This window comes from Phacochoerus africanus, chromosome 2 (assembly GCF_016906955.1).
Source record: "Phacochoerus africanus isolate WHEZ1 chromosome 2, ROS_Pafr_v1, whole genome shotgun sequence".
NCBI lineage: Eukaryota > Metazoa > Chordata > Mammalia > Artiodactyla > Suidae > Phacochoerus > Phacochoerus africanus.
In genome coordinates, this window is record NC_062545.1 from 133,012,345 (window position 1) to 133,589,060 (window position 576,716).

At 41.0% G+C, this 576,716-nt stretch overlaps 6 protein-coding genes and 1 pseudogene across 20 annotated transcripts; 4 read left to right on the plus strand and 3 right to left on the minus strand.

Moving 5' to 3' along the window:
- Positions 1–2,039: 2,039 nt before the first annotated feature.
- On the minus strand, positions 2,040–51,430 carry BUB1B (BUB1 mitotic checkpoint serine/threonine kinase B). The gene is made up of 23 exons (XM_047766729.1): positions 51,167–51,430; positions 48,032–48,178; positions 43,428–43,487; positions 42,865–43,009; positions 38,436–38,632; positions 32,293–32,459; positions 30,410–30,624; positions 30,146–30,237; positions 28,475–28,704; positions 23,300–23,412; positions 22,529–22,698; positions 21,913–21,962; positions 20,180–20,240; positions 19,955–20,060; positions 14,690–14,964; positions 13,727–13,860; positions 12,772–12,912; positions 12,359–12,459; positions 9,581–9,730; positions 7,955–8,097; positions 5,084–5,255; positions 4,201–4,307; positions 2,040–2,565 (listed from the first exon to the last, which is right to left on the minus strand). The coding sequence occupies exons 1-23, from the start codon at positions 51,199–51,201 to the stop codon at positions 2,334–2,336; spliced, it is 3,243 nt and encodes a 1,080-aa protein (XP_047622685.1). The 5' UTR covers positions 51,202–51,430; the 3' UTR covers positions 2,040–2,333.
- Positions 51,431–86,673: 35,243 nt separating this feature from the next.
- On the plus strand, positions 86,674–105,473 carry BMF (Bcl2 modifying factor). 9 transcript variants are annotated; one of them, XR_007133120.1, is made up of 5 exons: positions 86,674–86,816; positions 87,200–87,326; positions 91,251–91,411; positions 97,605–97,774; positions 104,057–104,172. XR_007133120.1 is itself a non-coding variant. In XM_047766731.1 (5 exons), exons 3-5 carry the CDS (start codon positions 89,430–89,432, stop codon positions 104,156–104,158), a joined length of 552 nt encoding a protein of 183 aa, XP_047622687.1. In that variant the 5' UTR covers positions 86,723–86,816; positions 87,228–87,326; positions 88,758–89,429; the 3' UTR covers positions 104,159–105,473. The 9 variants fall into 9 exon arrangements, 7 of the variants coding, with proteins under 7 accessions (XP_047622686.1, XP_047622692.1, XP_047622687.1 ...); XM_047766731.1 differs by lacking the exon at positions 97,605–97,774 and adding an exon at positions 88,758–89,718 and having other exon boundaries at positions 86,723–86,816; positions 87,228–87,326; positions 104,057–105,473; XM_047766735.1 differs by lacking the exon at positions 97,605–97,774 and adding an exon at positions 89,425–89,718 and having other exon boundaries at positions 86,723–86,816; positions 87,228–87,326; positions 104,057–105,473.
- A 44,096-nt stretch (positions 105,474–149,569) lies between these two features.
- Positions 149,570–153,030, plus strand: SRP14 (signal recognition particle 14). The gene is made up of 5 exons (XM_047766742.1): positions 149,570–149,687; positions 149,839–149,911; positions 150,414–150,526; positions 152,120–152,152; positions 152,635–153,030. Exons 1-5 carry the CDS (start codon positions 149,664–149,666, stop codon positions 152,722–152,724), a joined length of 333 nt encoding a protein of 110 aa, XP_047622698.1. The 5' UTR covers positions 149,570–149,663; the 3' UTR covers positions 152,725–153,030.
- A 435-nt stretch (positions 153,031–153,465) lies between these two features.
- Positions 153,466–256,303, minus strand: EIF2AK4 (eukaryotic translation initiation factor 2 alpha kinase 4). Of its 4 annotated transcripts, XM_047766738.1 has the most exons (39): positions 256,086–256,303; positions 245,095–245,207; positions 241,450–241,552; positions 235,713–235,865; positions 233,726–233,806; positions 231,799–231,947; positions 222,414–222,529; positions 218,770–218,927; positions 216,429–216,964; positions 211,467–211,573; positions 210,467–210,624; positions 205,976–206,412; positions 205,346–205,415; positions 203,094–203,177; positions 200,804–200,926; positions 196,244–196,348; positions 195,319–195,373; positions 194,226–194,305; positions 190,775–190,876; positions 187,904–187,957; positions 184,865–185,101; positions 182,672–182,747; positions 182,145–182,266; positions 180,990–181,039; positions 179,680–179,848; positions 178,195–178,311; positions 176,346–176,411; positions 172,671–172,841; positions 172,129–172,263; positions 169,789–169,896; positions 168,838–168,966; positions 167,248–167,334; positions 161,582–161,694; positions 159,141–159,199; positions 157,938–158,035; positions 156,363–156,431; positions 155,892–155,936; positions 154,281–154,399; positions 153,466–153,701 (listed from the first exon to the last, which is right to left on the minus strand). In XM_047766738.1, the coding sequence occupies exons 1-39, from the start codon at positions 256,227–256,229 to the stop codon at positions 153,644–153,646; spliced, it is 4,956 nt and encodes a 1,651-aa protein (XP_047622694.1). In that variant the 5' UTR covers positions 256,230–256,303; the 3' UTR covers positions 153,466–153,643. The 4 variants fall into 4 exon arrangements, with proteins under 4 accessions (XP_047622694.1, XP_047622696.1, XP_047622697.1 ...); XM_047766740.1 differs by lacking the exon at positions 172,671–172,841; XM_047766739.1 differs by lacking the exons at positions 153,466–153,701; positions 154,281–154,399 and adding an exon at positions 154,934–155,554.
- Positions 256,304–256,489: 186 nt separating this feature from the next.
- Positions 256,490–401,379, plus strand: GPR176 (G protein-coupled receptor 176). 4 transcript variants are annotated; one of them, XM_047766744.1, is made up of 5 exons: positions 256,490–256,788; positions 261,108–261,266; positions 266,934–268,328; positions 392,537–392,789; positions 398,629–401,379. In XM_047766744.1, the coding sequence occupies exons 3-5, from the start codon at positions 268,157–268,159 to the stop codon at positions 399,749–399,751; spliced, it is 1,548 nt and encodes a 515-aa protein (XP_047622700.1). In that variant the 5' UTR covers positions 256,490–256,788; positions 261,108–261,266; positions 266,934–268,156; the 3' UTR covers positions 399,752–401,379. The 4 variants fall into 4 exon arrangements, with proteins under 4 accessions (XP_047622700.1, XP_047622702.1, XP_047622701.1 ...); XM_047766746.1 differs by lacking the exon at positions 261,108–261,266 and having other exon boundaries at positions 398,629–399,682; positions 400,219–401,379; XM_047766745.1 differs by lacking the exon at positions 261,108–261,266 and having other exon boundaries at positions 266,934–267,070; positions 267,839–268,328.
- On the minus strand, positions 322,660–323,421 carry LOC125119577 (cleavage and polyadenylation specificity factor subunit 5-like; annotated as a pseudogene).
- Positions 401,380–417,527: 16,148 nt separating the features above from the next.
- On the plus strand, positions 417,528–494,747 carry LOC125119578 (fibrous sheath-interacting protein 1-like). The gene is made up of 10 exons (XM_047766748.1): positions 417,528–417,680; positions 430,518–430,650; positions 439,453–439,636; positions 443,319–443,473; positions 446,194–446,287; positions 471,717–471,818; positions 473,859–473,983; positions 475,311–475,421; positions 478,618–478,776; positions 494,546–494,747. Exons 2-10 carry the CDS (start codon positions 430,525–430,527, stop codon positions 494,708–494,710), a joined length of 1,221 nt encoding a protein of 406 aa, XP_047622704.1. The 5' UTR covers positions 417,528–417,680; positions 430,518–430,524; the 3' UTR covers positions 494,711–494,747.
- Positions 494,748–576,716: the final 81,969 nt, after the last annotated feature.

The window sequence follows — 576,716 nt, forward strand, 5'->3', positions numbered from 1 at the left end:
TTCTTTTTCTCAGGTCCATCATTACTCTATTTCTGCCCAAGTGAGACAAGAAATAAGAACCATCTGAAGCTTCTGCCAACAAATAGAGGCTTCCTTTTCTCAAGACAAACAACATAAAATATAAGGGAAATGGAAATGCGCCCGCTTTGTGGTTTTAAGCTCAGGCAAAGAGAAAACGAAGACATCAGAGGCACTAATTGGTCAGGTACTATCTTCTCCCCTCTACAAAAAAGGGTCAGGATTGGAGGGGGAAGAGGAATGGAGGAAGAGGTAGCAAGAGTTGCAAGTTCTCTAATAAATTAGCTTCCGCAAGTCTTCCTCTTTCCTTGAGTGGACTTTCAGAAACAAAGCTTTATCCATAGACCAGTGGTTTGTCAGCCTTGCTATTAAGGTTGCTGTAACATTCACTGGATGGTAGTTAAGCCTATGTTAAGAAAGAATCTAAATATACCACCCAGCTTCAGAGTAATGACCTTGTGTCAAGTGGTGGACTGAGAAATGAGAAGAGGAGAACAGAGGGGTGAGAGGGGTGGATGGGTTCAATTACATAAAAGAAGCAGGCATATAATTGTATATTCTTAGTTGTATGAGAAGCAAACATGAAATGGTTTAAAAAGTCATATTTTGGTTAAGAGCAAAATTTCTACGTTGATCATCTTCCAGATCCAAGTCATATTCCAGTGCTTTAACTATATATGCTTAAATATTTTTAGTTGAGATATACTTAGAATCTTCTGCTTTCCAGCAATCTTAGAGCAGTAACAGTGACAACTAGAGTAGGAAAAAAATAATCAAGCACCAGCACAGAAGCTCATTTGATAATTTTGATATTTAGATGTGAAACAGGTAATTTTCATCATCATTTTCTACCAATTTTCTTCCCTACCCCCAAGACCTGGTGTAATTCATGTTTCTGTTTAGTGGTCAGATACTTCATCTAGACCTGTTCTCTCCCAAATGATTCCGTGCTTAAAAGTCATCTTTTTACTCTAACCTTTTGCCACTTCATATCTTCCAAACAACAAAACCCACTTCTATTCCTTCATTAACTCTTCCCCCACCAAGTGCCGGGGCCAGCTCAGCAGGATGGGGCTGAAGAACGGGTGCTGTGGAACTTAAGGAAAAATAGTTAACATAAAACAGGACACAGAGACATTTATCTTAAGTAAAGGTGGGAACCGGGGGACTCAAGGTCTCAGGGACCAAGAGCGCCCTGCCTCAAGAAACCACACTGCTTTTATTGTGAGATCAAGTGAGGAGTGGCTATGGGTGGATGATACAGGGTTTGTTTACTATTATATAAGTTCTTTTACTATTTAAAAAGCCACCTAGGTGGTAAAGGGTTAAGCTCTTACTCTGACCTCTAGGCACATAACAGTTCTTAAGCTTAAGTCACTTATGCCTTTAGGTCTTTGCTCTTAAGCTTAAGTCATTTACCAGCACTGTGACTGTTTTTCCAAGAAGGAAGATGGGATAAAGTAAGACAAGAAGATGGGATAAAGAAAAGAAGGACAAGATGGAGTTTTCAAGGAAACATGTCTTGCAACACCAAGTAATTGTGCATATAACAGAATGGTGATTATTCCATTTCTTAAAGGTTGTGAAAGCCCATTCAAAACCTCTTCTAACTCATAGTCCTAACCAAGAGACCCAGTAGCAGTTGCAGCACTAGATTATATAAGTAGACCAAGGGGCTTGGTGGATAAAAAATGAAAACATTAAAATATGATAAAAATATAAACACAAAAAATTTCAATTTTGCCAATTGAAATTTAAGAAAATTTGGGCTTGTGTAAATCACTTAATCTATTTTTCAATCTAGATTATTTAGTTGAAGGTCAGTGACACCTAAAGGAATGGTTGGCTATTCTGTCTTGTTATGATCCTATCAAAATAGATTCAAGTCTAGAACATATAAATTCCATAGTAAAGTAGCTCCAGTCTGCAAAATTGGGTCATTTATTATCTTCATTTATTATCTCACTTGGCAAAAAGTAGATGAGATGTTAGAAGCAGCAATTTAACAAATACTATTTTATTATTTACAAAATACAGTGATCATAAGAGTACATGTCACAAATTACAAACGGGAAAAGTACAGGGAAAAATAGAGACAAATATGTTAAATGGCAACAAGGTACCCATTAATACGGAGTCCATTTAGTATAAAACAGTTCTTTGTTAAACAAAGCCAAGAGTAGGTACAGTGTTAAGTAGAAAATGCCAGTAACCTAGAAATATACTTCTGCCAAAAAGTAAAAAAGTGTTAGTAGTGTACCTAAATTAAATCATAGCATGTACAGGTCCAGTGTTCCACAGTACAACCATTGGTTTTAGGCAGGAATCTGTGAGAGACTTGACTGCCTATCTTGCTGGAAAAGCAAAGCCCCAGGACTGATTAACGTCCCTACCTTCCATAAAGCTTTGTTCAGGTGACTTTGGAATGTGGTGTCAAACACCCCATTCATTTCTGCTGCAAGTTCCCTCAGAACAGACACTGTGGACTCATCACTGGCATTCAGAATCCGCACAAAGAATTTATTCCACAATTCACCATCTTTTAGCCTAAAAATATATAAAACCATATCCATCAAGATTAGGCATATGAGTTAGAATTAATTCTCTCTGTGTTTAACTCAGTGGTACACTTATGCACCAACATGATTTAAGGTAATATCTAGATATCTAGGGTTAGAGATCATTAGTCTTTTGAAAGCCCAAAATGTAACTATAAAAGAAAAGCAGGAGTTCCCGTCGTGGCGCAGTGGTTAATGAATCCGACTAGGAACCTGAGGTTGCGGGTTCGGTCCCTGCCCTTGCTCAGTGGGTTAACGATCCGGCGTTGCCGTGAGCTGTGGCGTAGGTTGCAGACGCGGCTCGGATCCCGCGTTGCTGTGGCTCTGGCGTAGGCCGGTGGCTACAGCTCCGATTCAACCCCTAGCCTGGGAACCTCCATATGCTGCGGGAGAGGCCCAAGAAATAGCAACAACAACAACAACAACAAAAGAAAAGCAAAAAATCCATACAAACAAAAAAACTATCCTGGTGGAAAAAGCCATAATGCAATGCACATAAAGAGAAAGAAACCCTTTCATCTGAATCTATAAATTTCCTCCATGTACGAAGATGCAGCACTTTTCTACCAAGAGAAGAAAAATGAATTTTGTCTCCTCTAACTTTTCCTAAAGTCTGTCATTAGACAGACTGGAACTTCCTCTCTCCCTCTACCCAGTGTTTATTATCTTTACAACCTTCTCAGAACCCTAAGCTTGAAGTAACTATTGCTTAAATCTATGTTTGTACTTTTTTTTTTTTTTTTTTTTAAACCAGAGAAGCTTCTATTATTGTATAAGGCAAGGCTGTTAGGAAACCCCACTAGATGCCCCTGCTTCTGTCTGTATAAGATCCATCTAGAACCATAACCAAATGAGATACCTGAATCTATCCTATATGTCTTAAATTATATTTCAAACCTATTTTGAAAGTACATGTTAGAGACAAATAAGACTGGCCAAATTCTGAATTAAAGAGAAAAATGCAATTCAGTTGTTGGGAGGGGAAAATGGAGGTGAAGGGGTATTAAATTTTCAACATTGAAAGCTTGTTCTGGGAAGTTATTAGCTATGATAAGCTAAAGTGGAACATGGGATATTTAGTAAGTTTCATGAGCAGGCTTGAGGGAGTACTGAGGTTCTAAGACCAAGAAGCTGTTATTAAGAGCGTATTTACTTCTCCACCAAGGAGATTCAGCTCTCTGCTTTGGTTTCACCCATTCATTAAATAAAAGTAGCCTAAAATCAGTATGTAGTTTAGAAATTTAACTCTCTTCAAGAGATGCTTATTAATGTTTGATAATAGCTACTAAAAAGGGATACAGGACTAACACCAATTGGTTAGAAAATTATTCTCACAAAACATTTCTATTAAGACTTCTAAATTGAGAGGCTTCCATAACACAGTTGCAATCTGTATGTCTATGATATGTGTAGGTCCAGAATGATGTCTGAATAGTTTGAGTCCTACTTTTAATTAGCAATTCCCTTGTCCTGCACTAGGTGCTCCACTGATACTCTTAATGAAAAATGGTTAAAATTAATGAAATCGTGGGGTATTTGGACTAACACTATCAAAGCAGAGATCACACAAGATAAAGAGAAAATTATTTGGACAGGCAAAGACCCTGATATCACAAATACTTACTCAGAAATATTTTGGCTAAGTTTCCAGAGGGACCCATCCCAGAAGACCTGTAGGTGTTCCTTGAACAATAGTAAATGTGCTAAATCTGCTATACCAAACAGATCTACCTGAAATCACAAAAAGCACCATCAGCTAAAGTAATTCTCTGCTAATATCATGCCAATTTATATATGTAGGAAGTTAATAGGTATTGTAGTGCTTAACTAAGTTTATTTTGTGACATACATTTTTAGTAAACTGTTCCTTACCCTTATAGTAAAGGGAGAAACTGCCCAAAGAAATGATCAGTAGAGTCAACTCTAAGAAGTACCCTTAAGAACAAAAGATGACAAAAATATCCAGACTGTCAAATTTATACACCTACTGAATTTGCATGGACTCCAGCTGTGATCTAAATGTGGTCCACATGACTAGTTCAGGTTTATCCTACGTATTCAATCAGCAAATGCCATATATCCACTACCGAAGCAGAAGGGATTTTTGCACATACTGCCACCACATAAAACATTTTACATTTGTCCTACTATTCTTTTTATATATATTATTTCATTTAATCCTCACAAGAATTCTGATGTACACAGCAGATTATTTATCTTTATTTTACACAGAAGATTACAGAAAATGATTTATGAAAGACCACACAGGTTAAGTGGTAGAAATGGCCCTGACACTTCGGTTACTGAGTTAGGCATGTGTCTGCACGTGTTTGTGTATATTCTTCAGTGTTGTGACAGAAAAATGGCATATTTTGCTTGACTTGGTGATATCTAAAAACTAGGTCATCTGTTCCAGGAGAGAAAGTATCAGTAAATACAAGCTTTCAAGATAAGAAAGAGATTAAGAAACCCTCTCCATATTTGCTCAGGCTTGTTTTTACACTTACCTGGTAGGGAGAAGAACAGTTAGCCAGGATCTTTTGTCCTTCCAGCATCTGTACAGTCCGAAAGCCACTGAGGTTAAAAACGTCTAGCTGTGCCCTAAGGTCGACGCTGTAAGAGAAGTCCACTATCTTCAAAGCTTGATTGTTCTTATCGCAATCATAGGGATCATGGATTCTAAGCCCAGATTTAAGAGAAAGAGATAATAAAATAGAGGCCATGAGAGGAGCTGCAGAGCTGGTCTTTAAAAAAAAAAAAGAAAAAAAAAAAGAAAAGAAAAAAGGAGGTACTGCAGGTGTGTCTTAGCTATGCAAACAACTCCCTCCAGTGGTTAGTTATGAAAATGCACCTGTAAGAGCAGTGTAAGTGTCCTCCCAACTAGAAAATGTTAAGATTAGTGACATAAACTATATCTAAATCATAGTACATAACCACCACAGAACATTTATCAAGTTTCCATATTATATAAAGTACTAAAAGTAGAGTGCAGGTCTCTGCTTTGCACTGTACATATTAAAACTACAACAGGAATGACATACACTGACAAGAATTATGATGGAGGAAATTAAGCTCTTATAGGTGTTATAGCCTTTCTTGTTTATGATACATTATCATATATTAGGTTTTCTGAGTGTCATTCAGATCCCTCCTTCCCAGAGTTTAATCGAAAACAGCATAAGGCTGTTTTTTTCCTGTAAATTGACACGTTCACAAAATATTGTTAACTAACACCATATTCTATTTTATCTGTAATTCCAATGTTTACTTCTGAAAAAACCCAAAAAACTTTATAGCACTAACTTGCTATTATATTTTTCTTGGGCTTATCTATTTCATGCAATAAAGATACTCTTCAAAAAGACAGGTACTATTTATGTGAGAGAAGAATGGATTTTTATGTGTTCCTTTTGTTTCTCTGCTTTTCTCAGTTCTTTCAAATCCTTGATTGATATCACTGGCAGGTCTTATATTCCTAAATACAGGATTAATCCCATCACATACACCTCAACAGCACAGAATAATCTATTTTACTTTAAAAATTTCAAGTGCTCCCATTTTTCCTTACTACAAGATGCAACTCTTTTTTTGGCCATCATAAAACTATAATACCAAAATATTTTCAAAACTTGGAAGAGGTAGGAAAAAATGTTTCTTAGATTAATAAAAAGAAGAAGGAAGATCTCCTAGCTCTCTAATCAGCCATTCACTGTTACCATGGGCAAGACATTTCACTTTTTTGGATTTCATTTTACACACACACACACACACACACACACACACACACACACACACACACAGAGGGAGGGAGGGAGAGAGGGATAGAGAGAGATAGAGAGAGAGAGAGAGAGAGAGAGACATTGCATTAAGTGATTTCAAAAGGCTCTTTCAATTCCTTGTGAATCCATATGAAATTCCCTATCAAATTTCAAAAGTTGTGATGAAGTAATAGGCAATGTCGCTTTAACACTATGTGCTTTCTTGGAGTACTCCAGTGACTGAGAGAAGGCTATGTGAATACACAGCACTCAAACGCCCAATCCTAAAAGGGCTCAGAAAATCCCTTTGCCTACAATTTCCATGAGAAATCCTAAGAACTCTGGGAATACCCTCAAAAATTTCAGTGTTGTGAAACACAATGAAAATAAAAACGTATTATACAAGGATTTTTCATATTTAGAAACATACAGGCAGATTTTTGGTGATCATAATGGCTGGGAGACAAGTAATGAAATAACTTGTATTTAATAGAGTTGGGGGGTAGCTATGGGGGTAGTAGATACAAAACATCTAGAAGTGCTTGGAACTGGCCTTCACAAAGACTTACCTCACTCAAAGTACCCATGGTGCCCTGGATGAGAAATGCTGCTGTCTTATGCCTGGGGAAACCTCCGCCATCTCAGGAAAGAAGGTATGCTCTAGTTCTTTTGGTTATAATTGCAGAAATACATTGAGGGCTCTTTTAACTTCCATGCCAACTATGATTTAGTCTAATTCAATTTCCTCTTACAGAATAAATAGTCAAGAGAAATGTAAACAATGATTCCAGCTTGTAGCGTACACCAATGACCTCAGAGAGAAAGTTTAACTGCTTACCTAAGATACAAGGTTGGGGCAGACAAAGTATCTTTAAACCAGACTGCTATACTTAAATACCATAAGACCAATGACTGCTAGAAGTGTGCGCTGATCCTCTAATCCTTTCCATAGAACAAAAATTGTCTGCCTTCTTTGCCTTGTTTATACCTCAATGTTTTCTGTATTTTTTCAGTTCTTACTATTTGGGCTTCATTTCTTATTTCCGGTTCTGTGCTCATCCTTTGAACCTGATGGCTAAACTGGATTTAATTTTCTTGGCATGGTTTGCATTTGCACTCTGGCTTTACCTACTTCTCTTGGCAATTATCTCAATTTGCTGTGACTTAAGCTTTGGTCTTTGAAACTGAGCAGTGCCTTAGCATCCTCACTAGTTCTGTACTGGCTCCCCACAAAGACTAAACAATCATCTTTACATTTCCCCAAATATTCATAGTTTATATCTCTTCTTGACAGGAATCATCACAATGGAGTGGTTAATTCTTTTTTTTTTTCTGAATTATTTCCTCAATGTGTTTTTTCTTTGGCTATACCCATGGCATGAAGAAGTTCCTGGGCCAGGGATCAAACTAGTGCCAGATCCTTAACCCGCTGAGCCACCAGGAACTCCTTTTTGAGTTTTAAAAAACTATTTCTGGTGGCTACTGACTTTTAGACAGCAAATATTATCTTAACATACTATGTTCATTAATATGGCATTTATCAAAAGGCAAAAGAAAATGGCAACTAACCATGTTTTAAGACAAAGCTGACAAAATTATAAGAGAATGAAAAGCACCAACCTGTTTCTAAGAATCAGACTCCTTGGACTCAAGTCACCATGGACTATTTCTGCTTTGTGTAGTTTCTCCACTATTGTCAAAAGGTTATAAATAATCAACACTGTCATTTCATGAGTAATAAATTCACTGTGTTGAAGAAGATCCTGGAAACAGAAGGATAGAAAATTAGTTCTTAAGTTGGGGTTACTACTTACACTCAATACCTTGCTTACTGCTGCTCTAAGCCCATGTAATTAAAACATGGACTCCTTTGCAGGTGGGGTTTTTGTCCCATTTTTAACAATGCTGCTTTCTGATAAAATTGTTTATAAAGATTTAATGAAATAATGAATGAAGAGCATCAGGGTGAACCTAACGCATAATAGGTGCTCTATAAATGGTAGTTTTAAAATATCCTCATTCCAACCATTTTGGAGAATATTACCATCAAAATACGCAGCAAAACCATCACTATGTTGTACCCTGAATCTAATATAACACTATACTAACTGTAATTCAATTAAAAATAAGGGATGAGAAATAAAAACCTTGGAAACACTAAACAAAAAAGGGGGGGGGGCAGCAGAACCTTAAGAAAATTCCAAAGAATAAAATGATATATTGTGTTTGGGTTCCAAAAATAATCACGGCGAGGGAAGTATAGATAAAACAAGAGTGGCAAAACTAGACCTCTGGTTTCTATTTCACATGTAAGGAGCTTGGAAGTTGCCACTCTGTCCTAACAAGTAAAAAGCTAAACAAATTGAAAAATTACTAACTCTTCTAGGATCTTTAAGCATGGGGGCCCCCCCCACATTTTTGTGAATTTTATCTCTAGAAGCCAGACCAGGTTCTCATAGTGAATACTGTAGAAAAAGTCCCCTTGTGGTCTGGCATGGAAGGGGAAGAGAAATCATTTGGAATAGGCCAGAGCACTCTGTTCTTCTTAACAAGACCTGCCTTCAGGGGAAACTAGTTAACCAGAACCTCATCAGCTGGAGTATTATCAGAGACTACATGACCAGGGGATGGGAAATACCCAGTTCTAGCCGACTTTAGCCAGGGTAGGTGCAGGGGGTGGGGTTGGGGGGGTAAGAATGAGAAACTTGTAAAGTTCACAGTCCAAAGGCACAGGCTCATTATAGAAGATGATAAATCATAGCACTGCACAACCCTTTCCCTCTGCCCACACCTCATTACCACATTACTTGAGGCCTATTCACAGCCATTTCTTTTACCCAGTACATCATGTATGGCTATCAAGAAAAAAATTACAAAAAGAAAGGAAGGAAGGAAGGCATAATAAATGACAAAAAATACAATTTGAAGAGACAAAACAAGAATCAAAACCAGAAATGGCAGGGATATTGGAATTATCAGACCTGGAACTGAAAACAAGTGCAGTCATGAGCTAGTAATGATCATAGTTATTTGTATACGCTTGAAACTTGACCTAATGAAGTTAAAAGAGGTTTTTGGTCAAAATAACCTAGGAAAAGAAAATAGTCAATGCTTTAAACTCATAATTTATTTTCTCTATTTCTACAAGATTAAAAGGAATTCCGTACTACTTTTTTTTTTTTTTTTGCTAAATGGAGCACAAATCTCTCTACTTGAACACTTTAAATATTTCATATTATTGCAAACCTGAATGGTGAAGCAGTTTATATATTGGTGCCAAATGATACAGCCATCTTGGTATTGGTAACAGCTGCACAAATTATCACACTCCTCATTTAAACGCTCCTTTAACTTGAGGTTGATATAAAAGTCCCATAGGACAGGTTGAGACGATACCTGTAGGAAAACATATTTTAAAAATAAGAGCCATTAGAATCTATAGGTTTGGTTGGCAGATTGAAAACATTTCCTCCAGCCCTTCTGATTTCCTCCAGCCCTTCTGATATCCCAAAAGAACTACTAATAAAGGGATATTTTTAAAGGCATAAACTTTAGTAAAGGATAGAGCTCCCCTCTACTCTTTAGACTAATTTCTCTACTCAGCTTTCAGGAGGCTAAGCAGCCAGGATTATATGCTCCAGGTGGGAGACCAGAAATTTTCTCTGAGGAATCTGATAAGCTCATGAGAAAAGACCTAAAGATTGGGGATTTTCCAACTAAAGGGCCAAGTGAGATCACTGTACAGTGAGGTCTACAGCTGTCAAAGTCCCTCCATATACACAGAACTTTCAACTGTCTTCTTAGAGTCCCACACTTAAAGCGAGGGCCAAAGATTTGAAGAAAGCGTCTAACATGAAAGAGAAAGAAAAACATACAAAAGGAAACAGATGATGCAGGGCAAAAAAAAAGCATCATTAATATACTCAGAGATAAGGAATATTTCACCTAAGAAACAAACAGAATGCTACAAAGAAAATTCAAAGAATTAAAAAAAGAGCTCTCACAAATAAAATACAGTATAAAAGAAATGAAAAAGAAATGAAAAAACCCAGTAAAAAGTCTGAAAATAAAGTTGACAAAGCATTCCAGAAAATAAAGCAAAAAGACAAAGAGAAAAAAGGAGAAAAAAAAGATAAGATTTAATGAGTTTTGACACATATATACTTCAGGGCAATTACTACCACACTCAAAACATAGAAACCTAGAACACAGACCATTATTACACCTCCCCAAATCTCATATTCTCTTTCCAAGATATCCTTATTTCTTAACTCTGACCCCAAGAAAATGCTGACCACCTATATAAGTGAGATTTGTTCTAGCACATCTTTAACAAGGTTAGCCTAATACAGTATATATCCTTTTGAGTCTTTTTCAATCAGAATATTTTGAGAAACATCCATTCTGTTACACAAAGCATTTGTTTGTTCTTTTAATTACTGAATAACTTTGCATTGTATGGATAAAACAGGTTGTTTATCCATTCACTTGTTAAAGGACATTTGTTTGCAATATTCAGCTATTATGAATAAAAAAAGCTGCAATAAATACTGGATTAAAATATTTCTATGGACATAACTATTCGGCTTTCCTGGATAAATACCCAAGGATGGAGAAAGATAAGATTTTTAAAGAATCTGTTCAGGAGATCCCAAATCCTAATAAAAAGAATTCTCAATGAGAGAACAGAGAAGACTTACCAAAGTGTGTAACTGAAATTTCAGAATACTGGGGATAAACATAAGATTCTATGAGGGGAGTTTCTGTTGTGGCACAGCACAGATGAATCTGACTAGGAACCATGAGGTTGCGGGTTTGGTCCCTGGCCTCACTCAGTGGGTTAAGCATCTGGCGTTGCCGTGAGCTGTGGTGTAGTTTGCAGACGTGACTTGGATCTGGCATTGCTGTGGCTTAAACCCTAGCCTGGGAACTTCCATATGCTGTGGGTGTGGCCCTAAAAAAAAAAAAAAAAAAAAAGATCCTACAAGGATCCGGGGGTGGGAATCACACAGACTGGCAAAAGATTTTAAAAGCAAGGTTAGAAGCCTAAAGCTAATGGAGTTCATTTTCAAAACTAGGGAAAAAAGTTTTTAGGAGTTTCCGTCATGGCTCAGTGGTAACGAACCTGACTAGTATTCATGTGGATGTGGGTTCTATCCCTGGCCTCACTCAGTGGGTTAAGGATCTTGCGTTGCTGTGCCTGTGGCGTAGGCCAGCAACTGTAGCTCTGATACGACCCCTAGCCTGGGAATTTCCATATGCCGTGGGTGCAGCCATAAAAAGCAACAAGTTTTGAACCTAGAATTCTAATATCCAGCCAAACTACCAATCAAATAAAGATGTGGAGTAAGAAATTTTCTGACATTCAAGGTTTCAAAAAATTACGTCCTATGCATCCTTTCTCAGGAAGCTAAAATATGAGGACTTAAACCAAGAAGGAGAAAAAATAGGATCCAGTGTAACTGGACATTCAATATAAAAAAAGAGACAATGTGAATCCCTGGGACAATGGTGAATGAAAATTTCAAGGTAACATACTGTGTGTAGCTTAGAATGAATGTAATTTCCCCAGATTGGAGCAGGCCTAAAAATTTCAGGAGAGATATTCTCAAAAAGATAAAATTGATAGAATACCTAACATGTTTGGAAAAATTTAGAAATTTACACAATGCCCTCTCATTTTTCTCTTTTTTTTTGGGATGCGGGAATGTTTAATTTTTGTTGTTGTTGTTGTTTTTGCTATGCCCCCAACATGCAGAAGTTCAGGCCAGGGATCAAACCTGTGCCACAGCAGTGACCCAAGCCACAGCAGTGACCTGCTGAGCCACTAGGGAACTCCAATACCCTCTCATCTTTGGTATCTGATCTTGGCAATACAACAGAGAGTGATTTCTTGATGCATCACTGACTTTCCTATAAGGAAGCTTAGACTAGTAGAAAGATTTGATAGTACCAGGGGGCCACAGTTACTGCTTCAACCCACATTATTTACAAAGTAATTGAGATGAAAAAAATCAGTCCCACCTTTATTATGGTTAACTCTGCAGAGTTTCTTGGCGTCACCCAGAATAATTTGTAATCTTCACATGTCAGGTATTCTTGTATAATGCAGTAATCCTCATTATCTGTTGAGAAGGTTTGATTCCATTTAAAAATCACTGTGAATATGCACAGCCCCCTAACTTTTACTTCCTGGTTTAAGGGCTAAAGGCAGTTGGTAGCATGTAGAATAATTTGAAAAATCACTTGTTAAATATTGAAAGAGAAGACAGAATTCCTTGTTAATGGGACATGAACTTATCAAAGTGTCAACTTCTACAATGCTGTTTCTTACAATCTAGAAATACTGATTGTGCTTAAGTAGCAATTTCAAGTACAAATAATCACTTATTTGTATACTGTCACACACAAAAGGACATGCATTCAATGATACTTACCCAATTCAATTTCCTTCTCTATTTCCAAATTAGGCATTGGTCGATCTTCTATAAAAAATTCTGCAGAGGCAGTCAGCTCTGGCAGGGATTTTAGCAGTTGTCTGCGATACTGTGAACACCAGGGTGACTGAGGAGGGCCATCTGGGGGGAAAGAAGTTGAAAAAAAAAAAAAAATGGAGTTTCTCTTGTGGCTCAGCCAGTTAAGAACCCAACTAGTATCCATGAGGACGCAGGTTCAATCTCTGGCCTTGCTCAGTGGGTTAAAGGATCTGGTGTTTCTGTGAGCTGCAGTGTAGGTTGCAGACTCAGCTCGGATCTGGCACTGCTGTGGCTGTGGCATAGGCTGGTAGCTGCAGCTCCAATTCTACCCCTAGCCTGAAAACTTCCATATACCTTCCAGGTGTGGCCCTAAGGAAAAAAAAAATTACCCTCTAGGAGTTCCCATTGTGGCTCAGTGGTTAATAACCCCGACTAGCATCCATGAGGATGTGGTTTGATCCCTGGCCTCACTCACTCAATGGGTTAAGAATCCAGAGTTCCTGTGAGCTGTGGTGTAGGTTGCAGCTTGGATCCCGAGTTGCTGTGGCTGTTGTGTAGGCTGATGGCTACAACTCCGACTGGACACCTAGCCTGGGAAATCTCCATATGCCACAGGTACAGCCCTAAAAACAAAAAATTAAAAATTAAAAAAAAAATTACTCGCTGAACTTAAAGTGGATATTATAGCAGAGAAAGGGGGAAGAAACCAAGATTGCATGATCAACACTACTAACATAACAATAATCATGTATCTCATTCCTTTATGATACTGAGTTCAGTTAGTACTCATTTATTCTAAGGAGTTAACGATTTATGGCAACTTTTGTATAGAAGAAATACACATAGCTTAGTTTGCTATGATAAATAAGTGTAGACATGTAGAAATTTGCTTACAAGTGTTATACTTAAAATCTACCTGCAGTCTCATTAGTGAGCTCCAGTTTCTCAGGAATTTGAAGACATTTGATGGAGGAGGTGCTTGTAACTGAGGCAGAAGACCCAGAGAACCCAGAGGAGTGTGTTGCTTCACGGCTGTCTTCAATAATTGGGCTGAAAGAACCACAAATGAGTCAATCTTCATAGGAATAATATATAGACTTATATTTATTATAATTTTATTTGATATTCAATAGCCTCACTAAAAAAATTTTTTTATAGGCATTCCCGTCGTGGCTCAGTGGTTAATGAATCCGACTAGGAACAATGAGGTTTCGGGTTCGATCCCTGGCCTTGCTCAGTGGGTTAAGGATCTGGCATTGCTGTGAGCTGTGGTGTAGGTCGAAGATAACGCTCAGATCCCCTGTGGCTGTGGCTCTGGTGTACACCAGCAACTACAGCTCTGACTGGACCCCTAGCTTGGGAACCTCCATATGCCTCGGTGTGACCCTAGAAAAGACAAAAAAAAAATTTTTTTTTTTAATAAATGCAATTTAACTATTTATTTAGTCTTTCTAGGGCCATACCTGTGGCATATGGAGGTTCCCAGGCTGAGGTTAAATTGGAGCTGCTGCTGCCAGTCTATACCATGGTCACATCAACACAGGATCCGGCCATATTTGTGACCTTTACTGCCTCACAGCAATGCCAAATCCTCAACCCAATGAACAAGGCCAGGGATCGAGCCTGTATCCTCAAGGACTAGTCAGGTTTGTTACCGCTGAGCCACAACGGGAAAATTTACTTCTAACCCTCAATTCATCAATTACTAAATCCTACTGACACTTTATCCAGCGGAGCCCTACTGTCATATAAAGCACTTAATTAGCACAGTACCTGGCAGATAGTAAGAGCTTGATAATTGAATGCTATAGCTGACAAGCACACACAGAATAAGAGAGCCCTCAAACAATCTGGTTTGTACAACATAAAATCATCTCACCTCAGCTTTTTGATGCTGAGAGTTGGATTGTAGATAGTGCCACAAGCAGTTTGTTGGTCCTCAGAGGTCTTTACATCTAGATCTTCTTCCTGCAACTGTCTCTTAGAATCAGAAGGGAGATCCTTCAAGCATATCATCTCATGAAAAGGAGTGGATGCAAAATGAGCTGCTCTAGCGAAGTCACAAGTGTCTTCTGGGTTAGGACAAATAGTTACATTCCTGAAACCTGTGATAATAGCATCCTCACTCAAGGGCTCAATTCCTGTAAATTCATCCTGAAATAAAAACCATATAAAATGTAGCTGAAACACTTCAATGAGCATATGAATGGCCTATCTTTTTTACTGAAAGAGACATATTAACTAAGTGATTTTTAACACAGGGTGCAAAGGTATCATATCAGAATCTCTAGGGAAAGATAATTTTTAAAAGCACATAATGTGTGAGGGAAAAGGCTTTTTATCACAAAAACAACAAACTATATTTCATAAAAAAATACACTGTGAGTATTCTCTACACAAAGGAAAAATACTCGACAAATTTTTTTACCCAACCAATTTCACCTGGGAACTAGAGGATTAAAACATTTTTTTTTCTGGCTTTGGCCTAGAAAATGTTCCAATAATCTGCTATCTTCCCAGTTTTCAAGTCTTCTTCTATGACAAATATTTAATTATTACTTTATTTCTTAAAGGTAATTCATGGTCATGGTAGAAAGTATGGAAACAAAGTACAAAATAATGGAAAACACTTAAAACATGTCTTTGCTTTAAAATACAGATAGTTTTAAAGTGTACTGGTTAAAAAGGATATACAGTGAAAGTCTCTCTCCTGCACTTGATCCCCCTACATCTCCACTCCAACTACTACTCCCCAGAAGCAACTGCTATAACTGGTAAAATACGCGCACAAGCAATTCCTGTGCATGCAAGAGGTTTTTGTGTGTGTGTGTCTTTTCAGGGCCACACCCGTGGCATATGGAGGTTCCCAGGCTAGGGGTCCAATCGGAGCTGCAGCTGCTGGACTATGCCAGGGCCACAGCAACACCAGATCCGAGCCATGTCTGTGATCTACATCATAGCTCACAGCAATGCTGGATCCTAAACCCACAGTGAGGCCAAGGATCGAACCCACGTCCTCATGGATACTAATCAGGTTCGTTAACCACTGAGCCACGATGGGAACTCCAAGAGGTTTTAAAACAAGTGAAATTATAGCATATATGCTAGCCTATATTATTCCTTCCCATTTTTAGCATATTTTCGGTGCTATTTAAAACTCTTTAGAAACACGATGCTAAGACTGTAGGTCTATCATTAGTTGACCCACTGTTTTAGGTTATTCTCTGTTTTTCTTTTTTTTTTTTTTGTCTTTTTGCTGTTTCTTTGGGGCTGCTCCCGCAGCATATGGAGGTTCCCAGGCTAGGGGTTGAATTGGAGCTGTAGCCGCAGGCCTACGCCAGAGCCACAGCAACGCGGGATCCAAGCTGCGTCTGCAACCTACACCACAGCTCACGGCAATGTCGGATCGTTAACCCACTGAGCAAGGGCAGGGACCGAACCCACAACCTCATGGTTCCTAGTCAGATTCGTTAACCACCGCGCCACGACGGGAACTCCTATTCTCTGTTTTTCACTATCACAAAACTATTTTAAATATCCTTGTAGATTTAAATCTTTAGGAATATGCTAATTTTCTTAGGAATAATTCATAAAAAGTAGAACTATCAGGTCAAAAAAGTCATGAACACTAAGGTTCTTTTTTTTTTTGTCTTTTTGCCTTTTTCTAGGGCCGCTCCCACGGCATATGGAGGTTCCTAGGCTAGGGGTCTAATCAGAGCTGTAGCCACCAGCCTACGCCAGAGCCACAACATCAGATCCGAACTGCATCTGCAACCTACACCACAGCTCACAGCAATACCAGATCCTTAACCCACTGAGCAAGGCCAGGACCAAACCCACAGCCTTATGGTTCCTAGTTGTATTCAGAAACCACTGCGCCACGACGGGAACTCCATGAACACTAAGATTCTTTATATATACACTGCCTACTGCCCTCAGAGATTGTACCACTTTAATACATTTACCTGAAGTACACAAAAGTGCCTATTTCATTTAATCCTTATAGATACTAGATACTAATAATCTAGATTATTACCGATATGACATACACTCTGAATTTTTTTTTCTGTCTTTTTGCCATTTCTTGGGCTGCTCCCAGGGCATATGGAGGTTCCCAGGCTAAGGGTCGAATTGGAGCTGTAGCCTACACTGGAGTCATAGCAATGCGGGATCTGAGTTGCATCTGCAACCTACACCCACAGCTATGGCAATGCCGGATCCTTAACCCACTGAGCAAGACCATGGATAGAAGCCGCAACCTCGTGGTTCCTAGTCGGATTCGCTAACCACTGAGCCACGATGGGTACTCCATGAACACTAAGGTTCTTTATATACACTGCCTACTGCCCTCAGAGAGATTGTACCACTTTAATACATTTACCTGAAGTACACAAAAGTGCCTATTTCATTTAATCCTTATAGATACTAGATACTAATAATCTAGATTATTACCAATATGATATACACTCTGAATTTCTGATTCAACATTATTAAGGAGGCGAGAGAGACATCGAGAAGAAACAATAAATGAAACAAAAAATAAGATTAGAGTAAAATATATGACTATGGTCTAAGAATACATTTATGCAGATAGTACTTATGGTCCTTTTAGACACTTTAAATATGATTTTTTTAAGGGGAAAAATTTTTTCAAGAGGTACTTGATAAAATTCAAATATAAGTTTTAAGACAAAAAAACTAGATTAAAATTTATTCCTTTATATATTTAGTCCATCCTTGAACAGCTGAACCTAGAACTACTTCCTCTAAATCCAGCTTATCTATTTATCATATTCTCTGGTGATATTTTCTGGAACACAGTATAGAATTAATTATTCTTCTACATCATTTCATAGCAGTCAGTGGATTATCTGTTAGAATTACCTGGAAAAATATTTAAAACGAAAATATACTGGAAATTCTGATTCAGTATGGTTGGAATGAGGCCTGAGTATTTATAGTCATAAATGGCTCCTGAGGTTCTTCTGGGTTGCTAGAAAATTTCTCTATCTTGATATGGGTGAAGACTGCATAGATATTTACATACGTAAAAATTCACCTACCTGTACAATTAATATTTGCATAGTATTGGATATAAATTATACCTCAATAAAGAAGTAAACAAAAAAAATATGCTTAAAAATGTTTACCCCAGTGATTCATTCTCTAGGATGTAGAAAATATACTGTTTTAAATCACTATATAGATACTGATCATGTCTCCCCTTAAAAGTCTTCAGATTAAACACACTGAGTTCTCTTCAATCTCAATTTGTTTCCAGATGCTAGTTTAAAACTTCATGAAATGTCACTAATAAAGTTTATTTACTTTGACTTGAATGTCTATGCAAGGTCTTTTTATCCTAAGTAGTATCATGTCACTTGTCCATAGTGGTTAAAATAGAATATTACTACAAAAAAATAATTGGTCCACCTAACTCTTTCACTGCCACAAAAATTTTTTATATAAAAAGAACAAAGATCCTTGGCTTTTAAGACAGTGATCTGTCCTCCCACTTTAAAAAACTGAAATGTAATTTACATACCAAAAAATTCACCTTTTAAAGCATGCATTTCACTGGTTTTTGGTATATTCACAAGATTGTGAAACCATCACCACTATCTAACTCCAGAAGATTTTCATCACCCCCAAAAGAAACACCATACCCATTAGTGGTCACTATCTAATCCACTCTCTCCCTAATCGTCTAGAAATCCCTAACCTATTTTCTGTCTTTATGGATTTGCCTATTCTGGGCATTTTACAAAAATGGAATCATACATGTTCTTTTGTGTATGGCTTCATTTTAGCAAAGTGTTTTCAAGGTTTATTCATGTTGTAAGATGGATCAGTACTTTATTCCTTCTTATGGCTGAATAATATTCTATTGTATGGATGTACATTTTGTTTACCCATGCATCAGTTGATGGACATTGGGTTGTTTCCATTTTTTGGCTATTATGAATAATGCTGCTATAAACATTCATGTAAATTTTTTTTTTTTTTTTTTTAGGGTTACACCCTTGGCATATGGAAGTTTCCAGGCTAGGGGTCTAATTGGAGCTGTAGCTGCTGGCCTATGCCACAGCCACAGCAACTCAAGATCTGAGCTGTGTCTGCACCCTACACCACAGCTCATGGCTACACGAGATCCTTTACCCATTGAGTGAGGCCAAGGATCAAACCTGATACTAATTGGGTTCGTAACCTACTGTGCCACAATGGGAACTCCTCATGTCAAGTTTTTGGTGTGAAGACATGTTTTATTTTTTATTATTATTTTTTTGTCTTTTCTGGGCCGCACCCGTGGCATATGGAGGTTCCCAGGCTAGGGGTCTAATTGGAGCTGTAGCTGCCGGCCTACGCCAGAGCCACAGCAACAGCAACACCAGATCCAAGCCACATCTGCAACCTGCACCACAGCTTATGGCAACACCAGATCCTTAACCCATTGAGCAAGGCAGGGATCAAACCCAAAACCTCATGGTTCCTAGTCAGATTCGTTAACCACTGAACCACGACAGGAACTCCTGTGAAGACATGTCTTAAATTCTTTTGGATATATACCTAGGAGGGAATTGCTAGATCATATGGCAATGCTATCTTCAACATTTTTGAGGAGTTGCCAAATTGTTTTCCAAAATTGTGCACCATTTTACATTCTCATCAGCAATGTATGAGGGTTCTAGTTACTTCACATTCTCACCAACAGTTGTTATTTTCTGTCTTTATTATAGCCAACCTAGTGCATGTGTGCAGTATCTTAAGAGTGGTTTTTGTTTGTTTTGCCTTTTTTAGGGCTGTACCTGTGGCATATGGAAATTTCCAATCTAGGGGTCGAATTGGAGCTGTATAGGCCTATACCACAGCTCACGGCAATACCTGATCCTTAACCCACTGAGCGAGGCCAGGGATCGAACCCGCATCCCCATGGATCCCAGTCAGGTTCATTAACTGCTGAGCCATGAGGGGAACTCCTCTTGGAGTGGTTTTGATTTGCATTCTCTGATAACAAAAGTGTTGAGAGTCTTTCCATGTGCTTATTTCAAGCCAGCGATTTTCATTTTAATCCTAAACTTTCGTGAGAATCGAATGAAACAATCCTCTAGTCCATTTATATTAATTTAGGGATATTGGTCCTTACACAAACATCTGGAGATACATCCTCATTCGAGGTGATGCTTTCTAAAGTTTTGAGAATTGCAAGGGGTCTTCGTTGGGCTAAAACTTGTGGTGGATCTGCAGAAGGACTGGAAAAGACATATTCCATTTAGCAATTTTTCTCTTAACATAGATTATCAGTAACCCCCTATTTCATCCTCATTTATAATAATAGAAAACTTAAGTGTTAAAACAAAAAACTTCAAACCTGATAGTCTTTTTTTCTGAAAGAAGAAATTCATCAAAAATGGAGAAAGGTACACTGGAACCTATAGAAAGAGAGACTAGCTTTATATTCTAGAGAGTAAATGCCCTACTCTTCAAGACAACTAGTCCAATAAACATTCTGTTTGAAAGCAGAAAGATAATCTGTCTTTTACAATAAACAATTTCAAACACATAAAAGTGGAGATCATTTAATAATAATTATCTAAACATGGATGATTTTGTTTCTTTATTCCCCACCCCACCACAACTACCCAAACCTAACTCAACCCTGGATTATTTTGAAGTAAAAACAAAACACTACATCAATGTATCTGTACATATGCCAGTACATATTTCTTAAAGAGAGTCTCTTTATTTATTTAGTTAGTTTTTGTCTTTTGAGGGCTGCACCCACGGCATATGGAGGTTCCCAGGCTAGGGGTCTAATCCGAGCTACAGCGGCCAGCCTAGGCCACAGCAACAGGGGATCTGAGGTGCATCTGCGACCTACACCACAGCACACGGAAACACCAGATCCTTAACATACTGAGCCAGGCCAGGGATTGAACCGGCAACCTCTTGGTCCTAGTCGGATCCGTTAACCACTGAGCCACGACGGGAACTCCGACAGCATCTTTTTAAAAGGCATAATCTTAAGACATGATACCTATAGAATCAACAATTTCTGAGTATTAAATACCCAGTCACAAGTTTCACATTTTACAAAAACTTTTCAGAAAGTGTGAATTAGAAATGCGAAGTAGATTCATACCCTGTGACTAGCTGAAATGCCTCTTAAATTGCTTTTATTCTACAGGGTTTTTGTTAGCAATATTTTTGTTTTAAAAACTGGGTTGTTTGCCCATAAATGCTGGAATTTTTGCCAATTATATTCTCTTGTTTCACATGTTCTTCCATGCTTGCATTTCCTATACATTTTTTTTGGTCTTTTAGGGCTGCACCCATGGCATATGGAGGTTCCCAGGCTAGGGGTCAAATCAGAGCTGTAGCCACTGGCCTATACCACAGCCATAGCAATGCCAGATCTGAGCCACATCTGTGACCTATACTACAGCTCACAGCAACACCAGATCTTTAACTCACTGAGCGAGGCCAGTGATTGAAACCTCATCCTCATGGATACTAGTCAGATTTGTTTCTGCTGAGTAACAACGGGAACTCCTTTATTTATTTTGTCATTTCCTATAAAATGATGTTTAGAATTAGAGATTTAATCAGATTCTACTAAATTTTTTTCTAATACTTACAGAAAGATATTCATGTTTCTATGACTTTTAACATGTTTCTGAAAATAAACAGATGTGAATCTAAAGTAGCTTTAGTTTTAAGCTTTTTCCCCCTACTTTCTTCCAAAAAACCACTTTTCAGTCTTGGCTACTGGGGATACTGATAATGCTTAGCATCGAGTATCCTAGCTAAAGTGGAAAATTATTTTGTAGTTAGTATAAATTCAAATTTACATTTACTTAAATATCTACTTACAAACATTTTAAAGCAATGAGTTATTTTACAAAAATATGCTTTCAAATGTCTATCCTATCTTGAATTATATGCTTATAACTGAATTCAATGATTCAAAGATAGCAATACCTTAGTTTCCCTCTCTGCCTTCTTTCAACTCCTTTTAACATAATCAAGCAAAAGTATTTACACTTGTTACATAATGCATTTGATACCAGCAAATTCTTCATGAGATTGCCAAATACAACTCACTTTTAGAACAAGGTTGTTCTTGCCAAATGTTTTCTGCAAGTGAAGTTTCCCTGTGAAGAAACTTGTTTTAAAACATGTGCTTAGTACTCACAGAAAGAATTGTTTAATTTTTAAAAGTCCAAGAGGCTCTTTTTAATCAGAATCTTCATTCTAAGATAAAAAAAAATTCTAGTACCACCAATTCAAGTTTTTTAAGACCAAACTTTCAGTCATTAAAATTACTATAGAAATATGTTTGATTGTAGATGTTAAGTTACATTAACAATATAAGCAGATTACAAAATGGTAAAATTTCATTTTGATAAAAACAAAACCTAAGCAACACCTAAGGAGAGATATACCAATGTTAATAGTAGTCACCTCTTGGTGGTAGAGTGTATGATATTGTCATTTAAAAAATTATTTATATTTGATTTTTTTAATAAGAAATGTATTTTTTAATGGAAAAAAGCCAGTACCCAGACCTCCCACATCAGCATCAAAGCTTATGTTTGACAGAGACTTGTAAAAATGTCTTAATACCATAAAAGTCAGAGACTTTAAGTCACTGGAGAATCAAAGGTTTGTTCTAAATGCCCCCCTATAAGCATCTTCCCTCCCACCAGTGTGGTCCTACCTGGCACAAGCATTTACTGGGTAAGCAGAATTAGATAGAGACAGTGGTATTTCCTGAGACTCTGAAGCAATTCGCAATTCAGCTGTCTCCTTTGTAGACACTGGTATTTCCTGAGACTCTGAAGCAATTCGCAATTCAGCTGTCTCCTTTGTAGACATCTTCTCTTCTTGCTATTGCATTAAAGAAACAAAATCAGTGTGTCTCTCCTATCTAGAAAATGCTACCTATTTTCAAGTTTTAACTCCAAAATCAACTTTACTATATTCTTCCTCTAGACATCCACCAACAATATAAAATGTTTGTACCATAAAAGTTCTTTCCAATAATTTACGTTCCTAGTATAAACTGGTATTGTTGTAGTCAACTGAGGAGTGGCAAGCATATACATACTGAATTTCTTCGGTTAATCCCATTTTAATGGAACATGACTAGAATAAAAAGCTAATGTCAGAAGTAATAGAACAGTGGTCTAGAGTATAATTAAGTCAAAATGCATCACTTATATGCCACAAGTTCCATTTATTATCATTTTTTATTTTTTACTAAAGTATAGTTGATTTACAATGTTATGCCAATCACTGCTGTAACACAAATTCTATTTAAAGTCATCTGTTAAATTACTTTCCTGCTCAACTTGGCTGCTACTAACAGCTAAGAAACTACCAGAAACTCACAATGGGTACTGGTAGGGCTTTTACCTTCTATATTTTTGTATTGTTTAAATCTGTCTCAATAAACATTAGTTTCATATGTTGAAAAAAGAGAAATAACCTGATCACTTGCTCTTTCTTGCTGAGTAGTTTGGATTTCTTTTAGCTTCTTCTCCATCTCTTCAATCTGTTTCTGCATTTCTGCTCTCTTCTTTGCACTGGTCAGTAGCTCAGCTAGAAATAGTAAAGTTGGCTGAGGCATTACTCTGCATAGCAATTTATTCTGTCAAAAGCTGTCTTTGAGGCTCATGTCTTCAACATTTACGTTAATATTACAGATGAAAATGATACAAATGGAGCAAAGTCTTCAACTTGAGGTCCAGGTCTCTATTCTTATATTTATTCAGTCAATAAAAAATAGAATATTATATGCCAAGCACAACTCTGAGGATTTAGGTTTTAGTGGTACATAATACAAAAAGTCCTTGGTCATGCAATGCCAACATTTAATTTGGAGGGGACAAACAAAGAAATTAACAAAAAAAAAATCATTGTTAAAAATAAAATAAAATAGGTGATGTAAGAAAGTGTGACTGCGTCGGGGGATAGAGTTCAGGGGCTACTTAAGACCAGTGATGAGGGAAGATCAGCTAAGAAAAAGCTACATTACAAAGCTGAAAGCTGGATGACAAAGGGCCAGTCATATAAAGATCTAGGGAAAGATTCTAAGCCAAAGGACTAGTTGGTACAAAGGCCCTAATGCAGGAATAAGATCACTGTGTTCAAGGATCCAAAAGAAGGCCAACATGGTTGTAGCATAGTAAGAGGGAAGAAAGTAAAAGATGAGGTTGGACACGTAGGGATGGGCCAGATCATGCAGGAGTAAAGAGTTTATACTGCATTCTAGGACAGCGAAAAAACACTGGAGAATTTTAAGTAAAGGAGAGACATGATCTGACTATTTAAAAAAATAATCTGTGAACAAAATGGACTGTAGTAGGGCCAGAATGAGGGTAGAAAGTCTAATTGCAGTAGTCCAGCCAAAAGACTATGGTTTAGATTAAGGAAATAATGGGAATGGTAATAAATGCAAGATTTACAACATTAAAAAAAAACATTTTTATATGGCTGCACCTGTGGCACATGCATGTTCCCAGGTCAGGGACTGATTCCCAGCCACAGCTTTGACCTATGCTACAGCTTCAGCAACACTGGATCCTTTACCTACGGTGCTTGGCTGGGATAGAACCTGCACCTCCACAGTGACCTGAGCCACTGCAGTCGGATTTCTAACCCACTGTGCCACAGGAGGAGCTCCCAAGATTTACAACATTTCTGGGTGGTAAAGTTGATAGGCTTATTCATTAGATGCGGGGGGGATACTAAGGATAGAGGCATCAAAGATGACTTCTGGACTTTACTTGGCTTGAACTAACTGGGTGTATGGGTGATGCCTTTTATTGAGATGGGGAAACCTGAGGTACACTTGCATATTGGGATATGGTTTGTGACAAAAATCAGTAACTGTTTCAGCAACGTTGTGTTTAAATGGTCTATTGGGATAGCAAGTAGATGCACGCAACTAAACATGCATCTGGAGTTCAGGTGAAATGTCAGGGATGGGGTTATCAATTTGATAGTCCATGGCTTGAAAACAGTATTTATTCTATTACCTGAAGAAAGTTGTAGAAAGAAAAGGTAATTGGGATATTCTGGGATAGTCCAGGATATTCTCCTGGGCCTCAGGAAGAGCTCCTGAATAAGAACAATAGTAAAGGAAACTGAGAGGGAATACATATCTAGGAAGAAGCCAAGAAAATCATTTCATAAAGTAGTATTTCATCAACTGTGCCAAATGAAGCATAGAGGTCAATAAAGATGAGGACTGAGAAAGAGCCATTGGGTTTAGCAAAAAGGAGGTTTCTGGTCACTGTGATCACTGGAATTAGAAGGGATGCTGGAGGAAATCAATAGGCAATAAAGAAGATTACAAGTCCCCCAAAATTGTGTTGTGAAAGAGAGGATAAAAAAGTGGTAGCAGCTGCAGAAGAATGAGGATAATGGAGGTGTTCCCGTCATGGCACAGTGGAAATGAATCTGACTAGGAACCATGAGGTTGAGGGTTCCATCCCTGGCCTTGCTAGGTGAGTTAAGGATCCGGCATTGCCATGAGCTGTAGTGTAGGTTGCAGATGCGGCTCAGATCTGGTGTTGCTGTGGCTGTGGTGTAGGCCAGTAGCTGTAGCTCCGATTAGACCCCTAGGCTGGGAACCTCTGTATACTACCAGTGTGGCCCTAAGAAGACAAAAAACAAAACAAAACAAAACAAAAGAAAGAGGATAATTGAGTTTGAGTTTTGTTTTGTTTTGTTTTGTTTTTTTCTTCAAGAATGGAGACAGTATATTTGGATAAATTAGTGAGAATGCTTAGTAAAAAGGGAAAATGCTGAAGAAGGAAGGAAAAAGGACTACTCCTTTGACAGGAAGAGATAACTATTAATTTCAAGAGAAAGAATGTTAGTGTATAGGTACAGACTGCAGACATGGTAGATTTGGTGAAAGAAAATGGAGTTACCATTATATTCCTTCCATCCTTTTTAGGGCCACAGCCGTGAAATATGGAAGTTCCCAGGATAGGGCTAGAATCAAAGCTCCAGCTGCTGGCCTATGCCACAGCCATGCCCTGTCTGAGCTGAATCTGTGACCTAGGCCACAGCTTGTGGCAATGCTGGATCCTTTAACCCACTGAGCAAGGCCAGGGATCGAACCTGCAACCTCAGGGATACTAATTGGATTCCTAACCCACTAAGCCACAAGGGAACTCCCCTTTACATTTTCTTAATGAAGTTAGAAATAAGATCATAAGTGAGAAGGGACCGGTATGTAGAAGATTTGAAAATATGAGAGAAAATTGTTTAGCAGAAAGAAGAAACTGACCTACCAAGATACTAGTAGAACCGTTAAGTATTGGTAAATGCTCATTTGAGATCTGTAGTCAAAGAATTTTAAATGAGACCAACATATACTACTGCATTTTTCCACAGCTACATTTAAACTACTTGGATCCAAGTACAGAGTGTGATAGGTGGATTTAACCAGGGTTGAGGTTTTGCCAGGTGAATACAGTATAGTGGATGGTGTGGGGTTAAAAAGTAAGGTATGAGCCAGGTGCTTAGTCAGTTAATGAATGTTAGAGAGTGTTGAGAAAGTCTAAGGAGGCTTGAGAGATAGCAAAAAAACATCGGAAGACATAAATCCAAAAGAAACTTTTTGAAGGAGGAAGGGGAAAATGGTTAGGAAGTAGCAATGGGCAGAAAGAATAACCATCTTGTCTTTGGGCCCTGCTTGTGGGCTTCCTCACTTCTCATATCCTTGCCTGGGAGTGAGTAGTTAGCAATAATCTTTGAAGCTAGTTTTCAATATAACAAAAAAACACTTTCTTATAGGCATGAGGATTTATAAGAGTACAAACTAGATTCAGAGACAAGCTTAGGAAATGAGTATTAAAATATCCTCAGAGGTCAATACTTCTTTTTAACCACTCGAATCCCAACTAACCCTAGCTCAGGTCCTTCTCTGGCTAGTTGAGAGTAAAAGGTACTATTTTACTTTTATATACCTTGTTTAGCTAGAGCCTTCCCTTTACGGAACAGTAGTTTTAATCTGAGTACCCAGTTCCTTTCCCAGCTCCAATTTAGCTATACTGCTCGCCTACTTCTTGGCTGGGGTGGTTTCCAGTTTTAAAAAGCTTTACTTAACTAGCTCCTTGCTTTTTTAACATTCCCTGTCTACTACCTGGACACACAGATTCCATTTTTCAATATATTATTTGAGCCCAGAGCACTTCTGTCAATCTTGGCACTAGCTGATGTAAGAATAAGGCAATTCTAGGAGTTCCTGTTATGGCTCGGTGGTAATGAACTCAGCTAGTATCCATGACCCCTGACCTCGCTGAGTGGGTTAGGGACCCCGCATTGCTGTGAGCTTTGGTGTAGGTTGCAGATGCAGCTTGGACCTGGGCATTGCTGTGGTTATGGTGTAGGCCTATGACTACAGCTCTAATTTGACTCCTAGTCTGGTGGCTTCAGCTCTAATTCAACCTCCATATGCCACAGGTGTGGCCCTAAAAAAAGACACACACACACACACACACACACAGGCAATTCCAAACTTACTAGCAGTCTGCTTTACAGACATTTGCTTCTAGTTTGTCACATCTGGAACTCTGAAATGATTTTTTTCTCAAATCAATTATAAGTGATGGTTAAGTTTCCCACCTAGTCCTACGGATGTCATATTCTGCTAAGTGAGCTGAGCTGCAATAGGTGGTTACTTTGGATGCTTATGTTTAAAAAAGACAAACAGGAGTTCCTATTGTGGCTCAGCAGGGTAAGGACCAGATGTAGCATTGGTGAGGATGTGGGTTCAATCTCTGGCCTTGCTCAGTGGGTTAAGGATCTGGCACTGCTACAAGCTGCAGTGTAGGTCACAGATGCAGCTCAGATCCAATACTGCCACGGCTGTGGCCTGTAGCTGCAGCTCGGATTTGACCTGTAGCCCGGGAACTTTCACATACCACAGGTGCAGCCGTAAAAAGAAGAAAAAAAAAAGTAAAAAAGACAAAATTATTTCTTCTTTCTTGGTATAGATCTTAATCAAAATGCCTAATCTCTATGTCCTTTTCTGTACTCTCCCTCATTTTCTAATGCCTTAAGCTCCAAATGCTATACTTCCCTACTTTCAGCCCATTCTGCTCTACCTCTTGCCCCAGCACTTCTAGGCTTTAGAATCAGTACTACTTCCCCCAAATTCCCAGTTTTTCAATTTATAATGAAGCTTCCCTTAACTTCCCTTCCCTTAACTATTAAAGAAGATAATGTCTTTAATAAACAGCACAAATAAAAATCATCTAAATGACTATATTAAACAAGCCCTGGGAGAAATTTCAGGCAAAGTATCAAAAGCGAAATATTTATAAAATATTAGGAAAAGCACTTAATGGAGAGGCATGACATATACATGTACACATTTAAAGGATTATAGCTGTCTGCCTATTGCAGGGAAATATGACTTGTTTATGCAGTTCAGAGCTTCTTCTCCTTTATTTTTGAATGTAAACTTGCTCAGTATTGGAAAGAAGCAATCCAAATTCAGCTTACACAGAGAAACACAGAAACCTTAGAAGCATTGTACATAAAGGTACATACAATTGGGTGATTTTCCTCAGACTCAGTGTATCAACTCAACCTTCCTACAACTAAATTATATTTACAAACTGAACTAGATCAATTCACATACCTTCCCTTTGCTCTTTTAATTTCTTCCTGAACACTTCAGCCCGGATCTCTTCAAAAGAGAACTCTCCCACTCCTGCATAAATCTTCTCCTTACAATACATTATCTTCTCCTTCTTCTCTTCGGACTCTTGCTGATGGCTTTGAACTCTTTGCAGGAGATCTGCTTCTTCCTTTCCAGGCTTTCTTGTGCTTAGAATGTGGTTTATACTGGGTTCAATTTTACATGGTGTCCTAAAAAAGGAAGATATTTATTATTCACCATACAGATCATATGAGTTATTTCTTACATGTTTTGACAAAATACAGCAACAATATTAATAGTGAGGCTATATGTGACTGATTTCAAAAAACAAAACAAAAATAAGGGAGTTCCCATTGTGGCTCATTGGGTTAAGAACCCAATTGGTATCCACGAGGATGCAGGTTCAATCCCTGGCTTTGCTCAGTGGGTTAAGGATTTGGTGTTGCCTCGAGTGGTGGTATAGGTCACAGATACAGCTTGGATCTGGCATCGCTATGGCTGTGGCGTAGGCTGGCAGCTGCAGCTCTGTTTTGACTCCTAGCCTGGGAACTTCCACATGCCACAGATGTGGCCCTAAAAAGCAAAAAAGATTGAGAAAAGAGGTCAAAAATAATTTTCACGGTCCACTGACAATTATGTTCTGAGTACTAGTATGAAGAGGAAGGAAATTAGCTGTTAGGGCCATCAAATAGTTTTTATTATTTATAGATAAAAATAAATCTTAATATCACATCTTAATCAAACTCAGTGTCTGAAACAAAATTAGCCTATGCAATATAGCCCATATCCCACTGTTTAGCACCAAAAAGAGAGTTAGGAATATACCATCTAGGGAATGGATAATGTGAAATTCAAGCTTCTCAGCTGAGAGGGAAAAGTCAGAGTGGTAATACAGATTTAAAAGAATGAAACATAAAGTACCTCAATCAGGACAGGGCAAATGTTCGCAAGCCAGCTATTAATCAGAATCACTTATGTATCTTTTATTTTCTTATATACCCTCTTACAACAAAAGATACTTGATCCTCACCTCAGAAACACTCCATCAGAACTTTTAAATGGTCCAAACATCTACATGCTTAAAAGCCTTTTTCAACTTGTTTAACTGATAAAGGACTCTATGAAAAACCCACACAAACATTATATCTAGTATGTAGTAAGGGGTTTTAGATTAGTTATGAGGAAAGCCTTGCAATGGGATACAGAATACAACCTAATATTAGAACTCCACAATGTTACTTACTAGACTAATTCTTAGACTTACTGATTATCTAATCATCACTTATACTTTTTCTTATAAATAGAAATGCTGAAGGTTAGGAAGAAAAGAAAAAAGAAATCCAGAAAGATAAAGCAGGTTAAGATGAAAAACTGCAAAAATTTCCAATTACTGTCAATAATAAAGGTGGAACATCTTACCTAAATCACAGTGACTATCTTTGACATCAATGTACATGTAAATCTATTAAGTTTATTCCTTAATAAGAATATCAGCAAATGGTCTTTTAGTCCTAACACACTAAAATATATATACAAAGGAAACAAAACTTTGGTTACTTTCATCCCCAGAAAAAAATGCCTTTGGGAACTAGGATAAGCGCCCCTGCCCACTCTTAATAATTCCTTAAAATATCTGGAAACGAAACTCACATAACTGGTTGTTGTGCAGTCTCTTCCACATATGGAGTAAAACTGGGAAGCATAGAGGGTACAGCTGTCATAGAAGCTGTATTGCCCCGAGGCTGGCGATGAAGAAGAAAACCAAAATTATCATAGTTTTACATTCTGACACAACATATGCAGACCGTGCCTGATTATTCAAGAGGAAATAAATGAGATGCTAAAAGTACTCCTCCACTCTAACTCTGAAGTCTTTGTTACGTTGGCAAATACACTGGATCTAAGAGTCCTTACCCTATACTCCAAAGGCCTGCCTGTGTTCCAAGGGCCAGCTTGCAGCTCATTCTCTTTGGCTCTGGGTATAGGAGGTGCGATCCATGGCTGGACTGTAGGCTTAGATGCCTCTGCTCTAGAAGCCTCCTCAGCATTTTCATCAAAAATAGTAATTCTAGAATTACTTTGCATCTGTTGAGGAACTGGGTTTTGGAGTCCTCTGTTCTGGTTTGGAGCTAAAGGAAAAAATATTAAAATTTCATGAAAAATCTTTTAATGCCCAATGAGGTATACCTAATTCTTTCCCAAATAAAGATTATTGCTACTACCATAGACTCAAAAGAGATTTTTAAAAAATAATACGTAAAAAAACCCCTTAATAGACCATTCTGGTTTTGATACTTATACCCTCCCCTTCTTTACCCTCAACCGGAATCTTTTACTCATAGATATCCAAAAAACAAATTCTACATCTTCCTTCAGTCATCATTCTAACATCACCTAATTTTATCAGAGACTAACCTGATATTAACCTTCACTTTTCAGTTTAAAATTTTCTCCTGGAGTTCCCAATGTGGCTCAGCAGTAACAAACCCAGCTAGTATCCATGAGAACATGGGTTAGATCCCTGGCCTGGATCAATGGGTTAAGGATCCAGTGTTGCCATGAGCTGTGGTGTAGGTCACAAATGTGGCTCAGATCCCACATTGCTGTGGCTGTGGCATGGGCTGGCAGCTACAGCTCTAGTTCAACCCCTAGTCTGGGAACTTCCATATGCCGCAGGTGTGGCCCTAAAAAGACAACAATAATAATAAAAAATTTTTCCTGATAGAAATTAGCTGAAATGTACTGAATCTAGAAAAAACAAATTACCCTATTTATTACTGGTATTCTCTTTAATGGGGCTGCTTCTTAGAATCAAGCTTCATCACAATCTGGATGAAATATTTTTTAGGACTATACTCACTCCCTAATTCTTGATTTGCAAGGAACATTTTGAACATTAAAAACTGATACCAGGAAAGGGATAAGAGAGTTTTAAACATATGGTCTACATGTCTATCTGTTATAAATCTGGTTAATAAAAGCGTACTGCTCTCTTTAGCTTCCACTCAATTTTGTTGTGAACTTAAAATTTCCCTAAAAATTAGTATATTTTTAAAAAAGCTTACTGCTCGGAGTTCCCATCGTGGCTCAGTGGTTAATGAATCTGACTAGGAACCATGAGTTTGAGGGTTTGATCCCTGGCCTTGCTCAGTGGGTTGGGGATCTGGTGTTGCTGTGAGCTGTGGTGTAGGTTGCAGACTCGGCTCAGATCCCACATTGCTGTGGCTCTGGCGTAGGCTGGTGGCTACAGCTCCGATTCGACCCCTAGCCTGGGAACATCCATATGCCGTGGGAGCGGCCCAAGAAATGGCAAAAAAAACAGACAATAAATAAATAAATAAATAAATAAAAAGCTTACTGCTGATCATCTTTAGGTATACAAAGAGAGCCCAGTTTCTGCCCCCCCAAATGCTGAACACCAAGATAACACATTCTTTGAGATTTTGGTACATCTAAGCTTTACCTTAATACCACCTGCATACTGCATATCTTCTTTCAACTAACAAATCAAATTCAGAAACTCTAGATACTTCCTACATACTAGGTTTTTCCTTTCCTTTTCTTTTTCCATTATAAGGGTCCCAGAATAGGCTTTTTTTTTTTTTTTAATTAAGACACAAAATGCTGGCATGTTTTAGCTTTACTGCACACTACTTAGTTCTCCTTAGACTTCTTTTTTGCTACCTAATACGCAGAACACTAGGACAATGTCCAGATATATATTTATACATGATCTCCTTACATGATTTGCCCACCACCCAAGACTAAGCGCTTTCCATAATACTTAACAAACTCACCCTTGAGAGCACCTCCTACACGGCTGATTGGAACTCTTGCTGTCTTTTTCCCTTTGCTTTTTAGTTCGGCCAATGTGCTTCGTTGAGGTACAGAAGATCCAAAAGCTTCGTCCTCCTCTTTTTCAAGTGCCAATAGTGTTTGCCGAGACACACGAGCTTGGAAATGTCTAAAGAGGATGGACAATTAACACTTGATGAAATGAACACTACCCATCAGGTTCAAATTTTCTAATTTGTTAACCAAAAATGGGAGAAGAGTGGGATAGGGGAAGAAATACATAGAAATAGCCAATGAAAGTGTTTATTCTCTCAGGAATAAAGAAAGCCACCTTGAAATCAGAGACGGTTTTGGCTAGAATGATTTAGCCTCCCCCCTCAACATATGTCCAAATTTGACCAATTAAAAATATTCTGAAGAGCATTGGTCAGTTGATCTCAGAATTAAATCACAGTGAGTGAGATTAAGATTACAGAATTTATTAAGATCAGAGTTTCTCATTAGCTTTTTATTATAAAACTCACAAAATAGTTGAAAGAGTAAAAAAGCACACTTACACCCTTTTCCTAAATCTATTTTATTACTATATGCCTCTATTTCTCTCTCTCTCCGGAGACTCCAACCACTACAACCCTGCCCTCGTCATGCCACCATTTTTCCTGAATCAGATGAAATGAAGTTGCATACAACATGACATTTTACTTTAGCAAAACCAACATAAGTTTGAAGACTAAACTTCCTGTGTGGCTGCCAAAGTTTTAAGTGTTAACAAAAGGGTAAAAAAAACTGAATAAACTGCAAATGCTGGCCAAGATGGAATAAACCCACGGTAGCCTCTCTCTCTTCACTGATTAGAATTAAAAATTCTAGACAAAATTTTAACAAGCAACTGAGGTCTCTGAAAAGCAAACAAAAGCAAGTGGACTGTGGAGAGGAATCAAACTTGAAGAAACAACCCACGCAGGGCTGTTTCCTGTTTTGTTTTTCTTTCCTTCTTCTCTTTTCCTCATGGTTTTGAATTGTTAATTGGTGGTGTGGAAAGCTAAAACTCCCAGAGAAAACCCATCTTTCTGGCCAGAGGACTGGGAAAAGGGGACTCTGAGGGCCAATGAATATGGAGGAATATTGGAGAGGATGAGCTGAAAAAGAAGACCTCCTAATTTTGTACTGTCACAAAGCCCGGGACTCACCTTTGAGCTATACATATACAAGACAGACCCAAAGCAGCACAGAAAAGGCTTTTGAGAACTGAACTATGATACAAACCACTGCTTAAGTCCTAGACTACCCTGGAGCAACAGACATATGGGATAGACTCAAAGGTCTTGAAAATTGAACTGGAACCACTGGAACCACTACCCATATAAGATGAAAAAAAATTATGATAGCTGATGTCTGGTTGCCTAATAAGACAAAGATATCAACTTTTCCAGAGAACATCAACCAAGAGGACCCAGAGTCTAATAATACCAGGATAAATGTCCAGGATATAACCCAAAATTACCTGACACACAGAGTAAGGAAAATGTGATCAATTCTCAAAAGGAATAAAAAAAAAAAAAATCAACAAACCCAGGTGTTAGACTTTTCAGAGATTTTAAAGCAGCTACTATTATGATGCATCATAAGAAAAAAGTAAAAATATCTGAAATGAATGGAAAGACAGAAGTTCTCAGCAGATACAAAAACTACAAAAAAGAATCCAATGGAATTTTCAAATCTGAAAAACACAGTATCTGAAATAAAAAATTTACTGGATATATTCCATATCAGAATGGAGATGGCTGAGAAAAGAATACATGAGCCTGAAGACAAATCAATAAAAATTGGTTACCATAAAGAATAGAAGGAACAAAGGTTAAAAAAAATTTTTTTAATTATCGGAGTTTCGGGGACCTGTGTGACTGTATCAAAAAGTCTAACATATGTGTACTACTGAAATCCCAAGATAAAACGTATAGAAAAATAATGGCTGAAAACTTTTCAAATTTTATAAAAAGACATGCATCTACAAATTCAAAAAGCCCTGCAAACCCCAAATGAACATAAAGGTAATCACACCTAAACACAAACTGCTGAAAAGCAATGTTAAAGAAAAAAAATCTTGACAATCAACACATTACAAAAAAAAAAAGGGGAATGAGGAGTTCCGGTTGTGGCGCAGTGGTTAACGAATCTGACTAGGAACCAGGACGTTTCGGGTTCAATCCTTGCCCTTGCTCAGTGGGTTAAGGATCTGGCATTGCCATGAGCTATGGTGTAGGTTGCAGACGCAGCTCGGATCCCACGTTGCTGTGCCTCTGGTGTAGGCTGGTGGCTACAGCTCTGATTTGACCCCTAGCCTGGGAACCTCCATATACTGAGGGAGCGGCTCAAGAAAAGGCAAGACGACAAAAAAAAAAGGGGGGGGGGATGAACCAGTCAAATGACTGCAGATTTCCCATCAGAAATCATGGAGTCCCAAAGACAGTGGGGACATCTTTAAAGTGCTGAAAGAAAAGAACCCACCCAGAATTCCACATCCAGTGAATATCCTTCAGGAATGAAGATGAACAAAAACATTTTCAGATGAAGAAAAACTAAGAAAATTTATTGATAAAGACTCAGTCTAAATGAATGGCTTAAAAAAAGACCCTCTTTTGGTTGAAGGAAAATGATATCACAGGAGAACATGGAATTTCAGGAATAAAGAAAGAACAGAAATGATAAATACAAAAGACTATTTTTCTCCTAAGTTCTTTAAAATATGTATGGCTGTTGAAAGCAAAAATTATAACTCTGTCTGATGGAGGTTTTCAATGTATGTAAATGTAATACATATGACCAGTATATCAAAAAAGTAGGGAAGCTTTATATGTTTATAAAGCGTCTATATTTTACTTGAAGTGGTAAAATATTAACTCTAAGTAGACAGTAGGTATATGTACTATATACCTTAGGCAACCACTAAGAAACTGTCAAAACACCAATAAAATAAAATGAAATACTAAAAAAAGTTCAAATAATCCAAAAGAAGATAGGAAACAGGCAACAGAGGAACAAAGGACAGAGAACAAACTTAAAAAAAAAGAGTAATAGATCTAAGTCCCACATAACTGATAATTCCATTAAAATGTTCTAAATATACCGTATAAAAGATATTATGAGAATTGAGAAAAACACAATTCCTAAATCAGCAAGGATACAGAAGAAAAGAATAGACTACCAATCAACTTGATCAAATGACATTTATAGAATATTTCATTCCAAAACAGAAAACACATTTTTCAACTATACATAAAACATTCACCGTAAGAGACCATATACTAGGCCAGAAAATGAACCTTAATAAAATCAAGAGTTAAAACCATACAAATTATGTTTTCTGACCATAAAGAAATTAAACTAGAAATCAGTAACAGGAAGATATCTGAAAAATCTCCAAATGTTTCCTAATTAAATAATACACTTCTTTATAACCATGGATCAAAAGGAAAACATAAGGAAAATTAGAAAACATTTTGAATGGAATGAAAATGAAGTATTGCATCAAAATTTGTGGGATACACCTAAAGCAATGCTTGGATGGAGGGTTTTTTTTTTTTTTTTTGGTCTTTTTGCCTTTTCTAGGGCTACACCCGCAGAATATGGAGGTTCCCAGGCTAGGGATCTAATCAGAGCTGTTGCCGCCGGCCTACACCAGAGCCTCAGCAATGCCAGATCTGAGCCGTGTCTGCGACCTACACCACAGCTCACAGCAACGCTGGATCCTTAACCCACTGAGCGAGGCCAGGTATTGAACCCTCAACCTCATGGTTCCTAGTTGGATTCGTTTCCACTGCGCCATGACGGGAGCTCCTGGAATTTTTTTACTTTTTAAAAAAATTTATTTATTTCTGTCCTTTTAGGGCCACACCCATGGCATATGCAAGATCCCAGGCTAGGGGTCTAATCAGAGCTGCAGCTGCCGGCCTACACCACAGCCTACACCAATGCCAGATCTGAGTCATGTCTGCCACCTATACCACAGTTCACGGCAACACTGGATCCTTAACCCACTGAGCGAGGCCAGGGATTGAACCCACATCCTCTTGAATACTAGTTGGGTTCGTTTCCACTGAGCCACGACAGGAACTCCAGAATTTTTCTATTAGAAAAGAAAGCTCTAGAAATCAGTGCTCGCTTTAAATTAGAAAAAGGGCAAGTTGGAGTTCCCCTTGTGGTGCAGCAGAAATGAATCCAACCAGGAACCATGAGGTTGTGTGTTTGATCCCTGGCCTTGCTCAGTGGGTAGAGGATCTGAGCTGTAGTGTGGGTTGCAGACATTGCTCAGATCGGGCATTGCTGCTGCTCTGGCACAGGCCGGCAGCTACAGCTCCAATTAGACCCCTGGCCTAGGAACCTCCATATGTTGTGCGTGTGGCCCTAAAAGGACAAAAAACAAAGAAAAGAAAGAGAAAAAAAAAATCTATGAAACTAAAACCTAGTTCTCTAAAAAGATGAATAGAAATTCTACCCAAATGACAGAGAAAAAAGATCAATACCAGGATTACTAATATCCAAAATGAAAGATAGGAAGTCACTATGTAAACTATAGACATTTAAAGGATAACAAAGGAATACGATGAACAACTCTATGCCCATTAACTCACCACTTAGATGAAATGGACCCATTCCTTGAAAGACAAAAACTACCAAAATGCACTCAAAGAAATAAAAGCTCTAAATAAGTGGAGAAATATACCCTGTACCTTCACAATACTAGTGAAAATCCCAAAAAGCTGATTCTAGAATTTATACAGAAAGTCAAAGGAACTAGAAGAGTTAAAAAGAACATAAGTAGTGGACTCAGTATTACTTGATTTCCACACCTGCAGAGTAACAGAAATAAACCTACACAAATATGATCACCTGATTTTTGTCAAAGATGCAAAGGTAATTCAATGGAGGGTCTTATTCAACAAGTGGCACAAGAATAAACAGAGGTGTCTATGCAAAAAGAAAAACAAAACCAAAAAACAAACAAACAAAAAAGCACCTTGATACCTTCTACAAAAGCTAATTCAAAATGGATCAGATTCAAATGTAAAAAGTAAAACTATAAAATTTCAGGATAAAAACGTAAAAGAAAAATCTTTGTTTCCTTCAGCTATGTAGAATTCTCTAATATACTAAAAGCATGATCCATACAAGAAATAACTGGTAAGTTAAACTTCTTTAAAATTAAAAAGTTTGGGGAGTTCCCGTCGTGGCGCAGTGGTTAACGAATCCGACTAGGAACCATGAGGTTGCGGGTTCGGTCCCTGCCCTTGCTCAGTGGGTTAACGATCTGGCGTTGCTGTGAGCTGTGGTGTAGGTTGCAGACGCAGCTCTGATCCCGCGTTGCTGTGGCTCTGGCGTAGGCCAGTGGCTACAGCTCCGATTCAACCCCTAGCCTGGGAACCTCCATATGCCGCAGGAAGCGGCCCAAAGAAATAGCAAAAAGACCAAAAAAAAAAAAATTAAATTAAAAAGTTTGTTCTATAAAAGACACTCCCAGATCTAAGCTGGGAGAAAAGATTCTCAAATCACTTATCTGACAAAAGACTTGTATTCAGACTATATGAAGAACTCTTACAACTCAAATGCATTATGCTAAATGAAAGCAGCCAGACTCAAAAGACTATATACTGTATGATTCAATGTATATGACATTATGGAAAAGGCAAAACTATAGGACTGAAAAAAGATCAGTAGTTGCTAGGGGTTGTGACTGTGATTAGGTGTTGACTACAAAGGGACAGCATTAAGGAATGTTACAGTAATGAAACTATTCTATATCTTGATTATGGCAACGGTTACATGTCTTTATTCAGTTGTGAAAACTTAGAGACCTGTACACCAAAAAGCAGATTTTACTGTATGTTAAAATATTAAAATATTTAAGTATTTTAACATATGGCAAAATCCATGTATATAGAAAATAATTAAACAGTTGCCTATTTGAATATTAAATAGGCAAATATGTAAACATTTATTAGTAACTCATCAATATTTAAATAAAAATTTGATTATAACTAAGTTAATTTGTCAATTCATGGAGAGTACTTTATTCAGACGTAAAACAACTGTTTATAGCTATTAGTTTTAAAGAGTGAAGACAACAAGCTCAAGAGAAGCAGTTTACCGGTGCTGGGACTGCAGTTTTTCCATTGGTTCAGCTTTCTGTTGAATTCCTTCCTGAAATATCATATCTGCTTTCTTAAAGTTTTCTCGAGCTTCATATTCTTCAGCCCATGAGATATAGAACTGAGCAAGTGAAATGCCAATTCCTTGGTTATGTAAATAACTGTACATATCCAAAGGTTCGTTGCATAAATGTCCCTGTAACAATTCAAAACATTAGCAGTTAACCAAGTTCTCTTCATTTATTGTCTATTATGTGCCAAATAATCATTGGAGATACTATATGTAGCTTCTGCATTGAAAAAAATGTATCTATTATAATACAGCATTATCAGGAATACATTGGGAGGACCTAAAAAGTAGATGAAAGTAAGAGATTAATTTGTAAGAAAAAGAGATGAGGAGGAAAGATTTCAAGAAGTATGACATTTGAGTCAGGCCCTTAAGGAGAAATAGACTTATATAAGGTAGAGAATGGGAAAGGAAGGGCATTCTAGACAGAGAAAATAGCACAAGCAAGACACAGAAGACTAAAAGTATATAGGGGTGTAGGCAAGATAAGGAGTTTGGAAAAAAAGGTCTGACCAGTCTTGAATGTCAAATTAATCCATTTAAAATTTACTTGATGGCCAATGTGATATGTGTTGGGGTAGGAGAGCTATAAGCAAAGAAATGACATGGTCAAATCTACATTTTGGAAGGAACCTTATAAAACCAGATACAATGTAGATAATTCCAGGAGCCAGAAGGGGTATGGCAGGGGGAATCACTAAAAACAGTATTTTGATACTTTAATATTTTCTTTAGTCTTTTTTTTTCTTTTAAGGAAAAAAAGGAGCATATACCATTTAACACCAGATAAAAGGGTTTTTGTCATTTTTTTGTTCCATTTAACAGTGCATCATTCATTATTCCATATTGCTACTTACTCTTCACTATTATTTCAAATAAATGAACAATGCTCCATCTAGCAGATCTTCCATCATTTATTTAACTATTCCCCTATTTTTTGACACACCACTTCCAATTTTGCCCAACTATAAATAATTGTACAATATATATCTTTAAGCATACCACCTTTTACATTATTCCCTCAAGATAAGTTCCTACGAGTAGAACTATGTTAAAAAGTAAATTGCTTTCTAAGAGGGTTGTATACATTTAAAATGCTAGTAATTCCCAAGTATAATTTCTCAGATAATACTTTTTAAAGTCTACTTTCATAGTAGTATTTCAGTGTTCTAATTAGGAGTTCTTTTACTACTACAGAGGGTAACTTTTTTTCTGTTCATTTACTATGCATTTTCTCTATCTATCTGTTCCTGATTGTCTATCTTCAGTTAAGTCCTCCTTGTATACTTTACCATATAACTCACAATTTTCCCTCCTTCCCTTTTGTTATACTTAAAATTAATTGCTTACCATCTATGTTCCCCAATAAAGCAAGTCCTACAAAGGCAGAAAACATTGCTATCTACTTGCTAGCAACTATATTTCTGTCCCTAGCCAGGGTCTGATAGAAAATGGTTGAATAAATGAAATGCCCCATTTATATATTTACAAAAACAATCAGTACTTTATTGAATTTTTTCTGCTTATCCAAATTAGTCATGTCTTCCCATATGTGATGCTATTTCAAGCATAGTTATATTTCTGACTGTGCTACCAGTGTAAGACCCAGTCCTTGACAGCTATTACTACATAAATAAAGCTTAAAATTGACTGTACTTCATTAATGGCTTTCTGAATAGCTCTGGTTCAGCATGGGACAGCCAATACAGATCAGGTTATTCCACAGTGCTAAATGATATCACTTAATAAATAATATAAATAAAAGGACAAGATGGTTAGATGAATAGATTCAAAAGCTAAACATATTTTTTGGCAACCCTTAAAAAGCCAAACTAGAACAATTTTACACTTTTAACTAAAAATATTGGATATTTTCTAAGAACAAATTTTTCCTTAGCTAGATTGTAGATTTATCCCTTACAAAAATAACACTAACTGGAGAAATCTTTCTGCAAAGCGGAAGAAAAGAGTAGTGTGAGGAACCCATTTGTTATTCCTCTTGACTAAGAAAAAGACAGCAAAAAAATTTAATATGCACCTTGTTATCCAGGTAAAAGTTCAGATTACTGCTGATTACTCTAGAGCTGATCACTTGAATTTGAGGGTTATCTAGACCAGCACTTCTTAGATTACCTGTTGTGAAGGGGATAATTTTGGAGGTGTGTGGGTGTTTAAAAGTTTCTATTCCATTGTTGACTGATATTTTTAAAATATACAATAAAAATAGAAGTTACCAGAAAAATGATCGTGCATTTAAATGTGGCAATGCCAAATTGTTAACAAAATTTCTAAGTGCTTTCTTCTCAATTTTTGTACTTATCTTGAACAGTTTACAGACCATTCTCTCGGTAGCACTGGTCTAGACTATGCTTTTTACTTTATAATAATCCTTGCTCTTCAATACCAACACCAGATTAACACAAGAGAACAGAGAAAGTATTCCAATTGTTACTTTTAAGAGCTCCAACTAAATATAATAATAGAATCCTGAGATTAAAAATAACTTTAGTGATTTATCTAGTTCGACTTTTTTATAAATCACATAGAAGAATATTATACAGGATAGACTAAAGAACAAAATCCATTAGCATACCACCAGGAACCATAAACTCTATACTAACAAATCCGTTAAGCATTCTTTGTGTGCCATCCTTTGTTATAAATTCCTGTAACTATTATCCCTAGAGTAATTTCTCCAATTTGTCAATAAGGATGCCAAGATACGTCAAGTATCCTGCAGAAGTCAAGATAATTATATCTTCAAGATTCACCTAACTTCCTATATTAGTAACAATTTCAAGTTTAAGATAAGTCCTCCTCAAGAGATATGTTTTAACCAGAAAACTTTTTTTTTTTTGTATTTTCTAGGGCCACACCAGCGACATATGGAGGTTCCCAGGCTAGGGGTCTAATCAGAGCTGTAGCCACCGGCCTACACCAGAGCCACAGCAACGAGGGATCCGAGCTGCATCTGCAGGCTACACCACAGCTCATGTCAATGCCGGATCCTTAACCCACTGAGCCAGGCCAGGGATCAAACCCGCAACCTTATGGTTCCTAGTCAGATTTGTTAACCACTGAGCCACGATGGGAACTCCTTTAACCAGAAATCTTATTAATTTCCAGTGTATTTTATCATATTACAATGAGTGTTATAAATATTCTATTATCCAGAATTATGTAATTACCAATTTTTAACAAATTTATTTTAAAATTTTTATTTTTACATACTTATTTTTTTATCCAACATCTAATCCTATCACCTAAAATTCTAAATATTTATCACTTCCTTTTTTCTAATCTCTTTTAGGATAAATGCAATGACATTAATGTCAAAGAAACCCTAGTCATCATTTTTATGAAGATGTTTTCATAAAAAAATCCTTGAGTGTTCTTACAAGAATTACATGTCAAAAAGACAGTATCAAGTGGTCAGGTTAATATACTAGGTGAAAGAAACCTCAGGACAGATGAGAAAGTGATACCGGAATCACCTACAAAAGATGTTCCCCCCAAAATTCTACTACTGCCATGTGTTGGCTCCTATACATCCTCCCCTAATACAGCTGCATGGACCAACGATGTTTAAAAATCAACAAATATGGAGTCTGGGGTTAAGAGATGCAAACTATGGCATTTGGAGTGGGTAAGCAATGAGATCCTGCTATACAGCACAGGAAACCATATCTAGTCACTTATGATGGAACATGATGGAGGGTAATGTGAAAAAAATAATGTATATATATGTGTGAATGGGTCACTTTGCTTTACAGTGACAGAACACTATAAACCTACTACAATGGAAAAAATAAAAATCACTAAATAAATAAACTGAAAATAAAATCAACAAATGACCCAATCCCCCACGCCTACAGAAATACACAGCCTTACGACCACTTTTAAAGGGATTAAAAAAAAAATACTTATAGGAGTTCCCGTAGTGGAGCAGTGGTTAACGAATCCGACTAGGAACCATGAGGTTTCGGGTATGGTCCCTGCCCTTGCTCAGTGGGTTAATGATCCAGCGTTGCCGTGAGCTGTGGTGTAGGTTGCAGACGCGGCTCGGATCCCGAGTTGCTGTGTCTCCGGTGTAGGCCGGTGGCTACAGCTCCAATTCGACCCCTAGCCTGGGAACCTCCATATGCTGCGGGAGCAGCCCAAGAAATAGCAAAAAGACAAAAAAAAAAAAAAACTTATACTAAAATCCATCTCTAAAATAGAAATAATTTAACAAATATTGAGTATTTATTAAATACTTAGTATTTACTAAGTGGCTCAGGTTTTTGGTGTACAAGGTACTTCCAGAGAAAATCTTTTGGTTTAATTTTTAAACTCAGATGGTACTTAGACTTACTTACCAGCTTAAGCCAGAGACTAAGAAATCGAGGATCATTGTAATACTGTTTTTCCCCCTGTAATGCTTCTATAGCTCTTTCCAATAAAGTTGACATATTACTCTCCTTCCCCCCCTGGGGATAGTTCTGCTCTGTCCAATTAATATACCTGAATGGGAAGAGAAGGAAAAGAGTATTTTTAAAGTTTAACATGTCTTATTCCAAGGCCCATTCTAGGCTTTTTAAAGCAGCAATATCTAATATACTGAGAGTATGTTTATTTAGAGGTCCTCAATGACATGCCCTAAGCTTGTACCCCTCAAACTTTTCCAAATATTGCTAACATGTGCCTGTGGGAAATAATGAGGATGGTGATAGAAGGGTTAAGCTCACAGTCACATACCACGAACTTGAAATTTCTTCAATACCAAATACCTCAGGAAGAAACACTGATTATTCTTTTTTTTCGTGTCCCCCAAACACTATTTCCTACTCCACAGTGCTCCACTCACCCCAGTTTGAGAAGCATGTCCATAAGGACTCATCTGTTAAGTTTCTATTGCCCTTGTTAAATAAAAAAGACCCACCTATCCCAAACATCCAGAGGGTCACTTCCAGCATAAAATCGAATTTCTGATTCAAATGCCCTGAAATTTAAACAGAAAATGTTAGCAAAATCAATAGTGCTAAGAGCCAAATGAACAAGTGTCCCTTCAATTTTATTCATTTACTAAATGTTTAATACCAGTCCAGATGCTGCACTGGAATTTGAGGGTTTGTTAAACAGAAACAAAAAGCACAGAAATAATCAAGATTCTGCCTGACAACATAACAGGAGATAAAATATGTAGAAATTAGAGAAATTCCAAGACAACATGCAGAAAAGCAGTATTACAGAGCAGTTTAAAGCTCTGACCAAGACTCTCTAGGTTCCATTAATCACTAGCTGAGTGACATTAGAAAAACTATTTAAATTCTGTTTTCAGTTTCCTAATCTGTAAAATGGGGGTAATAATAGTACCTATCTTATTAGGTTCACTCATATTTTTTAAATTTAATTTTTGGTTTTTTAGGGCCGCACCACAGCACATGGAAGTTCCCAAATTAGGGGTCAAATCAGAGCTTCAGATGACAGCCTACACCACAGCCACAGCAACACAGGATCCGAGCCACGTCTATGACCTACACCACAGCTCACAGAAACGCTGGATCCTTAACCCACTGAATGAGGCCAGGGATGGAACCTGCAACCTCATGGATCCTAGTCAGGTTCGTTACTGTTGAGCCATGATGGAAATTCCTAAGGTTGACTAATTTTAAGTGTAAAGTGTTTGGACATAGTAAATAATAAAACGGTAACTATTATTTTATATGTATATGATAGTATTAAAGAAACACACACACACAAATATATAGAAATAAGGATCTTAAAGAAAAATTCCATGAGTAACATCAGAGAATTATACCGTATATAAACTGGAGGAATGCTTTAGAGAAAGTGTGAAATATGTCTTTGTAGAGAGTGTGGAAATGCAGAGGGCTAAGACTAAGTTAAGATTGACCAGTTAGAACAGGGGAAGTATTGGGTAACAAACCACAATTTAGATAAGTGATTAATCAATAAAAACTGTATAATGGGTTATGTTTGACTTTGACATAAAAAATAAGAATAGTTTCTGACACAAAGGAATTTATACTCTAATAAGAAAGCACATAAATGAAAAACTAACAATACAGAGCCATACAGTATATTACAATTGCCAGGAACAGATATTAAGGGCTTTATAAAGTCAAAAGGAGGTATCACAGAAGCAATCTTAGAAGGTGGGACTCTGAAGGAACCATTAGATTTGAAAGAAAAGGGGAGTCTTCCAAGAGAAGGAAATCAGTATTGAATAAAGTTGTCAAAGTGGGAGAGTTTATCCAGAGGAAACTAAGGTAGTTTTGGGAATAAATGGAAACATCTGGAGAGGTAAGAAAGGAATGCTTTTTTTTTTTTTTTTTTTTTGGTCTTTTTGCTATTTCTTTGGGCCGCTTCCTGCGGCATATGGAGGTTCCCAGGCTAGGGGTTGAATCGGAGCTGTAGCCACCGGCCTACGCCAGAGCCACAGCAACGCGGGATCCCAGCCGCGTCTGCAACCTATACCACAGCTCACGGCAATGCCGATCGTTAACCCACTGAGCAAGGGCAGGGACCGAACCCGCAACCTCATGGTTCCTAGTCGGATTCGTTAACCACTGCGCCACGACGGGAACTCCCAGAATGCTTTAAATACAGATTTAAAGAATTTGGATTCCATCTGTTCAAGCCAGTAGTGGTTCTTCAACTGGAGAGTATCTTGACTATGAAAATAAGTAAAGATTTCAAAAAGATTAATCTTCTCCCATAAGAAGAAATTAGAGAAGGGGCCACAATTATGTAGCTAATATGGTGATTTAAGTGTGAGATAATGAGGGGATTATCTGCAGAGAGGGTGGAAAAAAAACAAAGATACTACTGATAAAAATCAGCAATTCTCTAAAAATTATCTATGAATTCAAGACAATCTTCAAGTTCCCCTTGTGGCTCAGCAGTTAACAAATCTGACTAGGAACCATGAGGTTTCCGGTTCGATCCCTGGCCTTGCTCAGTGGGTTAAGGATCCGGTGTTACCATGAGCTGTGGTGTAGGTGGCAGCCTGCAGCTCGGGATCCAGCATTGCCGTGGCCCTGGTGGCTACAGCTCCAATTAGACCTCTAGCCTGGGAACCTCCATATGCCTCGGGTGTGGCCCTAGAAAACACACACACACACACACACACACACACACAAGACAATCTAACCCAAAATCCCAGTAGTCTCTTTTCTAGAAACTGACCAGATCATTTTAAAATTTGGAAAGACAGGGAATTCCTATTGTGGCTCAGTGGATTAAAAACCTGACTAGTATCCATGAGGATGTGGATTCAATCCCTGGTCTTGTTCAGTGGGTTAAGGAACTGGCATTGCTGCAAGCTGAACTGTAGGTTACAGATGCAGCTTGGATCTGGCATTGCTGTGGCTGTGGTATAGGCCAGCAGCTGCAACTCTGATTTGACCCATAGCCTGGGAACTTCCATATGCTGCAGGTGTAGTCCTAAAGAGAAAAAAAAAAAAATTAATTCAATTAAAAAAATAAAATTTGGAAAGGCAAAGGACCAAAAACAGCTAAAAAAATTTTAAAAAGAGCAACAAAAGTTGGATAACTCACTCTACCTGACTTCAAGTGTTACTATATAAAGCTAATCAAGATGATATATAACTGGATAAAAGACAATTAAATCAATGGAACAGAATAGAGTCCAGAAATGATCCACACATATACAATCAAATGATGTTTGACAAGCACCCCAAAGCAATTTAAGGGAAAAAAAATACCTCTCCAACAAATGGAGGCTGAACAATTAATTAGATATTCATGTGAGGGTGGGGGTAGATGGAAAAGACTTTTTACTCCAACCTCACAACATACACACATATAAATTTAAGATGAATCATAAACATAAAAGTTAAAACAAAAAGTTACTAGGAGAAATCACAGGAGAATATTTTTGCACCTTTAGGGCAGGCAAAGATTTCCTAAAGAGGACACAAAAAGAACTAAAAAGAAAAATGCTAATTAAACTTCATCAAAATTTAAAAAAAAACTGCTTTTAAACAAATACCACCAAGAAAACAGATAGGGAGAAAATAGTTGTAACATATTTTATATATAGACTGTATAAAGAACTTCTGCAATCCCTTTTTTTTTTTTTTTTTGTCTTTTTAGGGCCACACCATCGACAGATGGAGGTTCCCAGGCTGGGAGTTAAATTGAAGCTACAGCTGCAGGCCTACACCACAGCTCACAGCAACACTGCATCCTTAAGCCACTGAGCGAGGTCAGGGATCAAACCTGTATCCTCATGGATGCTATTCAGATTCATTTCCACGGGAAATGAGGAAACTCCTGCAATCCAGTTTTAAAACTAGGCAAAACATCTGAACAAATGCAGCAAAAAGAAGATACATAAATGGCCAATAAGCAAGTGAAAAAAGTGTTCACCATTATTAGTCACCTAGAAGATCAGAAGCAAAACCATAATGATATTATACACCTACCAGAATGGCCAAAATGAAAAAAACTGACCACAGCAAATACGGGAGTAGATATGGGGCAAAAAGATTCTCATACAATGCTGACAGGAGTGTAAAATGTTACAACTTCTTTGTAAAACCAACAATTTCTTAAAAAGTTAAACATATGTGGATTCTATAACCAAGCAATTCTATTCCAAGAGAAATGAAAATCTATGTCCACAAAAAGCCTTAAGCAAGAATGTCCATAGCAGTTTTATTCTTAAAGCATGTAACTGAAAAGAATCTAAATGTCCACCAATCTGAGTTCCCTTTATGGCTCAGCAGTAACGAACCCAACTAGGATCCATGAGAACACAGGTTTCATCCTTGGCCTTGATCAGTGGGTTAGGGATCTGGTGTTGCCCTAAGCTGTGGCGCATTCTCAAAAACACTTTCCTAGAAAGTTAATATTTGAGTACATATAAATGATAGCAGATTCATTCTCCATCCATTACTCAGAGTCAAAGGAAGCAATTTCTTTAATTGATTACTTTCAAAGAGTTAATTCTGTTTAGGGATCCAGAATGACAGAATACTTTGGGGAAATATTGTAATGTGATACTCGCTTATCAGTTCCCCTTTATGAGAAGTTTCTCATTATTTCTATCAATATTAAGAGTTTGGCTGCTCTACAATGAAATGAAATCCTATGTTGGAATTTCCCACTGTGACACAGTAAGTTAAGGATCATGAGTTGCCTCTGCAGCAGCTCTGGTAGCTCCTGAGGTACAGGTTCCATCCCTGGCCCAATGCGGTAGGTGAAGGATCCAGCCTTGCTGCAGATGTGGAGGATTTGATCCCTGGCCCAGAAACTTACATATGCTGTGGGTGCAGCCAAAAATAAAGAAATCCTATAGCTCTTGTTCTTCATTGCACTTGAGACCTTTAGATAGCTGCTGTGTGGTAGGAAAGCAGAAGGGAACAGATTCTCATACTACCAACTTTTGAAGAGTAGTACTACTTATTCTACCCTGCAAGGATCCACACAGGTATCACCCAGCACAGTTGGGGATAAATGATGACAGGTTGAGCACCAACCATTCTACACACCCACCGTTTCTGCTGCTGAAGAGTGGTGTTACAGGTAGATTCTTGCTGTGCCAGTGCTCCCTGAAGTGTAGACATGATCCGCCCCTGCCTTAAAGGTTGGACATTTTCTTTACTCAGCTCCCATTCATCTCCCTCCAAGGATGTGACTTCACTGTGAAAAGGTGAACACAAGTAAACCTCATACCAATACTGAGTTATTTTATCACTAGGTCATTATAAATGTTTTCAGAAAAATGATCATTCATGACCTTTGGTTGCATATAGTGGGTTGGCACATTAGTAATGTTACTATACCCCTAAGATTCTGAGCCTTTCTGTGACCTGGTTTCTAAGTTTACGGCTCTAGTATTGCCTAACAGAAGAGAGAATGTGGCTAGGGTACTGTGGACAGTACTATAAGAATAAAGTTTACAGCAGGAAGAAAAGAGGAGAAAGAAATATTATAAATTTGGCAAAGTAGACAAAAAACAGTTCAGTGCCTCCCACTGAACGCATCACCTAGTTTAAAATTAGCAAACTGTTGGAGTCCCCATTGTGGCGCAGTGGTTAACGAATCCGACTAGGAACCACGAGGTTGCGGGTTCAATCTCTGGCCTTGCTCAGTGGGTTAAGGATCCGGCGTTGCCGAGAGCTGTGGTATAGGTCGCGGATCGGATCCCACGTTGCTGTGGCTCTGGTGTAGGTCGGCAGCTGTAGCTCCGATTGGATCCCTAGCCCGGGAACCTCCATATGCCGTGGGAGCAGCTCAAGAAAAGTCAAAAAGAAAAAAAAAAAGTAGCAAACTGTTTATCAGACTAACACCCCATGTTTCAAGAGATGACTTAAAAATGAAGTTTATATAAATAAGTAGCCCAGAGCAGAAGCAGACAAAAATACCGTTAACTGGTCACAAACTGCTCCCCCAATTCTATTAAGCCTACGAGGGGAATTTATTTATTTATTGGTCTTTCTAGGGCTGTGCCCACGGCATATGAAGGTTCCCCGGCTAGGGATCGAACTGGAGCTGTAGCTGCCAGCCTATATACCACAGCCACAACAATGCAGGATCTGAACTGCAGCTGCAACCTACACCACAGCTCTTGGCAATGCCGGATCCTTAACTCACTGAGCAGGGCCAGGGATCGAAACTGTGTCCTCATGGATGCTAGTCAGATTCGTTTCTACTGAGCCACGACGGGACTGTCTATGAGGGGAATTTATAAAAGTTTTTTGGAGTTAATCATCATAAAGGGTATGTACTCTGAACTTCAGAGCTCTGCAATGGTCAAAGAGAACCTTACTTACGGTTGAAACACTATCTCTGAGTTTAAAACAGAGAGACAGAATAAGCACTATTCTTCAAAATAAAGTGAAAGTTCTATGTGACCTCGGTCTAGATGAGAATTGAAAACTCCCCTCAAGAAAGTTAACTGTGAGTGATTCACAATTTAGGTTGTAATTACTCATATCTTTTTAATTATTTTGTGTGAATCATGTAAATATAAGGGCCATGTCACTTATTTTTGTATCCTCATCTAATACAGGATCTAACACTAGTAAGAACTGAATAAGTATTTCTTGGGTTCATCTGGATTTCTCTTGTTCTTAAAATGAAACTACTTCTGTTAAATGTCCAAAACTGAGCCGGGACTGCTTCCTCCCTCCCTCCAAGTCCTGTTGGCTCTACCTTCAAAACTTATCCAGAAATCAACCTCATCTCACCATCTCTACAGTTTCCAGCCTAGCTCAAGCCACCATCTCCTCTTGCCTGGATTATTTCAATAACTTCTAAATTGGTCTCTCTGCTTCCATTCTTGTCTACCTTTCTTTAGTCTTTTCAACACCGCAGCCAAAGTGATCCCATTTAAACTAATATCAGATCATGTCTTTCCTCTCCTCTGCTCAAAACCTTCCAATAACTTTCATGAAGTTCCTGTTGTGGCTCAGTGGTAATGTACCTGACTAGAATCCATGAGGACTCGGGTTTGATCCCTGGCCTCGCTCTGCAGGTTAAGGATCTGGCCTTGCTGTGGCATAGGCCGGCAGCTGCAGCTCTGATTTGACCCCTAGCCTGGGAACTTCCAAATGCCACAGATGTGGCTCTTAAAAAACAAAACAAAACACAAAAACAACCTGCCAATAATTTTCAACTACGCAGTAAAAGCCAGGTCCTTACAAAGCCTGAATCCTTATCTTTATAATTTCATTTCCCTTTACTTTCTGGTTCATTTTCCTCCAGCTACTCACCCAGTGCACCTCCCTCCCCCAACTCTACCCTCCAGCCTTTGTACTTCCCCCAGGTATATGCATGACTAGGCCTTGAGTTTCCTTCAAGTCTTGACCAAATGATACTTTCTCAGTGAGAGAAGGGTCAAAATTGAGCCAACCCTCCTCCCCACTTTTTTTTTTTTTTAAAGTACTGACCACCATCTAACTTTTAGTTTATTTATCTTGTTTATTGTCTGTTGCCCCTACCCTCAACCTGCCCCAGAACTTCAATTTTCATGAGGGTAGGGATTTTTCTGTCTTTTGTAATATCTGTGGCACCTAGCACTTAGCAGGTGGTTAACAAATATTTCCTGCATGAATTAACGAGCTCGTGAAATGGCGTTTATCTAAGTACTGTGTACCCCTCTACTGAAAATGCACATAGAACCCCAACCCTGAAGACTGATAATGTGTATAAATAAGGAAGGGCATTTTAGATTTCTAACTAAGCTACCAGCTTAATTATAACGTCTACAGTTTGCTGAGCCCTTAATTGGAGGTAGTCACATTACTAATACTTGAATTCTCCCAGAACCTGGCATGGTAGCTTTAATATCAGCATTTCCATATTAAGACGTGACCAAGGTCAAACAGCTAGCAGATGGCTGGGCTGAGATACAAACACAAACAACACTATACATTCCATGCGCTTTGGACCGCCGGTGTCCCGCAGCCTCCTTGGCTTTGAAAGTGGATGCAGCAGGATTCTCACGCGCCCTGCACCCCACTGAGGTCGGTGCTAACCCTGCGCCTTCACCTTCGTCCCTTGCGTCCGAATTTAGCCGGAGGGAGGCTCCGGCCGGGCCTGTTCTCCAGACCGTGCCGGTGTCACCTGCTAGGCACCCCCGGGGCTCGCAGGCTCAGCTCCCAGCCGCCCTTCTCCGGTACCCACCTCGGAACATCGCTTCCCTTCTGCATCGCCGCCATCCTGCATTCCCGGCTCAGGACCTCGAACTGCCGCGAGCCTTTCCTCTGAGGCACAGACCTCCTGGGCCTCCTTCTGCAACCTGCCCTTTGAGGTACTTAAGCGACCGGAGTGCCCCCAGACGAAACCACACACCAGACCCCCTCACAAACCAGCTACCTCAAGCCCTCACGCCCAGCCGCCAACTTTCAAATTTAACGGTCCCGCGCAGACGACGTACCACGCCCCTCCGCTCCTCCGCGCTCGCGCCTCTCACCCAAGGAATTCTGGGACTTGTAATTTATCCTGAGTTTGGGCCCGCGGTCGCGGTGCATAATGGGAGTCGTAGTTTCTGAAGACTCTGGCTGTCCAGGTGCCGCGGCCTTAAGAGGTGTAAATTCTCTGCAGGTGCTCTCCGCGTCCTGGGTCTAGAGCTAATTTTTGCGCCGTGAGGGACATTTGAAGCACTAGGATTTATCCGATGTCTTCAGTATAGTGAGATATTTTTGAGTGCGTGCGCTTAGCCTGACTCTTTTTTGGGGTGGCTGGCCAGGCTATGACCACACACTGCTGTCTGCCCCAAGTCTCGCATGTGTCCAGAGTTCTTAGGCGGCTCTGACCCAGCTGTTTCCTGCCCAACGCCTGAACTGAGAAAAGCTGGATTCTTGTTCTGTAAAAGCCGTGTGAAATGAGCAACTTTAAGCAAGTCACGTAATCTCTCTGAGCTTCAATTTGTCTCATCCATAATGAGATGGGAGTGCCTTTATTCCTACGCTGGACAGTCCCACGCAGAAAATACAGCTGTGCCACGCTCTCAAGGTTTTGCCTCTTTTCCCTTCCAGCAGACTAGCTTCGACAGACATTCTTTTTTTGTCTTTGTTGTTGTTGTTGTTGTTGCTATTTCTTGGGCCGCTCCCGCGGCATATGGAGGTTCCCAGGCTAGGGGTTGAATTGGAGCTGTAGCCACCGGCCTACGCCAGAGGATCCGAGCCGCGTCTGCTACCTACATCACAGCTCACGGCAACGCCGGATCGTTAACCCACTGAGCAAGGGCAGGGACCGAACCCGCAACTTCATGGTTCCTAATCGGATTCGTTAACCACTGCGCCACGACGGGAACTCCGGACAGACATTCTTAGTCTCAGTTGATTTCCTGAGGAAGAAACTATGATGGGATCAGATGTGACCAGGGGAGCAGCGACTTTTGAACAAGTCCAGCTACACAGGAGTCCTGAGAGGCTTCCAAGAGACCCTAATAGCTCAAGCACACTATGAATCCCTGAGAGAGGGGGTGTATTCCTTTTCTAATGCTGCTCTGCTAAACTACTATAAACTTAGTTGCTTAAAACCACACAAATTTGCTACCTTCCAATTTGGTAGGTGAGAAATTTGACTCTAATCTTACTGGGCTAAACAAGTGTTAGCAGGACTGTGTTTTTTGAGGCCTTTCAAAACAATTTGTTTACTTTTTTCCCTAGTTTTTACAGACATCCGCAGGTATTCCTTAGCTTGTGTCCCCCTTCCTCCATCTTCAAAGCCAATAACCTAGCATCTCCCTGACCCAGCTTCTGTTACTGTGTCTCTTTCACTGGGTGCAGTCAAGGAATATCTCTCTGCTTTGAGGGCTCATGTAATTATACTGGGCCCATCCACATAATCCAGGATGACCTTTCATCTCAAGGTCCTGAAGCTTAATCACATCTGCCAAGTTTCTTTTGCCCCATAAGGTGACATATTCACAGGTTCTGTGGATTAGGACATGGATGTCTTTGGGGGCCATTATTCTGCCTACTACAGGGGGTGCTAAAATATGTTGGCATCTCTAAACTTATTTGACCATAAAGAAACCTTTTCACGCATCTTTCAGAGCAGATTTTGGGCTCTTTGTATTTCCATAGTAAGTCCCAGGAGAAGAAAATTCATAATGGAAAAAAATCTTAATTGTGGAATTTCAGGTACAGTGGCAACTGGTAGCAGTTGGGGACTGGGAAGCCTCTCATTTTCACCCATGTACATGCAAAGCCCTACCTATCTGCATCAGTGGCTGTTAGAGGGATTTAGTTGTTAGAAAATCTATGATCTCTTGCTTGGTCTTGTGGAGATGTGTGTGTTCTTGATTGTCAAAAGCTAATTTCCCTCAACTTTGCATTCATGGATTATACAAAATCCTACTTTAGCAGGCCAAAGACTGCAAAGATGAAAACCTCAGGGTCTCCAGGGAACCCTTGGACGAACTGCTTGTTTACTGTGCAACCACAAGAGGACGGAGGGACTATGTTGGGGTGGGAGGAAGGTCAAGAGAGACCTAATGGGGGTGTATATTCAGGGCCTGAAGGAGACCACATCTGGCAAAGCAGCATCACCATGCTGGCTTTTACCCCAGCAACAGATCAGCCAATCAGAGTAGCAGCTGCATCTTGTATTTACCAGTGATGAGGTGTCTTGAGGTGGAAGAACCAATGAGAAGGAGGCATAATAATCCAAACCATCTTGTGTTGCCAAGAGGAAGGGAGGTGAAGGGTGAAAAGATGCATTAGCCCCGGGGCTGGGGGCTATTGGCTGCTGCCTGGTTGCATCTCACAGTAGCTGTTGTGACAGGGTATTAGAGAACTCTCCTAGGAGCTAGGTTCCTCTCTCTTCAGTTCCATGGAAACTTCTTTCCAGACTCTGCTTCTGCTTTTCTGCAAAAGTGCCCTTCTCAAACCATTAGAAATTGTCTGACCCAGAATTTCCACACTGATATATGTAAGAAATACACATACTGAAGAAAGAGATACCAGTTATCAACTTTTCTGCATCTGGCAGAAAAGAACCAAAAGGTCAAAATGGATCACAAGCTGAGAACAGAAGCAGTCCTATGTCAGGGCTGTTAAGAAACAAGGTACGGTGCAGAGCTTAATAAGCTATGTTGCTAATACTAAGTGAAAATTAGGCTGTTTTGCCTTGGAATTAGCCCAACCAGAGTTTTGTGCTCCAGGAAGTTCTTGAAGAATCTAGAGAGTTCCCAAATATTCATCACAGCAGACTCCAGCAGAGGGAAGACATCCTCCAGTGACTTCAGAGGTAGAAGCCATCAACCAGGGAGCTTGAGAAGGAGAGGAAGAACATGGCAGATTCTGGGAGGTGACAGCATGAAACAGACTGATTGGTGAGCACAAAAGCTCTGGAAAACACCCAGAGGACCTGGGGGAGGCTTTGAAAAGGTAGCTGATTCAGGGCTGAATATAGATTTGTACCAGTTATGCTAAGCCTGGCAAGGGTGCCTGGCCAATGGCTTGAATGGGAACACTTCTTCCTGCTTCATTTACTCAGAGGAGGTATTTGGAAAATTTCACCCAGAGGGGCCTCCTCTTTCTAATTCACACGAAGCACTGTGTGTGGCATTTTTCTGACTTGTGCCCTTGTGGCTCCATACCAGTGAGGCCTGAGGAACAAGTTGATTGGTCTGTCCTTATTCAAGGAGGTAATTGGGGGCAAAATTAGGATGGCTCTTGTCAGAGCCAACTGATGTGGGAAAGCTGACAGGAGGGTGGAGTGGGGGTGGGAGAAATTTGGCTTCTGAAATTCTAAGGGGCCCAGTCATGGGAGGCATTCTGTGGATATGGGCTATGTGTTGCTTTTCCAAGAAATGGCCAGAGGTCAGAGGCCCCCAGGCTGGCAGAGAATGAGATGGTTAGAAAGATCTTAGTTTGTCTGAATGTGGGAGCCAAGCCTGGAAATGTTTGGATTGCACAGTGAGAAGCTGGCTATGGCTCCATGTGAGATGATTCAGAGAATTAAGTGAGGTGAAAAGCTGTTTGGCTTCTGTTCCCACCTCCACCTTCTTGCCTAAAGCCTGTCCTTTTTTGATCCTTGCTTGGAGGTGTGGGTCCTTTCAGGACTGGTCAACATTCTTCCCTTCTTCAAACAATTCTGAGTCTGAGGGTCAATGGGAAACCTGACTTTGGACCACATCGAGAGCAATGTGAGAGGAACTCTTCACATTTCAGAATCCCACGCTCACTCCGGGGCGTGAACATGCCAGTGATGAGAACCCCCTGGGCTCTTGAGCCAGGTCAGAAGCACACAAGCTTCCCTTCTCCACGGAGGTCTTCAGGCCATGTTGCCTCTGGGAAGTTTCAATGTCTTTCTTCCAACACAGGCTCCCAATTGAAGGAGGGAGAAGAGAGTCCAGAGACAGGTGGAGTTAGAAAAACATCATCTAGGAGTTCCTGTTGTGGCACAGCAGAAACAATCCAACTAGGAACCATGAGGTTGCGGGTTCGATCCCTGGCCTCGCTCAGTGGGTTAAGGATCTGGTGTTGCCGTGAGCTGTGGTGTAGATCACAGATGCAGCTCAGATCTTGCTTTGCTGTGGCGTAGGCTGGCAGCTGTAGCTCTGATTGGACTCCTAGCCTGGGAATCTCCATATGTTGCGGGTGCAGCCCTCAAATGACATAAAGACAAAAAAAAAAAAAAAAAAAGGAAAACATCTCCTAACAGCTAAAGGCAGAAGTGGATCAGTTTGATCCAGTTTCTGATTTTCTATCTAGCCCCTTAATAAAGAGTTAGAGAAGAAAGTGGGCATTCCAAGGGAAGAGGCAGGGATGTTTGCCAGCCATGGTCACTATGTCACCAGGAGAGCTGTGGTGTTTGAGAGGCTGGCTTTTGCCAACAGGCAGATGTGAGTCAGGAACAAACAGACCCTGGACACGTTTTACCTTTGGTGGCTGTCCTGGAGAAGAGCCCACCTCGTAGACAGGTATGAAAGAGGCTCAGCCCTCCCATTTGTGGGTGGTGGTTTCCTCCTCAACTGTGAACAAAGAAATGGGCCTGCTGGCTCCTCTGAGCAGTGAAAGGCTGTGTTCCCTGCTGTGTCCCTCACTGGAGTGTCAGATCCATGAGGCTGGGTGTGGCAGTTCTTGCTCTTCATTAAATTCCCAGGACCTTGCTCTGTCCACACTGACAGAAGCAAAAGAGAAGAGTTGGCACATGACCTTGTTAGACCAAGCACTCCAGGATACGCTTCATTCAGTCAACAAACAGTAAATATTTCGTGTCAGGTGCTGTACCTGACGGGTATGGAAACATTTTCATATACATACAAAAAATAGCACAAGTCCTGTGCTCAAAAAAACATTCTATAACATAGCAGCTTATGAACTAAAACCCAGTGTGTGCCCAGAGTTAGGGGAACTCAGAGCTCCTACCATTATGACTTCCTGTGGTCCCCCAGACACACGTGCCCCACATCTGGAGGGTAGAAAGAAAGTAAGTGCAGAAAGAACTCCTCCTTATGGGTCTTGGAAAACGAGTAGGAGATACTGGAAGGAGAGGAAGTACCTTCTAGGAAAAATGAACAGCACACCTTCCGAGGCAAGACAGATTGTGTTTAGGGGAAGCGTGGAGACCTGGCTGAGGAAGCCCCAACTCACTGCACCTAGCAAACAGCAAGGTAGGAGGGCAAACCGAGCCCCTTCTGCTTCAGTCGAGGGCAGGTGTCCAGCTGCAGTCTGGAAGCTGGATCTCTTCCACAGAATTCTCACATTTCCCAGCTACAGAGCCTCCTAGTCGTCCTGGCTCTGGGAAGGGCCTGAACATCTCCTTCCCCTGTTCCAGGTGAGCAGGGGGCAGGGTAGGGCACAGAATGGACACCTCACCCACCTGGGTGCATTCCTTTCCTCACTCCAGACATGTTCTGCTCTTGGATGCCAAGCTGTTTTCATGTATTTTCTTTATCCTGATTAGGCTAGTGAGGCTGCCAGGGGGTGGGTGGGCGGGGTGGGGTGGGTGGGAAGAGAAAGGATGGAGAAGAGAGAAGAGAAAGAAGAAGAGGAAAGAAGAGAAAAAGAGGAAAATGACACAGGGTGGGGGGAGGAAGTGCCCTAGCTGGTCTGACTGGTTGGGCTGCACTTTACAGCTCTGTCTCTCCCAGAGGGTTCCTGCATGTCTCCCCTATTCCTTTCTTACTGCCCCAGATCCGACATGTTCCCATTGGCATTGGATGGCATGGCTCTTCCTTGGCCAGTGCTCATCAGCTGACTCCCTTACCCCTTGGGGATGTGGTCAAGAACACTATAATGCATTAACTCCTGCCTCTTTTCTTGCCTTCTGGACAAATCTGCAGACGGAGGCAGGCTCGTTGTTGGACAAATTGTCCATAGGGCAAGAAACATTCCCCTCCAGGAGTTGTACCCAGAGATGGTCCTGCTCCCCCTAGGGCATCTGGAGGGTAAGGGTAGCTCTGATTGCCTCAGATGTTGGGGAGTGCTATGTGGACATTTAATGGAGATGGATTAGGGATGTCCTTCAAAGCAGGGGACAACCTCGCAGAACAATGGATTGTTCCCCCCCCCCCACATGGCAGTAAATTCTCCTGTTGGGAAGCACTGCATCTAGGCCCACTTTATTCCAAGGGTGCCCGTTTGTGTAATCTCCAGCAGGGCTCCTCACACTTCCTTGCCTGGAGATCTTGTTAAAATGGAGATCCTGGGGCTCCTGCTGTGGTGCAGTGTGTTAAGGATCTGGTGTTGAGGATCCAGCTATGGCATGGGTTGCAGCTGTGGCTTGGATTCAGTCCCTGGCCTGGGAACTTCATAGGCTACCAGTGTGGTCAAAAAAACCAAAGACTAAAACCAAAAGCAAAACAACAACAAAGCAGATGCTGACTCTGGGACAGGGCCTGAGAGTCTGTATTTGTAATGAGTTCCCAGGTACTGGTTCAAGACCACACTCTTTGAAGCAAGGCTCTATAGCACAAATGTGCATGTATTTGGGGGAGAGCATTTTATCTGCTGAATTTGTTAAGCTGATTATTGCCAAATATTTGCTTAGATCAATAGTATTCAATGAGGACTGAATTTGCCTCCTGCCCCAGGGGACATTTTGGACTGTCACAACTAGGGAGGTGGAGGGTGGGTGCTACTAGCATCTAGTGGGTAGAAGCCAGGTATATTGCTGCATATCCAACAATGGAAAGGATAGCCACTCACAACAAAGAATGATCCAGCCCCAAACATCAGTAGTGCCAAGGTTGAGAAACCCTGGCTTAGATAAATTTTGTTTTGTTTTGTTTTGTTTTTTAGGGCTGCACCTGTGGCACATCGAAGTTCCCAGGCTAGGGGTCAAATCAGAGCCGCAGCTGACAGCCTGTGTCACAGTGACAGCGACACAGGATCTGAGCCTCCTCTGCAACCTACACCATGGCTCATGGCAACACTGGATCCTTAACCCACTGAGCAAAACCAGGGATTGACCCCACGTCCTCACGGGTACTAGTCGGGTTCGTTACCGCTGAGCCACAGCTGGATCTCCTGGCATAGATAAAATTTTTAAACAATGGGAAGTATACTTGTGGGCAATCTGACTTCATTTCAAGTAAAGACCTGTCAGAGGGGCCCCTCTGAGCATGAGCACATTCAGCCAGTTAGAAATCAGAAGGAATGGGTTGCGGTGAATAAACTCTAGCAGTAGGTGACACTTCATCAGCCTTGGAGAGCAAATTTTTAAAAATCTGGTGTACCCTGCTGGCTCAGTGGGTTAAGGATCCAGCATTATTACTGCAGTGGCGCTGGTTCAATCCCTGGCCCAGGAACTTCCATATGCTGCAGCCAAAAACATAAAACCAAAAACAAACCAATAACTACCCTCTATGGAGGGTAGTGGGTGGCCAGAAGAGGGATAGGATGAAGGAAGAGCACATAGGTAGAGTTGGCTATGATCCCTATTTTAGCTCTAGCACTGGGTGTGCATTGGTGTTTCGGCTATGCCTGGATCAGTGAAGAAAGAGGGCTATAGACTGAGGATTGTGATTAATCCAATGTACCTGGAGTTGTTTTTTTTTTTTTTTAAGTGAATCACACAGGATGAGCGACTAATAATAAAGTGATACCATTATATTCATGGCAAAAATATCTGTGAGGGGGAGAGAACATGGTAAGTTGTTGCAAAAAGACAAAAGTAGGAACCCTGAGAAAATGCCACTTGCCTCGGGTCTGACTCTTTCCTTGCACTGGGTCTGACTCTTCCTTGCACATGCAGAGTGGAGGGGGATCTGGAAGGCACGGGCGACAGGCTCGTCCCTCTTCTGCTCAGTTTTAGTCACGCAAGGACTGTCCCATGGAGTATCACGGTGGAGGGTCAATGGCTCCAGGCCACATCCTGACAAGCCAGAGCCCAGAGGTGCCTCCATCAGGTCCTCTGGTCCCCCAGCCCGGCCCCGCAAGGTATCAGCCCCTGCCCCACCCCTACCCCACAGCTGGTCTGTGGTCCACAAACTTGCTGATCCACAGGCTGACTCATTGTGCTCAGCTATTCCGCTAGACAGACACAGGCAGTCGATAGTGTTTTCTCTGGCAACTTTCTGTGCCCCCACAATTCCCCACTGTCCTTATGTCTCCTATGTTCCAGTTACCCAGGCTCCTTGCCTCCTTTCTATTTCTTGCAGGATCTCAATTAGTCCCAGAGTACACAGTATACCTAGCTTCAGATTTTCAATCCTGTCTGTGTGAACGCTTACCTCTCCTATGCCGCCTCCCTCTAGACACCGCTGCATGAGACCAGCTTAATCTAAACACCAAAGAATTTCCCTCTGTGATCCTGATGGATTTTTTATTGTGATAACCTCACCAGGTGGTGTAAGTGCATTTTAACATGAGATATGATATCTCGATAGCTAATGTCTCAATCCAAAAAAACACCTCCAGAAGCAGGAGTTCTTTGGACAGTGGTGGGAATTAAAAAACCACTAGGAGTTCCCGTCGTGGCGCAGTGGTTAATGAATCCAACTAGGAACCATGAGGTTGCGGGTTCGGTCCCTGCCCTTGCTCAGTGGGTTAACGATCCGGTGTTGCCGTGAGCTGTGGTGTAGGTTGCAGACGTGGCTGGGATCCCGCGTTGCTGTGGCTCTGGCGTAGGCCGGTGGCTACAGCTCCGATTCGACCCCTAGCCTGGAAACCTCCACATGCCGAGGGAGCGGCCCAAAGAAATAGCAAAGACCAAAACAAACAAACAAAAAAATCACTAAATGTCAGAATGGGAAGAGGTCTTACAGACCTTCTAGGGTGACTCTCTCAACTGATAGACAAGGAACCAAGGTTCAGAGGAGTTATTGCTAGAAGGTCACAGGGTATAATGGGAGCAAAATTGAGAGTACAACCCAACTCCCATTCCTTTATTCAGTCACTCAGTGGCTAAATCAACAAATCCTCTTCCCATCTTCTGACCTCTTACTGGGACCTTTCAATAGCCAAACCAACCCGAAGTCAGAGGGCAAGAGGCTGGTCGATACAGTCCTTCTAGGATGCTTTTGGGGAAAGAATGGAAAGAGAATCGAGTGGGGCAGGTGGGCAAAATGCAGCCACCATCCAATGCAGATTTCTATCTTACTTCCTCCCTGTGGTATGACGCTACTGAAAGTGAAACTTTGCTTCGTGACATGCCAGCAGTACCCCTGGTAGAAGCCTGGTCTGACCACCCATGTTGATGATGAGAGATATGTTACATCTTTGGGTATCCCTTATTAGACTTGGCTGCCAGGAAGTTAGATGTGAAATGTTGCATGCAATGACAATAATTGCCCTTACTGCTCATCTTCTGGAAAAACTGCCACCCATTTTCATTATATGTCTCTTATTTATGTCTCTTTGTTTGCATGAATCTGTCATTTATTTCTCATTTACTGTAATTTATCTCAAATTATTTTTGGAAATAAATGGAGTGTGAAGAATAAGTCTCAATGTCCTTATAGCTGGCTTCGGCTTGGCTCTGGGTAACTCAAAATAACCCTGGCTTCAACAAGGTAGAGGCAGTTTCTCTCTTAAGGGACTGTCTTGTGGGGAGGTAGGCCATGCCTGGCATGGTGGCTCTGCTCCACGAAGTCCTCAGGAGCACAGGTCTTGGGGTGCTGGCTGCTGGCTGCAATTTGGTCCCCTTGTTAATTGTCTGCCAAAGGTAAGATAATTATCTGCTGGGAGCTAAGTGAAAGGCCTTTCAGCTGAGCAGAGGAACCAGCCCTAGGCTTCATCACTTGGCTCCTGCTCCATCATACTCACTGCGGTGAGGTCCCTCCCTGAGGCCTAGGGAACCTAGTTTGCCTCCCACCTCGGGGAGCAGCACGTGATAGTGGAGAAAGGGAGGAGAGAGTTGAGTCAGGGCCATCAACTACCATGGAAGGAAGATACTGTGGCTCCTTCAGAGGCAAAGGCCCAGATTGCAGCCCATGGGAAGGCAAGTCTGGCAGGTAATTCCTAGGAATGTGCCCTCTTCAGAGGCCTATAGTTCAACTGTGCTAGAGCCAGTCCCCAGGTATAGAAGGCAACCTGCAGCAATATGAATAGTCAATGAATAGAGTGATTGTAGTTTTAATTGTCATTAATTACCTTCCATCAGCTTCCTGGGTCCAGATCCTCCACTATACAGTCCCTGCTGTCTCCCTGGTTCACCCCAGGAGAAAGAAGTCTAAGGTCACAGTGTAAATATTGAGGCAGTGTGGGCCCTATCCCAAGCCCTGCTCCTCCCCAGCAAGGCGTATTGAATCAGCTATAAAACAGGCCTGGCTGGGACTTGGTGCATCCAGGGGCCGTATCCTATCTTGTGTAAGCCTAAGAGTGTTTCCTGGACCCTTTCTACCCTTCTAGAGCTACCCTGAGATCAAGTTGGGCTCCCTACAGAGTCCTGAGCCCAGACCCCTTCTCCTTCCTTTGTTGGATCCTGGAGGTGTGTCCAGAAGGAAGGAAGGAAGTCCCCATGTGGCCTGGGCAGGGGCTCAGCAATCCCACCCTTCAGAGTTTGCAGTCAGAAACTTGGAAGTATACCAGGATGACCCTGGAAATGATTGTCTAAAATAACAGTAGTGATGGGTAGTGAAAGGGACACTTTTACATCATTATGCTTGGGTAGTGGTTGTACATTACATTCTGGGACTATCCTAGGTAAATATGGACACAGTGCCTTCCTAACTCTGGGATGGTACCTCTTGGGCCCCACTCCCACTGGCCCTCTATCATGCTTGGGGAGTTGCAGTCTAGGATAACTTCTACTGTTCTCAGTAGCCAAAGGGAAGGTATTGGGCTCAAAGAAGGAACTTCCAGATCTAAAATCCCATGGTTCTATGATGCTTCCTGCCCTGCACAGACACTGAGTGATGAGCCTGACAGCGTTCAGTCTTAGCTTTGCATCATCAGGACGCGAGTTATGTTTAAGGCTGTACCAAAATCTGCACCCATTAGAGCAGGCCTGATTTGAAAGAAGCAAGCAGGGCTCCAGGCTTAGAAATGGCAAGAATTATAGACTAAGCCAGAATGAGTGAAGCTCTCCCTGACCCCTTGGTCCTCTCTTTATATAAAAGGAGTCCACACCTGGGTCCTTATGCCCCTCCCTCTGCTGCCCTTCTTCCAGCTCCTTTCTCCGAGGCTCCCCAAGACCAACCCTGGGTGCCCTTTGCCTATGGTAAAATATCTATACTGGCCATGACACAATGGGTTGTTTTTTTTTTTTCCCTCTCCAGCTATTTCCATCAGAAGGGAGAGAGGAAAAGTGAGGACCCCAACAGCATATTCCCTTGGATCACAGATGTGTTGGTTTCATCCATACTTCTCTAATTTTTTGTCACCCAACCCTCTCTCTTGCCAAATGCCCTCAGGCATTACATCTGTCTAGTAGCCTGAGAGCTTTTGTTGTTGTTGTTTTTGTTGCTTTGCTTTTTAGGGCCACACCCTTGGCACATGGAATTTTCCAGGCTAGGGGTCGAATCGGAGCTACAGCTGCCCGCCTATGCCACAGCCACATCAATGTGGGGTCTGAGCTGCATCTTCAACCTACAGCATAGCTTGCGGCAACGCTAGATCCTTATCCTACTGATCAAGGCCAGGGATCGAACCCTCATGCTCATGTTTACTAGCTGGGTCTGTTACCGCTGAGCCACAATGGGAACTCCTGGTGGCTTGAGGTTTGATTTCTTGTGCTTTTTGATTGAAACCAATGAGGTCACCTCTCTCTTTGCTACACCTTCTCACCCCCTCTCTCATGCTATATTGTCTGGATTTGTGAAGGCAGGAACTTGGTCTTTTTCCTCTTTGGATCTTCTACAGCCTTGTTAATCAAAGTGTGGTTTGTGTTGCAATAAGATCTCCAGGTGATTCAATAAGGTTTGGGCACACTGTACTAGGCATTCAGCATAGCACTCCTTAAACGTTGGCTTGAGCCAGGAAGTGGGTATACAGTACAGACGCAATGCACTTTTAAAATGACATCTTTGTGGGTCTGTTATACTATCCCCATTAGACCATAAGCTCTTCAGTGTAGGTCTTATGTGGATATCACACATTTCCCCCAGCTGATATTCAGCTGCCATTGCCCTGGGAGGACAGAACTTGACATGCTGCCTTGGAAACCTATTTGGTTTCAGTCATCATGCCTTCTGCCTCTGATGAGTAGATGCTGCAGAGGAGGGGAGAGATATAGGTGACATGGAGTGCTAATAGCCACCAGTGGTAGGACCTCGACACAGAAAGAATGTTTATGATAATAATTTATGGTGATGGTAGCTCCTTCTTCTCCCCTTCCTAGCCCCTGTCCGTCAGTTGTCTTCTCTTCTTTCATTTTCCTGCTCTCCTGGCTGCATGGTCAAATTCTCAGGGACACCTGAGCCCTTTATTACACATTCTACACCATTTGTAACTTTTCAGTAATAGAAAGGGCTATGTTAAGGCAACTGGTGCCTGGTTTTATTACTGCTCATGACAAGCTGCAGTATTTGGGCAATGCCTTTCAGAGGCTCAAGCCAGGGAAGAATGGGCACATCCCAGATCTGGCACTCCAAGGATAGCCAACTCCCCTGGGACCACAGAAAGAAAAACTGGGAGTTGCTCCGGAGAGGAGCTATAAAATAAGATAGTCAGGGAAGTTCCTCCTAAAAAGGTGACATTTTAGTAGACATAAATATTGTGAAGAAATAAGCCATATGGACAGCCAAGGAAAGATTTTTCCAGGGATAGGGAATAGCAACAACAAAGGTCCTGAGGAAGAAGCATGTCTAGATATTAGGGACCCAGTATATGGTTTATCTTGATGAGTGTTCCTAGTGTACTTGAAAGGAATATACCTTCTACATTTATCGTTACAGTGATCAATAAATGTCAATTAGATTAGGTTGGTTGATAGTATTCAAATCGTCTGGAGTTCCTGTCATGGCTCATGGCTCAGCGGTTAACCAACCCGACTAGGACCCATGAGGACGTGGGTTCAATCCCTGGCCTCGCTCAGTAGGTTAAGGATCTGGTGTTACCATGAGCTGTGGTGCAGGTTGCAGACACAGCTCAGATCTGGTGTTACTGTGTCTGATTCGACCCCTAGCCTGGGAACTTCCATATGCTGCTGGTGTGGCCCTAAAACAAACAAACAAAATCTTCTATATCCTTACCGAGCTTTTGTCTACTGTTTCTACCATTACTGAGAAAGGAGTGAGTGATAACATCTCCAACTACTATTATTGATTTATTTCTCCCTTTAGCCTGTCAACTTTTGCTTTATTGTGTTTTGAAACTTTGCTATTAGTTGCACACACATTTAGGATAGTTATTTCTTTTGAATAATTGACCTTTTAATCCTTATAAAAGGTTCCTCTTACCTTTGGCAACACTCCTTGTCCTGAAGTCTACTTCATTTGACATAAATACCACCTGACCTATTTTTCAGGATTAGTGTTTGTGATACATCTTTTTCTATCCTTTTACTTTACATCCTTTACTTTGTCTTTTTTTAAGATTTTTATTTTTTCCATTATAGCTGGTTTAAACTTTGTCTTCATATTTAAAGTACATGTCTTGTAAAAAAAACGTTATTTGATCTTGCTTTTTAAACTCGTTTGACAAGTTCTGGCTTTTCTTTGACACATTTAGTCCATTTACATTTAATTTAATTATTGATATAGTTTGGGTTCAAGTCTCCCATTTTGCTATTAATTTTTATTGGTTCATATGTTCTGTTTTATTTTTAGGGAATGCCCTAGGGATTATGATATACACCTTTAACATATTACAGTCTATTTTGAATCTATGTTGTACCATTTTGCAAATAGTGTAAGCTTCCATTTGCCCTTTCCTGTCATTTGGCCATTACTGTCATCTATTTTACTTCTGTATATGTAAAAAAAAAAAAAACACACCCATAATACATAGCTATTACTAATGTTTAAACAATCAGTTCTTTTAAAATAAAGAAAATAATTTTTTATATTTATCCACGTATTTACGATTTCCAATGCTCTTCATTCCTTCTGGTGGATCTAATTTTCCGACTAATATAATTTCTCTTTAGCCTAAAGAACTTCCTTTAGTATGTCTTGAAGTACAAGTCTGCTGGCAGTGATTTCTCTCAGCTGCTGCTTATCTGAAGATGTCTTTTCCATTTTTATTTTTTAGTTTTATATATTTATTTATTTTTGGCTGCACTCATGGCATGCAGAAGTTCCTATGCCAGGGATCGAACCCACACTGCGGTTGTGTCCTGTGCCACAGCTGCAGCAATGCTCCATCTTTAACCTGCTGTGCTACAAGGGAACTTTTTCATTTTTAGAAGGTATTTTTTTTTTCTTGGATATAAAATTCTGTATTTTCTGTTTTTTTTCCTTATATGTTATTCCATTGTTTCCTAGCATGCATTATTTTTAATGTTAGTCATCATTCATATATTCATAATATTCCTTTTTTTTCTAGCTGCTTTTTATCTTTGGTCTTCAACAATTTGACTGTCATATACCTATGTGTGTTTTATCCTATATGGGATCTGATGAGCTTTTTGAATCTGTAGGTTGATGCTTTTCATCAAATTTGTAATTTTTTGGCTATTATTTCTTCAGAAAGTGTGTTGGCACTATTTGTCCTCCTCTCTTTTCTGAGACATCAATTACACATGTTAGACTACTAGATATTAACTTACAGTTGTTGATACTCTGTTCACTAATTTTTTCCTCTGTTTCAATTTGGTTTAATTTTAATTTTGATAGTTTTGTCTTCAAGTTTGTTGATAATTTCTTCTCCAGTGTCCAATATGCTATTATGCCAATCCAATAAAATTTTAAATATTTTTTCAAAATATTAAAATCAGGGTTTTTAAAAATATATTTTTCAGTTCTAGAACTTCCACTTGGTTTTTTTTTTTTTGAGTTTACATTTCTTTCCTGAAACAACTCTTCTATCCATCCATTATAGCCATCTTTTCCTGTGAACACTTCCAAATATTTAAAATAATTGTTTTGGAGCTCCCATAGTGGCTCAGTGGGTAACGAGCCTGAGTAGTATCCACGAGGATGCAGGTTTGATCCCTGGCCTCCCTCAGTGGGTTAATGATCTGGTGTTGCTGTGAGCTGTGGTGTAGTTCGCAGACATGGCTCAGATCTGGTGTTGCTATGGCTGTGGGCTAGGCTGGCAGCTACAGCTAATTAGACCCCTAGCCTGGGAACCTCCATATGCTGCCGGTGCGGCCCTAAAAAGACAAAAGACCAAAAAAAAAAAATGTTTTAAAGCTCTTATCTGCTAATTCCAAAACCTAGATCATCTGTGAATCTGCTTCTCTTGATTATGGGTCACATATTTCTTCTTTAACCACTTCATGTTTTTTTCTTTTAGAAAAAGTTTTCTTATCATAATTGATTTACAATCAATTTTTTTAAATAGCATTCCAGAAATTTTGTATAAAAGAACAGTAGAAGCTAAAACATATGTATTTTTGTATATTTCTCAGAAAGTGCAATCTTTTCTTCTGTCTGGTGTTTGGGTTAAGAAACTGATCATTCAGATTCCTTCTAGAATAGAAGTGAGCTGGGGCTGGACTGCTTCTTTAATTAGATCTAATTCTTTAATTAGTTATGATTATCCCAGCCCCAAACTTCTACTTTTTTTTTTTTTTTTTGGTCTTTTTAGGGCCACACCCGCAGCAAATGGAGGCTCCTAGGCTAGGGGTCTAATCAGAGCTGTAGCTGCTAGCCTGCGCCACAGCCACAGCAACACCAGATCCAAGCTGAGTCTGCAACGTACACCACAGCTCATGGCAATGCTGGATGCTTAACCCACTGAGTGATCCCAGGGATCCAACCTGTGTCCTCATGGATGCTAGTCAGAGCCTCGACGGGAACTCCAGCTTCAGATATTTTTGAATCATCTTTGGACTCAACTCTGGCAGGATACTGGAATCTAAGCACTGTGAAAATGTGCAGCGTTATGCTATTCTCTCTGCCACTTTTGTGGCAAAATTCAGGAGTAGAGTGTGTGTGGGGATAGTGGCGTGGTGAATTACCAGGACAAATGATCTGTTTTTACTCTGGGGCTCTTCCAGATCCTAATCTGTCATGCGGGTCCACACCACAGCTTAGCTGCTTTCTCATCCTTACAAAGCCTTTTTGCTCCTCTATCTGCTTGTAGCCAAACTGGACTCATCCCCAGGTACATAAGCTACTGTGACTTTCTGCAATTTGTGAAGGACTTGTTTCTTCTGGGAGTTCAATTCATCAAGGCTTCCATGCATCCACTGCTCTGTGTTAGTTCAATATAAAAATGTGCTTTTAGGAGTTCCTGCTGTGACATAGTGGGTTAAGAATCTGACTGCAGCAGCTCGGGTTGCTGCAGAGGCACAGGTTTGATCCCTGGCCTGGCTCAGTGGGTTAAAAGGATCCAGTATTGCTGACCTGCAGTGTAGGTCACAGCTATGGCTCAGATTCAGTCCCTGGCCCAGGAACTTCTATATGCTGTAGATGTGGCCATAAAAATTTTTAAAATAATAATAAAAGTATGCTTTTAATTTTGTCTGATTTTTCTTATTGCAACAATTGTAGCAAAGGCTTTCCATGTCTTTCTAGATCCTCACTGGAAGTGGAACTCCAGTGGGATCTGGGCCAGCACTCCATTAGAAAATACTAATTTGGTAGAAAAAATATAGTACTAATCACCCTAAATGGTATGGACATCATGAAAAGTTTCTCATCATTTAAAAAGGCTTTGATGCCAATTATGTTATAAATCTTATTTGTTTTAAGATTTTGAGGATCTGGCATTGCCGTGAGCTGTGGTCTAGGTTGAAGACATGGCTCAGATCCCGTGTTGCTGTGGCTGTGGTATAGGTCAGCAGCTACAGCTCAGATTCAACCCCTAGCCTGGGAACCTCCATGTGCCGTGGTTGTGGCCCTAAAAAGACAACAGACAAAAAAATAATAATAAAAAATAAAAGATTTGCAGCATTGGGAATTTCAGAATTTCTTTTTTCTTTCCTTTTCTTTGTCTTTTTAGGGCCGCACTGGTGGCATATGGAGATTCCCAGGCTAGGGTGGATTTGGAGCTGTATTCCGCTGACCTACGCCACAGCCACAGCAACATGGGATCTGAGCCGAGTCTGCGACCTACATCACATCTCACAACAACGCTGGATCCTTAACCCACTGAGCAAGGCTAAGGATCCAACCCAAGTCCTGATGGATACCAGTCAGATTCGTTTCTGCTGAGCCATAATGGGAACTTCTGATTTCAGATTTCTGATGAGGGATTGTGGACATCCCTGTCATCCTCCTTGTTGAGGCTGTAACTATCTTCCTCAGTAAATTTTATACCCCACTGGCTGATTCTACCAATCATTTTGAGGCCTACTGTGCTAAAGCAGTTTGTTCCATGATGGTCAATGGAACACGTGAGATGTGACACCTTCTGTGGCAGAGGGGAGTGAAGTAAAAAGGGAGGTTTGGGTCCATGGCTTTGGTCAAAGGAGGAAAAACCCCTTGGTCCTCAGAGGAAGTTGTGGCTGAACTTTACCCCAGAGAAGCTGAAACACCTCCTATAGGGGAGGCCTCTGTTCCTTTCTCGGGAGATTTTCTTCTAGTAAGTGCTGCATCTTAAGGGGACCTTCCGGATACTCCAAAAGAAGGATTCTAATTGTGGGATCTGTAGGCCTCAGAGCAGGCTGTGGGAACCCAGAGTTTGGGGGACCCTTCCCATCACCCCATATTGACAGCTGCCATCTTGGCCTAAGTGTGGCCAATCCTGTGAAGAGAGAAGGTAACTTAAGCCATGCCACATGGGTAGCTCTGGCCTGAGGGTTGTGCAGGATCCAGAGACCTTACCTACCGCTGGGCTCTGCCCTCAGGAGACCAGGTAACTCAAAGGCTTTAGGACCCAGAGAAACTTGAGAATAGAATTTGGGGCCAGAGGTCAGGTTTCCCTCTAACCTCATGAGGCACAGACCCAGCTGTGGATGCTGCTGTACATGTGTCCCCTCCTACTTCCTCCAGGCACTGCCAGGCTCTTAGGGCAAAGTTCTGAGTGACAGCTCATTAGATGCAGGGAGCCCATGGAAATCCAAACTTTAAAACAATTTGTCTGGCTCTGTCTGGAGGCTGGCTGGTCAGCAATGGCCAGAGAACAAAAGGCTCTGTAGATATAGGAAGAAAACAGCATGACATTTTAATGGCATACTTTAAAGGCAGGTGTAATGGATCGGGGCCAAATCCCTACACACTCCTAGGTCCTCTGCCTGCCTTCCTGGAGATTTCCTTACAAGACTCCACGCTGCTGGCACGCTCCTACATGTCTGTCCCATGGCTCTGCATATTCTCAGGATGACGGTGGTAGGGCACTGCCAAAGGGATATGCCTGGTGGGTCCCCTCTTCCTAGGGAGACATGCAGCTTGAGGATCCAGTGGGGCTCAGGCCTGCCTTAGTGGTTTCAGGAGGGAGTTACTGAACCATGGCCTCCCCATGATCTGGGAGGAGGAGAGGGGTGGGCAGATGGATCTGGATCTGGATCTGGACAGGGGAAAAGAGGAAAGTGAAGAGGGCAGAGAAATCAAGGGAGAACACTAAGTTTTTGTGACACTGGGTTTCTGGCCTTACTTCAGGGAGCCCCCAGAATGCTAGCACTGTCCTGCCCTGTGGTCATGCCACCTGCTTCACAGGCCAGCTTGTAATATTGGGGTTGATTGCAGTCACCACTGGATGCCCTGATTAATTTTCTCTGCATGTTTGCTTATAATTATATACAAATGTATGCAAATAAGCACAACATCTGTAGCTATCCAAAGAGGCTTGGTGTTATTTTTGTTTGGGTTCCCAGGCTAGGAATGTAGGGTTCATGTGGGCTGTGGGTATTTAAAGGACAGGACCATTTCCTTTCTAAAAGAAAACAGCCCATTTTCCCTCTACTTCCTTTTCTTCTTCTTTTTTTAAAGAAATTCAGCCCTAGACTCTGTGAGAGAGAGAATGGGGAAATGTGAACCCTAACCCCAAATTGAAAGCCCAGAAAAAAAGCCCAAAGTCCTCATGGGAATGGGTATAACCTGTTAGGCACTGTCTCCCCTGAAATGGGGTCACAAAACTGTCATGTTTTTTACAATAATCATTTTGGAATGAAAATAAAATTTATGTTTGGCTATTTGAGTTTCTAAATTACGTACTGAGCATGTAGATTGTAACTGAAAGTGGATTAAACCACAAGTCTGCTACAGCCCTGGCTGGAGAATTACCAGAGGGGTATATAACACATCAAACTTACTCTGCTTTTATTTAGCAATAGGTTTGAAAGACAGACTGAGTCACAGGGACATTGGTGGTTCTGAGGGGTCACAGAAGAGATTCAGGCAGCTGACCTATCATACCCCTGCTGCTCCTTCCCTTTTCTGGAAAAGAGAAGGGAAACTAACATTTCCTGAGCATCTCTGTTATCGGCACTGGGCTAAGGACATGCATGTGTGTCATCTCATTTTTAATTCCCAGTTTTTTTTAAACAGACGAAGAACTAGGACTCAAAAACTAGTTAAGTAACTTTTAAGGGGCACAGTAGAATTTCTCTGTGTCTGAGGATTCCAAACCCCACCCTTCTTCACTACTAGCTACTTCCCTAAAACTGTGTATAGCAGAGGAAGCTTCTGCTTTCCTGGTAAGCACAACCCAGGAGCCTGGTAGCTATTCTCCCTAATTGCAGGCAAGGCTAGGAGCAAAATTCTGCTGCTTCCAAAGGCTGTATCTTGTACAGCCACTTCTATAGGATGACACGTGGGCTGTAGGTTCCTCTGGCTTCCATTTCACTTCCATACTCTGCTGAGCTCCACACCAGGTTCTCCTTCTGTCTGAGAAATACTCTTGGAATTTGAAGGCATCAAAGATACGCCAGGTCAGGCAGGGTGTGGACAGCATTCGGAGAACAGGCTGCATCTTGGGACAACCTGATCAGGCTCCTGTGGTGCTTGATTGGGGCTGAAGAAGGATCTTTCTTGTTTCATGAATAAATAAAGGATCTGGGTGACATGAGACCCTCCGGGTTCAAGGCAGATGCCTCGTAGTCTTCCAAGGGGAATTTAACACTGAGTGATTAAAAATGAATGTCGGGGAATTCCCGTTGTGGCTCAGCAGGTTAAGAACCTGACACAGTGGAGTTCCCGTTGTGGCACAGTGGTTAACGAATCCGACTAGGAACCATGAGGTTGCGGGTTCGGTCCCTGCCCTTGCTCAGTGGGTTAATGATCCGGCGTTGCAGTGAGCTGTGGTGTAGGTTGCAGACGCGGCTCGGATCCCGAGTTGCTGTGGCTCTGGTGTAGGCCGGTGGCTACGGCTCTGATTTGACCCCTAGCCTGGGAACTTCCATATGCCGCAGGAGCGGCCCAAGAAATAGCAAAAAGACAAAAAAAAAAAAAAAAAGAACCTGACACAGTGTCCATGAGGATGTAGGTTCAATCCCTGGCTTTGCTTAGTGGGTTAAGGAACTGGTGTTGCTGCAAGCTTCAGCAGAGGTCGCAGATGTGGCTGGAATCCAGCGTTGCTGTGGCTGTGGCTGTAGGCCGGCAGCTGCAGCTCTGATTTGATCCAGCCTGGGAACTTCATATGCCCTAGGTGTGGCCCTAAAAAGGAAAAATAATTAATTTTTAAAAAGAGGAATGGTTTTGTTGTTGTTATTTTAATTTTTTTTTGTCTTTTTTGTTGTTGTTGTTGTTGCTATTTCTTGGGCCGCTCCCGCGGCATATGGAGGTTCCCAGGCTAGGGGTTGAATGGGAGCTGTAGCCACCGGCCTACGCCAGAGCCACAGCAACGCGGGATCCAAGCCGCGTCTGCAACCTACACCACAGCTCACGGCAACGCCGGATCGTTAACCCACTGAGCAAGGGCAGGGACCATACCCGAAACCTCATGGTTCCTAGTCGGATTCGTTAACCACTGCGCCACGACGGGAACTCCATGTTGTTGTTATTTTAAATGAACTTCAGGCTCAGGCTTTTAGTGTCTGTTCCCTCCACCTAAGGGGAGAGGCCAGGATCAACTTCAAGCTCAACTTCAGGTTAGGGAGAGGCTCTGTTTTCTCTGGTTTTTCTCATCTTGTAGGGCAGACTTTGGAGGAGTGGGCGTAAGATGGGTATTGTAGGGCCTCTTCCACAATCTGCATTAGTAAATTTATTAATTTTAAAGATTGAATCTTCTTCTCTTCTCTTTAATACAAGACTCTCTTCAGACATATAGTCCTAAACCCCAGATGTACATTTGAATAACTCAGGGAGTTTTACACAATTCTAAGGCCTGGATCCCATCCCTAGATATTCCAGTTGGTCTGAGGGGAGCATCATCTTGGGATTTTTTTACACTCCCCAGGTAATTCTAACATGCAATCAACACTGAAAACCAAATCACCTGAAGAGTTTATTAAAACACAGTTTGCTGGGCCCCACCCTCTGAGTTTCTGAGTCAGTTCATCTGAGAAGGAGATCAAGAATTTGCATTTCTAACAAGTTCCAGGTGATGCTACTGCTGCTGGGACCAGCGACCACACTTTGAAAACCGCTGTTCTAGAGCGACTCTTAAGGTGAAAGCAACTGTGAATAATAATAACTACTACCACTTGTTGCGACCTTACTGTCACTTAACACTTTGGTGTGAAGCATTTTACATATTATAGTTTCATTTATTCCTATAGTAGTCATATCCTATATAATGATTTTTAGGTACATGATATGCTGTTTTTATAATGCTACAGTTATTTTGTATGTGCTAGGTTTGACTTCCTAACTAGAACATGCACCTTCTGAAAAGAGGGTCTGTGTTTTTTTCCATTCTTCTTCTGGACTTTCTTTCCCTAGACAATGGTTGTCACCCAGTGCTGAACACATAGTAATAGCTATGATTTGCTGAGCATCTACTATGTACCAAAGCACTCTACTAGATGTTTTGTATAATTTATTGCAATATTTACTCCCAACAACCACCTGAGGAGGGTGCTATAATTATCTCCATCTGACAGGTGATGTAACTAAGTTCAGAGAGTTTAATTTACTAGTCACAAGTAGGTGCCAATGCTGGAATTTTTTTTTGTCTTTTGTCTTTTTTTTGTTGTTGTTGTTGTTGCTATTTCTTGGGCCGCTCCCGAGGCATATGGAGGTTCCCAGGCTAGGGGTTGAATCGGAGCTGTAGCCACCGGCCTACGCCAGAGCCACAGCAACGCGGGATCCGAGCCGCGTCTGCAACCTACACCACAGCTCACGGTAACGCTGGATCGTTAACCCACTGAGCAAGGGCAGGGACCGAACCCGCAACCTCATGGTTCCTAGTCGGATTCGCTAACCACTGTGCCACGACGGGAACTCCCCCAATGCTGGAATTTGAATCCCCATTTGTCTGACTCCAAAGCCTTGTTCTTACCCTGCTATTTTGTCTTCGGAACTGAGTCACAGCATTATCTCTGACCACCTAATCTTCAAGGAATACTGGCTGCCTTTTTGACAGTCCTTGGGCATGACTGGAGTGGGGAAGAGGTAGGGTGGGGGTCTTGATGACTTCTGGGATGCTGGCTAGAAGGGACAGGAGGGCACTAACCAAGACTCCCTGGCCCCTGCAGCTTTTATTTCCCCCAGCTACAATACTTGGCACATAGTTCGTGCGCAATAAGTATTTACTTAGAATAGCACTGATGCTCTCTACCCTATATTATGGTATTTGCTACATAGTACAAAGTTTGTGTAAATGTCCTCTATTCCTTCTTCTGTAAGTTATACTGCCTCAAAAGACTAGCAAACCCACAGTAGTGACACACAGAAAGGATTATACATGAAGTGGAACTTGTAAAGTTGCAAAGTTGGTTTAATATGTAAAATCAATCAATATAGTACCAATATCAATAAAATAAATAAAGGACGAAAATCACATGAACATGTTAATAGAAACAAAAAAGCATTTGGCAAAATCTTAAAAATTTTCATGATAAAGGCACTCTATAAGCTAGGAATAAAAAGGAACTTCCTCAACTTTATAAAGCCCATTTACAAAAACTGCACAGCTAACACCATATTTAATAGCAAAAGACTAAAAGCTTTTGCCCTAAGATCGGGAACAAGACAAGGATGTTTACTCGTCACTTCTATGCAACATTTTATCAGAGATTCTAGCCAGGGCAATTAGGCAAGAAAAATAAATAAAACGCATACATATTGGAAGGGAAAAAGTAAGATTATCCCCATTCACAGATGATCTGATCTGTACTTAGAAAAGCCTGAATCCTCAAAAAAGGAAAAAAAAAAACCAAAAAACTATTGGACTAATAGATGAATTCAGTATGATTGTAAAATACAAGATCAATATAAAAAATTAATTGTATTTCAATGTACTAGCAATGAACAATATGAAAGTAAAATTAAGGAAACAATTGTAGAGAGTTCTCTGGTGGCCCAGTGGGTTAAGGATCCAGCATTGTCACTGCTGTGGTTCAGGGTTCACTGCTGTGGCACAGGTTTGACCCCTGTCCCTGGAACTTCTGCATGCTGCAGGTGTGGCCAAGGGTGTGAGGAAAAAAAAGAAAGAAAACAATTGTATTTATAGCAACACCAAAAAGAATAAAATACTTAGGGAAAATTTTTTTTATTTCTTAAAAAATGTGCAGGAGTTCCTGTCATGGCTCAGTGGTTAACAAATCCGACTAGGAACCATGAGGTTGCAGGTTCGATCCCTGGCCTTGCTCAGTGGGTTAAGGAGCCGTGAGCTGTGGTGTGGGTCACAGATGAGGTTCGGATCCCTCGTTGCTGTGGCTGTGGTGTAGGCCAGTGGCTACAGCTCCAATTGGACCCCAAGCCTGGGAGCCTCCATATGCCGTGGGCGCGGCCCTAGAAAGAGGCAAAAAGACCAAAAAAAAAAGTGCAAAATGTGTACATGGAAAACTATAAGACATTGCTGAAGGAAACTGAAGAAGATCTAAATGAATAGAAAGATATCCCATATCCCATGTTCATGAATTGGGAGACTAATATTATTAAAATGGCAATACTTCCTATTTGATTTACAGATCAACGCAATCCCCAGTCAAAATCCCAGATAGCTCTTTGGCAGAAATTGATAAGCATGGGAGTTCTCTTGTGATTGTATGTGATATATCCATGCAATGAAATATTATTCAGCCATCAAAAAGAATAAAGCATAGGAGTTCTCTTATGGTGTAGTGGGTTAAAGATCCCTGGCCTGGGAACTACCACATACTGTGGGAATGGCCAAAGAAAGAAAGAAAGAAACTGCAAGTGTAGCCTGAAATTCACATGGAAATGCAAGGGACCAAGAATATCCAAATACTCTTGAAAAACAGGAAGAAAGTTGGAGGCCTCATACTTCCTAATTTCAAAAGTTACTATACAGCAACAGTAATCAAGATAGTGTTTTACTGGAATAAAAGACAGATATAGAATTGAGAGTTAAGAAATAAACCCTCTCATAGATGGTCCACTGTTTTCAACATGACTGCCAAGATTATTCAATGAGGGAAAGAATAGTCTTTTCAACAAATGGTGTTGGGACCACTGGATATCCACAGAGAAAAGAATGAATTAAAACCTCTTTTTAAATCCTTGAGTATTTATTTATTTATTTATTTATTTATTTATTTTGTCTTTTTGTCTTTTGTTGTTGTTGTTGTTGTTACTATTTCTTGGGCCGCTCCCGCGGCATATGGAGGTTCCCAGGCTAGGGGTTGAATCGGAGCTGTAGCCACCGGCCTACGCCAGAGCCACAGCAACGCGGGATCCGAGCCGCGTCTGCAACCTATACCACAGCTCACAGCAACGCCGGATCGTTAACCCACTGAGCAAGGGCAGGGACCGAACCCGCAACCTCATGGTTCCTAGTCGGATTCGCTAACCACTGCGCCATGACGGGAACTCCTAAAACCTCTTTTTATACTAAGTACAAAAATAAGCTAAAATTGAGCCTAGGCCTAGATGTAAGTGCTAAAACTATGAAACTCTTAGAAGAAAACAAATAAGTCATTGTAACCTTCAGTTAAGTAACGGTTCTTAGATATGACATCAAAAGCATGTGACATAAGAAAGACTAGAGAAGGATTGGGAGTTTGGGATTAGCAGATGCAAACTATTATATATAGGGTGGATAAACAACAGGGTCCTACTATACAGCACAGGGAACTATATTCAATATCCTTTGATAAACCATAATGGAAAAGAATATGGAAATATATCACTTTCTTGTACAGCAGAAATTAACACAACATTGTAAATCAACTATACTTCAACAGAGTTAAAAAAAGAAAGTCTAGACAAATTGAACTACATCAAAATAAAAAACATTTGTGCTGCAAATGACATCAAGGAAAGAAGTAAAAAGACAATTAATAGGACAAAAGAAAATATATACAAATCATGTATCTGATAAGGGATTGTGTCTAAGATACGTAAAGAATCCTTACAACTCAAAAATTTAAAAACTTGCATAACCCAATTTAAAAATGGGCAAGGAGTTCCTGTCATGGCTTAGTGGTTAACGAATCCGACTAGGAACCATGAGGTTGCAGGTTCGATCCCTGGCCTTGCTCAGTGGGTTGGGGATCCGGTGTTGCCGAGAGCTGTGGTGTAGGTTGCAGATGCAGCTCAGATCCCTGTGTTGCTGTGGCTGTGCCAAAGGCTGGCGACTACAGCTCCAATTAGACCACTAGCCTGGGAACCTCCATATGCTGCGGGTGCGGCCCAAGAAATGGCAAAAAAGACCAAAAAAAAAAAAAAAGGGCAAAAGGAGTTCCCGTCATGGCACAGCAGAAACGAATCTGACTAGGGAGCATGAGGTTGCGGGTTTGATCCCTGGCCTTGCTCATTGGGCTAAAGATCCTGCATTGCTGTGGCTGTGGTGTAGGCTGGCAGCTGTAGCTCTGATTGGACCCCCTAGCTTGGGGACTTCCATATGCCAAGGGCGCACTCCTAAAAAGCAAAAAAAAAAAAGGGCAAAAGATTTGAATAAATGTTTCTCCAAGGGAGATATGCAAATGGTCACTAAACCCATGAAAAAGACACTTTAACAGTATGCCATTACTTAAATGCAAATCAAACCCCAAATGATTCTTTAAAAGTTTAAATATAAAGTTACTACTTTACCCAGCAATTGCGTTCCAAGTATATACTCAAAAGAATGGAAAACAAGTATTCAAACAAAAATTTGTACATGAATGTTCATAATAGGCAAAAGGTAGAAACAATGCAAATGTCCATCAACTGATGAACAGATAAACAAAATGTGAAATACCTATGCAATGGAATTCAGCCATTAAAAGGAATGAAGGGAAGTTCTTATTATGGCTCAGAGGAAACAAACCCAACTAGTATCCACTCAGTGGGCCAAGGATCTGGCATTGCCCTGAGCTGTGCCATAAATCCAAACACAGTTTGGATCCCACGCTGTTGTGGCTGTGGTGTAGGCTGACAACTGCAGCTGATTAGACCCCTAGCCTGGGAACTTCCATGTGCCATACTTGCGGCCCTAAGACAAACCAACAAAGAATGAGGTAAAGGAATTCCCTTTTGGTGCAGTAGGTTAAAGATCTAGGGTTGTCACTGTGGTGGTTAGGATTGCTGCTGTGGTATGGGTTCGATCCCTGGCCTGGGCATTTCCACATGCCATGAGCAAGGCCAAAAAGAAAGAAAGAAAAAAGGAATGAGGTACTGATACATGCTACAACGTGGATGAATCTTGAAAAGATTAAATGAAAGAAGCTGGTTACAAAAGACAACATTATATATGATTCCATTTATATGAAATATCCAGAATAGGCAAATCTATAGAGATAGAAAGTAGATTAGTGGTTACTTGGTTACTTAGGCTGGGGAGTGATTGCTAATGGGGATGGGATTTCTTTTTGGGATGATGAAAATGTTCTAAAATTAAAATTGTGATGATGGTTATACAACTCTGTAAATATATAAAAACCATTAGATTGTATACTTTAAGTGCATGAATTTTATGGTGGGTGGATTATACCTCAATTTTATCTCAATAGAGACTATACAGGCAAGCAGTGGAAAGGTAGGCAGGAAATGTATCTTCTACTTCATGGCCTAATACTCCATATAGTTTGAAGCATATAGTACATATTCAATAAACACTTAATGTAAAGGAGATAAGTTTCTTTGCAGAGAAGAAGTAATAATGATTTACTTTAAACCTGTTGGGATGTGTAGAAATAGGAAGAGCCTTCCCCACCATTGCCAAAGGATCAAAAAAGATTAAATAAAACATATTTGATGTTTGAATTCCCTCAAACATGATTAAATTACATTTTAAAAATCACATTTCAAAGATAATCAAAGACAATGACACCGACTTTGTTTTAAGTACAAAGAAATAAAATACAGAAGGTCTCTGCCTACAGGGAATATTTGAAAGATAAACATGTAAGCAAAAACTTCCTTCCTGCAGACAAGGAAACTGGTAAACTCCAGGAATGCTTTCTAAACCCAAGATTGTTTCATTTTCCTCCCTTCTGAAGGCTTACCTAGTCCAAAGGCACAGTGAAGGTCATAGTCTGTGACCATGTCTTAGAACTGAACTAGGTGGAGAAGTAGTTTCTCCCTCGAGTCAATAAGAATTTATGCCAGGGGCTTAATACAGAGGTCGATCTTATATGTTTTATACTGTGTGAGGAATTAGGATTGAAAAAATGATTCTACTCTGAAGTGTCTGGGAATTTTTTATTTTTTTTCTCCAGTTGTGAAAACCAGGACTGATCTCAATGCTTAGTTTCTTCATCACAAGCTTACACAGTCTCAGATGATGCTTGGAAGTCCATGAAATCTGTAACAGGTTCCATAACCTGGTTTGATCTGGGGGAAGAGTCAAGAGTCCTTGGATTCCTTCTTCCTTCCCAGGAGGTTTTCACATCTAGAATAGGTTTAATGACCCCAAATCCCCTGAAATGGCCCTACCATTACCCAATTTCACACTGCAGTCTGACATTTCTTCAAACAAAGTAAACCAGTGTTGGTAATTCAAGGCAGGGCTGGTCCTAAAAGAACAATTTGATGTTTACTCAAATCACTGACTTTGGTGTCCTAACCCTTTCAAGAAGTAAGTCAAGATGCTTATGATACAAAGAGAAACTGAGCGCAGGGGGGGGTCCACATGATGGTTCCTGGGTTAGCATAGCTATCTCTCTGGGAGAAGAGACAGTAATAACCCCACTCATAGAGCCATTTAAAATGCCATTTAGACTCAGGCAAACCATTTGCAAATGGGGATGATCACGTTAAAAGAAGCAGTCTCTTGCCTTTTCCATTCCTCCTCTGAGAGGGACCAGCATCGTCAAACTGGACACATCTCAGTGGCCTATGTGAGGACTTTGACAGATGCATCTTAGATATATGGTGAAGAGTATCTTGAAGTGAATAAACAGAATGTGTATTTCAACATTGCTGTATTTTCTGCTTCATCTTTAATGACCAGTTGTGAACATAATTAAATAATATGTGAGCAGCAGTAAAATGACATAAAATAAAATACAGATAAATCTTAAAAAGGCAGCACACATCCTCCAGGTGGATGACTTCTACTCAAATATTGAGCATTTTATGAGCCCACGAAAGGCTGACTGCTGTTGTTCTGGCCCAAGGGGCGGGTCAGAGAATGGCGGCAAATGCAGGAGGAAAGCAGCATAGGAGGAGAGATTAAGGATACAGACTGCCGCCTCGGGCAGAGGGAGAAGGAAGTTGGCAGAGAGGGAAAGGAAGTCCAGGATGGGCGGAAGAGGAACTTCAGGGGCAAAGATCTATCCTCATTTCCAGAAGATCCCATGACGATGTAAGGTGGGAAGCAATGACTTCTGCCTATCTGCCTATCTAATGGGCCTGAGACATCACGCCAGAGACATCCAGGCTGTGTTGGTAGGCTCTTCAGCCCCTTCTGCTGGTGGCCCAGACAAGTGGACTCTCCTCCTTGAAAGGCAGATACGAGGTAATGGTGGCTCGGGGGACTTGTCTCCTGCCTCCAACAGGACTTCTTCTTTGAGTCACAGGATCCCTGATTGGTCCTTGGCTGGGAAAGCCCCTTCAGCCTGACCGCCCCTCCCCCACACGGCAGCATTCAGAAAAAGGATGAGGGGCTCCTGTTGTTACCATACAAATCCCATTCAAGCGACAGCCCGCAGTCCCTTGCCCGGACATGCATGCTAGCCTGAACCCACAGGGCCAGCGCACGAGTAGAAGATAAGGTGGTGTGCTTAAATGTGCGCCAGGATAGAAGCAGGAACTGAAAATGTGCCCCAGAGCCGGTGCTGGACCGCTTCCTGCGGGTGATGCAATCGCTTCTGCCGCAGGTGGCGGCGGCGGTGGGAGTGTTTGCAACTGAGAGAGGCTGGAATTTACCTCGCCAGGCTGCCTCAGGCTTGGCCTTCCTGTTCTGGGGCACCGGGGACAGTGCGTTATTGAGGGGGAAGGGGAGTGAATCTTGCCTGTGGGGAGGGGCTGGGTGTGCCTTTAAAGCCGCAGACGTAGGGGATGTGAGCACTGGCTTTCAAGCCAGGCAGATGTGGCCTTAAATCATGGTTCTGTTGCCTGTCTTTGGAGAAATGCCCAATGAAGGTAAAATGGCACTGCTGGTAATAGATACCTCTTGAGGTTGTTTAGGATTAAATGAACTGTCTTTTGGTGGGTGCCTGGCATCCAGTAGGTGCTCACAGGTTGAGGGTTGTTTTGATGATAGCCCAGAGACTTCAGGCAGGATTGAGATAAGAGGCTGGCTGGTGTTGCCCCTAAGTCCCAACCCCTGCCTAGCCTGCCTGTTTACCCACGTTACGCCCCCTCCGAATCTGTAGGGGCAAGGATGCAAATGTGCATGTTAGAAGGTCACCTGTTGATGGCAGAGCTGGGAACTGAACATCTAGTCTAGAGCTTTTTTTTTTTTTTTTTTTGTCTTTTTAGGGCTGCACCTGTGGCATATGGAGGTTCCCAGGCCAGGGGTCCAGTCGGAGCTGTAGCTGCTGGCCTACACCACAGCCACAGCAACGTGGGATTCAAGCCCTGTCTTCGACCTACACTGCAGCTCAAGGCAATGCCGGATCCCTGACCCACTGAGTGAGGCCAGAGATCGAACCTGCATCCTCATGGATACTAGTTGGGTTAGTTACCGCTGAGCCACAGTGGGAATGCCTGGAGCTCTTTCCCCTCAACTTGATGATGGGTGGGCTTTGGGAGCAGGGAAGTGGGGCATCAGGCATTTCCAAGATGTTTTGTGCAAGCAAAGGCAAGACCAATTCTGGGGATGCTTGTCCTCCACCCGGAAGACCCAGTTTCCCTTAGCTGGAGCAGTTGCAGGTCTTCCTGCCAAACTGTCCTCCTATTCCTGGTTTCACTTTGAGTTTGTGTGTAGGTGTGCATAAGAGGGTTTGTGTTTGGGAAGAAAGGGTGCAGATATGCTCACGGATTCATACCTCTCCCGCAGGGGGGTTATAGCTGCACCTCCAGCCCTTGGTTTGGAGCCTGGCACATGGCAGGTGCTCCATAAATGCTTGAACTCACAGCTGGGTGATTGAGCCCCTGGCTCATTGTCAGACACTGGTCCTCTCTCACCCAGGGCAATAGTAGCTGAGGGGGTTGAATGGGAAACAGCTGATCCAACTCACTTCTCAGCCCAGGTCCTCTTGAACACAGAACCAAAACCTGGGAGGCTTTAAGCCCAGAAAGGATAGGACCCCAGCTTTTCTTGGTAGCAGTTTTCCTTGATAGCAGTCCATCATGCTCTGGTCTCAACTGGAAACTTCTGAGATGTCCTTGCCAATCCCAAGGAGGGGAATGTATTGATGTACCCTTGCCCAGGAATGAGGCTGCATCCTGGGGGAAGCAGAGCAAAGCCAAGCCAACTTCTTTCCCATGGGCTGGGCATGCTGAGTCCTAGTCTGGGCAAGAGGTGAGGATACTTCCTGTGAGCTATGCCTATAGTTTTCCTGTAAATTTGTCTCCACAGACTTAGTAAGTTCCATCATGTATCAAGCCTGGAGGAAGGTGGTCTGAGGGTACCAAGATGTTGGGGGTATCACCTTTGTCTCCCAGGAGGAGGCTGTGATGGTGAGGCCAGTCATTTTGAGCAGCCAAGACAATGTAGATAGGTCATTTATGGAAAATCTTCCACTGCAGCTTTTTCCCCATTGCTCAGGCATAGAACTACTTATATTTTCTAAATGTGGAGATGTCTATTCACTCACTCATTCAACAAATATTTTTTTGAGTATTACCCAAAATAAAGCTATGTGCTGAGTGTCATAATGCATGTGATCCCGAACTTCGCCTAATCTCTTAGGTTCCACTGGGCATTGGCTCCGCAGCTCAGTCTCTGAATCTCCCTTTAAATCCAACTCTCTGAATTCCCAAGATTTTCTCTTTAGCACCTGCTTTTTCTGTTTGCATGCCACTCTCCAGTGATTGGCAAGGAATGAGTTCACTGACTAGGAAATCAAGTCTCTTCACTTGCTTACTCAGTTAGCAGAAGGCAATCTGACTGTTCTGGTAGATGTGCCCCCCTCCACACACACACACACACACACACACACACACACTCACACTCAGAAGAGAGGGATTGTTCCTTTGTGGACAGATGGAATGATGCACAGAGAGATAAATTCATTCTGTTAGAGCAGGTCCACAAGGGAAGGACAGCAAGCCTTCTAGGTTCCTGGTCTTTCTTACCTGTGTGATCCCTCATTGAGGGAGTTAAAAGGCAAGGGGGTCGAGCATTAAGGCCTCTCCCCGCCTAAGACCCCCACCTTACCCATAAATCAGTTTCCAATCTAACCCCACCCTGGGAGTTGAGTTACAAACCTCAGTAACCCCAGGGCGGCCTGCCTGGTAATTCCTATTATTCAGCTGTCAGCTGGTTTTTTAAAAACCTCCCTTCCCAGTGATCCAGTTACTGGAGTTTTAGAGCCCATTCCTTGTCTCAGAGAGAAACCCTATAGCCAGGTGAAACAATGGAGAGGGCTCCTGGCTGCTTTCTGCAGGGAGGTGGGTTTTCTCTTTTGCTGAAAGCAACCTCCTTAACTCTTTGCTTTCCCTCCCAGACTGTCAGGGGAGACCTGTGTCCCTCTCAGGCCTCCAGCCAATGCCTTTCAGAGTAACTTTGCTTTTCTCTGGGTCAAGTTTTGCCTCCTAGAGGCAGCATCAGTGAGCAGAGGGAAAAAACAAACTGGGGCAAGGAATGGGAAAGTGAGAGAAAAGATTCTTCAAAGTAACAGGTGCTGTGGCTGCAGGGTTCATTTCCTCTGAGTCCAGTCACAAGTCCAGGGTGCCTGGGTTCCTAGGGTGCTGCTGTTGGTCAGGGGGCTCCGAGCCCAGATCTCCAGCCCAGCAGGTCCTGATGCTGCCGAATCTGCCCTGTGCTGGCAGGAGAGAGAGGGCACAGGGGGAGGAGTCTGCTTTGACAGTGATGAGAATTGGGGAGTGAGGCTTCTGACCTCCCTGACCCCTTTATCCCTGACAGTCTTTTCTGGTCCCTCCAGCTTAGAAGGCTGGGCCCCTGCTGCCTGACCTTGGTGGCTGAGAGCGCAGGAGGCCGAGCCACAGGGTGTCCAGAATGAGCCCCAGAAAAGAAAACTGTTGGAAGCTACAGAGCCACCAACCCCACATAAAATGTTTGTGTGAACCCACAAACACCATTTAGCCAGTTTTAGGGGTTCACAGAGCCTAAAGCTGAGGAGGCCCTGGAGAGTCTGGCAAATACGTGGATCCTAAGGTTAAAATCCTTTTCTAGAAGCTTCCTTGCCTTGTGGACACAGTTCTACCTTGCAGAAGTTGTGATGAAGCTGACACAGTTTTAGCAGCTTGGGCGGGTCAGGAGAATTAGGATGACCCGTGCTGTTGGCCTGTGCTGTTCTAGTGGACAAGCTTGGAGCTGGTTTGTCCTTCATTTCTACTCCTGACTCTAAGTGATGCCCATAGGCCCAACTGAGATATGGGCCCAGGAGGAGAAGACCGTAAGAAGAATGAAAGAAAGGAGGAGTTGATCTGTGCATGGCAAAGTTGGTGAGGGCTCCTTAGTGCCCTGCATGGAACCTGGGCTTGGGCTCCTCACATGCCCACATATGGCATGAGCGCTAGGTCACTGGAGCAGCTCTGACCTCTCCCTCTTGGCAGAACCTCCTGGTAAAATAGCATTCCTCTTTTGGCTCCAGCACCTCTTCCTGGACATCTGTCAATTTCTGGGGGGACATGGCTGATGGTCAAGGTTGAATTTCCCCACTTTCCCTCTTCCCTCTTCTCCATCCTTTGGGGACAGTGTTTTCCTGTTTTAGCAACCACAGCCCTCGCTATACCTGGTCTGCTCTCTTTCCCTTTGAGGGAGCTAGGGAAAGAATGGGTAGGAAAAGGGTACAAGGAAACTTCAGCTCCTCTGGGCTAACACTCCAGAGAGAGAGCTTGGTGGGCAGAGCACCGCCAGTCCCCACTGTCCCCTGGGTCAGGCCCTATCATCAATCACCTAATCTGTTGCAGGGACTGGCTCCCTCTTACTGATTTCTGGCCTCTTTATTTATCTTTCCTAAAATCCAGACTTGGTCAAGTCACCCATCTCCTATGAAATCTTTGCTGACTCCCCTTTGCCTCCAGAATAAAGTGCAGATTCCCCAGCCTGCCATTCCAGGGACTGCTCTGTAACATGATCTGAACCTCTCTGCCCACGCCCATCCTTCCTAAACCCCCCCCCACCTCACCCCCCAACCCTTGCCACCTGTGTGCACCCAATGATCCTGGATCCTGCCCTCCTGTCTGTCCTTGCTCCCTGGACAAGTCCTCAACCCCAGTTCAGCAGTTTATTCTGCTCGTGCTAAGTCAGCTTGGGCTATTTGTTTTTCCGGCTTTCCTTATTGAAAAATTGCTCCTCCTTCAAGATCCAACTCAAAATCACCTCCCTGAAACCTTCCCCAGTCTTTGCAATTGGAATTTTTCTGCTTTCCCAGCAGTTTTTATCCCTGGAATTCACACATTTCATGTTGCTTTCCATTATTTTCCAGTCTACTTCTCCAGGTAGATTGTAAGCTCCCTGAGGGGAGGCACCTAGCCCAGTACCTGACACAATGTAGGCTCGATAAATGTTTGTGAAATAGCTCATAGATTCCCTTACCATAGTATGTAGACTACAGGAAGCAGTTGATTTCCATGCAGTACCAGTACCATATCTGGATGCTGCCATAAACAGGACCTGTGCCAACTGCCTAGGCATCCCCTGTATTCTTGATCTCTCCTCTCCTCAGCCAGATATTTATTGTGTTAAGAGTCCATGCCCAGTCAAGAAGAAGACATGAGGGTTCCTTCGGATGTGTTTTATATAAATGTCACTCAGTAGCAGTGTCAGAGACACCTGTTCTCAAGCTTCCTACGGCTTGGGGCCTGGAGTTTTCTTCTTCTTCTTCTTTTTTTCTTTTCTTTTTTTTTTTTTGTCTTTTGTCTTTTTATGGCCGTCAAGTTGGAGCTATAGCTGCTGGCCTGCACCGCAGCTCATGGCAATACTGGATCCTTAACCCACTGAGCAAGGCCAGGGATCAAACCCTCATTCTCACAGATATTAGTCGGGTTCATTAACCACTGAGCCATGATGGGAACTCTTTTTTTCTTTTTTCTTTTTTCTTTTGGTCTTTTTAGGGACACACCTGTGGCATGTGGAAGTTCCCAGGCCAGGCCTACGCCACAGCAGTGTTGGATGGGAGCCAGAGTCGCGTCTGCGACCTACACCACAGCTCACCGCAACACCGTTTAACCCACTGAGTGAGGCCAGAGATCCAAGCCGCGGCCCCATGGACGTGGATACTAGTCGCGTTCCATACCGCTGGAGTTTTCTTCTGACCAGCAGGCAGGAGGACGCTTTGCCACCAGTGGCCAAAATCCACAGGGACCACCAGCATCCTGCACCCACCAAGGCCTCCAGCTGTGTCTAAAACCTCCCCTCCTCCTTCTTCCCCTCCCTTTCAGGACGCGCCAAAAATGTTCAGCACATTCCCTTGAAAGAGAAGGCAAAAGCCACTTTGGCGCCCTCTACTCAAGGACTCGCGGGTGCTTCCCGAACCTGCATTAGGAACCGAATCTGCGCCGGCGACCGCGCTCCAACTGCGTTTCTGGAGGAGGTCGGAATTTGGCTCGGTCCCTTGTAGTGTTTCCAAGGAAAGTTTCGTACATTCGTGACTGTCCCTGGCAGACGCCCAGCCCAGGACTTGGGGCTCCACTCGCCATTGGCCAGCTGTCGGTGTGACGCGTGGGAGGCGGGGCCTCATCAGCTGTTTGCGGGATGCCCCGAGCGGGCGTATTTTGGAAACAATACCGCGAGGTGCTGAGTGGCCTCCTCCTGCGCCCGCCCGCCCGCTGCTGCCGCCGCCCCTGTCCGCGCCTCTCGCCTCCCGCCACAACCCGGTGAGCGCCCGGGCGACCGGGGGCCGGGCAGAGTTGGACCGCACCTCCTTGGGGAAGTGGGGAGAGGATCGCGCTGCGCATGAGGGCCGGAGAAGGGTTGGGCTTCGGGCATCTGGGGTGACCATGGACTGGGGCGCTGGGGTGCGGGAATAGGGGTGCAGAACCCATTTGTAGATGCGCTGCTCCACGAAGGAACTTGGGGGTAGTAGCATTTGAGACTCCAAGGAGTTGAGTCCAGGTGGGCAGGGGAACCTGCGGTGCACGGCAGAGCAGACCTGGGCGTCCGAGAACGGCCCGGCCTCTGGATCTGACTATGGGGTAGGGCAGGGAGTTGTGGGACGTCCTGTACCCTTGCGGAGTCTGAAGACTCCTCTCCTTAACAGTTGGGCTTTCCCTTCCTTCCCAATTGAGTTTGGGCGCCAAGCCCCCGAGTGCTCGTCACGCTGGACCCTGGCGCGGAGCCCTGGCATCACGACTCGGAGGCCGAGACTCTCTCCTGGAGTCACCCAGGTCTGCTGTGTGTTGTGTGAATGCATGAGTATGTGTGTGTGCATTCCCAGATTTTAGCCCTTGTTGGAGATTCAGAATGTCTGGCTACTGCTTTCTGTTGGGAGGAGTCCGAATTCAGCACCCCTGTTAAGAGTACTAAGGGCTGGGCTCCTGCAGCCTTTAGGTCCCCTTGCTAGGAATAAAGCCTCCTCTGGTAGTGCTCTTAGGAAGTCCTCTCCTCCACTTTGGACACCCCACTTCAGCTCAGAGGAAGGGGAGAAGAGGGGTCTCTTTACTGTACCCCAGTTTACACCTGACTTTTTCTAGCACCCCTGCGGAGGCTCCCACCTGCAGAAGAGCCACCTGCAGTTCCTGTGGAGAGTGGGAAGGGTCCCCCCCCACGCTTGCCGGGCCACACCCTCTGGCTGCACCTCCCCCATTGTCCAGCCCATGCCAGGGTTGAACTTTGGGGCTTTGCTGGGAGGCGTTGGGGGAGGTGATAGGCTTCAAAGGAAAACTGCAGACAATGAGTCCTGCTTGTGATTCGCTTTGGAGGGCCCCATCTTAGCTTGGGATAGCCTTGCAGAGAGGAGGTGGAAGGGCAGAAGGGGAAGCCCCTGCCAGGTGACTGGCCGGACAGCCTTTGGTCCTTTCAGAGGGAAACCCTGTTTTCTGGTACCAATAAGCTGGAGTTCTCTCACCTCCTTTTGGGAAGTGCAAAGAATACCATATGTCTGTTTTGCCCTCTTTCTCCAGGACAGAGGGCAGAGATGGGACCATAGATAGCTAAGGACAAGATGGGATGGAGGGAGGGTTGGAGCAAGCACCCCAGAGAGCTTGCATTTGAGAAAGCCAAGATTTCCAAATTGAACTGATTCCTTTAAGTACTTTAGCAACCCACAGACCATTTGGCTTGTTCTTCAAAGGCAAAAGACTGGGGATAGAATTAAATCTGGCAGTGACAAACATTGTCTCTCTGTACCCTTAATTGTTCAGGTGGTTGCTTTTCTGACTGCCCCAGGGACCCTAAGGGGTTCCTGGTGTGTGTTTATAGGGGGTTGGCTTGGGAACTTCAGATGCTGTGTGGCTCCAAGCTGAGACTTCCAAGAGCCATCAGGTGGAGCAAGTGGAACTTCTTTATCACCAAGAAACTCCTATCAACAACCTGAGTAGTTTGGGCAGCGAGTGAGGTCAGAGAGAGGGCTGAATTTCACTTCCTTCTGTGAGGCAGGTTGTACCAAGCTCAGGTTCAGCACTGGCAGGAATGGTAGGCTATGGGGAGAGATTTGAAGTCATGAAGACTAGTGAGTAGCCTGAACTGGGGGAGGCTAGCCACTTTGCTGGCTGCTGGACCTCCCCTTTAAGGCTAAGCTGTGGTGGGCAGACAGCTCTACTCTGCTGAGAGGGCAGCTGCAATGACTAACTTGGGTTTTTCTCCCCTCTCTCTCCCAGGACACACTCTTACCACATCGTGGAGCCTGTTTGTTGTGTTGAGCAAGCAGGGGGTGGAGACTAGCGTCTTGGGCGGGGCTTAGCCCGTTTGGAGGGAACCTGGCCGCCCTGGGATTGCTGGCTTTTGTTTTTGCTTCCGAGCCTGGAGCTCAGCTCAGACTCAGATGAGAGCTTGGTGGTTCCTCCTCAGGCCAGTGAGTGAGTGTGTGTGTGTGTGTGTCTGTGTGTTGTGAGCACTTTGTGTACAGCCAGTCACAGCGCCCTCTGCCCTCCCACAGCCACTCACAGAGCCTAGTCTTGTTGACATTTCTCCAGGTACCTTGCCTGCTTGTAGCAGCTGATCAGAGCCCTGCTATTGCTCAGAGTCAATAGCAGTCAAACTGCACAACCGTGACCAGCCTGGGTCAGAAGGGGCCAAGGGGAGGGTGGCTTTGAAGGGGCCCAGGGAAGAGGTGTGAAGAGTCCCAGCACAGCAAGGCAGCCCCCATTTGGGGCAGGAGTTACCCTTGGCAGTGTGCTTTATCTCCAGGGTTATCTGTCATTGTTACCTGACCCCACTTCTCCAGATAAGAAGGGGGAGCAGGAAAGAAGGAAGGGAAGGGGAGTCCTTCCAGGTTTAGCCTGGGTGGGGGGCAGCCTCCCCGATGCTTGCATTGCACCCTAACAGGGGAGATGGAGCCACCTCAGTGTGTGGAGGAGCTGGAGGATGATGTGTTCCAGCCAGAGGAAGGGGAGCCGGGGACCCAGCCCAGGAGGGTCTCTGCTGACCCGTTTGTCCAGAGCCAGCTGGACTGCCCCCTCAGCCGTCTGCAGCTCTTCCCTCTCACGCACTGCTGTGGCCCTGGGCTTCGACCCACCAGCCAGGAAGACAAGGCCACCCAGACTCTCAGTCCAGCCTCCCCGAGCCAGGGTGTCATGCTGCCTTGTGGGGTGACTGAGGAACCCCAGCGACTCTTTTATGGTGAGTGCTCTTAGCCTCAAGACTCCTCCCTTAGAGACTGGGGGAAAAGAGGGGACTTTCCCTGCCCAAACCTGCCCTTTGCTGTTTCCTTCCCCAAACGGAGCAGCAGGTGTTATTGATGCCTCAACTCTCACCTGCTGCCTCTCTGCTTATTACTGCTGCTCACCTGGCTCCTCGGGCCCCAAGCAGAGCACACTGTCTTGCCGTTATTTCTGCTCTTTCGCCCCCTCCTGGAAAATCCCTAGGTCTCTGGTGTCACCTTGGGTTGGAAGAAGGGTACCTGGCCCTCGGCTTTTACATCCTGTGGCCTGTTGAGTGGCCCAGGCTTTTGTGTCACGATGGTGATGAACCTTTCCGTACAGTGGCAAAGGCTGGGGGATCTGTGACTCGCTATTGACACTGAAGGGAAAAACCCCGGCCTGTTCTAGGAGAGAAGGTTCCCGAAGGCAGAAGGTGGCCCCCTGTTTGTCAAATGGGACTTTCTGTGCCTGGAAGGGGAACTGGAGAAAGAGGTTGGGCCTGCCTGGGCTTGATGCCAGCAAAGGGGCTGTTTCCAAGGCTCAATCAGACAAGACCCCTTCATTGGCGGGCTTAAATGGTTGGTTTTATGAGCAATATCCCCTCCTCTGGCAAAAGGGCAGGGTTAGACACTCAGACTGTTTTCTTCATTTAGCACAAAGCTTATGGAGGGAGGGGAAAGGTTCAGAGGCTATCTCGCTGTGTCTGATAGAGCAGATTGAGGAGATGCCGCAGTTATTCCCAGAGGGAGCTGCCCTGTAGGGAAATTCTGGCAAAGCAGTTCTGGCTAGAGTCTGAGAAGACGGATAAGGCAGGCAGGTCAGGAAGAGGGAAAGAAGGGAGCAGATGGGCGGGCGCCCCTAGCGGCAGCTCGGTGGCCAGCACTCGGTAAGTGAGGGGCGCCAGCTAGAGGTCTGGCCCAGGGCTGCCTCCAGCGAGGAACTTGGCTCTTCTGTGGGTCTGAGGAGTCTTCGCTCCCTATTTTTTTCTGCCACTGCCCAGAGCTTCAGGGCCTGAGACCAGCCTTCTTCTGTTGCACAAAGAAGTGAAGACCCTTTTTAGTTTTTCTCTCTCTCTGTCCCTGGCTTTTCTCAACCCAGGAACTCTGGAAAGCTGCCTCCAGTGCTTTTCCATAGAACAGCTTCAGCCTGCTACCACTATGTGAATAATGAATAACAAATTGTGGTCAGGCGTAGCTTGGTAAATAAGGACAGAAGGTTGGCAAGTTCACCTACATTTATTACCTTCGCCATGGCACGGCCAGTGAATGGAGAACTGAAGGGAAGCCAGGGACCATTCCCCTCCCTTTCCCCAGCATCAACTTTCATAGAGTTAGGCAGCAGGCAAGTCAAGCTGTCCACATTTGGCAGAGTGTCCCATAAAGGCAGGCTACGGTCCCCTCCCTCCCCACACTAGGGTGTACCCTCGACCCTAGGGTTCGGCCAGGAGTGGCAGGCATGGGTACGATGGGCAGTTGTAGAGAAGGCTGAGATGCTGGCCGTCTGTCTTTGCAGGCAATGCTGGCTACCGGCTCCCTCTCCCTGCCGGTTTCCCCGCAGGCTTGCCCCTTGGCGAACAGCCCCCCGAAGGGCAGTGGCAACATCGAGCAGAGGTACAGATTGCCCGAAAACTTCAGTGCATTGCAGACCAGTTCCATCGGCTTCATATGCAGCAGGTAGGCATGGGCATTGGGGGAGGGGAATGAAGTCACCCCGGGGTGGGGTGGGGGCAGGGAGGGAGGCTGGGGGCTAGGGCCTGCTGCAGGAATTCTGTCTGCCAGGCCCCAAGGATAAGGTGCCAGAGTTTTGGTCTCAAGCTCTTGTGACTGGTGGACTGCATGGACATGACTAGATGAGTGCTTTTGCCTTCACCTCTGAGATCCAGGTTGTTTATCTGCCCACTCTCATCTCAGGCTGGTGGGAGATGCTGCCATCCCTCCAAAGGAAATGGATGGCTTTCTGCAGCCTTGACTGACGGGCTGTCTCTTCTAGAGGCCCAGGGTGGGAAAGGGTCCCTCACAGACCCAAGGGGAAGATTTTCAAGGGGCCAAGTAAAACTGGACAGTTGTGGGTGCCGCGGGAAATGGGTAACCAGGACCAGGGATGGGCCAGCATTGGGGAAAGTGGTGGAACCGGTTGTAACCTGACACTTTCCAGCTGGGGAGGCCGCTCCTCATTGTCTCTGTCTGGGAACCAGGGCTGGGGACTCTGGAGTGTGTACTACCTCAGAGAGTCTCTCCAGACCAGTGGCCGGGCGCTCGACTGGGTGCTTGGCCAGCAGCCTGGCACCAGCCCCGCCAGGGCGGAGCATCGCGTGTCAGCGGAGCATGTGGCAGAGCCTATCCACAAAGGCGGCGGCTGGCGGGCTCGTGCTGCAGGGCCCTCCATGCTTTCAGGCTGGAGGCTGCCCCTGCTCGGCAGCGGCTGTCTGGGCCAGCCCCCAGGCGCTTAACCCTTCCTCCCTGGGCTGGCTTTCTGGATGGCTGCCAAGGCGCAGAGAGGAGCCCGAGGCTGGATCTGGGCTAGTACAACTACCGCTGAAGCACAGGCACACCACCTGGAAAGGAACATGCCCCCTGCCTCTAGGATGTTGTCCTGGCCCAGTGGGCTGTGTGTGTGTTTGTGTGTGTGTGAGTGTGAGTGACTGTCAGGAAATCAAAAGAATAAATAATTCACCGTGATTGGACAGACCCTGAGGTTAGGATGGGGAACTTCAGGTTACCAGAGGGAGAGCTATTGGTAATAATAGCTTTGACTTGAGGGCCAAACCATGGCCAGCACCAGGAGGAAGAGAAATTGACCTAGGGGTCCCTGAGAACAGGTCATGGGGGAGGTTAGATATTGCTAGTGCCTCTGCCAAGGGGTTCTGAGGGAAACTTGGGGCTAGACCTGATCCTGTTGGCTCTCCTAGTCCCTCAGGAAGGGAAGGGGGCCCTGTGCTTAGACAGTAAATAAGGCAGCCTGGCCTCCTGCTCTGGCTCCAAGCTCCAGCCCCTATTCCCTCCTTTGTTCTGTGGAAACTTGGCTTAGAGTTTCCCTTTCAGTCCATGTGTGGACACACTCTGATTCTTGATTTCTGCCTCTTGGCCTCCTTCCTGCCCATTCACTCTACCCTGGTTGTGTAGGCCTGTGGCTGAGCTGAGCTCACAGCTTCTGGTCCCAGGGCTGCAGCTAAAGGAGGACATGGTGGCTGTGGGTCTCCCAGGCTCATCTGGAGGACTATCTGGAAGGCAGTTTTCTTCGATCCCAATAGACTTTATCTCTCAATAGTGGTTTCCTAGAATGTTCTGCCATCCATAGGTGAGCTCCTGTAGACTTGGCAGCAGGCTGGGAGGGCCCCTCAACCCAGCTGAGCCCTGGCACAGGACTGGACTCAGCCCTGGGCCCTTTCTTCCTGACTCCGTTCTGTCCAGGAGAAGGTGGCCTTGAACCCAAGGTCTGACCCTGCTCTTTGCTGTGTGGCATCATTGACCCCAATCCAGGGCTGTCTCTTTGGGGGCCTGGTTCGGCTCTAGACAAGATGCTGTCCTCTCAGCCAGGACCTCCCAGTTGGGGAGAAGAGACGAGAACCAGAGGACTCTCCCCCACTCTACACCTCATACCCTCTAGGCTCCTGACTTCCCTGTGCCTCTCACCTTCCTGCCAGCTGCCTACTCCTCCTGGGCTGTGGCAGGAGGCTGGCCAGCAATGCCTTTCTAGCCTAGAGCTGGTTTTCCCGAAATTTCCATTGCAGAGAGCCAGGCTTTTTGTCCACGGGAGTCCTCTTGTTTTACCCCCCTCCACCAACCCCCACTCACTTCACTAGGAGCTCATCCTGTGGGAAGGGCCTGGGTAATGGCTAGGGGCAGATGGAGCACTGGCACGCATTGGCCCTTTGAGCAGCTACTTTTAAGAAGTGAGTCATTTTTTGAACTCGACTACTATGGACACTAATGTCTAAATCGCTCTTATCTACAAAAGACTGTTGTCATTCTTACATTCTAAGATAAATAGAATATTATTTATCTCTTTATTTGTGTGTTTATTTTTTATGACCACACCTGCTGCATATGGAGGTTCCCAGGCTAGGGGTCGAATCAGAGCTGTAGCTGCTGGCCTACACAATGTCAGATCTGAGCCATGTCTGCAACCTACACCTCAGCTCACCGCAATTCCAGATCCTTAACCCACTGAGCAGGGCCAAGGATCGAACCTGCATCCTCATGGATACTAGTCAGGTTCTTAACTTGCTGCACCACATAGGAACTCCTTACTCTTCCATTCTTATCCTTCCTCTTCTTTCCCTATTCCTGCCCCTCATCTTTGCAGTCAGGGACACTGAGGCCCTGAGATGAAAGTAACTTAGAATTTAGTCTCTAGGCTTCAGATACAGAGTCAGAAGGCCCAGGTTTGAATGCCAGCTCTGTCAGCTACTAGCCCCGGAGAAGTCACTTGGCCTTGCAGAGCCTGTTTCCTCTTCTGTAAATTAGACCTAATGCCACAGAATCAGAGTGTGAAGAATCAGTGAGAAAATACCTCTGAGCATTCCAGGCATACTGCAGTATTCTTTAATGCTTGTTTCCTTCTGTCACTCTATAATCCTGATCAACCTCTACATTTGCTCTTGTCAGGTCCCAGTTACTCCCATCTGTTGGGCTGATCCCTGAGCATAGCTGCCTCCCCGGAGCTCCCTTCCACCTGCCCTGTGCAGAGAAATTAGTGTCCGGGCTATTGACGTGGGGGCCTTGGCCTTGTACATTTCTCCTTAGAAAATGAGGGTCAGACTCCATCACTGTGAGCCAAGTTTAGATAACCAAAAAAGCCAACTCAAGAGGCAGTAAGACGGTTGAAGGGGCCTGGCCATCTCCTCTCTGCTTAGGTCTGGGATGGTGTCCCAGGGCCAAACAGTGGCCATGGGTCCCTGAGTCCTGTAGGGAATGTGAGTTCTTACCTTTTGCCCCTGGTTAGTGACCTCAGTTACTCTTTTTCTCTCTGAGAGGAAGCCTCCTCCCTAAGAGGTGTGGAGCACAGGGAAGGGTATGATGGTGGTACTGCATTTTAGGATGGAATTATGGCAAACTGAGTGCATCAGCATGACCCTAGATGCAGCCTGCTACAGATTCCCCTGGGCCTGTTTTTTGTGGGCCTTAAGCGCCCCCAGCATGTTTCTCAAGGAGCTTGCTGGGTGGAGGTCTAGCCTGGTTACATGAGCAACCCATTCAGGGTGGCTTTTCTAGACCAATGGGCAAGGAATTGGAGGCAGAAGATAGCGTCATCAGCAAGGTGCTTGATGTCAGTGCTTTGGGTTTCCACAGCAGCCAGAGAGTTGGAGGCAGAGTGTTTGGAGGTAAAAGCCTTTCCAAACCTGGTCATGCATCCCCAACCTGCTTTGGCTAGGTCAGGAGTGGAAGATTCCCTTCTTTCTCCCCTGGGAGCTGTCCAGCTGCAGCGAGTGACCTCTGGTGGCCTGCTGACCATGGCATGCCTTGACGGAGGCTCCATGAGGGTGCCCTGGTGTTCCTTGTCTGTCTAGCCTCTACAGGAAAGATGACAGTATAGGTTTGCTTTCTGCCTGAGCTCAGGGGCTGCTCTGGCCAGAAGGTGAGTCTCAGCTGCTTTCCATTCCCACTCCCTCCCCGCCATGGTCTCCTCCAGCATGAGCCGAAGAATGGACAGAAGGGGGTGTCCTCTCCCCCTAGGAAAGTCTCCTTTCCCAATGGTACCATCTTGCAATTTGTAGGGTATTTTTGGACAATGTTAAGAAGCCAAGAATTCTCCAAAAAAGCGGCTACTGTAGAATGTTAAGTGTGTCAAGCTACCGGAGAGTTGGAATTCTTCAAGTTGGAAATGGCTTTTTCACTTGGACCAGGAGTGACTCCATTCAGAACAGTCAGATTTGGAAATTCCCTGAATAGTAATTAGAGTTTCTGGAAAGTGAAATCTGAGAAAAATTTCAGCCACTCAGTTGAAACCATCTTTAGTTACAAGATTACAGAAAGGATCGTAGACTTAGAGGCAGATGATCTTGGTTCAAATCCCAGCTCTGTCACTTCTGAGTTCTGTGCCCATAGGCCAATCATTTAACTTCTTCGAGCCTCAGTTCCTCATACTCACCTTGCAGAACTGATGTGAAAGCCCTTTGGAAACAGTAATATGTATAAGTATTAATTATAAGCAGTTTAATACTTTTGGAAATGGTTTCAAAGATTGATTTTAGGATTTTGTTTAGACCTGACTTGATAGTTTTTGGGGAGCTCTGTTGGAAGTTGTACCCAAGGGGGTGTTTGCATGATTTATTAACTAGTGGCTTTTGTGCCAGCAGCCTGGGTCCTTTGGGGAGTCCCTGACTACTTCCTTACCCTTTGGGGTGCTGTCCTTGTTGGTGAGTGGTTTTCTTGGAGCTCAGACTCTGACTAATAAAGTTGTTTAGGCTCTAGATGGGCAGCCCTCGGCAGGGGCCCCAGAGATTCTCCATAGAATGAGAGGGGTCCCTCTGGAAACAGCCTATGTCCCAGGAGTGGGAGGTCCCGCTGGGACAGTGGGAAGAGTGATGCTGGGGGAGGGGCCCTGGAGAGCGCCGTGCGTGCGTGAGAGCCAGTGCCGGGGTTTGGGGGCCCTGTGTTTGCTCTGTGGCTGGCTCTGTTTATATCGCTCGCTATATTTAGCTTCTGAGTCATCAGCGTGGCTGACTAGAGCTGAGTTCCCCACACAGCTCTGCACCTGACTACTCTCTCTTCCAGGAGAAGGGCCTTGTGGTTCTGGACAGTTCCTTCCCTCCCCTCCAAGGCAAGCCGTGGGGATGGGGTTGGCTTTTCTTTTTTTTCAGAGGGGGTGATGGGAGGGAGGGCCTTGGGGGAGGCACTAGAAAAGAAGGATAAAGAAAAACGTCTGGTTTGCCTTTTGATCTAGGTCTGGCAGCCAAGAGGGCATGTTCCATGACCAGTACAAGCACAGCCAGTGTACAGGCTGAGGAGGGTTCCTCCTTGTTCTGTCCAGGGACTGGCCCCTGGAGGGATGGAAACAGTCAGCTGCAAAGGCCCCAGTTTGGGAGTCAGTGAATGGGGGTCCTTTTCCACAGCCTGTGTAGACTCACAACAGACCTGCCCCCTCCTCCATCTCCTCTCTCTCTTACTTTTGATCGGAGAGCACACACCCCTCTTCCTCCCTGAGTTCTTAAGAAGTTGCCCAACTGTTGGATGGAGGCATTCTCAGACTGGGGGAGACAGAGCCATCCCCAGGGAAGCTGGGTAAGGGCCTCCATACTTCCTACCTCTGGGCCACGATGGTGTAGCACAAGGCTTTGGGGACATGGGTGGCACACACAACCCTCTCCCTCCAGCCCCCAGTAGCTGAAGGTGGTGACCTCTAATTATGTTAGAGGATGCCCCCCTGTCTTTGACTGAGAACCTGTGGGCCCCAGGCTGCCCTCTCTTCTTTAGAAAAGTGGTGGGTGTTGCCATGGTGGTGGCCAGTGGCCTCATCGTCCTGTTAGCCCTGCTGGCTGGCCTGAGGAAGGCACTTGGCAGGGAGTATTTTTTTCCTTTTCCTTTTTGCCACGTTGCTCATTCTTTGGGTATCTGGGTCAAAAGTGAACAGGGGGCAGTTCATTTTTTCAGAATCCTTTGCCCAGCTTAGCAGCCTGGAATGATGAGCCTGCATGCCTCTGGCTGCCATGGTCCATCTCAGTGAAAAGTCAGGGGTTTCCCCAGGACCCTCATGAGTCTGCTTAGAGGACAGTGCTCCTCGGGCAGGCACTCTGAACTGAGGGTGTTGAGGGGCAAAGTGGAATTGGGCCCGGGTTTTCCATGTCCTCACCAGGCAGAGGGGAGCTACTCAGGGCAGCCACTGGCCCCCTGCTTTACATATATTTTTCTCATCTTGTCACCATAGCAACGTCGTACTTTGAGACCCCGTTATCCCCATGTTATCGGAAGCTGGGGCTCAGAGAGTTGAGATGACACTGTCCGTGGCTGAGCTGGGAGCCGTGCAGATCTGATTGATCCTGAAACTACTGTCTTCCCATCACTCATCCCTACTCCTTGGCAAGCACAGCCCAGAAAGTGAGATTATGATGGCGCTTCCGCTTACCACCCAGACCCAACTCATCCTCCTGCAAACTGTGTTCTGTGTTCTTGCTTTTCTCCCCTTCAGATTGTAAGATATTTGAGGACAAGGCTTACATCGTGTTCATCTTTGTGTCCTTCATAACTCTTAGCTCAGTTGGGTACCTGATAAAAGCTTGCTGGATTGCAGAGAAACATCTTCCCCACTCTTTTCATATAAAATTTTCCTTAAGTCTCCCTTAGTTCTATATTTCTGTTCTCAAAGGCAAGACTCTGTCCTTTAGCCTCACTGCAGTGAGTTTGGCATGTTATGGGGAAAAGAGAAGAGGTAGGAAAACATCACTTTATAGAGAGTGTATTTCCCTGTATAGCAGGGTTATCTACAATGCTGTATTTGAAAGAAACTGAACATGGTTTCAGAACATGACCTGAAGTTATAATTTCAGACCTGTCTCAGCTTTATTTCTGTTTGAATTTCAATTAGCTCTGCTTCTGAAAGGTTTATTTTTTTCTGGTCCACAGCATCCTTACTAAATAGTTAATGATCTGGAAACAATTTCTTTAAACATACTAGGGGAGTAGTTAGGTGGCGACTCTCTTTGAAAAGTTAATACCATTTTGATAATGTGAACAAACACACTGTAATATGCAAGTGAAAAAACAGCTCTGGGGAGTCAGAGTTGGGGGTCATCGAAGTCACCCCCTCCCAGCTAACTTGCTTGGGGTAACTTTTCTGAGCCTTTGCTTCCCCATCTGTAGCATGGGATTGAAAGTAATATCTGCCCTTCCTATGTCCCAGATCTTTGGGGGGGACAAAAACAGATCATGGCAAAAAACTCTCTTTTAAGATGAGATGTTGTAAATTGCTACATGTTTGGTAAATGTCCATTTTGTGTATTAGGTTCTTTTCAATCCGGGCTACACTGTAGCTTTGCTCCTTCCTTGAATTCTTTGGGGTGTATTGGCTCTTGCTGGAGCATCTGGTACACTGGTGACATGCAGAGTCCCCAGAGGGTGTGAATTGGATCTGAAGTGGGAGGAGAGACAGAGGGAGATGCTTATCTGGGGAGGGCAAGGAACACTCTTTGTGCTTAGGGCAGAGGCCATGTGGGATGAAACAGAGTTTGATTTGTGTAATCCAACCTTGTCAGCCACCACTGCCAGTTCTTTAAAAAAAAAAAAAAAAAAAAAAAGGCGCCTTTTACTAGCTAGGCCTCTCTCTAGGCAAGATGCTGATCCTATCACATCAAGTACATCTTTAGACCTGGCCAGACATCAGTTGTTCCTGGCTTCAGACAGGTGGGTTATCTTGCAAGGCGACTGTTCTGTAGTCAGGCCAGCATGCTTGTTGAATACCTACTATGTGCCCTACGTGTTCCCTGTCATGCAGGATGAATGACCAGGTATTCAATCACAGTGCCTTGCAACAGTGGGGGTGACTTGGGCACTCATCAATGGACTGCCTTCATCCCCTGACCACAGAAAAGACAGGAGGCCTGAAAGAAGAATACCCTAGGTCTCTCATGCCTGGTTGTGTTCTCTTAACTGCAGAGACTATTTTTATCTACTATGTGAGGATCCCTCTTCCCTTGGGGCATTCACCTCTATTCTTTCCTTCCACGTCTTGGTCCTCCCCTCTCGACTGAATTTGAGAGTTCTGGGCTGAGCTTAAATTCCCATCAGCTTCCCATCTCCTGAGCCCCAATCTCCTACCCCTGAGGGCACCCTGGCTGTGCATTCTGGGAACTGCTATTCTTTGCAGGTTCCCAGACTTTGAGGGGTCCCAAGCCAGTCTGGGAGAGCTGGGCCTTGCGCCAGGGGTCTGCACGCACTGATTAAAGATTATGCACTGGGTGCCTTGCCAGGTGCCTGAGAGTCAGAGGCCAGGCCTCCCCTTTCCTGCTTCCCCCTTCCTTCCCCCCCCCCCAACTCCGACACCCTCTCCTGGAAGGAGCCACGTTCTCTGGTGTTTCGGTGTCTTTGTGTACCTCATCCTGTTGGGTGAATGTTGACTTCCTTCCTTCTGACTGTTTCTCTCCCTGGCCTCCCTTCAAGTCCTTTTTCTTTCCTTTCTCGTCAGGTCCTTTTGTTGAATTTGTTAAAAAATGTTTTATTTATTGTTGTTGCTCATAATCACGGCATTCTTTGATTCTCCTGCAATGTGGCACTTTGGTTTCCTTTCCAAAAATGGCCTTTTGGAGGCTGCCCTGTGGTGGGAGAAGGCTGAATGGGCTATGTCATCTGCAAGTGCTCACAGAAGGGGTTACTAGGGCAGGAGACCTGCCCTTCTTGTCTCCTGGCTGCCACGGCAGCCAGCTCAACCCTGTCCTAGGTGGCTTACACTCTAGGCCCACCCAAATCCTCTTCCAGCCTGACTGGATTCAGTTATTGGAGCTCTGAGTTATGATTCTAAGGGTAATTGAGGATGACAAACTCCAAATTGCCAAACTTTCGGGTTGGAAAGCACCTCTGTGGTTTCCAAATGCCTGGCTGTGGCCTGGCTGCCTTGGAGGCACCTGGGCAGGTTTTACCTCCAGCTTGGCCGAGTCATTGCTCTGGTGGGAAGGGATAGAAAGAGACTGAAGAAAATACCACATCATGAAGTGCTTTCTTCCAGGCTGTAGGCTCATGAGTGATTTCCTTTTTCTCCTAATGTCTTGTATTTTCCAGTTTTTCCACAGTTAGCATGTATTACTTTTATGACTAAAATAGATGATAAATGTTACTTCTGATTTTATTTTATCTATTTTCTATTTTTTTGCTTGCATATGGAAGTTCCCAGGCCAGGGGTCAAGTCGGAGCTACAGCTGCTGGCCTACCCCACAGCCGCCAGCCTACGCCACAGCAACGCCAGATCTGAGCCGCATCTGCGACCTATACCACAGCTTATGGCAACGCTAGATCCTTAACCCACTGAGCAAGACCAGGGACCAAACCTGAGTCCTCTTGGATGCTAGTTGGGTTCCTTACTGCTGAGCCACAGCAGGAACTCCCACTTCCTGGTTTTTAAAAATGTCACTCAGGGAGCTTGTTTAGTACACAAATTCCTGGATCTCTTCCCTGAAGATTCTGTCCCAGTTGGTCTTAGTGGGACCTGAAGACTGTAATTGCAATAGCACCCCAGTGGATTTTATGATGCAGTTGGGTTTGGGAACCACTGAGCTAATACCCCACTGGCACTTCACTTACTAGGCAGGTAAAGACACAGGGCGGTGGGAGACCCCAGGCTACCAGGTTCTCTGACTCGGCCTGGGGAGCCATCTGCTGCCCAGAGTGCCTTCTTTGCTGATTCAGGAAACCTGGGGCCTGTCACAGGCAGAGGCACAGGACCCAGGTCTTTCCTGAGGGTGGGCCTGTGTGCACCTCGACATGTCTGTGTCTCTCAGCAAGACCTCAGCCTTCCCATCTGAGAGCACTTTCCAGCCCACAACTGCCTCTGGGTTCCCCCACACCCCCAGATGCTTGGAGTAAGGGCACTCCATTACCTCATCCCCAGAGACTGCAAGGCCTAGGAAGTTACCCAGGTAGCAGGTGGCCTCCATTAGGAGAATTTGGGGAGAAACAGGCATACAGAGATGGGATTGGGCCACGCCCCAAATCATAGACTTGGGATCTCCCTTCTTTGGCCCTTGAGCTGTTTTCAAATTTTTTTAGAGAGAGAGTTGATAGAGGGTCTGCTTTGGTATAAAGAAAGGAATGTGGTAGAACTTGGAGCCTAGTGATAATGGGTAAGGACATTGCTCTAGGGCCAGGTGGTCTGGATTTAGTCCAGCCCTTGCTACTTAGTAGCTATGTGGCCAAGTTACCTAAATCTTTCAATGATCTCATCTGTAAAATGGGTATGATTTTATATATATATATATGATTTTATTTATATCTATATACATACATACACACCTAATGGGGTTGTTGAGAGGACCAAAGGAGTTTAATGTATATAGAGCAGTGCTTCTTGTATCTGGTGTGTCAGACAGTCTTGTTAAAAGTGCACATTCTGGGAAGTTCTTATTGTGGCTCAGCAGGAATGAACCTGACTAATATCCATGAAGATGCAGGTTCGATCCCTGGCCTCACTCAGTGGGTTAAGGATCCGGCGTTGCCATGAGCTGTGGTGTAGGTTGCAGATGCGGCTCGGATCTGGCATTGTGGCTGTGGTGTAGGCTGGCGGCTGTAGCTCCGATTGGACCCCTAGCCTGGGAACCTCCATATGCTGCATGTTTGGCCATAAAAAGACAAAAAACAAACAAACAAAAAAAACACATTCTGATTCAGTATGTCTACATTTCTGCTTAAGCTCCCAGCTAATGCTGCAACTGCTGGTCCGGGGATCACATTTTGAAAAGCAAGGATGTAAAACGCTCAAGCCTGGTACACTCGATTTACAGTTATTGTTAGGATCATGGTTGTTATTGTTATTTGGCCTTTTCAAACAAGCACTCGAGGAGCCTCGGAATTCCAGCAGACTGGCTTCTCCTGGGACCAGTCTTTTCCTGGCTTTTCCTCCTGTTCCACCCCGTGACCTTTGCACCTGTCCTGGGCAGCAGCTGGAGAGGGGAAGCAGGAGGAGGGGGGTGCTCTGCCCAGCTGCTGCAGGCAGGCCTGAGTCTTCAGGTTTGCAGCTGAGTCCATTTTCACGCTGCTTTACTCTAACCAGATTTTGTTAAGCTGGGTACGTTTCCTCTTTTTACTCGTCTTTGTTTACAAAACACGAGGAAGCCACCAGTCCCCCCAGTCACAGTCTGCCAGGCCTCCTCCATGGCACACCCCATCCCCCTCTTCCTCTCCTAGCAGGAGCCATGCCTCCGCTTTCTGGGTCGTTTGCCAGTCTCCCCTTCTGCAAGGGAAGAGGATTGCTCTTGCCACACAAGTGGGGGTGGGAGACAATACCTCCCTGAGCCCTGAGGTCTGCCTCCAATGACATCTCACCTCTCTTCTCTTTGTGGCCTTAGGCAGGGTGACAGGGAGCCCAGCAACCTGCACCGTTGCCTGCGGACAGGTCAGGGAGGCCAGGGCCAGACTTACCTGCGAAGTTCTGGGAATCCGGGAGCCCCAGGCTCACTTTCCAGTTCTGTCACTCCCTCTAACCTCTTCACATCTGACTAGGAGTTGCCTGGTGGCGGGTGGGGGTGGGGGCCTGTGTTTAAAGACAGCAGGGGTTCCAGCCCCCAGCACACACACATACACACTTCACATAAAGATACCTGCTGCCTGGGCCACTAGGGCAATCCAAGTCCAACCTCTGTGCTGGCTCCTTTCTGCACACACTAGGTTTTTATTCTCCTGTGCACCAAGAACCCCCACGGAGAGGGCTCTGGCCCTGGCAGACAAAGAGAGAACAAAGACTGCCTCTTCCAGGGTCCCTCAGTCCCCTCCAGGCTTCTGTTGGCCCCTGGGAAATGATACCTGTGTGGGCAGGGCACCAGCCACAATCCTGTGAGCCACTAACCCCTGACCTTTGCCCCCAGCTTCCCTGCCTGACAGTAGGACCTGGGATAACCTCCAGAGAGTAGTGTGCATTCTTTGTTTTTGTTTTGTTTTCAAGTATGTTCTTGCTTAACGTTTAATTGGCTCCAGTCAGTAGGAAAGCACTCCAAGAAGGATTATTTATGGCTTACTGTCAAGAGCAGCTATAAAAAGGGCAGCACTGAGCTGGAGATGCTGGGAAGGGAGAGAGGGCAGGCGCACAAGTGTGTGTGTGTGTCAGTGTGTGTGTGTGCGTGTTTGCACTGGATGAAATCAGATTTTTGCTGCCTCAGCAGTGTGGTTTAAATTGAAGATTAACCCTTTGACCTTCACAGTGTCAAATCACTTGCAGATGGAGGCTCCCCCCTTTTCCCCCTTGTTCTCTGTGTTACTTTGGAGTTGGGGGAGAGAGGGGGGCACTTCTTCTCTTTCTTTCTGAAGAAAGTTTGTTGTTCATGCAGCTGAGGTTTGAGGGGCTCAGGAGCCAATCTGATTAAAAGCAGCACTTGGCTAAACTCTGGAAAATCCTGCAAGCAGGAGAAAAAGTTTAATCCTCTTGTGCACAGTGCATAAAGAGCCTGGTCTTTTCTTTTTAATGTTCACACTGCAGTTGTTTTTGGAGAACTCAGCTATCTCCCCCTCATGTCACTTCTCTCATCTCTCCCAGTCCCCCCCATCCCCTCCCCAAGTTTGCTGTCCTGATGGGATTAAAGTGCCACCCTGAGACGTGTAGATCTGAACTTTGATTGGAAATGATAAGAAGTCATCTAAGGCTGGCTTCAGGAATCAGGTTGATTTTTTTTTTTTCCCTTTTAGCACCAGCAGAACCAAAATCGTGTGTGGTGGCAAATCCTTCTGTTTCTACACAACCTCGCTTTGCATGGAGATGAGAACAGGAATGGGGCAGGTCCCAGGTGAGGCTGGGCTGCCCTCTTCGCATGGGGCACCACGGAAGGACATCGGCAAGGACTGACACTGTGTTTTAGGAAGTCATTATCATTTTGTGGTTTTTATTTTAATAATTCCCCTCTGTGTACATAAGACATACCCAAGTGGGAACTTTTTCCCTGTTCAGGGCCTCAACCAGGAATGGGGGGCCTTTGTCAAACACTGTTGAAGTAGAGGCTGATGTGTCTGTGATGTGGGAACCCCCAAGGGCTTGGACAAGGAGATCCTTCAGTCCTCAGTGGTTGAAGACGACCGGCTAGTGATGTGCCCCAGCGAGCGGACTGTGGTTTTGCCACAGGAACTTGGTTTGACTCCTGGTTCCACCAAATCTATCAGCCTTCCGCCATGGATGGGACCCAGATCTGACGGTCACACTGCTTTAACTACCCCCCCCCCCCAGGGCCTCAGCCAGGGGCTTTCCAGCTGTGCATGGCAACCTCTCTAGGCTGGTCAGCCAGTTCTGTGTCTGGGTTCTCATGGGGCCCAGCCATCACCTGCCCCAAGGGCTCAGGGATTCTTGCCCAGCCCTTGTCATCTCCAGCAGACCTCAGGGAGGGTTGGGTTTCTCCAAGGGCCCCTTAAACATGCCACAAAAATGAATCAAATTTATGGGTCGACCTTATGTCTGACTTGGTCCCATTTGGAAGCTCCAGGAATGGTCCAAGGTGCAGAACCACTGCCACCTCTGGCTGCCGGGGACTGGCTGGGTATCAACCCATGGATGAGCCAAATAGCCAGTCAACGTGCTGTAGCCAGCAGCTTGTGCCTTTGTTAGCGCTTCTTTCAAAAGACCCAGCCAACAGACTACATCCCACCCCCAGTGGCAGCACTCTAGGGCCCAAAGGGACAAGATTGCAGTGGTTGGTGCTGGGAAACATGGTGGCCACCCCACCTGTAAGAAGCAGCCCTGGAGGAACCCAGCCCCCTTGGTTTCCTTGGAAACCACATACCTCCTCCCTTTTATCCCCATTCCTTTCTTACACCTAGTGGGATACAGGAAGAAGCCAGCACACTGGCTTTGTCAGCTGAAATGTGTCTTTTAGAGTAACAGAGATTAGAGTGCCGAACCGTCAAAGCTGGGTACACATTTCCTGTCTTCCCTCAACTTCCAGCCAGGCTAGAAAGGCGTGCTCTGGAACTCAGCAGGATCAGCTGCCTCTGAACTTCGCTTCTCTCCCTGCTGTGGCACTAATGGAGAGAATTTAAAGCAACCAGTCTGGCAGCTCTGAGAGCAGACTGGTAATCTGAAAAGAACCAGGGAATCTTTTAACCAGACACCTAGAAATTACATTTATCATTTTTGCATATGCAAGAAAAGTTAACCTTGGTGCTAACAGTGAAGTAAGGCCCAAAGAAAAGATAGTTTCCCTGGGCAGAGAAGACCCCAGGGCTACCCAAGAAAATTGGAGGAGTCCAGAGTAGACTCTCAAATCTAAACAAGCCCAGGCTCCTCTAATTCTGCAGAGAGGAGATCTTCGTTACTGTTGAAGGACACATCGATCTTCTGGATGTATGGTTGGGCAGGTTGTTCACTGCACAAGGGCACCTGCAGAGGAAGATAATGGAAGCTAGGATCCAGCCCATGCTCTGCTCACTAAGCTCTGTGCCCTCATGTAGGGCTGTGTCTCACAGGAAAGCGTGCCTTTCCTAATTTGCACAGAGGTGCCCTCTGGGCTCACAGTGCCTCAGAGGAGAGGGGCTTCAAACTGTGCATTAGCCTTTGTTTTGTTCTGCTTCGATGTCCTGGAGGTGTTAACCTGTTCTTGGCCAGAATCATATTCTCAGGGTGTGTACCATGGTTTGTCTGCTAAGAAGATGGGTTCCTCCTTACCAGAAGGAATCCAGGAAACAGGCGTGAAGACTGGCACTGGGACATGCTGGCCATTGTGCAATCCAGCTTTCCCATTTTTCCATTTTTTTGATGTGCATAGGACATGTGTTATTTTCCCCTCTTCTGGACCATGGCTGTGAGGGGCAGGCTGCTGGTATATGTTTGAGTGATACACACAAGAAAACCAGGATTGTTTCTACCAGCCGCTTTTACCCTCTCTCAGCAGACTTTCCACGTGATAAGCGAAGGAGCAAGTAGCTGGTCCAGGCCTTAGTGCTGAGATAAAACCAGCTTCAGAGACCTTGCCAGGTGTGGGCAGGATGTCCTATGGCCTGTCCTGAGAACTGAGCCCAGACTTTGATGAGCTCACATGAACATCCAGCCTAGGGTGGGATGGAGATTGATCTGACTGCACTGTCTCCATCTTCTGTGAAGCCAGCAATTCACTCACTATCCGAAGCAAGCCACGGCAAAATGTAAAATGTCCCTCCTCCCCCCTCCCCTCCGAACCTGAGAGGTAACTGGGAGAGTAGCCCCAGGAGGGAGAGAGGTTCCTCCTGGCTGACTGTTTTTAATTGGCCTGGTGATGGAGACTGGCCCCTCCCCCCTCTGCCTAGTGAATTGGTCTGAACATTCCTCAGGTCCAACCTCAGGGGACATATCCCTCCCCTTGGGCCCCCTCTCCCCCTCCCCCACCCCCAGGAGCTTGGCTGTCTCTGGTTAGTGGGTGGAGAATCTGATTTAGAGGGAGAGAGAGTCTGACCTGGCTCCTGACCTGTAACCAGCTGAAGACTTGTGGAGCTTTTGTGGTTTGCTGATGAGGGTGGGGGGAGGCAGTGGGAGGCAGGCTGGAAACCTACCTCCATGGGTAGGAACGCCCTGGAGGAAGGGAAGCCTGATATTCAGGGTCAAAACAGCCCTTCTAATTCAGAACCCCAGCATAGGGGTTTCTGGAAGCCAGTAGACAGAACTGGGGAGGGAATTCCCTCTGGCCAGCCTGGCCCCTGCCTTTGCCTTCTTCAGAGTCTGAGCTGCTGGAGAGCTGGCCCTGTGGCCTTTTTCCTGCTCAGTCTGAGAAAAATATCACCTCCCAGTGCCCTCCATGAGCCCCTAAGGGAGTGGGTCTGTGGTGGGGGCTTATGTGGCAGGCATGTTCCAAGTGCTCAGAGGGGCCTGCTGACTTGTCTTTCTGTCCCCAGCAACCCAGCCCCATCCAAGGGTGGGTCTGGCCTGGGTGTGGCAGGGAAGGGGTTGTTGGGGGTAGTCCAGCCAGGGCCTCCACTGGAGTCTGGGGGAGCCACTGTGACTTTCCTGGTCAGCAAGGAGCACGCTGAGAACTTGAGAGCTTGTCTCATTTGAGGGGATTTGATGAAGTGGAATAGGGGGTGTGGAGAGCAGCAGAAGCAGGTGCTTCGGATGCTGTGGGCTCTGCGGGGTTTCTGCAAACCAGTGCTGCAGCCCAGGCCAGTGGAAGCTTTGGGGTCCCTCTGTGTGTAGGTGGGGACTCCTTGGTGAGAGACCATGCTGGCCAGACTCGTTCCGGCAAGGAGTTAACCCGTCAGCCTGTGAAGCCTCTGGGAAAGCTGTGGGTAGTGGGCACTTCAGGGCTGGTGGGGACTATGAGCCTTGAAGGAATAGAGAAAGCTGTGTTCTTCCACAGATGTGCCAGCTTCTGGGGCTGAAGGTGCTCAGGCCCATGCAGGCTCCTGTCTGCATAGCCTCAATCTCTGCACAGGAGCCAGCGCCTCTCCCTGCTCTGAGAGCATTGCCCACCGGGCTGCCCCCATCCCTGGGTCCGCAGGGACTGCCAGGGGGAGACCCAGTGAGAATGTAGCATTTTGTCCACCCCAGATTAGCTGTCCTGGGTTCTAGGCCCTCCGCCTCTGGGGGAGAAACAAGGAGAGAGGGGGAGGGGATAGGGACCCATTGTTTTTAAACCTGTACAGAATATTTGGCTTTATGTTTTTCACATGCATATATGTGTGTGTATCTTTTCCCCATCAATTGGTACAATTTTTAATAAAACCATTTAAAGCAAAGCTGTTCTTTGTCAAGGCATGGTAAAACTGCAGGGAGATCTGGTAGTGGGTTAGAGACTCCCAACTTGCTTCTCAGCAGCCCTCCTCGACCCCCCAGGATCCTCAGCTTTTGTCAGCAGGACTCGGTTTCCCCTCTAGGAGCTGTGAAGAGCCATTCTGACTACACAGTGTGCAGCACAGCAGGGGCCCCATGGGGTGGAAAAACACGGGCTTTGGATCTCGACCTGGATTTGGACCCAGTTACAGCCTCCACCAGCTGAATGGTCATAGGCAAGTTGTGTAACCTCTCTGAGCCTTCAGTTCTTCCATGTGTAAATTACAGCTGGGCCTGCTTTGCAGGATGAAAGGGAGCTGTGTACACAGGACCTGCCCACAGCCAGCCCTTGGCAACAGCAGCCTCAGTGCTGATGGCCCCTCCTCACAAAGCACCCCCACCACCACCCAGCCCCCATCAAGCTGGAGTTTGGTTTCCTTTTATTAAGGCAGAATCTGGAGTTCCCGTTGTGGCACAGCGGAAACGAATCTGAGCAGGAGCCATGAGGTTGTGGGTTCGATCCCTGGCCTTGCTCAGTGGGTTAAGGATCCGGTAGTGCCGTGAGCTGTGGTGTGGGTTGCAGACACGGCTTGGATCTGGCGTTACTGTGGCTGTGGTGTGGCTGGCAGCTGTAGCTCTGATTAGACCCCTAGCCTGGGAACCTCCATATGCCGCAGGTGTGGCCCTAAAAAGACAAAAGACAAAAAAAAAAAAGAGAAGAAAAAGAAAAAAAGTAGCATCTCACAAGATAAGCTAGTGATAGGAGGACTTTCTGGCTTGTCTTTTTTTTTTTTTTTTTTTTTTTGTGGAGTAAGTGTATCTGACTCAAAGGGAGGAATTTAAAGTACTTGACAGAGTTCTAAAAAATCCTTGGGGAAAAACTCCTTCTGGTCCTACCAGCAGTAAGATGTAAGGTGAAGGGCCAACTCCCTTTGCCTGCTCCTGAATTAGGAAGGTGCCGGCTCTCTGCACACCAGCTTTGGACTCTGGTTTCCAGCCTCATGCAGAGTGAGAGCTTGAAGTGACATCCCTTGTCTTGTCTCACCTCTTCGTTTAATGGGTGAGAAAACTGAGGCCCAGAAAGGGGATGCGCTTTTTCCTTTGGGCTTTTTGAATAGCTGAGTCAGTCAGAGGGGGGCTTACCCCCTCCATCTTGGTTTCCATTTGGAAATTGCAGTGCTTTTGCCCAGATTGGCAGGGAAGCCAAAACTTGTCTATTTTTGACGCCAAATAACTGCCTCTTCTCCTGTAAAACATGGCACTTCTAACCGCTCTATATTTGGACAGAGAGGTTTATTTTTACTGGAGTGTGGTAGAAGTGAGGCCTGGTGCCATGTCCGGATGTTATTCTACATTTCACGTGCCGGCTTGTAGTTGAGCCCGTTAAGCAGCTCCTCTGAGGTTCTCAGGGAATTAGGTGATTGCGATAGTAATGACTTTCTTTCAAGTCATCTGCCCCTGCTTTGGGTGAGGCTGCAGTCAGTTGCCCAGGTAGAAACCTGAGAGCTCAACCTTGTCCCAGCTGGGCCTTCCCTTCTCTCTCTGATCCCTCCTGAGTGACTCCACTGAGAAGCCAAAGGCACAGATGCCCAAGTTTGAACCCAAGCTCTGCTGCTTGTCAGCTGAGCAACACTGGGCAGGTCACAAGTCTCTCTGTGCCTCGGTTTCCTCATCTGTAAAATGAGGTGATCCTTGTATCCACCTCATGAGGTTGTTGTGAGCCTTGAATGTGTGAATTTGTATAAGGGTCCTAGAGTAGTACTTGTTGCATATTTTCAATAAAATGTTAACTGTTAGTATTATATTACTTTTATTATTATTTGTAGGCAGCTGATCCATAAGGTCTGATCCTTCTTAGACAGAAATATCCCATGCACCTATATTTTCTCTATCTATACCACATTGTTTCAATGTTAAGTTTTTCTCTGGACAACTGTAGAGCCCCTACCTGGTCTCTTTGTCAGCCTTCCCCCATCTACATTGCCTTCTCTGCTGCCAGGGGAGCTTTCTAGAAGACAGACTCAATCCCATCCCTCCCAACTGGAAAACTTGCCCTACTGGATCCGGTGCACATTCTTTAGCCTGCCCCTCCAGCCACCCACTTGTATGAGCATTCTGATGGTGTATTTTTGTATTTGTCTTCTTAGTAACAAATTATTCCCAAATGTCGCTGCTTAAAACCTCCAACATTTACCTCAGAGATTTCTGTGGGTCAGAAGTGGCAGCCCAAGGTGGCAGCACAATGAGAGGCTGGTATTAAAGTGTCGATTCCTGGAACACCCATTTTATTGACACTTTATAAACACTGTGAGGAGTTCCCTCGTGGCACAGCAGAAACCATGAGGTTGCGGGTTTGATCCCTGGCCTCACTCAGTGGGTTAAGGATCTGGCATTGCTGTGGCTGTGGTGTAGGCCAGCGGCTACAGCTACTTGGACCCCTAGCCTGGGAACTGTGGGTATGGCCCTAAAAAAATCAAAAGACAAAAAAAAAAAATCAGTGAGACGAAGTGTGAAGGTGGGGAAGCCGTGATGAGTTGAGGGGCGGGGGGAGAGAAATAGACATAGTGATGCAGTGCAGCAGATAGGTCTCCTGCCCTGCACTCAGTGGAGTGTGGTACCTGGAGAGTGACATGGGAACATGCATGACAACCCTTTCCTGCCCTATCACCCCCACCAACATCTTATCCCTCAAAGATGTGTTTTTCTGGTCCAATCCAGCCTGAAGTACCAGTGGTATCCTTTGCTGCTCAACTGAGGCAAGAGAACTCTCTTCCATCCTTAAGGAAAACTGGCTGTCTGGGATTTCCTGAGAAGTGATCTGTCAGCTTGTATTTCATGGGTGTCTGAAAGGATTTTCAAGGGCAGTTTTCACTTCCTGTGATTTGGGCCTTGCAGGAGGTCTTGGAACCAGTTCCTGTGGAAAATGAGGCTCCACTGGACCCTAAATCCAGCCATTCTTAATCCCTTGCTTCCCGGGAGGAGTTTTTGCCCTCTTAAATGAGAAGGCTCTGAGTGAAATTGGAATTGCCCTGAAGGGAGGGTGAGAGTCTGTGATGTAAGTGGTACCCTGTCTGGCTGCGGCTTTGAGACCATTCAGAGGTGCTCCGGCTCCATGCTACCCTGCAGGCGGATCACTAGCATTTGAACTAATGCCAAGTCCTGCCTGTGAGAGGAGACAAATAAGGTCCATTGAATGAGTTGACCAGCCCTGGCTGAGCCCCTCACTAGGAGGCCCTCACCATGACACCACTGCAAGCCCATGCACAGATTTGAAAGAAACAGGCCACATGATTCTGGTCCTCAGCATCACGTCCTAAAAGAAAGTCAGTTGCTATGAAGCAGTGGAAGCCCCACCTGACTGGGATTAAGGAGACTGGGTTTTTAAGCTGACTCTGTCACTAACTGGCTGAATGACTTTAGGGAAGTGACTTCACATCTTTGGTCCTTGGCAGAGAATACATAGACTTGAATTTTTATATAAGACTTCAGGCAGTTTATTGGTTCTCTTTATCTGTCACATGGTCTCTAGGTTTAAGGACTCTAAGGAAAAAAGAAAAAAAAAAAACCCTCACAACCCCCCCCCCCCCCGCAAAAAAAAAGAGTACTGCAGAGACTTAGAAACCAAAGCAAGCTCTTTCCTCATTCTGCCTCTGCTTTTTTTTTTTTTAATTTTTAGGGCCGCACCCATGGCATATGGAAGTTCCCAGGTTGGGGGTCAAATCAGAACTGCAGCTGCCAGCCTATGCCGCAGCCACAGCAATGTGGGATCCTGGGCGCATCTGTGAGCTACACCACAGCTCACAGCAACGCCAGATCCTTAACCCACTGAGCGAGGCCAGGGATTGAACCTGAATCTTCATGGATACTGGTCAGGTTCTTAACCCACTGAGCCATAACGGGTACTCCTCTGCCCCTGCTTTCACTTAGACCATGAGCAGTGACCCTCCCTCCCAGACACTTCACCCTTGTGTCTGCCCTCAAGGAGGGTGGTGTAGTCTTGAGAGGCACTGTATTTACTGCTTTTTCTTTAAAATTTTTTTTTCTTTGTTTTTGGCCACACCTGCATGTCATGTAGAAGTTCCTGGGCCAGGGATTGAACCCAAGCCACATCAGTGACTTGAGCAGCGCAGGGACAATACTGGATCCTTAACCCATTGAGCCACAAAGGAACTCACTCCACTGCTTTTTTGATTTCAGAGCTGCCCACTTCTCCATCAGCACACAGGGGGATCTGAAGCTGTGACAGCAGTCTGGTCTTTTCAGAGCCCTCAGCCCAGGCAAGGGTTGTCTTTGTAGCCCTTCTGTCTTATCCAGCTTGAAAAAGAGGGCAGTGAGTCTGGGTGCCTTCCTTTAAACTCAGGGATGAAAGGGGTTTCTCATGAAGGTGTCTCAGAGGAGCATGCTGAAGGAACTAGTGCAGAGCAATCTGACCCTGAAGGTGAAGGAGACCATGGCCTGTGGCTGTGGGAGACCCAGAAGCTGATAAGGGCAAGGTCTGGGAACTCTGAGCCCCCTGATAAAAGGTTCTTGCTTTTCACCTGAGTGAGCCCAGGGTTCTGCTCAGTGATCCTATCTTTGAAGTAGAGAGGGTTCAGTGCCCAGTAGCAACCTCGTTTCTTACACATCATTACATTTATTCAGTGCCTTTGAGCACCAGAAACAAATGTCACCGGTCCTGTACACATACACGCACACACACATACACACACATTCTCTCTCTCTCAAGTGGGATGGGTACTCTTTTTTTTTTCCAATGAATTTTATTATATTTATAGTGTACCAATCATCATCACAACCCAAATTTAGAATATTTGGGATGGGTACTATTTTAAACAGTGAGCACAATCTGGTAGATCAGCCCTGAGTCTGGTAGATCAAACCTGGGGTCAGGGAGCCTTTTGCCAGAGCAGTAAGTCTCTGTACTGCCTCAATATGCTATTGCCATACACATAATTTTGGTTATTACGCCCCTGACATATAGAGAAGAGACATTGACATTTCATCAGCTGGGGAAACTGAAATTCACCTGTAAGAATGAATGCCATACTGCCAGGACCACCTCTCACCACTGGAAGCCACTATTTACCTGGTGCAACCATCAGCATTTCCTTGATTAGTGTGTGCATGGCTTTGTGCCTTTCTGGACAGACTCCTGGTGGCAGAAACTGGTCTGTCTCATTCACTGCTATATCCCCACTGTCCAGCAAAGAACCTACACTTGCAAGATGCTCAGAAACTTTTGTGGAAGGTAGGTGTGATGAGTAACAATGGGAAGAATGGGTTGAGTACTGTTGTGATGTTCCTTGAAATACACCATCCTCTGCCATATCTATTTTTGAACCCCACCCAAGAAGTCCCGTGGGTCCAGGCTGTAAGTGGCAAAATTAATCTTGTTTCCTTTTCCTTCCTGGCCAAAGTCTAGAAGTCAGATTTTTGCAGACTTTCAGGAAACATGCTCACTTGAGTCAGATTGAATGCAGCAATTTCTGGGCAGAGGTGGGGTCATGGAAAGGGTATGCTGGCACTGGGGCAGGTGGGCTATGAGCAGGGCAGGATGGTGGTCCAGGCTGAGGGCCACCTGCCTCACTCAGTGCTGGCCGTGAGCAGAGCCCATGCTCATCAAGTGAACATGGGTCCCCCAGCACCTGGGTGAATGATGCTGCCGTGGGCTGCCAGTGCCTTAGGGCGCAGCCTGCTGACTCAGCCCACCACCTTCCCACAGGCAGTGCCAACCCTCTGGAGGAGAAGTAAGAGGGGCAATGATGGGGAGATGTGGGCCAGGCTGCAGTGTTGTCTCCTCTGTTCATCCCAGCCATTCAGAAAGCGGGAGAAGTTGTAGGGAGCACTAGTAGGAAGTTCTATCATATAACCTAACAAAAACTTGCCCCTTGGACATTGCTCTTGCTTCCAGTTGCTTCAGCTTGCCTCTTCTCAACACTGGCTACGGGAATACCTGTGTCCCTTTGCAAGCCAAGGAAGCGCTATTTAGGTGTTTTTTGTTTTGTTTTGTTTTGTTTTTAAGTTCTTTGTTCTGCCGTGAGCCACAAACAGAAGCTCTCCCCGTGGAAGCCCAGGAGTCTGACACAAAGAGTTAAGCTCCCTCCAGTGGTATCCTATCAGCCCCTTGAAACCTGTGTCAGCGCTCTCCTTCCCGCTCCCCCTGTGTTTAGCCTCAGGACTGCCAATCGCTAGCTCCCAGCACACAAAGGCTTCTCTGTTTCTGGCCAGGCTGGAGTCACATGCTTTCACTCTTAACCCCAGAGCTTTAAAACTAAACACCCACCCTCTTTGGCCCTGGATGACCCTGTTTACGTCTGCTGAGCCAATTCCAAACAGCAGCAGTAGCGAAAACTTCTGTCCGGAGACACTTCTCCACTATTGGTGTAAAAGAACAAATCTTCACTTTGTATAACACAAGGACTTTAAGAAGTTTTGGGAAGCTACTTAGAGGGGGAAAAAAAAAAACCCTTAAGGAAGCCAGCAGCCTGCCCCCAACTTCTCTATTTTCTAAAGTGTCACTTACCAGAGAAAGCAAAGACTCAGGATAAAGCTTGCAAGAAACAGAGAATGGTGAGCAGAGATTTAATGGCCGAAAGGGAAGCACATTCTGAATTTTCTTATTGAGATCCTAATTTTATTTATCTCTTAAGGAAAGGGCTATGTTTTTAAATTTATTATTATTTTTTTTAATGAAAGATTTTTCTCTTTGCTCCATGTCACTGATATCAGGAAAGAAAGATTCCCTTCCTTGGTTTAAGGGAGTGATTTGTGCAAGTCTAAGAGGAGTTTCTTCTGGAAAGGAGGTCTGTACTGATCCATTTCAGAGTTCTGGGTCAAAAGGACTTGCATTTCTGTTTTTCCCTAAAGATTTCTTTTCTTTCAGTCTTTGTGTTAGCCCATGTTAGCTGTGAAGGAAGTCAAGTTTCCTTTGATTGTTCTTACCCTGATCAAAGTGGTAGAAGTGGAAGGGAAAATACCAGAGTCTGAAATTGCTGGTAACATTGGAGGCCTCAGATTAGGTACCTGTAAACAGTAGAGATAACAGAAATGATCCAGTGCCTATTGGTCTTATGTCCATCCCCAAAGAAAGGAGTGGAGATGGGGCCAAGGAAATTGATTCTGCGTCCTAGGGGTCAGTGAAATTCCATAGGGAATGGCAAGTAAGTTTCATTCCTAGTGATGATACAGAGAAATTAGCAGCCACCTGTGTTGGGAAGGATTTGGATACTACATCTAGACAAACGTAGCAGAAAAGACTGCCACGATCTATAAACACAGTCTGCTGGGCATGGGAGGAGGAAATGACGGCACATGTTTGCTATCCCTGTCCTCATGCAATCTCAGAAAGTTAGACTATTATCCATATGTAAAGATAAGAAAAAACAGGCAGTTCCAGAGAGGAAATGGCAGACAGAATGAGAGAAGACATAGTAATTATGGCAAAGACACTGGAGCTCACTAAACACTGTATTTAGTCCTGCATATTAGGGGGGCCGTGTAACAACTTCTGAGCAGTGACGTAAAAGCAGAAATGCTGTGTCATCTTCAGGCTGGGGCAGAAAATACCCATGAGCCTTTTTTTTTTTTTTTTTTACTTTCTTCCCCTTCTTCCACTGGTTGAGGCAGCCTCTCATACCAGGGAGTGCAGCCACACATGCTGTAACCTTTGTTACCCTGGGTCCCTGAGGACTATGTGGAGCAGAGTCCCTGGCCAACGTGGGATGAACACATAGCTCGGGAAAGAAAGATGACTTTTTGTGTCCATGGGAATCTCAGAGTGATTTTATTACTGCAGCATACACTAGCCTATCCTGATTAACACAGCTACCAAGGGGGAATAATTTTTCCTTTTCTTTTTTTTTTTTTCCTTTCATTTTCTGCTTACATTTGAGTTTACTATTTCAAAAAAATGAAATGACAGAACTCTTAAAATCAACTGTATATGTGTATGAGTGTATATGAGTGTCCCCAGTCTGGAAGATACCTTTTGAAATAGAGATTATGATTCAGCAAAATAGTGAAAACATTTGTCAAAAGTAATTTGAAAGTATACATTATATACAAATATAGTACATTTCATATACTAGACATAACTAATATTTTATATTTTAGACATAATTTCAGTACTAGTACTTACTCTACCAATACTACCATCACTGCCTGGGGCCAGAGAGGATGGTGAGTAGGATCACCGACAAAAAGGAAAGAAAAGATTTCAAATTCATGAAAACACTAATGTGAGGGTCCTTGGGCTGGAGAAATCTAGATATAAAAAATAAAAGAGACCTTGGCCAGTTCATCATATGTCAAAGGATTTCTTAGGAAGAAATGCTGATTACCCTTGATCAGAGTTAACAAAGTATAACCATGCTGGGATCTGTTCACCAACCTCTTCCAAAATGTTGGGTTTACACACTTGTTAATCACCAACCTTGTGATCAGTTCTCTTCTTCTCAACTGCTGTTCTTCCTTATTCCCATCACAACCATTTGTGTTTGTAATCCTGAGCAGTTGCCCAATCTATTTTTCTCTCCTAGGCTGCCCACTTCCCATTCCCACATTTCAGAGTGCTATGCAGTGTGCCCTGTGATTAAGACCATTTAAGGTTTTGCTCATCATTCTTAGGCTCTCTAAATCTTTGCATCTCTGATGATTCCTTTCGGAAACATTCCTGTAAGTACAACATCTGGGTTGGAGATATCAGAAACGCCAACTGCTATATTATATAGCTCCCCCCCAAACTCAAAGGCTTAACACACAAAAGCTTATTTCTCACTCACACAGCTGTCTAATGTGGGCATTTGGTGGGTGATTCAGGGATCCGGGCTCCTTCTAGCCTGTCACTCTGCTAACTGCAACATGTACCTGCAAAAGCCACTGCAGATAGGGAAAGAGAGGGTGAAGATGTCTTCTCAGCCACATCAGCTTGGCCATGACACACATCATGTCCGTTCATTTTCCATCAGTGAGCACTAGTCACGTGGTAGCACACTTAAGCAATCGGTTCAAACTGGGGGATAGGGTCCCTGGCTGGGTGGGCACTTCCTGCCATCACCTGCATGCTATGGAAGGGCACACTGTCTGTGCACAGCTAATTACTTCTGGCCACGGAGAGTACTCCAAGTCCATTGGCATGAATCCTGGGAGGAGAGTCCCAGGAACTACTGGGCCACACAATTGATGAAGGTGGCTAAAACTTCACCACATACTCCATTCCCTTCCTCTTCTCACTTGGCTCAAGGCGAATCACTTTGATTTCAATGGTGTGATTTTCCTGCCCTGTGTACCTCTTACCCCTTCTGCTAGACAGATTTGCTGAGAGGAAATGACCACGCTTACTCCTCTGACCTTTTAGGGGGTAAGAAGTAACTTTCAGTGAGTCCCCCTCATTTGTGCCTGTGACCTTCTCCTGCCCCACGGTGCCTCTCTCTTTCTCCAGAGCCCCAACAGATATTCCCCTGACATATGAGTCCTTCTCTACAAGGCTTATACTTTGGAGCCTCTCTGGAAACCAGTTCCCTCTACCCTTTGGGGATTTAGATTTTCAGAGGGTGTTCCTGCTGCCTCTGGGCCTACTGTTCACGTCGTCTCCTGGCCTGCTCACAGTCCTACTTATTTAGTCCTGTCCACAGATCTGGGGACAGGGCCCAGTTGGCATCTGGCTATTTTCAGTGCTGATCTGGAAGAGTAGACTTGGAGCCCTGAACCTGTCCTTGGGCCTGGCAGGCTCTCCTGAGATGAATGGTTTTATCTGGCATGGGAACAGCAGGCAAGGTGCTTCTACCCCCAGGTCTTGTTGACCAGTCTTAATAGTTAGAGGAGGAAAGAGGAAGGGCAGGAGCGAGACGTCATGTTAATTGTGCTTGAACACTTCCCTGAGCATTATGCTAGGTCTTCTGGGGGAATTAGAATGGCCAAGTACAGGGCTGAGCGACACGTGTGCCTGTGGAGAACCGGGAAACTCCATGTTTGGGTCAGGAGTGCCTGCTATACATTCTGGGCCCTTCCCAGACCACTGGGATCCAAGGTTCTTCCCAGGGAGCAGTTTCCCTGCAAAGCTTCACTCACAGGAAGGCAGCAGGTGGGGGCAGACTCCCTTTTGTCCTGGGCCCCTAGGAAGTCTGTCCAGGAGAAGCCAGTTATGAACAATCCATCACCTTCTTTCAGAACTAGCGACACAGGTGCTCCATGAGAGGTGCTAGTGTTTTTCCAGCCCCAAGAGCTCTCTCTTTCCCTGCCTCTCCCTCTCCAAGCCTCCGAGGATCTAACTCCACAGGAGAGTGTTGGCAGAGAGACCCCCAAGCCAGTGTGTTGGCGACCTCTGACCTGCCTCTTGCTTCAGTGGGCCCTCTCCCCACACACACACCTACTTTCAGGATAACCCTCAGAAATCAAGCAGGTTTTGTTTTTTGTTTTTTTGTTTTTTGTTTTTTGGTTTTTTGTTTGTTTTTTTTTCGGTGAGGGAGGGAGGAGGAAAGACACCAATTTCCTCGAAAGTGGTGGGACAGGAGGGCTGCCGAGAGAAAGCTGCTCTGTCTGGAAAGGAAGCCAGAAAGGAAGACAGAGTCTCTTTGAACTTCTCCCCCCAAGCTGACAGGAAAACTGCAAAAACACCACCAGACTGGACCAGGATGTGAAGGCAGCAACCAGGAAGGCATGGCTCCTTTGAAGGTTTCCCGCTCTGCGTGAGGCATGCTTCTGGAGGGGAACAGCAGCTGGCCTGGGGGAGCAAGCCTGTCTGCACAAAGTGACCCCAGACTGGAAACAGGCTCATGGTGCTGTCGTGTTCCTGGCCTTGCCAAAACCAGAGGAAAGGAGGGTATAAGACATAGATGCTGATGAGCTGGCTGGGGACAGTGGAGGATCATGGGAGGAGTGCAGGGCGGGGCAGAGAAGGAGAGTGAAGAGTGGGCAAGGCCCTCTGGGATCTGGGGAGATTCTGTGCTGAGGAGGCCCAGCAATAACGAACCCAGACTGGGAAGGTCAGTGTTGGCCTCAGGCAGGGGGATTGGGTGTGTGTGAGTAATTCATGGGACCCAGTGCAAGATGAAAATGCAGGCCCCTTGTTAAAACATTATGAAGAATTTTAAGATGGCGACAGACTGTTAAACCCAATGCAGGGCCCTTCCAAGCATGTATGGGGTCCTATGTGGCTGCTTGGGTCACAAGCCCATGAAACCAGCCCCGGGTGTAGGGTTATCCGGTGCAAAAGGTCTGCAAGCTCCTGTGCAAACAGACACCAAAAGGATGAATCTAAGCAGTAGAGGTGAAGGACAGGGTGGAAAAAAAAAAAAAAATCAACCTCCCTGAGGAGTCTTTTGGTTTTAAAAAATAGTGGGGAAAAAAATAAAGACTCCCTATTAACAACATGTTTTTAACTTTTTAACAGGCTTTCTCATCTCTAAAACCATATAACAAAGGTGACAATTTTATGAGCCCAGTTATGCATAGCACATTTTATGTTCCTAAACGACCTAAGTGATTTTTGTAGGTCCTCAAAGGATATTAAAAAAGTAAGGGTACTGGGGTGGGGGGAAGAATTGTATGTATTTCTATTTCTGTCAAATGTCCCTATTTCTTTCATAGAAAATTTCTCTCTCTCACGGTTCCTCCCTTTGTCCAAAACGCCTGGACATTCCTCATCCTCAAGTCCAGACCAGTTTGGTTCCTTACTTGTCACTGCATCTGTCTTTCACACTTTGGAGGCCACAAATTCCCAGTGTTTTGAAAACTGGTGACTTTCCCCAGGTCACACATTCTGCCCCATCCCCCACCCCTACTCCAGCCCCACCTACCCACCCTCAGTTAGTCAGTCATCACACTAACAGACTTGCTCTGAGAACAGCTCATGGAAAAGTAGAGGATCTGGTCCCAGACCTTGAGGACGGAAGTGAGGGAAGAGGGAGGGTTAGTGGTGGCAGGAGAGCTTGCAGCTTTTCCTCTGCTCTGGCGAGTCTGTTTCAAATGGCTCTCTCATTCCCTGTTTCAACTTCTCTCTCAGGGTGAGAGGTGGCCTGGGGTTATCTCTGCCTCCTGGGCTGGGATGCCCTGTGCACCAGCAGCTCTGAGCATGCGGGACCTCCAGGCTGTCGCAGGACCTGACTTCCCTGCTCTCTACCTGTGACCTCAGGGCACAAGGGGACTGTCCTCTGGGTCCCTACTTAGCCTGGTGTTTACTCTCCTGCGTGGGGTTTTCTGGATCTCTCGGGGGAGAGACGTTCGGACCATCCCGTCACATTTGGAGACTGCCCAGCGGCATGACCTGTCTGCCTGACGTCACGCCAAATCAGCAGAATCTTTGTTCTGCAAGAACGTGTGTCCATGGATCGTCTCAGAATAGGCTGAGGAGCCAACTTAAGATGGAGACACGTGCTGTGATGAAGGGTTATACTACACCTCACTGCCCAGGGGGGAGCGTGCAAGGAGGGTGTGGGAGCCAGGAGTAAACTTAAAAAGCAAAGACTCCCTTCCACCCAGCCAAGACCGGCTTGTAAAGTGCGACGTGACAGCTTCAGCTTCGCAGCAGCAAAGCTTAGCAGAGGGCCCTCAGGTTGGCGCCCCTGTCACCCCCTCCCCCTCCCTCTTTCAGAGTGGGGTGGCTGAGGTGGAGAAGAGCCAAGTGGCCCCCCGAAGGGTTTTCGAGGGACAGGAAAAGGAGAGACCTGCTCAGGTCTCAATCTAGAGAGCAGAAAGGAAGGCTGCTTCACCTGCTCTTCCTGCCGACAGACACCGGCCAGGTTTAGCAACCTCCCTTAGCCCTCATCCTCGCGGTTGTCCCCATCCCCTACCCCCACTCCATCCCCGCCCCCACCCCTGTCTGTAGAGCCACAGAGCAGCCTTCCTGGCAGCCTCGGACCGGAAGAGGCCCTGTCAGGGGTGGTCCCCGGGGGAGGACCAAAGGTCAGGGCCGAGGGTCCAGGAGGCTCAACAGGCGGCCCTTCCCCACTGGCAGTGACGCAGCCAGCGGAGCCCGACCAGCGGGTGGCAGCGGCGGGGGCGGGGTGGTGGTGGCTGGGGCCGGCCTCCTGCCCTCGTGGCCAGGGTGACTGAATCTGCCAGCTGTGGGGCCCGCCAGTGCCAAGTCTGCCCTGGCTCCGTCTAGTCGTAATCGATGCTGGCGCCATTCCAGGCCCCCTGCCAGCTCCGGTCACACTCGGCTAACGCGAGAGGCCCAGCCCATTAACTCCTCGCCAAGGCCCATTGTCTGGGTCCCTGCCCGGCAGTTTATTTACACCGGGGGCTGGGAGGAGGAGGACTGGGCGGGCGGGGCAGAGGGGGAGAGTGGGACTGTGGGGCTGGGTGGCTGCTCGCAGGGAGAGGGTTGAGCCCAGTGGGCTGGGTGGACAGAACGGCGGCGTCCAGAGCCCCAGGGCAGTGCACGCTGGGGAGAGGTTTGGTTTGTTTTTTGAGGTTTTTCCTTTTTTTTTTTTTTTGCCACATCAAAGATTCTCTATAAAGGCGGAGCAGTACAGATGCATTTCCAGAGGCCAGTGGGTACCGTAGGGATGAGATCGTTAACTCCCAGGCCCTGGCCTTCAAATCCTCTAAAGGAATTTTTGTACATTACATATCCTCTTGTATTTTTCAAGTTGACATTTAAAAATGTCCATCTCTCGACTTGGCACAGCAGAAACTAATCCGACTAGGAACCATGAGGTTGAGGGTTCCATCCCTGGCCTCACTCAGTGGATTAAGGATCCGTTGTTGCCGGTGAGCTGTGGTGTAGGTCGCAGACTTGGCTCAGATCCTTGCCTTGCTGTGGCTGTGGCAGGCTGGCAGCTGTAGCTCCAATTCGACCCCTAGCCTCCACATGGCTAGTGTGGCCCTAGAAAGAAAAAAAAAAAAAAAATTTCCATTACGAGTTTAAACAGTTACGAAGAATATCCTTTTTAGCATTTTATGAACATTGATTTTTTTTCACCTTCCATATGCTTTACTTGATTACATATTAGTCACCATGAAAATTCAAATAAAGACGAATATTGATGTAATTTTTTTAAAAAAGTTCTCTTTTAGGAGTTCCCGTCGTGGCTCGGTTAACGAATCCGACTAGGAACCATGAGGTTGTGGGTTTGATCCCTGGCCTTGCTCAGTGGGTTAAGGATCCGGCATTGCCGTGAGCTGTGGTGTAGGTTGCAGATGTAGCTCGGATTCCTGAGTTGCTGTGGCTCTGGTGTAGTCTGGCGGTTACAGCTCTGATTCAACCCCTAGCCTGGGAACCTCCATATGCTGTGGGAGCAGCCCAAGAAATGGCAAAAAGACCAAAAAAAAAAAAAAAGTCTCTTTTAAATGTCCAATGGAATCTAAATATCATAGCAATTTGATATCCTCCATTATCCACTTAAAAATAGGAAAACAAACTCTAATTCTTCAACAGATGGAAATTTACACTGTTCCTTTCTCTCCATGAGCTTGTGTTTCCATTCTATTCCTATCATAAATTTTATTCTAATATCCTTCTTATAATTGAAAATCTCCTATTGAGTAATATATCAATACAAAATTTAAAATTGAAAGCAAAAATAGCTTCCAATTTTTGTTTTCGTTTTGGTTGTTGTCATGATGATTAATACTTGATTGACGATGGCCATGTAAATAGTTATAAAATTTGTTAAACAACTATGAAACATGAAAAGGAAATTTTTGTTGGAAATATCTCTCTTAATGAGGTGGCGGGGGTAGGTTTTCTTCCCAGTCAGTGCATTTATATGTAGATGACTATTACTTACCTTGCGACTGCATGTTCAGCATCTATTTCTTTCCCATGTTTTATTTTTATAGATTTAAATGTTGAGAAACATGTTTATATACATAAGTAAATAAATGAATGGAAACCCATGAGTTTTGTTACACGAATGTCATTCAGTTCTTTGAACTTCTTCCAAGTTATATATTTAATATTATCACATTTAGGGTTTTTGGGTTTTGGGGATTTCTTTGGTCTTGCCTGAGGCAGGCAGAAGTTCTGGGCCCAGGGGTCGAACCTGTGCCTCACCAGCAACCCAAGCCACAGGAGAGACAATGCCAGATCCTTAACTTGCTGAGCCACCAGGAAACTCCTATTATCATATTGCTTTTAAGTATCTGCTAACAATTTGATTAGCATCTCCTAGAATTTTGTTGGAAGCAAAAGAACTGTAAACCATGTGATTTGCATCCTGCCCTGAGAATTCTCATCCCCACTCCACAATGCATTGCCCACAGTGGGGGCAGAAAGCGTGAGGTGCAACTTTCTCTTCTAAAGTCCTCTCCTCCCCCACCCCAGGTGTGAAAAGGATGGCTTATATTAGGTGCCTTTTTAAGAAGATCACTTTTAGGAAAGAGAGCATAGAAAGCTGAGGGTCAGAACTTAATTCATAACTCCCTTTGAGCACTCCTGGGATATGATGTCCCAATTTCATGACTAAGATTGAAAATTTACTTGAGAGTCAGGATGTAAATCTTGACTTCTTTGGTTGGAGAGAGCTCAAAATAGATATGCTTTAAACATATGATGCCTTGTGGCCAATGTTCGAATTCTTCATGTTACCAGGTTCAAGCTCATTCTGCTCGCCACAAGACAGGACAACCCATCAAGAGACAATCTATTGGGGCAGGGAAGAGCAACTTTATTTGGAAAGCCAGCAGACTGAGAAGATGGCAGATTAATGTCCTAAAGAACCATCTTCCCTGAGATAGAATTCAGGCTTCTTTCATACTAAATGGGAGGGATTAAAGTCCTGGTTCCCTGGACTCCACAGGTGATGTGTTAATTTCTTTCTTCCTGCAGCCTGTTCACAGGTGGGCCTGGTCAGGATGTTTCTCATGGGCTAAACAAAGGTATTTTAGCTTAATGCTCCTGAGCTAGGAGGAGGGGTTCCCAGAGACTGGCCATTATGCAACACCCCTTTAGTGGTTGGTTGGTTGTTTTTCGTTTGTTTTTTTCTTTTTAGGGCTGCACCTGTGGCACATGGAAGTTCCCAGGCTAGGGGTCAGATTGGGTCTGCAGCAGGTGGCCTTCACCACAGCCACAGCAACATCAGATCTGAGCCATGTCTGCGGCCTACACCACAGCTCACAGCAATGCCGGATCCTTAACCTACTGAGCAAGGCCAGGGATGGAACACGCATCCACATGGATACTAGTTGGATTCTTAACTTGCTGAGCCACAATGGAAACTCTGATTAACTCGTAAAAGAAGACAGAGGTGCTTCCCGATTACATTCGAAACATTCAGACTGCCCTTAGCAGAGCTATTCTCCCTTTAGTCCAGGCTTCCTCAGGCTCCTATCTGCAACCCGCTATTTACTATTACTATTTATTGAGCATCCCCTGAAGTGAGGAGGGAAAAATTGTCTGAAGGCTTCAAGGGACCCTGTTCATCAGTTAGAAACATCATTCTATCTCAGGGTCCTGGAGACGATGTTTCCAGCCAATCACGAAAAAAACTGAGGGGCAGCAACCCCAGATATTTGTGTATTTATAAATGATATACATGTACTGCTGTCAACCCCTACATTATGTGGATTAAACTTTATTTTCGATTTTGAAAACAAAGTTTACTTTATTCCCTACCCCCAATGGATCGTCAACTTCTTCATAACTCAGTGCTTCACTCAAGGTTTCCCTCAAAGCCCCTGGGAATGTGTTGGGCACTAGAATCTAGGAGATGGCACTAGAATCATCTCTCTGGCTTCTGAAAAGCATGGTGCTCTCCAGTCCTTTGGCCAGTGTTTACTAAGAATATGTGTCAGGCACTGTGCTGGGTTCTGAGAATACCAAGTAATACAATCTTTTGTTGCACAACAGTGTGAGTACAGCAACACTACTGAACTGTACAGTGAAAATGATTAGGGTGGAAAATTTTATGTTTTTTAATGTGATTTTTTTCCGTACACAAAAAAGACAGTATCTACTCCTAAAGAGATTATAGAGTAGCGAGGGAAACAGATTTCGCTCATTTGTTTATCTGACAATTTTTTAAAAATTATAGTTGATTTGCAATGTTGTGCTAATTTCCATTGTACAGCAAAGTGGGTTAAACACATATACACATTCTTTTTTAGATATTCCTTTCATTATGGTTTATCCTAGGAGACTGGATATAGTTCCCTGTGCTATATAGTAGGACCTCATTGTCTATCCATTCCCCATGTAATAGTTTGCGTCTACTACCCCCAAACTCCCATTTTAAAAATTTATTTTATTTTTTTAATCTGACAACTTTTAATTAAGGGAGTGCCAATCATATTCCTTGGGTAGGTGCTGGGGAGAAGCCTGTAAGTAAAACCAGGCAGAGTCTTTCAGGGAGCTGACGGTCCATGGCCCGGCAGGAATGTACACCTGCACTGCCCAGTACAGTAACTACTAGCCACACGTGGCTTCTTAAATTAATTAAAATGAAATAAAGGGTAAAATGCAGACTCCAGTCTCACTATTCACATTCTAGTGCTTGATAGTCACAGGTGGCTTGTGCTACCATATTGGAAGCCCAGATAGAGAACTTTCCCATCATTGCAGACGGCTCTAAAGCACTGTGTGGTCACTGCCACGATTGCACTGAGTCACATCCCCAAGTAGGGTCCTTACCAACTCTCCAGTGCCTTGGGGGAAATTTGCAAAAGATTTTCTGTCTGGGCAAGTGCAACTCCATGCCAGGAATAAGGCTTGTGGAGCAGAATGTGGTTCTGGGCCTAAGAGAAATCCACGTCTCAAGAACAAGAAATGGAAACCACTGTGTGGTAACCGAGTTCCTGGAAGTCAACGACGGGAACTCTGACTTACGGCCTAGTGTTATCTCACACGATACTCTCCCCACAGTGTACCATGTGGCCTTGCTCGTGCTGTTTTCTCAGCTTAGATCCTCTCTCTCCATCTCTGCACCAACTAAATTCCCTTCAAAGCCCAGGTGAAACACCATCTCCTTTCTCCCCACACCCTTTCCTGAGCCCTGCTGTATGGGGCTAATTAACATTTATTAACCACATATTGTATGAGTTACAGGTGAGTATGGGCAGAGGCATGTGGTCCTGTGGGCACAATATGAAGCAGGAGCCCTCAGCTCTTCAGTCTGAGTGGTTTTAAGTCCTTGAATCATGTAGCTGGCCATGGTGGCCTCACCATCCTGGCACATGTTCATTAGGAAGCGGAAAGTGTAAGATCCTGTACATGCTCCATACGGTCAGGCCATTCAAGATGGCTGTTCTCTTGCTTACTGTACATCCCTTGCTTGACCAGGCCCTGAGTCACTCACATGACTATCCAATCCTCTTAATTATAGAGCTTAATTAGCCCCTGGTAACGGGTGAGCATGCCTGACGTCACTTCCCCCTATAAAGGGTAGCCTCCATCCCCAGGAGCAAAGATTGCTGCCATGTGCTGTCTGATATTGCCCATGGCGGAATGTTGCTTCAGGACCCTTTGTGTAAGAGCCCCCGATCCAGTAAACCACTGATGTCTCTGTTGCTGTCTCTTGGGCTCTTTCTTCAGTCCCAGGCAACTAGTAAGTACAAGGCTTGCAGGCCTGTGGGATGCAGCCCAACACCCCACCCCACCCTGCTCTCAACCTGCAGCTTTTGGAGAGCAGTAGCTGCTTGACACATCTTTGTCCCTACCTCCTGCCTCAGGTGACACATAAAAGATACCAGAAAAGGATTCGTTGAGGGAGTCTGCCCTTCCATGCCTAAATTATCCAACCTGAGAAATGGTGAGGTTAAACCTTACCGGCTGACAATGACTTAAAAGTGCCCAGAGAATCTCTAAAGAAGCTGGGATCGGAGCGCTCCCTGTGACGTAAAGGGATTGGCAGAGTCTTGGGAGCTGCTGGGACACAGTCCCCAGCTGGGCACAGTGCGTTAAGGATTTGGTGTTTCGGCAGCTGCCTGCGATATAAGTAATCACTCACCGGCCATGGTTCTCAAAGACTGGGATGTGGGCCGGTCTCCCTCTTCCTGTGCATTAGAAAATCCACCTCCTCCAGGTGAGTTTCAGAGAGGGTAGGGAACTGCTGCCTGAGCTGTGGAGGGATGGAAATGAATCTTGGCGAAGCACTTCCTGCCAGCATCTGGCTGCCTCCTCAACCCTGTAGAACCTGCCTGGAGAGAGATTGCTGGGCCCCAGACAGGGCAGCCTGAAGGATAGCAACCCCCATCCCCCACCCCAGCTGATGCTGGGGGCTCTGTGCAGTGCAGAGACAAGAGGCTGGGCTCTGGGACAGGCCTGGTTCCCAATCCCAGTTCTGCCACCAGTGAGCCCAGTGGCTCTGGGTAAATAACCCCTCTGAGCCCACTTCCATGTTTGCAAATTAGGACAATGAGACCTACTTCCCAGGTTGTTGAAACTAAATGTGGTATATGGTTTAGAGGTTAAGAATCTATCACTTACTAGCTGTGGGACTTTAGGTGGGTTATTAAGATGTTCTGAGTCTCTTGTCACCTCATCCCTAAAGGGGAGTCATTGGAGCCGCCAGTTTAGAGGGTTGTTGTGAGGAGAATTTAATGCTTGACACAGGGCAGGTGCTCCGTGAATGCTGGCCTTTATCATTTTACCTTTCGCACTGGTGAAGTAAGCACGGTGGTTCACTACCTCGATCACACTGGCTGCTGTGGGAGCCTGGATGAGAATGTGACTTCCCCCTCCATCCTAGTCCAGGGCTTCACATCAAGCCCCTGGCCAAAACCTTGTTGTGGCTGGTTCCCTGGGCCGGGCCCCAGCCTCCCAGAGTTGCTGGACAGTAAACAGCTCATCCCTGAGCCATGGATGCTGGCTTGGTTCCTTTCCAGAGGGCCTGGGGAGCCTCTCCAGTCAGTCTGTGGATTTGTCACTTGTCCCTGCTAGAGTCTTCAGTAGGAGGTTCCCACTCCTTACGCCTGAGGTTCAATTCAGTGTCCAAGGGAGGGCATGCCCGCCCCCTGAGTCACTCAGGAGCAGAGTGTCATGGGACAGTGCAAGGAGCATTTTGGAGCCAGGGAGGAGGAAGAGGGCAGGCCTTGGCTCTGCCTCCCAGTTCTGACAGCGGGAGTGTGGTTAATATAAAGCAGGAGCCCCAGGGAGAATAAAGCCTGGGCTAAGTGGTGGGGAGGCTGAGGAGACAGGAGGTCAGGGAAAGGAGAAGGGGAGAGAGACCAAGATTTACAAAGCTGGGAGGCACTCCCTCTTCTCTACATTTTATAGATGAAGAAAATAATGCCCATTTTGCCCAAAGTTTGTTTGTAAGAAAATCTGGGACAATATTCTAGCCTCCTGAGTGCCCAGTCAGTTTTCTTTCTGGTAGCCAGTGCTGCCCTCACCTTCTGCTTTGAACAGTTGGTGTCTGGCAGGACTTCTCCTTTCCCAAGACCAACATGGCTGCCTCACTGCCACACACCACCCAAGGTTGGAGCAGGAGGAGGCTAGGGTCAGACCTCTTACCCACCTTCCCTTGAAAGACCATTAGGATAATCCCATAATGCTTTGTACCTTTATATCCCCAGGCACCACTAGAAGCCTGAGCATCTAGGGCATCTTCATCCCCCAGGTTTTCACTCCCATATATCTCTGTAATTCCCCTCACCTGACTATTCCTCCAATCCTTTAACCGTGTTCTCTGGAATTCACGGTTTATCATAGCAAAATCTCCCCCTATACGCAACCTTCTCTTTGAACATTCCTGCACCTTCCTGCTCTAGTGGAAACCTCCCCGATCCCCAGAACATAACTTCCTTAGAGCCACTCCCTTATAACCACTTCAGCCACTCTCTTGACTCATGTTGATCCTACTTAACCCCCATGTTCTACCTGCTACTTTTTCCTACATCCATCATATGAATGAGTCTGGAGCTTGGGGAGTCGTCCTTGTTCTTGATAGCTACTTCTAGGACTTTTCTCCTTTCTCCTCACCCTAAAACATCATTTCCTTTGAAGGCATCAGAAAATCCACCTTCTCTAGGTGACTTTCACAGGAGTGGTAGGTACTGCCATCACACCAAGTCAGCCACCACCCCTTGGAGTTGTAGAAATCGACCATACTCTAGGCCATTCTACTCATTCGCAGAATATTCTAGTGCCTGGCTCACGTTCTTCCTCTCTGCCACCCCTTTATCATTATTTTTTGCGACCTTGGCATTCATTCTTGCATTCAAGTATTTTGAGCCCTAATTATGTGCCAGGTGTTATTCTTAAGAATTGAGGATATAGGAGTAAACCAGAAGAAAAAAATTCCCAGCCCTCAAGGTTCTTAGGTTCCCATGGGAGCAAGGGTAATTAACAAATAAGTCAGTACTGGATACAATAATGTTAGGGATGCTATGAAAAAGAAGAGGGTGGGTAAAGGAGTAGTGGCGGGGCATGAGGAGCTCTCTTAGACACAGTGGGCAGGGAAGGACCTCTAGGTAGAAGACCCACCCCACGCTCACCACTGGTTGTCTTTGACCTCCTCTCCATCCAGTCGTCTTCCCACTTCTGCCACCCATTCCCATGGTCATAGCCTATAATTTGACACTTTTGAACCCCCTCCTCTGACCACCACTTTCTGTTTTTAGCTCATTTACTCTATCACCACCATTCTATTCTTTGTCCCCTTGGGGACTGCCAATCCACTGGACCCACTCTCTTTCACCGTCTATCAGTCCCTTGATCTCCTATTGAGATCCTTCTCCAAATTAAGCCTGTGGTCTGTGACAATAATTGACCTTTTGCACAGGCCCTCTACTTTTGTGGCTCTTTCCCTTCAGTTGGACTCTCCTGACACATGTTGACCTTGTTTAACCCCCACGCCCTTCCTACTCTGCACCTGCGCTGAGTAGCTGAACATCATGGGAAAAAATTCACAGCCACACTGACTAGCCACACTTTACATTTCTGACCACAAACCTCAAATGGGCACTAGCTTGCCCAGGAATCCTGCTGTTTCTCTACTAGATTCACTTCCCCACTTTCCGGATATGTTTCACACCTCCTCTCTTCTCCAACCCTCAGAATCTCCCCTTTGTTTCCCTGCTGTCAGCTAATGACCTTTGCTGCTTATGTCCCTGGGAAAATCCATGCAACTGTATGAAAAGTACTTGTCTTCTCACCAGCAGCTCTTCCCAGGTGCCTGCAATTGCACCCTAGTCCCCGCCTTCCTTTCTTACAGTGGATGGCATCCCCCTCCAATTTCTGGTCAGCCCCTCTGCTTGTGCATCAAATTCCAGCCCCTTCACTCACTCCAGGACTTTGTCTCAAATCATCCTTTCCCTTCCTGCACTATCCAGCTGCTCCTCTCCAGCAGATTGTTCCCTTCAGCAGATAAACATGCTGTCATCTCTCTCATCCTAAAAAGCAAACCCTCCTTTGAACCTACCCCGTCTCCAGCTTCTGTCCCATTCCCTCCTAACCCACTCCAGCCAAGTATTTGTCTTTGCCACTCCACTTGAAACTACACTTGTTCAAGTCACCAATGACCTCCTTGTTGGCACATCCAGAAGTGTTTCCTGTCATCTTATTCAACCTCTCAGCATTTGCATAGAGAGAAATCACTCTTCCTTGACACATAGCCTCCATTTGGAGTCCAGGACCCCACACTCCTCTGGTTTCCTCCTACCTCGACAGTAGCTCTTTCTTGAGCTCCTTCACTGGCTCCTCCTCTTCTTGACCTCTGAATAGTAGCATGGGGATGACTTTCCTATTTACAGTCTCTGCCTGCTTAGATCCTGTCATGGTTGTGACTTTCAGTGCCATCCAGAGGTTGGAATATTTGAGAGGCAATGGGAACAGAGTAGAGAACAAAACAGCAGCTCCACCTCCGGAGCCCCTGCCTGGGTGTGAACCCCTGCTTCACCCCATGGGCTGTGAGACCTTGTGGTTAAAGAATCCTCTGGGAGTTCCCATAGTGGCACAGCGGTAACGAGAACCTGATTAGTATCCATGAGGACGTGAATTTCATCCCTGGCCCTGCTCAGTGGGTTATGGATCTGGCGATGCCATGAGATATGGTGTAGGTCGCAGATGCCACTCAGATCTGGTGTGGTATAGGCTGGCAGCTGCAGCTCCAATTTGACCCCTAGCCTAGGACCCTCCATATGCTGTAAGTGTGCCCCCCCCCCAAAAAAAAATAGGCAAAACAAAAACAAAAAGAAGGCTTGGAGAGCCATGCACTAGCCACTGTCAGCTGCATTTGTGTGACCCTGGTCTAGGCCTGTGCAAAACTGGTCACCACAGCAGCCTCTGGAACCAGAGGTGAGGCCGAGGGGGTCTGAGGTGGTGCACAAGATGTGCCCAGTATGGACAGGGATAATTGTAGAACTCTCCTCAAAGGACTGCTGGCCCTTAGCATGTGGCCATTGATGTGATGGTGACTCTGATCCTCACATCTCCCCTGCCTAGAGGATACCTCAGAGGCCCGTCATGTTCAAAACAGAGTTCTGATTCTCTGCCCCTCCCCCAACCCAACTCCTCCTCCAGTCTTCCCCACTGTAGTTCAATGGCCTGGATTCATCTCTTTCCCCCACCCCTCACATCCAATCCATTATCAAACTCCCGCTTCTAAATATACCCCAGTCTGACCTCCTCATAAACTTCTATCACAAAGAGACCCGTCCAGGCCAAGTCCACATCCCCCCTGGCCTGGCCCATGACAGTAGCCTCTCAGCTGTCTCCAGCCTCTCCTCTTCCTTACAGTTGATGCTCCCACAGCAGACCAGGTGATAATGTTACTCCCTGATTAAAGCAGCCCTCCAATAATGTCCTGGTATCACTTTTTTCTTTTATTGAAATATATTTGATTTATAGGTATACAGCAAAATGATTCAGATATATATATATCATAATATATATAATGATTATATAATTTATATGTAATATAAAGATTATATATAATTATATGTATATTATATATACATATAAAAATATATAGACTTTCAGATTCTTTTCTCTGATAGCTTATTAGAGAATATTGAGTATAGTTCCCTATAGGTCCTTGTTGGTTATCTATTTTATAATAGTATGTTATTTTTAAAATAATAGCTTTATTGGGATAAAATTCACATACCATTTAATTCATTCATTTAGAGGATAAAGTTTATGAAGTTTCCTATGGTCTAATGGTTAGGATTCAGCACTTTTACCACTTCCACCCAGGTTCAATCCCTGGTGTAGGAATTGAGATCCCACATCACGTGGCTGCATGGCAGCCAAAAAAGCAAAAATAAATCAATAGTCCTTGTAGGCAGGATCACCTTGGGCCTCCTCATCTAGGCCCCTCTTCTCAGGAATTCATAGTTCCTTCATGGGGCGTTGCCTCCATACACCTGAGGGCACACAGTAATCAGTGGTGACGCTCAGCCAGAGCTCTGTGCCTGTGGCCATGTGGCACCGCTGCAAACGGGCCAAGCCCAAGTCTGGAGTTCACAGTGGACTCCTGGCACTGGCATCAGCCAGGGTGGTTGGCATCAGCTCTGCCCTCTTAGGGGTGTCAGGTTACTCAGGAGCCTAGACACTGAAGCTTGTCTGGTGCCCACCCAGCCCACACCCTCACCTCCTCCAGGCCTGGCTGCCCCCCTGCAGCTGTCCTCATCCTGAGCAAGAGGGGAGACCAAATCTGTGGCTTTTGCCGGGCCCTCTCTCTGCCTCCTCCCCACATCTGACTCAGGGCTTTCTGTAGAGGGGTAGCTCTGTTTCCTTTCAAGCCTCCTTTGCCAAGTCACCCTCCCTTTTCTTATCCTGGGTGGGGGGAGTTGGCTCTGAGGGGGAGCTGGGCTTTTTCTGCAAAGTGGAGGCCACCAAAGCCCCAAGCTGCAGGCCATAAGGCCTCCCAGGGAAAGTGTTGAATTGGAGCAATTTGCCTGGGGTTGGAAGTGAGATAAGCCAGAGCACTGGGCCCTGTCACCGCCTGTGCCTGTCAGACCCAGCCTTCCCATCCCTCTGTCTCCCAAGCCTCTGGACCCAAGTGAACATCCTTTGGCAGGACTTGGGGCGGAACACTTCGTGTGGCACCAGCCAGATGGCCCCCTGGGATTTGGGTGCATGCCCAGTGGCCAGGGGGGGCAGGGGCAGTGGGCAGGCTGCTAGTGATGGGGTGAGCCTCTGGATGCCCCCTCCCCGCCCATCCTAGGGAAATGTCTCAGCAAGAAAGCTCCCACGTTTTTTGCTTCATTGCTTCAGAGTGAGTAGTGTTCTGAGGTGGTCCTTGAACACATTTGTCTGGCCCAGAGGGCAGCTGGGTATCTGCCCAGGCTCTGTGGCAATGTGCCCTTTGCTTGGCTAGACAGAGAACAGAGCCTGCCAGAGTCTAGCATCGTGGGTTCAAGGCTGTCTTGACCAGCAGAGGCCTGGCTCTGCCAAATCTCACTTCCTCTTGTTCCTTCCTGTCCTTCCCACTCACCTCTCACTCTCAACCCGCCCTCTACCTCAGGGATGCAGTCAGTAAAGAGGCCATCAGCTTCTTCCAGAAGTCAGTGGAGTGGAGCCAGGGAAGGGCTGAGAGGCCCCATGGAGAGGGTCTGTGGTCATCTCCCAAATGGAGTCTCTGCCTTCGGAGGTAGAAGTTAATGAGGAGGTCAGCCAGAGCGCTCTCTGTGGCAGGACCAGGTCAGAGGGCTGCAAGACCCTCCCACATCACCCCCAGCAGCTGGACCAAGGCTGAGACGCCTCTCCCAGGGGCCTCAGGCCTGGGGCCTCTCAGGTTCCCTGGGAGGGAGGGGGCTGCCGCAGAGCCAGCTGCAGCTGTGGGAAACCACACACCGCAGCCTGCAGGTGCAAGGGGCCTGGGGGAAGGGGAGAGGATTAATTAACCATTTCTTGGGAGCGGGCCCTCTCCATTCTTTCCATTCCCAGACTGTGGCTTCCATAAGATGCTGGGTAGCACACTCAGCAGTGTAGGGTGTATCCATGACCAAAGAAAAGATCAAGGGTTTGTGATCCAGGGAGGCAGAAGACAAGGGCTCCCCCACCCCCACCAGAAGCCCTGCAGGGAGAGGCTAGGGGACTGTCACTGACTCTTGGCCAGCTTTGGAGGTCACTAAGAATCCTTGGGCAGTCCTGTCCCTTTTCAGGTCTAGTTACCCATTCCCTGGAGCAATTCTATGTCATGGGACCCTGCCTAGGGGAAGTGGATGGGATCCTCATCCTCAGGGCTGGCACCCGGTCTGCTCACTAAGGACCCTCAAAGGGCCCCTCAGGGAGCAGCAGGCCGGGCCTCAGAGGAGGGGCTGGTGGCTGCGCAGGCTTGCTCCGACTCAGCTTGGAGCCTCGGGTGGTAACTATCAGTGTTGAGTAAATCAGGGCTTGGACGCTAAACCAGGGCTGCTCTAGGTTTCCAGGGGCTGGAAGCCATTCACGGGAGAACTTTCACACATCCCCGGAAAGGCTCCTTTCAGCTACAACCTACCCCCAGAGCTTATCGTGGTGCTTCCAGCTGCCCATCTACCTGCCTGCCTGCCCAGGGTGGTCTGACTTCTCTTCCTGCCAGTACCCCCAGCCTGCCGTGCAGCACCCACCGAGAGCCGTCTCCTGGCTGGAGGTGCAGGACCCTATGGGAGAGGCCAGCCTTGCCTGTGCCTTAGTTCCTGCTTCTTATTCTTCCCAGGATAATGCATAACTCACCCCTGGATTCTCTTGATCTTTCCTAAATGTGAGAAAGGTGACGTTTGCTAGGAGAAACTGAGTTTATTCTGCACACATGCCTGAGAGCCCACTGCTTGGCCAGCTGTACTAGTTTGGAAAGTAGAGACATATTCTCACCCTGGGGGAGCTCATAGTCTGGCAGGATAGACATTCACACTCTATGCAGAGAGAGAGAGATCTCTTCAAGGGAAGGCACTAAGTTCTACAGGGACAGAGGAGGGGCTGATGATAATAGATGTCTGTAGTGAGCTCACAAATGATATACAAAATGTTACACACAGGGCTGGCTATTTCAAATGAAGGGGAAAGTGTGTAAGGCAAGGTGCTGAGGGTGGAACTGGGGAAGGTAAGAATATGAGTCACAACACAGGGCCTTAGTGAATTGACTGACCAAGGGCTTTCCGGAATTCACAGCAGGGTCACTTCTCACAGGGGTAATCGGGGAAGGCTTCCAGAAAGAAGTAGTATTTGAACTAGGGGGAATGTTAATAGCTAGACCTGGGTGGGTGGGGGGTGGTGTTTGGTGCCAAAGCAGGGACTCTGGCATGCCTCTTCCTTCTGGATGAAACACCTGAGGGAAAACTGAACAACAAGCAGGATGAAAGATTCTCCAGAAATACTAAAGTAAGGGAATTGTCTCTACTGCTTTTCCTCTGGCTCCACTTCCTTAGGAGGGAAGGGGTAGTTGCCCATCAATTTCTGATCTTATAAATTTTCCTCATCTTATCTTTCCATCCTCAGCTCCCCTCTCTTTGCCCTACAGGACTGTCCACTACAACTTTGGTAAAATAAAAACATATAGATGTTTGGTCTTGGTTCCCCTTTCCTGGTACAGAGCTTAAAACGCCTGTCATTTCCTGAGTAATAGGAGTGTCTTGTTATTCACAACATGCCTTTTCCACCACACCTGAGTTTATGCTAATGAGGTGACTGGTGGTAAGTCCTTAGGTAGTTTGAAGGGAGGGGCTGACCCTGCAGGAAAGAAAGTGGGAAATTCCATCTCCACTCCACTCCTGACCTCTGGGGAGAGGAGGGCAACTAGAGGAGTTCAGTCACGTGAACTTAATCAACCATAAGTGGTCAGTGCTTTGATCAACCCAAAGCATGAACCCCCACATTAAAAACCCTGGACACTAAAATTCAGAGGAGCTTCCTGTTTGTTGAACATGTTGACGTTCACCAGGTGAGGTGACACATGTGGTCCGTGAGGAGAGGCCATGGGAGCTCTGCACTCTACCCCCCAGACACTCCCTATTACGTCTCTTTACCTTGGTGGTTCTAGAGTTGTATTTTATAATAAAATTCTAGTTGTAAGTGTAGCACACTTAGCGAGTTCCATGAACCATTCCAGGAGGTTATTCAACCCCAAAAGGCTAAATGGGAACCATTGTGTGAATTCGTAGCCAAGTGAGACAGACGTGGTCCAGGGACCATATGTGCATCTGTCATCCATAAAGGCAAAGTCTTCCTTGTGGGCGCTGAAGCTAAGTCTGGGTAGTCAGTGTCAGAACAGACCCTGAACTGAACTGCAAGACTCTGGCTGGTGTCAGAGATGTGTCAGAACACACAACTAAAGAGGCCTCCTTATAACCTCCCCTACAAATCGAATGCATTCCTAACTTGTCCTCCTGTCTGAAATGTCTCTCTCACCTCCCACATCCACTAGTCCATTAGTCTCCATTTCCCCCAATCCTGTCTTTCCTTCAACGCCCACCTCCTTCACAGCTTGGTGCTGGAGATGTCGACCTGCAGCCTTTCCTCATTTGCAGAGATCTGGCCCTCCTGCCAGGTAGCATGTTTGGGGGAGAGGGGTTTGATGCTGGGAGGCGGCCCCAGGCAAAGAGCTTCTCATTAAATGCTCCTGGACAAAGAGAAGGGGAGGGCGACCTGGGAATGAGGAAGGCTGGCTGAGCACGCCTTGAAGACGCAGCCTCGACTGCAGGTCTTTCTCCCTCTCTCCTTCCTGTTTCTGTGAGAAGCAATGTCTTGGGGTCAGCAGGGGTAGGGGGTACCCCGGTTCCATAGTTCCTGGCACCACAGGCCATGATGATAAACACAGGGTTTTGGTATCTTTGTAGTAATGGGCAGTGTTCGCTCAACAAACAGACACCTTCTTATGCCTATACACTTGTGTGCAGACACACACACACACACAGGCAAGAGCATGTCAAGCCCATGTCTGCACTGCTCTGGGCTGCAGTTGGGAACTACCATGCGTCGGCTTGGTCTGGCCCTGTTCCTATTCTCTTCCTTTGCTTTTTGGCCAACATTGGTCTTGGCAGCTCTCGACCCTGCAGACTAGAGACCAACAGAGGCCAGTGTGTTCCCCTCTCCTCCACCCTTTAGCCTCCCTTTCACCCCACACACTACCCTGTGCTGAAGCTGTCTCTGAGGGCCTAGGGTTGGGTGTCCTCTTTAAACAGCTCAGGAGTTCCCTGGTGGCCTAGAAGTTAAGGATCCAGCATTGTCACTGTTGAGGCGTGGGCTTGATCCCTGGCCTGGGAAATTCTGCATGGTGTGGGCACGGCCAAAACAAAACCAAAAAATATTAAATAGCTCAGTTTAAGCTATGAGGGTGACCTGGTGGGAGGCCAGAGAGCAGTTCAATTGGCTCCCCCACTGGGCTGGAGGATGAGCAGGTAGGAAGGGTATGGGAGCTAAACCGACTCTTCTCTCAGGGGTTGCTGAGGCCTGGGAGGCAAACATGGAGGGTTTGCAGAATGTGACCCAGAAGGCATTCGGGAAGCCCAAAGCCTTCTACAACCTTGCTGCCCATAGGGACCTGGTCTGAGTTACCAGGCCTAGATCTGGCTTCAGAAAAAGCAGGGGGCTCGGGAGTTCCCACAGTGGCCCAGCAGTAATGAACCTGACTAGTATCCATGAGGATGAAGTTTCGATCCCTGGCCTCACTCAATGGGTTAAGGATCTGGCATTGCCATGAGCTGTGGTGCAGGCCAACAGCTGCAGCTCCGATTTGCCCCCCTAGCTTGGGAACTTCTAGCAACCCCAAAGCTACCTCAGAGCATGGAGTCTCACCCCCATCCAACTTCCATTACAAGGGAGGAGACTCAAGTCCACCTATGGCAAGTGACTTGTCCAGGGTCACACAGATTTTTAGTGGCAGAATTAAGATCAGAGTTCTGTGCTTTGACTTCCAATCCAGTACTTTTTCTGCAAAGCCATGCCACTTATTATCTCCACTGAGTTTAGATTTCAGGATCTGGTGTTTGGGTCCTATTTTTAGAGACATCATTGGAAATTCTACCATAAAGGTCTTCATGAGAGTCAGCACCTTTTACCCCATCAAAGACCTTGCTTTGCTTTTCATTGCCTCAAGCAACACAACAGGGCTGGAGGGTGGGTAGAGGAGGGGAGGCAGGGTGAGGGGGCTGCTGGGCCATGTCTGCCTCTGCTGGGCTCCCAGCCTGTGCCCCAGGGGGGCTTGTCCAAACCGACCTGGGAAGCAGGTGTGGGCCCTCTGTCCCCAGAGCTTCTCAAAGAACAGTTTGTGCTGCAGGGGCTGTGGACAGACACCAGCACAACCCTGGAGCCTGCTGCAGCTGCTTCCTGTTGTCACCAGGCTCCCCGGCTGAGGGGCTGAGCCCCCTTGCACCTCCCTTGCCCCTGCCTGGCTCTCTCCATGTGGCCACCTGCCTCCGTGGGCCAGCCACGTCCCGTGGATACAGAGGAAGAGCAAGTTCAAGGAGTGTGAGCTCAGAGGAAGGAAGCGGCCCTGGGCCCAGGTACACTTCCAGCCTCATTCTCTGCAAACGGGATCCTGCGCCCTGCACGTGCGTGTTCACATCTGCTTTGTCTCTCCTTCCCTGTGGGGAAGACCTTGCCCACCTCCTCCCCATTCCCTGGGTCCCCTCGGCCTTGTCCACAGTGAGTTCCCCTGCCCCTGATCTGCCAAACTGGACTGTCCAGTATGAGAGTGTGGGTCCCAGGCTCACACGGCCTTGTTTTGTGGTTTGACATTTCGCTGGGGTTTGTTTCGTCTCCTAAGACTTCAAGACAGGAGAATCTGGATCCCTAACCACTGCCTCCTCCTTCAGACAAGATCCCTTGGCAGTGGCCCTGACCCTATTGCAGGGGCGCAATAAATCCATGCTGAATGTCCCGACATCTCTGTCCTGGTTCCTGTGTAAATGGTAGTCATCGCAGACTGGGGCGCGTAGGGAGGGGAAGGAGACAGACAGCTTGGGCTTCCCTGCCCGGAATTCTCTGCCTGGTAGTCAGGATGTCTCCTTACAGGAAGCTGCTCAAGGCCTTGCCCCTCTCCCAGCTTGCTTCCAGAGTCCCCTCTGACTAATAATGGTCTGAGCGGGCCACCTCCTATCCACACAGAATTCCCCCACTGTGAATGACTGCATATGGAAGGCCAGGGAAATGGAGGAATGGTGGGTGCTGGCAAGGCAGCCCCTGCCCACCTCAGGGCACCTGCTCACAATACTCTCAGGAAGGGCCTGCCAGCCTCCAGCTCCTTACTTCATCTCCACTCTCAGGTGGGGCTTGCCTCATTGTCTCCAGGGGGTCTGAGAGGGGCTAGGCTAGAGGTGGCCTGAGCACTAACCCCAGACTCTCGGCCCAGCTCTCTTCCCCCCATTGTGAAATGGCCTTGGATGAGAGCCAGGCAGGAAGCCGCCCAGGCCGGCGCCTGGGGTGTGAAGATGGGCCCCAAGGGAGGACTGAGGCTGCCGCTGAGCCCACCTGCTAGGAGACAGCCTGAGCTGCCTTGGCTAATCACCAGGGCCCTATGCCTCCCCTTGGGCTATGGGGATATTCAAAGGGCTGTGAAAAGCAGTGGAAAGTGCCTGGCCCCAAGGCTCAGGACTTCCAGCCTCTACTCTGCCCATCCGAGCTTTGTGATCTTGGGCAAGTCACTTTCCCTCTCTGGACCTCACTCAGTTGTCTTCCTCGTGAACAACCAGAAGGTTAAGTGTCAGTCTAGAAAGATCTTGGAGGCCTCTTGCAGCTCAATAGTGTGACTCACTGAAGTCAGTGATTCATCGATGTCATTACCAGAACTTGGCTCTGGTCTGGTGGTGAGTCTGCTCCTTGTGTCTGTCTAGGTTTCCCCATATAAATCTGTGTCTGCTGGTCTCTCAGGGCGGTGGAGTGGGCTTCCCTGGACAATCAGGGATGAATGATGACCGAGGCCAAGAGAGTAATAATGTCTGTTACTCTGGGGAGTTAGGACACCTGGGTAATTTGTATAGAAACTCTGGCTACATAATTTCCTGTCCTTTGCTTCCAAACAGGAAATTTTAAAAATTGGGACCCCTAATCAGGAATAAAGGTGCCCCTTCTCCACTCACTAAACTCTTGAAAGTCAGGAGAGGAGGAAGGCAGGAAGAGGAAGGGGTTCCTTACACCCCAGACCGCCAGCCTGCTGAGGGGACAGCTTGAGCAACAACACGCCTGCTTTTCTTGGTCTCAGTTTCCCCCCATAGGATATGGGTGTGGCCACCCTCTCCTTCCTGAGGTTCATCGAGGAAGGAAACCATCAGTGAGAAGGGGGGAGCCTGTTAGAGTTCACATGTGTTTCATGAGGGCCACCACTCACTTCTGTACACAGCCACCCTTCCAGGTACGTGGGGCCAGGGTGCCCATGGGGTGTGGTCTGTCGGGTCCTGGGAATTCCTCTGATGCTCCCCAAAGCCATAGCGCCTGACACCTACCACTGGAGTCTTCTCTTTGTTTAATATTGCCTAAATTGCCTCCCAAACTGGAGTGTGTGGGTGTGACGTACCTGACCATCTGTCATGAACATGTTAGCATGATTTAGCTACCAGGTGGGTGGCCTCTGCACAGCTAGCTGAGGTTAGTGAGAGACTGGGGTTTTGGTGGGGGTGGAGGGGAGGATGTTTTGGAGGACTGAGCATTTGTACTCCAGGCACTGCTTGAAGAGAAGGGGAAAATAACAATGAAACCCAGCCTTTCTGCGCATGCTTTCTCACATACGACTCCACCGAAGCAGCGTGCGTGGAAGAGTCCCATTTTACAGTTGAGGAAATGAAGCTCCTGGGCATTAAAGAAGTGACTTTTGGGAGTTCCTGTCATAGCTCAACAGAAATGAATCTGACTGGCATCCATGAGATGTAGGTTTGATCCCTAGCCTCGCTCAGTGGGTTAAGGATCCAGCGTTGCCGTGAGCTATGGTGTAGGTCGAAGACGTGGCTTGGATCCAGTGTTGCTGTGGTTCTGGCATAGTCTGGTGGCTAGAGCTCCAGTTAGACCCCTAGCCTGAGAACCTCCATATGCTGTGGGTGCGGCCCTAAAAAGACAAAAAAAAAAAAAGTGACTTTCCTTCAGAAACACAGCCAGAGAGGCTGAGCTGGGTCTAGAGTCCAAGGATTGAGGATGCAGGAGGCAGGATTTTGCCACTGGGTGGGGGTGGGGGGAGGGTGGGGAGGGGGCAGGTGTGTGAGGTACAGATCCACACCAAGTGAGGGTGGGCAAGAGGCAGAGACCCGGGCTTTTTCTTTTTTTTCTCTTCTTTTTTTTCAGCCATCCCGTGGCATATGGAGTTCCTGAGCCAGGGATCAGATCCCAGCCACAGTTGTGACCTTTACCACAGCTGTAGCAGTGATGGATCCTTTAACCTACTGTGCCAGGCTGGGAGTCAAATGCGTGTCCTGGTACTGCAGAGACACTGTCTAACCAATTGCACCACAGCAGGAACTTCTCAGGTTTTTCTACTGTGCCAAGAGCTGGCCTCCTTTCAGACTTTCCTCCCTCTCACCATCTTCTACCCTCTTCCCACCACCTTTGTGGACATCTGAAAGCCCTGCTCCAGCCTGCGCTGCCCTCATGTTGCACTCATTTGCCTGTTCTTCTTCCCGTCAGAGACAGTGCAGCAAAGCCACTGGCTCTGAAGTCAGTTGGCCCAGGTTCAAATCTCCACTCCTCCTCTTCCTAGGGGTGTAACCAAAGCACATCTTTCCACCTCCTGGTGCCTCAGGGTCTTCAGCCAGAAAATGGATGTCAAACAACACTCAGCTCACAGGACTGTTGCAGGGGTTCGAGAGAGAATATACTTAAAGCAACCAGAAGTGAGCCTGGCACTAGTGATTTCTCAGTAGATATAGGCCAGATGTTGCCTGAGAAAAAAAGGAGTCGGAACTCTAAAGCGGACTTGGTCCAGTTCCTGACGCCAGCACCTAGGATGGTACCTGGTGTGAGCAGGTGCTCATTCAGTTCATGTTCAGTGACTGAATGGAGGATAATATCTATTACCACAAAACTGCCAGCCTCAGCAGAAGTGACTTTGAAAAATAATGATCACATCTTGTATATTTTTATGGTCTAAGGTGATGGGACAAGATCTGGGAAGGCTAGGGCTGCCTCTGGCTGCACTTGTGTGGTGAGGTCAGGGCGTCCCCTGCCGGCCTCAGGGAGCATTGCAGGCAGGGACCAGAGAGGCTGCTCCCACCCCCAAGCTGCCAGCCTGGAGGGAGGACCTGGTGGCATTGCTTACTTACCCTAACTGGCCCTGAGCAAAGGGAAAACCACTGGCACTTGTGGGCTCTGGAAAGTTCCCTAGAGCTCTCAGGTGGGTTTGAGGGGAGAGAAGTAGTAGCTTTTAGAAATTTGGAAGTGATTTCAACAATCTAGTCTAAATTCTTAACATAATGATAATTTTTTTTTTTTTTTTAATCTACTGAGCACTTACCATGAGCCTTTTACATGGATTATCTCACTGAAACCTGAGGACAATCCTTTCAGGTAGATGCTATACAGTACTTTGTTTAAGGTCCCATAAACAGGGATCAGTGGCAAACCCAGGCCCCCTGACCCCCAATACAGTGATCTCATGCTGTCTTTCCAGGACACTAAATCCAGGACTACATTATGGGGATTCAGATGCGGGCAGGAGTCCCAGGAGGTTTGAGTTTCCCAAGAAGATGCACAGTGAACACTTGTTGATTGACTGACTGATGGTAAGAATAAAGAAGTGTGTCTCATTGGATTCAGTCCACGGAGTGTGTTGCCATAACCATAAAGAGGTTATTCACACTCTGGGCACCTAGACTTCTAGGACACACCCTCATTTTCCTCTGGCCAGCCCTCTGCCTCCTCCAGGCTAATGACCTCCCACAGACTCAGGAGGACTCCAGGCTTTATTTAGGACCTCACTTCCGATACTCTGCACTCAAACTCATCCAACGCAATTTCCTGCTGTGTTTTGCTGATACCCTCCCTCCTTCATCCTGAACTGACCTTAAAGTCAGCACACTGGGGCTACAGTGAGGCAGGTCAGAACCTTCAGGACACTGTGAAGGAAGGACTTGAATTACATCTCTATTTCACCCATGACAAAACTGAGGCACCAAAGGACTTAAGTAAATTTGGAATAAATGAAAAAAAAAATTGTGGATATTTCCAATGGAAAACTTTGCAGTGTTTAGGACATATCCTTCTGTGCAATCTGATTAGAGCTTTTCATTGCCTTTGAGCTTGTTTGCAACTCTAAGTTGCAGAGAATTGATGGCACAGCAATGCTTCCTGTCTATGGATACGCAAATAAATGCTGTTTGTTCCAAGGACAACACTCTCCTTTTGTGGAAAAGTCAATTTGCTTCCATTTACAAGTTGATTTCAACATTCCTGTCCTAGAACTGCATCTGTTCTTTGGATTCTCCATTGAATGGTTTGTAATATATCCCTGGTTCCCTTCTTAATGATAAGGTAAACAGATCTTGAGTATGTGTATGAGGGTCATGATTTCATCTTTTAATTGTATTTATTGTTTTAAAAAATTATTTTTGCCACACCCAAATTCCCAGGCCAGGGGCTGAACCTGTGCCACAGCAGCAACCTGAGCCGCTGCAGTGACAATGCTGAGTCCTTGACCTGCTGAACTGGGGAACTGCTATTTTTTTAAATTATTTTTTACCAGGGGTAATAGGTTATTTGCCTGCAGTCTCACAAGGAGAGGTAGGCCTAGAATTTGAACCCAGCAGCTAGGATGCAGCATGCATGTTTATAACCACCACCTGATGTTCCAGGTGCTTGCAAAGCCTGATTGCATGAGAGTGGCTGCAGCTGTAAGTTAATCAGTCCTAGCCTAAATAAGACCCTTGATCCTAACTCAAACCCTAACCCCGATTAAAAGCTAATAAACTAAATGGTACTCTAAGGAAAGGACACATGGTACCATAGCATTCGGGAGAGACAGCTTTAGGTGGTACAAGCAAGACACTCCAGCTGAGGGGCACCGGGTGGTGTTCTTTATCTTTCCCAGGACCTCTGTGGCCTCACTTCACTTAGCCTCAACTAGATACCTAGACTCTTGTGTTTCTTACTGAGGGCTTCTGCGTGGCCCTTGGTGCTGTGCAGGCCCTTGCTAAAGGCCTGGATGTGGGAAGGGCTTTGGGCGCTGGTTTTCATTCCCCACATCACCTGGAGTCAGAGGGAGTTGGAAGGTGTCCATGGCCTGTGTGCCCTAGATCCAGTGGCCTGGCTTCCTGCTTTATTTGTGCTTCTGCACTCAGGGCTGAAGGCCACCAACCTTGTCACAATGTAGGATTTGGGGTGTTTGACAACATTAGAATGCATCTGTGTTTTATTAATGTGGATTCTCCATTTCGTCATTTACTGAGCTACCTTTATTTCTGACTGGTTACAAACAATCCCATCTTTTTTCTCATTGGGGAATTTTCAGGTACATATTTTTATAAATTGGTTCACTTTGTTACTGCTTTCAGTCATTGCTTTTAATTTTTAAGTAAAAAAATTTAATTGTGCCACATTATTTTGTTTCATAGTTCTTATTTCTATCATCCTTTTATTTAATTTTTTTTTGGCCGTGCCTGAGGCATATGGAAGGAAGTTTCCCGGCCAGGGATGGATGGAACCTGCCTCACAGTAGTGACATGAGCTGCTGCAGTGACAATGCCGCATCTTTAACCTGCTATGCCGCAAGAGAACTCTTTTCATTATTTATTTATTTACTTTTTTTTTGTCTTTTGTCTGTTTAGGGCAACATCCATGGCATATGGAGACTCTCAGGCTAGGGGTCAAATTGGAGCTACAGCTGCTGGCCTACGCCAGAGCCACAGCAACGCTAGATCTGACCGTGTTTGTGAACTACACCACAGCTCATGGCAACACTGGATCCTTAACCCACTTAGCAAGGCTAGGGATCGAACCCATGTCCTCATGGACCCTAGTTGAGTTCTTTTAACCACTGAGCCACGTCCTAAACTCGTCATCCTTTTATTTATGACACAAATATTGGTTTTTCTGTTTATATGATGATACTAAATAAACTTGAATACTTAAGTGTAAAAATAAAATTTTACACTTAAGTATAGAATAAGTAAACAAAGGCAGTTCCTGTGTGGCATAGTGGAAATGAATCAGACTAATATCCATGAGGTTGCGGGTTCGATCCCTGGCCTTGCTCAGTGGGTGGGGATTGAGCATTGCTGTGGGCTGTGGTATAGGTTGCAGTCGAAGCTCAGATCTGGCATTGCTGTGGCTGTGGTGTAGGCTGGCATCTGCAGCTCCAATTCAACCCCCTAGCCTGGGAACTTTCATATGCCACATGTGCGGCTCTAAAAAGCAAAAAAAAAAAAAAATCAACTAATAGTACAGATGATATATGGTTAGGACAGCAATGACGATGGTAGTGTCCAAATGATAGAAGGTAGCTGGTGCATAAATAACAGCACAGTTCATTGCTTTTTATTGAGCATTTACTAGGGCCAGCCTCAATGCCATCCACAATAGTGCTGCTGTCCATTAGAAGTCTATGATAATGGGAGTTCCCATTGTAGCTCAGTGGTTAATGAATCTGACTAAGAACTATGAGTTTGAGCAATTGGGCCTTGCTCAATGGGTTAAGGATCCGGTGTTGCCGTGAGCTGTGGTGTAGGTTGCAGACGTGGCTCGGATCCCGCATTGCTGTGGCTGTGGCATAGGCTGGCAGCTGTAGCTCTGATTGGACCCCTAGCCTGGGAATCTCCATATGCTCTGGGAGCGGCACTAGAAAAAGATAAAAAGACAAAAAAAAAAAAAAGAATGTATGATAATGGAAATGCTCTATATTTGCACCATCCAAGCTGCATGGGGCTACTGAGTCCTTGAAATGTGGCTAGTGAGACTAAAGAATTGAATTCTTTCTTTTATTTAATTTTAATTAATTTAAACTTGTTTCCATGTTTACCATATTAGAGCAAGCTTAATGGTCTTAAACATAGTGTTTTATAAACTCTTTTAGGGAGTTCCCTGGTGGCTCAGTGGGTTAAGGATCCAGCCTTGTTACTGCTGTGGCTCTGGTCACTACTGTGGCATGGGTTTGACCCCTGGCCTGGGAACTTCTGCATGCTACATGCCAAAAAACAAAACAAAACAAAAAACCAAAAAACAACTCTCTTTATAACATCTGTGACCTAAGTATTATTATTGCCATTTTGCTGACAGATTAGACCTTGAGAGGTTGCTTGAGGTCACAAATTAATAGCAGAGGTGGCATCCAAGGTGGCCCATTGAACTGCAGAACAGGTGCTTTTTATTACTTCCCACAGAAAAACCCAAAGAACATTCTGTCACTAGTTGAATTGTACTAGGCCAAGTGATGCTAAAACTGACAGACTTGGGTATTTCTGTTATTGGAGTAGCTTGTCATGGGATGGCCTTGAGGTGTCACACAGTGGCCTGCATGACTTGATTCTTGAGTAGAACTGAGGTGTGACTGAGCCCACAGGAAGCAGTGGGATGTGTTCACATTGAGGGCTAATCCTGACAAGGCCCCAGATGAATCATGGCTTCCAGGCTCTGTGCCCCTCAAGCACAGGGCCATTTCCTTCTCCATGGTGTCGCCAGTACCAAGCCCATAGCTTTAAAGAACACTGCTTAAATTTCAATGAATGGTAGGGGCTCAGAGCACAACGGTCATCATTTAGGCCAACCTATTGATCACACAACACTGTAACTGGTTCCACTTAAATTCATGACCACAAATATCAAGTGAGCCCTCACATTTCCTGGCACCACATCTCAAATGTGTTCACCCTCTGATGATTTCATAATTTCTTCCAAATGTCCAGCACCCTGATGGTCCTGTGTAGCAGATCTCTGCTGCCTTTTTGTTCTCCAGGTTTTGAACCTATTTGTAATCCTCCATTGTGTGGGTCTTGGTGAAAGGCAAGGAGAATAAAAGGGTCAGAGGGTCCCTCCCTCAACTATCCCAGGACATGGGCTCAAGCATATGACTTAGGATTGGCCAAGCCAGGACTCAGAACCAGGATTCTGATTGCTGAGCTGGTGATACCAAGGCCCAGGGCTCTTCAGAGGCTATTCATAGTGGTGGTCATTGCAGGGTGGTCTTGGGCTGGCAGCCCTATAGGAGGGGTTTTCACCAGACTGTTTCAGTCTGTGCTAGTCCCACTGGCATATGAAGATGACTCTAATTTTTAGTTACAACTTTTACCTTTCTGCTGAGCTCCAAACATGTGTACACAGCTGCTGACTTGATAGTTCCACTTGGATATGTAATAGACATCTTAGATATTACAAGCTCCCCCAAACCCTTTTCATCTTAACAAAACTTTTTACTTTTCAAGTCTTTCCTATCTTAGAAAATGGCACCCCCATCTAACCACTTGTTCGAATCAAAAACCTGAGTCATCCCTGATTTCTTTTCCTCTTAATGTTCACATACAATTGAGTATAAATCCTGTTGACTCCACCTTCAAAACACTAATCTGATTGCAAATGTAGCTAGTGCCTGGACTTTCTCAATAACCTCTATGGTAGCCCGCATCCCTTCTCCCAAGATATCTGTCCTAATACCTGGAACCTGTGAATATGTTATCTTACATGTTTAAAGGACTTTGTGTATGTGATTAAATTAAGGATCTTGAGATGGGGAGGTTATCCTGGATTATCTAGGAAGGCCTAATATAACCACAAGGTTCTTAAAAAGCTGGGCAGGAGGATCAAAGTCGGTAGTAGAAGATGTGACAATGAAAGCAAGGGGCATGGGTCAAGGAATGCAGGTAGCTTCTAGAAGGGTGGGGAAACAGATTTCCCTTTGAAGCTTCCAGGAATTCAGCCCTGTAGACACAGTGATTTTAGATTTCTGAACTTCAGGCCTGTAAAAGAATAAACTCATGTTGTCTGAAGTCACTAAATTTCTGCCATTTTGTTACAGCAGCAATATGATGCTAATACAACCCTCTCATCATCTCCCCATTTCTTGCCTTGTCTCTCTACAGAGCCTTCTCCATACCACAGACAGGGGGGAATTTTTTAAAAAATGTAAATTAGATTGTCACTGCTCTGTTTAAAACTTTCTTAATGAGAGACTTTATTTGTATTGGGAACAAAAATCTGAATTTTCCACGACCATAGGCCCTATATAAGTTGGTCACTGGCTTCATCTCTAAGCTCTCCATACTCTCCCTTCTCCCCGCCTTCCACATGGGGGCTCCACTCCCAGCCACTCCTCAGCATTGTGGACACAGGGCAGCTTGTTTCCCCATTGGGGCCTTTGTTCTAGCCATTCACTGTGTCTGAAACACTCTGTCCCCTGATCTTTTTGAATGGCTGGTCCTTTTAGCTTTCAGCTCAGAGTTCTCCTCAGTGGGATTTCTCTGACCCCCAACCTAAAGTTGTCCCCTTGTCACTCTTATTTGTATCATCCCGTTTAGCTATCTTCACAGCACTCATTATCTGAAGCTATACTTCTTATTATTTCCTCCTTATTCCTTTAACCCAAGAAATTTGTCCTATGTCCTGCTATAGCCCTAACTCCCTGGCACAGGCTGAGATACCCTCAGTGAAAACCCTGTTGCATGAGTTCAGCTTGCCTTTACCAAGGTGTAAGGGTTCAAGCTGACTACTGGCAGAGCAGGGCCTAGACCCCAGGTTTCCTCACTGAGCCCAGAGGTGAACTAAGATATGGCTCCAAGCGCTCTTGAGACAGGCAGGAACCTGGGACCCTTTGCTGTAGTGGCTGCAATGCTTGCACCTAGACAAACATATCCTCCAGCAGGAAAATACAAAGAAACTATAAGGCACTAAAAATATCGGCCGATTGGGGCAAATTATGGGCAGGAAGATATGAAAAGTCTAAAAACCCAACTGCCACTTCTGAAGAGCCAAAAGCAAAAGCAGGGTCGGAAGCAAAAGCGGGAGTTCCCTCCGTGGCTCAGTGGTTAATGAACCCAACTAGGATCCATGAGGATAAGGGTTCGATCCCTGGCCTTGCTCAGTGGGTTGAAGATCTGGCGTTGGCATGATCTGTGGTGTAGGTCACAGAGGAGCTCGGCTCCCAAGTTACTGTGGCTGTAGTGTAGCTCCGATTAGACTCCTAGCCTGGGAACCTCCATATGCCTCGGGTGCGGCCCTAAAAAGACAAAAAGACATCCCTCGCCCAAAAAAGCAAAAGCAAAGTATTAGGCATGCCCCACCAAAGCTACTCCTCTGGCCCAACCTCCACCCCTGGACCTGCCCTTACAAGAACCCCGGGATGGTAGCAGTCTTGCTAGAGCTGGGGCCACCCAGCCTGGTCAGAGAAGGAGAGTTCAGTGGACCGCCAAGGAACTTATTCTAATGAAACAGCTAACGGTGCAAACCCCGAACGGTTATTGAACATTCTATGCCTCAGGCACTGTTGGAGGGATTTAATAGGAGTTCATTTACTCTTCACAACCAACTAAAAGGTGGTTACTATTATAAGGAAATTGAAGCATCAAATTGTCAGGTAAACTCGACCAACATACAGTTGAACGTACACAACTAGGTTTCCCTCGAACCTTTCCCATGCCCTCACTCTCCCTCCCACTGCTTGTGTGAAATCCCGCACAGCCCGCGAGCTTCCAAAGGACAAGCGGGGGCGTCTCAGAGCGCAGGCGCGGGGTGGGTGAGGCGGGGAAAAGGTGGAAGCAGGGATTGGGTAGAACAGAGCAGAAAAATAGCGGAAGTCCCGCCCAGCCAGGGTGGAACTTCCGGTTCCGACTGCTTGGGGCTTGTGCTGACGGAGCGGATCCCGCAGTGCCGGTATGGTGCTACTGGAGAGTGAGCAGGTATGGCGAGAGCTGGCTGGTCTAGGGGCCGAGGGGCTGATGCGGTTCGGGGCTTACTTGGGACCTCTGTTTCCGTTGGTGGGAGGTTCTGGGACTTGGCCATGCGAGAAGGGGGTTTGGGCCTAACGGGGCCGGGCTTGTTGTGTTCCAGTTCCTGACGGAGCTGACGAGGCTCTTCCAGAAGTGCCGGTTGTCGGGCAGCGTCTTCATCACCCTGAAGAAATGTAAGACGCTATGGACTGAGCAAGGCCAGGAAGGAGCTAGGAGGCCGAGCGTTTCCCCGGTCCGGGGGCCCAGTTACTGGGAGCCACAGACGGAATCTGTCTGCCGTGCATCCCTACCTTCCCCCCAACCTTGTGCTGGGCACATCCAGAGCTGACGGGCCGGAGTATTAGGGATTGTGGCTGATGCGGTCCCCAGCACTTAGTCACCTGAGTGAGGCTGTCCCAGTGAGTCCAAGCATTTCAGGCCTTTTTGTCAAGGATCCCAAAACTCCTCTACAGTTAGTGAGATTTAATCTGCTTTGATATTACAGTGTTCCCATTGTGGAAGTAGCACATAGATTCTCAAGGTAGCAATGCCTAGGGTGATGGCAGATACGTAGTTAACAGGACTAGATCATTGGAGGGGGATTAGGTTATCTTTTGTATCCCTTCCCTACTTATTAGCTTTTTGTCTGTTAACAACGTTTGTGGCTGTGTTTAACAGGATACATTTTTCACGCAGATGATGGTCGAACTAAACCCATTCCAAGGAAAGGTTCTGTGGAGGGATTTGAGCCCGCGGACAACAAGTGTCTATTAAGAGCTACTGATGGGAAAAAGAAGATCAGCACTGTGGTGAGTTGGATTCCTAACACTCCTGATTTTGTAGGTTAAAGACTTGAACTTAAGTTAGGGTATATCAGAACCAGGTTTTTTGTTGTTGTTTTGTTTTAAACTATTAAATAAAGCCTAGTTTGTAGCTCCCCACCTGTTTTGGGATCAGGGTCTTCTTTTATTACCTTAGTAGTAGAAAACTCAAGAGCAAAATTAAAATGAAGAAAGTAAAAGTCAAACGCTTGTCAGAGTAAAATTAGCGTATTGGTCCTTATAGTATCAATGTAAGGAGCAGTTGACATATTTGATTCCTTGTTCCTGTACTGTTCCTGCCTTCAATGAACAGTTTCTTGGTACCAAATGATGCTTTTTTTGCTTTTTAGGGCCACACCCGTGGCATATGGAGGTTCCCAGGCTAGGGGTCGAATTGGAGCTGTAGTAGCTGGCCTACTGCCACAGCCACAGCCACACCAGATCTGAGCCATGTCTGTGACCTACACCACAACTCACGGCAACACCGGATCCTTAACCCAACCCACTGAGTGAGGCCAGGGATCGAACACGCAACCTTATGGTTCCTAGTCAGATTCGTTTCCACTGTGCCTCAATGGGAGCTCCCCAAATGATGCTTTTACTTTTAAGCTGATTATTCCCTTTTTGTTGTGGTTCAGGTACCAAACATGTGTTATGTTAGGTTTCATATTTGAGAGCCTATAATTTATTTATTTGTTTTTGGTCACACCCACAGAAATTTCCTGATCAGGGATCGAACCTCTGCCACAGTGGCAACCAGAGCCACAGCAGTGACAATGCCTGTTCCTTAATCCGCCAAGCCACCAGGGAGTTCTGAGAGCATATAACTTAGTCAAGAGTGCTCATGTTACCTTTCAGGAGGTTGAATATATAGCAAAGCAAGAGACTCCTTGGATTCCAAATGAATACTCTTTATTCTGCTGGCACTGAGCCACACTGCCCTCTGGTCACATTGGCATAGGATATTTGTGAGAGTTTAGGCTATAATTAGTTGTTAAATCCCTCTTTATCAGTTTTCTTGAGAAGACTTTTATGAAAAGCCATCGTATGTGGCTTTTGAAAATAAAATTGGGTATCATGAAGTATAGAAAACTAAGGACTCTTCTGAGGTAGAATTTTTCTTGCAGTAGCTTGCATTTTACTTAAATGAGCCTGAATGAATGGAAAGCAGGTTTAAAATAAGATGGGAGGGAGTATTTTAAATGCACAAAAGGTTAGTACCAAGTCCTTTGATATCTCTCAGAGATATCTTTCCCAGGGTGAGAAAGTCAATGTCATCTGTGTAAGAGATTTTAGCAGAGGTGAGAAGCAGTTTCCTAAGGAGCCCACTTCTGCCTCGTTCCCATCTTGGTACAATTCTCATGGGGAAAAAAGTACAGGGCTACTTTGCTTGTTCTTTAGGCAGCGGAAAGTGGAGTAGAAAAATAGCTTTTAGTGTATTATCACTCCTAAGATTGAGAAGAAATACTTTAAAAGATTAGGATGTTGTCTTCATGAGGCGTTTGAGTTGCTGTTGGGTGAGGCAGATGACAAGGGTGTATGGATGGATGACAAGGGTGACCTTTCCCCCTTCTTTTCCAGGTGAGCTCCAAAGAAGTGAATAAGTTTCAGATGGTGAGTTTCGGCTGTTCTCTAAGTCCCCCTTCTCAGGGCAAGAGTCAGCATAATATTTAGCACTGGGTTAAGATTGCTGTTTAGGTTCACTGCTCTCCTGTGATGCTTTACCAGTAGTTCATAGTTGAAAGCTGCCAGGCTATGGATTTTACTTTCAATACTGATACTATTTTTTTATAGCTAAATTTGATGTCTTATGCTTCAGATATGCTCTACTTACAGTATAGCTGAAGTTGCCTAGAGTTTTCCATTTTTGTGGAAAAAAGTAAAATTGTGCAGCTCACTGTGGGTCAGTGTTGCAGAAGCTGCTATAATGTGAGGGCGATACCATTTTCCTTGGGAGTCAAGTGTCACATGGTATTACATGCTTTATCAGATAGGCTTTCTGATTTTTGGCTACCCTAAATCCACTATGGAAGTAGGACAGCTGCTCCAAGTCATGTTCCACCTTCCCAACTGAGGTCATGCTCTGTGTCTTTTAGGCTTATTCGAACCTGTTGAGAGCTAACATGGATGGGTTGAAGAAGAGGGACAAAAAGAGCAAGAGTAAGAAGAGCAAAGCAGCACAGTAAAGGGCATCAGATTTCCCGCCTTCACCAACTAACCACTGAGTTGCTGTTTTTCATTTGGTTTTTACTTTTGGCTACAAAGCTGGGTTTTTGATTCCCGTACAATAACTGTTTTCATGTGAGATTGGGGTCACTTTTGGATGGAAGAAAGGCTGCATTGTTTACAGGGTAGTTTATTTTAGAAGCCAATTTATTTTAGATCTGGCTAAGTGGTCTGTGTTGTATGTTTGTTTATTCCTGGATTATAGTTTAGAGTCTCTGTAGCCTTCTGTGAAGAGCACTGTACCATTAAACCTGTATTTATCATCACTATCTTTTATTCCTTTTCCCACTCCATAAAAAGTTTCTGGCAATAGCTACTCATTCTGGAATGGTGGGATTACAAATAGGCTTTAGGCCCTATCTTGTGGGTTATTGGAATTGAAACCTGACAATTTTACAAAAAGCTGTGTTATTTCATGGGTGTTTTTCCCAACTGGCTGTGTAATTTTGTTTTCTTAGTTCCTTTAGCAAATTCGAATGAGTTCTCATAGCCAATTGAGAGTTTGCTTAACAAAACTTAGTTTATGACAAAATCATCAAGAATAAAGATCCCAGGTTAATGATGATATTTGATTTCTTTATGCCCTTGACTTTGGACATTTTCATGTGCTTAGACAGTAGGGCTAAGAGAAGAACAAGGCTATTTTCTTGTGTTCTAGCTCCACAAAACCTTTAGTGCTAAGGCAATTAAAGAGCAGCAGATATATGAAAACATTTATTATATTCAAAAAGATAAATTTATAATATACATGAAAAACTTACAAAGCTCAACTTTGTAGGACAGCTTCTTAGAATATTAATTTAAAATTACAGTGAATGTACAGCATTTTATAGTATAAGCTCCTGTCCATTTGAACAATGTAATGATTGTTCTTTAGGATTAAAATAAGATTCTGTAGTAATCATCTCTGTAGCTATACAGGAATAGCACAGACACCCTGCAAAAAAGGGGAAAAGACAGGATGAGTGTAATGGGTAGAGAATAGGGTTGATAAATTATTTTTAGAACACTTAACTATAGGAGTTTTATATAATCAAAAGCAAGGTGGAAGGCTAGTCACTAAAAAAATTACTTAAGTTTTACAGGAGCTGTGGCTGGCAAACGTCCAGAGTATAAATGTCTACATAAGGAGTCCATCATTCACCTCACAGGCTTTGTTGTTGCCTTTTAAGTGGATGATCACATGGACAACTGGCATTCTGGTATGGGGACATAAAGCACAGCAGTCACACCTGCTTTCTTTCATTTCAGTGTTTCTAGGACTTACCTGGGTGATGACAGCTATAACTGGGATAGTTGCTACTGGGACCACTGTGTTTGTTATTGACAAGGTCATGGCTGTGATTCACATTCCTGAGCAGTATTACTGGTTACCAGTTGCAGTTCTAACATAGCAGCTTATTAGCCATCTAACCTCAATAAGACAATAAAAATATTTGATACTTTAAAATCCCTTGGGAAAAAACAAACCTCGAATCTTTCCCATGTCAAAAGCTGCAATGCATTAATAACTTACTTTTTTTCTACTTTGATGTTATAAATTTCATCACAGACTAATTTGAGGTATCTTTGCTTTGGCAGGCGTGACAACAGCTGCTTCACAGTTGTGTTAAATGCCTGTTCATCAGCATCCCACTAGGAAAAAATAGATAAGACTTAATCACTGGTACTAGGGTTTATTAACTGGCTTTTTCTGGGTGACTAATGAAATGTCAATGCCATTTCCCCCTTTATACTGAAGAGATCAGTTACAGGGAGAGAGAACCAGTGGGGAGACTGCTTGGGTTCTTTGAAGTATTGAGTTTCTCTCCAAGACCACCTTACTAGATCCTGATTGACAATGCTGCAGCCGCAGTGTGCCACTGTGACTTGTATACCAGTTATTTCTGCCAACTGTTGACTTCATGTGAAATGGAGATATCACCTCTGATGTGAATATGTATGTCTCATAAAGCAGTAAACTGCTAGTACAGTGCTATGTGCTTATTTACCAGACAAGAGAATACCAATGGGGAAAGGGAAGGCGGAGAGTTAGCCTTTTTTTTTTTTTTTTTTTTAATAATTTTTACAGCCGCACCTGCAGCATATGGACGTTCGCAGGTCAGGGGTCAAATTGGAGCTGCAGCTTGTAGAAACAGTGGATCCTTAACTCACTGAATGAAGCCAGGGATCGAACCCACATTCTCACAGAGAAAATGATGTCAGGTCCCTAATCTGCTGAGCCACAAACAGGAACTCTGAGAGTAAGCTTATAAAAGAAGCTACAAGGGTATATTATATAGCTCAGGGAATATGGCCAGTATTTTATATAAACAGAGTGTGACTTTAAAAAGACCCAGAAAATTGTAGTGTTTAATATTAGTTCTGGGGCAAAATTCATCTTTCATCTAACGTAATCTGTGATACACATTCTGGATAGATGAAAGTATTTTTTGGTATGACATGTAAAAATCACCTCTAGGTTATAAACTTTCTTATAGCAAAGGTAAGTATAAAGATTTTTAAAAGTTCAATTAGGCTATCTGATAATAAGGGTATACCTGTAAAAAAAAAAAAAAGCATAAAGGACCTAAATTAATTTAATTTTTACAAAAAGATTTCCATGTAGTTCTAGTTCTACAAATGAGCTTCCCTGGTTAGAACAGTTTGTTTGAAGCAGAATAATATAGTGGTTAAGAAATCCTTGCTCTGCAGCTTCCTAGTTGGGTGACTTTGAATAAGATACTTAACTTCTCTGCTTCTGTTCTCCACAAAATGTAAAATGATTCCATTTATCTGTAAAATGGAGACCTGTAAAAAAGGTAATAATATGTATCCCTTGGGGTTGTTATGATTAAATGAGTTAATATTTGTAAAATGCTTAGAACAAGACCTTCCAGAGCCTAACACACAATAAAATCATCTCTGAGATTTAAAAGAAAATCACTAGAAAAGTATGATTCCCTCAAAATCTGATTTGGTTATATATACATCACATAAAAGGAACACTATTACTAAATTCCTGGAACTGCCAGAAAAACACCTACTATCACTAAGAAAATGCCATTTTCAATTTTCTTTTGACAAATTGACAGCAGAGCTTTGGGATTTTTAAAGGCCATCATGTAGAGGAGTTTGTCTTGCTTACCTCTAATGATAAAAACTGTAAGATTGTTTCCTTGGGTAGATCCACCTGTTATACACAAAAATGTACATCATGTCAGGGAGCCTAGCAGCACATATGGACTTGAGACTGTGGTGTCACTCTGGATGGAGCAACGTGAATGGGATGCTGCCTTGCTACTTTTGGGCCCTGGTTAAGAGATGAGACCTCAGCCCTGGTAAGCTAATACGCCCAGTCTCCTCACACTCCATTGGAAGGTTTGACACTGTTATCTGAAACATTTAGGAAAATGATGATTTTTGTTTTCACTACCCACCCCCACCACCTTTCAGGGGAAGAAAGTAGGAGTAACAAAAAACCTCTCATTTTCTCACAGTGGTAACAGGCTTGCATCCCGATGTTGCTGAAGCTGAGCAAAAGAGCCCTGACCTCTGAGGAAACTACTCTGATAGCAGAGCAAAAGTGATCCTCAAACTGTTAAAGGACGTGACTTACAGCCAAAATTTCAATTTCACTGCTTTTCTGATGTAAGTTGGCAAGGGAGGTCTGAAGTCGAGTTTGTACCTGATAAGAAGAAAGGTGTCAGAATTCAGAATCTGTTAAAGTGACCATCTTTCTTGCCATTTCTTTTTTTTTTTTTGTCTTTTTGCCATTTCTTGGGCCGCTCCCACAGCATATGGAGGTTCCCAGGCTAGGGGTCGAATCGGAGCTGTAGCTGCGAGCCTACGCCAGAGCCACAGCAACGCAGGATCCGAGCTGCGTCTGCACCCTACACCACAGCTCATGGCAACGCCGGATCCTTAACCCACTGAGCAAGGCCAAGGATCGAACCCGCAACCTCATGGTTCCTAGTCGGATTTGTTAACCACTGTGCCACAACAGGAACTCCCCATTTCATTTTTTATTCCAAGAAACAGTCATGGGTGACAAATCAAAGCCTAGAAGGGATCCCAAATATATAATCTAAGGACTTGTTTTTAATCCAATTCGGAAAGATGATTGTCTAACTTATTATGATCTTGGGGGAAATGAAATTTTATAGCCTATCTTGATCATTTGTTAACTAATCCACCTAGCTGCTTATTTATAATTTTGAAATGACACCTAATAGATGCTCAATACAGTCAAATAGTGCGTGTGGAAGCAGGGAGATTTTAGTACTAAGCTAAATTTAGAAAAACAGGAAGGTGACAGCAGTGGGAACACAGAACTGAAATATGTTAGAAAGTTAATGAAAAATGAGTTTCCACCCAACATTCTGAGAAGCAGCCAGGAAAGCTTACATAATGAGGTAACTTGATCTTTTGTATTTCAGTCTAATCCCATTTCTAAATAATGACTGATCTCTTTAACACCCTCTTCCCAAGTGAGGCCAGTGTCACAACCCTGCTCATTAGCCTGTCTGCACTGTCCTTTGTGCCCTCCCTTCCATTTGAAATACCCTCTTCTTTCCTCCCTGCCTGTTTAAATCCTTCAGGGATCACCTCCATGTAGCCTTTCTTGATCATCCATGCAAACACTGACCTCTGTCTCTCTCTCATGTCTATATCCCTCTCTAACACTCATTAATTCAGCATCCTATGACTTATGTCTTCCTATTCTCTAACTCAATAATGCTTATGCTTCTAAGGATGCAAACTCTTCAAGGACTGGGGCAACATCACATCTTAATCTGTTTTACCTGGCACTTAGCACAGACTCAGGTAAATGGTGGAAACCGGAAACATGTATGCAATGAGAAATCTGCCTCAAGTTTTCTGAGAGATTTCTCTTGTTATTCACAACAAAAACAAACCCCACCTGCAATTAGAGCCGGATCAGAAAGTTTCTGTTTAGATCCACTAATTCTGACCAACAGCTGCTTTTAGATGCCTACAGAGTACACTGACGCCTCTTTGGAAGACAAACGGGGCAGAATCCTGGCACCAGGGATGCTTTGTGATGATGAAATTTTCAGAAGCCACCAGGAAGTGGGAAGAAAAACATTTCCAGGAAACTGCTGCTTCTTTCCCTTTCCTGTTTTCTTCCTCTGTAGCTCACATTAGAAAGCTGAGGAAACTGACCACGTACCTGGGTTTCATATCGCCTCCTAGTGCTGGCTGACAGCTTCTCTGGGGCTACCACGCTCACAATGGGAACAACCGTTGCTCCATGGATTTCAAACAAACCTGAAAGAGAGTTTTAGAACTTATGGCCTTATATGGTCTCACTTTCTGTTTTTTCTTTTCTTTTTTTTTTTTTTTTTTGTCTTTTTGCCATTTATTGGGCCGCTCTTGCGGCATATGGAGTTCCCAGGCTAGGGGCCTAATCGAAGCTGTAGCCGGCCTAAGCCAGAGCCACAGCAATGCAGGATCCGAGCCGCGTCTGCAACCTACACCACAGCTCACGGCAACACCAGATCTTTAACCCACTGTGGTCTCACTTTCTGTAACACACCACAAAGATGACAGTGATGATTAGAAAACACTGGAGGGTGCTTCTATGGACTAGATTCTATCTGAGCCTTGTTTTCTATCTCTGCAACTGCCTTCACTTGCTAAGAAGCCCAGAACTCTACCCATCACCCTCAGCTGTTTTGAAGCTTCTGTCAAGATCACCAGCCTTCTCTCCATAGGTGGGAGGTGACAGGCATAGGGGAAGCATTATGAGTCAAACCTCATGAACCTAAGGGAAAAGAAATCAAACTTAATATGCCCCAGACTCTAATACTTATTTAAATTCCTCAAAAGATTTGAAATCTGATGGTAACAGGAAGTCAGTGCTAACAGAAATGGACCCAAAAGACCCAATTCTTTTAAAGCCAAATATGTCTTCCTGTTCTTCATTGGGAACATTTTCAATCAGGTTGACAGATGTGAAACTAAAGGTGTAACTATCACTACTGTTCCCTCTTGGCTTTCTTGAAAACAAACGTATATAGTGCCTTTCCATAAGGCATTTCAAAATACTTGTCTTCAATCTTCTGGATGGGGAAAATTTATCCACATTCGATCTATACAATAAACTGAATTGAAGGGAGATTAAACCACTTGTAAAAAATAAGACAGGAAGACAGAGCTATATCAGGATCGGAAGAGTTGCCAAATTCCCAGTGGTTTCATTTTCTAAGATGTGGGTTTCAAAGCATAGGGATGAATTCAGTTTGGTAAAATTAATTGTATATATGTTACTTAAAAAATATATTTCTGATGCGGTGACTTAGCCACAGTCCTAAGTATTTAGAGCAAATGCACACAAGCACTGTTATGTTTAGATTGCAATTAGTAATTATACCTGAAGCATTAGAAAATGACCCCTTCAGACTTTGTACTGCAAGATTATCGGAACCTTCTCTAAAAACAAGCAAACAAAAACAATTAGAATAAACAGTCAATGAGACAAAAGCAACACAGATGATTTATAGTGAGCTATACTTGGAGGCTTTTTTCTATTAAGTATAAAAATATTTAATAACTTTTGGTTATTAGTGGAGGAATAACAAAACCAAAAAATTTGCACTCAATTATGCTTTGGTTAAGAACAAATAACAATGATAAAGGATGTCATTTCAAATTAACATTCTAAAGACGACATTCTCATTTATTCACCTGGGTTTGAAATTCTGGCTCAACATAAAAAGCTAATTTCAATGAAATATAATGGTGCTCTTTCTGCTCCCCTTATAATACAAGGAAACATAAGCAATGCCCCACCTTCATTATGGCAGCAGCCCTGGAGATCACCCACAGGAGAATGTTTAGTAAATGAGATTCTTTCAAAAGCTGTGAATGGATGTTTTTTCAAAGACTGAATTAATTTATAGCCTTTGAGAGACACAATGGCACTCTATCTTGGGAAAAAAGGGGAATAATCATTCACATGGAGGAACAACTTTAAACCTTTCCCTGCTCAAACTAAAGCCCAATCTAGCCATTTAAGTGTCTTAATGTTTGCCTGTACTAATGGTCACTATTAGTTGACTATTTTTTGTTTTCTCTGCCTTTGATTTGGATCCTTAATTGTAATACCTGGTGACTTCAAGAACATATTCCCTTAAAAAAACCCTAATGGTGAATTTATTCAAGCTAGGTGCAGAGGGGCACCGGTAGGGGCCAGGGAGGGAGAAGCTAGCAAGGACATTTATTTTATATAAGCCAAGATTTCTCAGTCTTGGCACCACTGACATGGTGGGCCAGATAATTTGGGGGTTGGGATGGGATCAGTTCTGTGCACTAGAGGGTGTTTAACAGAATCCCTGGTCTCTGCCAGATACTAGTGGTACCTCCTGTTGTAACAACCAAAAATGTCTGCAAACATTGCCAAATGTCCCCTGGAGAGGAAAATCGCTACTGGTTGAGAGTCACTGATCTAAGTTCAAAAAAAAAGTAGAGTACTATATTTTCTGATTATAACCAAAAATATAAGAGTTACAAATATATAGAAAAACTTAAAGAAAATTAAAGATCCCTCATAATTCCACTAACCAGAAATAATTATAATTGAAAATTTGGTCCATCATTACAGACATTTTTCTCTGTATGGACTATATATATACCTTGGTTGAAACAAAAATGAGATCATACCATACATCTTATTTGTGGACATCCTTCCTTGTAATAACAGCTTTATTAGAATCATCATTTTAAAAGGCTGGCACAGTGTTTCACTGTATTTAACCAAAATTCAAACAATCTTCTATTAATGAATAGTGTGATATTGCAAGTGGGAGATTGTCAAAGTGTGGTCCAGGGATCTCTGGAGGTCCCTGAAATACTTTCACAGGGTATCTGCAAGGTCAGAACTATTTTCACAATAACCCTAAAACATTAATTATCCTTTTTATTCTTATCCTCTCATGATTGTGTATTAGAATTTTCCAGAGATTATATAATGTGTGATATCACAACAGATTGAATGCAAAAACAGTTAAGACAATATAGTTTCTTTTACTGAAGCATTCGCGATTACAAAAATGTAAAACAATGCATTAACAGTGTCTGCAAACGTGAAACAATGCCCCTCTTTCTTACTAAATTTACTTTGTTTTGGACAACAGTTATTTTCCATTAAAAGTATTATTTAGGTTTGCATGTGATATGTTTTACTGTTATTTTAAAATAAGTATTTTTAAAATGTTTACATTTCTAACACAAAAATTATTGATAAAGTCCACATAAACAAAGCTCGCTGGGGTCATCCTCAAAATAATTTTTAAGGGTATGAGAATTGCTATTAGAAACAGTGCTTCCATAGGCATCTTTGTACATATCCCTAGGGAATAATTTTACTATCAATTCCTAAAGTGGAATTGCTGGGTCGTTTTTTTTAAGGCTTTTAACTTTGTTAAATTCTTATCCTGAGAGTTGAACCAATTTGCATTCCCATGATGAATACGTAGAATCTTTTCCCAGAACATTATTAGGAATACTGTCCCAGAATATTAGCTCTTTCAAAACACTACTGAAATTCACTGAGTAACAGACCAAATAAGATAACAGCAGATAGATTTTGGTTTCTTAGGCTTTTCAAAATGATAAAATGTTCTCTGATGTGTTAGAACAGATGTTGAAAATAAGATATACACTTAAACTGCTGAGTTATTCAGAAGCAATAGAATGGTTCATAAAAAGTTATCCTGACCTATCTTCGCTTCCCAAAAGGATCAAATTGACTTTTAAAGTAAATGTACAGAAATTCTATATAGGCAGTTTCTGAGCTTCTGTTTACTAAGTTACCTGACAGTCCTCTCATCACTGACTTTAGTTCTCAGTTTCTGCAAAACATGGTCCACCAGATCGGACTCCAGCACACGTTTCTCTGTTTGTCTTTCTTTCTCAAAAGACTTAACCTTAAAAAGAATGAAACAGATGTGTCATTTCTAAAGCCAACAGGCTGAAGAATACCACAGTAAGACTAATAGTCAACAGTTTAGGTTGGTGGCTCTTATTAGGAGTGATTTTGCTCCCCACAAGACATGTGATCAGAAATATCTGTGGTTGCAACAACTGTGGGGGGTGCTACTGGCATCTAGTGGGCAGAGGCCAGGGATGCTGCTAAGCACCCTACAGTGCACAGGATGCCCCCACAAAGAATTATCTAGCTCCAAATGTTAAAGTAGGGCTGTTGAGAAACCCTGGGCTAGATTAGAATATCTTATAAATGACAGAATTTTTAAAAAAAGGCCAAGACGAATTTCATTCTTATTTTGTTCTTTGACATATTTCTCCCCTTAAAACATCTTCTTGGTCAGTCACTAAGGTTTCTACAACTCCTCCCCGCCTCCTTTCCAGACCCCAGTCCTGTCACCCCACATTTATGGTGCCTGCCCTTTCATCTTCACTCCCATGGCCAGCACCCTGCCTTGGCCTGGGGTAGCCTGAGAGTCTACCCTTGTCTACCCCCATCTTCAGTTTCCCCTCACTTCACTCCATGCTATGCATCCATGCAGATTAATTTCTCTCATATACAACTCTGACCAAAAACGTAACATTGGCCCCCCCACTAACCGATAAAGTCTGAATTCCTTGTTTGGGTATTGTGGCTCTCCACGAGCTAGCCAGAACCATTCTCTCCTGCTGAAGTGCCCTTCTTCACAATCCTGTGTCATCCCAAACAGACTATTTGGGGGTGACACTAGAATAGTTGTCTGCTGGCTGCCTCTACCTATGGAAAAATCTCTAAAAGAGTGACCATTACCATTACTATTCCTTTGCTTAAAAGGCCTTTTTAGCATGTACCTATATCCTGCCCATCCTTGAGGGTCCAGCATTAATCCCACCTCCACTATGAAGATATCCCTGCTACCTCTGTTGTAATGTCTCAGGCTAATGAACCCTCAGAGAACTTTCCTATAGGATTCTCATGGCATTTAGCATTTTCTGGCTCATGATCATGAATGAATGTCTTCTAATCCCTACCAGATTATAAACTCCTTGAGAGCAGAGCCTGTGGTTTAAATATGCCTGCATCCCTCATGGCCCTAAATTTAATCCCTCCTGTACTGTGAATGCTTTTAAAATGCACTTGCAGAATGGGGTGGGGAGGACGTGATGTCTTGCCCTTTAAATAGGAAGATGATGCTACTGACCCACTGTTAATAATCCAAAGAACTGGATGGGCTAGAATAATGTATAAGATTACTTTTTTGTTTGTGTTTTTATTAAGGGCTGCACTTGTGGCATATGGAAATTCCCAGGCTAGAGGATGAATGAGAGTTGCAGCTGCTAGTCTATGCCTCAGCCACAGCCACACTGGATCCAAGCTGTATCTATGACCTATGCTGTAGCGTGTGGTGATGTTGGATCCTTAACCCACTGAGCAAAGGCCAGGGATCAAAACTGCATTCTAAGGGACACTATGTCAGGTTCTTAACCCGCTGAGCCATGATGGAACTCCCTTTTTTTTTGGAAGCAGATTCTAATTTAAGTTTTAAAAATTTGATAATCCTTATAGTAGTATGTTATGATGCTGGAATTATCTAGCAGAAGCTAGATGCTCGTCTCATGGTAATATTACAGGAGCAATCACTGCTCTGGAAGGGGCCTGATCAGTAGGACTTAGGGTCATTTATGAGTTTGCGATTAACAAGCAGACTAGTTTTGGGGACTTATAAATCTTCCCATGAAGAATTAACTACTACAACTATTGTCTTCCTGCCTTAAACAACTAGAAAACCAGACAAAATACATAAACAATGGTTTTCAGACACTAAACAACAAATAGTGGAGGACTGTTATCCTGAGAGAAGAGAAAGAGAGTGAGCCTACAAGTGCCCCAGATTACTGTGTTGAAGAAATCTGCAGACTGCAGTGCAGGGGGAGGAACCTTAACAGAGACCAGGAGTTAAGGAGTTGCTTAGGTGGAGTTCAGGTAGGCCAAGATGGCTAGAAATTGTAGGGCAGAGGACTGGAGAGGCGAGAGCGACACAAAGAGAAAGATTTCTGGGGCTCTGCAGACAAGTCCACTCACACTGTTGGCAGAGAACTGATCTGTGCATGAGTGAGAGGAAACTCTCCAAGACTGGGGAAATAACCACCAGAAATGAATAGGCATGATAATTTCTGAAATCCACAGGGCTGAGAATAGTTATTGTTCTTATCAGAGTAGAGAGACCTCATGATACACTGGGCTGCAGGCAGAATCCTCCAAAGGGTACTGTCTTGACTAAAGGCTGCCCTGGATCTGCCCTAACAAAACTTAAAATCAAGCCAGAAAGAACTGAACAGAATTCAAGGATCTTAACTACATCCTAGAACAAAGTCCAATAGTATTTAAAGGAACATAAAACCCAGCACCAAAAAATGTACAGGAGTTCTTGTGTGGCTCAGTGGGTTAAGGACCCAACATTGTGAGCATGTGGGTTCAATCCCTGGCCTTGGCTCAGTGGGTTAAGGATTTGGCTTTGTTACAAGCTGCAGTGTATGTCACAGATGTGGCGCAGATCTGGTGTTGCTGTGGCTGTGGCCTCAGATGCAGCTCCAGTTCAATCCCTGGGCCAGGAACTTCCATATACTGCAGGTGTGGCCATTAAAAAAGAAAAAAGTAGGAGTTCCCGTCGTGGCGCAGCGGAAAAGAATCTGACTAGGAACCATGAGGTTGTGGGTTCGATCCCTGGCCTCGCTCAGTGGGTTAAGGATCCAGTGTTGCTGTGAGCTGTGGTGTAGGGCAGCAGTTACATCTCCAATTCGACCCCTAGCCTGGGGAACCTCCATATGCCGCGGGTGCGGCCCTAAAAGGACAAAAGACAAAAAAAACCCCCCAAAAAAGTAGAATTCATATGTTCAACAACCAGCCAAAAACTACCAATAATGCAAAGTGGAAGGAAAATAAGACTCATAACCAGGAGAAACATCAATAGATAGAAAGACTAGAAATGTCAAGATGATGGAATCTAAAAGGACTATTATAATCTTATAAAAAAATAAAGGAAACAAGAACCATGATGGAGCGAGATAGGACAGACATTAAAAAAAAGACAAATGTAACTTGTTGGGATGAAAAAACTATGATATCTGAAATAAGAAATGCACTGGATGGGATTAATATCAGATAAGATATTACAGAAAAGATCAGTGAATAATCCAGAAAAAAGCAGAAAGAAAAAACAAACCACACAAAAGACTGAGCCTCAATGAGCTATCAATGAGCTATCAAATGGTTAACATACTGTAATCAGATTCCAAGAAGAAAAAGGGGCAGAAAAATACCTGAAGAATTAGTCTGAAAAATTTCCAAATTTGTTGAAAACTATAAATCTACAGTTCAATGAATCTCTGTGAATACCATGTATTAGAACATAAAGAATATCACATCAAGGCACATCATATTCAAGTTGCAGAAAACCAGTGATGAAAGAAAATCTTAAAAAGGTACCGGAAAATAAAAAGGTACATTATAAACAGAAGATCAAAGCAGATTTTATAAACAGAAACTATCAGGTCAGAAGACAATAAAACCCATGTTCAAAGTGCAAAAAATTTAAATCATGAATTCTATACCTAGCAAAAACATCTCTCAAAAGATGAAGGCAAAATGAAGACCTTCTCAGACCAATCACATTTGAGAGAATTCATCACCAGGAGACCTGGACTAATTAGAAATATTAGGAAATTCTTCAGTCAGAAGGAAAATGAAATCAGAGTATTTGGCTGAACACAAAAGAATAAACAGTTTCAGAAATGGTAAAATGTGGGTAAATGACATTTCCCCTTTATTGTAAAAATCTTTTAAAAAGTAACTAACTAAAATACTAACAATGTATTATGAAGTTAATAACATATGTAGAAAAAAATTGGCAACAATAGCACAAAGGATGAGGGAAAATGGGAATATGCATTTTTAAGGTTATTACACTATATGTGAAGGCACATTTTTTGAAGATAGAATGTGGTTAGTTAAAGACATATATACTATAAGCTCTAGAGAACTCACTAAAAAAACTTACCAAAAATGAGAGTTATAGTCAGTAAACCAATAGCAGAGATAAAATGGAATTAAAAACTATTAAATATGAAAAGAAGGCATGAAAAGAGGAGAAAATGGGGGTGGGGGAAGATGGAACAAACAGAAAACAAAGAGTAAAATGATAGATTTAAACCCAACCATTTCAATAACTGCATTACACATAAATGGTCTAACCATTTCAATTAAAAGGAGTGGATAAAAAAAACAAACCTCAACTAGTTACCATCTCTAAATCCAAATTTAGCAGAATGAAGAAAGAAAGAATAGAAATCAATAAAATAGAAAATGAACAAACAAAAAAAAGAAAAAAAATCAATGATATCAAAAGCTGGCTTTCTGAAAAGACAAAATTGATAAACCTCTACCACCCAGGTGATTGGGAGAAAAAAAGGGTGAAGACATCAGTTACCAATATCAGGAATGAAAGAGGGGCTATCATTACAGATCCCATAGATAGTGAAAGGGAATATTTGAAAACTCAGGTGAAATGGAAACAGTGAGAAAGATACAAACTACCAAAACTCACTTGAGGAGAAAGAGGCAAACTGACAGCTCTATATCTAGGCCCCTCTGGTTTTACTGGTGAATTCTACCAAATATCTGAGGTTAAATAAGACCGATTCTTCACAAAATTATCCTGCAAACAGAAGATCCAACTCATTTATGAAGCCAACATCACTATCAAAAGCTATCAAAACCAAAGACATTTATAAGATAAAAACAAGGGGAAAATATTTTTTCCTTTAAAAATAAAAGTTATGAGGTTATGTATTTATGAGCATTATGAGTTAAATGAAATATAGTGAAATTGGTTAGGAAGTAGCCAGAGGATGTGCCAACCAGCAGGTATCAGCTATAGTTATTTATTTATTTTTTGCTCTTTTGTCTTTTTAGGGCTGTACCCACAGCCTTGGAGGTTCCCAGGCTAGGGGTCCAATAGGAGCTGTAGCTGCCAGGCTACACCACAGCCACAGCAACTTGGGATTCGAACCTCGTCTGAGACCTACACCAGAGCTCAGAGTAACATCAGATCCCCAATCCACCAAGTGAGGCCAGGTATCAAACCCACATCCTCATGGACACCAGTCAGGTTTGCCAACCACTGAGCCATAATGGGAACTCCTTATTCTTTTTTTCTGAGAGAAAGGGAACAAGGGGAAAAAGGTAAAGAGAAAAAAACAAACAAACAAACAAAAAAAACAGATATAGTTTTTACATTTTTTTTTTTAAGTTCAAAGGAAAGTGTTCAGATTCAGATTCTCTCTTTTTTTATACATGTTCTCCAAAAACAGGCCCAGCAATTCAAAAGGAGAATGAAATAATCGATTCCCTCCCGCACCCAAGGCCAGGGCCTCAGTGGGAAGGCTGGGGGCTTCACAGTTAATAGAGTTTGGGAAATCTGACTGTTGAATTGTGAGAGATTTCCTCTGGTCTTTACCTTGACATGGCTTCCTTCTTTATCTGACACAAGGGCCACATAGGTGATTTCATGATGTCTGCAGTACTCCTGTAACTCCTCTTGGGACTGAAACAAATAAACACAGAACATCTGGAACAGCTTCAAGTAATTAAGGAGAATGAAAACAGTGAGTTCAGTGTATTCTCAAAGGGAATTACTCAACATGCTGATTTCAGGGTTTATATAAATATCAAGCAAGAAGCGTATGCAAATTCAAAGGAAGACCAAGACTTCTTTTGATTTCCTGCTTCTGCTATTGTTCTAAGGGGCCAAGTCACTCAATGGGATTACGACACTGTAAGAGGTTTTTGGAAGCTTCACAACTTGATAGAAGGTGCCCAAAACTAACACACACACACACACAGTGAAAAGGCCTTTGGGGAAAGCCAAGGCAACAAGAGAAATAGTAGAAGGTGAAAAGAAGAACTGAAGCATACAGCAAAGAAGCATCAAAGCAGAGAAGCCTGCAGGGGATGCTCCTGTACTGGGCTGAAGTCACCATCACCCTGAGCTGATAATTTTACTCTAGCACAGAATACTTCTCTGACAATTTATAAATAACATAAGCAAATGGAATAGGATATTGCTCTATAAAATGATTATAATTTTATACTCGGTACACTTCTACATGAATTTTTATATAACACACACAAAGATGGCCAGCAGCTCTTGGCAGGTGATGTGGAAGGAGCAGGTGGGAGGGTGGGGTTCTGTTTCCCAGGGCACCTCTTCATGCTTTGGGGCACCATCAGTGTGGGTGAACCTGGATGACCTCTTGGAAATGCAGCCCCTTCCTTGATCTGCTTGTACGCAAGTAAGTCATCTAAAGCCCCCCATACTAAAGGGTGGGCAGGTGCTCAGTGGTGCCATTTTCCCACCTCACACCCAGAAAAGGCATCAGGCCTCCCGTAGGAGGGCTGAGGATATAAAGCTACAAACACTGAACACAGAAGGCCTTTGGGAAGTGTGCTTGGTTGGATCATGGTCCTGCAAAGATGTCCACATTCAGATCCCTGGAACCTGTGCTATCACTTGACTTGGTAAAAGGGACTTTGAAGACTGATTAAGTTAAGGGTCTGGAGATGGGGAGATTATCCTGGGTTATCTAGGTGGGCACAGTGTTTTGATCATAAGGGTCCGTGTATGAGGGCACCAGGAGGGTCAGTTAGAGATGGAAGGAAGGAAGCGTAGGGCAGAGTGGAAAGAGGAGGCCACACCGCAGAGGTAAGAGAGATGGAGGAGTGCAGAAGGCTCCCAGGAGCTGGAAAGGCAAGGAAGTGCATCCTCCTAAAGCATGCAGAAGGGACCAGGCTTATCGGACACCTTGATTGTAGCCCAGAGAAACTGATTGCAGACTTTGAATTCCAGACAGGTAAGATAATATACAAGTGTTGTTTTGAAGCACTAAGTTTATGGTAATTTGTTACTGACACAGTCAGAAACTTATTCAGGAAGCAACTGAAACTAGAGAGAGAAAGAATTTGGCAGCAACTAGGGCCGTAGAGGATGATTTGCTACGGAAGCCATGACTATTGGCACTCGGCTCTCATGCGCTTTTTGTCTCGTTACCTGTGACCAGTCATACATGATTTCTGCTGTGATTCCCGCTGACCAGAGTTTCTGGGTTAGGTTGATGGCCCTGGACATGGACATCTGGCCAACACTTACAACCAGGAGGTCACAAGAGCTTATTATAACCTGGATTGGAAACAGAGTGATTACATTGAGGGGGCATGTAGGTGAGACCAGCACTTATGTGAAAATAGGCACCTTCAATCTTATACAGCAACATAAATGCAGAAGTCTTTGATTGACAATAGTTTAAAAAAATGACATAATCAAAAAATTTTTATATTAGTCTTTTTTTTTTTTTTTTCCCCCACTTCTTGGGCTGCTCCTGTGGCATATGGAGGTTCCCAGGGTAGGGGTCCAATTGGAGCTGTAGCTGCCAGCCTACACCAGAGCCATAGCAACTCGGGATCCAAGCCGTGTCTGCAACCTATACCACAGCTCACGGCAACACCAGAATCTTAACCCACTGAGCAAGGCCAAGGATTGAACCCTGGTTCCTGGTTGGATTCGTTAACCACTGAACCACGACGGGAACTCCTATATTAATCTTCTAAGACAGAAATAATTTCAACTACCCTAAGTCATCAAGAAGATATTCTTTTCCTCGGGAAAACTAATCTTGCCTGAAACATAGGGGAAAAAGACATTTCTAGCTTCGTAGAATAGAGCAGTATTTATGAACAAAGAGCTTTGATGTGGGTCTGCTAACAAGTGTAATATCTCACATTTCCATAGCATCATACAGATGAGGAGAGTAAGGTTAGTGACTAAGATCCCCCAGCTAGAAAGCAGAGGCTAAGTACTGACACCAAGACTTAGGCTTATCTCTCATGGCAAAGGTAATCTCCCCAAACCTCAGTCTATAGCCACCACTGCTGGGGCTCTATATAAATGACTACAAAATGAAAGACATCTCAAAGAACACTGGAAAGCAAAGCCAGAACTTACGGGTTCTTCCATGTTGAGGACAGCAGCAGTTATCTTGTCTATAGCTATGCTGACCCCAATGGCAGTAGGAACTGGCCCCAGAGCCTGTGGTCCTCTAAACTGGGGAATCTGTGGAGAGAGACACACAGCTCTGGTTATGAAATGGAGAAGAAAGTGCAGTTATAGGAAAAGCAATGATTGGGGGCATGTACTCTAACAGCAACTTACCAAAAGGTTCAAAAAAAGTGTGTGCATATGCATGTGTAGCAAGAGCAGGAAGCAGATGTACTTACAAATTCAGGAAACGTTAATGAATGCTGCATCTAGCTCTGTGCTTTTCAACATGGTAGCCATTAGTCACTTGGGGCCTGAGCATTTGAAATGTCTCATCTGAACTGACTTGTGTTATGCATGCAAAACACACGGGATGCAAAGACTGAGACTGGAAAAGAATGTAAAATAGCTCCTTAATAATTTTTGATGTTTGGAGTTCCTGCTGTGGCTGGGCACAATAGCAAAGTGGAGATAAGAGTGGAAACAATCAGAGAAATGGAAGATAAACCAATCTAAACAGAGAAAATAGATTATAAAGCAATATGTTCTGGAACCACAGAAGTATAACAAAAGATGTAACATTTGTGTCATCAGAGTCCTAGAAGGAGAGGAAAAAGAGGGTAAAGCTGAAAAAATTGTAGAAGAAATCATGCCTGAAATATTCCTCCACTGACACTGTGTTGGATAGTGGTGAAAGTTCCAGTTTCTCATTCAGTGTCCTATGATACCACCCCAGTGGGGAGGGGGGGCCTTGTTACTGGTTGGGAGGGGATGGAAGTTGGGGATCCTGGTTCCACTTACTCTGCTAGAGGAGACACTACCCCCAAGCAGATATGAAAGTCCTGGCTCCCCATTTAGCCTTCTCTGATGCCTGCTGAGACTTGGTTGGGGACGTACATTGGCAAAAGACAAACTTAGAGATTCAAGAAGCTGAGACAATCCAAAACAAGACAAATCCAAAGAAAGTCACGCCAAGACAAATCATAATTAAACTTCAAACTAAAGACGAAGGAAAAAAAATCCTAGAAGCGTTGAGTGAGAATCTTCTTTCTTACAGGGAAAAAATAATTCAAATAACAGCAGATTTCTCATCAGAAACTGGAAATTTGTGTAAATTCAGTAGATGTTCTTTTTTTTTCCTTTTTTTTGATTTTCTCAGAGTTTTACAATGGAAACAAAAAGCACAACACTGTCTTAAGTGGATCTCAATGTACATTGAGGAAATATTTAGGACAATTATAAGTGAGGAATAGGTAAGGGACATAAAGGGAGGTAAGGTTCTTTATTCCATTTGTCTTGTATCTCAACTGTGGTGGTGGTTACAGGAATCTACACGTGATAAAAACAGCACAAAGTCACATTGCTGTGGCTGTGGCTGTGGCCAGCAGCTGTATCTCCGATTTGACCCCTAGGCCTGGGAACATCCATATGCCTCAGGTGTGGCCCTAAAAAGCAAACAACAACGATAACAACAACAAAACACAACACAGAATCAGACATATACAGCGTACTGATGTCCATTTCCTGGGTTTGTCATTTTATTATAGTTATGCCAGGTTTAACCATTAGAAGAAACTAGATAAAAGGAACACAACACCTCTCTGTATTATCTTTGCAAAATTCTGTCAATCTATATAGTTAGTGAGACAAAACATTAAAACATTGCAAATGTAGTTCATAAAACATTTCTATTCCTAGATAAAATATATAGAGGTGTCCACTTATGCTACTGGTTCAATTTCTCTGTAGGTTTGAAAAGTTTTTTTAATTTTTTCTTTTTTAAAAAATGATTTTCATTTTTTCCATTATAGTTGGTTTACAGTGTTCTATCAGTTTTCTACTGTACAGCAAAGTGAGCCTGTCACACATACATATATACATTCTTTTTCTCACATTATCCTCCATCATGCTCCATCATAAGTGACTAGATACAGTTTCCAGTGCTATACAGCAGTGAAAAATTTCTTTCTTTCTTTTTTTTTGGCTTTTTGCCTTTTCTAGGGCCACTCCCACAGCATATGGAGATTCCCAGGCTAGGGGGTCTAATCAGAGCTGTAGCCACTGGCCTACACCACAGCCACAGCAACAAGGGATCTGAGCCGTGTCTGCAACCTACACCACAGCTCAAGACAATGCCGGAATCTTAAGCCACTGAGCAAGGCCAGGGATTGAACCTGCAACCTCATGGTTCCCAGTCAGATTCGTTAACCACTGTGCCACAATGGGAACTCCAAATTTCAAAACCATAACTTGAGAAAGAATGAAATTAAGCCTCAACAAATCAACAAACGCAGGGCAGGCCCTCACCAGCAGGTCATATCTGCCACCAGCTGCAAGGATTTCAGATATAGCCCTTTGCCTCCGTCTGATGATCGCCACAAACTGGAAGATGATTCCATTGTGCTGCTGCACCTTGTAAACCAAGCCCAAATTGATCAGGACCTGAAAAGGAAATACCACATACACGTGTCAGGGGCTCAAGATTTAGAATGGGCAATGCTGAAAACACCGTCTCCTAGCAAGAGTATCAGAACAATCTGTTTAGCATAAACGAAATGTTCACTAAGATCTGGCACATTGTCTGTTTAACACAAGCCTGCCAAGAAAGAATAACCACTTCTCTGAGGCTGGACATGGGAAGAATTACTGCACAACAGGAATTTTGATGCTTGCAAAGATTCTGACTTAAGCCAAAAACATTACTAGCAATCAAATGTTCCAAAATGCAGAGAGAAGAGTTCTGGAAAAATAAAACACTTACTAGCATTAATAAAATAAAACCCATTTCCCCCTTGTGCTATTTATTAAGGCCACAAATCTGTGCTACCAGAATCAAATGGTGGCCAAACCTGTAACTTGATGCCAAGTTTCTTCAACAGTCCAACAACCTCCTCTAGATCTTTTAAGCCATACTTCACCAACTGGGCAACACCTGTTTTCTGTTTTATTAATGAATTGATTGTGGGTGTTAGATCTTGCAACTCTCCCTTCTGCTCAATAAATTTGTAGAGTCGACATAGCTGGAAAGCAAAGGAGGCACAGTTAGCTTCCAATCCCGGCAAGAACTCACTTTGCAGTGTGATTCCTTCATACAGGGGTGCTTGACAGAGCTTCCGCACCTCCCAAAGGGTAGAAAATTGGTCAAAGCCAATTTTAGTCTTTCCCACAATACTCTCTGTGGATTTCCCTTTTCCAGCAACTCGAAAGCAACTTGTAGAAGTGTCCTAGATACCCACTGACTACTCACAGTTAATTTTTTAACGGCCGCATCTGCGGCATATAGAAGTTCCCAAGTCAGGGACTGAATCTGAGCCATAGCTGTGAACTCCATCAAAGCTGTGCCAATGCCAGATCCTTTAAACAAACCCACTGCGCTGGACCGGGGATCGAACCAATGCCTCCACAGCAACCCAAGCTGCTGTAGTCAGATTCTTAACCTACTGTGCTCTCACTAATTTTTAGGTGCACACACTCACAGAGAATGCTGACTCCAGCAGAGCAGACCCTGGCACTAGCAGAGCCACCATTATATATTTCCATGCCAGTATTGTTCCTCTCTGCCTTCCTCATTCTCATGAATTCCCATTCCTACAGGCACATCAATGGACAGGAAGACAAAGTCTGACTTGTCCTAGTATTACACTGAGTTAGACAGGAAGTCCCTCCCTTCCTTTTGAATAATTCCTGTTTGTAGCCTTGAGGTGCAATTTGGATACCACCTCCTACAGGCAGGTACCCATTCTTCTCTCTAGCTCATACCTCCATTCCAGATCCCAACTCTTACCAACTGTACACATCGTCTTCCCCAGGAGGGGGCAGCAGCTACCTACTATCTATCTGTGGGCCAGGCACAGTCCCTGGCACATAGCAGGTAAGAGGAAATAACTATGATCATAAAACCAGAAAGATTCCCAGGAGCTAAAATGAAAACTAGGGAACAAAATTTTAGCTAGTCTGACTACAGGCTAAGAGCTGAATGAAGACTTAGCTTAATGTAGCTTAATGATAATAAACTACTTGTATTTTTTAAAACCTTAAAGTGTTAAAATCTAATTTCTTTATTAAAGACAAGAATTTTTAATTTTAAAATTGTCTAATTTTAATTTTTTTTCTTAATAATTTTTTTCCTCTCAACACATTTTAACATTAAATTACCCCATTAATAAACTCCCAAAAGCACTAGAGTTAACACCTCAGATTCTGGTCCTCAGCCTATTGTCAACTGACTCCGTATGACTTGGGATAAGCCACAGAGCTCTTTGGACCTTAGGTCCCTCATCTGTAAAATATGAAAGCTGGGCCAGATATCTGAAACTCTTCTGCAATATTTCTACTCCTTTTCTTTTTCTTTTGTTTTTTTTTTTAGGGCCACACCCATGGCATATGGAGGTTCCCAGGCTAGGGGTCCAGTCGAAGCTGTAGCTGCCAGACTACGCCACAGCCACAGCAACACCAGATCCTTAACCCATTGAGCGAGGTCAGGGATCCAACCTGAGTCCTCATGGATACTAGTTAGATTCGTTAACCACTGAGCCACAACGGGAACTCCTCTACTCCTTTTTCTAATATCCTTAGAGTTCCCTTTTAAAATAATGAGAGTACCAAATGCCTTTATGAGACACTAGCTTTTCATTTCAAACTAATCAAACACACAACTTTGAATTAATGCTTAATATCAAATGACTGGCAAGTAGAGATTTAGCAAAAAGAGAAGCTGGAGCTCCCATCGTGGTTCAGTGGTTATCAAACTCAACTAGTACCCATGAGGACGTAGGTATGGTCCCTGGCCTCACTCAGTGGGTTAAGGATCTGGTGTTGCTGTGAGCTGAGATGTAGGTTCGGATCCTATGTTGCTGTGGCTGCAGTGTAGGCTGGCGACTGCAGCTCTGATTAGGCCCGTAGTCTGGGAACCTCCAATGCTGCAGGTGCAGCCCTAAAAAGACAAGAAAAAAAAGATCTGACATTTTATTTATTTATTTATTTGGCTGCACCTGTGACATGCTGAAGTTCCCAGGGCAGGGATCAAACAGGCGCCACAGCAGTGACAATGCTGGATCCTTAACTGTTAGGCTACCAGGGAACTCTGAAGCTGACATTTTAGCAACCAACGCAGCTCTCCTGCGCAAGTGTGAAATATTTTGAAATGTGACATTAGCTCAAAGAACGTTTTGGGCTTTTTTTTGCATCATTTATACACAGAACTATTTCTGCAGATGGGCATGCAGTGGGTATTATGCATCTAAGGTATTAGGGACATGCTGTCCTTCATATTAGCATATTATGCCCTTGGGTCACTTTGCAATTATTAATATCTCTTCCAGTACTTACATTTACACTTTAACCTGGTTTAACTTCTAGAGCCCCAGTGCTATGTACCTGGGTTATTCTCCCTACCTGCAAATTGTATGGGTGGTTTCTTCAAGCCCTGGTCTATGTGCACCCTTGAAAACTGTCTAAAGGGCTGAGGCTGGCTATGTGCTGTCCACCTCCTCATGCTTTTTCTTTTAAAGTTTCTAATGGCTCCATTATTGACATGTATGGTTTTCACAAAGTTTTCTTTAGTTTTTTTTTTTTTAATTAAAAAAAAAATTGAAGTATAGCTGTTTTCCTCATGACTTTTAAAGGCCAATAAGAATGAAGATGTTGAAAGCGGTCTGTGGACTCTTCAAATGACTCGTCTTTAATCCCTAGCACTGTGCCTGATACACTGTAAATGTCCAAAAGTGACTCTGCCTGGCCTGTGTACAATCATATTTTAATCTATGCCACATGTGAATTTTGCTCGTTACCACAGGATTATATAACTGAGTATCAGACCAAGGTCTACAAGGGTTCTGGTTAAAAAAAGAAAAATATCCTTGTATATAAATATTTAGGAAAATGTAAGAAATCCCACTGTCTTCTCCTTTTCAGGGACTTAATTGTGTGAGCTAAAGATCCAGGTCCAACCTGATGGTTAGAGAGAGAATACAGCAAACCTGTTTATTACCCTGTGAAATTTTCCTCATTGCCAATTCGATCAAAGGTAAGATTTTAGGATTAGGAAATGGACTGGAGGAGCAAAACCCTTAATTCAACTCTGAGCTGTTAGAAGACTGGGGGTGGGGTGGGGTGGGCTGTCCCTTGTGGAGGGGGGAGGTGGACACCCACATGAATTTGCAGAGCTCCGAGCCTCAATCTAGTCCCTAAGAATTGATTTCAGAAGAGGGCCAGCAGTATAAGGTCTGCTCACAGGAGGCTCCACCAGGCACAGCCTTTACAAGGGAAGTGAAAGAAAAGTGTCAGGAAGGAACAGGTTGATTACAGCACATTCAGAAGTGGCGTGGAGAGACATTCTTTGATCATGGCACGGTTTCTCTTTCCCTAATCCTAGAGGTTGCCATGGTACCTATTAATGCTCAAGGGGAAGTCGGTCTGAGGTGGCAGGAAGTGTGGCTTCCTTACTATGTCGAGGCCTGGGTGACATTTTCTGGAACCACAAAATGACAGAGAGAGCTGTAATCACACCGTTAGAGGGTACTTACACTATTCGACGACAAAGACAGATTACAAAATTTAGCTTCCACTTCTCTCCTTGTCAGCTTTTCCGTCTAATGGAGAATAAAAAGGTAATAATGAGTCAAAAAATGTGGCCCTGAACAAGATCCAGGCTAATTCTGACAGGTATCGCCTTCATTTTGGATAAACTGCTCCTAACCATGAAGAGTAGATTAACTCTGATGAAAAAACTACCCCAATTCACATAAAACTATAACTAACATTGTTTGAAAATGTGAATATCTCTGACATAAAAGAATAAGGGGAGAGTTGCACTTGCTGAATGATGAGGTGACCCAGAGTTAAGGCCAGAGGTAGACAGGCTTAACTAGGGTGCTTATCTTGGGGTAGAGGGAGTCACATCTCCCTCATGCAAGCCACGGACAGATGGGCTCTGAGCGTGATATCCCACGCTGGCAGGCAGGCTGCAGGACTGGCCAAGAGTGACCGGAAGCCCCCCGCACCCTCCCCGGGGTTTATGCCAGAGTCTCACTGACACTATGCTGTTTCTGTCCCTGCCAAACAGCAGCAGCACTTTGGGAGGAAAAAAGAACCACTGAGAAGCAAACTTTAAAGGTAGGGCCCTTGATGTGTACCAGGCAGACGAAGGAAAAGTTAGTTAAGCCTTTTAGTGTATAAAAAACAGCAAGCCACCATGGACTTCCATGCTCATCCTGCCTTAAGCTTAGGCTGTCTGGCACTGTTAGCTACTGAATCTCTTGGATGCTCTTATTTATTATGAAAATAATCCCTAACATAAAGAAATTAGAAAAGATAAGGATTCACTTCCATCCCAGCACTGTAAATATATGCTCTTAAGGATTTTCAGTGTCTCCCCTCCAGGCTCTGCACTCATACTATTTTATCTGCACACGTACTAGAGAGTAAGAATACCAGGATGTGACTAAACTAGAAAGAGTGCCTGAAGGTGCTGCTGCCCCAGTTCCACATACGGGAAGCAATAAATGAGGTCCCAAGGGAGTTCTAAACCAGTCTCCCCCAGTTCAACCAATCCAAGTCTATAAGTGACTTTCCTGATTAGCTCGGGCAGATTGGAAGAATTAAGGGCAGGGCATAAGTCTTTTCTTCTCAAAACTAACACTCCCTTTCTTGGCCTCTCTAAAGGATAAAAAGAGCACTTGTGAGGTTACAGCCAGTTAATCCATGTAAATAAAGGGTTTAGAACAATGCTTGGCACATACACATTGAGCATGGTACATGCTCAATAAAGGTTAACTATTTTTAAACCTATTATTGGTAAGTACCAGGACCAATTACTCAGTGGTTTTTTTCCCTCAAGAAGTAGGTTAGTGAAGAACTTAACTATATTACAAATTAAATAAGAAAATTCAAACTTCAGAAGTTAGCCTTAAAAAAAATACCTGGGATGGAGTTACCATTGTGGCTCAGTAATGAACCCGACTAGTATCCATGAGGACGCAGGTTCAATTGCTGGCCCCACTCAGAAGGTTAAAGGATCTGAGCTGTGGTGTAGGTAGCAGATGCGACTCAGATTTAGTGTTGCTGTGGCATAGGCTGGCAACTGCAGCTCCAAATAGACCCCTGAACTGGGAACTTCCATATGCTGCAGATGCAGCCCTAAAAAGAAAAAAAGAAACCTGAAGGTCACTGTAATACAAGGTTAGTACAGAATAAAAGCTCAACCAACACTTATTAACTGTTGATAGAATCAAAGCCAATTGCTTCCTTTACCTGAGAGGAATGAGGGAAGGAGAGACAATTCCCAATTCGGTTTTATGGTTACATCCCTAAGAAACCAGTCATGAACTATTATTATTATCCTTCAATATCAATTTGAAGTAATTAAATACTTACCACGGCATCATATAGAATAACATAGACTTGGTTGAGTTTATCTTCTGGGATCCCACAGTGTAAGAGTATTGCTTTCAGTAGCATGGTATGATTCAAGTAAATACTGTAATTTCTTTCCTAGGATGGAGAAATTATTGTTTTCATTATAAAAGCAATATAGGCATATGATCAAATCTAGAAGCTTATCACCAATTTACCAACCTGATGCAATGGAAGGATTTAATTATAGCATATAGCCTCCTAGTTTACTTTTTTTTGGTCTTTTGTCCTTTTAGGGCCACACCCACAGCATATGGAGGTTCCCAGGCTAGAGGTCTAATCGGAGCTGTAGCCGCCAGCCTACACCACAGCCACAGCAACACCAGATCCAAGCCGCGTCTGCGACCTACACCACAGCTCACGGCAACACTGGATCCTTAACCCGCTGAGTGAGGCCAGGATTCGAACCTGCAACCTCATAGTTCCTAGTCAGATTCGTTTCTGCTGCGCCATGATGGGAACTCCTAGTTTACTTTTTTATGTACCTTCTTCTTACACTGTTGTAGTCAAAGAATATAATATAATTTCACACTTCATTATATGCATCAGAAATACTTTGGTCTCCAGCCGTCTTAAAAAGTCTGGATGCGCTCACAGAGATTTCAAAGCAGGAGCAGGCCTGGTTTAATAGTAACTGACCTATAATCACAGCTGGTGGAATAGGCATTGTTACTTTTGTCCACACCAGTCAATCAATAAATAAGCATTTGCAGGGGGGTGGGCTGTGTGCTGTGCCAGGTGCACCAGGGTGTACGGAAATGGGGGGGCACACAGACCCTGCCCTGGAAGCCCTTGGAGGAAACAACTAATAACTCCAGAAAGTACTAGATGTCTCATCTCAGAAGACATCTCAGTGCCATGAGGGCTGAGAAGAAAAGGTGGCTGGCCAATGAGTGAGGGGGCAGACAGGCTCCCTAGAAGAAAGGGCTAGCCCACGGCTGGGTGGAGAAGGCTTTCTGGACAGGAGCACACAGTGACTGCCTGGTGTTCACGGTAGTGGGGGTGAACTGGGTGTGTGTGTGGGAGCTGGGGAGGGAAGGCCGAGGAGAGCAACCACTCTGCTTGCAGCAGCCTCCCACAGCAGGGAAGTCCACAGAGACAATGCAAAGTGAAGAAGCCAGGGGTTAAAAGACTGGGTGCAGGAGGGAGCCTCCGAGGCTTCTCAACAGGGTATGAAAGTGCTCCAGGCTTGCAAGGGGTCTTAGCCTCTTTCCTCAATTTTTGGAAGAATGGATGGAGAAAGAACTCCCTCCCCTTAAAAAAAAAAAGACAAAGATAAAGCCTGGGACCACTCTCAAAAGCCACATTAACATCCCCAGGGACTTTAGCGACAATGTGATTCCCTGCCAATGCCATCTGAAGAGTGGTGCTGTGGGCATGGGCCCATCGGTTCTCAAAGGACTACCTATTGGGCTAGTCCTGGGATGTTAGAACATGGGAGGGAACCTGAAGTGCTGGGAAGTCCTGGATGATTTCATAGATCGTATAGATGATTTCAGCAGTGGGAAGAGAGCTGTTGGTGGTAGAGGTGACAATATCAAATGCACATTCCAGAAGTTCTTTGGGATGAAATCGATCCAATTTGCGAGGTCTGAACACACGTTCTATGCAGTATCTGGGGAGAGAAACTCACATTTTTAAGGTCATTGCCTACTGGAATTAAATAAGTAGAAGAGATTGTTGAATAAAATAAAAAGAAAAATGAAAAAATTAATTAGAGGTATTTTATTTTTTATTTTATTTTTTTTTCTTTTGTCTTTTTTGTTGTTGTTGCTATTTCTTGGGCCGCTCCCACGGCATATGGAGGTTCCCAGGCTAGGGGTTGAATCGGAGCTGTAGCCACCGGCCTACGCCAGAGCCACAGCAACGCAGGATCCGAGCCGCGTCTGCAACCTACACCACAGCTCACGGCAACACCGGATCGTTAACCCACTGAGCAAGGGCAGGGACCGAACCGCAACCTCATGGTTCCTAGTCGGATTCGTTAACCACTGCGCCACGACGGGAACTCCAAATAGAGGTATTTTAAAAGAATGTAAAGATATATTTGCAGAGTTCCCATCATGGCGCAGTGGAAACGAATCCAACTAGTAGCCATGAGGTTGCGGGTTCGATCCCTGGCCTCGTTCATTGGGCGGATCCAGTGCTGCCATGAGCTGTGTGCAGGTTGCAGACTCGGCTTGGATCCTGTGCTGCTCTGGCTGTGGCGTAGGCTGGCAGCTTTAGCTCCAATTAGACCCCTAGCCTGGGAACCTCCATATGCTGGGTTGCGGCTCTGAAAAGAAAAAAAAAAGAAAAAGAAAATCTCTCCTCAACAGTAAGTGCCTGGAGGTCCTTAGAGCTCAGTATTCCCACTGGATTCACTCCACTTCTCTACAGGCAGTTTTTATTCAGTTTGTTTAGGTAGTTTTCACACAGAGTCCATTGGCCACTTGTCCCTTCAATTAAATTGTTAAAGAGGCCATCTGTGACCAGGAACATCCAGATGTTTTTCCAAGCAACCATTTGTGAAAATAATTAGTTAATGTGGCCTGGGGACATGTACAAGGTACCTACCCAACTGCTTCATTCCTTCAAAGGGGAGGCTGCTAGTTCTGATCATAGAAAGGGGTACCTTGGCTGGGCTTTTTGACCATTTTCCAAGCTCAACACTTTAAACCCCCAAGTCTTTACTGTGTAAAGATCATAGGAAATGAAACATTATTCTCCAGTTTCTTTCCTACACCCACCAAATGAAACCCCTAATTGTTTCTTACCGTTTTAAATTCAATATATTATTTCTTGCCACATATCTTGCAAAAGGAACCTGGAACATAGTTTCAAAGGTCAGTGTCAGAATGGGCCAACCACACTTCTTCTTTTTTTTTTTTAAAACAGCTTTGCTTTGTAACTCTCATACCCTTTCAAAGTTTACAATTCAGTGTTTTTTTTTTTTTTAAACAAAGTTGTGCACTGGTCTCCATGAGGCTGAATATCTTTCAGAAGTTCATTAGCCCTGTGCATTTCCTCTTTGCTCATCTGAGAACTGCCTGGTTATAGCCTTTGCTCATCTCCTTGCAGTGCTTTCTGTACGTCAGGGATCTTAAACTCTTGTCTGTGAAGTGCATGCACAATACAAATGAGCTTGTTAGCAGCCAATACCAACTGGTCAGAGTGTGGCTGTCAAAGGGAGCCCCGGGGATACAAAAACAAGCAGGAGTGAAGTTTGGCACACAATTAGCAGACACACTTGCTGCTACAAGAATTTAATTGTTCTAGATACTAACACATTTGAAGGTTACTGAAGACCTAGCCAGGAAATAAAGGGAAAAACTCTATTTATATGTCTGAGTGGCCCTGTTAGCTGGCTATGGCCACCTGGTGGAGCTCAACACTGACGTGCAGATGTGGCACCTGCAGTGCAGGGTTCTGGGGTCCAGGGCCATAAGTACTCTCGCTCTTGGCAGGGTGGCTGTGCACAGGGTCAAATGGTTATCAAATCTCCATAATGCTCTCACCCTGATAACTCCCTTAAGATTATATTTCTTAAAAGTGACACTGGAGTTCCCCTTGTGGCTTAGTGGGTTAAGTACCTGACTAGTATCCATGAGGATTTGGGTTTGATCCCTGGCCTTGTTCAATGGGTTAAGGATCCTGGCTTTGCTGCAAGCTGTGGTGTAGGTCACAAATGTGGCTTGGACCCAGTGTTGCTGTGGCTGTGGTATAAGCTGGCAGCTGCAGCTCTGATTTGACCCCTAGCCTGGGAAATTCTATATGCCACAGATGTGGACCTAAAAAAACAAATAAAGGTGACATTAAGAATATAAGCCTGGGGGGAATAAAGGATTGGTGGGGCTAATCCTTTAAGGCAGGTGGCACCCCTGGGACCAGGCATGGCACCTGCGCTGTCAGCAGAGTGTTCCCAGCCTCACCCGCAGGTCGAAAGGAAGCATCACCAGCATCCCGCTGTGGTCCATGAACAAGGCAGCTTCGTTGTGCTCGTATATTTTTCTATTTCGGGGAAGCAGTAGTGGGGTACACAACTGGACAGCGCCTACACCAAGTGAGATAAAATAATTAATCATCAGGTTCTTGTTCTTTCCAGATACAAATGAAAATGAACAGAAACCTGACAGATTACTGGGACTGTTGAAATCAGTTCATCTTTGTCTCTCTAAATTTAGTAATGGAAAGCTCACCTAAGGTTAAGTTTCTTAATTTAGTCATATTTCTGACTCCTCCAGCTGACTATATTTTAGCAGCAAGGTTGTAATATTCAAATCTGTTTTTCCTCAACAAGCTGAATTATACAAATAAGCTTAAATTTCACAGGTGTCAACGGCTTGTAACTGAATTAAAAAAAAAAATGGTTGCGCCAAATCCACAAATCCAAGGTGCTTTCTAATGAGGGAAGGACACATCTTTTGAGAAGGCATATATTTTTTCAGGAAGGACATACCATGTCTTTTGAAGATGCGGATGATGGTTTCACACACGTGTTGCTGTATCTTGGCTGTACGGATGGAGAAACTGCCCTAAAATATGACCAATTAAAATGTCATCAAAGCCTAATCAAAGGGCTCCACTAAAAATATTTTTCTGGAGTTCCCGTCGTGGCACAGTGGTTAATGAATCCGATTAGGAACCATGAGGTTGCAGGTTCGGTCCCTGCCCTTGCTCAGCATGTTAAGGATCTGGCGTTGCAGTGAGCTGTGGTGTAGGTTGCAGACGTGGCTCGGATCCCATGTTGCTGTGGCTCTGGCGTAGGCTGGTGGCTGCAGCTCCAATTCAACCCCTAGCCTGGGAACCTCCATATACCATGGGAGCGGCCCAAGAAATAGCAAAAAAAGACCAAAAAAAAATTTTTTTTTCTGGGACTAGCAGTAGGCGTTACATTGCTTATTCCCAAGATCATAAAAGAGATCTCAACAAGTCGTTCTGCTGATGAGGATATTCAGAAGAGGAGAAACCATACATCTTGCAGTACATCCTACTTTAGGAAGGCCGCCTGGGTCCAAAGTCCAAGCTCTTAGCCATGGTGATGCATGCCTTTTCAGAGAAAGCCAGTACACCCATCCTTCCTGAGCATTTTCAGGAATCCTGTGGCCCAGTCCAACACCTAATAGCATCAAATCTCCTCCCACATATTCAGGTAATTCATAGGTGGGCCTCCTGAAAGCTACATGGCATTCATTTGTGTTTATTTACTTATTTACTTTGTCTTTTTAGGGCCACACCAGTGGCATTCGGAAGTTCCCAGGCTAGGGATCCAATCGGAGCCATAGCCTCCGGCCTATGCCACAGCAACACAAGATCTGAGCCTCATCTTCGACCTACACCACAGCTCATGGCAACGCTGGATCCTTAACCCACTGAGTAAGGCCAGGGATCGAACCTGAGTCCTCATGGATACTTGTCGGGTTCGTTAACACTGAGCCATGATGGGAACTCCACTACATGGCATTTATATATTTTGCAAATTTATTATTATAAAAGTAGTACCATTTTGGAGTTCCATTGTGGCTTAGGTCACTGCTGAGGCATGGGTTCAACCCTGGCCTGGGAACTTCCGCATGCCAAGAGCGTGGCCAAAAAAACCCTCCAAAACCAATCCCCGTCCTTCAACAAACAAACAAAGAGTAGTACTATTTCACTATAGAAAGTTTAGAAACAGCAGAATAGCAAACAACCAAAACTTAAAAAATCAGCCATAATCCTGCAACTGACATTGCCAGCCAACAAAAACTGTTTGGCTCCTGAAATCTAAATTGATCTTCCACGAACCTTACCATGATTTTCTCTACTATTATTATTATTATTATTTTTTGTTGCACCCACAGCATGTGGAAGTTCTCCAGGGCCAGGAACCTGCACCACAGCTGCAACCTGATTCACTGCAGTGATAACACTAGATTCTTAACTGATGTGCTGGAAGGAACTCCTCTCTACTACTCTTTTAAGGTTCCATTTTAAGCATACAGAAACATATAGAGAATACAACAAATATGTTATTAACTAACTCAACTTTATAAAATTTTAACATTTTGCTATACTGTTTCAGACCATTTTTGTTTTTAGGAAAGAAAATGTTGAAGGCTTCCAAACCTGACTATACTTGAGGAACCAGCTGGATGCTTTTCAACTGAGATTCTCGAAGTGCCTCACACTTAGATTCCAAGTCACTAGATCAGATGTAGGGCCCGAGGCTCTGTGTTGTCAAGGGCCTCACAGGTGACTTTGATGTGCAGCCAGCATTGGGAGCTACTGGCTAACTTGATCTGGCTCTGAGCTGGTTGGGAATCTGGCACTGGGCAGCTGGGTGATTGAAACTGTGGCTCTTCCTGGACTAATGTGTATGCACACCTTCCTTATATACAAACCTCAGATTAAGAACTTAAGTTGGCTGCACGGCATAGGGAACAGTACTCAATATATGGAATAACCTATCATGGAGAAGAATTGGAAAAAGCATACTGGGTCACAGTGCTGTACACCAGGAACTAGTATGACACTGTAAATCAACTATACCTCAATTAAAAAAAAAAACAAACACGTATCTGGGAGGCATTGAAGGAACCCATGAAAATTAAGGAACTGCCTCAATCCCGCTGTAGACCAGGGGAAGCTCCTGCAAGGCATGGCTGCTGCCCACCTTGAGTATGTCACTGTCGTAGGTATAATCGATGGCAGGCGGGACACGCTGGGAGAAGATCTGGGCCATCATGGTGCGGTAGGCCTTGCCATCCACGTTGGCCAGGGTGTGGTGCAGCACCTCATGCAGCTCCGACTCCTCCATCTGAGGCGGGGGCAGCAGCTCGCTCTTGAGCAGTTCCGTGGCTGTGGGCCGCTTGGCTGGGTCGTGGTTCAACAGCCAGGAGATGACGGATTTCTAGAACGACACCCAGCCACACCAAGGTGATGGGATGCCTTGGTGCTGCTTGGGAAATCTCCCAACAAGGTGATGGTTGGTTCCGGCCCACCCTCAAAAATACACTTCTTCCACTTGGTGCATTTTAATGGGTATTTCTGAAATCTCTGAATGTGTCGTTTCCCACTCTCCCTCTCCCCGCTGCCCCCCGGTCCCGGCTCCTGCGCACCCTGCAGTTCTGTGGTTGCAGAGCTGTGCGACAGCATAATACGAGTCCACTTGAAAGTGTAGAGGCCCTTTTTATACTTTATTGCCATCAATGACCAAAAACCTCACAACTCAACAACTACATAAAGGCAGAAGTCAGGCCTTCTAAACACTGTATCTAAAATACTATATCAAAGAAGATACAAGAACATAAAACAAGTATTTTTAGAAGCCTAATTTTAGAATAAATTACAATGGGTAGGAGCTGCTGGAATCCTTAAAGCAGTGTAAAACATCTTGTTTTTATTTTTCCTTTTCCATTTACATTATCTGTATTTATAACACTCCCTTGAATTCTCTTATGTTATTCATTTACTATACCTGAAGGTACATTAAATTGGATAGGACCTACAGTACAGCACAGGAAACTATATTCTCTATTACCTTATTAAGTAGGGAACTATTTGAAAGTAACATGAACTTTTGAAGGGTTCCATAATGAATCTATAATTCTTTTGTTTATAATACAGATTCATAAGGAGTTGGAGGAATACCTGAATTTATTTGTATTGAATACTTGGCTACTTGACTTTATTTTTTAGCATGTTTCTGGCATGTGGAAATTCCCAGGCCAGGGATCGAATCTGTGCCCCAGCAGTGACAGGAGCCACAGCAGTGACAACAGCAGGATCCTTAACCTACTGAGCCACCAGGAAACTTCAGAGAATCTCCTTCTCCCCCCCCCCCCCCCCCCCCCCCCGCCCTTTTTTTTTTGTCTTTTCTAGGGCTGAACCCGTGGCATATGGAGTTCCCAGACTAGGGGTCTAATCGGAGCTGTAGCTGCCAGCCTACACCCACAGCCACAGCAATGCCAGATTTGAGCCACATCTGTGACCTATACCACAGCTCATGGCAACGCCGGATCCTCAACCCACTGAGTGAGGCCAGGGATTGAACCTACAACCTCATGGTTCCTAGTCATATTCGTTAACTACTGCGCCATGACCAGAACTCCGAGAATCTCCCTTTTTAGATGAACCTCATTAAGCATTTTCTAATTCTCTATCTTTAAAAACACCCTCCTCCACAATCCCTATCCCTGGTCTCAGGCCAAAGTAAAAACACAGGTAATTATTTTTCACATAAAGAAAGGAATGGATATGATACAACTTTATGAAAACCTGTGTTAAATTCGACTGATTAAAAATGATATCCTATTCAGTAAAATCGTAATACTGTTTAATATCTGTATGTGGCAACATATGTGTTATACTCAATCTATAAGCTTTTCCTGCTTCCTTTCAGATAAAAAGCAACAATGTGATGCAGGAGATAGCAATGGTTGTGGGTTTACAGCCAGTTTTGCACATCCCAATGGCAAATGCTCAAGGCTGCTCAGTGAGTCCTTGTAATAGGAGGATAATCACTGTCATGAGAAATGGTTTGTACAGTTGCTCTCGAGTTTGTAGTTTAAGTTTCTAAGCCACCACAGCTGCCAATGTGTAGAAATACTGCCCTTGCTACAGGGAAAGGCTGTGAAATGAACATTTACACACGACAGCTTAGTTCAAATAAATGATAATAGCTAACAAAAGAAGTAAAAACACAACTCAATATATTTTCTAATGGTTCTTCATGCAGTGATTAGTTGTGGCAGAATGGGTCCCTCTAGCCATAAGAAAATGTCATGTTAAACACTGCTGAATTATAAGGATATTTGCACTAACATAAATAAAGGGTAGTTAATATCTCTATCTTACAGGGGAGGAAAATTAAAGTCTAGAAAAGCTAAGTGACTTGTTAGTCCAGATACCTAACCGATAATCAAGAAATAGCAAATTAATGCAATATTCCAGCTAGCTGTCTGTTTTCAGCGTTAACAACTTAAATAAGGTATTCTGCCTTGATTATAATTGTTAAGAAGTCTGTTTAAGGAATAAACTCTACTTGACAAGAGAATTAACCATGGAAGCCTTCAGCAAGACAAACAGCCCAGCACTAAGAAGAGAGACACACCAGAAGCAGTACAATAACTTCATTAATTAATATTCTTTACTATTAGCTGGATGCCAATATTTATTTTGATATGAGTTACATGCATACATACACAGTCTCGCTCTCTCTCTCTCTCATACACACACACACAGGTATTTACAGTATGGAAGAGAAATTATTTTGCTTTAAATTACTGTAACATCTGACTGTCTAGTCTTCTCCTTTACAATTTGAGTTACTTTAACCCTAAGACAGAACTATAGTTTTAAAATATATTTTCTTTTTGCTTAAAAGTCCTAAGCTTTGTCTAAGACAATGAGCTATAAAAACATTCTCTTTTTTTCCCACTAGCTAAGCCAACAGACCAAACAGCACTTCAAAAGCAGGATGAATCACAAAAAAAAGAACCCTGTAGTCTGTTAATTTTCTAGGCCAACTGTTGGCATTATTACAGTCTATTTCAAGTCTAAATACATTTTAAGTACTCCATCTCTTGATAGTTTTTTCTCCACGTTGTTCCCGTGACTCAAGAATGAGTGGCAGAAGATTACTAATTGAAGAAGAAAAATAGTAATTAAAACCCAAGAGGAGAACACAGAAATTAAAGTATCAGAAAATTACCTGCTTTGTATGCTCTCCATCATCGAAGTCTTCTGGAAACTTAGGCGAAGTCGGCTAAAAAAAAATATTATGTTCAAATCAGCAAGTGCTTGGCAGACTGCCACAGTGAAAGCATTTTATCCACCAGAGGTAAGAAAATCATACAGAGAAATGAAAATTTGCTAGCAAGAGAAGACGGAGGTGAAACCCATCTTGAAACCCGATGTCCATCCTTTCAAGTACATACACATTATCATAATACTAACTTCATCTAAGTGACAGAAAGCATCTCATTGAAGGACAAAGTATTTTAAGATCGAATGGCTTCAGAGAAAGATAAACTAGCTTTATTAAACACAGATGAAAAAAGGGTAAAAATATCAAACCATCAACACAGAATAAGAGAAAAGCAACATGAAAAGCTTCCCCCCTCCAAATTTCTCATCTCTCTGGTAAATAAGACCTCAATCATAACATTAACTTGACAGTTGAGATATTCTTGAAATGAGGGAATAGACATGAATATTAGACTAAAGAAAGGCATTTCACCAAGGACATAATCCTCAAAGAGCATTCCATGTCAAGGCAAGGACATAGTTAGTAATCATTTCATTTACTCTGATGCATGATGACCACAGCTGTCCATGCTGTTCTGGTAGTAAAACCACCGTAACATGAGTCCTTTTTAAGTTGGGCAATGACAGAGGCAAGGATCAATCTCAAGAACACAAATGGAAGTTCCGGAGCCAGGGGTTGAGCCACAGCCACTGTAGAAGCAATGCTGAGTAGTTATGCTGTGAGCCGTATGAGAAGTCCATATCCCATTTCTCCAAGGAAGATATACAGATGGCCAACAAGCACTTGAAAAAATGCTCAATATCACTGATTAATTATTAGAGAAATGCAAATCAAAATTACCATGACATACCACCTCACACCAGTCAGAATGGCCATCATTAATAAGTCCATAAATAACAAATGCTGGAGGGGCTGTGGAGAAAAGGGAACCCTCTTGCACTGTTGGTGGGAATGTAAGCTGGTACAACCACTATGGAGAGCAGTATGGAGGTACCTTAGAAAACTGTACATAGAACTACCATATGGCCTGGCAATCCCACTCTTGGGCATATATCCAGACAAAACTTTCCTTAAAAAAGACACATGCACCCGCATGTTCATTGTAGCCCTATTCACAATAGCCAAGGCATGGAATCAACCCAAATGTCCACTGACAGATGATTGGATTAGGAAGATATGGCATATATACACAATGGAGTACTACTCAACCATAAAAAAGAACAAAATAATGCCATCTGCAGCAAAATGGATGGAACTAGAGACTCTCATCCTGAGTGAGTAAGTCAGAAAAAGACAAATACCATATGATATCACATATCTGGAATCTAATATATGGCACAAAGGAACCTTTCCACAGACAATAAAATCATTGACTTGGAGAACAGACTCATGGTTGCCAAGGGGGAAGGGGAGGGACTGGGAGGGACTGGGAGCTTGGGGTAAATAGATGCAGAATGTTTGGGATGGATTAGCAACGGGATCCTGCTATGTAGCACTGGGAACTATGTCTGGTCACTTATGATGGAACATGTAATGTGAGAAAAAAGAATGTATAGATGTAAGTGTAGTTGTGTCACCATGCTGTATGTTAGAAAAAAATATACTATAAATAAAAGATTTAAAAAAAAAAGAAACACACAAATGAGGATCTCATTGGAAAAAAAATTCAAGTGGCTGATATTTCCTCCAGACCCCATTTCCTTTCTGGTCATGGTCTTTAGGTATTACTACACCAGGTCCATTCAGCCAGAACCTTTAATTTCTAGATCTAAATATCTATTATCTTTATAACCCATTGCCACTGCTATAACTGCATTGCTACTACACAAAATTTTTGAATTCCTCCTTTGTTTTAAACATTTATTTATTTATTTGGCTACGCCCTTGGCATGTGGAAGTTCCTGGGCCAGGGACTGAATCTGCACCACAGCAGTGACCTAAGCCACTGTAGTAACAATGCTGGATCCTTAACCCACTGTGACACAAGGGAACTCCTCCCCTCCTTTGTTTTATTTTTTTTTGTCTTTTTGCCTTTTCTTGGGCTGCTGACACGGCATATGGAGGCTTCCAGGCTAGGGGTCGAATTGGAGCTGTAGCCACCGGCCTACAACAGAGCCACAGCAATGCCAGATCTGAGCTGCATCTGTGACCCACACCACAGCTCACGGCAACGCCGGATCCTTAACCCACTGAGCAAGGGCAGGGATCGAACCTGCAACCCCATGGTTCCCAGTCGGATTTGTTAACCACTGCGCCACTACGGGAACTCACTCCTTTGTTTTAAAAATAAAGTAGATCTCAAAATATTTTTTAAAAGATAACCTAGCAATATCTCCAAGTACGAGTTCAAAAAAATAAATAAAACTGGGAAAAGCTTCCTATCATTATAAGTGTATAAGCAGATTTACATTTACTAGAAATATAGAAAATTACACTAGGACCATCTCTTCTATATTATAAATACTAGAAAAATACCCTGCATCAAATTCTTTTTTTTCTTTTGTCTTTAGGGTCACACCCACGGCATATGGAGGTTCCCAGGTTAGGGGTCTAATTGGAGCTAGAGCTGCCGGCCTATGCCACAGCCATAGCAACGCAGGATCCAAGCCACGTCTGTCACCTACACCACAGCTCGCTCAAAGCAACACCAGATCCTCAACCCACTGAGCGAGGCCAGGGATTGAACACACAGCCCCATGGTTCCTAGTCAGATTCGTTTCCGTTGCACCACGACGGGAACTCCCCTGCATCAAATTCTAATGATGCTAGCATTCAGTTTACTGGAAATTGAGATAATAAACATTTGATACATACATCTCTGAGTTGGTTGAGAACAAAGATCCTTTCTGAGGCTGTGACCATGGGATGATAGGACATCTCGAAGAAGATAATTCCCAGGCTGAAGAGATCCACTTTCTGAGGAGGAAAAAGAATTGTATTTAGAGAGCCCAGAGATGGAACAATGATTCACTAGGGAACTACAGGACAAGCATCGTTTGTTGGGATAAAGTCTGTGTAAGTGAAAAATAATCCATACTAGAAAAACTTTGCCATGTTCTAAAAAAAAGTTTATAGGTATAATGTATAGATGGGAGAGATTTTTATGTTTAGATGATAAAATACTTGGCATGACTTCAACATTTTTCTTAAAAATTAATTGTAACTGGTTTAAGCTATATAAACAGACACAGATAACCACTGGCCAAACACTGAGAATAATCATTAAAGAGCAAGGACAACCAAGATCTATTATGAGAATTTGCATCTTTACTAATCATCTCAAAAAAGAAACAGACCAAAGTTTTCAGCTGAGAGCAAAGGTCGGACACTGACTGCAAAGCCAGTCCAATGAGGACGGAGATATGGCACAGCTGAAAGATCACGTGATGGATTCTAACAAAATACGCAAGTGCAAGTAAAGACGAGAAAGGGCTAGCCAGTGTAGGGTTCCAGGTTGGGAGCTGCCAAGGGAAGAGGACTTCAGAAGGTCATGTGCCTGAGGCAGCTGAGCACAACAGGCTGAGGGGAGCTGCTCGTGGTATACTGCACATGGGCAGAGAAGCCACTTTCCAGAAAAGCTCCTGAATGAATCTGGATGCAAGAATTAGTAAAACTGCCTTTTCCAAGTATCACCAGTGACCTCTGAAGTCTTAAAAACAAACATCCGTTGTGTTATTTCCTACATGCGTTTGCTATAGAAAATGTGGAACATACAGAAAAGCAGCAAAAATAAAATAGCAACCACCCATGATCCCATTGCTTAAGGATATTTACTACTGGTGGCTTAGATATGCCCGTTTTGTGGAGATTTTTTTAATGTCTACACACACACACAAACATACACACAGTATAAAACTAGAACCACACTGTCGTTTGTGTAACTTTTATTCCCCTAATACAGCAAGAATATTTTGAATACTATTGTCATTTTTCTAAAACAGGCCTCTAAAACATGATTTTTTTTTCCTTTGGTCTTTTTAGGGCCGCACCCACAGCATATGGAAGTTCCCAGGCTAGGGGTCTAATTAGAGCTGCAGCTGTCAGTCTACACCACAGCAACAGCAACAAAGGATCCTTAACCCACTGAGTGGGGCCAGAGATTGAACCCATGTCCTCATGGATACTAGTCAGGTTCATTACTGCTGAGCCACAACGGGAACTCCTAAAACATCATTTTCATGACATATAGGAATGCTATTGAATATTCTGTGATAACTCATTTGGGAAAAGAATCTGAAAAAGAATGGATATGTGTATATGTATAACTGCAACTATACTTCTATAAAACTTAAAAAAATAAAAAAACTTCTAGTATTATTAAAAAGTAAATAAAAATAAAATGCTGTTGCCATATGGTATTCAGTTGCATGCAAGTCCCATAATTTATTTAACTAGTTCCCTAGTTTTAAACATTTGTTATTTTCCACTAGTATAAATAATGCTGTGACAAACCCTGTTCATACCAATCTTTTTAGACAGCCCTGGTTTTCTTTGGATACTTTTCAAAAGGTGGAACTGCTGGGCCAAAGGGTAGGGCCCTTTTAAGGATTTCATTTACACTCTTTCAAACTGAACTCACAAAGGTGACAAAAAAAAAAAGGCATTCCCGTTGTGGCTCAGTGGTAACAAACCCAACTAGTATCCATGAGGATAGGGGTTTGATCCCTGGCCTCGCTGAGTGGGTTATGGATCTGGTGTTGCCATGAGCTGTGGTGTAGGCTGGCAGCTGCAGCTCTGGTGTTACCAAAAAAAAAAAAAAAAAGAAAAGAAAAAGAAATAAAAGAAAAAAAAAAAGATAGGTGACAATGAAGGTGCCCTGCCTCCCTTGGGACGGGCATGTCCATCATCACAGGTCCTCACCCTCCCTAGGTATTTGCAAGTCTGCTTCAACTCTGTCACTGCTCAGCGCTCCCTGTTACAACCAAAACCCAGGCATGAGTTTCCATTGCAAGCCTGAAGATATGCTTTGACATGAACTGCCTGCCTCATGTACTTTAAACATTTAGCACTATTCTCTTGCCCTAAGTGATCTCATCCAGTCTTATGGCTTTAAATGCCATCTCTGTGCTGGGACTCTCAAATTTATGCTTTTGACTCCAACCTTTCTCCTGAACTCAAGTCATGAGTTTCTAACAGCTGACTGGACATCTCTAGTCAGGCTTCTCTCAGGCATTTCAAACCTAACATGCCCCCAGTGGAATTTTCCTGCTATCTTCTCCTCTCCCTCTCCTCTCTGCCTCGGGTTTCCTCAGCTCAGTCAACTACCCTTCCCCCAGCTGCTCCAGGAAGACACCTGAGCACTGTCCCATTTTCCTTCCTTTTCCTCACCTGACATCCACTCCATTAGGAAAAGCTGTCAATTCCCCTCCAGAATGTATCTCATACCACACACTTCTCCCCATCTCTACTGCCGCCACTGGCTCTAGATAGCAACTGCCCTACTTGGACTGCTGCAAAGCCTCCAGCAACAGCTAGTGGACTCTCTTGCTCAAGATCCTTTAGTGGCTGCCTGTGCACACTCCCTCCATAGCTTAGCTGGCCCCACATCATCTGACCCTAGCCTTCTCTCCAGCTCTGCTTCATGCCTCTTGCTCCAGAGCTCACCGCGCTGAACGAGACCTTTCTGACTGTCCTAAGTGTGCCATGCTAGCTCTCGCCCAGAGTCTTCCCTTTCTGTGTACATTTCCTCTGCTCACCCCTCTTCTCTCCCAGGCAGACTTCAGCCCCCAACTTCATGTGGCTTGTCCCGCTTCTCCTCCTTTATCCTAAAAGCCATCCCCTTAGGGAGGCTTTCTCTAGTCAATCTATTGAAAGATGATGTCCCTTACTGTTCTCTGGTAACTGGACACCATTTCTTTTACTTTTACTTCTTATCACAATTTGTGATCAAAAATAAATTTTTTAACTTGTTTTTTGTCTGTTTAATCCACCAATGGACAAGCTCCCCGAGGGCTGGAATAAGTTGTCTTACTACTTGACTGCCTCGTTTCCTGTGTTCCTGGGGGCTGGCCCCGGGCCACTTAGTTCAAACCTTCTTCCCATGGATGGAGGGACCGTAGGCTCCTTGGCAGCAAGAGTGCCAGCTTCAGTCAATGTCCCTGGGCATGTGTCCTATTTAGAGTGGTCACTCAGTATACTTCTGGATATATAATGAATGCTCCTGACTATTTCAGCTGGTAGCTAAACCCCAAATGCTGTGATCTTGATAGTCCTGCTACTATCTCTCTCGAGACCTTTCGTTCTTCCCCCAAAGCTACTGCTTTACCTGGTTGTATGCAGATTTGGTGCTTCCTTGGACTTCTGGGCTTACGTATAAAGCAGTGCCAACCATTCCGGTTAAATGACCTGCATGGGAGAAGGCAGAGGGAAGGCTTTCCAACAACATGACTTTGAGACAAGGCAAAAGCTTATTAAAAAAAAAAGTTTCTTAAGAGTGAGATATGATCTGTTAATTGTTCACACTCTTCAAAGGAAGAAGCAGCATGCATTTCACCAAGTTTCTAACCCGCAATCACGGATGGTCACACACTTCTTTCCATACAGGATGGCTCTGCTGTTCTGAAGGGGCAGTGCCAGGCAGGGAGACCCCAGATGGCTCCCCATGAGGTAACCTCCCATGGTCATGAGGTAACCTTCCATTACTACCTGGGCCCAAGTATAACTGCCTACTCATAGCAGCGAATTATTCGCATTGAAGCTCTAATTTCTTAGAATCTTGAACAACAATCAAAATAGTGAAGAAGGAAAAAAATTAAGCCATTTTCAGAGCTCCTGCTGTGGTGCAATGGGATCAGAAGCATCTTGGGAGCACTGGGACGTGGGTTTGATCCCTGGCATGGCACAGTGGGTCAGGGATCCAGTGTTGCTGCAGCTGCAGCTTAGGGCATGAGTGCGGCTTGGATCTGATCCCTGGCCCAGGAACTCCATTTGCTATGGGGTGGCCAAAAATGAAAACAAAAATACAAAAGCCATTTTCATAATTTTGTTAGTTTAATGAATAATTATAATTTGCTATAGAATAAAATCTTTACAAATGAAGAACAGGTTTTAGATTGAGAAATTTCTACTGTATTGTATATTTAAAATTTTCACAAGAGAGTAGATCTTATGTTAACTATTCTTATCACAAAATTAATAATAATAATAATAATAAATAGGAGGGCAGGAAGAAACTTTTGGAGGTGATAGCTATGTTTATGGCATAGCTTGTGGTGATGCTTTCTTAGGTATATATGTACCTCTAAACCCCTGTTACATATATACAGTTTCAGTTATATGTTAAAAAAAGATGAAAGAGAAAAAAAGAAATTTTGTGGACTGCTAACACACTAAATAAAAATACAATCTGCTGGATTTACCTGAAGGGTCTGATTTCATCAAATGATCTGATGTATCATCTTGTTTGCCATCAGCCTAAAATGACAAATAAGCCAAATATCAAATTAAAATGTTATATTATTACCCAGGAATGGATCATCATTTCTCAATGAAGACTGAAAAATATTACACAGAAACAGAATTACTATAAACACGCCTTTTTGAGCTTTAAATGTTTTTAGTTTCGTTAGCCCACTCACACGGGGCTCACTAAAAATCTAAAGAGATGAAGGAGAAAGGCAATTCACTGCAGAACTCTTTCGTGGCAGAACCTCCCCAAAAGCTTACAGAAACTCTTTTCATACTGCAAATGCCAAAACAACCTATTTTCTAGGAAGAACATGGGTATATTAACAACAAACTCACTTTCTAACTTCCCCATTGCTGCTATTATTTTGTCTGGGCCAATCTTTACTCTTCTTTCCTAGAGGCTGGTCAACCTAATTGATTCCATCATCACCACCAACACCTCTTAGGGAGCCTCAGTTCCCCCATTACAGCAGGGCTGGCTCAGTCTCACGCGTTACCCTAAATCTCTTATTTTTCTGACGTCACTCCACAGATTCTTATTTCAATGAATGGGAATCAATAACAACATCAATAACAACAGTTCTAACATTCTTATAGCCAGACACTGTGCTATAAGTGTCATTAATTGACATATAATGTCAATTGTTTCATGACCTAAATACCATCCACAAAGTAATAATTTTGTGTCTCTCAAGTGGAACGCACTCATGAAAATGTATTCACAATTTCAAAGCCTCAAAGATCATTTGCAATCATCCCTTTAGACCTGTATACTTTCCTGGGGATTTCACAGCAGAGTTCAGTGAACTCAGTCCTAAGAGCATTAGGATAATCAAAGCACCTGGATCCGTTTTCAGTAATTTAAAAAATACTCACAGCAAAGGCTAGATGGTCTGTTGCCAAACCAAAATCACCTATTTTTACGTGGTCATCAGAATCCAAAAAAATGTTGACAGGCTTCAAATCTCGGTGAATCATTCCCTAATGGAACAGAGCAAAGAAATCAACAATTGTTTGCTAAGCATAATTTCTATCATACCTGTTTCCTAATTTGAAAGGTCAACCTGGTGATGCAAATTGGATGAGGTCTTCTCCTGCAGACCTCCCTAGTCCAGACTGTCCAGCCTCTGCAATGTCTCCCCACCTGTCCGGCCAACGACCTTGCCACCATCTCACAGTCTACCTGCTTGTGGTCCTGATCAGGTCCAATGCAAATGGTTCCCTCTGACCCCAATGTTCATTGCAGCACTATTTATAAGAGTCAAGACATGGAAGCAACCTAAAGGTTTATCACCAGAGGAATAGATAAAGAAGATGTACATACACACAATGGGATATTACTCATCCATAAAAAAGAATGAAATAATGCCATTTGCAGCAACATGGATGGACCTAGAGATTATCATACTAAGCAAGTAAGTCAAAGACAAATATCATATGATATCACTTATATGTTGAATCTAATTTTTAAAATGACACAAAAGAACTTATTCACAAAATAGAAACAAATTCATAGATTTTGAAAACAAACTTATGGTTACCAAAGGGGAAACATGGGGAAGAGGGATCATATGAAGTTTGGGATTAATATACATACACAACTATATACAATTAGCTAACTAACTACATACCACAGGGAACTCTACTCAATATTCTGGAATAACCTATATGAGAAAAGAATCTGAAAAAGAATGAATATATGTATAACTGAATCACTGTGCTGTGTACCTGAAACTAACACAACAGTGTAAAGCAACTATATGCCAATAGAATTAAAAACAAAAACAAAGCCTCCAGCAAACCCCACGAATGGTTCTCTGTCATCCCAGGGCCCCCTCCACCAGGTTCACAATGCTCTCTCTCTGCTGTATCACAAAACCTTGCTTGGGTCAGGGGGACACACACGACTTTCATTTCTTCCTCTATTCCTTTCTTCATGCTCTTTGCCCTGCCCAGGCTCTTCTCCACTCATTGGAACTGTACCAATATTTACAAGCGCCAATTTATTCCTGAAGACTTTCACATTAATTCTAATAATTCAACTTTGCAGTCCCAGCTCCGTGAAGGGCTCTGTGATTATTTGTTACATGAGCACTGCTTTCACCTCTACTTAATGGCATCCTCATAATGCTGGCTGTTTCAGGTACTTTAATATAGGAAATAGTTAAATGTGACAAAAACACTTCATGGTGTGACCTCTTTTACCATTACATGAAGGTAAGTTTTGGCTTTCTAAAACACAGTAAGTCAATGTGGTGTTATGATGTTGATTGATTTGCATATGTTGAACCATCCTTGTGCACCTGGGATGAATCCCACCATGTCGTGGTGTTCAATCTTTTTTATATGTCATTGTATTCGGTTGGCTAAAATTTTGTTGAGAATTTTTGCATCTATATTCATCAAAGATATTGGCCTATAGTTTTCTTTTTTGGTGGTATCTTCGTCTGGTTTTGGAATTAGGGTGATGGTGGCATCATAGAATGTCTTTGGGAGTGTTCCTTCTTCAACCTTTTGAAAAAGTTTAAGGAGGATGGGTATAAGTTCCTCTTTGTATGTCTTGTAGAATTCACCTGTAAAGCCATCTGGTCTCGGACTCTTATTTGTAAGGAGTGTTTTTATGACACATTCAATTTCATTTCTAGTGATCGGTCTGTACAGTTGGTCTATTTCTTCTTGATTCAGTTTTGGCAGGCTGTAAGTCTCTAGAAAGTTGTCCATTTCTTCTAGGTTGTCAAATTTGTTGGCATACAATTGTTCATAGTCTTATCTCATGGCTTTTTGTATTTCTGTCGTATCAGTTGTGACTTCTTCCTTTTCATTTCTTATTTTATTTATTTGGGTTTTTTTCTCTGCTCTTCTTTGTGAGTTTAGCCAGAGGTTTGTCAATTTTGTTTACCTTTTCAAAGAACCAGCTCTTGGTTTTATCAATTTTTTTCTATTGTTTTTTGAATCTCCATTTTATTGATTTCCTCTGTGATCTTTATGATTTCCTTCCTTCTGTTGACTTTAGGTTTTGCTTAAAAAAAGACACATGCACCCACATGTTCATTGTAGCACTATTCACAATAGCCAAGGCATGGAAACAACCCAAATGTCCATTGACAGATGATTGGATTAGGAAGATGTGGTAATATATACACAATGGAATACTACTTACACATTAAAAAAGAACAAAATAATGCCATTTGCAGCAACATGGATGGAACTAGAGATTCTCATACTGAGTGATGTCACAAAGAGAAAGACAAACACCATATGATATCACTTATATGTGGAATCTAATATACAGCACAAAGGAAACTTTCAGCAGAAAAGAAAATCATGGACTTGGAGAATAGACTTATGGTTGCCAAGGGGGAGGGGGAGGGAGTGGGATGGACTGGGAACTTGGGGTTGATAGATGTAAACTATTGCTTTTGGAATGGATTAGCAATGAGATCCTGCTGTGTAGCACTAGGAACTATGTCTAGTTACTTATCATGGAGCATGATAATGTGAGAAAAAAGAATGTATACATGTATGTATAACTGGGTAAACATGCTGTACAGTAGAAAAAAATTGTATTGGGGAAATAACAAAAAAAAATTAAAAAAAAAGCAAAAAACAGTAAGTCACTCTCAAGTATGGGGTTTATCATTTGCTTGTGCCTTTCTATATTTTTAGGTGTGGCACACTGTTGAACACTCAGAAAATAGTTAGCAGCTACTGAGTAGATTAGAGGATGAGGAAGAGAGCATGGGGAAGCACGGGTCAAGGACCCCAGGATGCTAGCACAGTGATAGTTTTTTTTGTTTGTTTGTTTGTTTGTTTTTATTGGTCTATTTTGGGCCGCACCTGTGGCATGTAGAGGTTTCCAGGTTAGGGGTTGAATTGGAGCTCTAGCCGCTGGCCTAGGCCATAGCCACAGTAATTCAGGATCTGAGCTGTGTCTGCAACCTACACCACAGCTCATGGCAATGCCAGATCCTTAACCCACTGAGCAAGGCCAGGGATCAAATTGGTGTCCTCATGGATACTAGTTGGATTCATTAACTGCTGAGCCACGATGGGAACTCCCACAATGATAGATTCTAATGGCCTTCATTAGAGGTCATTTTTATGTCCAACTTTGCAAATTCCACTTCCACCAACTCATTTATAAACTAGATGTCTGTAAATTATAGATCCTGGCTTTTTAGTATAAATACGGTTCCGTATAAACATTTTAAGGTTAAAAAAACTGAGGCAGAGGGAAAAAAACATATCCACACTGACTAATGTATTTGACAATCCTGTTTCTAAAATGGAAGTAGCATTTCATCCTGAAGCTAGGTCCCTTAGCATTTACCTTGTAATGACAATTTCTAGCTGTAAAATGACATTTCGTATGTGTGGCAACCTATGTTATGTCTCGTCTCTATCCTTGCTAGATGACCTTCTGGTTCTTCCGTGTTCCTAGGAAAGGCAGCACTAAGTTGGTTAAAATCAAATAACTAGGCATGTATTAATCACACTCTCACTTTATCTAAACCACTCAAGGAGTCATCCACATTCCACACAAAGTTCAATTATTTCCACCTAACCCAGAGGTTGGCAAATTTTTTCTGTAAAAAGTTACAGCCAGTAAATTTCTTAGGCTTTATGGGCCACACAGGCTCTGTCATGACTACTCAACTCTACAGAGGCAGCATAAGAACAAAATTTATGACAAAAAAAGTCAAATATTGTGAGATTTGAGAAACATGGGCAAAACATGAACTGGCATGGCCCTGTTCCAAAACAACTTTAGGGACACACATTTGAATTTCAAAGAATCTTCAGGTGGCGTGAAGTATTCTTCTTTTGACTTTTTACAACTGTTTAAAAATGTAAAAGCCACGCTTAGCTCCCAGGCTGAATAAAAGCAGGTAGGAAGCTGAGATCTGACCCATGTGTGGGCCATAGTTTACTGACTCCTCTTTTATCCTTCAGTGTTTTCTTTGAACTTTAAAGCTTTATATTATTTTCTTGCCCCCCTCCTTTTTTCTTTCTTTTTTTTTTTTGTCTTTTTATGGCAGCACCCTTGGCATTTGGAAGTTCCCAGGCTAGGGGTCGAATCAGAGCTGTAGCTGCCAGCCTACGCCACAGCCACAGCAAGTCCAGGTCTGAGCTGCATCTGCAAACTACACCACAGCTCATGGCAATGCCAGATCCTTAACCCAATGAGCAAGGCCAGGGATCAAACCAGTGTCCTCATGGATCCTACTTGGGTTCACTACCACTGAGCCACAACAGAAACTCCCATATTTTCTTGCCTTCTGAGATGTTGTTCTACTTCTATAAAAATAGATTATTTCAACATACCTATCATCTTCTCCCTATTTCAGTGTTTCTCAGATCTCACCATATTTGACTTTTTTGTCATAAGTTTTATCTAAACCTAACTCTTTATATGTAAAATGTTGCTAAGTTTACTTTCTCATGGATATAAGCCAGTCCATCCAGAATCTCTCGGAGAAGCCTCCAGAGCCTGACGGTGTCTCGATACAGTCCCTGGTCAATGGTGTCACGTAAGGTACTCTTTTCACAGTATTCCATCTAGGGACAAGAACAAACCAGGCAGGATTTGATTATCCAGAGTTTCAGTGAAGGAGGACTACCACCATTAAAGCGATCCTCCATTTTTTTAAGACATGTACCACAATTTTAAATACTTGTGGGAAAGGCTTATTTATTGATTTTTTAATGAAAGAAAGAAACCAAGAGTATTTCAAAAAACTGGGGGGAAATAGACATAATCTCAGTGAGCGAACAAAACCATTTTTATTTTTCATATTATTATTCATTAAAAAAATAAGACTTTAAAATCCTTGTGACTTAATGTGAAAAAATTAAACATTAAGTAGTAAAATGTTATTTATTGTTTTTACAAGATTGTTTCCAAACTCAAATTTCCGGGAAGGGCTAATTAATAATCTAATGATATCACTAGCCCTTCTCATTTGTACATTAAATTAATGACAATGACCTTCAAGTCTAGAGCAAAACATAGTAAATAACGAAACGTTCAGGAAAGGGCTTGAGCTCATTCTTCTTAAGCGTACTGATCTATCAGAAAATAATGCAATATCATTTTAATCAAGTAGCATTTGATTTATGAAACGAACCTATACATTTCAAACCAGTGCCAGTATTGAGATTTCTCCTGAAGAAGGATTTTATTGGCTTTAAAAAGAGGATTATGTCTTTTTATTATTATTATTTTTTTGCTTTTTAGGGCCGTACCTGTGGCATATGGAAGTTCCCAGGCTAGGGGTCAAATCGGAGCTGCCACTGCCAGCCTTCGCCACAGCCACAGTAATGTGGGATCTGGAGCTGAGTCTATGGCCTACACTATAGCTCATGGCAACACTGGATCCTTAACCTACTGAGCAAGGCCAGGGATCGAACTCATATCCTCATGGATACCAATTGGATTCATTTCCCGTGGGTCATGACAGGAACTCCAGGAATATGTGTTTTTAAATGAGAGAAATAGCCTCTCATGCTCATAATAACCATCTACAAACTCTGACTCATTTTCCAGGCCTCGAGAGGGCCTCTGACTCTCACACTGACCCTACCTCACCTCCAGTATGTACTTCTGTCTCACTAAAATTGTTCAGAAATTAACTCACATGATACTTAACAGTTTTAGGGACAAATGCCTTATGGTGTGTGTGAGTGGTTTATTTAGGGAAAACCTAAAGCCAGCTCCACCCTCAGGAAAGCAATCACCTGACCAGCCTCTTCTGAACCACTGTACTTGTCTGAGTGTTCCTTCTTGGGCAGAGTGCTGGATCTCACATTTAAAGACCTGCCTCCTTGCAGATGTGACTAAAAATACTGATAAGGACCCACAGTCTTGTTCATTTGGGCCAGAGGCAGGCTTTCCTCTTTGGTCTGGCTGTTACTCTGCTGGCAGAGCTCCCCACTGTCCCGAATGTGTCCCTTGGAGTGTGGGCGGGCCAAAGCCTATAAGCTTCCCTTTAGCGATGCCCCTTTGGAACTGGTTTGCCTATGGCTCCTGTCCCTCAGGGGATCCAGAACAAGCCGCTCTCCTAAAGCCAGGTTGGTGTTTCTTTTGTACCCATGAGGATGTGTGCCTCAGACCTTATTTGCCCAGATTTAACTTGTTAGACAAAGTGGAGTTTCTGTACACACATGGTCTGGGGCTTATGGAACTCAGGAACAGCTGTAATTACTTCACACACGTTCTTTCTTTCTTTGGCCAACCCAGAGCATGCAGAAGTTTCCAGACCAGGGATTGAACCTTCGCCTCAGCAGGGACCAGAGCCATAGCAGTGACAATACCAGATCCTTAACCTGCTAAGCCACCAGGGAACTCCCACAAACATTACTTCTTTTATCCTTCATAAATCATTGAGGTAATTGCTTTTGTTTCATTTACAACTGTGGAACCTGGGACACAGAATGCTGAAGAACCCTGCCTGAGCTCTCATAGCTGTGTGGATACCAGATGTGAACTTACCCAGCCTATGTTAGCCTGGTTCCCATAACCAATGCCCTATGGCATCTCCTGATATGGCACAGGAGTTTAAGGCTGGGAGAAAGGGCCTCCATGCTACAATCCTCTCTGGACAATTACTCTTAGCAGGGCTGGTGAGCCCTCTTCTGCCTGCTTTCTTGCTCTCACCTCCCTAAACCTCCCCACCAGCAACTACTGGCAGCTGCCATGCCACTGAGCTGCATGCTGGGGCCTCACCTGGATATAGAGGTAGTGCACGGCCTCAGTGGTTGCCGGTGGCTCACTTTCATGGCAACTGTTCTCTCCATTGCAGTCTTCATCCTAAACCAAGAGGAGCACATGAGAACTCACAATGGGGCTGAAATGAAACCACATCACCACCATCATCAAGTCATTTGTGCCCACCCCATCACACACATGACTATCCTGCTGCCTCAGAGGGGGGGTCAATGAGCAGAACACTGACAGTGTTTAAAAGGCAATTTTGCTAATACCAGGATTTACTGTATAGTTGCAAGTCTGTTCTGGTATAGAACAATGATGGGGTAAATAGGAAACAGGTAGGTATTCAAGTCAATTCCTTCTTACCACTGATATCTTTCTATGGCTAAGAAGGGTAGAATGGATGCAGACTAATATTTTAAGACTTAAATTTTATCGGAATGCCTTTCTTTGATGATAGGCTTACTTTGGAAATAAAAGATGAGAAATCCGTCTTGAGCTAAAACAATTTAAATGTAATCATATTACATGTAAAGGCCACCTTGCCTTTTGAAGGTGGCATTGAAAACCAACCAACAAGCTGCCACTTAGGGTGACCAGGCTCCTAGGCTACTTTTCCGTATGGTTAGTCTGTGTGTCCCCTGCAGCTATTTTTTTTTTTTTTTAAACTCATGTCCCCTGAAAAAAAAAAAAAAAAAAAAAGGGAGTTCCCATTGTGGTGCAGTGGAAACAAATCTGACTAGCATCAATAAGGACTCAGGTTCAACCCCTGGCCTTACTCAATGGGTTAAGGATCTGGTATTGCCGTGAACTGTGGTATAGGTCGCAGACGTGGCTCGGATCTTGTGTTGCTGTGGCTGTGGCATAGGCTGGCAGTGGCAGCTCTGATTCAACCCCTAGCCTGGGAATCTCCATGTGCTGTAGGTGCAGCCCTAAAAAGACTAGACATTTAAATATTGCCTCCTACCCAAAAGTATGGAAAAAGCATTAGGTAGCATTTAACTGTTCCTGATTTGCATTTTTCTGGTGTGGAAACGTTTTCCAGTACTTTTTCTTCATTGAAGAAAAAAAAAACCTTCTGCTCTGGAACAGTCAGGTTCTACTCTCGAATCATTTATTTATTCTGGGGACTATCTGTAGAAGATTGTTAATCTCTTAGAGGCTTCTACCCATCAATTAGAATACCCATGGGATAGTTCCCTTAATCAAGCAAAACCAGAATTGTAAATTTGGTGCCCCCATAATAATTAAATGCAAAACTAATGCTAAAACCGAAGGAGTAGTTTAGATTATTTATGCTATTATTCCTTAAACTTCCTCAGGGGCTTAAGGGGATTTTAATAGAAAACGGAAGTACTTTAAAAAATGCTGGCTAATGCATTCAAGCCTCATTCAAACCAATTTAACTGCTTCTCTAAGAGGACCTATGTGTAGACTTTTCTTTATCTACTGTGAATGCATCCTTATAACTGCTTGTAATTACATATTTACTCCTGGTAATAAACGCATTGCATCCAATCCCTGGTTGCAGCAAGTTTCTCTATAGCAACAACTGATAGCCGTGGAAGTTAACACAAAAGCTTCACCCTGAACTCCATGCATCAGCACTGAGGGGCTCTGCTGCCCTGGGTGGAGGAAGATTGAGAAGTGAGTGGGGTCCAAGGCCTAGAGCAGTGTTTTTCAAATCTTTCAGACCACCAGGTATTTTACATCACAGAGTTAACCTGTAATACTGAGATGTATTTGGTATTCTACACTTCTCTCTACAGCATTAAAAATAAAATAAAGCTGGCTGTAACCCTCAAAACATTTCAAAACCCATTACAGGATCATGACCCACAGTATTAAATGCTGTTCTGGAGGACAGTTTATGAGAGCAAGTAATCAAGATTAACTGATTTGAGAGAGACCCACAGAACTCCATAATCAGGCTGTCTATTTAACTAATTTCCATTATCCTCATCCCCGACCACACAATGTTTCCCCAAATCCTCCAGAAAATGGTTTCACCAAAAGCAAAACAAAGAAACCCCCAGCATGTCAATTTATCCATCTCTTCTAAAAGCATAATTTATTATGTGGATAAATTAAGACCTATTGGTAAACATATGAGTAGCATATTTTAAATGTTTTAAAATTGATAGTTCCTATATTTGCATAAAAGATGAAGGCTTTACTATTTTACCTGAAGCTTATAACATTAAACATTTGTTTATGTACCCACCCCATGATAAATAAAATAGCGTAATTTCTATTTATATATTTACCTGATTCTGACTTTTACTGTTCTCATCGTCATTGTCAAAGATGATGTCACTGTCAGAATCTGAAGCAGGTCTTAAAAAGAGAAATAGAGAAAGACTAAAGAAATCAAATTCCCTGTTATACTTCAATAGCTAAGAGTTATGATAAACTGTATCCAGTTGGATACAATGAAATAAAACCATGAAAGTAAATGACCTGGGTGGATTCTGAGCTGCATTAAACTTTTAAGATCATAATTATTGGTGTGGTAACCCTTTTTAGAACTGCAGTAGGCCTTATGTGAAGACTCCAAATTAGGACCTGTATGTTCCATGGAACTGGAAGCCTTTATCTAAAAAGAACACTCTTTGAGAAATCTTAATAGATGTTTTAAGATGGAGGGACTGGAAGAAATTTCTATTTTTCCTTTTTCCAGGGCTTGGATTTTGGAGATCTCTTTAGATTTGGGTGGGTGTGTGTGTGGGTGTGTGAGAGAGAGAGAAAAACCTCTGGACTGAATTTGGTTATTCTCTAAAAATTAGTTCTATATCCATATATTTCAACATGGTCTGCCAGACTGTATTTGTAACTGACTCCCGCTTCCCTGGTGAGGTCTCAAGGGGGACCAGACTTAAGGGCACGGAAGCTCTTACAGGAAGGACTGTGAAAAGACGCCCTCATGCTCCTCCTCGTCATCGTCCTCATCGCTGCTGGAGCCCGGGCCAGAGGCAGGGAAGCGGGCGCTGGCGGAGCGCTCGCCCGACGTGCTCCACTCCACCGAGCTGCTAAGGATGGGCGGCGGTGCCGCCGCCTCCACACTACCCAGGCCGTCTGTGTCGTTGGTGCCTGCCAGCGGCTGGGGCAAGGCTCGTTCGTCCCGGGCCTGGGGCCCCGCGTCCGGGGGCGGCGTCGCAGGTCCCACCGGCCGCTCATGCCTCTCTATCCAGGCATTGTAGTAGCGCACGATGTTCTCATGGTGCAGGCGCGACAGCAGCGTCACCTCGCCCTTGATCCTGCGGAAGTGCCTGCTGGCCGGGTTGATGGGGATGCGCTTCACTGCGTAGCAGCAGCCGTCCAGCTTGTTCTGCACCTGTGGAGTGGGAAGGTAGAGGAGCCGGTAGGTCAGCCACTCTGAAACCCCTCGCAGATTGGCATTCACACTGGGTCATCTGTCCCCTCCCAAGGGGAACCCAGAGTTGTGAGTCACCATGTCTGCAGCTCTTAAGCTTGAAGGAAGTCTTGACTGCCAAAAACTGAGAAAACATCTCATCCCAAACTAGAATGTACTCAGCTTGCTAAAAGACTCTGGAGGTGGGGATGGGGGGAAATAATCTCCATTTTAATCATTCATTTTATTGACATTTACATCCTTGCTTTTCCAATATCACATCTGCTATCTAAATTTCCAATTAAACCTCGTCGCCTTTTCAACCTTGTTTTAAAAAAATTTATTTTCTAAACTCAGTGTAAAGTTTTAGAAGATGATTTTAGTTTCTCTCCAAATTTTTTTTACACTTAAAGTCACTAAAACACAAACTCAACTCCAACAGTTTTAAAGACCTGTGTGCGAATTCTAATTCTCAACTTATTAGAGCTTGAGCAAATGACTTAATTTCCTTGAAACTCAGTTTTTAAATCTATGAAATGGCATTTTGCCACTTCCCTTACCTCAAAGGTGACTGTGAGACTAAATGAAATGATGTGAGTAAAGTACCTGTGTCAAAGCCTCACAGAGACTGGTGCTTAGTAAATAAAAGCAAATGGCATTAACACAATGATTGCCCACTGATTTTGTTACTAGGACCGAAGAATTACAACTGAGGTCATGTAAGGAAACCAGAATAATACAATTAAGAATAAAAGAAAAACACAAGAAAAATTCAAGAAAATGTTTCAAAGGCAAATCTCCATAGCCTACATAGAGGCATCCATAGAGGCAGTTTCACTATACAACTGGGTTGCCCAAAGTATTTTTTATACAATTTTGTTAACATTCTAGTCCCAACCATGCAGGTCAATTGAAGTGATGAAAACCAACAACCTGACCATTACCAGAGGGAGAAACTAGTTGGTTACAAAAGACAAAATAGAGCATCAAGAGGCTTTACTTTCTATACCCAAAACTACTCTTAGGAATGAGAAAGGAATACTATAAAATTGAGTTTCAGAGTATCTTTCTTAGATAGTGGTGAGAAACATGTTTTTGAGTAAAACAGGTGTTGGTCTGAATGCTGGTTGAAATCTCTTAGTTGATGTATGTAACCTCAGGAAAATGATGTAACTTCTGAGCCTCAGTTCCCTCATCTAGAAAATGGGGGTAATTATGAACCTATTTTATAAGAATGTCATGAGATTAAAAGACAAGGTGTGAACCACCTGGCACGCAGCCTCAACTAGGAAATGTGCTCCCCCCAAAATGACCGCACTGTGTTCTTTTACTGCTATGTTAAGAGAGTGGAAGCCATGGGGAAGTTTTGGCACTGTCTCCCAAACTCAAGTTTCAGTACACATCACATATGCTATTGTAACCACGTAGGACCCTTCCTGGGACAGGTGCCCCTAAGTCCAATGCCCACTTGTAAAAAAAACTTTAGTCTTGGAGTTCCCATCGTGGCACAGTGGTTAACGAATCCGACTAGGAACCATGAGGTTGCGGGTTCAGTCCCTGGCCTTGCTCAGTGGGTTAATGATCCGGCGTTGCTGTGAGCTGTGGTGTAGGTTGCAGACTCGGCTCGGATCCCGCGTTGCTGTGGCTCTCGCGTAGGCCGGCAGCTACAGCTCCAATTCGACCCCTAGCCTGGGAACCTCCATATGCCACAGGCGTGGCCCAAGAAATGGTAAAAAAGACACAAACAAACAAACAAAAAAACTCTTTCATCTCCCAGGCCTCCCCTGTGTCAGGAAAGGCTGACTCAACAATGACCGGAAGAATGTGAACATTTAGTAAGAAAAAAATGGCAACTGGGCCAAGATAACTGGTAACAATATAAAAAGTGAATTTGCCATGTAGTAGTCACAGAATCTTTAGTTCTTTCCTGAAGAACATAGATAACAATGCACATTCCTGAGTTTTTTTTTATAAATACTACAACTAAAACTGCCACCAGATGGAAGAAAGGAACTGCATGATGAGCAGACCAGTTGGAGCCTGAGGACTGATGATGTTAACTCCTGACACTATCCTGTTACTTCACCATCAAACAATCAGAGAACTGTGCATGAGCTGATCATAACACCCTGTGACCCTCTCCCTCATCTTGACTTTAAAAAACGCTCCCTTGGAATCCACTGGGGAGTTTGGGTCTCTTGGGCATGAGCTGCCCTTACTCCATGCTTGGCACCTGCAATAAATCCTGCACTTTCCTTAAATACATCCCAGTGTCAGCAGATTGTCGTTATTGCACTTGGGTGAGCTGACTCAAGTCTGGTTTGGTAAGCACTATGTCCTTGACTGGGAACTCCTAGGAATTCATTTATTAAAATGCATAGGTGGGTTTTTTGCCTGTGGTTCAGTAGGTTAAGGATCTGGCACTGTCAGTGCAGTGATGAGGGTTTGAGCCCTGGCCCAGGAACTTCTGCATGCCTCAGGCTCAGCCCTTTCCCCAAAAAAGTACATCAACAGTAATGGGTCCAACTGCTAATGAAATGCTAGATCTTTAAGGAGATGGCCTTAACCTGAAAATAGAGGTGGGATGTGAAGGCTCTGGGGTTCTCATAGGGAGAAACCACAAGAAAAACATGAAGGTTTAAGTTACTAAGGTTATATGAACTTTACTAGGCACTTTTTAAGTACTTGTAAGGAAAGGAAGTTTGATCATGTTTTGCATTCAAGATTCTAAACTATAAAGAAGTTAAAGGGAGTTGATCAAAATTATGGTGTGAATTAAAGGGATAATATATACTTCAATTATCCACTCCTTTTTTTTTTTTCTTTTTGCCATTTCTTGGGCCACTCCCTCAGCATATGGAGGTTCCCAGGCTAGGAGCTGAATCGGAGCTGTAGCCGCCGGCCTACGCCAGAGCCACAGCAACACGGGATCCGAGCTGCGTCTGTGACCTACACCACAGCTCACGGCAACGCCAGATCCTTAACCCACTGATCGAGGCCAGGGATCGAACCTGCAACCTCATGTTTCCTAATCGGATTCGTTAACCACTGAGCCACTACGGGAACTCCCATTATCCACTCCTCTTAAAGATAACCATGATTACCTGAAAAGGATATCTGCCTGCCCAAAGTAGATCTATTTAATCACTCAATTGTAATGTCTCTACTTTCAAGAAGAAAGTTGAAAATTTCCTGTGCTACTATGACTTCCTTTTGGAAAACTTGCTTAAGTTTGTCTTTCTGTCCTTGACTACCACAGAAAAACTACTTTCATTCTTTCTTCAGTGTAAAAGGCCTTCTCTAGTAATATAAATACCGCTTCCTAATAATACTCTCAGAATTCTAAACAGACACATGCCCTACTAGTAGTGGGCCACCTTCTTATGTGTAAGATGACACAAATCTCATATGGATTTGATAACAGTAATCTGGGTCTCCTAAATTCAGACAAAATGCTTAATTATACAATAACAGCTGAAATCTCTCTCCCCAGGGGCAGATGATAATAAAGGTCACCCGAAGAGCCTGGAATGAAGAAGGCAAGACTAACAGCAGCACATCTTCGGTACACATCAGTAGTTTTCCATCTCAATAAGAGCTAGAAAATAAAAGCCATCAAAGACCATCTGGGGCCATTTCCCAGTCTGAATTCCATTTCGGTTCTAACCCCATCACCCTTTTAGCTACAGCAGCTCTAAAAGCAAATGCGAGCAAGAGAGAACAATTTTCTTTCCGAACCAAAGCACACAAAAATGTTCTTTGTGTAGAGGTCTTGACTCCACTTGAAGTGCCCTTATAATCATGTGATTTTCACGTTAATGTACTGCATCGGGAGAGGGAAGAGGAAATGATGCGTTCTTAATGTGTCCAGTATAACCTTAAATAAAGCCTTTAACTCCACGAAGGGGAGGCTGATGATAGTTTCAAATGGTCTTATTCACTTCCCTCCCTATTCTCAAAATAGCAGTCCATAAGTCTGCAGAAATGGAACAGAGAAAGAGCTCAAAAAGGGACTGGGGACAACTCAGGACCACACCTTGATGACAGCTCCAAAAGCTCCTTTGCCAAGAAGCTGCAATTCTTCAAACTCAATGAAATAGCGGGAAAACTGTCTCTGTGTCTCACTGAAGAACGCAGCACTGGGTGGCTGGTTGCTAGGAATGACAGTCTCCAAGTAATCTTGTCCTCCAGAATCTGACAGAAAACAAAAGGCAGAGGCAACTGAGGCATTAGAAATATAGGAAGGGCTGCAACATCCAATAACCACGATGCAAGGGTGGGAGGAAGGGGCCACAACCAGGGACTGGGAGTTTGAAAAAATCTCTCTTGTCTGGCAGGCCTTTTAAGGCTTTCCTCACCTTGTCCTTCTTCAAGCAGGTAGAAATATACAGTTTGCCCTAGTTTTCAGGGAGGGGTAACTAAGAGGAAAGAAATGACTGAACAATAGAGCTAGAAGCCAAGCTCAATCTCTACTGAGGTTCCTTCATCTGATGCTTGAATAACAGTAGGGAAATCTAGTTTCATAGCTGTAAGAGTGACGTGCCCAAGAAGGGTTACTCAACACTAAGAGGCTAACCACTGGAGACTCCATCAGAAGAGACAGGAAAGGAGTTCCTGTCCTGGCTCAGCAGAAATAAACCCAACTAGCATCCATAAGGTCGAAGGTTCAATCCCTGGCCTTGCTTAGTGGGTTAAGAATCTGGCGTTGCTGTGAGCTGTGATGTAGGTCACAGACGAGGCTGGGTTCTGACATTGCTGTGGCGTAGGATGGCAGCTGTAGCTCTGATTCAACCCCTAGCCTGGGAACTTCCAAATGCCTTAAAAAATACCATACAATACAATACAAGAGATGGGAAAAACCAGGAAGGTGTTAAAACGCTTTCATGCACATGTTGAATGAATGCATTTATAGATAGCTCAGCATAAAATAGATAAAATAAATGATCCATGCAGTCACTTCCAGCCTTAGGTTTACAAATACTTTCAAAATAATTTATGTCAAATAGGCTATAAGAAAAGAACGCTAACAGACTCACCTTCAGGACTTTGTTCCAGTAAAGGCATTTTGGGCTGAGGATTTATAAAGCTGTGTTTTAATAACTGCTGAGGACTCCATCTTTCCTTATCATCTAAGCAGACACACCTCAGTGAGAGAGAAAAAAAGAATCTCAGCAAGACACAAAATAAATGCTAATTAAGCCAAGGCTTTGAACTATGGGCTTATTTTTAAAAGATACACATTAGAGAATTCATTTTACTTATGAACCTAAGTCCACTCATAAGTGAATTTCATTAAACATCCCTGCAGGATTTACATGCTGAAAACCAGGCTGGGTATAAGTGGGTGAATTAAAAAAAAAAAAAAAAAAAGGTACAGTCTCTAGAGGCAGGAAGACTGACCTTCATGGAATGACATTTTTAGAAGTCTAGGTTAAGATAGCACAAGTAGGTTATGAATTTTCATTCCCACTAACAGATTAATGACTTATCATGCTAAACTAAGCCTTTCTGGGGACCAGTCATAAATAAAAGTTCCTAAAGGATAAGCAAATCAGATAGCTGATCACAGGTTGTGGCCCAATATGATAAACTTTAGATAAAGCATGTTCATCACAGTATGAAGTATGTTGGTGACAATTAAGAATGACTTTTTGAAAGTTACATTTTATCACTTTTTTTTACTTATCATTCCTTGAAACTAATCACTTGCAACTTGTTAAATGAATGAAAACAAGCTATACATTTCACCCAGTGCTTTTTTAGAGCTGGGTCCTTGACCAGCAGCATCAGTATCACATGGGAATTTATTAGAACTACAAATTCTTCTCCACCCCAGTCCCAGTAAATGAGCAAATCTGGGGGTTGAGCAGTCACCTGTGCTTTAACAAGCTCTCCAGGTGGTTTCAACCCAAGAGAAAGTCTGAGAGCCACTGTTCTAACTAAACTAAGCCGGTTGGCTTTCATAACAATGACCTGAGTAGCACTGCTTGGTAGCACTTGACCCTAATTATAAGTCATTGTGAATTATGGACTTAAAATCTGTACTCCTAAAGTGATGACAGAGAGCATCATAAAGGATAACATTTAATTTTTTCATGTCACAGTACTAAAAAGTAAAGCACTCCTAATTTCATACCTTGAGAGAGCAAGAAAAGATTGCAACAAAAGGAGTTCCCGTTGTGGCTCAGCGGTAACAAACCTGACTAGTATCCATAAGGATGCTTGTGTGATTCCTGGCCTTGCTCAGTGGGTTAAGGATCCAGTGTTGTCATGAGCTGTAGGTCATGACACGGTTTGGATCCCATGTTGCTGTGGCTGTGGCCTAGGCCTCCAGCTGTAGCTCCTGTTGTATCCCTAACCTGGGAACTTCCATGTGCCACAGGTGCAGACCTAAAAAGCCAAAAAAAAAAAAAAAAGATTGCAACAAAAGCATTACTCTAAGATACTGTATTTTCCCCTAAATCTAAAATTAATTAAATTACAACAGTAAAATACCTCCTCCTTGCAAATATTAACGCATTACTGGTAAGAATAAAACCTTAGATAAACATCCAAAAAAGACATATAGCTTTAATTTGTGAATATTGATTTTTTTTAAAGGACATCATCATGTACATATTATTCATCTTGCTTTTTTTCATCTGACCACATAAAAGTTTCTGTATCCAGTTCTACTGTGGGGAGGGGTGTTTCAGAGTTCAACTCAAATCTAACACTATCTACTTGGAGACAGCATCAGATCCCAGTGGTTAAGGACTCAGTCCTACAAGACTGCTCCACCTCAGCTCCACTTGAGATACCTATTCTAGGTCCAGGTTGTCCACCTGTGCTTCTGACCAATGGGCTGCAGACCAGAGTCCAACGCCCTCCCTCCTTAGGTTCAATGTACTAGAGCAGCTCGAAGAACTCGGACATTTTACTTACTAGACTACCAGTGTTTTACAAAGGATATAACTCAGAAACAGTCAGATGGAAGAAAGGCACAGGACAAGGTATCTGGGAAGAGGCTTGGAACCTCCTTGCCCTCTTGGTGCCTCCATGTGTCCACCAACACAAAGCTCTCTGAATCTCGCCTCTCTGGCTTTTAATGGAGGCTTTGCTATATATATATATATATATATATATATATATATATATATATATATATATATATATGCACAACTGATTAAATCACTGGCCTCTCGTGATCCATTCAACCTCCAACCCCTCTCCCCTCCACTGAGGTTGGGGGTGGGACTGAAAAGTTCCAAAGCCCTAAGTCAAGCAGTTGGGTTTCCCTGGCAACCAGCCCCCACCTGTAGGTGCTTTCCCAAAGTCACCTCATTACTTAACAAGAGACACCTTTACTGTTATCCCCATTTTTTTTTTTTTTTTTTTCCCACGGGAGGAAATTCAGGATTGGGCACTTAAGTTGCTCAGCCTGTAAGGGGTAAAGGTGGGCTAGGAACCTGGTTGTCTGGCTCTGAGTCAGGGCTCTTTCCCATCACAGAGATTAAACAAAACCTTTCTCCAAAGAATGTTCGCCAAGAAGTAAAATTACTACAAATGAAATGCCACTCCTATGCTGGTCTGGGAATATTTTTTTTTCTTTTGTTAACTGGGGGTGGACAACAAAGGTAGTAAAACACTTCCCTGGAGCTGCTTCTTAACTACAACAGGGAGAGAGAAATATATGACTCAGCCTAGAGGACGCATTATTAACAGAATAAGAAGTAGTGCTGATCTCAAGTTCAAAACCGACAGACTAGAGCTCTTCTCTGAGAACTAGGAACGTTTTAGCTACTGAGTCCTTCATTTTACTTTTTTTTTTTTTGTCTTGCCTACAGCATGTGAAAGTTCCTTGGCCAGGGACTGATCCCATACCACTGCAGTAATCTGAGCCACAGCAGTGACATCAGATCCTTAACCTGCTAAGCCACCAGGAAACTCCTCATTTTACTATTAAATGTGAAAAATATGTTCTACTTAAACTTCTCAGTGTTGTTTTTAAAAATACATAATGCTATTGCTAACCTTTACTCAATCTTGATCAGTGAGGAAGGGCCAAAAGCTAATGATGACATTTTGAAGAACAAAATGAGTCTTTGCTTCAGTGGTTCTATCACCATATTCCCTTTGATGTCATTTTAGTCAACCTCATTGTCAGGGTGCATTTATAAATATTTTTAAAGTCCTATGGCACTTAAGAGAAATCATAAAAAATTTCTTTAGAAATCTTAGATGTTTAATACTTTAAGAAGGGAATAAAGGGGGTTCCCATCATGGCTCAGTGGTTAACAAATCCGACTAGGAACCATAAGGTTGCAGGTTCCATCCCTGGCCTTGATCAGTGGGTTAAGGATCCCGCATTGCCATGAGCTGTGGTGTAGGTTGCACAGACGTGGCTTGGATCTGATGTTGCTGTGGCTCTGTCGTAGGCCGGCAGCTGCAGCTCCAATTAGACCCATAGCCTGGGAACCTCCATATGCCATGGGTGCGGCCCTAGAAAAGACAGAAAGCCAAAAAAAAAAAAACAAACCCAAAAAAAACCAGCATCCAGAAAGACTTTCTACAACTGTATGTATATCACATCCACTTCTATTTTATAGTACACAGAAACTATCCATCTTATTTAAATGTAAGTGCAGCTGCTATCACTTCTGTAATGGCTAAGACAATGAGTGACAGGAAAGGCAGTAGGGATGGTTGGGAACAGAAAAAGAAATCTAAAGGGTAAAAGAAAAGAAATGTAGTGAGTGATGAAGTGAGGAAAAAATGAATGACTGGGAAAAAGAAAAAAAGGTGAGAAGACAGAGTGTCAGGTAGGGAAAAAACCCATCCAAGTCCACTTCTCTTGAAGTGGGAGAATATCTAGAAAAACCCAGAGAGCAAGGATCTTATTTAACAGAGAAACTGAGAAAACCTAGGTGTAGCTTGGACTGAGAACAGAGGTAAGGCTAAACTAGAAATCACTGAACTGGAGTTCTTGTTGTGGCTCAGTGGTATGAACCTGAACTAGTATCTGTGAGAATGTGGGTTCGATCCCTGGCTCCTCTCATTGGGTTAAGGATCTAGCATTGCTCTGAGCTGTGGTGTAGGTCGTAGACATGGTTCGGATCCTGTGTGGCTGTGGCTAGCAGCTACAGCTCCGTTTTGACACCTAGCCTGGAACCCTCCATATTCCTCTGGTGCAGTCTTAAAAAAGAAAAAAAAAAAGAAATCACTGAACTGAGGGACCTGGGCAAAGACTTTTGGCCACAGGAAAATCTCTCAATAAGGGCTGTCTCAAAGTGGATAAAACTTGGACAAATTAGGGGTATGGTTTTAACACCTACAAACTATTACATATAAAACAGATAAGCAAGAAGAACATACTATATGGGAACTACAGCCATTATTTTATAATGACCTATAATGGAGTATAATCTGCAAAAATACTGAATCACTATGCTATATACCTGAAACTAACAATACTGTAAATCAACCACACCTCAAAACAAAGAAAACAAAAAACCACTTGGCTCTGTAATTAAATGTATACCTGTAATTTATAGGTGTCAAAAAATTCTCTGGCTAGAGCAAGGAATTCCAGCTGAATGGGACACTGATAATGAAGAATGGTTAAGAGGAACAAGGGGCAGAATGGCACTCCTTAAACTGTTTTCTAAGCGAAAGGTCCTGTCTTTGACCCCTTAGGAACCAGCAGCAAAGACAGAGAGGTATTGCATTTTGGCATCTCTCCCTAGTGACTTCCTAGGGTACACCCAGAAGTAGTCTGAAAATCTATTACTAAGCCCAAGTAAATTCAGAAGAACATGGGAGTTAGAGGAATGATAAACATAAGGGAGAAAACAGAACATAACAATGTGGCTGGGAAAGGACTGAGAGAACAAAGAATTAACTCTAATCCTGATAGTCACTTTTTGGCTTACACATAGGACTTAGCTATCTGGCACCTCCCAGCACAAGCAGAAGTAGAGGAGTAGAGTGCAGTCAGGGAGAATCTCAGTGATACTCACTTCCTCAGGAAATCCTGAAAGTCAGCTGGCAAGTCACTAGGGATGGTCACTGGGTATTCGCCACACTCTTGTCCTTGGCTGAGGGAGAGCAGCAGAAGGCCGAGCCGCCAGACATCCCCTTTCTTCCCCGTTTTATAAGGTAGGGCACTGTCACTAAAACGAACTCGGGTTTGCTCAAACACATCCTCCTTGCAAATGTCTGCCAGGCGCTTAGAAATGCTGTAGTCTGTGATCTTGATGGTGCCCTCTGCGTCCACCAAGACATTCGATGCGCTGAGCACCTTGTGCACCACAGAATTGCTGTGCAAATAATCGAGGCCTGACAAGAGCTGGGTTGCGTACCTGCGGAGCTGATGCACAGGGATGGGGCCTGAATGGCTCAGGTGGGCTGCGAGGGAGACCCCATTCATGTGCTCCACTAAAATGTCCACCACGATGGAATCATTTTGCTCTTTGAGGTTCATTGCAAAGTAGCGCACTATGTTCGGATGGCTCAGTTTGACCAGTGAGTTGAATTCTGTTTCTGTCCCTTGAATCTGATGCAGAAAAAAATTCCATAAAACAATACTGGGTTGGTCAGTAAAATACTTAATAGAAACTGTACTTTCAAAGGAGAAAAGGAGAATGCTCTTCACTAAATTCTCTCCTAAACCACAAAGTCAACCTACTAGTTGGAAAAGAGAGACAGCTTTTAAAAGCAGCTTCTGTGATACAGCCCCAGAAAAAAGACACATTAAAATTTTCTTTGGGGAGGGAGGGCTGAACCAGGAATCTCAGGTCAAGTTCCCAGATCAGGGATTGAACAGCAGCTGTAATGATAATGCTGGATCCTTAACTCACTGAGCCACCGTGGTAACAAACCTGACTAGGGTCCATGAGGATGCAGGTTCGATCCCTGGCCTCCCTCGGTGGGTTAAGGATCCGGCGTTGCCATGAGCTGTGGTGTAGGTTACAGACATGGCTCGAATCTGGTGTTGCTGTGGCTGTGGTGTAGACTGGCAGCTGTAGCTCCGATTCAATCCCTAGCCTGGGAATTTCCATATGCCATGGGTGCCACCCTAAAAGGAAAAATAAAATAAACTTTCCTGATTATAAAGATTCATTGTCTGGAGTTCCCGTTGTGGTTCAGTGGGTTAAGAACCCAACATAGTATCCATGAGAACTTGGGTTTGATCCCTGGCCTTGCTCAGTGGGTTAAGGATCCTGCATTGCTGCATGTTTCAGCATAGGTTGCAGATGTGGCTTGGATCCAGTGTGGCTGTGGCACAGGCTCCAGCTCCAGCTCTTATTCTACCCCTAGCCCAGGAACTTTCATATGCCATAGGTGTGGCCCTAAAAAAAGCTCAAAAAACAAAAACAACTCTTGGTGCCATGCCATGGTCCCCACCAACTGTGGCAGTTGGGTGGGGGAGCTACCAAAAAAATATAGATATTCACTGTCAAAATTTTAGTAAGTGCTAATACAAAAGAAAAAAAACCCAATGTACCACCCAAAGACAACTGTTACGATTTCAGTGTATTTACTTCGTGTTTCTTTTTGTCATAGGAATACACATACGTTTCTAAACACAATGCCTTACCTACTGTTTTATACGCTCTTTATTTATTATGTAACACTGCAATATGCAATATTAAATGTTCTCTTTATTTTTTTTTTTTTTGTCTTTTTGCCATTTCTTGGGCCGCTCCCGTGGCATATGGGGGTTCCCAGGCTAGGGGTCTAATCGGAGCTGTAGCCACCGACCGGCCTACGCCAGAGCCACAGCAACGAGGGATCCGTGCCGCGTCTGCAATCTACACCACAGCTCACAGCAACGCCGGATCGTTAACCCACTGAGCAAGGCCAGGGACCAAACCCGCATGCAACCTCATGGTTCCTACTTGGATTCCTTAACCACTGCGCCACGACGGGAACTCCTAAATGTTTTCTTTAAACCCAGGATTATAAATGAACTATAAAATCCTCCAGTCGCTTAAAATTTAGTTGTGAAACAATATTTCAGATTAGGGAAAATGCAAATAATTGCCAATAGTACAATTATGAAGCCCTCTTTGTCCCAACTGGATAGAGAGCTACTAATAGAATAATAAGGGGGGAGGAGGTTGAGAAGCAGCTACGAAAGCTTTGAGCATGCTGTGTGAAAGTTCTGAAAGAGGCAGCAGGGGCTGAGAAAACCCGTAAGGAAGGTGCTGGTCCTTTACCATGCCCTCTGGTTAAACAGCTTTCTCGGCATACTGGGTCATCTTTGCTTGCCAATCAAATGCAGAGCTGTTTTGTTTCATCATCTTCCTTAAGTTGGAGATTGGGCTTTTTGATCAGTGAGCCATCTGGGATGCCTACCTGCTTTTTGCACTTATCAATCTTCTCTTTTTCTTGACTGGTAAGGAACGGACCCATTTTTTTCTGCCATTGAAGGACCCACTCATACAATAAGACAAAGCTGCCGGTGGCTGTTTCCAAAGCATTGTAAATTAATTTCCCAAGCTGCTCATCACTGCCTGCATGTTGAAAGAAAATATAATTAAATCTCACTGGTACATTTTCTGTGGGCATTAAAAAAAAAAAAAAGAGACAGGATAGTCATTTGTTCCACAGTGGATGCCATGTACTAACTATGAAAAATGTGATTTTATGTAACACATGCTCTTTTGTAACCACCGCTTAGTATTTAAGAATACACTCTGAGCCCTATAATATTAAATTTTGCAAAGGGACAAGAATTAGCAATGAGATCTTAGTATCAGGCCAGTGTTTTCTTCTACTAGCCATTACTAACAATGTTACTTTCATAACCAGTCTACCTCTGATGACCATGCCTGCTGGTGCAGTAGTGTATCCCATGTGGCTAGTACTAACTAATGGGACAGAAGGAGTTTAGAAGCAGGTCCAGCAAGACAGCGCCATCATGTAGAGTAGGGTGCACAGTGAAAACAGGTTTTGGGAACTTGGAGGTTTGAATACACCAATGATTTTTTTAAACACGAAGTATGAATATGCTCAGTAAACACAAACTGACCAATGGCTTTGTGGGAAGGAACCAGAAATGACAGTTCAAATTTGAAGCAAAAGAAAAACATTTATTTAGTGATAGGCATAGGATTTCTACCTGTACCTGGGAGAGCTAAATTTCTATAATACCAAAATTTTTCAAAAATCTACAAAAATAAAAATTTTTATTAAAGACTATAATAGAAAATCACCAAAAAGTTAGAAATGGAGAAAAATATCACCCACTGTAAATCAACTATACTTTAATTTTAAAAAATTTAAAAATTAAATCAACTGTATTTTAATAAAAAACTCAAAGAAAATCCCATACCATCACCATTTTGTTTTATTTGTCTTCTAGTTCCCTCTACCCTTTTTTCCTATTTGCCAAATCACAGAGTATATCACAGGGTTTCTCACCCTTGACACTACTGACATTTGGTCCTTTGATAATCCTTTGTTGAAGAGGGTTGTCTTGTGCACTGTAAGATGTTTAGCAGAATATTTGGCCTCTATCCACAAAATGAGTCTTACCCAATCTAGTCTTACTCATCAAATACATCTCCAGATGTCACCTAATGTCCCCTAGGGGACAAAATTGCCCCAATTGAGAACTGACTGATTCTCAGTTCAATCAGTATTCTTTGATATACAGTATTCTTCGTCTCTTAGTGTACAAATAATAGTTCTCCATGGTGCTACATTATCTTCATAATGAAAGATGAAGTCACCTGTATATATAAGACAAAGTGATCTTAGCAAAAATACTTTAGGGAAATGTGGCTGACTAGCTCATCTAGAGAAGCAGTTTTACTTCACAGAAATGCTGACAATTTAAGAGATTTTAATCAAGCTGATTTGTTATGCTATTCATAAATAACTCCAGACACTCTTAGCTAAGGGGGAAAAAATCCTGATGTTTGAAAATTTATCAACCAAAGGAAGCAACCTGTGGAATATGGGTACGTGCAGTACACACTGGAGACACAATGGTTATGGCACTGACATAAAGCCTAATTGAATTTGTGAATTATATGGTGTAATGTCTTGGAATATTTATCTCCCTAACTGGGACTAAGAGGATATTTCATATTTGCTGGTGGGGTTTTTATTTTGTATTACAATTTTATCACTGCCACCCTCCTCTCGGTGCTTTTGTGTGATGGGGACAAAAGAACACACTGCAATGAGGCTGAAGGAAAACATGTTTAAAGGAGCTCAGAGACTGATGCTCTACTATATGCTAACAGAAATCATTTATACAGAAGCCTCTATAGTGCTTTAATATATATGGGGCAGGTCTTGATTTCCTCTATTTCTAACAGCATTAAATTGAAAAGCAAATATTAATGAGCTGATCTTTTACAAAAGCATTTCTTAGAAAATTAGGACATATTTTAAAAACTACACCTGCTGTGAGAAAACAAATAATTTACTTGGTGGTTTTTTTTAAAAAAAGTTCAGACTGCAAATGTGTCTCCTAATGAGGGTATTAACAAAGGTGAATCTGCCTAATGAGCACCAATGAGACTAGGAGACCAAGGTAAGATATTAAGCTGTTGAATTAATTTGCCTTCCTGATGTCCCTAGGTTATTAAAAGTTATTGCGTTTTATGCTGCCAATTCACGAGTTAGAAATGCCTTAGAGGAGTTCCCATCGTGGCTCAGAGGAAACAAATCCAACTAGTAACCATGAGGTTGCAGCTTTGATCCCTGGCCTCATTCAGTGGGTTAAGGATCCGGGGTTGCCCTGAGCTGTGGTGTAGGTCGCAGATGCGGCTCAGATCTGGCACTGCTGTGGCTATGGCATAGGCTGGCAGCTGCAGCTCTGATTGGACCCCTAGCCTGGGAACCTCCACAGCCCTAAAAAGCAAAAAAAGAAAAAAAAAAAGAAATGCCTCAGAGTCAAGGACAGTCTCAGGACTAAAAGCAATCATTTCTACCAAGGTTTTGAACCAGCCCAAATGGTCACTGTGTCTGAATAGTATAAGCTCTGTGCATCTGTGGAAACCTGCTACCAGCTACCTCAATCAGCCAAAGTTGTGTCCAGATCACTCTTCAGATACTTGGTTTCTTCTTCCTCCACCTGCTGCCCTCTCTCTGGCAACTCCCCTATTTATTTGTATCTCCTCAAAGAGGAAGGAGAAAAGACACCAAAAGAAAGCAAACTCAGTTTAGATAATTTGGCTACTGTTCGCTCTGCTAAGAATATTCATGGGAATGGAAATTAAACTTAGTTGTCAAATTTACCATATGCAAATGATCTGTGTGACTGATAAAAATTGCTGTACATCTAGGGCAAAGGGAGTAGATACTGAAAACTTGATTTTAATGTAAACACTTCAAATGGCCATCTGCTGAATAAGATGGCTAAACTACTAAATAAAACACACAGAAAACAAAGTGGTTTTCCTGGTCAGTTACAGCATGCCAAGGAGGAAAATGCTACGCATGTGGATAACAAACTAATAAAATGAGACCTGACCATTAAAGTTCACAGGCATTAGAACTCCTTTTGTTACACATATTGTATCAGCAATAGATGCACATGATGTAAAATTCTACTGAGTCCTAATATCTCAACCATTTTGGTTTTGAAAAGTGTGGTTAATTCTAACAATGACAAATTTTAAATTATCTTTCTGCCAACAATCTTTCCAAGAGCCTGAGTTTTTATTTCCGCCTTACAGAAGGTAAAAGCTGAGTGTCATCAGTAACAGAAGCTAGAATGACTATCAGAGTAAAGAGTCTTCCTTGGACTGTGCTGGTCTAGACAGCACAGTGTCTACTCTAACCTGTTCTCATGATTAACTTTCTTTTTTGGGGGGCTGCACCTGTGGAAGTTCTTGGGGCCTGGGATCCAACCTGTGCCACAGCAGTGACCCAGCCACTGTAGTGACAATGACGAATCCTTAACCTGCTGTGCCACAAGGGAACTCTTCACAATTAACTTTTGTCATTAGAATAATTTACATGAGTTTAGCTAGTTTACTCACCAATACATTTCCCTTTGTGCACCAGGAGCTGATCAGTACTACCAACAGAGAAATACAGGATTTCACAAGAGCCAGGAGAATCTTCACTACTACACATAGAATATTGACGTTCTCGCCTTAAAAATAAATTTGGACAATGATTATTTTTTCTTTAATTTAAGACTGACATAGAAAATTCTCACCCCTCCATTTTCTCCTGCTTACTAGCCCATTCTGTGTCCAACATCTGACTCTATTGGAAACTGAGCTGAAGGTGCTAATGGGAAAGTTACCCAACTCCCCCGCCTCCACCACCATTCCCCACTCAGTCTTCTCCTCCTGGACTCTGCAAACCCCATCTCCAGATCTATGTGTCTAACATGGTAGCCAGTAGCCACATGCGGCTACTTAAATTCAATTCAAATTAAATGCAATTAAAAATTCAGCTCTTTGGAGTTCCTGTTGTGGTACAGCGGAAACAAATCCAACTAGGAACCATGAAGTTTCGGGTTCTATCCCTGGCCTAGCTCAGTGGGTTAAGGAGCCGTGAGCTGTGGTGTAGGTCACAGATGCAGCTCAGATCTGGCATTGCTGTGGCTGTGGTGTAGGCTGGCAGCTACAGCTCTGATTAGACCCCTAGCCTGTGAACCTCCATATGCCACAGGTGTGGCCCTAAAAAGACAAAAAGACAAAAAATAAAATAAACTGCAGTAGGTGCATTTAAGAACAGAGATACTGCTTTTTTTTTTTTTTTTGTCTTTTTGCCTTTTCTAAGGCCGTTCCTGCGGCATATGGAGATTCCTAGCTAGGGGTCTAATCGGAGCTGTAACCATCGGCCTATGCCAGAGCCACAGCAACACGGGATCCGAGCCGCGTCTGCAACCTACACCACAGCTCACAGCAACGCTGGATCTCCAACCCACTAAGCAAGGCCAGGGATCAAACCCACAACCTCATGGTTCCTAGTCGGATAGGTTAACCACTGCGCCACAACAGGAACTCCCAGAGATACCTCATTTTATTGCACTTTACAGACGCTACATTGTCAGTTTGTTCGTTTTTTACAAATTGAAGGTCTGGGGCAATGTTGCATTAAGCAAGGCTATGAGTGCCATTTTTCCAACAACATTTGGTTACTTCATGTCTCTTGTCACATTTTGGTAATTCTTGCACTATTTTAAGCTTTTTCACTATTATTATATTTGTTCTGGTGATCTGTGATCGGTTACTACTATGACTCACTGAAGGCTCAGATGATGTTCAGCGTTTTTCAGCAATAAGTATTTTTAAGTTAAGGTATGTACACTGTTTTTTTTTTTTTAAAAGGGATGCTATTGTATACCTAAAAGACTACAGTAACAAAATTTATATGCACTGGGAAGCCGAAAATTCATGACTCGTTTTATTGTTACGCTCACTTTATTGTGGTGGTCTGTTCGTACAACATCTCTGAGGTATGCCTATATACCACAGTCCCAATAGCTGGTGGCTGCCATACTGGGCTGCATTGATTGAGAACACGTTCATCATCACAGAAGTTCTATAGCAGTGATTCTGCTCAATCTCATATTGACCCCACATGTCATGCATATGCACATCTGGAGAAAACTGCAAAATGAGAGTTTGGAGCACTACAAATCCCTGGCCTCCAGCTGGGTTCCCCACTACTGAATGTCCATTCATTCTCTTTCTTGTCTTTGTAGATACTCTTTGCCACTCCCCTTCATGACTTCTTCAAAACCTTCAAAGCCCAACCCTTTGCCCTCTTTTTCTCCTTTTCTGCCTTTTTTCTCCTGAGTGTGAAGCAATAGCTGGGAAACTAGATGATAATGCAAAATGATGAATAAATAGGGAGGGAGGTTGCAGGGATGAAGCAAGGGAGAGAGCTTGCTTCAAGAATGTCAGGATTGGACAGGGGTAAGAAATGTTTTGATAAGGCACATGGACAGGTCTCTGGGAAGCAGCCTTCTCACTCCGAGCATGACCTTGACTTCCACTTTCACTGAGAATGTAAAGCAACAAGCAGTGAAACACACACTTTCTGTGGGTCCACCCAGAAAGTTACTTGGCGTTGGCACATTTTCTGTTTTCTCCAGACTCTGAGGAAGGTCAGCTACCCTGTCCTCAGTTCCCTGGAGTCTCTTCTGGGCTCCTGGTCCATCAGTTAGTCCCTTTGTCCTGTATATTCAATCTGTCCCTCAATTTTGGCTCCTTCTCTTCAGCCTAGAAATCTCTCCTGTCAGGAGACATGTTTCTACAGTATTTTCCTAGCCTCTTTTCTTTTATTTTCTATGCTGAAAACTCCATCTTGTCCTGCTTTACTCTACTCCATATTCCTGCTTGAAAAATAGTCGCAGTGCTGGCAAATGACTTAAGCTTAAGAACAAAGACCTGAAGGCATAAGTTATTCATGGTCAGCTGAATGAGGACATAATGTGTTGGTCTAGGCATGCTGGATCTGTGCAGATAGGCTCTTGGTTTGCACAGCATGATATGTCCTCTAAAGAATAAGAGGAAGATGAGTCTCATGGTCCCAAGGGGTTTATGAGCCGTCTAGTTAGCAAGATATGCATTAGCAAGGAGAACTGAGGTACAAACCTAGGCACGCAGTAGTGTTGCTGCAGATAGGCACGCCAGGCATGGCTGTCTGCAGAAGCACAATGGTGATTCTCCAGATGCTATGCATAGATAGCTGACGCCAAGCTTCCTCAATGCTAATGATTGTGAAATGCCTAAAGGTCAGAATAAAAGCTTAACCAGCTACGGGCTATGTGACTTTTAAAATAATAATAATAATAAAAAACTATATCCTGCACCTAAAACCCCCTTCTCACTTGACTTAATCCTAAAGAGCACAATAAAAGCAGTGTGGTTTCTTAAGGCAGCAATCTTGGTCCCTGAGACCTTGAGTTCCCCAGTTCCCACGTTTAATTAAGATAAATGTCTCTGTGTCTTGTTTTATGTTAACTTTTTCCTTAAGTTTCACAGCACCCATTCTTCAGCCCTCACCTGCTGAGCTGGTCTTGGCACTCTCTCACATCCATTCTTCTCTCCCTCAATCCCAGCCCAAATTTGTTCTTCATTTTCAAACTTATACATCTGCCGTCTCCACATCTGCACCTTTTACTTACTCTTCATGCCCCTGCAAGGTCATTAAAACCACCAGTTCCCTCCTACCCACTCTCAATCTGATTTTCCCCCTTGGTTCTGTTCTTTTGGTTGGAGGCATAGTCATCCATTTGGTCTGACTCATAAAAAACACCTAAGTCTCCCTGAGCTCCTAGATCTCCTGCATCTAATTGATTCCCAAGTGTCAGCTCTCCTCTCCAACTTCTCTGCACTGTTCAGGTCATCAACAAATTTCTCCTGGACACATGAAATATTTCATTATTTTTAATTTTTAAAAAATTATTTTTTTCCATTTTTAGCTGCCCTGTGGTATATGGAGTTTCCGAACCAGGGATCAGATCTGAGCCACAGTGATGACCTAAGCCACAGCTGTAGCAATGCCAGAACCTTAACCCACTGTGCTTGGCAGGGTATCAGACCCACATCCCAGGGCTCCCAAAGCACCACTCATCCCCTTGCGCTAGAGTGGGAGCTCCTGAAATACCCATTATTAACTGGGCTTCCAACCTTCAATCCTAGACATTTTCCCCTCCCCTCACCCCTCCCACACTGGCAAGACCTATTATGATTTGAGCTTCTCAGACCACATGTGTATCCACATATTCTAAGCACCAGGGAATGACTAATACATGGTGGCTCTGTTTAAAGTTCTGCTTCTCAAGTTATTTGTGCAACCAGGGGCACATGCAATTCATGGAGAAAAGGATCAGATGTAGAACCATGCGCTAGACTTATAAACAATCTGGAAGCATCTCCACATAAACTCTGCCCCCTCCAAGACTAAAATGACTAGTCCTCTTTTTGGGGGGGTTTGCTTTTTAGGACCACAGGTGTGGCATATGGAGGTTCCCAGGCTAGGGGTCGAATTGGAGCTGCAATTGCCGGCCTATGTCACAGCCATAGCAATGCCAGATCCAAGACACATCTGTGACTTACACCACAGCTCACGGTAATGCCGTACCCTTTAACCCACTGAGCAAGGCCAGGGATTGAAACTGCATCCTCATGGATATGAGTAGGGTTCGTTACTGCTAAGCCACAATAGGAATTCCAGTCTTAGTACCTTTAAGTTCTTTAGTTTGCAGTGTGTAAATGCTTGTTTTTGTTTGTTTCTTTTTTTGGCCAACCCAAGGCATATAGAGTTCCCAGGCCAGGGATCAGATCTGAGCCACAGTTGTGACCTACACCAGATTGTTAACCCACTGTGCTGGGGTGGGGATCAAACCTGCATCCCAGCATTGCAAAGATGCTGCCAATCCTGTTGTGCCACAGTGGGGACTCCTGTAAATGCTTGGTTTTAAGGTGTTTTAGAACATTAATCACCCCAGCATGACTGTTAGGTACAAGTGCAATGAGAATGTTAAGAGTGCTAGTAAGAAAAGATGTGTCATTAGGATTGAAATAAAAATAGAGATCATTTTAAAAGTGAAAGTGTCAAGAAAATGACAAATGTGATACATGCCACATAGGATAGATTGTTTGAGAGCAGGAACAGTTTTGAAGGATAAAAAGTAAATCACCCACTGGTGAAAATGGCCTTCGTTACTAAGTCTACAAATAAATGCTGGAGAGGGTGTGGAGAAAAGGAAACCCTCCTACATTGTCGGTGGGAGTATAAATTGGTACAACCACTATGGAAAATAGTATGGAAGTTCCTCAGAAAACTAAACACAGAATTACCATATGATCCAGCCAGACAAAGCTTTCACTGAAAAAGATACATGTACCCCTATGTTCACTGCAGCACTATTCACAATAGCCAAGGCATGGAAACAACCGAAATGTCCAACAATAGATGAACAGATTCAGAAGATGTGGTGCGTATATGAAATGGAATACTACTCAGCCATAAAAACGAACAAAATAATGCCATTTGCAGCAGCATGGAAGCAACTAGAGATTCTCATACTAAGTGAAGTAAGTCAGAAAGAGAAAGACAAATACCATATGATATTACTTATATGTGGAATCTAAAATATGGCACAAATGAACCTTTCTACAGAAATGAAAAAAACTTATGGACTTGGAGAGCAGACTTGTGGTTGCTAAGAAAGAGGGGGAGGGAGTGGGATGGACTGGGAGTTTGGGGTTAGTAGATGCAAACTATTGCATTTGGAGTGAATAGGCAATGAGATCCTGTTGTATAGCCCAGGGAACTACATCTGATCACTTGTGATGGAACATGATGGAAGATAATGTGAAAAAAAGAATATATATATGACTGGGTCACTTTGCAGTACAGCAGAAATTGACAGAACACTGTAAATCAAGAATAATAAGAATTTTTTTAAAGTAAATCATAAAGAGTTTGAAGAGAAGAAATAAAGAAGCAAAATCCAATGTCATTGATGTTTCCTGTTTATACGCCAAAATGTGTATATATAGGAGGCTGATACTATCGACTTTGGATTCATCAGAATTGGGTTTGAACAACCCTCTGGAATCTAATTCATTAAAAAGTAAAACAGAACCCAAACTCCAGCAGAAATAGCCATCCCAATACAAGCAAATGGCATTTAGAAGCAGTAACACTGGCGTCATTCGCCAATGATTAATTCTAGATTACAGAATGTTCAAGGGGGTTTGCAATGTCATTAGAAGTACTGATAACCACGTTATCAGTTTTTCCAAGTAGCTGTGGTAGTACACAAGGATAAAGGGCGTATTAAACAAAACTGCCAAATAACATTAACTAGGTCTTATAAATGACAGAGAATTAAGACACAGTTCAATTTTAGAAGACTAAATTAGGCATCCAGACCGTTGAGTAGTAGGCCTTTAAATTCTTTCTGCTAGAACAGTGAGTGGCTTTATGTTCTCTTTCTCTCTCTCTCTCTCTTTTTTTTTTCTTTTTGTCTTTTTAGAGCCACACCCATGGCATATGGAGGTTCCCAGGCTAGGGGTCCAATTGGAGCTACGGCTGCCAGCCTATGCCACAGCCACAGCAATGCCAGATCCGAGCCAAGATGGTGACCTACACCACAGATCATGGCAATGCCAGATCCTTGACCTGCTGAGCAAGGCCAGGGATCGAACCCGCAACCTCATGGTTCCTAGTTGAATTTGTTTCCGTTACGCCATGATGGGAACTCCTCTTTCTCTTGTTTTAAGCAGTGGAAACCTTTCTTTAAATAAAGCCTTACTAAATAAATAAATAAATACTGATTTTTGATATACCCCACTTAAAAAGAAAAGCAGAATCGCCCTGGTTAAAGAGGTTTCAGACCCTACAGGGCCAAAAAGACAGTTTCTCCCTTTTGGTTGCTTTCCCGTCTCCCCTCCCTTGATTAGATGTTCACTGAGCACGTACTGTCTCTGCCAGGCACTGTTTCAAGCCCTGAGGGAAACACAGGTGAGGTCCTTGCTCTGAAGAACTTTACACATTCATGAGAGGAGAAAGACATTAAAAAGGAAACAAATGACCATGAAGTTCAGCTAGCGGTATCTGCTATAGAGAAATTTAATAAATGGGAGAGGGAGAGAGTGGGAGGGATCAGGAGCCTGGGGTTAACGGATGCAAACTATTGCTCTTGAAATGGATTTACAATGAGATCCTGCTGTGTAGCATTGAGAACTATGTCTAGATACTTACACTGCAACACAACAATGGAAGGAAAAAGTATGTATACATACATGTGTAACTTGGTTCCCATGCTGTACAGTGGAAAACAAATAAATAAATAAATAGGGAATTAGAGAACAAGTGGGTAAGCAGGGGAGTGGCGTGGGGTTCAGGGAAGGTTTCTGAGGGGAGAACACAAGTGAGGAGAGAACTGAATGATAAGGAGGAGCCAGCCATGTGAGGAGAGTGATCAGCAGAGGCCCTGAGGTGGGCAGGAGCTTGGCTCCACCGAGGGTGAGGGAAAGGGAGAGGGAGAAGCAACAAGATGTGAAACCTTTCCTCTGCTGCTGCTCCCCTGCCGTCTACTCTCCACTAGCAGCCAGGAAGAACTTCACCTAGAGTGAATCTGATGATATTTTATTCCTGTTTAGAACCTCAAAAGGCTTCTCATTATACCTGGACTCCTGACCCAGCCAACAGAGGCCTCTGTGACACACCCCGCCCACCCCGGAACCACGGTCTCCACACCAGCTCATTCTAGCCTCACTACACAGTTTGATGAACTCTGGGCAGGACAAGCTCAGACCGCCCTTGGGTCTTCTGCACCAGCTCTTCAGCTGGGCAGCTGGCTCCTCCTCGTCATCCAGAGCCAGTACCCCTTCCAATCTAAAGCCACTGTCCTTTAGTCACTCAGGACTAATCCTTCAACCCTTGCCTTCAAACACCCAATCTAAAGTAGCCACCCAGTCTTCCTTCAATACAGCCTATTTAAATTCTCTGCAGAGCACTAGTCACTATCTGACATGTTCTTGTTTGCTTGTGGACAGTCTCCTGCAACTCAAATATAAGCTCTATGAAACCAGCTTCCTTCTTGATCTTGTTTATTGAATCCCCATAACTGTGAACAGTGTCTGGCCTTTAGTAAGTGCTCATTAAGTATCTGGTTATAGATTGTATTGCTTTTAGTTGGAGTCAATTTGAATACTGCCTGCTGACAATACTGATGACAAGGCCATCTCTGCCAACTCTAACAAATGTAGCTACTAAGTGAAAGAGTAAAATGTAACACTCTGCTTATTTCCTTTGGCTTTCCACCTCATAAAGACTAGTAAATTGCAAGGAAGAAAAAGAACCAAGAGTATGTCATAAAGTACTCTCGTATATCAAGGACTTTTTATTTCTTAACCAAAGAAGCATGAAAACTATGCTTTAAGAAAGATTGATTCTTTTCTAGTCAGTAGCCGACATGGTGCCAGAGTTCCATGCAGGTTTGTGCAACAACCTTGGCAAACAATAGAGGAAAACAATTTCTTCTTCAATGCTCATGAGGTGTCATTCTATCCAAGACATACAAATGTCATTTCACAAGCACTACTTGAAAGTTGTTTTACCTATGCCAAAGAGAAAGAAAATTTCCCATTCTTTCTTGAATAATTTGTTTATGATTTCCAATCTCAGAAGCAAGTCTAATCTTGGGCCCACTCTTTATAGTTAGCCACAAAAAAGAAAATGTTTAAACTAAAAAAAATTGTTTTTATATGTCCTTACTTGTGGCATTGATTTATTTCCACTGTTTCTAACACAAAAGGAATGTGTCATATATTTCCTAGTGAAATACTCTGACAACTTTAAACTATGTTACCTAATGGAAGCCCAGTTGGAAAAATAATCTAAATTGGAGCAAGAAGTTATAATTTTAAAAAGGAATTGTTACCAGAAACCACATTCAAGAAAACATTTAGTTCACTTTAACAGCAGGTGGTCAAATGTTAGTATCAAAATGATCTCTGAGCTGATTTTTTTTTTTTTAAAGTAGATAATTAGGGAAAGAACTGAATTCCTATAAACAAACTATCACCTAAAAGATTATATAAGCCTTTAGTTTGGTACCCAAAATATTTCTTTTTATAGAAGAAAATGTTGGTTTTGAGTGCTGCTTAGATTCTCACTCGAAATAGTTTAAACACATAAAGAAGCTGAATTATAATACCTATACCACTCAATCACCCACGTACTCACAAATGGATTCTGTACTAAAATTCCTTTCTGGTCCATAGGGGGCACAGCAAATAGAGAAGTCTCAATTCTCTAGTGGAAGAGGATATGGAGGAAGAGACAGTATCTTTCATGTGACCTCTGATGACAGGGAACAACCCAGGAACCCACTGTCAATGATGGGGAAGCCCACTGTCCTCAGTAGCAACAGGGAGGGGAGCCCTGGCAGCAAAGGCGAGGCTCCTAAAAAGCTTCTGAGGCACCTAAAAAGCAAAGCTGAGGCTTCTCGTAAAGCATTCTCTACACCTGTGCCCATTTTGGAGCATTGTCCACACCTGTGGTGGGACCCTAGGCACTACAGGCCAAAAACTCACACAGTGTGAAATCTGACTGTATGATGATTCCGATGGAAGAGAAGCTTTTAAATCACGACTGAAAATTAGATTATTAAAAGTCAGATCAAATACACTGGAGGCAAGACTGGAAAGTACTGTAACTATTAGAAAGGGGAATGAATCATAAATGGCTTCATGAAAGACACCTGGAAAGTGTTAAAACACAGGAAAATTTTATTTTACACTGCTACCTAACATACTAAGATATATAGGCTTTGGAAGTTATTAAAATTATCATGTGACAATTCCACCAAATTTCACTACAGGTTGTTTTGATCCTTTTACATTTTTTCATCCTTCCAGATCGGAAATCTCAAGGACTTACCTAGATCTTCCAGAGGAGTTGGTCCGATGTTTACCATTTCCTACAAAGTCAGGAGAGCCTCCGTGTAGCAGGGCAACTGTTCTGTTTCCTCCTGGGTCTTTTCTAGAGGTTTGATCTTGGTTTGACAAACTAGCTATTTCTAAACGTTCCTTGAAAAAAGAAAAGTAAAAGTTACTTTAGACATGAGTCATAAATGAAAGACAATCATGGTACATAATTTTTCCTATGTAGAGAGTGCAAATTTTATTTAAGCTGAATGTTTCCAGGTGTAATAAAAGTTGAACTCAACTTTTAAAAATGTAATGTCCAAATATGTACTGGTTCAAGAACTGAAGGCCAGGTAACAGTTTCAAGATAATGTGAATTTTATAAATGAAAATGTTTAGAATCATGGAATACATAAAAAGTTAGAAGAGCATGTGATGAACAGAAGGAGGCATTCAAAGAAAGCACATCAATATCCTGTAATAAACCATAATGGAAAACAAAACAAAATGTTCTAGCACCATTTGTTGAAAAGTCTATCTCTTCTCCAGAATTATATTTGTACCTGTGTCAAAAAAATCAGTTTTATATATATGGAGTGTGGGGGGTGTCTCCGTTTTTTGAATAGTCTCTTCTGACTATTGATAGAAGTAGCATTGTTCCTTTATCTATCTTGACTTCAACATTACACTATTTTGAACACTGTTAAAAAAACAAAATAGGGAGTTCCTGTTGTGGCTCATTGGTTAGTGAACCTGACTAGTATCCATGAGGACGCAGGTTTGATACCTGGCCTTGATCAGTGGGTTAAGGATCCAGCGTTGCCACAAGCCGTGGCATAGGTCGAAGACTCGGCTTGGATCTGGTGTTGCTATTGCTGTGGCTCTGGCATAGGCCGGTAGCTACAGCTCCAAATGGACCCCTAGCCTGGGAACCTCCATATGCCACAGGTGTGGCCCTAAAAAGACAAATAAATAAATAAATACATACATAATTAAAAAACAAAACAAAGAGCAGAGTGGCTGATAGGAAGGCAAATCAGACATAAGACAGGAGAGCTGGTGGGAACAGTAGTAAATTTGTGTACAGCTTTGTATGTTCACAAACGGCAGTACATTTACCTGTGGGAATAATTACATGAGACAGAAAGGGAAGCATTATCTGTCCCATTTTAAAGAATGGGGAAAATGAGTGACAGAGAATGTCCCTGTCAAGGTCACGGGGCCAGGCAGTAAAAGAGCCAAAGCTTTCAGCCAGGTGCTGCTTACTTACTGGTACATCAGTGCTTTCCTCCCACTGCTCCCTATTGTTTCCCTTACATTAAATGCCATAATTTTATAAAAGAGAATGAGCAAAATTCTCTGTGGATTTCCCCAAACATGTGTAACTGGTTTTTTGATTGAGTTGGACTTAGGAAAAATACAGGAAAAAGGACTTTATGCTTTTCCGCTGTTGGTTTTTAAACCTGCTCTGTTGAATCCTTTTCCATCTCAGAAAAAAATCTCAGGCAGATCCATGTGGTTTCCACTCAGTCTTTAGTATGAGCAGACAGTTTTGTTTTCCAAGTATTAAGAATTCCGGTTGATTACCAAAGCTTTAATCTCCTCTTCCCTTTGACATTTTTGATAAACTACTATAGTTACATAAGTCTAAGGCATCTACAGATAATATACAACTCTAAATTTTGCTACCTATTTGAAGAATCTAAAACACACAATGAATGATATTTGGGGGCTTTTTTAGTGCTTCATTTTAAGTTTTATTTCTGATAGTAACAAAGGAGGGGAAAAAGAATAATGAGGGAGGAAGGACAGGGGCCCTGATGTCTCAGACATTTAAGTATTTTAAAGACACAATAATTCAAATTTCATCAATGGAAGGAAAAAGGTATTCTATTTAGCAAAATGTAAACTCCTGGAGTAGAGCAGAACTGATAGAGTACCTGCTTAGCCATTTCTTTCCTTTTTTTCTCTTCTTTTATCTCCTCTTTCCTCCTCTGAATCTCATGAAGGATTTCACGTTGCTGAAATAAATCATAACACCATCAAATGCTGATCTTTGAAGGCCATACCACATATAAATTCTGAAATCATAAAAAAACTTTTGCATTTCAATAACTCAAGCCCTCCTCTCCTAAGAGACCTGACCGTCTAGAACTTTAGTACAAACTGTAGTTACATCAGTTTTATCAGAGATCTTTTTTTATTACTCAATGAATTTATTACATTTATAGTTGTACAATGATCATCACAATCCAATTTTATAGGATTTCCATCCCACGACCCCAGCGCATCCCCCACCCCCCGAATATCAGAGATCTTATGCAACAGGCTTCCCACTTAAATGGATGCCAAGGCTGTGGGGGGAGGGACACTTATTTCCCACCCCTCGGGTTTCCATGTGGAGGAGCTTTCGCTGCAGGAATACCACCAGCCTCTCACTTCTCCCCACCATGGACTGAGCCCCTTCTCTTTGATGTCTGCCTGTCTGCAGAGGACATGCACTTGTGGCTGTCCTCTGCTGTTGGGTATGGGCCCCAACCACAGACCTCCAGCTGCATTCCCCAATCAGCTTTCTCAGTATTAAAAAGGGCATTTTCTTTGTGTGTGTTGGGGGGCCCTGACCTGTGGCATGCAGAAGTTCCCGGGCCAGGAATCAAACCCGAGCCACAGCAGCAAGAGTCCTTAGCCACTAGGCCACCAGGGAACTCCTAAATGTGACATTTTGATCTTTACCTATTTGGCTCATCTAGCTATTGCTCATATGCGTATCTGAGTTTAGGTAGAGAAAAATGGTGTTTTTTATGAGTCCCCTAAAATTTTACGTTGTAAATACCAAAACCAATAACAGACTTACCAAAACTATAACAGAAATAATACAAGATATAAAAACATACCACAAACTTACAGCTGATTATAGCAGTATACCAAAGTAAGATGGTTAGCTAAATATCTTTATTTTCTAATAAAAATGTGTCTTCTTAAAATCAATCAAGGAACTTTAAACCCTAAATGATAGCTAGTCTACACAATAGGAGATAAGCATTAACAAAATGAATGGGACCCAAAAATACAATGTTAGCACAAGCACACAATGAACAAAATGAAGCAGGAATAAGGACCTAAGAAAAGCAAGGAGGAGTTCCTGTCATGGCTCAGCAGTAATTAACCCAACTAGTATCCATGAGGACATGGGTTCTATCCCTGGCCGCCCTCAGTGGGTTAAGGATGCGGGGTTGCCATGAGCTGTGGTGTAGGTCACAGATGTGGCTCAGATCTGGCGTTGCTGTGGCTATGATGAAGGCCAGCTGCAGCTCCTATTCTATTCCTAGCCTAGGAACTTCCATATGCCACACATTCGGCCCTAAAAAGGAAAACAAACAAACGAACCACAGGAGGGTACATCCTTATGCAAGTAGATTAAAGAAAAAAGACAAATGGTTAGTAAACATAAAAAGTTAAATTTCAGGAGTTCCCTGGTGGCTCAGCAGGTTAAGGACCTAGGGTTATCATTGCTGTGGCTCAGGTCACTACTATGGTCAAAACCAAAAAAGTTCAGTCTCTGCTCGTGGCTACTGATTTGGGCATGAGATACTTGTCCCATAGAGGGAAGAAGAGAAGAAACTCTAAAACCAAGTGAAGTCCTCAACAGCTTTACAAGTGCAGAAAGAGCACAAGAAGTTTGGTTAAACTGACGTCGTCTTCTTTTTTAATTTTAAAGACCAAGACCACAGGTTCTAGGCACAGAACCATTCACAGTATTTAGTTCCTGGTTACCCAGAGGGCTTCCTCTCACGTGAATCCATGATTCCTGGATCAAATGCTGAGCAAAACTTAAATAAATCCCAATAAGCACGTAGGCAGGGACAGTAAAAACCTAGAGGCACTCGCAGTCCTCCAGGCTGGTTATCGTGGTGACCAGGGTCTCACCTCCTGTTCCTCTTTCCGCTTGGCCTCCAACTGCCTCCGCTGCTCCTCCTGAGCCTGCCTTTCCAGCATTTCCTCATGAAAAGACTTGGGAGGGGGCTTGTTGTGCTCGCTGAGAAATAACTGCACGTGGTAAGCCAGTTCAAATATCATCACCTAAACATAAGGGTGGAAATCAACCACAAATGGTCAAGTGATGGGAAGACAGGGCCCAAAGGTGAGACTACAGGAAAACATGCAGGCCTACCGAGCCCCTCTCACCATGGGGACAGTCATTTAATGTGACATGTTCTGAATTACTTATAGGATGCAACCACAGCAGGAAAAAGCTTTTATAGCACTCATCTCAAGATAAATCACTATCTAGATAAATAAAAAGCTTCGCTTTTCTTCTGCAGTCCTAGTTAACTGATTGGCATTTTCTGTAGAATAAATCCAATAAAATCGTTTTCCGTATTAATAAATCTGGTAAAATATTTAAGACTTCATAAAAGTAAAAACTATCTTCCCAACTAGAAAACCTGCCTACACGATGACAGCTGAGCAGAGAATAATCATAATGCTGAGAGCTTTTGTCTATCTATACAGCATACGGAAAACATCCTACTGGGGTACAGAGGCAAATATTTAAAGGCCTCACATCTCCCTGCTAGTAAAGGGCCAGTAGGAGGCTAATCAATACCTAGGAAGCATTTCATTTCCACCTAGGGAAGCATTCACAGTATCTGAAGGAAAAAAGCCCCCCGCCCACAGACAAGCTATGTGAACACAGGAAGCCACTTTTCCCTCCCCTAGGAATCCTAAATCATACCTAAGTTGGTAAATCAACAGAACAAGGGTTTCTGGAACCCCACACTGACTAATTACCCCAACCCTCAAAACACCAAGAGTGCCAAGCTCTTCCTGCAGATGAAGACGACTTTGAAATTTCTTTTTCCTCAATTACAACGAAGCAGATTAAAATTTCTTGTTTCAGAAAGAATGTAACAGGAGCTCCCTGGTAGCGTAGCAGGTTAACAATCTGGTATTGTCACTGCTGCAGCTCGGGTCACAGCCATGGCTCGGGTTCGATCCCTGGCCTGGAAACTTCTGTATACCTAAAAGAAAAAAAAAAATTAAAAATTTAAAAAAAAAATAAAGGACTTAACAGAGTGGTAAAAAAGTAACAGAAGTCACTGTACACAAGAATATAAAAGTTAGTTCGCTTGGTGTTCACCATTCTCTTGAAGAGAAACCATAGCTATTGTCGGGGGAAGTTAAAGTAATGTTTTTTGGGGTGCGCTCACGGCATGTGTAAGTAAGTTCCCAGGCCAGAGACTGAATCCATGCCAGAGCAGCAACAATGCTGGATCTGTAACCCGCTGTGCCACCACAAGGAAACTCCAAACGTATTTTTTATTATACCAGAAGCCGGGGCTTTCAATGGATATACTTCTATTTACAGTTGGGAAACAGTAGTCTAGAGCCTAAGAGGCAAATTATTCTATGAAAACCTCTTTGAAGGAAAGCTGGCGAAAGAAGGCAGATTCCGTTACATTAAGGGAAATGATTTCTATACCAGAAAGGAGCCAGCAGCCATGCAGTGCTTTTCTTTTGCTAACCTATTTACTAGCATTTTCTGGACAAATCTGATAAAAACATCTAAGACTGCATGTAAATAACAGCTACTCTCCAAACTGGCTCTGGTCCTCCTCTCCCTCAGACCTAAAGAGTTCACTCCCTTGTTTCTCTCAGGTCTCTGCTTAAATGTCACCTTATCAGGGGCCTCTCCTGACCTCCGTATTTATATAGTAGCCACTCCACCTCACCTTGAAAAACACACCTGTATTAGTCAGGGTTCTCCACACACACACACACACACACACACACACACACACACACACACACACACACGCACACACAGAGTCATCCCTTGGTATCCACTGATGCTCAAGTCCCTTATATAAAATGATGCTGTATTTCCATATAACCTACCAGGATTTCCATATATCCTTCCGCACATACTTTATATGATCTCTAGATTACTTACAATACGTAATAGCATGAAAATACCATTAAGTAATTGTAAATACCATGCAAATGCTATGTAAACAGTTGTGGCATGAGGCAAATTGAAATTTTGCTTTTTGGAACTTTCTGGATTTTTTTTCCTGAATATTTTTGATCCATGGTTGCCTGAGTCCCCAGATGCAACATCCACAGATACAGATGTATGTGCATATGGGGAGGGGAAGGGGGAGGGGGGAGAGAGAGAGAGGGAGAGAGAGGGAGAGAGAGAGAGAGGAAGACTGAGACTGATTTTAAAGGACTGGTTTGTGTGATCATAAAGGCTGGTAAGTCTAAAATCTGCAAGGTAAGCCAGCAGGCTGGTGACCCAGCTGATGTTGTAGTTCAAGTTGGAAGGCCATCTCTTGGCAATCCCCTCCAGAGAGGCCATTCTTTTGCTGTTAAAGCCTTAAACTGATTGGGTGAGGCTACTCATTTAAATGTTAATCTCATCTGAAAAATACCTTCACAGAAACATCTAGAAGAATGTCTGGTCAAATATCTGGGTACCCTGGCCTAGCCAACTGACACATAAAATTATCCATCACAATTTCCATTAGAAGAGCTAAAATAAAAAAGTGACAACATCAAATACTGGCAAGGACATGAAGAAATTGGATCACTCACATATTGTTGGTGAGACTGTAAAGTGGTACAGCCAATCTGGAAACTTTTGGCCATTTCTTAAAAAAACTAAACCTGCTACTATCATACACTCGTAATTGTACTCTTGGGTATTTATTCCAAATAATGAAAACTTATGTTTATACAAAAACCTGTACATAAATGTTTATAGCAGCTTTAATTTTAACAGCTCCAAACTTGAAACAATCTGGTCATCTTTCATCTGGTGGATGGCTAAACAAACAGTGATGCATTGATAAGATGGAATATTACTTAGTAATTAAAAGTAACAACTACTGGACTTCCCATGGTGGCTCAGCAGAAATGAATCTGATTAGCATCCATGAGGACACAGGTTCGATCCCTCACCTTGCTCAGTGGGTTAAGGATCTGGTGCTGCTGTGAGCTGTGGTGTAGGTCACAACTCAGCTCAGATCCCACATTGCTGTGCCTGCTGTGTAGGCTGGCAGCTGTAGCTCTGATTTGACTCCTAGCCTGGGAACCTCCACATGCAGCATCTAGGCACCTGAAAAAGAAAAAAAAAAAAAAAGAGAAGAAAGAAAGAAAAAAGCCGAACTCGTGGACAGAGAGAACAGAATGGTGTTACCAGGAGCTGGAAAGGGTAGAGGGTGGGAAAAAAGGGGAAATATGTTGGTCAAAGGGTACAAACTTCCAGTTATAAGATAAATAAGTTCTGCAGATCTAATGTATGGCATAGTGATTATAGTTAATACTGTACTGCAAAAAATTTTTTAAAATATCACAAATCATGAATCCAAGAAAGCAGAGGTGAATTTTCAATACAAATGCATATTATTTTTCAATTAGTCATTACACTACACTAGAAGGAACTTAAACTGGAAAGAACTTTGGAATAATTCCCAAGGCCTACTCTTCTTTTTTTGGTCTGAGCTATTCTGCAAGCACTTTGGGTACCTTAGCCATCACTGAAGTTCTTAAAAACACAGCTTAGGTGAGCAAAGTTTTATAGCCCAAAAGCACCTCAGGGGATGCTGTGACTGTGTTACAGAATGTGAGTGAAATACTTTCTTAGAGGTCACTTTTCTAGAGGTCCAAAATAGATCTAGAGGCCTAGGGTTAGTCCGTACTTAATTCCTCTCAGTTTTTATAGGAAGAAATAGTTAAGTGTGAGCTGCCTAGGCAAAAACACTGAGTGATTTTTTTTTTTCATAGTTGATTCACAATGTTCTGTCAATTTCTTTTGTACAGCAAAGTGACCCAGTTATACACATATATACATTCTTTTTCTCATATTATCTTCCATGATATTGCATCACAAGTGATTGGGTTTGTTCCCTGTGCTATACAGCAGGATCTCATTGCTTACCACTCCAAATGCAATAGTTTGAATCTACTAATCTCAAACTCCCAGTCCATCTCACTCCCTCCCCCTTCCCCTTGGCAACCACAAGTCTGTTCTCTATGTCCATGAGTTTGTTTCCATTCTATTGATAGGTTCATTTGTGCCATATTTTAGATTCCACATATAAGTGATATCATATGGTATTTGTCTTTCTCTTTCTGACTTACTTCACTTATTATGAGAATCTCTAATTCCAACCATGTTGCTGTTTAAATGGCATTATTTAGTTCTTTTTATGGCTGAGTAGTATTACATTGTGTATGTGTACCACATTTTCTTAATCTAGTCAACAAACAACCAATTGAAAAATGGGCAAAAGACCTGAATAGACATTTCTCCAAAGACATATGGATGGCCAACAGGCATATGAAAAAATGCTCAACATCACTAATTATTAGAGAAATGCAAATCAAAACTATAATGAGGTACTACCTCACACAGGTCAGAATGGCTATTATGAATAAGTCTACAAATAGATTTATTAATGCTGGAGGAGGTGTGAAGAAAAGGGAACCCTTCTGTACTGTTGGTGGGAATGTAAATTGGTACAACCACCATGGAAAACAGGATGAAGGTTCCTCAGAAAACTAAATATAGAACTACCATATGACTGAGAAATCCCCACTCCTGGGCATATATCTGGACAAAACTTTCATTCAAAAAGATACATGCATTCTCGGCATTCCCGTCATGGCACAGTGGTTAATGAATCCGACTAGGAACCATGAGGTTGCGGGTTCGATCCCTGGCCTTGCTCAGTGGGTTAAGGATCCGGCATTGCTGTGAGCTGTGGTGCAGGCTGCAGACACGGCTCAGATCCCAAGTTGCTGTAGCTCTGGCATAGGCTGGTGGCTACGGCTCCGATTAGATCCCTAGCCTGGGAACCTCCACATACGCAGGAGCGGCCCTAGAAAAAGCAAAAAGACCAAAAAAAAAAAAAAAAAAGATTTATGCATTCTTACGTTCACTGCAGCACTACTTACAATAGCCAAGACATGGAAACAACACTGAGTGGTCTTACATGAAAGTGACGATTATACTTAAGAGATAATACCCACAGTATACAGAGATAATGCACACCACAAAACTCTGCCCTGAGAAGTCACCAGCCTAGCCCTCCAGAGAGAATTCTGCCACCCAAGGGGGAGCTCATGTAGCCCCTGATGTCAGAGGATTAAAAAAGAATCAGTGCTGAACTAGGTATAAATGCTCAACTATAAAAGGGACATTGAAGGAGGTGAGTGTGTCACTAACTATCAAGAAGGAAAACAATTAGTTCTTCTGATGTGAAAAGGAGAGAGGTGGCAAAGTTTGATCAGAAATCACCCTGCAAACATTTTCCAACATGAAGGTTCAAGTCAAGATCAGGTCATGATGCCAGCTCCAAAGTTTGCCAAAGGTATGGCCAGGTTTCTATGGAGTGTTTTCAGAAGAATTCTTAAGCATCAATAGTACCATCTATATACACTCTACAATTTGTCATTCATAAGCACTATAAACTAAAGAAATACAAACTGCAATGCTTCCTTTTGTAGATAGCAATAAAAAACAAAACATCCTAGTGAAATTTAGATGTGAGGTACAATGGGAAAGCCTTTAACCCAAAGACAAGGCAAGAAGGCAAGCCCTGGTGAACATGATGAAATTTTTACTGTCCTCTTGTAATTCCAGTTTAACAAAGCATACCTCGCCACAATGTTTCTTGGCCACTTCTTCTAGGCGTGACTTTAACAAGTTAACACTTTCATTTGACAGACCTTTGGCATTCTTTAATTCTATTTCAGGGACTCTGGAAAAGAAAGAAAGAGAGAAAGAAAAAGGAGTTATTTCAGAAAGTATAGATTATCTGCATTAATATTTGCTAAGTTCCAAGCTTGGGGATTTCATAAGGGCCTCATCTGTGAAACCCTCTGTACTTCCAGCAAGGTTTCCTTCATGTCAACAGGGTTTCAACTCTACTTCAGCATCTCCACTAACACTGTGCTCAACATGGAGCCACCTGTAGGCTGTGGGGCAGAAGTGGGCTGGCCCGTTGTCCACGCGGACTGTCAGGGGCTCTGCTCCCACAGATGACCACACTTACTGGGGCTTGATCAAGTGTCTCTCCAACTCCTAGTCTCTGATTTCAGCTTTACTATCTGATTCAAATTTCCAACATCAACTACTATTTACTGCCTACTTTAAAAAAATCACTGCAGCTCTGTGTGTGACTCTAGCCTGGTAACTTAATGAATGGTGTACTCCCTCATATGGTAACACTCGATCCTTGCTCACCCCCCAGTGTCCATTAACTCTGACAGCTTACCTGCAGTAGTCCAAATACTTTGTACCTTTGTGTGCTCTAGAATAAGGCATGACAAGAATAACTGGGCAAGATGGAGCCACAGCGATCCAGTCAATATTTCCACCACAGGCTGTGTCCCAGTTGCTCATTCTGACTCTCACTCAGTCATGTACACATCTAGTCCTGTGCACTCTGCAAACTCTTAAGGATGCCTACCACACTGTCCTCTTCATCCCTACAGAGCGCAACTAAGAGTCACCACCTCCTATCTGGGGAAAGTACAACCAGCCCTTGGGGTCCCACTTATTTCCAACCCATAAACATCCAATAACAATTCATGGAGATGAAGTAGGCTTCATTTAATTGTACAGAAGAGAAGATGATTCATCACTTCCCACCAAGCATTTCTGAGTAATTCATGGGATTTTACTTTGATGAAGCCTTACTGTTTACATACTTATGCATTCTCTCAATGCTTCAGTGTGACAGATCGCTACAATCATCATCTGTTTGGATAGATGGAAACCTGAAAGAAGGTACTGGGTCTACATATGGTCCATGTAACCCAGGGTTCTCTCTCTCACAGTGGCATCTATTTTGCAGAAAAGAAAAGTTTTCCTGCACCACATCATCTCCAAAGATTAGGAATATTCTCCTAAGTCAAGACTTACATAATTATTTTAAAAAAATCAAGCAGTCTTTATATAGCAATATTAATAGAATGGTGAAAAATTCACTTGCAACACTAATTAAACTTGCTTTAAATTTTCCAACGTTCTCTTTATGCTCTTGCTACATAATTCATAATTGTATGGACCTGACATTATAACATTTACCTTTTTAACTTTTTAAATAAGTATTTGCAGAATGCAATTGTGTTTAAATGTATATATTTTATTCTGTAAAAAATAAAAATAAAATTTCAGAATAAAAAAAAAGTGGAAAAAAAATAAGTATTTTCATGTTGTTTCTTAAATAATCAGCCCATAATACTTCTTCCAAGTGGATGCATGAAGATTTACCTGAAACTCTAATGCAGTGGTTCTCAACCAGGGGTGGTTGTCCCCTCCCCACAGGGGACATCTGTCAATGTCAAGAGAGCAAGGAAACTCTCTGACCCTCCCCAGATTCCTTGTCTAAGCATCTCTTCCATCTGGGGGGTCCTGAACTGTATCTCTTATAATAAATTGGTAACAGTAAGTGAAGTGCCTTCCTGAGCTCTATCAGTTGTAATAGCAAATTATCAAACCTTGTGTGTTTGGGGAGGGGTGCGGTCATGGGAACCTGCGAATTTATAACCAGCTGATGAGAAGTCCTGGAACTTGCAACTGGCATCTGAAGTCTTGTGGGACTGAGCGCCTAACCCACCTATCAATAACTATGGATAACTAGTGTCAGAATTGAACTGAATTGTTTGGACACCTGGCTGGTATTGGAAAAGACACCACCTATTTGTTGTGAGGAAAAATAAAACCTAGAGGAGCTCCCTGGTGGCTCATCAGGCTAAGAATCTCGCTTGTCACTGCAGTGGCTCAGGTCACTGCTGTGGCATGGGTTTGACCCCTGGACCCAGAACTTCTGCATGCTGTGGGCGCCCCCCCCCCCAAAAAAAAAAGGTAAAAAAATAAAACCTAGAGAGGCACTGTCTCATTTTTATTTCATAAAATTAATCACCCTTTAATTAATTCATTAACCAACTTTCTATATACCTGCTATATTTATTCTATGTATAGAGTTTGGAGTAAGTGAGTTATGAACTTTGAGGAGCTCATTTTGACCTTTCTGTATTTTCATGTTCTCTATCACCTCTTAAAATAACAAATTCCACAAATTTAGTACACACTGTGTAAGGCAGCACTTCCTTTTATCTGTCACTGATTCTCCATACAACAAGCTCAAACCATAAAACATCACCAAGTCAAACTGCTTTTCTACATGGAATGTCTGGAGAGAGGTTACATAGACTATGCATGGTGCTTCCAAAAAAGAAGACTCAAGGATTTCTTGTTGTGGCTCAGTTCTTGTTGTGGCTCCATGAGGATGCAGGTTCCATCCCTGGCCTTGTTCAGTGGGTTAAGGATCTGGCATTGCCATGAGCTGTGGTGTAGGTCGCAGACACAGCTCAAATCCCACGTTGCTATTGCTATGGCTGTGGTGTAGGCTGGCAGCTGTAGCTCAATTTGACTCCTGGCCTAGGAACTTCCATATACTGCACATGTAGCCCTGGAAAAAAAAAAAAAATACTCGAGGGAGTTCCCTGGTGATCTAGAGTTTAAGACTTAGCACTTTCATCACTGTGGCCTGGGTTCAATTCCTGGTCTGGGAACTAAGCTTCCACATCAAACAATGCACACCACAGCCAAAAAAAAAAAAAAAAAAAGAAAGAAAACAAACAAACAAACAAACAAATCACATGAGTCCTCATAGCTAATGCTTTTTCTCTACCAGGAGTTTGCAACCAGAGGGCGTATTACCTTCAGGGGGTGTTTGGAAATATGTGAGGCTTTTGGCTGTCTCACAGACTGGAGAACTGTCTTGGCATTCATGTGTAGAGACCAGCGATGGAACAGCTCAGTGAAGACTTGCTGGCAGAGCTCCCCAGAAATGAGCAACTCTCAATCTTCCTTCACACTAGGAACTAAAGGTCCCATTAGGCCCAGAAGGCTACTCTAAACCCTGATGCCAGTCATACTTTAAAACAAAGTACACAAGCTTTTATAGTCACCACACCTTATTTTTTTCTTCTAAACAGTTCCTCTTCCTAGTTTATGAAGAATCGAATAAACACATCAGGCGAAGCAAACATTAGTCACAGAGCAAATATTAGTAACCACAGAGACTACTAACTATAAGCTGACTTAACAGGAGACAGGTTTCATGAAAATGTCTATTGCTGATGTAGTTTTGATGAAAGGCAGGTGATAGGAAAAAATTTTTACATGGAACAGGTGAGCAAGAACAAGAAAATATAATCAACTTCACCCTGTTTCTGTGTTTTCAAAACTGAGAGCTGAAATCACATCAAAGCTATTTATAAATGTACTCACACATCTGGATAGGTGGGTGGGCATTTAACTCTCAAATCCACTTTCACATATACTTCTTCACCAGTCAGGCCCTGAGGGTACAGCACTAAATTGATTTCTGGAGGCTCTTTGACCTAAAAGAGAAAAAAGAACATCTTTTCTTTTCTCTGGAGAGCCAGTCATTAATGATTAAGATAATCATTATTTCAGCTCAAAAATTCTACTTTTCAAATATTACACATAATTTTATGTCATATAGGTGTTTGGTCATATCTTCCTAAAGCATGAATGGTGCCACAGAGAACGCATTTGTGCCAACAAAACCAGTGCCACAAAGAATGCATTTTTATTTTCCAAGCCATCAAAGGAGTGACTTGAAATTTTATGTACCCTCCATTCATTCAAATGTTACTGGGTAATGACATTCCGGGTGTTGTCCTAGACACTGGGAGCTCATGGGCCAATCTAGACAGACATGAACCCAGCCAGATGACACTAACTAGGAGACAAATGAATAATGTCCAACAGAGATGAGTGTTGTCAAGAAAACACGGCTAAGGAGTTCCCATTCTGGCTCAGCGGGTTAAGAACCCAAAATAGTGTCCATGAGGATGCAGGTTTGATCCCTGACCATGCTCGTGGGTTAAAGATCTGGCACTGCTGCAAGCTACAGCATAGGTGGCAGATGCACCTTGGATCTGGTGTTGCTAGGGCTGTGGTGTAGGCTGGCAGCTGCAGCTCCAATTTGACCCCTAGCCTGGGAACTTCTATAGGCCACAGGTTTGGCCCTAAAAAGAAAAAAAACGCAAAAAAAAAAAAAAGGAAAACAAAGCCAAGCCTGGAACACAGTAGTGGAAGAGGAGAAGGTATTCAAACAGGTGGGTTGGGGAAGGCCCCTTGAGCAGGGGATTCTTCAACTGAGACTCAAATAGCAAAATAATAAGTGAAAACCTTGACATGGAGAAATCTGAGAATTCTAAAATTGTGTATGCTTTCAACCAACTAATTCCACCAAATACTTAAATATTCTATTGTCTTTTATTTATATATGCCTCTTCCAAATAGGATTTGAGGCAGTTTATTTGACCTGTATGTCATGAGAAATGGGAGGCTGAGGGCACAGGTATGTGTCTGGTCCAGGCACATTACCAGCTCTGTGAGGTAGGTGTCACCTCCATTTCACAGACCAGGCAGCTCAGGCTGAGAGTTTCAGTTTGCCCACAAATGCAGTGACAAGGTGGGACTTCGAATTGAACTTCAACTCCCGAACCTGTTTCTAGTCCATTAGCCACTCCCCTGTGAATGCCAATGCTGAGTTGCTGTGACTGAGCCTTGACTTTGCCTTGGAATCTCGTGGCAGCCAGGGCAAGAAGAGAAATGCAGCATTATTAGAAAAGAGAAAACATAAAAACTCTTTTGGGAGCAATAAAGTACTCAGCAACACTCAATTCTAATCAAAATTTATAATGCAAACCTTACACATGATAGCCTGAGTTATACAATCAACTACGTATATAGGATAGGTAAGCTCAGTTTTTCTATGGATTTATAATAATCTTTGACCAAAGCTGTGTCAAGGCTCCAGGAAAGCACAATTCTGTGAATGCGGTCCTGGGGAGGATAAACATCCTGTGACCTCAAGGCCTTCATCCATTCAGCCACCCATCATGCCTCATCACCCACATTTACGGAGCACTTGCTGACTCTGTCAGGTGCTATTAGCATACACAGCTGAGAAAAGAGTGGTTTCAGGTATCATGGAACTTCTGGCCTAGTGGGAGAAAACATACATAACATGTATGTACAAGTTTAGAAAATGCTATTGAAGAGATGATGTGATATCCCTGAATGGTGATAGAATAGGCCAAGCCAAAATATGCAACTTGGGCGTAAGGACTGTATTGGGTTAAAGTTTCCTGAAAACAGCAATTGCAAGAAGGGCATCCTAACCTCCCTCTTCTTCCTGAAAACAGGAGATAAAACTCCATGTCAAAGATGCCCTCCTAGGAGTTCTCTGGTGGCTCAATGGGTTGAGGACCTCAAGTTGTCACTGCTGTGGCTGAGGCACTTCTGCATGTTGTGGGAGAGGCCAAAAAAAATGCCCTGCTGTATCAGAAGAAAGAAATATTCTTATTACTGGAAACAGGGAGTTGAGCCCAAGATAAGTCAGTAAAAAAAGACCTTATTAAAGTAACTCTTATCTTCCGTGGCTCCCCATATATATATTTTTTTCTTTTTCTTTTGCTTTTTTAGGGCCGCACTTGCAGCACATGGAGGTTCCCAGGCTAGGGGTCCAATCGGAGCTACAGATGCCAGCCTACATCACAGCCACAGCAATGCCAGATCCAAGCTGAGTCTGTGACCTAGACCACAGCTCATGGCAATGCCGGATCCCAGTTAACCCAGATCACAGTTAACCCAGTGAGGGAGGCCAGGGATCGAACCCACAATCTCAGGGTTCCTAGTCGGATTCGTTTCCGCTGCGCCACGAAGGGAACTTCTTTTTCTTTTTCACAGCTACACCTGCAGTATATGGAAGTTCCTGGGCTAGGGGGTCGAATTGGAGCTGCAGCTGCCAGCCTACACCACAGCCACAGCAATGCCAATCTGAGTTGCATCTGCTATCTACACCAGAGCTCATGACAATGCCAAATGCTTATAGAGGCCAGGTATCAAACCCACATCTTCACATATACTATGTCAGGTTCTTAACCCATTGAACTACAATGGGAACTCCTCTTCCTATCTATCTATATATCTATATCTACAAATATATATATATTTTTAGGGCCACACCTGGGGCATATGAAGGTTCCCAGGCTAGGGGTCGAATCAGAGCTACAGCTACTGGCTTACGCCATAACCACAGCAACACAGGATCCGAGCCGAGTCTGTGACCTACACCACAGCTCATGGCAATGCCGGATCACCGACCCACTGAGGGAGGCCAGAGATTGAACCCTCATCATCATAGATTCTAGTAGGATTCGTTTCCACTGTGCCACAGTGGGAACTTCTCCCTGTATATTTTAATTACTTTCCTACAATTGCCTCTCTTGTTCAACCTACTATATAAGCACTTAGGTCTTGCCATTTCTTTGGATCTTCATTTTGCTATGGGGCTTCCTATGTATGTGTGAAAGTCTATATGCTTTTCTCCTACATCAATTACACATCTATATGCTTTTCTTACATCAATTTAATTGTCAGACCCAGCCAGGGATCTTAGGAGGAAAGAGCTAAAGTTCTGCATCCCCTACACTCAGAGAATGACCTGAAGGGGTGTGTGAGGAAACATCCTTAGACCTCCTCAGGGAAGACCTATCTGAGGATCACACACTTAAGCAGAGACAAGCTGGTGATCGAGTATTCCAGACTGGGAAAGAGCATGTAAAGAGATTCAAAGGTGGCCCGTGTGTCAAGCACACAGGAGGGAAGAGGGAAACCAGGTGAAGCAGGTGTGGTACGGGACAGCTGGATCACAAAGGGCCTTTCGGCCAGGTTATATAATTGTCAGGGATTTAAAGTGGAAACGATATACTCTAGCACACATTTTAAAAGATGGCTTTGGTCACTGAGTTAAGAATGAAAGGGGAAGAGTAAGGGCAGAAGTCAAAAGCTACTCTAACAATTCAGCCTCTGTCAGGGGCAAAGGAGAGAGAGGAGAGTGGATGTGAAAGAAAGCTAACAAAGAGACTGGGCCCTGAGGGAGGAAAACAGAAGGCTAGTGTCTTGCCAGATGCTCCCTGAGGTTGAGTAGAGTGAGGACAGAGAGCATTCACTGCTTGGGTAACATGGGGATTCAGGTGATCATGCCCAGAGCGGGTTCTGTGGGCACCAAATGCAGACCTGAGGAGTGAATGCTGGATGAGGAAGAGGCAACAGCACGTCTATGAGAGCTCCTTCAAGGAGGTTTGGGTTGTATATAGAGTGGGACCATAGACTAGGGTGTGTGCGTGCGTGCGTGCGTGCGTGCGTGTGTGTGTGTGTGTGTGTGAAATCAAAGGGAGAAATTTCTTTTGTTCTGTTTTAAACTTGGGAGTTACTAGAGCATGTGAGGGTGTTGACAAGGATGTTATGGAAGAGTGGTAAAGAGACCAAATTACGATCTAAAGGAGCAAAGCCCTTCAGAGGGCATAAGGTGACAGATTCTGGGCACAAGATCAACAGACTGGCTTTTGCTAAGAGGAGGTCTCTTCTTCAAGAATGCCAGGAGGACATGCGGAAAAAAAGCAGGTGGAGATGGGTTTCCTCCAAGGAGCCTCACAGGGATGAGAATGACATTGAGCCTGTTAAGCTCTTGACTTCCTGTTTCTTCTTCAACCAGGGCAGGTCAATAATCTGCGTTATTCATTTGACAGAATTTAGCAGGAGAAGCATTTAGTGGCTAAGAGGAGCAAAAATAGTAATACTCAGCTGCTAAGAAGAAAAGGAAAAACTATTGCCTTGATCCCAACAGCCTCACTTTTGGAAAAACTTTTTAATATGGAAATCTTCAAACAAAACTGATAATGACATAATGAACTCCATGTACTCACCAGCCAGTGTCAACAATAACCAATTCATAGCCAATCTTGTGTACCTGTGCTGCCCCTACCCCCAAGTGCCATGTTGGGTTATTCTGAAGTCAATCCTATCAACCAGTCTTTGCCTGTGTTATTGCTATTCATTTCCCAAGGGCAGTCCAGTGACATAGAAAAGATTACATATCTCCATTTTAGAGAGGTGAAAACTGAAAGAAAGGCTAGTTAGACAGACTTAAGCAAAACTTTGCCAGTGGTTCTCCACCAGATCTAATCGTTATAGGCTTTGTCATCTCACAGGCCACAAATTTTAGGTACTATGACCACCAACCTATAATTTTATCAAGAAAATTTTTTTTGCTCCTTTTTACTATAGATATCAGTTTAGAAAATACAGGCTATTTTAGTAACAAAAGTAGGAGGAAGTACAAAAATAGAATAGAGTACAGTCTCATCCTAAGAAGGGTCAATTAATATTATATTAATACATCTTCACATACACATTAGTTTGCCTTTTCTCATTTGGAGGTTGACCAATGAAAACTTTATTTTAGAATGCAAATGGGAATACTGCTTTAAATCTATGTTGACTTGTGTTCCCATTGTGGCTCAGAGGGTTAAGAACCCAACATGTCAGTGAGGATGTGGGTTTGATCTCTGGCCTTGCTCGGTGGGTTAAGGATCTGGTGTTTCTCAAGCTGCGGCACAGGTCACAGATGTGGACTGGATCTGGCATTGCTGTGGCTGTGGCATAGACCAGCAGCTGCAGCTCCAATTCGACCCCTAGCCCAAGAATTTCCATATGCCGAGGGTGTGGCTGTAAAAGGAAAAAAAAAATCCATATTGACTCACCTAGCTTAAAAGTGTTAAATAAATAAGAAGGTAAGAAAATAAGGGGAAATGCCTCACAGATGGTCTTAAAGTATTCAAGACCCTGCAGTCCCAGGTGAAAGAGGTACAAGTCAAGATGTTAAAATGCAAGCATCCAGCTAGGAGCAATGACAGATTTTCCGTTTTGAAGCAAAAAAACTGAAGTAGTCGGCTACTCTCAATGAACTACTGTAAAATAGCCAAACAAAATCCTCAAGGTATAAAAAGTGTAAGAGGAATTCCCATCGTGGCTCAGGGGTAACAAACCGAACTAGTACTCATAAGGACGTGAGTTTGATTCCTGGCCTGGCTCAGTGGGTTAAGGATCTGGTGTTGGTGTAAGCTGTGGTGTAGGTCATAGACACAGCTTGGATCTGGTGTTCCTGTGGCTGTGGTGTAGGCCGGCAGCTGTAGCTCTGATTCAGCCCCTTGGCTGGGAACTTCCATATGCTGCAGGTGAAGCCCTAAAAAGACAAAAAATAAAAATAAAAAAATTAAAAGTGAAAGATAACACACTCAGTCCTAAAACATAAGAGAGGTCGTGTTCATTTGGAACTCATCCCCTTCAATTTTTTTTTTTTTTTAATTAACTCTTCAAAAAAAAGCCCCAAATCCAAGGATCTTTTTTGCATATGGAGGTTCCCAGGCTAGGGGTCCAATCAGAGCTATAGCTGCCAGTCTACACCACAGCCACAGCAATGCCAGATCCGAGCTGTGTCTGTGACCTACATTAGAGCTCATGGCAACACCAGATCCTTAACCCACTGAGCGAGGCCAGGGATCGAACCCACAACCTCATGGTTCCTAGTTGGATTCGTTTCTGCTGTGCCACAATGGGAACTCCCAAGGATCTTAATACACCCTGAAGGATTAGGAACACTGAACTGGGGGGCCCCCTTCTCAGCACAGCACACCCAGTATCTCAGTCTGAATGTGCTTTCTTGGGCACTTCCTCACTCAGGGCCCTCCACACAAACTGGTGTAAGCACAAGTCTTTTTCTGCGAAAACCTCTAGAGTGAAGGATAGAACTATTAAAAACTAAGAAGAATTTTATCAGCCATTCCACACAGCAGCAAATCTTTTGGTTCCAAGGCAGAAGCATGAGGATTATTGACAGCCTGTGATTAACTTCATTGGTTTACAAGATGAACAGGAACATGAAGATGAATGAGGTTTGGGAAATTAAATAAAAATACAAACAAAATTTTCCATTGCATGACTGTGTAAATATACTTAACACTATTGAACTATACACTTAAAAATAGTAAAGCTGGCATATTTTATGTTGTATGTTTTTAACAAAAAGATATTTTAAAAAGCTACATGATTTGGGAGTTCCCGTTCTGGCGCAGCAGAAATGAATCCGACTAGGAACCATGAAATCACGGGTTTGATCCCTGGCCTCACTCAGTGGGTTAAGGATCCAGTGTTGCCGCGAGCTGTGGTATAGATTGCAGACATGGCTCCGATCTGGTGTTGCTGTGGCTCTGGTGGAGATCAGCAGCTGTAGCTCCAATTGGACCCCTACCCTGGGAACCTCCATATGCCAAGGGTGCAGCCCTTAAAAAAAAAAAAAAAAAAAAAAAGCTACATGTTTCAAACCACTTTCAGGTGTTTGGTCTAGAATTGTTACTTACATTCTGCTCATCATATCCTCCTTAATTTTTTTTTTTTTCCTTTTTGCCACATTTGCAGCATGCATAACATCCTGGGCTGGGGATCAAACCTGTGCCACAGCAGCAACCTGAGCCACAACGGTGGCAACACTGCATCCTTAACCCACTGCGCCACCACGGACTTCAGCTCCTTAAATTCTGATGGCAAGATTTGGCTCAACATAGCCTACTGTTTCTCACTTGCTTCAGATCTCATATCCTATAATGTGAAGAATAAACTAGTCTGTGTGAAAAAACAACAAATCCAGAAATAAGTTAACATGTGCAAGCTAGATAATCTGGGCAAGTCTTTGATTTTAAGTCTCCGAAGATGCCAAAAATAAAAATGATAATAGTAAAAGCTCAGAAAATGGAAATTAGATAATATTCCTCTAGATTTTATGTCAAATACCTTAATCACTGACTTCCCTCATATCTCCTTTTCTAAGAATGAATACTTTCTCTAACTGACTTTGTACAAATCACCAAGTTCATTCATTCATCTTCTGTTCACAAGTATTTGCCTATTTGTCAAACTGGTAAGAGTTAAAAAAAAAAAAACCTGCTAGATTCCATAAAGTTTAGTAACTATGACTCCATTTTAAACATGAAAATATTTAAATGTGAATTTTTCCCAAATTAAATACAAGTAACATTATTCCAGTAAAAATGCCAATATAAGTTTTTAACCAGCCAAGTTGATTCTAAAATTCATAAGGAAAAACTAAAGTAAAATTAGTCAGGAATATTCTGTAAATGATGACCACACTAAATACTAAGACGTCATAAATGTACAGTAATGAAAGCAACATAGTCACAGTACCTAAATAGATTACTGGGATAGAATAGAGAGTCAAGAAATAGACTCCAATACATTTGGGAATTATTTGAATCAATAAAAAAATTTCAGCTTTTTACCAGGCATTAAGCATATAGGTATGAACAAATATAGAAACTCTATCCTTATGAAGCTAGCTTACTCTCACATAATGTGAAGGTGGCATTTCAAATTAGTGAAAACAATTGAAAAAAATCATCTATATTAGTTTAACTGGCTAGCTAGGGGGGTGGGGGGTGGGAAGAGGGCAGCTTGGATTCCTACTTGGACAGAGGTAAGAACTTGAAAAAAAAAAGAAAAAAAGAAAGCGATTTCTATACTTATTTGATGGAAGTTTAAAAACAAAATGGTGAAAGAATTAAAATAAGGCCTTGGAGTTCCTGCTGTGACACAATGGCATCAGCGGCATCTCTGGAGTTCTGGGATGAGGATCCCCAGAGGGTTCCATCTTCTATCCAGCACAGTGGACTAAAGATCCAGCGTTGCTGTAGCTGCAGTGTAGGTTGCAACTATGGCTCACATCTAATCCCTGGCTGGGGAACTCCAGAGGCCATGGGGCAGCCAAAAAAGAAAGCCTTAAAGAATTCATTTTTGGTAACACTCAAGCAGGGGGGAAAAAAACCCATAGGAAATATATAACAACAATTTTAAAAAAAGGTCATTTTGACTACACTGAAGTTTTTTAAAATTGCATAAATTACCTAAATATCAAAATGCATGATGATTAATTAGAGGGAAATATGTGCAATATATGACCCCAAATGTTAATTTTCTTGATATATAAATAGCTCTGATATATGAATTGGGAAATAGACAACTGAGTGTAAAAATAAACCAAAGAACATTGAACAGTTCACAGAAAAAAAGTCCATGGCTTACAGACAAAGGTGGTTCTCATAATTTGTAACTAAAGAAGTAAAAATGTTTCATCTATCTACTGGCAAAGATGAAAAAGTCTGACATCTACAATATTGGTGAAGATGTAGCACCCATATACTACTGATGGGTCCAGAGACAGGGGTAAGCTTTTAGGAGGGAAGTTTGCAATAGCTATCAAATTATAAATAAGCAGACCTTTGGCTGACAGAAAATTAGCCTAGATAATTAAGTTAGCAATAAGCTCATAACTGTAGAGGAAATTATATTTTAAACTAGCAGTGTTCAAACTTTAGTATGTAAGATAATTTTTAGCATGCACTCCCAAGATGTTTATCTATAAATAATACACATACACTACCAAAATCTATATTATAAATAACACATCCTACAAAAAGAAGTTTTAAAAAACCTCAAGTTTATTTAGGTTAATAATTCTGTTTGAATTTATTTGCAGCAAATTTGGCCTGAACTGACACGAGGCTATTAATAGTCTTTCTTCATCCCCTTAAGTGTGAATACTTCGATATTCACACATTCTGCTGTGTTTGATTTTGGATGCTGCTCCAGACAAGGAGGGAGGTATTAGGTAAGAAGGGATGTGCACACATGACCATGAACACAAATACTTCTGAATTCTGAAACCCCTAAGTCCTCTGAGTTTTGGATAAAGGATTGTGTACTCATATAACCTTTTCCTAAAGATTGGTGAATAGCAAGTAATAAGTACTTGTTGAATGACTACACTCTGATTCATCCTTATGACCACAAATTACTTGCCTGTGGGGGCCTGTGAGGTCCAGAAAAGTCCTGAGGCTATTTGCCAGGGTACCTGAGGCCACAGCTATCTGAATTCTTCTGCCTGCCTATTATAGCTTTTGTCTTGTCTTGTTTACTCTTCTATCTTGTTATAAAGGCCACCAAGTATAAATTCCAAGATTATCAGTATCCCTATCTACAGAGGCTCTTTCTTCTTTTATGTTTTCCTGCAGTCTTAGAACCAGATAATGACGCTTGCATAAAGTAAATAAAGTGGTTCAGAATGAAGTCGTAGGGGCCTTGTATTGAGTTCCAATGTACACTTGGTGACACATATTTCTGGCTTAATGAGCCCACTTCCTGGTTCTCAATGTTTGGGAATGGAAAAGTTATCAGATCACCAGTAAGTTATGCTGCTATTTTTTCATAAGCATGTTTAAGGGGAATATTTACATTTTCATTATTTCAGGTTTAAAAAAACTTGAAATTAAGCACTAGAAAAGTAAGCTCCCTGAGGGAACGGGGTTTGGTTTGGTTTGTGCTGGGCTGTATTCCCAATACCTAGAACAATACAGAGTTAATGAAGGACAAAACACATTGGGTGAGAGGGAGAATGTTTTGCTCTGACTGCTCCAAAAGATCCTGTTTCTTGAGGAAATCCTGAATGTGTTGATAAGGCACATGCTGTAAAGTGCCAGAAGATGAAGCAAGGTACTTTTAAAATAATACTCATAGACATAAGTTTGCTAGATAATTTTTCAAGGATGAGGGAAAACTGTCAGTATCAGCAGGCTATAATGTGCCTTAACTTACTTCCAGACAAAAAAGAAAATAATATTTTAAACCAAATGCCATTTAAAAAGATCTGGACTCAGCACCCTCCCTCTCCACTATAGCTAAGAAGAATGTATTCCATACTAAGTACGTTATAGGAAGGTACAGAGGACAAGTTCCTCCATAGCGCACAACACAATGAGGATGCCTGAGGAGTACAGTGAGATTACATGGTTAATAGTTTTGAACACACATATAAGGGTGAGACTTGAAAGTTCTGAATGAAGGCATCAGCAAGATCTTTGCAGGAGCCCCCAAAACCTTCCCAGAACAAAGTTGCAATAGGTCCCTATGAATGCACTGTTGTATCAAACTCAAGGGCTTTCAGGGGGAAAAAAAGGCAAGACTGTAAGTAGGCAGGGGTGTTATGGAATGTCAGTGGGAACCAGCAGGGCCAGGTAAGAGAGAGGAGCCGACCTGGGAAAAAGGCTGTAAGAGAATTCGGCCCAGGCGTGGGTTGTGTAGACCTGCCGAGCGCCTGCGGGTTCAGGGACAAAAAGTAAGCGTGGGTGGAATCGTGAAGGATGTAAGCACTCCAGAATCCCGGGGTCTGCGGCTCGGCTCGGACCGGGCCAGGTGGGCCTGGCCAGGCTAAATCGCGCCAAAGGAGGCTGGGCCGCAGCGCGCCACCGGGACCCGATGAGCCAAGTTCCTACCCGTCCGCACGCGTCCGGCCGCAGGTCCTGGAAGTCGGCGCCATAGATGGCCTCCAGGGCCTGTAGCTCATGGTCCTGTCGCTGCGGGTAGCTCTCAGGAGGCTCGTCCCGGCCACGCCCGGGGGCCCCGCGGCCCCCAGCCATGGCAGCCCTGTGGGCAAGGTAAGAGGCCTTGCGTTGGCCGGTGGGCCCCAGGCGGGCTCCGCTCCGGGGGCGGGCCGGTGGGCGGGGCTAAGACCCGGGGCGGGTTTGGGCGGGGCTTCAAGCCAGAGGCGGGGTCAGTGATAGGGTGGTGCTCCGCGGTTGGGGGAAGGAGAACACCCAGAGCTCCCTGATGGGAGTGGGCATGTGAGCCGGGAGCTGCGCTAGGGGTGGGGTCGGGGTTGGGGTGGGGCTCCGCTCCTAGGGTAGGATCCGGGCTGGACCTCGGCGCTGGGGGTCCGCAAGGGGGTTTTGCACCGCTAGGCTGTACTGCGTCAGGGATGAGGTGGGGCTCTGCTCCTGGAGGCCCGATTTCGGCCGGAGCAAAACATGGCGCAGGCGAGGCCCGGCTCGGGAAGCGCTATTAGCGCGTGAAAAGTGAGAGCGAGGGGACGAGGCTAGGGAAAGGCTTGTCCCCTCTTCTGCTGGGGGAATCTGAACAGAGGAACCAGCAGGAGCGTGGGAGAGCACATCAATCGGAATGAGACGATAACGTCAAATGGTATGGTTTTCACGAAATGTCTCTTTAACAGAAGTGCCTGCTGGAATTCCTTCACTCTGGCATGGGTAGGAGACGAAACTCTTAAGGGCAGACTTTGATGGATTTTCTAGCCACTCACTGACTCACCTTGAGCCTTCCCAGAAGACCAGGAGCAAAGACCGTTACCTCTATTCCCCTTCTCCCCGGTTTTAGACCCTCAAACTCATCCCTTTAACCATAAATTCAGCATCCCAATGCATGCGTTCTCTGTCCCTACATGCCCACCCTAGAGATCTCCAGTACCACCTTGCAATTTCAACTGAAAGATGTCTTTCCACTCAGGCACCTGATGAGCAACATTCCCATGAAGAGAATTATGTTGCATGCCGTTTATTTAATGTGAATTGAGGCGGTCTTTCTGTTATATTCTGCCTCCAATCATATTTTTTCAAGTTTATAAAACAACCTATCTCCCCAGACATTGTCATTGTATTTCGTCTTCAGTTGGCTACTAATGCTGTGTATTGATCTAAAATAATCATGTATTACCTCAAATTTGGTTTAGGTGACATTTCCTTATACTTACTTTGCTTACCCTTATACTGTTTGCTAAATAATGACCAAGTATCTTCTGGTCATCTAAGTATCTTGCTGTAATCTATCTATTCTATCAATTCTGGCCAGATAAACAAAGGCACTAGTTTAACCCATTGCCCTTCAAACCATCTTCCTCTTGCCTTCACTGGTGGGGACCTGTTCTTTTTCCAATGATCCCTGTCTGGGTAAACGGGACTCTATTGCCCCTAGCCAACTAAGAGTGATCTTCAATTTTCTTTCTCTCATCTCTTACAGCCAGATAGCCACCATTTTTCATATTCATCCACTTCACCTCATCCCACTAACTTAGTTCAGGCCACTATCATCTCTTCCCTGAGTGACTTCAACAGCTCAGAAACCAGTCATTATTTTCATGCCCCATTTTAAGCCATTCTTCCTATTACAGCCAGAAGAATACTTCTAAGTAAAAAATAGCATCACATCATTCCAGTCCTTAAAATCCTTCCATTTTTCCTTTCATAATTCATACATCTTCTGTCTATTAAAAAACTCTATAAATACAATGTTTAAAATTTTTAAAAATTGGAGTTCCCATCATGGTGCAGTGGAAACGAACCTGAGCAGGAACCATGAGGTTGCAGGTTCAATCCCTGGCCTTGCTTAGTGGGTTAAGGATCTGGCGTTGCCATGAGTTGTGTAGGTCCTGGACTCAGCTCGGATCTGGCGTTGCTGTGGCTGTGGTGTAGGACGGCAGTTACATCTCTGATTTGGCCCCTAGCCTGGGAACCTCCATATGCCGAGAGTGCAGCCCTAAAGAGCAAATAAATTAATTAATTAATTAATTAATTAATTAAAATAAAACATTGTATTTGGTATATAGTAGTATCTCATTATGTCTTAATTTACATTTCCCTAATGATTAATGATTTTGAGCACCTTTTCATTTGCTTATTTATAATTCATATATCTTCAGTCTGTTCAAAAAATCATAGAAATTTTAACATGTACATAAAAGTAGAGGAAATATTATAATAACCCCCCCTGTACTCATCACTCAACTTCAACAGTATAAATATCTTGTCACTCTTTTTTCGTTTCTCTCCACCACCACCCCACACACTCATCTCCCTAGGAGTAAATCTCAAAGAAAATCTCAGATATTGTATCATTTTTTCTAGAAACACTTAAGTCCATATCTCTAATAGGTAAGGACATTTACAAACATAACAATATTGTCCTTATACCTTAAAAATATAACAATTGCTTACCATCATTTAATACCCAATTTATGTTCAAAATTCTCCATTTGTCTAAAATTAGAATCTGTAATGGATGCTCGACCTATAAAGAATATAATCAAAACAAACAGCAAAATTTGAAGGGGAATTAGACAGCAGTATTGTATCAGTGTTAATTTCCTGGCTTTAGTGGTTTAACAGTACCATGTACAGCTTCAAATAGAAACTGTCCTGTTATTAGGAAATTTCCACTCCAATCTTAAGGGGTAATAATGTATGCAATTAGCTCCCAAATGACTCAGGAAATAGAGAAAGAGATAATAAGTGTAGAATGTTGACCAATAGGGAATTTAGGTGAAGGATATATGAGAATTCTTTAGATGATTCTTATAACTTTTATGTAAGTTTGAAATTATTTCAAAGTCAAGATTTTACAGAGTTCCCTGGTACTCTAGTGGTTAAGGACCCAGCATTGTCACTGCTATGGTGTGGGTCCTGTGTTGGGCCTGGGAACTTCCACACATTGCAGGTGCGGTAAAAAAAAATTTTTTTTTTTCGCCAGAAAAACACCCTGGCAAACTTTTCCAAAGTGGTTGTACCATTTTATATTCCCACCAGTTTAGGAAAGTTCTAATTACTCTGCATCCTTACCAGTAATTGTTATTGTCAGTCTTAAATTTTAAACATTGAATTTGGTATGTAGTAATATCTCTTTGTGTCTTAATTTACAGTTTCCTAATATTAATGATGTTGAGCTTTTCATTTGCTTATTTATGATTCATGTATCTTCTGTCTTTTCAAATCTTTTACTCTTTTTCCAAATTGAGTCATTTGTTTATTTATTGTTATTATTTTTGATGCTCCTGCAGCATGTGGAAGTTCCTGGGCCAAGGATCGAACCTGCATCACCACAACAGGAGCCACAACAGTGACAACAGCTGATCCTTAACCCATTGAGTCACATGGAAACTCAAGAGAATTCTTTATATATTCTGGATTAAGTCCTTCATCAAATATGTGATTTGCAAAGATTTTCTCGTAGTCTATGGCTTACCTTTTTGTTCTCAAGTATTTTACAAAGATCATAGTTCTTACTTTCGAGGAAATTCAGTTTATCAGTTTTTTCTTTTGTGCATCATGTTTTGTTGTCCTATCCAAGAAATTTTTGCCTAACTCATGTTCACAAAGATTTTCTTTTGTGTTTTCTTCTAGAAGTTTCATGGTTTTAAGTTTTACATTTAGGCCTATCATGAGTTTTAGTTAAAAAGTTAAACATATACCTACCATATGACAAAGCTATTCACTGTTAGGTATTTATTTACCTAAGAGAAATGAAAGTGAATGTCCATATAAACACTTGTAAGTGGAGTTCCCTAGTGGCCTAGTGGTTAAGGACTTAGCATTGTCTTTGCTACAACTCGGGTTACTGCTGTGGCTTAGGTACAATCCCTGGCCTGGGAACTTCTGTATGCTGTGGGTGTGCCAAAAAACAAACAAACAAACAACTTGTAAATGAATAGTCATAGCCCCTTAATCCCCAAACTGGAAACAACCTAAGTGCCATTAAAAAGTGCTGGACAGGGAGTTCCTGCCCTGGCTCAGAAGTTAGCAAACCCGACTAGCATCCATGAATACTAGGGTTCATTCCCTGGCCTCGCTCAGTGAGTTAAGGATCCAGCATTGCCGTGAACTATGGTGTAGGTCGAAGACATGGCTCAGATCCCATTTTGCTGTGGCTCTGGTGTAGGCTAGCAGCTACACTTCCGATTGGATTCCTAGCCTGGGAACCTCATACGCTGCTGGTGCAGGCCTAAAAAAGACAGAAAGACCGGAGTTCCCGTCATGGCTCAGTGGTTAACGAATCCGACTAGGAACCATGAGGTTGCAGGTTCCGTCCCTGCCCTTGCTCAGTGGGTTAACGATCCGGCGTTGCCGTGAGCTGTGGTGTAGGTTGCAGACGAGGCTTGGTTCCCTTGTTGCTGTGGCTCTGGCGTAGGCCAGTGGCCAGTGGCTGTAGCTCCGATTCGACCCCTAGCCTGGGAACCTCCATATGCCGCAGGAGCGGCCCAAAGAAATAGCAAAAAGACAAAAAAAAAAAAAAAAAAGACAGACCAAAAAAAAAAAGTTCTGGACAATATAGGTAAAAATAAATTGAGGTGTATTGATACAATCAGTGGAACACTATTCAGCAATAAAAAGAAATAGGCTATATAGTAATAACATGGAGGAATCTCAAAATAATTACACTAAATGAGAGAAGCCAGACAAAAGAGTATAAACTGTATGATTCCATTTATATAAAGTTCTAAAAATACAAACTTAGTAATAGAAGTGATTGCCTGGGGTAGGGAGGACAGGGTTGAGCCACAGGGAGGCATTCCAGAGGGAGAAGAGGAAATTGTCTTGATTGTGCTGATGGTTTCATAGGTGTTTGCATGTATCAAAACTAATTAAACTGTATGACATATGCAATTTATTGTATGTCAATTATACCCTATTAATATGTTAAAAGGTTGTTTTTTACTTTTGTTTTTTGTTTTACAGTGCTTTGTTTGTATTAGGATTCAGACAAGATCCACACATTACATTTGGCTGCCCTACATGAAATAACTTAGCAGGCTTGGGATTATTCTAAAGAAAAGACTGGTCCTTGACTGGCTTCTGCAGATAACCTCTAAACCCTTAGAATGTCCAGCGTGGGAGGTGTGTTTTTGTATAAATGGGGCTCAGAAACAATTTGTCAGGGCACCTCAAGATTTCCATATTCTCCAGGCCTTCTCTAAAGCCTTAGATCCGTTCTCAAAGAAAGAGTCTCTATTTCTCTGTGCTCTCACTGCTCCCCCAAAGTATTCTCCTGGTCTTATTGTTTACCCTTAACTTCCCCAGGAAGAAAATCCCAGACTGTTGGTCATTGTCCCCATATTTTACAACTATGATCCCCTCATTCCTGAAGAATATTTTCACTGGATACACAATTTTGGGTTAATTGTTCTTATCTTTCGGACTTGAAAATGTTTTGCCCCTTCCTTCTGGCCTGTGTGGTTTCAATTAAAATCTCTGCTATCATTCACATTGTTTTTCCCCTAGAGATAAAGTGGCATTTCTCTTTGGCTACTTTTAAAGTTGTTTATTTTCTTTGTCTTAGTGTCCAAGTTTGTATCCTGGTATAGATTTCTTTGGGTTTATCCTGTTTATAGATTTCACTTAGCTTCTTGAATCTGTAGGCTTATGATTTTTGACTAACATGAGAAATTTCAGCCCAGTAGTCTGGATACCTTTTCAGCCCTGCCCTCTTTCCCCTCTCAGTGTAGGAGGTAAAAGCACTTAACTATTGTTACTGCTTTCTGTGGCCTGGCAGCCAGAAGTAGGAGAGTCAGTGTGGTTCCTTCTGCTTGATAAAGTATGAAATAAAATGATGGTAATTTAACATATCCCAAACTAAGAACCATGAAGTAAACATATTTAGCCCAAGAGTGTAACGGTTAAATTCTGGACTTCTAAGTCTTCAAGCAAAAATTCCCCTAAAACCATTTTGTCCTTTGTTAACTGCAAAGTAAGTGGTTCTTCCATTTTTTGAAATACAAGACTTGTTAGATAGTATTTTATTTATATCTAAAAAGAGAGAATTCTTTAAAATGTTGAAAGATACTTTCTTTCTCCTTTTGATTATCTGTTGTCTTTAAGCATCAAGAAAAGGATCAATCTTATATAGTTACCTTTATTGATTTCCTGTGATGTACCAGGTACTGTTAGAGATTGTCATCAATTTTGCATTTTATTGTCCTCTAAACAGAGCTTTGCAAAATAGGCATCTTTATCCATATCTGGTAGAAGAGGAAACTGAGCTTAGAGAGGTCATGTAACTGCTTAGTGTAACAAATGGAAATTGGGGAGCAGGCATTTAAATCCAGGTCTGACTGATACCAACATTATGCTATTCCCCCCACCACCCCATCAGACTCTTATCTTGAAGAAGTTGGTAGGTTTGCCTATGTAAGGAAGAAAAAAAAAAATGAGTTGTCACCTATACTAAGCTTAAGTACGCACCAAAAACCTATTTAAATGACATAAATTTATTGAAGAACCAGTATGTTTTTGGACATGCTTGGGAACCCTATCAGCCTGTTTATTATTTCTATAGGGAAATGGATCCTGAGTGCTACACAACTAAATTTAAAACCTGGGGAACACAAAGTATTTTTAGCTTGGGAGAATGCCTTCTTATACTATTCATTATGGGAGAAGAATGTAAGGAAAAATTACATATATATTACAGCATTATCTAAGAGCCAGAGGTTGCCTTTTTATTACTGCATCTCCCATTATCTGCTTTTAGTGCAGCTCCAGAAGGTTTTAGATAAAAATTACCTAGCACATAAGTGTGTCAGCTAGTGGTCCTAATCACCTGCCTTCAGCCATGGTTGTGTACATGTTTGCTGCTAGGTGTTACCATTGGCTAGCTCATATCCCTGTAGCATCTATACATGGCAAGTAACTGAAGAGGACTGTGATTTATTTATAATTTAGGTGATTTTTTGGACCTCTTCAGAAAAATATCTAAAACAGAATTTTTGAAGGATTTTTTTGTTGTTGTTGCTTTTTTAGGGTCGTATCTGTGGCACATGGAAGTTCCCGGCTAGGGGTCGAATTTGAGCTACAGCTGCCTGCCTACACCACAGAAACAGAGACATGGGATCCCAACAGTGTCTTCGACCTACACCACAGCTGACAGCAACACTGGATCCCTGACCCACTGAGCAAGGCCATGGATTGAATCCACATCCTCATGGATACCAGTCGGATTCCATTCCAATGTGCCACAACGGGAACTCCTAAAGGATTGTTTTTGACAAAAAGAAAATAGATATTAGAGCAGATTATATTTTCCTTAAACAACTGCAACAATCTCATTCCACATGCTTTTCTTACAATATGATGGACACTCTCGCTATTGAGAACTGTGACCTATGTCCTCTCCTCTTACATGTGGTGGCTTTTGACTGCTTCAACAGTACAGTAGAAGTGATGTTATGTGACTTCTGAGATGAGTCATAATAGCCAACTGCCGAGGTCCAGCCCCAGCAGCCAGGGAGTGCCGAAGGAGAGGATGGGCTACAAACGGCGCGGAAAGAATTGGAGCCAACTCCTCAGCTGCATGCTGCAGATGACCCAATTTATTAAATGAAAAGCATCAGTTTTTATACCCTATCACAATCAGGTTTCGTGTAAGATTTGACATTAACATTTGATTTAAAGCCCTTTTGTTCCCTCCACCCAAGATACAAAAAAGAAGGTTAGTTAAAACATGTTCCTTTCAACTTCAGATTTTCCTTCAAGATTACAAACTTAAAGTTTCACACTGTATTTTTCTTAAAAGGTCAACAACAGTAGCTATTCTATTCTATATAAAGAAAACAAAGCTTTAATAAGTAATAAACTATGATACCTAACATTCTTTAACTAAAGTTGTATGTGGTTAACAAAACACATGAAAGCCTTGGGCTCATGGCATTCTTAAAACCACGATTTATTTGGCGCCAGCAAGCTAAGCGTATAACCTATTGTGCTGATTTACGTAAGTTTCAAACCACCAATTTTAATAGAAAGGAGTATTATACCCAAAAATTAGCAAATGCCCCCATAAGGGATAAAAGTTACAGGTGACACTGTTATTTGATAAAAAATATATCTATTATAGAAAATAGCAATTTATAGGCCAAACAACATTTTCCCAGCCCCAAACTTCTTTTTAAGTAAAGGGACTGAAATCACGTTCCCCCTGTATACTCTCACAAAATAGGTGCCATAAATTGTTACTCCAAAACAAAGGCTTTTTCCATTACATTGTTTAAATAACTTCACTCTGTTTTGGTTCAAGTGTTTTATGTACCCAGGGCAAATCTTTAGCGGTAAGAAAGCTGTGAATAGAGATAGAAAAAGGAGGATAAACACAGAAAAATAGATTAACATATTTTTTAGGGGATATCATTTTTATTTTCCTGGAGCCGATATCTTTCAAGGGATTGCTCTGCAATCCTTCTTCTTTCTTCAGCTTGTCTGTAGCTCTGCTAACCAGACAAGCCTCACGCATCCACAATCCTTCTTCTTTCTTCAGCTTGTCTGTAGCTCTGCTAACCAGACAAGCCTCACGCAGGTGCCGACTGTGGCTTTGCTCTCTTTACTGGAGCAGCCTTATGGCTCCTGACAGCCAACGAGATTCTGTCTCGTCCTCTTGGGACTCTGTCTTGAAATGCTCACTTTTGGAACATAGCTGCCAGGCTGTGAGAGGGCCAAGCAGCCAATGGAGGGGACACATATAAGGACTCCTGCTGAGGTCCCAACAACAGCCAGCATCAACTGTGAGACATATGAAGTAAAAAGCTTTCAGATTCCATACCCTGGGTTTGACTTAGAGCTGCCCCATGGAGTTCCCTGGTGGCCTAGTGGTTAAGGACTTGACATTGTCACTGCTGTGGCTCTGGCTACTGCTGTGGCTTATGTTCTATTTCTGGTTCGGGAACTTTTCTATGCCATGGGAGCAGCCAAAAAAAATAAAAGAGCTGCCTCAGCTGATATTATGTGGAGCAGAGATAAGCTTTCCCAATGAATCCTGCCTGAATTGCCTATTTGGGAGCAAAGCAAATGACTGCTGTTGTAATTTAGGCCATTGAGTTTGTAGTGAGCACAGAGGTATAAATAACACCATTATAGACGTTTGACATATATTTAAATAATGTCCAACCTCTTACATCGATCTTAAATTATTTTGTAGTCAGTGAAAAACTTGTATAACATATGGCTGTAAGAAATATGCCATTCTAGTCTCATCTTGGTCCTGTATTTTCACAAGGCAATCCTTCCTCAAGTCTGAGAATCATGGTGACCTTAGCTTATCAGGTTATTTCTTGATTCAACTAAACCCAAGCCCTAACACCAACTTAGGGGCTGGAGAGAATTTACTGGTATCTTCTCAGAATACAAAAACAAGAGAGGCTTCTTGCTTTGTTAAACACTCTTAAGCTCTGAAAAACTGAAAAATCTTTCTACACTTTTTTTTTTTTCTCTTTCAGGGTGCACCTGCAGCATATGGAGGTTCCCAGGCTAGGGGTGGAATAAGAGCTGCAGCTGCTGGCCTACACCACAGCCACAGCAACTTGGGACCTGATCCGTGTCTGTGACCTACACCACAGCTCACAGCAATGCCAGATCCTTAACCCACTGAGGAGGCCAGGGATCGAACCCACATGCTCATAGATCCTAGTTGGGTTCGTTAACCACTGAGCCATGAAGGGAACTCCTGAAAAATCTTTCTACACTTTTATCTACACTATTATTTCTTTTTAGTAATTCTGAATAGCGATGGCAAGTGAAGGTGGGTAAAGGGGTATTTTTACAACTGTTACTACACAACGCACAACGAACATTCTTCCCTAACTTTTCCTAAGGAGTGTACTGCCATGTTGTTGCATTATTATTATAAATTCTGTCTTGTAATGATTACAGTGTAAGGTGTTTCATCTCGAAAAATGTTTAGACTCCCAGAACAGGTTTTAACTATTGGAAATGGCTTATTTTTTTAAAAAACTACAATTAATCATTAATTTTCTTTCCATCATCCCCCCCCAAAAATGTTTTAAAAAACTGCTTACACAGAGGATTATGCGAAAGTATAATAATTACTATTATTTTTGGCCGTACCCACGGCATGTGGAAAGACCAGAGATCCAACCCACAACACAGCTGTAAACCAGAGCCACAGGAGTGACGATGCTGATCCTTAAGCTTCTGAGCCACAAGAAGTCCTATGTGCAAGTATTTTGAGACTCCAAAGATGTATAAGACCTGGACCTTTGCCCTTTCAGGAAGAGTAAATACTAAGGGTTACCTATGAAAGCAAAGCAGCTGTGTAGTACCAGGATCAGCCTTGCGACAACCAAGAAATAAATCTGTAATTTTAATAAATTCTTAAAAGGTATTATCCAGGGACCTAGTTCTACTAGTCAATATATTAAAGCCTTGTACCATGTATTTCACTCATTAAAAAGAAAGTTTCCATAAGGTTAAATCAGGCAAATGTTTAGTTGTCTTCTCCTCTCATTTCTCTTTTACTCTTTTCCCATCCTTTCTCTGAATGCCATGCACGATCCTTTTCCCATTCGCCGTCTCTTTACCATTTTTAATTGCTTACTTGGTCATCCCAGCTTCCCAACCGTTTGCATCAGCCCTTAGGAAGGCTCCCTCCTCAAGCCTTCATTCCCAGAATCCACCGCACCTGGGTTATATCGCGTACGTTTTAGAAATGAGACTCAATAAAAAGGCCCAGGAAACCATGCACGTATTTCTAAATCCCATCTTTCTTAAATGCTTCAGCTACATCCAAGACCTGATGGAGGAGACTGGGCTCCCTGCCCAGGTGGCAACAGATGTGGAATTATCTGCCTCAGGCAGCCCCTGATGACGAGATAAGGAGCAGTAACGACAGCAGCAAACGAAGAAGCCCAGCAGAAGTGAGCCTATTCACCACAGCCAGACACTGATCATCCGATCCTCAGCGCCTCCCACGCTCACTGCTTGGGCTGTCACGACCGTGGGGTGGGGCAAGATGGCGCGGTCCCCATGGTAGCCTGGGCGTGAGGGCGGGGCCACGAGCCTCACGTGATCGCCCCGCGGGCCGCGAGCCCCCCAGCTGCCCAAAGCGAGCGCCGGGAGGCTGGCGGCCGCGCTGACAGTGCTTTAGCCCCTCTAGGGGCGTGTTCTCGTGTCACATCAAACCCTGAGGTCTCCCTCTTAGCAGCCGAAGGCCAGAGCGGGGCCAGGAAAGGGGGCACTGGGACGTGCAGAGGCAAAGGGACTGCGGAACGAGGTCCCTACTAACGGCGCCGAGGCAGGAGGTCGGAGCCCCTAGCGAAGGGCTGGGCCGGAGGAGACCTCGCGGGCGTCCTGGGGGACTGCCGGGCGCTGAGGGCGAGACTATTGGGGAGGTTCACGGCTTTCCACCCAGGCCCTGCGCGCCGTCGGGGACTCGGGCGTCCCCTCGGGGCTTCGAGCACTTAACTTGGGCATTTTCTGGGTTTCTTATCGCCATCTGGCCTCTAAGCCAGCAGGACTGAAAACCGGCTTCAGCCAAATGTCCTCTTCCCTCTGAGGAGAGGAGCTGAGCCTGTCAGCCGGAGGGGGACACGAGAGGGCTGCCCTGGTTCCCAGGGGGTGAAAGGAACGGAGAACGCCCTCTTTGACCATCAAATGTCCCTTGTATTTCCCTCCCTGTTGAGTAGGCTTGCCGGGGCTGCCCGCTGGGGAGGAGGGACGGACGACGCTCAGCGGGCTATGCCCTTGCTACCTTCATGAGGCCGCTGACGGAGACCCAGGAGAGAACCGGCATGGGGCGAAGTCTTGCCCTCTCCCCTCCCCGCCTCCCAGGCGCTGGGGCTGGCGATGTGGAGACGTGAGGGGGACCCGCCGCTGCCCGGGGTTCTCCAGGACTCCACCAGGCACCCGCGCGTTCCTCCGCGCCCGGGGCAGGACAGAGTGGCGCGGGGGTCCGGGGCAGGCGCCCGGGCGGGCGACGACAGAGCCGGAGCTCCATCCTCGCCATGGGGCACAACGGCAGCTGGATCTCCCGAAACGCCAGCGAGCCGCGCAACGCGTCGGGCGCCGAGGCAGCAGGCGCCAACCGCAGCGCGCTCGGGGAGTTCGGCGAGGCGCAGCTGTACCGCCACTTCACCACCACCGTGCAGGTCGTCATCTTCATAGGCTCGCTGCTCGGTAAGCCGTCCGCGGGGGCGCCTCCCTGGTAGACTTCCCTGAGGGCACAGGCTCGGACAGAGCCGGGATCGGGGGTCGCCCCAGCTGCCGTGGGTTGCGGGGTGCCTGGCCAAAGTACGGGTAGTTGAAGGAGGTTTCAGAATGCCAGGGTACCTGCGGGGAAGTTAGATAGGAACTGTGGACTTCAGCCCCGGAGCTTGAAGCGGGAGAGTTACTGTAGGGCTTGGTCCCGGCAGAGGTCAGACTCTCCAGGCAGCCCTTGCGGATGAGCACAGGGTTGTGCCCATCATGCCTCACCTCTCGGGTGCCAGAGCGGAGGGCTGGCCCTAGCTCTTGTTTGCAAATAGCGAAAAGCAAAGCTTCTGTTTTGTTGCTGATGACTGATGTGTTTATTTTGCGCTCCTGTCTCATACACAGAGAGACGTAGATTGGGATTTGTCTTGTTTGGGGGCTTTAAAATATCCTAAGGCAACATAGAGTTTAACTCTACAGGGTTGTGTACCAGCAAGTTGGTGTTCTGAATTAGCAAGCCATTTTAAAAATGAGCAAAATAAGGCTCTTGGAAAATAAACATATATATTTATTTCGGATAAATATATTAGGATATTTTAACCCCCCCAACAACACAAATCCCAATCTGCTTCTCTCCCTATGTTTTGTTTGAAGTACAAAGTAAAGACAGGATTAAAAAACAAAATATCACACACAACAAATTTAGGAATACTTGGGGGAAGCAAAGACCAAAGAACTGAAATGAGTGGTTTAGGGAAAATGTCTACTAGTGTGAGAATTACCTGTACTTCTGGTAGCTACTTTTTAAATAATAAATGATGCTATCTCTATTCTTGTTGAGTTTTGTTGAACATGTTGCATATTCCTTGTAAACATGTGGCTTCCCTTCAAATGTAAATTCTCTGATGTGGCATTTATAAGGAGATAAAAAGATCATTTATAATTCTGTGTGATATCATGGCCAAGAGCAGTCTTAAAGTTTCAAAGTAGGAAGAGATTACTTTTTTGTAGACCCTGTGAGTTTCCATGGCAACCAAGATAACTGACATCAAAAAGACTATGAAACATTAACTATACTTCAATTTAAAAAAAAAAGAAAGAAAGAAAGAAAAGAAGGAGTTCCTGTCATGGGGTAGGAGAAATGAATTCGGTTAGGAACCATGAGGTTGAGGGTTGGATCCCCAGCCTTGCTCAGTGGGTTAACAATCCAGAATTGTGGTGAGCTGTGGTGTAGGTCGCTGATGCAGCTCAGATCTGGCATTGCTGTGGCTGTCATGTAGGTCAGCAGCTACAGCTCTGATTAGACCCCTAGCCTGGGAACTTCCATATGCTCCCATTAGCCCCCTAGCCTGGGAACCTCCATATGCCAAGGGTGCGGCCCTAAAAAAGACAAAAGACAAAAAAGAAAAAATAAATAATGCAATGTAATCCAAAAATAAAAAGAAAAAAGAAAGAAAGAAAAAAAGACTGAAAGAATTGTGTTTGGAATTTCCCTTCATAATTTCTCTAATTGTCATTATCCTATCCCACTCTAGCATAAATTATCTTCAATTTATTATCATGAGGGCATTTTCAGGAGTTGACATCAGTGTGGCTCTGTCTAGATTTGTGTGTGTTTGTTAAGATGTGTTCTATGGGTGGAATGTAATTGCTTATGTCCCCAATATTTTCAGTATTCATTTAACAAACAACAAACCAGCCACAATGCAGTATATATTATTGAGACTTAAATTATAGTATTGTCACATTTACTTAAAGCGTAGGTTATTGGAGAGTAGAAGTGACTACATTTTTATTTCTGCATTTATTCTGTATATTGTTTTGTTTCCCCATTGGTAGCTTTAACCTTGAAGAAAGATGTTGCTGGGAGAAGTTTTCCCATAGTTTGACTTAAAATTCGAGTACTGTTGACATAGAAGACGGACCATGTATGTAAAGGACAGAGCAAATAGTGCACATTTAATAAATGTTCTGCTTCCCATGTACTTTCTGTTCTGGTAACTTGCATCGGATTCAGGAATTCTTGGGTAAATCTGTCTTTAATTCAGATTGCCTTTTGGTAAATATATAGCACACATGAGTCTTAGTAATGAACAATATGAAATCAAAGACTCAAAAATAATTGGAATCATTATTTCTGCTAATGTTTTGGATCAGACTTCTCAGAGTTCATCTTTGTCTTTCTTTTTCCCCATTCTCTTTGGATTCACAATCCAAGTGCTTGGAGAGCTGAAGACCTCTCTGGTGCTTTGACTTGAAAAAGGTCTGTGGTTATGACCTAGCCTATTACCTGTACAAATTGTCTGTTCTGTGCTCTTATTCATCATTGGAGGCATTTAGGAGATTTTCATAAATGAATTTGTTCCTATTTAAAGAAAATTAACACTGTAGACAATAGCTAACAAGTATGTATCCTACCCTTAAATTTATTTTAAAATTTTATTATTTATTTACTATCTTTTTAAAAAATTATTTATTTTAAAATAGAGAAATCGGCCTGCTCTCCACCACTAGGCTATAATTAACTTAGCTTTACTTTCCTTAGCAATAGTCTGTCATGAACCAATATGAAGTTAATGACCCCAAGTAAAGATCCTAGTTGTCTGCTGCCTGATTCTTTGAGGTAGTTATTAAAGTAATCATTTCAAAGGAAAGATGGGGGAAAATTGATTATTGAATTGATTTAACAGATGATATAGACAAATATCATTTTTTCTCATGATTGTTTATAAATCTTACAACAAAATTGTATTGGACACCAGCAATGTTCATGGGTACTTGTTTGATAGAGAAATATACTTGTGCTTTTAATACTAATTGAAATTGGCAAGGTAACAGCTGGATAATTCTTGAGTTCCTTAGTTAAATGTTTGATATGAACAATGTTATTACTAGTTTCTGCTCATAATTCATAATTAACAAGATAATTTTTAAGAATTATATGTAATAATATAATATGTTGGCCATAATTATAGCCAATAATGATGTAATATCAACAGCCTTATTATATGTAACAATATATGATAATAAATGTGTTGGCCATAATTATAGCCAATGATAATGTAATAATATTGGAGATATATATTTTTTGGCTGTGCCCGCAGCACCCAGAAGTTCTCAGGCCAGGGATCCAACCCATAGCAAATCAGTACCCTGAGCCACAGCAGTGACAATGTCAGACCCTTAACCACTGCGCTCTTCAAGAGCCTTATTATACTTTTTTTGTTTGTTTTTGTTGTGCTGGAAACCTAGTAGACTACATCAAGAATAAAGTGTCCTTAATTGACCTAAGTAGTATGAAATGGTGAGGTTAATAGTTATCAGCCTGGGTAGGTGAACTCCTAATATAATGACTCTGATTGTCTCATGTTGCCTTTGATTTCCATAAGATATATGCATCCTCTGCCATTTTATTCTTTTTTTGTGTTTTTGGCTACCCTGTAGCATATGGGAGTTTCCAGGCCAGTGTTCAGATATGAGCCACAGTTGCAGTCTACACTGCAGTTGTGGCAACGCCGAATTCTTTGACCCACTGTGCTGGGCCAGGGATCAAACCTGCATCCTGGCACTGCGGAGATGCTGCTGATCCCATTGCACCACAGCAGGAACTCTTGGAAATTAAGTTCTGTGAAAACTTAAAAAGAAACTTTAAAAAGATTGAAATTCATGTATTACAAATTACTCCCAATTATAGTATATAGTTCAGTGGGTTTTGGTATATTCACAGAGTTATGCAACCATCACCACTGTCAAATTCCAGGACATTTTTATCACCCCAAAAAGAAATCACATACCCATTTAGTAGTTGCTTCGAATTTCCCCTCAATACCCTGAATCCTAGGCAACTACTAATCTACTTGCTGTCAGTGGATTTGTCTGTTCTGGATGTTTCATATGTATGGAGTCATATGTGGTTCTTTATAATTGACTTCTTTCGCTTAGCATAACGTTTTCAAGGTTCATTCATGTCATAGCATATACTTCATTACTTTTCTGTGGCTGAATAATATTGCATTGTATGGATATACCACCTTTTCTTTATCTATTCATCAATTGATGGACATTTGGGTTTTTCCCACTTTTTGGCTCTTACTCATAATGTTGCTCTGAAAATTTTTTGTAGTTTTTTTTGTGGACATAGTATTTTCAATTCTCTTGTATATTTAGCAAGAGTGACATTTCTGGGTCATGTGGTAACTCTAAGTTTATCTTTTTTAGGAACTACCTTACTGCTTTCCAAAGTGGTTGATCATTTTCTGTTCCTACCAGCACTGTATGAGAGTTCCAATTTCTCCACATCATCACCAACATTTGTTATTATTTATCTTTTTGATTATAGCCATCTTAGTGGGTATTTAGGAGTGTCTCACTGTAGTTTTGATTTGCATTTTTGTAGTGAATAATGATGTTGAGCATCTTCTCATATGCTTATTGGCCATTTACATGTCTTCTTTGGCAAAATGTCTTTTTAGATCTTTTGCCCGTTTTCAAATTGGGTTGTCTTTTTGTCCTTGAGTTTTAAGAGTTCCTTATACAGCTGATCCTTCAACAATGCCAGTGATAGTGGCATTGATCCTTCAGGCAGTCAAAAATCCAAGTATAACTTTAGTCAGTCCTCTGTATTCATGGCTCCAGCATCTGTTGATTTAACCAGTCATGGGATCATGTAGTACTGTAGTACATATTTAGTGGAAAAAAATCTGCATACAAGTGGACCCATGTAGTTCAAACTTGTGTTATTGAAGGGTCAACTGTATATTCTGGGTACCGACCCTTATAGATACATGATTTGCATTTTTTTTCCATTTTGTGGTTTGTCTTTTCATTTTCTTACTGGTATCCTATGAAGCACAAAAGTTGTATATTTTGATGAAGTTCACTTTATCTGAAGTTTTTTGTTGTTGCTTGTGCTTTTGGTGTCATTTCTAAGAAACCATTGCCCAATCCAAGATCATGAAGATTTACCCTTACACTTTCTTCTAAGAGATTTACAGTTTTAGCTGTTACATTTAGGTCTTTGGTCCACGTATGTTAATTTTTGTACATACTGTGAACTAGGGGTCTGAATTCATTCTTTTACCTGTGAGTATACAAGTGTCCCAGCACATTTCTGTTGTTGTTGTTGAAAAGACTCTTTTTTCCCCAATTGAGTTGTCTTCGCACTCTTGTTGATCCTCTGAAAACTTTTGATATTGTTGTCTCACTGAAGAATCTTCATAAACCTTTGACAAGGAATAAATAAGAGGAAAGTAAATCTTTTTCCCTCCTGGCAATTTACTTTATGTGCTTTGAAAACATAATCTAAAAACAGACTTTCCCAGAAGCAAAGAGGAGATGAATGACCTATCCAGTGTATTAATAGAGATTTACTTACAATATAATCAGTTAATTGCTTTTTTCCTGTGTTTCCTGGATTCTACTAGTCTAGCAATTAGGCATCTTTTCATAAGTGCTAATATACCTTGTTTCCCTTAGGGGTCAGTCATTTGTAACTGCTAGGATGTTAATAAATTATCTGGCTACATCATAACTCTGCCACATTAATGTTGGTTTCCAACAGGAACTACTGTAATCTAAAACAACTAACTCAGAAATATTTGCAACAGTTTTACCTTTACAAATGTCTCTACAAAACTAAGTCCATTGGAGCAGGGAGACATATTTAAAGTTTGGTCCATTGTTCTGCTTTTCTTTTATCTGGTCATGTTTTGCTGTGGACCTTAGTCTGTGGTGATGTGCTAATGAAATATAGAACTTTTTTGTTCAGGATTAAAAATGTAACCCTCCCCAAGCAAAGCAGTGTTTCCCTCATGTTAAAACATTCTTTTACAGGTATACCTTATTTTATTGTGCTTCATTTTATTGCACTTAAATTTTAATTGAGTTTTTTTACAAATTGAAGTTTTGTGACGACCCTGTGTGGAGCAGCTCTTTCGGCACCATTTTTCCAAGAACATTTACTCACTTTGTGTCTTTGTGTTATGGTTGGTAATTCTTGCGATATTTCAAATTTTTTCGTTATTACATTTGTTATGGTGATCAGTGATCTTCGGTGTTACTATTGTAATTGTTTTGGGATGCCACAATCCACACCCATGTATGACTGAAAACTTAATCCATAATGTTATGTGTGTTCTGACTACTGCCCAGCTGTTCCTGTCTCTTTCTACTTGGGTCTTCCTCTTCCCTGAGACACAACAAATTAGGCCAATTAATAACCCTACACTGGCCTCTTAAGTGTTCAAGTGAAAGGAAAAGTTGCATGTTTCTCAGTTTAAATCAAAAGCTATAATGATTTCACTTGGGAGGGCATGCTGAAAGCCAAAAAGGCTGAAGGCTGGGTCTTTTGTGCCAAGTTGTAAATGCAAAGGAAAAGTTCTTGAAGGAAATTAAAAGTACTACTCCAGTGAACACACAGATGATAAGAAAGTGAGATAGTCTTATTGCTGATATGGAGAAAGTTTTAGTGATTTGGATAGAAGATCAGACCAGCTACAACATTTTCTTAATCCAAAGCTTAATCCAGAGCAAAGTCCTAACTCTCTTCAATTTTATTAAGGCTTAGAGGTCAAGAAGCTGCAGAAGAAAATTTTGAAGATAGCTGAGGTTGGTTCATGAGGTTTATGGAAAGAAGCCATCTCCAAAACATCAAAGTGCAAGGTTAAGCAGCAAGTGCTGATGTAGAAGCTATAGCAAGTTATCCAGCAGATTTAGCTAAGATCATTAATGAAGGTGACTCCACTAAACAACAGATTTTCATGTAGACAATATAGTCTTCTCTTAGAAGAAGATGCCATCTAGGACTTTGTTAGCTAGAGAAGGGAAGTCAGTGCCTGGCTTCAAAATGTCAAAGAATAGGCTCCATTAGGGCTAACGTAGCTGGTACTTGAAGTTAAAGCCAATCCTCAGTTACCATTACGAAAATCCAAGGGCCCTTAAGAATTATGCCAAATCTACTCTGCTTGTGCTCTACAAAGGGAAAAACAAAGCCTGAATGATAGCACAACTGCTTATAACATGGTTTACTGAATATTTTAAGCCTACTATTGAGACCTATGGCTCAGAAGAAAAGATTTATTTAAAAATATTACTGTTCATTGGCAATGCATATTCTTGTCCAAGAGTTCTCGCGGAGCTGTACAATGAAATTCATGTTGTCTTCACTCATGCTAACACAATATCCATTCTGTAGCCCATGGATCAAGAAGTACTTTAGACTTTCAAGCCTTATTTCATAAAGTTATAACTGCCATGGGTAGTGATTCCTCTGATGGATCTGGGCAAAGTAAATTGAAAAATTTCTGTAAAGGATTTACCATTCTAGATGCCATTAAAATCTTTTGTGGTTCATGAGAAGAGGTCAAAATATCAATATCAACAGAAGTTTAGAAGGGGTTGATTCCAACCCTCCTGGATGACTTTGGGGGGTTCAAGACTTCAGTGGGGGAAGTGACTATAGATATGATGGAAATAGCAACAGAACTAGAATTAGGGCCTAAAGATGTGGTTGAATTGATGCATTCTCATCATAAAACTTGAACAGATGAAGAGTTGCTTCTTTTTGAGCGATTGAAGTAGTTCCTTCCTTCCTCCTTTCCTTCCTTCCTTTCTTTTCTTTTCTTTTTTTTTTTAAGGGCTGCATGTGTGGCATATGGAAGCTGCCAGGCTAGGGGTCAAATTGGATCTGCAGCTGCTGACCTATGCCACAGCCACAGCAATGCCAGATCCTAGCTGCATATGTGACCTACACCACAGCTCATGAAAACACAGGATCCTTAACCCAGTGAGCGAGGCTAGGGGTGGAACCTATATCCTCATGGATACTAGTTGGGTTTGTTACTGCTGAGCCACAGTGGGAACTCCAGAAGGTGGTTTCTTGAGATGAAATCTAATCCTGGTGAAACTGCTGTGAATACTGTTGAAATGACAACAAAAAATTTAGAATATGACATAAACTTAGTTGATAAAGCAATGGCAGGGTTTAAGAGGATTGACTCCATTTTTTTTTTTTTTTTGGTCTTTTTTGTCTTTTTAGGGCTGCTCCCATGGCATCTGGAGGTTCCCAGGCTAGGGGTCTAATTGGAGCTGTAGCTGCTGGCCTATACCACTGCCACAGCAATGCTAGATCCGAGCTGAGTCTGTGACGTATACCACAGCTCACAGTAATGCTGGATCCTTAATCCACTGAGCGAGGCCAGGGATACGAACCTGCAACCTCATGGTTCCTAGTCAGATTCATTTCCACTGTGCCACAAAGGGAACTCCAGGTTGCCTCCAATTTTTTTTTTTTTTGTCTTTTGTTGTTGTTGTTGTTGCTATTTCTTGGGCCGCTCCCACGGCATATGGAGGTTCCCAGGCTAGGGGTTGAATCGGAGCTGGAGCCACCGGCCTACGCCAGAGCCACAGCAAAGCGGGATCTGAACCGCGTCTGCAACCTACACCACAGCTCATGGCAATGCCGGATCGTTAACCCACTGAGCAAGGGCAGGGACCGAACCCGCAACCTCATGGTTCCTAGTCGGATTCGTTAACCACTGCGCCACGACGGGAACTCCTGCCTCCAATTTTGAAAGAAGTTCTCCTGTGGTTAAAATCTTATCAAACTGTATTGCATGCCGTTGTTAAATTGTTCATGAAAGGAAGAGTCAACCAAAGAGACAAACTTCATTGTTGTATTATCATTTTAAGAAATTGCCAGAGCTTCCATTGTGGCTCAGCAGGTTAAGAACCCAGCATAGTGTCTGTGAGGATATGGGTTTGATCCCTGGCCTTGCTCAGTGGGTGAAGGATCCGGTGTTGCTGTGAGCTGTGGTGAAGGTCGCAGACGCAGCTCAGATCTGGTGTTTTGTGACTGTGGCTTAGGTGAGCAGTTGAAGATTGGATTTGACCCCTAGGCTGGGGACTTTCATATGCTGCAGGGGCAGCCCTAAAATAGATAAAAAAAGAGCACAAAAATAAACTCAAAATGGCTGAAAGACTTAAATATAAGAAAAGACACCATCAAACTCCTAAAAGAGAACGTAGGCAAAACATTCTCTGACATCAACCTTACAAATATTTTCTCAGGTCAGTCTCCCAAGGCAACAGAAATAAAAGCAAAAATAAACCAATGGGACCTACTCAAACTGACAAGCTTTTGCACAGCAAAGAAAACCAAAAAGAAAACAAAAAGGCAATTTACAGAATGGGAGAAAATAGTTTCAAATGGTACAATTGACAAGGGCTTAATCTCTAAAATGTACAAACAACTTATACAACTCAACAGCACAATAGCCAACAACCCAATGGAAAAATGGGCAAAAGCCCTGAATAGACATTTCTCCAAAGAAGATATACAGATGGCCAATAAGCACATGAAAAAATTTTCAACATCCCTGATTATTAGAGAAATGCAAATCAAAACTACCATGAGATACCACCTCACGCCAGTCAGAATGCCATCATTAATAAGTCAACAAATAACAAATGCTGCAGCAGGTGTGGAGAAAAGGGAACCCTCCTGCACTGTTGGTGGGAATGTAAGCTGGTACAACCACTATGGAGAACAGTGTGGAGGTACCTTAGAAAACTACGTAGAACTACCCTATGACCCAGCAATCCCACTCTTGGGCGTATATCCAGACAAAACTTTCCTTGAAAAAGACACGTGCACCTGCATGTTCATTGCGGCACTATTCACAATAGCCAAGACATGGAAACAACCCAAATGTCCATCAACAGATGATTGGATGAGGAAGAGGCGGTGTACATACACAATGGAATACTACTCAGCCATAGAAAAAAACGAAATAATGCCACTTGCAGCAACATGGATGGAAACAAAGACTCTCATCCTGAGTGAAGTAAGTCAGAAAGAGAAAGAAAGAAATTGTCAAAGTCACCTCATCATTTAGCAGTCACTGCCATGATCAGTCAGCAGCAGCTATCAACACGGAGACCAAACCCCTGCCAGCAAAAAGATTGTGACTTGCTGAAGGCTCAGACAATGATTAACATTTCTTAGCAATAAAGTACTTTTTTCTTTCTCTCTCTCTCTTTCCTTCCTTCCTTCCTTCCTTCCTGCCTTCCTGCCTTCCTGCCTGCCTTCCTTCCTTCCTTCCTTCCTTCCTTCCTTCCTTCCTTCCTTCCTTCCTTCCTTCCTTCCTTCCTTCCTTCCTTCCTTCCTTCCTTTCTTCTTTTCTTTCTTTCTTTTTTGCTTTTTAGGGCCACACTCGCACCATATGGACGTGCCTAGGCTAGGGGTCTAATCGGAGCTACAGCTGCTGGCCTATGCCACAGCCACAGCAACACCAGATCCAAGCTGAATCTGCCACCTACGCCACAGCCCATGGCAATGCCAGATCCTTTACCCCCTGGGCGAGGTCAGGGATCAAAGTTGAAACCTGGTTGGATTTGTTTCCACTGCACCACAATGGGAATTCCAAGTAGTTTTTAAAGTATTACATTGTTTTTTTTTTGACATCATGCTATTGCACACTTAATAGACTATAGTATAGTATAAACATAGCTTTAATATGCTTTTGTAAGCTAAAAAATTCATGTGACTTGCTTTGCTGTCAGTTTGATTATAGAAGAACATTTTTTTTTGTCTTTTGTTGTTGTTGTTGTTGTTGCTATTTCTTGGGCCGCTCCCACGGCATATGGAGGTTCCCAGGCTAGGGGTTGAATCGGAGCTGGAGCCACCGGCCTACGCCAGAGCCAAGCAAAGCGGGATCTGAACCGCGTCTGCAACCTACACCACAGCTCACGGCAACGCCGGATCGTTAACCCACTGAGCAAGGGCAGGGACCGAACCCGCAACCTCATGGTTCCTAGTCGGATTCGTTAACCACTGTGCCACGACGGGAACTCCCATGGTTTGTTGGAAGTTTTTTAATCACAGTTTCAATTTCAGTGCTTGTGATTGGTCGGTTCATCTTTTCTATTTCATCTTGGTTTAGTCTTGGAAGATTGTGCTTTTCTAAGAATTTGTCCATTTCTTCTAGGTTTTCCATTTTATTGGCATGTAGTTGCATGTAGGAGTCTCTTATGATCCTTTGTATTTCTGTGATGTCCATTGTTTCTTCTCCTTTTTCATTTCTAATTTTATTGATTTGAGTCCTCTCTCTTTTTTTCTTGATAAGTCTGGCTGAGGGTTTATCAATTTTGTTGATCTTTTCAAAGAACCAGCTTTTTGTTTCATTGATCTTTTCTGTGGTTTTCTTCATTTCTATTTCATTGATTTCTGCTCTGATCTTTGTGATTTCTTTCCTTCTACTAACTTTAGGTCTTGTCTGTTCTTCTCTCTCGAGCTGCTTTAGATGTAAAGTTAGGTTGAGATTTGAGCTTTTTCTTGTTTCCTGAGGTGGGCTTGTATTGCTGTAAACTTTCCTCTTAGAATGGCTTTTGCTGCATCCCATAGGTTTTGGAGAGTCGTATCTTTGTTGTCATTTGCTTCTAGGTATTTTTAAATTTCCTCTTTGACTTCTTCAGGGATCCATTGGTTGTTTAGTAGCATGTTGTTGAGTCTCCATGTGTTTGTGTTTTTTTGCAGTTTTTTTCTTGTTGTTGATTTCTAGTTGTATAGTGTTGTGGTCGGAAAAGATGCTTGATATGATTTCAATTTTCTTAAAGTTACCAAGGTTGGACTTGTAGCCCAGGATGTGGTCAGTCGTAGAGAATGTTCCCTGTGCACTTGAGAAGAATGTGTATTGTGTTGCTTTTGGATGGAATGTCCTAGAAATATCTATTAAGTACAACTGGTGTAATGCTTCATTCAGGACCTGTGTTTCCTTATTGATTTTCTGTCCGGATGATCTGTCTGTTGCTGCAAGTGGGTTGTTAAAGACCCCACTAGGATTGTGTTATTGTCGATTTGTCCTTTTAAGGTTGTTAGCAGTTGCCTTGTATATTGTGGTGGACCTATGTTGGGTGCGTAGGTATTTAAGATTGTTATATCTTCTTCTTGGATTGATCCTTTGATCATTATGTAATGACCTTTTTTGTCCCTTAAGATATTCTTCGTTTTAAAGTCTATATTGTCTGTTATGAGTATTGCTACTCCAGCTTTCTTTGATTCCCGTTTGCATGGAATATTTTCTTCCGTCCTCTCACTTTCAATTTGTATGTGTCCCTAGAAGTGAAGTGGGTCTCTTGAAGACAGCATATATGTGGATTTTTTTTTTTTTTTTTTTTGGTATCCATTCAGCCAGTCTTTGTCTTTTGGTTGGGGCGTTTAGTCCATTAACATTTAAGGTAATTATTGATATGTATGTTCTTATTGCCATTTTATTAGTTGTTTTGGATTTGTTTGTGTTGCTCTTTTTTCTTCCCTTCTTCTCTTGTTCTCTCCTCTTCTGGTTTGATGAGTACCTTTAGTGTTGTATTTGCATTGATTTTTCTTATTTGTTTGTGTATGAATTGTAGATTTTTGGTTTGCAGTTATTCTTAAGTTTTGATATAAGCGTCTCTCTATATATACACGAGATTGTTTTCAGTTGTTGGTCTCTTAATTGCAAGTGCATCTCCAGTGTCCTGCATTTGTACCCTCCTCTTCTCACGATTTCTGATTTTGGTGCATAGTTGCGCATGGATGATTTCGTGTCTTTACTGTATGTATACCTTTACTGGTGAGCCTTGCCATTTGTGGTATTTTTGTTTCTGGTTGTGGCCTTTTCTTTTCTGCCTAGAGAAGTTCCTTTAGTATTTGTTGTAAAGCCGGTTTAGTGTTGCTGAATTCTCTCAGCTTTTGCTTCTCTGTGAAGGTTTTGATTTCTCCTTCAAATCTGAATGAGAGCCTTGCTGGGTTAAAGTAATCTCGGTTGGAGGTTTTTTATTTTCATCACGTTAAGTATGTCATGCCAGTCCCTTCTGGCCTACAGAGTTTCTGCTGAAAAATTTGCTGATAACCTTATCGGGGTTCCCTTGTATGTTATTTGTTTCTTTTCCCTAGCTGCTTTCAGTATTTTCTCTTTGTCTTTAATTTTGGTCAGTTCGATTAATATGTGTCTTGGGGTATTCCTCCTTGGGTGTATTTTTTTTAATTAATTAATTAATTTATTTATTTTTTTGTCTTTTTTCCATTTCTTGGGCCACTCCCGCGGCATATGGGAGGTTCCCTGGCTAGGGTTCTAATCGGAGCTGTAGCTGCCAGCCTACGCCAGAGCCACAGCAACGCAGGATCCGAGCCGTGTCTGCAACCTACACCACAGCTCAAGGCAACGCCGGATCGTTAACCCACTGAGCAAGGGCAGGGATCGAACCTGCAGCCTCATGGTTCCTAGTCGGATTCCTTAACCACTGAGCCACGACGGGAACTCCCCTTGGGTTTATTTTATATGGTACTCGTTGTGCTTGCTGGATTTGAGTGAGTGGTTCCTTTCCCATGTTAGGGAAGTTTTTGTCTGTTATCTCTTCAAATATTTTTCTGTACCCTTCTCTCTCTTTTCTCCTTCTGGCATCCCTGTAATACTGCTGTTGTTGTGTTGAACGTTGTCCTGGACTCTCTTCATTTCTTTTCAATCTTTATTCTCTTTTCTGTTCCACATCTATAATTTCTTCTAATCTGTCCTCCACCTCACTTATTTGTTCTTCTGCCTCCTGTATTCTGCTGTTAGCTGCTTCTAGTGAATTTTTTATTTCAGTTATTGTATTTTGCATCTCTTCTTGTGTAAGTTTATATTTTGTATCTCTTTGGTCAGTGTTTCCTGTAAGTTATCCATCTTTGCCTCCAGTTTATTTCCAATGTCTTGCATCATCTTCAACTTCAAAGGTCTGAAGTCTTTTTCCTGGAGGCTGAGAATCTCCTCATCACTTAGCTGATTTTCTGGGGTTTTTCCTTTCTCCCTCATCTGAGTTATAGTTCTCTGTCTTTTATTTTTATGGGTTTTTGGTGTGGTGACCTTTTTACAGATACTAGAGTTGTAGCCTCTGTTACTTCTCGTGTCTGCCCCCCTTGTGGCTGAGGTTGGTATGGGGGCTTGTTGTAGTCTTCCTGATGGGTGGGGCTGATGCCTGCCCACTGTTAGGTGGAGCTGATTCCGATCCCTCTAGTGGGTGGGGCTTTGTCTCTGGGTGAGACTAGAGGCTGGCTGCATGGCTGAGGGGTTCTTTAGGCAGCTGTTTACTGATGGGTGGGGCTGTGATCCCACCTGGATTGTTTGGCCTGTGGCTTCTCAGTGCTGGCTAATGGGTGGGGTCAGATTTTTCCAAAATGGCCACCCCCAGAGAAAGGAATGCTGCTGAATATTCCCAAGAGCTTTGCTTTCAATGTCCTTCCCTCACAACAAGCCACATTCACCCCTGTTTTCCCAGGATGTCCTCCAAGAACTGCAGTCAGATTTGACCCAGACTCCTATGGAGACTTTGTTTTGCCCTGGGACCCAGTGCATGTGAAAGTCTGTGTGCGCCTTTTAAGAATGCGATCTCCGTTTCCACCAATCCCATGGAGCTCCTGTGCACCAGCCCCACTGGTCTTCAATGCCAGATGCTCCAGGGGCCCTTTCTCCCAGTGCCAGATCCCCATGCATGGGGATTTGATGTGGGGCTCAGAACTCTCACTCCTGTAGGTGAGTCTTTGTGATACAGTTACTTTCCAGTCTATGGGGCTTCCCACCTGGGAGGTATGGGGTTGCTTATATGGTGTAATCTCCCCTCCTACCTCTTGATGTGGCTTCCTCTTTGTGTTCTGGAGTAGGGTATCTTTCTTAAGGTTTCTGGGCCATTTGGTTGAAGCTTGCTCAGCCTTTAGTTGTGAATTTTGTTGTTTTTAGGAGAGAAGTTGAGCTCCAGTCCTTCTATTCCGTCATCTTAATCCCCCCGGAAAATAAACATTTAAATAAAGCTTCCTTTAACATACTCTGAGGCATGGCCAAGGCTCAATAAGCAAAGAGTGTAGCCCTGAACTCTCTCAATTAACATCCTCTGCCCCACATTGTACACACACACACACACAAAGCATTTCTTTCGTGGTCTCCAGAACTGAAAACTCATGAATGTTCCTGCTCAGGCATTTTTTCTGTTTGTTTTCTTTTGTTTTTGCATTCACAAGTAATTTTCAGGGAAATGCCTTCAAATGGATTCCTGTGAAATTTTGATTGATGGCCACAGTTGATTTTAAGGAATCTTAGGAAACAGTTCTTTTTGGCCTACACCGAAAACTTGCTTCCCTGATATAAGACACTGTGGAAGATCTTTCAGATTAATCATCTGAATCACAAATGTCAGGCAATTTAGGACTTAAATTTCTGGCAATGGTTTAACATCAGTGTTATAATTAAGTTTTTTAAAAAATTATGTATTATTATTTCTGATGAAAGGCTCTTCCTGAGGGGCAAAATTATAGAGTTAGAGGCAAAGCATGAAACCTATTCAGTTCCTCTGTCTGGCTACCTAACTTTTTCTTTAGAGGGGTTTTATAAATACAGAAAAAAAATTAAATTACAAACCCACCACTCAGAAGTAACAAATGTTAACATTTTGTCATATTTGTTTCCTATATTTTTATTTTGTAAAAATAAAATGTTGCAGGTGCATTTGAATCTCCTCTTGTGCCTCTCCATAGTCTGTACCTCCCTTCTCTTCCAATGCTGCTGGCTACACTGAATCAGGTATCCAGTCTAAATTTCCTCCCTGTGTGTGTCCTGTTGTTGCTGCTTGGTGCTGGCCTGTGATTGTGATTTTGCAGGCTAGTACTTAGTTGGTACCTATTGAATAGATAGATGACTCCATGAGTAATGTTAATGTCCAAATGTTGCCACCTCATCTAGGAAAGCATTACACACAGGCAGTTTAGGAACTTCATAGAGGGTCATAAAACAAGGAAAGACAGGGAGAGTTTTGCTAGTGGGAGATGGATGCATTCTGTGCAGTGTACGTACTCTTAACTTACCTGCCAAATGGTAACTACCAATCAAGGATAATGCTTCAGCCTGACTTTTTTTTTTTTTTTTAATGTCTTTTGTCCTTTTAGGGCCGCACCCTCGGCATGTGGAGCTTCCCAGGCTAGGGGTCTAATTGGAGCTGTTGCTGCCGGCCTACACCACAGCCACAGCAACGCTAGATCCGTACTGCATCTGCGACCTGTACCACAGCTCACAGCAGCATCGTATCCTTAACCCATTGAGTGGATTGAACCCACAATCTTGTGGTTCCTAGTCAGATTTGTTTCCACTTGCCATGACAGGAACTCCCAGCCTGACATTTATACTGGGCTTTGTAGTTTGTAACAATTCCACATTTTCCCAGTCAATCATAATATGAATTATGAAATAATTTAGAGACAATTGTATGTTTTTATTTTCTCACATCCCTTCCCTTTAACAGCATTTCTCTCCCTCAATAACTCAAGCACATCCAGTGATGAGCCTCCCTCCCAGAATTTATCAGGGCTCTTGATTGCAAACAGTAGAGTTAAAAGAAGACACAGCCATAAAAGCATTCAGCTAAGACAACATTTTATTTATAAAGATGGATTGCAAGGAGTTCAGGTTTTTGAAGGACTAGCTTGCCAAATGAAATATATAAGAACAGTTATTTAAGACTTCCAATACTATGTTGAATAAAAGTGGTGTGAGTGGGCATCCTTGTCTTGTTCCAGATTTTAGTGGGAAGGCTTTCAGCTTTTCTCTGTTGAGTATTATATTGGCTGTGGGTTTGTCATAAATGGTCTTGATTATGTTAAGGTATGTTCCCTCTGTACCCACTTTTGTAAGAGTTTTTATCATGAATGGATGTTAGATTTTGGAAAATGCTTTTTCTGCATCTATTGAGATGATCATGTGGTTTTTGACTTTTCTTTTGTTTATGTGGTGTATGAGGTTGATTGATTTGTGTAGGTTGAACCACCCTTGTGAACTTGGGATGAAGCCCCCACTTGGTCGTGATGTATGATCTTTTTTATATGTTGTTGGATTCGGTTGCCTAAAATTTTGTTGAGAATTTTTGTGTCTATATTCATCAAGGATATTGGCCTGTAGTTTTCTTTTTTGGTAGTATCTTTTTCTGGTTTTGGTATTAGGGTGATGGTGTCTTCATAGAATGTCTTTGAGAGTGTTCCTTTTTCTTCAACTTTTTGGTAAAGCTTAATAAGGATGGGTGTAAGTTCTTCTTTGTATGTTTTGTAGAATTCGCCTGTGAAGCCATCTGGTTCTGGACTTTTGTTTGTAGGGAGTGTTTTTATTACATATTCAATTTCGTTTCTAGTGATTGGTATGTTAAATTGATCTATTTCTTCTTGATTTAGTTTTTGCAAAGGAAATCATTTAAAAAAACCGAAAAAAGATAACCTACAGAATGGGAGACAATAGTTTAAAATGATGCAACTGGTAAGTCTTAGTCTCTAAAATATACAAGCAACATATAACTCAACAGCACAGAACCCAACAACCCAATCGAAAAATGGGCAGAAAACCTGAATAGACATTTCTCCAAAGAAGATATACAGATGGCCAACAGGCACATGAAAAAAAAATGCTCAACATCACTAATTATTAGAGAAATGCAAATCAAAACTATAATGAGGTACCACCTCACACCGGTCAGAATGGCCATCATTAACAAGTCAACAAATAACAAATGCTGGAGAGGGTGTGGAGCAAAGGGTACTCTTCTTCACTGTTGGTGAGAATGTAAATTGGTACACCCACTATGGAAAAAGAGTATGCAGGTACCTCAGAAAACTAAATATAGAACTACATATGAGCCAGCAATCCCACTCTTGGGCATATATCCGGACAAAACTTTCCTTGAAAAAGATACATACACCCCTATGTTCATTGCATGGAAACAGCCTAAGTGTCCATTGACACATGAATGGATTAAGAAGATATGGTATATATACACAATGGAATACTACTCAGCCACAAAAAGAACAACATAATGCTATTTGCAGCAACATGGATGGAACTAGAGACTCTCATACTGAGTGAAGTAAGTCATAAAGAGAAAGACAAATATCATGATATCACATATCTGGAATTTAATATATGGCACATATGCACCTATCTATAGAAAAGACAGAAACTCGTGGACTCTGAGAAAAGACTTGTGTTTGCTGAGGGGGAGTGGGAGGGAGTGGGATAGACTGGGAGTTTGGGGTTAATAGATATAAACTATTGCCTTCAGAATGGATAACCAATGAGATCCTGCTCTATAGCGTAGGAAACTATATCTAGTCACTTGTGATGAAACATGATGGAAAATAATGTGAGAAAAAGAATGTTTGTGTGTGTGTGTGTCTGTGTGTGTATATGTGACTGGGTCACTCTCCTGTATAGCAGAAAGTGACAGGACATTGTAAATCAACTATAATAGAAAAAAATAAAAATCTTAAAAAAGTTTAAAAACAACTACAAGATCACTGCATTTATAATTACTATGTTCACTGTGGGGAAAAAGGCAGTTATCTCATATGAGTGTTGTAACCTCAAAGATTGTGTCATATCTTCAGATATCAGTGTTGTAAAAGTCAATAAAGTTGCCAAACAACAAAGTTTTTATAGGAATCAGCAATTTATAGGAAAAGTTCATGATTTCAATTATTTTAGGGCCCAGAGCTAGACAGTATAATCCTGGGTCTTTTTACTGTCTTTATTTTATGGGGAGGGTGGGACTTAGGGAGCAACGTGAGTTTGTTTTCTTCTGGCCATTGGACATAATTTGCACATTTTTCCCTGATGCAGCAGGGCAAGGTGTTAGTTTTACTTCTACACCAAGAAGAAAGAAGTTAATTTCAGGGTATTAGATTGCTTACAGAATTTATAGGATTCAGGGAACCAAGCTTGGATGGTAACAGAGCTAGGGACACAGTCAGGAAGTATGCACAGCCATCCCATTGGTTCCAGCAGAAATGAAGCTGTTGTCATGTACCACCAGTGATGTAGGGATTAGACTCTAAGAGCCCCATGACATAGCTGACCAAAGGCATCTTTCATTCCCCTGTGCTTACCAGAAAACCTGATGATTGCACCAGCCACCACCTCACGTTAATCGTATCTGTTTTTCTTGGGAACATCTGCTGGGCAGAACCTGGATATAAGCCTGCACTCTAACTGAAAGGCTGTCTGCAAAGTGGTATTTTTAGCTTTCCAGCCGTTGTAGCAGAGCGTAGCAGATGGATGGAAGATTATAGAATGAATATTTAGTGGACTGGACTGTGGTATCTGCTGCTTTCTACTTCATGTGGTTCCTTACATGACTTCCCCTCACAGTATTCTGCTCAGCCTGACACCCACCTGGGAGACAGTGGTTGGGCACATGGTCCAGGTCCCAGATCCTATTTCCTTGTCTTAAGTGATTAGTACAGGGGTGGGTCATCGCATCTAAGCTTGGTGTAAGCCCTTGACATGGAGATGCTTGTAGAGAAGCCCTCTTTTCCAGAGAAGCTGCTAAGCAGAGATGGAGGAAGCCCAGAGCCATTTGATTGGTAGAGGATGAGGGCAGAGGTCAGGGTGAGAAGAGAGAGAGAGAGGGGTGGAGGGAGATAGAGAGAAACTATCGTTATGGTACTGTGTGAGTCCTTGGAGGTCCCTGTGTTGTCCACAATTACACAAACCCCAAAGATGCACATCTTCCTTTTTGCTTAAACTTTTTGTAAGTTGACTTCCTGCCACACACAAAAGAACTATCCTGATTTATATATAGTATTGTTGTCACCATTTATATCCTGCATTTGTATAAGCAAGTTCAGAGGGGTAGTGGCTTACTCGTGAGCAGACTTCCCTAGCCAGGCTGGGCCTGATGCCCAGGATAGAAGAGTGGCTGAGCCCTGAGTTGAACAGGAGCCAGAGACATGCCGGCAGCTGGAGAGATGTTCATGTTCACTGAGGACACTGTAAGCCTGGCAGTGCAAGAGGTCAGGGGTGGAAGGTCAGCCCAGGAAAGGAAGCTGAAAGCCATGGGGATGTCAAAGGCCTGTGTGTGTTTAGGGCCAGAAGCCCAAAGGAGATTCTCTTGGACCAAGAAATACAGTGACATCAATCCTGAATCAGCACAGAGACTCTGATGCTTTTTCTATCTCAGGTAAACATCGTTTAAAAAATTCGAGTTACGGAGTTCCCCTGGTGGCACAACAGGTTAAGGATCTGGTGTTGTTGCTGTTGTGGTGTGGGTTCAATCCCTGGTCTGAGAGCTTCCACATGCTGTGGGCATGGCAAAGAAAAAAAATAAATAAAAGGGAAAAACTGCCATTGTTAGATGCTGCATTCTTCTAGGAGATGATGAGCTCATCAGAACCTGGGTCATAAGTCAGTTTCTGCTTCCTGAATGTCTGTAGGAGCTTCTGAGGAGGTCAGGCAGGCAACGCTGTGGTTGAGTCCTTGGAGACACAACTCTCACTGCAGTCAGTGTGTGGTGTGGATGACCTCCTGGACACCTGGCTGGGGCCTGGGCTCTTCCATGTTTTCTGCTTTGAATTTCACTGTGTCCAGTGGCCAGCTCTCAGGATGGCCGAAACAGTTCACTTTTTTTCAGGGGGCGGGGGTGAAATGCATGTCCTCAGCTGATTCAAGCCCAGGGCGTGGGTGGGACAGTGGGAGCTTCGTCAGTACCAAGTCCAGGCATTCAAGGGCAGGTTAAGAATCTGGGCCAGACTCATATGGGCATTGTCAAGTTAAATAGACAGTACAAAGGCAGAAGGTACAGAGCATGTGGCAGGAGGTGGAAAGGAGCAAAACAGAGATGTCCTGCACAGTTTTTACCCCCCTTTAATTTTAACATGTCATGTCCATACTTGCAAAGGCCATTGTCCTTGCTGTTTTTCTGCCCTGGAATGTTTTTCCCTAGACACATCCTATGGCTGGCTATGTTCATCCTTTAGATTGCATCTCAGATGTTCCCCCTCTGCTTCTATCACATTTATTTCTTCTAGCAGTTACAACCCCAGAGATTGTCTTGTTTTTTTCAGTGTTCTATCTCTCTCCATTAGAATGCAGAGGTATGAGGATAGAGTTTTTTTTTTTTCAGGTACTCTTTAATGAACCACATGTTTTGTTTGTTTGTTTGTTTGTTTGTTTGTTTGTTTGCTATTTCTTTGGGTCGCTCCCACGGCATATGGAGGTTCCCAGGCTAGGGGTCGAATCGGAGCTGTAGCCACTGGCCTACGCAAGAGCCACAGCAACTCAGGATCCGAGCCGCGTCTGCAACCTACACCACAGTTCACGGCAACGCCGGATCGTTAACCCACTGAGCAAGGGCAGGGACCGAACTGCAACCTCATGGTTCCTAGTCGGATTTGTTAACCACTGCGCCACGACGGGAACTCCAGGATAGAGATTTTGTTTCATGCACTGATGTGTTCCCAACATCTAGAACAGTCCCTGGCATATAGTTGGTGCTTAATAACTGTTTACTGAATGAGATGCTTGGGGACAATTAAACAGAACAATTGATTAAATAGCTGCTATCTCTCTCTTTCTCTTTTAAAAAAGATTTATCTGTGTTTTATTTCACTTACAACTCATGAGAACCCTGTACTTCCACTGACAATTTAGTGGTTTTTCTTAAGGTTACAGAGCCAAGAAGTAAAGGAGATAAAATTCTAACTCAGATCCATCTGATTTCAAAAGTCATGCTTTCTCTTCATGTCCCCTGTAATGCTTGCTCTTTCTTCTTTCTTCTTTTTTTAAAATTGTAGTTGATTTACAGTGTTGTGCCAATTTCTGCTGTACATTCATATATACATTCCCTTTCTTATAATATCTTCCATCCTATTATATCCCAAGAGATTTGATATAGTTCCCTTTGCTGTACAGTAGGACCTCATTATCCATTCTAAATGTAATAGTTTACATCTGTTAATCCCAAATTCCCTGCCATCCCACTCCCTCCCTCTCCCTCTGTGTCTGTTCTTTTTGTCTGTAAGCCTGTTTCTCTTTTGTGGATAGGTTAATTTTTGCCATATTTTAGATTCCACATACAAGTGATATCATATGGTACTTGCCTTTCTCTTTCTGACTTACTTCACTTAGTATGAGGATCTCTAGTTGCATCCATGTTTCTTCAAATGGCATTATTTCATTCTTTTTTCTGGCCTAGTAGTATTCCATCGTATACATGTACCACATCTTCTTAATTCATTCATCTGTTGATGGACATTTAGGTTGTTGATTTGCATGAGTGTTAGGAACTTTCTGGAAATGGGCATGAATTTTGCCGATAGCCAGGACTTAGATACATAGTCATATTCAGTGGCTTGGAGTGGTGATCATAAAAAACAGATATCTAGAGGGACAGAGGTCTCTTGATAGAAAATCCACAAGTACAGAAATTATAGCCTGATTTAATTTAGAATGAGCCTGTGAAATAAGATAGGCAGCATTTTGAACCTGACAGCATAATGTGTATGGGGATGTCACTATAGCCGTTAGAGGTTTTTGGATCCTAGACAGAGTCAAAATGGTTGCTGAAGCAGCCTGGGGCCTGACCCTTCTTGTGGGAGAGTAGCTGAGAGGCAGTGTTGTCATCAGGGAGCTACAGGTGACATTGGGCTGCCTGTACTGAGACAGATGGCTCTGAGGTGTGTAGGGTTGGAGTGGTGCTCTTGGGTTTCTGTTGACTGGTGGTTAGGGAACCACCATTCATCCTTCTGCCTGTCCATCTGGGAAGCTCAGTGGTAGGAACAGAGATGTTGAATAAGGCCTGAAAACAACAAACAAAAGATTTTGACTCTAGCCAAGTGTTAAGGTTTAAATTGTGTACCCTCACCCCCCCCCAAAAGATATGTAGAAGTCCTGACCCCCCACTACCTCAGAATGTGACCTTATGTATCAGTAGGTTCATTTCAGATGTAATTACTTCTGATGGGGTCATACTGGAATAGTGTGGACCCTTAATTCAGCAATACTAATGTCTTTATTAGGAAGCTAAGTGAAGACAGAGACACTCAGGGGAAACAGAGAAGGAGATGAAGTCAGAGATTGGAGAAATGCAACTGTAAACCAAGGAACACTAAAGATGGCTGGCAAACCACCAGAAGCTGGAAGAGGCAAGGAAGGATTCCCTGACAGGTTTGAGGGAGCATGGCCCTGCCGACACCTTGATTTCAGACTTCTAGCTTCCATAACTGTGAGACAATAAAGTTCTGTTGTTTTAAGCTGCCTGGTCTGTGGTACTTTGTTTTTTCAGCAATAGTAAACTAATGCACCAAGGCAGCCAGCAAATATGAAGTAGAAAACTCTGATTTTTTGCACAACTAAATGCAGTGGGTTCTACAAATGAGTCAGACCAAGTATTTTCAGTTTTAAGAATGGAATCAGTGTAGTAAAGGTCATCACTTCTTCCACTGCTGTATACACAACTTTCAGCATTTAAAAAAAATTAAAATTTTATCTTGAGATAACTGTAGATTCACATGCAGTTGCAAGAACTAATACAGAGAGAAGCTGGGTACCCGTTACCCAGTTTCCCTCAATGGTACACATGTGGCCTGTGTGTATGGCGTGAACAATATCATAACCAGTATGTTGATGTCAGTACAGTCAAAATACAAACATTTCCATCACAGCAAAGATTCCTCTTGTTGCCTTTTTAAAATCATATTCACTTTCCTCTTGCTCCCACCCCTTCTTACTTGGCAACCACTAATTTGATCTCAATTTCTGTAATTTTGTCATTTCAAGAGCAATGTAAATGGAATAATACAGTATGTAACCTTTTGGTATGCTTTCTTCACTCAGTATTGTTCCCTGAAGATTCATCCAAATTGTGTGCATCAGTGGTTCGTTCCTTTTAATTTCAATTCCATTTATATGACTTCTCTTTTTCTTAACTTTTAAAAGTTTAATTGAAGTACAGAAGATTTACAATGTTGTGATAATTTCTGCTGTACAACATACTGACTCAGTTATACACAGATTCATTTTTTTTCAAATTCTTTTCCAATATATGACTTCTTAAATAAAAGCATGGCTACAACTTTTCTAATTATTATTAGGTCACAAAACACTCTAAATTTAGTACATAAAGTGTGCAAGTCTGATGGAAGAGGCAAAACACCAAACTTGATTGAAAGTGAAAAGTTCCCTCCCCGTGATCCCCACCTCAGACCTGTTGCCTGGAAGAAGCTTGAAGTTGGGTAAAGAGTCTGGTTGGCTTTCTTCCCTGCCTTGAGTTTCTGGTCAAGGTTTCTGGTCAGGATTAAAGCGAGGTTGAGGGATTTATGGGGGTGGAGGCAAGAGATGTAGGAGGGCCAGAAAGGGCCAGAAAGACTGATCCTGTTGTAAGTGGCTTCATGTTCTCTGGGCTGTCACCTGTCCTCTGAGAGTGGTGATGCCCTCCCATATTCTTGGTTGATAGCTTAGTCTGTCCTCAGCCCCTGTGAATGCTGCTGGACCTGTACCTTCTTTCTGCTGAAAGCTGTTTGCCCCTGTAGTTCCCTCTGTGACAAGCTGTGACCTGACCCCATGCCATTGGGCTTATACTTTGGCCCACGTCTGGTCCAAGGGAACACGCATGCATCCTTGGCCCCGACAGATTCTGGGGTGCAGGCTGCTTGCTCTAGCTTCTTCGAGCAACTCATCAGTCTATTTCTTGCCCTCTAAGTTTCTCAGACAGGAACCAGTCACAATTCATTGTGAACCCCAATTGTAGGAGACACATCAAGCTGTCTGCATGGGCTTGCTGAAACCCCTCACTAGGCTTGAGGGGAGAGATGGACACCCTCTCCCTTCTTGCCTGGGTGGCCAGGACTCAGTGCCCACTCACAGCTCTCCGTCTGTTCTCTTATACTCTCCAGGTGAAGATTCAAGTGTTGTAACCACTTGAACATAACTTTGAAAAAGTTGTGTCTCTACCTGTTGATACCTTACTATGGTATACTCTGTTGTATCTTGATGCCTTGGTGGAATTTTCCAATTCCAATGACAAGGCAGTACGTTAATTTAGAAATGCTCTTTTTTCTGCTTAAAATTCATGGAGGAATTTTGCTCAGATCCTTTCCACATACGTCTTTGGTATCAGAACTGCTTTTGCTGGAAACATTTTAGACTTACCTCATACAATTTTTCAGGACCAATCAACACTTCTAAGCTGTGTGAGTGTGAGCAAGAGACTCTGCCTCTTTTTTTTTTTTTTTTTTTTTTTGAAATGAAACTTCAACTTAAGCCACAGGTAACCATTCTGATTTCTTTAAGGCATTCCTCCCCCTCCCCATTCACAAACTCCATGAAATAATCACATATAGCTTTTTGATAAGACCTTATAAAACTGCAGTTGTGAGTTAACGTGCCCAGGAATGATGAATGATAACATTGCCTCCTTTTAAAATTATTCCATCAGGTGACTTTTACAAAAAGCCTAAGGTAACACTGAGGTAATTTCAGGTCATAATACCTTCTCTAGACAAAATTCCAAATAAAGTAATTTATTAATTGTTCTGAATAAAGTAATTAAGAGAGTGCCTTGTATTAAGATTGACTTTGGATTTTTTGAGTGAGAATGCTTGAGGACACTTATGCCTCATGTTAGAGGGTTTGCGATATTTACTCCCTGGTTCCCTGGGCATCCCTGTGTGTGCTCATTTACACCTTTAATTACAACTACTTTTTGTGGGGGCTTCCTGTGCAGTGTCTTACGACAAAAAAAAAAACCAAAAAAACAAAAAAACAAAAAAAAACACTTCCAAAGGCTGATAAATGGAAAGGAAAAAATAACTCTCTGAAGTCAACCTGAGTGTGAATTTAATTTCCAGGAACACAGAGTTCAAGCGAGACTCAAGCAGAGACAAAATAATCAAATTTTGGTTTCTAGACCTTTTCACTGATTGATGAAAATAGCACCTTTTGTATTTGTCTCGTTGTTTCTTTGGCCTCCTCTCAAGGCTGAAAATCTTTAGCAACGATGATTCTACAAATTATGAGAAGCCCTAAAATGAAGCTTTCTGCTTTTGCCACATGAAAGGCAGGATTAAGGACTTGAGGGCTGTTTCTCTGTGGGATGTCGTTATTGTTAAGCTTGAACAGGACTTTTCTCTGAAGAACACCAAATCGTTTTTCTTGTTTTGTTTTTGTCTTTTGTCTTTTTAGGGCCGTACCCGCGGCATATGGAGATTCCCAGGCTAGGGGTTGAGTCGTATCATAGCTATAGCTGCCAGCCTACACCACAGCCCCAGCAATGCCAGATCCAAGCTGCGTCTGCGATCTACACCACAGCTCACAGCAAAGCCGGATCCTTAACCCACTGAGCGAGGCCAGGGATTGAACTCGAGTCCTCGTGGATCTTAGTCAGGTTCGTTAACCACTGAGCCATGACAGGAACTCCCAAATTGTTTCTCTTGTCAGTAACACGTCAGTGGGCTCTAGTTGGGGAGGCTCACCTCAGGTGCTTAAGAGCATCGATACTAGCCTGGCTCTGCTGTTGAGTGGTGGGTTGACTTGGTAAATCATTTTTGCCTCTCTTTGTGATTATCATTGTGAGGCAGAGATTCTTAAACCTAGTGTGCATAAAAATAACTTGTTAAAAATGCAGATTCCTGAGTTCCACCATCAGAAATTCTGTTTCAGTGGATTTAGCATGGGATCTTGGAGCCTGTATTTTTAATGAGTACTCTAAGTGATTTTGGAACAGGTGAGTCACACTTCAACACTGATATTAAGGATGACCAGCCAACTTCTTCGAGTCTGTGGAGATGATGGGTGGGCATCATGCACACTCTCCTGTTATAGCCCCAGGAGCTGGGCAATGAGGGCAGATGTCAGGAAAATGAAAGGGAGAAGGTTGTTATTTAAGATTAGTGCTCATATCACTAGAAGACTTGGTTTTTTGCTTCCTAGGGGAGAAGTCACATTGTTTTCAGCCAATTTTTTCTTGCAAAGAGAGTGACTGGGATTCGAAGGAAGTAGGAATTTTTTTTTTTTTTTCTAGGTTCACCAGGCTAGGGGTCTAATTGGAGCTGTAGCAGCCGGCCTACACCACAGCCAAAGCAATGCAGGATCTAAGCTGTGTCTGCAACTTACACCACAGCTCATGGCAATGCCCAGTTCTTAACCCACTGAGCCAGGCTAGGGATTGAACCCACGCCCTCATGGTTACTAGTTGGGTTTGTTAACCACTGAGCCACGATGGGAACTCTGGAAGTAGGAATTTAATTTGAGGGTTATTGGTACCAATTCTGCCCATCTTTTTTTTTTTTTTCCTTCTTCCTCCCTCCTTCCTTCTTCCTTTCCTTTCCTTTCACTTTCTTTCCTTTTGTTTCATTTCCTTTCCTATTTTTTCTTTTGGTCATGCCTGCAGCATGCCGAAGTTCCCAGGCCAGGGATTGAACCCTAGCCACAGCTGTGATAACTTTGAGTCCTTAACCACTAGGCCACCAGGGAACTCCTCTGCCCATCTTTTCATGGCTAGTGTTGCTTAAGGTTTGAAGTTAATATGGAAAAAATCGATACTGTAAATATGAATAGGCAGGGCCCCTTCTCAGATCTAACTTAGATAAAGAAATTCACCTAAAAATTTTATGAATGAGAAAATCTTATTTCCTAATTTGGCCCTTACCAGCCCTCTTCATCTGAACCCACACCCTATAAGTAATTACTAAATTACTTATTCAAAAAGACAGGAGGTTGGTCGCCTTTTGAGGTATATCCTTTTATAAAAGTAGTGGTGGGATTATGTGACTACTTCTTATCTTTAGGTGCTGTTTCTCTGTCTCTCAACCTCATATCTCATTATGGAGGTTCAGCTAGAAACTTGGAAGTCAGAAACATGATGGAACTGTCTGAAGTTACCCAAATAGGAAAACACTAAGTCATCCTTTTATTCTATGCAGATTTTTTTTTAAAGTACAAAACTTTAATTGAGATCGAAATAAAAAATTTAGACGATATGCACCATCTTTGGGGGTCTTGTCATATGCCATTCCTAATGCTTTGGGCTCCTTTTCCCTTCAGCTCTTCCATTCATGCCGGGCCCCATCTTCTTCTGGGGCTTCTTGATACCTCAATAATTAAGGCCTTGTAATACCACCTGTCACCAATCCAGACTTCCCAGGCAACCAGTGTCCCTTAGGTGTTTTAAGCCTAAGTATGTTCTGCAGCAATTATCCCAAACTGGTAGACTAAGTCTTTAACAAAATAGTCACAAGCAATGTAATTATGGGAACACACATGATACAGTCAAGGGTCATGTTAAGCTTGGCACAAAGGAGGATAAAGGGGGCAAATGGGTGATCAGAAGGACCAACTAATGGCTATTTGGCTTTGGGGAGAATTGTGACTGATTTAGCATGCAGATCTTCTGTTAGAATACGGATAGCAAAGGAGCATGTGGGCAGGAGTTCCCATCATGGCTCAGTGGTAATGAACCCGACTACTGTCCATGAAGATTTGGATTCGATCCGTGGCCATGCACAGTGGGTTAAGGATCCGGTGTTTCTGAGCTGTGATGTAGGCAAGCAGCTGCAGCTCTGGTTTAGTCCCTAGCCCAGGAGCTTTCATATACTACAGGTTTGGCCCTAAAAAGACCAAAAAAAAAAAAAAGTACTCTCCACTTCAATTTTGTCTACATATGAGGACCTCTTATTGTTAATATAAGGCATTTCTAATTTTGACCATGGGATCTTTGTGTACTATCTCAAGTTACAGAATGTAAAAACTAGTTTAGATCTCTGCTGCCCATTTTAATATAATTTATTTTATTTTTCTTTTTTTATTACTCAATAAATTGATTACATTTATAGTTGTACAATGATCATCACAATCCAGTTTCACAGGATTTCCATCCCACAACCCAAGCACATTCCCCCCACCCCCCAAACTGTCTCCTCCAGAGACCATAACTTTTTCAATGTCTGTGAGTCAGCATCTGTTCTGCAAAGAAGTTCAGTCTGACCTTTTTTCAGATCCCACATGTCAGAGAAAGCATTTAATGTTGGTATATCGTTGTATGGCTGACTTCAGTCAGTATGATAATTTCTAGGTCCATCCATGTTGCTAAAAATGCTGGTATTTCGTTCCTTTTAATGGCTGAGTAATATTCCACTGTGTATATGTACCACATCTTCTTGATCCACTCCTCTGTCGATGGACATTTAGGTTGTTTCCATGTCTTGGCTGTTGCAAATAGTGCTTCAATGAATATCGGAGTACACGTATCTTTGCTAGTCATGGTTTTCTCTGGATAGATGCCCAGGAGTGGGATTGCTGGATCAAATGGTAGTTCTATGTTGAGTTTTCTGAGGAATCTCCATCCTGTTTTCCACAGTGGCTGTACCAATTTACAATTCCACCAGCGGTGTAATAGGGTTCCTTTTTCTCCACACCCTCTCCAGCACTTGTTGTTTGTAGACTTTTTGATGATGGCCATTCTGGCTGGAGTAAGGTGGTACCTCATCGTGGTTTTGATGTGCATTTCTCTAATAATGAGTGATGTTGAACATCTTTTCATGTGTTTTTTGGTCATCTGTATGTCTTCTTTGGAGAACTGTCTGTTTAGCTCTTCTGTCCATTTTTTGATGGGGTTGTTTGTTTTTTTTTGGTGTGGAGCTGCAGAAGGTGTTTATAAATTTTGGAGATGAATCCCTTGTCAGTTGCTTCATTTGCAAAGATTTTCTCCCATTCTGTGGGTTGTCTTTTCGTCTTGTTTAGGGTTTCCTTTGCTGTGCAGAAACTTTTAAGTTTAATTAGGTCCCATGTGTTTATTTTTGTTTTTATTGTCATTACTCTAAGAGGTGGATCTGAGAAGATGTTTCTGTCATTTATGTCGGAGGGGGTTTGGCCTATGTTTTCCTCTAAGGGTTTTATAGTCTCTGGTCTTATGTGCAGGTCTTTAATCCATTTGGAGTTTATTTTTGTGTATGGTGTTAGGGAGTGTTCTAATTTCATTCTTTTCCATGTGGCTGTCCAGTTTTCCCAGGACCACTTATTGAAGGGGCTGTCCTTTCTCCATTGTATATTCTTGCCTCTTTTGTCATAGATGAGTTGGCTGTAGGTGCGTGGGTTCAATTCTGGGCCTTCTATCCTGTTCCACTGATCTGTATTTCTATCTTTGTGCCAGTACCATACGGTTTTGATGACTGTTGCTTTGTAGTATAGTTTGAAGTCAGGGAGCCTGATTCGTCCATCTCCATTTTTCTTTTCCAGGATGTCTTTGGCTATTCTGGGTCTTTTGTGCTTCCAAACAAACTTTAAAATATTTTGTTTGAGTTCTGTGAAAAGTGCCACTGGTAATTTGATAGGGATTGCATTGCATCTGCAGATTGCTTTAGGTATCATTTTGCTTTAGGTATCATTTTGATAATATTGACTCTTCCAATCCAAGAGCATGGTGTGTCTTTCCAGCTATTTGTGTCGTCTTTGATTTCTTTCATCAGTGTCTTATAGTTTTCAGAGTACAGGTCTTTTGTCTCTTTAGGTAGGTTTACTCCTGGGTATTTTATTCTTTTGGATGCAATGGTAAATGGGATTGCTTCCCTAATTTCTCTTTCTGCTCCTTCATTGTTAGTGTATAGAAATGCCGTTGATTTCTGTGTATTAATTTTGTATCCTGCGACTTTGCCAAATTCGTGAATGAGCTCTAACAGTTTTCTGGTAGAGTCTTTAGGATTCTCTAGGTATAGTAACATGTCATCTGCAAATAGGGATGGTTTTACTTCTTCCTTTCTGATTTGGATTCCTTTTATCTCTCTTACTTCTCTGATTGCTGTGGCTAGGACTTCCAAGACTCTGTTGAAGGATAGTGGTGAGAGCGGACATCCTTGTCTTGTTCCTGATCTCAGCAGGAATTCTTTCAGCTTTTCACCATTGAGAGTGATGTTCGCTGTGGGTTTGTCATCTATGGCCTTTATTATGTTGAGGTAGGTTCCCGCTATGCCCACTTTCTGAAGGGTTTTTATCAGAAATGGGTGTTGGGTTTTGGCAAAGTCTTTTTTCCGTGTCTATTGAGAGGATCGTGTGGTTTTTATTCTTCAGTTTGTTAATGTGGTGTATCACACTGATGGATTTGTGGATATTGAAGAACCCTTGCATCCCTGGGATAAATCCCACTTGATCATGATGTACAATTCTTTTGATGTATCGTAGGATGGGTTTGCTCGTATTATGTTGAGGATTTTTGCATCGATGTTCATCAGTGAGATTTTCCTTTTTTGTGGTATCTTAGTCTGGTTTTGGTATCAGGGTGATTGTGGCCTCATAGAATGAGTTTGGGAGTGTCCCTTCCTCTGCAATTTTTTGGAATAGTTTCATAAGGATAGGTGTTAGCTCTTCTCTAAATGTTTGATGGAATTTGCCTGTGAAGCCATCTGGTCCTGGACTTTGGTTTGTTGGAAGTTTTTTTTTTCCTTTTTTTTTTTTTTTGGCTTTTGCTGTTGTTGTTGTTGTTGCTATTTCTTGGGCCGCTCCCACGGCATATGGAGGTTCCCAGGCTAGGGTTTGAATCGGAGCTGGAGCCACCGGCCTACGCCAGAGCCACAGCAAAGCGGGATCTGAACCGCGTCTGCAACCTACACCACAGCTCACGGCAACGCCGGATCGTTAACCCACTGAGCAAGGGCAGGGACCGAACCTGCAACCTCATGGTTCCTAGTCGGATTCGTTAACCACTGTGCCACGACGGGAACTCCCATGGTTTGTTGGAAGTTTTTTAATCACAGTTTCAATTTCAGTGCTTGTGATTGGTCGGTTCATCTTTTCTATTTCATCTTGGTTTAGTCTTGGAAGATTGTGCTTTTCTAAGAATTTGTCCATTTCTTCTAGGTTTTCCATTTTATTGGCATGTAGTTGCATGTAGGAGTCTCTTATGATCCTTTGTATTTCTGTGATGTCCATTGTTTCTTCTCCTTTTTCATTTCTAATTTTATTGATTTGAGTCCTCTCTCTTTTTTTCTTGATAAGTCTGGCTGAGGGTTTATCAATTTTGTTGATCTTTTCAAAGAACCAGCTTTTTGTTTCATTGATCTTTTCTGTGGTTTTCTTCATTTCTATTTCATTGATTTCTGCTCTGATCTTTGTGATTTCTTTCCTTCTACTAACTTTAGGTCTTGTCTGTTCTTCTCTCTCGAGCTGCTTTAGATGTAAAGTTAGGTTGAGATTTGAGCTTTTTCTTGTTTCCTGAGGTGGGCTTGTATTGCTGTAAACTTTCCTCTTAGAATGGCTTTTGCTGCATCCCATAGGTTTTGGAGAGTCGTATCTTTGTTGTCATTTGCTTCTAGGTATTTTTAAATTTCCTCTTTGACTTCTTCAGGGATCCATTGGTTGTTTAGTAGCATGTTGTTGAGTCTCCATGTGTTTGTGTTTTTTTGCAGTTTTTTTTCTTGTTGTTGATTTCTAGTTGTATAGTGTTGTGGTCGGAAAAGATGCTTGATATGATTTCAATTTTCTTAAAGTTACCAAGGTTGGACTTGTAGCCCAGGATGTGGTCAGTCGTAGAGAATGTTCCCTGTGCACTTGAGAAGAATGTGTATTGTGTTGCTTTTGGATGGAATGTCCTAGAAATATCTATTAAGTACAACTGGTGTAATGCTTCATTCAGGACCTGTGTTTCCTTATTGATTTTCTGTCCGGATGATCTGTCTGTTGCTGCAAGTGGGTTGTTAAAGACCCCACTAGGATTGTGTTATTGTCGATTTGTCCTTTTAAGGTTGTTAGCAGTTGCCTTGTATATTGTGGTGGACCTATGTTGGGTGCGTAGGTATTTAAGATTGTTATATCTTCTTCTTGGATTGATCCTTTGATCATTATGTAATGACCTTTTTTGTCCCTTAAGATATTCTTCGTTTTAAAGTCTATATTGTCTGTTATGAGTATTGCTACTCCAGCTTTCTTTTGATTCCCGTTTGCATGGAATATTTTCTTCCGTCCTCTCACTTTCAATTTGTATGTGTCCCTAGAAGTGAAGTGGGTCTCTTGAAGACAGCATATATGTGGATTTTTTTTTTTTTTTTTTTGGTATCCATTCAGCCAGTCTTTGTCTTTTGGTTGGGGCGTTTAGTCCATTAACATTTAAGGTAATTATTGATATGTATGTTCTTATTGCCATTTTATTAGTTGTTTTGGATTTGTTTGTGTTGCTCTTTTTTCTTCCCTTCTTCTCTTGTTCTCTCCTCTTCTGGTTTGATGAGTACCTTTAGTGTTGTATTTGCATTGATTTTTCTTATTTGTTTGTGTATGAATTGTAGATTTTTGGTTTGCAGTTATTCTTAAGTTTTGATATAAGCGTCTCTCTATATATACACGAGATTGTTTTCAGTTGTTGGTCTCTTAATTGCAAGTGCATCTCCAGTGTCCTGCATTTGTACCCTCCTCTTCTCACGATTTCTGATTTTGGTGCATAGTTGTGCATGGATGATTTCGTGTCTTTACTGTATGTATACCTTTACTGGTGAGCCTTGCCATTTGTGGTATTTTTGTTTCTGGTTGTGGCCTTTTCTTTTCTGCCTAGAGAAGTTCCTTTAGTATTTGTTGTAAAGCCGGTTTAGTGTTGCTGAATTCTCTCAGCTTTTGCTTCTCTGTGAAGGTTTTGATTTCTCCTTCAAATCTGAATGAGAGCCTTGCTGGGTTAAAGTAATCTCGGTTGGAGGTTTTTTATTTTCATCACGTTAAGTATGTCATGCCAGTCCCTTCTGGCCTACAGAGTTTCTGCTGAAAAATTTGCTGATAACCTTATCGGGGTTCCCTTGTATGTTATTTGTTTCTTTTCCCTAGCTGCTTTCAGTATTTTCTCTTTGTCTTTAATTTTGGTCAGTTCGATTAATATGTGTCTCGGGGTATTCCTCCTTGGGTGTATTTTTATTTATTTATTTATTTATTTATTTATTTATCTTTTTTCCATTTCTTGGGCCTTTCCCTCGGCATATGGGAGGTTCCCTGGCTAGGGGTCTAATCAGAGCTGTAGCTGCCAGCCTACGCCAGAGCCACAGCAACGCAGGATCCGAGCCGTGTCTGCAACCTACACCACAGCTCAAGGCAACGCCGGATCGTTAACCCACTGAGCAAGGGCAGGGATCGAACCTGCAGCCTCATGGTTCCTAGTCGGATTCCTTAACCACTGAGCCACGACGGGAACTCCCCTTGGGTTTATTTTATATGGTACTCGTTGTGCTTGCTGGATTTGAGTGAGTGGTTCCTTTCCCATGTTAGGGAAGTTTTTCTCTGTTATCTCTTCAAATATTTTTCTGTACCCTTCTCTCTCTTTTCTCCTTCTGGCATCCCTGTAATACTGCTGTTGTTGTGTTGAACGTTGTCCTGGAGTTCTCTGAGACTCTCTTCATTTCTTTTCAATCTTTTTTCTCTTTTCTGTTCCACATCTATAATTTCTTCTAATCTGTCCTCCACCTCACTTATTTGTTCTTCTGCCTCCTGTATTCTGCTGTTAGCTGCTTCTAGTGAATTTTTTATTTCAGTTATTGTATTTTGCATCTCTTCTTGTGTAAGTTTATATTTTGTATCTCTTTGGTCAGTGTTTCCTGTAAGTTATCCATCTTTGCCTCCAGTTTATTTCCAATGTCTTGCATCATCTTCAACTTCAAAGGTCTGAAGTCTTTTTCCTGGAGGCTGAGAATCTCCTCATCACTTAGCTGATTTGCTGGGGTTTTTCCTTTCTCCCTCATCTGAGTAATAGTTCTCTGTCTTTTATTTTTATAGGTTTTTGGTGTGGTGACCTTTTTACAGATACTAGAGTTGTAGCCTCTGTTACTTCTCGTGTCTGCCCCCCTTGTGGTTGAAGTTTGTATGGGGGCTTGTTGTAGTCTTCCTGATGGGTGGGGCTGATGCCTGCCCACTGTTAGGTGGAGCTGATTCCGATCCCTCTGGTGGGTGGGGATTCGTCTCTGGATGGGATTAGAGGTGGCTGCTGGTGCCTGAGGGGTCTTTAGGCAGCTGTTTACTGATGGGTGGGGCTGTGATCCCACCTGGATTGTTTGGCCTGTGGCTTCTCAGTGCTGGCTAATGGGTGGGGTCAGATTTTTCCAAAATGGCCACCCCCAGAGAAAGGAATGCTGCTGAATATTCCCAAGAGCTTTGCTTTCAATGTCCTTCCCTCACAACAAGCCACATTCACCCCTGTTTTCCCAGGATGTCCTCCAAGAACTGCAGTCAGATTTGACCCAGATTCCTATGGAGACTTTGTTTTGCCCTGGGACCCAGTGCATGTGAAAGTCTGTGTGCACCTTTTAAGAATGCGATCTCCGTTTCCACCAATCCCATGGAGCTCCTGTACACCAGCCCCACTGGTCTTCAATGCCAGATGCTCCAGGGGCCCTTTCTCCCAGTGCCAGATCCCCATGCATGGGGATTTGATGTGGGGCTCAGAACTCTCACTCCTGTAGGTGAGTCTTTGTGATACAGTTACTTTCCAGTCTATGGGGCTTCCCACCTGGGAGGTATGGGGTTGCTTATATGGTGTAATCTCCCCTCCTACCTCTTGATGTGGCTTCCTCTTTGTGTTCTGGAGTAGGGTATCTTTCTTAAGGTTTCTGGGCCATTTGGTTGAAGCTTGCTCAGCCTTTAGTTGTGAATTTTGTTGTTTTTAGGAGAGAAGTTGAGCTCCAGTCCTTCTATTCTGCCATCTTAATCCCATCTCCCGCACCTTTTAATTTAAATATGACTATTATTTTGTTGGAGAGTTTGGCATGTAGGTTCAGCTGAACTCACATATTATCTTATTGACCTCATGTTAATATAATAAAACTGACTCGTGTTGAATTTAGCATCTCTAAAACTCCCAAGCCCTTATTTTGTGTAGTTCTGTATGCTGCTTTTTCATCATCCTATCCTTTTTCAACATAGGAGGTAAGATTAACATTTTAATTTTAATCATTTTAATTCATCCAAATTTAATTAAAATGTTTTAGTTCTTTGTATGAGTCTGTTAATTTTGTGGGGGAAGGGGGTGGGTCCTGATTTTGTCCTGTGATATTATTGCTTTCAGTGGTAAGCACAATGTATCTTTTGTATCTCTGTCTAAATTATCAATTTTTAAAAAAGTGGTGAAAGGTCTAGGAAGAGACGTTTTGAAGTCTTGTAACTAGAGATCTGGTAATTTAAGTCAATTTTATTTTTATTTATTTATTTGACCACACCTACACAGGTGTGGACATTCCCAAGCCAGGGATCAAATCTGAGCCACAGCTGCGACCTACACCATAACTGTGGCAACACTGGGTCCTTACTTAACCCACTGTGCCAGGCCAGGGATTGAACCCATGCTACCACAGAGATAATGCTGGATCTTAACCCACTATGCTACAGTGGGAACTCCACTATATCAGTTTAAATTTACTAGTCAAAGCCCTTTTGGAATAATTATTAAAACAATTATGAATGTGTTGAATAGAACTATCACCTAGGTCATATTTTTAAAATCTTGTTTATGAAACTATGAGACATTTTATCACATACTTTACTGAAATCCAGATATGTCTACTACATCTCCTAGGCTTACTGATAGATAATAATAAGAATCTGGCATGATTTATTCTGTGTGTGAATACTGGCTTCCACTGATAACTTCTGGCCATCCTGACAATAATTCATACTAGTGTCAGGTAGACAAATGTGAATTCTTCTGTATTTTTATTCTCCATTTTTCCCTGTTTTCAGTCTTCTGTTTCCTTTTCTGTTCTCCACAGTTCCTTAAAATGCTCCAGAGTTGGTTTGTAATTGTGCTTCTAAGACTTCAATGTGTAAGTAAATCTGGTAGAGATCTTGTTACAATGCAAGTTCTGATTCAGGAGTTTTGGGGCGGAGCCTACGATTCTGTGTTTCTAACAAACTTCTAGATGTTGTTGATACTACTTGGCCCTCAGACTGTACTCTGAATAGCTAGGAACCAGACGACTTGGTATTCTGGACAGATCTAGATTTGAGTGTTTCTCTAGAGCAGGAAGGAGGTCTCTGGTAGGTAAAGGTCCTCAGTTCTTATTTGAACACTAAGAAACTCATCAACATTTATATCCTCCAAAAGTTATCTCTTTCATTCCCTTATGTTTAATATCTCTTGCTACCTCTGGCTCCTTTGCCTAATCCTTTTTTGCATTTCTTCCCCTTTAGTGCCTTTCTTCCTTCTCACAGGCAAGTTTCTTGGGAGAGGAGCCTAAATTTCATACTTCCATTTTATCCTCTCCTGAATGTTCCTCAATCAACAACTCTGATCATGTCATTCTCCTCTTTGGAACCCTTCACTGGACCCCTCATTCCCTCTGGCTCCTTATAGTAACATTATGCACTCCAGCCTGTTTCCCTCTCCAGCTCATCTCTTAAACACTCCAGGGATTCCAAACCAGCTATAGTTACCAGGGCACATTCTTTTCTTTCCAGTCTCTTTGCCTTAGCTTCTGTTTTTCCTTCATCCATAAAAGCTCTTCCCTGACTAAGTGCTCTCATTCTTCAGATATTCTCTTCTGTCTCCTCTTATAAACCTAAATTAATATCTCTGCTTATATTTAATATTTGTATAATTCAAGAATAATTGAAAGGAGAGGTATCTGTGCTTGCCCCCTCTAGCCTGCAGCTGTAACTGATTTACTATAAGGAGGTATTATCTTGACATGATGATGGTCATTCTTATTGATGGATTTTTTTTTTACTTTTTTATTTTTTTTTAAATATATTTTTTTATTTTCCCACTGTACAGCAAGGGGGTCAGGTTATCCTTACATGTATACATTACAATTACATTTTTTCCCCCACCCTTTCTTCTGTTGCAACATGAGTATCTAGACAAAGTTCTCAATGCTATTCATCAGGATCTCCTTGTAAATCTATTCTAAGTTGTGTCTGATAAGCCCAAGCTCCCGATCCCTCCCACTCCCTCCCCCTCCCATCAGGCAGCCACAAGTCTCTTCTCCAAGTCCATGATTTTCTTTTCTGAGGAGATGTTCATTTGTGCTGGATATTAGATTCCAGTTATAAGTGATATCATATGGTATTTGTCTTTGTCTTTCTGGCTCATTTCACTCAGTATGAGGTTCTCTAGCTCCATCCATGTTGCTGCAAATGGCATTATGTCATTCTTTTTGATGGCTGAGTAGTATTCCATTGTGTATATATACCACCTCTTCCGAATCCAATCATCTGTCGATGGACATTTGGCTTGTTTCCATGTCCTGGCTATTGTAAATAGTGCTGCAATGAACATGCGGGTGCATGTGTCTCTTTTAAGTAGAGTTTTGTCCGGATAGATGCCCAAGAGTGGGATTGCGGGGTCATATGGAAGTTCTATGTATAGATTTCTAAGGTATCTCCAAACTGTTCTCTATAGTGGCTGTACCAGTTTACAGTCCCACCAACAGTGCAGGAGGGTTCCCTTTTCTCCACAGCCCCTCCAGCACTTGTTATTTGTGGATTTATTAATGATGGCCATTCTGACTGGTGTGAGGTGATATCTCATGGTAGTTTTGATTTGCATTTCTCTTATAATCAGCGATGTTGAGCATTTTTTCATGTGTTTGTTGGCCATCTGGATATCTTCTTTGGAGAACAGTCTATTCAGGTCTTTTGCCCATTTTTCCATTGATTGATTGGCTTTTTTGCTGCTGGGTTGTATAAGTTGTTTATATATTCTAGAGATTAAGCCCTTGTCGGTTGCATCATTTGAAACTATTTTCTCCCATTCTGTAAGTTGTCTTTTTGTTTTCTTTTGGGTTTCCTTTGCTGTGCAAAAGCTTTTCAGTTTGATGAGGTCCCATGGGTTTATTTTTGCTCTAATTTCGATTGCTTTGGGAGACGGACCTGAGAAAATATTCATGATGTTGATGTCAGAGAGTGTTTTGCCTATGTTCTCTTCTAGGAGTTTGATGGTGTCCTGTCTTATATTTAAGCCTTTCAGCCATTTGGAGTGTATTTTTGTGCATGGTGTGAGGGTGTGTTCTAGTTTCATTGCTTTGCATGAAGCTGTCCAGGTTTCCCAGCAATGCTTGCTGAATAGACTTTCTTTTTCCCATTTTCTGTTCTTGCCTCCCTTGTCAAAGATTAATTGACCCTAGGTGTCAGGGTTTATTTCCGGATTCTCTATTCTGTTCCATTGGTCTGTCTGTCTGTTTTGGTACCAGTACCACACTGTTTTGATGACTGTGGCTTTGTAGTATTTCTTGAAGTCTGGGAGAGTTATGCCTCCTGCTTGGTTTTTGTTTCTCAGGATTGCTTTGGCGATTCTGGGTCTTTTGTTCTTCCATATAAATGTTTGGATTGTTTGTTCTAGTTCTGTGAAAAATGTCCTGGGTAATTTGATAGGGATTGCATTGAATCTGTACATTGCTTTGGGTAGTATGGCCATTTTTACAATATTGATTTTCCCAATCCAGGAACATGGAATATCTTTCCATTTCTTTCCATCTTCTTTGATTTCCCTGATTAAAGTTTTATAGTTCTCAGCATATAAGTCCTTTACCTCCTTGGTCAGGTGTATTCTGAGGTATTTGATTTTGTGAGGTGCAATTTTAAAAGGTATTGTATTTTTGTATTCCTTTTCTAATGTTTCATTGCTGGTATACAGAAATGCAACTGACTTCTGAAAGTTAATCTTATAGCCTGCTACTTTGCTGAATTTATTAATCAGTTCAAGTAGTTTTGGGGTTGAGTCCTTAGTGTTTTCTATGTATAGTATCATGTCGTCTGCATACAGTGACAGTTTTATCTCTTCTCTTCCTATATGGATGCCTTTGATTTCTTTGGTTGTCTAATTGCTGTGGCTAGGCCTTCCAATACTATGTTGAAGAGCAGTGGTGAGAGTGGGCATCCCTGTCTTGTTCCAGATTTGAATGAGAAGGCTTTCACTTTTTCCCCATTGAGTATTATATTTGCTGTGGGTTTATCATAAATGGCTTTGATTATGTTCAGGAATGTTCCCTCTATACCCACTTTGGCGAGGGTCTTGATCATGAATGGATGTTGGACTTTGTCTAATGCTTTTTCTGTGTCTATTGAGATAATCATATGATTTTTGACTTTTCTTTTGTTAATGTGGTGTATGATGCTGATTGATTTGCGAATGTTGAACCATCCTTGTGAACCTGGGATGAACCCAACCTGGTCATGGTGTATAATTTTTTTGGTATGTTGTTGGATTCGGTTGGCTAAGATTTTGTTGAGAATTTTTGCATCTATATTCATCAATGATATTGGGCGATAGTCTTCTTTTTTGGTGGTATCTCTGTCTGGTTTTGGAATGAGGGTGATGGTGGCATCATAGAATGTCTTTGGGAGTATTCCTTCTTCTTCAAACTTTTGAAAGAGTTTAAGGAGGATGGGCACCAATTCCTCTTTATATGTTTGATAAAATTCACCTGTGAAGCCATCTGGTCCTGGACTTTTATTTGTAGGGAGTGATTTTATGACCTCTTCCATTTCATTTCTAGTGATCGGTCTGTTCAGTTGGTCTGTTTCTACTTGATTCAGTTTTGACAGGCTGTAAGATTCTAGAAAATTGTCCATTTCTTCCAGATTGTCCAACTTGTTGCCATATAGTTGTTCATAGTATTCTCTTATGGTTTTTTGTATTTCTGCTGTATCCGTTGTGATTTCTCCTTTTTCATTTAAAATTTTGGTTATTTGGGTTCTTTCTCTCCTCTTTTTAGTGAGTCTGGCCAGGGGTTTGTCAATTTTGTCCACCTTTTCAAAGAACCAGCTCTTGGTTTTATTAATTTTCTGTATTGTTTTTTGAGTCTCTATTTTATTGATTTCTTCTTTGATCTTATAATTTCCTTCCTTCTGCTGACTTTAGGACTTTTTTGTTCTTCTTTTTCTAATTCATTTAGGTGGAGGGTTAAGTTGTCAGTTTGGGATCTTTCTTCTTTTTTGAGAAAGGCCTGTATTGCTATAAATTTCCCTCTGAGCACTGCTTTCGCAGCATCCCATAGATTTTGAGCGGTTGTGTCTTCATTATCATTTGTTTCAAGGTAGTTTTTAATTTCCTTCTTGATTTCCTCATTGACCCATTGGTTTTTTAGGAGCATGTTGTTTAGTCTCCATGCAGTAGGTTTTTTCTCTTTCCTTTTCCCATGGTTGGTTTCTAATTTCATGGCATTGTGGTCAGAGAAGAGACTTGAGATAATTTCTATGCCCCTAAATTTATTGAGATTAGCTTTGTGTCCCAATATGTGGTCGATTCTTGAGAATGTTCCATGAGCATTTGAGAAGAATGTGTATTCTGCTTTTTTTGGATGTAGTGTACTGAAGATATCAATGAAGTCTAACTTTTCTATTGTTTCCTTTAGGATCTCTGTTGCTTTATTGGTTTTCTGTCTAGAGGATCTGTCCTTTGATGTGAGGGGGGTATTAAGGTCTCCTACTATGATTGTATTCTCATCAATATCTCCCTTTATGTCTGTTAATATTTGTTGTATGTATCTGGGTGCTCCTGTATTTGGGGCATATATGTTGACGATAGTAACATCCTCTCCTTGGATGGATCCCTTAATCATTAAATAGTGTCCTTCTTTGTCTTTCTTTATCTCTTTTGTTTTAAAGTCTATTTTGTCTGATATGAGCATTGCGACTCCTGCTTTTCTGTCATGTCTATTGGCGTGAAATATTTTCCCCCACCCTTTCACTTTCAATCTATATGTATATTTTGTCCTAAGGTGAGTTTCTTGTAGGCAGCATATTGAAGGTTTTTGCCTTTTTATCCACTCAGCCACTCTGTGTCTTTTGATTGGGGCATTCAGTCCATTGACATTTAAGGTGATAATTGATAGGTGATTATTTATTGCCATTTGAACCTCGTGTTCCAGTTGATTCTATGGTTCTCCATTCTTCCTTTCTTTTTTTTTTTGGTTGGATGGTCTCCTGTTATTATCTGCTTGAGTGTATTTTTTTTTTTTTTTTTGCAAATGCAATATTTGGTTTTGGCTTGTGGTTGCCCTGTTTTTTAAGTATGCTAACCCCTTCCCATAATTGTGTGTTTTAGCCTGATGGTCCTGTAAGTTCAAACCCTTCATTACTATATTAAAATTAAGAAGAGAAACATACAAACAAACAAAAAGGGTTATTTACTTCCTAACATCCCTTGCCCACATTTTATGGTTTTGATGACTCTTTTTTATTTTTTTCTTTTTAATTTTATTTTGTTTGAAGCATGTTCATGATGAAATCTGTATGCTGGCTTATTTGAGTGACTGCTCTCTGATTGCGGTTTCCTCAGTCCTAGTTCTTCCTCTTCTTCTTTTTTTTTTTCTTTTCTTTTTCTTCCCTTTCCTTCCTTTCTTTTTGGTTTAGAGAAGCCCTTTCAATATTTCCTTTAACCTGGGTTTTGTGTTGCTGTATTCTTTAAGTTTTTGTTTGTTGGAAAAAATTTTTATTTCCCCTTGCTGGATAGAGTATTCTAGGTTGCATATTTTTTCCTTTTAGCACTTTAAGTATCTCTTGCCATTCCCTCCTGGCCTGTAGTGTTTCTGTAGAGAAGTCAGCTGATATTCTTATGGGGGTTCCCTTGTAGGTAACATTATGTTTTTCTCTTGCTGCCTTTAGGATCCTCTCTTTATCACTAACTTTTGCCATTTTTATTATGATGTGTCTTGGTGTGGGTCTCTTTGGGTTCAGTTTGTTTGGGGCCCTCTGTGCTTCTTGTATCTTGAACCCAGTATCCTTAAGATTTGGGAAGTTTCCAGCAATAATTTCTTCAAATATATTTTCCATCCCCTTATCTTTTTCTACTCCTTCTGGAATTCCTATTATGCGTAGATTGGCCTGCTTTATATTATCCCATAGGTCTCTTATATTGCTTTCCAGTTTTTTGATTCGGTTTTCTGTCTGTTGACCGGATTGAGTGATTTCCATTATTCTATCTTCCATATCACTGATTCGTTCTTCTGCATTATTCATTCTGGTTTTTACTGCCCCTAGTTTAGTTTGCATCTCTGCAAATGAATGTTCTAGTTTTTCTTGGCTCCTCCTTATATTTTCTAGTTCCTTTCTGAGGGTATCTGCATTACTGTTCATATCTTCTCTTAATTCCTTCAGTATTTTCACTGTTTCTCTTTTGAACTCCAGGTCTGTCTGACTGCAGAGATCTGTTTCATTGTTGACTGTTTTAGGTGAGTTCTCCTGTTGGTTTGACTGGGGGTGGTTTCTCAGCTTCTTCATCTTGCTTGTTGTTTTCTTTCTCCTGAGGGAGTTGTACTCTCCATGATCGGGCAGTGTTTGCCTTGTCACTGCCGTGGAATATTTTCTGAGGGCTGGCGTTGTTGGTCAATCTTTTTTGAGGCAGTGTGGCTTTTCTGGAGTGTTGATGGGGCTAACAGTGTTTCTTTGAAGCAAAGGAGGGCTTCCTGAGGGCAGACAGGACTGGGAGGTCCACACCACGATGGTAGCAGATTTCACTTGGTCATGCAGAGCTTGCTCTGGTGTTTTTAGGCTGTGGGGTTCTTGCAGGGGGTTGGAGGTGTTGGGCAGCTGTTCCTCAGGAGTGCAGCACCCCCTGGGGGCTGGAGCAGCTATCTGGGTCACTGAGAACCTAAGAGGCTCTTCCCTAGGGCAGCCCAACTCAGAAGGACGACCTGAGAATGTAGGCGGATCTTTGCACAGTCTGGCCGAGCTTGTTGCAGCTTTTCTGGGCTGCAGGGGCTCTTCCAGGGGGCTGGTGGTGCTGAGCAGCTATTCCACGGGAGTGGGGCACCCTCTGGGGGCTAGGGCGGGTAGCAGGGCCGTTGGAAACCCAAGAGGCTCCTCCCCGGGGCAGCCCGACTCAGAAAAACCGTCTGAGATCTTTTCCCGACTCGGCCAGGCTTGTTGCAGCTTTTCTGGGCTGCAGGCCTTTTCTTGGGGGCTGGTGGTGTTTGGTGCTGCTCTGCGGAAGTGTAGCCCCTCCAAAGGGCAAGCAGGCCTGTGCAGGGACAGCCCCTGCAGTGGTAGGCTTCAGGCAATTGTTGAGGCCAGCCCTCCTGGATGGCAGGCAGCCCCAGGTTCAGCGAGAGCATAGGGGGTGGTGGGGGTGGGGGGAGGGGATGCACTGGGAAGCACAGCTTTCAGCTAGCTAGCGGGCCTGTAAGCTTGCTGTGGCGTGGGGGGTATTCTATGAGGACCCACCCCTTCTTCTCTCCCCTCCCCAGCACGGGCACAGACCAGGCTCTTCTCCCAGGTTCCCTCTGATGCAGCTTTCCACTTCCCTGCCCCTAGAGTATTGCTCCTTTCCTCTGCGACAGCTTTGTTTTCTAGTCTCCCAGGCAGTCTCTGCCCCGTCAAATGGTTTCTAGACCTCCCAAGCAGTTTCCGCTCCGCCCCGCCCCCCCCCAGCCTGGGGACTAACCTCTGGAGGCAAGGTCTCAGTGCCCAGCCCCCACCCAGGCATCCCCCGGCCCTTTCTTGGGGACTAACCTTCGGAGGCGAGGTCTCGGTGCCCAGCCCCCACCCAGGCGTCCCCCGGGCCCTTTCCCGGGGACTAACCTCTGGAGCCGAGGATTCGGTGCCCAGCCCCCACCCAGGCGTCTCAATTTTTGGTGACTGTGCCCGTAGTTCAGATGGTCCGTTGGGTTCTTGATTGGCTTTTCCATACTCCAGCGTACTGCTACACTCTTCTCTGCATCTGGAGATTCCTCCGGTTCGTTTGATCTTTCCCCCGGTAGGTGACTTTCCAGGGTGCGGGATCCCGTCCCGCTCGGATTCACCTTCTCTCACTCTCTTCTTTTCTCCCGTTCTGCCCCGTAATGTCACGAACTTCTTGCTGTTATTGGAGTTTAGGTTCCTCTGCCAGCGATTGGTTGCTGTTCTGTGCGAGTCATTTATTCTGTAGATGTGCTTTTTTTGTTGTGTTTGTGGGAGAGGGTGAGTGTGTCCCCCTACTCCTCCGCCATCTTGTCCTCTCTCTCTTATTGATGGATTTTAAGGATACCAAATCACTTGGTAAAGTCACCATAATCTTATTTTAATTTTTAAATTTTTATTTATTATTTTATTTTTTTGCCCTTTAGGGCCCTGCAGCATGTGGAGGTTCCCAGGCTAGGGGTCTAGTTGCAGCTGCAGCTGCCGGCCTACACCACACCCACAGCAACTCAGGATCTGCGCCACGTCTGCGACCTACACCATAGCTCATGGCAATGCCTGATCCTTAACCCACTGAGCAAGGCCAGGGATTGAACCTGCATCCTCATGGATGCTAGTCAGATTCGTTAACCACTGAGCCATTACAGGAACTCTAATCTTACTTTTTATTTTATTTATTTATTTTTTGTCTTTTTGTCTTTTCTAGGGCTGCTCCCACGGCATATGGCGGTTCCCAGGCTAGGGGTCCAGTTGGAGCTACAGCTGCTGGCCTATGCCACAGCCACAGCAACACGGGATCCGAGCCACGTCTGCAACCTACACCACAGCTCATGGCAACGTCAGATCCTGAATCCACTGAGCGAGGCCAGGAATCAAACCTGCAAGCTCATGGTTCCTAGTGGGATTCGTTAACCACTGAGTCACAACGGGAACTCCTAATCTTACTTTTTAAAAAGGAAAGACTTGACTATCACTCTGCAAATGAAGAGAGAAATGAATGTTTTTAATTAGTTTATCATTGTGTGATTTAGTCTAGATGACCCATACAATATTCGTTGACATTATAGTTTCATAGGAATGAAGCAGTAAAATATTTTATCATTATGAAAATATTTTCACTAATGTGATCCACAGAGACAGTGATGAATGGTAAGTTTTTATGATGATAATTCAGAACTTTGACCACATCAAGCATTGGCCACCCTTGGGAGCAGAGTGAGAAAGTCTCTTGCTAGCTTAGAGAGTGGCCTCATGAAAATCACTAAACTAATTGGGATTTCTTTTTTTTTTTGTCTTTGTTTTTGTTTGTTTTTTAGGACTGCACTTGAGGCATATAGAGGTTCCCAGGCTAGGGGTTGAATCAGAGCCACAGCCACAGCAATGCCTGATCTGAGTCTCGTCTGTGACCTACACCACAGCTCATGGCAACACCAGATACTTTTTTTTTTCTTTTTTTTGGTTGGAATTTCTTGACAGTAGCAGGGAATAGAGATGGAGAGCTGCCTGGAAAGATGCAGACACTGAGGACTTGATGGATTATTAGCTGATTATTCAAGCTAGAGAGGCTCAGACCTCAAAGTAAATTAAATTAAATCCAAAAGAAACTAGGCTATGGCCAAATAAACATTTTTAATGAAATTTTAAAATGCTTTCCATAGCTGCAGTCATGGTCTCTCAGGCAACAAATGCAATTTGCTATCAGATGCATTGTTGCCATGGCACTTGCAGATATGAGAAGATGATGGAGAAAGGTGGAAGTTGAAGGGCTAATAGACTTAAAACCTTATTTGCGAAATGGTCTTAATGTGTGTGTTGCAGAGATAAATCTTAATCCTCTGTACACAATAGGTATTCTGAAATGTGTGTGGAGTGAATGTAAAATATGTGAACTACTTGAAATTAAATGAAGTAAATACTTTTGTTTTTTTTAAGGAACCGTTCTTTGCAGTGTAGTTTTCTGCCGGCTACATCATTCTGTGTTCTAGATTCCCGAGGAATCCTAGAGGAAGGCACGAAAAAGAGGACAAGAATTGTCAGCTTCATTAAGGGTAAAACGCTGGCTGATATAATTCCCTTTTCTCCAGGTATTTGGATCTGTTGATGAATAACTTTCTAGCTGAAATGCCTGGAGTGTGAGCTCTAGTTTCCATTCTCTTCACTGATTTCTGGCCAGTCTATCTCTGGATAAATGACTCACTTGGTTTATATTGCCTTTCAGCATAATATATTTATTCAAACTGAACTCTGCCTCTGGTAGATTGCATCAGAAAACCAAGAAAGCTTATAGTCATAATAGTCTTTTTTTTGTGAAAAAGTAGTTCATGCCAAACTTGTTCCTTTTTTGAGGATAATGTTCCTGGGATTAAAAAGAGGACTTTAGATAGGATCAGTGTTGTGTAGTGGGCCAAAGGGCTCTAGAATCAGACAGTTCTGGATGTCCAGGTTCTGCTACTTGCTAGCATTTTGTCTTTGGTCCAGCATTTATTACTTTTAAAATAATATGTCTCATTGTAAAATAATAAAGAATTTAGAAAACATAAAAAGTTGTGAAGAAGATAATATTCATGACTATTTTCTCATGTCACTGAACATTTGTTGAAAGCATCATTTTAAACACATGTGATATATTCAATTATTTAATCATTTAACAATTCTTGGAGTTCCCTTCATGACGCAGCAGCAATGAATTTGACTAGGAACCATGAGGTTGCGGGTTCGATCCCTGGCCTTGCTTAGTGGCTTAAGGATCCGGGCGTTGCCGTAGCTGTGGTGTAGGTCACAGACGTGGCTCGGATCCTGTGTTGCTGTGGCATAGGCTGGCGGCTACAGCTCCGATTCGACCGCTAGCCTGGGAACCTCCACATGCTGGGGGTATGGCCCTAAAAAAAAAAAAGAATAAAAGAAAAAAAAATTCTTGTATTTCTGGACATTGAGAATGTTTCTTTTTTGAACTGTGATGAATAATACTGTGATGAATACCTTTTAATTAAAAAAAAAACTTTGTCCAAGTTTCTTTTTCAATGGTATGACTTCCTAGGAAGGGTGTGGTGTTAGGAATTTTGTTTGTACATTTTTATTCTTTATTTTATTATTTTCTTTTATGGTTGTATCTGTGGCATATGGAAGTTCCCAGCTAGGAAATGAATCAGAGCAGCAGCTGAGGCCTATGCCACAGCCACGGCAATATGGGATCCAAGCCACATCTGCGACCTACACTGTAGCTTGTGGCAATGCTGGATCCTTAACCCAACTGAGTGAGGCCAGGGATTGAACTGGCTTCCTCAGAGATATAGCATTCTTAATCTGCTGAGCCACAATGGGAACTCCAATACATTTTTAATATCACTTTTCAAGTTCTTGATAATTGAAAGCAGAGGAAAGGATAAATAATGTAATTGAGCATCACTTTTCTTACTTATCTGTATCATAATGTTGGGAGGATATGGGCTAATATCTGTGAAACACCTAGCACAATGATTGTTAAATATTATTAATGTTTGTATTCTTTGCTTTAGTACAGTCATCATCCATACTGTCAACTTCTGTAATAGAACAGTCAGCTATTTTACCAGCAAAAACAAGTCTATTCAAGTTTATTCAGGAATATCGAGAGGAACTGCCACAGAGGATATGTGAACCAAGACAGACCATAGGCAAATCCAGAAAACAAGGCAGGGGAACTTGCTTTTATAGGGAAAAGGTGGGAGTTGGGGGGCTATAAGAACCAAAGAGTCCATTGGAAGAAACTGGGAGTCCAGAGTATGGAGGCTTCTCATTGGTTGGGCTCTTACAGTCTCTGATTGGGTGGGCTGTTGGGGACAGGAAAAGAAGTTTTCCTCTTCCTGCTGAACTGTAAAGGAGGCTTCACCTTTCTGTTAGAGATGTGGGTGTCTCTGGAGTAATTGACTATGCATGGTGAAGCCTGAGAGCTCCCTCTACAGGCCTGTCCCCAGTCCAGTTTTAGCTGAGGTTTCTTTAATTCCACAATACTATATCATTAAATCCTCGCCACTCTCATTATCCGTTTTTAAGATAGGATGATAAGCTTTTACTGAATTTTATGTGTTGTGATATAAAATTAGTGTGAATATCGAGCCCAGTGGGCCCCCTTCTTTTTTTTTTTTTTTTTAAATTGCCTTAAAAAATGTGTATGAAGGGAGTTCCTGTCGTGGCTTAGTGGAAACAAATCTGACTAGTATACATGAGGATGCAGGTTTGATCCCTGGCCTTGCTCAGTGGGTTAAGGATCCAGCATTGCTGTGAGCTGTGGTGTAAGTCTCAAATGCAGCTTGGATCTGGTGTGGCTGTGGCATAGGCTGGCGGCTACAGTTGTGATTCAACCCCTAGCCTGGGAACTTCCATAAGCGGCCCTAAAAAAAAAAAGGTGTATGAAGGTGAAAGGTAGAGGGGAGAGGCGGTTTTGGACTTATTAAAAGTATTTCTTTAGAATTAAAAAACAAAGAGGAGAATTTTGCAGTCCATTGAAGACTTGGCACGACTGACTGTTATATCTATCTTAGTTTTAATGTAGTGTCAAAACCGTTAATTCACAGCTGTGTGAATTCAGTGTGTATTTCAGTTGTGTGTGTTGACTGGTGGGAGAACCAAAAGAGGCAGAGAGGAGTCAATAGTCTTGATACTCTAAATTGCTAGTGTAAGTTAAAATAATTTACACCAAGTCTTCTAGTTCCTAGCTACTTCAAAGTGTAGTGTGAGGACTAGTAGGACTGTGAACCACCTCAAAAGGTGACATAAAATGGTAATTATTATAAATGAATCAGGAAATAATGAAAGCTCTTATCTGATTTTTTCCATTTTCACACATTTACTGCACAGGGCATGGCTGCATCAGTTTCTTAGGGCTGCTGTAATTGTCCATTGCAAATCAGTTGGTTTAAAACAGAGGTTTATTCTCACAGTTCAGGAGGCCAGAGTCTAAAATCAGGGTGTGGGCAAGGTTGGTTCCTTCTGGAGGCTCTGAGGGAGAATTGTTCCATCCCTCTTCATAGCTTCTGCTGGCTGCCCACAATCCTTGGCGTTCCAGCATTGCTCCACTTTCTGCCTCTATCTTTTTTTTTTTTTTTTGTCTTCTGTTGTTGTTGTTGTTGTTGCTATTTCTTGGGCCGCTCCCGCGGCATATGGAGGTTCCCAGGCTAGGGGTCCAATCGGAGCTGTAGCCACTGGCCTACGCAAGAGCCACAGCAACGTGGGATCCGAGCCGCGTCTGCAACCTACACCACAGCTCACGGCAACGCCGGATCGTTAACCCACTGAGCAAGGGCAGGGACCGAACCTGCAACCTCATGGTTCCTAGTCGGATTCGTTAACCACTGCGCCACGACGGGAACTCCTCTGCCTCTATCTTCATATGGTCTTCTTCCCTGTGTCGTGTCTATCTATCTGTGCCCTTTCTTCTCCTCGTAAGGACACTATCATTGGATTTAGGGACCACTCTAATCCAGTATGACCTCATCTTACCAGGATTACATCTGCAAAGATCCTGTTTCTCAATAAGGCAATGGAAAACATGCTAAGTTAAGATAGAAACTCACCATGTCTCCTTCCTCCCCATACCCTGCTATCATCTCTAAGCACAATTTCATTAAGTTGTGTTACTTAACTCAGTTCCTCTGCTCCTTCTTGATTTGCTTTATGTATCCTGCTTGGCTCTACACTGTCTACCCAAGATGACCTCTTACTGCAGGAGATTGCTTTCCTTAACCTTGAATCTTACTCTTCTCTCTTTGTGCCATTACCCCAGTAGGGATTGCTTTCTCTCTCTTTCTTCATCTAAGTAAATCTTTCCATTCCTGAGGATATAGATTGTATTTTATACTTTCTTTTTTCCCCTGTATCACCTAGCCTAGTGCTGGCACATAATGTACACTCGATAAACATTTTGATTAACTTTCTGTTAAAATAGACTATCTATTGGAAAGAAAATTAAATAATGGTTTTGTGTGCTTGAATTCCAAAATTCAAGTTGCTTGCAAATCAGTCCATCTTGATAGCTTAAATTATTCAGCTAAACTGTTGTTTTCTCTTTGATTTTAAAACATCTACCTTGAGTATCAGTATTTTAGTCTCATTCTGGTGCTGTAGCCTATTTTGGCTCAAAAATAACATGAGGACATGCTACCGGTATATCATTTACTCTATAAAAAGATTTTTCTATTTATTGTTGCTACTGTCCTGGTTCTGGGAGATAATTTCTTATCAGTGTGTAATATCTGAAGAGGTACATGAAACCAGCCTTATAGTTTGTTTTATCTTCATTATCATCATTGTTACATAGCTGGAAAGAATTTAAGAGGTTTTCTAATCTAGTCTTCTACCCCTTCAAAGAGGAGAAGGCCTATGGCAATACCAACTGCTTCTTCCTCCTGGCTTCTGTCTTTTTCTAACTCCACAATTGTAAATTTGGAGGGACATATAATACAGTATCAAATTTAGTCTGGGACAGCTAAGGAGATCCAGTCAGGTCCAACTCACCCATGGTCAGGTGGCCCTCAGCTCCACTTTAGTTTTCTCACCATGAACAAGCCCAGAACCATGAAGTGGGTGGTCAGCAGATTTGTGCTTCTGGTTTTTCATGAGCAAAAGGGCAAGAGTCAGTAGACTGGATGATAGCGAACACTTGCTATGTTTAGTACTTGTAGCTAGAATAATGAGTAAACATTTGCTAGGCAAAGCGACTAGTGCCTGGCACATAGTAAATGTTATAAACATGTTTGAAAATAAAATTTAAGAGTGTAATTTATAGTCAAACCCAGAATGTATGATTCCATACTGTTCAGTATGTTCCATGTTCCATGCTGTTTGCATTCAGCATCTCCAGAGGCTGAGCCTGAGGCTCACCTCCTCAATCTCCCCTTTACCCCTTCCCTTCACTTCCCTTGTCAGTTTTGACTTTGCTCAGTTAACTTTAATTAACTGTAACCTTCTGCAAATGGGAAATGTCCTCGAAAAGGAGCCCCTTCATTTTCAGTGCAGTCTTTTCTATAGAGACCTGCAGGAAACCCAAATCAGGAACTGAGTGAATTGATACTTTGACAAAATGAGTTGACAAATACTGCTTTATTTCCCAGATTGGAAGTGCCGAAAGCTGAATGGTCTTGCACTTATATTCATCAAAAAGAGACATTGTAGGTCTTAAGGGCAGTGGGTTTTTTTTTGTTTGTTTTTTTTTGTTCTTTTTTTGTCTTTTTGCCTTTTCTAGGGCTGCTCCTGCAGCATATGGAGGTTCTAAGGCTAGGGGTCTAATCAGAGCTGTAGCTGCCAGCCTACACCAGAGCCACAGCAACGCAGGATCTGAGCTGCCTCTGCGACCCATACCACAACTCACAGCAACGCTGGACCCTTAATCCACTGAACAAGGCCAGGGATCGAAACCGCAACCTCATGGTTCCTAGTCGGATTTGTTAACTACTGAGCCACAACGGGAACTCTGGCAGTGGTATGTTGATAAATGTCTAACAACTATCTCAGTCTAGTGAAAAAAAAAAAAGCCTTGATTTGTTGCATTTGCCAGTTTTCATGGTGTCAATATTCCCATCACAGCCAATTTCAAGCTGTGTGATTTCTCTGAAGTGGAGGTGTGTACATTCAACTCTCCTGAGCTGGAAACAGGCTCCTGCTTGCCACTGTAAATGCAGGATTGAGGGGATGTGGCTTAGGCCCAGCCCATGGAAAGTCTATGGAGATGCTGAAAGTAGCTCTTTTTAGTGTTATCTGTCCACCTGCTCTATGGCCTGCACTACTCTAGGTAATGGTGACATAGGAATGAATCAAAGTCCCTGCCTTCATGGAGCTTACATCCCAGTGAAAGGTATTCAGAAGTTTCCAATTTCAATTTTTTGAGATCCTAGCGTTCTCATATTTTGGGACAACTTGAATCAAGATCCTGTAACATTTTAATTTATTAAATGAGAAAAATGGAATGGGCTTATTTTATTTTTGCTGGGTGTGAAGCAGGGCTGTGAGGGAGGCGGTAGAACTCCTCTCTGAATTGTCTCCACCTTGGAGTGGCAGAGACCCAAAGCCTTGCATCACCAGGAGTGTTGGCAGTGTGCCACAAGGGGTGGGAATTAAAGGGCAGAAAAGATAAGGGTCTTGCTTGGAGTTCCAGTTCCCTAACTAATCCAGGGGAGGTGATAAATTATAAGCCATTACCTCTCTCATTAAAAGTTAATGAGCTAGAGGAGTTCCCTGGTGGCTTAGTGGCTTAAGGATCTGGCATTGTCACTGCTGCTTGGGTCACTGCTGTGGCGCAGGTTCGATCCCTGGCTGAGGAACTTCTGCATGCTGCAGGCATGGCCGAAAAAAGTTAATAAGCTGGAAGCTTGCTTAGTGGATAAGATTCTGGCAACTTAAATCTTGTCAAAGCATTGCAAAGTTCTACATCCTCCAGGAGGGTAAGAAAGCATTGGGGAAGCTACTAATGGCAGAGCTCAGAGAGGGGAATGACATAAGTGCTCCTGTGGAAGAGGAGTTAGGATTCTGGGTGAGGAGCCTCAGGTCTTTCCTACTGAGAATCACTGAGCCAGGTGCTGAGATTTGAGGGAGTGAGATTTTCCTTTAGGAAGGTAGATCCTCAGGCAACTCAGAAGTATTAGATAAGCAAAAGAAGAAAGGAGACAAACTTTTTGAAATTAACTGTTTGATGCTGTGTTAAGTCCTGCTTGTGTTTCAGGGCTCTCCAGGACCTCTGCCCTGTTTTTACCTATTGAATGAATAATTCGTTTGCACGTAGTTTCTAATGCTGGACCGTCTTATTCAGCAACATCATTCCAGCCAGGATGTATTGTGAACCATCTATCTCTCTGTGTCTAGAATAGGCATTGCTCCATTCATGCCCATGTCATCTCCATCTTCCTTGGAGGCAAGGATTTACATATTCATCATGTTGGTTTAGAAGTTTAATTCTTGATGGTGCAATTTTTAGAAGAGAAAGGAAACCCAGGCCTCTTTCCAGTACAAGGACCCCTCCCAGCTGCTTTGGAATGACCATTGTGTCTTCAACTATGGGTTTTGGATTATCTATGTCACAGTCACCTTGTGCTGCTTCTCTAAAATTCCCATTTCTCTGATGCATCCCAAGCCTTCTGAAGCAAAGTCTCTGGAGTGGGACTGAGGAATTTGCATTTAAATAAGTTTCTCAGGCGGTTCATAGGTGCACTAAAGTTTGAGAACCACTGGTTTAGATTCATAGACTGTTAGGAAATAGCCTTGGAGATTCCCTGGGGTCCAACCTGTGTCCCATTGGAAAGAAAGCAGCCTAACTTTTCCTGCAGTTAAGCTTGGGAAACGTTTGGGGTTGTTTTGTTTGTTTCTTTGTTTAAATTAGAATGCTCACGCAATTCGGTAGGCCAGTAGGGACAAATCCCCTTCCCAAGGATCACCGTTATGTGACATGCTGCTATTAGCAGGCCCAGGTCAGCAGCCATTACAGCTGAAGGTGAACGTAGTTATTTTGTTTTCAGCAGCTATAGTTTAATTCTGCTAACATGTTATGAAACCCAGATATTGGCATGATGGTTGACAAAATGGAGACCGGGTATGAGTCAATTGTTTTTTGTGCTTACCTCTGCCTTGTCATTCTAGTATTCATATGTCAAATGTGGCTTCTCTCAACTCACTAACATTTTAAAAATCATTCATCCCTACATTTCTATGTTTCTGTTCATTTGGCCCACTGCTGAGGGAAAACAACACAGACATCTTTGATTTTGTCCAATGTTGTCATTTTTAAATTTTGTTTTAGAAAGAAGTCCATTTTCTTTAATGTTATCTAAAAAAGTTATGAGAAGAACCAAAAGTAAATTAACCATTATAACATTTGCGTACACCACAATCTGGTTTTTCGTATTAACTTTACTATTCAAACAACAGAAAGTAGGTGACAATTTAGGGATTGGGAAAGAGATAAAACCAAAAACACTTTGCTAGCATGTTTATTCTACACTGTGTATAGCTGTGCTCACAGAGACAGCTTCTCTTACTTTTCTGCTGTGCAGGAATTCAGTTGTATATAAAACTGAACCTGCTCAAAAGCTGAGGGAGGCTAGAAATTATGGGTCCATATCTGGGTGCATTGTCATACAGTTCAAATAGTGGTGCAGCTACTAGCTTGTAATTTTTAGGGATTGCGAATAAGGCTTTCTCTTGAAGCTGAACCCAAAACAACTTCTGATGTTCCTTAGGTTTTGTAATGTGTGCAGGAATATATGGATACTGAGGAGGTTCACAATTTGGTCTCCACTAGTTACCAATGCAATCATCAATGACCCAGTCTTGCAGGACTCCATCTTGACAACCCAGTATCTCTGTCATTAAGTGTTTTTGTCCTTCAGACTTCATCTTCTCTTGTATTAAGCTCACCACCAGGTAATTTGAAGAAAGTTGTTTCCAGCTGTAGCAGTAACACATGGGGTAGCTGGTGCTCATGGACAATCAAAACCCCTTCTACAGTCCTCCTCATGCCAATTTTATCAAATTCCTCCCTCATGTGCTGAAATCTGGTGGCAACAGAGCTGTCTTCATAGAGGGGCTCTTTTGTACCAAAAGTATAATTGGTAGGAGGGTACAGGTTGATGGTGCGCTCCAGGGTGAGGGGCTTGGTCTGCTGCATGTACTTGTTGCTGTACTGGTTGACCCCTCTGGGCCCAGCCGGTCTGTGAGTGATTGGGCGGCACCACGGACATGCTGGCAAGCTCTGGCACTAGCAGCGAGTGGAAAGAGGGAGGCAGGGAGACTTCCCTGTGCTGGTACCCACTCAGCAGCCGCGCCGCCCACCCTTAACAAGGGAGCGCCCAATACTGTCATTTTATAGATGTGAAAATCAGGATCAGGGGAGATGAAGTAATTTATCTGGACATGTTGGGCTGCAGCAAGCCCCCAGATCTTGCTCCTTCTAGGCGAGTATTCTTGCCTTTACTGGGCTGCTTTCCAGCAGGTGGGAAGCGTTCCTGTAAAGTTCTTTGCTGAGTCTCACAGTTCTTGGCAGACAAATCCAATATTCCCATTTCTAAAGACACATTATTTAGCATTCCCCTGTGAAAGCAGGGAAATTGCCTTGAATTATCTACTCAGTCTGAGATTTGGAGTACTTGTGTCTTCCTCTCTGTGTCTTGTTCTACATGACTGAGTGTTTTTAGAAGGGAGGGATAGTGTTTGGTGGATAATGTAGACCAGGGGATTGTCTTCAGTGCCTGGGAAGGCAGATGTGTTGTAATTATCCAGTCCTATGATACTTATGTCACAATTAATTAGATGTCTCTAAATTACTTTGGAGACAACAGGTGATTCAATTAATGGGCAGGAGCAGCTGCCTTGGAGCAAGGAGGTAGGGGCAGCCTTATTTTTATTTTGCATTCCCATTCTCCTCCATACCCCTCTTTACCTGATTTGCTTTGGAGACCCTCCTGGCTTTAAAAAATGGCACAGACACAATCTTACTTGGAATCAGCAGGAAGAACATTTAGCAAACAGTGCAAAGCTAGAGTGTTTGCTCAGTTCCTTCAGAGGATGCTGATGAGCCAGTAAATTCTTGTGATTGTTACTAAGGTGATGTTTTCTGGAGTGTGGTCAATCCTTTTTGGGGGAGCAGGGTAAGATAAGTCAGTCATGCAGAGTAAGTTTGATAATAAAGGATCAGGAACTTAGAGTTATTTCTTGGAGGAAAAAAACCTCTGTAGTTAGTAGACAGTTTGAAATTTGAGCCAGTAGCTTTTGCCTTGTGAAAATGGTGCAAAACCTAAAGTGTTCTTGATCATGTGGCAGCCACTGCTCATTCCCTACTCAGCATCTATCCTCTTATTATTTATTCTTTCTTAGAAGACCCTTATTTTGTTTAGGCAACAATGTGCCCAGATAAAAATGCCTTCCAAGACTCCCTTTCAGGTGGAGGGCGGGGCCCATGTCATCCAGTAAGGGGAAGTTTACTTACTACTTACTGGATGGAGCTCTGGGAATACCTTCCCCCCCCTCCCCCTAGTAGAAAGGGGCAGGTTAATCTGGGACATGCCTTTGCCCTTGGGCTAGGACTTTTCCCCTTTCTGTCTAGCATATGATTGCCATACCTTGGGAGGGAATAACCATCTTACAGCTCTGGGGACACAAGCCACATGCTAAGAATGGCAGAATACCAAGTTAGAAGCTGGGCCCTTGCCTCGATGACTTCTTTCAGCAGGCCACCCCATCTTCTTCTGGACTTTGGCTATATGAGAAAAAAAAAATCCTTTCTTAGTTTAAGCTCTTGTGGTTGGATTTATGTTACATAAAGTCCAGTACAACTTCGGGAAACTGCTGGTTACGTGGTTCTTATATGCAATAATTGAGCCAGTGGACAGTTCAGCTTATTATATGGAGCTGGAAATTCTAGATGTGCAGAGGTTGCAATCTCTGCTAGGCTTACTCTGTTGGAGTTGCAGGACACCAAGATACAGAAACTTAACAAATGTTATTCTCCCTAAGCTGGTGCCCAGCAGCAATCAGGTATTATCCGGTTTGCAGCTTTGCTAAAGGAAGATTACATCGAAAAGTCAGAGTAGTCAGGAGCCAACACTTAGTGTGATTCCTTTGTCTTAAGGGGGTGGGCCATGAGAGGTTTGCGTAAGACCCTGGAGTAAGCTCTGTGCACAAGACTTAGTAACTGCTTCCAAGGGCAGGAAGTGTTTAGACCTCTTTAATTTCTTCCTCTGGGGCTGAGATGGTAGTCCAGGAGGACACTCAAGCACAATTCTGATACCTTATCTGAGGCAGTTCCAATGAATACGTTCTCTTTGATGGGTCCATTAAACAGCAAATAACAATATTTGTGAACGAAGATTTATCATAGGAACTCTGCAACCATTACATGTCCTCTTTTCTTGTTTTGTTTTTGCTTTTTAGGGCCCCACCCACGGCATATGGAGGTTCCCAGGCTAGGAGTCGAATCAGAGCTACAACTGCTGGCTTACACCAGAGCGTCAGCAACGTGTCATCCAAGCCATGTCTGTGACCTACGCCACAGCTCACAGCAACGCCAGGTCCTTAACCCACTGAGTGAGGCCAGGGATTGAACCCGCAACCTCATGGTTCCTAGTTGGATTCGTTTCTCCTGGACTACAATGGGAACTTCCATGTCCTCTTTTCTTATTGTGTGCATATCTTCTGTTAATAATAAGATCTAATAACAATATTATAGTTATTTACATAAGAAAAATAAGTAAGAATTGTAGATTACTAATTCCATTTGTTTGTGACAAGAAAGGAAAATAATTACATGGTGAATATTTCAAAACCTTTAGGCTTATGAAGAGGAAAGTTCATAAAAAATGGGCAGAAAACCTGAATAGACATTTTTCTAAAAAGGACATTCAGGTGATCAAGCATATGAGAAGATGCTCAATATCATTAATCATCAGAGAAATGCAAATTAAAACCACAGCGAGATAACACCTCACACCTGTCAGAATGCAATCATAAAAAAGAACACAGATGACAAATGTTGGTGAGGATGTGGAGAAAAGAGAATCCTCATACATTGTTAGTGGGAATATAAACTGGTGCTGCCACTGTGGAAAACAGTATGGTGGTTTCTCAAAAAATGAAAAATAGAACTACCATATAACCCAGCAATCCCACTTCTGTGTATATATCTGAAAAAAAAGCACTAATTTGAAAAGATGTATGCACCCCAATGTTCATAGCAGCACTATTTACAGTTGCCAGGATATGCAGACAACCTAAGTGTCCATCAACAGATGAATGATTAAAGAAGATGTGGTACATATATACAAAAAAATGAAATATCACAACATGGATGGACTTGGAGTGTATTATGCTAAGTGAAATAAGTCAGAAAAAGATAAATTCTATATGATATCACTTATATGTGAAATATAAAAAATAAAACTAGTGAATATGCCAAAGAACAAACAGACTCAAGATACAGAAAACAAATTAGTGTTTACCAGTTGGGGAAAGGGCAGAGGGTGGGGCAAGATGGATAGAGGATTAAGAAGTATGAACTATTATGTATAACATAAACTATGAAGATATATTGTACAATACAGGGAATATAGCCAATATTTATAATAATGATAAATTGAATCATTATTTTAAAATGTAATTAAAATTGTAAATCATGGAGTTCCCTTCATGAACTTTGTCAGCAGTTAACGGACCTGACTAGGATCCATGAGGATGAGGGTTCGATCCCTGGCCTCGATCAGTGGGTTAAGGATCCGACATTTTGGTGAGCTGTGGTGTAGGTTTACAGACGCAGCTGGATCTCGAGTTGCTGTGGCTGTAGTGTAGGCAAGCAGCTGAAGGTCTGATCCGATCCCTGGCCTGGGAACTTCCGTATGCCCTGAACTATTATGTATATAAGCAAAAAAAAAAAAAAAAAAAGTAAATCACTGTGTTGTACACTTGTAACATATAATATTGTACATCAATTATACTCCAATAAAAATAATTTTAAAAAGTAAAGAAAAAAAACCCCAAGCAAAACAAAAACAAAAAGTGGAGTTCCTGTCATGGTTTAGCAGAAATGAATCTGACTAGTATCCATGAGATATGGGTTCCATCCCTGGCCTCGCCCAGTGGGTTAAGGATCCGGCATTGCGGTGAGCTGTGGTGTAGATCACAGACAAGGTTCAGAGTTGGTGTGGCTGTGGCTGTGGCGTAGGCCAGCGGCTACAGTTCCGATTTGACCCCTGGCCTGGGAACCTACATGTGCAGCGAGTGTGGCCCCAAAAAGAAAAAACAAAAGCATTAATACTTCTCAGGTAATAAATGCCTGTTAAGCTGAAAAAAATGCTTGAAAAATTAATAATAAATGTTTTCCTGTTATCAGTGAAAGATATTATTTGCAATTTAATCTTTAGCAAGATATTTGGTTTCATATCCAGTGATATGAAAATCACTGGATAAAATAGAAAATTCTTCATAAGATTGCTGAAATTTGTCCTCTGTTCATCAGTGCTGTTTAGAAACGTGGAAACAGAGTTTGGGGTAAAGTAGAAAAGAATAGTTTTATTGCTTTGTGAGGCAAAAGGGGCCACAGCAGGCTGATACCCTCAAAACTGTGTCACCCTGGAGGGTAGTGAGGGGTCTTATACTGTTCAAGGAGCAGGGCATGATCAGCTCAAGGACATTCTTCTGATTGGTTGTGGTGAGGTAATTGGGAGTCAGCATCATCAACCATCTGGTTCCAACTGGTCTGGGGTCTAGTGCTTGTGGGCAGCCTACAGTTAACTTCTTTCACCTGGTGAGGGTTTCAGTTTCTGCAAAACAGCTCGAAAGACATGGCTCAGAATGTTATCTGTAGTCCTTGAGGAAGACTATAAAGTCCTTGACTTTGTTGAATGGCTAAACTGTTAACTATTCTGTCTTGCTTGACTGTTTTCCTTTCTGCATTTTCTCACTTCTCTGATTAAATGTATTCTTTGACTCAGTTGGTTTTTTTTTTACAGAGGAAATGCAGATGGAGAACATGGGTGGGTATCTAATCTGGGAAGGCCCCATAGGGTCCTGCTTGGTTATGGTAATTTGTCAGGAGTGGTGGCAAGTGTGTGGTAGCCCTTTCGGTTTGGGATGTTGGATAATTCAAATTGAACCAGGGTCCAGAAATGATGGTATGAATTTTCATGGGAAGAGTGGAGTCAGTATTTCATCAGATGCTAATCCTACATGTCTACAAGGATATTCCTCAAACCTGACTTTCAGTCTTCTCAAAGAAAATTATGCTTTAGTCTCAATATTCAAAATAAACATGTTTTGCTCCTGAACGAGAGGATCAGGAAAATCAATTAACTACACCGCTGACATTTGCCACTTGAATCCATGGAGCTGCTCCCTCCTGATGTTATCTATGTGGAACAGGAATGATTTAGTCTCACTCCTCAGTTGGAAGGGTGGCATGAGTGCCCTTGACAGCCAGAGTACTTCTGGGGGGAACAGTTAGTCAAGGGCTCTCTGCTGGTTTCTTTGCAGAGCATGTTGAGAAAACAAATGCACAGTAGCTGTGATTCAATTATATTCACATTTTAGGCTATTTCCTACAACACTGGGTGAGATTAGGAGACATATTTTTGTGTGTCATCTTTTGTAGTGAATAAAGCTGTGGATGTTTTGGCATAAAGGTAAAACTTTTATTTGTGTAGCACCCTCCTTCATCACTAGAAACTTAGCTGGTTATTCCATTAGTACTGATCCCAATGCACTTTTTTCAGTTTTTGTAATAGCTTATAAAAATTAATGTTAATTAAATGAAAAACCTCTTTTATAGATAGGATTTTTGATGAGAGACAAAACCAAGAGTTTGTAAGTACTTTGCCCTCAAATATGTTCTACTCATATGCTAATTGCTGTGCTTCCTCTGTGCATCATTGATTTCACCCGTGAAACAAAATACATACTAGTATGCATGTGATTAAAATTATTCTTCCATGTTGGATATCATTGATGTGTGATACTCATCAGAGTCATTAATAATTTTGCCAATACTTGCCTAGTCCAATTTTCCTCTGAGCATTTAATTTGTCATTAACTTGGTGGCTACCTTTATGAGTTTCTTAAAAAGAGAGTAATCTTTGTTTTGTACCAGGAGTGAAACTTGGAGTAATGCTTCTGTAGTTTTGGGCTCTTTTCTGCCCTTAGTGACAGAATGAGCCAATTTTGTGCTAGATAGCATTATTTTGTACTTGTTTTGGAAAAACTCAGGTAGTTTAACAGGAAGCTTGCAATGCAAGTTTTGAAATTTAGTTTGAAATAATGTGGAAGCTTTGACTGCCTCAAGCCACTCTGTGATAAGGGTTTATGACAAAACCACATTTAGAAATGGAGTAATTGTCTGATATCTAGTTGTTAGATATTCCTTGGCAATTGATTGGACCTCCTTTGCTTGTGTGAAATCGTCCTCATTGTATGTTCACCTTACTAGAATGAGGTTTACTGTTTATATTTAAAATATTATTGTGAATTCTAGTATTTTTGTTGCTATTTTCATTATACATTTATGACTTAATAAGTACTTTTAAAAAAATTGAGGTATAGAAGTTCCTGTTGTAGCTCAGTGGAAACAAATCTGACTAGCATCCATGAGGAGGCAGTTTCAATCCCTGGCCTCGCTCAGTGGGTTAAGGATCCAGCATTGCCATGAGCTTTGGTGTAGGTCGCAGATGGCTTAGATCCCATGTTGCTATGGCTATGGAGTAGGCCAGTGGCTACAGCTCCAATTCGACCCCTAGCCTGGGTGTGGCCCTAAAAAGACAAAAAAAAAAAAAAAAGAATTGAAGTATAGGAGTTCCCATCATAGCACAGCCGAAATGAATCTTACTAGGAACCATAAAGTTGCGGGTTCAATCCCTGGCCTTTTAACTCAGTGGGTTAAGGATCCAGCATTGACATGAGGTATGATGTAGGTTGCAGACACAGCTCGGATCTGGCTGACAGCTACAGCTCTGATTAGACCCCTAGCCTGGGAACCTCCATATGCTGCGGGTGTGGCCCTCAAAAGACCAAAAAAAAAAAAAAAAAAAGAAAAAAAATTACCTAAGTCCCTTTGAATGTTAGTAAGTTTGAAATCTAATAGTGAATAGGTTTTAATATAGGATGGTGATAATAACTAAAATAGTACTAGTAACAACAAAATGAACACAACAGGATTGCTGTGAAAAATCCAAATTGACTTTGTATTTCAAATTTGTAAGGTGTATGGGAATGAAACTGTTTCTCCCAAACTGCCAAATCACCACTGGACCACTTGACTGATTGCCTGAAAACTCTATACTATTAGGTCCTTTGTATTGTAAGTTATGTCATGCCCTTTGAATGGAAGATTCTATTTTATTTTTTTGGTCTCACCTGCGGCATATGGAAGTTTCCTGGGCCAGGGATCAAACCCAAGCTGCTGCAGTGAAAATGCTGGACCTTAGCCCACTTCACCACAAGGGAACTCCCTAAATGGTAGATTCTATAGATTCATTCTTCAACATTAATTGAGTACTAACCACATGCCAACTGCTTTGTTAGAGTCTGGAGATATAAAGCTGAACAAAATGTAGTTCTTCCTCTTAGGAATCAGCTGAGAGTCTACTGGGAAAGATAGAAATATAGACACTTAATAAGTCTTTGTGCTAAGTACAATGCTGGAGATAATTAGAGTACACTATGATCCATGGAAATCATAAGCAGTTCAGAGTGGCTGGAGCATTAATTATAAGGCAGAGAGTGGTGAAAGGTGAAGCTGGAGGAGTGGGCAGAAACCGGATCCTAGAAGGCTGAACGGGGCTTGTTAGGAAGCTTGGAATTTGTCTTTTTGAGTCTCAGGGAGCTGCAAAATGGTTTTAGGGCAGAACAAGGTCAGGTTTATATTTTAGTAAGATCATTCTATTGGCTGTATGAAGGAAGGGCTTGATGGAGACAAGCTTAGAAGCAGAAAGACCAACTAGGAGGATGTTGTAGAAATCTAGGTAAGGTATAATAAGGGCTTAGACCAGGAGGGGAGAGTAGGAGTGAAGAGCTCGTGACAAAGTCAAGAAATAAAGGAGATAGGTTGTCAGGACTTGATGAATTGAGCAGATATGGGGGTGAAGGTTGGGTTAAGGCAGAGTTCAGGGTATTGATTAGTTTTCTAGATTGGGTTGTCTGTGGTGGTACCATCAATAAAGAAAGAGATTGAGTTCAGGGATAAAAGCAGGTGGGATGAAGCTGGGTGTGTAGGAGAAAAGGTTTTAAGTTTGGTACCAGTTGAATCTGAGATGCCTGTGGAATGTCTAGTTAAATATAAGACTCTAAAGCTTGAGAGTATGAATGTATAAGTCATCAGAGTAAATGACTAAACCATGAGAGTGTGCGTGAGTTCACCTAGTAAGAGGGAGCTGAGAGGACATTTTAAAAAGTAGCTAAAGAAGAGCCCCATGAAGGAGACAGTGAAGGCATGGTCACAATGGTGGGATGAGCACTGTGGTAGGGAAGTGCCCCAGAAACAGGAGGATAAAGAGCTTCCAGAAGGGAACAATTGAAGGCATGAAACCCTGCAGAGAAAGACTAGACAATGTCCATTGGATTGACAAAGAGGAATGCAGTTACGATCTTGGGAGACAATAGTTTCAAAAGAATGGTGGGGGTAGATTACTATGGTTCCAGAAGTGGGTGGAAGGGAGCAAAGTAGAAAATTTTTAAAAGGAAGAGTCCCTGTTGTGGCTCAGCAGGTTAAGAACGTAGTGTCAGGAGTTCCCTTCATGGCTCAGTGGAAACAAATCTACCTAGCATCCATGAGGACGAAGGTTTGATCCCTGGCCTTGCTCAATGGGTTAAGGATCTGGCATTGCTGTGAGCTGTGGTGTAGGTCGAAGACGTGGCTCAGATCTGACATTGTTGTGGTGTGGCGTATGCCGGCAGCAACAGCTCTGATTAGACCCCTAGCCTGGGAACCTCCATTTGCCGTGGGTGCGGCCCTTACAAAGACAAAAAAAGAAAAAAGAATGCAACAAGTGTCAATGAGGATGCGGGTTTGATCCCTGGCCTCACTCATTGGGTTAAGGCTTTGTTGTCGTTGCTGCAAGCTGCAGTGTAGGTCACAGATGTGGCTCTGTTCTGGCATTGCTGAGACTGTAGCTAGGCTCGCAGCTGCAGCTCCAATTAGACCCCCAGTCCAGGAACTTCCATATGCTGCAGCCCTAAAACGGAAAAAAAAAAAAAAATAGAGAAGAAAGAGAGTAGAGGAGAACAAGTTCAGGGAGAGGAAGCCCTGAGCAACATAGGGATGATCATGTAAGAGAAGGTACAATTTTGGATCTGTGACAAGGATGTGAAGTGTGGTGGAATTCACTGTTTCAAGATTTCAATAGATCTTTGGGATAAAGTTGCTTTAGGTTTTCCACAGGCATCTCAAAATCAACTAATGACCACTAGTCAGGGATGTGTGGCTCCCATAACCATATTTTCCCAGTATCACAGAATGAGGTTAGGTGGGTTTTTCCATGAGGCAACACCATAATTGTTTAAGATTTCAGCACTGGGCAGAGTTTAAACCCTAGCTCTGTCTCTGATGTCTCTGATCTCTTTTGTGGCCTTGGGAAAATAACTTAACCTTTCACTGTCATCATTTTTAAAGTGACGGGGTAAACTGATAGTCTCTGAAATGGTATGTTGATCCCATTTTTTCAGATGGTTTTCTTCCACTAGGAAAGGTAGTTTTGGTACCAGTATAGTACCGTTGCAGCACTCAATAACCTTCCACTATAATCTCCACCAGGATGTACCACCTTTCAGGCATACATACACACATGTACATCAAGTACTGCCTACTCTCATTTTACCTCCCCCATGACATTTAGGAAGGACTGTGTCCTCAGAGCCTGAACATATAGGGGCTTCTTAAGTGTTTGGCTCACTTCAAAGGATGGCTCTTCAGCCAGCCAACCCTCCCTCATCATTTCTTTTTGTCTCATTCTCTTCTTTGGTATAAGGATGAGCTTTATTATTTAGAGGTCTTTAAAGTGGTTTCAAAACTAAAGGCAAGAAGTATTTATAGTGGAAGAAAATGTACTTGTCTCATTTTTTGAACAGTCCTATCAGGAAATACTCCATGTATAGTAGAAGGAGCGTGGAGTTGGGAGCCAGGAGGCCTGGGTTAAAGTACTTGTGACCTAGTTCAGAGATGGATGCTAATTTGATAAAGGTCAATAGGTATTTACTCACATTGGATGGGGCATCTGTTATGTTTACAGCCTACATTTGGACATAGGTGGGTCTGGGTGAATGTGATTGTAGATGAGTGTGTGTTTAGGGATGTTTGTTTAATTTTTTAGAAAATTTTTATTTATTCTTTTTTTTTTTTTTTTTTGCTTTTTGCTTTTTAGGGCCGCACTCTTGGCATATGGAGGTTCCCAGGCTAGGGGTCGAATCAGAGCTGCCACTGCTGGCCTACGCCACAGCCACAGCAGTGCCAGATCCAAGCAGTGCCAGATCTGAGACCTACATGACAGCTCAAGGCAACGCTGGATCCTTAACCCACTGAATTAGGAGGCCAGGGATCGACCCTGCAACCTCATCGTTCCTAGGCTGATTCGTTTCTGCTGCGTCATGACGGGAACTCCAGGGGATGTTTATTTGAATGTATCTGTGTGGATGGGAAGGGGAGAAGATGAAGCTATTCTGCTTTTAGCTTTTGTTCTCCATCTTGTTTCTATGTTTCCTGGCAACAGCAACTTTGATAAAAGAAATCTGCCCAAGCCGAATAAGACAATAAACTAAAGAATAAAAGAGGATAAACTATAAATAGCACTGGGACCAACATGGATTTCCGTTAGGTGTTCTCAGAGCTGCTAGACTCATTTATTGCTTTGTGTGTGTGTGTGTGAAACTTTTAATTGCTTTATTAAGAAAAATAGGATAAAATAAAACAGATGAGGCAGCCAAGGTTTGGAAATGGAGAGATGACACTATTTTTAAGTTGAACAAGTAACCACCACCCCACCCCACCCCCCAGCCCTCAATTCTAAGATAACCTCAAAGGAATAAAAGATACTGTAGACTATGTATTCTTAGAGCATCTACCTGGCCATTGTGAAAATTTCCCACCAGAATACAAGCTAAGGAAAATGCTAGTTTTCATGAGGTATTGAATAGGCCATCCACTAATAACAGCAATAGAAATTAAAGCATAAAAATAATTAATATAAGCAAAAACATTGTTAGTATTATACCGCTTGCATTAAAACAACTGGTAGGACTCCAGTTTGAGAACTGTATTCTAGAAGATTAGAGAGAAGGTGTGTGAAATCCAATCTTATTGGGCCTGAATTCCCTGTGTACAAGAGGGTGATAGCAAGGAGAGTTCCTGAGTTCAAAAGGAAAAGAATTCCTGCAACCCCCTCTTCATGGAGTGTGACATCCGTTATTTATTTTATACATTTAATATCAATTTTAAATGCTTGTTAGTAAGACCATGAAAGGGGTTATAGGTGTATGAATGCTGAAGCAACTTCTTTTTATTCTACTGCCCAATATTCTTCTTCTTTTTCAAACTATTCTTTATAAAAACAGTAAACTTTGGGAGGAATATAGGATAGATTCAAATATCTGCAAAAAATACACACCAGATAAATCAGTTGATGATGAGCATATGTGTATGTGAGAGAAACTTTTCAGAGTTAAGCATAATTATAAGACTATTTAAAATTTTTAAGCATATTTTATAGTTTTCAAATTATTTTCACATATTTTATTTCATTTTTTCCTACAGACTCATTACATAAAGAGGATTGGCATTATAATCCCATTTTATATGTGAAGAAATTAAGAGTCAGGATTTGACCAAGCTCCTAAAACCAAGCTCATAGACTTGACCAAACTCTTAGAGTAACAGATTGGATGAGAATCTAGTTGCTGACTTTCAATCTAGGGGCCTTCCTAATATTCCATACTATCTACAAACATAGCATTGAAAACTCAATATGAATGAGTCAACTCTGCTTGTGTATGAACACATGCATTTACCCAGGAAAGCCTTTAAAATGTCAGCGCTAAGAGTGATATGAAAATATTTGTGCATATAGTATGAATTCTGCAAAGACAACTATTTCTCTGAAAACAAATCTTGCCAAACAAATTATAATGCCTTTGCAACAGGCATTGAAATTCATATTGTGATAATAATCCAAGATGTTTTCCAAAATAGTTGCTTTTACTTTTACCAGTCAAAAAACAAGATAGCACCTTTAAACCCCCCCCCCCCCCGACTTGGACAAGTAGAAACAAGGTGACCTTCCTTAACAAAAGAAAATCAACTCTGCCTACCATCAACAGATGCAGTATTTGTTGTAGACTGGCTTCCTTTTTGTATTAGTCTATGGTGGATTAGTGTTTGCTGGGCTTGTACCTAATTTTGATGGATTTCATGAGCATTCTTAACTTCATGTAATGGCTATGAAAGTGATAAGAAGGAGCATTCTATTACTTCAGTTCTTATTGGCTCTGAAGAAAGTAAAGATGATAAAAGGTGAAGAGACATTGTTGAATTTTTCAAGTATGCAAGATGATTCATTTGACACCAGGAACTTTCTGAAGGATTAACTGCAAATCATGGCAGGATTAACTGCCAAACCCCACTCCTGTGCAGTTAACAATACATAGCAAGAATGAAAGGTGATTGAAGGAGTGCAAAAGTTTGAGGTTTGTTATTCAAGAAGGGGTCAGTCAGCCAATTGGCCTAATGTTAATTAATGTGAGGGTGAGAGGAAGACTTGGTCTGGTGAAAACAGATGGTTTCACAGATTTTAGGACTATTCTCATCAGCACATCATCCCATGAGTAGTCACTGATAAGTGTCTGAAGGAATTCCTGAGGGGTTGTCAACTCTTGGGGAGTATTAAAGAGGGGATGTTACCTACTACTACAGTTAAGTATCTTGGGAAAAGATGCTCAATTCTAAGGAAGGTAATTTAAAAGAAGAGGAAGATGAGTCGTATTAAAGCTTTGAAGTATCACCCACCTATCCTATTTGGTGGAAACACACAGAGAAACTGCAACCTTAAATAAGTCACTTGAACTTATAACTAGCCTCTTGGTGCCTAACTTCTTTTTTTTTGGTGCCTAACTTTTTTTTTAAATTTAATTTTAATTTTTTTTAACAGAATAAGATACATATATTTAAACACAATTACATTCACACATTATTATATCATGGATCTTAAGAAACAGATTAAGTGACTCCCTCTGGAGAAGTGGAATGGAAAATATGCTGAGACAAATAGGAAATTTATTCTATACTTTATCCCATTTTGGATGGCTTTCATTTTTACTATTTAGTATTATCTATTACATTTCAATTTTTCTTTAAAAATTAGCATTATATTAAAATTGTGTATATTATGCAACTAAAATTTATAAAGAAGAAAGCCTTATATACCATTAAATATTTTGTATAGCATAATAAAAAGAATAATAACTGGTAAGAATAGCAAAAATAATACACTCTCTGAAAATAAGTAAAATATAAAATGCATAAATTGTTTAAAAAACAGTGTAATTATATAAATATGTTCTCACAATTTGTTACATCTTGTTGATTCTTCAATATAGCTATTACACCATTCTAGTTGATGTGATAAACAAGACATTATAGACCTTACATTGTACCATGGAGAGAAATGGCTATTAATAATACAATTGTAGAACTGTATTATTTAATTGTACATTTGCATTATTTAATTATAATTATCATAAATTCTCTGATGGAGAGGAAATCAGAATCAGATCTAAGAAGACTTCAGCATTCCAAGAATGTTGTCAAATGACCCCTTTCATGGTGGATTATGCACTTATTTACTATGAGATATATTTCTTCTCCAGAGATTCCTTGTTTGTGTATCAATTGTAGATTTTTGGTTTGCAGTTATTCTGAAGTTTTGATTAGAGTTTATATGTATATGAGATTGTTTTAAGTTGTTGTTCTCTTAATTGCAAGTTCATCTCCAGTGTCCTGCATTTGTACCCACCTCTTCTCATGATTTATGATTTTGGTGGTATAATTGTGCATGGATGATTTCATATATTTACTGTATATATACCTTTACTGGTGAGCCTTGTAATTTGTGGTATTTTTGTTTCCTGTTGCTATCTTTTCTTTTCTGCCTAGAGAAGTTCCTTTAGTATTTGTTGTAAGGCTGGTTTAGTGTTGCTGAATTCTCTCAACTTTTGCCTATCTGTGAAGGTTTTGATTTCTCCTTCAAATCTGAATGAGAGCCTTGCTGGGTAGAGTAATCTCGGTTGGAGGTTTTTTATTTTCATCACGTTAAGTATGTCATGCCAGTCCCTTCTGGCCTACAGAGTTTCTGCTGAAAAATTTGCTGATAACCTTATCGGGGTTCCCTTGTATGTTATTTGTTTCTTTTCCCTAGCTGCTTTCAGTATTTTCTCTTTGTCTTTAATTTTGGTCAGTTCGATTAATATGTGTCTCGGGGTATTCCTCCTTGGTTTTATTTTATATGGTACTCGTTGTGCTTGCTGGATTTGAGTGAGTGGTTCCTTTCCCATGTTAGGGAAGTTTTTGGCTATTATCTCTTGGAATTTTTTTTCTGTCCCCTTCTCTCTTTCTTCTCCTTCTGGCACCCCTATAATACGGATGTTGGTGTGTTTAACGTTGTCCCAGAGTTCCCTGAGTCTCTCTTCATTTCTTTTCAATCATTTTTCTCTTTTCTGTTCTGCATCCATAATTTCCACTAATCTGTCCTCCACCTCACTTATGCATTCTTCTGCCTCTTGTATTCTTCTGTTAGCTGCTTCTAATGAATTTTTTATTTCAGTTATTGTATTTTGCGTCTCTTCTTGTTCAAGTTTTATATTTTGTATCTCTTTGGTCAGTGTTTCCTGTAAGTTATCCATCTTTGCCTCCAGTTTATTTCCAATGTCTTGCATCATCTTTTTTTTTGTCTTTTTGTCTTTTTGCTATTTCTTGGGCCACTCCTGCAGCATATGGAGGTTCCCAGGCTAGGGGTCTAATCGGAGCTGTAGCCACTGGTCTACACCAGAGCCACAGCAACGTGGGATCTGAACCACGTCTGCAACCTACACCACAGCTCACGGCAACCCCGGATCATCAACCCACTGAGCAAGGGCAGGGACCGGAACCCGCAACCTCATGGTTCCCAGTCAGATTTGTTAACCACTCCTCCACGACGGGAACTCCCCTTGCATCATCTTTAGCATCAACAATCTAAAATCTTTTTCCTGGAGGCTGAGAATCTCCTCATCACTTAGCTGATTTTCTGGGGTTTTTCCTTTCTCCCTCATCTGGTTATAGTTATTTCTCTGTCTTTTCATTTTTATAGGTTTTTGGTGTGGTGACCTTTTACAGATACTAGAGTTGTAGCCTCTCTTACTTCTGGTGTCTGCCCCCCTTGTGGTTGAAGTTTGTATGGGGGCTTGCTGTTGTCTTCCTGATGGGTGGAGCTGATGCCTGCCCACTGGTAGGTGGAGCTGATTCTAATCCCGCTGGTGGGTGGGGATTCGTCTCTGGATGGGATTAGAGGTGGCTGCTGGTGCCTGAGGGGTTCTTTAGGCAGCTGTTTACTGATGGGTGGGGTTGTGATCCCACCTGGATTGTTGTTTGGCCTGGGGCTTCTCAGTGCTGATGGGTGGGGCCAGATTTTCCCAAAATGGCCACCTCCAGAGAAAGGAATGCTGCTGAATATTCCTGAGAGCTTTGCTTCCAATGTCCTTCCCTCACAACAAGCCACATTCACCCCTGTTTTCCCAGGATGTCCTCCAAGAACTGCAGTCAGATTTGACCCAGATTCCTTTGGAGACCTCGCTCTGCCCTGGGATCCAGTGCATGTGAAAGTCTGTGTGCACCTTTTAAGAATGAGGTCTCTGTTTCCCCCAGTCCCGTGGAGCTCCTGCACACAAGCCCCACTGGTCTTCAATGCCAGATGCTCCAGGGGCTCTTTCTCCCAGTGCCAGATCCCCGCAGGTGAGAGTTTGATGTGGAGCTCAGAACTCTCACTCCTGTAGGTGAGTCTCTGTGAACCAGTTAGTTTCCAGTCTGTGGAGCTTCCCACCTGGGAGGTATGGGGTTGTTTATATCACAAAATCATCCCTCCTACCTCTTGATGTGTCCTCCTCTTTGTCTTCTGGAGTAGGGTATCTTTTTTAAGGTTTCCGGTCCATTTTGGTGGAGATTGCTCAGCCTTTAGTTGTGAATTTTGTTGTTTTTAGGAGAGAAGGTGAGCTCCAGTCCTTCTATTCCACCATCTTAATCCTCTCTCCGAACTCCAGAGCAGAATTTTAACCCTGCCTAACTTTTATATAATAAATTCTGAGTTCTTCAAGTTGTTAGGTTTTAGGAAAAGCATGGCTAGTTGATCTCACAGATTTCATTTTATCTTTTTTTTTTGTCTTTTGTCTTTTCAGAGCCACAACCACAGCCTATGGAGGTTCCCAGGCTAGGGGTTGAATCATAGCTACAGCTGCCAGCCTACACCACAGCCCCAGCAATGCCAGATCCGAGCCGAGTCTGCGATCTACACCACAGCTCACAGCAATGCTGGATCCTTAACCCACTGAGCGAGGCCAGGGATTGAACCTACAACCTCATGGTTCCTAGTTAGATTCATTAACCACGGTGCCACGACAGGAGCTTCCCTATCTTACAATTTTAACATCTGGCCTGGGAAATGTTTAATCAGCACCATTAGAGGGGGTGACTTTTTTGTTTGTTTTTGTTTTAAGGGCCACACCAGTGGCATATGGAGGTTCCCAGGCTAGGGGTCCAATTAGAGCTATAGCTGCTGGCCTACGCCACAGCCACAGCAACTCGAGATCTGAGCCTCATTTGCAACCTTCACCACAGCTCATGGCAATGCCGGATCCTTAACCCACTGAGCGAGGCCACAGCCTCATGGTTCCTAGTCGGATTTGTTTCTGCTGCACTACAATGGGAACACCAATAGGGTGACTTTTATCAGTTTGAATTTCACCATCTGATTTTGCATATTTCTGCTTGGTAATAAAGATATGGCTAATGGGAGTTCTCGCTGTGGTGCAGCGGAAATGAATCCAACTTGTATCCCTGGCCTCGCTCAGTGGGTTAAGGATCTGGTGTTGCCTTGAGCTGTGGTGTAGGTCGCAGATGATGCTCAGATCTCATGTTACTGGGGTTGAGGCATGGGCCAGCAGCTGCGGCTCTGATTCGATCCCTAGCCTGGGAACTTCCATATGCCTCAGTGTGGCCCTAAAAAGCAGAGAGGAAAAAAAAAAAAAAAAAGATACAGCTAATGAATAGATTGGCCAAAAGGAGAGTAAGATGAAAAATAAGTGGTCTAATGACCTGAATGGAAATCATAGGTTTGGCTGGCTGGTGGTTGTGGGGCAGGTGCCGGGTGCCAGTAGAAATGTCCGTGCCTTCCATTTGGTTGGTCTACTTAGAGGTAGATCTGCCATTAAGTATCCATTAATGAAAATAACTTTAGTGCATGACCAGATAGATTCTTACAGAGTAAAGTTGTAATATACAGGCCAAGTCACCCATGAGATTCATAGATTCAGTAGCTCTGTATTGCTCAGCCAACGATGGAGTTTTCAGCCCTATCCTGTCATCTCCATGGTAGTGACATTCTCTCCTGCAGATACTTGGACCAGAAATCTTTCAGTCATATTTGATTACTCTCTACTCCAAAATCTAATCTGTTACCAAGTCCAATTGATTCTATCCCTGAAATATTTCCTCTATCACCTCCTCCTGCCCTAGTCCAGATCTTGTCATCTGGATATAATGGAGGAAAAACTTGGGCTCAGTCATCAGAGTTGATTTGGGAACCTGGGACTTGCCACCCACCAACTTTATTACCTTGGGTAAGTTATTTAACTTCTCTAAGCCTCATCTTTCTCAGTCAGGAAATGAAGTGAGTACTAATATCTACCTTGTGAAGTTGTCTCAAAGATTAAATGAGATGATATAAGTATAGTGCTTAGTATTGGATCAGAGTCAGCTATCAGAACCTGTGTCATTCTAATGGATTTCTAATGGGTTTTCATTTCTCAGATCTTTTGCTCCCACAAACCATTTTTTCTTGGCTGCACCCACAGCATGTGGAAGTTCCTGGGCTAGGGATCGAACCTGTCCCACAGCAGTGACCCTGGCCGCTTCAGTGACAACGCTGGATCCTTAACCTACCGCGTCACAAGGGAACTCCCTACAAACCATTTTTATCTCTGTTGTCAGAGTTGTTAAAGTACTGTGTGGATTCTATTATGATTAAACACACACACATATCCCTACACATACACCCTTCCACACATACACACATGCATGCATGCATGCACACAACAGCAGCAGCAACACCAATAACACAGTAAAAGTCCTTTCCTGGCATTTCATTACCTATATGAAGTTTGTCTATTATGACGTGTTATAGTTGAGTTCCTTCCTGGCCTTGCAAACTTCATGTCCTGTTGTGTCCAGTTGTTAGCCTATCTCCCTCTTCTCATACTCACCCTTTTTGCACACATCATACACCTTTAGATTTCTGTCTTTGCATGCTTTTTCAATTTGGAAGGAGTTTTCCATCTAGCCTTACCTATTCAGTCCTCAAGGTCCACCAAGTCAGGCTTTGTACCTTCTGCTTTTTCCCACAATGTTGTTTGTATCTCTATTATACAACTCATTTCTTCTACCTTGAAAAGAGTTTACTGAGTTGTTTTTATGCCTCTGCCACTATCATATTCTAACCTCAGGAATAACTTGTTTAAAGAAACTTTGTATTCTCCATAGAGCCTAACTCAGTGAATTGCATATTTGCAAATGCTTAGGAAATAAATGCTGAATTGGATAAAATAATTATAGCTTCATTAATCCTTGTCTACTTAACAGCAGTCTTATGTACAGGGCTAATCCAGGGTTTATTTTTTAGTGTCTTTCCATTTTAGCTTTTGGGTCACTCAGTAGGGATCAGTGCATAGCATGGCTGTTGACATTAGTTGGATTGAATTCAAAGAACCAGGTAGATTTCCAGGTAGGTTGATTTTTTGGTGCTAGGAAGTCATTACATGACTTTTTTTTTTTTTGTTTTACACAAAATGTGTCATTCTACCAGGCAGTGGACATCTGAATGAGTGAAAAAGAGTTTGTGGATATACTCTTGAGACGAAGGGAGAGGACTTTGAGTTCACTCAGGGAAGCTTGGGGAGGGGGCTTTTGAAGCATTGATTCATACAGCAATGAAGAACCACAGTACAGTGTGAGGAAAGGGAGCATGAAGTCCAGGTGACAATCGAAGAAGCATGTGGTGGGCACTGTCTGTTGTGTACTGGTGCTGTTAAAGACCATGAGGCCTGCATCGGGGGAGAGAAGTTATATTGCATTTCTTTCTATAGAAATGCTTTGCAATGAATATACCTCTATATCTCCATTCTCTACCTTCCCCTGTGTGGTAAGAGATGGAAGGATATGAACAAAGAAAGGTTTTTTAGTTCCTACTTTTCCTTTATGGAATCTCTCTACTCTGATATCATGCCAGATGGGGAACTCCAGGGAAACATCTCAAAAAGTTATTTTTTGTCCTCTCCATTTGACCCCTGATCTTGTCTTCTCTCTTTGTATGGGCCACTGGCTTTTTGAGAATCTGGGGAAAATTATGTATCCATTTCTTTGTTAAGTACATATGTGTATGGGCATTCTAAAATTTTCCTGTAATTTCAGATGGTTCATTGACCCGTCCAAAGTCTACTCATGTGACTAACTCCTTGTTCAAATTTCGTATTTGCCAACTGTATTAGTTTACTATTACTGCATAACAGATCACCACAAACACGCATTTTTTTATTCCAGAATTTTTATGGGTCAAGTGTCTGGGCATAGGTTAGCTGGGTCTTCTGCTCAAGGTCTCACCGAGCTAAAATCTCAAGATGTCAGCTCCAACTGCGATCTCATCTGAGGCTGGGGGTCCTCATATCCACACTCATTTAGGTTGCTGGCAGAATTCATTTTCATGCAGTTCTGGGACAGGGCTTAGAGCCATTTTCTTGCTGGTATCACCAGAAGTTACTCTTGGCTCCTAGAAGCCCTCCCACAGGTTGTAGTTACATGGCCCTTTCACAAGATAGCAGCTTGCTTCTTCAAGGAGAATCTCAGTCTAGTCTGCTCTTGTAGAGTCTCATGTGTCATGTGGTACAGTCAAGGGAGTGACATTTCATCCTATTCACAGGCCTCAGTCAAGGGCAGAAGATTATACAGGGTGTGTGCACTAGGGTGGAGAATGTTGGGGTCATTTTAGAATTCTTCCACATCAGCTCTCCCTTTGTTAGCTTCCTAATTTTGGTGTTAGGACACATTGATAAGTTGAGATAAGTTGTGAAATGTCAAATAATATGTTATTCATAAAGTACTGGAATTTACCATTTTCCTCTAAAAATAATAGATTCATGGTTATCTCTGAAATAACATCACTTCCCTCCACTGACTCTCCTGAAAGGAATAGAAATGGACGGAGTTACATAAATCCACTGTGGCAGGCCAAATAATGGCTTCTCAAGATATCCACATCCTAATCCTTGGAGCCTGTGCATATTACATGACAGAAGGGATTTTGCAGATGTAATGAAGTTAGGATTTTAAGATGAGCTTTTCTCGGATTTCCTGGCTGAGGCTTAAGTGTAACCATGATGTAGGAAAGCAGAGGGAGGCTAAGCTACAGAAGGAGAAGATGTGACAGTGGACATAGGTTGGAGTGATTGGAGGAAGGGGTCATAAGCCCTAGAATGCAGGCAGCCTCCAAAAGCTAGAAAGGCAGGGAAACAGATTCACCCCTCAAGCTTCTGAAGGAACCAACCCTACTAACACCTTAACTTTAGCTCCAGGGAAGCTGATTTTGGACATCTGGCCTCCAGAACTGTGAGAAAATAAATGTATGTTGTTTTAAGCCACTTACATGTGTGGTAAGTTGTTATAGCAGTTCTAATACCTCCTAATACCTTCCAATGACTCCACAAAATTCTGTGGGAGTTCCTGTTGTAGCTCAGCAGTAACGAACCCCACTAGGATCCCTGAGGATGTGGGTTCGATCCCTGGCCTCGATCAGTGGGTTGGGGATCCGGCATTGCCGTGAGCTATGGTGTAGGTAATGGTGAAGCTCAGATCCTTCATTGCTGTGGCTGTGGTGTAGGCCAGCAGCGACAGCTCCGATTCAACCCCTAGCCTGGAAATTTGCATATGCCTTGGGTACAGCATGTAAAAAGAAAAAGACACACACACAAAAAATTTCTAGGAATTCCTGTTGGGGAACAGCAAAAATGAATCCAACTAGGAACTATGAGGTTGCCCGTTGGATCCCTGGCTTCGCTCAGTGGGTTAAGGATCCGGCATTGCCATGAGCTGTGGTGTAGGTCGAAGACTCGGCTCGGATTTGGCATTGCTGTGGCTGTGGTAAAGGCTAGCAGCTGTAGCTCCCATTTGACCCCTAGCCTGCGAATCTCCATATGCTGAGGGTGTGGCCCTAAAAGGCAAAAAAAAAAAAAAAAAATCTAGACAGTGGAACATCAGCACCCCATATATTTGTTAATGAGACAGCTATGATGTCTATATTTTCCCCCCCACGATATGTTGAGACTATTTGGAGACAAAGTTGGAAGTGGTGATGGGGGCTATCTCTAAGAATCAAATGTGATTGGGGTGAAGGATTTCTATTGCGCTGTTGTAGGGAGGCAGCAGGCATCCTTTGAACAAGAGTGGTTGTGATAAAAGGAAAATGAAAGCAGAAATGGGTTTTTAAAAAAGTGGAGGAAATGAAGATGAGGGGAAAAGGGAAAAGAGGAAAGAAGGGATTGAGAAGTACAATTTGGTAGTGCAGACTCACTCTGTAAATAGCTTGGGACAAATGGCTTCCATCCAGAGGATTGCTGGACCTCTGGGAGCTGAGAGACCTGCTAGAGGTCAGCATCATGACAGAGCCATTCCTTCTCTATGACTTGGCAGGGATGTCACAAGATTCAGCCTCCTGTGACTTCACCTGCCGAATGTCTGGGGCTCTAGATCTAAGAATCTGTACTTTCCCTTTAAACAGTTTTATGGAGGAAAAGGTATTGAGTACTTTTAATTTAACCAAACCTAAAATACCCATTATAGAGTCCTATATAAAGTAAAATCATGGGCTTTAAAAATGCAAAACAAAAAGTTCACCAGAGTTCTCTCTCTCTTTTTTTAAACTTGTAAGAGTAAACAGATATGTGAAGTACAGGGCAGTGCAGATACTTGAATGAAAAGAAGAGGGGGAGTTCCTGTTGTGGCGCAGCAGAAAGGAATCCAACTAGGAACCATGAAGTTGTGGGTTCGATCCCTGGCCTCGCTCAGTGGGTTAAGGATCCAGTGTTACCATGAGCTGTGGTGTAGGTCACAGACATGGCTCGGATCTGGCGTGGCTGTGGCGTAGGCTGGCAGAAACAGCTCTGATTAGACCCCTAGTCTGGGAAGGTCCATATGCCATGGGTGCGACCCTAAAAAGACAAAAGACAAATAATAATAATAATAATAAAAGAAGAGGGGAGTGTATGTACAGTTTTTTTGAACCTTAGAGGTCTCAGAAAACATTCTGTAGGGTTAAGGTGCTGATTTGCGGAACACTTCTTCCAGTAGCAAGCCCATTTCTCCTTTCCAGAGTGGTCAGACCCTCTTATGGAGCTGAACCTGCTACCTTGCTGAAGACAGGTCCCATAGGTGAAGGTCAAGTGTCTGAAGAGGGGGGAGACCAGGGCCTGGCCCCTCTTGCTCCTTCCTGTGGGCACAGACACCATCTAGGTGGCCCCTACATTTAATGGGCTGCACAGGGGACTGTCAGGCTAATTAGTTACTGAAATTTTGATCTTGTCCCACGTTTAATTTTAACCACTGGGTTAATGGGCTTATATAGGCACTAATTAAAGATCTAGGTACTAAATAACGCCTCAGTCTTGAGATCCCATGAAAGCACAGTAAGCTTCTTGGAAAAGTAGTTTTTAAAGTTGACTGTAAGCATAAAGCATTACTGTCTTGGGGTGATCTCATTGACTGCCCCACATGAGGTGTTTACTTAGCTCTTACCTGGTTAAAACAAAAATGACACAGAGTGCGTGTCTTAAACAACAAATATTTATTTCTCATAGTTATGGAGGCTAGAAGTTCATGATCAAGATTCTGGCAGATTTGATTCTTTGTGGGGACTCTCTTCTTGGCTTGCAGATGGCCACTTTCTTGCTGTGTGCCACATGGAAATTGAGAGTTCTCTTTCTTCCTCTTCTTAGAAGGGCACTAATTCCATCATGAGGGGTCTAGCCCCATGATCTTGTCTAAACTTGATTACCTCCCAAAGGCCCCACCTCTTAATAGGATCACACTGGGGTTAGGGCTTCAACATATGAATTTGGGGAGACACAAACATTCACTCTATAGTACTTAGCAATGTGCCCATTGGGGCGAAGATGTGCCCAAGTTGTTATGAATTATCTTATGTCTTATTGTTCTACTAAAATCTTCTGACCTCCACCTACCCCACTGCTTTCATTTAGAAGCTCCCCTACACCCACCATTTGGCACTGGGGCTTGTTTATTTTTAGGCTGGTTTATGGATTGGTTTTGTTGAGAAAGATCTGTGTTTTCCTACAACCTGAGTTCTTTTTTTTTTTTTTGTCTTTTTCTATGGCCACACCCGTGGCATATGGAGATTCCCAGGCTAGGGGTCTGATCGGAGCTGTAGCTGCCAGCCTATGCCAGGGCCACAGCAACGTGGGATCTGAGCAGCGTCTGTGACCTACACTACAGCTCATGGCAATGCCAGATCCTTAACCCACTGAGCAAGGCCAGGGATTGAACCCGCAACCTCATGGTTCCTAGTCAGATTTGTTAACCACTGAGCCATGACGGGAACTCCTACAACCTGTGTTCTGATGCCTTACTGATCACTTGCTCCTAACCAACAGCCAGGTTAGTTAAAAAAAAAAAGTGATAGACTCTGAGTTGCTGAAGAAATAAATTGATGGGTGGCTGTTCATTATCCTAGACTTGTTTTCTTTTTTTTTAATAATGATTTTTATTTTTTCTATTATAACTGATCTACAGTGTTCTTTCAATTTTCTACTGCACAGCAAGGTGATCCAGTCACACATATATGTCTACATTCTTTTTTCTCACATTATCATGCTCCATCACAAGTGACCAGACATAGTTCCTAGTGCTATACAGCAGGATCCCATTGCTTTATCCATTCCAAAGGCAATAGTTTGCCTTTACTAACCCCACATTCCCATTCCCTCCCACTCCCTTCCCCTCCCTCTTGGCAACCACAGGTCTGTTTTCCATGTCTATGATTTTCTTTTCTGTGGAAACGTTCACATGTACCATATATTAGAGTCCAGATGTAAGTGAAATCATTTGGTATTTGTCTTTCTCTTTCTGAGAGAGTCTCTTTCTAGTATGAGAGTCTCTAGTTCCATCCATGTTGCTGCAATCCATTTACAAATTTGTTTATTCTTTTGAAGGAACTTGCATTTCTTCACCAGAGCCTATTTAGACCTTCTTTCTTTCTTTTTTTATGTAGTGATTTTAATTTTTTTTCATTATAACTGATTTACAGTGTTCTTTCAATTTTCTACTGTATAGCATGGTGACCCACTTACACATACATGTATACATTCTTTTTTCTCACATTGTCATGCTCCATCATAAGTGACTACACATAGTTCCCAGTGCTATACAACAGGATCTCATTGCCTATCCATTCTAAAAGCAATAGTTTGCATCTATTAACCCCAAGCTCCCAATTCATCCTACCCCCCCCCCCCTTGACAACCACAAGTCTATTCTCCAAGTCCATGATTTTATTTTCTGTGGAAAGATTCCTTTGTGCCTTATATTAGATTCCAGATATAAGTATTTGGAATTTGTCTTACTCTTTCTGACTTACTTCACTCAGTATGAGAGTCTCTGTTTCCATCCATGTTACTGTAAATGGCATTATTTTGTTCTTTTTTATGGCTGAGTAGTAGTCCATTGTGTATACATACCACCTCTTCCTAATCCAATCATCTGTTGATGGACATTTGGGTTGTTTCCATGTCTTGGCTATTGTGAATAGTGCTGCAGTGAACATGTGGATGCATAAGTCTTTTTCAAGGAAAAATTTGTCCAGATATATGCCCAAGAGTGGGATTTCTGGGACATATGGTAGTCTATATATAGTTTTCTAAGGTATCTCCATACTGTTTTCCATAGCAGTTGTACAATTTACATTCCCGAGGGTTCCCTTTTCTCCACACCCCCTCCAGCACTTGTTATTTGTGGACTCATTAATGATGGCCATTCTGACTGGTGTGAGGTGGTATCTTATGGTAGTTTTGATTTGCATTTGTCTAATAATTAGTGATGTTGAGCATTTTTTCATGTGCTTGTTGGCCATCTGCATATCTTCTTTGGAGAAATGTCTATTCAGGGCTTTTGCCCATTTTTGCTTTTTTTGCTGTTGAATTGTATAAGGTGTTTGTATATTTTAGAGATTAAACTAACCTTGTCAGTTTCATCACTTGAAATTATTTCCTCCCATACTGTAAGTTGTCTTCTTGTTTTCTTTGCTGTGGGAAAGCTTTTCAGTTTGATTAGGTCCCATTGGTTTATTTTTGCTCTTCTGTTGCTTTGGGAGACTGACCTGAGAAAATATTCATAAGGTTGGTGTCAGAGAATGTTTTGCCTATGTTTTCTTCCAGGAGTTTGATAGTGTCTTGTCTTATATTTAAGTCTTTAAGCTATTTTGAGTTTATGTTTGTGCATGATGTGAGGGTGTGTTCTAGTTTCATTGCTTTGCATGCAGCTGTCCAGGTTTCCCAGCAATGCTTGCTGAATAGACTGTCTTTTCCCCATTTTCTGTTCTTGCCTCCCTTGTCAAAGATTAATTGACCCTAGGTGTCTGGGTTTATTTCTGGGTGCTCTGTTCTGTTCCATTGGTCTGTCTGTCTGTTTTGGTACCAGTACGACACTGTCTTGATGACTGTGGCTTTGTAGTATTGCCTGAAGTCTAGGAGAGTTATGCCTCCTGCTTGGTTTTTGTTCCTCAGGATTGCTTTGGTGATGCTGAGTCTCTTGTGGTTCCATATAAACTTTTGGACTGTTTGTTCTAGTTCTATGAAAAATGTCCTGGGTAATTTGATAGGGATTGCATTGAATCTGTGGATTGCTTTGGGTAGTATGGCTGCTTTTACAATATTAATTTTTCCAACCCAGGAACATGGAATATCTTTCCATTTCTTTACATCTTCTCTAATTTCCTTGATTAATGTTTTATAGTTCTCAGCATATAAGTCCTTTACCTCCTTGGTCAGGTGTATTCCCAGGTATTTGATTTTTTTGGGTGCAATATTAAAAGGTATTGTATTTTTGTATTCCTTTTCTCATATTTCATTGTTAGTATGCAGAAATGTGACTGATTTCAGAATGTTAATCTTATATCCTGCTACTTTGCTGAATTTGTTGATAGTTCAAGTTGTTTTTGGGTTGAGTCCTTGGGGTTTTCTTTTTTTTTGTCATTTATTTATTTATTTTTATTTTCCCACTGTGCAGCAAGGGGGTCAGGTTATCCTTACATGTATACATTACAATTACATTTTCCCCCCAGCCTTTCTTCTGTTGCAACATGAGTATCTAGACAAAGTGCTCAATGCTATTCATCAGGATCTCCTTGTAAATCTATTCTAAGTTGTGTCTGATAAGCCCAAGCTCCCGATCCCTCCCACTCCCTCCCCCTCCCCCTCCCATCAGGCAGCCACAAGTCTCTTCTCCAAGTCCATGATTTTCTTTTCTAGGGAGATGTTCATTTGTGCTGGATATTAGATTCCAGTTATAAGTGATATCATATGGTATTTATCTTTGTCTTTCTGGCTCATTTCACTCAGTATGAGATTCTCTAGTTCCATCCATGTTGCTGCAAATGGCATTATGTCATTCTTTTTGATGGCTGAGTAGTATTCCATTGTGTATATATACCACCTCTTCCGAATCCAATCATCTGTCGATGGACATTTAGGTTGTTTCCATGTCCTGGCTATTGTGAATAGTGCTGCAATGAACATGCGGGTGCACGTGTCTCTTTTAAGTAGAGTTTTGTCCGGATAGATGCCCAAGAGTGGGATTGCGGGGTCATATGGAAGTTCTATGTATAGATGTCTAAGGTATCTCCAAACTGTTCTCCATAGTGGCTGTACCAGCTTACAGTCCCACCAAGAGTGCAGGAGGGTTCCCTTTTCTCCACAGCCCCTCCAGCACTTGTTATTTGTGGATTTATTAATGATGGCCATTCTGACTGGTGTGAGGTGATATCTCATGGTAGTTTTGATTTGCATTTCTCTTATAACCAGCGATGTTGAGCATTTTTTCATGTGCTTGTTGGCCATCTGTATATCTTCTTTGGAGAAATGTCTATTCAGGTCTTTTGCCCATTTTTCCATTGATTGATTGGCTTTTTTGCTGCTGGGTTGTATAAGTTGTTTGTATATTCTAGAGATTAAGCCCTTGTCGTTTGCATCATTTGAAACTATTTTCTCCCATTCTGTAAGTTGTCTTTTTGTTTTCTTTTGGGTTTCCTTTGCTGTGCAAAAGCTTTTCAGTTTGATGAGGTCCCATGGGTTTATTTTTGCTCTAATTTCGATTGCTTTGGGAGACGGACCTGAGAAAATATTCATGATGTTGATGTCAGAGAGTGTTTTGCCTATGTTCTCTTCTAGGATTTTGATGGTGTCCTGTCGTATATTTAAGTCTTTCAGCCATTTGGAGTGTATTTTTGTGCATGGTGTGAGGGTGTGTTCTAGTTTCATTGCTTTGCATGCAGCTGTCCAGGTTTCCCAGCAATGCTTGCTGAATAGACTTTCTTTTTCCCATTTTCTGTTCTTGCCTCCCTTGTCAAAGATTAATTGACCCTAGGTGTCAGGGTTTATTTCTGGGTTCTCTATTCTGTTCCATTGGTCAGTCTGTCTGTTTTGATACCAGTACCATACAGTTTTGATGACTGTGGCTTTGTAGTATTTCTTGAAGTCTGGGAGAGTTATGCCTCCTGCTTGGTTTTTGTTTCTCAGGATTGCTTTGGTGATTCTGGGTCTTTTGTTTTTCCATATAAATGTTTGGAGGGTTTTCTATATATAGTATCATGTCATCCGTATACAGTGTGACAGTTTTACCTCTTCTCTTCCTATTTGGATGCCTTTTATTTCTTTTGTTTGTCTGATTGCTGTGTCTAGGCCTTCCAATACTCTGATGAATAACAGTGGTGAGAGTGGACATCCTTGTATTGTTCCAGATTTCAGTGGGAAGGCTTTCAGCTTTTCTCCATTGAGTATTCTATTTGCTGTAGGTTTGTCATAACTGGCTTTGATTATGTTAAGGCATGTTCCGTCTATACCCACTTTGGTAAGAGTTTTTATCTTGAGTGGATGTTGGACTTTGTCAGATGCTTTTTCTGCATCTATTGAGATGATCATGTGGTTTTTGACTTCTCTTTGGTTTTTTGTGGTATATGATGTTGATTGATTTGTGTATGTTGAACCATCCTTGTGCACCTGGGATGAATCCCACGTGGTCTTGGTGTATGATATTTTTTATATGTTATTGGATTCGGTGGCTAGACTTTTGTTGAGAATTTTTGCATCTATGTTCATCAAAGATATTGGCCCGTTGTCTTCTTTTTTGGTGGTACCTTTGTCTGGTTTTGGAATTAGGGTGATGTTGGCATCATAGAATGTCTTTGGGAGTGTTCCTTTTTCCTCAACCTTTTGAAAAATTTTAAGGAGGATGGGTATAAGTTCCTCTTTGTATGTTTGGTAGAATTTGCCTGTGAAGCCATCTGGTCCTGGACTTTTATTTGTAGGGAGTGCTTTTTATGACATAGCCAATTTCATTTCTATTGATTGTTCTGTTCAGTTGATCTTTTTCTTCTTGATTCAGTTTTGGCAGGCTCTTAGTCTCTAGAAAGTTGTCTATTTCTTCTAGGTTGTCAAATTTGTTGGTGTACAGTTGTTCATAATGTTCTCTCAAGTTTTTTGTATTTCTGTAGTCTCCATTGTGATGTTTCCTTTTTCATTTCTGATTTTGTTTATTTGGGTTTTTTCTCTGCTCTTCTTGGTGAGTCTGGCCAGAGGTTTGTCGGTTTTGTTTACGTTTTCAATGAACCAGCTCTTGGTTTTATTGATTTTTTTTCTATTTTTTTTTTTGGTCTTTTTTCTATTTCTTGGGCCGCTCCTGCAGCATATGGAGGTTCCCAGGCTAGGGGTCAAATCGGAGCTGTAGCTGCTGGCCTACGCCAGAGCCACAGCAACGCGGGATCCGAGCCGCGTCTGCAACCTACACCACACCTCACGGCAACTCCAGATCGTTAACCCACTGAGCAAGGGCAGGGATTGAACCGCAACCTCATGGTTCCTAGTTGGATTGGTTAACCACTGCACCACAATGGGAACTCCCTATTGTTTTTTGAATCTCCATTTTATTGATTTCCTCTGTGATCTTTATGATTTCCTTCTACTGACTTTAGGTTTTGTTTGCTTTTCTTTTTCTAATTCATCTAGGTGGTGGGTTAAGTTGTCAATTTGAGATTTTTCTTCTTTTTTGAGGAAGGCCTGTATTGCTATGAACTTCTCTCTGAGCACTGCTTTTATGGCATCCTATAGATTTTGAGTGGTTGTGTCTTCATTATCATTTGTCTCGAGGTACTTTTTAAATTTCCTTCTTGATTTCCTCATTGACGTATTGGTTTTTTAGTTGCATGTTGTTGTTTAGTGTCCATGCAGTCAGTTTTTTCTCATTTCTTTTCCTGTGGTTGATTTCTAGTTTCATGCCATTATGGTCAGAGAAGGTACTTGAAATAATTTCTATACTCTTAAATTTGTTGAGGTTAGCTTTGTGCCCCAGTATGTGATCAATCCTTGAGAATGTTCCATGTGTATTTGAGAAGAATGTGTATTCTGCTTCTTTTGGATGTAATGTCCTGAAAATGTTGATTAAGTCTAACTTTTCTATTGTGTTGCTTAGGATCTCTGTTGCCCTATTGATTTGCTCTTTAGAGGGTCTGTCCATTGATGTGAGTGGGGTGTTAAAGTCTCTGACTATGATGGTATTCCCATCAATTCCTCCCTTTATGTCTGTTAGTATTTGTTGTAGGTATCTGGGTGCTTCTATTTTAGGGGTACATATATTGACAATTGTAATATCCTCTTCTTGAATGGATCCTTTAATCATTAAATAGTGTCCTTCTTTGTCTTTCTTTATGGCCTTTGTTTTAAAGTCTGTTTTGTCTGATGTGAATATTGCAACTCCTGCTTTCCTGTCTTGTCCATTGGCATGAAATATATTCTCCCATCCCCTCACTTTCAATCTGTATGTGTCCTTTGCCCTAAGGTGAGTCTCTTGTAGACAGCAGATGGAAGGTTTTTTCTTTTTTATCCGATCTGCCACTCTGTGTCTTTTGATTGGGGCATTCAGTCCATTGACGTTTGAGGTGATTTTTGATAGATATGTGTTTAATTGCCATTTTAAACCTTATTTTCCAGTTGATTCTAGGTTTCTCTCTTCTTGCTTTCTTTTTTTGGTTGGAATATTTCCAATTATTTTATGCTTGAGTACTTATCTTTTCAGTTTTTGTGACTGTAATATTTGGTTTTGATTTGTGGTTGCCCTATTTTTAAGTATGTTAACCCTTCTTATATCTGTTTGCTTTAGCCTGATAGTCATATAGGCTCAAACACATCATTAAAATTAAAAAAAAAGAATTTAAATTTTCTTACTCCCCTTCCCCACATCGTATGATTTTGATGTCTTTTTTTTTTTTTTTTAACATCTTCCTGTTTAGATCTGTATGCTGGCTTATTTAAGTGATTGCTTTCCAATTGTGGTTTCCTCCATTCTGTTTCTTCTTACTTCTGTTTTTTTCTTGTTTTTTCTTTAGAGAAGCCCTTTCGGTTATTTCTTTTAGAGTGGGTTTAGTGTTGCTGTACTCTTTTAGCTTTTGTTTGTTGGAGAAATTCTTTATTTCCCCTTCTATTTTAAATGATATTCTTGCTGGATAGAACATTCTAGGTTGCAAATTTTTTCCTTTCAGCATTTTAAATATGTCTTGCCACTCCCTTCTGGCCTGTATTGTTTCTGTAGAGAAATCAGCTGATAGCCTTATGAGGGTTCCCTTATAATTAATGCTTTGCTTTTCTCTTGCTGCCTTTAGGATCCTCTCTTTAACTTTTCCCATTTTTATTATAATATGTCTTGGTGTGGGCCTGTTTGGGTTCAACTTGTTTGGGGGCTCTCTGTGCTTCCTGTATCTTAATATCATTTTCCTTTAGATTTGGAAATTTTTCAGACATAATTTCTTCAAATATATTTTCAATCCCCTTTTCTTTTTCTTCTCCTTCTGGAATTCCTATTATGTGTAGATTGGCCCACTTTATATTATCCCATAGATCTCTTATACTGCTTTCATGTTTTTTTTTTTTTAATTTGGTTTTCTGTCTGCTGTCCTGATTGGGAGATTTCCATTATTCTATCTTCCATGCCGCTGCTTTGTACCTCTGCATTATTCATTCTGCTCTTTATTGCCTGTAGCTCAGTTTGCATCTCTGCAAATGAATTTTCTAGTTTTTCTTGCCTCCTCCTTATATTTTCTAATTCCATTCTAAGGGAATCTACATTACTGTTTGTGTCTTCTCTTAATTCCTTGATATTCAGCCTGAACTCCTTCGGTATTTTCACTGTCTCCCTTTTGAACTCAATGTCTGTTGGACTGTGGAGGTCTGTTTCATTGTTGACTGCTTTGGGTGAATTCTCCTGTTCCTTTAACTGGGAATGGTTTCTGAGCTTCTTCATCTTGCTTATGTTTTTCTTTTTCTGTGAGTTTGAGGAAGCCAAACTGTGGTCTTGTAAGACTACTTCTATGCAAGATCACGCCTTTGTATTTTTTGGGGGGGAGGGGAGGTTACTATTTATTTTTGGTGTGGGAGTTTGAATATTAGCTGTCTCTTTTTTTGGTGTGAGCAGGCTGTTATCCCCAGGATGCTCAGCGTGTTTTGGGGGAGAAGGAGGCAATGGGTAGGGCCAGCAGTCAATGCCTTGTTGCTGGGCTCTCAACAGCAGCAAGGACCTGCAGGAAGGTGGCACAGGCTACTCCTAGTTGCAGGGCCCTTGGAAGTGGTAAGGAGTTCTAGGCAGATCTACAAAGTGACCGGAGCATTTGGCAGCAGCAGGGTGTGTGAGTTCCCAGGGGAGTGAGAGCCACAACAGCTAGTATTCGATTGCAATGCCTCCTCTGAGGTGATTAGAACTGCAGATGGTGCCTCTTCAGGGACCCCTAGTGGTAGTGGGCCATGACCAACTCTGGAGTCAGTGATAACTGCAGTGGTTTGCCCCCACAACCTGTAGACCATGCATGAAGCAACCCGTCTCACTTAGCCCACATAGGAGGTGCTGCACAGGCTATTCCTAGTTGCATGATCCTGGGAAGTGAGAGAGATCAGACATGCGGGTGGTGCCCGGAGCATTCAGCAGTGGCAGCAGCAGGGCTGGTGTGTTCCCAGGGATGTGAGAGCACCAACAGGTGGTGTTCAGTCACAGTGCCCTCCTCTGTGGTGCCCTTGAGATGACTGGGGCTGCAAGTGGTGCCTGTTTACAGACCCCTAGCGGTGGCAGGCCACTCCCACCTCTGGAGTCAGAGATAACTGTGGTGGTTTTCCCCCACCTCCTGTAGACCATGCAAGAAGCACCTCATTGTGCTTAGCCCCCACAGGAGGTGCTGCACAAGTTGTTCCTAGTTGTAGGTTCCTGGGAAGGGACAGTGATGAAGTGTCTGGGCACTGTCCAGAGCATTTGGCAGTGGCAGAAGCAGGGCGGGTATGCTCCCAGGGGAGTGAGGGCAACAGCAGGTGGTTTTCCGTTGCAATGTCCTACTTTGTGGTGCCCTCTGAGGTGGTTGAGGCTGCAAGTGATTTTTGTTCAGGTATACCCAGTGGCGTTGGGCCACGCCCACCTCTGGAGTCAGGGATAACTGTGGTGGTTTGCCCCCTCCACCTGCAGATCACACAAGAAGCACCCTGTCCCACTTAGGCCCTGCAGGAGGTGCTGCACCAGGTGCTCCTAGTTGTAGGGTCTTGGGAAGGGACAGTGACCAAGTGTCTGGGCGCTGCCCAGAGCATTTAGCATTGGCTGCTGCAGGTCGGGTGTGTTTCCAGGGGAGTGAGAACAACAGTGTATGGTGCTTGGTATGTACCACCTGCACTTATCCCCCTTAGCCCACACAAGAGGTGCCTGGCCACCAGTAGCCTGCATAGAAGCGCACCCAATGTCCTGTATACGAGCAAGATGCTTCTCGCCAGATGCAGGCTGCACCAGGGCCTCCCAGTCTCCAGTCAGCTAGCAAGTGGCTTCTTGCCTCCCACAGCCTTTGCCAGAGCTGTCTTATCTCCTGTCAGCTAGCAAGTGGCTTCTTGCTGCCCATGGCCTTACGCCAGAGCCACCCCACCCTCTGAGAGCCCACAGGAATGCATGCATGCTTGGGCACAGGGAGTTTTCCATGGTAATCCACCCCTCCTCCCCTCCTCCACAATGGTGCCTGGCTCTCCTGTGGGCCTGGACCTTCTCCTGGGTTCCCTCTGCCATGGCATTCCACTCCCCAGCCCGTAGCATATTGCTCCTCTACCTATGGTGCACTGCTCCACAGCCCCTTGGGCTCTTTCCACACTGCCAATCCCAGTCCTCTCCCTGGGACCAACCTCTGGAGCCTAAGTTTCAGCTCCCAGCCCCCACCCAAGTGTCTGAGACTGTAGCATCCCAGCCGGTGGTTAAGACTGTCTGTGTGTCTCTCTCTCTGCCCTGCTGTTCTCAGTCCAACTTCTTTGCTTTTCCTGGCGACTCTGAGGTCCCTCCAACTTGGCTGATCTTTCCGTCAGGTGGTTTCCCAGGATGTGGGTTCCTTTTCTCCTTCACAGCTCCCTCTCAGGAATGCCGGTCTTGTCCTGATTCCTTTTCTCTCTCTCTCTTATTCTTTTGTTCTACCCAGTTACGTTGTGTTTCTTGCCCTTTTCGGAGGTTTAAGTTCTTCTGCCAGCATTCGGTTGATGCTCTGTGTGAGCCGTTTTACATGTAGATGTGTTTTTTTAATCTGTTTGTGGGAGAAGGTGAGCTCGACTTCTTACTCCTCCACCATCTTGTTCCACCTCCTACACCTTTTTTTTTTTTTTAGACTTTAGACTTTAAATAGTAAAAATGATTAAAGATTTTGAAAATAAACTTGAGGCAAAGATTGATAAATTACAAGAAACATTGAACAAAGAAACAACGTTTAAAGATTAAGCAAGCAGAGACGCAAAATAGCATAACTGAAATTAAAAATTCATTAGAAGGTACCAACAGCAGAATACAGGAGGCAGAATACTGAATTAATGAGGTGGAAGACAGACTGGTTGAAATCACTGATGCAAAACAGAAAAGAGACAAAAAGACTGAAAAGAAATGAAGACAGTCTAAGAGAATGCTGGGACAACTTTAATTGCACCAACATCCATATTATAGGGATGCCAGAAGAAGAAGAAGAGAGAGAAAGGGCCAGAGAAAATATCTGAAGAGATAATAGCCAAAATCTTGCCCATCATGGGGAAGGATCATAATGAGTGCCATATAAAATAAACCCAAGGAGGAACACATATTAATCAAACTGACCAAAATTAAAGACAGAGAGAAAATATTGAAAGCAACAAGGGAAAGAAATAAATAACACACAAGGGAACCCCATTAACATTATTGGATGATTTTTCTGCAGGCCGGGAGGGAGTGGCATGATATACTCAAAATGATGAAAGGCAAAAAACCTCCAACCAAGGTTACTCTACCCAGCAAGCCTTACATTTGGATTTGAAGGAGAAATCAAAAGCTTTATAGACAAGCACAGCTAAGGGAATTCAGCACCACTAAACCAGCTTTACAACAGATAGTAAAGGAACTTGTCTAGGGGGAAAAGAAAAGGCCACAACTAGAAACAAAAATATTACAAAGGACAAGGCTCACCAGTAGAAGCATACATGTAGTAAAAGTAGGAAATCATCCATACACAAATATGCTACCAAAATCAGAAATTATGAGAAGAGGAGGATGCAAATGCAGGACACTGGAGATGCACTTGCAATTAAGAGACCAACAACTTAAAATAATCTTTTATGTACAGACTCCTATATCAAAACTTCATGGTAACTACAAACCAAAGATCTGCAACAGATACACACAGAAATAAGAAAAAGCAATCCAAACACAACATTGAATGAAGATAGTCATCAAACCACGAGAAAACAAGAGAAGGGAAGAAAAAAGACCAAAAAAACAAATCCAAAACAGTTAATAAGATGGCAATAAGAACATAAATATCAATAATTACCTTAAATGTAAATGAACTAAGTGCCCCAACCAAAAGACATAGATTGGCTGAATTGATACTAAAACAAGAACCATATATATGCTGTCTTCAAGAGACCCACTTCATTTCTGGGGCAAATTGAAATTGAGAGGATGGAGGAAAATATTCCATGGAAATGGGATTCAAAAGAAAGCTGGGGTAGCAATACTCATATCAGACAAAACAGACCTTAAAATAAAGAATATTATAAGAGACAAAGAAGGACATTGCATAATGATCAAAGTATCAATCCAAGGAAAAAGATATAACAACCCAACATAGGATCACCTCAGTATATAAGGAAACTACTATCAACCTTAAAAGGAAAAATTGACAGTAACTCAATAATAGCGGGGGACTTTAACACACCACTTACAGCAGTGCACATCAAGGCAGAAAATCAACAAGGAAACACAGGCCTTAAATGATGCATTAGACCAGATGGACCTAATATATACTTATAGACCATTCAATCCCAAAGCAGCAGAATACACATTCTTCTCAAGTGCACACAGAACATTCTCTAGGATTGATCACATTCTGGGGCACAAATACAGCCTTTGTAAATTTAAGAAAATTGAAATCACATAAAGCCTCTTTTCTGACCACAATGCTATACAGCTGGAAATCAACAACAAGAAAGTAACTGCAAAGAACACAAACATGTTGAGACTGAACAATGTGCTACTGAACCACCAATGGATCACTGAAGAAATCAAAGAGGAAATTTAAAAAAATACCTAGAAACAAATGGTAACAAAGATACAACAATTTAAAACCTATGGGATGCAGCAAGAGCAGTTCCAAGAGGGGAATTTATATCAATAAAAGACTATCTCAGGAAGTAAGAAAAATCTCAAACAACCTACCTTCACTTATAAAGAAACTAGACAAAGAAGAACAGACAAACCCACAGTTAGCAGAAGGAAAGAAATCATGATGATCAGAGCAGAAATCAGTGAAATAGAAACCATAGAAAAGATCATTGAAACTAAAAGCTGGTTCTTTGAAAAGATCAAAAAAATTGATAGAGAGAGGACTCAAACCAATACACTTAGAAATGAAAAAGAAGTAACAATGGACATCACAGAAATTCAAAGATCATAAGAGACTTCTACAAGCAACTGTATGCCAATAAAATGGTCAACCTAGAAGAAATGGACAAATTCTTAGAAAAGTATAATCTTCCAAGACTACAAGACAAAATAGAAAAGATGAATGGACCAGTCAAAAGTACTGAAATTGAAACTGTGATTTGAAAACTTTCAACAAACAAAAGTTCAGAACCAGATGGCTTCCCAGGTGAATTCTATCAAACTTTTAGAGAAAAGTTGATAACTATCTTCTGAAACTATTCCAAAAAATTGCAGAGGAAGGGACACTCCCAAACTCATTCTATGAGGTCACCATCCATGATGATACATGATACTGAAACCAGACAAAGATACCACAAAAAAGAAATTTACAAGCCAATATCATTGATGAACATAGATGCAAACATCCCCAACAAAATACTAGCAAATTGAATCCAACAATACATTGAAAGGATCATACACCATAATCAAGTGGGATTTATCCCAAGGATGCAAGTATTCTTTAATATCCTCAAATCAATTAGTGTGATACACCACATTAACAAACTGAAGGATAAAAATCATATGATCCTCTCAGTAGATGCAGAAAAAGCCTTTGACAAAATCCAACACCCAGTTCTGATCAAAATCCTCTAGAAAGTGGGCATAGAGGGAACCTACCTCAACATAATAAAGGCCATATATGACAAACCCATAGCTAACATCATTCTCAGTGGTGAAAAGCTGAAAGATTTCAAGTTTGTGATGGAAATGTTGTAAAATTAGGTTGTGATGATGGCTGTACAACTATAAATATAATAAAATTCACTGAGTTAAAAAGTTTTCACATGCCTTTTCTGCTTTGATTGATATGATCATCTTTTGTGTGTTAATATAGTAGATTACATTGTTTGATTTTCAAATGTTGAAGTAATATTGGGAATGGTGCACAATTATTTTCATATATTGCGGAATTCTATTTGCTAATATTTAAGGATTTTTGTGTATATATTCATGCGGGATTTTGCTTGCAAGTTCTCTCTTTCACCTCCACTCCCTCCCTTCTTTCCTTCCTTCTTTCCTTTCTTTTTGTACTTTTTTTGTGAATTGGAAAGTGTTCCTTCATCTTCTATTTTCTTTTTTTAAATTAAAGTATAATTAAAAGTTGATTTACAATATTCTGTCAATTTCTGCTATATAGCAAAGTGACCCAGTATACACATAAGAGATTGTGTAGAATTGCTGTTAAAATTTAAACGTATTTTGTTCTTTGATGAACATTCATTTATGTCTTTTTGTTGGATTCACTCTTATTATTATATAGTGTTCCTCTCTGGTAATTTTTGTGGTTGTAATTCTATTTTATATGATATTAATACAGTCACCACTGTTTTTTTCATGATACATATTTTTTCATTCTTCTGCTTTCAACCCATGTATATTATTATATTTTAAATGAGTTTCTTGGAGACAGCATACAGTTGGGTCAAATTTGTTTTATTTTGTTTGCCAGTCTCTGTCTTATACTTGGTATATTTGGACTGTTTGCATTTAATGTGTTGATATGTTAGGGCTTAAGTCTGACGTTTTATCTTTTTTTCTCTTTGTTCTCTCAGTTTTTTTGTTTCTCTTTTCCGACTTTCCTGTGGATTTCTTGATAATTTTTTAGAATTCCATTTTTATTTATCTGTAGTGTTTTTTGTTTTTTGTTTGTCTTTTTGCCATTTCTTGGGTTGCTCCCGCGGCATATGGAGGTTCCCAGGGGTTGAATCAAAGCTGTAACCAACGGCCTATGCCAGAGCCACAGCAACATGGGATCTGAGCCACATCTGCAACCTACACCACAGCTCACGGCAACACCGGATCCTTAACCCACTGAGCAAGGCCAGGGATTGACCCCAAACCTCATGGTTCCTAGTCGAATTCGTTAACCACTGAGCCACGATGGGAACTCCTAAGGTGTTTTTGAATATATCTCTTTGTATAGTTTTTTTGGTGGTTGCTCTAGGCATTATATTATATACATATAATATATCACAGTCTACTGGTGCTGTCATTTTGCCAGTTCATGGTATAGAAACTTTCATCTCCTTTACCCTTCCCCATTTGTAATATAATCCTTGTAAATATTTCCTCTGTATACATTTATACATTTAACACATTAGACATTGTTAAAATTTTGATTTCAACCATCAAACATAATTTAGAAATCTTAAGAGAAGAAAAATGTATTGTATTTTCTTATATTTTTACTGTTTCCTTTTTTTTTTCCTCCAGAAATTCCAAGATTCCCCCCTTTATCATTTTTTTTAAGTCACTCTTTTAGGGTAGGTCTGCTTACCCTTCATTCTTGAGAGATTTTTTCACTAGATATATGATTTTGGCTTGGCAATTCTTTTCTTTTAGCACTTGGAAGGTGTTGTGCTACTTCTTTCTGGCCTCCATGATTTCTGGTGAAAAATCTGCTATTGTTTGAATTGTTTTTTCACTTTATATTTTAAATGAGTTTAAATAAGGTTTCATTTTTCTCTTGTTTATTGTTTTCAAGATTTTTGTCCTGGGAGTTCCCGTCATGGCTCAGTGGAAACGAGTCTTACTAGCATCCATGAGGACACAGGTTTCATCCCTGGCCTTACTCAGTGGGTTAAGGATCTGGCATTTTGGTGAGCTGTGGTGTAGGTTGCAGACTTGGCTCTAGATCCTGAGTTGCTCTAGCTGTGGTGTAGGCCAGTGGCTACAGCTCTGATTTGACCCCTGGTCTGGGAACCTCTGTATGCTGTGGGTGCAGCCCTAAAAAAATAAAAATAAAAAAAAATAAAAGGTGTTTTTCCCCATCTTTAGTTTTCTTTCAGAAATTGACTATGATGTGATGTGTCCTAGTGTGGATTTCCTTGAGAGTATCTTCTTTGGGGTTCATTCTACTCGAATCTATATATTTTTGTCTTTTGCCAAATCTGGGAAATTTTCAGTCATTATTTCTTCAAGTACTTTTTCAGCTTCACCATCTTTCTCCTCTCCTTCCAGAATTTTAATGACATGAATGTTAGATCTTTTGTTATATAGTTCCACAGATCCCAGAGCCTTGGTTCAACATTTTTTAATCTACTTTCTCAGATGGGTAGTTTCTATTGCTCTATATTCTAGTTCACTGTTTCTTCCCTCTGTCCCCTCTATTATGCTATTGAGGCCATTCATTGAGTTTTTAAATTTTGGTTTATTGACTACTTCAGCTCTAAAATTTCTGTTCGGTTCTTCTCTATATCTTCTATTTCTTTTCTGACAGTTTCTATATTATTCTTTGTTTCAAGACTGTTCATAATTGCTTATTGGAGCATTTTTATGATCGTTGCTTTAAAATACTTGTTAAATAATTCTAACATCTGTCACCTTGGTGTTAGCATCTATTGATTGTCTTTTTCCCTTCAGTTTGAGGTTTTCATGTTCTTGGTATGATGAGTGCTTTCTCAATAGAAACCTGGATGTTTTGGGAATTATGAGGTCCTAGATATTAATTATCCCTCTATTTTAGGTGGTGCTTTATGATTCCATTGATAAGGGAAGTGAGTGCACTGCTTCATTACTGTAAAATGAAGATAGAGGCCCAGGTTCCCCACTTCATCTCCATTGATGCCCAACAGTGGAGATGGGTAAGATATTATCTCTGGCTCCCCAGTAGGCTCCTACTGATACCTCCTGGGTGTGAGAGGTAGAAGTATTATATTACCTCTCCCTATGTGACCTCCACAGACTGTTTTGGGGCCTTGTCACCACCTTTCTGTGGAGAACTTCCTTACTCTCTCCTATGCCTTCCTTCATTACAACATGGTGAGGTTGGAAGTCTGGGCCTCTCTCAGCATGTGTGGGTGGAGTAACAGTGTTTTCTGTGCTAATTAACTGGAGTAATTGTCTAAAATTTTCTATTTTGTTAGGCTGCCTCCTTTCTAATCCTTTGGTAGAAAAGAGCAGGCTTTTTGTTTGTTTTGTTTTATTTTTATCTTTGTCCGTTAATGTTTCCAGGTTGCTGACATATTCAGCTTCCAGTCTGGGAAACAGGAGGCAAAATAAAAAACCAGAGAATTCACCACCATATTGTTCTCTGGGTCCCAAGTTTCTGACTTCTCTCTGATTCTTCTTTCTACTTTTCAGTCTTCTTGGGTTTAGTTTAAATATAGTGTCCAAAGTTTTAAATTATACTTAGAGGGAGGATTGTGCCCTGTGGGCCATGGAGGCTCCCCCATGCCTGTTTTTCCTCCCTCTGCCAGATGCCTCCTTCCTTTTTGTTGACTTCACTTCAGGCACATTGGCCTTTTTAAAATTAATTTTCTCAACAAATATATATCATATATATATAAAGCCTCAACTATATTCCATGCACTGGTCAGGCCCAGGGTCTAGGCACAAAGCCCCTGCCTCTTGGGGCTCATGTTGTTTCTGTTCCTGGAACTCCAAGCTTATCCCTGTTCCAAGGAGTTGCACTTTCTGGAATGTTCTTTCCCCAGATCCCTCTTACTCACTAAGAGCTCTGCTCACAAGTCTCTTTCTCAGTGAGACCCTCCCTTTCTACCTGAAGCAGGGGTTTTCTACTGCTTAGAATCACCCGGGGAGTGTTAAAAAAATCTCCAAGCCAAGGTGAAGTCATCCCAGACAGATTAAATCAAGGCCTCTGAGAGAGGCCCAGGCATCAGACTTTCTGAAGCATTCAGGGCATTCCTGTGTATAGCCAAGTTTGAAGCCACTTAAGATGGTCTAGCGGGAGTTCCCATTATGGCTTAGCAGGTTAAGAACCCAACAAAGTGTCCCTGAGGATGCAGGTTTGATCCCTGGACTTGCTCAGTGGGTTAAGGATCTGGTGTTGCTGTGAGCTGTGGTGTAGGTCACAGATGCAGCTCAGATCTGGTGTTGCTGTGGCTGTGGCGTAGGCCAGTGGCTGTAGTACCAGTTTCAACTCCTAGCCCCAGCACTTACATATATCACAGGTGAGGCTGTAGAAAGAAAAAAAAAAGATGGTCTAGCAAGTACCTCCCTTTTTCACTCTATCACTGCTTAGTACTCTCTGAAATTTATCTTTTGTTAACTTGTTAGTTTTTCTCTAACTTCTAGATGTTATCTAGTAGGAAAAGCAAGTTTAAAGTCTGGTGAATGGCACATGCGAATTCTATCAAACATATAAAGAGGAACTGGTGCCCATCCTCCTTAAACTCTTTCAAAAGGCTTAAGAAGAAGGAATACTCCCAAAGACATTCTATGATGCCACCATCACCCTCATTCCAAAACCAGACAAATTTACCACCAAAAAAGAAAACTATTGGCAAATATCTTTGATGAATATAGATGCAAAAATTTTCAACAAAATCTTAGCCAACCAAATCCAACAACATATCAAAAAAATCATATACCATGACCAGGTAGGGTTCATGCCAGGTTCACAAGGATGGTTCAACATACACAAATCAATCAATGTCATAAACCATATTAACAAAAGAAAAGTAAAAAATCATATGATCATCTCAATAGACGCAGAAAAAGCATTAGACAAAGTCCAACATCCATTCATGATCAAGACCCTCGCCAAAGTGGGTATAGAGGGAACATTCCTGAACATAATCAAAGCCATTTATGATAAACCCACAGCAAATATAATACTCAGTGGGGAAAAACTGAAAGTCTTCTCACTCAAATCTGGAACAAGACAGGGATGCCCACTCTCACCACTGCTATTCAACATAGTTTTGGAAGGCCTAGCCACAGCAATTAGACAAACCAAAGAAATCAAAGGCATCCATATAGGAAGAGAAGAGATAAAACTGTCACTGTATGCAGACGACATGATACTATACATAGAAAACACTAAGGACTCAACCCCAAAACTACTTGAACTGATTAATAAATTCAGCAAAGTAGCAGGCTATAAGATTAACTTTCAGAAGTCAGTTGCATTTCTGTATACCAGCAATGAAATATTAGGAAAGGAATACAAAAATACAATACCTTTTAAAATTGCACCTCACAAAATCAAATACCTCAGAATACACCTGACCACGGAGGTAAAGGACTTATATGCTGAGAACTATAAAACTTTAATCAGGGAAATCAGAGAAGATGGAAAGAAATGGAAAGATATTCCATGTTCCTGGATTGGGAAAATCAATATTGTAAAAATGGCCATACTACCCAAAGCAATGTATAGATTCAATGCAATCCCTATCAAATTACCCAGGACATTTTTCACAGAACTAGAACAAACAATCCAAAAATTTATACGGAAGAACAAAAGACCCAGAATTGCCAAAGCAATCCTGAGAAACAAAAACCAAGCAGGAGGCATAACTCTCCCCGACTTAAAAAAATGTTACACAGCTACAGTCATCAAAACAGTGTGGTACTGGTATCAAAACAGACAGACAGACCAATGGAACAGAATAGAGAACCCGGAAATAAACCCTGACACCTAGGGTCAATTAATCTCTGACAAGGGAGGCAAGAACAGAAAATGGGAAAAAGAAAGTCTATTCAGCAAGCATTGCTGGGAAACCTGGACAGCTGCATGCAAAGCAATGAAATTAGAACACACCCTCACACCATGCACAAAAATAAACTCAATATGGCTGAAAGGCTTAAATATAAGACAGGACACCATCAAACTCCTAGAAGAGAACATAGGCAAAACACTCTCTGACATCAACATCATGAATATTTTCTCAGGTCCGTCTCCCAAAGCAATAGAAATTAGAGCAAAAATAAACCCATGGGACCTCATCAAACTGAAAAGCTTTTGCACAGCAAAGGAAACCCAAAAGAAAACAAAAAGACAACTTACAGAATGGGAGAAAATAGTTTCAAATGATGCAAACGACAAGGGCTTAATCTCTAGAATATATAAGCAACTCATACAACTCAACAGCAAAAAAGCTAATCAACCAATGGAAAAATGGGCAAAAGACCTGAATAGACATTTCTCCAAAGAAGATATCCAGATGGCCAACAAGCACATGAAAAAATGCTCAACATCGCTGATTATAAGAGAAATGCAAATCAAAACTACCATGAGATATCACCTCACACCAGTCAGAATGGCCATCATTAATAAATCCACAAATAACAAGTGCTGGAGGGGCTGTGGAGAAAAGGGAACCCTCCTGCACTGTTGGTGGGAATGTCAACTGGTACAGCCACTATGGAGAACAGTTTGGAGATACCTTAGAAATCTATACATAGAACTTCCATATGACCCCGCAGTCCCACTCTTGGGCATCTATCCAGACAAAACTCTACTTAAAAGAGACACGTGCACCCGCATGTTCATTGCAGCACTATTTACAATAGCCAGGACATGGAAACAAGCCAAATGTCCATCGACAGATGATTGGATTCGGAAGAGGTGGTATATATACACAATGGAATACTACTCAGCCATAAAAAAGAACAACATAATGCCATTTGCAGCAACATGGATGGAACTAGAGAATCTCATACTGAGTGAAATGAGCCAGAAAGACAAAGACAAATGCCATATGATATCACTTATAACTGGAATCTAATATCCAGCACAAATGAACATCTCCTCAGAAAATAAAATCATGGACTTGGAAAATAGACTTGTGGCTGCCTGATGGGAGAGGGAGGGAATGGGAGGGATCAGGAACTTGGGCTTATCAGACACAACTTAGAATAGATTTACAAGGAGATCCTGCTGAGTAGCATTGAGAACTATGTTTAGATACTCATACTGCAACAGAACAAAGGGTGGGGGAAAAAATGTATACGTGTAAGGATGGCTTGATCCCCTTGCTGTACAGTGGGAAAAAAATAAATTAATAAAAAAATAAAAAATAAAAGTAAAATCCTAGCTAAATAAATAAATAAATAAATAAATAAATAAATAAATAAATAAATCTGGTGAATGGGAAACTCACTTTCTTCCTTGCAGTAATTGGGTTTTTGCTTCAGATTCTGAAGACTGATGCACTTGAGCAAGGACCCAAGGTGACTGGATTGCTCTGAGCACTCTGGTTAGACTTTACATTATGAATTTTCTACTTTTGAAGCAGAACTTTTGGGCCTAGGCCTGATCTTGAGATGACCTTTCAATGAGTGGTGTCCTAGCCGAGACTAACTCCCTTGGTCTGAGGTCCCCATGGAGTTGCCTCCCTGGTGCTGGTGACACACTTGCTGTGAGGAGCTGGCTGTTGGGGTGTGGTTCAAATTGTGGGAGAGCAGATAGGAAGAGCTCCAGGAGGAACACTCTGCAATCGTCTAGAGATCCAGTTCTGTTTCCAATAACTGGCTTCTGGGAGGAGAATGAGTTGCTTAAATTTGTTCCAAACCAGGTGATGATGATGAGGCTATCTTTGTTGAGTAGGTGTAGGTCGGCATCTAGTGATAAGCTGTGTCCTTGTTTATAACTGAAGTCAGATATCTCATTTAGTTTGCCCTGGGTTTTTCTAGTTTCAGCAGTGGAAGTCCAGGATCTTGCATACTCCCTCTCTCCTGAGAAAACCAGCATGGTTGATCACCCTAGGAGAGTCTGAAGAGTTATCTTAGCACATGTTCTGGTTGGACCTGGAGAGGGAAGAGGTTGAGAGGGCATTGAAGTGGTTTGAGGTCATTTTTGGGCTATCCACGTTTGAGTCTTCAAAGCCTTGTACTGTTGAGGGTTTGCTAAGGTATATTCTCCTTAAGGCAGCAAACCAAGGAAAAAGATGGGCACTTTCTGGGCCAGGATCTGTATATCCTATTGATTCTTGCTTCAAATTCTCACCCAATCTTTTTTTTTTTCCCAGTCGGGGTGGGTGAGGTGGAGGTGCTGCCATTGGGTTACTAGGACCAGTTTGAAAGAAGATTCCTTGATCTATGTTCATTGTCCCCTTTGTCTGACCCTGTGTCTATGGTAGAACCATGAGTACTGCCTAGTTGTGATTTGGATACTTAAGTAGGTGTAAATCTAAACTGATAGTATATAGAGCAGGTTGAGGTGAAACACATTTTATAGCAGTGTTTCCCAGAGTGTGGTCTGAAACTACCTTTTCAAGATCACCTGGGGAGGCGTATTAAATACAGATTCCTAAGCTCAGCCCCAGAGACTATGAATCAGCAGGTTTGGTGATGGGACCAGGAAACTATATTTTTATAAGCACCGCATATTGTATTCATGAATTGTGACATTAGAGTACCAATCTTCTGTTGTTCTGTTATTATTTAGGTGCTGTCCAGAGGTTATTGGGGAAAATCTGCACCTGATTTTGCTCTTTGTAGGAGGGGCCATAAAAAATATTTGGGACTTTGAATGGCTTTTTATTATATATTATCATTCTGTTAATTGTGTGGTATTAGGATTTGGGTGAAAGAAGAACATTAGTAGCAATCCTCCTGACACTTTACTGATGCTATTATTTCTGCTTTCAGCAGTGGAAAGAGAGAGAATTTCAGTGGAAAGTGACAGAATAATATCTTCTTAGCAGTTTAATAGCTTTTGCTCTCTGCTTTCCAGGCCTCCCCTAGGATTGAAGGGAAAATTAAATGAAGGAAATGAGTCAAAATCATATAGAAAAGATAATAGCACTGACTACCCTATGTTCTGAAACTGGGCTAAATGCCCAGATCTTTAAGCTGTTTTTTGTTGAAGTCAGCATTTTTTTCCTCCTGTTAACTGCACTTGCCATCAGATGTCTGTTGTTTTTAAAATCATATCTATTCTAGAAAGAGATTTATTGCATTTCAAATCCAGATGACATCTTAGCTGGGAATTTGGCTTTTTTCCAACCTCAGGCAGAGCTATGCTTATATAATAATCTTTTTCACAGGCCAAAAGTGCTATTGCTCTGTCAGTCAGCTGGTATGTTCAAACTCCAGATGTGGGCCAACTTGAAAAATGTGATTTTGGGAGTGGCTGTTTAATTCACTGTAACTGGGCCTGATCAGGAGCTGTTTCAGTTGATGGCAGCTTTCATGGTGGTGGTGGTGTATGGGGTGAGATTGGTGTATGGGATGGGAGTGGCTGGATAATTTAACTCAGGATTAAATTGAATACATAGGTCCATCTAACAATGGCCCAAACTAAGGATAATAAAAATAATGATTTAGAAGTATAATTTTTTTCTTGTTTATAAATTACTTTATAAATACATACAAGTGAGGTGTTTTGTGCTGGTTTTTGTCCCCTGCTTGCAGGGCACCAGCCCTCTTCAGATTCAAATGGGGCATTTCACATAGACTCTCATAAGTCTGGATGTCTGTGTTATGGCCACATTTTTTATTTCCTTTTCAACCATCGGCTTCTGATTCCACATCTGATGATGCCTCCCTCATTTAAATTGCATCTCCTCCATACTTTGTGCTAGGCAGAGATTAACTCCTTCTTCCCCCAAGTTCCCCAAATTTGCTTCTTTTCGTTGAAGGCACTGGCTAAAGTCTCATAAAGTCTCTGAATTTTTCTTTCTTTGCAGGGAGCCAAGAAGATGCAGGGACTCAAAAAAAGGACCTTGCCTAATGGCAGAAAAACCTAAAGGCAGGTTCCTAACCAAGGAAGGGAGTTCACCTGAATGGTACATGCCAAAGGGGGGCTTCTGGTCAGGCTGAGACCTGCCAGTATGGTGCAAGCCGAGGGCAGGCCTCAGGTTACACAGCTCTAATTTTGATGTTGATGGGGAAGAATTGGGGCTTTCCTGGGAAAACAATTTCCATGTTTGCAACGGAGAACATGGATTGTTTCCCGGGTGACCTAGTTTTCCCTGTTGTTTTATTTGCTATTTAGTTTTCCTCAGTCTTTCCTGATTATTTGCTTATTATTCTTATTTTCCATTCTTATTTTCCTGTGGTGATTTGTGATTTAACAAAATTACAACAATAATATAATAAAAATTTCATCCTGAAGGACTTTCCCCTATTTAAATCCAACTTAATTAAAACGTAGTGTTTGTTTACTAACTAGTTATATTGTAAACTTTAGAGTTGGGATTTTAATGAGGTTCATAGAAGTTAGACATATATTATTGATGACCAAAAGACACCTAGCTATGAGTTATAGAAGCTTTTAAGTGATAGCTAGTTAAGTTGGTTTTATATTTTCTTATACTGTCTCCCTGACGTAACACTTTAAAGATAAGCACTAGTCTAAAAACAAGATTTGTTATGTCTGTGACCTCTTCAACTTGTGGAGACTGACTGGCCATGGGACGATTTGTACTGAGTCTTCTCCTTTCCACATGACGTATTGTACCTAATTGCCCTTAAATTGTACTCACTAAATTTAGTTAAAACAAAGATCTTAGAACATGATGTATAGCTGCTGTACCATGTGAAAGTTAACCAATGTACTTTTAACACTATATGATGTAATCTGTAGTTAGAAACTGTCTATATGATCAACCACTTATGCCAATAAAATTTGAACAGTCCAGCACCCTGAAAGAAGGGACAAAGAGGCTGTCTCCATTGCAAAAGCCGACACGCATCCCTCTCCTTTGGGAAAAGTGTACATTCCCTGGCTGCCAGAGCTGGCCTCCAACATTTCTTGAACAAAGGGTGTTGGGGAGGGGCTGTAGGACTAGAGTCCTGATACAGAGTGGTGCAAAGTCCTATATTATATGATGAGTTAGGAGCACTGTATTTCAATGAGATGATAAGAGAGTGAATTTACACATAGCAATGCAAAAGATAACGCAGAGAGGTAAAAATAGCTTGCCCTTATGAAATGAATAAGCTGTTTGCTGAACTATGAAAGGAAGAGACAGAGAATGTACTTTTACTATAACATCTGGAGTGGTAGTGGAAAAGGGGCTTTCCCTGTGTGTGTATAGGTGAGAGAGAGAGAGAGAGGATATCTTCAAAGCAAAACATGGTTAATTGCTATGGTTAATTGCTGCCCTGCTTTGTGGCTTCCCGTGGAAGAGGAGGCTCATCCCAGTGAGGGAACAATGTCAGATTCCTCTGGTGCATGAAATTGAGGCCCATGTCTGAGATGCCAGACACATTCCTCTGCGAGCTGTTTTTATGTTCTGACTTATTTGAAAGACCACATTCCCTGCAAAATAGTCACTAAAGGCAATCTTTAAGGCAAATATAATTCAGTACATATTGAGACTCCTCATTTCTGTGCCCCACACCTTCAGGCACACACTGACCCCTTTTTGTCTTTTTATTTTATTTTAAAATTTTATTTCTTTATTTATGGCCACAACTGCAGCAGGAACTACAGTTCCCAAGCCAGGGGTCAAATCAGAGCTGCAGCTGTGCCACAGCCATAGCAACATCATATCCAAGCAGCATCTGTGACCTATGCTACAGCTTGCGGCAATGCTGGATCCTTAACCCACTGAGCCAGACCAGGGATCAAACCTGTATCCTCAGAGACAACGATGGTTCTTTAACCCACTGAGCCATAACAGGAACTCCTATCTTTTTCATTAACAGCTTTTTTGAGAGTTACATGACAATTCCCTTTTTTTAGAGTGATTAAATTAAAATTTAATCATTTTTAGCATATTCACAGAGGTGTGAAACCATCACCATAATCAGTTTTTTTGTTTGTTTGTTTGTTTGTTTTTGTCATTTCTAGGGCTGCTCCTACAGCAGATGGATGTTCCCAGGCTAGGGGTCTGATCGGAGCTGTAGCCACCGGCCTACGCCACAGCCACAGCAACTCGGGATCCGAGCTGCGTCTGCAACCTACACCACAGCTCATGGCAATGCCAGATCCTTAACCCACTGAGCAAGCCCAGGGATTGAACCTGCAACCTCACGGTTCCTAGTCGGATTTGTTAACCACTGAGCCACATCGGGAACTCCCCACCATAATCAGTTTTAAAACAGTTTCATCATGCCAGAAAAGAAACCCCACATCCATTAGTAGTCATTCCCCATTTCCTCCTTACTCCCCAGCCCTAGGCAACTGTGAATCTATTTTCTGTCTCTAAGAACTTGCCTATTCTGGACATTTCATACAAATGGACACATATAACATATGTTCCTTTGTGACTGGCTTGTAAACTTTTTTAATTTTTTTTTTTTTTTTTTTGGCTGCCCGGGGGCACATAGAGTTCCTGGGCCAGGTATCAGATCTGAGCCACAGTTGCAATCTAAGCTACAGCTGCAGTAACACCGGATCTTTAACCCACTGTGCCAGGCCAGGAATGGAATCCATGTCCCAGTGCTCCCAAGATGCTACCAATCCTGTTGTGCCATGGTGGAAACTCCAGCATATGATGGAGTTCATGCATTTTGTAGCATGTATCAGGACTTCATTCCTTTTTATGCCCACATAATATTCCATTTTATGAATATTCCACTTTATCTTTGCCTTTTTTTTTTCTTTTTTCTTTTGTATCTTTGCCTGTTGATGAACGTTTGTGTTGTTTCTACCTTGGGGTTATGATGAACAGTGCTGCTACAAACATTTTTGTACACGTTTTTGTGTGACCTGTGTTTTCATTTCTCTTGGTGTACATTCAGGAGTAGAATTGCAGGATGTGGTAGGCAACAGAATACGTCTCTGCTCAGAGAGAAAAGATGGAGACTGGGAAGTGGGCCAGCTTGGTCCTTGAGGAAGATTAAACAAGTCTCCACATTGGAGCTACAAAACCAGGTTGCCATGTTTTCAGGTGAGGTAGGGACAGTGCTAATAAAGCTAAAGCCATACATGGATACATATTATAACAGGAAAAGTAGTCTAAACAGATTCCGTCATATAAGTCTTGCTTAAGTAGCTAGTCTCATTTTAATTTTTGACCAGAGCCTGTCAAACAACTTATGCTCTCAAGTCCCTTATGGGTGTGTCCTAAACTCATTCTTCTATCCCAGGGTGAGTTATTTTTCCCTGCAGAAACCTAAATTCATTCTTCCATCCCAGGGTGAGTTACTTTTCCCTGCAGAAACCTGCAACCTCACTCTACAGAGCTTTCCTAGATTCTGTCCCAGAGCATTGGTTATGCTTGTAAACTCCTTGTTTCCTGCACGCACGTCTCACCTGGAACTTCGGCATTCTTTCTGGTCTCATAGTTTCCTTACTCGAGCCAAGGTTTTTCATAGATCGATCCCACCAGAGTTGGGACATTTCCAGGAACACATATTTTGTTCTTGTTTTCAGCATCCAGGGTTGCAGTGTGAGGTGTTATCTCTTTCTATGGAGGCAGTGTGGTATACTGTTTTTGTCCTAGACTTTGGAGTCTGACTGTCAAACAAATTTCAGCTCTACTACTTCTTATTTCTATAAACTTGGGCAAAGCACTTAACCACTCAGTACCTTAGTTTCCTTACCTGTATAATGGGGTTAAATAGTCCCTATCTCATGGGATCCTCATAGAGTGCACAAGATGCATGTAAAGCCTTAGGCATTAAGCACTCACTAAAGGATGGCCCACAGATGGTGACGAGGGAGTGGCAGGAGGCGGGGGAGGCAGTTTTGCTATATATGCATCTAGGCTGCAGTGCCTCCGCCCTCAGTTTCTCAGGGTGGAAGCAGTGATTTGTTAGCCCATGGGGCCTGCCAATGTCTCCTTAAACTTCTTATTGATTCTCCTGGCTCTTTATAACAAGGGCAGGCATTTTCATTTTATTGGAGCTGAGAAAAATCACACTTTTATGATTACTTCTCCTGTTCCCCGAGTTGATTGCAAGAAACCATGTCTGGCACCTTTGATGCCTGCTACTCAGCTGATGCTAGGTCTGCAGCTCCCTGGATGCCCCTCAAGGTCACTGTCAGCTGCCCTTCCAGCTGGCAGAGGGCCAACTCGGAGCTGGCACTCACCCCCAGAGAACCAGGAAGAAAACCTGAGTGGCTTTGTAAGTTGCACTGGCCTCAGGCAAAGGCCAGAAATGCTGGCCCAACCACCTCTCCACTCTGTCTTTCCCTCAGTGTCGGCAAGATGCACAACTGTCAGGCCAGGAGCTTTGTCCCTGTCTTCCTCATATGGGCGCCTGCCTCCCCTCAGTCTGCTGTCACTGCTGGAAAGTGAGCAAAACATGATCTCCCCAGGTGGCAAGGGCCAAAAGCCAATTTCAGAAATATCTGTATTTTAACAATAGATTTTTGGAAATAGAAAAATTAACCCCTAACAGTGACATTTTCAGTATTATACCAGGCTGGTTAGAAATAGGAGTGTGTGTATACAAACATGTTTTTCCTTTCACTTTTTTTTTTAAATCATGAAGTATAGCTTATTTACAATATCATGTTAATTTCTGCTCTACAGAAAAGTGACAGTGTGTATACACACACACACACACTTTTCCGTGTTCTTTTCCATTATGGTTTATCACAGGATATTGCATATAGTTCCCTGCACTATTCAGTGGGACCTTGTTGTTTGTCCACCATATACATAATAGTTTGCATCTGCTAATCCCAATCTCACAATTCATCCCTCCCTCATTCTGCCTCCTCCTTTCAATTTTTTAGTTTAGAAACAAGTTACACACATTTATTATGCCATCCCCCAGTTCCACTTTGTTTGAGATAATCAATGTTGAAAAACTGGGACGTATCTTTCCACATATTTCTCTGTGTTCCTGTAGGAACATGCCAGCTTATCCTAATGACGGGCATTCAGATTGTTTTCAACTTGGGAGTCAGAGCCAACAATCCATCGGCACATACATATACCTTCAGCTGAATGTACAGTCTTATATATTGATCTTTTATTTATAAGATAGTTTCACAAAAGTAGGACTGCCCAAGGTGTGTGCATTTAACAGACACTGCCAGCTTACTTTCCATTCACCATAGCCACCTACCTGCCCACCAAAAACAGATGAAGATGTTTTTATTCCCATACTCTTTAATACTTGATCTTATAAATTTCATTTTATTCTTGCCAACCGATGGTGAGAAATGCTTTCTCCTATTTAATTTGCACTTTTGCCATTCCCTGAGGATACGCTCTGTCAGTAGTCAGGGTTCTTTCTTGGAGGCTGACCCTGCTAGCACAGTTGCAACTGCTTTCAGGCCTCCACTGGTTTCACTTTCCTTCAGGCAAGAGCAGGAGAAGCTTTTTTTTTCTTTTCTTTTTTTTTTGTCTTTTCTAGAGCTGCACCCATGGCATATGGAGGTTCCCAGGCTAGGGGCCTAATTGGAGCTGTAGCCGCCAGCCTACACCATAGCCACAGCAATGCCAGATCCGAGCCATGTCTGTGATCTATACCACAGCTCACAGCAACACGGGATCCTTAACCCACCGAGCGAGGCCAGGGATTGAACCCACAACGTCATGGTTCCTAGTCAGATTCGTTAACCACTGAACCACAACAGGAACTCCAGAAGCAACTTTAATGAGCATGATGGATTTTAATCATAGAAGCTGATATGCACTGTATGAATTTAAAACCATCAGAGAGATGGATTTCATTTGGAAAGGTTACAGGAACAAGAAAAAAACAGATAACGTGTATGCACAGATACTGTGGGTGTCCTGGCTTTGCAACAGCTCTGCAGTGGTCACCCCCTGGGTGTGCTACCTTGTTTTACCCTGCTCTCTGCAGGACCTGTAGACACCCCCTGCAGGAAAGATGGTCCTTCCAGTGACCAGCATGTTGGGCTTAGAGGAGCATGGGGAGAGAGCTAGGGACTCCCAGAGTCCAGCAGCTTCTGAGCCTTTCTCCCACCCTCCCTGCTAAAACTAGGTCTATATTCCTGTGTGGTTTTCCTTTACTGAGGTTTTTCTAGCTCTCAAGCATCCCTGGGTCCTATCTTTACTCCAGCTCTGGAAATTTTCTCCAGAAGTATACTTCCTTTCAGTGTCCTTTGCCAAATAGTAAATGAATTTTTCTAGAAACAACTTCCCATTTCTCCTTCTAGCCGGCACCCTTAATTTCCTTACTTCCTGCTCTGGCTTTCTCAAATCAGATGTTTCTTGGATCAGAGTTGTACTACAATCCTGAGGATTTATTTGTTGTGAGTTGTAGCTCTGAGACATAAGGTTTCTTTTTCCCTCTCCTGCCAATCTGTCCTCCTCATCTGGCATGCTGTGAAGGAAGCACCTCAGTGGAGTGCTTTCCCCCATAAAAGCGGTGTATGTGATCTGGGAGACCAAGCATGAGGTATGAGGATCTGCCTGACCCAAGCAGGTCTGTTACTGAGTTTACGGTGGACCAGAGCAGTTTGCAACCCCAAACTGGCTTGACTGCTTTCCAGAAATGTTACAGGAATCCATTCTGAAAAGTACACGCCCCGCAAATGATGCCTCATCCATGAAACTTAGGGCACTAGGCTCAGGGAATAATCCTTCTGGGTCTTCTCACTCATTGATTGGCAAATCAATGAGAACTTATAGCTCCTGCTATGGGCAGAAATTTTGAAGGAAAAGTTCTATACTGATTGCTGGTGGAAATGAGAAATCAATGCCACAAAAATATAAGCACAAGAAAATAAGCATAAATTTACAATATTTATTATAATATTATTTGTAATGGCAAAAGCCCATGAACAAAGTGAATGCCCATTTGGAGGGCAAAAGGTGAATAATAAACTGATATATTCGCACCATGCACCGGGAAATTTTCCGCTATATATTGCATATATATGTATATATATATATATAATAAAGTTCTGTGTTTACAAAAGAAATAATGACAAACTACCATATATATCTGCAAATACAGTGTGTACGTTTAAATGTGATTAAAGAGTGAGAACGGAGAAAGGTGTGTTTACATAGGTTACTTGAGAAGATTATATCCATGAGAAAGAACAGTATGTGCAAATAGTATACCATTTACATAAAATTATGTTTATACACATAAAGAGATGCATTAAAAGATGACCAGGAGTTCCCTGGTGGCACAGGAGGTTAAGGATCTGGTGTTGTCATTGCTGTGGCATGGGTCCAGTCCTTGGCTTAGGAACTTTCTGCATGCCATGGGTATGGCAAAAAAATAAAATAAAAAGATGATGACCAGAATATTAATTATGTTTATCTTAAGGTGCCAGAATTCAGGTGATTTTTCTTTCTTCATATACTTTTATGAAATATTTGAATTTAAAACAGTGGTCGCATGTTAATTAAAAAAAAAAACACTTAGAAATGAACTAAAGCTTTTTGCATTGTGAAAAAATGGAGAGTAGAGAAGGAAATGCTGAGCTTGTGATGAGTAGCCAGAATCTGACTTCTGGGCTCCTCTCAAACTTGGGATCCAAATAGGATCCTTTATAGCCAGTAAGCATTGAGCTAGTGGGATATACTCCCCCATGTTCATTCATTTTTCCATTTTTTTTCAATCAACAAATATATAATTAGCATTCAGGATTACCAGGTACTGTTCTAAGCATTGAGGTTAAAGTGGTAGAAATATCAGATGCAGTTGATCTCTGCCTTCATAAAATGTATGGTTTAATGGAGATTGGCACATATAGTTAATGAATTCCCACTATAGTAAGTGCTCCAAACAACAAGGAATTCTTATGATGAGAAATACCAGGAGGATCAGTTTCGGATTAGGGATGGTGTGTGAGGGAAGATTTCTTTGAAGACCTGAAAAAGGAGGTAAAATTAGAGAAGATGGAGTAGAGGGCAGAAGAAACAGTTGCATGAATGTCTCCAGTCAGAGAAGAGTTTTGAAGTTTTAGGGAGTCAAGGGAAGGTCCACAGGGACTGCTGCACCCGCTTGTCCATAGACTTACTCTAGAGGGTACTGTTGACACTCAGAGTCATCAACTTGTATCTATTACAATCAGAGATGGCAGTGAAGGGGCAGCTTTTCTAATTCTCACAGGAACCAGTGGTGGGCAGCCTAGGCTTTTGGATTTGTCTTTATGAACAATGGGAAAGCAATAGAAGTTTCCAAGAAGGTGTGTGATGTGATGCTCCTAATTGCTTATAAAATGATCGTCCTGAGATGGATAATACTGGAGGAGGGGGAGATATGGGGAAGAAGATCAAAAGTTAATTTTGAACATGTTAAGTTGGAATACTCATGAAAGTCCTAAGTGTAGATGTTGGGTGGGTATATAGATGTCTGAGTCTAGGGCAAAAACAATAGGTGAGGTGGCACGATAAACCTGGGAGCCATTAAAATGTAGAAAAGAAGTTCAGTAGTCTGAAATAATCTGGAGGGGAAGATACCCTGAGAAGGGCTGAGATTGAGCCCTAATATAAGAGGAGAAGTCAGCACAAGATACTGAGAAGTGGCCAAAGTATTAGAAGGAAAGCCAGAAGAGTGTACTCTGGATTTAAGTGTGACTGGAAGTTCCTAATGGCCAACTGGGAACAGAACCAAGGTCTTTGAGTCATCTGGTTAAGGTCATCCATTAGGTCCAGGTGGATATTGCCAGCACCAGGCCCTCACTGCCATCCTACATCTCTCGTCTGTTGAATTAGTGACTGACATACCTTAATTTTGGCTTTTACCATCTTTCAAATAGCCACTTATCAGAGCAAATCAGGGAAAATCACATTTGAATAGCTACATATTCTGACTTCATTGTTCTTACTGCTGATAGAAAGAAGTCAAGCTGATGAGCTTATTTTAATTGTTTGAGTTTTGGTGTTCATTCTACTTCTGAAAAAGTCAAAGAGAAAGTAAACAGATTTACTCTCAAGTGTTAACATAGCTGCTGTAGGGGAAAATTTTTAAGGGATTTTGATTTTTAAAAAATTTTCCTAGAGGAAAGGTAGGTAAAAATCTATCACTCTGAAGAAACATTATTTTGTGGTTGCTCAGTGAGTACTTTGATGCCTTTTATGACTTCTAGATCTGCCTCATTAATTTATACTTGTTTGATGGTCAGTAAAAGAAAGTTAAAAAATTATGGTACTCACACAACATTATAGTTGCTTAACACTTATCATGGATGAGGCAGGGATTGGCATTTTAAAAACACATTCTCTTGTTGAATACAACAGTCTTGCAAGGTAAATTTGATCATTTCCATTCTGTGGATGAGAGAGATAAGAGAATGTGTCTGAGTTGTGGGCCTCAACACATAGCAGCTTAAAACAATAGACATTTATTATCTCACAGTTTATGTAGATGAGGAATTTGGGAGCAGCTTAGCTGGGTGTTTCTGGCTGAGAGTTTCTCCTAAGGCTGCAATCAGTGCATTGGCCAGAACTGCAGTCACCCAAGGCTTGAGCTGGCTCACTCATGTGGCTGGTGGCACGAGGTCTCAGTTTCTCACCATGTAGTTCTCTCCATTGGACTGCTCCAGTTTCTCACCTGGCTTTCCCCAAGGCATATGATTCAAAAGACATTAAGACAGAAGAGGCAATGTCTTTTATGACCTTGCCTTGGAAATCTCACTGTCATTTTTGCTATGTTCTAGCATTTGCATAAGTTGGCCCCATTCAGTTGTGGGAGAGGCCTGCATAGGGACATGGATACCAGGAGGCAGGGGTTTGGCCATCTTGGAAGCTGATTTACCACAGGGGGTCTGAAAATATTTTTTTCCCCAGAAGTCTTAACAGTTAGTAAAACTGTCTTTTCTCTGCACAAGACTTACATAGTTGTATGTGGACACAAGGGGGTTTAGATGACTTTTCCAGGTTCCTTCCATGTGAGTATATAAAGTCAATTTAATATTATAGATTACCTTCTTATTCTTATTAAAGAATTATAACGTTTCTAATTGGAAAAAATGACAATTTAAAATGTTGTAATACGCCACTGTTTCCTTGACCATTGCTTATATACTCATTTTTATTTCCTTACTTGAGGTAATATTAAACTTTGTTGGCTAATGTTTATTAGCCAGTGTTCTGCCTTCAGCCGTGGTGTTTTCATGCTTAAACCTTTATGAGAATAATGTCAGGGGCAAGACTAAGAGAAATTGGAGCTTAATGAAAGTGAACAATTTTATAGTTTATTTTATTAATTTCATTCACACTGAATCAGTGACATTGATTGACCTGTGAAGGCCACATCACAAACCCACAAAATAAAAAATTCTTCCTCCTGCCTTTTGTTTTATAATGGGAAAATAGGAGGTCGTATCTCCTCATTGATCTTAGTGCTTTAAACAAGCTAATAGCATTTCATTCTGATTTTATTTTGAACCCCCAGGAGAATTACACAGTAAATAACCCAGTGTTATTCAAATCAGGTAATATTAGAGGAAAAATGCAGAAATTGGAAGCTGATTACTCATGAAATGCTAAAATATTAGGAGAATTCTTCTTCACTGTTTATCTGTATTACTGTGGTTACCATAATCATGAATCCTGGATTCTTTTCTAGAACTAAGAAAAGAAAGCTTTTGTCCGGTTTTCAGCAATGTGACTAATGAAGATTCAGGCACAGAAGGCCTTGGTTTCCTTAAATAGTCACTGGGAAGTGTACACACAAAATAGGGCTTGGTATGGGAGATAAATGGAATTGAAATTATTCTCCCTATTATTTTGCTCTCGATTTTTGTCCTCTTCTTTCTCTCCATCCTCTGCTACTAAAAGGAGACAAAAAGGGAAAGGAGAGAAAGAGAAGTGTTTAGGATTTGCTTTCTGACAGGTGTTTTTCCTGTTCATCCATTCACACTTCATTGCAGGTATTTCCAAAATTGTGTTATACCTGCAAGGCATCTTGTTGGTTCAGTTCTTGCCTCACAAGGAATGATATCCAGGTTCAAGGTCTAGACTGAGTCTGTCTCAATTATCAGGCTCCTTACCTGTTACCCATATCCCAATCCATTATTTTGCTTGCTTTGCCCCACTCTCTCCTCTTGGCTCCTAGCGTTTTATCTGAGCATTTATTCCATCTCCTATGCTGTTGACTGACCCTGATGTTCAGTGTGCTCCAACTCATCTTTTTAGTACTTCTTGTGTTCTATTCTCCATCTTGCACTGCTTTTCATTCAGATCCATCACTTCCTTCCAGAGCCTTCCCTACTTTGGCCCTGGCCTGGATCTGGCTGCCTCCAGCTCTGTGCCATCTGCTGCTCTGCCTCTCCAAGCCCCAGCTCCTCACTCTACAAATACCCCTCTGCTGCAGGCCTCCTCCTTCCCTGCAGGAATTGGAGAAAGTGATGAAGGAAGTACTGGACGTCTACAAATGGAACCTCCCCTGCAGTGAGGGAGTGGCCTGAAGTCTGTTAGAAGTTTTAGAAAGTTGTTGCTTTGTTCTTACCCTCCAGCCTCTCCCCTTCTCCTTCCAGATGCAGCTAAAGAAAAAAAAAAATGGGATTTTCAACTTTGAATTAATGTCATTTTCAGATTGTGCCAGATCATAAGGAATAAGAGACTCTTATTTCCAAAAATCTTGCTCTTCCACCTCGCATCAGCTATGCTGGGTCCCTTTGGACTGAAGCAGGATTGGGCTTACTTTCCTTTCTAATTACCTTTTACCCTTGTGTTCTTTGGAAATATTTACAACATAATTTTCCCTTTCAGACTGGATAATTGTAGTTAGTGGAACAGAAGGAGTAGGAGAATAGAATGCATGCGTATTCTGCATACATTCACTAGGCTAATTATAGTATAATCTGATGTATCGTTGCATGCATCTTTCTCCAGCTGCTTTGACACTGTGTGCTGGTGATGGGGAGATAGGAAACATGCAGCTTATTGAGCAAAGGCAGTTGCTCTCAATAGATGTATCTACAAAATTGAGTACACAGAAAAAATTCTAATAATTCTGATAAAATTATAGTGAACTTCAAGCTCATATTTATTCATTTATCTGAGTATTTATGAAGCAACTCCTAGATACAAAACCATGACTGGTGCTCATGAGGGTCAACAGAATTTCCAGATAAAGTTATTTTCAGGCTTCATAATCTTACAGTATTTTATTGGAGAAATAACCCCTCTAGGCTAAATGCAGTACAAATGGTGCAGAAGATACAGACCCTCCCTTCAAAGACCCTCCCTTCATAAGCAATTGAATATGGACAAGGACCTCTTAGTAAAATGGCCTGTATAGTAGACATTTAGGGCAGTGAACTCTTTCACCGCCACACAATAAAAAATGACTTGTTAGGATGCAGATCCGGGGAGCATGTGTAATGATAGAGAGACTTAGGCAACTTGTTTCCTCCTTTTCCCTGGAAGCATTCTTCATTCACCTACTGAGGAGGAAATGGAGCCTGTGGTTATTAAAGGTTAAAAGCTGTCACAGTTAGATGGGGCCAGTGATACTGAGACTCTTGTCATATTTTTTCAGGGGATAATATACCTTTCAGAGATATTCAAAGATAAGAGATCGAGGAATCCTGTGAAACTATGAACATTTTCTAGTTGTTTATGTAGAAAAAATTTGACCAGTTGAAGAAAGAGGGACAGTTATCAACTTCAGACTCTCTGGGTCTTTCTTATCTTTCAGGTCTGTGTGTATCTTGCTGTGTGTTAAGAGATGTGAGAGACCGAGCTCGTTTCAGGGGCTTTGTGCTATGGTCACTGGGATCTTTTTGTTTTGATTTTGCTGTACAGTTTGCCTTATCTTTTGGGATACTTTAACCATAAAACATGTGCATTTGTTGCAGACTCACCTAAAATCTTTTGTGCAACCTCATAGGAGCTGGCTGGAAGAGGCTATTGTTGGAAGCTCTTTGTATATTCTTATATATTATAAAACCGAATCCTGTTAATATTTTCTCTGAACTATTCCTTGGGAACAGGTATTCTAAGGAGAAACCATCCAAGGTTAGATTGGGGATATATATTTCATAAGATGCTTTTCATTCAAAGCAGTTATTTAATATTCAATATGGATTTTAATACACTTACTACATAGCTTCTTCCTCCTAATCTAATTCCTGCTTAATTTGAACCTCCTGTGGATTTCAGAAAAACCTCTGGAATCAAATTAATGGTAACAATTTTCTTATGCTAATAATGATCAGTTTTAAAAGTTGGGCAGATATTAGATAGTTTAATCACAAGTTACAGCAAATTGACACTTCATTAGTAATGGAGAGGCTCAAATTTTAGACTCTGAGAAAGAGCAAATTGCATTGAAAACCACCAGGCACAACCCTCCGGCTACAGACTGGCTTTCTGCCACTTTCTTGCCACAGCCATAACTCATAATAATATCGGTGGCAAAAAGCGACTTATCACCTTGTCAGTGCTGACCCTGCATAGGCAGGAAATTTACCCACATATATTAAAGGGAGAGAGATTTCTAAAAAATCAGAATAAGATAGAATCCTGTTTAGAACTATTTAAACTTTCCTTTGGAAATGTGAACTCTGAAACAACTATTTTGTTGTTAGAGTATAGTTAATTTACAATGTCGTAAATCAATTTCTGCTGTACAGCATAGTGACCCAGTCCCCCCCCACACACACATTCTTTTTCTCATACTATCTTCCATCATGTTCTATCCCAAGAGAGTAGATATAATTCCCTGTGCTGTATAGTAGGACCTCATTGCTTATCCATTCTAAATGTAATAGTTTGCATCTACCAACCCCAAACTCTTCATCCATCCTACTTCCTCCTCCTCCCCCTTGGCAACCACAGGTCTCTTCTGTATGAAACTTAACTTTTAATGTTTGTGTCCTTAGGTTCACAGTGTCTTATTTTGAACCTTCCTGGTACCATTTGCCTCTTTACACTGAGGAGTTCTTTGTTCCTATTTTGTCTTACCCTCTCTCTCTCTCTCTCTCTCTCTCTCTCTCTCTCTCTCTCTCTCTCTCTCTCACTCACTCTTTTTTATGAAAGGGAGTTCCCTTTGGGGAACAACCCATTGCTTGGACAGTAGGTGTAAGATTCAGAGAAAAACATGGATTTTCCCTTTAAATTTCCAGAGTCATTTTATTCTATCATGATGCTGCAACACTGGGTGGTGAGTGTGGGAGCAGCCAAGGATTGTATCTTAAAAGGTATTATGTGATGTTGAGAGGTTTGCATTTGCTTTTTTCTTGGTGGTAGGGAACTACTGAATGCTTTGGTAAAATTAATCAACTGACTTTTGTACCTCTGCTCTTCTTCAAAATGGGTTTAATTCTTCAATCTCACATTTATTTTTGTTCTCTAGCATTCTTTTAAAATTAGCTCTTTGCTGGAGTTCCTGTCGTGGCTCAGAGGAAATGAATCTGACCAGCATCCATGAGGACGCAGGTTTGATCCCTGGCCTCGCTCAGTGGGTTAAGGATCTGGTGTTGTCATGAACTGTGGTGTTGGTCAAAGACATGGCTCGGATCTGGCATTGCTGTGGCTTCGGTGTAGGCCAGCAGCTGTAGCTCCGATTTGATGCCCTAGCCTGAGGAGCTCCATATGCCTTAGGCATGCACCCCCAACCCCCCCAAAAAAAAGAAAAAGAAAGAAAGGAATATATAAAATCAGCTCTTTGCAAAAGCCATTGTTCTAATGAAACTACATCTGAACCTAAATAACATGGAGAAGCACACTCAGATGTTCAGGGACACATTAACTTTTTAGTGAGGTGGTAAGAAACTGAATACGGTTGACTCTTGAACAATGTGGGCTTGAACTGCATGGGTCCACTTACGAATATTTTCCAATAGTAAATACTATAGTACTCACCATCCATGGTTGGTTGAATCCACAGATGCAGAGGAACTGAGGAAATGGAGGGCTGACTCTAAGTTATGAGGATTAATCTCTGCCTTGTTCAAGGTCAACTGTTTTTTTTTTCCAAATAATTTTTTTTGGGCCATGTCTGTGGTGTGCAGTATTATCTGGGCCAGGGATAAAACCCACATCACTGCAATGGCAATACCTGATCCTTAACCCACTGAACCAAAAGGCAACTCATTTTTTTCAAATAATTTTGAATAAAATTTTTTCAAAATTTGAATTCCAATTAAAATTCTTTATTGTTCAACTTGTGTATCTAATGTGCAAGGGGGAGTTCCCTGGTGGCCTAGTGGGTTAAGGATCTGGCCTTGTCACTGCTAAAACTTAGGTCACTGCTATGGCATGGGTTTGATCCCTGGCCTAAGAACTTCTGCATGTCAAAATAAATAAACAAAGAGAAATAGAAAATAAGATTTAAAAAATAAAAATAAAGTCACAAGGGTGCTTAGTGTCTACCTATTGGGAAGATCATGGGTAAGTATTAATGTTTTTAAAAGTTTTTAAAACAAATAATGAAGTATAGGTATAATCACTGTTTTATTATTTGTAATATTATCTTTGGCCAGATAGCATTCCAAAACCTCTTCCCATAATGATACAAATAATCTCTTGATGGTTTCAAGCTGTTCAGATAATTGAATTGAAAGCATTATTACTTTGAGATTTTTCTTTTCTTTTTTTTTTTTGAATTGAAAGTCATCATTACTTTGAGATTTTTTGGGCTAGGGATCAAATCTGCACCACAGCAGCTAGCTAGGCCCCTGCAGTGACAATGCCAGATCCTTAACCCACTGTGTCACAGGAGAACTCCAGATTTTTCATTTCTCTTAATGAAACCATGTCAAGATCATTGATTCCTTTTTTTATTTTCTTGACCCTTTGTGGTTTTTAATTCACTCTGGGGCTTTAATAAGATGTATCATATTTGTGTGCTGCTGTAAGATTGTAGGGTGTCTGGACTGTTTTATAATAGGCTTGATGGATTCCAGAAGCAGGACTCCATCTGGAGAAGAGACGTCCTTGTTTTGAGACCTGTCATGTGCGATTCAAGTGGAGGCTGAACTTCTAGGAGAGAGCAGATCTTCCAGCAGCCCCTGCCTTCCCTGCTAGAGAGACAAGGCTTAGTGAAGTCATTGAATCCAGAGGACAGTGAGGAGGAGAGACAAGTATTTGTGTCCCACAGGCCTGAGGGCAAAGCTCTGAAGCTGTCACAACTGCCAAACACCATAATCCCAGGCACCCTTTGTAACCCCACAAGACAATCTGCTGTGATTTTTTTCAGCAGTAGCCAAGGAGCCATCACAGGGTAAACCTGAGTTTCTTCCTTAGCAGACCCCAATGTTCCCTTTGGAACCTATCAGCTAGTCAGTCCTACCTTGTTTCTCACTCCTGAGCTTCCAAGTCCCTCCAAAGAGCTATCCTCTTCTATCTTCTCTATATATGGCTCCAGGATTCTTTTCCTCAGGCCCAGCCTCTCACTCTCTCTCTGTCAGACCTTTCCTTGGTGCCCTCCAAACCTTTGTGCAACTCATAATAACAATGACCTATCCACTTACATAGCATGTATTACGCACAGTAAGCTGTTTATACTATACCTATATTACTTGTATTGGCTCATTTAATCCTCACAATGGCCCTGGAACATAGGCATTGTTATCATGTCCACTTTTTTTTTTTTCTTTTTAAGGCCACACTGGTGGCATATGGAGGTTCCCAGGCTAGGGGTCCAATAGGAGCTGCAGCTGCCAACCTACACAACAGCCACAGCAATGTCAGATCAGAGCTGTGTCTGTGATCTACACCACAGTTCCCTGGCAACACCAAATCTTTAACCCAGTGAGTGAGGCCAGGGATTGAACCTGCATCCTAGGATACTAGTCAGGTTCGTAACAGCTGAGCCACAACAGGAACTCTGTTATCATGTTCACTTTACAGATGATGAAACTGAGGCACAGAGAAGTTAATTCACCCATGATCACACAACTAGTAAATGATAGAGCTGAGACTTGAATCTGGGAGTAAGGCTTCAGGGTCTGTGCTCTTAGTTATTAAAATATCCTGCTTCTCCTTAGGGTAAAAATTTTCCTACACAATTAACTTTTTTCAGAATGGTCCTTCAACAGACATTGTTGCACTTGGCTAGCCATCCAAAACATTTACACAACCAGGGACTATAGCCTGCCATAGAAAAACAACCGCCACACACCTTGAGCTCATAACTGAACATTAAAAACTATATGAGGAAAACCATGAAAGGAGAGCCAGCAGACCCAACAAATGGCAAAATTAAATGACCCAGCAAATGGCAAAATTAAAGAGTAGGCAGTTTAAAGTAGATCCAAATACAAATTTCAAGAAGTTTGATACCCAAGAAGCTAAAAGAAAGAAAAAAGATGGTCTGATTACTTCCAGATAAGTTGAAAATTGATAAAATGGAAGGAAGGCATAAGAAATACCACTCAGTTTGCAGAAGATGATAAATTGATGGAAAATGGAAAATATGAATAAAAGGTTAAGAGAATAGAATGAGGTCTAATATAGGTCTAATAAAGAGTTCCTGAAGAAGATAAAAAGAGGTAGGGAAAAAGTCAAAGAGGCAATGGATGAAAATTTTCTAGAAAGAAGGAAAACATGAATCCTAGGATTGAGGAAGCATGCAAAAATTCCAAATATTTTAGAATTCTTTAGAACAGAGAACTTTGAGTGAGCATATGGGGAAACCAGCTCTCTCACATGCTTTATGTGGATGGTCATTTTGCAATATATATTAAAAAATGTGCAAGCTCTTTGACCCATAAATTATGCTTAATAAATAATCTAGAAATTATTCTTAATAAATAATCAGTTCAATTCCTTCAAATTAAATATATAAGGATGTTGATCTCAACATTGTATAATAGAGATGTATTGAAACAGCTTTAAAAAAATTCATCAATATGCAATAGACAAAATAAATTAGGATATAACCATAAAAGCACTGTTGCTTTTATGTAGCTATTAAAATGATGATATAGATCTATTTTTATTTATTGTCATATAAATATGGTTGATATAGCAAAAAGATCTAAAAAAGCAGTGTGCATAGTTTGGTCCTATTGGAATAAACAGAAAGTCCATGTATTTAAAAATAAGTTTGGAAGGATCAATACTTAAAGTTTACAGGGGGGTTATCACTGGGTGGGTAATTTTTACTTTCTTTTTCATACTTTTATCCATTGTTTGAATTTTAAAAATTAACTCTGTGTTATCTTAAGCAGACTCACAGATATAGAAAACAAAGTAGTGTTTACCAAGGGAGAGAAGGAAGGAGGAAGGGGCATTGTAGGGGTAGGAGTTGAAGACATACAAACTATTATGTATAAAATAAGCTACAAGGATATGCTGTACAATACAGGGAATATAGCTAATATTTAAACTACCTATAAATGGAGTATCACCTTTAAAAATTGTGAATCACTATATCACATACCTGTAACTTATATACTATTGTACATCAACTATACTTCAATTTTAAAAAATTAACTATGTTTTATCTCAGTAATCATAAGAAACACTAATGCATGTCACTTTGGATACAAAAAAGCAAACCTGAAACAAAAATAGTGCCCTAAAATAGATCTCTGAGTAATTGGCAGTCCTGATGGCCAAGGTATAAACTGTATTTCACAAACATCTGAACTGTAGCCAAGAGAGCAAGAATCTTGTATTTCATTCTCTTTTGTTCCATCCTGCTTTCCTGTGCAGCTCTCAGTAAGCATCCATATTTTTCAGTTTTTCCTTTTCTTTGTAAATAATGGAAAATTATGCACTAAAGTTAATTAAAATGGTTCTATCCCTTTCTGCTTGGTCAGTGATGGTGAGCAACAGGGAGAAATGCAACAAGTCAATGAGCATTGATAATAAAACACTGGTCAAAGGATGTCATCCTTTCTTGTGTTTCTCCTCTAGTAGGAAATGCGGCTGTAGCTCCTTATGTATCTGCAGGCCACGCTGAGCAGCAGAAAAGGATTTCCTTGGGGCTCTATGGAGACTATAATTAGAGCACAGTGCGACCTGCATGTTTTTGCCATCAAAATTGGGGAGGATCGCTCTTTATTTTTGAATAAACAACGAGTACACTGATGTACTCCATACAGTTTAGGCTAACAGTGAGGGGCTGTGGCAGTGCACCTGGCAGTCCTATGAAATTCTTGCTAGGCCCATAATAATGAAGATTCCTAGCCCCCCCCCCCCAGGATTCTGATTCAATTGGGCTGAGGACTAGGGATCTGCATTTTATTTTACTTAATTTTTTTCATTTTTAAAGTTTTATTGACGTATAGTTGATTTACAATGTTGTGATAATTTCTGCTGTACAGCAAAATGGTTCAGTTATACATGTACACACATCCATTCTCTTTCAGATTCTTTCCCCACATAGATTATAACAGGATAAAGCTTCCTGGGAGATCCCAATGATTATGCAGGTTTAGGAAACACAGGTCTGTGGCATGATGCAGTAATAGGACCTGACTACTCCACATAAAATATTTGTATTTCTCAATGTCCTTCTTTTTTCCCTTATCTTCTTTTCCTGTTCTCCCACTTTAACAAATTATCAAACATGTTACTTCTTATTTCTTGCCTATGTGAAAACTTACATATATTTATGGGATGATGAAATGAAGTAACTGACCCATGGCCTGGGACCTGGAATCTGACTGAAGTAGTGCTGTGTAATTGTCTGTGAGTCTTTGTGTGTGTCTGTCTGTCCCAATGTCCTGTAAATACTATTTATTACTATCTACCATTCTAAAGACTATATCTGGCTTTCAATCTAAAATTATGAGACACACTTAAAAGCAAGAAAAACAACCCACTGTCAAGAGACTGAGCAATCAAAGATCCAGACTCAGATATGACCCAGATACTGAAATTATTACATAGAGAATTAAAATAAACTATGAGGATCTAGGATAGTCTGCCTAGCTTAAGGTCAAAGACTAGAACCTTAATTTGTCTTTGCTATATACCCTAACATATTCACAGGTTCCATGGATTAGGATGTACTTATCTTTGGTGGGGGGGACTTTTTTTATTATAACGCATATTATATGTAATTAGAACCCCAGAAGGAGAAGAGAGAGAGAATGGGACAGAAGAAATATTTGAAGAGATACTTGCCATGAATTTTTCAAAAGTAATAAAAGACATCAAAGAACCAAGAAGCAGAATACCCTAACCAGGTAAACACACACACACACACACACACACACACACTTCTAGGCACATCATATTCAAATGGCTAAAAACCAAAGAGAAAGAGAAAGTCTTGAAAGAGGAGAAAAAAGACAAATTACACAAAGAACAAAGGTAAGATTTATAGCAGACGTATTATCAGAAACTATGAAATCTGGAAGATAATAGAATGATATCTGTCAAGTACTGGAGGCAAAAAATGCTCTCAACTCAGAATGTTATACCCAGAAAACATGTCTTTGAAAAATGGAGGAAAAAGAAAGACATTTTCAGAAAAAAAAATTCTGGGAGAATTAATTACTAGCAGACCTGAACTAATGTCAAGGGGAGCTCTTTAGGCACAAACAATATGATACCAGACAGAAACTTGGATCTGTTCAAGAAATGGTTAAAATGAAGATAAATATAAAAAGCTTTTTTCCTTTTTTTTTTTTTTTTGGTGCCACACCTGTGGCATGTGGAAGTTCCCGTACCAGGAATCAAATCCCCACCACAGAAGCGACCCAAGCTGCTGCAGTGACAACACCCGATCCCTAACCCACTGCACCACAAAAGAGCTCTTTCCTCTTATTTTTAATTGCTCTAAAAGTTAACTGTCTTCTTAAATTAAAAATTTCAGCAATGAATGTTGGGATTATAATTTATATAAAAGTAAAATGTATGATAAGGGAAGTATGAAAGTTAGGAGAGGAGAATTAGGAATATATCATTATAAGATTATTTTTCTACATGTGAAGCAGTGTAACAGTATTTGAAAGTAGACTGTGTGAGTAACTAAAAATGTATATAGTAAATATTGGGAAAATACTAAAAAATTTTTAAAGAAGTATAAATAATAAGCCCATAGCAGAGATGGAATGTGTAGTCTTTTGAGGCCCATGGACAGGCATTATAGAATGAGAGGGGGTGGAGAATCAATGCCTATTGGCAAACAGGAATCTGGAGTTGAGAAGAGAGGCATAGTTTGGGACATGAATGTGGGAGTCACCAGCATTTCAGTGGAGAGCCATCGAGTGAGTGATTTAACCTAGGGAGAGGATGGAGAGAGGGGCTGGAGAAAGGTCTAGTGGAGAAGATAGGGAGCAGCCAGGAGACGTGGAAGTTAGAAGGAACAACAGAAGACTGTAGGCCTGTGGAAGCCACAAGAGGAGAATATGTTCAGAGAGACAGACAAGTGTGTTACTGATGCTAAAGTTCTAGAACATCACAGGCCTGTACAGTGGTCACTATCTGCGTGTGACCAATGAGAACTTGAAAAAGGTGACTCGTGTGGAAGTTCCCATTGTGGCTCAGCAGAAACGAATTTGACTAGCATCCATGAGGACGCAGGTTCAATCCCTGGCCTCCCTCAGTGGGTTAAGGATCTGGCATTGCTGTGGCTGTGGCATAGGCCAGTGGCTATAGCTCCGATTTGACCCCTAGCCTGGGAACTTCCATGTGCCCCAGGTGCAGCCCTAAAAAAAAAGAAGAGTGACCAGTCTGAATCGACAATGTGTTGTAAAAAAAAGTATACCACACACACCTAAAACAGAGTGTTATGTGGCAATTACATTTCCATTTGAAAAATGCACCCCAAATCTCAAAGACATAGTGCAAAAATAAGAATGGAAATATTTCATTAATACTTTTTAAAATAACGATGACATGTTGAAATGTTTGAGATGTATTAGGTTCAATAGATTACACTCGAAGTTTCATCTGATTCTTTTTACTTTTAAAAGATATGGCTCTTAGAAAATTTTAAGCCACATATGTGGTTTTCATCTTGTTTTTATTACAGAGTTTGGTTAATGCAGAGGTCATTTGTCAACTTGGCCAGAGTAGACTGGCAGAGGTTAAGTAATACCTAGAAAATTGGTTTATACTCAGGTGCGACAGAATCGTCATCATACTTCTATGCATAAAATTCAATAACAAAAACTACCACTAAAGATTCTTCTAGATGTTTTGATATGTACAAAAGTGATTTAATAATTTCATATAAATTCACAATATAATGTCTTTAAGTTCTTTGAAATGAACTCTCAAATGTGGTTTTTCAGTATTTCATTAACCTGTATTTTCTTTCTTTCCTTTTTTGTCTTTTTTTATTTAAAAATTTTTTGTTTTTATTTTTGCTTATTTGGCCAGGAAACTTCATGGTGTTATGGTCAACTTGCCGCACAACCGTGTTCAAATCTGTCACCAACAGGTTCATTAAAAACCTGGCCTGCTCGGGGATTTGTGCCAGCCTGGTCTGCGTGCCCTTCGACATCATCCTCAGCACCAGCCCTCACTGTTGCTGGTGGATCTACACCATGCTCTTCTGCAAGGTCCTCAAATTTTTGCACAAAGTCTTCTGCTCTGTGACTATCCTCAGCTTCCCTGCCATTGCCTTGGACAGGTAAGATCAGGTGACCAGGGGCTGAACTTTTTTTTTTAAGTATATTGAAAAATTAGCAAAATGAAGCAAATAGTAAATAGTCAGTGTCACTACTTTTTAGTCTGCTTGTGGTCAACAGAAAGAATGAATTGCTGAACAGTTGCCTCACAAAAGACAGCAGCTTTGGAGAATTGGACCATTGAGAAAAGATGTGGCATTGGAGAGGTTGCTTCATGGGGATGCTGGGGCAGAGCTACGTAATGATATAGTTTCAGTTGGGTTGGAACTGGAGGTATTTGTATTGCAGTTTGCAGTAGGTTGCTCATCAGATTGCTAACACTGCAATTAGGGCCTTTTGATGCAAGATGAAAACATTTCTGGAAGAACAAGAGACCAATTCAGTGGTCATTTAACAAATGATTAGACAGTTCAGTTGGACCTGGCTAGATAACACCAGAATTCCTTTAGAAGATTTCCAAGGTGTTATGTTGTGGTGGTTGTTTTTTTTTTTCCCCCATCCGTGTGTGTGTGTGTGTGTGTGTGTGTGTCTTTTTAGGGTCCCACCCGCAGCATATGGAAGCTCCCAGGCTAGGGGTTCAATCGGAGCTGTGCCTACACCATAGCAACACAGGATCTTAGCCGAGTCTGTGATCTACACTGCAGCTCATGGCAATGCCAGATCCTTAACCCTCTGAGTGAGGCCAGGGCTCAAACCCTTATCCTCATGGATACTAGTTGGGTTGGTTACCACTGAGCCACAACAGGAACACCCCATCTTTTTTTAATTAAAAAAAGTTTTATTGAAATATAGTTGATTTACAATGTTGTGCTAGTTTCAGGTATACAGCAAGGTGACTCAGTTGTACATATATCTCTAAGTATATATATTCCTTTTTATATTCTCTTTCATTATATGTTATTACAAGAACACTATAAACCAGCTATAATGGAAAAAATAAAAATCATTATAAAAAAAGATATTGAATACAGTTCCCTGTGTTATACAGTAGGTCCTTGTTGGTTATCTATTTGATATATAGTAGATATATCTACTAATCCCAAACTCCGTATCAATCCCCCACTCTTTGTTAATCACAAGTTTGTTTTTATATATCAGTGAGTCTGTTTCTGTTTTGTAAATAAGTTCATCTGTATCATTTATAAAGATTCCATATATAAGTGATATCATATATTTGCCTTTATCTGGCTTACTTCATTTAGTATGATAATCTCTAGGTCCATCTGTTTTGCTGCCAAAGGATGCTCATTTGGAAATAAATCTTATATCCTAGCTACTATGTTGTACATAATTTGATCAAATTTATAAAAGTGAATTGTGAAGATCTCACTCATCAACAGGCTCCTGCCTTTTCTTTTTGTTGCTAGCACTTCATGAATACAGTTGAAATAATATTTTAGAGAATGAAATTAAATAAGCAAACAAAAACTAAAAGTATTTTGTGTTCATAAGAACCTTTGATTTCAAGATTTACGGAGAAGAAAAGTTGTTGAAGGGAATGTTCTGGCTCTTCTGACTTTGTACCCTCTGATAAATTTAACTACATTTTAGATGAATTTAGAATTTTAAAACTCTTTGTCCATTTAAAACATACTTAATATCTTTATCTCCTGTGAGGGTATGGATTGCATAGTCAATCTGTGGGTTTCTTCAGCCTGGTCCCCCTGGCTTGGATCCCTGATTTCAGTAGCTGCCCAACATCTGCCTGGAGGGACATGGTTGCACAAAGCCCCTTGAATACTAGGAAAAGTGCTTTAGAGAGGGGACTCTGAAGCCAGAAGTCTGGCTGTAAGTCCTGCCTATGCTGCTTTCTCACTGGTGGCTTTGGGCAAAGTGGCTTAACCTCTCTGAGCCTCAGTTTCCTCAAGGGTAAAAAGAACTAAATGAATTATTTGTGGCCTGCGTTTGGACAGCTGCACCACTGTCTCCCTTTCTTTAGGATTCCCTCTGGTTAGTGCATTCTTAGATATAATGTCTGCAATCCTTTTGCTACCCAATCTTGCCAGGAACCCCTCCAGCCCTTTGACAGTTTCTTCCTAGAAACTCACCTCCGCAGGGGCAGACAAGGCAGGTGCCAAAGCCAAGTGACCTGGGCCAGGTTAGGGTTGGGTGTTTGCATTCCTCGTCATAGGGGTCATCACTCAGTAGATGCAGCTAATAGTTGCTTTGTGAGTATCAAGACTGAGTGGGCCAGACTTTCTGTTTTTTAGAAGAAAATTGGAGGTCTATAATTCTGTCATTTTAAAATGTTGGCAGTTCATTTGCATTCAAAATAATTAGTATATGGGCCATTTGAATCCCTTCAGCAAGTTTGAATCTGTATCAAGCAATGCCAGTTTGCCACTTTTCTATGACCTCATGTCTCTTCCATGCTCAACAGGTCTGTGAACACCTGAAAGTGCCATCCACACACCCACAGCACTGGAATATAACCTTGAAAAGGCAGAGTGAAAAGCCTGCTTGTATCCCAATGGGCACTCTCATGCTTTTTGTGTTGATCCATTCAGTGTTCCTGGCATGTGTGCCCTTCCAGTGACCCTTACTACCTGCTAGGTGAGGTCTTATGTCTGCAGTCCACATAGTAGGCTTTTCTTTTCTGAAAGTTTTTTTTAAAAAATAGTTTTCTTGAGGTATAATTTACAAATCATAAAATTCACCCATTTTAAGTGTACAAGTCAATGAATTTTATTATATTTGCCAAGTTGTGCAGGCATCATCATAATTGAACTTTAGAACATTTCCATCACCCTAAAAAGAAATCACATGCTCATTTTTCAGCCACTCCCCATTCCCACGCCCAGACCCAGGCCACCACTAATCTACTTTCTGTCTCTTTATGTTTGCTTTGCAGGGATATTTCATGTAAGTAGAATCATACAATATGTGTTCTTTTACATCTGGCTTCTTTTAGTCAGCATAATGTTTTCAAGGTTCATCCATGTTACAGAAAGTATTAGTACTTCTTTTTTTCCTAGTTTTATTGAGTTATAATTGATGTATAGCACTGTGTAAGTTTAAGGTATACAGCATAATGACTACATATTGTGAAATAATTCACTGTAACTTCAGTTAACGTCCATCATCTCATATATATATACATCACAATTTTAAAAAATTTTCCTTGAGATGAGAATTCTTAAGATCTACTCTCTTAACAACTTCATTCCTTTTTATTCCTGTATAATATTCCATTGTAGGCATACATCACATTTTGTTTATCCATTTAGTAGTTGATGGCAATTTGGATTGTTTCCACATTTTGACTTTTATGAATAATACTGCTATGAATCCTGGAGATTTTTTAAGAGTAGGATTCAACAAGAGTGGGGACACATTATTCTAGACAGTTTGCTGTTTTACCTGGAAAAAATTCAGCAATCTCTGTGGATTATTTTTGGGCCTTCTGTTTTAGACAAGAAAATATATAAATAATAAGAAATCCCTATTTTCTTTCCAACAGAAAATCTACTGTATTTTTGCCATTGTTTTTTTTTCAGTGTATCTTTTATTTTTATTTATTTTTTAAGTATAGTTGATTTACAGTCTTTCAGGTTTATGGCAAAGTGATTCAATTATAGATATCTATCTATCTACACACACACACATATATATGAATATACATATATATTCTTTTTCAGATTCCATTATAGGAAAAGATATTACATGATTTTGAACATAGTTCCCTGTCCTATACAATAGGTCCTTATTGTGTATCTGTTAGTCCCAAATTCCTAATTATTTAAAAAGGTCAACAAGTTCTTTTAGTAGAAAAATAAGGTAGGTAAATTTCATTACTCAGAGACGCATATCACTCAAAAGAATAAGCATGGCGTGCACAAAGACAAAGAGAGAAAACAATCCTTTCTCTCACTTCTTTCTCAGATATTTGTTTCATGGCACCAAGTCAGCAAGGTAATTGAGAGGCCACCTACGCTTCCTGCATCATCTAGAGCCATACACACTAACAGATGATTTATAGTGAGCCTATATGCTTGTGTTGCATTGTATTTCCCAACATATAGGAATCAGAAATGACTGGAAGCCTGAGTTTGTTACATGGCAGTTTGGAAATGGGAATCAGAGACAGTGGACTCCTGGCATGTATTCTTGTGTGGGTGTGAGGCCATCACAATGGATTTACTGAGTTGTGATTAGGAAGTTTTATCAATATTCAGAGAAAAAAATTGAAAGCATGCATAACTTACACATTTCTTTCTCTTTTTTTCCCCTCCCAGAAAGAGACCTAGAACACATTCTACCATGCTCCATCCGTTTCTGGTCATCCATGGTCATGTTGTGTTTGCATCGTCTCTCCCCCAGCTTGCCCCCTGCCAGACTCCACCACAGTGCTGCTTTCTCTTGACATTTTCCCAGGTGCTCCCTTTCCCTTACCTCCTTTATGCGTACCTCCAGTAGTGCTGTCATCTTCTTATTTATAATTGTTTGTTTTTATGCCTCTTTCCTCATTTAGTTTAGAAACATTCCTGTGGGTCCTTTCATCTTTGCAGCCCAGTGCCTGACACAATACCTAGCACATAGGTGGTGCTAAGTTCTTGTGACAAGAAGCCATGCACACTCATCTGGCCCCAAGAATGAATGCTTGTTAATAGGATTGGGAGGTTCAGCGCTAGCTCACTGCACAGATGTGGGCCAAGCGAGGGTGAAGAAACTCGCCATATTTCTGATGGCGACTGGCTACCCTTTCATGACAGATGTGAGTCTAAGAGCTCACAAATTAGTTTATGCAGATCATAGGTGCTAATGACACAAGGTGCTTTTGGAATTCTGATTAGGTGGTTATAGAATAATCAAGTTGAACTTGAAGCAAAAATATCTGATTTTAACAAAAATCTAATTGTGCAGACATTTTAGACCTGTTAATTGCTCTTGGGAGGCTGAGCGATTATCATGGGAACAATGGCTACTGAGAGGCATAATTTTTTTCAGTCGAATTGATTTTGTGGAAAGACTTTATCAGAGTCCATCCTGCACACTGGGTTCTTCTGTGGCTGTAAATGCTAATGATATCCATGCGTATACACTGTGGCACGAGTCTGCTTTGGATATGCAGACAAATTTCTTTCTCTTAGTGGCTTTGAAAATTGCCCTCAAGCTCCTCTAACCCATGTACAATTTTTTACAAATTACCCTTTACCTTTCAGTTGAAAAACAGATGTCTTTACAGCAGATGGAGCTATCCTTTATACTGAGGGCATTCTTTGGGATTTAGTCCTGGTGGCAATAATTATAATGCTATGAGTTGCAAAGCAAAATCCTCAAAAAACTTTTTTTTTTGCTTTTTAGGGCCACACCTGCAGTACATGGACGTTCCCAGGCTAGGGGTTGAAATGGAGCCACAGCTGCTGGCCTATGCCACAGCCATAGCAACACCAGGTCTGAGCCACATCTGTGACCTATACACGGCAACGCCAGATCCTTAATCCACTGAGCGAGGCTAGGGTTCGAACCCACATCCTCATGCATACTAGTTGGGTTCATAATCCACTGAGCCACAGCAGAAACTCCAGCCCTCAAAACTTAAGGTCTAGCTTCCTAATTCCTCCAGAAGTTTGCTCTGTCCCAGGCAGAATAAAAGAACTTGACCCTTTCTTTCCTCTCTCCTGCTTTTGATAATATAGATTCTCCTAATTTAAAGAGTATTTTGGGAATTCCCTGGTGGCTCAGCGGGTTAAGGATCCCACCTTGTCACTGCTGTGGTCCTGGCTACTGCTGTGGCACATGTTTGATCCCTGGCCCAGGGAAATTCCGCATGTCATAGGTGTGGCCAAATAAATAGAGTATCTTTTTCTGTGAAATGAATTTTGCTCGTCCGTTTCACAGGTACTACTCAGTCCTCTATCCGCTGGAGAGAAAAATATCTGATGCCAAGTCCCGAGAACTAGTGATATACATCTGGGCCCATGCAGTTGTGGCCAGCGTCCCTGTGTTTGCGGTGACCAACGTGGCCGACATCTATGCCATGTCCACTTGCACCGAAGTCTGGAGCAACTCCTTGGGACACCTGGTTTATGTTCTGATCTATAACATCACCACGGTCATCGTGCCTGTGGCTGTGGTGTTCTTCTTCTTGATACTGATCCGCCGGGCCCTGAGTGCCAGCCAGAAGAAGAAGGTCATCATAGCGGCGCTGCGGACCCCACAGAACACCATCTCTATCCCCTATGCCTCCCAGCGGGAGGCTGAGCTGCACGCCACCCTGCTCTCCATGGTGATGGTCTTCATCTTCTGCAGCGTCCCCTATGCCACACTGGTCATCTACGAGACCGTGCTCAATGTTCCCGACACTTCCGTCTTCTTGCGGCTCACCGCCATCTGGCTGCCCAAAGTCTCACTGCTGGCCAACCCTGTGCTCTTCCTCACTGTGAACAAATCTGTCCGCAAGTGCTTGGTTGGGACCTTGGTGCAACTGCACCACCGCTACAGTCGCCGGAATGTTGTGAGCGCCGGGAGCGGTATGGCTGAGGCCAGCCTGGAGCCCAGTGTGCGCTCAGGTAGCCAGCTCCTGGAGATGTTCCACATTGGGCAGCAGCAGATCTTTCAGCCCATGGAGGATGAGGAAGAGAGTGAAGCCAAGTACACCGGCTCAGCTGACCTCCAGGCCAAGGAGCTGCCTACCCCCTGCCTGGAGGCAGAGCAGGGGTCACAGTTTGCAACCCCTGCACTGCCTCCAGGCACAGTGGACTCCATATCCCAGGTGGCGCCAGCCATCCCCATGGAACCTGAGACATTCCCTGACAAATATTCCCTGCAGTTTGGCTTTGGGCCTTTTGAGCTGCCTCCCCAGTGGCTCTCAGAGACCCGAAACAGCAAGAAGAGGCTGCTTCCCCCCTTGGGAAATACCCCAGAAGAGCTGATCCAGACAAAGATGCCCAAGGTAGGCAGGGTGGAGCGGAAGATGAGCAGGAACAATAAAGTGAGCATTTTCCCAAAGGTGGATTCCTAGCAAGGCTTGTAAATCCCTGGAAGCCACAGGGCTTCCACATTCCTACCCTCCTTCACTGGGCCCTGAGATTGATTTGTAGGATCTCATTGCAACCCGGTATGGGTTGACTCTTCCTATATGACCTGAGTGCTTTTGAATGGGAAGGAAACCTATATAAAATCAAATGTCCTCTTTATTGAGGGCGTATATATATATTTATCTCAGTGATCCACGTCCTTAGTAAAGTCTACATTCCTCTCTGGGGAGACAAAAGGTGGGTAGTGGGAAACAGGTCTTGGGGTGAGTACTCCGTGTGCATTTTCTGGGGACATCTCAGTTCCTGGGCTCCGTAGAGAATACATGGAGAGAAAGAGAACAGGGGTATTCTGAGGAAGCCCAAGATAATGATGGAGCTCTGTGGCTACAGAGAAAATCCTATTTTAAAATGACAAATATTAAAAATGTTTTATAATGGTCTCTATCTTTAGGGAGGGTGAGGCCTTGGCATTTGACACCTTTTCTCTGAAAGTTCTGATCACGTGACTCATTTCGTCTGGATCTCCTGCACTGGAATGTAAGTGAAGGATGCGTGACTGTTGCAGCTCCATTTGACAGATATGGCAACAGACATGCCTGGGGAGAAGGGAGATATTTTATCCTTGATTATCCTGACATTCTCCTGGCATCACTAAATCTTCAGAAAGATTAGTTTGCAGTGTTGGTTGGAAAACACTGCAAGCTCTTTACATGTTTTTTCCCCCCTTAAGTTTTTTTTTTTTTTTCTTGTAACAAATGAGAGAGAAGCTTAGAGGTGGAGAAGAGAGACCAAGGAATATTCACATTCTGTAGTCTTTTCCCACAGTGATTCAAATCCACTTTGAGGTGGTTTCATCAGGCTGAATTCAAACCACAGATGACACTTCAGTGTCAGTGAGGGTGAATCAAGTGCCAGCTCTGCTCTTCTCTAGAGGGTGTTTTGTTCTTGTTTATAGTACACAGGGGAGCCAATCCAGTGCCTTGAGAAAGCTTAAGGGGAGGCGAGCATCTTCAGAGGCAAACTCCACATCCCAAAGGCAGTGGTCCTCATGGATCTTCTCCTTCAACCACACTGGCCCTTGTCCCTCAGAGGAAGATCAGATTCAGTGTAGGGAGTTTCCTTTCCTTTCCTCTCCTGGGTGCACTGTCTTGTGATTCCTGAATGTGAGTCCTTCCCCGAGGAGGGAGTGCCTTCCTCTTTGTGTTTTTCTCCTCGAAGCATTGTGTGCCCTCTGAGGGAACAGGGGCCTGCCACCCCTCTCCCAGGGCCCCTGCTTTTGTGCATGCCATCTGTAGTCCCTCACCCTGATTCTTCATGTTGTGGCCCTTTAAGATTATCTTTCAAAACCTTCACAATTGTTACAGCTTTCTTCAAGGGGAAACATAATCTCTCAGAAAATTGTGTCCTGTAGAATAATCTGTCAAGTGTTGGTGTCCTTCTGATAATGTGTATGTACAACTTAATAAATTCTGGTGAGCCAGAGTTTGGTACATATTTCTTATGTGTGTTTGAAGCAGTTGGTTGCCTTCTAACAGGTCATGGTCGGGTGTATTTCTATATGCTTTGAAGAATTATGTTTTAATAAAAAATTGAAAAGCAGTTTCTGAACTCAAAAAAAGTTGTATGGGTGATGTTTTAATTTTTATTCCCCCCCCCCAGGTGGTATCCTCTCTGAACTTCTCTCTTTCTACATTACCTCAAATGGAAGGGATATTTTTCTCCCAAAATGCAGATGCAACATTGCAGTAGCATTTTCTTATATTGTTGCAACTTGAAAAAATGTATTCCCAAAGAAGAAAGTGCAGTGTTTGAATAAATGTCCCAAACATGGGTTCCAAATGAAATTGGTAGACGGACTGCTTAAACCCAGGGGTGGAGCTACACAGGGAAGAGTGGGGTGTCACCCTCATCCCCCCTCATGAGGGAGGGTCCATTACATATGGTTGGGGCCCTGGCCTTGTGGTCAGATGGCCCATGTTTAAATCCTGACTCTACCACTGATCCACCTTGGGACCTTGAGCAGGTGAGGTAATCACATACCTTGGTTTCTTCCTGCACAATGGGGAGGTAGTAACTGTGTCAGAAGCTTCTGCTGCCCCAGCCCACATATTTCACCTCTGATTTTAGCCATGTCTGCTGTGGCCATTGCTGGCTGCATCCACTCTCCTTCCTGAGAGTCATCAAGGCCAAGCTTCTCTGTTTTCTGCCCTGGGAGAGCTCCCTAGCTCTTGGGGTAACCCTTGACCAGTGGTGCATGGGAACCTGTGGTTAAATGCCCCTTCATCCTGTCCTTCTGCTGGACAGTTGTGGGAGGCATCTTTCCACTTCTCAGGAGGTCATGCAGACTGATTCCCTGTTGCCCACCATGGCCTCCAAATAATGTGTCTCTTTATTGACTCTTCTTCTTCCTTCCCTGTCTGGCTTTCTCTACCTCAGTCATACCCTCAAGGATCACTTCTCCTAAACCATCCACACTGAAGCCCTTGTCTCAAGCACTGTTTTCAAGGGAATCCAAGTGAGATAATATACCTCATGGCACAGTTGTGAGGATTAAATGGCATGAACTGCTTAACAAAAAGCCTGGCACAGAGTAAAGCTATATCAATATTAGTGCTTACATGCTATGTTTTTAAAAAAAAGTGGTTGAGGCTTTTTTGCAATGTTACTCAGAAAACAATATTAAATTGACATTTTCACCAATTACCCCAACAATTATTAATATTCATAATGAATGTACTTTGAATAAAAGCCAAAGTACTACTTGAATCCCCAAAGGGGGAAAAAAAAAAAAAAAGAGTTCTGAACCAAACAGTTCTCAGGTTCCAAAAAAAAAAAAAAAGTTTGACTTTGCTGTAAACCTATAAGCCAGATCCTGAATAAGAATGAGCATGATTTACTATACTGATGTAGAGTGCAGAGTAGAGCAGACTATGTAGAATGACTAAGGGCAGATAAGCAAACCCAAAGTGACCTCAGCCAGAGAAAAGGAGCTGTAAGTTAATCACTCTGTGTGCTAAAATAATATTGGAGTTCAAGCACAAGTCTGTTGGGCTGGAGAGAAAAGCCACTGCTCCCGCCCAGCTCTGGGCAGCCCTGACTGGGTGGGGTGGGTCCTAGCTTATGCCCCACACCAGATCAGAGGTGCTCAGGGGGAAAAAAAATTTTATTTTAGGCTGAATTTTAGTAGAACAGGATTGGTGCTTTCACATCATAGTTTACCTATGTAACAATATACAGTAAAAGTGACTAACTTTTTACTTTTTATAGTGAAGTCATTAATTCCCCCCCCAAAATAGTTGTAAACATTTAACAGGTTTATATCACAACACTTGTGATATAACAATAGTATAGTTCTGTAAGCCAAAAGAAAAACAACTTATAGTTAAAATAACTCCCTCATGGTGAATAAAAAGGAATTGAGGTCAATGCAAATGCCCAGGGTAGCATCATGGGTCTTTTTGTGTGAGTCCAAGGCTTTCAAAATAAATTGAAATAATCTGAGATTCTCCATACATGAGGTATGTATGGAGAATCTTAGATCATCATGAGGGTTCAGAAGCTAAAATATCTCTCCTGTTAGCCTCAGGTTCAACAACTGCTTTCTTGCATTTGTGCCAAGGCTGTAAGTTAGTTAAGAGGCATAATAAAGGCCTGGAGGCCTTTATAGAACTCAAACTGTCATTTCCAACATTGCTTTATATGAACCTCTAATGGCTATTTATGTCCTGGGAACCTAGAAGCCATTATTTCCAGACTTAAATGAGTGAATGATAAATGAATGAATAAATAAGAGATACAGCAGCTGGAGAAGGAGCTAAATCTATTGGAGATGAGCTGATGAAAGATTTGCTGTCACTAGAGTTATTGCTGGTTTTCATCAGTTTCCTTGGGAGTGACTTATACAAAGGCATCAAATGCAAGATCTTTGATCTACCTCTCTCTTCAAACACCTAAGTCTCTGTAATTCACTAGAGGGAGCGTAAGTGCTAAATCTGGAGGGGAAATTCAATAAGGAGAAACACAGCTCTAGGCATGTGTGTTGAGTGTGAACAACAATTCTTAGCTGTATTGATCAGAATTTAGTGGTTAAATCCCTTTCTGCTCCCTCTTAAATTTCTTTCTATATGCATATTTACTGCAGTCCATATGTGAAAGGTAATATGCACACAAAGGTGGTACCAGCATGATGTGGTGTAAGTTTTTTGTTTTTTTTTTTTTTGCTTTTTAGGGCAGCACCTGCAGCATATGGAAGTGCCCAAGCTAGGGGTCAAATTGGCCAGCTGCTGGCCTATGCCACAGCCACAGCAACAAGGGATCTGAGCAGAGTCTGTGACCTATACCCCAGTTCATGGCAACACCGGATCCTTAACCCACTAAGCGAGGCCAGGGATCAGACCCATATCCTCATGGATACTAGTTGGACTCATTATCACTGAGCCACAGTGGGAACTCCACGTGGTGTAACTTTTAAGGCAATAGGTGAGAAAGGAGAACTTAGGTTGAATAATGCTTTTGAAACTGGCAGAATGTGTTTGGGACTTGGTAAAGTGTAGGTTCTTCCATCTTGGTGCAGAAGAAATTCAGTGAGAGGCAGAGTGACTTATTTGGTCCAAGATATCAATAACGCCAAGGTTGAGGAAACTTGGGTTATCCAAACACTGAGAAAGCTTGGGTTAGCCCAAAGATTTGAAATGATTTGAGGAGAGGGAACCATTTTCCCTCAGTGAAAAGTTTCCCAAGAGTTGAGTAAAATAGAGAAGAAAAGTCGAGGACGAATATAGACCTCTGTACCTTCTGGATAAAGGGGCTCTAATGCTGCCTTCCAGGCAAAGCTCCCAGAATACAGCAACACAAAGAAAGCTTTGTGTGACTGCTGAGGGGACCTGGGTATGCCCTGCTCCCCAGGTCATGGGTCCCTGGGGAGAGTTTGGTCCTGAGTCCAGGAGCCAGGGCCTCATTCAGGTATTTACATATGTGTCTTGAAAGAAAAAGCTTCAAGCTCAAAGGTGCAGATGGACAGGAAGCATGGATCCCTGGATCAAATGGGGCACCGGATGACCATGTAGTTAATGACACATGGAAGGGATGTCTTTCCTACACGCATGCACCACAGAACCATGATATCACATGAGTGGGAAGGAAACATTGAATGTCAGATTATATCCATTATCCCAGGATCTCAAAGTGAAAATTATACTGTGGGAAAACAACAAAGAAAATTATATACATTTTTGCACTTTTTTGGGACTGAAACAATTAACTTGTACTTAAGCCTTGAAGGGAGAATTGGGCTTTGTTTCTTTTCAACTCTGACATTTTATGCTTCTATAGTCTATTATTCTATATATGAATACATGCTTATAAAATTTTATTGTAGTTTATTTTGGCTTCCCTCTACCAAAATTCTCATTCTGCTTTTGCTTTTTTTCTTTGTATATTTCATGGAGGAAGTTTGGTGTAAACAGGTTTGATATGGGAGTTCCCTGGTGATGTAGTGGTTAAGACTTGCTGCTTTCACTGCTGCGGTTCAGTTTCAATCCCTGGTATGGCAACTGAGATCCCATATAAAGCTGCTGCATGTAGCAGCCAAAAAAACAAAACAAAACAAAACAAAAAAAACCAAGAGGTAAACTACCCTAATGTCCACATAGAATTAAACTCTGGCCTTCTGCCTTTGGGTTGTTTCTCAGACAGAAACATTTAATCTAAGTGCATAATTATTTAAAAGGCAAATGATACAAGGGCCACTTCTCTCCCCAAACCCAACTCTTTAAAGGTAATCTAGGATAAGCCTCTGGCCAGTTTTAAATATAGACGAAATAATGGCTACACAGCTAGAGAAGCTGAGAAAATTGAAACTGCATTGAAAAGGAAAATGTACCTAAAATTTTGATCAAAATTTTCACTGATTTACTTGAAGTTGATTTTGAGAAAGAAAAGCTAATCCATTCCATTCCTGTGAAGACTATTCAGAATCCAGAGGAGTGCCTGTATGTGAATGTTGTAAGCTGTAGCAGATGCCGCTACTTACCTCCTAAACATCCATCTCCCTTCCTTTTTCCTCATAGTGGCTACCCCATCCCAGCTCCAGGACAGATCAGGATTAGAGGAGTCTTTTTGTCAAATTTTTAAAAAATCTATGTGTATGGATAAAAATACAAATTAACTGAAAAAAATGAGGCCTACAAAAGTCTATTTAAAAGCTCTGAATTTCATAATGCACTATCAAGCTGAACAAAAGGAAAAATAAGAAACCGTATGTTATCCTTAGAGGGAATTGAGAAAATCAGGCAATTTAAGCTTTCACAGTGAGAGTGGCCAATGGCTTTTTGCTGATATGCTCAAATGATGTCAATTTACTCAAATAATTCCTTCTGTTTTAGCTGTATGGACTAGGCAATTACAGGCTGTTCTGAATTCTATTTTTCCTCCATATCTTCTCAATAACCAAGAAGAAATAGTTCTTTCTTTTTTGTGTGTATTTATTGAAGCACTTTTAAGAATTGTTGCTCCTTTTTAAAGAGTAAGTTTAATTTGGGAGTTCCCTTCATGGCTCAGTGGTTAACGAACCCGACTAGGATCCATAAAGATGCAGGTTTGATCCCTGGCCTTGCCCAGTGAGTCCGGCGTTGTTGTGAGCTGTGGTGTAGGTCACAGATGTGGCTCGGATCCTGTGTTGCTGTGGCTGTGGTGTAGGCTGGCAGCCACAGCTCCAATTCAACCCCTAGCCTGGGAACTTCCATATGCCACATGTGAGGCCCTAAAAAGCAAAAAAAAAAAAGAAAAAAAAAGTTTATTTTAAATAATACTAATTTGCTTCAGAAATTAACTTAGAACTCCCATCATATTTTAGATAAATATTTATAAAATATTGAGTTTACAGATTAAACTGTCCTGGAATTTATTTATAATTAATGTTCCCATTTACTTAAAAAAATCTAAAGTGCATGTAATATAGTACTCTGTATTAACAACTTCAAATCATTAGAATATTTAGAAGATCTTAATTAATTTTAATTTATAATACTCTCTGCCTTAAAATTATTCCCCTGGTAGCATTTGGCTTCTCACTGCCTGCTTGGTATTTATATATGATGTTTCACTGGAGGATATTAAAGCACAGTCCACAGGCTTCTGTAGGAAATTATATGATCTCTATTTTACAGATGGGGAAACTAGAGGCACAGATGGCCCTAAGAGATAAGCAAGTTAGAGCTAAAAACAGTACAGAAGGCATTAAGGACCAATTATTCCACTGCATCTGCCAAAGCACTGATGATCATTATCATCTATCATTATTATGACTATTTTTTGAAAGCCCACTTGGCATATATTATTAAACTATATTGGAGCCTGTATTAAAATCATTAATGCCTGACAGCTGTTTTTCTCAATGTTATTTCCCAAAGTTCCTTCTGCTTCGTGATTTCCTGTATTATGGTAGAGGCATTCAGTTCAGAGTATATGTTAAGAAACTCTTAATGGAATGCCAAGATTGAGATTGCTCAGCTGAGAGTACTCATAGGCGTCGTCTTCTGCCTCATGTCATCCTTATTAATTCTGCACCGAGTCTACCTAGTTTAATCTAAGAGGCATTTCCCTCACATCACTCTCATCCATTGCCCATGAGCCAGCTGGGGCACCTGATACTCTTCCACACAAGTACACAAAATATTAACAAGATTCATTCATTCAAACAGTAAGTATCACTGCATTTAATACACACTGTTATAATGGAGTATAAAGTGTTCAAGATATGGTCTCTGCCCTCTGGACAAGTTGAGGGAGAGGAAAAAAAAACAGACAGCAGTAAATGATCAAAAGCTGACAAAAGGCACTGAAGGAAGTGAAAATTATCCTTTACTGAAAGAGTGCATCTTCCTCAATGATTTTGTTTGATGGATGGCAAATTTTTCTTTCTTTATTTTGGCCACACCTGTGGCAGGTGGGAGTTTCAGGGCCAAGGATGGAACCTGCACCACAGCAGTGATCCAAGCCATAGCAGTGACAACTGCCAGATCTTTAACGCACTGTGCTACCAGGGAACTCCCCAGTTTTTCTTTAAATCTAGGAATTTTTTCCTCCATTAAGCAGCCATTTACTTCATATAGACATAGCACTTAAAATCTGGAAGATCTTAATATAGTTATATACCACCTCTGTAATTTAATATGATGAAATGGAGACCCAGGAGATTAAGTGATTTTTTTTTCAAGACTTTGGACCAGAACTCATGATTTTGAAAAAATGCCTAATCCATCAGCAGATGTGGGAAGAGAAAACTAGTGCTTTAAAATGTCTTTATTTCATGGCATTTGAAATGCCTTTTTCATAGTATTGAGAAAACAAAATATTTCCCTAACAAAAGCCTTCCATTTTCTTCCTGTTCTTATGGAGAATAGATAGATAACAACTATATAGTGGGCACTCAGAAATCCCCCATACTCCTAACACTTTCTATCTAAAATGAGTGGTAGTGAGGAGATGGAGGGGATTAATATGGCCATTTAGCTCCCGCCTCTGTCAGGATCTTTGAAATGATTAGAGAAAGGCTCAAAAGCTCAGCTGCTCAGAAATAGCTTTCTAGAGGATTTGACTCAGAATAAGCGACCAACAAAAGGTAGACAAATGAATGCATGAATGCAAGTGTGCCACCTGAATACAAAATTTCCATTAATTTGGACTGAGTTAATGATCTCTGGATTCACAACAAAAAAATAGTTAGCAGTTTTCACAAAAATACCAAGTCAACTGTAGCAAAACATACAAGATAAATGAGCATTTAATGGATGACAGATGTGAATTGAACTTGATAATTCACCTTTTTTCATTCTTCATCGTAGATTGGAAAGCTGCTTTTATTTGAAGTGAAAGTACCCAGTTTATTAATGGTGGTGGTGAAACAGAATTTAAATTTCCCTACTTCTACAAAGTAAGGGAAAGTATTCAGGATTTATTTTCCCATCATTTAATAGATGGACCGGTCAATCAAAGTCTAGAGAAGCAAAGGGTTTTGTCCTTCTAGAACCCAAATCTCATAAAACCTTAATCAATTTTCAATTCATTCTATTTCATTGTGCTGTAAAAATAGGGCACATCTTTTGTGGTTTTGCTTTGTTTAATCCTTTGTAGATTGCAGAGGACAAGACAAACTGCTGACCATTGCCCAGATGTTTCTAAACAGGCAATTCTGGATGCCTCCCCCAACCCCCTCCTTGTTAGGCACGTGTCTTTTATGCTGATAGGAATATTGTTGTAGTTTATGCTGGGACAGGTGAGCAGGTGGTTTCCAAAGAGAGCCAAACCTGCTTAAGTCAGATATTCACAGTCTCAGAGCTGAAAGTAACCTTAGAAATCTTTATCCTGCCCCTTCTTTTACCAGATGAAGAAACACTGAGAGAGATTAAGAGAGCAGGCCAGGTCAGTTCTTTGCAGATTTTGGTTGAGAAACCAGGGATGTATAATTTAAAATGGTTTTATGAAAAAAAAGTTTTTTGTGTTAATGTACCATTTACATAACAAATTTTGAGCCAAATTAGAATGTTAACTCCAGTTGGTCCGTGATGATAAAATGGAGAGAAAATAAACCAGCCTCTGTTAAATGAGGAATTGGATGATTAAGAAAAAGTTTTAAACAAGCCAATAGTCATCAAAATGAGGACTAGTTCCTAGTCTAAACACATTGTTTGTTCTGATAGAAACATTATTTTGAGTGTGAATTAAGACAAAAGATATATGAGGATGAGATGCACAGAATGCTGGGATGGCAGCCTGACTAATTCACAACCCTATGGTTGCTTACCTATTTCTTCCTCATCTGAGTTGTTAACTCAGAGAAAAGTAATTTTTCTACACTGTTCCTTAAGATCCTTAAAGTTTGTTCTGAATACATTTCCAATATGCTAAGTGAATTTCTTTAAACTTCCTTTACTTTGTGTTAAAATAAATCTAAATATTTACATAATAATAAATATTTATATATTTTTTATTCAAAAAGTGCATTTTAGGATCTAGATCAGGAGACCCAATTTAAAACAAAACAAAACAAAAAAAATGAATGAACAAACAAAATACCCTACAGAATCAGAGACCTAGCTCAATGCAGAAGTTATGGTTTGGAATCAGACAAGCGTGAAGCATGACATTTAATGCATGAACTGTTTTCCCAAACTGGAGTTTTTGCCCACGGGTGATTGTTACAGTGACATTACTAAACTTCTTTTCAGCCACTATCCACAAGCCGTGCCTCATCCATTTTTTCTGGCAGGTGCCAAATGCCAGGAGCGGAACCCTATAATCTCAACTGGCATCCAGCAAGAAGACTGCAGCTAGCCTCAGGAAACTTCTGGCAACTCTGATTCTTTACAGGTACAGAATAGCTGCAGGCAACCAAACTGTGGAGCCAGCAGTATCATAAGAGAGTATTATGGTGTTACCATGAGGGAATTCTCTGAGAAAAGAAGAAAAACAGATTTCTCCCTTTATGGTGCGAATGACTCTCTTAGCAGAGCTAATTTCTTGAGAGCAGAATTGAGATGACCCCCCACCCCCTGCCAAAAAAAGTATTTTTTCCTGGATTTTAGAAGGTATTTTTGTTCTCTTTGATTTATTTTACTACCTTTAAAAAAATAAGCCTCTATTAGCTTTCTGGGCCATAAATGTATAGCTGAACTCTGTGTGTGTGTGTGTGTTGATTTTTATGCATCTCCACAACATCCTGGCACAAATCCCCCCCACAACACTGATACTCATATCGCTTTAACAAGTTAAACAAGGTCACATAACAATGCAAGGGCTAACTCCTTCCACTTAAAAATTCAAATGGTATCATTATGTGCTTGAGCTAACAGACATTATGACACAGCAAGCTCCCCCCCCCGCCCCCCAATATTTAAACTGGGGACATCCTCTGACTAGCTCTTAATTCTCTATAGCACTCCGTAATAGGCAGAGGAAGGAAAGGGTTCATAGATCAAAGAAACATGAGGTGAGGACATTTTTTTGATTTTCTAGCTTACTCTTTACAAAAGGACTACTGGATTGCACAGCTCCAGAATTCTCCACAGTGCCTCTCAGAGCAGCAACCTCATCACTATTTACCCTTTAAGATACAAAACTTGAAGTCAGTATTTTTCAAAGCATTTTCATGGTCTTGCTGCACCAAATCACTCAGGGTATTTGTTAAAACGCAGATTCCTGGGCTGGACCCCAGGCCTCCTAAACCAGAGATTACGGACTAAAACCAACATTTTAAATTACTATGAATGACAAAATCTGAGAACCCATTTTTAGTGGATTTGTATCATAGCTTTTAAGTACTGAAAAATGTACTAAAAAGAAATAAATACATACTAAAGCTAAAGTGCATTTTACTTGGAACAAAAATAGGGTTACCTGGAGTTTCCGAAGTGGCACAGTGGAAACGAATGCAACTAAGAATCATGAGGTTGCGGGTTTGATCCCTGGCTTCGCTCAGTAGGTTCAGGATATCTGGTGAGCCGTGATGTAGGTTGAAGACACGGCTCTGATCCTGCGTGGCTGTGGCTGGCACCTGTAGTTCTGATTGGACCTCTAGCCTGGGAACCTCCATATGCCGCGGGTGTGGCCCTAAAAAGCAAAAAAAAAAAAAAAGATTACCCGTTCTAGAACTTGCTTTTTGTTCTTTTAGCCTTGATTTTCTTCCCCAGTCATGCTTCTTGATTACATGGGTGGCACTGTGGCCAAACAGGACTGGGAGGCATGGGAGGGAGTGTTGTCTTGTGTAAAAGGGGCATATAAAATAAAACATGGACTTTTAAAAAAAAGTTGGCAGATTTTTTAGGAATATAAATGTTTGAAAACTTCAATTTTTCAGTTTCCAATGGCTATTTGATATTAGATATTTATAATATAAACTAATTTATTCTATTTTATTTTATTTTTGGCTACACCCATGGCATGTAGAGGTTCCCAGGCCAGGGATCAAACCCAAGCCACAACAGTGACAACACCAAAGCCTTAACCATTAGGCTACCAGGGAACTCCTATACTAACATATTTTTAAAAGTCCACTGCTTTTTTTTGAGATCGAATTTTCAATTTTCCTATTTGAATGGCTATTTAAAGATGTACCCAAGCACAGTTCAAACAAACATGATATTTCAGTTCAGTGGTTTCTTGAATCAGACCTAAAATCCAAGGAAAGTGAGTTTTTGAAGGGGGTGGGGGGGGTGTGCAGTTTTGTTTTCATCAGAAGACAATCAGCACCATCTAGTGGATATAAATAACCTCTTGTTCTGAATTCAGCCTAGTGAGTCCAAGAAAGAACAAACAGGCTGTGGAACTGGGGTGGAATCCCAGTACAATTTTTAGTTCCTGAATGAACTCATAAAAATTACTTCACCCCTCTGTGCTCTGCTTCTTAACTATAAATCTGGATAGTAATAGGGCTGCTTCTTGGGATGTTATGAAGTGACATGGAATGATACTACTTAGGCATGTCCTAAACACTCAGTAGATGTTATTTTTTTTAATAACTCTAAGCCACAGACTCATTGGAGGTGGGAACTGCCCAGTGGCACACAGTTTTAACTGCCTTTTAAAACACTATTTAATCTAGTTTGTAGAATCCTGGATATGAGACTCAATGAGTTTCCTCTCCTAGTAGGCTGTAACAACTTTTGGCTGAAGCTTATGGTGAGAAAAGGGATTTGCGGCAACAAGGCTGGAGTGGTAGTTGGAGCCCAGATGGAATAAAATGTGGGCTTTCTCATTCATTCAAATTTGACTCCACTCAGAAGGAGAATGCGAGGAGCAGAAAGAGATTGAAAACAAAAACCAACTCTGAAACCAACACTGCCATATGTCACCAACCTGGAGTGAGATCAGGGAAATTTTAGCTTAAAATATCTTGACTCTAGATGAACACTTTATAATTATTTCGAAAGGCACAATACTTTCTGGAATATTTTTGGGGTTTTTGGACACAGCATTTCAGAAAACACAGCAGAGAAAAATATAGTGCTTTATGACATATGAACTGTTTCGAGGGTGTAATTTCAATAGCTGTACGTAGAAGTATTTCAGGTAATTGAACACAATTTATTGTGTACTAATATACAACAAATACAATTTATTAAATTTTGCCCTTAAGGCACATACAGCCTCAGTAGTTTGCAAAACAGAAGCTGCAGAAGGCAGGTAAACCAAGTAAAAATGACAGAAAACAATTCAAGATAAGGTGAGGTTTTATGCAAAATGTGATCAATGGGGATTAGTTTGTAAATAGTAAAGAGAAACTAAGTTTCTATTGAACCTGAACTTCTTTTCACTTGCCTTATATGTATCTGATGTTGTATAAGCAACAGTTTTAAAAAATGAAAACACCAGTTAATCATGGGCACTGTTTATGGCCCTAGTTTTTCTTGGTTGTTTTTTTCCTCCTCACATCTCCAAGAAAATCTGAAATGCATTGTTTTCTTTTTTCTTTTTTTCTTTTTTTTTAGGGCCGCACCTGCAGCATATGGAGGTTCCCAGGCTACAGTTGCCGGCCTATGCCACAGCCACAGCAACTCGAGATCTGAGCCATGCCTGTGACCTACATCACAGCTCACGGCAAGGCCAGATCCTTAACCCACTGAGTGAGGCCAGGGATCAAACCTGCAACCTTGTGGTTCTTAGTCGGATTCGTTTCCACTGCGCCACGACGGTAACACCATGTGTTGTTTTCCTAAGGTACACCATTTGTTGCCAAAAATTAAAATGGAAAGAATGGCCTTTATTTGTAGAATATTAGAGTTGTTTGGGTATTTGGAGATCATCTAGTCTCTAGCCACTCAAAGAGTGGTCTGTAGAACAGAAGCACTGTCATCACCTGGGAGCCTGCTGGAATCTTGGGTCCCACTTCACACAGAATTAGCATTTTTAACAAGATCTTCAGGTGATTTTATCTGCACATTAAAATTTGAGAAGTGTTTCAGGTTCATTTGATCTTAGATCTAGGTCTGGGATCAGTATTGTTTGAAATCTTCCTCAGGTGATTCTGATGCAATAGCATTTAAGAACAGCAAAACTAGATAAACCTCATTTTTCAAATGAGAAAATTATTACCCACCAAAATTTATGGATTTAACCAAGGTCAGCCAGCTATTGAGCATCAAAATCCAAACAGTGGCATCTCTCCTCTTTACAAAATATAAAGCAGGAGTTCCCTGGTGGCTCAGTGGGTTAAGGGTTTGGCATTGTCACTGCTGTGGCTCGGGTTGCTGCTGTGACGTGGGTTTGATCCCTGGCTTGGGAATTTCCACATGCCATAGATGCAGCCAAAAAACAAAATAAAATAAAGCAGATTCAAGGGAACAGGGTAGGGAGAGCAAAGATGGGAATTATTATTTAATACAGGGTGGTCAGGAAAGATGCACCTGAGGAACCAGATACTTGAGAGAAGAGAGGAAATAAGCCGCATAGAATGCTGGGGAACTGTGTTCCAGACAGTGTGTGTATGTGTGTGTGTGTTATTATTCACATTGGAGGAAAAACAACAAGGAGTAGAGTTTCTCAGTTCCCAACAGGTATTAATCTTTGGGATGCAGAAACTGCCAGGAGTTCTCCAGATCTTAAATTGCTCTTAAAATACTTCTAATCTTTTTCATATTCTTTATTCTTGATCATGCTATCTGAAGCATTTGTTTGAAAAATAAGAACTATTAAATTTAGAAATGTTTATAAGAACAGCAGCAAATATTTACGAGGTCTTCATAATTTATGTGTAAATTTATAAATATAAATATAATTTATATAAATATAAAGATATAAAGTTTATAAGAACTTTAGCAAATATTTAAATATTAGAGAACACAGAAGACATTATTGGGTACCATTTGAATAATGTAACATACAAATCTCTAAGCAAGGCTAACAGCATTTCACAGAATCATGTGTTGGAAATTACCAATTTAAAGACTTACTTTGAATAAAATCCTGCTGTTTCTTGGAATGTTACTCATAGAATTTGTGCAAAGTATGCAATGAGTATCAACATTAATATTTATTTTACTTCTAAGAATGACTCACTATTCACAGCAGACTGGGCCAGGAATACACACTTAAAACATGGCACCAGCTCCAAGCAAGATTAACTGGTCAGATAGTGATCACCTCTCTCATAGGTGCTCCTGCCCTGGTTCCAGGAAAGTTGATCTCAATTTCTGATTCAGAGACTCAGCATTTCCTGCTCTTGCTTTCAACTTGACATCAGTGGATTTCTTCAGTTACATCTCTATGTTGATTGCTAAGGTTTAACTCTCATGGGAGAATTAGAATAGTTTCTTCAATTTTCCTGATTTTTTGATAGATTCTTTTTTAATTTGGAAAAATATATAAATTTCCTGAGAAGTTCTGGGAAGAAATTCCTGCATAGAAACACTAACAAGGAGGACAATGAGGCTGGAGCAAAACTTGCCAGGGAGAGGGTAGTAGAACTGGAGGTCCAGGAGAAAACTGAGGCCTTCATCATTTAGGAGGTATGGGCAGTGTAAGCAAGGATTCTGCATGAAATGGGGAGCCATGGAGAGTTCTGAACAGGGGACTGACATGGTTTGATTTAGGTTTTGAAAGCAGCAGGGGCAAGGAAGGCAACAGGAAATCTAGGCAAGAGATGATGGCAGTGTGGACTTTAATGGAAGCTCTGAAGGTGGTGAGCGGTGTTTATCTTCTGGATATGTTTGTTTGCTTGTCTTTTTCCAGCTGCACCCAGCAGCATATGGAAGTTCCCAGGCTAGGGGTCAAATTGGAGCTGTAGCTGCCAGCTTACACCACAGCCAAAACAACCCCAGATCTGAGCTGCATCTGCAACCTACCCCACAGCTCACAGCAAAGCTGGATCCTTAACCCACTGAGCAAGGCTAGGGATCGAACCTGTGTCCTCATGGATGCTACTCAGATTTGCTTCCACTGAGCCCCGAAGGGAATTCCTGGGTATGTTTTAAATGTAGAGCTGATAGGATTTATAATACATTGATTGTAAAGTGTGAGAGGAAGAGGAATTAAGGATGATTTCAAAATTCAAATTAAGGAATTTTTGGCTCTGAGACTGGCAGGATACAGTTACCATTTACTGAGATGGATAAGAAGGTGGTAAAGGGGGGACTGTAGAGAAGCTTTTTCACTCTTTAGTTTTAGGTGCTTCTTATACCGAAGTGGAGATGTCAGGTCGTCAGATTAAAGAGCTTGAATTTCAGAGTTGGAGACAAATGCATCGTTTAGTAGTGTATGGGTAATATTTACAGCCAGGCTTTCACGCCTACCTTTGCCCTAAACTGTAGCCGTGGTTCTTTGAGCAACTCACTTAACCTTTGTTCATTTGTTCTACTGAAAAACACTTAAAGAATACACATCTGGAGAAAAGGGAACCCTCCTGCACTGTTGGTGGGAATGTAAACTGGTACAGCCACTATGGAGAACAGTTTGGAGATACCTTAGAAATCTATACATAGAACTTCCATATGACCCCGCAATCCCACTCTTGGGCATCTATCCGGACAAAACTCTACTTAAAAGAGACACGTGCACCCGCATGTTCATTGCAGCACTATTCACAATAGCCAGGACATGGAAACAACCCAAATGTCCATCGACAGATGATTGGATTCAGAAGATGTGGTATATATACACAATGGAATACTACTCAGCCATCAAAAAGAACAACATAATGCCATTTGCAGCAACATGGATGGAACTAGAGAATCTCATACTGAGTGAAATGAGCCAGAAAGACAAAGACAAATACCATATGATATCACTTATAACTGGAATCTAATATCCAGCACAAATGAACATCTCCTCAGAAAAGAAAATCATGGACTTGGAGAAGAGACTTGTGGCTGCCTGATGGGAGGGGCAGGGAGTGGGAGGGATCGGGAGCTTGGGCTTATCAGACACAACTTAGAATAGATTTACAAGGAGATTCTGCTGAATAGCATTGAGCACTTTGTCTAGATACTCATGTTGCAACAGAAGAAAGGCTGGGGGAAAAATGTAATTGTAATGTATACATGTAAGGATAACCTGATCCCCTTGCTGTACAGTGGGAAAATAAAAAAAATTATTAAAAAAAAAAGAATACACATCTTACCTACCTAAAGCAATGAGGCTAAAGGGTCCGCGTACGTGAAAATTTATTGTGAACTGTAAAATGCTGTTCAAACTGGAAGCAGCAGACACTTGATGCTACTGGGGATGAAGAAAATCGGTTCGGGGACCCAGGGAAACAGTCTTCATGCCCTGAAAATAATAGAAACTACGAAAGAAAGTGCAAATAACAGTTATTACCCTTTTGGACTGTAGCCCAATTGTGCAAAAGTATTATTTTTTGTTTACATGGCATTCGACATTTACCAAAAATTCCACATATCATTATGTTTCTGCGCTACACAACAAGGTTGTGAGGAAGCAATTTTATCACTCCATTTTACGGAGTAAGAAACAGCTCAGAGAGGATTAGTGGACCTCCAGGCCCTCGTGTTAACAGCGAGGGACAGAGCCGTGCAAGAATCCAGACATACACGTTCCAAATTTACTCTAAATATGAACAGACCATTCCACACGTCCACTGTCCGCCGGGAAGACGAAGGAGACAGCAGGATTGCCCCAGGTCTCAGGGATCCATCAGTGTCCCTCGCCACCCATGGCCCCCCCCCCACGACTCGTTTCGGAATGGTACGGCCCTTTTCCCCTATCGCGAGACTGGCAGCGTCGTTGCCAGGGCAACAGCGTTCCTTGGGGCAGGAGGGCGTAGGACCCGCAGCTCCTTCCATTTTTAGAGAAGCTACCGTGCGGTGGCGGGAAAGATTCCTCTTCCCTGGGGGACAGTGGGTGATGCTGAGGGTGTCAATGCTCTGACGACTGGACACCAGCCCCCAAGTTTTCACCTGGAAGGTGAGTAACCGCACAAGTTAGGAGCCAAGCTCCATCGCCGCACGACAAGCCAATGAGAGGGTGGGGCGGAGTTGTGTCAGGCTGCTGGGCCCGGAGACTGGCTGTTGAGGAGAGGCGGCAAGGGCCAATGAGGGGGCGGGCTCAGCAGGGGGCGGGTTCGGTCGCCCGGGCGGAGTCTTTAGTGGCTGACAGCTGGAGATGACCGGGTTGGGAGGGGGCAGCAGGTCCGCCCCTTGAGAGGCTTCTGTCTTGAATGCTGCGTGTCGCCAGGATTTCCTGGACCCGGTGGCAAACTTTCCTGATTTTAGGACTTGGCATCAAGAACTCTCACTGTCCTTCTAATCGCTAAGATCTAGAACTTACATTAAACCTTAATTACCGTTTAAAATACACCATAAGTGGCAAAGGGTGCAAATGGGCATTTAACAGAAACAACAACAACAACAACAACAACAACAACATTTGACTAGAGACTCAGCTTCTCTCGTGATTAAAGAAATTAAATCTGACACACAAATACCTTTTGCGATTTATCAGATTGACAAAGATGAAAGGCTTTGACAAAACCAGATTGGCCCCGAGTGGGGAAACGGGCATTTTCATGTCAGCATACCCTGTTGGTAGTAATGCAATTGGGTACAACCTTCTTTGGAGGACGGTTTGGCAGACTCCCAGAATTTTTTTTTTTTTGTCTTTTGTCTTTGTTGTTGTTGCTATTTCTTGGGCCGCTCCCGCGGCATATGGAGGTTCCCAGGCTAGGGGTCGAATCGGAGCTGCAGCCACCGGCCTACACCAGAGCCACAGCAACGCGGGATCCGAGCCGCGTCTGCAACCTACACCACAGCTCATGGCAACGCCAGATCGTCAACCCACTGAGCAAGGGCAGGGACCGAACCCTCAACCTCATGGTTCCTAGTGGGATTCGTTAACCACTGCGCCACGACGGGAACTCCCAGACTCCCAGAATTTGAAACGTGTTCTTTTGAGTTGCAGTTCTATCTCCTGAAACACAACTAAGCAGAGATTTGTACCAGGTTAACTTAAAATTGAGGTATTTTTTACACACAGTAAAATTTACCCATTTAATATTGCAGTTCTGTGAGTTTTGACAAACCATCACCGGTGAGATCAAGATACAAAACAGTTTCATCATTTCCGGTAAAATCCTCTGATACTGAATTTGTAGTTAAGCCCTCCCTATCCCCAGCCCTGGTAACAGTCATCAATTTTTCCATCCCTATAGTTTTGTCTATTCCAGAATGTCATTTAATTGGAAGCAAATAGGGTGCAGCCTTTTGAATCTGTCTTCTTTCAACTTAGCCTTATGCAGTTGAGATTTGTCCATGTTTTGTTGTTGTTGTTGCTATTTCTTGGGCCGCTTCCGCGGCATATGTAGGTTCCTAGGCTAGGGGTTGAATCGGAGCTGTAGCCACCGGCCTTCGCCAGAGCCACAGCAACGCGGGATCCGAGCCGCGTCTGCAACCTACACCACAGCTCACGGCAACGCCGGATCGTTAACCCACTGAACAAGGGCAGGGACCGAACCCGAAACCTCATGGTTCCTAGTCGGATTCGTTAACCTCTGCGCCACGACGGGAACTCCTGTCCATGTTTTGTATCAGTAGTTAATTCCCTTATGTTGCTGATTGGTGTTCTGTTGTCTAGATATACCGCACTTGCTTATCCATTCTCTACTTGAGGAACATGTGTATTTTTCCTAGTTTTTGTCAATTATTAATGAAGCTGCTGTAAACATTTATGTAAAGGTTTTTGTGTGAATGTTACATTTCTTGGGTAAATATCCAGGAGTGAGGTTGTGGAGTCATATGGTAACCGTATGTTTAATTTTGTAAGAAAGTACCGAGCAGTTTTGCCACACAGCTGTCCAATTTTGCATTCTCACTGGCAATATATGAAAGTTCCAGTTGCTCTGACTTTGTCAGCACTAGGTATTGTTAGTTTTTTTTTTTTTTTTTTAATAATTTTCACCATTTGAATGTTAGCAGTATCATTGTGGGGTAAAAAATTTTTTTTAAAAATATAGTTGATTTACAATGTTCTGTCAGTTTCTGCTGTATAGCTAAATGACCTAGTCATACATATACATATACACATTCTTTTTCTCATATTATTTCTTAAAGACAGGAGTACCAACGAGGGGCCCAGATAGCAGTTCTTTTTTGCCATTGGCCTTGCCCATTTAACCTATATCAGTCCTTGTCCAATAGGGGTCTTAGAGGTGGATATGCCCAATAAGTTTTAAGGTTTCTTTGTTCCTCTCTTCCCGAGACTAGGAGTCGCTGGGTGTTGCCATTCTCTCATTCTTTTTTTATTAGTTGCGAAGTGGGTTTGAGATTAACGTCCATTTGGACGTAAAACAGATATACTCCCTGTAGTAAACAAGGCCAGTGGGGGTGTTATTCCCAGTAACCCTTAAGTTACAAGCGTTAATTAATGACCATGTCAAAGAACATATTGAAGCCAATGTTCCTACACTACCCAGCTGAATTAATTTCAGCCTCAGTACCACACAGTCTTAATTACTGTAGCTTTGTAATGTCTGAAGTCTGGGAGAGTTATGCCTCCTGCTTGGTTTTTGTTCCTCAGGATTGCTTTGGTGATGCTGGGTCTTTTATGGTTCCATATAAATTTTTGGACTGTTTGTTCTAGTTCTGTGAAAAATGTCATGGGTAATTTGATAGGGATTGCATTGAATCTGTACATTGCTTTGGGTAGTATGGCCATTTTTACAATATAAATTCTTCCAATCCAGGGGCATGGGATATCTTTCCATCTCTTTGAATCCTGTTTAAGTTCCTTGATTAGCGTTTTATAGTTCTCAACATATAAGTCTTTCACCTCCTTGGTCAGATTTATTCTTAGGTATTTACTTTTTTTTGGGTGCGATTTTAAAAGGTATTTTTTATGTTCCTTTTCTAATATTTCATTGTTAGTATGCAGAAATGGCCATTGATTTCTAAATGTTTATCTTGTATCCTTCTACTTTGCTGAATTTGTCGATCAGTTTGAGCAGTTTTTGTGTAGACTCTGTAGGGTTTTCTCTATATAGTATCATGTCATCTCATAGAGTGACAGTTATGCCTCTTTTCTTCCAATTTGGATACCTTTTATTTCTTCTGTTTGTCTGATTGCTGTGGCTAGGGCTTCCAGTACTATGTTGAATAAAAGTGGTGAGAGTGGGCATCCTTGTCTTGTTCCAGATTTTAGTGGGAAGGCTTTCAGCTCTTCACCATTGAGTATTAGTGTTATATTTGCTGTGGGTTTGTCATAAATGGATTTAATTATGTTAAGATATGTTCCCTCTATACCCACTTTGGTAAGAGTTTTTATCATGAATCGATGTTGGATTTTGTGAAATACTTTTTCTGCATCTACTTGAGATGATCATGTGGTTTTTCTACTTTTCTTTTGTTGATGTGTATGGCATTGATTGATTTGCATATGTTGAACCGTCCTTGTGAACTTGGGATGAATCCCACTTGGTCGTGGTGTATGATCTTTTTTATGTGTTGTTGGATTTCGTTGGCTAAAATTTCGTTGAGAATTTTTGTGTCTATATTCATCAAAGAAAATATTTTCTCTTTTGGTAGTGTCTTTGTCTGGTTTTGGTATTAGGGTGATGGTGGCTTTACAGAATGTCTTTAGGAGTGTTTAAGACATTTGGAAAAGTTTAAGAAGGATGGGTATAAGTTCTTTGTATGTTTGGTAGAATTCACTTGTGAAGCCATCTAGTCCTGGACTTTTGTTTGTAGGGAGTGTTTTTATTATGTATTCAATTTCATTTCTCATGATTGTTCTGTTCAAATGACCTGTTTCTTCTTGATTCAGTTTTGGTGGGCTGTATGTCTCTAGAAATCTGTCCATTTCTTCCAGGTTGTCAAATTTGTTGGCACATAATTATTTATAGTATTTATTTATTTATTTATTTTTCTGCAGAATCCATTGAGATTTCTCTTTTTTCATTTATTTTATTTGGGTTCTCTCTATCTTATTCTTGGTGAGTCTGACCAGAAGTTTGTCAATTTTTTTTACTCTTTCAAAGAATGAGCTCTTGGTTTTATTAATTTCTTTCTATTGTTTTTTAAATCTCTATTTTATTGATTTCCCCTCTGATCGTTATGGTTTCCTTCCTTCTGCTGACTTTAGGTTTGGTTTGTTTTTCTTTTTCTAATTCTTTTAGGTGGTAGGTTAAGATTTTGATTTGAGATTTTTCTTCTTTTTTGAGGAAGGTCTGTATCACTATGGACTTCCCTCTTAGAACTATTTTGTGGCATCCCATAGATTTTGAATGTGTTTTCATTGTCATTTATCTTGAGGTATTTTTTAATTTCCACCCCTTTAAAATTACTCAATGAATTTTATTACATTTACAGTTGTACAACAGTCATCACAACCCAATTTTATAGCATTTCCATCCCAAAGCCCAGGCCGCCTCCTAGCCTGTCTCATTTGAAAACCGTAAGTCTGTGAGTCAGTATCTGTCCTGCAAAGAAGTTCATTGTGTCCTTTTTTCAGATTCCACATATAAGTGATAGCGTATGATGTTGGCGTCTCACTGTCTGGCTAACTTCACTTAGCATAATAATTTCTAGGTCCATCCATGTGGCTGCAAATGCCATTATTGCTTTCCTTTTAGTGGCTGAGTAATATTCCATTGTGTATATATACCACATCTTCTTTATCCACTTCTCTGTCAATGGACATTTAGGTTGTTTCCGTGTCATGGCTATTGTATATAGTGCTGCAGTGAACATGGGAGTACATGTTTCTTTTTGAGTCATGGTTTTCTCTGGATAGATGCACAGGAGTGAGATTGCTAGATTAAATGATAGTGCTATTTTTAGTTTTCTGGGGAATATCCATCCTGTTTTCCACAGTGGTTGCACCATTTTACATTCCCACCAACAGTGTAATAGGGTTCCCTTTTCTCCACACCCTCTCCAGTATTGTCTGTAGACTTTTTGATGATGGCCATTCTGGCTATGGTACAAAGTGGTACCTCATTGTGTTTTGATTTGTGTTTCTCTAATAATGAGTGATGTTGAACATCTTTTCATGTGTTTTTTGGCTATCTGTATGTCTTCTTTGGAGAACTGTCTGTTTAGCTTTTCTGCCCATTTTTGGATGGGGTTGTTTTTTTTTTTGGTATGGAGCTGTAGAAGGTGTTTATAAATTTTGGAGATGAATCCCTTGTCAGTTGATTCACTTGCAAAGATTTTCCCCCATTTTGTGGGTTGTCTTTTCATTTTGTTTAGGGTTTCCTTTGCTGTGCAGAAACTTTGAAGTTTGATTAGGTCCCATTTGTTTATTTTTGTATTTATTGTCATTACTGTAAGAGGTGGTTCTGAGAAGTTGTTGCTGTGGTTTATGTCAGAGAGTGTTTGGCCTGTGTTTTCCTCTAAGAGTTTGATAGTGTCTGGTCTTATATCTAGGTCTTTAATCCATTTTGAGTTTCTTTTTGTGTATAGTGTTAGGGAGTGTTCTAATTTCATTCTTTCACATGTGGCTGTCCAATTTTCCCAGGACCACTTATTTAAGGGGCTGTCTTTTCTCCATTGTATATTCTTGCCTCCTTTGTCATAGATTAGTTGACTATAGGTATGTGGGTTTAATTCTGGGCTTTCTATCCTGTTCCACTGATCTGTATTTCTATCTTTGTGCCAGTACCATACCGTTTTGATGACTGTTGCTTTGTAATATAGTCTGAAGTCTGGGCATCTGATTCCTCCAGCTCCATTTTTCTTTCTCAGGATTGCTTTGGCTCTTCTGGATATTTTGTGCTTTCAAACAAACTTTAAAATATTTTGTTCTAATTTTGTGAAAAAGGTCCTTGGTAATTTGATAGGGATTGCATTGAATCTGTAGATTTCCTTGGGTACTAAAGTCATTTTGATAATATTGACTCTTCCAATCCAAGAGCATGGTGTGTCTTTCCACCTATTTGTGTCATCTTTGATTTCTTTCATCAGTGTCTTATAGTTTTCAGAATACAGGTCTTTTGTCTCTTTAGGTAGGTTTACTCCTGGGTATTTTATTCTTTTTGATGTGATGGTAAGTGGGCTCATTTCCCTAGTTTCTCTTTCTGATCTTTTATTGTTAGTATGTAGAAATGCAGTCAATTTCTGTATATTAATGTTGTATCCTGTGACTTTGCCAAATTCCTGGATGAGCTCTAACAGTTTTCTGGTAGAGTCTTTAGGATTCTCTAGGTATAATATCATGTCATCTGCAAATAGGGATAGTTTTACTTCTTCCTTTCCAATTTGGATTCCTTTTATTTCTTTTTCTTCTCTGATTGTCATGGCTAGGACTTCCAAAACTCTGTTGAAGAGTAGTGGTGTGAGTGGAAATCCTTGTCTTGTTCCTGATCTCAGCAGGAATTCTTTCAGCTTTTCCCTATTGAGAATGATGTTAGCTCTGGATGTGTCATCTATGGCCTTTATTATGTTGAGGTAGGTTCCCTCTATGCCCACTTTCTGAAGGGTTTTTATCAGAAATGGGTGTTGGATTTTGTCAAAGGCTTTTTCTGTGTCTATTGAGAGGAACATATGGTTTTTATTCTTCAGTTTGTTAATGTGGTGGATCACACTGATGGATTTGTGGATATTGAAGAACCATTGCATCCCTGGGATATATCCCACTTGATCATGATGTACAGTCCTTTTAATATATTGTTGGAAGTGGTTTGCTAGTATTTTGCTGAGGATTTTTGCATCGATGTTCATCAGTGAGATTGGCCGGTAGTTTTCTTTTTTTTGTGGTATCTTAGTCTGGTTTTGGTATCAGGGTGATGGTGGCTCCATGGAATGAGTTTGGGAGTGTCCCTTCCTCTGCAATTTTTTGGAATAGTTTCATAAGGATAGGTGTTAGCTCTTCTCTAAAAGTTTGATAGAATTCACCTGTGAAGCCATCTGGTCCTGGACTTTGGTTTGTTGGAAGTTTTTAAATCACAGTTTCAATTTCAGTACTTGTGATTGGTCAGTTCATCTTTTCTATTTCATCTTGGTTTAGTCTTGGAGGATTGTGCTTTTCTAAGAATTTGTCCATTTCTTCTAGGTTTTCCATTTTATTGGCATGTAGTTGCATGTAGGAGTCTCTTATGATCCTTTGTATTTCTGTGATGTCCATTGTTACTTCTCCTTTTTCATTTCTAATTTTATTGATTTGAGTCCTCTCTCTTTTTTTCTTGATAAGTCTGGCTGAGGGTTTATCAATTTTGTTGATCTTTTCAAAGAACCAGCTTTTTGTTTCATTGATCTTTTCTGTGGTTTTCTTCATTTCTATTTCATAATCTGCTCTGATCTTTGTGATTTCTTTCCTTCTACTAACTTTAGGTCTTGTCCTTCTCTCTTGAGCTGCTTTAGATGTAAATAAAGTTAGCTTGTTTATTTGAGCTTTTTCTTGTTTCCTGAGGTGGGCTTGTATTGCTGTAAACTTTCCTCTTAGAATGGCTTTTGCTGCATCCCATAGGTTTTGGGGAGTCATATCGTTGTTGTCATTTGCTTCTAGGTATTTTTAAATTTCCTCTTTGACTTCTTCAGGGATCCATTGGTTGTTTAGTAGCATGTTGTTGAGTTTCACGTGTTTGTGTTTCTTTGCAGTTTTTTTCTTGTTGATTTCCAATTGTATAGTGTTGTGGTCGGAAAAGATGCTTGATATGATTTCAATTTTCTTAAAGTTACCAAGGTTGGATTTGTAGCCCGGGATGTGATCAGTCGTAGAGAATGTTCCCTGTGCGCTTGAGAAGAATGTGTATTGTGTTGCTTTTGGATGGAATGTCCTAGAAATATCTATTAAGTACAACTGGTGTAATGCTTCATTCAGGACCTGTGTTTCCTTATTGATTTTCTGTCCGGATGATCTGTCTGTTGCTGCAAGTGGGTTGTTAAAGACCCCACTAGGATTGTGTTATTGTCGATTTGTCCTTTTAAGGTTGTTAGCAGTTGCCTTGTATATTGTGGTGGACCTATGTTGGGTGCGTAGGTATTTAAAATTGTTATATCTTCTTCTTGGATTGATCCTTTGATCATTATGTAATGACCTTTTTTGTCCCTTAAGATATTCTTCGTTTTAAAGTCTATACTGTCTGTTATGAGTATTGCTACTCCAGCTTTCTTTTGATTCCCGTTTGCATGGAATATTTTCTTCCATCCTCTCCCTTTGAATTTGTATGTGTCCCTAGAAGTGAAGTGGGTCTCTTGAAGACAGCATATATATGGATCTTGTTTGTATCCATTTCAGCCAGTCTTTGTCTTTTGGTTGGGGCGTTTAGTCCATTAACATTTAAGGTAATTATTGATATGTATGTTCTTATTGCCATTTTATTAGTTGTTTTGGATTTGTTTGTGTTGCTCTTTTTTCTTCCCTTCTTCTCTTGTTCTCTCCTCTCCTGGTTTGATGACTATCTTTAGTGTTGTATTTGCATTGATTTTTCTTATTTGTTTGTGTATAAATTGTAGATTTTTGGTTTGCAGTTACTCTGAAGTTTTGATATAAGCGTCTCTATGTGTATATACACACGAGATTGTTTTCAGTTGTTGGTCTCTTAATTGCAAGTGCATCTCCAGTGTCCTGCATTTGTACCCACCTCTTCTCATGATTTCTAATTTTGGTGACATAATTGTGCGTGGATGATTTCATATCTTTACTATATATATACCTTTACTGGTGAGCCTTGTCATTTGTGGTATTTTTGTTTCTGGTTGCGGCCTTTTCTTTTCTGCCTGGAGAAGTTTTTTGGCATTTGTTGTAAAGCCGGTTTAGTGTTGCTGAATTCTCTCAACTTTTGCTTATCTGTGATGCTTTTGATTTCTCCTTCAAATCTGAATGAGAGCCTTGCTGTGTAAAGTAATCTTGGTTGGAGGTTTTTTATTTTCATCACATTAAGTATATCATGCCACTCCTTTCTGGCCTACAGAGTTTCTGATGAAAAATCTACTGATAACCTTATTGGGTTTCCCTTGTATGTTACTTGTTTCTTTTCCCTAGCTGCTTTCAGTATTTTCTCTTTGTCTTTAATTTGGTCAGTTTGATTAATATGTGTCTCGGTGTATTCCTTCTTGGGTTTATTTTATATGGTACTCATTGTGCTTCCTGGATTTGAGTGAGTGATTCCTTTCCCATGTTAGGGAAGTTTTTGGCTATTATCTCTTGGAATATTTTTTCTGTCCCCTTCTCTCTCTCTTCTCCTTCTGGCACCCCTATAATACGGATGTTGGTGCGTTTAACGTTGTCCCAGTATTTTCTGAGACTCTCTTCATTTCTTTTCAATCTTTTTTCTCTTTTATGTTCCACATCCATAATTTCCACTAATCTGTCCTCCACCTCGCTTATTCGTTCTTCTGCCTCCTGTATTCTGCTGTTGGTTGCTTCTAATGATTTTTTTTTTCAGTTATTGTATTTTACTTAAGTTTTATATCTTGTATCTCTTCATTCAGTATTTCCTGTAAGTTATCCATCTTTGCCTCCAGTTTATTTCTAACATCTTGCATCATCTTCAGCATCAACTGTCTAAAGTCTTTTTCCTGGAGACTGTGAGTGTCCTAATCACTCAGTTATTTTTCTGCAGTTTTTTTCTTGTTCCCTTATCTGTGTTATAGTTCCGTGCCTTTTCATTTTATAGGATTTTGGTGTGGTCTCCTTTTTGCAGGCAATGGAGTTGGAGCCTCCCTTGCTTCTGATGTCCGCTTCCCTTGTAGCTGAAGTTGGTAAGGGAGTTTGATATAGGCTTCTTGGTGGGAGGTGCTAGTGCCTGCCCACTGGTATGTGGGGCTGATTCCTATCCCTCTGGTGTGTAGGGCTTTGTCTCTGGGTGAGATTAGAGGTGGCTGTGTGCCTGGGGAGTTGTTAAGTAGACTGTTTACTAATGGGCGGGGCTATGATCCCACCTGGATTGTTGTTTAGCATGGGGCTTCTCAGTGCTGATGGGTGGGGCCAGATTTTCCCAAAATGGCCACCTCTAGAGGAACACACACTGATAAATATTCCCGAGAGCTTTGCCTGCAGTGTCCTTCCCCTACAATGAGCCACATTCACCCTCTGTTTTCCCAGGACATCCTCCAAGAATTGCAGTTAGGAGTGACCCAGATTCCTATGGAGTCTCTGCTTTGCCCTGGGACCCTGTGCACATGAAAGCCTGTGTGTACCTTTCAAGAATGGGCTCTCTGTTTCCCCCAGTCCCATGGAGCTCCTGTGCACAAGCCCCACTGGCCTTAAATGCCAGATGCTCCAGGGGCTCTTTCTCCCAATGCCAGATCCCTAGGCATGGGGACCTCATGTAAGTCTCAGAACTCTCACTCCTGTAGGTGAGTCTCTGTGAAACAGTTACTTTCAGTCTGTGGGCTGCCCACCCAGCAGATACGGGGTTGCTTATGTTGTGTAATCACCCTTCCTACCATCCTTATGTGGCCTCCTCTTTGTCTTCCAGAGTAGGGTATCTTTTTGAAAGTTTCCAGTCCATTTGGTTGAAGGTTGTTCAGCATTTGCATGTAATTTTGCTGTTTTTATGAGAGAAGGTGAGCTCTAGTCCTTCTATTCCACCATCTTACTCCTGTCCCTAATTTCCCTTTTGATTTCTTCATTGACACATTGGTTTTTAGTAGCATGTTGTTTAGTCTCCATAATTTATGTTCTTGATGTCCTGCTGAGTAAGTCATTGTTATGTAAATTATCCTTATGTTTCCTTCTATTCCCTTGGATGTTTCATATTTTACATTTATTTATTATTCAAATTTTTTACTTTTATTAATGTCATATGGTAAAATGTGTCAACTATACTGTAACATTTACCATGGAAAAAAAGAAGCAATCTCTAGTCATGTCTATTATATAACTATTTTTGGCTTTATCAATTTTTGAACATTATCTTTGATTTCTTATCATGACAGATTAGATTTTTGTATAATACCGTTCTGTTTACATACTCCTTCCCACATGCACTCAATATAATTTAGGCACATTGTGTTAAGTCAATATTCAGTGCTTGTATAATTATAAGTATTATCATTTGATTGTTTGCTTTCTTGTACTATGATTTATTTTTCTTGTGGAATTTCTATGTGGCTGTTAAGATTTCTTCTCAGACACTCGAATACATCTATACATTACTAATTCATTGCCCTTTACCCATTCTTGTTTCTACATGGTCAAATTCAGAAGATTGTTGGTTACATACTTATTCATTTTGGGAACTATATTTCGTATAGTTTATTATTTCCAGTAGAAAATACACTAGAACAGACTTAATTATACAGCAGATCAAAAATTCCTGGAGCCTTTTAGCTGACACATGCCATTGGTGGTTTCCTGGCATCTCCCTTTATTGACATGTATTGTACTGGCTTTGCACACACTTCCATCTCACTGCTCTCTCTGTAAGCTGCAATAAGTCTCCCTTGACAGGTTGCTTAGGGCATTACAAGACATTTGGCCTTTCAGGGACTTATGCTTTTTGATTGTGATGTGAAGGGCCAGGGTGATCCGTCATTCCACAATAATAATGTCAGTGCCTTCCTGAGTGAGCCCCAGAATCCTTTTTCCAGAGTTTGAATAATGTTGAGATCAATGCCTTTTTCGTTTGCTGAGACAGAAAGAGTTGACCTGCTGGTCCTTTAAGCCTCAGCTTTGGCACACTGAATGGTTGGAGGCTAAATCATATTATCCCTCTTTGTGCCTTGGAGGAGCAGCGGGTTGTTCATGTTTGGGCTTCCTCCTGTGTCCAAAACCTCCTTGGACTCTGCCTCTGCTGTTCAAAAAGAGAAAGAAAGATGAGTTATTTTGTTGGGTAGGAAAAGAACATTGTCACACTTGCTGGGCCAAAGACAGTTGTCTTTCTTCTGTTATGAGATAAATGGTTTAATTCATAATTGATAGGAATTTAGGAAAAAGTTTGTTGGAAGAAATCCATTCATGTCTAAAGCTAAGTATTGAGAAGGCAAATTCTGAAATCCTCTCTGTTTCTTCCATGTTACTCAGCCTGCATGTTATGTCCAACATTACTGAACATGTCTGGAACAGTACTGATCAAGGGTGACAGTTTGGAAGGATCAATATGCCAGCAATGCCTGTTTCCCCACTAGTCTGAACCACCCTGCCTAGTATTTCCTGCTTCAGGAAACAGTCCTGGGAATAGAGCAGCCAGACTGGTGCGAGGTTGTAGACAGCATCACGTAAAAAACAGTTAAAGAGATTGGCAGTGTGTATCTAAATGATGAAAGTCTGTCCTCTAGTAAGGAGAGTAGGCTCAGTTTTCTGTTGTTTCAGGGTAGGAGTAGAATCATACATTTTAGAAGGGGGCGGATTGATAGAGGAAGGGCAATCACCTGGAGATAAGTGCTTCATGAAAATGTGGTCCCAAGGAGGAGAGGAAGAATCAGAGCCAAGAGGGAAGCCCAGGGTGACTACTGAGCTAGAAAAAAGAAGGCAAAACCTGAGGAAAGTAGAGGCCTTAGCAGACTATTACAGTGAAGCATGAGTTTTGACTCAGGGGTGTGGTGTTCCACAAGTGTCATCTGAGGTCAAGAACATAATAAATGTTATTCTTGGAGGCATAGGAAGCCATTGAAGTGACATTCATTTCTGATTTTTTTTTAAGCTACTTTCAGAATCTGACATCGTGGGCAGCATGTTTTTTTCACCTATAGTGATGTAAGATGTAATGATCCATGGACACAGATGTCTTTTGATGAAATTAGGGTACTGTGGCTTTGGGAGATACATAATCCTTATAACAAAGGCTCTGAGTTAACTGCATGTTAACAACCAATGAAACATTTAAACATACAAGTCATAACTTGCTTAACATTTTGTTTGCTTCAGGAGATCAATGGATATCATAAGGGGAAACTTAGATAGAATTTCAAAACCAGCCTCAAATTCAAGAACACGTCCTGGGAGCAGAGGTTCAAATGCTTCTTTGGAGGTGCTTTCACCAGAACCAGCGTCCTTCAAGGTACTTGGCTGTTTAGAAATAATTTAAAAGACTCCTCTCAACCTTTAGCAATTGATAAACCAAGGCTGTTGTTAACATCCCATTCCAAGGTTCCCCTTTAGGGCATGTGTTCTGGGAGCACTCACAGATTTCATGGATTTTATTTTAGATGATTTAATATGAAAATACTGTTTCCTTCTTTACCTTCTCTTTTTTGGGGGGAGTATGGTTTATTTGTTCACACATATTTTAATGCTTATTTGTTATTTTTCTTTTTTCTTTTGTAAGACAGCTTTATATTCCAATATCTTCTGTGGCACCATTGACTCTTACTATGAAAAGATTGAGTAATTTTAAAGGTAGAGTTTAGGTAGGAGTTCCCATTGTGGCTCAGTGGAAACAAATCTGACTAGTATTAATGAGGACACAGATTCGATCCCTGGCCTTGCTCAGTGGGTTAAGGATCTGGTGTTGCCGTGAACTGTGGTGTAGGTCACATACGTGGCTTGGATCTGGTGTTGCTGTGGCTGTGGCGTAGGCCAGTGGCTACAGCTCCAATTCAGCCTCTAGCCTGGGAACCTCCATGTGCTGTGGGTGGGGCCCTAAAAAGACAAAAGAAAAAAAAATAGAGTTTAGTAAAGACCACACAGTGTATGTTTAGTAGGTACATTAATTACCTGGCTGTGACTCTCTTTCTTTTCCTTAATAGTCTTTTTTTCTTTTCTTAAAATATCTAAACGATGATTTTTAAAGAATCATTTTTTCTCCTTCTGTGATATGGTACAAATTTTTTAAAAAATAAATTTTATTAGAGTGTAGTTGACTTAGAATAAGTTGTGTTAATTTCAGGTGTACAGCAAAGTAAATCAGTTACACACACACACACACACACACACACGTCCGTCCTTTTCAGATTCTTTTCCCATATAGGTTATTATACTTATTGAGTAGATTACTCTGTGCTATTCAGTAGGTCCTTGTTACCTATGTATTTTATATATAGTAGTATGTGTATGTCAATCCCAACCCCCTAATTTATCCCTCCTGCCCCACATTTCTCTTTGGTAACCAGGAATTTGGTTATTTGTTTTAAGGTTGTAGGAAACAAAAATTTTGAAACTTACGGTGAAAAAAATCTTTGCAAGTGTATGACTCCTTAGTCACTTATTCTTTTGACTTATGGACCAGACTCTGCTTTGTGAAACTCTGAGTTTTTGTCTATCATGATTTAATTCTGGAAATAGAAAGCATTCCAGGCTTTCTAGCAGAAAGGAATTGAATAAAAGAAATTCAGTTCCTCAAAAGCAGTGGAAAGCCAGACGGAAAGGAAATTGTGGGAGGGGAATTCACTTGGATTTTTGGTTCCCAGGTCACACCACCATGGCTGAAACTCAGAGATCAGAAAGCTGCTGTTGCTGCCGCTTCTGACAGTGCTACACATCCCTCAGAACCACAAAACTGGTGACTAGACATGTAGAGCTGACTGCCTTCGATATTTCTTGCCAGTTTCCTATCAGAGGTTTAGGAAGCTGGCTTCTACCTCACTTCTGTGGTATAAATTTTGTGCAGATGTATCTAATTAGATGAAACTAATATGCGTCCAAAACCTTACCTGTGAGGGGCTTTGTAAAATAAAAGTTTCTAGCTTAGCTCTCTCTTCTATTTCATCTAAGCCTACATCATTACTATACCGTGTATTAATTCTTGTAACATTGTAATATCTCTTGACGTGGTAAGGTGGCTCTTCCCATCATATTCTTTTCTAGGACTGCCTTACCCATTTCTTTTTGTATTTTAGAACAGTTTTTCACATCCTGTGAAAACTGTTGTGGTTTTGGTTGCAATTGCTTTAAATTTATAGATTAATTTGGAGAGAGTTTCTAACTTTATAATATGAAATCTTCCCATCTATTAACATGGTATCTCATTGACTTCTTTGCTTCCTTTTTATTTTAAAAAAAATTTTTTTTTAGGGCTGCACTCACGGCATATGGAGGTTCCCAGGCCAGGGGTCTAATTGGAGCTGTTGCCAGAGCCACAGCAATGCAGAATCCAAGCCGTGTCTGCGACCACAGCTCATGGCAACACCAGATCCTTAACCCACTGAGCAATGCTAGAGATTGAACCTGCAACCTCATGTTTCCTAGTCAGATTTGTCTCCGTTGTGCCGCAACGGGAACTCCAACTTCTTTGCTTCTAATTAAAAAATTTTACGTACTGCAAAATTCACTCTTTTGTGGTGTATAGTCCTGAGTTTGGCAGATGTGTAGAGTGATACTGTCACAATCAAGATAATAGAACAATTCTGTCATCACCTCTCAAAAATTCCCTTATGTTACCCCATCCTAAACAATCTCTCTTTGTCTTTGGAAATTCCTGATCTGTTCTCTGTCCCTATAGTTTTTTCTTTTCCAGAAGATTATAGGAATGGAATTTAAAAATATGTTGCTTTTCAGTTTGGCTTTTGTCTGTTGGTAGTTGAAACTCATTCATGTCCTTGCGTATAATAATAGTTGACTGTTTTTTATAGTAATGTTCCATTATGTGGGTAAACCACAGTTTACTTATTCATTCCCTAGTTGAGGAACGTTTGAGTTTTTTGCAGGTTTTGTTGATTATGAATAAAGCTGCTGTGAACATTTGCATACTGAATTTTTTTGAGGGGGAAAATAGGTTTTTATTTCTCTTGGGTAAATATCTAGGGGTGGGATTGCTGGGTTGTATGGTAAGTATATGTTTCCCTAAAAGAAACTGTCAAGCTGTTTTCTGTTTCCACCAGAAATGTATAAGAGTTTGAGTTGCTTTGCATCCTCACTAGCAGTTGATATAGCTTTTTGTTTTTGTTTTTGTTTTTTGTTTTTTGGCTGTGACCTTGGCAAATGGAAATTCCCTGGCTAGGGACCAAACCCATGCCACAGCAGTGACCTGAACCACAGCAGTGACAACTCCAGATCCTTAACCCACTGAGCCACCACTGGTATCCTTTTTCTCTTTTCTTTTTTTTAAAAGTCATTCTAATTGGTATACTGTAGTATGTCATCGTGGTTTTAACTTGAATTTCCCTGATGACTAATAATGTTAAATATATTTTTTGTGCTTATTTGTATTTCTTGTATCATTTTTAGAAAGCAAATATTCAAAAATTTGCCTCACTTTTCAATTTGTGTTTGTTTACTCATTGCTTTTGAGAGTTCTTTTTATATTCTAGAGATAGTCTACTGTCATATATATGATTTGCAACTATTTTCTCCCAGTCTGTATCTTGACTTTTCATTTTTTAACTGTCTTTTTTAAAAAATCTAAGTTAGGGAGTTCCTGTCGTGGCTCAGTGGTTAACGATCCCGACTAGGAACCATGAGGTTGCGGGTTCGATCCCTGGCCTTGCTCGGTGGGTTGAGGATCTGGCGTTGCTGTGAGCTGTGGTGTAGGTTGCAGAGGCAGCTTGGATCCTGCATTGCTATGGCTCTGACATAGGCCAGTGGCTACAGCTCTGATTAGACCCCTAGCCTGGGAACCTCCATATGCCATAGGAGCGGCCCTAGAAAAGGCAAAAAGACAAAAAAAAAAAATCTAAGTTAAAAATTTTTTTTCATTATAGTTGATTTACAGTAGTCTGTCAATTTCTGCTGTACAGCCAAGTGACCCAGTCATACCTAACTGTGTCTTTTAAATAGCATTTAAAATTTTGTAACATGCAGTTTATCAATTTTTTCTCTTTTGAGGATTGTGGTTTTTGATTGGGTCTTAGAACCATTTGTCTAACCCAAGTTCCCAAAGATTTTTCCTATGTTTTCTTCTGAAAGTTTTATGTTTTACATTTAGATTCTTGTGGCCTCTCCTTGTTGTCAGTAAGAAGGCTTTTGTAAACACAGTATTCATCCCTGTGCGGGTTGTCTAGTTCAGCTATTTTTCTCCTGTGGCTTTAATTTTTTTCTCTTTCATATCTACTGTAACTCACCTAGGCATGGATTTATTTAATTTATCCTTCTGGAGACTAGTACTTCTTCAGTTTAAGGATTTGTGTGTTTCCTTTGTTTTTGTGGTTTTTTGAAAACTTCTCAACCATTGTGTTTTCAAGTTTCAAATATTGCCTGCATTTTTTTCTATATTGTAATCCTGAAAGTCCAATTAAATGTGTGTTGAAACTTCCCCTTCATGTCTCTTAAAAAAAAAAAAAAAAAATATATATATATATATATATATATATATATATATATTTATTTCTCTGTATTTCATGCTGGGGAATTTTTAACATGTATTTTCTAATTTTTGAATTCTTTCTTATACTATGTCAAATCTGCTCTTCAATCTACCCATTGAATTTTTAAGCTTAATGATGTGTTTTTAATTTCTTGGAATTCTTTTCAGTTTACTTTAAAATTCATCTGTTCTTTGTAGTATCTTGACCTTGTGCTTTTTTAGACTCTTTTTTATACATATTAGAAATATTTATATGATTATCATTTTTAATGTCTTACATTCTTTTGTTTGTTGTGATTCTTCATTATCATTGGTCATATATTCATTCATGACTTTTGAATTTTTCAAATGTAAGTTTTAATTTGGAGAATTTTATGGAGCCTGATTTGAAACTGTATCTTCTAGAGCAAGTTTCTCTTTGCTTCTACCAAATGCCTCAGAAATATCACTGGCATGAATCCTTTTTTTTTTTTTTAAATCATTTTTTCATCTTTAAGCATTCCAGAGCACAGGAATAATATAAACTGGAATCTAAACCCACAAGAAGAATGGTCCTGTAGTTGTACATTCTCAGGAAGACTGCTTCCCACTTGGAACCGAGACTCATTTTTTAATTTGTGTCCTGTACTTTTGGATAGATATATTTTTCTAGTCTACCATCTCACCGAGGATGCACCTTGTTGAGGGATCCAGCTTCATGGGGCAGGAGAGGGAAGGTTCCTCTTCATCTTGGCCTGCAGGGGCCCAAGGCCTAGTTGTCTACTTTTGCATGGGTGGTAAAGCTCAAGCCCATTCTTTTTTTTTTTTTTTCCAGAAAAAAGAAATGCTTTATTTATAGGACACATATAGGAGAGTGGTTCAGAGCATAGTTTTTGTAATCAGACTATAATCTTGGGCAGGTTATTTACCTCTGTAATCCTCACTTTTTTTCTTAACTCAATGAATTTTATTACATTTATAGTTGTACAGCAGTCATCATAACCCAATTTTATAGCATTTCCGTCCCAAACTCCCAATGCATCTCCCCACCCCCCAACCTGTCTTCTTTGGAAACCATAAGTTTTTTAAAGTCTGTGAGTCAGTATCTGTTCTGCAGAGAAGTTCATTGTGTCCTTTTTTTAGATTTTACTTGTAAATGATGGCATATGATGTTGGTATCTCATTGTCTAACTTCACTTAGCGTGATAATTTCTAGGTCCATCCGTGTTGCTGTAAATGCTGTTATTTCTTTCCTTTTAATGGCTGAGTAATATTCCATTGTGTTATATGTACCACATCTTCTTTATCCACTCCTCTGTCAATGGGGCATTTAGCCCACAGCTTCTGAGGCCAGCACATCCTTATTTGCCTTTCCTTTTCACTCCTACCCCACCACCACCAGGGCAGCTACTTTAAGGATTAGCAAGGTTCCTATTCTAGCTTTCAGTTACCTTGAATTTCTGTTATCTATTTCCTAAAGGTTCTTGTGAGCTTGTCTATGCATTTCTAAGTAGATGCAAGGCATTAATTTGTTCAGTTTATCAAATTGAATTCTGAAAATGATTTTAGATTCTTTAGTCTTAAGCATAGTGATGGTAAACCTAAACCCTAGAGTCATGGGTTCTTATTAGGCTCTGCTGATCACATTTATGTGATTTTGGGCAAATTACTTTTTTTTTTTTTTTTTTAGGGCCATACCCAAGGCATATGGAAGTTCCCAGGCTAGGGGTCTATTCGGAGCTACAGCTGCCAGCCTACCCCCAGCCACAGCAATGCAGGATCTGAGCCGTGTCTGCAACCTACAGCACAGCTTACGGCAATGCCGGATTCTTAACCCACTGAGCGAGGCCAGGGATTGAACCCACAACCTCATATTTCCTAGGTGGATTCATTTCTGCTGCACCATGATGGGAACTCCTTGGGCAAATTACTTTGACTCTCTGTCAGTTTATTCATCTGTTCAAAGGGGTAATAATATTATCTACCTCATAGGCATGTTTTGAGGATAACATGAGATGAAATATGTAGTTTTTAGAAGTGACTAGCGCCTCGTAACTATTCCATACATCTAAATAGCATTCAGTGTAAAGTCAGCCACATAGTAGGTATTCACAAAATACATGTTCCATAAATTTAAAGTGAGTTTTACTATTTTCATGTAGGTAGGATAATATACAAAGACCTGACAAATTTTAGAGTAGTATAGAATTAGTATTTCTGCTTACATATTCATGAGTGATGATTTTTTTAAAGTAGTAACTCCATAATATTGATGTATGTTTTAATAATAGATTAATATTAACTTCATTCAAGACTTATTTAGAAGAAAAATATCAGTTATAACTTCAAGTTAGATTTCATTTGAACCTACTAAGCTATAGGTCACACTCTAGCATGTTTATTAACCATCAGGGAATCAGGGAATTTTGATACTTATATTGAAAGCAAGACTCCCTAAAACTCGGGATTTATCTTAAGGTCATGGAAAATCAGTAAAGTTCATGTTAGGTTGGGGAAGAAAGCCACAGATATGCTGCAGGTTGACTGCTGATTGCAAATGGTTTAGTGTCTGTAAAACCTTATACATTGCCTAAATAATAAATCCTGGAATTTTTATTAGTTTTATTGCTTATTTGTCTTTTATTAATTTCTTACCAAAACTTTCTTATGGCAAAAAATGAGTTTAAAATGCTAGAGTTTTAATGAAATTTCTGTAGTAAAGATATTATTTATTCTCATTCTAAAATTTTTGATTTATTGTTGCTTATGAATATTTCTCTTGGAAGAGCCAATAGTTTTAATTCATGTAAGACTCTCACAGTTTTCTGGTAGGGATCTAGTTGTTAGAAAGGGTTTTTATAGGGTATTTACCTTTCCTGGGACCAATGTGGAAGTATGAAGTGAGGGAGGGGCATGGAACAATGAAAACTGGAGATTGAATATGGCTTTGAGAATGAAGAAGAAGGAAAAATCACACACGTAGGCCACAGGGAGAATATCAGGAGGGTTAGAGAGGCCGGTGGGCATTGGGATGGGGAAGAAGATTGGTGCTAAAGGGGTGGGGGACTGTGGGTAAAATCGTGAAATGGGCAATATTTGCCTTTTGTTTTCTAGTGTCATCTTTTTTTTCCTCATTGCTTCCTGCTTATTCTAGGAGTTGGCATCATTTGGGATGATAGCTGTGAAAGATCTCTGTGTATCCTGAGGTGTGCTATCTGAGTATGCTGCTAATATCTAGCTATGTTTCCCCTCTATAAAAACCCATTCTCAGGGAAAAGTCAGCCTAGTTCATTTATGCCAGGATATAAATTACTGACAGGACTTGTGTGACCTGCCCCAGCATTTTCACAGAACTATGTCACCTTAAGGATTTTCTGGATATCATGGAATTTTGGGCTTTACTAGGCCTTTGATAGAAGCATGTCTTTGAGCAGGGAACCCTCTTTAACACCTCAAAGATCACATAAAGGGGGCATTGTTTTGTTTATTATAAATTGGGCCTCCACTATTTTTATTTCATACCAGATCTGTTTTCTTCTCTGTTAAATTGGGGTAGCAATGCATATAGCATAGGGTCATTGTGAGAAGTGAAGAAGGCAGTGTGTGTAAAGTACTTAGCACAGGACCTGGATGGTAGGAATTCCTCAGTAAATGTGGGCTATGATTTTTATACCACTGACTCAGCTCACTTCTGCTGGGGCTTGTGTCCTAGTCAGGTGAACAGAGATGCTCATGCAGTCCTGTAATCCTTGGCAGTTTAATTCTCAGCACCACCTACCTTCTGCCTTGGAGATGCACAAGGGGGCGAGGACGATAGTGGTGGTGTTCACCACAGGGGTGCAGAGAGAACGTAAAAGCCTCTGAGGACTGAGCCCCAGTGCGCTGGACCAGACAGTTCCTCTGTTGGAAGGGAAAGGCACTCCTCTCAGAAGTGGCTGGCTCTTCCTCCCTGAGGTTTTGCCTCTTCTGTGGGCTGTGTTCACCTCCGTGACTCTCAGTGCCAAGCGTGGCCCTCAGGCCCTATGATCCTTGTTTATTCGGGTGCAGCCATGGATGTTTTCTTGTTCTCCCAGGAAAATACAGCTGTGCTAAACCAGTGTCTTCAAAATGAACTTGGCTAAAATGGAAAGAGAAACCTAAATGATATAGAAAAACCGTGAATAGTGTAAAAATAATTTATTCACCTAAGCACATGGTTCTGATTTGAAGCACCACTGGAAGCACATCATGATCCAGACTTTTCACTTGGCAGCTGTCCAATAGCCACCACATAGTGGCGAGTGGCTCTCGTATTGGCCAGTGCAACTTTAGACCCTTGGCCCTCCATCGAGTGTAAATTCAGGGAGCAGGACCCTCCTCTTCATCCCCAGTGCTTGCTTGGCAGAGAGTGGTTCCCTTTGGGACTGATTCCTGATCTTTTTCTGCTATTGCTAGAAATTGCTGGAGAGTGGTACATATTACTTTGGTGCCAGTGTTAATAAACTTAATTCTGTATTTAAATTATATTTAAGTAATACACTTATAATAATTTAATGTTATTGAATGTATGTCCTCACATATATTGGTGTTAAAATAGTCTAGAAACTTAAAATTTTTAAAAAACACATTATTTTTGAAAACTGTTTCTTTGGAAATAATTTTTAGGTTGATACTGCAATCAATTTGAACTCCGGTAAAGAGGGCCACTCAGAAAACAGCAATACAGAGGAAAGTAGAAACAGTAATGATGACAATGGGGAAGACTACTCTGAGAAGATAAAATTGGCTGAAGATGGGTCAGATGAAGATCTGAATTTAGTTCAACATCAGATGATCCCTAGATGTTCAGGTAGGATAATCACTTGGTGATTGGCTATTGATAATTGCAGATGCTATAGTTCAAATGTCAGGGTTACTTATGTTTTTTAATAAGCCAAGTAGAAATAATTTAAAAAAATGAGACATACTTTTTGTGATCAAGCAAATCATCAGTTTTCAATTTTTAGGAATATTAGGATTTATTAAATACATTGATTAAAAAATAAAATATTTTGGAGTTCCCATCTTGGTGCAGCAGAAACGAATCCGATTAGGAACAATGAGGTTGCAGGTTCCATCCCTGGCCTTGCTCAGTGAGTTAAGGACCCGGCGTTGCCGTGAGCTGTGGTGTAGGTTGAGGATGAGGCTCAGATCTTGTGTTGCCATGGCTGTGGCGTAGCCCAGCGGCTACAGCTCTGATTGGGCCGCTAGCCTGGGAACTTCCATATGCTGCAGGTGCGGCCCTAAAAGGACAAAAACAAAAACAAAAACAAACAAAAAATTCATTTAATAAAGTTGTTATTGTCATTTTACCTTAAGTGTTTCCACATTTTATGACATGGTTTATTAATCGTTTTGATGATTAAAATTGCATAATTAAATGTATCCTGTAATTTATAAATGCCTTTTTTAAGGATAACCCCATTTGATCTTAATAACTTTTGGATTTTATAAGACTCCTTTTGTCATGGTTATTAACACTGGCTAGAGTGAATTAGAACAGCAGTTCTCAAAACATGGACTGCACAGACCTGGGCTCTGAGATCCTTTCAGGAGCTCTGCAAATAAAAAACTATTTTCATCGTAATACTGGTATAATGGTGATATAATTCATTATAATATTGAAATAACGATATTTGCCTTTTTGTCCATGGGTTTCACTGATGGTACAGAAGCAATGGTGGGTGAAATTGCTGGTGCTTTAGCATGAATCAAGGCAATGGCACCAAATTGTACGAGTAGTTACTGTATTCTTCATGAGCTGGCATGAATGGAGGAAAGAACCAGTGTCACTCAAGAATGTCCTTGGTGGAGCAGTAAAAATTTAAATTCCATTAAATCTTGACCTTTGAGTATACATCTTTTTAATAGGCTGTGTGATAAAAATGGGAGGTACATATATAGCAATTCTGCTATATACTGAAATGTGAAGGTCGTGTTGAGGAAAAGTACTCGTGTAATAGTTTAGGTTGAGAGCTGAGCTGGCCACTTTTTAATGGGACATCATTTTTACTTGAAAGAATGACTGCCATACTATTGTCATTCAGATGTAGGTATTTGGCAGACATTAAAAAAAAAAACGAAATGGGGCTTTTATTTCAAGGAAAGTAACTGACTTTGGTCAGTGATAAAATTTGACCTTTCAAGTGAAAAATTAGAATCATGGAGAACTTGTGTAGTCACCATGAGCTTTATAGCTTTACAATACTTAGACTTTTCTGATAAAAATTGGTGGCAGGAGTTCCCTGGTGGCTCAGTGGGTTAGGGATCTGTTGCAGTGGCTCTGTAGATTTTGTCCCTGGCCTGGGAACTTCTGCATGCTGTGGGAATGGTCAAAAAAAAAATTGTTGGCAATATTAACAAGAGTTTTTGATATTATATATTGAAATGTATTACTGTTTTCAATGTCTACATAGTTCAGCAAACCACTATTTTCCCGATGACCAATGCAGGGTAAAAGATCCATTCACCATGAAAGATAGATCCATTGATTTTAATGGAGCAAATATAGAAAGCTCACTAATAGGGTTACAGATTTCAACTAACCTTTAAGAAACTAACCCTTGTCCAATTTTGATATAATATCAAAGAAAACTATCCACAATTATTTGAAAAGGCTATTAAATTTCTCCTCCCCTTCCCAACTACCTGTCTGTATGAGGCCAAATTTTCTTCATATAATCTAACCGAATCAACAGATTATAATAAGAGTGACTGTAGAAGCAGATGTAAGAATCCAGCTGTCTTCTGTTAATCCAGATATTAAAAATTTAAAACATTGGCAATTTTCTCAATAATTTTTTTGGAACATGTAGTTATTTGTCATAAAAATGTTGTATTTATGTTAACATGTAATTAGTACTAACATGTTTATTATTTAAAAATGGATAAATACACATTTACGGTATTTTCCAGTTTTGATTTCTAACATGGTAATTATCAATAGATATAACTCACGGAAACAAAAGCTACTTTGGGTTCTCCATCATTTACAAGCTGTAAAGGGAAGCTGAGATCATAAATTTTGAGAACTGCTGATTTAGAGTATGTTGGGCATGAAGTCAGCTCTAGGGCCAGATGACTCAGGATTACAGTTATCAGGAAACAAAGTATTAGAGTTGAGATTAGCTATTGGTCCCATTTACACTGTATTTGTTTATACTCTTTCCCTACCACATGAGTGACTTCAAAATGCCTGCTGTATAGACCACTTATGTACATGGAGCCTCAGAGTGCTAGGGTTGGCAGCTGGGAATTAGAACTAGAAGCTGCTGTCTTTGAAGTATGTGAGCAATAAGATTTTTAGAGTCTCCTTATTAGTAAGATTAGTATTCTTTTCGGATAATCTTATTCCCTCTAAAAATATCTCCTTTTTCTTTAAGAGAAAGTGATCTTAAAGGAAATATCACTGGCCTCTTTGGATTTTCTGAAGTTGCAAAACCTGGCTTTCCTTAGCATAATATGCCGTTTCTAATGATCTAACGTGGGGTAGCTGAGACTTTAGAAACTTGAGCATTTATGCTCATTGACAGATTTTTGTCATCTTTCATCAGACTTCCCAGGGGAAGTATCAGCTGGTGGTGAAGAGCTTTGACTGTGGGGTCAGGCAGATCTGGGTGCAAACTGACTCTGCCATTTACTAGTTATAAGATAATGTATCTTAGAAATGTATGCAGCCCAGTTACAAATTAGCCTCAGTTTACTAGTTTGTAAAATGGGGACAATATGCTGTTTCATTGGTTTATGGGTAGGATTAAATGAGATAATGAATGTAAATAAAGCACTTAACACTGCCAATCAGGTAACTCTATAAATGTTAGATGCTGGTATTAACGTTATCATTCATCATTATGATAATTATTAATATTATTAATCATAATCATGTTAAAACTTGAGTGACAAGTTCTAAAGAGTTCTTAATTTCAAATGCTATTACCAATTTTCTACAACTCAAGAAGATTTTTATGATGTCAAGAAAATAGAACAAATGGGAGGGGCATAGATTAAAGCATACTTTTGGTTGCCTTTCTGAATATGTTTCTAACAAGTTGGAATCATTCTGTGTCACTATGACATGCTACATTTACTGTGTATATGACTTCTATTTCAGTTAGCCTAAAGAAGCTTCAGGATAGGGTCTTTATCTTGTTCCTTATTTGTTGGTTGCAAATGTAGAAAGTATAAAAGAATGAAGGAGAAAGAATTTGAGATTTAAAAATCATCTGAGACACACTTCTGAATTCAGTGCAATAATTTATTAGCTATTTGGAAGGATTCATGGAGGTAAATATCTATTTCACAGGGTTGTTAGAAAATTATATGAAAAACTATATATGAAAGCACCTTGTAAATCAAGATACATGATGCCAGTGTTATTATCATCAGACATAAAAATTTGTTGAATGAAAGAACAAGTTGTAAAAACAAAACAAGAAAAAAGCATTATGGTTTTAATAAACTTTAAGCTCACTCCTGCTTTCAACATAATACAGATGAATCTGAATTAAAAGAAGTAGATTCTCAACTCCATGATGCTATTCAGAAGATGAAGAAGCTTGATAAGATATTGGTGAAGAGACAACATAAAGAAAAAGAAATTAAGAAGCAAGGCCTAGAAATGAGAATAAAGCTGTGGGAAGAACTTAAGGTAAGAATTATAGAGCCATGTGCTGAGATGTAAGAAACAGCTTCCTCTGAGATGAGTGAGAAAAGCGTGGACTCTGGTAGTATGAGTGTGGTCTTCCTTAATTGATTTTGTGGAGGGTGCTGTGTATATGTGTGCATGATGAGGGTGAGGGAGATAGTTTTCTGGGACTGGAGAAGGTGACTTAGCAGCATTCCACATTCCAGGCATTGCACTGGCGTGTTCATTCTGCATGGACAGCAGACAGCACGTTAGGCCTCTCTCACTGGTGTCAGGCTGGGGCTCCTCCATCTCTGGAATAGAGAGGGATTCATCAAGTATGCATGTCTGCTCTTTCTTCAGCAAGCTTATAATCTGGAGAAAAGTACATAAATATACATAAATTTAACCCCCATTGTTACCATTATTATTTGAGTAAACTTTTGTGATAAACAAGCAGCAAGTTCACTGTTTCACATGCTAGTCAGGATCTCTTTGGGAAACTATAAAGTGCTCATGGTCTGTGACCATGCTGTGTTTGTTGTGTCTCCATAAATTTCTAGTGCTTTGTTAATGTTCCTTGGCCTTCTTGGACTTTTTATTCTCTGTAGTATTGAGGAGTGGAAGTTGATCAGATAGGTAGCCATTGGCTCATATTTGAGCTTTGCTCCCAAAGGAGAGCACTTTTAAAATAAAGAACATTATGATAACAGATTGGTTATTTTTGATAAATTTCTCCTTGATTAGTTGACTGACTTCTCAGGAAATTTCCTAGGTGATGATATGAATTAATAATGAAGTAATTAAGAATAAATTTTTACAAGGGTCCCAGGAACACCACTGGAATGAAAAAAAGCAATATATAAAATGAAGCACTCGACAAAGGAGGCAAGAATATAATTGGAGAAAGGACAGTCTCTTTAATAAGTGGTGCTGGGAAAACTGGACAGTTACATATAAAAGCATGAAATTAGAATGTTCTCTAGCATCATATACAGAAATAAACTCAAAATGGATTAAAGAGCTAAATGTACAACCAGATACTATAAAACCAGAGGAAAATATAGGCAGAATACTCTTTGGCATAAATTGTAACAATATCTTTTTGGATCCATCTTCTAGAGTACAGGAAATAAAACCAAAAATAAAAAAATGGGATCTAATTAAACTTAAAGGCTTTTGCACAGTAAAGGAAACCATAAACAAAACAAAAGGCAACCTACGGAATGGGAGAAAATATTTGCAAATGATGCCACCACTGGGAGATTAATCTCTAAAATGTATTAACAGCTCATACAGCAAAATAACAAAAAAACCAAACAACCCAGTCAGAAAGTGGGCAGAAGACCTAAATTGTCATTTCTCCAAACAAGACATACAGATGACCAACAGGCACATGAAAAGATGTTCAACATCACTAATTGTTAGAGAAATGCAAATGCAACCAGGCATCACCTCACACTGGTCAGAATGATTATCAGCAAAAAGTCTGCAAATAATAAATGCTAAAGAGAGTTTAGAGAAAAGGAAACCCTCCTGCACTGTTTTTGGGAGTGTAAATTGGTGCAGTCACTGTGGAAAACGATACAGCATTTCCTTAAAAAACTAAAAATAGAACTACCACATGATCTGGCAACCCCACTCCTGGTCATATATCTTAAAAAGATGAAAACTCTGACTTGAAAAGATACATGCACCCCAATATTCACAGCAACATTATTTACAATAGCCAAGACATAGAAGCAACCTAAATGTCCATCAATAGATGAATGAATAAAGAAGATGTGGGTTATGTACACACGATGGAATACTACTCAGCCATAAAAGAATGAAGTATTGCCATTTGCAGCAACATGGATGGACCTGAAGAATATCATACTAAGTGAAGTAAGTGAGAAAGAGAAAAATATCGTATTATAGTGCTTATATGTGGAATCTAAAAAAAAGTTACAAATAAAGTTGTTTACAAAACAGAAGTAGACTCACAGACATAGAAAACAAAGGCACCATTACCAAAGAGGACAGGAGGAGAAGGGATAAGTTAGGAGTTTGAGATTAACAGATGTATACTACTATACATAAAATAGATAACAAGGATCCACTGTATGGCACAGGGAACTAAACTCAATATTTTGTAATAACGTATAAAGGAAAAGAATCTGAAAAAATTTATTCATATATATATATATACATACACACAGATATGTATATAGCAGAATAACTATGCTATACACCTGAAACTGAACAGCATTGTAAATCAACTATACTTCAATAAAAATTCAGTGCTTTAAACTAGAAAAATAATTTGTGTAAATTTCAGCAGGAAAAGTTAGCCTATCAGTTATTCCTGTTGAATCTCGAAGTTTTTACTTGCTTGGAAATATGAATTATAACTGGAATTGTAATAAAATTCAGCGTCGATTTTGCAGTGTCTGAAATTATAATTTGATGATGCACCTTTAGGTTACTCATTAGTTATAGAAACATTAAACAGAAACTTAAACTTTAAGCAAGGTAATTATGACTTGATAGACTTATTCCAGCTGTATCTGGGAATACTCAGTGACAGAATTTTGAGGGAACAGGAAACAGTAACAGATTTCCTAGTTAAGGGAATAAAAATAACCTGAACCTTCTAGTGTGTGTGCATGTGTTTGGAAATCATATTGGAATTAAAAAAATGATGAATATAGTTGCCTTCTTTTCCCATGTTTAAACATTTATTTCTCTTTTTTTTTTTTTAGTCTGCAAAACGTAGTGAAACTTTACAAAGTAATGAGGAGATGGAAAATACAAAAAAGTTTCTGGCATTGACTGCTGCATCAGAAGAAACTGTTGGTGAGTAAAATTGATTCATATTTATTTATTTATTTATTTATTTTTTGTCTTTTTGCCATTTCTTGGGCCACTCCCTCGGCATTTGGACGTTCCCAGGCTAGGGGTCTAATCGGAGCTGTAGCTGCCAGCCTACACCAGAGCCACAGCAACGCGGGATCCTAGCCGCGTCTGCAACATACACCACAGCTCACGGCAATGCCAGATCCTTAACCCACTGAGTAAGGGCAGGGATCAAACCCGCAACCTCATGGTTCCTAGTCGGATTCGTTAACCGCTGCGCCATGACGAGAACTCCTTATTTATTTTTATCGCAAAGTCATAGAGTATTTAAAATCACCAATTCTGGAGTTCCCGTCGTGGTACAGTGGTTAACGAATCCGACTAGGAACCATGAGGTTGTGGGTTCGATCCCTGGCCTTGCTCAGTGGGTTAACGATCCGGCATTGCCGTGAGCTGTGATGGAGGTCACAAATGCGGCTCGGATCCCGCGTTGCTGTGGCTCTGGTGTAGGCTGGTGGCTACAGCTCCAATTAGACCCCTAGCTTGGGAACCTCCATACGCCGCGGGAGCGGCTCAAGAAAAAAAAAAAAAAAAAAAAGCAAACACACACACACACACACACACACAGATTACCAATTTTGTTATTTTTTTTTTCTTTGTGAGTTTAACTCTTTTTTTTTTTAGGGGAAATGATTATGTTAGACAGGACTATATGGGACTACTCTGAGCTTAGGTATGTTTCAGAATCTTCTAGGGTTTATGTGTGCTAAAGGGTGAGAGGGTAGGGCAGTGAAAAATCAGGAAATAGACAAAATATGTTTTTGCTTTTACTTCTATGTCTCTTAGATGCTTCTGAACACACAGTTTACATAGAAAGTCCCATGAGGTGTCTCAGCCAGGCCTCTGCAACCTTTTTTGAAAACCCATGACTGATTTGTCCTTTTCCTGTTCTCTCACAGTCCTGCTTTATGAGACCAGCCAATTGATTCTGCACATATGTTTCTACTTTCCCCACTAGTGTGTTATGTACTGTTGACTCATGGTGGTTAGGAGCGCTGACCCCCACGTGGTTGAAAATGCATGCATAACTTTAGAGATGGCCCTCTATCTGTGGTTCTCCTTCTGTGGATTCAACCGAGGATTGTGTAGTATCGTAGTATGTATTTATTGAAAAAAAAACTTGCATATAGGTGAACCTGCACAGTTCAACCATATGTTGTTCAAGGGTCAATATTTTTTTGTGTGTGTGCTTTTTAGGGCCACACCTGTGGCATATGGAGGTTCCAAAGCTACGGGTTGAATTGGAGCTGTAGCCACCAACCTACACCAAGCCACAGCAACATCAGATCCTTAACCCACTGAGCAAGGCCAGGGATCAGACCCGCAGCCTCATGGTTCTTAGTCGGAGTTGTTCCCGCTCAGCCATGACGGGAACTCCTCAAGGGTCAATTGTATATTTATGATTCACCTCCTCCTTCTTTGCCTTCTTTTTCTTCTTCTACAGAAGTACTATGGAATTATATAACTTATTTTAACTTACTTGTATAGTAATGACTGTTTTAGTGATTGGGAAGCAGTTGGTATTTTTTTGGCAGGACACTTTTGAAATCCTTTAACCTACATGGTAAGTGGTCATGTAGTATTGCTTGGGTGTTAGACTAGCTCTAAGCAGGAACCTCTTATTTCCCTGAGAGTCCTGGGATCCATTAGTCTTTTACAAAGTGAGTATCTAACATTTTAGAATCCCAAGAACCTGACTCAGGCTACAAAAACTTTTTAGCATGAGTTTTGATGTGAATGAAATCCTTCAAGTTTGTTTAGTTTCAGACCTGGCATTGAGAGCTCAGAAGCTGCCTGATCCTCTCTCTATGCAGAGGCAGTAATGCTGCCTAGTTACCACCTATAGTATTCAGTATTGTCCTCCATCTCCCAACATTCATGTCTAACTGGAGCCTCAGAATGTGACCTTATGTGGAATTAGCATCTCTGCAGATGTAATTAGTTAAGATGAGGTCATCATGGATGAGGGTAGGGCCTGAATCCAATAACCTGGGTCCTTATAAGAAGAGGAGAGGACACCTAGATTCACAGAGACACAATGACCTGGGGAAGAAGGCCCTGAGAAGACTGGGGCAGAAATTAGAGTAATATAGCTATAAACCAGGGAACACCAAGGATTACTGGGACACACCAGAAACTAGAAAGAGGCAAGGAAGGATTCTTCCCTAGCCAACACCTTTATTTCAGATGTCTGGCTTGCAGAACTGTGAGAGAATCAATTTCCATTGTTTTTAGTCACTCAGCCCATAGTAATTTGTTGTTTTAGAAGCCCTAGGAAATTAATACACTGGCCGCTTTCAATGCGGTCACCAGAGATGTGAATGAAGGGGCCCCCTTGGACATTTCATCTCCAGCAAAGACCATGTAGAGAATAGCCAAAGCTCTGTGTGTGGCCCCAGTTGAACTGCTCCAACCATCTTTAGCCAAATACAGCCACCCCAGCTGAGGCCTTGTTCATGGTGGAACAGAGACAGGTGTTTCTGCTGTGTCCTTCAGATAGCTGTGACTCACAGAATCATGAGCATAATAAAATAGTCATTGTTTTATGCCACTACATATACTTTTTAAACTTTTTTGTATGTGTGTTCTTTTTGGCCATGCCACAGCATGTGGAAGTTCCTAGGCCAGGGATTGAACCTGTGCCACAGTAGTGACAGTGTCAGATCCTTAACCCACCAAGCCACTAGGGAACTCCTATATTTTTATGTTGAAATAATTTTAAACTTACAGAAAAGTTATAAATGAGTTGCTATAGACTTTTTACCCAGCCTTCCCCTAATTAATTAGCATCTTATATAACCATGGTAAAATGATTAAAATGGAAAAATTAATACTGATTCAGTGCTATTAATTAAACTACAGAGCTTCTTAAAATTTCATCAGATTCACCACTTTTTTATTCCCTAGTATCCGACACAGGAGCCCATGTTGCATTCAGTTGTCATGTCTCCTTAGTGTCCTCCAATCCATGATAGTTCCTCAGCCTTTCCTTGTCTTTCATGGTCTTGACACACGTGGAGAGTACTGGTCAAAGATTTTGCAAAATACCCTTCAATTTCAGTTTGTATGCCCTTTTCTCTTGATTAGGTTGGAGGGTAAGTGTTTCAGTCTCAGTCCCCTAAGTTATGTGTGCTTCTCAAACAATCGCGCTTGGGGTAACTAATGTTGATATATCTTATTACTGGTGATGTTAACCTCAAAAACTTGGTTAGGTGGCATCTGCCAGCTTTCTCCACTGTAAAGTTACTATTTTTCTTTTTATAGTTGATGAATACCTTGGGAGAGATATCTTAAGACTATGCAAATATCTTGTTTCTCTTCAAACTTTCACCTACTAGTTTTAGCATCCATCAGTAGATCTTGCCTGCAGTAATTATTACTTTTTGTCCCTAAATTTTGGGTGACTTTTCATGCAACAATAGATAAGTGATTTTCTTTGTGTGTGTGTGTGTGTGTTTTTGCCTTTTCTAGGGCCACTTCCTGTGGCATATGGAGGTTCCCAGGCCAGGGGTCCAATTGGAGCTGTAGACACCAGCCTACACCAAAGCCACAACAACGTGGGATCCGAGCTGTGTCTGCAACCTATACCACAGCTCATGGCAACGCCGGATCCTTAACCCACTGAGCGAGGCCAGGGATCGAACCTGCAACCTCATGGTTTCTAGTTGGATTTGTTAACTACTGTGCCACAACGGGCACTCTGATAACAAGTGATTTTCATCATCATTATTATTTTATTTTATTTTTTGGCTGCATGCGTGGCATGTGGAAGTTCCTGGGCCATGGGTCCAACCTGCATCACAGCGGTGACAATGCTAGATCTAATTTAACCTGCTGTGCCACCAGAGAACATTTCATCAGCATTATTTTTAATTACCATATATTAATTCATTATATGGATGTACCACCATTTGTTTAACACCCTGTTAAATGTTTAGATTATTTCCTGTTTTTCTGTTTAAAAATTAAAAAAAATTTTTTTCTTTCTTTTTTTTTACATCCACACCTGGGGCATATGGGCGTTCCCAGGCTAGGAGCTGAATTGGAGCTGCAGTTCTGGCCTACAGCACAACCACAGCAATGCCAGATCTAAGCCGCATCTGCAACCTACACCCATCTATGCAACAGCTTGTGGTAACTCCAGATCCTTAACCCACTGAGTGAGGCCAGAGATCGAACCCATATCCTCACAGAAACAGCATTGGGTCCTTAACCTGCTGAGCTACAACGGGAACTCCTGTTTTTCAATTTTTTCAAATAAATATAATGCTGCAGTAATATTCATAGGCAATTATTTCATGATTACCTTTTGTGGTAGGCCAAAAAATTGCCCCTCTACCCTAAGAGATATCCATGTCAAATCCCTAGAAGCTGTGAATGTTATCTTATTTGGAAAAAAGGTCTTTGCAGATATGATTAAGTTAAGGATCTTAAGATGAGATAACCCTGGAATGTGGAGGTGGGCCCTAAATACCACACTAAGAGTCCTTATCTGAAAAAGGCCGAGAGAGAAGAGACAGACGGAAGAGGACATGATGTGCACATGGAGGCAGAGTGGAGTGAGTGGTGTGGCCTCAAGCCAGGGAATGCTGGCAGCCACCAGAAACTGGGAGAGGCAGGGAGCAGAACCTTACCTGAGCCTGAGACAGAGTGCAATCCTACTGACACCTTGATTTCAGACTTCCAGCCTGCTGAACTGAGAGAAAAAGTTTCTGTTGTTTTAAGGGACCAAGTTTGCGTCAATTTGTGATAATAGCTACGGGAAGTTAATGCATCCTCGGATAAGTTCCTGCAAGAGAAGTTACTTAGATTGGATTTTTAAAGATTTTTTTCCACACTAACTTATTGAAAGGTTATACCAATTTAATCTCTCACTAACATTGTCTGAGTATTGTTTTCCTATACCCACAGCAACAATGGATTTTGCCATTGTTTTAAGCTTTGTTTATTTAAATTGGAATCATAATAATTTGTATCTCTCTGATAATCAGGGAAGTTGAATATTTATTCTTTTGTTTAGCATTTTGTGAATTACTTGTTCTTTTATAAAGGGTTCTTTTATTGATTTAAAGTACTCCTTTATATATTAAGGATACTAATTCTGTCATAAATATCAAAAACATTTTTTTCCAACAGGTATGTTGTCTTTTTCAAAAAGTTTTTTTGGAATACCATGTTTCTCAAGTCTGTTTTTCTCTCTGAGAGCTGTTCAGAAATGACTACATTATTTAGTAAAAAAGATTGCAAAGCTCCTTTAAACCTACAGCTTATAAAATAATTTTTTTTACTAACTTAAATGTCTATAGACTATTGTTTAAAAATAATCTATCTCAAAAAGTACAACTTGTTATATTTTCTTTAATGTCTATAAGTAATACTACCTTCATAGAATTGAGACTATATCCTTTATTCCACTTAAAAAACATGGGCAGTTTTAGGAATGTGATTCTGGATATAGTATCTCAGCATCTGTGTGTGTGTGTGTGTGTGTGTGTATGTATTTTTTTTTTTAGGGCTGCACCTGTGGCATATGGAAATTACTGGGCTAGGGGTTGAACTGGGGCTCCAGCCACCAGCCTACACCACAGCCACAGCAACACCACAGCTTGTAGCAATGCTGGATCCTTAACCCACTGAGCAGGGCCAGGGATCAAACCCCTGTCCTCATAGATACTAGTCGGGTTCATCACCTCTGAGCCATATCTGGAGCTCCCTGCCCATTTTTTTGATTTTTTAAAATTTGTTGTTATTGAGTTGTATAAGCTGTTTGTATATTTTAGAGATTAATCCCATGTTGGTTACATCATTTGCAAGTATGTTCTCTCAATCTATAGGTGGTCTTTTCGATTTGTTCATGGTTTCCTTTTCTCTTCAGCATCTGTATTTTAGAATGCAGGTGTTAACTTCTGATTTTTCCAGTGAGGCATTTCTAAGAGGCCACACCTGCTGTGCTTGACTCTGAAGCAAAGACTGTAAAACATGCCACTCTGTAAGTGGATCCGTGGTGGCCTTTTGACATCAGCTTTTTCAGTCACAGAGTTCACTACCAAGTGAATCTTTGGCCCTGGAAGTCAAGACTTTTGTTTTCAGCTGGCCTTTCTTCACAAACAAATTCAAACTATCAAATATATTTAATTTTTAAAGCTCACGGCAGGTATATTTGGTTAAACCTGTGGAGCTCATAATTGTATCTATGGAGTCATGTGACTGTTGGGGGCTCTGTAGACATTTACAATAATGCTATGTTGGTACTAATAGTCTAACATGAAAACTTATTAGACTTCATGAGCTGAAAGCTGGAGTTACCAGAGGCTTGGAAGCTATGTTCAGAGAGAGTCATTGCTTCAAATATTATCACATCAGAGTTTCCATCTTCAAATTTCAAGTTCTTAGTCCATTATTATGTATTGGCAGTGTTTATTGTGTGCAGAGCAGATAAGATGTGAAGTAGGTTTGATGTAAAAGGAAATGAGGATCAAAGACCCTTGGTGAACCAAATGTCTATTGCCCTTCATTCTTTCTGCTGTCTGTCTTGATTAGCTCACACTTGACCAGTTCACCAGATAGAAGAGACAACATTATTGTATTCCTGGTTCTTCAGATTTAATTAGATTTTTTTTGAAGGCTGGCCTTTTATAAAAGGTGAATTCCTTAATGAAATTTCTTGTTGGCTCTTTTATGGCATAGGCATGTATTCAGCAGTCACACATACTTGATTTTCAAAAACCTTAAAACCCAAAATAGTATTTACTGTAGACTACTTCAATAGCTTAATTATACTTTTTTTTTTTCATATTTTACATAGCATAATCATTACCTTCTTCCAGAAGAGGTAACTTTTGGAAACTTCAGTTTACAAAGTGTCTTATCAGCATGTATAAAAGAAATGAATAGAAGTTCAAGAGGCCAGTTTGACCACATAGCACTGATCTTTGAAATCTCATATTTCTATTATTCAACATAGCTACATATCATGAAATAGTGTCAAACTGCTTATATTTGTTACATTCTGAGGTTACTTTTTTCCCCAGGTTATTCCCTGAAATTCAACTATATATAAAATGTTTTAAAAATTAAAAAATTATTTTTATCAGGCCTATGTATAGCCATAAATTGAAGTGTTCTTATAAGGCTTATTATGAAAACAAATCTTGCTGTTTTCCTCCACAATTGTTTTTTTCTTTTGTTACCAGGAAAGTGCAAATCCCTAGTGAACTGTCCAGTAGGTGGCAGCATCTTGTTAAAATATGTACTTTAAAGGAGTCTCTTGAGGAATTTAGAGCCAAGCTTACTTGACTTGAACTTTTTTTTAAAAAAATATATTTTTATTAAAGCATATTTGATTTACAGTGTTGTGTCAATTTCTGCTATAGAGAAAAGTGACCCAGTCATACATATATATACATTCATTTTCCCATATTATCTTCCACCATGTTTTAGCACAAGAGGTTGGATGAGGTTCCCTGTGCTATACAGAGGGACCTCATTGCTTATCCATTCCAAGTGTAACGGTTTGCATCTACTAATCCCATTCTACTCCCTCCCCATCCCCCTTGGCAACCACAAGTCTGTTCTCCATGTCTGTGAATCCATTTCTGTTCTATAGATAGGTTCATTTGTGCCACATTTTAGATTCCACACGAGTGATATCATATGATATTTGTCTTTTTCTGACTTACTTCACTTAGTATGAGAATCTCTAGTTGCATCTGTATTGCTGCAAAGAGCATTATTTTGTTCTTTTATGGCTGAGTAATATTCCATTGTATATATGTAAATGTCTTCTTAATCCATTCATCTGTTGATGGACATTTAGGTTGTTTCCATGTCTTGGCTATTGTGAATAGTGCTGCTGTGAGCATATAGGTGCAGGTATCTTTTTGAATTGCAGTTTTGTCCAGGTATATGCTCAGGAGTGGAATTGCTGTACTTGAACTTTAAACACACATCTACAAATAAACCCAAACCTACTTTCTACCATTACTCTTTATTTTATTTTATTTTATTTTTGTTGTTGTTGTTGTTGTTGTTGCTATTTCTTGGGCTGCTCCCGCGGCATATGGAGGTTCCCAGGCTAGGGGTCTAATCGGAGCTGCAGCCACCGGCCTACGCCAGAGCCACAGCAACGCGGGATCCGAGCCGCGTCTGCAACCTACACCACAGCTCACGGCAACGCCGGATCGTTAACCCACTGAGCAAGGGCAGGGACCGAACCCGCAACCTCATGGTTCCTAGTCGGATTCGTTAACCACTGCGCCACGACGGGAACTCCTACTCTTTATTTTTTTAACCTTTAAACAAAAGGAGAAATCTTAGGATGAGTAGTATTCTTTATCTCTCCTGTCCTTTCTTTATCTTCTTACTTAAGAGTGACCCGAGGGACTTGGGGTTAGAGACAGAATGGCAATTTTTTTTTTTTCTTTTTAGGGCTGCACTTGCGGCATATGGAGGTTCCCAGGCTAGGGGTCAAATTGGAGCCATAGCCGCTGGCCTATGCCATAGCAACACCAGATCTGAGCCGCGTCTGTGATGTATATCACAGCTCAAGGCAATGCCAGATCCTTAACCCACTGAGGAAGGCCAGGGATTGAATCTGCGTCCTCATGGATGCTAGTCAGATTCATTTCTGCTGAGCCACAATGGGAACTCTCAGAATGGCAATTTCTAATCTGTTTTCCAGCCCCACCCCAAACAGAATACATTCTACTTCCCTTTGAACATCACATATAACCAGCAGAAAAAAAAAAAAGAAGATACTTGTTGTATGTATAGTTTTATTTATAGGTACTGAACACATGAAGCCTTGTCTCTAAGAGAAAGATAAAAACCACATTAAATTGATTCCTTTAACCACATTTTGACTTTATAAACCAGAGATAATAACCTCAAATACTGAGGTGTTATATTAGATAGTATTGCACAGCTAGAGATCTCAGAAATATCTTAAAAGTCTTTGTCATAACATTTTTGAGGGATCACATTCAAGTTTTTCTAGAGAAATGTTGTGAAAATCAAAACTCTTTACCATACCAGGAGTTTTCCCTTAGTTTTTAACATTTATCTGATGGATAGAGATAGAATTCAGTGCTCTCTGAGACAAATGCATATAGTGATAAGATTGTTTTCAGTGTTTTGGACAGAGCCTGTTCTTTTTTTTCTTTTGTCACATTTGCCTCTTGTGTTTCCAGCTCCAAATTTTATAAGTATGTGTAAGCACAAAGCAGTGGCATTTTAGTCAGCCAGCCTCCTCAGAATTTGCAAATACCTCTTTAAAAGTGCTTTTCTATGAAAACCAGGTAATTGTTACTTCTGCCCTTGGATTTTTTTTTTTTTTCCGGTCTCTTTAGGGCTGTACTTGGGGCATATGGAAGTTCCCAGGCTAGGGGTCAAGTTGGAGCTGTAGCTGCTAGTCTTTACTACAGCCACAGCAATGCCAGATCCAAGCTGTATCTGTGACCTACACCACAGCTCATGGCAATGCTGGATCCTTAACCCACTGGGCAGGGCCAGAATTGAACCTGTTAGATTAGTTTCCTCTGAGCCACAATGGGAACCACTGCCCTTGCATGTTAAGAGTAAATATTCCACAAAAACTTGCAGGTCTCTTGCTGCTCTGATTTGCAGACGTCTGAGGGGAAAAAAAGTCACATCACTCTGCTAGCTGGTAGTTAAGGCTTTCTGGTTTTTAACCCCTCTTGGATTCTTGGTATTACTTGGCAGTTTCTCTTGCATTCTCCCAAGTGGCTCTTCCAATTTTTTTGTGTATTTAACCTATTGTTTTCTGCCCGTCCTTCACCCTGGTGGTCTTAGTGTCCAGAGAAAATGGACCAACTGGGTGGGAATCCCTTCCATGTTCTTGCTTTCTATCTCTACTCTGCACTCTGGCTGTGATCTTCTTCCGCCTTCCCTCTCCCCTTAGATGGAGGAAGGAACTCTTTTCCAAGGCCAGAGTCAATAATGTCCCATCCCTTTAACTCTACCACTGGGTCCTGATCAATTGGTTTTTCTGTCTCTTACCTCAAGCTTCATCTCTCTTGTCTCCTCTGGCTCCTTGCCTTCAGTTAACCCTGCTCAAATCGTCTGGTCCTAAAACAGAATAAAAGAGCCATCCAACCAACCAAACATGCAAATAAAACCTCCTCTCTTGGCTCTTCACCCTCCTCCCAAACAGGTACCAATTAGTTTCCTTCCTCTCCTTAAAGAGCAGAGTTCTTGAGAAAATAGTCCACATCTACTGGTGCTACTTGGTCAGCTTCCATTTACTTCCCAACTCTTTTCTCCTCTCACACTACAGAAGTGATCTTATCAGTGATCCTCCTGCATTATGAATCTAATGACATACTTCTAATTTTTTTAATCCCATTTGATAGCTCTGTCATATCTGAAATCGTTGACCACTCCTAGTATAGTAGCTTTTTTATTGGATTCATCATTCCCTGATGGTTCTCCTCTCCCCCTCCTCAGTTTTCATGATCGAAACCTATTCTTTCTTTTGTATATTTTCTCTATCTTGGTTAATGGTTTTATCATCTATCCAGTCTTTGTGATGGCTAGTTGTATGTGGCAACTCGACTGGATCACAGGATGCCCAGATGTCTAGTTAAGCATCATTCTTGGGTGCGTCTGTGAGGGTGTTTCTGGAAGAAACTAGCATTTGAATTGGTAGACTGAGGGCAGTGCATCTCCCTCCTGGATGTAGGTGGGCATCATCCAATCCATTGAAGGCTTGGATAGAGCTAGAGGAAGGGAGAATATGCCTTCTTTCGTCCTGACAGTTTAAGACATTGATCTTCTCTGGCCCTCAGTGATAATTATCTTATTTATTCTAATTTTCTTTAGTTGTTTGCTCTGAGTCTTGTTAGTTTATGATTACCTGGAAATAATGTTAATTTTTATGTCCTTTTTGATAATTGTTCCTATTTCGAGAACTTCATAAGGACTTACATCACGATATACTTGGTGCCTGTGTGTTTGCATATGCTTTGTCAGGCTATGTTAACTTCACAAAATGAATGGGGCTGGCAGTCCATTTATTTCTATGCTTTGAAACAGTTTATATAACATGGGGATTATCTGTTCCCTAAAAATTTGAAAGATTTCACTGGAAAAGCCATCTGGTTCAAATAATTTCTTGGAGGCAATTCTCTCTTTTCTCAGCTTCTTGTGTATTTACTATTGTATTTCAGTTGACTAGTCTTCTGTAGTCAATTTTGGCAATATGCCCATGTCACTAAGATTTTAAAGTATCCTTTTCACTGATAGTTAACATTTTACTAATAAAATTCCATACAGTGTTTTAAAATGATAATTCTCCTATTGTTTATAGGTCCCATTTCTTATCTGTAATTTTGTTACTTGTGTTTCTCTTTTTAATCCACAAGTTTGTTTTAAAAATTTAATTTTTCATTTTAGTGCAGTTTTATTTTATTATTTTATTTTGTTTATGTATTTATTTTTTTTGTCTTTTTGCCTTTTCTAGGGCCACTCCCATGGCATATGGAGGTTCTCAGGCTAGGGGTCTAATCGGAGCTGTAGCCGCCAGCCTACGCCAGAGCCACAGCAACATGGGATCCAAGCCATGTCTGCAACCTACACCACAGCTCACGGCAATGCTGGATCCTCAACCCACTGAGCAAGGCTAGGGATTGAACCTGCAACCTCATGGTTCCCAGTCGGGATTCGTTAACTACTGCGCCATGACGGGAACTCCAATTTTAGCACAGCTTTAGATTCACAGAAAAATTGTGAAGCTAATACAGAGGTTCTCCATATACCTGCAACCAGTTTTCCTTTTATTGAGTATGGTACATTTGTTATAATTAATGATCCAGTATCACTACATTATTATTAACTAAGGTCCGTACTTTATTCAGACTTAGAGTTTTTACCTAATGTCCTTTTTCTGCTCCAAGATCCTCTCTAGGATACCATGTTACATTTAATCCTCATGTCTCCTTAAGCTACTCTTGGCTGTGCACTTTCTCAGACTTCCCTTGTTTTTGGTGACCTTGACAGTTTTGAAGAGTACTGGTCAGGTATTTTACAGAATTCCCAGCAATTGTGACTTACATCGTGGTTTTCACATGATGAGGTTTGTGCTGTATGTCCTTGGTGGAAGACCACAGAGTTAAAGCCATTTTCATTACATCACATCATGCTGTCAGTATAACATGTCACTGTTGATGTTAACTTGATTGCCTGGCAGAAGAATTATTTTTCAGGTTTCTCCACTGTAAATTTTCTTTCTGTATTTTCCCCTTTCCCTGCTGTCTTCTTTGAAAGAAAGTTACTATGTGCAGCCCATACTTAAGGAGTGGGGAGTTATGCTTCATTTCCTTGAAGGCAGAGTATTTACATAAATTATTTTGCATTATTTCACATAGGGGATTCATTTATTCTCCCATTTTTTTTTTGTCTTTTTTTTGCTATTTCTTGGGCCACTCCCTCGGCATATGGAGGTTCCCAGGCAAGGGGTTGAATCGGAGCTGTAGCCACCGGCCTACGCCAGAGCCACAGCAACGCAGGATCCGAGCCGCGTCTGTAACCTACACCACAGCTCGTGGCAACGCCGGATCGTTAACCCACTGAGCAAGGGCAGGGACCGAACCCGCAACCTCATGGTTCCTAGTCGGATTCGTTAACCACTGCGCCACGATGGGAACTCCCCAATTTGTTTATTCAATAATTTATTTATATCAGTATAGACTTGTGGATATTTATTTTATACTTTGGATTATAATCCATTGCCACTTCTTTTGTTATGTTTTGTTTTTATTTTTAAATTTTATGCCTGTGCTTGAGGCATATAGAAGTTCCAAGGCCAGGGATTGAATCTAAGCCCCAGCTACAACCTACACTGCAGATGTAGCAACATCGGATGTTTTAACCCACTGTGCCAGGCCAGGGATTGAATCTGCACCTCTGCAGCAACCTGGGCCACTGCAGTCAGATTCTTTTTTTTTTTTTTTTTAAATAACAACCATTTTATTTGTTCATGATTCTATAGGTCAGCAATTGGGGCTGGGTTCAGCAATATGGTTCTTTATTTTTTTATAATTTATTTTTTTCCCACTGTACGGCAAGGGGATCAAGTTATCCTTACATGTATACATTTCCCCCCCCACCCTTTGTTCTGTTGCAATATGAGTATCTAGACATAGTTCTCAATGTCAGATTCTTTAACTCACCTCGCCATGGCCAGAACTCCTCACTTTGTTTTATTGCTCAGGTTTTTCCACCTTTGGCCGTTGGGAGCTCTTTCAGTCTACTCCTATGTCTCTTTGTCATACTTCTAACATTGTGAGCTTTGTTTTGTTGTTGTGAGCCCTTCCTTACTTTCTGAAATGACAAGATACTTCAGATTCATCTTTTTTTTTTTTTTGGTATGTTTAACTTAGTTCTATTTTTCCTTCTTCCTCTAGTTTTTTTTTTTTAGCTTTTATTATTATTATTTTTTAATAATTATTTCCCCAATACATTTTTTTTTCCTACTGTACCGCATGGTGCAGATTTATTTATTTATTTATTTTGTTTCTTACCTGATTCCTGGAATTAGCCATTTCTCCGATCAGCTGGTTCCTGATCTGGATACTAGGAGTGTTTGTTGTTATTGCAGAGTTGTTGATTCTAGGCCCTCTGAGAAAAGAGGTATTTAGGTGTATATTGTTATACACATATCTTTAAATATTTCTATGTGTAACCTTCTGTGTTTATATTAAACGAAACAGGTTCCTATTGATGTCTCTGACTTTATTACCACATGGACCATTGTAACCTTTTCTTCTTATCTCTAACCTCCACTCCAACAGTGAAAAGCCTGTCTCTCACCTTTAGCCATCCATTTACTTTATTGTTCATTTCTACTGGACATGTGTAGTGATATCAGAAGTGTTGACCTCTACCCCCACCCCCATCCTATGGAAATAACCTAATCAACTGAAGGACAAAGCTCACATGAAATTTCTATTGCCTTTAGCCTTGCAAACTCTACTCATTTCCAAAGTTACTTAAGTGAGCATTTTTTTCTCTACCCTCTTCATTTAGATTATTTCATACATTTACAACACAGATTGTTTTGTTACATTCTGTGTTTTATCCTGGGGTTCTATGATATCCTAAGTAATCTTTTGAAAATTTGCATACATTAAGATTCACTTTTTGTGCTCTGAAGTTATAGGTTTCCAAAAATGCATAGCATCATGTAACTGTCATTATGGTATCACGCAGAATAGTTTTACCACCCTTGATGACCCTGTGTGAATCTGCATTCAACTCTCTCCTCTTCCGCCAAACCCCTAGCCACCACTGATTTTTTTTTTTTTTTTTTTTTTTTACTATGCCCATGGTATTTGAAAGTTCCTGGGTCAGGGATTGAACCTAAGCCACAGCAGTGACAATGCCATGTCCTTAACCAATGGGCCACCAGGGAACTCATTTATTTATTTATTTATGGCCATGCCCATGACATGCAGAAATTCCCTGGGCAGTGATCTGAGCCACAGCATTGACAATAGTGAGTCCTTAACCCCTAGGCCACCAGGGAAGTTCACTACTGATCTTTTTACTGTCACTCTAGCCTTGTCTTTTATTTATTTATTTATTTTTAAAATTTATTATTATTATTTTTTAATAGTTATTTGCCCAATACAATTTTTTTCTACTGTACAGCATGGTGACCAGTTACACATACATGTACACATTCTATTTTTGCACATTGTCATGCTCCATCATAAGTGACTAGACATAGTTCCCAGTGTTACACAGCAGGATCTCATTGCTAATAAATTCCAAAGGCAATAGTTTGTATGTATTAACCCCAAGCTCCCCAACCACCCCACTCCCTCTCCTTCCCCCTTGGCAACCACAAGTCTATTCTCCAAGTCCATGATTTTATTCTCTGTGGAAAGATTCATTTGTACCTTATATTAGATTCCAGATATAAGTGATACCATATGGTATTTGTCTTTCTGACTTACTTCACTCAGTATGAGAGTCTCTAGTTCCATCCATGTTGCTGCAAATGGCATTATGTTGTTCTTTTTTATGGCTGAGTAGTATTCCATTGTGTATATATACCACATCTTCCGAATCCAATCATCTGTCGATGGACATTTGGGTTGTTTCCATGTCTTGGCTATTGTGAATAGTGCTGCAATGAACAAGCTGGTGCATGTGTCTTTTTTAAGGAAAGTTTTGTCCGGATAGATGCCCAAGAGTGGGATTGCTGGGTCATATGGTAGTTCTATGTATAGTTTTCTAAGGTACCTCCACACTATACTCCATAGTGGTTGTACCAGCTTACATTCCTACCAACAGTGCAGGAGGGTTCCCTTTTCTCCACACCCCCTCCAGCATTTGTTATTTATGGACTTATTAATGATGGCCATTCTGACTGGTGTGAGGTGGTATCTTGATATGCATTTCTCTAATAATCAGGGATGTTGAGCATTTTTTCATGTGCCTGTTGGCCATCTGTACATCTTCCTTGGAAAAATGTCTGTTCAGGTCTTTTGACCATTTTTCCATTGGGTGGTTGGCTTTTTGGTGTTGAGTTGTGTAAGTTGTTTGTATATTCTAGAGATTAAGCCCTTGTCTGTTGCATCATTTGAAAGTATTTTCTCTCATTCTGTAAGTTGTCTTTCTGTTTTCTTTTTGGTTTCCTTTGCTGTGCAAAAGCTTTTCAGTTTGATTAGGTCCCATTGGTTTATTTTTGCTCTTCTGTTGCTTTGGGAGACTGACCTGAGAAAATATTCATAAGGTTGGTGTCAGAGAATGTTTTGCCTATGTTTTCTTCCAGGAGTTTGATAGTGTCTTGTCTTATATTTAAGTCTTTAAGCTATTTTGAGTTTATGTTTGTGCATGATGTGAGGGTGTGTTCTAGTTTCATTGCTTTGCATGCAGCTGTCCAGGTTTCCCAGCAATGCTTGCTGAATAGACTGTCTTTTCCCCATTTTCTGTTCTTGCCTCCCTTGTCAAAGATTAATTGACCCTAGGTGTCTGGGTTTATTTCTGGGTGCTCTGTTCTGTTCCATTGGTCTGTCTGTCTGTTTTGGTACCAGTACGACACTGTCTTGATGACTGTGGCTTTGTAGTATTGCCTGAAGTCTAGGAGAGTTATGCCTCCTGCTTGGTTTTTGTTCCTCAGGATTGCTTTGGTGATGCTGAGTCTCTTGTGGTTCCATATAAACTTTTGGACTGTTTGTTCTAGTTCTATGAAAAATGTCCTGGGTAATTTGATAGGGATTGCATTGAATCTGTGGATTGCTTTGGGTAGTATGGCTGCTTTTACAATATTAATTTTTCCAACCCAGGAACATGGAATATCTTTCCATTTCTTTACATCTTCTCTAATTTCCTTGATTAATGTTTTATAGTTCTCAGCATATAAGTCCTTTACCTCCTTGGTCAGGTGTATTCCCAGGTATTTGATTTTTTTGGGTGCAATATTAAAAGGTATTGTATTTTTGTATTCCTTTTCTCATATTTCATTGTTAGTATGCAGAAATGTGACTGATTTCAGAATGTTAATCTTATATCCTGCTACTTTGCTGAATTTGTTGATAGTTCAAGTTGTTTTTGGGTTGAGTCCTTGGGGTTTTCTTTTTTTTTTTTTGTCATTTATTTATTTATTTTTATTTTCCCACTGTACAGCAAGGGGGTCAGGTTATCCTTACATGTATACATTACAATTACATTTTTCCCCCAGCCTTTCTTCTGTTGCAACATGAGTATCTAGACAAAGTGCTCAATGCTATTCATCAGGATCTCCTTGTAAATCTATTCTAAGTTGTGTCTGATAAGCCCAAGCTCCCGATCCCTCCCACTCCCTCCCCCTCCCATCAGGCAGCCACAAGTCTCTTCTCCAAGTCCATGATTTTCTTTTCTGAGGAGATGTTCATTTGTGCTGGATATTAGATTCCAGTTATAAGTGATATCATATGGTATTTATCTTTGTCTTTCTGGCTCATTTCACTCAGTATGAGATTCTCTAGTTCCATCCATGTTGCTGCAAATGGCATTATGTTGTTCTTTTTTATGGCTGAGTAGTATTCCATTGTGTATATATACCACCTCTTCCGAATCCAATCATCTGTCGATGGACATTTAGGTTGTTTCCATGTCCTGGCTATTGTGAATAGTGCTGCAATGAACATGCGGGTGCACGTGTCTCTTTTAAGTAGAGTTTTGTCCGGATAGATGCCCAAGAGTGGGATTGCTGGGTCATATGGAAGTTCTATGTATAGATTTCTAAGGTATCTCCAAACTGTTCTCTATAGTGGCTGTACCAGTTTACATTCCCACCAACAGTGTAGGAGGGTTCCCTTTTCTCCACAGCCCCTCCAGCACTTGTTATTTGTGGATTTATTAATGATGGCCATTCTGACTGGTGTGAGGTGATATCTCATGGTAGTTTTGATTTGCATTTCTCTTATAATCAGCGATGTTGAGCATTTTTTCATGTGCTTGTTGGCCATCTGTATATCTTCCTTGGAGAACAGTCTATTCAGGTCTTTTGCCCATTTTTCCATTGATTGATTGGCTTTTTTGCTGTTGGGTTGTATAAGTTGTTTATATATTCTAGAGATTAAGCCCTTGTCGTTTGCATCATTTGAAACTATTTTCTCCCATTCTGTAAGTTGTCTTTTTGTTTTCTTTTGGGTTTCCTTTGCTGTGCAAAAGCTTTTCAGTTTGATGAGGTCCCATGGGTTTATTTTTGCTCTAATTTCTATTGCTTTGGGAGACGGACCTGAGAAAATATTCATGATGTTGATGTCAGAGAGTGTTTTGCCTATGTTTTCTTCTAGGAGTTTGATGGTGTCCTGTCGTATATTTAAGTCTTTCAGCCATTTGGAGTGTATTTTTGTGCATGGTGTGAGGGTGTGTTCTAGTTTCATTGCTTTGCATGCAGCTGTCCAGGTTTCCCAGCAATGCTTGCTGAATAGACTTTCTTTTTCCCATTTTCTGTTCTTGCCTCCCTTGTCAAAGATTAATTGACCCTAGGTGTCAGGGTTTATTTCCGGGTTCTCTATTCTGTTCCATTGGTCAGTCTGTCTGTTTTGATACCAGTACCACACTGTTTTGATGACTGTGGCTTTGTAGTATTTCTTGAAGTCTGGGAGAGTTGTGCCTCCTGCTTGGTTTTTGTTTCTCAGGATTGCTTTGGTGATTCTGGGTCTTTTGTTTTTCCATATAAATGTTTGGAGGGTTTTCTATATATAGTATCATGTCATCCGTATACAGTTGTGACAGTTTTACCTCTTCTCTTCCTATTTGGATGCCTTTTATTTCTTTTGTTTGTCTGATTGCTGTGTCTAGGCTTCCAATACTCTGATGAATAACAGTGGTGAGAGTGGACATCCTTGTATTGTTCCAGATTTCAGTGGGAAGACTTTCAGCTTTTCTCCATTGAGTATTCTATTTGCTGTGGGTTTGTCATAACTGGCTTTGATTATGTTAAGGCATGTTCCGTCTATACCCACTTTGGTAAGAGTTTTTATCTTGAGTGGATGTTGGACTTTGTCAGATGCTTTTTCTGCATCTATTGAGATGATCATGTGGTTTTTGACTTTTCTTTTGTTTTTGTGGTATATGATGTTGATTGATTTGTGTATGTTGAACCATCCTTGTGCACCTGGGGTGAATCCCACGTGGTTTTGGTGTATGATATTTTTTATATGTTATTGGATTCGGTGGCTAGACTTTTGTTGAGAATTTTTGCATCTATGTTCATCAAAGATATTGGCCCGTTGTCTTCTTTTTTGGTGGTACCTTTGTCTGGTTTTGGAATTAGGGTGATGTTGGCATCATAGAATGTCTTTGGGAGTGTTCCTTTTTCCTCAACCTTTTGAAAAATTTTAAGGAGGATGGGTATAAGTTCCTCTTTGTATGTTTGGTAGAACTCGCCTGTCAAGCCATCTGGTCCTGGACACTTATTTGTAAGGAGTGTTTTTTGACATTGCCTTTTCTAAATGTTGTATAGTTGGAAGTACATGGTCTGTAGCCTTTTTGGATTCATTTTTTTTAACTTAGCAATATACAGTTAAGATTCATCCATATCTTTTTAAGACTTGATAGCTAATATTGTTTTGTTGCTAAAAAAAGTATCATTCTTTGGATGTATCACTGTTTGTTTTTCTCTTCATCTGTTGAACGCTATCTCGATTGCTTCCAGTTTTTGATCGGTATGAATAAAGCTTCTTTGAACTTTGCAGGTTTTTGTGTGGACATAAAAAATTTCTTTTCTTTTTTTCTTTTTTTTTTTGTAAGTATCTAGGAGCAGAATTGCTGGATCATATGGTAAGTGTTTAACTTTGTTAGAAAATGCCTGTCTTTTAAATTGACTGTATCATTTTGCATTCCCACCAGCAAAAATGAAATTCCTATTGCTCTACATTTTTGCCAGCAATTGGTATTGTCAGTTTTTAAAATTTTAGCCATTCTGATAGACATTAATGGTATCTTGTTGTTTTAATTTGCATTTACATTTCCCTAATGATAAAGGATGTTTATCTTTTCAGGTGCTTATTTGCCACATGTATATTTTTGTTTGGATCTTTTTCCCATTTTAAAAAAAATTCAATTATTTGTTTTCTTATTATTGAGTTTTAAGAGTTCTTTGTATTTTTTGGATACAACCCCTTTATCAGATATGTGTTTTGCAGATATTTTCTCTCAGCCTGTAACTTGTCATTTCTGTAACAGTATCTTTTGCAGAGCAGAAGTTTTACATTTTAATAAAGTTTAACTTACCAGTTTTTTCTTTCATGGTTCACTACTAAACTGAAGTTCATGTAGATGTTTATCTTATGTTTTCTTTTAGAAGTTTTATAGTTTTGCATTTTACATTTAGGTTTATAATCCAGTTTAATTGAATTTTCATGAAAAATGTGAGTTTGAATCTAAGTTCTTCTTCCTCTTCTTTTTTTGTATGTGGATATCCAGTTGTTCCAGCACCATCTGTTGAAGAGATTAACCTCTCTCTATTCATTTGTCTTGCTCTTTTGTTAAACATCAGTTGACTATTTTTGTGGGTCTATTTCTGAACCTCTGTTCTGTTGCAGTGAGTTATGTGGATGTTCTTTTACCAATACCATGCTGTCGTGATTACTATGAGTGTTTTCTCTTTTTAAAATTATACTTGAGGATTTTTGTTTTTTACCTTCGTGAGCCAGTTTTGAATTTCCTTGCTAATTCTAGAAATTCTTTGTAATTTATTTTCTTAAACTTGTTTTGTTATTGTTTTCTCTAGCTTCTTCAGTTAAATTAGTTAAGCTCATTTTATTTTCTCTTAAAATTTTTGTCTGCTAGGGCTTCCATAAAAAATACCACAGACTGGGTGTCTTAAACAGCAGAAATTAATTTTATTACAGTTTTAGAGGCTAGAAGTTTAAGATCAAGGTACTAGAAAATTTTTTTTTTTGGTGAGGTCTCTCTTCCTGGCTTATGCCTTCTCACTCTGTCCTCATGTGACCTTTTCTCTGTGCACAAGGGAAGAGGAGGAGGGGGTGAGGATATCTCTGGTATCTCTTCCTCTTCTAGTTAGGATATCAGTTCTGTTGGACCAGAACCCCACTTAATGACCCCATTTAATTTTAATTACCTACTTAAAATACAGCCACACTGGGGATTAGGGCTTCAACATATGGGTTTTTTGGGGGATATACTTCAGTTTATAACAATATGATAAAAAGTATCATTGCTATGAATTTGTTTCTTAATACAGATTAACTCTGTACTCCATTCTTTGGTATGTGGTATCATCATTATTCTCTACAAATTGTTATTGTACTTGCATTTCCTCATTGACCTAACTGTTAATTAGAAAATGATAGTACTCTTCCCTGTTTCTCCAGAATTTTCATAAGCCTATGTTTTAAAAGCTAGTATAGAAATGGGATGGATTGGGAATTTGGGGTTAACAGATGCAAACTATTGCTTTTGGAATGGATAAGCAGTGAGCTCTTGCTGTATAGCACTGGGAACTATGTCTAGTCACTCATGATGGAGCATGATAATGTGAGAAAAAAGAATGTATATATGTATGTGTAACTGGGTCACCTTGCTGTACAGTAGAAAATTTACAGAACACTGTAAAGCAGCTATAATGGAAAAAATAAAAATCATTATGAAAATATAAAAAAAAGAGAAATGTATCATATTGTGGGCATTGTTTTGATGTTATTAATTTATTTAAATTTTCCCTATAGTCTAATAGCGTGGTTCTGAGTTGTAGGGGACCTTGGATGTGTGCATTTTGGTTGGTGTCATGATATGCAGTGGGAAGAGGGCTGCTTCTAGTTCACAGGGACCAGTGAGAACTCCTGGTTCCCCACCAGGTCACAGGACAGCTGTGGACTTGTTTGTTCTATGTTTCTGTGGGTGTGGGTATTGTGTGGGGAGGGCAAGAAAAGCAGAGGGTGAATATTTCAGGCCCTGCTTCCCTCTAAACATGTCACACTGCCATTTCTGCCTTGGACTTGTCAGGGGTAGATATGGAGCACTGTGTGGAGGCCCCTCCAGCGTTCTAGGTGTACAGTGAGGCAGAGCTCTGGGTTCCACAGTGCTCTGGATTCCCCATTCTCCCCTCCAAGTACTAACTGGGCTTGACCCTGCTTAGCTTCTGAGATCAGATGAGACTGGGTGTGTTCAGGGTGGCATGGCTCTAGACTGGGTTTCTGCATTGTCTTTGGCCATCTCTCTCCAACTCCAAGGTTTCACCTCCCAGGGGATGAGCACCAGGAAGCAGCCTCATACATATGTCACTTGTGTCTAAACTCATCCCCTCTGGTGCTCTTCTAGGTCCTTCCATTGTCTGGGATGGGCTTTCTTCCCTAGGTGTCAGGAGGCAACTGAAATCAGTCCTGCAATCTTCCTCTTTCAAGACTCTTATTTAAAATTGGAGTTCCTGCTGTGGCACAGTGGACTAAGGATCTGACTACAGGGGCTTGGATCCACTACACAGATGTGCGTTCGATTCTGGGCCCAGTGCTGCTGTGGCATAGGTTGCAGCTGGGGCTCAGATTCAGTCCCTGGCCTGGGAACTTCCACATGCCATGAGTGCAGCCAAAAAAAAGTCTCTTATTAAAAATTGTATTTAATCCTTCAAGCTTCGGCCCTTGATCTCCAAAGGGAGATTTATTTCCAGGCAAGTGTTTGTGGTGAGGAAAGTAGATTTTAAAAATTTCCTACTAACTTTTAATTTTGATATAATTTCTACTTAAAGTCTCAAGAAAACTACAAATAACTCTCAAATACCTTTTATTCAGAGTTTCCAAATCTTAACATTTTACCATGTCTTCGTCTTCCTCTCCACACAAGGACATACACAGACACACAGACACACACACACAGACACACACACACACACACATCAAGAGATTGGTATTGCTATAATACTATTATCCAACAACAGACTTATTCATGTTTTTCTAATTGTCTCACTAAAATCCTTTCTAGCAAAAGAAAATCCAAGATCATGCATTGCATTTAATTGTCATGTCTCTTTAGCCATTCTTTGTGTTTTATGCCATTGGCATTTTTGAAGACCATAGGCCTGTTATTTTATAGACTGTTGCCCCATTTGAGTTTGTTTCCACAAAATCAGGTTCAGGTTATACATTTTTGGCAGAAGCCCCACAGAAGTGTTGCTCTGTTCTTTGCAATGAATCATATCAGGAAGTCTGTGATGCCAATTGTTCCATCACCGGTGGTGTTAACTTGATCATTTTGTTAAGGTGGTGCCTGCTATGCTTCTCCACCATAAAGTTACTGTTTTTCTTTTTGTACTGAATAAGTTAGCTTGTGTGGGGGGGATTATGAAGCTATTATCCTGTTGCTCTTTAAACTTTCACCCATGGGTTTTATCATCCATTGATGATTTCTCCCTGAATCAGTTGTTATTATGATGGCTACCAAATGGTTATTTTCTAATTCCATCATTTCTTCTACATTCATTAGTTAGTTTGTTATTTACTGTATCCTTTTTTTTTTTTTTTTTTTTTTTTTAGGGCCACGCTTGTGGCATATGGAGGTTCCCAGGCTAGGGTTCTGACCGTGTCTGTGACCTGCACCAGAGCTCACAGAAACACAGGATCCTTAACCCACTGAGTGAGGTCAGGGATTGAACCCACAACCTCATGGTTCCTAGTCGGATTCATTTCCTCTGCACCATGATGGGAACTCCTATTTACTGTATTCTAATGGAGGACTTTTGAAATTTAGAAAATGCTCTTTTTTCCTCTCAAGGAGGTAAGCCCCTGCAATTGAATGTCTGTTTTCCATAACTGTTGTCTTTTAAACTCAAATCTGAGCCATGAGACTCTACCCATCTTCTCTCTGATGCAGTGAGTACTGCTGAGATTTTGGGTCACAAGAATGATCTCAGCCTAGGAGAAGCCCCTAGGGTTAAAAGCCTTAGTATCATCTTGCTATCATAGTTTTAGTGTTGCAAGTTTTCATATTTTTGTGTCTTTATAAGTACATTAGTATACAGTTGAGTGAAACTGCTGTTAAAAAGAAATTATACAGTAAAATACTCTATGGTGGCCTGTATTGGAAAAGAATGGATATATATATATGTATAACTGATTCACTCTGCTATACACCTGAAACTAACACAACATTATAAGTCAATTATACTCTAATAAAATTTTTGAAAAATAGAAAAAAATAGCAGACATACGTTTTAAAAATGGAATTATGTGATCAAAAATTAATATATTACCACTTTGGGTATAATGATGTAACTTAAACCAATAACAGAATGTTGCCAAATTGCTGACTTGTTGAGCCTACTTTGATGAACATTGAAGATCTTTAATAATAGTGGCTGCAAAAAATTAAATTCTGAGAACATTTTGAGTAGCTTACCTCTCTCCCTGCAAAGCTTACACCACAAATTTGCTAGATTAACTCAGCAAAAATTGTACTGTGGTTATAGTTGTGAAGTCAATCCTGATAACGCTACATTATTATAAATTCCAAATTAGGGAACTGGATTGATGAATTTGTTTTTCTTATCAGAAGTTGTATGTTTTGAATTTGGTGGTGTTTGTGTGTTGGGGTGAACTTATCCTCTGCCTGCCTCTTTTGCCTATATTTTCTCCAAGTGGGTGCTTGAATCAGGTTTGTTTCAGAGATAGGTGGTAAATCCTGTAATATCTTTAAGATTTGCCATGTTTTCTTAAGTAAAAATGTTTCTGTGCAGATTCTCTCATGTTAAAGCAAAATGAGGCGATCCTGTCGTGGCTCAGCAGAAACGAATCTGACTAGTATCCATGAGGCCAAAGGTTTAATCCCTGGCCTCACTCAGTGGGTTAAGGATCCAGCGTTGCCATGATCTGTGGTGTGGGTTGCAGACATGGCTCGGATCTGGCATTGCTGTGGCTGTGGGCTGCAGCTCCAATTCCACCCCTAGCCTGGGAACCTCCATATGCCAAGGGTGCAGTCCTAAAAAAGACAACAACAACAAAAAAGCAAAATGATATTTATTTATGTTAGCAGTTTCTTGAAGGTAAAGAAACTACTTACTAGTTTCTAAACTAATGCGTAAATTAGATAATGTAGCATAAAACAAATTACATTAAACAGAAAGAAAACACACAATTTCCTCATTTTTAAAAAAATGAGTATCAGCCCAAGAGAATAAATCAAAAAGAAAAAAAGCTGATTGCTAAGTCTCTTTCAAACACATTCTTTTATTTTATTTATTTATTTTTTGAAATTTTTTCAGTGTTGCATGTGTAGCATATGGAATTTTCCAGGCTGTGGTCAAATTGGAGCTGCAGCTGCTGGCCTGTGCCACAGCAACACAGGATCCAAGCCGAGTCTGGGACCTATGCCATAGCTCATGGCAACACCAGGTCCTTAACCCACTGAGCGAGGTCAGGGTTTGAACCTACATCCTCATGGATGCCAGCTGGGTTCATTACTGCTGAGCTGCAACAGGAACTCCACATTGTTTTATCTTAATGACTCACCACATATCTGAAATCTTCACCTTGGGGATCCAAAATTTAAAAAATTCAAATAATGTTATTCAGTGTGCACGTTCTCTGTATCATGAATGTTGGAAATTGGGTATATTTTCTCTAGATAGTTACTGTGATATTATAGGCACCCTTGTACCTCCTCTTTGCACAGAAGTTCTGGGGGAGTGCTGTTGACTATCTTGATTTCTTTGTTTCAGTGGCTCTTGTGTACAAAGATGATTATCATTTCTACCTGAAAGTGACATTGTCTTAAGAAATGTTGTATGGAGGGAATTGAGGAATACTGTGGAGAATATTAGGTCTTATCTTTTTAAAAAAACAGGTGTTACAACAATTCCTTATTTATTTTGTATGTATTGAACACATGATTTTTAAATCAGTAGATCCTTCTTGCTGTGAGCATGAAGATACATTTTTCTCGGTGTTTCACACTCAAGTCCCTCCAGAAGACTATGAAAACTACATACAGAATGTCAATCAAGGTATGTGATTTTACTTGTTGTCACAAGAAGATACTAGCTGTATACGGAAATAATCATAGATGAAATGATGTGATTTAATTCAGTGGTGAATAAGAAGTAGGTGAGGTTCTAGATGGGAAATAAGATTGGTCATGAGTTACTCATTATTGAAGATAGTTGTTAAAGGTTCATTATACCACTCTTTCTGCTTTTGGATGTTTAAATTTTATATAATAAGGAAGTTGGCTACAGGTAATGGAAACCTAGCTTAAGCCCAAAAAAAAAAAAAAAATTATGGAAAGAATCCTGCTGGTAGATAGCTTCTTTGATTTCCCACAGCACATCCTGTGGTTAGTCACTGAGAGAGTGATTCAGTTCCAGGATTCTAGAGAAGAGACCGGTTGATCTATCTTGGGTTAAGTGCCCACCCTTGGTCCAGCCAACTTGTCCAACCCAGCAAGGGTTGGGGTACTATTGGAACATGGCAACAGCTTATTAAAAGGAACTATTTAAAATAGACAAAGATACGTTTAATTTGAGTTACTTTTAATGTTGTAGAGACAATGAAACATCAGTTGAATGAATAAACTTCGTATTTCAATGTGAAAGACCATATGCAACTTGGATTATGGGAAAAATTATGTATTTTGTATCTAAGAAGGCTGCTTACCAAAAAAGTAACTCATACTTCAACTACTGATAGTTGATTTAAAAAAATCATGATATTGGTTAAAGAATAAAACCCCAGTTATAAAGCATAGATTTATTTGCCTAGAAACATACAACAAATTTGAGTAAAACTTTTTTTTTAACTCAGATTTATTTTTGTCTGAAAATAATTTAAGTCTAGAGATCTCACCCCTTTCCTTGTTCTTTCCAGCTAGTGTTATCAAAATTTATTCTTTAATCATTAAATTTGTAGTCAGTCTTTTATAATTAGCTATAAATATGCCAATTGACTAGATCCATTACTCCTTTTTATTGAGATAATCTCTCATAAAACCAAGTTGACTTTTAAGTAAGGATTGACCTATTGGTTAGTGTTTTATTCCCTTTTGGATTTTAATGTGGCAGTTTACCTTATTTTGTAAGATCGGCTCCATTTGTCATCTAAGAAGACTTTTCTTGTGCATTAGAGCTTTAATGAAGGATTATCATGACCTTTTAAAAAATAATTTAAATGTGACTACAGTGAAAACAAGGTATTTAATAAAGGGGATGAGAATCCACAAGTTTTTTTTTTTTTTTTTAAATTTTTTACTTTTGGATGCACCTGAGGTATATGGAAGTTCCTAGGCCAGGGATCAAATCTGAGCTGCAGCTGTGACCTACACCACAGCCATGGCATCCATAGGATCTTTAATGCATTGCATTGGGCTGGGGATTGAACCTGTGCCTCAGTAGCCACCTGAGCTGCTGCTTAGACAATGCCAGATCCTTTACGTGCTTTACCACAGTGGGAACTCCTGTTTTTCTTACTCTTGAGTACTCAGGGTCTGAACACTCAGAGGCTGACTTAAACAAGGTTGAGAAAAAATTACAGACTGAGATAGGTGTAAGGAGTGTGTGCAGATAGGATGCACTTATGCCCAGACTTTGCTTAAAGGACAGGTTTGAGCAAAAACATTTATTGTTCTAAGGAGGGCAATGGCAAATTAATAGAATAACAGTAAATGATTCTAGTCTTTAGGGAAATTTTTGTTTCATGTAAAGACTAAAATAAAATATATTTAATAAATCCCATGACTTCAGAGATTTCTCCTTTACTTGTATCACTTAAAATTCGTTTCATGTTTCCCAGGATTCTAAAAGAATCAACAGCAAGAAGTTTGGTACATGATAATGAGTAAGAAAAGAAGTTTTATGAATCCTCATTGCAAATTATGGTAGCACATTTATCATTTTAAATTAAGTCTCTGAATGTATTAAGTTCCTGGATATGGAATTTAAAAGTTCTATGTGTGTTTTATTTCTCATATGCTTTAATATATGCTTAAGGTAAAATTTTAGCACAATGGACAATTATAATTATGATGAAACTTTGAACTTTTTTAACATTAGATTTTACCTATGATGTGGAAAGAAATGAGTCATTGATCAAAGCAGAAAGGAAACCTTTCTCAAATACAGAAAATACTGAGCTCAGGGGTAAACACAGCCAGGATTTTATTAAGCGGAACATTGAGGTATGTGTTAAGAATTTTAGAAGCCAGAATGTAGGACTAAATTAGCTGCAAAAATGGAAATAGTTGTGTTCGTTGTCTTTAAATATTTTTTTGACCATTATACTGTGTATGTAATTGAAACAGTATATATAACTAAAAGAAAAGCTCTATGAGAACTTAACTTCACTATTCTTTTTCCATTCTATCCCATTCTGTCCCATCCTACCCCTTTCAAAAGTGCTAGCTGAAGCTTAATATGTTTATTTTGTTACATGGTTCCTACAATTTGGAAAATGTTTATTTAGATAATAGTTTTGGAGAATGTTTCCCAGACTTTAAATTGCATATTAGTAAAATTGGTTTTTTAAAGTAATGAGACTTGATTTTATAGCTGGTGTCTTTAGAAATTTGAATGGAAAATGCTCCTGGCAGAGTTGGAGAAACCAGTAGGTTGTCTGCTCACCACCCCATCCCTCAGTACTAGCTGAGTCTCCTGGCAGCCTGTCACTTCTCTCTTGCCTTGATTAGCTCCCCAATTTAGGGGCTCAGCCTTGGTCTTACACCCTGCAGTCTGAGTTGGTTTGTCCTCAAAGCAGACTTAGACTAACCAAGGGTTCAGGGACTCCTGTATTAGACCAGAATGTGAATTCATTAATTTGTAGCAAGAAATGGAACTGTGGTGGAAAGAAGGCTCATGGCAAACCACTCAGGCAGTTAAGTCACTAGAAAGTTGCACTGGTGAGTGTGAAGTATTATTAACAAGAGGAGAGAGTTAGGTAATTCCTCATAGTTTGAGCCTCATGCTTTTCCCACAATTAACATGACATTTCCAGGCAGACTGTGTTCATGGGTCAGCTTGCCACTGCCAGGACTGGCTCCTAGGACTCTCGATTTTTTTTTTTTTGTGCTCCATGTTCATACGATCTGAAGGAAACCTTCTTCAGCTTGCTCTGTTTCTTCGCATTGGTTCATTGTTTGTTGATTTAATGTTTAATTTTCCAAGAGCAGTAGCATTTCCCCCATACCCAGGTTCTTGCTGACACAGACAGCAGTACCACCATAGACTTCTGTAGGTATATGTATAGGTTTGCAAACTGTCCATGTTTTATTGTATCATCTCATTTTTTAAAATAAAATACTTGTTGAAATGGCCAAATATCTTTGCTTGGAGAATGGACCTCTACCAAAAATTTGACATAGAATAAAATTACCTAGCAAATGAAAATGCCTAATCTCACAAATTTTACTTTAGTGTATCTGTACCATAGAGGCTTCAGATCCCATTTTTATTTTCCTAAGCTCTGAATTGCTTTGAGTATTTATTATTTTCCATTAATACATTCCATAGTTGGCCAAGAATTCAGGACAGCCAGTGGTTATGATTGATAGAGAGAAGAAAAGGCTGGTTGAACTTTTGAAGGACTTAGATGATAGCGATTCTGGACTCTCCAGTTCTGAGGTAAGTAAATTCTAATATTCAGTGAGCTCTACACTGCTTAATTTTTATTTTAAAAATTATGTTATTGAGCCATTAGCACAAATTTACAGTAATTTCTCAAATTGTGTAAAATTTCTGACTTAATCCTGTTTTACAAATTTATATTTATTGAAATTTCAAATTTCTTATTGGTTAATTCATTACAGACTATCAAAGGATTATCTTATATATCATCATAAGAGTGACTACACAGTGACCATCCCAGTAATGACCTCTGCCTGTGATGTGATGGGCTTGGTCACTGATGACATAGAAATGTATTTCTCTGTATCCTTTTGAATATTTCTTATTTTCCCTAAACTGGCTCCATGCTATTTCAGTGTATCTTTAGTAATCCTGAAGAATACCATCCTGCTCCTGCCCAGGTAACCTTGGGCCTCCCATTCCCTGAAGAGTCTGGAGCGAGCACAGACTGAGTCTAAGCGGGGGGACAGCCTAAATCCAGCATGCAAATGCAGGTCTTAATAGGGCCCGGGTTCACATAGGGAGTGCAGTGGCTCAGCGTTTGTACTTGTTTTCATATTAAACTTAAAGCCATATTATTACTTCCACAAAGAAATATATTTTCCTGTGTTTCTTGAAGCCCTCATTTTTTATTCCCCTATGTTTAATAGAGATAATGTGGTGGAATGCTACTGGCACCCTGCTCAGATCCATTTTACCTGGCACATCTGTGCATCCACCCCTGGTCCTGTGCCAACGATCCACTGCTGCCTCCTTCCCTGGAGAACTGCCCTGGGCTAAATGGGAGCTGACTAGCCTAGGACAGCCATCTCTCTACTCCCTGGCCCCATGTCTCTGAACCTTGAGAGGGGATGAGATGGGATTAGCTCTGTGGTACAGTTTGTCCTCCAGAACTTCCCCAGGGTCAGCTGCCCTTCAGCAGAGACGACATTCTTGCCTAGCTTTGTTCCCTTGTCTTAGCTGTTTCCGTCACACCCCGAATCCTGGAAGCATGCCCCTTTATATCACTTGAACAGGAGTCTCTCTGTCTCAGGTTCTGGATCTGGGGAACTCAGCCTAAGACAAGCATATTCAGAGGGAAGTTTTTGCTCTGGGTACAAAAGCAGCACATGTGCAGTGATACCTGCGGCCAGTAGGGGAATGTGTGCCAGACCCTGGCTGCTGCTGTGTGTGAATCCCAGCCTAGGGTTGCCTGGATCCTCCAATTTGACAAGTGAAGCTAGAAAGTCAGTTTTTTTTTTCTTTCTTTCTTTCTTTCTTTTTTTTTTAAAATAACTTTCCTCCACAATTCCTACTCCAGCAAAGGCCAGTGTTATGGTACTGGTATGTATCTCTCCACATTATGTGTTCACAGCCAACTTACTGTGTGTTACAGAGATGGAGTCTCCAGACACTGGAGGTGGTGTAGGAGAGAGGGTGAGTGGCCTGGCTGTGTCAGTCTGGTGTCATCTGGATGGAATGTAGGATACACCACTTGCCGGTTCTGTCACCTGGGGAAGTTATTTCTCTTCACCTCAGTTCCCTCTACTTCTGAAGAGAAATCTAAAATGGTCTCACCAGACTAGGATCAAAGTGTTGACAGTGGGCTGTTTTCCTCTCTGGAGATTTCTTAGGCAGAATCTGTTTCCTTGCCTCTTCCAGCTTCTAGAGGCTGCTTGCATTCCTTGGATGGTCCCTTCCTCAAACAATTGTGTCACTCTGATCTCTGCTCTTGTCATTGTCCTCTCTCACCATACCAGAAATTAAAATTTTTAAAATAAATTTAAAATGTCGATGACCAATTCCATTGAAAAAATTCTATATGAGCACACAAAATTTCTACCGTTATCTCTCACCCCAAACCAAAAGTAAATCTACAGAACATCACAGACTACAACCTAAATAATCTTTTCTGAGTTGGTAATAGCCCAGTGGGGGCTGTGACTAGAAATATGTGAAGTCTTGCTGTTTCTAGGTCTGGTGAAAGTGCTTAGGGAGGTCCCCTACCAATGTGGTGGACAGGCAGCCAGGCCTCTTTTGTGAAGTGGGAGAAGGAGCATGTAAGGCAGACTGGTAAATGCCCACATAATTCTGAACTATTTTAGCTTTAGGATTTATGATAGTTTGTTTATGTTATTAACCAAAGCTAAGATAACAGTAAGATTTAAGGATCCTGAGTCTCATTCCTGGTTTTGTTATTAATTATGAGGTTGGACAAACTGTTGCTCACTGATTCCCTGAGTGCCAAACTATGGCATGATGGGCCTGTATTTATTCTAGGAATGCTTTAACAATGAATTTTTGTTATTAATATGGCCTTTACATATTATAGATAAGTTCATTTATGTCATATTTCAGATTCCACATATGTGATATCATATGGTATTTGTCTTTCTCTTTCTGACTTCACTTTGTATGAGAATCTCTGTTCGTATCCATGTTGCTGCAAATGGCATTATTTCATTCTTTTTTATGGCTGAGTAATATTCCATTGTGTGTATGTACCACAGCTTTAGCCATTCACCTGCTGATGGACATTTGGGTCCCCAAAGAGTACTGGGTTTACCAGCATTTTTTATACCTTGTTAAAGTCTTTGCTGTCAAGAGACTGAGGACTCCTGAGGCCAGGAACTTGTGAGAGTCATATGGAATCACCAGTGCCCAGTGTAATGCCTCCACATAGTAGGTGCTCAGTACAAGGTTTTTGAATGAATATTATGAATGGCATTTAACACACTAAGTAATTAATGTTAGTTGAATACGGAGTTAGATGACCAATTATTATCACGAAACCTGAACAACTGAGTTTGTAGACTCTATGTTACTTTTCAGGGACAAGTTCTGAAAATAGCATACTCACTATAGGATAAACATGATGTCTTCCTATTCAACATATCACAAACTGGTTTTTCAGAGTGGAGAAATGAGAATGTTATGAGACCCAGACTGTGAGGCCAAGAGATTTATTCCAGAGGGGGAACCTCCCACAAAATTTAAGAAGATACTTTACACAGAGTTGGCAGATAATGAAACAATAGACAATTTGATTGTTGTCTTGTGATGTCCAAAATTCTGGTTTTTGTTTTGTTTTATTTTTACTTATCTGTTTTTTGTTTTGTTTTTTTTTTTTGGAGAGCATTGATGTAGCAGTCTGCAAGGTGTATTTTAGAAAAACATAGTATAGAAATGACCTGGTGACCCTTTTTTTCCTCAGGGAGATCAGTCCAGCTGGCTGGTCCCAGGAGAAGGATACTCGCTTGCTGTCACCCAGCACCAGCAGCTTGCTGAGATTGATACCAAACTCCAAGAACTCTCTGCAGCCTGCCCAACAGTTTGGAGCTTTTCTTCAAGACCTGAGCCGCAGTATGACGAGGTATATTTAATTCAGGCGCCTGCAGACCATTCAGGTTTATGTATGTCCAAGCCAGTTCACATAACTTGACAATCTCCTTGTTAACTGAAGAGGTTCTTTGCCTGTTGATTCCTCCATGGCTACACCTGCAGTGACAGTGATTTCCCTTGCAGTGCAGATTTTCATTTGCCAACTCCCACTTTCTACTCCTTTTTCTTTCCGTTAGTAATTTGCTGGGATGGAGTTGATGAAGAAATACCTATTTTAATGTTATTGTATCTTTATGACTTCAGCTAATTCTTGATCATGATCAGGAGAGATGAGAGGGAAGAGAATAGATACACCACTCCTTCGTCTTCCAAGAACTTTATTTCATTTTATTCTTCTGGATCTAGGTATTATCAGTGGCAGCCACTTGGCCCTTACTCTGCCACATCCTTCTTGCTCCTTTAATTTAATAGGAGTGAAGCTCATTACATATTTTTTTCAGAAATTTATTTTTGTATAACATAAGCCAAGATTCATTCTATCATTTTGGTAGTTGGAAGCTCACTATTGTTGATGACTTCTCACCTGTGAGGGTTTTGAAATGAATATGTTTCCTCTCTTGATAGGTCCCTCAAATATTCTTTTCCAAAGTTAGTGGAAGGTCAGAAAAACAGAAGGGCAACAGAAGCTTTGGAAAAGTAAACTTTTTCCCCTCCTCTATCTCCCCCCGTACTTCATGGGAACCAGTTTGGGGGCAGGTGGTAGTTTTTGCCTTTTACGATTCTGCTAACCCTCTACCAGTTTTATAAACATACCACCAAATCATTTTCTGTAAAATTTTAGATGCGTGTGATTTTCCTGGTTCTTAAAAAGATTTAAATAATATCAGCAGTCTTCAGGAAATAATTCTGCTTTACAGTGAGTCTTTTCTCCAAGATGTCAGTTGCAGATTAGGGATCTGGCTTTGGGTCAGTTGCAACTACCTCAGGGGATAGGAGCAGTGTTAAGATCTTCCAAAGAAAGTTTGGTTGTGACAGAACTGTTACAGAGCCATTTCAACTTCCTTAGATTATGTTCCGAAGGGCCAGGCACAGCTGCTTCTGGGCCCTTTCCACAGCCCTGTGGTAGTAGTGGAGAAACCACTCTTTTCTGGATTGGGGTTAGAGTTCTCGGTAAACAAGAGAGTTGGAATCTCTGTCCCCACCCAAATATACCCTGGACTTTGACACCAGTTGTGCTGCTAGTTGGTTTATGTTACTGGGTGCCATTTCCCCCAAAGAGGAAGCCAGGATGGGAGAATAAAATTATGCAGGGATGTTCTTTGTTCTTTTTGTGTTATAGCTGATTTTGATTATTGTTGTTGTTGTTAGATTTCAGGGGTGGCTGAGCTCTCCAAGCTGGATAATGGTCCTAAAGGTAGAAAATGACTTTTTTCATGACTGTCAAGTATTATTCTTGAAAGAGAGAACAAGGATTTAGAGATTTGTTTAGCTATTAGGTGACAAAGCATGACTATGGTCAGATTTCTGTCATCATCATCTAAGTCATGTTTTCAGAGTTCACATTTATGGTTTAGATGAAATAGCTAAAAAATAGTAAAAGGTAAAACCAGTATACTACTTAGTTGTTAATACTGATATTATGTATTCTTATGTGAGACAACATGTATTTAGAGAAAAAAAACCTACATTTTTGGGACTCCCATTGGATGCAGGAATGGTAATCTAGCATCACGGTTGTTGAAAAGAAATAATTAATGCTTCTTGCATTCAAAAAAGAATATCTTTTGAGCTTTTGTTCAATTTCTGTTGGCATTTCCTCATTTATAACTAAAACCAGCATTGTACATTGAATTTTCAAGCCAGAAATGTTAACATGGCAAATTATTTTATGGATTTATTTTTGGATTGGAATTCTTTTTGAATAATACCCTGAAAAGTATCCCAGATAAACCCTGCATATCTATTCAGCTGATGAATGGCCTCCAATCTATTGCTGAACCACAAATATTCAGAATGCATAGTCACAGTGTTTTTATTTTTAACCTTTCTGCAAACCATAACTCACCAGTAATTTTTCTCTATGTTCCTTAGAAAGGAATGTCTTTTAAGTGGGTATATAAATTTCTATTTTTCAACAATCAATTCAACAATTTTTTCTTTTTTGCTGGCCACACCTGTGTCATATGGAAGTTTCTGGGCCAGGGACTGAATCTGAGCCACAGCTGCGACCTATGCCACAGCTGCAGCAATTCGGGATCCTTAATCCACTGCACCACAGCAGGAACTCCGATTCAACAAATATTAATCAAGGGTTCATTGGGTGCAAGGAATTGCAGGGCACTTAAAGATGAGTCAGGCAAATATAGAACTGTGGAGTCAGAAAACCTTGCTTCAAGTTTTGGCTCTTCCACTTCCTGATTCTGAGGACTTGGGCATTAATTAGAAGCACTCTAAACCCCAGTTTCCTCATCCCTAAAATAGTAATGGTATTATTATTCCTTAGGGGTTCTTTTTTTTTTTTTTTTTTCCCCTAAGTCTTTTTAGGACCTGTGGCATATGAAGTTCCCAGGCTAGGGGTTGAATCAGAGCTATAGCTGCCAGCCGACACCACAGACACAGCAACGTGGGATCTGAGCCTTGTCTGTGACCTACACTGCAGCTTACAGCAATGCCAGATCCCTGACCCACTGAGAGAGGCCAGGGATGTACCCGAATCCTCACAGAGACTAGTCAGATCCATTTCCGCTGCACCACTATAGGAACTCCCTCCTTAGAGTTCTTTTAAAGTGTAGATGAGTTAATATATGTAAAGTCCTCAGCTCAGTATCTGACCCTAAACTCAACTAATGATGCTGTTATTATAGTAAGTGACTTAAGGAACATGTTTCCTTATAGAAGGCATAGAACATACATAGATAACTATGGTACAAGATATCGTAGGTACAGCAACAGAAGGCTGTAAGCAAGTGCTGTGCTGGTTCAAAAGAGAGAGAAAGCACATCCAAAAGGAGTATCAAAAAAGTTCATTTCCACAAGGTAGGGACAGGAGGAGGGAGGGGAACTAGTGAATGAGGCAGAGGGTCCAGAGGCCCAGGAGAAGACTGCCATCACACAGCATAGGGGTGAAAACTGTTGGTCTGTGGGGCAAATCGGGCTCACAGATGGGGTTCCTTTAGCCCCCATCGGATTTACAATTTTTTTTTTCAGAAAACCTTTTAGAATTGGATGAACTCATACAAATCCAAATTTCTAGTTTCTTTTGAAAAATTAGAAAATCTGGCAACATTAGGCTTGAAGCCTTGCTTGGCAAACTGCAGGATTGATCTGAGTAGCAACTGTTGCTTTCTTTTTCTTTTAGGGCTGCACCCGAAGCATATGGAGGTTCCCAGCCTAGGGGTCCAATCAGAGCTGTAGCTGCCGGCTTACACCATGGCCACAGCAACATGGGATCCCAGCTGCATCTGCCACCTACACCACAGCTCACGGTGATGCCAGATCTTTAATCTCCTGAGCGAGGCCAGGGATCAAACCTGAGTCCTCATGGATGCTATTCAGCTTCGTTTCCAGTGAGCCACAATGGTGGCTCTGCAACTGTTGCTTTCTATGGGGCACACACTCTCCAGTTTGCTATAGCCTCCATCACACCATGTTGTACTGCTGACAATACATGGTCCTGCTTCATGCATTTATGTAACTTGCCTAGCCCCTGCAGAGGCCATCACCAACGAAACAACTTTGAATGCCTGCCTATTTCACAAGAGAAGATGTGGTGGTTGATGTTGAGTATCCAGATTCATATGGGGATTCACATCTGACCTTAAAGCAGCTCACAGGAAACTGGCGGAATGTAAACATAGATAAGTTGTGCAGTGACCAACCGTACAATGAAACTAGAGGTACCACAATATGGGAACCGATCTTATGAGAAGTATGGAAAATATATGCTGGGGGAACACAGAAAGGAAAGGTTATGTGATGAAGGAATGATATGCTAAAAATTCCTTTGGAGTTTTAAAATTTTGGTCAAGAAAGTATATTCCCAGTCAGGTTGAAACATGCAGGCTTTATGACTTACCTGATTGTGGCAGCTCTAAGGTGCTAAGTTAGTAGGCATTTATAAGCCTGGAATGATAAACATACCTGAGCCAGAATAATTTTAGGGACTCCAGAAATGTAACTCAGAGATTAAGGAAGTGTTGGTTGTTGTGAAAGGGGCAGATTAAGAAATCTTTTCCTTATGAGCTTGCTGATTACAGTGTTCTCATGTAGCTGCCCTTCCTCTTAACTTTATGGCAATGTTTTAAAAGCAGCAATTGGCTTTTATGTACCTGATTTCTTTAGTGTAAATCAAAGCATGTGGTCGCATTCAGAAGAAAGAATGGTATATTATTGCTCTTGCTGTAATGTGAATAATATCGTGTGGTTGCTGTTTTACATCTGCTTTTTATTATCATTTCATCTTAGCAGAAGGGAACTAATTGAAGCAGTTTTTTTCCCTTAAGATCTGTGGTTTAACTGTGCATACCTTTCTGTATCCATCCCTTAACCCTCGAACAAATCAGTTAGTTCTTACCACGTCTTGTAAATCCCACCATAAAATCGAGTGATGTTCCATAATTTAGTTACTGTATTTCTTATTTATAGCTATGTTAGAGTCCAGATCTCTCCAGAAATATATAAGATATAGGAGTTATATAAGCACTCAGTGTCCTAAATCCTCAGCAACTGGATTCAATAAGAAATTCTCTTCAGTTTGGCTCTTGCAAAGAAGGGTAATTTATTCATCTCTCATGCAATCAGTCTTACTGAATCTAGGTTCCAGCTCATGATTAGATTTTGTTTTCCTGGTTGGGAGAGTCTTCAGAAATGGCTCTCATGGACAAGAGGCATTTCTTTGTTCTTCATTCACCTAGTTTAATTGACTGTAAAGGTCCTTCTTTTTTTTTTTTTTTTGTCTTTTTGCTATTTATTGTGCCACTCCCGCGGCATATGGAGGTTCCCAGGCTAGGGGTTGAATCGGAGCTGTAGCCATCGGCCTACGCCAGAGCCGTAGCAACGCAGGATCCGAGCCGCGTCTGCGACCTACACCACAGCTCATGGCAACGCCGGATCGTTAACCCACTGAGCAAGGGCAGGGACCGAACCCGCAACCTCATGGTTCCTAGTCGGATTCTTTAACCACTGCGCCACGACGGGAACTCCTAAAGGTCCTTCTTAAATTTGATTGATTTTTCTTGATCTTAAAATTTTGATTCAGTTGTATATGATTTGGTAAGACCTACAAAAATGAACAAACACTTGACTGAGGAAAACTGTAGTAGTATTCATCTCTTTTCTTGCCAAGAGAATACTGACTAATAATTCACTGTCTTTTGGTCTCTTCCTGTTGCAACATGAACTAAACTGAGGCAATGTAAAACATGGTTTGATGTGTAATCCTGAAAGATTTTTATCGTTGAGTCCAGGGATTTGCAGTGTTCCAATAATGGCCATGCTGTCTACTTGACCTCAAATGACTTAGTATGCTCATCAGAGGCAAGAACTGAGGAATTTTTTTTTCCCTTTTTGCTCTCCCGCAGCATATAGAGTTCCCAGGACATGGATCAGATCCTAGCACAGTTGCAACCTAAGCCACAGCTGTGGCAATGCCAGATCCTTAACCCACTGTGTGTCAGGCCAGGGATCAAACCTATGTCCCAGTGCTCCCACAACACCGCCAATCCTGCTGCGCCACAGTGGGAACTCCAGAAATTGAGTTTTTTTTTTTTTCTTTTTTAATAAATGTTACTCACAGGCACAGAAATCTTGTTGACCATCTGCTCGTTTAAAAAAACTGTAAAAATATGTCACAAGAGCATGCATTTCTGGGTTGAGGAATAAACAAGGAGTTACTTCAGAGATCCTTGTCCCTGATGCTAATCTATCAAACATTCCCAATTAAATCTGGAGAATTCTCCTTGGCACTTATATTTTACAGATTACTTTGAAGTTTATATTTATATTTCTTGGTTTTCCTTTGTTAAGCCTCCTGTGTAGCCAAGGTTTCTTTCATTCCATGGAAATATTTCAAAATGATAAAAACAATCTGGCTGGAAGATTTTTTTCTTTAGTTTTAGTCCCGCCAGGCAAACAATCCATCTGGTGAAAGGAAATAGCAGTAGCCAGTGGAAAAGTATACCATTAGCTTGAAAACACAGGGCAAGCTGGCTTTATTTAGGAGGGTTTGTATTTCTCTGGCCCTTAGCTTATGCCTTATTTTCATATCAGATAACATATGAAGGCGTGAGTAATTTCCTCTGTATTTGGCTTTTAGAAATGAGTTTACTTAGCTTCAAAGACCCCTGTTGGCTCAGTCAACACCAAAGATATTTTTTTAAGGATGAACTTAGAATCGCTTGGCAATCAGATCAACAAACACCTATGACCTCAGGGTCGGTTCTTTCCTCCTGGCTCCTTCAATATTCTGTGCATATCACCGAGTGCTTTTACTGAACTGAATTTTTACTTTAACTGAATAAAAGCATTCATGTCTGACTCAGACATATAGAAACAATATGGATGGTCAGAGAATATGCTCAAAACTTTCCACCACAGGAAATGAAGATTTTTCTGATGATCAGGAAAACAGACGGTGCTAATTGGCACTTTGATGTGTGACAGGAGAACCTCTTCTGGCACCACGAATCTTTTTGAATATACTAAGGAACAATTTTTGCCAGAACCAATGATTACCATTTCTTGCTCCTTGTTGGCCTGTGCTTTCATCATGTGCTGTCCTTCAAATGTTTGTACTATATGGTTATGCTCTTAGAGACAAAGACTAAGGAAAGATATTCTATATCCTTGTTGAAAATTGCAGACTCATAAGCATTCAAAGTTGGAGGAAACTTTCTCAGAAGCAATTAAGACCCAGAAAGAAAAAGTAACTTGCTCAAAATTACTCAGCTGCTTATATCAATAGAATGGGGATAAAATCCAAATTTCAGGCCAGTATCTTTTGGGTACAGAGTGCCACATTGTCAGAGCAGACCGAAAATAGCCTTGGTAGAGTACTTTTTTATTTTCTTAAAAAAAACAACTTTTTTTTGGGGGGGGGGCGTGGCCAAAGCATGCGGCAGTTTCTAGGCCAGGAGTTGAACTCAAGTCACAGCAGTGACAACACTGTATCCTCAACTACTAGGCCAACCAAGAAATTCCCTCAAAATGACTTCTTATGTTTATGAAATCAATACATGTTTACTGAAGAAAATTGAGGAAGTACAAAAACATCTAAGAAAAATAAGAGAAAATCATTGAGATTTTTACCATCAAGTTAAATTTCCTTCTAGTCTGTTTCTCTACAGATGCAAACACATACACATATGCATACACAGGATACCAATTAGAGTTCTGGGCAGGGAACAGAAAGAAATACCCAGCTTGGATTTTGAAGATGATTAAGTGAGGGAACTATTTATAGATTCGAAGGAGCCAACAAAAATTTGGGTACTTAGGGACTAGCAACAGTGGGTTGGGTGAAGCATGTTGGAGTTTAGGGAGAGCCAGAGCTGTGGTAGAAGAATCTGCCATTCAAAATTGTCATCATATCAGGCATGAGCAAAGGGGTAACCAACTCCTCCCTCTTCAGCATGACAGTTTGAGCCATAGTTAGTTTCCTGTTTTCCTGGCAAGCTGATGAAAGTTGGATTGTCAACAGTGACAGGAAGCAGCTTCTCTTATGCTAAAAATGACCTCTGGGTTGGGAGATTATAGAGACCTGAAGGGGAAGTCATACTTTGGGCTTTCCTAAATGTAGTGATTCTTGTGGCTGGGAATGCCCTTTGCTGAGACCCTGGATAATGTGCCTGTAGAGTCATTTAGAGAGATGGTGCTTCTATGGGATATGAAGCTTTAAACCCAGGGTAGCTTCCTTACCCCCTGGACTTATACTGTTATGACATGGACTGCAGCAAGAACTCCCATTGAAGAGGGATACCTGACACTGCCCTGCTGTGTTTTCTGTCTAGGATCCTTCTGAGTAGCTTGGCTTCAGCTGTGGCCTCTGTCCTTGAGCATAAATAGTCAGTTGAATCCAAGAAAATCCCTTTAATGGACACCTCAGGGATACATTGCTGCCCAAATCTTAATGCCAAAGCAGGGAGGGGAGGAGGAAATACCCAAAGCTCTTTTCTTCCTGCCCTCCAATCTCCTAGCACTCCTCCCCCATGTTGACTAAACCTCACTACAAGGCGGAAGTCAAGGTGAAAGAATGATCCTCCCAGTTTGTGTCAGACGCTTAACGGAGTTTATCATTCTCCTACCCCTGGGCATTTCGCTATGTGCATGAAGATGCTATGAACATTCATGTAGAAGGCTTGAGTCATACATTTTCATTTTTCTTGGGCAGAGTCACAGGAGTAAAATTGCTGAGTCATAGGATAGACAAACGGTTAGTGTTTTAAGAAAGTGCCAGTGTGGTTGTGCCATTGTGTATTGACATTGTATATTGCTTGTTCCACACCTCTCCAACATTTAGTGTTAACAAACTTTTTTATCTGGGCCATTCTGGTGGCTGTGTAGTGATACTTCATTGTGATTTTAATTTTCATTTCCCTTCATGATGTTGAGGACTTTTTCATGTGCTTTTTGTCATTAATATATCTTCTCTGAAGTATCTGTTCAAGTCATCATTTCAGAACTGGAGTTTTAAAAATTATTGATTCTTGTTTATTTGATTATTGAATTGTGTGAGTTCCTTATAAATACTGGATACAGGTCCTCTGTCAGGTTTGTGTGTCATATTTTTCTCTCAATCTGAGGCTTGTCTGTTTTCTTAATGGTGGCTTTGGATAAGTAAAAATAAAAAATATTGCAATTTTTAATTTTGCAAAGAAAGTTTGCAATTTTTCTTCTTTTGCTGTCCAAAGATTAAAAAAAAATCATAGTGGTAGATTATTTAAAATGCTGTCATTTTTCTTTTAAACATGATTTTATTTATATATTTAAATTTTCCTTAAAAAGTTTTATTGAAATATAGTTAATTTACAATGTTGTAATAACTTCTGCTGTACAACAAAGTGATTCAGTTATACAGGTACAGACATCCATTCTTTTTCAGATTCTTTTGCCATATAGATTATCACAGAGTATTGGGTAGAGTTCTCTGCACTATACAGCAGATCCCCATTGGAAATGTAATTTGAATATTTTTTAGATCACTATGTTCTGTGTATTGAAGGTTTGTGTCCTCACCAACTTCATATATTGAAATCTAATCCCCGGCATGATGGTATTTGGAGGGGAGGCCTTCGGGAGATATTTGGTCATGGGGGTGGAGTCCTCATGAATGGGATAATTGCCCTTATAAAGAAATCCAAAGAACTTCCTTGTTCCTTTTGCCATGTGAGGACATAGCAAGAAGATGACCATGTGGGAATTAGGAAGCAGGACTTCACCAGACACAAAATCTGCCAGTGCCTTGATCTTGGACTTTAAGCTTCCAGAACTGTCAGAAATATATTCTGTTGTTTATAAGCCACCCAGTCTGTGGTATTCTCTGATAGCAGTTCACACAGACTAAGACAATGTGTATCCTACTTCATAGTGGGTCGTAAAGTGCCAGATGCTTAGACTGCAAAGAGACCTTGATACCATCTATTCCAAATTCCACCTTAACATCAGTCGTCCTTCTTTTTCTTTTTTATTATTCTTTTATAGGGCCACACCTTCAGCATATGGAAGTTCTCAGGCTAGGGGCTGAATTGGAGCCGCAGCTGCTGGCCTGTGCCACAGCCACAACAACACCAGATCTGAGCTGCATCTGTGACCTGTGCTGCAGCTTGTGGCAATGCCGGATCCTTTAACCCACTGAATGAAGCCAGGGATTGAACCCAAGTTCTCATGTATACTGGTCAGATTCTTTTGTTTCTGTTTTTTGTTAGTCAGTCTTTTTTGTTAGTCTTTTTTTTTTTTTTTTTTTGGTTAGATTCTTAACTCGCTGAGCCACAGCAGGACCTCCAGTTTTCCCTCTTAAAGATATTTCTTTCTTTCTTTTTCTTCTTCTTCTTCTTCTTCTTTTTTTTTTTTTTGATGCACCTGTAGTATATGGAAGTTCCCAGGCCCCCAGATCGAATCCAAACTGCAGCTGTGACCTGTGACCTGTGCCACAGCTGCAGCAATGCCAGATCCTCAACCCACTGCACTGGACTGGGGATAAAACCCACTCCTCAGCAGTGGCCCAAGTCACTGCGGAGACAACACCAGATCCTTTATCCCACTCCAAGATATTTCTGATTATAATTCTCCCTTTGGGTGCTTCTAGAGATTGAGAGCTACCAGCAGTGAGTCCCCTTTTGAGGAAAATAAGATTAAAAGAACTACTTCTTGAAATTGATGTACTGTTTTACTAGCCTCCTCATTAGAATTTTATACAATTTGAATTTCATTGAAACATTGGTGTGGTCATAGTTCTGAGAACCAAAATTACAGTCTGCTGGCCAGTTATCATACAGCTTCAGGATTATAGTCAGGGTTGGGATACAGAGTGGGACCAGTCACAGTCCCTATCTGGGAAATGGTACAGGTAGGTACAGTGAGAGAGCAGGCAGTGTGACTGGGGGAGCAATTGCCCTTTCTAGGTATGTCAGGTAATATTTTAGAGTGAAAATATGTTTGCACTGGGCTCAAAAAGAGTAGGAGTCTCCATGAGGTGTTAGAAGGAAGAGGTACAGAGTGGTGGGGAACCAGCAGTAGTAAATGTTGCTGAGACTTTGGGTCTGAGATCCAAGCAATGGGAGATGAGCCGGAAGAGAGAGTCAGGGCTCAGAACCTGAACTGTGAGGACTTTGAACTTCAGTTCTTAAATTCTCCACCAGGTGTGCTTCAGGTGGTTATTCCATAGTACTTACCTACTGAATCAGAGTCTCCAGGAGGAGGCTGGGCCTTTGAATGTTTTCAAAGGCTCTTTGGGTTAGTCTGAAGCAGACTGGAGTTTGAAAATGACTGATTCAAGTGAACGATAAGGAGACAGTGAGAAAGAGAGATGGGCCTTGATAGAAGTAAAATGGTGAGGAGTTCCTGTTGTGGCTCAGTGGAAACAAATCTGACCAGTATCCATGAGGACTCAGGTTCTATCCCTGGCTTGTGTGGTTAAGGATCCTGTGGGTTAAGGATCCAGCATTGCTGTGGCCATGGTGTAGGCCAGCAGCTACAGCTCCTATTCGACCACTAGCCTGGGAACCTCCATATGCTGCAGGTGTGGCCCTAAAAAAAAAAAAGTGAAATGGCGAGTATACCTGCTTACCAACTCTATATAAGGAATGAGAATGCGAGAGGATTCTGGTTTAAGCAATTTTAAAAATGTCATTTATGCCAGTCCCCTACGTGGCAGCACAATGTAGGAGATCTGTGGAGAAATGTATGAAGTTTAGTTATAGATACAAGGCCAACTTACTGTCAAGAAATACCCATTTGAATCACCTAGAAATAATACTAACTTTGGGAGAATGTGGCTTTGTCAATTAAAAAACTGCTGGTACTTATGGAATGCTTTCATTATGTAATGCCTATTCTTTTCAAAGGACACATTTGGCTCATATTTGTCAGGTATTAAGATTTGTTACATGCCTGTGATTTATTGTGGTGACTTTTAGGCTAGATCTTACTATTATCATTATTTTGAAGATGATGAAACAGAAGCTCAGAGAGGGTCATTGATGTCCCTAGAGCCATCTCAGTCAGGTACGAGGTAGAGCCAGGGCTCAGAACTCCTAACTTTGCCAAGTCCTATTCTCTTTTCACTGTTACACAGCTGCTTTCATATCTGTCCTCATTATTTACCATGCTGTCTTGATTATTGTAGCTTTGTAATATTGCCTGAAGTCTGGGAGAGTTATGCCTCCTGCTTGGTTTTTGTTCCTTAGGATTGCTTTGGCAATTCTGGGTCTTTTATGGTTCCATATAAATTTTTGGACTGTTTGTTCTAGTTCTGTGGAAAATGTCATGGGTAATTTGATAGGGATTGCATTGAGTCTGTACATTGCTTTGGGTAGTATGGCCATTTTTACAATATTAATTCTTCCAATCCAGGAGCAAGGAATATCTTTACATTTCTTTGAATCATCTTGAATTTCTTTGATTAATGTTTTATAGTTCTTAGCATATAAGTCTTGTCTCCTTGGTCGGGTTTATTCCTAGGTATTTACTTTTTTGGGGTATGATTTTAAAACGTATTTTTATATTCCTTTTCTAATATTTCATTGTTACTATACAGAAATGCAACCAATTTCTGAATGTTAATTTTGTATGCCGCTACTTTGCTGATTTTGTTGATCAGTTTGAATAGTTTTTGTGTGGACTCTTTAGGGTTTTCTCTATATAGTATCATGTCATCTGCATACAGTGACAATTTTACCTCCTCTCTTCCATTTGGATAACTTTTATTTCTTTCATTTGTCTGATTGCTGTGGCTAGGATTTCCAATACTGTGTTGAATAAAAGTGGTGAGAGTGGGCATCCATGTCTTCTTCTAGATTTTATTTGGAAGGGCTTTCAGCTTTTCTCCATTGAGTATTAGTATTATATTTGCTGTGGGTTTGTCATAAATGGATTTAATTATGTTAAGATATGTTCCCTCTATACCCACTTTGGTAAGAGTTATCATGAATGGATGTTGGACTTTGCCAAATGCTTTTTCTGCATCTATTGAGATGATCATGTGGTTTTTGACTTTTCTTTTGTTAATGTGGTTTAAGACTTTGTTGAACCATCGTTGTGAACTTGGGATGAATCCCACTTGGTCGTGGTGGATGATCTTTTTTTATGTGTTGTTGGATTCCGTTGGCTAAAATTTTGTTGAGAATTTTTGTGTCTATATTCATTGAAGATATTGGCCTATAATTTTCTTTTTTGGTAATATCTTTGTCTGGCTTTGATATTAGGATGGTGGCGGCTTTATAGAATGTCTTTGGGAGTGTTCCTTCTTCTTCAACCTCTTGGAAAAGGTTGAGAAGTGTATAAGTTCTTCTTTGTATGTTTGGTAGAATTTGCCTGTGAAGACTTGTGGTCCTGGACATTTGTTTGTGGGGAGTGTTTTTTATTACACATTCAATTTCATTTCTAGTGATCGATCTGTTCAGTTGATCTATTTCTTCTTAATTCACTTTTGGCAGGCTATAAGTCTTTAGAAAGCTGTCCATTTCTTCTAGGTTGTCAAATTTTTGGCATGTAATTGTTCATAGTATTATCTCATTTATTTATTTATTTGTATTTCTGCAGACTCCATTGAGATTTCTCCTTCTCATGTCTTATTTTGTCTATTTGGGTTCTTTCTCTCTTACTCTTGGTGAGTCTGACCAGAGGTTTGTCAATTTTGTTTACCCTTTCAGAGAATCAGCTCTTGGTTTTATTGATTTTTTCTGTTGTTTTTTGAATCTCTATTTTATTTATTTCCTCTCAGATCTTTATGGTTTCCTTCCTTCTTCTGATTTTAGGTTTTGTTTGTTCTTCTTTTTCTAATTCTTTTAGGTGGTAGGTTAAGATGTTGCTTTGAGATTTTTTTCTTCTTTTTTGAGGAAGATCTGTATCACTATTGACTTCCCTCTAAGAACTGTTTTTGTGGCATCCCATAGATTTTGAATGGTTGTATTTTCATTATCATTTGTCCTGAGGTATTTTTTAATTTCCTTTTTGATTTCCTCATTGACCCATTGGTTTTTTAGTAGCATGTTTTTTAGTCTCCATGTAGTCAGTTTTTTCTCATTTCTTTTCCTGTGGTTGATTTCTAATTTCATGCCTGTGGTCAGAGAAGATGCTTGAAATAATTTCTGTACTCTTAAATTTGTTGAGGTTATTTTTGTGCTTCAATATGTGGTTAATCCTTGAGAATGTTCCATATGCACTTGAAAAGAATGTATATTCTTATTTTTTTATATGTAATGTCCTGAAAACATCAATTAAGTCTAACTTTTCCACTGTGTCATTTAGGATCTCTGTTGCCTTATTGATTTTTTGTCTAAAGGATCTATCCATTGATATATGTGGGGTGTTAAAGTCTCCTACTATGATTGTATTCCCATCAATTTCTCCTTTTATGTGTGTTAGTATTTGTTGTATGTATGTGGGTGCTCCTATGTTAAGGGCATATATATTTACTATTGTAATATCCTCTTCTTGAATGAATCTTTTTCTTATTAAATAGTGTCCATCTTTGTCTTTCTTTTTGGCCTTCATTTTAAAGTCTATTTTGTCTGGTATGAATATTGCAACTCCTGCTTTCCTGTTTTTTTCCATTCACATGAAATATCTTTTTCTACCCTCTCACTTTCAATTTATATGTGTCATTGCCCTAAGGTTAGTATCTTGTAGGCAGCATATTGTAGGCTCTTGGATTTTTTATCCAATCTGCCACTCTATGTCTTCTGATTGGAGCATTCAGTCCATTGACTTTTAAGGTAATTATTGATGATTATTATTTATTGCCATTTTAAACCTGTTTTCCTGTGGATTCTATGTTTCTCCTTTGTTCCTTTCTTTTTTGGGATGGATGATTTCCTTTTATTTTATGCTTGTGTCCTTTTCTTTTTAACTTTTGTGAATATTATTTTTGGTTTTGATTTTTCGTTTCCCTGTTTTTCAAGTATGTTAACCCCTTTCTTTTTTTTTAATTAATTTATTTTTTTTCCCCCACTGTACAGCATGGGGATCAAGTTATTCTCACATGTATACATTTTTTCCCCCACCCTTTGTTCTGTTGCAACATGGTTATCTAGACAAAGTTCTCAATGCTACTCAGCAGGATCTCCTTGTAAATCTATTCTAAGTTGTGTCTGATAACCCCAAGCTCCCGATCCTCCCACTCCCTCCCTCTCCCATCGGGCAGCCACAAGTCTATTCTCTAAGTCCATGATTTTCTTTTCTGTGGAGATGTTCATTTGTGCTGGATATTAGGTTCCAGTTATAAGTGATATCATATGGTATTTGTCTTTGTCTTTCTGACTCATTTCATGTTAACCCTTTTCTATATATGCTTTTTAGCCTGATAGTCATTTAGGCTCAAACACATTCTTTAAAAAAAGAGTTTAGATTGACTTACTTTCCTTCCCCACATCTTATGATTTTGAAGTCCTTTTTAAAACATCTTTCCTGTGTTCTGCTGTTCCTTGTGTTTATTATCACTTTTACAATAGGTTTTTTTTTCTTTTAGATATGTATACTGGATTAAGTGATTGCTTTCCGATTGTGATTTCTTCCATCCTATTTCTTCTTACTTCTTTTTTATTTAGAGAAGTCATTTCAGTATTTCTTTTAGAATGGGTTTAGTATCACTGTTTTTAAAACTTTTAGGAGTTCCCATTGTGGTTCAGTGGTTAATGAATCCAACTAGGAATATGAGGTTACAGGTTCAATCTCTGGCCTTGCTCAGTGGGTTAAGGATCTGGCTTTGCCATGAGCTGTGGTGTAGGTCACAGATGCGGCTTGGATCCCACGTTGCTGTGGCTGTGGTGTAGGCCCTCCGATTCGACCCCTAGCCTGGGAACCTCCATGTGCCACCGGAGTGGCCCTAGAAAAGGCAAAAAGACAACCCCCCCCCCCCAAAAAAAAAACCCAAAACTCTTTTAGTTTTTGTTTGTTGGAGAAATTCTTTATTTTTCCTTCTGTTTTAAATGATATTCTTGCTGGGTAGAGTATTCTAGGCTGCAAAATTTTTCCCTTTTAGAATTTTGAATATATCTTGCCACTCTCTTCAAGGCTGTTATTTTGGAAGGACTTGTGTTTGTATAGTTTCAGCCTGTTTATGAAAATATATATATTTTTGAAATTAGGAACCTGGCCTTGATGGTGGTGGAAGAAATATGGAAATAACTCCAGGAGAAAAGGTACTTCGGAACAACAAAGAACAACGGGATCAGCAGAATCGGTTGAGAGAGATAGATGAAAAGCTAAAAAAGATGAAGGAAAACGTGGTAAATCTTTTTTTTAAAATTTAAAGCAGACAATGATCATATTAAAAATGTTCCAGCTTCCTATGTTTTTATGTGTTATATCAGTCAAAAAACTAACATGGATATTTGTCAGTAAGTATTTGAATAAAAGCTAAAAATATGAATCATAGAACTTAAAGTAGTATTATAATTAATTTATATGACATAATAAGCCTGTGAAAGAGTTTCCTGGTAGCACAGTGAGTTAAGGATCTGGCGATGTCACTGCTGTGGCTCAGGTTACTATTGTGGCACAAGTTCGATCCCTGACCTGGGAACTTCCACATGCTGTGGGCATGGCCAAAAAAAAAAAACCCCAAACCAAAACAAAACCAAAAAGCCCTCTGAAATACTATCTGAGGTCAGAATAATCCCATATGCCTGATATCTGTGTCTGACAGTGGCATAAATGTTCTTTTTTTGTGGGGAAAAATTTGGTATTCTCCATAAAATTGTCTTTATGTATTGAACTTAAAGCTTAAATACTCCCACTTTTTGTTCATAATTCATAATATATTATTACTTAGCAATATTAATACATTCTAAATCCATCTTGAGCCTATTTTATGTTTTACTTGCTTGCCATTTAAAGATGTCTCACTGCTAATGAGAGAAAACCCTTAGATACATTAAATTGTGAGCTGGTTGATATTCCGAACCTACTGGAAATGCTCTATAATTTGATGATTTTCCAGCTACCCATAGACTGTACATTTTGGCTGCATGTTTAATTTTGGCTTTTACCTAAAATTAAACATGACAAGGCTGAGTTTGTGATTCTACCTATATCCTTTCTCCCAGGGCTAGTTTTATTGTAATTGCTAGCAGATCCTACTTTCTGTCTTCTGCTAAAGCCTATTATCTTTTTTGTTTTTTATTGGCTACACCTACAGTATGTGGAAGTTCCTGGGCCAGGGATTGAGCCCGCTCAAGGACTCGAGCCACTGCAGTGACAGTGCTGTATCCTGAATGCCCTGCACCACCAGGGTACTCCAAAATCCTATTGTCTTGAGTGATCTTCAGACCTCATTATGTTATAACCAGTTCTTCTAATTTGTTGCCATATCTTACCACTGTTCCTCATGCTCTTTGAAAATCTTTTCTTTTTTTGTCCCTTCTTATATCACCCTTATCTCAGCATTTTCACCTCCTGTTTAGCTACTTATAAGCTAGCCATTCTCTTCCCTCATTATTCCATTTTATATGCTGGTCCATGAGAGTGCACATCAGGTGATTATGATTAAATTCTGATCTCCTCAGAGCTCTCCAAGAGTGTCCACCAATTCTGACTGAGATTCTTCACCCCTAATGGGCACATCTACCTCAGCTGCTCCTCCCATTTGCCAGCCATGGAGACAGCAGCCCTGACTCAGACCTAAAGTGTGCCTGGGTCTACCCACTGAGAGTCAGGCAAAAGAGCTAAAGGGAAAAAATGCATTGTATTTCTCCTTATCATTCAGTTTTGTTTACTTTTCTTGGGAAATTTAATGGAATTATATTTCAGGGAGACCTCTATTCTTATTTTCTGAGGGATTTTTTTTCTTTGAGTCTGTTGATAGGTGGAAGAAGTAAAAGTAGGAATGGCTAGAAAGTATAAAGGGGGAGTTCCCCTTGTGGCTAAGTGGTTAACAAATCCAACTAGGAACCATGAGGTTGTGGGTTCAATCCCTGGCCTCACTCAGTGGGTTAAAGATCCCACGTTGCTGTGAGCTGTGGTGTAGGTTGCAGACGTGGCTCGGATCCTAAGTTGCTGTGGCTTTGGCATAGGCTGGTGGCTACAGCTCTGGTTAGACCCCTAGCCTGGGAACTTCCATATGTTGCAGGCATGGCCCTAGGAAGACAGAAAAAAAAAAAAAAAGAAAGTATAAAGTGGCTCTTGGCCAGTAGTTGTGGTGGTGGTGATGGGGCATTGCAAACTTGATGTGATAAATAAAATGTGGCTTTACTGGCTTTGAAAACTGTGCACCCCTACCAGTCCAAGGCAGCCAATTCAGTTCTCTTGATTTCTGACCATTTATCATATGTCTTAGGCATGTATCCATTATTTTCTGCCATGTCTCTATTTAATTTTTGACTCAAAACCTGAGTCCTTTAGGAAGTCTCGTTGTTTATCCAGTGTCATGTGATGGTTGGCTAGACTTAAAGAAACATGTATCAAGAAAAAAGTATCAAGAGTTGATTGGTATCCGAGTGGCAAAGAACAGTATATGAGTAGAGAAGAGCAGAAGAAAATAAGTACAGAAGAACAATTATTGGGTACCTATTATGTCCCAGACACTCTACAATTTATTAACTTACCTAATATTTCCAACCACTGTGAGATTAACACTATTGTTGTCATTTTATTGATGAGGAAATGGAGTCACAGAGAGGCTGAGTAAGTTCCTCAGGGTTATGTGGGTTATACAGCTAGTAAGTGACAGAGAGGATTCAAATGGTGGGCTTTTAACAGCTATGTTCTACTGCCCTTTTGGCACCTATTTTCTTTTCTGATTAATATTATTTTTTGTTAATTAAATGTGGGAAGTTTGTTATAACCAGTAATATTCATAGGTGAAATGTTTGCAATCCTTTGTATAAATGATAATTTCACAGTTTTGTGTTTTGTAGTTAACAGTTTCAGAAACTGGTATCTGGTGGGTAAAGGTAAATGAGTATTGAACTGTACTGTCTTGATGTTTTAATTGTTTAGTGTTTCCTAATGTCCTATGGAACATACTGTGTGCTATGTTTGTACTTTTGAAGGACAATCCTATGTCTGTTTCAAACTCCGTAAAGGCCATCGTACTTCCTAGACTTTGAGGTACTTTGTGTATTGGGAATCTACTAGGTCTTCATTTCAGTGTTGTCAGCAGCCTGCTCTGCTACCTTGAATGAGTCACTTAGTTTCTTAGAGACTTAGTTTTATTACTTTAAAATCAAGGGAGTGGGACTAGATGACCTCTGTCCTTTTGCCCATGATTCTTGGCATACTTATTTTTGGTGAGAGATGGTATTGCTTGTAATATCTAAAGCTCATTTGTGTGCTTCCTAGATATTTAGTATTCATTGGTCTAAATCTTTTATTGAAAAATTATTTTTGGAAATTTAATAACACTTTTCAGGAGAATGTGACATTGTCATATGTGTATATATGTATAGCCCGCTACGTATGGACTAGAAAATATGTTTTCTGAATTATATAGCTTCTAGAAATAGCTTATTTTACAAATTGTCTTATTCTCCCTATTGCAGTGGAACATTGTTTCGAGATCAGTGATTTGGGTGAAAGAAGTAATCTGTGGCCATTGAACTGATGATTAAAGGGTTAAATCTATAACCACTCTTAAAGATAGAAGGGGGGAAAGAGTGAGTTAGGGGACATTGTTGGAGCCCTGTGGGATGAGCCCCCTGGATCCCAGGATTGATTTGTCAGTAAAGGCTGGAAAAGTGACTTAATTCTGTGTTTCCAACAGTAGCCTGAGGCTATGATATATGTGTGCCTTGGTCAAGATTGGTGAGGGAAGTGGGATTTGATATAATATGGAGGTGGTGGTATTGGTATCAGTGGACCCAGCTCTTAGGAGTTAAGGGGAAATAGGTACAGTGAAGTGAGAGTAAGGCTCACAAATGTAACACAGTACACGTATACAATGAAATATATACAATGGGATATTACTCCATCATAAAAAGAATGAAATATTGCCATTTTCAGCAACATTATCATACTAGAGATTATCATAGAGATTAGAGATTATCATAGTAAGATATTATCATACTAAGTGATGTCAGTCAGACAGAAAGTCAAAACCATGTATTACTTATATGTGGAATCTTAAAAAATGATGCAAATGAACTTATTTACAAAACAGAATAGACTCATAGACAAAGAAAACAAACTTATAGTTACCCAAGGGGAAAGGGGTTGGGAGGGAGGTTTAAATTAGGAGTTTGGGATTAACAGATACACTACTATATATATATGTATATACACTACTATACACTACTATATATATATGTATATATATTAGATAAACAATAAGGACCTATTATATAGGGATACTGTACTCAATATCTTATAATAACTTATAATGGAAATGAATCTGAAAAAATGTATGTATGCATATATATATATGAATTACTTATGTATACATTAGTGATCTATCTATTTGTCTATCTATCTTTGTATCTGAATTACTGTGCTGTATACTTGAAACTAACACAACATTATAAATCAGCTATACTTCAATAAGGAAACAAGGTGGCTGGGTGTTGTAGAATTGGTTTCTCCAGCAGAGTTAGGCAGCTGATGTATGGTGAGTATGTGAGAGTGCTGTGCTTTGAGCTGTTTTTCACATGTGGGAGAGGATTTGTACTGAGCTATTCACCTCTTGCCTAGTTGGTTCCCATGGGATTAGGAGTATTGGCTGTGATCTGTCAGGCCAACTACTTGCGTGAAGATAATTTAAGACAGTAGAATCAAGAAAAAATGAAAATAGACACATCCATAGAAAAGCGGAAAACCCCACAGATACCCCCTCCATCATTTGCTGCACCATATACCCTCTGGTACCTCTAACCCTTGGTTTTCCCACCTAGCTCTGAGAGTTGCTTTTCTATCATTTTGGTACTCAGTAGGCTTCTTGGCCCACTCAGTCTTCTAACCCCATTCCTCTTTATATTACCTCCCTGGGTAATATAAAACCCTGTTATTGAAGCTTCTATACATGGGACATAGTGGTGAAGAGCCAGACTGCCTGGGTTTGAATCTCAACTCTGTACTTTCTATGTGAGCTTGAGCAGGTCTCCTGACCTCTCTGTGCTTCAGTTTCTAGATCTATAGAATGAGGATAGTTGTAATTAATACCTACCTCATAGGATGATATGAAGATTAACTTAGTTAACATACATAAAGTGCTTTGAAAAGATCTGGAACATTTTAAGTACCATGTAATTATTGTTATTAACAGTATTAATATGTCATTCACATTAGCTTGTTTCTGTGATAAGGGAAGGGAGGATATGGTATAGAGGATGAAATTGAAGTCAGGGATGAGCCTTGGAGAATAATGAAGATACCCTTTTCCTGGCTCAGGATGAAAGAAGGGAAGGATGGCTTGGAAGGGTAGGTTCAGAGCTGAAGAGAAGGTGCAAGACGTCATGCCCGAATATCTTCTATTACTCTCTAAATTACAGATCTCGCCATGTGGTTGGAATGAGAGGGAGAATAGAGCCATAATAGAATACCAGTGCCATCGAAAAAATGAGGTAGATCTGTATATCTTGGAAAGATATCTTTGATACTGAATTGAGGAAAACAGGTCTGTTGCATAACACAGCGATTTTTATAATTCCATTTTTATAAACAAAGTCATAGAAAAATCTTGGAATGATACATAGCAAATGTTTAACTGTGATTACTTTTCGTGGGGGTGGGATGGATGGGGAGATGAAAAAGGAAATTCACTTTTTATATCATTATTTAAAGGGGAAAATGTACTGGGATTATGGATGATTTTTATATTTCTCATTGTTTATATTCCAGCTTTCTGTAATATACATGTATTGCATTTGTAAACAGAATTCATGTTTAAAAATATGGAAAGCATTGACACTACAAAAGACCACTATTTATTGTCTCTCTCTTTTTTATTTTGACTGCTCCATGGCATATGGAGTTCCTGGGACAGGGGTCAGATCCGAGTCGCAGTTGTGACCTACACCAGCTGTAGCAACATTTGCTTTTAACATACTGTGCCAGGCCAGGGATCAAACCTGTATCCTGGCACTGCAGAGATGCCACCGATCCTGCTGCACCACAGAGTGAACTCCTAATTATTGTCTCATAATAAGTGGTCTTTATGCATTTAGAAAAATAGACTAGATCATCACAAGGAATAATGTTCAACCTCCCCAGTGATTAAAGTTCATATTAATTCATACTAAAAAACCTTTAGGTACTATATACACTTATAAGACCAGCAAAAATAATGATAAATGTCATATAATTATTTAATAAGAGAAGTGTACAGATGGGGATAGCAAAATTTGAAAATATTTGTAGCTTTTTAAATAATTTTTCCCTTCTGAAAAGCAATTGTTCAGTTGTTATAGGAAAGCTCTAAATTTGTATTTTTGACCTGCATAATACCAAGTAATATTTTAGAAGTATTTCCAAAGAAATAGCACCCAATCAAAACCAAACCAAACAGAAGAAACAACTTAAATGCTCTCAAATAGAATCTCAAAGGAATTTATACAATCCTAACCCATTTAATATTGTGGTAGGGTAATAAAATGACAAGTTCATGAGTTTTGTCAATAAAGGAGATGGAAATGGGTGCTACAAAACATAATAAAAATTCTGGATAGCATCACCTATGACTATGTAATATATATCTGTATATATACTGACAACAATCTGAAAGGGATGGAATATGTATTAATAATTTAGCTTTATTTTTTTCTACTTTCTATTACAGTTCCTTTATTCCTAAAGAAAGGGGAGTCATAATTGAGGCAGTTCTATTTTTTCATTATTTTATTTATATACATTTTAATCCTTTAACGTAATGATGGGCTTTTAAAAATAATTTAAATGGGGAGTTCCCATTGTGGCTCAGTGGGTTACCAACCTGACTAGTATCCACGAGGATGTAGGTCCAATCCTTGGCTTTGCTCAGTGGGTTTAAGGATCTGGCATTTCCGTGAGCTGTGGTGTAGGTCACAGACATGGCTCAGACCCTGCGTTGCTGTGACTATGGCGTAGGCTCCAGCTGCTGCTCTGATTCTACCCTGGGAACTTTCAAATGTACAAGTGTGGCCCCAAAAAGCAAACAAAACAAAACAAACAAAAAAAAATTAAATGAATAATGACAGCAATTCACATTTGATCTAATTTTTCTAGGGTATTGAGTGTTCCATTGTGATAATAAAACTAAGGGAATTTTTTTCTGAAAATAAAGAACATGCTTAATTCTAGGATTAGGTAAAAATGCATTTAATGAAGTTGCATAATAATTGCAGATTTCATACATTAAAAGAATTTTAATTTTTGCATTTTTCAAGGAAGAATCATTAATATGATCTCATTTCATTGACTCCTTTAATAATTAGATATTCTCAAAGATGTTTTGTTAGTATTGTTAGGAAAAACTTTCCACGGTTCCAATCATTCGAAATGCAGTGACCATGCTTTTTAGGTCTTTATGTGTCTCTTTTTGATTCCCAGTTTGAACTTCATTCATTTTTTTCATCATTTGAAGTCTCTACTATTTCTTTCTACATTCTTTCCCTTTTTGGTTTCCTGGAAACCACTGAGCTTGGCCTTGTTTGGTGAACTGCATTGTCATTATTGCATCAAAATGTCTAGCACTCTAAGTCTTGTTGCTGAGCATTGTGGATAAGAATGCAGTTCACAAAAGATGGTAAATCCTTGTGTTCTGATTCTTATTTTGACATGCTCTTGCCATTTAACCTAGTTTAAGAATACATGGACCCCAATCAGAAGACTGGAGGGTTTCTTCTTCTCAGTGAATGGATGGAGGGTCTACATTCAATTGTTAAACATGCCATTGAATTGGAATTATAGAATGTGAGAGCTTAGGGGGCCTTAGAGGTCAGTTCTACAGATCAGAAACCAAAGTCTTGAACAGCTAAATGATTTTTCAAGGACTCACAATTTGTTATTGGTAGACTTAGGCCAGTCCCATCTGTGGACTCTTCCTAAATCCACCCTCTCTTAGGTCACACCCCATTTCAGGTTCGGCCCATTTTTAGCTAAGACTTGGGGCTATTCACACACATGGACTTTATTCTAAAATTGTTAAGCTGTTACTGTTTGCACATCTTTTCCAAATTCAGCAGAATTCCAAATAAACCTGACATGCTTGTGGTTAAACTGGAAGACTAACTAGTGTGCTTTAGTATTCATCCATTAACTAGGCCTGAGTTGGAAAAGTAATTTTACTCTTTCTTTGGTGTCATTGTTCAGAACTGTAGAAATTATTTAGTTTTTATTTTTCATTTTTACAGCTTTTAGGAAGATGAATAAAATAACATTGACACATAAATTCTATAGGTGATGGCAGGTATCTGCAATAATGATGCAAAATATTTGGTTGTGAAATTTTGAGAGTGGGATTTGCACATTGATAGTTAAACCTTAAAAATTTTGTTTTCATAACCACAGGCAAATAAACACATTTTAATTTTTATTTATTTTTCAAACACATTTTTAAACAAATGAGTAGAATATAAAAATTTTATGCTATGTATATATCAATATATAAAAATTATATATATCTCATTTGATGCAGAAATTTGATAGAACTTCTTGTAACTGAATAATATCATTTAATGGTTGAGAAACTGAAACAGTAGCAGTTACAGGTACATGGCTAATGTTCAGGAATTATTCTGGAATGTATAAACGAGCCAGTAACCTTTTAAATGTTATTGATTAGATATAATATTTGAATATACTGTAGGTTAAATTGAAAATACAATTACTGTAGTGCTTTGGAAATAAGATGTTAAGGATAATTAGATTTTTTGACTTATTTTGTTTCAATTATCATTTAAAATCCATTTATAAAATACATTAGCAGATTTCAGGTTTAAGTCTATTTTGGAATAAGAAAAGATATAGATATACCTTGTATTCTGCTTATGCAATAACTTTTTTTAAATGAAGTATAATTGATTTACACTGTTGTGTTAGTTTCCAATGTACAGCAAAGTAATTCAGATATACACATATGCATATATATATACACACATATATATTTTCTTTTTCCCAATTATTTTCCATTATAGTTTATAGCAAGATATCCAATATAGTTCCAGTAAATTCTTGTTTTTTAAAATCTGTTTTATATATAATAGTGTGCATCTGTTAATTCCATACCCCCAATTTATCCCTTGCCCCCTTTGGTAACCATAAATTTGTTTTTTATATCTGAATCTGTTTCTGTTTTGTAAATAAATTCATTTGTATCATTTTTTAAGATTCCACAAAGAAGTGATATCATATGATATCTGTCTTTCTCTGATTTACTTCACTTAGTATGATAATCTGTAGGTCTATCTGTGTTGTTGCAAATTGCATTATTTCAGGGAGTTCCCACTGTGACTCAGCAGTAGTGAACCCAGTTAGTATCCATGAGGACATGGGTTTACGGATCTGGTGTTGCGTGAGCTGTGGTGTAGGTCACAGACGTGGCTCAGATCTCACATTGCTGTGGCTGTGGTTTATACTGGCAGCTACAGCTCTGATTCAACCCCTTGCCTGGGAACTTCCATATGTTGTGGGTGTGGCCCTTAAAAAAAAGGCATTATTTCATTCTTTTTTGTGGCCTAGTAATGTTCCATCATGTTTATATATACCATGTCTTCTTTATTCATTCACCTGTTGATGGACACTTAGGTTGCTTCCATGTCTTGGCTATAATGAAAATGTTTTAATGAGTATTAAGGATATTTTCTTATGGATTATGATTCTTCAGTATATATTATGATAATGTGGACTTGATACTGGAGATCGAATCAGAGCTGTGGCTGCTGGCCTACACCACAGTCACAGCAGTGTGGGATATGAACTGTGTCTTCAACCTACACTGCAGCTCACAGCAATGATGGATCCTTAATCCACTGAGTGAGTCCAGGGATCAACTGCATCCTTGTGAATACTAGTTGGGTTCATTACCGCTGAGCAGGGAACTCCATGGAAAGTTATCCTAAAAATGAAAATTTTGTTGGCAACTTTGTTTCATAGTACTGCTTATTTTTTCTTATGGTGCTTTGTTGAGCGGAAGCTTCAGAAATAGATATTAAAAGCTAATTAGATTTTAGCGTTAACTCACCTTTTATTTTCTGAATTGGTTTTCAGAGTTCATTGGTTGAGGCCATGTTCCATGGATGTGATTACCTGGAACAAGTGCATGACATGCCTCAAGAAATAAGCAAATAATATCTCATTGAGGGATATCATGATATATAATTATGTAAATATTGTAAAAACTGTAATATGCTATGCATACATACAAAACACATTTAACCAGCATAGCATTTATCAACATAAAATTAGAATGCATAGATACAAATTATGACAATTTCAGGGATTGAAATTAAGCCTATTTTTGAGGGTGTTAACATGGGGTAGTAATACTGTTTTCTTTTTCAATACCTAGGTCATTTTTAGCATCATTCTTTTTTTTTTTTTTTTGCCATTTCTTGGGCCTCTCCCACGGCATATGGAGGTTCCCAGGCTAGGGGTTGAATCGGAGCTGTAGCCACCAGCCTACGCCAGAGCCACAGCAACGCGGGATCCGAGCCGCGTCTGCGACCTACACCACAGCTCATGGCAACGCTGGATCCTTAACCCACTGAGCAAGGGCAGGGATCGAATCCGCAACCTCATGATTCCTAGTTGGATTTGTTAACCACTGAGCCATGATGGGGAACTCCGGTATCATTCTTTTAGTGTATTAAATTCTTGAATGGTCCTTTCCCAATGGAAATGTTATTAGTATTCATATATAGTCTCTACTTTTTATTATTTCCTTAAACAGCTACAGACAGTTTTTTATTTGACCTTCAGACCCTAGAATCTGCTTCCGGTTACCATCTCAGGCTACCTCTGGCCAAAGAAGGGGTTATCTAAAGCAGTGATCTCAACATAGGTGATCAGAGAACTATTGATTCTAACCAGTGGGGTAAGGAATGTGACCAAAATGTAAATCTGTGTACTCTTTACTTTATCAAGGAAAGCTTGCTTAGTGACATGGCTGACTGAAATTCTGGCAGCGTTTCTTATCTCATAGCAGACCAGTACAAACAGTTTGAGGCCCAGCACTGCCAACAGGCCACTCTTGGAAGAACACTGAGTGAGGCTCATTCCCGACCTCTGCAGGTGAGGTCAGAGGGGCTCATGTGAAGTTGGGGACCAGAACCATACTCACTGTGTGGAACTGGGACCAGGGAGGGGCTTCCATGGGCATGGAAGGAAGTTGGGAAAAGCTGGGACAAAATGAAAAATACTGCCTGGAATTATGAATTATATGAAGTTTCATACCTAAAAATAGGAGAAAACACTTGCCCTGTAGCCAGCCCCTGTGCTGGGTGTCTGAGTAGGCTGGTTTTATTTCTAGTTATAGGGCAGACTACAGTTTAGAGAAACTCCTCTTAATAGGGAAAACCAAAACATGCTGGATAAAATACGTTTTTTAAAGTAATTTTTAAAGCATAGATGAGCTGGCAGAAACATAAGGGAATCCCCCAGAGGTTAGAGGTGAAAGGGCCGTAGGAATGGTTAAGTGGCCACTGGAGCCAGCCTTTGTTCCTGATGTATCTGTTGATCCTGAGTGGCCTACAGCCGTGGTTTTAGCAAGTCATGCCTGGGGAGCTCAGAAGACAGAGCCTGAGACCAAGGAGTTGGCTTTTGTTGACATCTCCATAAAGTGTCAGTGGATGGACACCTCAGTGGATGAGGAAAAACCTGCTCTGGACAGGGAGTGGTGGAGATCTCCATGTATGTATGTATATGTCTGTCTGTATTTCTGCTTTGGTTGTGAGTGGAATGGGAAAAAAATCTCCCATGAGAATATCTACCTACAACTTTGCATGAGGTAGGTTTGGGGTTTGGGTTCACATTATTTGTAGGGCCTGAGAAACCCCAAGTTGAGTGTTTAGTTGAAAGTGGTCTCAGGTTGGTGGTATTTCTTGAAGGAAAGGTAAATCTCTCTGGAAGGACACAATTTAAATCTTTAAAGAAGTCCCATAAATAAAGTTTAAGGACCATGAATTCACAATAAAGATCCCCTCTCCCCCCCCCCCCAAAAAAAAGTAATGAAATAAGCCACCATAAGCAAGAGTTAATAGAAAAAACACAACTGTAGTATCAGTTCCATATAGATTGCAGTTTGGAATAGTCTTTCAGCATGTAAAGTAAGTCTGTTTAATATATTGAAAAAAAATGGGCTTTTGAGATTATGGCAAAGGAAGATTTGAAATGGAACCAGTTAGAACTCATAGGAATGAAAATATAGTGAAAGTGGAAATTCTTGGAGTTAGACCTTCCTCCATCTCTGCACAGCATCTTGGCACTTACACTTACTTTCCCTCTCATTTTTCTGTAGCTTTTCTAAAGTCTTACATCATCCCTCTAGTGAGAACAACCCCAATATTTTGAGATCAGCTAGAGAAGAGTTGCTATCTGGCTCTTCTGGAGCAGTACATCAGTCTCAGAACTCTAGGGCAGAAGAAAGAAAAAGAGGTATATTATAATCACGCACAACCTACATTCGTAAGAATATGTCACTGTTATTTTTTTCCCAGTGAGATGGATTTTTTTTCCCCAACTGTTTATCTGCCTTACTGCCTCTCTTAACTTGAGCTTTTAAAGTGTTAGCATGTAATACTGAAATGTTTTACCTTGAGAAGTTTTCATTGTAACACACACCAGGTTTAATATAGAAATGAACTCCCTAGTACATTAAAACATTTAAAAATAGACTTTATTTTCAGAAAAGGTTTAGATTTACAGAACCATTGCATAGAGAGTATGGCATTCCCATATACTTACTTGCAGTTTTACCTGTCATTAACATCTTGCTTTTGTGTAGTACATGTGCTACAATTGGTGAACCAATATTGATGCCTTATTATTAATTAATGTCTATATTTTATGTTAGGGTTCATGCTTCATGTCGCACAGGTCCAATGATTTAACAAATGCATAATGTTATATTTCTACCATTATGGTATCATGCAGAATAATTTCACTCCCTGAAAATCCAGTGTTCTCCTGAATCATTCCTTCTCCTGTCCCTCTGAACCCTGGCAACTGCTGATCTTTCCTCTATGGTTTTGCCTCTTCCAGGATGTCGTATACTTGGAATCATGTGGTATATAGCCTTAAAAAATGGCTTAGGAATTCCCTGGTGGCTCAGTGGGTTAAGGATCCACCATTACCACTGTGGTGCGGTCACTGTTGTGGCACGAGTTCAGCCTCTGGCCTGGAAACTTCCCGCATGCCACAGCTGTCGCTCAACATGGCACAAAACAAAATAGCAGTTTTAGGTTTAGGGAAAAAAGTGAACAAGAAGATCAGTTCCCTTGTATCTTTTTTGCACTGCTGAGGACCCCCAAATTTCCCATATTATTAATGTCTTGCATTAGTGGGATACATTTCTTATAATTAATTAGCCAATATCAATATATTGTTATTAACTGAATTCCATAGTTAGTTTGTACATCTATTGCTTTTGGCAAATGTGTGACATATACCCACCATCATATTATCATATAGAGGAGTTCCCGTGGTGGCGCAGTGGTTAACGAATCTGACTAGGAACCATGAGGTTGCAGGTTCGGTCCCTGCCCTTGCTTAGTGGGTTAAGGATCCGGCGTTGCTATGAACTGTGGTGTAGGTTGCAGGCGTGGCTCGGATCCTGTGTTGCTGTGGCTCTGGCATAGGCCGGCGGCTACAGCTCCGATTCGACCCCTAGCCTGGGAACCTCCATATGCCGTGGGAGCGGCCCAAGAAATAGCAAAAAGACAAAAAAAATAAATAAATAAAAATAGAATAATAGTTTCATTGCCCCAGAAATCCCCTCTGCACCACCTATTCATCTCCCTCTGTCTCCCCCAACTGATCTTTTTACTGTCTTCATAGAGTTTCTGTAATGTCATATAGTTGGAATAATACAGTGTGTAGGATATTCAGATTGACTCCTTTCAATTAGCAATATGTATTTACAATTTATTCATGTCTTTTTGTAACTTAATGACTCATATATTTTTACTGACCAAATATTCCATTCCATGGATCTACCACATTGATCTATCAAAGCACATCTTGGTTGCTTCCAAGTTTTAGCAATTATAAATGAAGCTACTACAAACATTTGGGTGCAGGCTTTTGTATGGCCATAAAATATCAACTTATTGAAGTAAATACCAAGAGTGTGATTGTAGGATCCTATGGTAACCTGTATTTAACTTGGTAAGAAATTGAACAAATCAAACTGCCTTCCAAAGTGGCCATATCATTGTGTTTCTGCCACCAAGGAGTGAGAGTTTTTGTTGTTCCATGTCCTTGCCAGCATTTGGTATTGTCAGCGTTTTGGATTTTAGTGTTCTTAATAGATATGTAGTGGTATTCTGTTGTTTTAATTTGTAGTTGCCTAATGACATGCGATGTTGAACATATTTTCATATGCTTATTTGCCATATGTCTATTTTCTTTAGTGAGGTGTCTATTCAGATACTTTGCCTATTTAAAAAATTGGATTTTTTTTCTTAATGTTGTCTTTAAGAGTTCTTTATATAGGATAAAAGCCCCTTATCTGATATGTGTTTTACAGATGTTTTCTCTCCATCTGTGGCTTTTAATTTTCATTCTCTTAATCTCTGATACCTTTTCCACTACTTTAAGGGTTATTTATTTGTTTTTGTACAAATAAAAAATTTCTAGAATGTAATTTAAAAACAGTATGAAATACTAAAGTTAAAAAAGTAGTATAAACCATATGTAACTGCTCTTTTAATAGGTCAAAAATGATAGAATATTTGAAATTTTGTATAGTTCAGTCTAATAGAAACCAAAGCTTTCTCCAGTTTTGTGTGTATACTACCAATCAGCAACAAACAGTACTTTGACTTTGAGATGATGCTAGAAAGAAACTAAGCTCATATTAGAATCAAAGGCAGATGTAAATGTTATAATCACACAGCTTCAATTTTCAAAGACAGTTCTGGTTTCAGTTGTTTGGGTCAACAGCCATTGAAATATTCCAGTTAGTCTAAGACTGCTTGCCATTTAAAGCTACATTTTAGGGAGTTCCCGTTGTGGCACAGCAGAAACAAATCCGACTAGTATTCATGAGGTGTGGGTCCAATCCCTGGCCTTGCTCTGGAGGTTAAGGATATGGCATTGCTGTGAGCCGTGGTGTAGGTCGCAGATGCGGCTTAGATCCCATGTTACTGTGGCTGTGGTGTAGGCTGGCAGCTGTAGCTTCGATTCAACCCCTAGACCAGGAACTTCCATATGCCACAAGTGTGGCCCTAAAAAGCCAAAAAAAAAAAAAAAAAAAAAAAGAAAAAAAAGAAAAAAAAGAAAAGAAAAGAAAAGAAAAGAAAAAAGCCACATTTTAAACAGGAAATCATTTGGAAATGGCACAAAATCCTGTCCCAATTTTTGGTTCAGGAAATCTGTTCATCCTCTACAGAGGCTTAAGAAACTTTGTATCCAGGATTCTTCTGTTGAATTGATGTGGGAGCCAATAGGCTTCTTAGTGGGACAGTGAGTGCCTTAGGTAGACTTGTAGGCAGTCTCCCTTCCCTGCTCAAAAAGCCACAGGAGTGTTCTACAAGACTAGACGAGGAGTTTGGGGTTAGTATATACAAACTACTGCATTTGGAGTAGATAAGCAAGGAGATCCTGCCATATAGCACAGAGAACTATATCCAATCACTTGTGATGGAACATGATGGATGATAATGCAAGAAAAAGAATGTATATATATGTATAACTGGGTCACTTTGCTGTACAGCATAAGTTGACAGAACATTGTAAATCAACTATAAAAAAAAAAGCTGTAGGACATCCCTTCAGATATTTGTAATGGTTTTCTGTGGACCTCCAAATGGAAAGCAATGGGCTAATTATTATTTTTAGGGTCATGATTCATGACCAGATTAAAAAAAGCATGGTGATCAATGATATTGCTAGACTAATTTTAATTGTTCTCTCAAATAGAAAAAAAATCAAATCCAGATTTAATCAAATGAAAACAAATTTCTGTATAAAATTCTCTTTTAAAGGTGGAGTATAGATTCAAGCTTTCAATTTAGTAGAAGAGGACAAGACTAGCAAACAGATATGATAATATAAAGCAGAATTAAACAAGGGTATGAGGAAGTGCAAAGAAAGTGCTATGATTTATTCACAATAGAGAAAGATTATAGCAGAAAGAACCAGAAAGACAATGTGGAAAATGCAAAATCTGAGTTGAATCTTGGGAAGTGAGTAGGGCTTTTCTTTGTGTGGATGGGGGTGGGTGTTACAGAAAAGCTCTTCTGGAAAAGAGCTAGATATGAGAAAGCATGGGCCATTTTAGGGAATAGTAGGCAAAAGAATAGACCATTTAAGGATTAATACAGAGTTTTGATTTCATGCTGATGGCATGAAGGCACATTGACATTTTGGATCTTGAATTTTGTTAAAGTGAGAATTTGAACCAAACTTTCTGCTGTGCTCTTGTTTGGGAGAAGGTCACTTTGTGGGTGCCCCTAGATGCTGGCTCAGCATCTACTGTCAGCACATATCTTCTAGTCTCAAGTTGGCATTGCATGGGCCTTGACACTTGTGGGAATTAAAAGCTGTGTTTCTATGTTTTTTTTTTTTTTTTAAATTAAGCTCTTCTGGAGTTCCCACTATGGTGCAATGGGATTGGCAGTGGTGTCTTGGGAGCGATGGGGCCTGAGTTCGATCCCAGGCCCGATACAGTGAGTTGAGGATCTGGTGTTGCCACACCTGTGGCTTGGATCTAATCCTTAGCCTGGGAACTCCATGGGGCGGCCGGAAAAAAAAAAAAAAAAAAAAGTCTTCTAATGATGGTGGTTGAAATTTGCAAAGAGGACAAAGACTTAGTAACAACAGCAGTTGCTTAAGATAAATGTAGAAGCGGAAAAATGTATTAGTTGTTGGATCAGATTGGTGACAGGAGTTTAGAATTTTGCAAATAAATTGGGACAAAACCCTTTCTATGATCAAGGGTCTACTTGTATCCAATTTGACTGGAAGGAAACAGGAAACTAAAATTCTAAAAGTAGAATAGGGCCATATTTAATGACAGGCTAATAACGTTAGAGAAGATGTTTGATGTGACCTGAACGAGCTTAAAGAATAGTTTTTATTGGTGTGTTAAGTAAACTTACTCTACCAACAAAGATGGTGCTGAAAATTACTATAAGAATTATTCAGATAAGTAGATGTTCAGTAAAATGAAATGATTCACATAGTAGATGTTATATTCTCTAGGCTTCTTTTCTCTCAATTTTGTACCCTACAATTAGATTGTAGATTGTGTTGGATTTTTCTGTAATTGCCATCTCTCTAGGTATTTCTTTTCTATGACTCTAAAAGAATTGCAGTTATACTTGTTATGATATGATTATAATATGTATATGGTAGACATTAGAAATTGCCTGCCCTACGTCCATTTGCCCTTCTGCTTTACTGATAAAACTCTGTGACAGCCATATGCCTAGGTAAAAATCCTCACTATCAGGAGTTCCTGTTGTGGTGCAGCAGAAATGAATCCAACTAGTATCCGAGACAATGTGGGTTCGATCCCTGACCTTGCTTGGTGGGCTGTGACCTGTGGTGTGGGTTGCAGACTTGGCTTGGATCCTGCATTGCTGCGGCTGTGGCCCCTATCCCTAACCTGGGAACGTCCATATGCCTTGGGTGCAGCATAGAAAAGGAAAAAAAAAAAAATCGTCACTGTCCCAGATTTCCCTATTTTTAAGGGTGGCCCTGTGCACTAGTTCTGGCCAATGGGATAGAAGCAGGTATGTCCTGATAAAAAGAGAAAGACTCAGCTAACACATACTTTTCGCCCTTCATCCTTTCTCTTTTTCTTGGTTGAAGCATAGAGATATTTCTTGAACCTTCAGGAGGCATCTTGAAACCACGAGAGCAAGGCAGAAAGATAAAGGAAGATGGGGCAATGATGTCATCATGAATCAGCCCTTGCCTGCTCACCTCTGACCTCACTCTTCAGTTAGAGAAACAAACCAACCCTAGCTGGGTCAGGCAGACCATGGTGTGTTTTTTTTTTTTTTTTTTTTAATGAAAGCGGTGCTGACTGATACAGCAGCTAACCTCCAGTCAGGTGTGAAATGGTTAGCATTTCATGCCAGTGCACCAGTGGAATTAAGAGAATTAATGAGTTTTGCAGGGGAGTTGCTATGACACCTCATTGTGCGGGTCTTGTGGGAAGAGTTTCAGTCCCAAGCTGAATGTTACACCTTCCCCCAGTAGAAGCAGACTGTAACCTCTCCCTGTTTTTAAGTGTATGTGGATGTCACAGGGGACAAGGAAGAACTGTCATAACAGAGCACATGGTGCTCAAAATAGGAGGAAAGGAGGAATTTCCAGCAGACACAGAAGTCAGTTTTGGGGTAAGGGAGTGATTAGCGACACACATTTCACAGGATGTATTGGGGAAGCAAGCCTCCTGCAAAATGTCACCGGTGATGATCCAGAGAGTATTTGCAGAGTTATAGAAGTGATAATCAGTATCCTGGCATGCTGGACTAATATTCTAGACCAGCACTGTCCAAAGAAACACAATGCAAAGCATGTATGTAACTTTAAGTCTTCTAGTAGTCACTTCAAAAATGTAAAAGCAAACAAATGAAATTCTCTTTAACCCAGTATATCCCAGTATTATTAATATGTAAACAATATAAAATTATTAATGAACTATGATATATATTTTCATATTAAGTTTTGAAATCCAGTGTGTATTTTACACTTACAGCATATTTTAACCTGGACTAGTCACATTTTAGGTCCTCAGTATCCATATGTGGCCAGTGACTACTGTATTGGACAGGTTAGTTTTAGAGAACAACGAAGTGATTTTTTGTGCTGTACAGTTAAATTGGTTTATTCTAAAAAAGTAAACATTTTCACCAAAATTCTAATTGTGTAGGGTTGTAGAAGAAATAGGCGTTAATTTGTAGATCTAACAATGGTGAGGAAAAAGTCCTATGAAAGGGTCCAGCCATCTTTTTAAAGTGAGTCTGGGTTGTTAGATATGATAAAAAAAGATCAAGATGGCCAAGAAATGAAAATTAAAATAAAAGATTTATTGAAACCACATGTGTAATCTTGGAAACAGAAAGAGTACTCTCAATTCCACCTCTTGGATATATTAAGAAGTAGAAAAACTTTTTGTGTCTTTTTAGAATGATTCACACTGTCTAGCTAAAATGTCGGGAATTTGTTTACCTTGTGTACCATTCTGTATGACAGCTTCTTCCTCCCTTAAGTTGGGAGAGATGAGAAAAGGGGGCCACAGAGAAGGCTTTATTATGTCATTGTTGTAGCTGCTGAACTTCTGATCAAATCAGTTCGCATTTGATTCCTAAAGTTAGAATATCTTAACGATCTTTACTTGGGCATAAATATTTGCTAATGTCATTGTTCTTTATCCCAGTTCACTTAATGAATCAAGTATTCCAAAGGGTATTTTACTTTTTACCTTCTTTTTGCTCAACCAGCCTCTGATACTCTTTTTACCAGCAGAAAACACTCTGATATTTCAGCAGGTTCTACCTCCCCCAAAATAGCTCCTGTTAGAAGGATTAGAGAAAATTTTTAAAAGGGTTTCTGCAGACATACAAGAAGTTTTAGTTGTTTTTTTGTGGTCTAGAGACACGCTTTGTGAAGACAAAGGATTCTCTTGTTCCCAAGTAGAAATAATAGATGACTGCATCTAAAGAAGGAAATTTTATTGAAAGAGTTCTCTAATTACAAAGTAACTATGTAAACCTGGTTAGCAAAAATTTTTTTTTTTTTTTGAGAATTCAGGCAACCCAGAAGAATATAAAGAAGAAAAAAAAATCTCCCATTATGTCACCCCTTGGAAAAGTGACCAATAATATAACCATAGTTAACCCATGGCCATTATCCTGCCAGACTTTTTTCCTATTCACAGGCTTCTATCCAGCACAGCACCCGCCCCTTGTCTCCTTCGTTTCTTTCCTGATCTCTTTGTCTTACACAACTGGGATCATATTCTACAGATATTTCAGCCTTGCTCTTTTCATTTAACATGCGTTATGGGCGCATTCCTATGTTAATCATGTAAACATCATGATTAACCTCATCATTTTAAATAACATGCTACTATGATAAAAATACAAGTGTGTCTCCTGAGCCAGTCCTGTAATTGTTCTAGTTATGGTCAGTGTTTTTGTCGTTATAAACCAGGTGGAGTGAGCATCTTTGTATATGCCTTTTTTTTTTTTTGTTAATTTAAATTTTTTCTTTTTAGGGCCACATCTGTGGCATATGGAAATTCCCAGTGTAGAGGTTGAATTGGAGCTGCAGCTGCAGGCCTACACCACAGCCATAGCAACACCAGAGCTGAGCTGCATCTGCAAGCTTCGCTGTAACTTGTGGCAACATCGAATCCTTATCCCACTAAAGGAGGCCAGGGATTGAACCTGCATCCTCATGGGCACTATGTGGGATTCTTAACCCAATGAGCCACAATGGTTACTCCGATTATGCATTTAGTTGAATTATTTTCTTAGAATAAATTCCAAAGTGGAATTGCTGAGTCAAAGTGCTTGTGGAATGAATGGCTCTGTGTTACCCTTCAAAAATGATGTATAATTTATACATGCTCTAGCAGTGTTCCAGAGTCCTAGGCCTATGCCAGTAGTGTTATCATTAAAAACATTTGTTGCCAATCTGATAGTTTAACATGGTATCGTTGCTTGAGTTTGCATTTTTTTGGTTTCTATTGAATGTGGACATGTTTTCAGATGTTTATTGGCAGTTTGTATTTCTTCTTTGGTGAATTTTCCACGTATATATTTGTTTTTTAAAATTAAGTTATTTTTGTTTTCTTTCTTATACATAGCACATCTTTGTATATTTAGATCACATACTCTTTGTTACATGATTTAACTATTTTCAAAATGTTAGATTCTACTTACTGTTTTCCAATATTAAAAAAGTTTGCAGGGTGCTGTTTTTCTAGCTTATTATCATGTGGAGTCTTTGTGTGAGAAGTATATGTGGGCTGTTGCAACTTGCTTTATGTTTCTTGAAATGATACATAAAAAGTGTTTATATCTTTTCATGTCTAAGCTCTGCATGGTTTCTAGAGTGTGTTTTGAGTAAGTTGTGTTAAGGAAATCACCATCTAATTATGTTCTTGCTAAAGTGCCTGCTATTAGCTTTGAAGTTTGCTGCTAATCTCTTTTTAGCTACATTTCTTTAGATCTAAGTTTTAGATAAGCAGTGACAAGTAAAAACATTAAAATGTAATTTCTTGAGGGAGTCTACTTTTAATAATTTAATGTTGAAAACTGAGAATTAGCAAATGGCATTTTTATTTTTATTTATTCTATCTCTACATTATATGCACACACACATAATCAACATCAATGGTCTGAGATTATCCTTTGGAATATTTTCTGAGCCAGTTGCTCAAGCAAAATGTAGCAGTCAGTGAAGTCTTTAAGGATGTATTAAGATTTGAAATACTTGTTAACTGAAATGGTATCCTGTACTTGAATGTTGAATGGTCTCACACAATAAAGAAATGATGGCTATGTGACAGGATGGAGGTAGTAGTTGATGCTTGGATTAGCTAATGATTGGAACCATTTTGCAACATATGTATCCTGTATCAACACATTATATGCCTTAAACATATACAATGTTACATGTCAACTGTATCTCAGCAAAGCTGGGGAACTAAAAAGTTTTGAAATACTTGTTAAAAAATGGGCTTTTCATAGGGAGGACGATACACCCACCAATTGGTGTTTTTAGCCACTGTTATATGATTGGGTGTGATAGTAACATAGTATATTAAGTTTGACCATGAAACCTAGTAATATATGAAATTCATGTCTCTGTGTAAGAATTTAAAATTAAATACGGGAAACAAGACACATGACAAATAAATATATAACTAGTGGAAGAATGTAAACAATAATTTAGAAATCTTGAAGGGGAAGGTATATAAGGTGATATTTGAAACTGTGGCAAATAGGTAAGAAAACTTCATAGCTAGAGCTTAAGTTATTTATTCAGAGAGAAAGAGAGGAATGAGACAATCGGAGGTGGAATAGTTGGGTGCCGGATGCCGCAAGGATATGGTTGGGGATGGCAACAATGGAGGGCAAGCTGGCAGAGATCACCAAAGGCAGTCACCAACCATGAAGCCTGATGTAGGGGTCAAGGACTTTTCCCCCAGGTAGGCAGCTAGAACCTTGTCCAGACAGTGGGCTTGACCTGTCTGTAACATTCAATCTAAGAACACGGGTAAGAGACTGACACATGCAAACATGAGAGAAGCACAGTGTATGTGAAAGCAAGGCAGAGTGCTCTTAAGAATTATGGTTCTATGAGTCTATGTGCTGGGAAGATGTACACCCCACTGAAAGCACATCTCTACTACAAATTTATGGCAGAAGAAATGGGCTAAGAAGGAGAGATTATATACTTCATTATGATTTTTCTATGGTACCTAACTCACATTAGGTATATTTTTATTTGTTTTGTTGACTAAGAATAATACCTTTGAAAAGTGGATCATAGTATCATTCAAACTTTGTACATAAATATGTATCAAGACATAAACTTACATAGTTTTTGAGAATTTTGTGTACATAATTTGGATCTTTTAAAAGTTGACTTTGTTTTATAATACTTGCCGGGTTTTAGCCTTTGTTTTTAACCATATGTTACGTTTAGACAGGTTTCGTAATTCTTTGATATTCTGACTTCTATATTCTTGACACTGGGTTAGGGAACCCCCACTGATAGCTCATAGTTAATGGTGTGAAGTCACAGGGCCTCAGTAGCCATGTTAAAAATCTTGGAAACAAAGTGAAACACACAGAGCTCATTTGGTGTCATTTGCAGAGCAGAACATAATCATTCCCCTTCCCCCACCCCCCACTGTTTGCTGCACCAGCCAAATACAGAAATTCCAGGGCTAGGGTTGAACCCATGCCACAGCTGTAACCAGAGCCACAACAGTGACAATGTGGGATCCTTAATCCACTGAGCCACCAGAACTCCATGATGTTTTTCTTCTTTGTATGTGCCATATGCTATTATTTCAGACTCAGTGGAGTTGGTATTCAAATATTTGAGTGAATTCTTTTTCCCAAGAAAGATAACATTACAGCTCTACCTTAAATAGATTGTTAAAATCTGCTTTCTTTTGGCAGATGTTTTGAAAAAAATTAGATATGGGGATAGGTCAACAGCCATGTACTCAGCTCCGTTTCTTCGCAGAGATTTACTGCAGCAGTGAAGCGTGGAGAATGAAGTGGGCAGACAAATCTTTCAATTAGCCCATGATCATGGGAGCTTCCCTCACTCATTCACTAGATCTGCAAGGGCACAAAGAGAGGTTGTTTCAAATAATTTTCATACTGTTTTTGTGGCTTGTATACTTGACTGTTCAGGACCTACTAGACCAGAAAATCCAGCCAGTGAGAGCAATGGAAGTCCCAGAGCTCAAAGGTTTATTAAGTGGTGTGAAACTATTTTTTTGTGCATGTGTTAAATAATTGCTGTCAGTGCAAGACTGTTAAAAATTCCCAGCTAGTAATAACACGAATGGTACTTTGTGGCTTCCAAAGGAGATAAAAGAAATTTCTTATTCAGCACTTTGGCAATATCATAGCAGATGTCAGTTTTGTTATTGTGAAGACTTTACTTTTGGCAGATGCTCTCCCTTCTGGCAGCATAGCTGTAATTACCATATAAATTAAGCTGGGAAGTGAGTGGAGGGCACAGAGCCCGGCCCCTTCTGCTTATACCCATGTTGTGAGGGCTGCAGTGCCAAGTGGAATGGGGGCCTGGGCCCTGGAGAGAGCTCTGTCTCTCCTTTCTTCCCAGTCAGATTGATTAGAGGATTAGCTGCTGTGCAAAAACAAGGATCGTTCTGTCTTTCTCTTCTTTTGTTTTCTTTCTTTTTTTTTCTTTTCCTTTTTCTTTTTAACCCAGGGTCTTCTCTCCAACAGTATTCCGTGAATTAGCCTAATCCATCCTGCTTTAATTCAGAGGCACTAATTATATTTCAGCATACATTCTTACACATTAAATTATGTGTCTTTAATCAGTTGTAACTAGTCCTTAAATTGAGGGTTTAGTGCTTTCCTTTTATAGGATAACAGGCTTTGCTGTGTTATGTGATGGGATTAAACCCTTTAGGACATGGAGTTGTAGATGTGGAACGATGCCTTAATTTATTTTATTTTTTTCTAAAGAGCTTTATATTTTATTCTGGCCAGAATGGAATTCAGAACTTTGTAATGTCATTTTAAAATGAGTAAAATGGTGTTTAATGCTTAGGTAGATTTGGGTGTGAACTAATAATCACAATTTGTAGGGACATAATTATAATACAGATGAATAATGGTTTATAGTTGCAAAGCGTTTCCCATATAAACTATCTTGTTTGGTGTCTAAATAACCCTCAACATGGGTAATTAAGGGATTCACAGGAGGTGACTGCTGTAGGCCACACAGTTAGTTAGTGGCACAGCTGGTCTTAGAACGGAAGTCTCCTTTTGCCTTGGGGGTACTCTTTCCTCCCACCTTATGCTGCTTATTTGCTGGAGGTTCCCCCCATTTTTAAGCTCAAGTTCCTGATGAAATGATCCATCCTATCAGCATTCTTTATTTGTATTTTTATAAGACTTGATAGAAAATTATCACAGCTTATAGCACTTACAGAGAACCACTTGTGAGCATTCCACGAAATTTTACATTTTACTGGCAGCATATAGTAAAAAGCCATATATTTTACTCTCTGGCTATTCTAGTTTCTTAAAAAAAAAAACAAAAAAAAAACCAAAACACCAAACCTCTGCTTTAAAAAGTATGTATCACAAAAAAAAAAAAAAAAAGCAGTTTCTGTCGTGGCCTAGCAGAAACAAATCTGACTAGGAAACATGAAGTTGCAGGTTCGATCCCTGGCCTTGCTCATGGGTTAAGGATCTGGCGTTTCCGTGAGCTGTGGTATAGGTCACAAACATGGCTCAGATCCTGAGTTGCTGTGACTGTGGTGTAGGCTGGCAGCTGCAGCTCTGGTTAGACCCTAGCCTGGGAACCTCCATATGCAGCAGATGTGGTCCTAAAAAGCAAAAAAATAAAAAATAAATAAAAAATATGTATCAACAAGCTTTATGCCTCTTTGAAGAATTGTAAAGAAGAGAATCTGATGACTATGCCCTTGAGAACTGGCCCTTGAGAGTGGATGAGAACCACAGAGGCTTTCTCCTTTCAGAATAGGGCTGGGTCAGAATCACATCAACTCAGGGACATGTCAGCTTCAGTCCTGTGTCTTTCCCCCTCCTCCTTGCGGCCCATGGAAGACTACACCATTAATCATTTCTGCCATCTATTTTACCTCATTGCTATTTCTCCTCTTTAATAAGATGAAACTGGGTGGAAAGGACCTTAGCTTGCCAAGGTCAGAGACTCATCCTGGAACTTAACTTTTTTTTTTTAGGAGCAAAAGACTTACGGCATTTATTTATTTATAAAATTTTATTCAAGTGTAATTGATTTAAAATGTGTTGATTTCTGCTGTACAGCAAAATGATTCAGTTATACATGTACACATATCCATTCCCATGTAGTTTATTGGCAGGATATTGAGTAGATTTCCCAGTACTATACAGTAGGTCGCTGTTGACCATTCATTCCATACACAGTGGTATGCGTATGCCAATCCCAAAGCTTCAATCCAGTCCCACCCCACACCTGTCCTCTTTGATAACCATAAGTTTGTTTTTTAAAGTCTGTGAGCCTGTTTCTACTTTGTAAATAAGTTCATTTGTATCATTTTTCAAGATTCCACATATACGTGATTTTATGATATTTGTCTTTTGACTTTACTTCACTTAGTATGATAATTTCTAGGTCCATCCGTCTTGCTACAAATGCCATTATTTCATTCTTTTTTATGGATGAGTGGTATTCCATTGCATGTAGGCACCACATCTTCTTTATCCATTCTTCTGTTGATGGACATTTAGGTTGTTTCCATGTCTTAGCTATTGTGAATAGTGCTGTAGTGAACATTGGAGTGCATGTATCTTTTCAAATTATAGTTTTCTTTGGCTAGAGGCCCAGGAGTGGGATTGCTGGATCATATGATAGTTGAACTTAATTTTTTTGAAGAAGAATGTTCAGCTATGACAATCTCAGGCAGAGCTACGGGGTCACTGTGCATTGCCCAGGGGTCGCTGGCTAGGGGACAAAAAGAGGTTGGAGGCCACTGGGCTCCATCTGATGAGTCCTGCTTATTGGCATGCTGCTGATTTCACCCGGAGGAAGAGAAGGTGCTCCCTCTCTCTTCCAGTTATTGAGATGTAATTGACATGCAGCACTGCACAAGTTTAAGGCATACAGCATAGTGATTTGGCTTAGATACATCATGAAATGATTACCACAGTAAGTTTATTGAACATCCATTATCTTATATAGATACAAAATGCAAAGAAAAAAGTGTTATTTCCTTGTCACGAAAACTCTTAGGATTTACTCACTTAAAAACCTTCATATATAACATACAGTAGTATTTTTGTTTGTTTATTTGTTTGTTTTGCTTTTTAGGGCTGGACCCGCTGCATATGAAAGTTCTTAGGTTAGGTGTTGAGTCGGAGCTATAGCTGCCGGCCTACACCACAGCCACAGCAATGCCAGATCGAGCTTGTCTGTGACTGTACCACAGCTCACGCCACTCCTGATCCTTAACCCACTGAGCGAGGCGAGGAATCAAACCCACATCCTCATGGATCCTAGTCAGGATCGTTAACTCTGAGTCACAAAGGGAGCTACTGTGTGTTTGCTTTTGAAGTTTAGTTGACCTACAACATTGTGTTAGTTCCTAGCACACAGCATAATGATTCGGTATATCTATACACTACAAAATGATCACTGTAATAAGGGAGAGACTTTCTCTTTATGCAAAAGGCTCTAGTTATTGGCCAGGCACTTTGGTGAGATGGCTTCCATCCAGAGGGGTACCTTTTCCAGCTTGTCCAAAGACATTGTATGTGTAGGTGCTGCCCTGTTGATGATACTCAGGGCAAGGGCAGTTGTCCACACCATCTACCTAGTTGCCAAGGCTAGACACACCACATTTCTTCTCTCCTTTCTTTTTTGACTTGAGTGCACTTTCCAGGCACATTGCTCTTTAGGTGGACATGGGAAGTCACTCTGTCCTAAACACTTGGCTGAATCCTATCAATTATGCACATGTAAGGTGATGAAGTAACCACTATTCTGGGAGAAGAGTGACAGGAAATTGGTGGCTGGACAACATCCCTGCTGCTGTATCCCTTCACATGCACTGCAGATTGCTGGCTCAGGGACCAGGGAACATCCAGGAGGGGTGGGAACAAGACTCTAACCCCTTTCTCCTTTGGTTCACTTTTACCAGAGCCTCTCTGATAGACTGATGTTGTCCAAGCTGAGGTCCCTTGGAAGGAAAGAATTCCAGGGGCTCCAATGGAAAACTCACCGTAGAGGAAGGAGGAGGCTGAACTGGTGACCCAGGCTTAACAGTAGGGACTTTGGAGGCTCATGGAGGAGATTCTGATGGCTGAGCCTGGGTCCCTGGCCCAGCACTGGTCCTCAGACAGAGTGTGTGAGTGAAGGTAAAACAGGACTGCCCTGGGCTCCCTTGTGTGAGGCACTGCTGTACTCGCTGCAGGGATCTGGAACATCAGGGTTCCTGGGAGCAATAGACGAAAATGGTAACCTTGTGGCTTTTCCAGAAAATACAGCAGCTAGAAATGCAGACCCATCCCAGACTGGTAAGACTTTCCATTCCCTTTCAGCCTGACATTTGGTGGCAGAACAGGCCACAAACATTCTGAAAATTTTGGGGTAGGGGTTGGGGAATAGCTTCTAGAGGGGGAGGGTAAAATTGCTGCTAATACTGTAGGATGATGGGGTTTCAGAAACAATGAACTGGAAAAATAAGAGATGGGACCGATTCTTTATCCCATAGTTATGAAAGGAGTCACATCAGGAGATTCTTCCTCTTCAGTGTCTTTCAACCTCTCTGCTTTACTGCATTAATGGGCCCTCCTATAGCCAGTCTCTCCAGGCCATTTCCACACTGCTATGAGAATGATCTTTCTAGAATGCAAATATGATATGTTACACTTCCACTTAATGTCTTATTGTGGCCCTGGAACCTTTAGGATATAATCCAGATTCCTTGGCTTGGTGCCTATGGGCCCTCACTCCCTGGTCAGAGCTTCTCTTCCAGCTCGTTTCTTGTCTTTGCTCCCAGTCTGCCCACTGTACCCACTGCCAGGAACTACTCGCTGTTTTCCAAACATGCAAAGCCTTGCCATGCTACCAGGCTTGGCACATTTTACTCTTCCCCTTGTTTTTCACCTTCTCATCCTTAAAAGCTTATTCAAATATCACATTCTTTGTGAATCTTTTCTCTTCATGTGTCTGTTTTTCCCACAAGCCTATGGACAGGGACAGTGTTATCCTCATTCATTTCAGAATGAATATACCTGATACTTGGCTCATGTCTGACAAGGTAGACTCTATTATTTAAATTTTTTGAAATGAAGAATCAATGTGGAGACTAAGTCTTCAGTAGGAATGGAACCTGCAAGGACTTTGGAAATCATGCCAAGGCCAGATTCAAGGCCTCTTCCCTGCTCTGTATTGCAGCCTAGGACAAAATACTCCATTCCCAAAGAGGAGGATGCTGTTTTACTTTGAAACCCTGACTGGGCCATGTTTTATAGGGCTGAAACTTTCCTGTGTGAATGGCTACTGCTTTTCTTTCTTTCACTGGCTGGAGCTGTGTAGAATGATGACATAGGAGGAGCCTGGGCCCTCCTCCTTCCTCTTTCTCTCTGTTTCATCCATCTTTCTCATCAAGGAGGCAGGTAGATCCAGGGGTTGTGCTTTGGCTGGAGGTGTCCTGGGGTAAGTGGCAGGAGGCTTTGAACAACTCTTCTCTTGCTTGTGGTCTAGTCTGTAGTGCCCTTTCCTCCCTGCTGATGAACAAGTCCTTTGGTCCTCATGCAGTGGTAAGCTCCTTTGGGGTATGGTTTTGGGCATGGCAGAGTCATAGGACAGGGTTAGGCCTTGTTCTGTTTGGAAAAAGGCCTTTATCCTGGATTCATGTGTTCTTTCATTTCACAATTTCAGCTAACATGAAATTGTTCCCTTTGCACACAGTCACTTCCTCAAGGATCTCTTAGACTGGGCCAAGGCAGGATTTTGTAATTCATCAGAAAAACTCAACTACAAGCCATCTGACACCAATCCTAGCTTGTGGAGGAGACTCTCTTGTAGACAGTAACAATGTGAGGTATTAGAGCCTAATATGATGCTGGTTTTGACTGATGGTTTAGATGTTGGTTAAAGAGAGTACAGAGTGGAGAATGTATTTTCAAAATGAGAAATAAGTGATTTAAGCAAATCCATATGGGAAGAAAAAAGGTAATAAATAAAGGAAATAAAATAATAATGCATTCAAATGATTCTCCACTTCCAACATTTTCTTTTGGAGGACTTTGGTGATTTATACCATTTGTTTGGATAAACAGGTAACTCATTATTACTATTATCAATATATTAATTCAACTTAAGGGAATTTCCGTCATGGCTCAGTGGTTAATGAATCCGACTAGGAACCATGAGCTTGCGGGTTCGATCCCTGGCCTAGCTCAGTGGGTTAAGGATCTGGTGTTGCCGTGAGCTGTGGTGTAGGTCACAGACGTGGCTCGGATCCCACGTTGCTGTGGCTCTGGCATAGGCTGGCGGCTACAGCTCTGATTCAACCCCTAGCCTGGAAACCTCCATATGCTGTGGGAGTGGCCCAAGAAATGGCAAAAAGACCAAAAAAAAAAAAAAATTAAAAAAATTCAACTTAAGTATGGCTTTATTATTTCTGATGAGAGGGTTTGCTGTATAAATATTCTAATCATTATCATCTGCATATAGTTCTGGTTTCTTTGAAGTACTTATTTTGTGAATACATGTGGTTGCAATAGCCTTGGAGCCAACTGGCCTGATTTTCTTAGCAGGGACTAGTCTGTCCACTTTGTCCTCAGGGGACATTACCTATAAGCAGAGGCAGTAGCTGCCTAATGAAATGCTTCTGAGGATACCCCATTGCCAATAATATAGCTTTTTTTTTTTTTTTTCCTGATTCTTTATACCTGAAGTGAAGTTGTTTAGCATGGTTTGGTTCCAAATTTTTGTGGTTGGAGACCCCTTTAAGAATGTAATTAAAATTATGAATCTTTTTTTTTTCCTGGAGAAATGCTAATATACATGTATATAAAAGCTTGTTTTTGAACACTGAAATAAAGAATCCTACTTTAAATGGGGATAAAACCTTTCTTTGCACAATTAGAAAAGAGATAATTATCTAGTTAATTATCTAATTATTGTAGATCGGGGGTGCAAGAGGACACATTCATTAAACAAGCATTTCTTGAGGAGTTATTATTTATAGACATCATAGTAGGTTTGGAGGATATAGATGAAGACCTGGTCTTTCTTGACAGAGCTTTAGCTTGTGGAGGAGACCCTCTTGTAGACAGTAACAATGTGAAAGTATTAGGGCCAAAAATAGAGGGAGATAACAAAGTGTCAGGGGACCACGTGGGAGGGAGGGAACAACTCTTTCACGTGACTGGCACACATTTACCTGAGAAAGGAAGTGGCTGATTCTAGGTCCTTGCTTTTGTTGGTTTAGCGAGGACAGGTCATTGAGTGTCAAGAGCAGGAGGTATGCGATTTCCTCTCATGGCTCGCTGGTAACGAACCCAACCATTGTCCATGAGGATGTGAGTTTGATCCCTGGCCTTGCTCAGTGGGGGTAAGGATCCAGTGCTGCCATGAGCTGTGGTGTAGGTCGCAGATGTGGCTCGGCTCTGGCACTGCTGTGGCTGTGGTGTAGGCCAGCAGCTACACTCCATTTTGACCCCTAGCCGGGGAACCTCCACATGTGGTAGGTGTGGCCCTAAAAAGACAAAAAAAAAGAAAAAAAAAAAAAGAAAAGGAGCTGGAGGTAGGATTGAACACGAGACTGTAAAGCAGGGAAGGAAACAGGTTGGGGAGGCAAAGGGGAGAATGAGGCTGCCAAGGAGGAAGAAACTGCAAGTACTTTGAAATTTTACTTGGAACTCTGTCTGTTGGTAGTGGTCTGAAATGGTAGTGAATTGCAAATTAAATTGCAAATCAATAGGTAGAACTGCCTACCCTCTGCCAGTGACAAATAAAACATTTAAAAATTTTCAAATAAACAAAATGCCCATTACTTAGACTTACCCTGTCAATTTAATGATGCCACCCAAGCCTCAGGCAATTTGCTGATTATTTGTGAATGCAGCAAGGTCATAGTCTAGGCTTTTTGGGAAAAACTCTTAGGAGTTCCCCTTGTGGCGAAAACAATCCGACTAGGAACCATGAGGTTTCAGGTTGTATCCCTGGTCTCCCTCAGTGGGTTAAGGATCCAGCGTTGCTGTGAGCTGTGGTGTAGGTTGGCAGCTGTAGCTCCGATTTGACCCCTAGCCTGAACCTCCATATGCCCCTAGTGTGACCCTAAAAAGCAAAAAAAAAAAAAAAAAAAAAAAAGCAAAAAAAGAAAAACTCTTAAAAACTTCAACATTGTTTATTGAAAGTGCATAAGGAAATTATATACACTTTACCGTATCTGCAGGATTACTTGAAGTTACCATCATCAACTGGGATTTGAGAAGTATTACAGGTCACTATTTATTATTTTCTTTCAGTTTGACCCAGCCTTTTATGTTAACCACCTTGTGTAGGGAAGGGCAGGAAGGATTCTCATTATATTCATTTAGGAGGTATTTATGACAAAAAAGGAAAAGTTTATTGCAATGCTATATTGTGATATTGGAATGATACATTACCAAAGAGAGAGTGATACAGAATACTAATTTATAATTAGTTTGGTAAAATATTATTCTTTGATCCCTACAAACCAAAGCATTATATGTAGAAAGTTACAGGAAGCATTTTCAATTAAAATATGTTTTCTAAATTTGTTTTTGACCATTTTCTTTGCTAAAGTGAGGCATCTATGTTTGTGTTTTGCACTGCTGTTTTGGGAAAGCCTTAGGACAGGAGGAAATGATTTTGAGATGAAACAAATAGTGTGGAGGTGCCACCTAGTGGTCACATCATCATCACATGCTCTGTTCTTGACTGGTGATGGGGAGTCAGTGGTGGGTTGCTTGCTAGCGCTGGGGTTTTCTGGAGAATCCTTTTAAGATGTAAGTGGCAAATCAGTTAGCATATTCTTATCCTTGGTAAGTTAATGTTTTTACTGCTGTTTTTATGGTCACTAAAATTAGCCTGCTCTGAATTCATTATTTAAAATTAGTTTTACTAGCTGGGTTTTTTTTTTTAAATCTTTTTTTGCTAATGTTTTTAGCTACTCATGTCAGCAAAGATTTGAATTATACTTGAAAATCATAGCTTAGTGGTGTTTGCTTATCATTAAAATCATCTCCTATGGTGCAGTGGGTTAAGAATCACTGTTGTCACTGCTGTGGCTCTGATCACTGCTCTGGAATGGGTTCAGTTCCTAGCCCTGAAACTTCCACATGCCATACCTTGAGTGTGGCCAAGAAAAAATACTATCTCGGAGTTCCCGTCATGGCTCAGTGGTTAACAAACCTGACTAGTATCCATGAGGACATGGGTTTGATCCCTGGCCTTGCTCAATGAGTTGGGGATCTGGCATTGCGGAGAGCTGTGGTGTACACTGCAGATGAGGTTTGGAACCTTGTGTTGCTGTGGCTCTGGCGTAGGCCAGCAGCTACAGCTCCTATTGGACCCCTAGTCTGGGAACCTCCATGTGACGTGGTTGCAGCCCTAAAAAAAAGACAAAAACAAAACAAAACAAAATGATCTCACAGATGAACACACAGAAGACACGTAGGTATCTGGAGTATATTGCGAGACCTAACCAAAGTCTGGATTATGGCCAGATGCAGTGAAATTTCATGAAAAGTCTTATTCTTTTAGAATTAATCTCTCTTTAGAAGAATGCCATAGAAGAAAAAGATCAGTGGGAAAACTCATCTTTTAGAATCTTTTCTCAGATGAACTGTGTTCAGCAAGCATGCACCTCGTTAGAAAGATAGCCACAGACAACTGACCATGATAATTTCTTTTCTTTGCCCTTAAACCACATGTAATTGAGAACTGTGTCAAATACTGAAGGTTTTCAAAACAAAATGTTAGTGGTAGAGATCTTAAGAATGACCAAAATTCCCAAAGAACATTGTATATTTTATCTCCTCAGTGACAAAAATTTTTGAAGTTTCCTCTATGTGTGTGTTTGATAGGGGAGGGGAGGTAGGGATTGGGGAAAACATTTGTATAAAGGACTGTCACTGGGATATAAAGTAAATTTCCTCAGGACAATTTTTACTTTATTAGTATTGTTTTGATATCAGTTTTTAGGCAACATTTGCATAAAGAATCTTAACATCTGATTAGGTACTAAAATTTTGTCTTTGTTACACATGAATAGTTTTTTTGTCGAAGAAATTCTAATGGTGGAATTAAATAAACCATTAAAGAAACTTCAGAATGACGTAGACTTTAGCTAAAAACTTTCTCTAAAGATGCTCTCTGAATTTGCACAGATAACGCACTGGTCATTTAGATTGTAAAGTGTCTCCTGCATGCCCTACACTATGCTAGGGAGTCCTTGCTGAGAAGAATACAAAAATACAGATGATGGAGTCTGTGCTCTCAAGGTCCTGGTCAGAGGCAGCACTGAGACAAGTATGGAACCAGTTGTCTATGTTTGAGTCCCTGCTCTGCTCACGTAAGAAGTTACTTAACCTATTTCTGCTGCAGTTTTTTCATCTATAAATGGAGATAATAAGAACTAACCTCGTAAAGTTGAATGGAAAGTGCTTTGGACAGTGCTTGAATATATGGTGGAGACCCAGTCCACATCAGGTGTTTCATCACCTGGTGAGGAGGCCAGAGCATAGGCACCGTACATGAGAGGACACATCACTGCTGTATTTATCAGGTGGGAAATTGTTAAGGGCGCTTACCAACATGGTTCACATCAGGAAAACCAGTGTGGGCTAGGATATTAGAAAGAATAAGGAATAGGACTGAGTTTTGAACATCCACCCCACCCACCAAAAAAAGAAAGATAAGCCAGTTTTTCCTATTCAGATTTCAATTAAGGAGAATTATGATTCTTGATGGGATTTCCTTCTCTTGGGCTAAAGACAAAAAGTAAGCTCTCCTCTTATTTGCTTACCATTCGTTTTTCATTCATTCAGCAATGATTTGTGGGCTGTGTCCCGTGTGCCAGGCACCGTGCTTGGCGCTGGGGAGACAATGGTGAGGGAAGCAGACAAAAATCACTGCTGTAGCTTTTGTTCTCCAACCTTTTTAGTAATGTTCCCCATGCACTTCAACATCTTCTCTGGATTCCTCAGGTTCAGCTTTTTAAAAAGTTTTACATTAAGAAGCCATTTATTATGAAAAATTCCAAATACAGACAACTTAGTCAGAAGTGTCTAATGAAAACCCAGGTACTCATTACCCATCCTCAATGTCAGCATCCCCCCTCTGACCCTCTTCCTGGCCTTCTGGCTGCAGAAATTATTTTAAAGCAAATCCAAGGCATCATGTCATTTCACCCATAAATACTTTGGTATGAATCTCTAATAAGATTAAGGGGTTTTTATAACCACCAAGACACTGTCCACCTATCAAAATTCATAGTAATTCCTTAATATTAAATTATCTAGACATTTAAATATTTTAAAATAATTAAATTAGCATACAGAAAAATGGACTTTTTTTGTGTGTGGAAAGTCCAATGAATTTTAACACATGTAAGGGTATAGAAAAGTTCCATTGCTCCCCCAAACTCTGCATGCTATCCTGTTGTAGTTACACTCTTCCCACATCCATGAGAACACCATGTAAATGCAGTAATGCACATATAGTCTTGTGTCTGGTTTCTTTTACTTAGTATAATTAATGCCTTTGAAATTCATTCAAGTTGTTACATACATCAATAATTCCTTCCCTTTTATTGGTATAGTCCATTGTGCAATGAATAGTATTCCATTGCATGGACATACCGTAGTTTATCTAGTCATTCACTGACGGATACTTGGGCTATTTCCAATTTTGGGTGGTAATGAATAGAACTTTTGTTATAAAACTTCATGTTTTCGTGTGAACATCAGTTTTCATTTCTCTGCAGTTAATTTCAAAAGTGAGTTTTGGTAAGTATATGTTTACCTTCAGAAGAAACTGCAAAACCTCTGTTTTCCACAATGGCTGTACATTTTGCATTTTCCTCCAGTGATATATGAGAGTTTCAGTTATTCTAGAGTCTTGTCAGCACTTGGCATTGTCAGAATTTAAAAATTTAGCCATTTTAGTAGGTGTGTAGTGGTATGTCATTGTTGTTTTAATTTGCATTTTCCTGTGGCTAATGATGTTGAATGTATTTTCATGAGCCTATTTGCCATGTATACGTCCCCTTTGGTGAACTGTCTTTTGCCCATTTTTTAAAGCTGGACTGTTTTCTTACTGTCGAGGTTTGAGAGTTCTTTAAATATTCTGTTTACAAGTCCTTTATCAGATAAAGGACTGGTTTATCTTTTTTTGCAAAATATTTTCTTCTAGTCTGTGGCTTGTCTTTTCATTCTCTTAGTATCTTTTGCAAAGCAGAAAACTTTGATTTTGAGGCAGTTTAATTTATCATTTTTTTCTTCTGATGCATGTCTAAAAATCTTTGCCTAACCCTGGGTCACTAAGATTTTTGTTTTGTTTTGTTTTAAAAGCTTTATGGTTTTACATTTTATCACTATATATATGATCCATTTTGAGTTAATTTTTGTAAAAGGTATAGGTTTAGGTCAAAGTTCTTTGTTTTTGCATATGGCTGCCCATTTGTTCCAACACCATGTGTTGAGGACTGTTGTTTCCTCATAGAATTGTTTTTATACCTGTTTCAAAAATAACTTGGCCATATACATGTGGCTCTATTACTGGACTCTTTATTCTATTCTGTTGATCTCTTGTGTCTCTCCTTTTGCCAGTATTGTACTGTCTTTATAGTAAGTTTTCAAATCAAGTCATGTGATTATTCCAACTTTATTTTTCTTTTATCAAATTATTTTGGCTCTCCTAGTTCTTTAGTCTTTTCATATAAATTTTATTTTATTTTGCTTTTTTGTCTTTTTGCCATTTCTTGGGCCGCTTCCGCGGCACATGGAGGTTCCCAGGCTAGGGGACAAATCAGAGCTGTAGCTGCTGGCCTATGCCAGAGCCACAGCAACGCAGGATCCGAGCCGCATCTGCAACCTAAATCACACACACAGCTCATGGCAACGCCGGATCCTTAACCCATTGAGCCAGGCCAGGGATTGAACCCACAAGCTCATGGTTCCTAGTTGGATTCGTGAACCACTGAGCCACGATGGGAACTCCCTCATATAAATTTTAGAATCAGCTTTTCCATGTGTACAGAAAATCATGCTGGATTTTGATAGAGTGATAGAGGTTGTACAAAACTATAGATAAGTTGGGTGAGAACTGACATCTTTATTATGTTGAATCTTCCAATTCATCAACATGGTTTGCCTTTCTATTTATTTAGGTCTTCTTTGGTTTCTTTTAGCAGCATTTTGTAGTTTTCAGAATATAGATCCTATACACACATTTTTAGATTTTTTTTTTGTAGATGGTATTTTTTTTTGGTTTCTAGCGGTACATTGTTAGTAAATATAGAAATATGATTATTTTTTATGTTGATGTTTATTTGGTAAACTTGCTAAAATCACTTATTAGTTCCAAGAGGGTTTTTTTTTTTTTTCCTTTCTCATACCCTGGGACGTTCTCCATATCCAGTCATCATATCTGTGAGAAGGAACGGTTTTATTTTTAAATTTCTAATCTGTGTGCCTTTAATTTCTTTTCCTTGCCTTTTTTTCTTACACTGGCTAGAACTTCCAGTACAGTATTGAATAGGGGTGGTGAGAGTGGACATTTCTGCTTTGCTGTTAAATTTGGGATAAAAGCACTCAATCTTTTACCTTTAGGTATGATTTTTGATTGCAGGTTTTTATCAGGTTGAAGCAGTCCCCTTCTGTTCCTATCTTGCTGAGATTTTTAAATCAAGAATGGATGTTAAATTTTGTTAAATGCTTTTTTTGCATCAATTATGTGGTTGTTATAATTATTATTATTTTCCAGTAGGCTACTAATCTGGTAGATGGCATTGGTTGATTACTGCATATTGAACCAGGCTTGCAGTCTCATGATGAAACCGCATTTGGGCATGTTTCAGGTCAGGTTTTGAAGTCCCAGCTAGAGATGTCTAATATGGGATCAACTAGCAGAGAGCATGTAGATTTGTGTTTGAGCTGATAAGTCAGAAATCAGTTGGCTATTTGGGCTGTTAACCACCCCATTAACTTGTGCTGACCTGCTCCTCAAGAATGTACCCAGAGAGTACCCATGCCTTTGGTGCTTGTATAATTTGCCTCTACTCCCCCCTCTGTACACAGAGTTAGTTTCATTCTCTTTCTTTGCTTCTGCTGGGCCAGGGACTTTGATCTATTGGACAGTTCTAGGCATCTCCTTCCTCCATATGCTTAGCATATTTAATTTGTAGCAGCAAAGTCTGGGGATAAATTGTATTTTAAGAAACAAACATTTACTTTAATATAAACATATCTGTGATTGAGCTATTACAATTTGTATGATATTAAATAATCATTTTTACAAAATTTGTCCTTTCTTGAGGCAAGAAAACAATATGGATGTCTTGTCATATGTATTCCTCAATGATCTGTTTTTAAATTGCAATTAATTTTGGAAGGTCATGGAAACAAACCAGAGAGTAATATAAATGTTTGCATGTGGCTAACATCATTTGCTTGCCTCCAGGGGCTAAATTAAATTCCAAAGAATTTGTTTCTGTATTCTTGAGTCTGGAGACAGTACAGCGATGCAGAGATCCCTGTGAAAGCAAGCCCTCATCTTGGGAGCCTCTGCGTGCATAGCCTCCCCACTCACCCACTTCCTGGGGGGCACTGAGAATGCCATGGGTTGCGGCATGAGCTCAGAGTGCTGCTTTCTGTTAAAACATAGTCTCAGTTTCTTTGAGCAAACCATTAATAGATGTCAACTTCACATTATAGGTTTTAGTTCACAAGCAGTGTTAAAAGCAAATGTGTGGGGTTTTATATTTCCAGCTGCCTTTTTTTTTGCAAAGTAAAATATGTAGGTTTTGGTTTTCAGCAGGCCACATTTCTTCTAATAAAAACAGTCGGAACAAAATATGTTTTATAAGCATATAAAAATGTCAGGCCATAATGATTTTAGTGCTGCATATTTAGAAAATGGGTCCCTAATATTTAAGACATTAGTATCTGTGAAGAAAGTAAATTATGGAAAGTAAATGATAGTATGTATCATTTATATAAAGGCAAAGGTTGGTTAGAAGCTAATTCAATGACTATGTGGATACCACTTTATTTCAGCTTCTATATCATATGCATATCTTTTAGCCTTAAGTTATTTAAATGTTGGCCTTAAAATTATTAAACTTTGATTAAAGTTATTTGAAACTGAGCCCCATAGTTTCAAAAATCCCATCTGTGTTTGGAGACACAATTCATTATGTGAAAAAATACCTTCCTTCCATGGTTTCACCGGAGAAAGCAACTTGGTAGGTTCTGGTCCCCAGTCAGCTGTGTTTCCTTCAAATAGGTTTCTTTCTTTCATTTCATCAGCACTCTGGGTTCCTTTTGCCTTGTCTGCTAGGAAGCTCAAAAGATTTTTAAGCTTATTTCTAACAAGCCTATAGGACTTTAGCCTATGTGTTTTGCACGCTGAGTATCATTTTCACCTTATTTCTTTCACCTTTATTTTTCTTAGCCTAATTTTTTTCACTTAACTCTCCTCCCTTGTTCTATGCTGTAGTTGGTGTTATAGGTTGGTGTATATTCATATTGGAATAATATAGTTGGAAATAGATTTTTAAAAACCTGATACTTTTTTCTTTGATCACTTCATCCACATTACATTTTTCTAGCATTTTGGCATTTTTTTTTGTAACTTAGTTACATATTTTTACGTGATAAAGTTCCAAACAGGAAAATTCCTGGGGCGTATTTTAAGAAATCTTTACTGCCTTTTCAGATAGTAAAAGTAATGCTAGCTGGTTATAAAAACTTCAGACATTATAGGAATATGTAATGTAGCAAATAAAGGTCTTCCATAATCTCCTTCCAAAACAAAAATAAAAACCAAAACAAAATTCAAAAACCAGAAAACTATTTGGTGTAGAGCTTTATGGCATGACTTTAAATTGTATTATATTGGAGTCGCCGTGGGAATTTTTTTCCTCTGTGAATCTTGGCCATATAACTTTTTCTCATCTCTATTTCCTTCATAAAAATCAAATGTCAGTTGTCTGAATATAGAACTCCCTAAAAATTTCATGAAAATTGATTTAGCTCGTTTTAATTAACAAGGACAAAACTGATGCAAGGACCTTAAATAATTTAGTACATTCAACTGAAGAATGAACTTGTGTGTATCACTAGCCCAACACCCAGACAAGATTAGCCCTGGCTTTTGAATTCTCTTTCAAGACCTTTACAGTGGGAATTTTTCCTAGATTGAAGAAATAATAGCAACAACAAAACAATACCCAAAGAATTGAAAAACTTATTAGTCTTTTGATAAATCAGTGAATCTGGTTGAATTTGAGCAGCTTTTGTGTCTTGGTGTGTAGGGAGGCAGTCTCATGCTTTGTGATCTCATGTTGCCTTCCTGTAGGAATGCAGTGTTTCCATTGGATGAGTCCAGAATTCTGTTATAGTCATTGGCTTTATGTGGTGATAACATAAAACAACATGAAAGAAAGAAAATCCCACATCTTTGATAATAATTGGTAACAGAATTTTATTTTTAGAAAGCAAATTTGGAAACAACTGTGTTTATTATTTTAAAAGTTTTTGGAGTATTTTTGTAATGTGTGTTTCACTATTATCATTACTTTCCATATGAATGCTTCTATATTTCAAACAAAATATTCACTAATATTTACCTTTCCAATGAGATATTTTATTTGCCTGACTATTTTTAAAGCATGTGCTCATTTTGGTGGAGTTGCTCCTGTGGTGTTTAAACTGTATTTACATATTTTCCTCTTCCTTATGAATGTCTCATTTCTGACTTATAAGACCCAATATCAAATGCTTTTTTTTGTGTGGCTGTTGGATAGCTTACAAATAGGACACACACACAAAAAGAATGTTTATTATTAACTAAATCATTTATATTTCATTTATAAAGCACAATTTTAGTTATTTTTTGTAAGCTTTTAAATATATTAATTGCTAAGTTTTATTAGCAAAATGTTTACTATTTTTAACATTTTGGTGTATTTTCTTAAGTTCTTTTTCTATGTATACAAATTACTCATTCATGCTTATATAATAAATTAGAATCTAGATGTGTGTCTGTGTGTTTGTATATATGCATATATCAATATATAATATATAGATATATTGTATATTTAAATATACAACATATATTATGTAAATAATGTTATGTTTTGAAAATGCCCCCTGTCGATAATTATACTTTGTGAATGTGCTTTTAAATAACTGCCCAGTACCACATTACATTGTGTGATATGCCATATTTTGCCAATTCCCTTGTTGTTGAACATTTAGATTTTGTTAGAAAAAAATGCTGCAACAAACATCCCTGTATATTTATTTTTGTATCTCCTTAGGATAAATTACTAGGGATAGAGTTACTGGTTTAAAGGGGTATAAAAAATTTTAAAGGTTCTTGATCCATAACGCCAAGTTCATTCATTCAATAAAAAATATTTTCGAAGCACAAGTAATGTGCCCTCAGGATACAGCAATAAATAAGACTGTCCTCATAGTCTAGTTGGGGGACAGACGTGTATGGTTAAGCTCAAGTCCATGTTCTCCACAGAGGTTGTACAAATTTGCATATTATTAACATTGTCCATATATGCACGTGGTTTTGGAATGTGTATGTGTGCTTTGAAATCATGGAAAACTTTATAGAAAATAAAAAAATATATATTTTTTTGCCTATCATGAATCACATACTTAATAATTCTTAATGTTAGTGATTTAGAAAACCTAATCCATTTCAGTATCCTCATTTCTGTAACAAGGCATTTGTGTACTTTTGTATTGGGTTCTCATTTCCATAACTTCATGCGGTCTTTCTTACCTTGTTCTCCCAATGTCTTGATTTCTGCCACTGACAAATAGAATACTATCTGATGCTTGGAATGGTTGATAAAGAACTCATATTGCTTAAAACTATCTTATCATGATTTTATTCTCTTTTTCAATGGAAAAAGACCCTTATCTTATATGCATTCTTTATAAATATGGGTAAGCCACGTAAGAGTGGAACCTAAATTCCTCTAATAGTGAAAACTCACGCTAATGCTAGCATATTTAATTTGCAGATTCTGTAATACCTTCAAGCACTTACCTTAGTGACTCAGGGCAGAAATGACAGATTTTCCAGTTTTCAGGACAGTTGTTTGATTGGTTGTATTTAATAGCTAGTATTTTAAATATCTGGCAATCGAAGGCAATTATTTGTCATCATAATAGACTAGTGACATTAAGGAGGGGGTAAACTCCTACGTTTTTTAATGTTGTCTGAGAGTTAGGAGTCCAAATGTGGTTTTCATGGAGTGCTGAGCTACATTCCCATGTCCAGAACACACAGTCCTTGGGAATAATTATTCCATTCACTGCTCGATAGATTTCTCACGTGTGAAGGCTGCCAAGCTCCTCTGGCTTGTAATTTAAGAGCTAAAGAGATTTCCTCACTGGGCTCACAACTGGTCTTTGAGCAAATGTATGGCCTTTCCCATTCACTCAAAAATGGCTACAGATGGACACTATACCAAGTGTGGCAAGATAAATTATGTGACTGAGCTGTTTTCTAAAACATATCTTTTTACAATAATATACCTAGTATTTTTCTGTTCCACTGGAGTTCTCCAAGACCATCTTTATGACTGAGTGTATGGGCCCCATCTTTAAATGAGAAGGCAAACTATTTTTAATAAATAATGATATATCTACCACTGTTTTAGCTTTATCCCTTTGTATTTCATTTGATTTTGATGAAGTACATAATTTTATTTAGCAAATGAAATAAATGAATACAATTAAATATTTTACTATGGAAACTCTGGAGATTTTTACTTTTAGCACAGGTTTTTATAGGGGCAGGGGTTTCAGTTTGATTATTATTTGTGTTATGGTTTAGTGTATTCTTAAATTTTATTTTATTTTTAAAAAATTATAAAATTAAAGTATCGTCAATTTACAATGTTGTAAGTATTCTTAAATTTTATGTTTGGGTTTTTAAAAAATTATTGAAGTATAATTGATTTACAGTGTTAATTTATGCTGTACAGGAAAGAGAGTCAGTTATGTATACATATATATATATTCTTTTTCATAATCATTTGCATTATGATTTGTCACAAGTTATTGAATATAGTTCATCATGCTATACAGTAGGATATATTTGGGTTTATATTTGGTAAAAGGTATCTTGATATTGGTAATCTTTTGGGACTTGAGTTTTTCAGACAGTGTTAGGTTGCCAAGATCTATCTGTATTTTTGCATACATCAGTCGTGTACCCTTTTTGAGGGCTGTGTAACATTCCACAATGGAAATGTAGCTAAATTTATTGTTCCTATTGTTATAAATAGACATTTAGGTTATTTCCAGACCTCTTTTTATTATGAAAGCTGTTGCCATGAACATTCTTGTCTGTGTCATCTGCTACACATGTATTAGAGTTTCTCTAGTTTTTATTACGTTGAGGTAGAATTCCTGAGTCGTAGGGTATCTGAATGTTCAGCTTTAAAAGATAATGCAGTAATGCTTTCCACGGTAGTTGTACCAGTTTACATTCCTACCAGCAACACTTAAGAAATCTTATCCATCCATATTCTCTCTAAACACTTGGTATTATCAGAATTTAAAATTTTTGCTCATTATGTGAGTTTATAATGGTCTGCATTTTCATTTCTCTGATTACTATTAAGGTTAAATATTTATTCAAATACTTATTCATTCTTTGGAAAAATGCCTGCTCATGTCTTTTGCCTAGTTTTGAAAATTGGATTGATTGAGCTTTCCTTATTATTATAGGAGTTTTTAATATAATCTTTCTTTTTCTTTTCTTTTTTTCTTTTTTCTTGGCCGCAGCGTGTAGTGGCTTGATGTGGGATCTCAGTTCCCAGACCAGAGATTGAACCCAGGCCACAATATGGTAAAAGTTCTGAGTCCTAACCACTAGACCACCAGGGAACTTCCTAACATACTTTTGATACTAATGTTTTTCTGATTTTATAGATGGGAGATATCTTCTCCCAGTTTGTAAGTTGTTTTTTCACTTTCTCTAAGATGACTTTTAATGATGAGATGTCCTTACTTTTAACAGGGTCAAATTTGTTAATGTTTTATAATGAACATTTTCATGTCTTTTAAAGAAAACCTCTCCTTTCAAGGTCAGAAAGAACTAAAAAATATTTTCCACTAAAATTAAAAAATTTTTGCTTAGCTCCATCTGGAATCAGTTTTTGTATGATGTGAAACAGGTTCCATTTTCATTTTTATGACATAACTCACCACCTCTGTTGTATATTAAAGTTACGGGTGTTGGGTGGGTGGGGGGCACTTTTTTTCTGAGCTTTCTTCTGTTCCAGAGGTCAGTATGTTTATCCCTTCCTGGAGTCAGACCTTAATTAGTTTGCTTCAGATGTCTTAATATTGGATAGGGCACAACTTGTTTCAGAAATGTCTTGGCTCTTCTTAGCTCTTTGTTCTTCCATGCAAATTTGTAAATCAGCTTTGAAAGATCCATGAGGAAACTTCTTAGGATTTTAATTAGCATTGTTTTGAATTTTTAGGTCAGTTTGGAGAGAACATCATCTTTATGATGTTGGGTTTTCCTAATTATGAACCTGGTATATCTCTATTGAGGTATTCTTTATTGCCTCCCTGTAAAGTTGGAAAAAATTCCCCTCTTTGAATGTAGCCGCTATTTAAAATGATATTTATTCCTAGCTTCTTGATACTTTTAATGCTAATTATAAATCATGTCTTTTAAATGATGTGTTTTAGCAGTTTATTGCTGGTGTGTAGAAATTTGGTTAGTTTTGTATGTTGATCTTGTATCTAGCCATTTTGCTAAACTCTTTAAATTTTTACTTAAAAATTTTTTTTATGGCTGCACTCATGGTGAATGGAAGTTTCTGGGCCAACTCAAATCAAATTTGAGTTGCAGCTGTGACCTAACCACAGCTGCAGTGATGATGGATCCTTTAACTCACTGTGACAGTCCAGGGATTGAATCTGTGCCTCTGCAGCAACCTGAGCTGCTGCAGTCAGATTCTTAACCCAGTGTACCACAGCAGGAACTCCTAAACTCTCTTTTTAAAAAGTAAGTTATTGGAGTTCCCATCGTGGTGCAGTGGAAAAGAATCTGACTCAGAACAATGAGGTTGTGGGTTCAATCCCTGGTCTCGCTCAGTGGGTCAAGGATCTGGCATTGCCGTGAGCTGTGGTGTAGGTCGCAGACTTGGCTCAGATCCTGAGTTGCCATAGCTGTGGTGTAGGCTGGCAGCTGTAGCTCTGATTTAACACCTAGCCTGGGAACCTCCATATGCTGCAGGTGTGGCCCTAAAAAGCAAACCAACAAACCAACAAACAAAACCAGTTATTTGTAGGTTCTTTTGGAATTTCTTTGTATACAATAATAGTTGGCATTTTAATTTTCTCTTTTCCATTCTTTTTTTTTATTTTTAAAATTTTATTGAAGTATAGTTGATTTAAGTGTTTTTTTTTTTTTTAATTTTCCCACTGTACAGCAAGGGGATCAAGTTATCCTTACATGTGTACATTACAATTACATTTTTCCCCCCACCCTTTCTTCTGTTGCAACATGAGTATCTAGACAAAGTTCTCAATGCTATTCAGTAGGATCTCCTTGTAAATCTATTCTAAGTTGTGTCTGATAAGCCCAAGCTCCTGATCCCTCCCACTCCCTCCCCTCCCATCAGGCAGCCACAAGTCTTTTCTCCAAGTCCATGATTTTCTTTTCTGAGGAGATGTTCATTTGTGCTGGATATTAGATTCCAGTTATAAGTGATATCGTATGGTATTTGTCTTTGTCTTTCTGGCTCATTTCACTCAGTATGAGATTCTCTAGTTCCATCCATGTTGCTGCAAATGGCATTATGTTGTTCTTTTTTATGGCTGAGTAGTATTCCATTGTGTATATATACCACATCTTCCGAATCCAATCATCTGTCGATGGACATTTGGGTTGTTTCCATGTCTTGGCTATTGTGAATAGTGCTGCAATGAACATGCGGGTGCATGTGTCTCTTTTAAGTAGAGTTTTGTCTGGATAGATGCCCAAGAGTGGGATTGCGGGGTCATATGGAAGTTCTATGTATAGATGTCTAAGGTATCTCCAAACTGTTCTCTATAGTGGCTGTACCAGTTTACATTCCCACCAACAGTGCAGGAGGGTTCCCTTTTCTCCACAGCCCCTCCAGCACTTGTTATTTGTGGATTTATTAATGATGGCCATTCTGACTGGTGTGAGGTGATATCTCATGGTAGTTTTGATTTGCATTTCTCTTATAATCAGCGATGTTGAGCATTTTTTCATGTGTTTGCTGGTCTTTTCCATTCTTTTTGCCTTTTTTCCTTGAACTGTGTAGGGATTCCATGACAGTGCTGAATAAAAGTGATGATAATGAACATTCTTTTCCTGTTCTTGATTTTAAAGGTTTGCTTTTCATGTTTCCCGTTAAGTGTGATGTATAGTATAGGGTTTAAAAAATTAAATCAGGTTAAGGATATCCCCTTCTCTATTCCTAATTTACATAGAGTGTTTATCAAGAATTTACATCAAATTTTATCAAATGCTTTTCTGAATCTTTTGATATGCTTCTTTTCCTCCTTTAAACTTCTAATGTGTTAGAATTAAAAACAAACACTATGCTTTTAAAATATACATATATGTGATAAACTATATATTAAAAAACCAAATCAATGATAAGTACATGACTTAAGATAATAGTTAACACAGGTGGGATGAAAAGCACTCGATAGCTGTATGTTGTTCATGTTCTAGTTTTCCTGTCAGGTGGTGAGTTCATGAGAGTGTTGTATGTGCATTATTTAAAACATATAAATATATGCATAAAAATGCAAAAGATTAAACTCTAAAGCAGATTATGAATGGGCCATCAAGGAAAGATAAGCATATGCATTATGAACTAAGAATTATAATTAATCCAGTCCTGTGATTATTGCCTTTATGAGACTGTGTTGTCTTTTTCCTGGGTTAGTAAGAAGGGTCTTTTAAAAATACCTATAGATGTACTCCTAGGTATTTTATTCTTTTGGATGCGATGGTAAATGGGATTGCTTCCCTAATTTCTCTTTTTGATCTTTCATTGTTAGTGTATAGAAATGCCGTCGATTTCTGTGTATTAATTTTGTTTCCTGTGAATTTGCCAAATTCATGGATGAGCTCTAACAGTTTTCTGGTAGAGTCTTTAGGATTCTCTAGGTATAGTATCATGTCATCTGCAAATAGTGATAGTTTTACTTCTTCCTTTACAATTTGGATTCCTTTTATTTCTTTTACTTCTCTGATTGCTGTGACTAGGACTTCCAAATCTATGTTTAAGAGTAGTGGCAAGAGTGGACATCCTTGTCTTGTTCCTGATCTCAGCGGGAATTCTTTCAGCTTTTCACCATTGAGAATGATGTTCGCTGTGGGTTTGTCATCTATGGCCTTTATTATGTTGAGGTAGGAGCCACATGGAAAAGAATGAAATTAGAACACTCCCTAACACCACACACAAACATAAACTCAAAATGGATTAAAGACCTGCACATAAGACCAGAGACTATAAAGCCCTTAGAGGAAAACATAGGCCAGACACTCTCTGACATAAACGACAGCAACATCTTCTCAGAACCACCTCTTGGAGTAGTGACAATAAAAACAAAAATAAACAAATGGGACCTAATCAAACTTAAAAGTTTCTGCACAGCAAAGGAAACCTAAACAAAATGAAAAGACAACCTACAGAATGGGAGAAAATCTTTGCAAATGAGTCAACTGACAAGGGATTCATCTCCAAAATTTATAAACACCTTCTACAGCTCCATACCAAAAAAACAAACAACCCCATCCAAAAATGGGCAGAAGAGCTAAACAGACAGTTCTCCAAAGAAGACATACAGATGGCCAAAAAACACATGAAAAGATGTTCAACATCACTCATCATTAGAGAAATGCAAATCAAAACCACGATGAGGTACCACCTTACACCAGCCAGAATGGCCATCATCAAAAAGTCAACAAACAATAAGTGCTGGAGAGGGTGTGGAAAAAAAGGAACCCTATTGCACTGTTGGTGGGAATGTAAAATGGTGCAACCACTGTGGAAAACAGGATGGAGATTCCTCAGAAAACTCAACATAGAACTACCATTTGATCCAGCAATCCCACTCCTGGGCATCTATCCAGAGAAAACCACGAATCGCAAAGACACATGTACTCTGATGTTCATTGCAGCACTATTTGCAGTATCCAAGACATGGAAACAACCTAAATGTCCATTGACAGAGGAGTGGCAAGAAGATGTGGTACATATTACTCAGCCATTAAAAGGAACGAAATACCAGCATTTTTAGCAACATGGATGGACCTAGAAGTTATCATGCTAAGTGAAGTCAGCCATACAATGAGACACCAACATCAAATGCTTTCACTGACACGTGGAATCTGAAAAAAGGACAGACTGAACTTCTTTGCAGAACAGATGCTGACTCACAGACATTGAAAAAGTTATGGTCTCTGGAGGAGACAGTTTGGGGGATAGGTGGATGTGCTTGGGTTATGGGATGGAAATCCTGTGAAATTCGACTATGATGATCATTATACAACTACAGATGTGATAAATTCATTTGAGTAATAAAAAAAAACCCCAAAAACAAACAAACAAAAAATACCTATTGGGAGTTCCCATTGTGGCTCAGCGGTAACAAACCAGACCAGCATCCATGAGGTTCGATCCCTGGCCTCTCTCAGTGGGTCAGGGATCCGGTGTTGCTGTGAGTTGCAGTGCAGGTCACAGACATGGCTCGGATCCTGCATTGATATGGCTGTGGGGTAGGGTGGCAGCTGCAGCTCCAATTCGACCCCTAGCTTGGGAACCTCCATATGCCACAAGTGCGGCCCTAAAACGAAAACAAAAACAAACACCCTATTTTCTTCACTGTTATTGGTTAAGTTCCTCTTTTTTAGCCTTGTAATGTTGGGTAGGGCACAGCCCCACTCCTTATTCTTCTGTTTCAGAAGTGTCTTGGATTTTCTTAGTTCTTTGTTCTTCCATGAGAATTTATAAATTAGCTTCTAAAAATCCATGAGGAACCTTGGATCAGGGGCAGTTTTGTGAGACTTAATGTCATGAACGCATATGTACTTTTGGGTCTGCACATCCTAAGAGTGAAAAGTTCTATGATTATCAATTGTTTAGTCCCCAGATTACCAGATGATTAAATGGCCCTCATTTTAGGTTGACACTTTCTGCAGAAAGTACACCACTTTCCTCTGTAGTGTAGAGAGCCTCACTTGTTCTTTTGTTTATGTAGGCTACACCCTTCTGTGTTGAATATGTTATCAATTTCCATCCTGCCCCTATCCCATCCATTTCATCTTATCATGTAGTGCTCTTGTCTCATACAGCTTATAGGGAGTTCACTTGGAATGCATTATAGTAATTATGAGCATTCGGAATGAAACAGACTTGAGTTTGAACCTTGGCCCTTCTCTTTATCAGCTGTGTGGTCTTTAGAAAATGTAAAAACCACTCCAAGCATTACTTCTCTGAAAAATTTCCACAACATATTCTCCAGGGCTATTGTGAGTGTTAAACTGTATTGTTATTATTTTATTATTATTATTGTCATATGCCATCATATATAATTATTTTTTGTATCTCCAAGTATAGTGGATACAGTTTCAAGCTATTGACAGGATTTTCCCTTAGGCATGCTATAAGTGCCAGTTATTTTTTTCTCTTAAGTTCTGAAAAGAACCACAGTGCCAAAATATCCCTATCTTTACTTTTCAACTAGTGATTTTTTTTCTCTTCTGTCTGTACTAGTTCTGGAGACAGGGGAGAGACAGGCAATCTCATGGCTTACGGCCAGGCCCTTTCCAAGCACAGCTGATACATAGAGGTGTTGGGCTGATCTCAGTGCTGGGAACTCTATGACCAGCTCTGGTCCCTGTACCGAGTGTCTCTGCAGCAACTGCTGCACTGAATGCCTTGCCTTAGTATCTCACTAGATTCTTGCCCTATTCCCCAAAGAAGATCTTTCATCTTTGTCTTAACATGAGGAAGTTGGGGCTTGGAGAAGTTCAACAACTAGCCGGTGTCGCACAATTAGTAATTGGCAAAACAAGAAGACACTCCCTGGTCTCCTTGACTCCAGAACCCACACTCATAACCACTGCCTCTGCAGAAGCTCTTCCCTGGAGAATCTTTGCATCCCATTTTCTGGATGCTGACTTGAAAGTATGTGGAGCCTGAAACTCAGTGGGATCTGCTGAGTGGGCAATGGGTTGGATTCTCCGTGCGCTTTGGAGAAGCCAGTCCCTTCCTGAGGTAGGAGAAGCTCAGGAAACTTTGGAGGCTCTTTGGCCATTTTTTTACTTGAAATTCAGTCTAAAGTGATTTAATGCTGGGATGAGTAGGTTTGAGAGATTTTTGCAGTGTTTCCTTTGGGTAAGAATATTTGGATAGATATGTGGCCTTTATGTCTATATTTTGGATTTTTAAGTCAGAAAACTTGAGGGTTTAGAAAAGCCTTTGGAAAATATCTGTAGCATGCTGAAATAAAGTGAGAGCTTAATAAAATATGCATTAATGCAGGAATCCACTGCCCTCACACTAAGCACAAGAGATCTCTGTTGAACCTTGGGAAAAATAAACTTACTCCCTTGGCTTTTATGGGCTGGCACTAAAATTTGGTGGTTGTGCCCAGGACTGGGGTAGTGGCATAGAATGAAAACAGTCTGCAGGAGCCTGTGAGTTCTTTAAAACACAACCAAATTAAACATTAACATAGTCTTTACAGAATGAATCTGATTCCTTCATTCCACACAGACAGCTGATTTTTTGAAAAAGAAATTCAACTTAAAAAGTTAGTCTACTCTTCTACTTTTACCAGGTATTTAATCATAATTAACCAAAGCATAAAAAAATAAAAATTTCCATTTAAAAGTCTTTCCTTCTCCAGCACACCAAAAAAGTGAGTTTTAGGAAGAATTGTTAAATTTTATTTTTTGCCCTTTTGCTAGTTCCCTACCTTGATCCAGTTAATATTAAAATGCTCAAGAAGCAGTCATCATTCATCTTTCAACTTGATGAACAAGTATTTTCATTGCAAATGAAGTATGTCCTGTAAATGATTAAACATTAATAAAAACTTGAATCAACCTGATTTGTTTCAGCACCTCTGTTTCTCTGCAGGAGGTGACATTTTTCTTGTCAGTTTGTCAAAGTGTTATTTTTGTGGCCTCCCTTTTTCTCAAGTAATGTATATTTGGCTTGGTTTTGAACTCAGAAAAGAATATGAATGAATTCTAAAATGAAAATTAATACCGTGACTCTCAGATTCTATAAAAATGTTATACATATGCTTTCAATACATTTAGAAGTGTGTGACCACCAAGTGTATGACATCCCTCAATACTCAGCATTTACAATGTATTTAAGTTATTTGTAACATTGAATAAGGTGTAGTGCAACATGACAGTCCCTTGTTAGGCTTTCCATTTAAACAGCCTTTCTAAGATAGCAATTAACCAAAATCTGATGGCTGCTTCTGCCTATGAAAGAAGTTGGCTTCAACATTCCAGTTCAACCAGTTGATCAATTGACCTTTCTTCAGTATTGTTTTGTATATAATTAAGTGAGTAATAATCGATAGTCTTTAGTTGACATCAGTATATGATTCTTTAATTTCTTCTTAATAGATGAAAATACATTTTCCACCATTTTCATGTGTTTGGGGGTGTATTTGTTTCCTGCATTTCTATTTTTGTTCACCAAACATGGTAATCACTATTGGAGTAGACTTACCCACCCAAACACTGATTGGCACATAGTAGGTGTTTGATAAATAATGTTTGGCTGAATAAATGCTGGGCAGTGAATACAAGGACCTTCGGGCCTCTCTGCTTGCCTAATTCAATGGTCATATATTTAGGGGTTAAGGGTGGACCTTGCCTTTCATATCATTGCTACCCATGTAATGTTTTAAAAATTATACTTACTGGTCTGATTTAAAATCCCTGTCTCTGAATGTTACCTTTAGATCTAGGTAAAAGTAAAATTGTGGCACTTGCTCCAAGTAAGCAGGGAAATATATTAATTTCTAGTTTCCAACAGGGTTGGAAAAAAGACTTTCTTATAATGAGCATGATTCTACTCTAATAGGAGAACTAAAATTAAATGGCTCTAGTTGCATAAGGCCTTGGCAGTGACTCATGAGTTGAACTTCTCTCCCTATTGGTTTTATATATGTGGTTTGCTGGCAAAAATGCTGATTGTTAATTTATTGATGCCAAGCAGTTATAGAACCAGCTCTTTGAAATACATTGGAAACTAGACTGAAGGATATCACACGTCTTGGTTGCTGAATTTGTTCTGGAACTGCATATACCATATAAAAATAACTGTATTGATATTATTCTTGTTATATTTCAGAATTTACGTTCCAAAATACAGTTGAATGTTTGTGCTTTGTAAGAGTAGTCCTTTGGTTGATAACCTGAGATAATCTATTATAATGAGAATTCATGTTTTATTGCTTTTTTTGAAGTGTAAATTTTTGTTTTGATATGATATATGAAGAGAAATGTTCACTTAAACCCCTAAGTATATGAATTAGATATGCAGATTTATGCAATACAAAAATTCCCTTCTGTATTGGTTATAGAAGGAATAGCATCTATTTTTAACATAGTAGGTCTGTGCCGTAGAGTGGTGCCATAGCAGTGTCAGGGCAGTGATGCTGTCATTCTATTAGATATGCTACTTTAATTCGCTCCTTTTATTTTTAGCTTTGTAACTTTTTTCCAAAGTTATTTGGAATAGAAAGTCAAATGTTCAGAATTGGCATAAAATTGAATTAACTTGAGATTAAAAAAATAACTATCAGCTAGGACTTGATTTGCCTAAAATGTGAAGTAAAAATATACTTCTGTTAATAGAACAACTTCAAGTCAAGTTGCTCAGTGGGCCTCTTCTTGGCATTTCAGATATGTAGTTAAGGAGTTCCTATTATGGAGCAATGGAAACAAATCCAACTAGTATCCATGAGGATGCAAGTCCAATCCCTGTCCTCACCCAGTGGGCTGGGGAGTCCAGCATTGCCATGAGCTGTGGTATGGGTCACAGATGTCTCTCAGATCCTGAGTTGCTGTGTCTGTGGTGTAGGCTGGCAGCTACAGCTCCAATTTGACCCCTAGTGTGGGAACTTCCATATGCCATGGGTGCAGCCCTAAAAAGCAAAAAAAAAAAGTAGTTAAGTTTTATATTGACCTAGTTAATATGTCTGGAATTAGTAGGGTGTGGCTGTTTAGATTCTCCAGCAGAGGTGTGGAGATGGAGTTTGGGGTGCAGGATGTTTCTGAGTAACCTCACCTGTAAAAGGAAGGAGGAGGAAGCATATTTGGGCAGAGGAAGAAGCTGAGCTGCCCACAGAGCTGGCGAGCCTCCACGGACTGAAGGTTGCCAGTCAGTGGTGCCCTGTGTTGGCTGAAATGGCTGGCCTTTCTATCCCCCTTGCTCCGTCACTGAATGCAGGCCATCCAGGAAAATGTGTGACCTCAGGCCAGAGGCTCCCAGCAGCTGAGGTGGCCCAGAAAGCCACCTGCTGGAGGCTGTCTGCTGACCGCGCCCCTCGCAGCCCACAGGGTCCTTCTTGAGCAGGGACTGAGCTTTACCATGTGGGGCTCTCATAGTTGTTATTAACATTAATACTTACCTGTTCTATACTTTATTGTCTTCATCTGACCAAGGAGAAATGGAGGCAAAGCAGTTTGCTCAAGATCTGTGGATAATTCTGGGAAAAACTAGAAAGAATAACTTCTGTGTCCTCCTCTTTCAGGCATCAGTGGACTTACCCTCTTTAAATGGGTGGCCAGTGTGTGAGAGGAAAAAACCAGGGGAAGGAGTTGTAGCTGCTCAAGAGTAAGGGCCTGGGTTTAGGTTCCAGTGCCCTTGGCCTCCCAGTTCATATTCTTTCTGGGTCTGTGACAGCCATGTCCCTGGTCACTCTGACCTTCAGGGTTCTGATTGATTAATAAAAGGCCTGAAGTTAGTGTGTCAACTAAAGAGTGTGGATGAAAGTACATAGATAGTATTCACGTTCATAGCAGGGAGCACACACAGTACACACACATTTTCTTCAATACCCCAAACAAGTCAAACTGTAAGGTGCTGTTAAAAAATGTAGTTTTGAACCTAAAGGCAGAGAGAACTTTTTCTCCCTGATTTTTTTCTTTTGTATCCCTCATGTACCTTGCATGCTGATATATCAGAAATGATCAATGGATTTTTTTTTTTTCCTGGGGAAGTTGCTTCTGCAAGGTGGGGCCATGCTAGACAGATATCGGAAGGGTTAGATATATATTTTTTTAAAAATAAGGAGAGGAAAAATATTGAATCAACAGATATTCATGGAATGCTTATTGTGGGCCAGGCCTTTAAAAAATTTTAGTGATACAGTTTACTAGAAGATCAATGAAAGCGATAGATCTGAGGTCATTGAAGACTGCCCACTTTTCCCTTTCCCACTGCCGCCCTCGGGGTTTAATCTATTACTAGTATCCTCCATTTACTGAAATAGGCTGGCCGTTATTTTCCACCTACCAATTGAAGACCCATCCTCAGCCCTTCTTTACAGAAATTCTGATATACTAGTATTTCTATTACTTTCATAAAAGCCAAAATACTCAGCACTGACTATCACCTGGAGCCTGCCAACCCCATCTCTCACTGTTGAGATTTCCAAACCAAATCCACAACCGTGCCCCTTCCTCTCCCCATCCTTCTGCCTCACCAGCTCCTCCAGCCAGCCTTGCCCCTCTTGGTTCAGGCCTTTGTCCATACTGATTCCTCATCTTGGACTTCTTGTTCCCTTGCCTTCTACCCTCGGCTAACTTCTAATTGGTATGCACATTGCTTCCTTTAGGAAAGCTTTTGCTAATACCTGGACTAGATTGGGTCACCCTCTTCCTTTCCTCTAATACTCCCTTTTAAAATTGATGACAGCTAGATACTCATGTTGCAACAGAAGAAAGGGTGGGGGAAAAATATAATTGTAATGTATACATGTAAGGATAACCTGACCCCCTTGCTGTACAGTGGGAAAAAAAAATTCAAATAAATAAATAAATAAATAAAATTGATGACAGCAGGAACTCCTGGAAAGGTTTCAGCAAGGCATTTTAAAAGGCAAATGAGGAAGGGGTGTCCCAGGGTGTGTGATTAGCCTATGCACAGTTCCCTGACTGGTTGGTGGTGAGGGAGCAGGACTGAGTCACAGGAGTTCACATTATCAGTACTTAGGTGCCAGCAGGCTGGGGGCTGTGGGTTCATCATCATCAACTAATTAATTGTTCCTGTGTGTTGGTGGTTTTAGTACCTGTTAAACAACTCAGGAAATGTGCATCAGGTATTATTATCTAGGTGCTCCAGAGAGGCCTAAAGCAGATGGTGGATGGACCTGTCTGGGAAGGCCGCCTCAGGTCCTACACCCTTATATGTTTTATTGAATGTCTGTCACTGTCTGTTTCTCTGTCAGACTGCAGCTCCGTTTTGGCTCCCGTTTGCCAAGCACAGTCTTGGCACAGAGTAGGGACTTGCTGAATCGTTTTGAATGAAGGACTTAGGAGACTCACATAATCCTCTCCTCTCCAGCTTGTACTTCACACCTTGCTGCCGGGCCATCTGAGGATGGACATGTGTCAGAATAAACCCCTCACACAGTAAGCTGTACATTTGCTACCACAGAGACAAAGAACCAAGCCTTTATTCTGGTGTCTACCATTTGAAAAAACTCCTGATCTTTGCTTAAACGTCATACTCTTTGTGTTACAGTGTGTGCTGTCAGGTGAAAAAAATATGGTACTTTTGATTTATTTAAAGAATAGTTTTCCTTAATCAAGTCATTGAATCTTGAGAGGCAGTAATCTTTAGATACTATTATTTAAACCTTTTTTTTTTTTCTTTTTACGGACTCACTTTTATTTTGTCCACTTTTTCTCCTAAAACCTCTCCTAATCTACTGTCTTTTCTTGGACCCAAAGCTCGTTTCTTTATAGTATCCAGTGTCTTATAAGGAAGAGTTGGAGGAAGAGTAGGATGGAAATGAAGAGTAGAAATCTGCAGTTTGCCTACGAATGTAAACCTTCTCATAATAAGCGCATTTCTTGGCCATTTTATGCTGTTCTAAGTTCCGGCTGGCCTACTTTAAAAATGGACATTTTCTATTTTCATAGGAAACACATGGAATGTCTGGAATTCTGCTGAGAAAAAGGAATCTGTACCCTGCTGTGAAGCAGTGAAGTGCTTGCTTTTTGTTAGTTGTAGTCTCAGACTTCAATTCTAAAGGCATCCTAAAAATCACACATGATTGACTGACATTCAATATTGCATATTCCACTGAAAATGAGAGAGGCAATATATATTTAGTTTGAAAAATTTGAAAATGTATGTTTCATTCACTTTGATAGTATGATTTAACTGGTCATTTTGTCTTTATTTTGAAGCCATATGCTTTATTAAAGCTGTCCATATAGCTGTTTATTTTCACTTTGAATAAATTAAAACAATTGGTACTCTAATTGCTGCATCTTTGACATTCCAGTGGTTCTGTATTTGAATGCCAGAACTAATGGACTAAAAAAATAGTTTGTAATCATTCATGCAAATAACAATATTGAAATCATAATAATTGTAACTTTATTTGGAACTTTTTTCTTATCTTTAAAAAAATCACTATTAAAATTACTTCTTGTAAATTCAAGCTTACTGATTTATAATGTTAGTCTCTCTATTCTCGGCCATATCATTCTGCCATTCATGATAATTGTACCAGGAACGAGGCTGGCTGAATTTTTTAGACATAGACATAGCTTTATCTTATTTTATTTTTCAGTGCAGGCTGCCGTTTTCACCTTGAGGAAACATGAGTTGATAGATCGATAGAGGTGATTAACATGTTTCTTGCTTCACTGTTTATTCCTTTCATAATTAACCAGAAGCTCCAGATTGCTGATACGTAATTTAATTGTTAAGTTTACTGGTTAATAAGTATGTGAGATTCTTCTAAGAACATTAGTTTCCACATTGTGAATGTAGCCTCTCTTGGGAAACACAAGAATTCAAGAAAAAAGGAAATTAGGTGTTTTTCTTGCATAATCATTATCTTGTAAGAGTCCATGCAGAAAAATAGCTGTTTTACTCTGAGGGAGGTTTTTGAAAGTGGCTTTTGTTTAGCTCTGTGGTATGGCCTAGAAAAAGACGCCATTTGTTCTTATTAGTGGCTTCCCATCCTGTGTTTTATTTAGTACAATTAATTAATTAAAACTTTATTCTGCTTTTGTTAATAGGCAAAATAAAATGATCAGCTACATCCATAATAACAAATGACTTGAGATCTAAGAATGTAGATTGGTGGAAAATGAAAGCTCTTTTTGGTGGCAGTGAGATAAAGTGTTGTTAATTGGCTTTACCATAGAGTTAGTTGATGACATTGGGAGAAACATTTTCAATTTTTAGTTTTCTCATTGCAGACTTAGACTATCTTTTCATCAGATGAAGTGGTACTCTATTTGTCAACTTTATGTCTAAATGACTTTCGCAAATAAAGAAAAGTAATTTTTGTTATTCATTAAATAGGTATTTTATCTTACATCTTTTTGTGAAAAATCTAAGATGAGATTTGGAAATTAATTCATAAAGTCATTTTGGCTTTATAATTATTATTATTTTCCTCTAATTCGTATAAAGAAACTTTAGATCAATTCAGGCTTTGATTTAGAATCCATTAAGTGGTAAATTATCAGGCACAGTCTTTCCTCGTAAGTACCTTGTTTTATACAGTGTGGAATGAGAGTCAAAATAAGGGAGAATATATTTTTTAAAAAGTCCCTCCTTTGTTGTAGGAGGCATGTAAATGTTACGGGAGTAATTAATTTTCCCTGGATGTAGTTGGGATCATGCTAATTGATTAGGAATGGCGGTCAAAGAGGATGTAATTTTAAACAAATATTCAAGGAATTTTTATTGCACACCTGTTATGTATGAACACTCTGGCACATTTAGAGAGCCACTGTGAACAGGATGTCTCTGCTCTCATGGAGCTTATATTCTAGAAATAGCTATTTTGACCAAAATACTTCTGGTAGTATTTTCAAAGGCAGAAAGGAGGAAAGTTATTTCTGTACTTTTTCTCCTTGAATGGGTCATAGACGCTTTGTGGAAGGTCAGGAGTACATGTGGTGGTGGTGCTTAGCCTTCATTGAAGGAGCATCTCTCCCTGGTAAAGGAGGGAGAATGGGAAAATGGGAAACCAGAGAGAGGTTTTTTTTTTTTTTTTTGGCTTTTTAGGGCCGCACCCATGGCATATGGAGGCTCCCAGGCTAGGAGTCCAATCAGAGCTACAGCTGCTGGCCTTCACTACAGCCACGGCAACGCCAGATCCTTAACCCACTGAGTGAGGCCAAGGATCGAACCCTCATCCTCGTGGTTCCTAGTTGGATTTGTTTCCACTGCACCATGAAGGGAACTCCCCAGAGAGAGGTTTGTAACTTGATGGTGGGATTTTCAAAAGCTCTTTGCAAAAGTCTTGTTTTCCCAACAAAGTTGAAGGAGGTCATCAGGTGAGGTTGGGGTCAGGTGGGTGTTGAGGTAGTTGGAGGAGAGAAGAGAAGGTGTGAAAGAGTTATCTGAGATGGGAATGCACATTTAAGAGAAATATAGCAGGATTTCTGAGCAGCGTTGAGATGAGCAATCAATGAGTCTATAGCAAAATACATCTGCTTGGTTTGATATTTCTCTGTTAATAGTCTGCTAGTATTCAGTTCCTTGGCTACAGGCTGATGTCTAAGTTCATCTAGGACTGAGGTTTTGATTGACTACAATAAGTTTGATGAATAGATGGATTATTGACTAATTTTATGCAGACCTGGTGGAACCCATGTGTTTATTTTAAAAATCTTTAAAAACTGTTCATTTAGCCAAAATTGCTGTGGATTTCTTTTTTTCTCTTTTGGCCATACCTGAGCATGGGTAAGCTCCTCAGGCCAGGGATTGAACCTGTGCTGCAGCAGCAACCCCAGCCACAGCTCTGACAATACAGGATCCTTAACTTAATGAGCCACAAGGGAACTCCAACAGGAGATTTCTTTCTTTCTTTCTTTTTTTTTTTTCGGTCATTTTAGGGCCATACCTGAGGCATATGGAAGTTACTGGGCTAGAGGTTGAATGGGGGCTGCAGCTGGTGGCCTACTTCACAGCCACAGCAACACAGGAACTGAGCCACATCTGTGATCTACACCATAGCTCATGGCAATAGCAGATCCTTAACCCACTGAATGAGGCCAGGGATTGAACTTACATCCTCATGGATACTCGTTGGGTTCGTAACCCACTGAGCCACAACAGGAACTCTCAGATTTCTTAATTCTGAATTCTTTTTGTGCATAAAGACTTCTGCAAATTGCCATTAAAATATGCCTCACTCTTTTTCAATTGACATGTCAATTCATTAGCTTACTTTTCTAAATGGACTAGATTGTATTAGGTGAAATTGTTAATGATAATGACTATTATTGTTGTTATTTTTTAGTTTTTGAAGAACAATATAATTTTAGTAACACAGGAAAACCTGCTTTCTGTCCGAGCTGTCTAAATGTGAAGGACCCTTCCCCTGCCCCAACCCTTGCAGGTTATTTCGTGGCTGTGCTGCTCTCTGCATTTGTTTCTTTTAACAGCCTTTTAATGTTTTCAATTCAAAAAGCTTTTAGTTACCATTAGGAATGGATCCAAAATCAGTGACAGAAATTAATAGACAATACCTTTGAACAATGCTTTGTTACATTCCATTGCACAATATCTATCTCCATAAAATTCTTTTCTTGCCAGTGAAGTAGAGTTTAAATAGAGCGTAGGATCACTGAATAATGCCTTAAGAAACCTTCTTAAAACCTAGTTATCCCTTTAAGACTTCTGTCTATTTCCTTTTTTATCTCCCCTTGGACAATGTTTTATGGTGGAAATTAATTCTGCAACCCCTTTTGTTTCACACCTTATTTCTCTCAATACATTGCACATTGTTACTTCTGCTCAAGTTACCTTCAATGAAAATGGTTTAGTCCATTTTCATTCCTAATCTTATAAGGATGTATTATGAGTGTGCCAAGTACAGTTCCTATTGTTTTGATTTGAATATAAGTACTGCTACCATAGAGACCTAAGAATGAATTTTCATTACCTTGCCTTTACTTTATATCAGAATTTAATTCAGACCGAGTATTAAATTGGATATAGTAATCCTAGCTTTGAACATAAATAAATGAACAGATAGATATAATTTGTATCTATTTAGATGGATATTCAACTTTACATATTTATTTCTACCCTGGGGAGTAAATTTCATCTCTTGTGAGATCAGTTATTTGTTGTGTCTTTAGAAATTCACTGTGTTAGTGGATCTATAGGTTCTGTTGAAAACCTCTGCACAAGTGAAAGTGGGAGTAGTAATGAGATCTACTCATTTCCAAGTGGTAAAGAGTTGGATTAAATTTGGTCACTATTATATGATGTTTAGGGGATTTGAGAACCACGGTATAGATCTGTAAGAGATCTTTATTTTACACATCCTGAATCTTTCAAGTTTTGGGCAGAATTAATTTTATTGAAGCAAATTTTAATAAGAGAGCTTGTTCGAGTTTAGCAAGGATGTATGTATTAAAGGTTATGTATTAAAGACGTCATGACATCTTGTATTTTTGCTGGATAAGGTTTTTGCCAGTGAGAAAATGTACAGAGCACACGAGACAGTAATCCCTCAGCTGTGTTTTGATTTATGGTCTCTTATTTTTATGCCATTAACTAAATCTGCAATTAGCATGGAATTGCTTTGCTTTTCTAAGTGCTATTTTATAGCACTTGCATATTACTATCAATTAATAGACCTTTTAAGAAAGTCAGTTAGGGAGTTCCCGTCGTGGCGCAGTGGTTAAGGAATCCGACTAGGAACCATGAGGTTGCGGGTTCGATCCTTGCTCAGTGGGTTTGCGATCCGGCGTTGCCGTGAGCTGTGGTGTAGGTTGCAGACACGGCTCGGATCCCACGTTGCTGTGGCTCCAGCGTAGGCTGGCAGCTACAGCTCCAATTGGACCCCTAGCCTGGGAACCTCCATATGCCGCAGGAGCGGCCCAAAGAAATAGCAAAAAAAAAAAAAAAAAAAAAAAGTCAGTTAGTACAAAGCATTCACCGTACTGCATTTTTCCTGCAAAGTAATGGATTTTTCTTAATCTTACAGCTTAGTGCTATAAGGATATTAAGATACTAAGATAATCATCCCCATCTAACTGAGAAAGTTGATTTAATTCCCAGTACTGGTTAGTATGGAAGGCTGGAGAACACCTCACTGCCTATTAATATATCCACCTCTTTATTCTTCTTTGAGTAATGTTATGCAAATTAATTGAGAAAAGAGTTGGGGCGTGTGAGTACACATCTTTAATTTGCAAAACACCTGTTATTTCAAAACATCTCTCCTTCTAGTTCTTCCCTTTTCCCTTTTGGGTAGGTCTTGGGACCCTCCTGATAATTCATCTTTTCAAGGACCTTTCAGGTCCTGAGTTTTGAAATTTTCCAAAAAAAAAAAATTTTTTTAGAAATTGAAATATAGTTGATTAAATTTTGTATATAAGAGTATTAAACTTATTCTAGGCATAAAACATCTATAGACTCCTGCTAACCAGTATAACTATTAAAATTAAAAAATAGTGCAGCTTGCCTCAATTTTTTGCTATAAGTACATTTGAATAATGACCTTCACCCCTCCTCACTATGCTTTCACACATCCCCCAGTCCAGCCAGAAAGAGTGGTAAGCAGTTGAACATTAAATAAAAAGTCTCTTAACGTTATAGTTAGCTATATTTCTGAAAACTGTATACCACCCTTCTTCCAGTTAGTCCAATGACTCATTCATTTGTGTTACAGTATCCTTCAGGGGGCAGTCTAATAATTTTTCAAAGACATCCTGGCCTGTCCAAGAATATAACTTTTACAAGGCTTACACTGTGTTAGAAGGTGTTAATGGAATGAAGGAGAGCAGGCTTCTGAATGGCTGATTAAATAATATTTTTCTATCTCGAAGTAATGTTAAAACCAGGCAATCTTAGTGGAAAAAAGGAGTGATTTCCAGCTGGGCAGTACTCTTCTAGATATGACCTAAAAATTAATATTTATGGTTAGGAAGCTATATCCCTTACCAAGTCAAATTTTCTCTGGTGTATGACTCTAGGGAAGGAATAAGGTAATAAGTTAATTTGCTCTGACATCTGTAACCAAACCCATGGTGCTTTGAGTCTAGATTGTCACATTTGCAGCAATTTGGGCCAGATGAATTTTCACCAACAGTGCTCAGAAAAAAATATGCCATCTTGAAGCTTAGGTGAGTGAGCAAAATCCATTTAGAATTGTATTCTCATCCTCCTGTTATTCAGATTTTTCTTGGAGTAGTCATATCATTAGATCCTAATATGAAAAATATCCAAGAATAAAATTGTACAAAAGAATCTGGAATTAATTTAAGTGGGAAATTTTTATATTCACTAAACCAGGCTAAAAAGAGTCAAAATGAGTTGCAGAAACTCAGCTTCCCTGTTATTTATCCAGACCTATTGCATAAAGAAAGCCATCTCATCATTTAGATATAGCATCGCTAGAAGGTTAGCCCTGTTCTCTATGTTGAAAGAGAGTTCGTTAAGAAAATTAATGGGGGAATTCCCATTGTGGCTCAGTGGAAACAAACCCAACTAGTATCCATGAGGATGCTGGTTCAATCCCTGGCCTCGCTTAGAGGGTTAAGGATCTGGCGTTGCTGCGAACTGTGGTGTAGGTCACAGATGTGGCTTAGATCTGTTGTTGCTGTGGTTGTGGTAGGTTGGCAGCTGCAGCTTTGATTCGACCCCTAGCCCAGGAACTTTCATATGCCATAGGTGGGGTCCTAAAAAAGAAAAAAAAAATTCTGGAGTCCCTAGTTTGCATACCAACAATCTTGCATGTCTTTCACTAGAGGTTTCCAAATGCTTTATTTTCTCCTTTATTGCTTTTGGATTAAGGTGTCTACTTCACATAAAGAAAATTCACTGAGATTTAGGAGGCAGATGTTAACAGTTTTTGTAAGATTAACTTTCAGTTTTTCTATTCCAAATAAATAAAATTTTACTCTAATAATCTTTTGTTTCAAACCAGTAAGTTGTTACCTATGTGTTGCATGTTTTAAAGACTTTTATCAGCCACCTTTCATTTAGATTAGATAGTGTATTAATAACTTTGCTAAAATATACCAAAAGTTACTTTCTGTTAAAAGAAATCTAACTGAAGGATTTAAAAATCAAGGAATCAATCTACTGGCTTATATTCCATCAAAGCTATTATCGTATCATAAATACCCAATGATTCCTTCTCTCTTTTTTTTTTTTCTGATTAGTTTAAACTTTTTCAATGAGTTCATGTAACATTTCTTGAAAGTTATTACAAAGGCCCCAGTAGCTCTATTTGCATGGTGTATGGGGTGAAGAAAATATAAAAATTGCTGACATTTATGAGCGCTTCCTTCTGTCAGGGAGCAGACTGTCTTTTCTCCCTTCCTTGCTTAGTAAGAGGGAGGGAGCCCAGGGAGATTCAGGCCCCTCTTTTCACTCTCTCTCCAGTTTCCTCTGAGGAAGGTGGCACTAATCTTATTGGCGCAAACTGACAACAAAAGTGTTTTTGGTTTTTGCTGCTGTGTTGTCAGGGCAAGTGTAGGCTCCTCCTTATCGCTTTTCTCCCTTGATCCTGAAGGAGGCTGGTTATTCTTGCCCTTACAGTTATTTGGGTGGTGGCCATTTTTCTTTTCCTCATATGCGGGCACAAATTCCATGGGAATAGTGGGGAGTCACAAATAGACTTGCATCTTTTTTTTGTGGGTTTTTTTTTTTTTTTTTGTCTTTTCAGGGCTATACCCTCAGCATGTGGAAGTTTCCAGGCTAGGGGTCAAATCGGAGCTACAGCTGCCAGCTTATGCCACAGCCACAGCAATGCAGGATCCAAGCAGTGTCTTCGACCTACACCACAGCTCATGGCAACACTGGATCCTTAACCCACTAAGCGAGGCCAGGGATTGAACCCTAATCCTCATGGATACTAGTCAGGTTCGTTACTGCTAAGCCATGACAGGAACTCCCTGTTTTTTGTGTTTTGAAATAATTTTTGGTCTCAGAGATATTGTATATTTAGAAAATATTCCAGAATTAGAATTGAATTCTTCCTATCATAACAAGACCCAATGACATTGAATTTTCTACACTATAGTATTCCAATTTTGGATCTAAACCTGCAGTAAAAAATCCAGAATCAGAATATTACAGTGGTGCATACACTGGCCAAGCATTCAGATTTTTTCATGTAATGGATTTTGTTTGTTATATATGAGGAAATAAACCAGTAGAAAACAAGGAAGGGCAAAAAAGAGACCAACACATTTCAGGAAACATTTTAAAGGCAATTGGCTTTTCTTTTCTTTAATTAACAGCTTTATTGAGTTGTAATTCACATACATAAAATTCACTCTTTTAAAGTCTGCAGTTCAGTAGTTTTTAGTATACTCCTTCCCCACTATTCAGTGCCAGAAGATTTCTTTCCCCATACACTTCTACTGTCACCAGTCTCTCTTAGCACCCTCTCCCCTCACCCCAAACCACTAATCATTCTCTGTCTATGGATGTGCATAGTCTGGATGTTTTGTATAAATGGAATCATATTATATGTGGTCTTTTGTGTTTGGCTTCTTTCACTTTGCATAGTTTTCATGGTTCATCCATTTTGTAGCATGTATCGGTTCCTTTCTATTTATGGCCAAATAATACTTCGATGTATGCAATATTTTGTTTGTTCACCAGTTGATGGACATTTGGATTGTTTCCACTTTTTGGCTATTGTGAGCAATGCTGTTATAAGCAGTGGTGTACAAGTTTTTGTTTGGATTTACTTTCAGTTCTCTTGGGTATATATGTAGAGATGGAATTTCTGGGTCATAAGGCAACTCTATGTTTAGCTTTTCAAGGAACCCATTGACTTTCAAGACAATTTTTGAATAGGAAGCAAATGTAAGCAAGATTTTGGAATTATATTATTTGAGATTATTTTGAGATAAAGTACCACTGTATCTAGCTTAAAAATCATAGTTTAATGTAGTGAGTTATTTTGTAATTATAGGTAATTTAGAGAGACTCATTTGGCTCTATAAGTTATGCTGATTAAGGGAACAGATTATCACACCTGCTGAGGCTGAAAGAAGAGTCAAATTTCATTGTAGAATATTGGTTAATTTACATTGATAGTTCATTGCCTAAAATGGTCACCTAAATAACTAATGTTAATAGATTTCTCATTTATAAGAGAATGGAGTAAAGGACTATAACATAACTATTTAAATAGTGGAAATGTACCCGCCTATTTAGTTTTATGTCAAAGTACATAAAATTGCAAGTTAAATTAATCAATCTTCCAACGTTCTTGTGCTGACCATCCCTGGTCCTACTAAATACACTGTTCTTGGGAGTTCCTGCAGGGCACGGTGGGTTAAGAATCTGACTGTAGCAGCTCAGGTCATTTTGGAGGTATAAGTTCAATCCCCAGCCTGGTGCAGTGGGTTAGGGGATCCAGTATTGCCACAGCTGTGGCTCGAATTCAGTCCCTGGCCTGGGAATTTCCATATGCTGTGGACGTGGCCATTGGGAAAAAAAAATGCATTGTTCCTTAAGGAGGGACCAAAACCCTAATTGGGCATTTTCAGAATTTTTTGTTGCTAATGTCTGTTCTATGAATATTTACAGTTCTCTCTTTTTATGATAACTTTCTACCCACAATTCATGATTTGGGACACTTTTTTGTATTCTTAGATGAAATCACTTCTGTGAAGTCTGCTGGCTAGGATTTTATATGAATATTAATTTTATGATCAGATGGTAGAGGTTTTGGTTGTCTTCATTTTTATGTCCCTTAGGATTAACATAATGCTGGCACATTACGGGTGCCCCCAAAGTGTTTGTTTTATGAGTAAAGGAAAGAATGAATGGAATTTGACACTGTACTTTTTATTTTCAAGGAGGAGGAATGGCAGAGTAAAAGCTCATTTGCTATTTTTATAAACATAATTTAAGTCTCCCCAAACACTGGAAGTTCACTACTGAATTAAAGGTGTGCCATTTTTTTTTCTCCAAGAACAGAAAAGATAGAATAAAACTTTTTTTGTTTAGTATTAATACAATGGAAAAAAATGTCATTTTTTTGTTTGCTAATACTTTTTTGTTATATCAACTGAATATAGTGGTGATGTGGATCAGTTATAATGCCACTTTTGTAAGTTGTGCAACCTTGTCCTTGCTTTTTCGTTTGAACTGTTCTCCACACTGAAGATACGAGCTCCTGAGTGTGAAGTTGACCTACATAGAAGGCGTCTTGGTTGATTTTTTTTGTTGATCCTGAGTCATTTTACTGTTGCCCTTCTCTCCACTTGAGATGAGGTTTTGCATATGATAAACATTTTGTGACCTTCTGAACTGAATATGGATGTGGAAATCCAAATTTCTTACTTGATTTTGTTACTAAAAGTTCTCTTTTGTTACTTTTCATTATAGGGGGACTTAGAATAATGGTTTTACTTCTTCCATTTATTGCTAACAAAGTATAAATTCTTTTACTTAATCTTAGTACAAGACTTCTTTAATTATAAGGAGTTCCCTGGTGGCACAGTAGGTTAAGGACCTGGCATTGTCACTTTTATGGCTCTGGTTATTGCTATAACAAGGGTTTGATCCCTGGCCTGGGAACTTCTACATGCCACAGGTATGGCCAAGAAAAAAAAAATCTTATTAAATTATGTTTCTTTCTCTTTCTTTCTTTTTCTTTTTCTTTTTTTTGCTCTTTAGGGCCACACCTGCAACATATGGAAGTTCTCAGGCTAGGGGCCGAATCTGAGCTACAGCTACTGGCCTATACCACAGCCACAGCAACGTGGGATCTGAGCTGAGTCTGCAACCTATACCACAGCTCATGGCAATGCTGGATTCCCAACCCACTGAGCAAGGCCAGGGATAGAACCTGCATCCTCATGGATACTAGTTGGATTCATTTCCTCTGGACCACAATGGAAACTCTGGATTCTTTAAGTATATAATGAGGGCTGTGAGAGGTTGAGACAATTATGTTCATACATGAAATGCATCCTTTCTAAAGGATGCTGATTTTTCTGATATTTGCTATTTGTATGTGAAAGCTTTGCCATTTATTCTACTTTTTTCCTTGTGCTGAGAAAGTCAAGAAAAAGCATTTTTTCTTAAGCTCCTCCACTGATAGGGTTTCAGCAGTCACAGAAACTACTTTTTTTTTCATTTAGCAGATAGATGCCCTTGTGCCCTTCATGATACTGGCTTGCAGGGAGCCCATTCTTAGGTTTAGCAACCTTGTCAGTTACTGAGTCTCATCCACGTGCTAGCATTTTTTACATGATCCTTCGCTGAGTAGATCTGAGAATTGAGGAATTACTCTAACAGCTACAGTGCTTGTTGAAGAAGCAAGCAGGGTCACTAGTGAACAGGGACAGCATAACCAATCCTAATTGTTACTGTTTAAAACTTGGTGATCCTGGCCAAGAAAGTACTGAGATCCAGGATGTGAGAGCTGCGATGTGTATTTTTGGGCACTTGTGGCGCATGACCAGTAGTCTAAGTATTGGTGCTGATAGCTTTTTACAGGGAGTGCCAGCCTCATTTGGTCCTGCCACTGTGTGAGGTCTGTGGGCAGAGGGCCAGTGAAGCACAAAGCCCAAACCTCAGAAAGCAAATTTGGCTCTGGTAACTTCTCTTAGAGACTGCTTCATTTCTTTAAAGAAAGCAGCAGTATTTTTGTTTAGCCCTAAAAAAATTCAGTTCTTCAAAGCTGGCTTTTAAGTGCAAAACTTACAAAAGATCAATTTTTTGAAAAATAAATAAAACATACACAATCTAATAGTTCATAGGATTCTGGAAAGTACACAATTTCATTGGTACTAATAACTCTGCTCTTAAAAGAATTCTACTTGAAAAAGAGTGGGGGAGAAAGCCAGTGTTTAGGGAGTTATAAATAAATAGAAGTCTGTCTGAGAAATTGTTCTGGAAAAGAGAGTTATAGGAACTTGGGGACAAGCATAATATCATGTTATCAGATCAGAATGGGAGAGACATGGGTTGACATTAAGGTCTCGTTAGATTACCACCCCTTATTTGCATGATGTGTTGAGGTGAAGAATTAGCTGTGACCCCGAGCTTTAGCCAGGGTCCCCAGATGCAGGGACCCTCCATCTTCTTGGAGAATTGCTGAGTCATCTCCGAGACCCAGGGCGGAGTGTGTGGAAGGGGCAGCTGTGGAAGGATCCTCAGTGACGCTTTCCACCTAAGGTGCTATTTTGCTTTTTCTCAGCATTATTGACAAGCCTTCTGGCTTATAATTGGGGAACAGAGCTGGGATCCAGGAGGCCTGGGCTCGTTTGCATTTGTTACCAATGCAAAGCGGGCCCTCAATCAGTATGCCTTCTCTCCTCTGTAAATGAGGGCATGAGATAGAGGAACCCACCATCCCCTGAGTGTAAGTAGTTAAAACATAACTGGATACCTTCTTTCCAGAAGAAAATGTGAGCTTTGATGATTCTCTCATAATGATTCAGAACTTCCAAAATGTCATGTAATTCAGCCTATTTCAGTTGTCTTTTGCATATTCATATAAACCCACAAGACTGACAGTGAGAACTTCTTAGAAAATACTTTATAGGTAGTAGGGTGCTTTCTGTATGTTTCTTTTGATTCTCACAAAAAAACATTTGAGGTAGGTTAGTTTGCCTACCTTACAGATGAAGAAATTGAAGTTCATGTTAAGAATTTTTCCTCCTGCTGTATAGCACAAGGAACTAAATCCAGTCACTTATGATGGAACATGATGGAGGATAATGTGAGGAAAAAGGTTTGTGTATATGTATGACTGGGTTACTTTGCTGTAGAGTAGAAATTGACAGAACACTGTAAATCAACTGTAATGGAAAAAAATAAAATCATAAAATTTTTTTCCCCCAAGTCTTTTAAGTGTAAGCAGCAGAGCCAGGATTTGAACCCAAGTCCTCTGCTTCAGGTGCCACACCCTCAGACACTGTTCATTCCCCAGGAAGGATGTTGGATGTCCTTAAGAATTTCTGCATGCCATGGTCATGGCCATCACCACCCCTCCATCTGCTCTGCCACTCCAGTCTGGTCTAACAAAGACATCTTTTTAAGGTCCAAACCGATTCATGTACTTCCTCTCTGTACAGATGTTCTTGTCTGGCACTCAAAGCCCCTTGAAATATGCACAGCTGCCCTTTCAGTCTCGTCTGATCTTTAACTCTTACTCTGGTCCTGGAGTTCTCTACTGAATTCCCCTCAAACACCCTTAGATTAATTACCCAGTGCTTTTGGTGGCACCCTTTCTATCCCCCATTTCCTGCTTCTGTGTGTCCATTGCTCACCAATCTTTAGGGCCGAATCCAGATCCTCCTTCTCTGTCCAGCCTTCCCATAAGACTCCCACTATACAATCTAAATGGGTCACAGAGAAAATTCATAAGATCAAAATATGTGTTCAGCCACCTTGTAACTTTTAAAAATTGTTTAATTTAGATGAAGTCCAAGCTGTACATTTGCAGCTAGAATGCTAATATTAGAGAGCAGTGTGATTTCATTTGATTCAATTGAAGTAATTTGGTAGCATTTGAGAACATTTACAAATGCCTATCATTCCTAATTTTTAAAAAGTAGTTGCCATGGAAATAAATATCAAGGATATTTCAAGAGTACAGTTTATAACTTCTCTACTAAAACTTCAAGAATTTAGTTCAGTAACTCATGAACAGGTCTGATAGGTCTGACTTTAGAAAGCCAAAGTTAAGCTGCATTGCTTAGGATGTGGATGGCTCTCCTGGAGCTAACAACAACCATTACCCAGGTCAGAGTTCATGTGTCACAATTAAATCTAGAAGACTGATTTATCAGACATCACAGCCACAAGGTCCTGAGTCACCATACATGGTTTGGCATACCCCTGAGTGGCAGTTTGTTAATACCTTGCTAAAACTGTTACTTTTCTTAGCTTGAGTTGATATTACTATAAGAAATTTTGAACAAAGCTAAAATGCCAATAGCTTCCTACTGAAGGGATGAGGGAGGAAGGGCTGATACCTCCATGGTTGCTCCCCATGCCCCCATGTGACAGTTGAGCCCACCAGTTAATGCTCCAATTAGCTCTACCCCAAGGGAAGGGGGCTGGAGGGAAGTAATGTCAGAAACAAGGAAGAAAAAGAAGAAGAAAATATCAGCCATGTAAACTTGAAATTTAAGTCATAATTCTACTTATTGCAAAAAAGTATTTTTTTTTTTTCAAATGGGCATGATCTCATGGAAAGACTTCATACTACATTAGGAGGTGGCTGAACGCATATTTTGATCTTATGCATTTTCTCTGTGACCCATTTAGATTGTATAGTTATCTAATGCATGAGTCCCCAGAAAAACAGTGTTGAATTCATTTCTCCAGTGTGAATTACATTTGTTTTAGGAGGAATATTTAGAAACTAAGATGAGGTGCTCGTGCATATTTTTTGGTTATCAGTATCAATTGCCTGCAGATTATGTGTGACAAATCATAAAATTTGGACCTGTTGTCCAGTCATGTCTAACATACTTTCTTGGTTTTTATCTTGTTACGATTTGGTCTGCATATTTAGATATTTTAAATCATTTAATTTTAAGCAAAATTATAGTGAGAAGGTAAATTTGTTGGAGGAAGAAATTAAATAAGTCTTCATTCTAGGGTGAGTGCTAATGTTTTCTGCATTTTCTAGTGTTTTAGTTTTGTGTGTATGTGACCAAATTTGGGCCACATGTATGCATGCAGGTGCACACAGCGCACACTCATACCCAAGCTAAAAATTATGAATTGGAAGCATAGAAATAATAAGATTACAGATACTCATTTATCATTTGTGGTTGTTGAAGAAGGCTGAATCACTTAAAACCTTTAGATTTCAGGTATTTCAGTTTCGAATGTTCATAAGTTGGGGTCTCTATAGGAAAGAGATAGACTCTCAAATGAGGTCATTCAGGAGAGTTTAATAAAGGGACTGTTTACAAGGATGTGAACAGAAGAAAGTGAAACTACCAACGGATGGTGCAACACCCTGAGATAACAGCTGTTTCCTTTCTATTTCCACCCTAACCAGAAAGGATAAGGGAGGAAGAGGTACTAGAAAACAAAGGGTAGCAGCTTCCTATGGCCTTTGTTGAGGGGTGCTGCCAAGCCGTGGTGACCCAGCAATGGGGAGAGGGCAAATAACACCTTGACCTCACTCTCTTTGTTCCCTTTAATCTCCTGCTGATGCCTCTTATTGGCTGAATCCAACAAAAAGCTAGAGAGCAAGGAAACACACACACAATAGCCTCCCAAGGCACAGAGCAGGTAGAGGAGGGTACAGAGATACCTCTCCCAGATGTATTCTGCACCTCCCCTTTGCTCCCTATCATCCTGTCATGCATGATATTGAATGTTAGGACTCTAAAGAGGAAGCGTGGCTGTCTAGCTGTCTGAACTATTTAATAGTGGGGGTTCTGGATGCTGCTTCCCCAGAAATCCTGAGTGGTCCAGATAAAAAGTAACATTGAGCCTTGTTGGCTCACAGCCTGTTTCTCAGGACTGCTAAAGCATTCCAGAAAATGGAGGACCTCCAATGTGCCAGCCATGGACTAAATTCTGAAGTCATAAAGACAAATAAGACATAGTTCCTTTCTTAAGAAGCTTATAGTCTAACAATAATACACCTTTTTTTTTTCTTTTATGGCTGCACCTGCAGTATATGGAAGTTCCCAGGACAGGGGTCGAATCGGAGCTGCAGCTGCTGGCCTATGCCACAGCCATGGCAACGACAGATCCCAACACTGGATCTGAGCCACATCTGCAACCTACACCACAGGTGTGGCAATGACAGATCCTTAACCCACTGAGTGAGGCCAGGGATTGAACCCACCTTCTCATGGACACTACGTTGGGTTCTTAACTCACTGAGCCACAACGGGAACTCCTATAGTACCATTTTAAAATTAAATACTATAAAATGTTGTAGGAAAGAAAGTCTTAATACAGGAAATTAATCTTGAAAAGTGATTAGATGCTCTCCAGGTGATAGATTATAGCAGCCTAAAAAGAGATTTGAAATGACCTGACATACCTCAAGACTTATCAGGAATGTTTTGGACCAGCCTTTTTCTCCAAACCAATCAAGGCAATTCTGTCTTTAAAGGCACAGACGTGGTAGCACAACACCTTTCCATTTGAGAGTATGCTGGGAGCAGCAGGACAAGAATGACAGAAACCTGTCTTCCACTCACTTCCACAAACAGCTACTATTTTAGGAGCAATTCTGTCATACCCAGTTTTTGCACCTCACCACCTTCTTGACCAAATTACAAAAACAAAGTGAGGGTTTACCTGTGATTGATTCCTTCAGATCTCTTCATCTCAACTGCTGTCTAAGCCTACATATATTTGTATGCAGTGGAAATGGTTGGTTCTAGTGTCTCAGTGAGTGATCCTGTTCTTGGGCCATTGGCAGGATCCAGAGTAACCTACCTGGGATTGTGAGTCCTCTCTCCCAGCACTTCAGAATACATCCTAGTCTTCCTCTGGGTTGGCCCATGTTACCTCCACTCCCAGTGGGACATCAAACTAAGGAGGATGGTGTCCCTCTAGCTTGGCTTTTAAAAAGTAGTCACGCACCAACAACCAGCATGTTAGAGATAAAGACAGTGAAACTTGAGAGTTCAAGAAATTCATTCAAGATTGCACTGGTTTTAAGTTTCAGAGCTAAGAATTCTAGAGTAGGATTACACTATGAGCTTTGTAGTGTGCATTCAATAAATGTTTGTTGAATGAAGGAATGAATGATAGATTGTCAGTCTTGTTGCAATTTCAGATCAGCAGAAGAATTTGGTTAGGTGGTTGCATTTGAACAGAAGATGCCCATTTTGAGGCTCTTTTCTCTGAAAAAATTTCTAGGGTGGAAATGCTCTTTTGATCTCTAGTTCAATATTTTTGAGCCTAAAGGGCTACTGCTGGTGGGTGAGGGGAGGGGAGGGGTGGGGAGAGAGATGGTCTGTAGCCATGAAGACCCTTAAAAGAAAGATTTCCTATAAGTTTAAAGTTCTTTTCCAGAAGGACAAGTTCTCATGTAACATAGTACGTGATATATCTTAAATGTCTTTTTATACACTGTCCCGTCTCACATGGCTAACAGAGAAAACAGGTGCTGGGAAGACTTTAATTTGGGGAACACAGATGACATGGAATATCCTTGGGATTTTTCTGTATTTAAGTTTTATAAATTCTCATACGATGATATACTTTGAGTGTTGAAGCTGATGAGACAGAGTGTTGAAGCTTCAGCAATAGCACGTGATTATAAATGTTTTGAGGTTTTTCACGTATTACTGGAGAAACCATCTTTTTATCAGCTAGCCTGTCTTTTCCTAGAACATGAGCAGTTTAATGATTCACCTTTAAGCCTTTGGGAAAACGACCTCCCCTTAAAGGAAAGGAATTTACATGGTCAGAATAGGAAAGTTTTTCCCTTGTCAGTCATTCGTCATTTACTGTACATTGCAGTTGTGGAATTTGGCTCCCTGTTTAGCCGTTAGTCATGAGAGCCATTGGTCACAGGTATTCCTGAGTAATGGATCCTTGTGATGTGTCCTAGTGGGCCTATAGTCCTTGAGACTGGTGACAAATGGATACCCTTGCTATGTATGAGAGGACATTTGCACTTGCCTCCTCTTTTAAAACTTCCGAAGGGGCTCTCTTTCTCTGACTTTGAAGACTGAATTGGATTTATTTGGTCTCAAAGGGCCCTAACAGTTTTTCTATATAGATGATCTGTTTAAAGTTTCTCTTCAGTTATAGTAATTCAGGTCTCTAATATTCTCATTCACTTTTTTTCTGAGATTTTCTGCCTTTGTGGCAAAAAATATGAGAGAAGTCATAGTTTTCCAATCTAATGAATGATAAGACTTGTCCTTCTGGTTTAACCTTAAGAAACATGTCTTTCATATAGTTTATATGACTTTGGGAACATTTCCTGGGCCCACGGACCCATGAAAGGACGGCTTCTCCTGAATTTTTAGGTAGCCTAGGAAGTTTTGCTTAAATAGCTAACATAGAGCAGATGATCTTGTTGTCTATTTCACTACTTCAGTGATTTATACAGGCTCTCTTGTAGTGATAGAAACCTTTGTTATTATTGAGACATAACCTCTTATGGATATGAATGAGAAGAGAAGGCAATAGGAAACATATACCTTAAATTATTTACTGGTCATTAGGCACATCCATTCTTGACATTCCCAAGGGTATACTTGGACTGCTAAAATGTCTATTTTTTTTCAATATTAAAAAATGTTTTTCACTTTGTTTTATTTGATTTTACTTTATTTTATTTTATTTTTTATTTATTTTTCCACTGTACAGCATGGGGACCAAGTTACACATACATGTATACATACTTTATCCTCCCATTGTTGTGTTGTGATGTAAGTATCTAGACATAGTTGTCAATGCTACACAACTCATTGTAAATCCATTCCAAGAGCAATAGCTTGCATCTGTTAATCTCAAGCTCCTGATCCCTCCCACTCCCTCCCTCTCCTCCCGGGCAGCCACAAGTCTGTTCTCCAAGTCTATGATTTTCTTTTCTGTGGAAATGTTCATTTGTGCTGTATATTAGATTATAGTTATAAGTGATATCATATGGTATTTAATATTTCTCTTTCTGACTTATTTCACTCAGTATGAGAGTCTCTAGTTCCATCCATGTTGCTGCAAATGGCATTATGTTGTTCTTTTTTATGGCTGAGTAGTATTCCATTGTGTATATATACCACATCTTCCAAATCCAATCATCTGTTGATGAACATTTGACTTGTTTCCATGACTTGGCTATTGTGAATAGGGCTACAATGAACATGCGGTGCATGTGTCTTTTTTAAGGAAAGGTTTGGCCGGATATATGCCCAGGAGTGGGACTGCTAGGTCATATGGTAGTTCTATGTATAGATTTCTAAGGTATCTCCATACTGTTCTCCATAGTGGCTGTACCAGCTTACATTCCCACCAACAGTGCAGGAGGATCCCTTTTCTCCACAGCCCCTCCAGCACTTGTTATTTGTGGATTTATTAATGATGACCATTCTTACTGGTGTGAGGTGGTATCTCATGGTAGTTTGATTTGCATTTCTCTAATAATCAGGGATGTTAAGCATTTTTTCATGTGCTTGTTGGCCATCTGTATATCTTCCTTGGGGAATGGTCTATTCAGGTCTTTTGCCCATTTTTCCATTGGGTGGTTGGCTTTTTTGGTGTTGAGTTGTGTAAGTTGTTTGTATATTCTAGAGATTAAGCCCTTGTCCATTGCATCGTTTGAAACTATTTTCTCCCATTCTGTAAACTGTCTTTTTGTTTTCTTTTTGGTTTCCTTTTCTATGCAAAAGCTTTTCAGTTTGAGTAGGTCCCATTGGTTTATTTTTGCTCTTATTTCTATTGCCTTGGGAGAATGACCTGAGAAAATATTCATGATGCTATTCAGCATAGTTTTGGAAGTCCTAGCCACAGCAATTAGACAAACAACAGAAATAAAAAGCATCCAAATAGGAAGAGAAGAGGTAAAACTGTCACTGTATGCAGATGACATGATACTATACATAGAAAACTCTAAGGACTCAACCCAAAAACTACTTGAACTGATTAACAAATTCAGCAAAGTAGCAGGATATAAGAGTAACATTCAGAAATCAGTCTCATTTCTGTATTCTAACAATGAAATATTAGAAAAGGAACACAAAAATACAATACCTTTTAATATTGCACCCAAAAAAATCAAATACCTGGGAATACACCTGACCAAGGAGGTAAAGGACTTATATGCTGAGAACTATAAAACATTAATCAAGGAAATTAAAGAAGACGTAAAGAAATGGAAAGATATTCCATGTTCCTGGATTGGAAAAATTAATATTGTAAAAACAGCCATACTACCCAAAGCAATCCACAGATTCAATGCAATCCCTATCAAATTACCCATGACATTTTTCATAGAACTAGAACAAACAATCCAAAAATTTATATGGAACCACAAAAGACCCAGCATCACCAAAGCAATCCTGAGGAACAAAAACCAAGCAGGAGGCATAACTCTTCCAGACTTCAAGCAATACTACAAAGCCACAGTCATCAAGACAGTGTCATACTGGTACCAAAACAGACATACAGACCAATGGAACAGAATAGAGAACCCAGAAATAAACCCAGACACCTAGGGTCAATTAATCTTTGACAAAGGAGACAAGAACATAAAATGGGAAAAAGAATGTCTATTCAGCAAGAATTTCTGGGAAACCCGGACAGCTGCATGCAAATCAGTGAAGCTAGAACACACCCTCACACCATGCACAAAAATAAAATCAAAATGGCTGAAAGACTTAAATACAAGACAAGACCCCATCAAACTCCTGGAAGAGAACATAGACAAAATATTCTCTGATATCAACCTCATAAAATGTCTTTTGAGAGACTTGAAATATTTTACGCATGAGATCTTGTTAATCTATATATCCAAATTCAGCTTGGAATGGATAAAATATATACTGTTGAAAAAGTGCAAGTCTTTATTTCTAGAATCTGAAATTTATAACCCTCTACCTCTACGAAGCTCTAGAGTCCAGAAACTGTGCTTCAGTTTTGTAATGTCCTTAGTAATCTCTAGGATGCCTCTTTTCATGTTAAGTTAGAATGGAATATTCTGAGCTCCATTGCATTGCTTGTCATCTAGGTTATGTAAATTATTGTAATTCATTGTGGGTGGGGATGCTAATTAGCCTTGTTACTCCAAAACATCTAACACAACATATTGTTAATGATTAATATATTTTTGTTGTTAATAGGTTAGTTATGTTTGACCCACTCCAAAGGAAGTTAATGTCTGCTTGGGGAGCTTCCATTAGTTAATAATTATTAAATGTTATAACAAATAAAATGTGCTGAAGACTTAGAAAAAAGTGAGCAATGTCATAGATAGGTTTACTTTTTTTTTTTTGTCTTTCAGCCTTTTCTAGGGCCGCTCCCTCGGCATGTGGAGGTTCCAGGCTAGGGGTCTAATCGGAGCTGTACGCCAAAGCCACAGCAATGCAGGATCTAAGCCACGTCTGTGACCTACACCACAGCTCATGGCAATGCCGGATTCTTAACCCACTGGGCAAGGCCAGGGATTGAACCCTCAACATCATGGTTCCTAGTCGGATTCATTAACCACTGAGCCACGACAGTAACTCCATCTTTTTTCTTTTCTTTTTTTTTCTTTCTTTCTTTTTTTTTTAATTGTTATTTCCCCAATACAGTTTTTTTTTTCTTTCTACTGTTCAGCATGGTGACCCAGTTACACATACATGTACACATTCTATTTTCTCACATTATCATTTTCCATCATAAGTGACTAGACATAGTTCCCAGTGCTACGCAGCAGGATTAGCATTGCTAATCCATTCCAAAGGCAATAGTTTGCATTTATTTTCCCCAAGCTCCCAATCCACTTTTCCTTTGGTTTCTGAAGTTATTTAAATTCAGTCCAAGCAAAAGGAAGTCTTCTTAGATAAGTAAGATCCAAGATTAAGAAAAAAAAAAAAAAGGAAGGAAAGCTTTAGGTAAATGAAATCTTGTGATTGTTAAATTTCATGTACAAATTCCACAACAAATTTTTATTTTGACATCACTTAGTCCTAAATAAGTAGAATTTGCTTTTATAAACACAGATGCAAGTTCAAAATATCAACTAACAATGTACTAATTCTGAATGTAGCAAATGATTTAGAATTCGTTTTTAACCCAAACACCACTTCATGTTATCTTAATCTGTATTGAAAGCATTTATCTAAGTAAATCATTTGAGGTTGTACTTCTCAAGACTGAGTTGTACTTCATTCTTGAATAGCCCTGGGCTGCTTTTTAAAGTGATATTTAGACTGATCCTCCCTTTCAGATTTGACTTTACAGAAAGCAGCAGTGTGGTCTTTGAGGTTGGAAGGGAACCATGGAGGTCCTCTAATCTAGTGGTTTCTCTACCTACTTACAGTGACACAGTTGGTTATTGACACTTATGGGAGTAAACGTGTGCCTTCTCCCTGGGCACAAAAGGAAACAGTTCTTCTTTTCACCCTTAAATTCATCCCCCAATCCCTGTGTCAAGAATTTAACTATTTCAATATAGTTTTGCCAATTTCATTTTACTTCTTCCCCCCATTTAACTGTATTAAGCTTCTTGGATGACGTGAATTGGGGGAGACAGATGCTTAGTGGTTAAGGGAGGGGGAACTATTAAAGGCAAAAGAAACCAAATGAGAAAGATTTTTCTGGGTTTTTCTAACTTGGATCTATTTTTATAAGTTGATTTAGATAAGTGCAAAGAGATTTTGGCTTTCAGATCAGAGTGATATAGTCTCAAGAGCCTAATTAGAATCCTTTCTAACTGTTGTTTTTTTAATATAACTACTACTACTAATAACAGTCAAACAATAACAACCATAATAAAGACAATAATAATGGGAACTATATCCAATCACTTGTGATAGAACATAATAGAAGATAATATGAGAAAAAGAATATATATATATATATAAAAGAATTTATATATTAAAAAACTGGGTCACTTTGCTGTATAACAGAAATTGACAGAACATTGTAAATCAACTGCAATAAAAAATTTAAAACAGGAGTTCCTGTTGTGACACACTGGTTAACGAATCAGACTAGGAACCATGGGGTTGTGGGTTTGATCCCTGGCCTTGCTCAGTGGGTTGGGGATATCCGATGTTGCTGTGAGCTGTGGTGTAGGTTGCAGACGCGGCAACCTACAATGTGGTGTAGGATCCCGCATAGCTGTAGCTCTGGTGTAGGCCGGTGGCTACAGCTCTAATTCGAGCCGTGGGAGCAGCCCTAGAAGAGGTAAAAAGACAAAAAAAAAAAAAATTAAAACAACAACAAGAGCTAGAGCAGTAGTGCTTTTAGTATTTTCTTGAGCACTCATTACAACCCTATGAAATAGGTATTATTATAATCCCCACTTTGAGGAGGGGGGAAATGAAGAAATTAACTTGCCCAAATAAGTCAACAGATGATGAAACTGAGGCACAGAGAAGTTAACTTGCCCCAAATCACACACTTTAAAGCTTCTTGAAAGAAATAGTGCATTATTAAATCATTATAGCTTGAATGAAATGTAATATTATTCCCTTTTAATAGATGGTTAAAGGAAAAACATGAAAATTTGAGTTGCTTATCATTTTGCATTAAATATTGTGAGAAAACCATATCAATGTTGTAAAATTCATTAGAAGAATGGAATAGAAATGGTTTCAATCATCACTATTTCAGAAACCTGGGTAGTTCCCCTTATTATTTAGATGGGGACACCGAGGCCCAGGGAGGTGTCTGTATCAGGTCGTGTTTAAGAGTGGTGCTCTTCTCTTTTTATTGTTTCATCCTGCCTCAGTCATCAAAGATTCATTCATTATACTGCTTATTAAAGCAGGGATGTAAATTAATGTATCCTAGAAAACTTTTACCAGAGGTTGAGATGAACAGTATTTCCTAATTTAACCATTTGCTTTGAGTCATAAGGGTGAAAGGACTTAATATTTTGGGTATTTGAAAAGGATTAAGTTGTGTGGAAAGGACAGAGGAATAACAGGATAATACCATAGAGCCAGCACGACTAACTGGTAAATTGTGTGGTATCTATCTTAAATAATAATGAACAACATTTCCAAAAGAGATTTCCCTAGGATATCAGAAGTTAAGCTGTAAAAAAATATACTTCATGCCCAAGAAAGCTTGTGTAAGGCTAAGTACTATATACCCCTCCAAGGAATTCACAGCTGGATGTTAGCTTTTTAAAGACTCTGATGATTCTTGTCATAGAGAAAACATATTTAACTCTGTTTATTTTTTTTTATATAATGATTTTTATTTTTTTCCATTATAGCTGGATTATAGTGTAAACTCTGTTTAAACTAGAGTTTCCAATTTTGTTTGAGAAATGGAATCTCTGAAAGTGTTCTAGGACACTGTTATTTGAACCCAGATTGAAAAACACAGATTTAGGGATTCTGAGGCTAGGAAGCTAAGTGGTAGCTCAGCAGAATTGAGAGTTTGTGGAGGACCAGGCTTTAAAGCCAGGCTGAGGTAGGAATATACCAAAAGGAACAAGGATGAGCAAAAGTGTGGGGCCAGGAATGAGTACCAGGCCTGGAACTCAGTTGGTGCTTAGTAAATGTTAACTGAGTGAGTACTGAGCAAAAATATGGTTTCCAAGGAAGGCAGTTAGAGTAATGGCTGGATTGGAATGAAAAATTGAGGAGAGGTGGACACAGTGTTCGAAGAGGCAGAATCATCAGATTCTGGAGGGTCAAGTTGAATATTCAGGACTGGATCCAACAGGAAGCACTTGTTGGTTCCTGGGCAGAGGATGACCCAGAAAAATAGTGTTTGGGAAGAATAACCCGAGGTTGGTGTGGAGTCAGGTAGGGATGGAAAAGACCCAAAATACAGTTAAGAGCAGGGAACCTCAGAAAGTGATCCAACTTCTGTGGGTAAAAAGTAGGTCACATACTGGCTTTTACACATGCCTAAGTAAAAACAGGAGGACTTTTAAAAATACAAGAACTTAGGTAGACTGTTCCATCACAGCCATCTTTGATATCTCAAAAGACACAGGGATAGCGAAGTATTGTCATAATGGGTAGGAAAAATGTCCCTGGAGACAGGAAACTTGAGGTTTATATGTAATGTGTCTATAACTTTATTTTTGTTTACTTTTTAAATTGAAATATTGTTGATTTACAATGTTGCATTAATTTCTACTCTATGGCAAAGTGATTCTGTTATATATATTCTTTTCCATTATGAAATTTTTAAAATATTCTTTTCCATTATGGTTTATCATAGGACATTGAATATAGTTCTCTGTGCTTCACAGTAGGAGCTTGTTGATTATCCCTTCCGTGTATTATAGCTTACATTTGCTAACCCCAACTTCCCGCTCCACCCCTCCTCCCAGCTGCTCCCCCTTGGCAGCTACCAGTTTGTTCTCTATGTCTTTGAGTCTGTTTCTCTTTTGTAGATAGGTTCATTTGTGTCATATTTTATTTAACTTTTTTTTATTAAAGTATAATTGATTTACAATGTCATGCCAGTTTCTAGTGTACAGCAAAGTGACTCTGTCATACAGATATATACATTCATTTTTATATTATTTTCCATCATGATCTTCTCCAGGAGACTGGATATAGTTCCCTGTGCTATACAGTAGGGCCTTGTTGTTTATCCATTCTAAATGTATGGATCTACCAACCCCAAACTCCCAGTCCATCCCATTCATTTCCCCCTCCCCCTTGGCAACCACAAGTCTGTTCTCTTCCTCTGTGAGTCTGTTTCTGTTCTCTAGATAGGTTCATTTGTGCCATATTTTAGATACTACATATAAGTGATATAAAATGGTATTTGTCTTCTCAGTTTCTGACTTACTTCACCTAGTATGATAATCTCTAGTTGCTTCCATGTTGCTGTGAATGACATTATTTAATCTTTTTTTTTTTAAATGACTGAGTAGAATTCCATTGTAAATATGTACCACATCTTTTTTTATCCGTGATGGACATTTAGGTTGTTTCCATGTCTTGGCTATTGTGAATAGTGCTGCTATGAACATAGGGGTGTATGTATCTTTTTGAATTATAGTTTTATCCAGATATATGCCCAGGAGCAGGATTTCTAGATCATATGGTAACTCGATCCTTAATTTTCTGAGGAACCTCCATACTACTTTATATAGTGGCTGTACCAACTTACATTCCCACCTAGAGTATAGGAGGGTTCCTTTTTTCCTGCATCCTCTCTAGTATTTGTAGACTTTTTAATGATGGCCATTCTGTAACATCTCTATTACTAAGATGTATTTATACTTTATTATAACTTGCAGGGTGTGAATTTCAGGATAAATTATTCTGTCAGGAAGTGTCACCAGCCAGAGTTCCTGCGGTGGGTTAGACACTGGGTTTCCAAGTGTTTTTGGTGTCGTCATATTGCTAAAATGTTTATATGAATAAGCATGTAATTTCTCTTTATGCATCCTGTTGCTGCTGAAAACTCTTAGGACTCGCAATATAATTCCCTTCCTTAAAGTAAACTAAAATAGTGTTCAGTCAAATTCTTATGTGCTTTTCTTCACTTCACAATTGAGTTATTGGTTATTTTCTGTGTGCTCTGCTTAGTTCTCCTTCATCCACTCTTAGGCTAGACCAAGAGTTCAGTTCTCTTTGGGGTGAAACATTTTTCAGAACAGGTATAAGATACCAAACCAAAATAAAGAATCAACTAAAATAAAATCAACCAAAATAAAAAACTTGCCACAAAAAAATTCCAGTCTTTAGCAGCGTTCCTTTTAAAACAGTGATAAAACTTATCATAGCCATTATTGCTTGGTGACTTGAATGCTCAGATTCTTTTAAGGGGTTGTCTTGAAATGCTTGCCATTTTATTCCGTCTTCAATGACTCCATCAACCTTTATTATCTGATTTATAATGTA

Coding starts and splice junctions, on each gene's coding strand:
- BUB1B (XM_047766729.1), bottom strand. CDS start 51,201: ATGGCGGCGATGCAGAAGGGAAGCGATGTTCCGAG. Junction 48,179..51,166: donor AAGGGAAGCGATGTTCCGAG/GTGGGTACCGGA, acceptor ACCTTTTCACAG/TGAAGTCACATCCTTGGAGG. Junction 30,238..30,409: donor GCAGGCCTTTGGAGTATAGG/GTAAGGACTCTT, acceptor CTTCATCGCCAG/CCTCGGGGCAATACAGCTTC.
- BMF (XM_047766730.1), top strand. CDS start 86,695: ATGCCCCGAGCGGGCGTATTTTGGAAACAATACCGCGAGGTGCTGAGT. Junction 87,327..91,250: donor TCTCTCCTGGAGTCACCCAG/GTCTGCTGTGTG, acceptor CTGTCTTTGCAG/GCAATGCTGGCTACCGGCTC. Junction 91,412..104,056: donor ATCGGCTTCATATGCAGCAG/GTAGGCATGGGC, acceptor TTTCCCTTTTAG/CACCAGCAGAACCAAAATCG.
- SRP14 (XM_047766742.1), top strand. CDS start 149,664: ATGGTGCTACTGGAGAGTGAGCAG. Junction 150,527..152,119: donor AAAAGAAGATCAGCACTGTG/GTGAGTTGGATT, acceptor CTTCTTTTCCAG/GTGAGCTCCAAAGAAGTGAA. Junction 152,153..152,634: donor AAGTGAATAAGTTTCAGATG/GTGAGTTTCGGC, acceptor TGTGTCTTTTAG/GCTTATTCGAACCTGTTGAG.
- EIF2AK4 (XM_047766738.1), bottom strand. CDS start 256,229: ATGGCTGGGGGCCGCGGGGCCCCCGGGCGTGGCCGGGACGAGCCTCCT. Junction 231,948..233,725: donor GGAAAGAAATGGCTAAGCAG/GTACTCTATCAG, acceptor TCTTTTTTCAAG/GAACGTTTAGAAATAGCTAG. Junction 169,897..172,128: donor GTGGCAGATATGACCTGCTG/GTGAGGGCCTGC, acceptor CTCTCTCCACAG/ATTCCCCAGTTTAGAGGACC.
- GPR176 (XM_047766744.1), top strand. CDS start 268,157: ATGGGGCACAACGGCAGCTGGATCTCCCGAAACGCCAGCGAGCCGCGC. Junction 268,329..392,536: donor CTTCATAGGCTCGCTGCTCG/GTAAGCCGTCCG, acceptor TTATTTGGCCAG/GAAACTTCATGGTGTTATGG. Junction 392,790..398,628: donor CCTGCCATTGCCTTGGACAG/GTAAGATCAGGT, acceptor TCCGTTTCACAG/GTACTACTCAGTCCTCTATC.
- LOC125119578 (XM_047766748.1), top strand. CDS start 430,525: ATGGATATCATAAGGGGAAACTTAGATAGAATTTCAAAACCAGCCTCA. Junction 443,474..446,193: donor AGCTGTGGGAAGAACTTAAG/GTAAGAATTATA, acceptor TTTTTTTTTTAG/TCTGCAAAACGTAGTGAAAC. Junction 478,777..494,545: donor CTGAGCCGCAGTATGACGAG/GTATATTTAATT, acceptor TTTTGAAATTAG/GAACCTGGCCTTGATGGTGG.